At 43.3% G+C, this 545,521-nt stretch overlaps 6 protein-coding genes and 1 long non-coding RNA gene across 24 annotated transcripts in view; 4 read left to right on the forward strand and 3 right to left on the reverse strand.

The window, feature by feature from the left end:
- Positions 1-107,003: 107,003 nt before the first annotated feature.
- On the reverse strand, positions 107,004-118,301 carry ALG10 (ALG10 alpha-1,2-glucosyltransferase). The gene is made up of 3 exons (XM_053256929.1): positions 118,137-118,301; positions 112,839-113,033; positions 107,004-111,528 (listed from the first exon to the last, which is right to left on the reverse strand). Exons 1-3 carry the CDS (start codon positions 118,299-118,301, stop codon positions 110,473-110,475), a joined length of 1,416 nt encoding a protein of 471 aa, XP_053112904.1. The 3' UTR covers positions 107,004-110,472.
- A 3-nt stretch (positions 118,302-118,304) lies between these two features.
- TPRKB (TP53RK binding protein) lies at positions 118,305-128,211 on the forward strand. Of its 4 annotated transcripts, none has more exons than XM_053256931.1 (6): positions 118,305-118,444; positions 122,142-122,258; positions 123,609-123,792; positions 125,064-125,186; positions 127,037-127,213; positions 127,934-128,211. In XM_053256931.1, the coding sequence occupies exons 3-6, from the start codon at positions 123,649-123,651 to the stop codon at positions 128,018-128,020; spliced, it is 531 nt and encodes a 176-aa protein (XP_053112906.1). In that variant the 5' UTR covers positions 118,305-118,444; positions 122,142-122,258; positions 123,609-123,648; the 3' UTR covers positions 128,021-128,211. The 4 variants fall into 4 exon arrangements, with proteins under 4 accessions (XP_053112906.1, XP_053112905.1, XP_053112908.1 ...); XM_053256932.1 differs by lacking the exon at positions 118,305-118,444 and adding an exon at positions 118,491-118,507; XM_053256930.1 differs by lacking the exon at positions 122,142-122,258 and having other exon boundaries at positions 118,307-118,444.
- Positions 128,212-146,758: 18,547 nt separating this feature from the next.
- On the reverse strand, positions 146,759-150,500 carry LOC128328216 (uncharacterized). Its single transcript, XR_008309084.1, has 2 exons — positions 149,866-150,500; positions 146,759-147,225 (listed from the first exon to the last, which is right to left on the reverse strand). It is a non-coding gene; the product is annotated as an uncharacterized LOC128328216 (long non-coding RNA).
- Positions 150,501-165,803: 15,303 nt separating this feature from the next.
- On the forward strand, positions 165,804-185,272 carry GTSE1 (G2 and S-phase expressed 1). Of its 6 annotated transcripts, XM_053257972.1 has the most exons (13): positions 166,046-166,397; positions 170,902-170,981; positions 171,121-171,256; positions 172,483-172,540; positions 172,836-173,448; positions 174,888-175,058; positions 176,934-177,072; positions 178,318-178,668; positions 178,861-178,933; positions 180,410-180,661; positions 181,562-181,739; positions 184,230-184,358; positions 184,853-185,272. In XM_053257972.1, exons 5-13 carry the CDS (start codon positions 172,867-172,869, stop codon positions 184,934-184,936), a joined length of 1,959 nt encoding a protein of 652 aa, XP_053113947.1. In that variant the 5' UTR covers positions 166,046-166,397; positions 170,902-170,981; positions 171,121-171,256; positions 172,483-172,540; positions 172,836-172,866; the 3' UTR covers positions 184,937-185,272. The 6 variants fall into 6 exon arrangements, with proteins under 6 accessions (XP_053113946.1, XP_053113944.1, XP_053113945.1 ...); XM_053257971.1 differs by lacking the exons at positions 166,046-166,397; positions 171,121-171,256 and adding an exon at positions 165,804-165,937; XM_053257969.1 differs by lacking the exon at positions 171,121-171,256 and having other exon boundaries at positions 166,044-166,397.
- Positions 185,273-190,147: 4,875 nt separating this feature from the next.
- Positions 190,148-210,471, forward strand: TRMU (tRNA mitochondrial 2-thiouridylase). Of its 3 annotated transcripts, none has more exons than XM_053257444.1 (11): positions 190,148-190,357; positions 192,791-192,956; positions 194,620-194,726; positions 195,024-195,146; positions 199,981-200,153; positions 202,623-202,676; positions 202,829-202,895; positions 206,034-206,134; positions 207,740-207,884; positions 208,116-208,198; positions 210,118-210,471. In XM_053257444.1, exons 1-11 carry the CDS (start codon positions 190,270-190,272, stop codon positions 210,268-210,270), a joined length of 1,260 nt encoding a protein of 419 aa, XP_053113419.1. In that variant the 5' UTR covers positions 190,148-190,269; the 3' UTR covers positions 210,271-210,471. The 3 variants fall into 3 exon arrangements, with proteins under 3 accessions (XP_053113419.1, XP_053113420.1, XP_053113421.1); XM_053257445.1 differs by lacking the exon at positions 192,791-192,956 and adding an exon at positions 192,608-192,734 and having other exon boundaries at positions 190,205-190,357; XM_053257446.1 differs by lacking the exons at positions 190,148-190,357; positions 192,791-192,956 and adding exons at positions 190,932-191,059; positions 192,608-192,734.
- An 8,998-nt stretch (positions 210,472-219,469) lies between these two features.
- Positions 219,470-473,674, reverse strand: CELSR1 (cadherin EGF LAG seven-pass G-type receptor 1). 4 transcript variants are annotated; one of them, XM_053254723.1, is made up of 35 exons: positions 468,947-473,674; positions 365,509-366,147; positions 342,210-342,432; positions 340,180-340,295; positions 331,290-331,378; positions 304,037-304,194; positions 301,048-301,211; positions 299,562-299,687; positions 292,403-292,569; positions 289,787-289,972; positions 289,132-289,245; positions 288,684-288,858; positions 286,371-286,512; positions 285,406-285,526; positions 284,444-284,627; positions 282,592-282,693; positions 280,843-280,937; positions 278,966-279,175; positions 274,091-274,274; positions 271,599-271,742; positions 269,554-269,752; positions 267,557-267,724; positions 264,039-264,165; positions 258,399-258,599; positions 254,084-254,258; positions 243,769-243,881; positions 241,149-241,228; positions 239,629-239,755; positions 236,738-236,863; positions 233,037-233,173; positions 232,577-232,680; positions 230,851-231,018; positions 229,633-229,875; positions 227,469-227,733; positions 219,470-225,250 (listed from the first exon to the last, which is right to left on the reverse strand). In XM_053254723.1, the coding sequence occupies exons 1-35, from the start codon at positions 472,629-472,631 to the stop codon at positions 225,226-225,228; spliced, it is 9,282 nt and encodes a 3,093-aa protein (XP_053110698.1). In that variant the 5' UTR covers positions 472,632-473,674; the 3' UTR covers positions 219,470-225,225. The 4 variants fall into 4 exon arrangements, with proteins under 4 accessions (XP_053110698.1, XP_053110700.1, XP_053110699.1 ...); XM_053254725.1 differs by having other exon boundaries at positions 233,079-233,173; positions 269,554-269,755; XM_053254724.1 differs by having other exon boundaries at positions 219,470-225,217; positions 269,554-269,755.
- Positions 473,675-517,414: 43,740 nt separating this feature from the next.
- Positions 517,415-545,521, forward strand: part of GRAMD4 (GRAM domain containing 4) — a 129,920-nt gene continuing 101,813 nt past the window's right edge. The window contains exons 1-2 of one of the 5 annotated variants that reach the window (XM_053256510.1): positions 522,218-522,241; positions 542,262-542,442. Coding sequence is in view for 3 of the 5 variants with exons in the window: in XM_053256506.1 (XP_053112481.1) it covers positions 522,213-522,241 (29 nt within the window). In the remaining 2 variants the exon portion in view is untranslated. Of the gene's footprint in view, positions 517,464-521,861; positions 522,242-523,264; positions 523,478-524,520; positions 524,622-542,261; positions 542,443-545,521 lie in introns of those variants that run through there. The other 4 variants (XM_053256509.1, XM_053256508.1, XM_053256506.1 and 1 more) reach the window with 4 other exon arrangements.

Raw genomic sequence — 545,521 nt, forward strand, 5'->3', positions numbered from 1 at the left:
AAGAAAGAAGGGTCCACACTGCACAGTTCTGGACCATGAGCTCTACTGTAACTAGATAATCATAATGCTTTAATTCCTCTCAGAAATTTCTGCTAAACCTTTCACATTGTCAGTATGTCTCTGAAAATGTGATACGGTCATATGGCTAGTTAGATTTTGAGACCAGTTTCACAGACTATTTGCTTACTCAATGATGGAATTCAATCCAGCCAAAATGAAGCGCTTTCAAATCCCACTGACTTCAGTGGGACAGAATCAAGCACATATCTAACTCTTACACTGAAATCAACTGGACATAACATTAATTAGCTTTGACCCATGACTGATGTGAGCACTGCACATCATTGTCCTACTGCTGAACTGACTCAATTCATGCTTAGAAGAATAAGTGGTTCAAGCCTTATTTTTTAGTTTGGGGGGGAAATCCTAACAGGCACACATGGAAATGTGAAAACAATCCTTTTCCTTTGAAACATATATCTGCATAGAGATCTGAGCGTGTACATGATGAAAATGGGCCCAGACCACAGGGCAGCTGAGCTGGAAATTTGTCTCTTTCTAATTAGACGATTTTGAGCACAGTCACATGAAGACATTCTCCAGTAATGATGCCTTGTTTAGCTGTCTCAGAAGGGATGCTAGGAGAAGGATCTGCTTATCCCATGCTCAGGACAGGGTTGTTGTATCAGTCAATATTGTTGTAGCTTCCAAAAACAGGGAAGGTATCACACCATGTGCAGAAACAAATGTTGTGTCTACCAGTATAGTAAGTGTGCGGAAGGAAAAAAAGCTGGGCTCTTCAATGCAAAGGCGGGGGAGGCATATTCTATTCTTCCCATTTTGAAAGCATTGCCTTAATTATTAAGGTCGAAAGCAGAATCCCAGCGACAACTGCACAAGTGCTCTTTCACTCTGTCAGTGCAGAAATAGATTGCTTCAAATTAATTACCCTGAAAGCCAGCCATTTGTTTTAAAAAGTCAACATGTTTCATGTAGGCTGCAGGCCCTGGAGCTCTATAAAAAAAAGCTGTTGTGGTTTTCCTCTATCACAATATTATTTTTAAATGAGTGCATAACAGCCTTGAACCCACAGAAGCAGGCAGCCGTGAGGAAGTCATATACTAACATATTTTCACGATGGATGTACCCAAAGTGCAGACGCTAAAACTGTAATGTGTGAGGAAGACAAACACGTATTTTGAAATATATGTACATGTATACATGCAAGGGACTGAGCAATTGACTGAGACTGTGCTGCATGGATGTATTTCTGAAATATGTGATTATCTTCCATAACGTGTGAAGAGGCCCATAGTCCTAGGGAAACATTGGGCAGCATCCAGATCAAGTTATTCATGATTAAGTCTCATTAAAATTAATTGATCTTGTCTCATTGATTTCCATGGTATGTGGCTATGACAAACTAGTCTGGATACTGTCCATGTGTTCCAACTTACACAGAAAACAACAACAAATTTCTTCTCCCCCAGGTCAGCCATTTTCAAATTTTGTTGTGGAGAACCCAAGATTCCTTGGAAGCTTATGGGGTTCCATAGTAAGATCAGGAATGGCCAAAGTTGCCTAAAGAATAGCTTGCTCACTATTATGGACTGCTGGGTTATGGGAAGTAAAATTCTTCATCAGTTGATCACGATCAGATGACATGCAGCTACAGTGCCTGCTTTGCATAAATTGAGAGGGCACTCTAGAAGTTTGTAGATTAATTTTGACAAGCAGCATATAAATGCTGTAAAACAAAATTAAATGAAAAATACAAAATTAAATGAAAAATACAGTGCTCCCTAGAATAGAAGTCCATTAAGTGGCATAGCAGGGAAATGCTTGACTAACAAGCAGAAGGTTGCCGGTTTGAATCCCCACTGGTATGTTTCCCAGACGATGGGGAAACACCTATATCAGGCAGCAGCGATATAGGAAGATGCTGAAAGGCATCATCTCATACTGCACAGAAGGAGGCAATGATAAACCCCTCCCTAAAAGAAAACCACAGGGCTCTGTGGGAGCCAGGAGTCAAAATCGACTTGACGGCACACTTTACCTTTACCCTAGAATTCTCTGTAATGTTCAAGAATACTGGGGCAGATGGCTCTTCAGTAAACAAATGGCTCTTCAGTAAACAAATAATTTTTAACAAGGGAACCTAAGGGAGACTGGAGTGAGACAGTGGAATTAAAGTTTATAAATTTGATTCTGTCAGTTCAGCTTTTAATTTAGTCAATGGTTTCCTATCAAATTGTAACTAAAAGGATCTTGTTACCATGAGTTACTGCTGATGTGAATTGTCATTGTGCTTATCCTATACTATATGTATTTAAGCTTTAAAATAATTGCCACAGGCTATACCTTCTGCATTTCAAGGCCATTTGGACCCACTATGCACAATTTTTCCTTTCTCTTTCTCCATACCTATAATCTGCCAACCTAGGATAACATTTTATGCATCTGTAGTCCACAAACACACTTATGCTCCAATAAATTAGTGACACTTTAAGGTTTGTTGCTATTTTTTCTTCAGCAGTCATGACTACCTCTCACACTGTGGACAAGGAAGACAGCCACAGCTCTAAGCTGTGCATTCCTACTTGTGGTTTAAGCATATCAGCTTCATGATATTTTATATAGTGCTGTCATGAACCACTGGCTGTTTCTTTCTCTGTTTAATATTGTTGTCACAATAAATCAAAATTGATAAGTTTTCTTCAGCTTGGAGGGGATCTAAATATTTATTTCTCATATGTATTTTTGGAGCCCACCCATTAAAGTCTGACAGAAACGGACAACTTTCCCTTACTACAGACTGCTGGCCAAGAAGCATAGAGTTCATAAGCCCAAAGAATACTGAACATGTTGACTTTTTTTTTCAAGCACTGAGTGCAAAGCATGGCTTTGTGCTGACATACTGATGTCAAGAGGTTTTCTACTTCAATAACTCTGCTCATATTCCTCCATCTGATGAAGGAGGAAACACAATAACACACTCACAGAAACACAATAAATCACCCACATCAGAAAAAGAAAGAAAGAAAGAAAGAAAGAAAGAAAGAAAGAAAGAAAGAAAGAAAGAAAGAAGCCCAGCAGCAGCAAATGCGCAGGAACATACTGAATTCACTCCTTTCTATTCAGGGAAAAACATGGAAAATAAGATCTACTTTCCCATTTATCTTGGGACAAAATTATATGTGATGTTAAATGCGTCACTGGCTTTGATGTGCTTTAATTTTCCTTTGTAGTAGCAGCCAGATCAAAGCCTCTGTGGACTGAGACCCTAACCCTACCCCACTTTCCAGAGTCCCAGTCCAGATTGCCCTCCACACAAGCTGTTTGCTAAAGGGGGGAAAGTTTCCACTGATGTCAATGGTTTGTAAATATGCTAATAATGTACATTTAAAGAACTCAACTATTATAATTATCCTCTGATTAGTTTATTAATTTAATTATTAAGCATTCTTACAGCACTTCTGTTTTATTCGTACTTTATCACCATTATCCTACCAACAGTTCTGAAATGTATGTCACTATTATTCCAATTTATTACACAGCAACTGAGCCTGAAAGTGGGGACTTGCCAAAGGCCTGCAAGAGGTGCCTGATTCCATTGTGTATGGGCTGTATGTACAGATAAGTGTGTGTTCTAATATGTTTCATCAGCAAACATGTCAGTGTAAGCAAGGGCCATTTATTTCCTGCTTTTATGAATCGGAAGACTGCATTTAATTCTGTTAATAGGAAAAGCAATGAGTAAAGGTCGCCAGTACAAATCCGGAGTTTTGTATTCAGACACCTTCATGAGAGCAAGAACAGTCTCCATTTGACAACTTTGTTAGATGATGATAATTTCATAGCACCTAAGAAACAAAGGTGTGTATGTACATAAATTTAACAATGATGAGTCCCTGTCCTTACAATCTAAATAGGCGGATAGGTAAGGAAAAGAAAGGATAAGGAGAGACAATGGAGGCAGAGCAACAGCGCTGATCTAAAATCACAGCCAATTAGGGAGGGCTTGAGAGGGAAAGGGGGGCTGCAGAAAGTAGGAGGAACTACTCTAAATCACATGAATGGCTGGAGGGTATGCATTCTAAAGATAAGATGCTGCCAAGGAAAATGGATGAAAGCAGGAGATAGCAAATGAAATACTCGGTCTAGCTTAGAGATTGGTTTCTGAAGAGCCTGGGAGGAATATAAAGAGAAATTAAAGAAAGGCAAACAGGAGAACCGGAGTATAAGCATTTAAAAGTAAGTAGCCCAATTTTAAATTGGACATGATAAGGGAAAGGGAGCCAATGTAGAGAAGCATATTTACAATCAAGAAAGTCGGGGTAGCTCCTATGGAGACGGGGGGCAGACTTTCAAGGGCTGCGAGTGTCTGGGGGCTGCCTGCCACTACCACCCCTCCACTGGGCTCCCAGCCCCAACTCATGCCAGTTGCTTTCCAATCACGGCTTCTGGCAGCCGCACTGTCTCAGTGTGAGGCAGAACTGCCCCGATGCCAGTGAGAATAGCCTGTCTTAAAGTGCTGCCTATTCTCCCTGGGATCAGGGCAGCTCTGCTTCAGCAAGCCAGCAGAGCCAGTGATGTCATCAGGCTGTGTCGGCTTCACTGGGGAGCAGTTTGATGTAGTGCTGGGGCCGAGTGTCCCAACAGGTAGGCACTACGCCTACTACCACTGCTTGCCAAAGGCAGGGGGGTGGGGAGGGTATCTTCAGATCTGGTCTTAGGGCTTTATTCAACCTTGCTATGTTCTTGCCAAAAAAACAAAAAATGTAACGAGCTACAAAATGAAGACCAGATATATATATATATAGTTTTAGATGGGTTAAGGGAAGACTAACAAAAAGAGCATTACAATAATCACACTTATGTAGAATAAAATAGAGAGAGAGAGAGAGAGGCTGAGGAGGAGGAGGGCAGAAGGCTCCTTCCCCTAAAGACAGAAAGAGAAAGAGCTAACACCCAGGAAGAGCAAGTTGTGAAAAAAGGGCACAAAATTGTAAATTTTAATGGTCAATAATAAATAAATAAAAGGGGGCTGAAAGATCAGAATATTGATCAAGTTGACCTCAGGTTAAAAAATCCAGGACCGCACAAAGAGATAATTGGAAGAAGAGTGTGCTCAGATACAGAAGTGAAGGAGCACGGAGTATACGCTTGGGAACCCTCACTCCCATACCGTTCAGAAAAATCATTGCTCTACTGGTTTTGCTCTGTCTATAACTTTTCCTTCTCATGCAGGGATTTTCCCTTCCATGATTCATAAGGAAGTTGCAATAAATGTAGTAATGAAAAGACTACATAGTAATGAAAAGTCATAGTCATAGTAGTCATAATGAAAAGGCACTGGTGTTTCATGGATTGCCATGCAGATTGCGCAAAGAAGTTACAGGATCTTCAAAATGTCACTTGGACTGCCTGCAACATTGTCCGTAAGAATCAGTGGTCATGTTGCAATAAATCACCATCTGAATGGATCCTAGGCTGATTTCGAGCTATCTGAAAGCGTCTTTCCAGTGTTACCTGTGCAGGAGGATCACAAAGTGGAGTAGTAGAGGGATGAGAACAGAAGAATACTATGCATCATTGTAATAAGCCATAGACCTATTGCAGCCCCACTGGAAATGGCATGGAAATCCCACCGTCCTCCAAATATGACAGGAGGGTGGGGACACTTCCATCTGTGCCAATGCTGACCACTGCCATGCCCAAAGAAGAAACTGTGGAGAAGGGGACAGGCTGGCAATGGAAGGTATGCCTGGAGCCTGCAGTGAATGGCCAGCCACCGTCGCAATGGGCCCAGACCTTGCAGATGGAGGGGCAGAGCTCCCCAAACCAGAAGCAGGAAATCAGGAAGTACCTGCAAGGGCAGGACTTCCAGAGAAGGGGTTTGCATGCTGGCCTGTTGGGTCTATTTAGGGGAAGGCCTGGCCAGTGATGAAGAACTCTTTCTCTGCTGCCGGGCAGGTTGGAGTCCTACAGAGAGAAGCCCAACAGTGGGGAACGCTTACTTGGAGGAGGACTCAGGGTGTTGTAACCCCCTTTCCAAGAGAGTCTGAAGCCAAACGGAAGGGATCAAGTCAGGTTCCTCATTGGACCTTCTCACAGAAGGGACACAGACAAAACTGTTCATTTCCTTGGTTGTGGTACTCATTAGAATTATGAATTATTAGCTGCTCTTTTGTAGCATAGATTTTATTGTTGATTGCAGCTGGAAAGGAAGCCTCAGTGTGATCTATAAACAAAACCATCTGTCCTGCATGAAAATGTGCATAAAATTAAAATGGGATTGGAATATTGATGTGATTCCGTTTTGATTACAGTTGCCACAACAAACCATCTACCTTTCTTAGTAGATAAGAGATATTTAAATGTGAGTGTCTATTTCTTCCTCAAACACTCCCCATGAAAACTTGTCACAAATTTGCCAAGAATACCATAACTTATATGAGGCATCTCTCTTGGATCCAAACCTTCCCAGTCTGATCCAAACCTGCCCAATCGTTGAAAGTGTCGGCTCAATGTGTGGCAGCTGTGAAAAGGGCCAATTCCATGCTAGGGATCATTAGGAAGGGGATTGAAAATAAAACTGCTAATATTATAATGCCCTTATACAAAACAATGGCGCGGCCACACCTGGAGGACTGCATACAATTCTGGTCACCACGTCTAAAAAAGGGCATTGTAGAACTAGAAAAGGTGCAGAAGAGGGCAACCAAGATGATCAGGGGCCTAGAGCACCTTTCTTATGAGGCAAGACTACAACACCTGGGGCATTTTCGTTTAGAAAAGAGACGACTGCAGGGAGACATGATAGAGGTCTATAAAATCATGCATGGTGTAGAGAAAGTGGATAGAGAAAAAATCTTCTCCTTCTCCCATAACATTAGAACCAGGGGTCATCCCATGAAACTGATTGCCAGTAAATTCAGGACCCGCAAAAGGAAGGGTCCCCCCCCCCATAACGCATAATCAACTTGTGGAATTCTCTGCCACGAGATGTGCTGACAGCCAACAACCTGGATGGCTTTAAGAAGAGATTGCATAACTTCATGGAGGAGAGTTCTATCAACAGCTACAAGTCGGATGGCTATAGGCCACCTCCAGCCTCAAAGGCAGGATGCCTCTGAGTACCAGTTGCTTGGAAGTAACAGCAGGAGAGAGGGCATGCCCTCAACTCCTGCCTGTAGGCTTCCAGCGGCATCTGGTGGGTCACTGTGTGAAACAGGATGCTGGACTAGATGGGCCTTAGGCGTGGTACAGCAGGGCTGTTCTTATGTTCTTAGGTCCTTCCCAGTCTCCTTGCTTGAGGAACTTCTCCAGGAAGTTTGATAACCCAGAAACTTTAACAGTAGTCTTCAAGCCTGTCATTCCTAGCCTCTTCCTAACAGCGTCTGTTCCTCAGCATTCCTCAGTTTTCTCAGTTTTCTCCTGTTTCCCCTAATTTGAATTTACACATATGTGAACTTACATCCTCTGATTTTCACAAACTTCGCAAGTAGCCCAGCATTGTTCTCACTCTGCCAGGTTTCCACTCACTTTGTGCCAAAAAAGAATCCATAGTTGGTGCCAAATAAACCAAATCAGGGGGAAAAAACTGTGCTAAATAAATCAATTAGAACCATGTCCTTGTGCTGAAAAATTCTGTCCTGTTGATCGGTTTTTAAGCAAAGACTGGAATGAAAGAAAAGGCAAATATGCTGCCGAGAGGTTGGTGTTGAGTGACCCCTGGCCCAGGGGCAGGGGGCTGAGTGAAGGGCAAAAGCAGGCAGTGCCAGTTAACCCCTTGAGGAGCTGGGGTCCAAATAAATCCCCTTAGTACAATCAGTAAAACAGTGTGTGTCTTGTGAGACTGACAATGGAATGTAATATTGTTGTTGTTGTTGTTTGTTGTTCACACAGTCAGACAGGTGTTATTGCTTTAAAACCTTTTCTTGAGGGTCCCTCAGGACTATAAAGCAGAATACGATACATACAAATTTAGTACGATCCCCACCACACATTAAGGTCATCTGAGGTGGTCTGTCTTCAATTGCCACCAAAATATCTGGCGGTGCCGCAGAGGCGGGCCTTCTCTGTGGCTACTCCTGGGCTGTGGAATGCACTCCCGGCTAGTGATGTGCACGGACCAGTCCAGAAACCATTCTACAGGCCTCCGGACCGGTCCGGACATGGGCGGTTCAGGGTTCGGGCAGACTGGGGTAGGGGTTCCTTTAAGGGCGGGGGGAGGGTGTACTTACCCCTCCCGCCGCTTTCCCCCCTCCGGTGCGCCTTTTTTCGCTAGCAATTGCGCCTTTTTTCGTTAGCAACCCTTCCCCCTCTTGGCTGCAAAAGGCTTCAGGAAGTCATGTCTCTGCGATGTGCACGCATGTGTCTGTGTGGCCGCTCGTGCGCACATCATGCACACACGCAAAAGGCTTCCTGAAGCCTTTTGCAGCCGAGAGGGAGAAGGGGCAGCAGGGAGGTATCCTGCCGCCCCAATTGCTAATGAAAAAAGGCGCGACGGAGGAGGAAAAGCGGCGGGAGGGGTAAGTACACCCTCCCCCCACCCTTAAAGGAACCCCTACCCGAGTGCCAGACCGCAGCTCTGCAGTTCCGTGCACATCTCTACTCCCGGCAGAAATCCATAATCTGAGTTCATTATTGGCCTTCCGGAAAGCCCTTATGACCTATCTGTTTGGCCTGGTCTTCCAAGGTTTTTTAACTGTTTTAAACCATAAAGGTGTGGCCTAGTTTTACAGGGTTTTAAAAACTGTTTTGTTTTAACAATGGTTTTATGTTGTTTTTACAGCTTTCAATTTTAACAGTTAATTGATTTTAGTGTTGTTTTTAATGTAAACCGCCCTGAGCCATTTTTTGGAAGGGTGGTATAGAAATCAAATAAATAAATAAAATAGTATGAAGTATTGTAATAAAATATAATAATTAATAAATAAAAGATAAAGTGTTGTAGGGGCTTCAAGATGGGGCCCTAGATACATTGAACCCATGGCCTTATAAAATTGGCTCTACTTAAGATGTTTTTAGCACATAACTCAGCCCCAGGGGCATAACTATAATAGGGCAAGGGGAGACAGTTGTCTGGGGGCCCACTGCCTTGGGGGCCCCCCAGAGGCAAGTCATAAGACTGACTCCCCCAGCCACGTACCCGCCCGGGCTTCCTTCAGTTGTATTCATCCTCCAAAATTGATGTGAGTGTTAAGACCTGGCACTACCAGAACAGCATGTCTTTCTCTAGTACCATTAAATGACTTGCATCATCCACAATTTACAAAACCTTCAAAAAAATAATTTAGGATGATGTTCTGTAGTGGCATGTGTGTGTGTGTGTGTGTGTGTGTGTGTGTGTGCGTGCGCTTGTGCGCTTTTTTGTTACCACTATTCAGCCTCATTTAAGATTTCTTTACTTCATGAGCTGAGCTTCAGTGAGGGGGGCCCATTTTAAAATCTTGTCTTTGGGCCCACGCCAACCTTGCTACGCCCCTGCTCAGCCCCTATGGTAATAAGTATTTGTAGTGAAACCTTCAGAACACCATGATTTACAGAAGCAACACATTGGCAATCTAAACAACTTCAGCCCATTTCCTCAAACACCAAAAGGGTCAGGGCACACAGCCCTACGATAGTCAGATAAACATTGTCTACTTCGGCCTCTTCTCTATCTCTCTTTTTCAGGAACCAACCTGGCAGCATCTCTGCATTTAAAGCCAGGAGTTACGGTAGGAGGTTGTTACAGAAAAGGAACAGGACAGAGATTGTTCCCCTGGGGTGCTTTCAGCCAGATACCTATGTTATGACATACATAGCAGAATGGATAACACTGTCCTGGGTTTAGTGCAGCAAGGAAAATCTTACAAGTGCAGTGCTTTGGGTCTGTACGAACAGTGTTAATTACCCAGCTCTCCTTTGCTAGACTTCAGCTGGAGATTTAAAGTAACAAGGAAAAACATAGGCCAAGACTCCTGAAAAGTCTTATATCTGATTCTTTTTTAATGTTGCCTGTCACAAAGAATCGACACGTCTAATTGGATGGCAATGTGAACTGGCTTGGTGGGTTTTGCATCAATGGATTTTGCATATGATGTTTTATTCAGCCACTACATGCTCCCCGGGTGGACTGTAGAACAAGCACAGATAATGAGAACTCTGCTTTATAGGGCAGCTTTAAAATGTTTTCCCAATAAACCCATGACAGGAACATGAAGGGTGAATTGTGGGAATCATGGGGCTTATAGCAAGCAGACCAGAACTGATTTATTGTGCATTTCTAAGCATATATGGGTTATGTAAAAATAGGTAAGGCCAACCTTTCCATACATGAAAGAATAAATCCACAAAGAGTCTTGTGGCACCTTGAAGACTAACACAGTTATTGTAGCATAAGCTGTCTGGATCACAGACCACTTCATCAGAGGCATGAAGTGTTATCCTCATTGGCAAATATATTTACATAAGTACAGAGAGCAAGAAAAAAGAGTGTTAAGAGTGGGAGCGAATGGCTATGAAAAACAAGACATTCAGTCTGTAACAATTCAACATAAAGTCTAAATGTATATAAGATAAGCATGATGACAATTCACAACAGCAGTAATTGGTGATAACACAATTCCTAGCTTTGCTTAATTAATTAACACCGGTCTATGAAAAAGGAAACCATTATCTCAGTTCAAGACTAAAATGACTGAATCAAACTTTCTGATAAATTCTAACTCCATATTTCACATTGGGGACATAAGAACAGCCCTGCTGGATCAGGCCCAAGGCCTATCTAGTCCAGCATCCTGTTTCACACAGTGGCCCACCAGATGCTGCTGGAAGCCTACAGGCAGGAGTTGAGGGCATGCCCTCTCTCCTGCTGTTACTCCCCAACTTGTCCTTGCTAGCAAATAGCCCCTAATCTGAAATACCTATTCACCAGCTGGTGCTTTCACCAGCAATAATTAGCCACATAACAGAGAAACCAACACAAAAACCAGACCCTGAAACAAACCTGGCTGCCAAATCTGTCCCCATTCCATGTTCACTCAAGTGAACATTATTATAGGTCTAATAACATCAGCTATACCATCAGGGGCCCTTTCAGGGACCCATTTACATGCTTATCCCCCAATGCGATTGATACTACCACCTGCCAACAATAACCTTCTGGGGTCTACAGAAATCGGACAGGTCAGTCTCCATGCAAAAGAATAAATGGACACAAATCTATTATTAAAGCATAGCAACATTCAGAAACCAGTGAGAGAATATTTCTGCTGCTGTTCTGAAAGTCACATTCTCCAACAAAGGAACTTCCAAGAGAGACTGCAGCATGAACAATGGATTTGAGTTTATCAAGAGGCTTAGTTGTCTTGATTTAGGCTCGAATAAAGAGAACAGTTTCCTCTCCCTCTACATGGCGCTTTCCAGACTAGCTGCTCATCAACAGCAAAATGCCTCTGTTTGGGCAAGTCGCATTTGGGATGTAAACAGCAGGGGGAGCAGTCTCGCAGCAACTAACAACTCAAAAAGAGCAACTTTTTCACACCAGATATACGATGTCCTTGCTCTATATCACAGCAATTAAATTCACAACAAGGCATTGGGAATGTGAATGGCACCCTTCTGTCCGAGTAGGGACTGCGGTGTCACGACACAGGAAGTGTCGAAGCACACTTCTGAGATTTGTCCGGACCCCCTTGTAGGGTCTAGTCTGGAAAGCGCCCTAGTGTTAATTAACTTAGCAAAGCTTGGAAGATTGTGTGATCTCTCATCTGCTGCTGTTGTAAAGATCTTTGTGTGTAAGCAGATATGCGCCAGGGTCCTGGGGTGTATCCCACAGAGCAGGGGAGGCAGAGATCAGGTCAGGCTGGATGGTTCTGGGAATGGATGGTTGCTGCCACAAGATGTGGTGATGGCCACTAGCTTAGGTGACTTTTAAAAGGTATTAGATAAATTCATGGAAGACAAGTCTGTCCATGATAACTAATTATGATGACTTCATGCTACCTCTGAGCCCAGAAGGAGCATGCCTTTGAATACCAGTTGCAGGGGAGCAATGGCAGGAGAAAGAGAAACCTTGACCTCCTGCTTGTGGACTTCCCAGAGACATGGGCAACAGAATGATGGACTAGATGGGCCTTGACCTGTGCCAGAATGCAATGTTTGCAGTTCATAAGAGGGAGAAGAAGGGAGGAGCAGCTTCCAGAGGGGTGGGTTTGGTCTGCATCTGCCTTGTTTGGTCTGCAACTGCCTTGGATCAGCTTTGGGGCTTGAAGGGGAGGTGCTGTTGAGGGTTCCCCCTACTGCTGAGTCTTCGCCTCTCCTGTTTGATCAGGTGCTGCCTCCTTGGCCTGGGAGAGGAAGAAGATTTTGAGGCTGTTCTCATGAGCAACCAAGTCCAGGCTTAGGCACCCAAGCCCAGGCTTGGCTGCCCATGGGAACTGCTAGGATCTGCCTGGATCCCAGCAGCGCTGCAGTGCTAAACCCAGCACCGAAGCCCAGCTCTTAGCCGAGGTTAAGGGTGCAAATGTGCCATTGTAAACCGCCCTGAGCCATTTTTGGAAGGGCGGTATAGAAATCGAATTATTAATAATAATAATAATAATAATAATAATAATAATAATAATAATAATAATTATTATTATTATTATTATTATTATTATTATTATTATTATTATTATTATTATTATTATTATTAACCTGGATCCCAGGATCGTGTGTCAGACACAGAGACGGGAGCCTAGTGTGCCAGCCCCCTGGAGGAATCCATTCAGTGTGCAGTGTACTGTGGGATGCTCAGAGGCTGGGATAATGAGCAATCCACCCTGCTGCTCCATGCTGCATGGAGCAGGGCTGATTGTGTGGGAGCGTGCTCCGTGCTCCCACCATGAACAGGTTGATCCTCTGGGGGGAAGGCAAGGTTTGCAAAGCCTCCCCCGCCCACCCACCAAGTAGGTTATGTGAATAGCCCCTTCCTCTGTCTTGGTTTAGGCTTGAATAAATGGATGGTGGACCTATTAGGATGGTCCGTCCAAAAAGGCTGTTGGACCCAGTAGGATTTCAAAAGGCCTTGGAGGATTTTGATGTTGGTGCGGCCAGTGATTCTGTTGATGCCCTAGTGGGAACCTGGAACAGGGAACTCACCAGGGCAGTAGACATGATCGCTCCTAAGTGTCCCTTCCGACCTTCTTCAAAAATGGCCCCTTGGTATACTGAGGAGTTGCGGGGGCTGAAGCGGTTGGGTACGTGGCTAGAGTGCAAGTGGAGGAGAACTAGGTTCGAATCTGACAGGATACAGCATGTGACCCATTTGAAGACTTATGCGGTGGTGGTGCGTGCAGCAAAAAAGAGATTTTGGTCTGCGCACATTGCGGCTGCAGGTTCGCACTCGGCGGAGCTATTCCGGGTTGTGAGGAGTTTGGTTTCTGCTTCTTCTACTTCCAATCAGTCCCCGGGGTCGTTTTGCTGTGATGCTTTTAATGGGTTCTTTGCGAACAAAATCTCCTGCATTCAGGCTGACTTGGACTCCACTATTTCTGCAAGGTCTATGGAGGAGGTGTCCAGCGATCCCTCTTGCAGTATTAGATTGGATCAGTTTCAATCTGTGACTCCTGAGGATGTGGACAAGCTGCATGGGGCGGTGAGGCCTACCACCTGTTCTCTGGATCCTTGCCTGACTCAGCTGCTTTTATCTAGCAGGGAGATTGTTGGAGATGGCCTAATTAATATCATACATGCATCGCTGAGGGAGGGTAGGGTGCCCCCTTGTCTGAAGAAGGCAATGGTTAGACCACTCTTAAAGAAGCCTTCCCTGGACCCCTTAGCGATGGATAGTTACAGGCCAATCTCCAATCTCCCTTGTTGGGCAAGGTGATTGAGAGGGTGGTGGCTGACCAGCTCCAGGCAGTCTTGGAGGAAACTGATTATCTAGACCCATTTCAAACTGGCTTTAGAGCTGGCAATGGGGTTGAGACGGCCTTGGTCAGCCTGAACCCAGGGTGTAGGTATAATAGAGCGAAAGGGTACAAAGAGCATTGGCCCCCAGCTCCTGAGGGCCCTCCAGATCCCTCCCTCCCTATTATCTTCATTATCTCCCTCACTCTGGGGGGCTGCCAGAGAGAGGGATGAACATGGGCCCCCTTTCCCCTAGCTATGCCCCTGGGATGACCTTTACCAGGGAATCGACAGAGGGAGTGTGACTCTGCTGGTTCTTCTGGATCTCTTGGCAGCGTTCGATACCAGCAACCATGGTATCCTTCTGGATTGCCTGGGGAAGTTGGGGATAGGGGGCACTGCTTTGCAGTGGTTCCGCTCCTATCTCTCGGGTAGATTCCAGATGGTGGAGCTTGGTGACAGATGCTCCTCAAAATGGGAACTGCTATATGGAGTCCCCCAGGGCTCCATTCTGTCACCAATGCTTTTTAATATCTACATGAAACCGCTGGGTGAGGTCATCAGGAGATTTGGTGCTGGGTGTTATCAGTCTGCTGATGACACCCAAATCTACTTCTCCTTTTTATCTTCAGGAAATGGCACTCATTCTCTAAATGCCTGCCAACAGGCAGTATTGGGCTGGATGAGGGAGAACAAATTGAGGCTGAATCCAAACAAGACGGAGGAAATCATTGTGGATTTGAGGAATTTGAGGGATAAGTTAGATCTTCCTGTACTGCCCCGGAAGGAGCAGGTATGCAGCTTGGGAGTACTCCTGGACCCAGGCCTCACCCTGGTATCTCAGGTGGAGGCCATGGCCAGGAGTGCTTTCTATCAGCTTCGGCTGATTCGACAGCTGCGCCCATTCCTTGGAGAGGATGACCTCAAAACAGTGGTGCATCAGCTGGTAACCTCCCAGCTTGTCAGTATCTGGCCACCTGGCAGGGAAGTTCACAGTATCAAACGGGGCTGCAGAAACAAGATACGGCTCGGACACAGTACTTCTTTATCGGGCTTGGCTGCAAGCTGTCGACACGAAAGTTGACAAACGTTGCTTTCCAGCAGTGAATAGAAAGCTGGTGACGTAATTTATAGTACAAGCCGAGAGCTCCCAGCTGGCAGGAATTCAATGCTTATCAGCCCTCTGCAAGAGGCGTTTACTCCTCCTGATAGTTTAAAGCTGAGTTCTTCGCCTTGTAATACGCCTGTTGTGGAGTCAGTGGAGGTTGGTTGCATAGCTCCTCTTCTGATTGGTCCATCACGGTTTCTGCTGTCTCAGGTTGTTGTGTCTGCTCTGAATCATCTGCCTCAGCCGTTTCTTGGAAACTGACAGCCGGTCTCTGCCCCTCAGACAACCCGGCATCGGCTGAAAAGTTGACAGCTTCCCCTTCTTCCTCGCTGTCTGAGATCGAGGGCGTGACACAGCTTGACTATTGCAATGCGCTCTACGTGGGGCTGCCATTGTACGTAGTCCGGAAACTTCAGTTAGTTCAGAATGCGGCAGCCAGATTGGTCTCTGGGGTAACCCGCAGATACCATATTATGCCTGTCTTGAAACAGTTACACTGGCTGCCAATATGTTTCCGGGCAAAATACAAAGTGCTGGTTATTACCTTTAAAGCCCTGAACGGCTTAGGTCCGAGTTATCTTAGAGAGCGTCTTCTTTAGTACGATCCTCACAGCGCATTAAGGTCATATGAGGAAGTCCATCTCCAGTTACCACCAGTTTGTCTGGTGGCAACTCAGAGGCAGGCCTTCTCTATAGCTGCTCCTGGGCTGTGGAATGCACTCCCGGCAGAAATCCGTAATTTAAGATCATTACTGTCCTTCAGGAGAAAACCTACCTATTTGGCCTGGCCTTCCAGGGTTTTAAATGATTGGGAAATTGTTTTTAAATTGTTTTTAAATGGTTGTCCTGGTTCTCCAGGGTTTTTTAGCTGTTGAATTGTTTAATAGGTTTTATTCTGTTTTTATAGATTTGATTTTAACTGTTAACAGGTTTTAATTGTTTTTACCTTTTTGTAAACCGCCCTAAGCCACTCTGGAAGGGCAGTATATAAATCGAATAAACAAACAGACAAACAAACAAACAAACCATTTTTTCCTCTGTTAAATGGGGGAAGTTCCACTTCCTCAGAGGTGGCAACAGGAAAAAAAATTGAGAGGGCACAAAAGGGCGAAAGTGCATTTATGGGTTAGGAACACTGGAACATAGGAAGCTGCCATATATTGAGTCAGACCATAGGTTCATCTAGCTCAGTATTGTCTACCCAGACTGGCAGCAGCTTCTCCAAGGTTGCAGGCAGGAATCTCTCTCAGCCCTATCTTGGAGATGCCAGGGAGGGAACTTAGAACCTTCTGCTCTTCCAGAGCAGCTCCATCCCCTGAGGGAAATATTACAGCGCTCACACTTCTAGTCTCCCATTCAAATGCAACCAGGGTGGGCCCTGCTTAGCTAAGGGGACAAGTCATTCTTGCTACCACAAGATCAGTTAGTGAGCTTAGTCCTACATATTAGATTTCTGAATCAGAAATGGGGGCAGGTGGGGGGGGGGAAATGACTGGTCAGGGGGTGCTTTCCCGTTGTTCCCCCCACCCTGAACTGCCTCTGCTCTTCTTCTTTGTCTTTTCACACTCAGACATCAGCCCTTCCCACTCAGTTCTTATGTTCTTAAGAACATAAGAACAGCCCTGCTGGATCAGGCCTACGGCCAACTAGTCCAGCATCCTGTTTCATACAGTGACCCACCAGATGCCTCCGGGAAACCCACAGGCAAGAGCTGAGGGCCTGCCCTCTCTCCTGCTGTTGCTCCCCTGCAACTGGTATTGAGAGGCATCCTGCCTCTGAGACTGGAGGCAGCCCACAGGCACCAGACTAGTAGCCATTGATAGACCTGTCCTCCACAAACATATCTAAACCCCTCATAAAACCATCCATGGCTTCCCCCATTAGGATATTTCAGGAACATCTTATGTTCTTAACCATTAGCAAAACAACTAAGCAGTAGACCAGCCAGCATTCAGAATAATAACGGCAAACTAGATACAACACGTTCATACGCTCCTGATTCCGCCCCCTGTGGCCCTGCTCCTTCAGTAAACACACTTGTTTTCTGAGTAGGTTTAAAGTTCATTAGGGATATTGATTGGCATGATGCGCACCTGTAACCTGAATGGGTGGAATGTGTGCTGGAGCTGCTGCTGTAGACATAGAAGCAGTGGGACCTTTGTAAAAAATGGGCTGCAGTGCTAGAAGCGGTACTGTATTTCTTCCCATTGTAGTGAATAGCAAAAAGTGCAGTAACACTCCTAGTGCTACCACCCATACTTCCTACAGCACCGCCATTGCTTCCATGTCCAAAGCAGCAGCTCCTCAAGTCACTCCCATTCACGTTAGACATGCACATCATGCCAACCATTGTTTCTACACATTTCTGCATACCCATCTCAGAATTTTTCTCTGTCAAATGGCATATCTCCTTAATATATATCGGAATCTCAAACTAGCGCACGTGCACACGCACACACACAGAGAACAAAAAAGACAGAAGGCTACATCTAAACCAGACATCAGCCCAAGGTAATTTCCTGTTTACCTTGGGGTAACTATAGGAATGTCCGGCCATCTGGCTGACATTCTGCTTACCCAACAGGAACTGGGCAATCGCCCCATAGAAGCTAAATGTTCAGAATGTCAGAACTCATTGTCAACATGATGACATTTTCAAGATTTGAAAATGTCACTGAAATTTTTACTAAAAATGCAGAAACCTCAAAAAGCCATTTTGTGCATTCATATCACACCAAGATTTAAGCATGACTACTCTTAGTCCGCCAGGGACCAATTCTGTTTACTTGGAAGTAAGTCCCGCTGAGCTGAATAGGAGCTTCTTTCAGGTAAGAGTGCCTTCAGATTGTGATGTTAGTTTTGTGGCTCCTTTGGGCCATTCTTTTTGTTCAACCAAGAAGATAGCCCAAAGGAGATACAAAACTAACGTCTCAGTCTCATCTGAGATGTTTCGTCCCATTTATTCATTGACTTCATGTGCAGTGCAGTGTGCTTTCTTGGATATTATGCCTTCAAACACATCAAAGCCAGTGGCTCAGACTTATGATTGGCTCCTGCACTTTGAATCTTTCTGCCATCAATATGATTAATATTGAAGAAAGAAGTATTTGGCAGGTGGCTGTTTCTGAACATTATTTTCATTTTGCCATGGAGACACTTCCTCATCCCCCCACCTTCAAAACACAGAACTTTATGTTGCTTCTGTGATTCATTCAGTAAAGCAATATTTTCATTATCCAAATGATATTTTAAATCTCATTCCACTGTGATGGTGTTTTCTTTGGAATGGCTTTTCTGTACCTCTAATTATGTTCTGGAATAGATGTTAGATGTATGGTATTTTTTTCTTTTCTGTCACCTAAATAATTAAGCCTGTCTCACTTGTCTGGAGATAAAAGGCGTGATAAATGGGATCATATTATACTTAGCAATATTTCACTTTCCTTATCTAACACACCTGCCTTACCAAGGAATATTTCATGGCTACATGATAGAGACCAAACCTGATCCCAGTTACGCAGACTTCAGTGTTTGGAATATCTTTATAATATAGGGGGGAAGAAGCAACTGACAGTTAAGGAAACTGGCTTTTTCAGCATTCTGTCATTCCAAAGCCTAGAAATTCTATACATTACAATGAAGATGATTCTCCAGTCGTAATGAAATTTGGCATGGTGAATCTTAACTAGCAAGGGTTAGTCCAGCATCCTGCCTCACACAGCGGCCAGCCAGGCACACTTGGGAAGCCCGCAAGCAGAGAGAAGAGGGAACCTGCCCGTCCCTTTGTGCTCCCTAGTGCCTGGGTGCTTTCCAGACAGCAGCTTGAAATTGCTTTGCAATGTATAGGCTTGGTGTGTGTTCGTACAATCTGGGTTTTGATACCATCTTCCATAGGGAAATGTTCACACAGCCACAGCCATAATCAGATCTTACCTCGACATTTCAGGTTTAAGGCATTGTATATGCATGAGAAAATAGTAGCTGGTTTTTTTGTAGGCTTGCTGCATTCCCACCCACCCCCCATCCGATCTCTGCCTCTCAACTTTTGAAAACAGACTTGTTTGGGGTTGGTTTTTTTACATTTTCCCCCACTGTTCTTACACAAAGCAACCAGCCTCTGCAATAGGTTTAAAAAAAAAAAAAATCCCAGTACTCTGGCGCACTGGTACCATCAGCACCTCCTTCAGTTGCAATCAGACAGTTTTTTTTATTTTTTGTTTTGCAAGAGCCTCTCTTGTGCAAATTCACCGGGGTGGGTGGGGGGAGAAGAGGAGGGAAATCCATCATGTCACTGCTCCCTCCTCTCCTCCTCTCCTCTCTAACTATTGTTTTCTCCCCCCACCCCCGCTCTTCTTCTTATCCGTTCAGTCGTGTCCGACAACCCATTTTGCAATCAAACCATTGAACTGGCCAGGTTTGTGTTGGACCGGTTTGCTATCAACCGATTTGTGCACACCACTAAATCTAGTGGTATGTACCATGGGCTGACTAGGGATGTGTGAGTCAGCTTGCATAGAGCCAAACTCGCCATTGAGCTGGCCCAGTTCAGGTGGTCTAAGTTTGAACTGGACTGGCCCCCAAGTAGGAGTAGGTGCCGGTCGGAGTTCAAACCAGACCATCCCCCAGTTCACAGAACCAGCTTGCGGGCCAGCTTGGGGAGTATACTTGTAAAGGGGAATCTGACTAGGATTCCCCTTTACAAGTACAGGGTATCTCCTATATGAAATATAGTTCAATTTCATGTTTTAAATGAAGCTGCGGCGGTGGATACTCAAGAGGAGGAGGCAGTGAGGGTTCCTCCAACTGATTCACCACCCTCCTGACTGATAGTCTAGGCCGGCTGTGGCCCTGTTCGGGTCCTTGCACACATGCTTGTGTGTGCAGAGGCCTGAACAAGGCCACAGCCAGCCCAGACTATCAGTTAGGGGGGTGGCGGGGGGGTTGGAGGAGCTCTCTCTGCCACCTCATCCTGAGTACCCACCTCCACAGCCTCATTTTGAACATGAAATTTAACCATGTGTCATCTAGGTCCCCTTTACAAGTACCACTACAACCACCCCTGCCACCAACAGGGCTTCATTTTAAACATGAAAATTAACCATTTTGCCCAGTGGCGGGGCAGTTGGAGGAGCCCCCGCCGCCTCCCGAGTATCCACCGCTGCAACAGTCGCAGCGGCTACTCCTGCCACCTCTGCCATCAGGTAAAAAAATAAGCATTTAGCCCCACCACCACCACCACTTTAAAATTTAAAAAAGAAAAGCCTTTTTAGGTTAGGAGATCTCCTGTACTTGTAAAGGGGTATCCTAGCCGGATTGCCCTTTACAAGTTTTACCACGCCCCACCCTGAGCAAGTCTGCGAGCTGGCTCAGCCAGCTTGTGGGCTGGACTGGAACCAGAATCCAGTCTGGCTCACACATCCTTAAGGCTGACAGCCAACTCCATGACCATAGCTGCAGGGGAAGGTTGAGGCACAATTGTGAAGATGCAGGGACATAGCAAGGTTGGAAGGGACCCTGGGACAAGAAGAGAAGATGAGCCCCTGCTCCTCACACCTCCCCACCTTCTTCTTCAGAGTGGCGGGAGGAAGAGAGCTAAGAGCAGACAATTGCTCAGCTGGTGGACCCCCTCTTCCTCAGGGACCCAGGGACATCCCCCCACAACCCATTTGATTATAGCTATGCCCTTGTGGAGATGGTTGCTAGCTTACCATGTGTACCACCTGGAACATGCTGACCTCTTCCTATGCAGATGTGCACCTGATCACAAGTCAGTCTCAGATCACTGGGTGGGCCTAATGACTGATCCTCATTTTGACACAATCTCCTCACTTTTAGTACCAAGCCAATGCTCTTCACCGGCTAGAAATGCTAAAAATCTATCCACCAGGGACATCCCTGTACCTCTGTGCTACCAAGTTCCTTCTTCATATCCACAGGATGAGAACACTCAGTATACGCCTTTCCCAATAGTCCAGGCCAGCCTTTCTGCTGGAGATGTAAAGCGACTTCTTCCCCACCAAATAAGGGATGGAGAGAAAACTGCTAATACACTTCCAGTGCTTAGGGATGTGTGGTTCGGTTCGGATCTGAACCGGTTCAGTTCGGCGGCTCGAATCCGAACCGAACCGGGCTGTTTCGGATCCAAAACGTTTCAGATCCGCACCGAATCCGAATCGGTTCGGATGCGAACCAGTTCGGATGTGCCATAGGCTTCTATTGAGTTTATAAGAAGTTTAAAGTGTGTTCTCCATTTTGTGGCTCCTTCCTGCAACTTTTGCTCCTGGCATCCATTTTGTGAGGCTGTTTTTCAGGCATTGCATTCGCTGCGTTATTAATCCTTTGATTGGCCAGAATGAGTCTTGCGCTCTGGTAGGCTGTTGGCTGTGCCACTGTTGAGAGCTGGAACCCTGTTGGCCAGGGGTGGGGGGAGTGCAAAGGTGGAGGCTCCCAAAGGAGGGAATTTCAAGCCTATATAAACCCAAGCCTCTTGCCTAGAAACTTCTCTTTGGCTGCAGTTGTGGGATCATCATCTGAGACCCTTGCTTTTGCTGCTGGTGTCTGTGTGAGTCCCTGACTGTGTCCTATAGTGTTTGTCTCTGTCTCTGTCTCTCTCTGTGTGTGTGTTGTTGTGCCACCTTCTAATTTGTCCATCTGCCCTGTGTCTGTCTGTCTTTTCTCTTTACTTACTTTACTTTTTTCTTAACTTTTCCCAACTTTTCCTGTTGTACTTGTTTTTCTTCTGTTCTCTCCTCCTTTCCCCACCCTCCCTTTACCCTTTCTCTCTCTCTCTCATTCCTCCTCCTTTTGGCTTCCCCTCCCCCACTCCACCCATCTGCATTGCTTTCAAAGTTTCATTTATTGCTGTTTGTGCCTTGTTTTTGTTCAACCTTTTGATTTTCATTCCATTGGTTTCATTTATATATTTCCTGTTGCCTTTGGTCGTTTTCTTTAATTGTTAACTGATTTGCATTTTGTGCTCTGTTGCTGCCGCCTGCCTGAGTTGGTCTCCCCCCGCCGAGGATTCTTTTCATATAGCCATTTTTTGTTTTGATTGTCCCATATTGTCTATTTTGATTCTTCTTTGGTGGTTTGTGTGTGCTCCAGCTCCTCCCCCCCACCGAGACTTGCCCAAGTTGCTGCTTGATTCTTTAAATTGGTTTTCTGTGTTCAACTTTTTGTATTGGGTTGTGTTTGATTTGAATTGAGATTGTTCCCTCTGTGTGGCCCCCCTGTTCCTAACTTGCCCCTCCCATCCAGAAACCCAGTCCCCCCTCACTCCCACTCCTGCCCTGCCTGCCCCCACCCAGATTCTGCCCCAGATTCCCCCATCCCCGCCGCCGCTGCCTGCCTGAGTTCAGCCTTCCTTTGGATTTTGTTGTGAAATTAGCTTCTTCTGGTTCTGGTTTTGCTGTGTGTGTGTGTGTGTGTGTGTGTGTGTGTGTGTGTCCTCTGTGTGTGCTGCTCCCCCCCCCCACACACACCCCCTAGACTTCTTTCTTCCCACTTTTTTGATTCTTTTAAATTGGTTTTCTGTGTTCAATTTTTTGCATTGGGTTGTGTTGATTTGAATTGAGATTGTTCCCTCTGTGTGGCCCCCCTGTTCCTAACTTGCCCCTCCCATACAGAAGCCCAGTCCCCCCTCACTCCCACTCCTGCCCTGCCCGCCCCCACCCAGATTCTGCCCCCTTGCCACACCAACCCCCCCAAAACACACCCTCTGGACTTCCCCTCTTCTTGCCCCTGACTCCCTTTTACATACCCCAGACCCCTTGCAACACCAACCCCCCTCAAAACACACCCTCTGGTCCCTCCTCTTGGGACCGCTGCAGCTGCTGTCCCCCCATATCTGGATCCCCCTTCCCCGCTGCTAAGCTCCCCCCCTCCGTGCTGCTCCTCCTCTCTCTTCTGCTTTCTCTCTCTCTCTCTCTCTCTCTCTCTCTCTCTCTCTCTCTCTCCTCTCTCCTCCATCCCTCACTTCTTCCTCCCACAGCTGCAGCCAGGCACAGTAGCCTACCACCTCCGACCTCACCTGGAAGTCCCTGCCATTGGTTTTTTGGTTTTTTTTCAAAGTTGTTCATTTCATTTGTCTCTACTTGGGGGTGAGTTGAGCGACACAAATAGTGTTGTCTCCTCACTTCTGCCCCTCCATCGTTGACCTACCCCGGCTACCTGTGCCTCGTGCGGCCGCCCTGTCTGTGTCCCAGCCCAGTGCCTGGATGGCGGCGGCGCATCCGTGACCAGCAGTGTGCGGCAGGAGAAGGACCAGAAGAACAGGGGTTAGTGCATGCGCAATTGTGCACCTTTGGTTGCCCCCTTTCCCTCCCTAGTTGGTGGTTTTAAATAGGGACACCCCTATTTTGAAATGCATTTGGGTGTGGGGAGGGACCCTTGGAGATGTACTGTTGTGTCTTGCTTGATGAAGAAATTGCTGCTGTGTGTTGCATTGCATGCTTCTTGCGCAGGTGGTTTTTTAACAGGTTCCCCAACACCCCATCCCATCCCACCCCACCCCAGGTCATTATGTTTGAAAGATATATGATGATGTTCCATGCTGCCATCCAGTGTTTGCTTGCCTTGGGCAGAGTGGGTGGGTTGGTTCTATCTGTGAAAGTGCAATTGGTTTCTGAAAGTGCAATTTTTGGGTTTTGTGAAATTAGAAGTTCCTAAATAGGCGCATTGCAAGGTTGATGCTTGCAGCATTACCTGAAAACTGCCCCCCAACCACACACTGTGCTCAGTTCACTAAAGAAGGGTTTCCTTTGATTTGCAGGTTCCCAAGCTTTGACTGCGTCCCTCCCCACCAGTAGGGGCTGTGCCCTCCCCCCATCCATTCTCCCCATAATAATAAAAATACTTGCCCACCACCCCACAACTACTCCACTCAACTGCCCGTGCCACCCACCCCAGGGGTCCACCCTTTCCCCATTTAAAAAAAAGGAAAAACCCAGTCCCATCTCCCCAATTGGCTTAAAACCCCAATTTCAAAAGGTTACCCTCCCCCCACTTCAATTGGCTTGCCCCCCATATAAAAAAGTCTTCCCTCCCCCCCAATTGGCTTTTTCAGATCAACCCCCCCCCCCGCCAGCTCCAAATCAATTGTCTTTTTTTTTGCCCCTTTCAACCCCCTCCAAATTATTTTTCTGCCCCTTTCTGGCCTTTCTCTTAAAGTCTCCCTCCTTTAGATAAAAACTAACATGTCTGACCAACGCGAGCGCCGTGTTCCGGCCAGGCCTCGCAGAAGGTTGGCACTGGCAGACAGAGGGAGAGGCCAGGTGCGGGGTGTGCCTGTGGCGGCTGTGGCGCGGAGAAGACACAGGGAGCCTGAGGATACCCCGGTCCTCCCTATTGGACAATTCTTTGCCCCAGCTCCGAGTTTGGTCCGCAGGGTTGATTTCCCCCCGCCTGCTGCCGGCAATCGTGGCAGGGGCGTAGGCACTAGTACGGCTGTGGCGGGTCCCTTCTCAGCGGCACCAGGTGCTGCTGGGGTACCACCAGTGGTTGTGGTGGAGGAGACTGTGGATGTGGAAGAGCAGGTGGAGGGCGGTGAGGACCGTGCAGCTGGCAGTGATGCAGCCAGGTTCTCCCTCCCTCTGGGGCCCCTTCCCCCTATCCTTTCACCACACAGTGGGTCCCCCCCCTCGTGAAGCCCGCCACTCTGGGGAACGGTCTGCCGAGGTGGTGGAGGAGAGGCCTGCCTCTCCTCTGCCAGTGGAGCCGGGCCCTTGCTCTCATGTGGAGGGCGGAAGGGGTGGGTTGGGTGGCAGCAGTGGGCAGGCAGTGGCGGCCACCGCCCCCCCCCCCGGACTGCGGCCACCCCGCGAGAAAAGGCCTAAGACAGCGCCCAGGGTGCAGAAGGCCAAGGGCAGCGGTGTATGGGCGCATTTTGAGCTCTCTCAAGATGACCCATACCATGCCCGCTGTGTCCACTGCATGATGCAGGTCAGCTGTGGAAAGGTTCTGGGGCACCTGGGTACGATACCCATGTGGAGGCACATGGAGCGTCACCACCCAGGTCTCCGTGGACAGGCTGGCAGCGCTAGTGCGCCTTGTGCATCTGCCACTAGGGCGGACAGGGGCAGTGTGCCTGCGCCAGCCAAAAGGCAGGCTGCACTGCCAGTCCAGCGGTGGACACAGGTGTCGGGCAGCCAGCGTACTGTTCATGTGGACCATCATCACCTCACCCGCCTCATAGGGGAGATTATTTCCACCGATGACCAGCCGTTTCAGGTGGTCGAGAACTCCGGCTTCCGCCGGATACGCCAGTACCTGGCTCCCGAATATGTAATCCCCTCAAGGACCACGTTCAGCTGGACCGTGGTCCCCTCCCTGTACCGCAAGTGCAGGGAGCTTGTGTCGGCCGGGCTGCATGCGTCTCCGGCGGGCACCAGCGTGCATTTCACAACTCATCTCTGGACCAGTGTCAGTGGGATGCCCGCTGCTTTCCTGGCCCTCACTGCCCACTGGTGGGGACCGGAGAGTGAGGGGACCTCCTTGGGCGATGCTTCCGGGTCTGTTGCGGCTCCCGCTGCACTACAGCACAGGTGGGCCATTCTGCACGTGGAGACGATGGACACGAGGCACACCATGGAAGAGGTGGTGGCCGTACTCGACCGCCGGATAGAGGAGTGGATTGGCGGGTGTCCACACCTCTCCAGGGGATTCAATGTCATCGACAATGGATCCAACATTACCGCCGCTGTCGAGACAGTCATGGGCTGTGTGAACATATGGTGTATGGCACACACGCTCCATCTGACCGTCAGGGATGCCCTCGGCCTTAAGGAGCTGAAGGCGTCCCAGGAGAAGGGCTGCCCCCTCCTAGGTGCTGCTGCTGCCACGGCCACACTTGTCAAGAAGGCTCACAAGCTGGCCGCCCACTTCCACCGCAGCGAGAAGTCCAGGAGACTGCTTCGCCAGAAGCAGGATGAACTTGGGATTCCTCGCCACCTCATCCCAACGGATGTAGAGACGCAGTGGAACTCCACCTTCCTCCTGTTCCAGCGCCTGTTGGAGCAGGAGAGAGACATTGTCGCCCTGGCGAGGGATGAGTCCTTGGATGTCTGCGACCTCTTGAACGCAGAGTGGAAGCAGATGTCCGAGGTGGTGTCAGCACTCGAGCCCTTCCAGTTTGCCACGAAGGGCTTGTGTGCCGACACCACTCCCTTGAGCCAGGTGCTGCCCACAGCTATGGGTATGGAGAAGCTGATGGGCGAACTCCAGATTTCTCTGACCACACCAGAGGGTCGTGCTCTCCTGGGAGGCTGAAGTCTGGGTTTGACAAGCGGCTCGTTGGTGCGCTGGGAGACAGGGAGGAGTATGTCCTCGCTTGTCTCTGTAACCCAGCCATCAAGGGCAATGCTGTGAGTGCCGACTAATTGCCCAGGTGGAGGGACATCCTGGTAGAGAAGGTGAGGGAGGAGGAGGCCGCTAGGGCCTGCAGAGACCAGGATGTTGGTAGTGGTGCGGGGGCAGCCACCGCCACCCAACCCGCACCCAGCAGCAGCATGGGCGGCCAGCCGGCATCAGCTACCCCTTCCCCTCCCTCTTCCCAGTCCGGCAGCGTGGCATCCCAGGCAGCGCCAACGCAGCAACCTTTTGCTCCCACTGCAAAATCTGCCCATTGGTTTCAGCGGGTGTGCTTTGGCGCCTTGCCTGGTGTGTGGGAGGCTCGACCTGCCAGGCCCCTCTCCAGTGCTGAGCAATGCATTGTGCAATATTTGGAGGAGCCTGTGGAGGAAGACGGCGTGGACTGTGCACAGTTCTGGGTGACCCACCGCCAAGTCTGGCCAGACCTGGAGGTGGTTGCTGTGCGCCTCCTCTCCTGCCCCCCAACCAGTGTCCAGAGCGAGCGGGTTTTCTCACGTGCTGGGGACGTGGTGACACCCTCTCGCTCCCGCTTGGACGCTGGGCTGGTGGAGCAGTTGGTCTTCCTCAAGGTCAACCTCCCCCTGCTGGGCTACCCCAAGCTGGAGTTTGAGACAGGTGAGTGATTACCGTGGTTGGCCCATGATTGGTCACTTGCCTGGCTCAACCTCTGTGCTCATCCCTCCCCTCCCCCCTTCCACCTCTAGCTGAGCTGATGTGACGGATGCTGAGCTGTGCCAGCCAGTCGCAGCATGTGCAGTGCCCACACAGATGCAGTGATAGTAGTAGTAGTAGTAGTAGTGCTGCAACTGGCCAAACGTTTACAACGCCCACGCCCACCTAAAAAGAAACCCAATGCTGACCAGCACAGGCCCTTATCTCCACCTGTCAGCATTTGGGGACCTGGTGTGGGCACAGCACACTCACCCAAAGTAGCACACAGCCCTAATAGTAGTAGACTCAGCGGCAGCGGTGGGTATATGTTCTTCTGCAGTGTAAATATGTAAATATCAGTATCTAAATAGACATGTAAATAATTTTTTCTTTAAAATCCCACGTTAAAATCAACCAACAAAATTATGCAAAAGGAAAAAAAAATGGTAACGAAGGAATAACGAAACGCATGCTGAATGAATTGATTTTATTGAAAATGTTACCAAAAGATCATGTGTTGGGGGAGTTGGTTTACATGGAAAAAAAGAATTTAATTTTTTTTTTTAATGAAAAGAATGAATTATCATCTTATGTTCATCTTGATTGTGGTCACTGTTGATGTTGGCTGATGGCAAAAAAACAAAAACCATCAGAATAGCAATGAATGAACTGGCTGCCAACACAACATATTGATTGATAACTATGCAGTGGGGAATTGGGTCTCTCTGTGTGTGTGTGTGTGTGTGTGTGTGTGTGTGTGTGGTGCAGGCTGTTTCTGTTGTTTGTCAGTCTGTCTGTGTGAATGGATGCCTAGAACTGTCTGTACTGTGTGTGGATGCTTTCTGTAGTGTGTGCTGTCTGTCTGTCTGTGCTGTGTGTGTCTACATTTTTTTTCCTTCCCCCCCTCCAAGACTCCCTCCCCCCCATGCCTCCCTCCATCCCTCCCCTCATCCTCCCTCCTTACTCTTCATCACCCTCCATCCTCCCTTCCACGACCACCACCTCACCTGCCCCCAAACCCCAGCCCAGTCTGTCAAGATGATGAGAATCTGGTCTCTCCCACCGAAGCACACACGTGATCACGTGTGTGCATAATATATGGCTGACCAACTCTGAGCCGGACCCTCCTCCCCCTTCATTCTCCTCTGCGACATCCCTCTCCCCCTCCCACTCCCCCTCCCCTTTCCTCCCCCCTTCCCTCCCTCCCCCCCTCCCCCCCAGCTAGCAGCACACGCACACACACACACACACACACACACACACACACAACACCTGTGGTGGCAAACACCAGCACACATGCACTCACACTGGTGCCACCACCTGCCTTGGGCCTCTCTGTGTCCTTGAGCAAATATGTGGTGGACCAGAGAACCATTTCTTTCAAGTAAGGCAAAAGGCATGCACTCACTGCGCACACGCGAAGAAGAGGTGAAGACAAGAGACAACTACTAGAACCAGCAGCAGCAGGTGAGTGTTGTGTTGTGTTGCTTGCCAATGCCGTTGCCATGCTCGATGCTCAGTCTGCTGTAACTAAACTAACTATCATCCTCACACGCAGCTCAGCTGAGCTGCACTCACTGCACTCACTAGACACTACAGCTGGTGGTAGAAGTCCTGAATTTTAACTTTCAAATCTGTGCTAGGATTGCCTCACCTCCTGCCTGTAATTGTGCCCTCTCCCCTTGCAGTTGTGTCGTGACAGGTTGGCGTGCGTGCACCGTCTACTTAGCTCTCGTCCTCATGTTGGCTTGGCTTACTAGGCACTGGCTGGCAGCAGCTGTTGGCTGTGTCACACAGGCTGTGGCGCGAGTGACTGGCAATGTTGGTGTAGCAGCAAACTGGTTGTGGTGTAGTAGTAGTAGTTGTTGCTGGGCTGGCTGCTGGCCTGTGCTGACTCTGCGCGCTTGGTCTGGTTTGGATCGGTGGACGCAGGTGTAGGGTGTGTGTGCATCATCCATGGGGAGGAGGAGCAGCAGAGCAGAGCAGGTTGGCTGGCTTCTGTCTTGTCGGGCCTCAGTGGCAGGCACTGAGTGAGGCGGTGGTTTCTTTGGGCATCACATCATCCATCATGCAGAGCAGCAGCTCTGCTGCTCTGCTCCGTCTCCTGCTTCTTCTGTGTGTGTGTGCTGTGCTGTGCTGCTCCACTGCTGCTGCTGGCAGGCAGCGGCAGCAGTGGCCTTTTTGTTAGATAGGAGAGTTGGTGTTGTCTCTCTGTGTGTCATCTTAGTTGCTTGGGTAGCTGGTGGTAGGTAGGTAGGTATTAAGGTGGACTGACTGGGTGTTACATGTTAGGGCGCCCAGAGAGGGGGGCAAAAAAGCTGGGGTGGCAATTGATGGGTGCCCCTAGCATTGTTGGTGGATTTCTTGAAAAGAAAAGAAAAAATCCCATTGGCTAGAATGGGGATTTTGGGCAGCCCCGTACCCGGCCTCTGTGGGGCGGCAGCACCCCCAAAGTGGGTCTGGGGCCATGGCAGAAATGGCCTCATTCCCTCCCGGCAATCCCCGGATAGATAGGAGTGATGGGATTTTTATTAAGATTTCCTAAAGCATTAAATAACTGTCTCTCTCAGAGCTATGCTGGCTTTACCTTTCACCCACTGACACACATTCTATTCTTTTCAATTAGATATTATTTAATGCTTTAGGAAATCTTAATTTTAAAAAAAACCATCACTCCTATCTATCCGGGGATTGCCGGGAGGGACTGAGGCCATTTCTGCCATGGCCCCAGACCCACTTTGGGGGTGCTGCCACCCCACAGAGGCGGGTACGGGGCTGCCCAAAATCCCCATTCTAGCCAATGGGAAATATTTTTTTCCCAAAAATTCACCAATAATACTAGGAGCAACCAATTGCCTTGGGATTGTTGGGGTGGAGGACACCCATGGGTGCCTACCACCCACCCCAGCTTTTTGACCCTAAGTGCTCCACATAGGGAGTTATGGGCAAAAATTGCAAATATTTTTAAAAATTGTAAAAAATCAGAGAAAGGTCCAATCGATTTGAGGTTTGGGTGGTAGGTGGAACACCAGGTCAGCTTTAATTATAGCTACTTTTTGAGGTCTGAACCAGTCCAAACCGGTTCGGTTCGGTTCGGATCTGAACCGGTTCGGATCCAAACCGAACCGGTTCAGATCCAAACCGAACCAGGGGGTGGTTCGGACAAAACCAGAACCGAACCAACCCCTCCTGGTTCGGATCCGGTTCGGATCCGAACCGAGCCGGGCAAACCAGTTTTGTGCACATCCCTACCAGTGCTGAAGATCTATGGTGATGGAAAAGGACCGAAGATAACATCTTCCACTGAGGATGCTCCCCTAATGGATATTACTTCAGGTCTGCAGGCTAATTATTCAGATTCTGATCCCCGTGCAGAGATTTGATAGATAAATAAATAAATAATAGAAGGCCCTCGATGGGCAGCTCCAGTCCCAAGTGGATTGACAGTCAGCCCCTGCAAATAAACTCCTCGTGTGGAATCTAGCTGAGCCCAAGATCCTGGCTTTTTGACCTTTATTGCTGGGTTCGACAACCTGCTATTTCAAGAAACCTGGACTGACAATGAGTTAACTCTATCTGCGTATACATCATTGACCTCGGGCGCAGTCCCTGGGGAGGGCTGTGGTAGGTTCAAGGGGGTTGGTGGCCATGATGACTTCTATATTGCACTTCAGGTTAAGTTATCCCTTCTTGGCACCTTGGATCATTATGCTATGGCAGCCTTTTTAAAGCCTGGTGAAATCTCCTTAGTTGGCAAATGTTTATGTACCAGCTATTAGAATCCATGTTCAGGCAATTATATTTGGTTTGTCTTGGAGGCCTTTATAGGTGACATATAGTCCACATATCATGGAGTTTACCTAATAGTAGCTGGAGACTTTAACGCTCGAATTGGAACAGATGATAAAACTCTTTTTGCCAAATTCCAGCGGCGTCCTCCCAATCAGGATGTGCCTCCCCCCGCTCCTAGTTAGACAATCCAAAGATATAGTGGGGAATTTCTGTGGTTTAAATCTACTCCAGACCTTTAGCAAGGCAGATTTGCACCTGCTGAATGAGGGAGCTTCGAGTGATTTTCTAGAGGCTGGCTCCAAACCCTCACTTATCAACTTTACAGCTATATCTTGTAATTTAGCACCTCATATAAAGATATTTCACATTATCAGTTGATCACTTGATCATAGGCTGGAGGGGGAAACTGCATTTGGACTGTAATCAGGCTCCAGTTAGTGAGGAGGAGCAATGCCCACAGAGCGTGAAATGGTCTTCCAGCCAACAAAAGTTAGTAGCTACAGTTCTAAACTCACAGCAAGTTTTGCAGTCTACGAACTGCTTTAATTATTGGGCCGCATGACTCTTGCGAGATCTCTGTGTTAGAACATTATAATAAATTGTCTCTGTTATTACAGCCAGCACTTGCCACTATGAAACCCTTATCTAATAAGGTGGGGAAATTGTTCTTTCATCCATGGTTTGATGCTGGTTGCCTAGGTGAAAAGAAACCCTATTAATGCATTTAAATTATACCCTTAAGGTTCTACTATATATATGGCCCAGGATTTGTTAGAAATGAAAAGACAGTACAAAAAACTATTAAGGGAAAATAAAGCATTGGCCACTAGGGAGACTTGGGATCAATTGATTGCTGCTACCAAAATGAAGAACACAGCAGTGTTTTGGCATCTTGTATCACAACCTATGGGGAGGGTACCCATCAGTTCATCTTCAGTTATACCCGCTGGGATATCGGAGCATCACTTCTACACACTGTATACACAAGAAGGACCTAGCGTGTTTAGACTAGAACTAGATGTTGATCTTCTGCCATAATGGGCTCCTGTCATCTGCTCTGAAATTGAGGCGCTGGTGAAGCAGTTTAAGCCTGGGAAGGCCCCAGGGAATGAGTTTATAACAACTGAGGTAATACGTAATAATTTGGGGTGGTGGGCCCCAGTATTAGCCTCTCTTTTTACTTATATAGATTGCACTGCTAAAGTACCCAAAGATTGGGGAGTTGCCATCATAGACCCTATATATAAAAAATGGATGAGCCTGGCAATTATCGCCCAATCATTCTTCTGAATGTCATCAGTAAATTATATGCCAAACACCTAAATGAGAAACTCCTGGACTGGCTTGAATCTAATAATATCCTGGCAGCCGGGCAGGCGTTTCCAAGTGAGGCGTTCTCCCATTGACCAGGCTCACATTTTGCAACATCTAGTAGAGAAGTACACTAGCAACCCAAAGGCTGCATTGCATGCGGCTTTTATAGATCTTAGAGGAGCTTTTGACCCAATTTCAAGAGAAAATTTGTGGTCAAAACTCAGGGACCCTACCATAGATAAGCAATTATTATTACTTATTTATAAATTACATGAAGATTCCCACCTGAGGGTGCGCTGTAGCACTAGAGGACATTTATCAGCAGAAATTTCAACTCAAAGGGGTGTTAGGCAGGGATGTATCCTAACCCAATTCTGTTTAATTTCTATATAAACCCCTTGGTGTCCCACCTGAATAAAACAGACATTCAACCACCCAAATTGGCAAATAAACATCTGCCGATCCTGCTTGATGCAGATGATATGGTCCTGTTAGAACAGACCCCAATAGGGTTGAAGTGGGCACTTGCTTCACTGAGTTTATATTGTGCTGGAAGTTAACTTTTAGAACCTTCAGATATCTGGGAGTCGTCTTCCACTCCGCAAGAGGGCAAAGAGCGCACCTTAACTACGTGACGCAAAATGCCCAGCAATCGGCCAATGCTATTAAGTCTTTGTTTTTCACCAGGGGAGCTCTCTTCATTCCGGCTGCCATAAAACTTTTCGCAGCTAAAATTTGCCTGCAGCTCTTGTATGGTGCCCAAGTTGGCCCATACAAGAATTTAACCCCCCTAGAAGTAGTCCAAACCAAAATTTTAAGCGCAATATTTCAAATGCCATGCTGTGTTTCCAATACAGCTCTCAGACATGAGGCAGGGTTTTTTAGATTAGAAATAAGACTCTAGCTGAATGTGTTTGTATTTTGGTTGAAGTTGTTATTTTCCCAAACGGGCTTGGCTCCCCTAACCCTTATAGATAGTTACACTTTGAGATGGAAGGTGACGTTAAGACAGAAGCTACAATCTTATGGCCTTTCCCAGGAGGAGCTTATTAGGATGGGGTATGATCAAGCAGTACAGGTCATCAAACAGCATGTATTTGATATGGAAATGCAAGAAGAGTCAGTCAGCCAAGCTGCCTAGAGGGATTTATATAGGTAATCAGTTTTCAAATGTAAAACCTGAATACCTAATCAACCTAACAACAGCAAAATTTAGAAGAGCTATGACCCTTGCTCAGCTAAATGCACTTCCCACTGCAGTTTTAGAGAGGAAGTTTAAGAAATTACCATACTCAGCCCGCTTATGTCCTTGTGGTTCAGGAGATATAGAAATAACTACACACATATTACTCTATTGTACATTTTACAAGGATATTTGAATTAATTTTATTTCTTCTTTTTAAATGGAATTTCCTGGCCACACCGATGAGTTTTATTCAGATTATTTGTTGTCAAATTTTAAAGACTCAGCATCTTGGAATGTGGCCAAGTTCTGTTATGTAGTTTGTAAAATTCGCAAAGAACTCACCATCTGATTACTGTTGGTAGCTGTTGTCTGTTTATTATTGCTGGTCAGTGACTGAAATAAATATATCTGTCTGTCTATCTATCTATCTATCTATCCTGATCACAAGTCAGCAAAGGTTTTTCATGACATTGCCAGCTGTAACTGGGGAAGCACAGCCCTGGCCAGTCTTATGTCTGAGGCCAAGAAGTAGGATCTAAAAATAGAAACATTCTGTTTCTTGATATGCTTCTGAAACTGCTCAGGAACAACAACAAAAACCCTTGTAACTTCTGCTTGGATGCTGCATATAAATTCATCCTTATTCTGTTAGTAACTGTGGCTGTGTTCACGAAATGTCCTTTGCTAAAGAAATTTATTTCAACAAGTTAGCGTTGTTACACATCACAGATGGTCCCTGGATGTGTGTGTGTGTGTGTGTGTGTGTGTGTTTTAAACCCAGTTGAAAGCATCAGGGGATTGTTTCTTTTCATTCCTTTTTGGACACAGCTTTGAAACAAAAAGCTTTGATTTTTGAGACTTCCAACTGTGATCCAAACAGAAATGATTAATCATGTGATTTGAAGAGCACTCAGCAGATGTACCCAGAGGAGAGGGACTAGCTTTTGGACAAACCTTCAGACTGTGATTGAAAATTAGGTTTGTTTTGCAATTAACAGAAAAGATTGCCCCACGATATGATAGTTTATTGCTAAATTAACTTGGATGATACACAAGATGCCAAAGAATGATGTGTACTTGGACAAGTACAACGTGTTCTGGTGCTTGCCTGCGCTGATTTACACGATAAAGCAATCCCAATGTAACAGAGATCCATATGGAACCAATTGGGCGCAGATATCCAGAACATGCTTGGCGAGCCAGACTTTTAGGACTGGTGTGGCAAGGGAGCAGAGCATGTGGCAAATTGATTTCTGAGAATGGATTCTGTGTGGAACTCTGGCACACACTGCCTGAAAGTCACCTCGTGGCTTAAAACAGATTTTTGCAATGGCCCATAGGACATATCCAGTACTGTAGTGGATGCATACTTTAGCACTAAGCTGGAATCATGTGAAGTTGTACATACAAGTAAGACCTACTACAGAATTGCATGAAGCTTCATGGAACAATCTCTCACTCATACCATGTCACCATGCTTACCCTAGTTTGTCATTTGGATAGCAGCTATTTATTTATTTTATTTATTTATTTTTACATTTCTATACCGCCTTTCATTAAAAAGAAAACCCCAAGGCGGTTTACAAAAATTAAAACATACAATAAAAGCAGTAAAAACATCAAGCAATAAAAACATCAAGCTAAAAACATATAAACAAGCATAAAAACACGACAACAGATAACAGATAAAAACACAGAGAAGCCGCAGTAAAAACGATCATGTAAAAGCCTGGGTAAAAAGCCAAGTCTTTAAAAGCTTTCTAAAAGCTGTGATGGAGTCTGAGGAACGAATGGCCACCGGGAGAGCATTCCAGAGTCTAGGGGCAGCAACAGAGAAGGCCCTGTCCCGAGTGCACGAAAGCCGAGCCTCCCTCATTGTCGGCACCCGGAGCAGGGCCCCCTCAGATGTCCTTGTCAAGCAGGCAGCAACCCTTGGGAGCAGGCGGTCCCTCAAATACCCCGGGCCCAAACCGTTAAGGGCTTTAAAGGTCAAAACTAGCACCTTGAATTGGACGCGGAAATGAACCGGCAGCCAGTGCAGCTCTTTCAAAATGGGGGTGATATGTTCCCAACGGGCAGCTCCAGATAACACCCTCGCTGCCGCATTTTGCACTAGCTGCAGTTTCCGGATATTCTTCAAGGGCAGCCCCACGTAGAGCGCGTTACAGTAATCCAGCCGCGACATGACTAAGGCGTGGGTAACCGTGGCCAGATCTGCCTTCTCGAGAAAGGGACGCAGCTGGCGCACCAGCCAAAGCCGTGCAAAGGCACCCCTGGCCACCGCCTCCACCTGAGCTTCCAAAAGCAGAGCCAGGTCCAGTAGTACCCCCAAGCTGCGTACTTGCTCCTTCAAGGGGAGTGCAACCCCATCCAGAACCGGTAAAATCTCCTCATCCTGATTGGCTCTCCTACTGACCAACAGTACCTCCGTCTTATCCGGATTCAATTTCAGTTTGTTAGCCCACATCCACCCCATCACGGCCTCCAGCCCCCGATTCAGGACATCCACCGCCTCCCTAGGATCAGATGACAAGGAGAGATAGAGCTGAGTGTCATCCGCATATTGCTGACAACTCAGTCCAAGTCCCCGGATGACCTCTCCCAGCGGCTTCATGTAGATGTTAAACAGCATGGGGGACAAGACCGATCCCTGCGGGACCCCACAGGCCAACAGCCACGGGGCCGAGCAGTAGTCCCCAGCACCACCTTCTGGACCCTCCCCTCAAGAAAGGACCGGAACCACTGCAACGCAGTGCCTCTGATTCCCATACTCGAGAGGCGGCCCAGAAGGATACCATCGTCGATGGTATCGAACGCCGCCGAGAGGTCCAGCAGAACCAACAGGGACGCACTCCCCCTGTCTAGTTCCCGGCGTAGGTCATCCACTAGAGCAACCAAGGCAGTCTCAGTCCCATACCCGGGGCAGAAGCCAGATTGAAAAGGGTCCAGATAATCCGTATCATCCAAGACCCTCTGCAGCTGGAACGCCACCACACGCTCCATCACCTTGCCCCAAAAGGGAAGGTTAGACACAGGTCTATAGTTGTCCAGGTTGGAGGGATCAAGGGAGGGCTTTTTTAATAGTGGTCTTACCACCGCCTCCTTGAGGCACGATGGCATCCTGCCCTCCCTTAATGAAGCATTAACGATCACCTCCAACCATCTGCCTGTCCCCTCCCTGGCAGCTTTTATTAGCCATGAAGGGCAAGGGTCAAGAGCGCACGAAGTCGCCTGCACACTGCCCAGGATCTTGTCCACATCCTCAGGCTGCACCAACCGAAAAGAATCCAACACAATGGGACCAGATGGTACCAAAGGCACGTCTGCCGGAACTGCCAAAACTCTGGAGTCCAGGTCAGCACGGATGCAAGCGACTTTATCTGCAAAGCGACAGGCAAACCGATCACAAAGAGCCGTAGATGATTCCTCCCCCATTGTCTGGGGGGATGTGTGGAGCAAGGTTTTCACCACATGAAACAGCTCTGTTTGTCTGCACTGAGCAGATGCAATGGAGGCGGAGAAAAAGCATTTCTTCGCCGCCCCCACCGCCACGGCATAGTCCCTAAAATGGGCTCTAGCCCGTGTTCGGTCGGATTCGTGACGACTCTTCCTCCAGCATCGTTCTAGCCGTCGCCGGAGTTGCTTCATCGCCCTAAGCTCCGAGGAAAACCAAGGAGCCGAACGGGCTCCACCAAGCTGGAGAGGGCGTTTAGGAGCAACCGTGTCAACAGCCCAGGCCATCTCTCCATTCCAGAGATCAACCAAGGCCTCGACAGGGTCACCAGCTCTGGACATTGGAAACTCCCCGAGGGCCGTCTGAAATCCAAGCGGATCCATAAGCCTCCGGGGGCGGACCATCTTAATCAGCCCACCACCCCTGCAGAGGGCAGACGGAGCAGTCAAACTAAACCCCACCAGGTGATGATCTGTCCATGACAAAGGAGTGGTCTCAAATTCCCCCACCTCCAGATCATTTATTTCCCGGTCGGCAAAAACCAGATCCAGAGTGTGTCCCGCCACATGGGTAGGGCCCAATACCAATTGAGACAGGCCCATGGTTGCCATGGAGGCCATGAAATCCTGAGCCGCACCCACTAGGGGGGCCTCAGCGTGGACATTGAAATCCCCCAAAACAATAAGCCTGGGGGAACCCAAGGCCACCTCCGAGACCACCCCTGCCAGCTCAGATAGGGAGACTGAAGTGCAGCGGTGTGGTCGGTACACCAGCAGAATCCCCAGCCTATCTCGGAGGCCCACCCTCAAGGACAAACACTCGAAATTCTGAGATTGCCTGACCGGGCACCTGGAAACGGGGAGAGTCTCACGAAAGATGACTGCAACGCCTCCTCCCCGACCCTCGAGGCGGGGCTGCTGCACAATCTGGAAACCTGGGGGACAAAGCTGAGAGAGACCGACCCCGCCCAGCGCATCCAACCAGGTCTTCGTCACGCATACCAGGTCAGCACGCTCATCCACAATCAGATCGTGGATGAGAGATGTTTTTGCATTAACTGACCTGGCATTCAGCAGCAGCACCCTAATCCTCGAAGGAGTGTTCTCAGAGCTCCCTAGGGTCAGAGGGTTGGGAGAAGGGCCGGAAAAAGGAACAGGCCTCAATTGCCTGGACCGATTTCCCCTGTAACAGCCTGCCCAACTCCCACCGCCATACCTCCCTCTGCCCGCTACCCGTGATATTGCCACCCCCACTCCAGACCCACTTTTTCGCTCTCCCAGACACATCTCCCCAGACTAACCCACCACGGCCACTTGGCTTAATAAAAAACAGAACGAGGCTGATGTAAACTCCTGCTAGCTTCTCGATTAAGGGAAGACGGATCTTCAGGCAGAGGAGAGAGATCTTCTGGGACCCCAGGCAGCTCGCCCCATGGCTGAGAGCCACAAGGATGAGAGCCCTTGGGCCAGCCTGCCCTATATAATGGCAGAAGTCCCAGCTCAGCAGCAGCCCAGGAGATGTAACACACCTGGAGAAGAGGTGGGGCAGAAGCAAAAGACAGTCAGTGCCCCACCCAAGCTGTTCCCCTCTTCCTTCCCAGGTTCTTGCAAGTGGCTGATCTTGGACCTTAGTCCCATTGGTCCTTACACTGACTGACAAGGCCTTTCGACCAGAAAGGGGTCTTTTCCAGCCCTACCTGGAGATACATGCACCAGTGACTTTTTTCATGAAAAGTGTGTGTTCTGCCTCTGGACAACAGCCTCATCCTCAACAAGATGTCTCAAAACTGCCCTCCCAAGCCCATCTAGTTAATTCTTTGTAATAGGAACATAAGAACAGCTCTGCTGGATCAGGCCCAAGGCCCATCTAGTCCAGCATCCTGTTTCACAAAGTGGCCCACCAGATGCCACTGGAAGCCTACAGGCAGGAGTTGAGGGCATGCCCTCTCTCCTGCTGTTACTCCCAAGCAACTGGTACTCAGAGGAATCCTGCCTTTGAGGATGGCGTTGGCCTATAGCCCTCTGAAGAGTAGCCATTGATAGACCTCTCCTCCATGAAGTTATGCAAACCCCTCTTAAAACCAACCAGGTTGTTGGCTGTCACCAGATCTTGTGGCAGAGAATTCCACAAGTTGATTATGCGTTGTGTGAAAAAATACTTCCATTTGTTTGTCCTATATTCCCCAGCAATCAATTTCATGGGATGACCCCTCGTTCAAGTGTTATATGAGAGGGAAAAGAACTTTCCTCTATCCACTTTCTCCACACCATGCATGATTTTATAGATCTTTATTATGTCTTGTGCAGTCATCTTTTTTCTAAACTAAATAGCCCCAGGTGTTGTAGCCTTGCCTCATAAGAATGGTGCTCTGGATCCTGATCATCTTGGTTGCCCTCTTCTATACCTTTTTCAGTTCTACAATGTCCTTTTTTAGATGTGGTGACCAGAATTGTACGCAGCACTCCAGGTGCTGCCACACCATAGTTTTGTATAAGGATATTATAATATTAGCAGTTTTATTTTCATTCCCCTTCCTAATGATCCCTAGCATGGAATTGGCCTTTTTGACAGCTGCCACACATTGAGGCAACAGTTTCAGTGAGCTGTCTGCCATGACCCCAAGATCCTTCTCCTGGTCAGTCACTGACAGCTCAGGTCCCATCAACGTATACTTGAAGTATGCCTCCAGGCAGAGACAAACTAAATGACAGGAGTTTGCTAGCCTTGGCAAATGCTAGCCCTGGTTAATAACACACAGACAGACTATGCTAGCCCTGGCAAATAACACACACACAGACTAGGACTTATCCCTTAAAGAGAAACTAGCCCCTCAAAATCTTCCCTCCTCCTGTTAGTTAGTTTAAAGCGGGGGGAGGCTAGATGTTGTTGATTAGAAAAGCTCGCTTACTTCCTGAAGCTGCTCCTGCTCTAATTTAATTAGGGCTTGACTAGAATTCTTTACTGAGGTATATGCATCTTTCTAATTATGAATCTGCCTGTGGTTGTCACTAAAAAGGAGATGCTAGTGGTACTTCCTTGCTAGTGGTTACCCCTGCATGGAAAGTAACACCTGCATGCAGTAATACAGGGCTTCTCAAATTTTTTGGTAATGTGAACCCTGAAATAAAATATGTTGCACAATCTTCCCCCATGATTAAAGCTCCTGGTGTCATTGACTGACATCCAGAACAAGAAAGCACCACTGCAGTGAGAAGAACAGACCCACAGCACTTCCAGACTAACTGCACCAGTGAACCAGGGAAGGAGCCATTTTTGGTGACTTGCCCTTCACCTCTGTGCCACCCAAAAATATGTCCCTGGGGGTTGTGCAGCCAAAGGATATTGGCCATTAGGATTATATAGCGATAAATAAAGCACGTTTACCTTTTCAATGAGAAGGATAAGCTTTGGTTTTTTTAACCTAGGCATTATGTTTGAGGCTGCCAGTCTAATTTTGGGCTCCACATTTATTTTTGATTGGTATTTGCTCTTTATAGCAGCAACTGCTGAAATCACTGATTCACACAAGTAGGATGTTGTGAAAGGAATCAGTACTTTCATAGCTTTCTTAATTATATGTACTGAGATGGCACACTGATCCAAAATTTACGAAGAGACGTCATTGGGAATTTGATTTTCAGATAGAAAATATATCAGTGTTCCTCTACAGCAGGATGCCTCTTTCACTTCAGCACCAAAAGATTCCCTAATACAGTCATAATTTTCCATTTCCAGATCGGGAAAGTATCTCTCCAGGTGGGGATTCAATGAAGAAAGGTGACTCAAGATTTTAAAAAAATTCATTAATGCTAATTTCCAGTTCCACTTCTGGGATTTCTCCTTCAGACTTTTCCATTACTTGTTGGCTCCCACTGATCAGTCATGCCAACAATAAACAAGATGTTTGTCATATGACAAAAGGCTATTCGACATTTTTTAAAGACATCCTTACAGTTTGATAGCCCTGTATTTTGAGTGTGTGTTATTTTCTGTCATTATATTTATGAATTATATTTGTTTCACAAAATGTCAAACCATATTTTTTAAAAGATAGTTTTTCACATCTCCACTAATTTGTGTGCCACAAAACTATAAAATAGGTTTATGCTTTCACTTACTATTTTCCTCTGCCATGGTCCAGTTTTTTAATAAATGGTTTCAATTTGTCACTCAGCTGAAGAACATTACTCTGCCTTGGAGCAAGATATTCAGCCTATCAAATATATCACTTAAATATATCAACTTCTGAATGAAATCACAGTCAAACATGTGAGCACTGATGTGATTTTCCTGGGTAAAGTACTGGTAAAGTTCATCCCTCAACATGGAATGTTGAGCACCCATGTTGACCCATGTTACAGGAGAATAGAGAGATTACCTATTCTCTCGCAAGACAGCCATCTTGATTCACAATATAAAGTTGTTCTGCAGCCATCTCTTCACATAGCTGAGCAAATATCCTTGCCTTTAATTATCGTGTTTTGATGTAGTTCACAATGTTTATGGCTGTTTGTGAACTTTTTCTAATACTTGGCTCAAACCTTTGGAAGTGAGAGTTTGTCTGTGAATAATGTGAGTGTGCCCATGTGGCACCAGGAAATTGTCTCCAAATTAAAGCTTGAAGTTCTCCATGATGGCTTGGCATAGCACATGCTCTGTCCCATATAGTTTGACTACTCCAGGAAATGTGTGCTCATATAACTAGCACTAAGTTCAAGTATTAAGCTTGAAGTATGGGAAGTTCTACATGCAAGTAAGACCTACAGAGTTACATAAACTTTCATAAAGTAATTCCTCACACAGGTTAAACAGCAACAAACCATGCTCAAGAAAGAACCACATAGTCTATGACAAGTGTACCTGTATGGCATGTGTTCATGTGTATGTGTTTGTTGCATTGATGATTTATGCCTATTTCAGGTGTATACTTAAAAATCTTATAGGTGAACACCCGAAGCATAGTGGAGTTTGGACCAGCAAAATATCCCTAAACACTATTAGCAGAGAAGAGGTCAATGGTTCCCTACTACATGCTGGAGACATCATTATGTTGTGAGAGGTGCTGAGGCTTACTCTGAAAAATCAACCAATCTTTATTTTGGTCTTAGACCAACATAAAGTAAAAAAGAACATGCAACTGTTGTAAATATGTTGGCACGGCTGACCCGACAGGATTTATGATCCCTCCAGATCCACTTCTGTGAGTCAAGATAGAAATTCTGTAGATAAGAAAGTAGCAGCTTAGCTGCATGGACGAAAGCAAAGGATGACTCTCAAAAATAAAGTAGAAGAAACAAAATAAAGTCCCCTTGAAACTAAACTAGGTACCCCGTTCTACGATATCTGAGCAATAACTGAAATAAAGGCGCAAGGAAGGAACAGAAAAAGGACAGGCTGAAACAAGAAAGGTTGAACAATTATAAGCACGAGGAACACTGTGGTAGGCAATGTTGCTGACAGTACCATCTCAGGAACAGAGTTTGCTTGATATAGGGCTCAAGATAACCGGCAGCCAGTCAGGCTGTCCTGACTCAGCATTTCTATTCCCTCTCCCGTGAGATCTTATGCCTGAATTCTCCCACTGAGCCTTTCTCTTGAGACATCTTCTCTTGAGACATCTTCTTAACACAGGTGAAATTCCAGCTTCTTCCTGATCAGTCTCCTCAGCCCTCATCTCTGCCACCTGTTCAGATTCCCCTGTCTGCTGCCGTTCCACCTCAGCTTCAGAGACTGTTCTCACAGCCAAATCTTCCTGCTGTGCTTCTGAGCCTGATCTCCCAACCAAATCCTCCCACTCTTCCTCTGACTCAGAGGTCTCGGCCACGACACCAACAATAGCAAGTAGAAGCAATTAAAAATGATAAAGTCTGTGCCTAAACTTGCTAACTTGGCAAAGAGGCACCTTTTAATGTGGTGATTCTCTTTATTTAGCAGGGGAAGAGTAACTGGCCCTATTCACCCCCGCACAGTACCTCCAGTGACTGTTGCTGGTGTCTATCTTGTGTTTCTTTTTAGATTGTGAGCCCTTTGGGGACAGGGATCCATCTTATTTATTTGTTATTTCTTTGTGTAAACTGCCCTGAGCCAAAATCCCCCAATGAGGCACTAACTTGGCGTGGTTGTGTGGCTTGCGTGTGTGAGTGCTCTGAGGAAGGTGAGAGCTATGCCAGAGGTCCAACCATACTGGACAGGTCCAGGGAAAACGCATCTTATAATGAAAGACCCAGCAAAAGGTTCAGTTCCAACTAATTATAGACCGATAACCTGCATGCCAAGCATGTTTGAATTATTAACTGGAATAATAGCAGATGAAGTAATGCAAAACTTATTAACTAATAAGCAGCTTCCAGCTGAACAGAAAGGAAATTGCCCGAACACCAGAGGAACAAAAGACCAGCTGCTGATTGACAAAATGATTTTAGAAAATTGCTAGAGAAGAAAAACAAATCTAAGTGTTGCATGGATTTACTACAATAAAGCCTTGGACTCATTGCCTCATACATGGATACTAAAATGTTTAGAAACAACTGGTGTCAGCAAAAACATTCAGATATTTATTTAAAAAGTAATGAGCATGTGGAGTACACAGTTAACAATCAATGGCGAGACACTTGGACAGGTTAACATTGAATCGGTATTTTCCAAGGGGACTCACTATCCCCTCTGTTGTTTGTAATCGCCATGACCCCACTTTCACAAATACTAAACAAAACAGGCCTTGGATACCAAACATCTAAAACATCAAGTAAAATAAGCCATCTGCTGTACATGGACGATTGAAGTTGTATGGAAGGTCCCAATCAGAAATCGAATCACTGCTAAACATTGTCCGTATATTCAGTAGCGATATAGCAATGGAGTTTGGACTAGACAAGTGTGCTGCATTAAAAATGAGCAGAGGAAAAATAACAAAAACAGAAGGAATAGAACTGCCCAATGGAAGCAACATCAAGAACCTGGAAGAGAAAGAACATTACAGATACTTGGGCATTCTCCAGGCTGATAACATTGGAAACACTGAAGTTAAAAGAAAAACTGGAAGTGAATACATCAGGAGAGTTAGAAAAATCCTCAAGTCCAAACTCAGTGGCGGGAACAGCATACAAGCCATAAACACCTGGGCTATACCTGTTATCAGATACACTGCAGGAATAATAGACTGGACCCAAGCAGAGCTAGAGATGCTAGATCATAAGACCAGGAAAATAATGACCATCAATCATGCTGTGCACCCCCACAGTGATGTAGATAGGCTATACCTCCCTCGCAGCTCAGGTGGAAGAGGAATGCTACAAGTCCATCAAACAGCAGAGGAGGAGAAAAGAGGCCTTGAAGAATATATCAAGGACAGTGAAGAAGATGCACTTAAAATGGTCAATAAGGAGAAACTATTAAACACCAAAGCAGGCCTACAAGAAAGAACAAGTCAAGAACGGAGCAGAAAAATGGAAAAATAAGCCACTGCGTGGTCAATATTTGCACACTATAACTGGAAAATCAAACATCACCAAGATCTGGCAATGGCTTAAGAATGGCAACTTGAAGAAAGAAACAGAGGGTTTAATATTGGCTGCACAAGAACAGGCACTAAGAACAAATGCAATAAGAGCAAAAGTAGAAAAATCAACAACAAACAGCAAGTTCCTTCACAGTCTTTATTATTATTACTTTTGTTTACACAGTCAGACAGGTGTTACTGACTGGTTTGTTTTATCCAAACACCGAGTCCTTCCTAAGGTCCTGGGATGGCTGTTAAAAGTTGCATACTATAAAATTGCTGTAGTACTAAAATCTGTCAGACAATGTCTGTAAAATATTCTGGAAAGTTAAAAGATAAACTGAGACAGTAAGAGCAATAGGGCTGAATAGTTGAGAATTTTGTTCTTGCTGGTGGTCAGAACCCAGTGAATTCTGCACGCTGCCACACAGAACTTGAAAACATCATATGTTTTAGAGGGATTACAAAGTCTGGGAGTAATAGGGAGATGTAGGATTGGCCTGAGCGTCTGGGCGACCTGTCAAGTAGTGGGATGTTTCGTACATCTCTATAGTAAAGATGTTTCGTACATCTCTATAGAATAGGCAGTGATGGAGGACATGCTTGATAGTTTTAACTTGCCCTGAGTTGGAGGGGCACAGACATTCTGAAGGGATCTTCCTATACCTTCCTTCTAGGACAGCCAAGGGAAGGATACCACAGGAAGCCATGGTAAAGGCCCTTCTGTGGTTAGGTACTTCTAGCTATGTAAGGTATCCAGAAGGTGTTCTATACCCTAGAGTTCCAGAGAGAAGAAAGTCTGGGGACCTGTCTAAGTTGGTTTGGGGTTATGCGTCAATTATGCGCTGTTTGTTCTGGCTCACTCGTAACCCAAGGAAAGTAGGTGGGGAGGGGAGAGTCCAAGTAAGTATAGTTTTGCTCATAGAGATCTCTTCTATGTGGATTGGAAGCTATCCACCAGTGTTGAGGTGGCTAGGCCCATTGGGAGGAGGGATCGTCTCAGCCAGTAGTTGACTATGGACAACCAGACTTTGGCTTCCACTTTCATCAGGCCTGCCTCCAATTGTAGACTGCTGTTGGAGACACAACAGGGGACTTGAAGTACTGTTCCTAGGAATTTGGATTGGATGAGCTCTAGGGGGACAAAGTTGGAAAGAGGGCCCAGCTGGGCACGTTATTAAAGTTGTGCCCTTGTGTCAGCTTCAAATATCTTAAGGGTATATATATTGTCCCCCTTTTGATCGGAAGAATTTTAGAATTGCAGCAGCACTTCTCTGGGCATTTTGGGCAACATAGCCACCATGAGCCTTCCTAGTCCCAGAAGTGTGGAAGACCATCCTTAAGTATTTGAAGCATGAAATCTGGGTGATGTTGTTCCCATTTATATGCCAAGAGTGTGTCATTGGTCTCTTAGCAAGGACCATAATTTTGGTTTTATGGTAATTGATTTCTAGTAGGTCCTCCTTGCAGTATTGGGCAAGAGCCTTCAGCGCTCTTTTGAGTCCTATGGGGCTCCTTGAGAGGATTGCTGCATCATCTACATAGAACAAAGTTGAAATATGTTTCTCTGCCAACTTCAGAGAGTGGAAGTTTGGTTTGTTTAACTGGCCCACCGTATCATTTATATAGAAGTTGAACAGGAGAGGAGCAAGAATGCAATCTTGTTTGATTGCATGAGTTGGGATGGTGTTAGATAGTGTTCTTGGAGGTTGCATCTAACTTTCAGGGATGTGTCATCATGCAGAGTATGAATGAGAAATCAGTCGTCAGTCAATTTAGGAGGTTTCCAGTTTTTCCCAACATTTGGTTTGTGAGATGGAGTTAAAGTGGACTTGAGATCCATGAAGGCTTGGCTGCATACAGGGAGAGTGAGTTGTGAATGGAGTATTTTTCAGTTAGGTACTGAAGTACAAGGCACTGGTCAATTGTTGACCATCCCTCCCTAAATCCAGCCTGCTCCTCCACCAGGAAGTTATTCGCACTTGGCTTCAGGCTTGGGGCAAATGTTGAGCAAAGCCACTTCAAAGTACACTCACAGCATTGAGTGAAGCAGCCCCTCCCCCCTGCTCTCGGCTTTTGTTTTTGCAAGTATACATGGCAGGCATCAGTGTTTTTCTTCCTAGCCAATGGGATGGGGGCAGGAGAGAGAGTTCCCTACAGAGATAGATCTGCATTTCTGATGAGATCATGCCTCTTATCATGCTAATGATTCTACGCCAGCACCTCTCCCCATTTGCTCCGGCCTTTTCAGAAAAAGTAGCTTAAAACCAGCATTTTAAAAATACGGAAATACCTTGAGATAAGCTAGAATTCGCATCACAAAGCCCGACTTGTGTGTGGAGTGGGTCCAAGGATCTCGAATGGACTTGGGGGTAAGTTTGGCTGGTGTGTGAGCGCACACACTGTCTCCTGAAGGAGATTCAGGGCAGAAGCCCTGTGTGTAAAGCCTCCAAGGTGTTTTCTTGTTCCAGCCTGTTCCTCTACTTGAGGAAGTCCTGCACCATCACTGGACATGTGTTGACCTTATAGGTGATGTAGTCAGTGATGAGAAAAAAAGATTTTTTATTTATTTTTTGCTTCAACACACTCACAGTCAAACCATGTTTTGGAGCAATGCAGGTGTCATTTGGGGTGGCCGTTGTTTCTGGTTGTTTCTGCGGGTTAGGAGCTTTTGTAGTTCCTGCACTAAGTTGCTATCGCTTTCGAGGACTGAATTAGAGGATTCTGCAGAGAGCAGGGAGAGGCGAATGGTTTGAAAATTTTCTGAGTAGAGTTCTTCTATTATTGCTTTGTCCAGTTGGATGGACCATTTGATGCAACAGATTCTTCCCACTGGTAGAATGTGAGGTTGGTATAGAGCCTTTGTGGGGAGCTGACAGGCAAAAGGTTTTAGGCACAGGGTGACAGGAAAGTGGTTATTGTCAAATTTGAGGCATGACCTCAAAGCAGTCTGCAAAGTGAAGTAGATTGCCAGAGGCAATTACATAGTCAATAACACTCATTTTAGTCCCAGCCCAGAAGGTAAATAAATTCTGCAGGGTGGTCATTTTCAATGGAGCTATTAAGGATGTAAATAAGTCTGCCAGTCATTTGGGCTAGGCAAAGACCAGCACAGTTAGACTTCTTGTTTTTCAAACTAGGGGGAGTATGTCTGCTTCAGGCTTGGGCAGGCAGCATTGTTGTCATGCATATAAGGTGTCATCGTCGGGACCTTGCCTTACATTAAAGCTACCTCTGGCCACAGTGTACTTATTGGTGAATGAGGAGAGATCGGTCAGGTAGTTAGTGTTCTAGTTCATGCCATAGTTTCCTGACCTGAAATTTCCGTCTCTGCAGGGGTAGATAAATGTTGATTGCTAGTAAGATGCAGTGTCTGAAGCAAATTGAGACAGCCAAAGCATGTTACTTAAATGGGGGAAGTCTTGTTGATGATGCACACAGAGGCTCTGAAACATTAAGCTACCATGTTGGATTATCCACAGCTTTATTCCATCCATTTCCATGGTAGAATAGGCAGGCCACATTATAAAATTACCTCCTTTCTTTAAGAGCTCATATTCAATATTACTATTCATGATTTTACAATTATTTATTACATTTATATTCCATCTTTCCTCAAGGTGGCATACTCATCTTCATTTTAGCCTCACAATAACTCTGTGAGATCCAGTATGTGGCTGTTTTTTGCATATAAGAGGCACTTCCTGTCGGAAGCATCTCTCTATGACATTATGCTCTGGGAAATACTGGGATACAAGCTGTTTTTATTTTTCTTTGACTATAAGCTCTGGTAGTCTACAGAGGACTATTTAGCATCTTCTGAATAAGCAGCTTCTTCAAACTGTTGATCTTTTCATAAAGGAATAATGCAGACATTTGTTTGCTAGAGAAATATTCGACTTCATTAAGCTCATTGCACTGAAAATTATTTAGTATTTTCTTTTTATCCTCCCTAACATTTGTTCTCCTCCCCATTGTTTTTATTCATCTTCCTGCTCTTTGTTTTGACAGGTAGTGTCGTTAATAATTAGCATTTATATAGAGCTTCATCTCTGAAGCATATCATAAACATTAGCCAATTTAATCCAAGGAGCTATTTGTGTGTGTTGTACAGAGCAGGGAATGAGGCTAGCCAGATATCTGACAGTTCTATAATTGGAATCAGTAGCATAGAAGCCCCCTCATCAGTGAGAAGGGAGTTGTGTTGCATTTAGATTTCAAGTCCAGGCTCTCTTTAAAAGCATAGCCAGACAGGGGCTTCCTCTGCTACCAGTTCTTCAATTTAGAGCAAAACGACAGGTATAGAAAAGAGAGAGCTACAGTACTGCAGAGGGGCACAGCAGTCTCAAGCAATTCCTGCCTAGGAATGTGCTCTGCATGCTGATCTCACTAATCCCTTGGTCTAATGTTTGCACATCAGCAATGAAAATGAGGATTGACACATTTCATCTGGGAGTTGCTGGCACTGCTGGCACGGAATCAATGCACCTCCTTTGCCCCTCCCAAAGGAAACCTCTTCTTCTGTAACAGTAGCCTAAAGCTCAGAGTGTATCATAGCATTTATTTCCCCATGTTGCTCTTTCCAAAAAATATTTTTTTTAATAGAGCGGTTATTAGGATGGAGGCACTTGCAATTTTGTTGTTGCGTATATTTCTATCTCCTCTTCCTTCCTTCAAGTCGCTCAGGGGGCTGTACATGGTGTGATCCCATTTTATTCTCAGGCCTGTAATAGGGGAGAGATGGAAGGTGAGGTTGAAAGAAATAGTGACTTGCCCAAGACCCTCCAGGGAACTCCACTAACATCCTGTCCAAACAACCTGCTGCATTCAGTGCAGATGAACGGTGATCTTATTTATATTCACATTGATAACCTGCCTTATCAATCCAACTGGATCTGCAAAGTGGCTTACTAGAACTGTGGGTTAACACATCAATATGGCTGTTGAATATCTTTCACACATTCATCAAATATCAGTTAGCATAAACTAAACACAGCAATTTTAATAAGCACAGCAGCATCAAGTGCACACACAATATCCCACCAACACAAAGCCCCCACAATATAAGAAGGGTTTAACTCACCTTCTGGACATCTGCAGGGAACTAGCCAGGGGAGCTTCCCTCAGGATGGAAGGAGTTCCAGAGTGAAGGGGGAAGAGATCTTATTGCTCTTTATACCAATTCCTGTGGTATAAATCCATCACTCAATATACTGGAACAGCTTGGTTCTCATGTTTAACATCCTTCATCTCCTCCAGGTTGATTACATGGATCCCTGATTTTCAGAGACCCCTTCTTTCAGAGACACCTTAATCATTATTTTGATTGTATGTACCTTTGGGAGACTGTCCAATAAATATATATCTAAACAAACAAATGCTTTCCAGGTTTATTTATTTTTGGCTGAATACAAACTTTATGTGTCTGCCGCAGGACCTTGTGTTTTATAAAAGGTATGGGGACATGTTCTAGGATTTATAGTTCATGCAAAGACCACCTAATCGTGCAGCAGGGAAGTAACTTGACTAGGGAGCAAGAGGTTGCCAGTTCGAATCCCTGCTGGTATGTTTCCCAGACTATGGGAAACACCTATATCGGGCAGCAGTGATATAGGAAGGTGCTGAAAGGCATCATCTCATACTGCACGGGAGGAGGCAATGGTAAACTCCTCCTGTATTCTACCAAAGACAACCACAGGGCTCTGTGGGCGCCAGGAGTCAACACCGACTCAACGGTACAACTTTACCTTTAAAGGCCTCTTGGGTATCATGGTTGCCCTAAATGAACTAGGGTTGCCAACCAACCAGCGGGGAAAACTGGGTGGTATTCAGGTATCTGCCCCTCTACCTGCTACTTGTTACCAGACATCAAAAGGAAAAGCTGGTTTTCCAATCTAGATTTCCTGTTAATTTTTTATTTACTGTTTACAAAATTTGGTTTATCTTACATGTGTGATTTACAATTTCTTGATGAAGCCCTGCTTAGGGTACCATTTTCTATGGATTAGCATCCTCTCCAAGTAGCCTTGGTAAGCAGGGGCGTAGCTATAATTGAGCAAAAGGGTTCAAAGAACACAGGCCCCCAGCTCCTGAGGGCCCTCCAGCTCCACCCCTCCCTATTATCTTCATTATGTCCCTCACTTGGGGGGGCAGAGAGAGGGATGAACATGGGCCCCCTTTCCCCTAACTACGCCCCTGTTGGTAAGCTTTCAAGGAATTCCAGGAATTCAGTTTAAAAACCAGTACTCCAGGTCACCACGCCTCTATTACTGACCAGGACCATACTTTAGCAGCAGAATTAAAACTTATTCATTGCTTCACTTCTTTATTTTGTTGCACTTTTGTTTCCTTTCTTTTCTCTCTCTCCAGATGTTGTTAAAATGCCTTTAGGGAATGTGCTGGTGTGTCCCCTTTAATGCCTAAGAGAATTAACAAAGGTGGGTTTATATGGGCCTGAACACCTGTCAGTTGTTGAATTCAAGCAAGTACAGCTGGTGGTGCTCATGTGTAGAGATTGCTGGAGCAGAAAAGGAGGTTCACTGGAGGATTTTGTTTCAGTTGAAAGTTGTTGTTTTGCAGATTATATTAAAGTCTTCTTCTTCTTCTTTTTTGCATACTGTACAAGAGTCATATTTTTATCAGACTAAGACTTTCCTTTCCATTCACTAACAAATAGCCTTTAAAAAGCAAATGAAAACAATAAAAGAAGCACAGATATTGGCAAGTCAAATGTTAGGATGTAACATTTAGGATCACCAGGATGTAACAAATGTTAGAATCAAGAGGTTTTTCACATATGGCTCTATGCCTCAGGGTATTTGAACAGGTTTTTTCAAAAGCTGCTGGAAATAGAGGAATTTTTTACCCCAGACATAACTCGGTCTAAGCCAGAATTTGCAGCCTCCTTTCAGGGAGAATCAAAGTCCTGTCTGTCCTGGTCCCTGATAGCCCACAGGGAGGTCAGATTAAATCCAGTGAATATGTGGACTGGCACACTCCAGTCAGGATTGGATTTGGGGGAAAGCCCTGTCTGTAAAACTTCCCAAATATCCTTTAAAAAGCAAATGAACACAATAAAAGAAGTACAAATATTCGCAAGTCAGATGTTAGGATGTAACATTTAGGATCACCAGAATGTAATCAATGTTAGGATCACCCAGAGTTTTGAAGAGCAGTCAGATAAAGATACAGAAAAACCAGCGAACCAAAAATAGAAAACTAGACAACTAGGTGAAAGTAGAATGACCATGGTGATAAACAGCAGCTACCTGGCCACAGTCACATGTAACCGCGTCCTCCCTCCGTTCATTTGTACATAAAGGAGAGGGGCCTCTCTGCAGTCAGTGAGACTGCAGAGAGGCGAAGGAGCTGGCTGTGTGGGCTTCTTTCTTTCCTGAAGGACAGCCCATACAGCCAATAGGAGCTGGAGAGAGGGAGGGGCTTCCTCCTTTAACTCCAGTTCTAAATTGATGTAACTACATGGCAGCATTCATATGTAGCTGGCACAAGCAAACTGGAGGCCTAGCAGAGGAAACTGAGAGAGAACAGAAGGTGACAAAGCGTGGTTTGGGGAGGGAAACTGTGAGTCCTCCCCTCGCTTTTTTGGTAGCTGCAGTTCCCAGTTCAAATGTTCAGGTTTGGGAACTGGAGGCGAAGGGACCTCTGGTTTCTCGTTATTTGTGAAGAGAACAAGGAGAATAGTTGCTACCAGAGCAAGGAAGATACAGCTGCTTTGAATCACCTATGTGCTGCTACTCAGAGAGATGCTTGGGCCAGTTCCACTTTCATGCACTTAATTTTTGTGGAGAGGTCAGGCAACTTCATTACTAGCCCATTATATTCCAGTGTTTTGTGAGTTGTTCTATTACTCTTTTTCAGACATGAATTGTTGCAATTATCTGTCTTGTATGGAATAAGAGTGCATGTATACATACTGGCAAAGCACTGCTGATTCATTTGCACTAGGGATGTGCACGAATCTTTTATTTTAAATTTGATTTGTGCCCAAATTGAATGACCCCTGATTTGCTTTGTGTCCAAATCTGTCCCCCGCAAATCATCCAGATTCAATTTGGATTTTATTTTTTGATTAGGATTAGGATTGATTTGGACCACTTAGAAAGGTTCTAAGGGCACCAAATTTGGGTGGTGGGTAGGCTCCCATGGGTGCCACCTCCTATTCAATTTCAAGATGGTGGGGCACTTGGTTGATTTTTAATTTAAAGTTTTTACAGATTTTGTATATTTCTACCATAGGAAATAATGGGGAGTTGAAGTCACCCTATCCTAACCCTAACATGAATTCTCTGCTTTCATTTTTTTTTTTTTTTAAGCTAAGCTCTAGCCCTTGTAGAAGTGGAGCTATGGAGCAAAATGTGCGGTCACTATTTTTCAAGTGTTTGGATTCTTTGGTGTATAATAACTTTTCCTCATAATGAATCCCTATGAGGATTCATTGCAGTCCTTTATTTCTTCTGTTCATTTTGACTGTCATTGGGCAGTGCCAACTGTCAACTGCCATGTGCCAACTACACACACACACCCCTGCAAGACACTGGGGTACGCAGTTTACTTTTTAGGAATATTGAAGTGTTTAGACTCTTTGGTGTGTAATAACTTTTCCTCATAATGAATTTCTATGAGGTCATGACCCAGCCAAGCACATGGCCAAGGAGCATGCGCAGCAGCCTCCAAAATGGCCACCACCACTGGGAAATGGGCAGAACGGCCCAAAAATGGGACAAATGGCCCTTTCAGGACTGGGGGGAGGCCAGCAGTGGGGGAGGAAGACTAAGGAGACCCCCTGTGGCTGTCCCAGCACCCCCTGAGGCAACCGGATCCACAGTATCATGGCGGTGAGTTAACTTTTTTTTAAGACCCTGAGCCAGCTGAGGGTTTGTGTGTTCAGCTCAAGGTCAAGCCAAACTGGGCCTGGTCTGGCTCGAGGGTGAGCCCTTGTGCTGAACCAGTTAGATGGCGAACTGGCTTGACTTCGAACTGGTTCACATATCCCTAGCCTGCATGAGAATAAACCCTACCCTCAAGAGACAGATCCATCTGGTGTTGCACTGCCACACACTTTGTGGAAGGCAGCTATTTCCCCTGGACTCTCCACAGGCCCCTGAGGACAGCAGCAACAGCAGCAAGAACACCAGATATCTGGGGAGGGTTAGCATCAGGCTCCTCCCTATGTCTCTCAATCCACCAATGTGCCTTTACAAGAAATAAGAGCCTCAAGCAAAATCAATTAAAATACACGTATTAAAAATGATCAATACAGAATATGAATAGCCAAACAAAAAATTAGCAGAAGCATAATATCAAAACAACAAATCAGGAGGAAAGCTATTCCAATCCAAAGGCCTGACAATACAAATGTGTTAATTAAGTGTTGTAACACGTGTGAGCTGGGGGCCAGATGGCCATCCCAGGAGAGGGAGTTCTAAAGCCTAGACCAGGGGTGCACAAACACGGCCCTCCGGCTGTTGTTGAACTATAACTCCCATCATTCCCAGTCGCAATAAATTGTGGATGGGAATGATGGCCGTTGTAGTTCAACAACAGCTAGAGGGCTTGCTTTGCCCACCCCTGGCATAGGTGCTGCTACATGGAAGACTCTTTGATTCGAAACCTCCGAAGACACTTTGATTCAGTTAGTAGCCTCTGGAGGAAATCATTTGGGCTCAGTTTCGAAGCACAGACAATGAGCCCTGTCCAGAAGTTATGGCCCCCACATTCATTGCAGGAAGGGAGAAATGGGACCATGTTGTTTCAGCCCACCCCTATGCTGACGCATTCCTTGGCCATGCCCCTGGCCCTCCATCATCATCATCATCATCATCATCATCATCATCATCATCATCATCATTATTATTATTATTACATTTATATCCCGCTCTTCCTCCAAGGAGCCCAGAGCGGTGTACTACATCCTTGAGTTTCTCTTTCACAACAACCCAGTGAAGTAGGTTAGGCTGAGAGAGAAGTGACTGGCCCACAGCATTCAACACTTGTCTGTAGAGCTAAGGCTGACCATGGGGAGGAAGTGGGGAGAAACTCTCCCCAAGATGTTCAGTGCTTGCCTCTGCAGACATAGACTGGAGAAATGAACAAGAAACATGTCTGTATGAGGGTTGGGGCAGGCCTAGCTGGTGTGTTCCCATTTCCCTCTCCCTGTCTTCAGTGAACAGGGATCATGGACATCTGAACAGGGCTACATGCGTCCTTTGATAAAATTTAATTGACTCTTCCTTTCAGGGACAACTGCTATCCTGCCCAGTCTCAGTGGAGGTCAGTTTATCATCCCATTGAAGTATCTCAAATATCACCTTATACTAAATTGTGCCAGTCTTGAGAAGCTCCCCCAGTCTTTCCACATCCACGCCTCTTTGTCAGTGAACCTGTTCTCAGCTTTTCCTTTCACAGAAGAAAGTCATTAGCACACAGCTGAGGTTTTTAGAACTTCGGTGTAATTTTTCTTAAGTGTAAATTGGATGCTGAGTGAGACATCTCAAGGTCTTTGTGGCTTTCTTTTAAGCTGAAATGGCAGGTCATCTCTACTACAAGTGGGAAACCATTTTTCTAATATATAATCTCCATTTGCCCTACAGCTAATTTCATATTGCTGAACTTTTGATTTTTAAGACACTTCACAAGTTACTTAGAACAAGGCCAAGTCCTAAGACATTTTGGTGCCTGAGACAGAAAATCCAAATGCCACACCTTCCATGTAGAGCACAATTCACTAGGAAGTAATTGCACACAACTCTCATTCATTTTTATTTGGGCTTTCTAATGGATTCTGTCTCATGGCTGTGTCTCAATCAGCTGCCCTTAACTGCAACCAAACCGGTCATCTGAGGCTTCACCTCTGCCTGAGGCTCCACTTCATCTTTTACTTAGTATTAATATATTTAAAGTTGTAACCACAGTTGGTATTTGGTATTGATACTGGTAAAGTGTGCCGTCAAGTCGGTGTCGATTCCTGGTGACCACAGAGCCCTGTGGTTGTCTTTGGCAGAATACAGGAGAGGTTTACCATTGCCTCCTCTGGCACAGTATGAGATGATGCCTTTCAGCATCTTCCTATATTGCTGCTGCCTGATATAGGTGTTTCCCATAGTCTGGCAAACATACCAGCGAGGATTCGAACCGGAAACCTCTGGCTTGCTGGTCAAGTCATTTCCTGATGTGCCATTAGGTGGCTGTATGGTATTAATATTACTAGTATTTAATTAAAAAACAAAACAAAACCCAGAGAGGTAGATGCAAAGGGCACAAACGGCACAAATTCTGCCTGTGTCACAAAGTCGGTTTGGAAGAGTATGTCCCAGTGGCAGCTTCCAGCAACATGAGAAGTGGAACATAGGAAGCTGCCATATACTGAGTCAGACCATAGGTCCATCTCGCTCAGTATTGTCTACACAGACTGGCAGCAGCTTCTCCAAGGTTACAGGCAGGAATCTCTCTCAGCCCTATCTTGGAGATGCCAGGGAAGGAACTTGGAGCCTAGATGCTCTTCCCAGAGCGGCTCCATCCCCTAAGGGGAATATCTTACAGCATTCACACTTCTAGTCTCCCTTTCGTATGCAACCAGGGTGGATCCTGCTTAGCTTAAGGGGACAAGTCATGCTTGCTACCACAAGACCAGCTCTCTTCCCTTAGCAAAAGGCAGATACCTTTCCCCCATGACTTCTCCAGTTTTTATACCCACGAAGAGGAAGCTGTTATACAATAGTACAGTACATACTGGTGTCAAATCAGTGCTTTGAGTCCATATGTTTTATTCCTAATGTAAAACTGGTGTTGGTCTTTGCTAAGTGGCCTAGACTCCACAATTGGTCCTTAAATGGCCATAAGATAGCCCAAGTCAATTCTTTCAAGTACCTTGGAGTTGTTTTTCACTCCTCAGGGTCTCGTAGTGACCATTATAATTCCTCTCTGATGTTGGCTCAACTCACTGCAAAACTCATAATTTCCTTTTACCATTCAAGAGGTGCTTCTTTTATCCCCACAGTGGTTAAACTATTTACCACCAAAGTGTATTCTCAGTTGTTTTATGGTGCCCAATTAGGTCCACCTCAAAACTTCACGAATTTAGAAGTTTTGCAAGCTAAATTCCTGAGATCCTTATTAGCTGTCCCTCGTTGTGTTCCATCCGTGGTGCTGAGAAGAGAGGTTGGCCTGCTACGAATGGAATCTGGAGTCTGGAGAACTATTTTCCTATTCTGGTTAAAATTTATGTCCTCCAGCTCAGGCTTGGCTTCCCTCATTAAGACGGATTCATTTAAATTTAAATGGTTTTCATTGATTAGTGATAAATTAATGTACTATGGGTTTTCTCCAGAGGTTCTGCTGCAGATGGGCAATGGCCGGGCTAAGGGGGAGATCAAACAATGCATCATTGATGTAGGATTGCAAAAGGAAGCTGCTTCTATTTCTCAGACCATCTATCTCGGGGCACAATTGTTTAATCTCAAGCCAGCAGGCTATCTGTATTCTATCATTATCCCCAAATTCAAACGTGCATTGACATTAGCCTGAATGGATGCCCTTCCATCTGCCGTTTTAGAGGGCAGGTTCAAGGACATCCCTTTCCCTGCCCGCCTCTGCCCTTGCAGTTCTGGCCACGTGGAGACCAGTACACATTCAATTTTACATTGTGGTTTTTTTAAAGGAAGCCCGCTTGAGATTAATCTCCACCATATTGTCTAAATTTTTAGGACACTCTGGTGATTTTTATTTGAAGTTTTTATTACTTAAGCCAGATGGAAAAATTATTAATATAGTGGCCAGGTTTTGTTTTATAATCTGCAAAACTCAATTTGATCTTTAGCAATGCATTTCATAAGTAGTTTATATATTTTTCTCTTCTTTTTAATTTTTTTTAAATTTTTTAATTTTTAATTTTTTAATTAAAAAAAATTATTTACATGATGTATTGTTTGTATTTCTTGTATATTAGTCTATGATTATAATAAAGTTCTGTTCTGTTCTAAAACTTGTGTTTTCTTGCATTTTTAATTCTTGGATGTCTAAGCCACTCTGTGTTCCTATTTGGAAGTTGAGCAAAGTATGAAAAATTAAGAATAAATGTGAAACTGTCTAGAAACAGACATTGAAACAGCTGTTTACTTTAATTTAAGCTTGTTGAACAAACTTGAATTGGCACTATAGATGATCACCAAATATTGATTTGTTTCACTGTACTGTAGTTATTTTGTGTCCTGCCCCTTCTCCTTACCTCCCATGATCTAGGCTTACCTTCCTCTATGTGAGAGCCCTGTGAGGAGAGATCTACTGAAACAAACCAAGATTAAGCCATGATTGCAGGTTTAGACATTACACAGGAGCATTATTTGGACAAATAAACTTCCAATCTTGGGTTCAGACTCTGGCTGCATTCAGATGTACAAGATAATCACAGTTAACAGTAGCCAGGGTTACAATTCCTAACTCCAATTCGCACCGCAGATGTTCAGCAAGCCGCGGTCAGACGAACTGGAGTTTCAGGAGGGGGGAGCCCCTCCCAGATGCTCAGCCTCCCAGCCCAATCACAGCCAGCTCCAGGGCCAGACTTGGGGCAAAATGTCACTACATCAGTGGCTCAGCTGCGATTGGCAACGATCTCCATGGAGGCATGCTGGTCACAGTCATGCATTTTCGGAGTGCTCTGCCTGCCCCTGACAGGGTAAGGGCATCCAAAGCCCTTTAAATGCCCCCCTGCAATGCCAGCACTGCTTCTGCCAGCCATGGCACCACCACCAGCCCCAAGTTACCCCACATCCCAAAAGCACCATGCACGCAAACTTGAATTCCTGGGGGGGGGGCATGGAGGGGTGGAATCCCGCTCTGGGATACCCCTGTCCACCGCTTCCTGACACAAAGCAACACAGCTCTACTCGGAGCACCCATGACCTGACACTCTCGTGAGCGGACGTAGTCCGTGTGGCCATTTTGTTGCCACACTCCTCATCATGCCTTGCTCATACGTAACAATGGCCTTGCTCGTGAGTAACCAGGGGTTATACCCCCCCCCAGAAAGTGGCTGGGCCCCACTTCCCCAACTTCTTTGTAAAAAATAGAACAGATCCCTCTGAAACCTCCCCACCCTCTTCCCCTGTGCAGACTTCAGCAAACCTAAAGGCCAACTAGATGCTCCCTTTGTCCTTGCCCGGGCATGTGCAAAGCGCGGAGGGAGGGATAGACACCAGCATGGACCTTTCCACCAATTCATAACTCCTGGGTCCTGGTCCATCCTCACGCCATATGCAGATCTGGCATAGGTATTGATGAGAGAGGGGAGTCCCCGTTCTCCAGCCATGCCCAGACAGCAGGATGTCCACTCCAGGGTGATGGCAGGGGGCATGGTTTCACAACAGCTTGTCTGCAGTCGCCATGACAAGGAAATTGGTCTTGGGTAGCATTCCCTGTGGCTGCCATCCAAAAAACATCCTTGCTTTATGCAGAGCACATGGCCTGACGCTCTCATGAGGGAGGTGTTAACATGGGAAGGAGATATTTTGTCATCTGGCATCATTGCTGATTTGTCCAGGCAATTCTCTCCTCTCCCTTCTGACTGTTCTTCTCATGAGCTGTCTGGGGGGTGTCCCCATGGCCTATCACTCTCATGCCTGGCCATTGAGCTCTGGGTCAGGTGGCTGGAAGCTTGAAAAACAATCTCAGTTGACCCAAGACTGATCCTGGTGACCGGCCTTGATCATGAGCAAACCTTTGGGGGTATGGACCCAGAATAGGGGCCGGGGCTCCCTTCCCGGCCTTTCTGTGAAAAGAATAGAACTTGGCTCCCTTTTGTGCTCCCCTCACCCAGCCATTCCCCCCCTCCCAGTGCTGTGATGAAGTGCCCTACTTGTGCTGCCACTTGGAGTGTTTGTGCTTGTGAACATACATGACTGTTGCTTCCTTCTTAGGAAGCAAAGCACTGAGTGCCCATCCTGTCATCCCATGCTCTCACCCTACCTCTTGTAAGGTGGGACAGAGTGGGAATCAGGGACCACTTGCAAGGGATGGAGTGGGAATCAGAGGCGCCCCCAAGTGGCTGTGCAGCTGGACAGGCTGACCATTCCAGGATGGGACGTGGTAGCATCACTGTAGTCTAGCAACTCCATAGTTGTATGGCTGACAGGAGGGACGTGGCCAGTTTTCCAAGAGGGTGCCAGCAAGAAGTGCTAAAAGCATGGAGCAGCCATGTCCTTGGGTGGATCTGTGCCGCTATGATTGGGGTTTGGAAACTGGCACGAAACCATGGTTATAGCTGAGTCTGTAGTCGGGCATAACTATTTGGTGACTAAACCACAGTTAACTTTTGGACCATAATCATAGTTTCACGCATCCGGGCGTACTGCAGTTACAACCTTGGCCAGCTATAACTGCAGTTAGAGTGTATGTCTGAACTCAGCCACAGAGTTGGTTGCTCAACCTAAAGCACAGTTTGTGGCTTGGCATGAATTCAGACATACAAACTAACCACGGTTAGATGAAATAAACCATGGCTCAGTGCAGTGTCTGAACCCACCAAGTGAGAGAACAGTGTGGACTTGAAAACCTAGCACATTTGTATTGTGAGGGGCTAGTGGGAAGAATGAGCCGCCACCACCACCACCCCGTGATGAAAAATCAGAGCTGTCTGGACATGGCTTAATGAGTGTGCCCTTGCTTTTAGAACAACTGACGTCGGTGCGGCTGGTGATTCTGTCAACGCCCTGGTGGAAACCTGGAACAGGGAACTCATCAGGGCAGTAGACATGATTGCTCCTAAGCGTCCCTACCGACCTGCTTAAAAAATGGCCCTTTGGTATACTGAGGAGTTGCGGGGGCTGAAGCGGTTGGGTAGGTGAGTAGAGCGCAAGTGGAAGAGAACTTGGTTAGAATCTGACAGGTTACAGCATGTGACCCATTTGAAGACTTATGCGGTGGCGGTGCGTGCAGCAAAAAAGAGATTTTGGTCTGCGCACATTGCGGCTGCAGGTTCGCGCTCAGTGGAGCTATCCCAGGTTGTGAGGAGTTTTATTTCTGCTCCTTCTGCTTCAAATCAGTCCCCGGGGTCGTTCTGCTGTGATGCCTTTAATGGGTTTTTTGCAAACAAGATCTCCTGTATTCGGGCCGACTTGGACTCCACTGTTTTTGCAGGATCTATGGAGGAGGTGTCCAGCAATCCCTCTTGCAGTATTAGAGTGGATCAGTTTCAATCTGTGACTCCTGAGGATGTGGACAAGCTGCTTGGCGCGGTAAGGCCTACCACCTGTTCTCTGGATCCTTGCCTGACTTGGCTGCTTCTATCTAGCAGGGAGATTGTTGGAGATGGCATAGTTAATATCATAAACGCATCACTGTGGGAGGGTAGGGTACCCCTTTGTTGGAAGGAGACATTGATTAGACCACTACTAAAGAACCCTTCTTTGGATCCCTTAGTGATGGACAGTTACAGGCCAATCTCCAGTCTCCCTCGGTTGGGCAAGGTGATTGAGAGGGTGGTGGCTGACCAGCTCCAGGCAGTCTTGGAGGAAACTGATTATCGAGATCCATTTCAAACTGGCTTTAGGGCTGGCTATGGGGTTGAGACAGCCTTGGTCGGCCTGATGGATGACCTTTACCGGGAAATCGACAGAGGGAGTGTGACTCTGCTGGTTCTTCTGGATCTCTTGGTGGCATTCAATACCATCAACCATGGTATCCTTCTGGATCGCCTGGGGGAGTTGGGGATAGGGGGCACTGCTTTGTAGTGGTTCCGCTCCTATCTCTCAGGTAGATTCCAGATGGTGGAGCTTGGTGACAGCTGCTCCTCAAAATGGGAACTGCTATATGGAGTCCCCCAGGGCTCCATTCTGTCACCAATGCTTTTTAATATCTACATGAAACCGCTGGGTGAGGTCATCAGGAGATTTGGTGCTGGGTGTTATCAGTATGCTGATGACACCCAAATCTACTTCTCCTTTTCATCTTCAGGATATGGCACTCATTCTCTAAATGCCTGCCTACAGGCAGTAATGGGCTGGATGAGGGAGAACAAATTGAAGCTGAATCCAAGCAAGACGGAGGTGCTCATTGTGGGGGCTCAGAATGTGAGGGATGAGTTAGATCTCCCTGTCCTGTATGGGGTTACACTCCCCCCAAAGGAGCAGGTGCGCAGCTTGGGAATATTCCTGGACTCAGGCCTCACCCTGGTATCTCAGGTGGAGGCCATGGCCAGGAGTGCTTTCTATCAGCTTTGGCTGATTCGATAGCTGTGCCCATTCCTTGGAGAGGATGACTTCAAAACAGTCGTGCATCAGCTGGTAACATCCCAGCTCGACTACTGCAATGCGCTTTACGTGGGGCTGCCTTTGTACGTAGTTCGGAAACTTTAGTTAGTTCAGAATGCGGCAGTCAGGTTGGTCTCTGGGGCAACCCAGAGAGACCATATTATGCCTGTCTTGAAACAGCTATACTGGCTGCCAATATGTTTCCGGGCAAAATACAAAGTGCTGGTTATTACCTTTAAAGCCCTGAATGGCTTAGGTCCGAGTTATCTAAGAGAGTGCCTTCTTTTACATGATCCCCACCACACGTTAAGATCATCTGAGGAGGTCCGTCTCCAGTTGCCACCGGTTCATCTGGTGGCGACTCAGAGGCGGGCCTTCTCTGTAGCTGCTCCTGGGCTGTGGAATGCACTCCCGGCAGAAATTCATAATTTGAGATCATTGCTTTCCTTCAGGAGAGCCCTTAAAACCTACCTATTTGGCCTGGCCTTCCAGGGTTTTAAATGTTTAACTGTTTTAATTTGTTTTAAATTGTTGTCCTGATTTTCAGGGCTTTTAGCTGTTTTATTGGTTTTATTGTGTTTTAATAGTTTGATTTTAATTGTTAATTTGTTTTAATTGTTTTTATTATGCTGTGAACCGCCCTGAGTCATTTTGGAAGGGTGGTATATCAATCAAATAAATAAATAAATAAATAAATAACTGCTGATTCTTCCACCTGTTTTTAAACTGGTTACTTTGAAATATAATGTATTTTCAGATGATCAGCAGTAGCTCTGAAACATTGTTGCCCCCTTTCGGTACCTTCTCCTTAGTTCAGTTCTTCTCTTTACAATTCTTCTCTTTCCTTTCCACATCAGCAGTATCCGTTGGTTCACCATACACAAAGTTGGCTGTGTGGTCAGTACCTCCAGTCCATAACTCACCATGCTCCCAATTCTGTTAGCTGATCCTTTCATCCCTGCCCAGCTAATACATGTTTAATTTATTCCAGCAAAGACAGTCAGAATTCACGTATTGACTTTTAGCAGACACCCGCGCTCCAGCAAGGAGGGCAGCACTGGCTTAGTTTTCAAACAAAATAACAGAAGAAGTCTTCCTCTTTAGGCAACTCAGTCTTGTTAACTGCTAAGCACTAATTCTGACATAACAGAACACTACAGATCTAAATTTGCCTCCCAAACAGAGCTTTGAAGAGACATGGCTTCAGGTTTTGCCCTGTTCAGGTATTATACAAGTAGGCAGGGGCGTAACTATAATAGGGCAAGGGGAGACAGTTGTCTGGGGGCCCACTGCCTTGTGGGGCCCCCCAGAGGCAAGTCAGATGACTGACTCCCCCAGCCGCACACCCGCCCGGGCTTCCTTCAGTTGTATTCGTCCTCCAAAACTGATGTGAGTGAAGACCTGGAGCTACCAGAACAGCATGTCTTTCTCTAGTACCATTAAATGACTTCCATCATCCACAACTTACTAAACATTTTTAAAAATAAATTAGGATGGCCTATTGTGGTACATAGGGGTGTGTGTGTGTGTGTGTGTGTGTGTGTGTGTGTGTGTGTGTGTATATATATATATATATATATATATATATATATATATATATATATATACACACACTAAGATTTTTGTTACCACTATTCAGCCTCATTTAAGATTTCTTTACTTCGTCAGCTGAGCTTCATTGGGGGGGGGCAGGCATTTTAAAATCTTGTCTCTGGGCCCACTCCAACCTTGCTACACCCCTGCAAGTGGGGGTGCTGCAAATGGCTACAACATTCCTGAGAGTGCTCCAGCAGACCCACCCCCACCTTGAAAAGTGTTAAAACTCCACCCCCATCCACTCTGCATGTTTATACTGTTTGTCTGAAGAAACAAAATCTGTATTTGTGGAGAGATTCTCCTCATGATTACAATTCCAGTTTGTTTCTTTAGATAAAACAAGTATGCCTGTAAGCCCCACCGCCACCGTGATGCACTGTTACATGCACCTACACCTGCAATTGCAGTCTTTATCTAAAGACATATACTTTCAGTAATGCCAGTATATTTATGAGGAGTTGTTTCAACATTTTGCCATTATAAGCCCTAAACATTCTATTGCTTATGAAATCAAAGGTACCCATCCAAGCCCTCTGAGATTTTACAAACATCAACTAGGTGACAGGAGACAGCAAATTCGCCAAATTCCAAATTCGGTGCACATCCATTGAATATTAGCTGAGATACAGCAGCTTAAAATTATACTACTGTGCCAGTATAACATGTTGTTCAGATTTGTACATGTGTACACTAAACACATAGATTGTATATGTGTTGGGCATAATTTGTGAATCGGGTTACCGCTTGTTGATTAATATGGCAATATCTGTTCCCATTCATATCTGTTGTTTTTAATAACTGCCTTTGACTCTTTTATGTTTCTGGAGTACAATTAGTATCTGAATCCCTGTAAGTCTGGCAATGGAAGCTGAGGGAGAATTAAGAACCCCAGACAGATGACACCCACCAGAAAGAGACAGCTGATAAGGACTCCTGGAATAGTATTATCCTTTCACATATCAATGCACAGCCCCACTTTATGGGCATTTGCAGCACCTGATAGCATTTAGAGATAATCCAGTAATGTTTCACTGCACTAGAAAGATGGCAAGGTGTATATATATATATATATATATATATATATATATATATATATATATATATAAATATATAATTCTTATGATTCTTACGTGTGTGTTTCCCCACCCCACCCAATTCCTGGGCTCGGGGATCTTGTGATATAAAGAAGAGGATCCCTCTGAGTACATGCAGAGTGCCTTTACATTACCACTGAGTAATCATTGCTAGTTCTCACACAGCTGTCATTGCAAGGCAGGGTTTCCAGGTTAGGGGGCATGACTTCTAGGCCAGTATTTGTCATTTTACAAACTGAGCATTATACTTCAGTCTAAAATATTACAATATATTATTGCATGGTTGTCGAGAAGAAGTAACCTGTGTCATGCTTAATTTATCCGTTCGACTGGCTTAGCAGCTACCAGTGGTACCCCATTAGCATAGCAAGCAAGAGCTGTGCTGATGAACTCAACGTCCCATCATAGCAACAGAGCAAAAAATGTCACAGGATTTCTAAAACATCTGGTTTTGCTTAGTATCTCTGAGATAGTAAGTTCAGAGTCCCATCCTCAGCCTCTGAAGTGCCTGCTTTATGCTGCCTCAGAAATGCATAGCAACCAGAAAACTGACTCAGTAAATATGTTTATTTTTACTCCAAACACCATTGTGTACTGAACATGACTTGTGCATTTCCCCACTATTCCCCTATTATGAAGGCCAACCTGCAGAATATATCACCCATTTTTGGTAAGCAGGTTTCTCTTGTATTTGGGCATAATTTATGATTGCCATAAGGGCAGCTCTCCCTTCAAAAGAACAGGCAGATTCCCACCACATGGGATAGGAGATCGTCTACCACTCCCCCTACACAATGGAACTGGCGTCTCTGAGGTTTTTTCCTGGCAAGATGTCTTTGTTTTAGGGTGAAAACAAACATAAGCACTTTAAGTTGGCAGAAGCTGTTACATTTTTTGCTCCTGGGGTGAATTCTAGTTCTGTAGACTTCTGAGTGGTTCAACTTAAATGGGGAAAAGCTGGCTATGGAAGGTGCCTATTATTGTCTAGTACCTGTAAAGTCACTAATCACCCTCACTTACCTATCAATCCCTGTAATTGTTTTGCAACTGAGTTTTCAATGTTTGAGGCAGGGGGTAAGATGAAGGGGGTGCAAATAAACATGCATGTGCTAGTCTTTGTTGTTTTTTCTTGTCTTTTCTTTAAGGTGGTCAGTCTATGTTGGAAGATGTGGGGAGGGGTAAGAGACACCAAATCCAGATTTTAACTTACTGATATGCATATCTGTAATGCAAGTTGTGAAACAAGATTCACACCATGAGTGAAGAATATACTGTGACTGCTCATAACATATTGTGTCTGTGTTCACCCTTTATCAGCACTTTCAAAAGTGACTCATTCTTCAGTGTCCTTCTATGTTCAGAGGAAGGAAGGGATAGCCAAAACATCTTCACTATGTTTGCATTTTCAGTCTGGAAGTGATTGCTATAATACAAAGCCATCATACCAGGTTTTCCAAATAATGTCTCAGAGAGCCATAAATGTGACCACTAGTAACAAATTCACTCTCTTTCAACTTTATGGAGCATGGAATTTATGCATTGCATTCTCCTAGAATTTTAATTGGTTCATTTTCATGCAGCCTCTGTTAGTGTCACATATAGCACAGCTCCAATTAGCCATGAAAAAGTGCCTTAAATGTTGTGCTTAAGACTTCAGGTATTAGACTAGAGCAGCTTGGAAATTAGATAATATTTGTCCAGGTTTGGAACCTTATGCACATATGGAGTTCTTTCTCTGTGAAATAACCTGAAGATTGATATTGCAGGTAGAACGGTGTTATGTAGATAGGCAAGGGTATTTGCTATATCAGCTTATTGGGGAAGGTAATCATTTTAAGAGCTTTCCGGAGGCTGGTTTGTCTCCAGAAGCAGTACAGCAATATTGATTGTTGCTGCTAGCTGGGATTGATTGCTGCTGCTAGCTAGAATTGATTGTTGTGCCTTTTGGTAATGTAGTGTGTTTTCGTATGATGCCTTAATATGTTGTATTATCACAATTTGGCTTGGAGCTTTGGAAACACTTTCTCCTTAATAGATCATATGATACAAAATTTCATCTGGGATAAAGTGTGTGTGTGTGTGTGTGTGTGTGTGTGTGTGTGTGTGTGTGTGTACACCACCCCAGACTTCCATCTCTGCATGGTTTACAACAGCATACAACAAATTCAAACAGAAATGAAAACTTTAAAACAATTTAAAACCACAAGTCTAGTTTAAAAGCTTGGGTGGGGAAAATGTGCCTTTAGAGACTTTCAAAAAATGGTCAGAGATGGGTAGGCTCTTATTTCAGTAGAGAGTGCATTCCAGAGTCTCAGGGCAGCAACACAGAAGGCCCATCCCTGTGCAGCCACCCGATGAGCTGTTGGCAACTGCAGACAAACCCCTCTGGATGATCTTAATGGGAGATGGAGCTCATAGTGAAGATGTTCTCTTAAATACTCAGGGCCTAAAGCTGTTTAGGGCTTATAGGTTATAAGCAGTACCTTTTTTTTGGCCTGGAAACTTCTAAGTAGCCAATATAGTTCTTTTAACAGAAGAGTTATGTGCAGTGGCGGAGCCGGGGAACAGAGGCCCGTGTTCTGCCCCATCCCCAGTGGTTGCACTTCGCACGCCAGTGATGCCCCGTGAGTAAGACATCATCAGCACGTGGGCAATCGCTGGAGGGCTTGCCCTCTGGAACATAGTACATTCCCAACCAGCATTTCTGGGAGCATTTATTTCCCTTTCTCTCCCTTGCTGGAGGGAGAGGAAGGGAAATAAATGCACCCAGCCAGCAAACGCTGGCTGGGAATGAGCTCCGGAGGGCTCGCGCAGGCTCTCCTGAGGCCGGGCCATGCCCACTCATGAGTAACATCACACACAAAAGGGACATGGTCTGGTCTTCGGAGGGTCCACACAAGCCTTCCAGAGCTCATTCCCAGCCATCATGTGCTGGATAGGTGCATTTTTTCCCTTCCTCTCTCTCCAGTGAGGCAGAAAAAGGGAAATAAATGCACCCAGCCAGCAAATACTGGCTGGGAATGCACTGCATACCTCTGGCGATCGGGTCATACCCACCTGTGCATGATGTTACATGCAAGGAGGGCTTGCACTGTCCTATACTGGCAGCCCAGGTTCTTTGAACCCATCCGTTCAATGATGGCTCCACCCCGGGTAATATGGTATCTGCGAGATGACCCGGAGAGTAACCTGGCTGCCGCATTCTGTACCAACTGCAGTTTCTGGACTATGTACAAAGGCAGCCCCACATAAAGTCCATTGCAGTAGTCAAGTCTGGAGGTTAGCAGCATATGTACGACTGTTCTAAGGTCATTTATCTCAAGAAACAGACGCAGCTGGCATATCAGCCAAAGCTGATAGAATACACCTCTGGCCACTGCCTCAACCTGAGACACCAGTTAGAAGCACTCCCAGATTGTGTATGTGATTGTGTAAATCTTCCTGGAAAGGGGCCATCCCAAGCCACAGAAGGGCTTATACCCTTGCCCGTTGTCATTCCCTTCCCTCCACTGTACTGGAAGGCAAATCAAGAAAGATCCCAATTGCAGACAGACTTTGTCCCTGTGACACTGGGGAGGTAGAAACCACAGAACATATACTCCTTTTTTGCCCCTCTTACAGAGACTTTCGAGCCAAGTTTATATTTCCATTATTTTGCAAGTACCCTGGACACCCAAACCATGTCTATACCCAGCTGCTGCTCTTGGAAGAAGACCCGGCCTTCATGTAGAACATCAGCTCTGCATAGTTTTAAACTGCTGATTATACTATTATTTTTAGTGTTCATATTTAGATGTTTTGTTTTATATACTCTCTTTTAGCCACTGCTTTTTGCATTTTATATATTCCTCTTTTTTAAGGGTAGCAGCCTTTTAGTATTATATTATAGCTTTATAGCTATAATATAAGGAATTGAAAATAACATAATTCTTTGGTTTCATAATTTGTTTTAATCATGCTCTACTGCTTTATCTTATGCTTTTGCAATCAGCTTTTGAGAAGTAGACCTTCAGTGACACTGAATCCAAACGTAAGCTTGCCTCAGCATATATAATCATGTATATGATGGCTCATGAACAGATGCTGGAAATGTGTATAATTTATTTGTTGTTGTTTTTTTAAAAAAACCCTGAGGGCAAAAAAATTTCCATAATTAGATTTGTACTATAGCCCTTTCATTTCTCGATGAAGTGCTTTTCTGCAGTTGGTGTTTGTTTGTTTCTTTTCTTTTGGGTTTTTTTTGGTCCAGTATGGGGCTAAGGCAAATCTTTGGAATCAATTTTTTAAAGAACAATAGAATGACTCTTTCATCTTATTTGTGTTTGACAGCTGCTTTGACAGAGAAACCTTAAAATGAACTTATTGATTTGTACATATAATTATATTATTTCACCTCTAATTTAAACACAATTTTAAACACCAGTACAATGTATTTTTTATTTTTTTACCACAGTGTTTTTCTCTGAGTGCTTGAGAATTTTCTTATCCTGACACGGATGTTAATGGTGCCATTTTAAATGCCTCACTAATTTTGTTTGCAAAAGCACATACTGTGACGTCAGCGCTCTGGTTTCATACCGCCCAGGATCATCATTGTATTGATTTGCTCAATTACCCTGCTTAAGTATGTCCTTTTTGTCTGCAAATGCAGCTCAACCCACACGTTTCCCTGCACATGCCAAGCAGGCACAAGCAAATGCTTCCTTTTCCCTTTTAGAATAATGAAGTCTGGGGGGAATATGCTGAAAGCTGTCATCTGAGATGCAGTGCGGCTAAGTCAATGGTGGGAAATAGAAATGTAAACAAAGGACACCCACATGCAAGGAGAGGGGGAGGTGGGTTGGGGAGCCTTAAATAATTAATTCCCAGTGGTAAGCAAACTACAAACCAGGAACCTTCTTACTGGAAGTTTAAAGGTAAAAGCTTTCAGTGATTTCATCCCTCTAGTTAATCCTCCTGTAAGAGTCTTGCTAGAAAACAGTTTATTTGAGTCTGTCTACTTTGTAAGCACCATCACCTTAAGTGACGCAGCAGAGAAATGCTTGACTAACAAGCAGAAGGTTGCCGGTTCGAATCCCCGCTGGTACTATATCGGGCAGCAGCGATAGAGGAAGATGCTGAAAGGCATCATCTCATACTGTGCGGGAGGAGGCAATTGTGAACCCCTCCTATATTCTACCAAAGATAACCACAGGGCTCTGTGGGTGTCAGGAGTCGAAATCGACTTGATGGCACACTTTACTTTACTTTGTAAGCAGCAGTTCTGTATCTGCCCAGGGTACTGATCTGTAAGCTGATGCTATGTTAAAGGGCCAAACTAGATGTTAGGGGCAAGTGCATTATGCTTACCCCGTTAATCTGTAAAGTGAGGGTAGGAAAGTCTACTTTTTATATCAAAAGAACCATGTGGGAATGGGGAGTAAATACAACATATTCCCCTCCTCCCTTTAAACATAGACCTTTACTCAAATTTTAATAGAACTTTTGTGGGCATTCTGACAGATCCTAGCTGTCAAACTCTGGCTTCATCACAAATCCTGAATAAAAAACAAAACCCAAATATAGCTTTTCCACCCAGATTGCTTGGGTAAACTGCATCTATGAAAACTCATGTCACAAAATCAATGTTGCTCTCAAAATCAATGTAGCTACAGACTTCCTCCTTTTGATTTACCTATAAAAAGATGTCCCTTTCTAGATGTATATGAATAAAGAAACACAAATACAACAACAGTCGCTGACATGCCCAGCCAGCAGTATAAGGCAGGTGGTGCAGACACTGCTGCACAAGAGGGCAGTACTGGCACTGTTGACTCTTGCATGATGTGTGTGATCTGGGACGTGTCAGCCAGTATTAATGTATGAAAAGGCCAAATATTAAAAATAAAATCATTTTTATTTAGTTAATAAGATGGTAGCATTGTTGAACTTACAGTTTTCTCTGTGTTATAAACTCTTCATTATCCCTATCCCCCAAATGATATTGGTAAAAATATTGCCAATAAATGACAAAAATTGCAGTCATTTTTTCTCAGAGGAAAGTGTTAGGGTAGGATTAAGGTCAGGGGCAGGGTAACAATGAACAAATGGTTGTCCTCTATACCTGGTGTAATCTTTGAAGGATATTTCTGCCAATTTTCATTTCCATTCCTCTGACAACAGAGATGAAATTGTATAGCCGACTTTGTGTTAAATCCTTTAAAAGCTTTTAAAGCACCGTTACACATTTGGCCACTGCAGGCCTGATGATCAGAATAATAAAAGCATGATAACACACTGAACGTTTTGCAATACTAGGAGTGTAGAGCTTGTCAAAAATCACAATGGGAATTTGTTCCCCATCACAGCTCATGTACTAATATAGTCTTGGTTAGAGTTCTAGACTTATCAGATTGGAAGTACTCCCGTCTGGATAGGCAGATCTGATTTAGCCTTCCACAATGAATTTCCCTCACCAGTGAAGATACAATTTTCTCATGTATATTGCAGGAGGAGATAATGTATATTGCAGGAGGAGCTTCTGCATGATGTGGTCATAACAGGAAAACAATAAAAGCAAAGGAGGCTACGTTTTAGACCTATTTTAAAATGTTATAAATCAATTGAGAGCTGCTAGAATATGTGTAAAATGAAACTTTAATTTCAGTTTCCTTTCCAGAATGAACATTCCCACCACAAGTAGGGTGTTGGTGTTAAATAACTTGAGAGGGCGTTGTTGGTTTTTAAAATCTATATATTTGTCTGCCTTCTACTAAACCCTCTTTACTATCCTAAGATGGAGAGGTACTATTGGGAAGCTGAGAGGAAGGGGGAAATAATAGACAATAGCTGTGTGTAAAGAATCTATGACCTTTCACTTGGGAGCCCCTCCCTCCTAGAAATGGCAGAGGGGGGGAACCAAAGCAAGGTGTACAAGCATGTAGGCTGCAGCAAGAAACAGAACTTCCTTCCTCTTCCCACATCTATTTACATATTTATATAGACCCTTGCCTTTATGTGGGAAGCACACTGTGCATTGCTAATTCAAAAAGTTGCCTAGCAACAGACTGACTTGTATCTCCGTCTAACTGAGGGGTAGACAATGTGTACTCTCCAGATGTTTCTGAACTACAACTCCCATCACCCCTTGCCACAATTTATTACAGTTGGGATGATGGGAGATGCAGCTCAGAAACATCTGGCGAGCCACACGTTGCTTACCCCTCGTCTAACCTTTGAGCACTGTAAGATATTCTTTTTAGGGTATGAGGCCACTCTGGGGAGAACATCTGCATGCTTGCATGCAGAAGGTTCCAAATTATCTCCCTGGCATCTCCAGGGAGAGACTCCTGCCTGTAAACTTGGTGAAGCCACTGCCAGTCTATGTAGACAAGAGCTAGATGGAATGGTCTGACTTGGTATAAGGCAGCTTTCTATGTTCCTGAGCGGCGCGCTGAGTTGGACTTACCTCAGAATGTGAATTGACAGTTTATTCTGTTGAAGCTTTTGTTGTCCAAACTATTTGGTCCTAATGCACCCCTGGCCACCCTTACTATTGGAACTGGGATGTTTATCAGATTTACCCAAAACCAGTAATTTTTCTTCATCAAAAATTTAAAGAAAGAGATGCATACATTGCACATTTTCTCTGTCTACCACATTTGTAAACCACCCCAAACTTCCAAATCTGGGTGGTTTGCAACAACATAAAACAAATTAAAAATGAGAACCTGAAAACAATTTAAAACCACAGTCAAATTAGAAAGCTTGGGTGAAAAAAAGAGTCTTTAGAGACTTCTTAAAAGTTGTCAGAGATGGGGAGGCTCTTATTTTAGTAGGGAGCACATTCCAGAGTCTCGGGGCAGCAACAGAGAAAGCCTGTCTTGCTACATTCTGAACTCTGGCCCTTCAGCTCTTCAGTGCAGATGACTTTTTAAAGAGCCTCCTATAATCACTAATGATAAAATGCTGTTGAACTGTATACCTCATCTTAAGCAAGTAATAGAATCTGTCAAGGAAAATGGCTTCTGCATCAGCTCCAGAGGCAGGACTGTTCAAGGCTAGATGCTGGATTTTATGGATAGAATAATTCAACACGCCTCCATGTTCATTACTCTAAGAATTGATTAATGGGATGTTTCATAACATTTCCCTGGTTTGGGGGTGCTTCCGAAATGCAGGATACTTGTTTTGTGGTTTTATGATATATTAAAATTGCTTGCCTGCTACTGTGCCACAGTAAGAGCAAAACTATTTTTTGCTCCAGGAAAAGAAATGAATGCATGAGGAGGCAGGAGCACACTTGATAACATTTCCAATAAAAAATTCATTTTGAATGACAGCCTGTTGTGATGCATCATTTTATAATATGGCCTACAGGCCGGGGATTTACTGTCACTTTCTTTACACATTACTGTTTTGACTGACATTTCTTATGTCTTGTCCTAATCAAAAAGCAAATTGTTTTGGATAGTTTGATAAAGACCTTTATATAGATGGCATTCAGTTACCTAAGTGTTAGGAATGAAATTTATCCTGTGAAAATATGAAGTATTTCATATTTCCCCTACTAATAAGGTAGAACACCTGACTAAATTGATTTTTAATATAACTCTTCTCAAGAATGTGTGATGTGGTCAGAAGCCTGAACAACATATCTGGCCCTGAGGCTTGGAGCTAGCCTGGGGCACATCATGGGATTTCATAATTTACAACAGATTTTTAGTGGAAAAAATCACAGTACACTAATTTACAAAGAGCTGTGTCTGATATCTGGTGACAACTTGAGAAACTCTAAAAAAAAGAGTAATTCTTGAAAGAATAAGCTGTAGGTTCAGTCAGGCCTGGGCATAGGGGCGGAGCCACCATTGAACAAACGAGTTCCAAGAACCCAGGCCACCGCCCCTCAGGGGCCATGCCTCACACCCTAGCCATGCCCCCTGTGTCTGATGTCAGACGCAGGTGGCACAGTCTTGCTTGCAAACCAGGCTGTGCAGCCCCGTTTGCAGGCAAAATTCCTGGCCAGCACCGTGTTCCCAGTGCAGCTGGAGCGGCTCTCCTTGTCTAAAAGGCAGATGCAGGGGGCAGGGCTTAGCATCTGATGCCAGATGCAGGGGATGGGGCTAGGGGGTCGTGGCGGTGGGCTGGACCCAGGCCGCCACTGGCCTCCCTCTGCCCCTGCCTGGGCTAGCAAATTCTACCTTTGTGAAGAAGACTGCCCAGGAGTGAGATTTAACTTAAACTGAACAAGTTTATGGTGCAGTGGGGAAATGACTTGACTAGCAAGCTAGAGGTTGCCAGTTTGAATCCTCACTGTGTTTCCCAGGGAAACACCTATATCAGACAGCAGCAATACAGGAAGATGCTGAAAGGCATCATTTCATACTGCGCGGGAGGAGGCAATGGTAAACCCCTCCTGTATTCTACCAAAGAAAACCACAGGGCTCTGTGGTCGTCAGGAGTCGAAATCGACTTGACAGCACACTTTGCCAGTCAATAAAGAAAATGGAACTGAAAGCCATTCCCAGTATGGAGGCCAAGTATTCCATGTTGAATGTTTTGTACAGAGCTGCATTTTCAGGACAAAGGAAAATATCTAGGTAAAAAGAGGTGGGAACCCACAACAAAATGTTGCAGTGTATCCCAAGCCCCTAACAGGAATGGTCCAGTTAGTGGAACAGGAGCCCTGTAGTTCACAGAGTTCAGTGGGAAGGAACCAATATATGTTAATAAAGCACACAGGTTTGAAGCTGGCAGTCAGTCCCAAACCTGAGGCTTTTTGCATTATATAGCACAGCAGGGTAGAGGTTTCTGGAGAATGGGAATGAGTAAAAGTGTCCTTGTTCTTTCCTGTCTGTCTGTCTGTATAAATCACTACCTTGTTTGAGGGAAGCTCCATTTTGCCTCCAAACAGTAGGCATGCAACACCTGAATTGCCAGCATGCGTGTCCTGAATTTGGCGGCAGAACTCTCGCGAGAGCTCTTGACATTGGGCAAGAGTTCGGAAAAAAATGGTGGCGGATGATGGTGACGGGCTGCAAAATGGCCTGAGGAAGCAGCCTTGGCTGGGCGGCGGCAGCAGGACGGCAGGTTTGGCCGTCCCGGGTAATGAGGAGGCGGTGGCGGCAAAGCCTGGACTGTCCGCCGGAGACAGGAGGCGGCGGGGGGACAGCAGGCCTGGCCGTCCTGAGTAAGGGGGAGGTGGCAGAAAAGCCCGGCCTGGCAACCGGGGCAGGAGGCAGCGGGACGGCAGGCCTGGCCGTTACAAGTAAGGGGGAGGCGGCGGCAAAGCCCAGGGAAGCAGTGGAGAGACTGGAAAGGGGGTGAATGGGAAATAGAGAGGGGGGCAGGAGGGATGGGAGAACAGCCGGCCCCAAATAGCGCACAGATGCTCTGTGTGGGTCAGCTAGTAATGATATAATTTGAGCTATCATCTAGGGTTGCCAGGTCCAGATGGTGGAAATAGTCAAATCCATCCCCAAAGAAGTTGAAATAGTTGGTGTTATTCACTAATAATTCTCCAAAATTAGTCTCCACTTTGCATAAAAATTGCATATGCTAATTGGTATAATATATGCATACTTTGCTAAAAATAGGATAATTAAATACAACTCACCACTGCGGAGGATCACAGAATCCCACAGGGACAAATTGTGCATTTTTATTTCATTTTTAAGAGGGGAGAAAACCACCACAGAACCTTTTCTCAAATGCCAGCCTCCTCTGGATCAGAGAATCCCATGGGACAAGTGGTGCATTTTCTGGGGGGGGGGGGCATCTCTTCTCCATACAGTTCAGTCGCCAGGCTCCCTGTTTTAAAGCTGCTTCTCTCATAAACTCAAATCAATCTTATGTTGGTTTAACTAAGCTTTATTCAGAAACAACTCAGTTCCTCCACTTTCTCCTCTTTTCTTCCCTTTTCTCTCTGACTCCTTCACCAAAGGATCTCCAGTTCCCCAATCCCCGCTGGGAGAAATGTCCAAACAAACAAAAAATACAAAAGATTGCTGGATAGAGCCCTCCCTCTGGGGGGATCATACATTTCCTGACCTGCACACAGCAGTAGAGAAGTTCCTCCTAGTCCTTGGGCCACTGCACTGGGCCAGTGAGTCAGACTCAGAGAGGAGAGGACTAGGCTGCCGCCACCACGGGCTGCTCAAAACACCCTTGGCTGAGAATCTGAGACAGGTGAAGTCACTCATGGATGGGTCAGCTCTCTGGCTCCTGCCGCCGCTTGCTCTAAAGCTTGCCACCCTTGCTCCGTCACAGCTTCCCACCCTCCCTCATTCATTGTCTTTGCACCAGCTGCCAGGGTGGGAGTGCTTCTGATTGGTGGCAGGGGTGGCATGCACACAGCAGTGGCAGGAAGGCTTCTGGCTGGCAGCGCTGTGCAAACACACAGAGCCAAGCACAGAAGCTGCTGGTTCACCCAGGTCGGTGGGAGAATGGGAGGAGAGAGCCTCTCATTGGTTGGCTCTCACGGCAATGTCAAAATTGAATTTTAAATGTGAGCAGCTCAACTGGCTGGTGGCAGGATGGTTTGGAACTCTGGACACCCCTTCCAACATGGAAATAGTTGGCGGGGGGGGGGTTGGAAATAGTTGGGAATCTGAGTAAAAGTCACCATCTGGCAACACTACTGTCATCTGATTAAAGAAATATTAGTAAATTAACATATGTGTTATGTCCGTTTATAAAATTGAGCTCAAAAGGCAGGCTTGAGGAAGCAAAATGTATTGAAAGCCCCTCTGCCCCAGCCCATGGTCTTTTCTGTTGGCAGTTTTTGGTCCTAGTAGTCATGAGTACCATTTTCTTCTCACTTTCTTTTTTTAACCAACAAGAAGACACAGTAAAGGCAGGAAAAACTGTCTTCATTCTGATTTGGAATTAAATGTTATCACATAGCTAAATCTCATTGGCTTAAGTCAAATGACCTGAAAGCACATCCGATGAAGGCAATACTTCCTGATCTCACAGGGATGCAAACAACAAGTATCATGGCTACTGAACAAAGAGGCATCTTTTAAAATGGTTATTCTCTTATTTTTAATAGGGAGTGAGAGCAACTGGCCCTATCCATCCCAGGCAAAGCCCCTCCAGTGGCTGTTGCTAGTGTCTAGCTTGTGTTTCTTTTTAGATTGTGAGCCCTTTTGGGACAAGGAACCCTCTTATTATTATTTTCCCCCTATATAAACTGCTTTGGGAACCTTTCATTGAAAAGCAGCATATAACTTTACACACACACACACCACACACACACCTTTTCTGCCAGTTGAATGCATTCAAGGTGGTTTACAATTCTTTTAAAAAGATTCAAATGACAAAATGATAAAACTGCAGAATTCTCTCCTACTCTTGGTAGACTTTTTAGTTGCTGATGCCATGAGCATCCTGGCCTGGCCTTCTCTTGTTTTGCTTTTCCCTCAGGGCACACAGGCCTTTAAGAAGGTGGGGAAGGAGCTTTCCCAGCTGAATTCTCTCAAGCCATTGGTGATTTCTTCAGGAGCTGCTGGCATGAGTCTGTGGCCTAGGCTTCTCCTCCTCTTCTGACCAGGAGCCTCAGCAAGTCCATGGTCAAAGGCACACTTCCTTAATGTGGCACTAGACTGGTGTAGGACACAAAATGGGAGTGAGGAGATCTGGGTTCAAAAAATCCTTTGGCTTTGGGCAAGTCACTCTTTCAGTCTGCGACCAAATGGGGTTGTTGTGGAGATAAAATTGAGTAGGCCACCTTAAACTCCTTTGAGGAAAGGCAGTTGACAAATATAATTAATAATGGCTGCATTAACAAAATTACAAGCATCCTGGTTAAAAAGTAAATCAGAATTAGTGAGCCCCACAGAGCTGATTGTGTGAACCCAGAATTTCAGGGCAATCCTGGTCAAACTGCTCCAGTTAACCAGCATTTAACCAGGATAGATAACCAGGATTCATCCAAATATTAATAACGCCCTAGGAATGGATATTAATATTTAACCAAATAGAACGAAAAGCCATACAATTCACAACTTGATAAGCATAAATGCTAAGAACGATAAGAAAAGCTTGCACCTTCCTACACCTTCCTGTGGATAATCATTTAAAGAACTCTGCATGTATTTAAAAATAGTTCAAATAGCTTTTTCCTTAGGGGTTGTGACAATTCAATACAATGCTCCTCTTCCCACATCTCTCCCCCCGCCAGCCCCACTCTATTTTGTGTTAAGAATAGAATGATTAAAGTACTACTTGGTATAATTTTATCCTCTTACACAATGGATTGTTTGTCTTTTTTTACCCCACGTAAATGGTAGGCCTTGTTACTAAAATTGTGAATCAATTTGTTGAAGCACATATGCTAGAATCATTGACAACGTCTAATCTGTTCTGGCTGATGCAGTCTTTGGGCTGAGCTTCATCCTGGCCATTCAGCCACATCCCCACTTCTTTTCCATCATGTGATGCCACATAGTTTGGGGTACTGTCAATGACAGAACCACATGGGAGGGGACCAGTGGTGTGGATCTTTTCTGCATCACGGAAAAGTGTCTCAGCAATGGCACATGAAGGGTGTCTGAGGGATTCTGTTGGAAGGGGAAAGGCACTGTGTGATTCACATCTCAAAAACTATTTTGGGAGGGGGGAAATTGGGTTGAAAGACCTTCTTATACAAAGATATATAAGTCTTTGATTGCTATATATTGGATAAACATTGCCTTCTTGCCAATAATTTTCAAGGCTAACAGAAAAGTTAAGCTTTCTAAAGAGTGGGATGAAATCAGAAAGTCACCAGCAGCACTGTAGGCATACTGCACGGCTGCAAGATTGCTCCCCAAAGGCAGGATCTGGTACTGTGGGCGATTTTTTTATTTCCTGAGAACATCAACGGAAACAGAAAAATATGTTTCAGAGAAATCTTAGAGCATTGGGAAGCATTATTCTGTTGTAAACCGCCCAGAGACGTAAGTTCTGGGTGGTATAAAAATGTTTTAATAAATAATAAATAAATAAATTCCAGCTTTCCAGTGGTCCAGGAGAGGGCTTCTGTGCTCTATGGCCTCCTGTTCTTTCCTATGGTTATTATGGTCTGTCTCCAAATGGAAAAAGAAAAAAGGGGGGGAGATACCCTGCCTGCACAGAAAAACGAAGCATGTCAGGGAGAAGGCTAGACTGAATTTACATGCCTAGTTTTCTATTTGCAGGGGGCTATTTTTCCCTATTGGTGAGCATTCAAACATTCAGCCTCTCACCTGCAGCCTAAAATGACGCAATCCAACTAAACAATTACTAACTGATTCTACTCATGATATAAATATATCTTCAAAGATGGCACCACAGCCAGCCTGCTCATGACATGAGGTCAGATGAGGTGCTGCCCCAATTAATGGATTGGCAAGGCAACAGATTGCCTGTTGGCCACTTCTGCCAGCCTGCTGCCCTCTTAACCCTTAAGGTGCTGGCCACTGCCACTCTCCTCCTCCTCCACCTCTGTATTTTCAAAAGCCAAAGGGCAAGATTGCTGAAAGAAGTGTGAAGAGAGATGGGGAGAGTGCTGAGCTAGAGCGGAGGCATGACCCTCCTCCTCCTTCAAACTACACTTCCTTCCATTCCCTTCTCCTCTGGCTTGGCAGAGGTGGGAGCAGAGGAGCAGAGCAGAACTGTTGGGTAAGGCAATGGGGAAGGGAAGGAATGGCCAGGATCACTGGGGATGGGAAGATAGGAAAGAGAAGGCTGGCCGGGCATGGGGAAGGGAGGGAAGGCCCAAGAGAACTGAGTGTGGGGTGGGAGGGAAGAACAGTCCCTTGGGGATGGTGGGGAATGGAAGGCCCAGTGGGATGGGGCATGGGTCAGAGAAGAGCAGCCCCAGAAGGAAGTGGGGAAAGAGGTGTAGGGGAAGAGCTCTGTGCCCTGCCAGGAGGGGGTGGAAGGCCAGGGGCAGCTCACCATGCCGGGGGCACTTGACCCACCTCTGACCACACTCCATGTCCAAACTGTTTGAGACCAGTTCACTCTGTTCTCTGCTTCCAGTCTCCATCTTCAAGGCATCATTGCATTATAAGCTGTTTGAAGAAATGGCAATGGAGGGCAGATAGGACCCCCCACCCAATGAAGTATTGCAATCAGCAGCAGTTGCTCAGACACATGAACTGGGCAGGCTGCTGTAAATAGGCAGGTTTGGTAGTGTTGTTTTTGCTGATGTCCTCTAGTCACACTTCTCACATGCACTCAGGTGCCTTGGCTTCATAATGCAGCTGTGCCCCAGTGACTCTACCTGGACATTTCTTTGAGGGGTTTAACAACATATCTTACTCCAAAACATGACACTGAATGGTCTATCCTATTTCTAATGAACAAGTATCAGGTCCTGTCCCTGCCTGCCACTCCCAATACTTAACACAACTATCTATCTATCTATATTTCTCCTGGGTGTGCCCAGGAAAAATGCATCCCGGCAGCCCAGCTGATTGGCTGGGCTGTGGAGGCGCCTGATTGGCTGGTGCACCCAGAAGGAGAATTAGCCACTGCGAGCCATGGCCGCTGGCAGGCCCGGCCTGGCAGCGAGGGGGGGGGCAAGGCGAAGAGGAGGACAGGCAGAGGGGCAAGGAGGCGGCAGCGTGGTGGGCCCTGATGCTGGGGTGGGGATTGGCAGGCCCGACAGGCTGTGGAGGCGGCTCTCGGCGGCCCCACTGGCGGCAGCACTCGGCCCCGCTGGCGGCGGCGGCAGCACTCGGCCCCACCGGAGACTGTGGGGGAGAGGTAGCTGGCCCCAAAGAGCACACAGATGCTCTGTGTGGGGTCGGCTTGTATATTCTAAATTATAAGCCCTAAGAATCAGAGAAAGGCCAGCTGCCAGTCCTCACTCTGAGTAATGCAGAGCATTACTCAGAGAAATCCCATTTCTGGGCCAAGAGCCCAGACTGTATTTCTTTTTAATTAGATCAGAAAGTCATGAGCCAATCTTGCTAAGTGTTGGAGGAGAAGACTAGTTTGATCCAGGTATGATTAGGCAATATAACGATCCATTTTTTAAAAAAGAACATTAGGAATGAAACTTGTAAGCCCATTTACTCAGAAGTAACCCCCACTAAATTCAATGGGACTTAGTATTCTTAGAATAATAACTTAACCTAGCTCAATGCATATTTATTCACTGCATTCAGTTGGTCTTACTGGCAGATAAATTGCAGTATGGTAATATAGAGGTGGGAGAGACTAATCTTTACATACTCCTTAGTGCTATCCTCTGCCACTGCTTGAAAATGTATTGTGCAGTTGCTTAATGCACAACATTCTGATACCAGTAGCCAAAATAGATGAGTGTTCAGCCAGCAGCTTCATAGACTGAACATACTTCACATACTAGTTTAACTGAGAATGGCCAAGTAACCAAAGAACTAAACTATCGAAGAAAGAGTTGTGGTGGTAAGCAAGCTTATCCAGTGTGGCTATACAGATCACCCAGCTCTAGGTGGAGAGTTACTCTATTGAACCACGGAAACTAAAAGCTTCTGGGTGAAGTTCACATAAGCTTTTTGCTCTTCCGTAGGCTTCAAAAGGTGTGTGTGTATGCAGTTAAGCTTTAGCCACTCCAGTTGGAATGGATGGACTTTTAATTAGTTGCTAAAAAATGGAAGAACCTTCAGGCAGAATAAGAAATGTGTGAGTCAATGACATTGTGTCACTGGCAAGTAGTACATGTCCCAATTGCAAAAACAGCTTGGACCTAGTTACCTGTGAGGTGGCAAACTTGGACTGTACCAATTCAGATTACAGTTGGGAGCTTACAAAATGAAATACTCCTCCATACAAAACAAAACAAACAAAAACCCCACACTGAAAACTAAATATCAGGGAGAAGGGTCCCTAGCCTAGCCTGATATGCTAGATTACTATATGGAGGTGTATGTGTCCCCTCCACCCTCCATTAAGCAGCATACCATCGTGAACTCCAGTGACAGACTATAACTGAAACACAGCTTTAACAATTTAGTGAGAATAAGGCTATAGGAAAACATTATGGTCTTTCACACAACCATATAGGGGTGGATTTGGGCGTAAGAGAGCATCAGACAACCAGAACCTCTGTTTGGGTCACCAAACCCAGCAAACACACGAGTAAGCCTGGTGAGGCTTCCATTGCTAAAATTGGGAGATGGAAGCATAAGAAGTCTTCCAAAGACCTAGAAAGCCTTTCCAGCATGCATTGCACTGGCAGCTGACTAGAAAGCCTCATTACCTCAGCGGCTGCTCTCTGATTTGTCCAAAGGCAGGCCCAGCCCGGCTGCAAGCATAGGTTCATAGAGTGTGCTTTGCAGAGTGGCATATTCAGCAATGGCAGCCCCTGTAGCCACAGCTCTCTATTGTTTCTAAGCCTGCTAGATCCTGGTAGCTGCTAGAAAAGGTAAATGGATCCACATGACCAGAAAAACAAGGTAAGAGGGCTCTCCTCTCCACTTTCCTTGGTTAAGAGCAGGGTACAAAAGTTGGACTACCCTGATTGAGCAACATGGGTTAGAGGGATTCTTTTGAGTTCACATAACCGTGCAAACCAGGGTACAAGGCCTCCTATCCTGTTGTTGATGATTGTGTAAACAGGCCCAATATATTGCTAGGAAGATATCCCACAGGTTATCTAATCCAACACCTCACACTAGGGCAGGCTTGTAATGCTGAAAGCAGAGGAACCACTGCTTCAAAGGCTATCCTGCTCTGTTTGTGTTGCATAAACTAGATTGTACCATCCTTTCTATACGCTCCACCTTGATTAGCTTCCTGCCTTTTATTCTTTGAAAAGGTCAGGCTGGAAGGCTGCTTGGGAAAGAGGCGTATGAGAAGAAAGAATAAAATATACTTTTTTTTAAAAGTGCCAATGCAAATAATTATTTACATTGTTGTACATTAAGCTTGCAAGGGAGACATAGACAATTAATCCAAATCCAGGATATACATTATAAAGAGGTTTCTTTTTCCTTTCTGGCAGCTCTGGTATTCCTGTCTCAGTGTAATAGAGATTGGACTACATGCCCTTTTGCTCTCATCCATTCTGTGATTCCACAAAATGGTGACAAGGAAACAAAAACCTGTACAATTGGGTGGCAGTTAACTGCATAGTATCCCTGCACTCTGGCTGACAAGACACTTTTGCTACGGTATAATTTAAAATAATTATTGGCAGCTAAAAGCTGTGAGGGCAGGAGAGGGGCGGTCCAAAGTCACTGCCACAGCACTGCTGATTGCAAAGCTAGATTGCATCCCCCCCCCCATTTCCTCATGTCAGAACAACTGTAATAATAAGGGATCAACCAAGACCTTTACAATGGAATCTGTCAGCAAAGCTGTTCACTCCTTGTAAATAGTAATATGTGTCCCTTAAGTATAAAGGCATCTTCGAGACCTAGTCTGTGACAAAATAAAAACACTCTACTATTCCTAAAATAAATAAATAAATCCTCACTCCAAAACCTTAATGAAAGAGAGAGAAATGGGGGAGGGGGATGCTTGATCCCAAGGAAATAATGATGCTGAGACATATATCCCATTTTGCCTTCAGCCGAGTAGCCTGCTTTTTATTTCCATGATCAACCTGATGTTCATTTTTCTTCTTGCCCCAAAGAAATAACGAGACAAGATTTTCATTGAATGTGGCATGTGCTGTGATGTCAGACTGTTCTACAAGTATCTGTGCTATGACTAGGCAGTACCCAAGGCACATTATCAGCCAGCCAGAGAGTTGGTTAAAAAGAGCTTGTCTCTATGAATGGGCAATAGCAGCTCAGTAGAATTCCTATTTTGTTGGTCATGATCATGCTACCACTGGAACAATGTTCAACAAAGTTAAGATTCTAAGCTAGCATTAGATGTTATGATCTGGTAAGAAAGGGTGTGTGTGCGTGTGTTTTAACGTGCGACCAGACACAAAACATGCAGTTTCAAAAGAAGATTTGTGTCGTTCAAAAATCTAGATCATGCAAAAGTTGTATTATGTTAGAAGATGTAAACACTGGCTGATAATACAGAACCCAGCCCCTGGTCAAATGTTGCCATTTCTCTTCTCCCTGCCAAAGACACCTGTAGACTCTCCACAGAATCTTCACCAACTAAGATAAGGCTCTTCTGTTGTCAAATTCCCAGTTCTGAGGATTTTCTCCCACTTTGTGTAGCTTCTAAATGTCATGGAATGTTACTCTGGGCAACAAATTATGTGTGCCCAGACAAGGAAATTGCACAGGTGTGTGTTGTAGCAGCTCATGTTGAATAGATTAAAGACACCTATTATACAATACATTTTGTTATTTCAAAACCTGATACAGGATCTAATTGTCCACAGATATGTTTGTTTTCTGTCTTCCTTCCTTTACATGCGCATAATTAAACAACTTCTCCATTGTGGCATATTCACACTTTTTTTTTGCTCTCATTCTTTTATAGCTGATATTTCCGCCAATTTCTAACATTTGCATAAAGAATCCTCATGCTTTCATTTATTCACTTAGTTACAAAAACAAATTGCTAGCCTTTATAGTTGTTGAGATATGCATGAAAAGTATAGGCAATGAGCCTTTTCTCACAGTGAGAAAGGGCGTGAGGGCATGCGGGGAAGAAAACTTGAAAAGCTTACCTCCCCGCAGACGATTGTTGGTCTGGGTCTGCGTGCGGAGATGGTGCACCCAGACATACAGCTGCCTCCTCTGGCAGAGCAGGGGAGCGGGGGCTGGGATGCATCACCCTAGCCCCCCAGAACTTCTATAATGCACTATGCAGGTGCACAGTGCATTATGGGGATTCCCCAAGCGACGGGTGGCTGCCCATGCATGTTGCAGCGCTGGCTAAAAGTAGCCGGTGCTGCACACAAGCAGAGAAATTGGGTTAATGGAGTGAGCACTCAACCTGATTTAGGAGGGTGGCTGCATAAGTGGGTTTGCCGATGAAACGCTGCTGGGATCAGCACAATCCTGGTGGTTCTAGTGAGCAGCCACCTTAGACCTGTTTTGGCTGATCGTAAGAACAGCCTCAGTGTGTAATGAAATCTCAGAAGCCAGTGTAACAGCTGAATAAGGTCTTCACTGGTCAGATTCTCATGCCTAATGTCTTTCTCTTTCCTATCACTAGCTGAAGCAAAGTAAATGATGCAAAACAAAACTACAGGAAAAAATCTGCAACATAAAAAAAGTTTGCATAATTTCTACTGGATGCAGAATCTAGCTTGTTGATATAGGAATCTGACCTCTTTAGCACAGGGTAGACAAGACCCTGCTTGTAAGCTATACTTAAATATGTATCTTCAATATTTCCAAATGTTCCATGGAGAAAACGAAAATTGGAAGTCTGCATAGTATGTAGGTTGGCCAAGAGTGGCACCGGGGGCAAGTGCTCTCCGGACTAGTAGTTTGTCCCCACCTCCAATTCTGTTTGAGATACACAGCTCACCCACCCATAAATACACTTTGCCCCTGTGGTACCTCCCCTCCCGATTTTTTTTTCCTGGTGCTGCCATTGGTCCTGGGTGGCCTTTAAAACTGTATAAATTAAATTCACAGCATACTGAGAGTTTCTGTTGTGAAAGGAGTTTGGCAGCTAATATGACCTTAGATAGAAAATACTGGAATTGTTCAGTTTTTAATTACATTAACTTGTTCAAGCCCTTAACTTTCACCATCATCACTGCAACAAAATTGACCATTTAAGATTCCTTCAGGGGTGTGTGGCCAGGATGGCGACAAGCTAGCAGCACAATCCTTGAGCTCCTGCCTTAAAATTGGACTTCTCCTCATTGGAATAGAAATTCTCAAGCAGAAATCATACAAATCTTAACCATGGCAAATAAAGGCATGAAAAGGAAAAATAGGAACAGCCCAAAGGACCAACCAGCCAGGGCAGGGAAGCAGATGAGGACTGAACTCCTTCCTTCCCTCCCTCTAGTGGAGCTGTGAATACAGCCTTCAAACTCCCCACTAAGAAAAGATTTACAGTCCTGGGCACAGAGAACCCTCCCTCACCCACCCATGGAGTTTGTCACAAGGGTGCATTACATCAGGCATTTCCTTCACTATCTAAGAACTAGGGCCCCAAGAAACATGCCTGCCTCCTAACCACAAAAACTGTCATTCAAATTTTGGAGCATCTAAACCCCCAAAACAGCCAAGGTAGGTAAGCTCAGGCATGCCTTTGATGCATTTATAACACAAGACAACCATGGAGAGTGAAACCCAATTAAACCCAGAAAGCAGCATCTGGCAACATCCAAGCAGTTCCCTCCTCAGGTCCAGACAGGACTTCTGCCAAAACTCTGCACAAAGGGACACCATAGGGACACCAAAATCAACCTACTCAGATGTTGTTTCAAATTCCAATGAATTACACCCATGTAAGGAGATGGTCATTTCACAAGGCCATAAACCGCCCAGAGACTTGCATTTTGGGTGGTATACAAATACGTTAAATACAAAAAATATTATAATAATAAATTCCCTGAGACTGCTTTTAAACTGCCAGCCAAGATAGATACACCTGGACTCATTTAGGGTTGTGCACAGAACCGGCAGTGGCAGTTCAGCTCAAATTTGTACCAAATTCGAACTGCACCGCCTGGTCTGTAAACTGGCTCATTAGAACCGGCGGTGGTTCTAGCAATAGCAATAGCAATAGCAATAGCAATAGCACTTACATTTATATACCGCTCTATAGCCAGAGCTCTCTAAGCGGTTTACAATGATGTAGCATATTGCCCCCAACATTCTGGGTACTCATTTTACCGACCTCGGAAGGATGGAAGGCTGAGTCAACCTTGAGCCCCTGGTCAGGATCGAACTTGTAACCTTCTGGTTACAGGGCGGCAGTTTTACCACTGCGCCACCAGGGGCTCTGCGCCACTGCGCCACTGCGCCACCAGGGGCTTACCACTGCGCCACCAGGGGCTCACCAGGGGCTTCTATTTGTGCTTTCAAACCAGGTCAAACCGGATCGATCTGGATCAAGTGCTTTACTTGTAAAGGGGATCTGGAAAGGATTCCTCTTTACAAGTAAAGAGGGGAATTCCCTAACTAAAAAAAGGGTTGAGTCCTGAGGTGGGGGGGAGAGGGCATCTCACCTGCTGTGTTAGCAGTAGCAGCTTCAGCGGTGGCTCTGCTGTCGTGGCAGCTCCTCTTGGCTCCACTGGTGCTCTCCCCGCATGTGCAGAGGCCGGGATTGGGCCGCCTGCCAGCCCGCAATTCAGGGGGAGCACTGGTGTTGTTAAGAGGGACCGCTGTGGAACCACTATTGCTGGGGAGCCACCACCGCTGCCAACACAGGGGGCAAGGTGCCCTCTCACCTGCCCCCCTCAAGCTTCAACCCATTTTTAGTCAGGGAATCCCCCCACCTTTGCTTGTAAAGGAGAATCCTTACCGGATTCACCTTTACAAGTGAAGCATTCAAACTGGTCAAATCAGGCTGAACCGGGCCTGGTTTGATTCAAACTTGGACTAGCCCACTCTTTTTCGGGGGTGGTCCAGTTTGAGCTCAAACCGGTCAAACCAGGCTAGTTCAAATCGAACCAGGTTCGATTCGAACTGGTTCCACACATCGGTGGGGACACATGCCCAACATCAACTTCACTGCCTCAAGACACAGATACAGCTATTCCAAATGTAGGGAATCCTATATCACCCATCCAATCTTAAGTGCTCCAGTCACCACTTGTGACTGGGGGCCCTATGGAGTAATCTACATGCCCACCAACATCCTTGCTGCCACAACAGCAGCAGCCTGCCCAATGGACCCCCTGGAGTTTCATCAGAATCACAAGAGCACCAGCTGGCCATTGCACTCTTTGAAGAATCATCGGAACAGACTGCATCATATCTCCTGAGAGACTTTTCATTTTGACTCAGTGGCTCTGTGCATTCAATCTACCACTCCTCAAGACCCCACTGGGAACCTCTACACAGATCCCTGCTAATGTAACCACAGACTGATGCTCAAAAGACCAGCATAAGGTCTCCTTCCTGACCTGGAATGTAGCAGGTTGGCACTCCAGTTGCAGGGATGTCTCCTTTATAGACTTCAACTCTGGATATGATGCCACAATGCTGCCGGAAACCTGGACATCTGAGGATCTCACACTCAACAGCTTCAGCTCTTACTCATTTGGAGCAGAAGTCAGTGAGGGAAGGGACAGAACTAAAGGTGGACTGGGAATATTAGTCTCTACTACCCTGCATGCAATGTCAGTAAGACTCATTTAAGCAACATCTATGGCTGTAACAATCAATTCCACACACTGTACCTTGCTAATAACCAACATCTGCCTACCTCTGCCGAGGCGGAAACCCTAGGTCAAGAAACTGTGATCTGATCTGGAAAGCTGCCTAACTGCCATGGGCATACATTAATAAGGCAAAGGGAAATGAATGTCTCCTGATCCACAGCCTCTGAGGGGCCCCCAAGGCCATTCCTTGCCCTCTCTCCAGTCCTGTAGCCAGGATTGTGAGCTGCAGTCCCCTCAAGCAGGTTCTCTGTGACTCCTGATTTCCCTTTTGTCAGTCAGAGTGGAGGAAAGCAGCTGCTGCAGTAGCAGAGAGGCTTCTTGAGCTCTTCCCCCACTCAGCAACTGAGTACAGTTAGGACAGAGCTGGGACTGGGAGCTAGCAAGCTGTTCAAGTGGAAAGGAAAATCGAACAACTCTTATCTGTGTTTTTTGTGTGTGGTTTGTTTTTCTTTCTTGCTTCCCACATTTATTGAGTGTGTGTGAGAGAGAGAGGAAGGGAGAAAGAGAGGAGAGAGATTTTGTGTGAGTTACTTTTAACTTTAAAAAAATGTTTTTAAATGATTGGGTTCTTCCCTCTAAGTTCTGATCACCCATGTGAAGTGATCTTCTTCCAACTTCAATGAGTCGTTTTCCTCCCTGTGGAAAGGAAAGAGGGGGTGGTGGCAGGGGATTTATTGATTGGTTCTTTGATGGTGCGGTGGTTGTTAAAAATATATTCCATTTTTTTCAACCAAACAAGTTCTCCAAAAAAATGTTCCTTGCTCCAAGAATGGCTCACAATACTTGAGGGTTGGGGAAGAGTGGAGCTAGCCTAGCATCCTTCTTGATTGTTTACTAATTTTAAACTGGTTTGCCTGCATATCCCTTCACCTGCCTTTTCCAAATGAAAAATATTATTATTGTTGTTTTTTTAAAAAAAATCCTGCCATGCAACAGCCCTGACAAAAATTGTTAAGCTTGGAAAAGGAGCTTCTTTTGGAACTCACAGAAGGGGAGGAGAGCTGGTCTTGTGGTAGCAAGCATGATACAGCTCTTGTATTTCACGAAGCTGGTAATATTTGGTTCTGCTGTTGTTTACACCTTATAACTGTAGTCTCCTGTCCTCTGTTAATCTGCTACACTATATTACACATGTCCTTAATGTTCTTCTGCAGCAGAGACATGGGGCCAGAAGAAGGAGAGGAAGGCAGTGAGGGGCCCATTTTAAAATCTCGTCTCCGGACCCTCTCCAACTTTGGTATGCTCCTGCCAACTTACCTTCTTCTACCTTCCCCAACGCATATACAGTAGTAGACAGTGATCTTAACACTAGACTAGGCCCTGATGATGATACTCTATCTGCATGCTATCAGTGCTACCAGCCTAACCCAGAAGTAGATATACTCCCCTTCACACATCACTCCAAGGACAGGAAGCCAAACTATGTAGGACTCTGCCGGGCCCAAATGGCCAATAGACTTAACCTCTACATCCTAAATGGCTCCCTCAAAAATAACCACCCCACCCAATTTACCTTCTGGGCTGGGAACAAAATGAGTATCATTGATTATGTAACCGTCTCTGGAAACCTGCTCCAATTTGCAGACCTCTTTGAGATCATCCCCCCAATTTGACAATGACCACTTCCCAGTCTTCCTATGCCTAAAACCCTTTGTTCAGCTGCCCTACGCTGAGGTTCTATACCAAACACAAATTCTATGAGTGGGAAGAGCCTGCCGCATCAAATGGTCCCCCCAACTGGACAAAACAATAATAGAAGAACTTACCTCAGAACACTTCCGATACATCTGCCTTTCACTGCTTTCAGCAGAACCCTCCAACTCAACCCTAGAAAACTACAGCTACCTAGTGCAGGAATTACAAAAGCACCTAATTCACGAAAACACTCCTCACCTCAAACAGCACTGCACCACTCCACACCGTGGTTTGACTCTGAATGTGTTGAATTTTTTTTTTTAAGGCTTATTGCCAACTAGTATTTTTAAGCCCGTTATAATAACAGGCGCTAGGTTTTTTTCTTCCCCTTTTTTCCTTCTTCCTTTCTCTTGCCCCCCCCTTTTTTGTTTCTGTTTTCTTTCTGTTTCTGTTCCTTTCTTTTCTTTCCTTCCTTTTCTCGCTCTCCTCCCCCCCCCTTTTTTTTTTAATTCTTCTCTATGTCTTTTCCTCTTTTCTTTCTATAATGGGCTTGGCTGGTTGTTGTTTTTTAATTCCTTCTTCCTCTCTCTTGTCCTCACCCTGAAATAATAGCAATGCTTAGAGGAAGAAAATCCTGCCTAATTTGAAGGTGAAGTTGAGGTTTAGAGTATGCATCAGTATTGCAGGGGTGAGAGTCCTTGGCAAGAGTATTTTGATTAGCAAATAAGTAAATACAATTCAAACAGCTCAAAAATCAGAACCAAGGTTAAACTTAAGACTTTCAAACTTTACATAGAGTGGAACTTTATAGGTGAAACACATATCCTTAACTCTTCCCCAAGGACCCCGTTTCTCCTTCTTTATTGCATTTATAATTGAACAGCTTTGTAAAATATGTGATTTCTGGATGAAGGATTTTCTCCCAGGATGCTTTAAACACTTAATGATTTACATTTTCTGCATCAACTGTGCTTGTATTGCTTTCATGTAAAGCATCAAAAAAATGTGCTATGGCTCTATTCCAGAAAGCTATGCTCATGACTGAGAGGGCAAGCAGCGGGAATTGCAGGGATGGACCTACCTTACCCCCAGACAATCATCGCTGTTCCTGTTGGTGTGCCACCATGCGCCCATGATTCCTTCTCTCCCCCCCCCCCATGATTAAGGGCCAAATCGGCCCATGTAAATGCCGCCACCCGCCCTCCCAGCTGCCCGAGTCCCCCTCACCCGGTTAGGAAGTCCACATTTTGAGAAGCAGAGAGGAGCTCGCAAGCAGAGCTCCTCTCTCTGCAAAGCCTCTTCCCAAACTGGCGCTTTGGGTGCAAAGGACACCTATTGCATCCTTTGCGTCCATAGCGCCAGTTCGGGCAGAGCCTTTGCACAGAGAGGAGCTCTGCTTGCGAGCTCCTCTCTGCTTCTCAAAATGTGGACTTCCTAACCGGATGAGGGGGACTCGGGCAGCTGGGAGGGCGGGCGGCAGCAATTGTTTGGGCTCGCCATCGCCGCTTCTGGACTCTGGCCTCCTGGGCGGGTGGAGAGTGCCGCCCCCGCCGCCCAGAGTGCCACCCGCCCCCGTTGTCTTTCCCTTCCTGCGGCATGGCCGGTCCTCTTGCCGCCGCCTCTACCCTCCTCCCGGCTTTCCCGTTCGCGTTGTGGCTGGGCTGGTCCCGCTGCCGCCGCCCAGACTGCTGGCCGCCGATCCGCCTCTACCCTCCCCGCGGCATGGCCGGTCCTCTTGCCGCCGCCTCTACCCTCCATCCCCGCTTTCCCGTTCGCGTTGCGGCTGGGCTGGTCCCGCCGTCGCCGCCCAGAGTGCTGGCCGCCAATCCGCCTCTACCCTCCCCGCGGCATGGCCGGTCCTCTTGCCACTGCCTCTACCCTCCCCCTGGCTTTCCCGTTCGCGTTGCGGCCGCCAACATGGCCGCCTGGTGTCGGCAGTCCTGTCTCCCTTGGGCTGTTCTGGGCCTGCGCTTTGCGCAGGCCCAGAACAGCCCAGGGAGGCAGGGACGCAGATCCCCAACGTTCCAAGGCCACGGCCACTCACTTAGCCTTTTATTATATAGGATTACAATGCCGATAAAACTAGTGCAGGACCGACTGCGCAGGACCTCCTTAAGCAGAAGAGGCAATACAAACAATTTCTCAAACACAAGAAAAGAGACACCATGAAAGACACCTGGTCACATCTTATCCAAGTAGACAGAACCAATGACTTGGCCTTATTCTATTGCAACACCATAGATCACCCCCAGCAATGGCCTGACACACCTGGACATCTGCATTCCACCAGAGGTCTGAGAAAGACATTTTAGCGAACTGTACAGAGATGAAGTAGGGGACCATGGATCCCTCGGCACAACATAGACATGGCAGCCAGAGACGCCTGCAGAGGTCAAGATCTGATTTCCCAACTACGACCTGGGAAGATGACCTAATCCCCCTTGAGCTAATCAAGCTCAGCATGGTGGGCTCCCATTCTGGCCTTGCTGTTGACATTTATTGACGACTGTATGCCTAGGAACTGAGGGCAAGCAATTATTGTTCTCATTTTCAAAAAACATAGGAGGGATGACCCAGCAAACTATAAACCCATCAGTCTGCTCAGCACAATAAGCAAGTGCTATGCAAGACACCTGTATTGGAAACTAAGAGACTGGCTGGAACAAGAAAACCTCCTAGCAGAGAAGCAGGCCAGATTCAGAGAGGGACAATCTACCATCAACCAGTGCCTAATACTCCAGCACCTAACTGAGAAATACTCTACCCACAACACAGTCTCGCTGTATGCTGCCTTCATAGACCTCAAGTCTGCTTTTGACTCCATTTTGCAAGCCAAATTGTGGGGGAAACTGGAAGCCTCTTCGATCTACTGGTGCCTGCTAACTCTCATCCATACCCTTCACAACAGCACATCTCTGAAAATCAGATGCAACCCCCAAGGTCATTTAGGAAGCACCATCCCTACCTGTAAGGGTGTCAAACAAGGTTGCATACTTGCTCCACTTCTATTCTGTAGGGGAAGAAGGGAAGTTCAGTCCCCAAATAGTAAAGCAAAACCAGTTTGGTGAGAAAGCAGCAAAGCAAGAGGTCTTGAGACAGTTCTTTAGTACTGAAGAACTACAAGTATTTATTTAAAGAAAAGGTTACAAACAAATGTGAAAATGTGTAAAGCCGAAATTTTAATTTCAGCTGTAGTTCATGGCCGAAGAGAGACCAAAACAAACAGCCATCTCTGGAGAGACAAAATGGAGACTAACACTGGAAGAACAAAGAGGGGAGGAGTCCAGCACTTTTATCCATGACCCTAACCCACCCACCCCGTGGTCACTATGAGACATTGCAGATGAGAGCTGATGCTGCCAGGGTCATAGCTCCAACTTCTACATAAACATTATGGTGGGCCACTTAAACAACTTGGTATTTCATCTCCCCCCTCCCACCCCACAAGCTGGCAGAGAAACACATCTCCATTCTACTTTATGCAGATGATGTGGCAATTCTCTCTAGGACCCCTATATGACTTAGAAGAGCACTGAGGATCCTCGTTCAATACTGTAAAGAGGACAATCTGGAAATAAACTTCCATAAAAACAAAATCATGGCCTTTGCCAGGATACCAAAGACATACTCCTGGCACATAAACAGGAATACAACCGAGCAGATCTCATGCTTCAAATACCTGGGAGTGGTCTTTCATGCATCCAGCATCAGGAAGGCCCATGGCAACTGTCCAAAATGCCCAGAGGAACTCTGCTGCCATCCTAAAATTCTTCCAGTCAAAAGGTGGCCATGACATACCTGCAGCTCTCAAACTACCTGAAGCAAAGTCACTGGCGCAACTTCTCTGTAGAACCCAGCGGGGTCCTTTCCCCATCATCGCCCCTTCGGAGCTCATCCAGTGCAAATTCCTAAGAGCAGTATTCCAGGTTCCCCTCTGTGTCTCCAAAACAGAAAGCCTAAAGTACAAAGTGGCATCTGCAGCATATCTAACATAGCTAGAGGCCCCTAACCACAGAAGAGCTATCACCCTAGATCACTGCAGCACCCTCTCTTCAGCTGTGTTAGATGGAAGATACCCTTCCTGGAACGCCTGTGTCCTTGCGACGCTGGGCAAGTTGAAACTACTGAGCACGTCCTCCTACACTGCCTATTCTATAAAGACATCCGCAGCACCCTCCTTCTCCCGCTACTTACAAGGTTTCCAAGCTGCACAATCTCCCTGCTAATTACTTTACTTTATTATGGTCATTGACCCAACAAAAAGGGGTCAATGATACAAGTTGTACAAAACATAATATCAGGGTCTTCATAATAATAACGATAACTTAAACCAACTCAAACCTAATCCTACATGCAGCCACACAAAATTTGGCTACACACCGTGTTCTAGGTGTACAGCGATCAGCTAATAAAAAAGCTGTATATCCATCATCCATTCTAGAAGGAGTATTTGACAAGAGAGGGGAAACAGGAGAAGTACAAATATATCTATAAAATGAACAGTGTAGAAGAACATGAATCACAGTCTCAACTCCCTGCCCACAGGGACAGATCCGGCTGGTAATAGGGATTTTATGATACCTACCCTCCAGTACAGCAGATGGAAGTGCATTAAATAGTGCAAGGGGGAAAGCCCTTCTCTGGGATAGAGTAGTTTCATTTAATAGTGGTCTGGTTTAGGATAAATGAGGATTTGTAATACTACCAAGAATACTACCTTGCAGAGATTCGTGACAAATCGCTTCTGCTTTTCAGTGTCTGCTATACATTGTTTTATATGCCCTTTAAAAGCATCAAACCCAAAGGCATTAAAGACTGATGGGAGAATCCATGCTTACTCAACATATCATAGAGTCGTTTACACCAGCTAGATTGAAAACTGTCATCCAAAATGAGGGAGAGGGCTAGTTCTTTGGGGCAAAAATTAATTTTAGTCCAAAAGTTAAATACATGCATCCACGCCATGGCCTCCACTCTTGTTAGGCACACATCTAGGGCACACATTTACTCTCTGACTGCAACCCCTTCATAACACATATTGTTGCCAAATTCTGTGCAGCAGGGTGCAAAATTCGCCGGGATCTGGCCGCCAGCAAGAATTAGCCAGGCCTGACACAATTCATGCCTGCACTGCTGCCCCTGGTACTCAGTTATTCATTTCATCATATTTTCATTTTATTTTATAAAAATATGATTTTTATGAAAATATAAGATAAAATATGATTTTATGAAAATATATGATAATAAAAATTTCACATTTTCATTTTCTAATACTTTAATTAAATTTTAACTCCAATCCTAAAAATTTTACAACTTCTCATAGATTTTAGTTTTATGTTCCAAAATCTATAACTTCTTGATCTCTATACATTTATTTTATCATATTTTAATTAATATTATAATGCCCCATTGATTTTACTTCGACAACAATAAGATTTTAGCTTTAACTTTAGTGTTACTGACATGGGTGGACTAGGCATGTTCTATCTTATGCAGGTCAAAGACTGAAATACATTATTATTTATTTAATTTCTATACCGCCCTTCCCAAAATGGATAAATAAATAAATAAGTAAGTAAATAAGTTGGATCCCTGTCCCCAAAGGGCTCACAATCTAAAAAGAAACACAAGATAGACACCAGCAACAGTCACTGGAGGTACTGTGCTGGGGGTGGATAGGGCCAGTTACTCTCCCCCTGATAAATAAAGAGAATCACCACGTTAAACGGTGCCTCTTTGCCAAGTTAGCCGGGGTAGCAGTTCAATACATTGATTGAACTGGTTACTTCAGAAAGTAAAATAAACCTTGGTACAGAATGCACATTAATTTTTTTTGAAATACAAAACCTTAAGTTAAACATTAGCTTTTAAAAGCATAAATTTAACTATTAGATCAATATGAACATTTTTTCCTAATTATTTCCTAATTACCTGAGTGTTAATGCCAAGCCATTGCTTGTCACATGCCTCTGCAAGCAATCAGTATGGTGAAAGGCATAAAAACTTCAATAGTTGCTGAATTAGTCTGAAGGTGTTTTCTTCCCCCTTACGTTTATAAAACAATTCCAGTAGATGGTATAAGTCTGCATATTTTAATGGCTTCTGTCATCTTTATAGACTTTTTAATCCACAGCACTTTCTGAATGGAGGATGCTTTCCAACCCCTATGACATCTAACCTGACAAAATTAGTACACCCCATCCATTTTATAGGAGGGAAAATGAACCAAAGAGAGAGAGAATGGTTTTTCTCAGACATTGCTAAGTTCTAAATCTGCTACATGACTCAGGGCAGGTCTAGACATTACACAGTAGATGTGTTCACTGAGTTTACCTACAGCAAATTGTAAACCATAGAAATATCCTGAAATATCCAAGCTACACGTATCTGGGGAGTATGCATGTATTTGTCATCCACAGTTGCCAGAAGTACCAGCATACACATTGCAAACATGTTGGACCTATGGTCTGACTCAGTATATGGCAGTTTCCTATGTTTGTTACATTATGAGGCTGTTCACACAATCAAAAACTGCGTAGGACAAGTGCCTTACAGATTTGGGAGCTGTGTGTGCTCCCAATTTTTGGTTGTGTGGGAGTAAACCACTAGGTAGGAGGGAAAAGTGATTGTGTGGGAGATAGGAGCTGGATCGGACAGTGTCATCCTACCCAGCTTTCTTATCCAGCATTTGACCAAGGTAGGAGAAAAGGCTGTCCTATCCAGCTCTTTTCTCCCACACAATTACTTCTCCCTCCTTCTACCTAGTGATTTGTTCCCATACAACCAAAGATTGGGAGCGTACACAGCTCCCAAACCTGGGTAGGACACTTGTCCTACCCAGTTTTCAATTGTATGCAAACCTCAATGTATGGAGCTGCTTGATCCAATGAACACTGAGACAGTTTTCTGTGTAACTCAGGCTCATGTAAATAATTTTTAAAGCTGCCTTAAGACATGCACAAGACTGTGTATTCTCTGATCCTACAAAGGTGCAGAATCTGGTATTGGCTTCAGTATTTATCATGCTGAGGATCACAGCTTTCCTTTTGAAAAATCAAGTTTATAATTCATAAAGCTGCAAAGGTAAGGATTTAGGGATTTCCAGAGGTCAAACCTTCAGGGGAGGGGCTTCAGCGCACCACAGAGCTAATTGTACTTTCTTGTGTCTTGTAGAAACAGAATAAATGAGTCCAACTAAGAAAACATATGCAAATTTGCATAATAATAAGCACCTTCTGTGCTTTTTGCCCCAATCCAAGCTTCTAGCAACTGACCTCATGGAATCGAGTCTGGAAAATTTGCTGTAGCAGATTCCTGCACTTGGAGGTCTAAAAGACCTCCAAGATCACTTTCAACTCTCAAGTGATCTGTCATTCTAACTGAAATAGAACTAGCCGACCCCGCACAGAGCATCTGTGCGCTCTTGGGGGCCAGCGGTTTGCTCTCCCCCACCCACCTTCTGCTCCAGTCTCTGCTTCCGGGCCCAGCCGCATCTCCTTCCCACTGCCACTTCTCCCCCCACACACACACACACTTTCTTTCCCCCCTCCTGGGCCTTGCCTCTGCCGCTGGGCCCACCGCCGCCTCTGGCCTCCACGGTCGGGCCCACTGCCACCACGGTGACAAATCCTCCTGGGTGCGCCTCAGCCTATCAGGTGCATCCGCTGTCCAGCCAATCAGGGGCACATTCCAAGGCACACCCAGGAGAATTATATATATACAAGCCGACCCTGCACAGAACATCTGTGTGCTCTTGGGGGCCGGCTACCTCTCTCCCTCACACCCGCCGTTGCCGTTGCCGCTCCTTGCTGGTCTCTGTGACCGGCCTCCTTTCCCCCACCCTCTTGCCCAGGCCCACCGCCGGCAGAGGCCCGCGGCTCCGCCCAGGCCCACCGCCGCCACCTGCGGCTCCGCCCGGGCCTGCCGCCTCGCCTCGCCTGGCCTCACCCGGCCGGGCCTGCCACCTCGGCTCCGCAGCCCCCATGGCTGCCCACTGCCTGGCCCGCTGCCGCTGTTCTCCTGGGTGCGCCTTACCCAATCAGGCGCCCCCGCAGCCCAGCCAATCAGCTGGGCTGCCAGGACACACGTTCGAAAGGCACACCCAGGAGAATTAAATATATAGATAGATGTAAGCTAGATTACATTCTAAAGTGATCTACCATTCTAACTTACAAACATTGCAGAATTCAACTTGAATGTTTTAAACAGAGGTGGATCTACCAATGAGCAGCCACGTGATATCAACATGGGCCACCAGGGGAAGAAGATGCCCAGGGGGGCACTGCATGCCCTGCCATTCACTGCCTCTACTGTGACGCCCCTGCCCGCCCATTCACCACCTGTTGCCTCTGCCATGGGCCTACCTGCCACCTTCACTGGCCTCTGGCACTAACCATTACCACCATGGCCAGCAAGGTAAGCAAGCCAGTTGTGGCACAGTATAATGACATGAATGCCTGGGGCCAGGTGCTGAGTGGTGATGTCATTATACCATGTTGCTGCCAGTTTGTTTACCGTTATCAGCCACAATAGCAATGGTTAGCACCAGAGTCATGGAGATCAGTAGCAGTGGCAAGTGAGTGGCGAGCAGTGGCAAGTGAGTGGGGATGGGTGGCAGTGATGGCAATCCACCAAGAAATTTGCACACAAACCACCTCCAACCTCACTATACCTGCAGAATATATATATAATTTTAAGTTTTTCCGCAGAGTTGCTTAACTCTGCCAGCCATTTCTTTGGTCTCCTATTACTATGCTCCAGACTGCCTTCCTCCTGGGAAACATGATATTCTGTTGCTTTTAAACCTCACCATTTTATCTTTTGCTCTATCTTGGGTGTGTTTAATCCAGCCATTTTGTAGGTTTCTTCTCATGAAAAGCACACATTTGACATTGCAATTTTCTTTCTTCTTTCTTTTTTATTAACGATTTTGGCCCAAGTCCAGCTCTAGTTGCAGGCAGAAAGTTGGGTACAACAGCTGGCAGCCTCATATGGGGATGTGCCTCCAGTGCATGCATCTCTTGCTAGATTTGAACATTTGTTTTCCGTTACTGGCAAATACTGGCCACATATTATGAACAACCAAAATACAGGTTCACTTGTAAGTGATAGAAAACAACCCTCAATTTTAAGACTTGCCTCTGCTCATTTGATCTCTACTGTTATCGCATACCTGCTCATTCTTTCAGTCATCTCCCCCACTCTCACTCAAAAAAGCCACAGTGACCCATTGTAGTCCCCGCTGGAATGAAAAGATTGCAAGAGTGGAATATGATTTCTCAGGTAGTTCATTTACTTTTCATTCTGCCCCTGTTCTGCCCTTTCCCCCCCTCCCCCTGCTACTACCGAAAGCTTCTTCACAACTTTTAGTACGTGAACCGGTATTATTGTGGCATTTCATTTTCTGGCCATTTTTCAACTCCAATCAGCCAAGACAACCATAGTTCCAAAAACTCATCTGCTTTTTAGTGACCTTGTACTACTTGAATTTGATGTACAAGTTTTTCTATTAAAGTGATATCCTGTATTTTTGCCAGCTATCACACTTTTGAGGGGAAAGTCTCTTGTTTCCATCAATGTATTGCTACATTGCAAGTTCTAAATTTTTTATTCCTTAGTATAGTTGGGTGTGTGTTTTTTTAACAAGGAATTTCACAAATAGCCAACTACTATTATACCCCGCATGTAATAGCTCACATGCTGGCTATACAAATATAGTTGTGGTTATATTCCAAATAAAACAGAGACTTGAGCATTTATTATCTTTGGACCCATTTGATTTTTTAAAATTTTGTACAGCACCTAGCAGTTTTGTGTAATATAGCAACATCTGAATGCACATATCATGGCTAAGCTGTGTTTTTATTATTGTAGAGATCGGCTCGCCATGCATGTCAGATTGGTTCGGAAATAATCCAAGCTATTTCTGAAAGGCCCAGAAACAGCTCAGCATACTTTTCCAAGCCAATCCAACTTTCATAAAATGATAGTAATTCCAATTTTACTTCTATTTCCTCCACTGAAAATGCATTTGTCAAGCTCGGAAGGGGAAGCTGCCACAGAAAGCTTCAGACTGACAACATTTAGAGAAGAGTTCAACCATAGGAAAACCCCCACAAAGGCTCTATAAAAATTTCTAGAGATTGTGGTGCATGGTACACTGAGATGAAATTTTAAAAAACCTTTTACAATAGTAGTGGACAAAATGGTAGTGTAAGAAGAGGTGATGTATATAGTGAGAACATCCATTTATAGAGGGAGCACTGACCAAGTTTTAAAATTATGCTCAAATAACCACATTGTTGTACCATCTGAACCTTCACCCCATCATGAACATAAAGATTAGCCTGTTGGAAGTCACAATATATATTGAGCTACAGCTAATTAGAGCTATAACCACACAAGGACAATGTAGTGTGTTAAGTGTATCACAGATTCTACTAACTATATAGACAGCAAAACCTTAAATAGGAGAGCTAATGAAACACAAAATCAGGGGAATCACATTTTAAAAAGAGATATTAAAGCACCTAATAAGTGAAAACACTTGTGATGTCAACCATAAATATGAACCACAGTATCATTAAATAATGTTTTTTGATCAATGCATGCGATTCAGACATATGCTGCAGACAATGCCAGAGAATAACATTCTTCCAGGAATAAGGCAATATGTAAACAAAAGATGCTCACAGCAAGACATCTAAGGGAAATTCTTTATTAATAAATAATACCCATAGAATTCTAGATGTTTTTAAGGGTGGAAAGCCCATGTAATGTAACAAATACATAACAACTTAGAATTAGAAAAACACACATTTCTTGAAAGCAAAGAGGCAGATGTTTTATATTACACACATAAATAACAGCAGGAATAATTTGGCAGATTAACACTGAAGTGATTACTTTATGCTTCATATGTTATATGCCTCTATTATAGGGATGAAGAGTATGCCTATCATAGGATAGAATCCCTACATTTTGAAATTCCCTCCTTTTGGTTCTCTCCACGCTCCTTCCAGCCAATGGGGGCACAGTTGCCCAGTTGCCCATGATGACACTTGATTAGTATGGTAACAAACCAATCAGTAAGGAGATTGCAAACCAATTAGAAACCAGTTCCAGAAAACCAATCAGCAAGGGGAAAACAGGCCTCCAAAATGGCGCTTGAAACGTTACGAATTGAAATGGGGTTGTTTTGTTTTGAGCCTGAAACAGGCCCTTTATTTAAAGGGTATTTTGTTTTGTGCTTGAAATGGCCTGTTTCAAGTTGAAACGTTTTGACATCAAATTGTTTTGCACATCTGTTATACACAGGAGGCATGCAAGGTTAAAATACAATAAACCTTTCCCCCCCGAAACTTTTTTCTCTTTCTAGAACATGACAGCTCCATAACACATGACTATCCTTTCATTCATTCAGATCATTTCCACAAAACAGAACTCAACAAGCCAATTTATACATTCATTACATCACTGACTCTTCTGTGTGGTGAAGGATCAGGCATACACTCTCTCCTCCTCCACCATGTACATAAAGTCACATGCTGTGAAGGCTTTGCACATAGTGTGAATGTGCATGCATGCATTTACATCACTACTTACAACACACTCACAATTCACACAATTCTTCCCATCCCCTTCCCTTTTTTAAAAGGTGAAGATATGGCTGCATGTGCAAAGCCTTCGCATGACATCTACCTAACATGTAAGATGGAGAGGGGAGGATATTGCGGTTCCTGTGTTACACAGACAGATGACGACAGACAGCTAGATGACTATCAGCTGGCCAGTAATCTCCATGATGTTTTTAGTATACTATTTGCAATTTTTGACAAAACTGAACATCTCAAACTCATGCTGAAGTTTGGGACACTCGTCACCATAAACTTTGTAATTAAATTGTTCTCTGGGCAGTTCTCCCAAACTGAATATTAAATCCAGTGAAATTGAAGAAACCTATTGGCGTAGTGGGAAATGACTTGCCTAACAAACATGAGGTTGCCAGTTCAAATCCCCACTAGTAACTATATCGGGCAGCAGCAATATAGGAAGATGCTGAAAGGCATCATCTCATACTGCATGGGAGGAGGGAATGGTAAACCCCTCCTGTATTCTACCAAAGACAACTACAGGGCTCTGTGGTCACCAGAGTTGACACCAACTCGGCGGCACACTTTACCTTTTCTGTTATTTGAACTAAACCTGAATGGCAGAATGCCTGAACTATACTTTATTGGGAGAAAACACATAAATAACCCCGACTGAATCGGGACTTCCCATGTGTGTGAGGTTCTGTAAACAACAAACAAAATACAATTTCTCTGCTTCATCTGAATAGTGGGTATACTGGCAAGACAGAACTATCTAGAGAAAAAAGGTTGTGGTTTTTGCGTAAGCACAAGAATTAAAGAGATGACAGGGACATACATAATCTGGGGACCAGACCTCCTTGTCTCAGCATGTCTCTCCAGAATGTAGGTGACATTTAACAAATAAAGTCAAACCAGCAGATGGCTCAAAGCCCTTTGAGGTTACATTTATATACACACACACACCACTTACTCCAGCTTAAAAAAATTATTAATATTTTAGAGAGATGCCTTCTGTTCTAGTTGAACACCACAATGCTGTTCCTTTCTTAACAGAACTAGATGTTGTCTGACAAAGTGGTAGAATGGTAATCCTAAATATAAGGTATAGAAACTCTTCAGAAATTCATCTGCCTTTTTAGTGAAATGTTGCTACCCATAGCCTACAAACACTATTCTAATAACATTCAAAATGCATTTTAAAAAAGATAATGCATAGAAACAACTAAAATAAACATTAATTATTGGGAAAACATTACATAATGTGAAACTCAAAATGTTTTAATTGCAAGAAGCCTTTTACATGGCATGACATTTGTAAAAGATTACATCCAACCAGGGTGTTGGGAAAGGCAGCTCAACAGTGCCACCTTGTGAAATTTAGGGATTTTCCCCCCTCAGAAGCGGAGCTACAGTTGTTTTTCTCCTTGCTATAAAGACATTAGTTACATTTTTAAAATCAAATGTGTGTCTGTAATTTGTTCACTATCAGTGGTCTTAAAAAGAACCATCTGGAGGAGGATGTCATACCTTAGCAAGCATTTAATCTGTTAGCACCTGTTAAAATTTTTTAAAAGATATAAAAGATGTGAAGGAGCAGAAAAAAGAAAATCCAGTAATCCCATACAGCCATCAGTCCAGCACTTAAAAATAGTTCTCACTGCGATCATGGTGAGCAGTGAATGAAGTTATAAGATACGAATAAAGACTGCTCCTCCATTTTGCAATGGGAAAAGCACACAACCCCCCCAGAGCTGGTCCCGAAATAGTCATAAAAGTTTTGCATAGAAGTCTACTTATATTGTGCTACAATATTATTCATTATTGGACCTTTATACCAAAAGAGGGCAGAATAACTCTGTGGCACCTTATGTAATCATGTCTATATTCTACAGTGAAATGTTATCACTATCTCATAAGCAGAATTGGCCACAAATCATGAGAGGCCTATGGCTAGTGTGGCATCACCTGCAGTTCACTCCTCAAACTGCATGCCTGAGCAGGCAAAGGCTATGCTGGCTAAACCATGGTTACGCCATTTGCAGTTTAGGGGGGGGAAATGTTGTGCTTTGAAATAGATGTTTTAGACAGTTCCCAATTACATTAACCCCTGCTAACTGAGCAAAAGAGACTCTTTTTTAAGTGGTCACTCTCATATTTAGTGGAGGGTGGGGAGCAACTGTCCCTATCCAACCCCAGCACAGCATCCCTTCAGTGGTTGTTGTTGGCGTCTACCTAGTGTTTCTTTTTAGACTGTGAGCCCTTTGGAGACAGAGGATCATCTTATTTGTGCATTTATTTTTCCTATGTAAACCACTTCGAGCAAGTGTATGTAAAGTTATAGTGAAGGTCACTGCAAAATGAAACTATAGTTAAAGTTAGCTCAAAAAGTCCTTCACACACACACACACACACACACACACACACACACACACACACACACGGCTCCCATGCCTTTAACAGCTATAATCAGACAGAAAGTAAATACATGCAGCTTCTCCTAGCACAGGCATGGGATGGGGAATGCTTTACCTGCTGAATTTCTGCTATGATGCAGCTGTTTAGGGACAGAAGGAGCTGCCTTCAACCAGTATAACATTAATTACTACTCCTACTAAGATTTTTATCCTGATCTCTTATCCCAAACAGGACTCTCAAAGCAGCTAACACAATATCATCTACTGACTGGTAGGGATGGGTCCGGACCGGTCCAAAGGCCATTGTAAAGGCCTCTGGACCATCCGGACCAGTTCGGACCTGGCCGGTTCAGTCCGGGTGGAGGGGCTTCCTTTAAAGGCGGGGAGGGTTTACTTACCCCTCCCGCCGCTTTGCCCCCTCCAGCGCTCGTATTAACTGTAGAAATTGGGGCAGCAGGATACCTCCCTGCCGCCCCTTGCCCCTCCGCAATGCAAAAGGCTCCGGCAAGCCTTTTGCGCACGCACACATCGCGCGCGAGCTTCGCGTCTTGCTTGCCGGAGCCTTTTGCATTGTGGAGGGGCAAGGGGCGGCAGGGAGGTATCCTGCCACCCCAATTTCTACAGTTAATACGAGCGCTGGAGGGGGCAAAGCGGCGGGAGGGGTAAGTAAACCCTCCCCGCCCTTAAAGGAACCCCCTCCACAGTGCCGGACTGCAGCTGTGCGGTTCCGTGCACACCCCTACTGACTGGCAACAGCTCTCAAAGGTCTCTGGGAGACCTTCCCGATCCTGCTGTATGAGAGTCAGTAATTGGGATGCCAAGGAATAAACCTAGAACTTTCTGCGTGCAAAACATGTGTTCTACTTCTGAGCTAGGATTCCTTCCCAAAGTAAAAGATCCCTGCCAGTAAGGGGGAAAAAGAGATGGTAATCCTAGGTACATAACCAAAATCCAGTCTCACCACAGATTTGCTAAATTATCTTAAGCTGGCACTTTAAACTATTCTCACATTCAGCCTAACCAAGGTTAGGGAAACCCAGTCTGGGATAGGCTGCACATGAGAACTGCCAAGATCAATCCCCATCCCGGCTGTGCTGCACTACCAAACTTGGTTTTCTGCTCCGGCTTTTAACTGGGGTTAAGGGCATGAATGCGCCCTTAACCCTGGCTAACTGCTCATGTAACTGCCAGGCTGCTTGCAGCCCAAGATGAAACAGAGAGGGGCACATTGAGTGCCTGTCTCCTGGGTGATTCCATCAATGCACCGCACTCACTGCATGGTGCATATACCCAACGCTGCGCAGCTCCCAGAAAAGCCGTGCTTGTAAATGCCCGAGCCGCGTGGCTCGAGTAAGCCAGCAATCATCTGGGAGAAAGTTACGTTCAGCACAGCCTTCCCGCCCCGCCCCGCCCCTGCCGCCCTCGCACCCTCCCCACCTCCAGTTGTGTGAATACCCTTACTAAGTTCACTGTGTAAATTCTATAATAGTTGTGTCCAGCAGGTACTAGCTAAACTTGTTGAACAAAATGGTGCCAAGGTAGGACCATACTGTATCACTACATCATTGTATCACTACATACTCAAAAAGGAGAGATCTACATGTTATCACGTGGAAAACTTTGAGATGTCCCAAACTGCCACCCTAACATGCAGTGTCACCTCAGTGTTGTATTTCTGCATCACGTGCTGCTCCAGACCAGTGCCGCAGACTGCTGGTGGTGACTGGAACTGATATAAAGCATCTTCACATGCTACAGAAATACAAGTCAAACCTTCAGATAAGTACAACTGGGAATTACAATGGTCAATTATGGTGGACAAAAGGTGACTTCAAAAGATTCAAGATAATGGGAGAGATGCCAGCTTTGCCATACTGTATAAGTTCTAAGTATAATGTCAGAACTCCTGGGGATTTTATTTACAATTGATAAAATGGCAAAAAATAGTCCCAGCTATCACTACAACATTGCTTTTTTTATTTCTGAACTGTGTTTGCTAAAGGCATCTCATCAAATCAAATATGATTTCACAGACTCATCAAAAGCAGATTAGTGCTACTAACCATTAAGGCTACTGAAAAGCAATAACAAAGATCATTCTCTGTCTAGGTTGTTTTGAATTAATATATCTTGCATTTAAAAAGTTACTCATGTTAAAAAAAATAAATGAGACTTCAGCTTATATTTCAAGACCTTGCACAACAGCCACTGAAGTTAAGTTAATCCTATTATTAGGTGTCTGCCTTGAAGTCATGGACACAAAGGAGACAGAGGAAGGGAGGAAAATGAAGGCAAGTGTAAATAGGGGGAGAATATGTGATTTGTTCAGTTACACACATTTAGCTTAGCGGCTGTAGGGAATGAAAACTAAGGCTCCACAGAAGAGGTAGATTTAAAGAAAGAGTTTGAATGAAATGAGGAGGCATCACAAAAATGTGTTCTAAGAGGCAGTTCCAAGCATAAGGGGCAGCAACAGAGAAAGGGCTGAGTTGTTTGAGGGAGCAGATCTTCAAACATTTGGAGGGTGGGGAGAGCAAGGGCCAAGAACAGGCATGTAATGGAATATGAAAGTTAAGAGATAGTGAGTGAAAAGGCTATGAAGAGTTCTGAAGATACGTGCAAGGACGGAGTGACAGTATGGCCACAGACTAAATATGGGGAAGAAAAGAAAGAAAGAGGGGAGGGTCAAAAATATAACCAAGGCTATGAACCTGTTTGAAAGGGTAGAAGGTGATATTGTCAGTATATGAGAGGAGATTAAAGGAAAGATGAATCTTGGGAAGAAAGATGAATAGTTTGGTCTTGGACATCTTGAGCTTGATTCTATAATGAAGCATCCAAGACAAGATAATGTCAGACAAGATAGAGAGGCAGAGCAGGACATGTATATGGTATATGGTATTCAAAGCCATATGAGTTGAGGATGACATCTAGAATATTGAAAGAGAGAATGGCAAGGAGCCAAGAACAGAGCTCTGAGAACCAGAGAGCTGGAAAGAAACAGAATTTCCCTTCGTGGAAACATAGAGATAAGACAGGTAGGAAGAGAACCATTTGAAGACACAATCATAAAGACTTAATGCATAAGAAAGCAATCCACTGTATCAAAAGCAACAGAGAGGTCAAGGAGGGTGGAGGGCAGAAAAGAAGCCTTTTGATTTTGCAGCAAGATAATTGGTGATTTTTGTGAAGAAACTTTCAGTGAGAGCAGGAGACAGAAACCAAATTGGAGGAAGTCAAGAGTGGACGAAGAGACAGAACTGAGACAGCAAGAGTTAAGCAATATTCCAGTGAAAGCAAAGAGTAGCAGAGAGATTGGTGATAGTTGGAGAGGGAGACTAGGTGAAGGGATGAGGTGTTGTTGTTTTTATAACAAGGGAGACAAAATGGCATATCTGAATGCAGTAGAAAGAGCCAGGAGAAGACAGACATGTTGATGATGCAGTGGAGAGGAAGAATAATGAAAGAATTTATGGCAACCAGAAGTCAGGAGGGAATAGGATCGTAGTGGCTTTGAGGATCAAAGGCTCAACCTCTAAACATACAGTTATTTCACAGAAGTCCAAAACACTTGCTTGGAGGCCTTTTAACTATAACATGACAAATAAGGATTCCACCAAAAGGAAAGCCTGCCTAAAGCTGGCTTTCCTTTGCAGCAGTAACCTTCTGCTTTTCAGCTGAAATATCAATGAATCACAGTACTGAGAAGGAAGAATCTCTTATAGAAACTGAAGCATTTGCAGCCCTGAGTCTGTCTGCTCATTGGATAAGTTGGGTGTTTGTTCAGGACCTTAGCCCTGCAGAAGATTCTCCTGTGTACAAGCAAAGGTAGGATGTCCTGGACTCATCAACATGCTCCCTCCTCCACATGCTTGAGGATGCAGACCCTGGATGGTTTTTGTTTTTGTTTTTTTATAACAGATACAAAAATTGGATTGGTAGGACACTGTTTGCTTTCTAGCTAGATTTATTTAATTTTATTTAACATATTTGTATACCGCCCAAAACACAAGTCTCTGGATGGTTGGAAGAAGTGCTTCCAAGTGACTCAGGCAGCCATTCCATCAACTTAGCAGAGGCAGTGTTGTGCAGTGCATATAGATGGCATGGGTAACAGACTGGAGTCAAGGGGGAGGGTGCTGAGTCAAATCCTAGTCCAAAGCACATCACCATCTAATGATAATCTGTTTCACAACTTCGGAAAATCCAGATTTGATGTAGTTACATACTGGAGTGCAACAAATAAATAATATAATCTATCCATTCAGATAAAACTATGATCTTCATCAGTGGGGGTGGGGTGGGGTCAGAGAGATCAAACTTCCAAGCAGATAAATAAAAGTTTATATCAAGAGGCAACACTACAATCACCCCAAAAGAGTGATGTTAAAAAGTTTACTTCACTAGTAATTTTAAGACAGACATTGTGTTCAGTAGATATAACTTTAATTTTCACAGTTAATTCATCCACCCAAACTAAGTACTCTTTGATTTTTTTTTAAAAAAAGATAGACCATTGATGCTCTGTCCTTTAAACCTGGACATTTCAAAATCATAGAACGAAAAGTTTAGACCAGATTACAAAAGCCATGGAAATATTAGAAATGCATTCCAGTTCAAGTCTCCATAATCTCATCCTGTTTCTTGAATCTAAGATAATCAGCCTTGAGTGAATTTGTGTATTGCTTCAAAAGGAACTCGCTTTTGAAGCAATATATGAATATTTCCTGAAGTCACAGATTTCCCAAAAGCAATGAATGCAGGGGTTTAAAAAACAGATTTAGGTTTATTGTGTTCCTTCCTTCTGTACCAAAGAAAACTTATGCTAGATTTTTATTGTATGAACAGTGTGTGAAATAACCTCATAGAGTCATTGAAAACTTTGAAAAGATTACACATTAGAATTGAGGAATGCACTCATTCTACTTAGGAGAGGTCTTATCACATGTCAATGTTAAACACCTATGATATCAAAAAAACTGATTTGACATAAAATGTGTACTAATATTATTTAGTTTGGTGCAGCAAACCTGATCCTTTAACAGGTTGTGTTATTCAATGTAGCTTTCTTATACTTCTAAGATTTTTCCTCCAGAATGAAGGTGTATGAATGTCATGTGACTACATTGATTGTACAGACATTTGTTATGTGACTGCTCTGAATCTTTACAAAACAGCCACAGTCCAACACAGAGTTAAGCGCATTTACTACCACTTACTTCAGAAGGCTTAAACACACTTAGCGCTGTGGATTGTGGCCAGTGGATGCAAGTGGCTAATACCATTTTTAGTGACCAGTACAGCCGGGAAGCTTCTCTTGTTAGAATTATGTCCAGGTTTTGTTTAAAATCAAAGCCACAAGTTTCTATCTGCCATGGTTAAGATGAAACTGATAACAAAACCAACCACAGAACCAGAAGATTCTGGTTCTTTCATAACCGCAAAGTCTATATGTCAAGAATGGCTGCCTGAAATTGTTCACTCTTACCCAACACCAGTGTCCAACATGTTGTAGAATGAATGCAAAGACACCCTATAAAAGTTAGGCAGCCATAAAAACTCTGATCTAAACACATAATCCTGACTGAACTCAGTGGAACCTAATTCCTAGTAAGTATGTTTAGTTTTAGAAATACTTAACTAAGCCTTTAAGCTTAGTGGTCCAATTTTCAGTGGGACTACATACACACAACATTTCACTCAGTGGCCGACATTCAGACTAATGAAGCACCAGTGCTTCTGAACAGTTCCAGACTAACACTGCACAGGTGTTTGTGCAGAGGAGAGGCAAATATCTATGACCTCTTATTCTCCCAGAAGCACTCTGTGCTACCTGAAAATATGTCCCTGTGAGCTGCAAAGCCCTCAGGTACATATTTTTGGGTGGCACAGGACACTTCTGGTGGAAGGGCAGGTTGTCAATATCCCCCCCTCCATGACTGCATGAGCAGTGAAGCCAAGTGAGTTGAACGGGGGTTTCATTAGTCTGGATGTCGGCCTAATATGTTCATTAGCCTCATATCCATTAGTCTGGCTGTCAGATGTGAACCTAATATTTTACAAGCTATAGTGTACCACCCATTATGTTCTTTAAGTGACATGCATATGCTTAATTAGGTTAATTGCATATGCCTTTATATGAATCAACTATGATTCTTCAGCTCAGTTTGCCCATTCCTGCTATTTTATTCCTGTGGTCCAATTTTCAAGTACATTTTGGTTTCTGTAAAGTCATAATCATGTGACTTTCTTCTGTCATTTTCCCTCTAAGGAACATCTCTTGTGAATGCATCCTTATATTGCAATATCTGAGACTTTAGCTTTCATAGAAGTGGTAAAATCTCAGATGGGTCACATACTGGCTAATTTAGTCATGACGAAATTCCAATGGGACTTGTTATTCCTGATTACTGTAACTTGTCCCATTAGCTTCAATGGTTTTTAGTCTAATAAGTCTGTGGGTTATTTCTAACAATCAGAACAATGCTGGTTAAACATTACCACATAACTGCCAGTTACTAGAAGAAAAATTGAGAGGCGGCACAGAAGGGGCAAAGTGCATTTATGAATGGGTGAGCTGTGTCCCACACATTAGATTTCTGAAACAGAAATGGGAGTGCAGGTGGGAGAACCTGCCCACTTGCCACCCCTCTGGAGTCACCCTTGATTACCACAGTGCATGCACTCTCCATTTCTGGTCGTGAAAACCCGGACATTTTCAGTGATGTCAGGTTGACAACACGGCATTCAACTGACATCAACAACTGGAGTTCAAATTCTCAATTCATGATGTCAGTGATATGCCAAATTGGCACATTGTCAACCTGACATAGCCAAAAATTTCCAGGTTATCATGACCAGAAATCAGGAATGTGTGTGCCACAATAATATTCAGATTACTGTCTAACCAACATTGTTCTTATAGTGAGAACCAGCCCTGTATGTGACCTGGATTTTTGTAGCATAAGACACTTCACAAGAAGTTTTCATTAAGCAAAAACAACATAAAAGCTTCTTTATCGTGACTAAACCATATAAAACATCAAATCATTGGGCCATAGCTGTACCTCTTTCAATTTCCTGACACATACAGTTCAGCAAATGCACATAGATACCCCAGATTTATGACTTTGGTAACATAATCAGTATGATGTAAACAAGAGTAGTTCATTCACTTTAGTTTGGATATGTGGTGATTATTTCCCTGATAACATATTATGTATCTATATAGCACCACCAGGATGCTAAGCTTATATAATTGGTCCATTATCTGCAAAAACAGTGCATTAGAATTCACATTCACTCCCAGTTATAAAAAACATCCAGCATATTTTGTTTTCCTTGGTAGTTTCTAAACTTCCAGCTTCTGATTTGCTACTGGAAAATCTTAGAATTTGGTCTTCTTCCAAGTGCAAAAACTACCACATAAACCTCTGGATTTCCTCATTGTTTGGCCAGTGAAATGGTTTGTTTAAGAAGAAATAAAATGTTACTGCATTCACCAGAAGATAAAAAGCCAATTCAAGAAAAAGTTTTGAGAGCGATGGCATAGGAATATTCAGCCTATACATAATATATGGCAAAATGAAGTAACGAAATTCTAGTAGCTTTTGGGGAACTGTGATCACAAACAAACATACAAAATATACTAAGTTACAGAAAACAGACTTTGATTTCAGTGCATCCGTAAAACTCCAGCCAGCAAATATATAGACTGGAACCAATATGTACTTCACAAGCTCATGTCTTTGAAAGATTTTTCTCCACACATAAAATGTGTAATGTCTGTTATCTGCAAGCAAATACTTATGAACAAATGTAAACTTCCAGACAAGGAATAAAGAGATGATGGTGAGGATGCTATATTGGAACAAGTGCTTCCTCACTGAATGAAGAAAATTGATAATTTTGCTAGGGGTCACTAGATGAGGAAAGGAAAAAAACAGAGTAAAGGAGAAGAAATAGAAGAGCTGAGGGAAATGAAGACAAGCTTCATGGCTGCTCCTGTCACCAACAACTATGCCACCATTCAGGACCATAAAAACAAAGAACACCATCACCATGCCGATGTACGGCAAAGTCAAAAGAATAAGAGTAGTTACGTTTTTAAGTGACATGAGGTATTCAATGAGAAATCTGAAGACTTGGATTAGTTCTGAGAAGGATCCTTTTGCGGGCAAGCTCTTCTGTTCTTTGTTCTTCAACAATTCTGCTTTCCAGGCTTCACTTAGTTTTTGGGCAACAACACTTCCACCACAAAACACTGTCCATACAATGTTTGTCTGACGAAACATGAAGCCACAAAATCCAAGCAGAGCTGAAGTTTTATGATTGCCATAAAGGCACATTAAATATGCAAAGAGAGTAAAAAATGTGGAGCCTGTATCAGTATAATAAAGGAATGTGAAAAAATAAAGAACTGGAAATACTGCTAGCGTCAAGGTTGAGAGGATTCTCTGGAACCCAGAGGCAGCCTAGAGAAGGGGAGGAAAAAATAGAAAATAAGAATCAGGACTACAGTTTGCATTAAAGATAACAATTATAATACACCGCCAGATCCAAAATTAGGGAAAGGATCTATGATATGGAGCGTCAAATTGATCAGGGCTCCATACCAGCCAACATTTTTCTGGGCAATCAAATTATGAGCTTCACTCCTGCTAATTACTTGATTCAAATAACAGCTCCAAAGTACCACAGAGCCTTGAAATTGGACCGCTGCAATGCTCTGTGCACGGAGTGCTGGTGGGAAGGTACCATGGAATTCCATATGAAGAACGTGTTTGTCCCTGTGGTTCTGGTGAGATTGAAACAACAGCGCACATACTCTTGTACTGCCAATATTATCGAGACATCCAATGTAAACTTATTTCCCCTGATATTAACTTACATGCAGGCTCTACTGACACTTTTTATGTGACCTTCCTTTTAGCAGATCAGAATGATGTTAGGTCCTGCAATGTCGCTAAATTTTGTCTCACTGCTAATAAAATTCGGCTAGAGCTTGTCAATTAGTTGGTTACTTGAGAGTTCTGCCTTGTTGCAAATAACTTAGCTGTTTGTTATTATAGTTTATCTCATTCTGCTTCTATTTCTTTTAGTTTTTGTTATATTTAGTCTTATCTAATCAGTTTTAAATTTTAGTAGTTTTACCTACCTTATTATGCAAATCTAGTTGTATCTGTTTGAATCTGTTCTTTGTTATATTGGTCAAAGACCAAAATAATGATTGATTGACAGACACTTATAATAGGTACAATACACCAAGAACTTCTCTTGTGTTGGCTCCACAAAATAAAAAGGAACTGAAAGGCAGCCATTTCCAGTTACCAACAATTTTATTTTAAGATCATTTTTAGGTTATCAAACACTAAAAGACAGCATTTCTGACCAAAAAAATCTGTGATGATGAAAGATTTTCAAGGTTCCATAGGACTGCAAGGTCATAAACTAGTATAACTGCTTCAAGAATGTTAAATAAACATCTCTTGACTGTTTAAACAATAATACAAGGCTTTGAGCTCAGCAAGAATAGTAGTCATAGGTATAATGTGATGCACGTGCATATGTCTTTGCTTACCATATGAGCAAAAGGTTTCCTACTAGTTTTAGAAAAACAGGAAGAGGACAGAGTAACATAATCCAGGGTACTGGGGAGATTCCAGTGTTACTGTAGAATACAAGCTCACTCTAAAGAGCAGGGTTTGTCAAAATGCTGACATGTTAATGGTGCTATTGTGTACAGGAATGACATTATTTTAAGTATAACACATTTGTACTGTACCTTTTTATGGTGCATTCTGCAAAAAAGCAAATATAGTAAATAGAAGTTCCCGACACTGAAGAGAAGATTAATGAATCTGAGCATTCCTGTAGAGCAGACTATGTTTCCCGACCACCCAAAGAGCCATGCTGCAGGTTTCACGATTCCAACTGATACCAAGTATAAACCAGGCAGTGTAGTGATCATAGGGTCCCACTATCAAAGAAAAAAAGAGGAGGAGGATAAGGGGCGAGGGGAATAGAGGGGGGAAATTCAAAATTAATGAGGCTTAATTAAATTCATGCTTCTTTTTAACTTTCCTTATTACGAAAATGGGAATTTGTGTGTCTTCTCTGTACATAAATATAAGTGTTCCAGCTCCCTTTATAGCTTAGACATCTCACCAGAGAATATATGCAAGTCCCTACTTCATAGATCAAAGAATCACATGCACTTCCACACTTGCTGCTTGTTTATAAAGTGTGAAGCTGCTCAATGACTTTTTAAAAAAAATTTCATTTATATACACTTTATACATGTTGGTTCTCTAGCACAGGAGGAACTCTTAACACCAGAAATGTAAGCTGTCTTGAAAGTTTTTAATAAACTGAAAGGCAGAGGCAAAGTGAAAAAATGTTCAATACATAAATAAAATTGGCCTCTTTCTAACTACGCCAGCTGTTTTGGTCCACAAAATGCTAATCTGTGCAAGGGCTTTTCTTTCTTCAGATTTACAGTCGCTACCCATTACAGTGCAATTTTGTGTGTACTTATTCATAATTCCACGAGAGTTCAGTGAGGGCTGTCTGCAGCAGCTGCAAGAAAGAGCTAAGGTATCCCATTTTGATCATACTTGCTGAATCCAAAAAACTACCTGAACAGGAATCTATTCATGTGTTGTGGTCATTGCTTGGTGTCCCACCACTACCATTAGGAAGTCTAGTACAGGCAGGCAGTGACTGGTGTTATTAATTATTGCTATCCATCCTTTAGGTCCCATTCCTGGAAAAGAAAACACTTTTATCCTTTTTTATACTTATTTTTATATTTCTATGTATACTTATTTTTATATTTCTATGTATACTTATTTTTATATTTCTATGTATACTTATTTTTATATTTCTATGTATATGTATAATGTATATTTATAAATATGGAGCTGTGTGCTGCAAAGTGAACTTAGGGCTAAGGTGTGCTGCAAAGTGTGTGCTGCAAAGCTGTGTGCTGCAAAGTGAACTTAGGGCTTCACTCTCAGAGTGAATGATTTCTAGGCCACAGGGGACAGGCAGGATCTGAACATCCTTTAACGGATCCTATTTTCACAGCTTTGCAAACAGTTTTTCTCCTCATGCTTTTCACCCTCTCCAAGGGCCCAAAAATTTAACTCACAAGCCAGTCATTATTTCTGCTTGCTACCAACCTGATTGATTGATTGATTGATTAAGTGCCATCAAGTTGGTGTCGACTCTTAGCGACCACATAGATAGATTCTCTCCAGGATGATCTGTCTTCAACTTGGCCTTTAAGGTCTCTCAGTGGTGCATTCATTGCTGTTGTAATAAAGTCCATCCACCTTGCTGCTGGTTGTCCTCTTCTTCTCTTTCCTTCAACTTTTCCCAGCATTATGGACTTCTCAAGGGAGCTGGATCTTTGCATAATGTACCCGAAGTATAATAGTTTGAGCTTGGTCATTTGTGCCTTGAGTGAAAATTCTGGATTGATTTGTTCTATGATCCATTTGTTTGTTTTCCTGGCTATACTCAAAAGTCTTCTCCAGCACCAAAATGGTATACTCAAAATGGTATACTCAAAAGTCTTCTCCAACACCAAAGTTCAAAAGCATCAATGCTTTTTCTATCTTGCTTCTTCAAAGTCCAGCTTTCACATCCATAGAGTGTCACTGGGAAAATTATTGTCCAAATGATTCTAATCTTTGTAGGTGTAGACATGTCAAGGCATCTAAATATCCTTTCCAAGGCCTTCACTGCAACCCTACCAAGTGCTAGTCTGCGGCGTATTTCTTGACTGCTGGATCCTTTACTGTTGATGATCGATCCAAAAAGGCAGAAGCTATCCACCACTTCAGTGTCTTCATTGCCAATTCTGAGGCTGGTTGCTGTACCCATTATCATTAATTTAGTCTTCTTTAAATTTAATTGTAGTCCCATATTTTCACTGTGCTCCTTGACTTTCATTACTAGAGCTTGCAGATCATCCACATTCTCAGCTATCAGAGTGGTATCATCAGCGTAGCACAGGTTATCGATGTTTCTTTCTCCAACTTTAAAAAATGCTCATCTTCTTCCAGTCCAGCTTCTCTCAGCATATGTTCAGCATGTAAATTGAATAAAGAAGGAGAAAGTATACAGCCTTGTCTTACTCCTGGAACCAGTCTTTTTCACCATGTTCCCGTCTGGACTGTGGCTTCCTGTCCTGCGTTCTCATGAGAACAATGAGGTGTTCTGGGATGCCCATTTTCCAAAGGATATTCCACAATTTGACATGGTCAACACAATCGAAGGCTTTTCTGTAGTCAATAAAGCACATATTGACTTCTTTCTGGTATTCTTTGGCTTTCTCAGTTATCCAGTATGCATCAGCAATAATGTCTCTTGTTCCTCAGCCTTTTCTGAAACCAGCTTGAACATCTGGCATTTCCCTTTCCACATAGGGCTCTAATCTGTGTTGGATGATCCTGAGCATTATTTTGCTAGCATGTGAAATTAAGGATATTGTGCGATGGTTTGCGCAATCTGTTAAGTCTCCTTTCTTTGGTATGGGTATATAGACTGGCCTCTTCCCATCTGTTGGCCACTGTGTTGTTCTCCAATTTTGCTGGCATAGTTTGGTTAGAGCCTTGACTGATTATTCTCCTGTTTTTTATTTTTAAAAATGGTCACCCAAACCAAAAATTTTTTTAAATGGCCGCCAAAAACAAAATGGTGACCTCGCATGCTCAAATGGCCTCTGTGAGGCCCTAGGCCATGCCAGGCCTCACAGAGGCCATTTGAGCATGTGCAGCAGCCATTTTGTTTTTGGTGGCAATTTAAAATTTTTTTTAAAAAAAAATGGCCACTGCACATGCTCAAATGGTCCCTAGAGGCCAGTGGCGGGGGGGGGGGGGAACCTTTGCAGACACCCCACACACACGGCCTTTAGGAAGACCACCGAAGGGGCTACAGGTTAAAAAAAATCTTTTTAAAATTTAATATAAGTCACTGTACACATATGCAGTTTGGCGCTATGTACAGAGAATACTGTGCTAAAGCTTATGAACTAGAATTGTATTCATTTGCTCTTACTTTGCTTCTTGTGATAAGTGAGTTAAATGTGATGTCTTAATAATATGGCTATTAATGGTGAGTTTGTCTTTGAATCAGTGTGAAATCCTTAGTATGAAGGCCCACTGGGAGTTTCTTGCTCTCTCTCATTTAAACTGTCTTTCTGAAATATTAGAATATATTCCAAGTAGTGACTCGGTTTACTCTGCATATCCTTTAATTATTTTCAGAGTATCTGGGAAAAGTCAAATTCTCCATTTATTTTTAAAACTTATGTAATAGTGATGCTACAATGCATAGTAGAGAATTAGACAGGCATTTCTGTTTAGTTTTCCAAGTACACCTCCATATAGTATTTGGGTATTTCATGAGTCCAGACGCAGGCCGTGAACACGCCTCCGGGGGCGTGGCAGGCGGCTTCTTTAAGTGTAAACGGAGCTGGTGCTCCGTGCAGTCCAGCAGCCCTCATAGCGGGGAATCGCCTCAGCCACTCACCTGGCTCCCACGGAGGCGAGCCCCAGCCAGCAGCCAGGTGAGTGGCGGAGGCAATCCCTGCTGCGGGGGCTGCAAGGTGGCACGGAGCACCGGCTCCGTTTACACTTAAAGAAGCCGCCTGCCGCCCCTCCGGAGGCGCATTCACGGCCTGTGCCTGCATGAGCCCCAGCATACTGACATTTGTAGCTTTCCTGCATTTTTTGGTCTGGCTACGTCCACTGCGAAATAGTTTTTGAAATATTAAAAGATTAACGAGCTTGACTTGTATTTCTCAGCTGATATTATGGTAAAGTTATCAGAAAGATGGGTGTCAGATGTTTGGACAGGGGGCGCAATTTCAGTGCTTGCCCTAGGCGCTATTTTCCCTAGATACGCCTCTGCTTGCAGCCTTAATTAAAAAGCTGTGCATTTTTTCTTGTTCTATTGCTGCTGTTCATATGTCAAGGAAAATGGTCAGGCAAAGATATCTTCCCCAACTACTGTTGGTAGATACCCAGAGCAAACAGAAGTCAACTGGAAAGTGCAGCTGCTAATTTGCATATGCAAAATTATTTTCAGGCCAATTTACATAATATACTAATTAGGCAGCCAGATTTGGAAAGCCAGAATATGGCAACCCTATGGGCAATAAACTGTGTTCCCTGCTTTTTTCTTTTTTGCACCCCCGCTAAACTTTTAGGCTGGCTACGGACGTGTGTGTGTGTGTGTGAGAGAGAGAGAGAAGCTTCAGAGATTCCTACATATTGTGTGCAGATAGTTGGGGCATGGGAGGGGGAAAATGGACTCGGGGGGGGGCATTGGGGGTGGGATACAGAAGGACATAATCCCTTGACATAATTCTTTATATTATAACGAGTCCATATTAACAAAGAGGTGGGGAGGGGGTGGATGCAGAACTGTAATCTGAACATGGATTCAGCTTCAGCAACTGTGTTTTGACCCAGTATATGTGAGATGTTAATAAAAGTGGGAGCGCCTCTGAACTTAGATTGCTTGAGTGAGTTTCCCCACCTAAGAGTATGGCTGCCTGGCAGGTCTGAGCCCCAGCTCTTCTCTTTTTAGAAATTAATCACTTGGGAGTACAGCACAGCTTCCCATATTACTGGGAAGAATCATGACCTACCTCAGTGCTGTTGTGACATCCAAGATAAAACTTTGCAGGTTGAAAGTGCTACTTTGGAGATATGCCATAGTTGCACGAGAGATCACACAGAAAGATCAGCCTTAGAGTCTAAAGGACATACTGTATCCTTTCTTGTCCATTTTAAACATGGACGAAGAAGGGGGAAACTCAATTCGGAGAGGCAAAGGGTCTAGTTTGTCGAAGATAAACTGTTTAACTTTTGCAATACAGAATTCGGAGCAGGGAGGGGGTTGGAGGAGGGTGAACCACTAAGGGGGGGTCTAGATAGCCCCTTAGGCTGAGATCGCTGCTGCCTGTATAGGGGCATCATACAAACGCAACCCAGAGGAGTAAGACGGCTGTGTGTGGGTCTCCTCAGAGGGGCGTGGGGAGGTGGGTTCCCTGGCGCTTTCCGCCTACCTGCTCGAAGCGGCCCTCGCAATAGGCCTGCGCCTGAGGGATGTGGAAGGCCTCGTCCATGTACGGCGCGCGTTGCTGCCGGTTGAGCGCCGAGAAAAGCAGGCAGGAGACGAGGAAGGCGCAGCTGAGGGCGGCCGAGAAGTAGTAGGCCTCGGATCGCTCCATGCTGCTGCAGCTTCACCGGCAGCTGCCAGCGAGCACGGCCCGTCTCCGCTGTTTCCGCTCCGTTCCGCTCTACTCAAGCTACCGGCCCTCAGCCGCGGCCCCCGGAAGGCGCTGCAGGAGCTGCCGCGGGTCTGGGCGAGCGGGTAAGCGAGAGCCACTTTGTCGTCTCCCGGAGGCGAGGCGAGCTTGGCTAAACTAGGCGGATGGTAAACTAAACAGCTGGGTGGGGGGGAAGGGAGGGGCCGTGGTCACTCAGCCCCGGCTTGATGGGATTTTCAGAAAAGGAAGCATCCCCGGACGGGGAGTGGAGGGAGGCCTCGTTAGGCCATAACTTCCGTGTGTCCCCCACCCCCGCCCCCCGCTTTTTGTTCTAAAATGTGCAGAGCTGTCTCTAATAATCAATACGCTTGCCCGTAATCTCGCTGCTTCGGTGTGTTGATATTGCATCTTGCTCTATATACGGTCTGACATACTGCAGGGCCTTTATTCCAAGCCCTTGTTTTCGTTTGCATGAATTTAGTCAGCCCCGCGCTCGTCTTCCCCCCGCGCCCCACCCCACAGTCTAGAAAAAGATGGGCTGAGCACCAACACCATTCCTCATAAACTGAGAAGGGGGAAACAGAAGGCTGGCCGGGATCTAGCAAGGAAGGGGGAAAGAGGCGTTGTTCCCTTTAAAATATTTGCTATCCCGATCGATAGCCATATTAAAAATCAGGTTTAAAATATGACAAGATATAGTACTGTGCATGTGCACAGCGTATAACAAAATTCCTGTTTCCCAAAGTACTGTGGTGGTGTTTGCCACATTTCTTCTCTTTGCCAAGAATGTGTGACGGTGCATAGTCAAGATCATTTGGTTCAGACTAGCTACTCGTAATCAGTGTGGCTAAAGATTTTCAAATCATAAATATGGACAGTGGGAGTTTTATATAAGAATCCAGGGGAGGGGGGAGTAGTTTTGTTGTCGGAATAACAAATATGGTGTGCAACATGTAACCTTTTGAATGAGTTGTAATTGCTTTTACATTGTCTGATGTCACTGTTGTCAAATTTTATTGTCCCCGTTCCTATATCTTTCACAGCAAGCTGACAAGTAGCTGATGGTTTTTTTTCTATCTCCATGCCAGGCGATGGAGGTAATCATGTTATAAAGGCACAGGGTTCTGCATTTTTTAAAGCTGGCAACTCTATGTGGTAGTAGAGGACCTTTGCAGATGTGCCAACCCAAGTCCCAAACATGTTGTCTTGAACTGAAGCTCCACTGTATTCAGCAGACTTACTATGCTTAGGATAGTGCAATCTCTCTATCTTATGGTAGCTTTACATAATGCCCCCCATCCAACCCCATGAACAGTTTCTATAGCTCCCCTGTTATGAAATCTGTGCAGGACCAGAAGCCACTTCTAGCACTATGTTTGACATTCATGAGATGATTTTTAAGTAATCGCATGAGCACATACGTATAAGAATTAATGAAATAATGTTATTAGCAAACTTTTCCAGAGAGAGATGTGTGAGCAGTAGCAATTGTGAACCACCAAGCTTTCTCACAGGATCATCCCTCAAAAAATTATGTTGATGTTTGGATCTAGCAGCTGTGTTCAGGTGCAAAAGGCAATGTAGTAAACAGTGATGCACAAACATACCCTCTTAAGTTCCAGGCGGAGTTCCTCACATAGCAAAAGAGTTTTGAACCTTAAAGACTACTCCTTAGAAACGTACCCTGGAATACACTCTAGATTTCCTTCCCTGTATCAGTTGTGTAGATTCATCACAAGACAGCCCTTTTGTTTTTTGATCCATATCATATGAATAGTACCTGTCATACCCACATCCCCTCCAAGCCCAGTACTTGGAACCCTCTCTTTTGTTCCCTTTGAATTGTACGTTTTGCTGCCTTTGGAACTTTTAGAGAGAGACAGACTCATCAAAAGGTCTATGCTCTTGAACCTGAGTGCTTGGCTTTTGTGGGACTTGCTTGCTCTCTGTGAGGCTCCTGAAAGACATATTTACTGAAGGCTTTTGTTGTGGAAGTTTGATGACAGGAGCTGCCTGCTACTGTCCAAGAGCTTGCCCAGCTGAGCTCCCACCTGGGTGGTCAAACTCTTTCCCTAAGATGAATTACTGGACTGCTGAGTTCTTAGTTGGAACTAGACCACAGGGCCCTCAAATGTTCTACTGAACTGAAATTGCTGAGCATTCCTTGCGTGTGCTTCTTGTTGGGAGACCTCCACTAGACTGCTCTGGACACTCTTGGAACCCAGAATGGATCTGTCACAGAATCCCTGCGCCTATTCTTATGCTCGCTGGAAACCGGGCGAAGGGAGCCCAGCCTGGTTTCCAGTGCATGGGTGAACTGCCCGCTTAATTCCCCTCCCCCATTAAATGATATTTAACCCCATTTGCTTGACCGTGTGCCGCCACAGTGGCACAGTCCACTCCTTGGTGACCCATGAGGAGACTCCCAACAGGGAGGCTACAACAAGCGTCGGGGGGGGGGGGCGCTCCCCAGAATGGGACTTCCAGAGACCAGGAGGCCCCAATCCCTGTTGCCCCTACCGGCTCCGTCACGGAGTCGGTAATCGTGTGGACAGCCAATGTGGCTGCCCAGGTTGAGCTGCGTGCTCATTTGCAGGGAGAGCATGTCAAGCCCGCTCTCTCCACAAACCCCCTGCAGGCTCTCCACACTGCTCATGGAGAGTCAAGCCGGTCTTGTGGTAGCAAGCATGATTTGTCCCCTTAGCTAAGCAGGGTCTGCCCTGGTGGCATTTGAATGGAAGACCACATATGAGCACTGTAAGATATTCCCCTCAGGGGATGAAGCTGCTCTGGGAAGAGTAGAAGGTTTCAAGTAGGGATGTGCATGAACAGGTTCGGAGGCCCTTTTACAGGCCTCCAAACCGGTTCGACGCTTGCCTGGTTCGAGGGGTGGCTTTAAGGGCGGTGGAGGATGCACTCCCCATCCCCACTGCGTTCCCCCACCAGTGCATGTTTCCCTAAAAGCCTGTTGTGGCGGCAGCATACTTCCCTGCCACCCCACTCTGATGTTATCCGGAAGTATCTGGAAGTAGTAGTTGCAACGGCACACACATCGCGCACATGCACCCTACTTCCAGTTACTTCCAGATGTCGGAGCAGGGCAGCAGGGAGGTACACTGCCGCCCTGATGGGCTTTTAGGGAAATGTGCGCCATCAGGGGAAACACAACGGGGGGGAGTGCATCCTCCCCCACCCTTAAAGCCGCCATCACCCTAGCCCCCGCTGGTTCCGTGCACATCTCTAGTTTCAAGTTCCCTCCCTGGCTTCTCCAAGATAGGGCTGAGGGAGATTCCTGCCTGCAACCTTGGAGAAGCCACTGCCAGTCTGTGAAGACACTACTGAGCTAGATAGACCAATGGTCTGACTCAGTGTATGGCAGCTTCCTATGTTCCTCGTGTGGAAAACCTCCCTGTCTGTCTTTTTATGGGCCTATCACAGGTTCACACCTATTCTTGGCTTTCTGAGAACCCCTGGACTCCCAAGCCGATTCCCTGAACTTAGGGCGGGCTGTTCCCTATGTGGGCTTGCTACAAGCTAACCCCTATGCCTCACTGTGAAACCCAGTGCTCCATTTTCCTAGTTGTGGGCATACGGAATGCCTTGGAATTTGGTACCAACTGGCACCTGCCTGCCACTTTGGAAAAACCTTTACAACTGGGACTCTAAATCTTTCCCAGTAGAAGTCACCCTTTTGGCATTGCATGCAGAAGGGGTAGAGTGAGGACAGGTATCGAAGCTGCTCCCAATGACTTCTTTTCTCTCTTGTGTCCCTTTCTCCTCCTCTTTCCACCCACATTCTAGTGCCTGTGGAGACCACACTCTGTCTGTTCATGCATGCAGATTCTCCCAAGTTAGTCCAAAGCAGAGAGACACATGACAAGATTTGTTTCCTGCATGTGGAAGGGACTTGAGGGAAAGGTAGGAGTTGGTGGCAGTCACAAATACTTATTTTTTTTTAATACAGTATTAATATATTGTTTTTCAACAACAACAAAAAGTTCCCAAAGCAATTTACATTGCAAAAGGAATAAGAAAATTATTCCCTGTCCCATCAGGGCTCTCAATCTAAAAAGAAACACAAGTAATAGCTGCTGGAGTAATCCAATGTTTGAACAGGGACAGCGGCTCTCCCCTAGCTCAGTTGCTAGGACAGTTGCTCTCCCCTATTTACCATTTTAAAAGGTGTCTCTCTGCCCAGTTATCAGGGCTAACTACTAAGCCAAGCAAACATTTCCTAAGTCCTGAATGTAACATCACAAGGAAAGGAAAGAACATAGGAAGCTGCCATATACTGAGTCAGGCCATTGGTCTATCTAGCTCAGTTTTGTCTTCACAGATTGGCAGCGGCTTCTCCAAGGTTGCAGGCAGAAATCTCTCTGAGCCCTATCTTGGAGAAGCCAGGGAGGGAACTTGAAACCTGCTCTTCCCAGAGCGGCTCCATCCCCTGAGGGGTATATCTTACAGTGCTCACATTTCTAGTCTCCCATTCATATGCAACCAGAGCAGACCCTGCTTAGCTAAGGGGACAAGTCATGCTTGCTACCACAAGACCAGCTCTCCTTTCCTGTGCCATCCAGTCAGTGTTGACTCTTGGCGACCACAGATGTGGTTTTCTTGGTAGAATACAGGGGTGGTTTACCATTGCTTTTCCTACGCATTCCTATATCGCTGCTGCCCAATATAGGAGTTTCCCATAGTCTGGGAAACACACCAGCGGAGATTTGAACCTACAGCCTCCTGCTCTCTAGGCAAGTTGCTTCCCCGCTGTGCACCCACAAAATGACTCTGAAAGATTGGTTTAGCAGTCCTGTTTATTAACCATATTTGTAAGCTTTTACCTCATAACTATAAAAGGACAAAAGACATATGGTCTTTTTGTTCTTTGAGGGGAAACATTCAATGTAACAAGAACTGCCATTTGTAGGTTTGATAAGAGACATTCTGAAAGTTACTGTATGCCTTATATTTTCACATTGTTTCTTGTCTCAGACGCAAATCACATAAACCCTATGTCTGGTTATACTTCAGTTAATATTTATGAGATTACTCTGTTTAAACGAGAATAAATGTGGAACATAAAAAGTAGTTCAGTTTTCCAGTTGATGACGTGGAGAAGAATAGCCAGACCACACTTTAGCACTCATATTCATCCAGTACGAATCTAACTCCTTTTAAAACTCCTGAATGGAATGTACTCTTAAGCTTCATGAAGTCTCAAAGATAAAGTATCAACAACTATCTATCACTAACTGTTTATACTTGTTCCAGGTTTAACTAATTCAAAAGGAGCTTATTGTTTCATTACAAAATGCAGTGCTTAACACATCGATTGGAACTATTTCCTGATTGCCTTGTTACTCTTATCCTATTTAATGATGTAAAAAATGCTGCTACTTTAAGGAAAAAAGCAATGGAAGGTGCTATTGATGGAGCATTAATTAATCCTACCATGGTGAGCAGATGGTTTCGTTATTTTATTTATTTCTCAACATTATCAAATGTTTACATAGCAAAAACACCCAACCCTTCTGTTGCATCCAAAGTTTCTGTTGCTTTGGAGAAAACTCTGGAAGGAATCCTTTGCTCCGGAGCAGTCCTGCACAACTTTGGCCCTCCAGCTTTTGGACTACAACTTCTATCATCCCCAGCCACAGTGGCCAGTAGTCAGAGATGATGGGAGTCGTAGTCCAACATCTGTAGGAGGGCTGAAATTGCACAGCTCCGGAGGAAGGGAACCTTTGTATGCAACCCACAAAGTTAGTTTCTAAACCATATTCTAACTCTGTTCTCAGTCTCTGGTTTAGAAGTTAAGCGTGCCTACACAATCAAGATGTAACCATTGTGGACACTAATGAAAGAAAAGATGAGGGAGTAGGAGCAGTATGTGTGACATTCCTGATTGCCAAACCATGGTTTAATAATCCAGTTGTATATCATCTGGATTGGACCATAGTTTCTGTTTAAAGAAATCATATTGGATACATTTTCATTTCTTATCCAGTAATGTGCTTTAGATTTATACCTGTGCTCATATAGACCCATTCTGAGTTCATTGCAGGCATATTTGCACTGCTTAAAAAAATAAGTGCTAAATAGAAATTTGTTTGAGATAAGGAGAATTTGCACTGTTCCCTGACTTTCTCCAGAACTGGATATCCATATTTCCCCTAACATAATATATTTTCTTAGGGATTGTTGTACTTCGTAGTCTTTTTTACCTTGCCTGCACTATAATTTGCAAAAGCATTTTACTGATTCTTTACAGTATATAAAAGCAATTTCTTGATGCATGAGAGGTTGTAAACATCAGGCTGAGTGTGGATAATCTAGTTTCTTTTAGCATTACAAAACTAATGAGATATTTGCTTAGTTGAAAGAAGAGGAGGAAAATTGAAATCCTATGAATATGTGCCACAAAGCAATAATTCCCCAGGTGGAAACGCGACACGTGAAAAAGCCTTAGAAGTACATTTTAGTATAAATATCTCTCGGTGCTATTAAATTGTAGGCTGAGGCCCTGAGAGAGTAGTTCATTAATACAATTAAAATATCTTCAATACTGTATGTAGGATTTTTTAAAAAGTTATTGCTTGCTCCGACATCTGTTCTCTGGAAGCATTGGCTCTTCTGCCATTTCTAAAGCATCTTTCCCCCTCTTGGGGTTAGGAAAGTATTGGTCTATTTTGAAACTTACCATAAACTTCCTTCTGTTCTCTTTGGCAGATTGTTGATCCATTTCAGATACTTGTGGCAACAAATAAAGCTGTTCATCTCCACAAGATTGGGAAAATGAAGACACGAACTCTTAATGCAGAAATAATATTCAACCTTTCACCTCACAACAATGTAAGATGTCTGCATAAAACTTACTCTAAATTAATTGTTACAGTAAGATAGTAGAATAAACCTTATCCAAGATTCCCTTGCTGCTGAAGAAGACAAGTAGTCAACATGCATTAGACATACCCACCATGACAAATTTCTGCTTTCTGAGCATCAGTCTGACGCTTTGCCTCTGCGTTTGTTTTTCTGATTACTAAGCTGGCATCTTTACTACAAGAGTGAAAACAAGTATTAACTGCACACGAGATGTTATGCTTAAGAAATCCTACCGTGCATTGTGCTGAGTACATATTGAGGTCATTCACACAATCAAAAATTGTGTTCTACCAAGGTTTTGGAGCTGTGTGTACTCCCAATTTTTGGCTGTGTGGAAGCAAGGTAGAAGGAAAACCTGGGTAGAAGTGATTGTGTGGAAGCAATGTAGGAGGAAAAGCTACCCAGGTATTCCTCCTATCTTGCTTCCACACAACTGAAAATTGGGAGCATACACAGCCCCCAAACTTGGGTAGATCACAGTTCTTGATTGTCTGAATGACATCAGTGACATTCCATGAATGATCATACATTGCTAGATACTAAAGTTTAATTTTAGAGCTGGTACTTTTGTCTATATTTGTCAGTAATTGCCTTTGATTGTCCAGTTTGCTCTGGACAATCATATCCCAGTAGGGTTGGGGTTAAGACTGTGTAAGACTGCCCTACACCAGTCTTACACAAGCAAATTGGAGAGGATTGTGCTGGATCCTCTAGCTAAGATTGTCACAGGAAGCTTGCCTATGGAGAGACAAGGAGTCGGGTCTCACGATCAGTGAGACCTGGTTTGTGCAGCAGAGCGGGGAGAGCGGGATAAGCCCGCTCTCTCCGCAGATGATCAGGGAGGGAGCCCTGGGCGGCTGCCCACACAGATCCAGCCTCCCACATGATTGCTGGCTCCGTGATGGAGCCAGCAGGAGCTGGGGGGAGCAGGGGCCAATTGGCCCCCGGAAGCTCCAGCATGCCCTGCGCAAGTGCGCAGGGCATGCTGGTCAAACCCCCAGAACCAGGAGGCGGCTTTTCGCCTCCCCTCCGGTGGTCTCCTCGTGAGTAGCCACGCTGCGGCTACTCACAATAAAAAAACCCGGGTTTGCGGGTTCGCTCTGCGAACCCGGTTTTAGGGGAGGGGTACTTAGGCGGGTTAACCGCCTGGGAGCCACCGGGCTCGCCTGCAAGCCCAGTGGCTCCCACGATCAGGCAAAATCAGGCTAGGCTACGCTAGCCCGATTTTGCCTGATCCTGGGAATAGCTCCAAGATGTGCTTCCACAGTAGGCCTTTGTCATCCTTTGACTACTTTTTATGGAGTGTACACATAACATAAGTTCCAGATTGTTGACTTCCAGTGTTTCTGCATTCACCTTTCATGTTTCTTCAGACCTGTTTTGATGCAATGTTTTCTAAGAAAATGCAGTTAATGCTTTATCCTGTCCAGTGAGGACAAAGTGTTGTTAAGGCTTTTCAAGCCACCTGTGCCTTTTAAATTGAGCATTTCCTTTTGATTCTTCTTGATTCTGGCTGGGAGATTATATAAGTAATCTCCTTTTTATTAGCCTCTCTGTGACAGTTTCTGCTGAGTGGAGATTTCTATACTGGTTTCCTCTCATTTCTTTTTATAATGGTAACATAGAGCTTTTCCACAATTAAGAAAAGAAAAATTAAAACCATGGAAGAAATCAGTAAATATACCTGTCCTACCACATGCTTTAGCATAGATGTTATATGAAGAATATCCTGTAAATCTGTGATGAAATCCTCTCCCTGCCACTTAACTATTTACTTAAGATCACGGGAATGTTACAATTCTGTATTTTTATGATAGATTTCAGATGCCTTCCGAAAGTTTGGCATTTCAGACAGTGATTCTTCTGTATTAATTGCTCTGGTTGAAGACCAAGAAAGAATTTATAAGCTGGAAGATATAATACGTCAAGTGGAAGGCCAACAAGTCTCTTTAGCAGATCTCCCCAAAATTACAGATCTGCCAAAAGTGAAAAAGGTTTGTACAAGGTTGTTATTTGGTAAGAGGCAAGAGAGCGAATGTTTTGTTTACTTTTAACTACTGCTACAGACATTTGCTTACTTTGTGAGTCTTGTACTGTTTTCCGATCCCTGCTGACTGTTTTCAGCTTGACCAAAAGGAAACATTTGATTTTTTAAATGTAATTATACATTATATTAATGTATTCATTGCATTTATACCCCGCCTTTCTTCCATCATGGAACTCAAGGCAATGTACATGTGGTTTCCAGACAGTCACCCATCCTGGTGCTGACCGAAGCTAGAGAGTCAGACCTGGGACATTAATATCACAATCCAGCCTCAAAAGCAGGCCTATTCAACTTGGGGGCCCCAGCTGTTTTTGAACTACAACTCCCATAATCCCCAGCCAAAGTGGCCAATAGCCAGGGATCTATTTTATCTTATTTTATTTTATTTTATTTCTATGCCACTTAAAAATGTGGGCAGTTTACAATTAAAATCATTTAAAACATTAAATCAATTAACAACTTAAAATTATTTAAAAGATTAAAACATTTAAAACCCAGTATTAAAATTATTTACAACTGGGAACTATGTGAATTGTAGGCCAACATGTACAGCAGGGCCGAAGTTGAGCACCCCTGCTTGAAAGCAACGTGGATACTTTTTTATTTATTTTAAGATTCCAGAGTATCTTGCTTTTCAGGAAGGTCACCATTCAATTTTCTTTTGCAGATGTACAAGCTTACTCCACAGGAAGAAAAAATAGGTACACTCTTGGATGGTGTCATTTGTAGAATGGCAACAAAAGATGTTTCATGAACAAATAAAATTGTACTAGAATTATTGCACCCTACTTCTGAAACATAAACATCTATATGAGCCCTGTAAAATCTATGTAAAATGCTCTGAACACTTGTATTTGGAAGCAGAAACTGATACAGCTTTATTATAGAAAATGTAAATAATATTTGGGTATTTTATAATACTTAATAATAAAGCATTGATTTTTATTTCTTGTTGATTCACTACGTTTGTATACCACCTTTCTGCCAGTTTTTAACTTGTTTTACAGTTTAGAATACTTTTTTTTTAAAGATATAAAAGACCAAACACAAAAGTAAAATTCTCTCAGTCCTCTTGGGTGGTTTCTTCAGGACCATATATTTGATTATATGAGCTGCTGGCCTGGGGTCTCCCTCTTCTGCAGTTGAATTAGGGTACATAGGTCTCTGATTTGGGGAGGTGGGTGATGAGCTGTTCCAGCTGGGCTTTCTCAGATAAGTTCCTCCCTTTGCTATACTGATGAGTATAGGGCCAGAATGAATTTTCAGAATTCAGGTGTTCTGAATGAGTGAAATATAGTACCTACCTACACCAGCCTCCACCTTGGGCAGAGGAGCTTTTTACCCCTGGACTTTGGGGCCATAGTCCAGGGCCTCCACACCTCCTGGGGGCCACCAAATCCTCTTTAGTCTGTCCTGGGTGGTGTGGTTTGTGTCCTCAAGAGCCTACGTGTTAAAAAAAGTATGCTTAACTTGCAGTCGGGGGCGAGGGCTCCAAAAGTCTTTAGGTCCAGGCTCAAAAATTATCTAGGTGTACCTCTGACCTTGGGTCCTACTATATACTAACTCATGTGTCTCCCCTTCCATTGTAAAATATCCTCAAAACAGTTTCATACTTCCTGCAATATTCTCTCTTTGAGAATCAATCAGGTGGGTGTTGGTTGGTTGGTTTTTTAAAACTATTTTATAATGGCTATAATATTCTTTTAACCTGACTGAATACATAACTTTAACGTATAGTATTTAAACTGCTTCTGGTCATCAGAACGATATTGGACTTAATCACTACTGCTGCTGCTACTACTTCCATCACTTCCTTTGTTGCTACATAGATAGATGTTGCAAATGTTTTCACTCTGAATGTAGCAAGAGAGGTGCATAAGCAGAACTTGGTAAACATTGCTTTATCTTTTGTTGCTTATAGATTCTGGACATGGCAATGACATATAAATGAGTTTCTGAAACATGGACAGTGCATCACGTAATCATGCTCTCCAGATGGCTGTTTTAGGAGCTGAGAACAAGTAGATCTCCATAAGCTATAGAATTTTAACAAGGGGTATGTTCTGATGTCGCAATCTTGGCCCTTTGTCAAGTTTTCTCCTAAAACAAATTATTGTATTTAAATTAGATAGATATGATTGACCTGCTGACTGAGCAAAGAGACACCTTCTTAAAGTGGTGATTCTCTTATATTTAGCAGGGGAAGGGCCCTATCCAGCCCCAGCACTAGGGATGTGCATGAACCTGTTCAGAGGCCTCCTTTTACAGGCCTCCAAACAGGTTCGAAAGACCTGTCCCGTTGGACCAGAAGTGACTAGAAGAACAAGGTGTGTGTGTGTACGTTGGGCACGCGCACACACCAGTTGTGTGCGTGCGCGCCGGATACCTCCGGTCACTTTTGGTCCAACGGGGTGTCAAGGAGGTACGCTGCCATCCTGCCGGATCCTTTGAAAGTGCAGCGCCAGCGGGGGGAAAGCGGTGGGAAGGGTAGGAACACCCTCCCCCTCCCTTAAAGGTATCCCCACCACCACCTTTGAGCCACCGCCCACCAGTTCTGTGCACATCCCTACCCAGCAGAGGCCCAGTGGCTGTTGCCTTAAGTTTCTTTTTAGATTGTGCGCCCTTTGGGGACCGTGGAGCATTTTATTTATGTATTATTTATTTTTCTGTGTAAACCACTTTGTGAACTATGGTTGAAGAGCGATATATAAATATTTGTTGTAGTAGTAGCTCCTTTAACCAGCATCAGCAAGGTGATCCAAAGCTAAACTAAGAATTAAAACATAGCACAGTTTTGGTAGTTTGGCAAACACAGGGAAGTATGTAAAACTTGTACTTGGAAAGTTAGTTTTCTAGTTAGTATTTTTTGCAGTCTGATAGGCACCTATATACAGCAAAACCCAACTGCTCATATAAACAGAGAGAACTCCAGATGTGTTTTGCCTTGGAAGGGACCCCAATGCCACCTGGTCCTAACCCCTCTGCTGCAATTCAGGGACCATCCTTCTACCAGCACCGCCAACTCCTGAGCAGACCATGCTGTGCCACAACCAAAGAGCAAGTGCACTATACCATATTGCCCACTGAACAAATAACCTGAGATGACTTGTGCAATGGGGGAATCCATATGTTGGGGGCAGGGGAGGCAAAAAGCCCCAAAGATGCTGTTGGCCTGACCCAGAGGGAAATTCCTTCACAACTTCAAAAATAGTAATGTCAGGTCTTGAATGCAAGTAAGACTCTTTCCAAATCAACCTAAATAACATGTATTACGGTAGCACATCTTCATGCTACCTTGTCCCTGCTCTTGTTGCAGTTTCTTGTGTCCCCAAAAATGGGTGGGTTTTTTTGTTTGTCTTTTTACATTTATATCCCGCTCTTCCTCCAAGGAGCCCAGAGTACTACATACTTAAATTTCTCCTCACAACAACCTTATGAAGTAGGTTAGGCTGAGATAGAATTGACTGGCCCAGAGTTACCCAGCAAGTATTTGGCTGAATGGGGATTTGAACTCGGGTCTCCCTGGTCCTAGAAAACTTGTGTTATTACCAGTTATACTCCTCATATAATAACACCCTCAGTAATAACATCACTGAGGTGTCCTTATTGATAAACTTTGGAATGGAGGCCTAACTGCAGTCTTGGCATGAGTTCAGCTGCTATTGGTGCTGTTTTGTTGGTGCATGCCTCAAATGCAATTCAGCTGTTCAATTCAGGGGCACTAGTCAGGAGGTGTATGGGGTTCGCCAGCTTCTTTTTTTGGCGCTGTCTGGGTCTTGAGCTCATGGGACATAAACCAGTACAGTAGCAGCATTAGAAAAGGGGTGAGGTGGCTAACAAGCAGTGGCAGAAGTCACTATTTGTACTGCTTCCATGAAAATTGATCCTGTAGGATCTGATGCTCTCATACATTTAAAGATGACTAGTACTACCCCTTGGAGGAAGTATTGTACTTTGGAACATCCAAAGTCAAATAATGCATACCACTCCTTTAGAACCACATAGAGTAGGGCTTCACAACTTTGGCCATCCAGCTGGTTTTGGATCACTACTCCCCATAATTCCCAGTCACAGTAACCAATAGCAGGGATTATGGGCATTGTCGGCCAAAATTTGCAGGAGGGCTGAAGCTGTGCAGCCCTGGCATATCTGCTGCCAATGCACCCATCTCTGCACAGTACTGTATGATTCCCATGTAAGCAGGCCTCTTTTGGGGGAAACAGTTACCCGAGCCAAGACCAGGAAGATGTGGGGCACAATGGGAGGTGTGCATTCGAGCACTTTCCCCATAGAACTATACCTCCAGCTATGCCCCACACTCCTTCCCAGCAATCACTGGGATAGTATGGGGCTCTGCTTCCCATAAAGGAGGTTCCCCACACCAGCAATGCGCAGTACTGTGCAAAGATGAGCAACTGGGAGCATCTGCCATACCCGCAGTACCACAGGGGTGGGTGGTGCACATGATTTGATTCTTGACTTTCCAAAACACTGTCCTATGTGACAGTACTGGGTTTGGCTCACAAGTCATGCAAACCATGGTTTGATGAGGCTACATGACTGAGCCTCAGATTCATATGCTTCTTATTCCCCTCATATGCTGTGCTTAGTTACTTCCTACTTTTTTGCCAGCAAACTATGGTTTGCATTTGCTCTGCACCCTAGGTTCAAACTATAGTGTACTAGTTTTGATGTAATGGCAAACTATGGTTGTCGTCGTCTGGTATCTTGAATTTGTTTTGATTAAAAAATATATATTATGGCTCTTTTCTTTGACCCTGATACAAATCTGAGTGTGCATTTCAGATAAGATATATTAAGAAAGTATGTACATTACCATCTTCACCGAAAATGAAGAGTACTGGATGTTTTGTGAGTGTTCAGTCACAGTGCTGAGTCACACTTGTTCCAAGTTATGACCAAGATTTTAAAGAGAAGCCTACATCTAGTGTCTAAATAAATATATTGGTATTTAACTGAGGACCTGAAATAGAAAGGGCCCACTTTTTCACCTCTGCCCTAATTAGGAATTGCTTAGTGACCAGTCCTTAAAATAGTCATTTTGCTTATTTGAGCAGCCTGTTTATTAGCCTTCCTTTTAGGCTCCTATGTTTGCAAAACTAAGCATTGGTAAGTAAGAGGGAAAATGTGTAATGTTAAAGATAATTATTGCACATTAGGGTCCTAAGCTAAAGGTTATGCTATCTGTAAGATTTTTCTTTTAAAAAGACGTAACAGAAGCACCAATATCTGGATTGTTTTTCAGAACAAACTGTCTTAAAAATTGGGTCTGGGGGAGATGTATTGGTTACTATCTAGAGCTAGAAAAGGGTCTGAAGCTTCTGAAACAAAACACAGAGCAGTCTTAGGAATATTATCATGGAAACTTAAAGGCTTGTTTTCATTGCCTGACAAAGCAAATGGCACATGGAATATATCCTCTAACTTGTTGGCTGAAGTGCAGTCTCTATTTTTGGTAGTTTGAACTAATGGCAAGCAGGTACATTTAAACCATATCCTTTTTTGAACATGTGTGAAAAATCGCTTGAGTCCGTTTAACATCAACAGAAGGGCTCGTAAAACAATCCCTACTGAAGAGCTATATGCATGCACTCCTTGAACTTGCGTCAATTGTGCCCCTAGAGGTGAAAAGAATAAACAGCATCTTAGGGGTTGTGTGAATGTTTTTATTACCAACCTTCTGAGTAATGCTCCAGCTATGCTTTTCTTGTGAGTCCTACATTAAAAGTACTCTGGCAAGAGCGGTGTGTGATCCATTCTTATTCTTTAAAAAAAGAAGAAAGAAAACATATTGCTTTAAAAATGAACACTAGCACTTCAGCCAGTGATGCTTTATCACCTAATCTGCTGAGGTACTCCTACACACTGGTAGTAAATGCTGAGGCATGTTCTAGCCTGGGCATACACTAGCTTAATGCTGGGTACGCAGGCCTGCTAGGCCATTAGGCCCGTTTACACATTATGTTTAGCACTCGTACTATGAGTGTACAGTGTGCACAGATACAGAGCTGTACACAGGTACAATCACAAAAATTCACAAAAGTTGCAGAGAAATTACTTATCCTCTATAACTGCAGATACACGGGAAATGACTGTTTGTTTTACACGTATGCTGAGGTCAGGTGTTGATTATTCAGAAGAATTGCAGATATCAGATCTGTGGCTAATGAGGTTTGCCTGTACATTCAAATTAAAGAAGCATTCCACAAACAAATAACTGAGATAATGTCTATGGGAAAATCTCCACATTCCCCTTCTCGTTGTCTCGTTCTTGAATTCTGAGTCCCACATTTTGTTTTATGATGCGATGCAATTTATCTGTCTCTGAACTTGGCATGCCTTCAGTTTTGTGCCAGTCTGAAGGTTCTGGCATTTTCTCCGCTCTCTGGCTGCCAGTGACAATGTTCTAGGTGGAATCCCTTTTATACTGTCACAGTTGCGCCAGTATAGTTAAGATGAGGAGTGTTTTCAACCTGCCATTATAAGCCCTGAACATTTTATTGCTTATAAAGTCAAAAATATCCACCCAATCCCTCTGAACTTGTGCACACATCAACTAGGGACAAGAGTCACCACTCCTCCAAATGTGAAGCTTTTGCTGATTTTAAAAACAGCAATCTAGTGATTTTTGAGTAATTACTGTTTGAAATCCCCATAATAACAGGGAAAATAACTAAAGGAAAGTTAGCTAAGAGAATAGCTGAGTCTGCCTACTGAGAATTGTGAAACCAAAGTTGGGAGGGGCAAGTCCCGGCAATTTCTAGCAAGTGACTTCCTGGTTTTGAACATAGGTGCCCAATAAGGACCGTCTATGAGCATTCTGGCACTTGTATAATTCAACAACCATTCCTCTCCCTCCCTTTCCTTTCATGGGCATTTTTCTCCCTCTACTCCCTCACCCCCACCAAAGGGGGGATCTGAGGCCCTAAGGCCCTGCTTCATTATGGTGTGGACTCGGGCGGAGCCACCATTGGGCAAACGGGTTCAAAGAACTTGGGCTGCTGCCCCCAGGGGCCACGCCTCGTGGCCCCAGACACGCCCCCCACATCTGATGGATGTGGGGGGCTTTATTTCGCTCCCAAATAGGGCCCTGTTTGGGACCGGACTCGGCCCATGCTGCGTTGGCAGCACGGCTGGAGTGACTCTCAGACCACGAACCTCACTCACGGCTGGAGTGAGGCTGCGCGGCCCTGTTTGGGAGAGTGATTGGCCCACGCCACGTAGTGAGAGTTGCTCCAGCTTGAGCTGCCCAACGCAGCGTGGGCCGATCTCCCTTCCAAATGGGGTTGCACGGCCCCGTTTGGGAGGGAGATCATGCCCCCGTGCCTGATGTCAGATGCGGGGGCGTGGCTAGCCAGCCCCCTGCATCTGTTGTCAGACATGGGGGGCAGGTCCAGGGGGCTGCAGTGGCGGCCCCCAAACATGGGCTGCCGCCAGCCTCCCTCTGCTCCTGTGTAGACTGTTCTTGAACATGGAAGTTCTACATCATAGCCAGACTTCCAGTGAATAGGGAATTCACTTGGCCATACTTAAGAAATGAAGTCTCCATATTCACAGATGGTTTGGCTCTCATGTAGAATCTCCATGTTCAAGGGTAGTCTAGACCACAATAATAGTCTGTTGGCACTGGGTGGGAATGGTTTCTGTGATTTGCTTGTTGCACTTCTTTGGAGTTTTCTGGAAGCATGTTGCTGTGCACAGTGAGAAGGAGGATGCTGGGCTGGAGTACATATGCCTTCCCAGCAGCATTTTGCTAACCGAACGTGTAACTCTATGTGCACCTAGAAGGAAGTAAACTCAATAAAAGTCAGTGGGACTTGCTTCCATATAATGAGGGAACAGTTAAACAATCCCTGAAAAGTGTTCTTAGGGGAGGGGAGAATAATGGGAAAGTCCTTTTTAAAATATGAGTGCAAAGAAGTGTAAAAATCCTGCGAGATAAACCCACTAGCACCCCACGCAGAACACAGATTGTTCTCAAAGAATCTGACATTAGCCAAAGCATCACGCAGGGCATAAGATCTGTTACTATATTTAAAACAAAAATGCCAATAATCTATCCTCTCCTGCTTTGTAGCAAATACAGCAAGAAAGAGATAGCGACTGACATAATGAGGAACATTACACAAATTACACTTACTGAAATTAAAAGAGCATGTTTGTTTGTTTGTTTGTTTAATACATTTCTATACTGCCCAAAACGCAAGTTCTCTGGGCAGTTTACAAAACAATAAAAACAGCCAATAAAAGATTAAAACGTTTCAAAAATTAAAAAGTTAAAACTATTAAAACACAATTAAGATAGTATCTAATTAAAAGCCTGGGTGAACAAATACGTCTTGACTGCCCTTGTAAAAGTTGTAAGAGATGGAGAAGCTCTTATTTAAGCAGGAAGTGTGTTCCAAAGCCTCGGGGCAGCAATGGAAAAAGCCCATCCCTGAGTAGCCTCCAGACAAGCTGGTGGCAACTGCAGACAAACCTCTCCAGATGATCTCAATGGGTGGTGTGGTTCATAGCAAAGAAGACGTTCTCTTACCCAGGGCCCAAGCTGTTTAGGGCTTTATAGGTTATAACCCAAACCTTGTACTTTGCCCGGAAACTTACCAGCAGCCAGTGTAGATCTTTTAAGAGAGGGGTGATATGGTCTCTCCGAGATGACCCAGAGACCAATCTGGCCACTGCATTCTGGACTAACTGCAGTTTCTGGACTACGTACAAAAGCTGTTAGAGGTTGTTGATTTTTACCCACAATAGGTAAAGAGAGATGTTTCCATCTGCTCTCTAGGAAGAAAGGAAGGATTGTGACTCAGCACAGGAAGTGCTGCAGAGTCAGTTCAGGGGTCATAGAGTAGGGACAGATAGGGAGACCCTTACTCACTGTCTCTACTCCCAATGCCCCTAGTGGTCATTAGGACAGTTGGTGCAAAAGGTCAATGCACTGGAAGTTCATCTCCAATACCCCTTCTCATCGCCTGTCGCACCTGGTCACGACTCCCATCTTCTTAGAAAGAATCTGGAATCTGTCTCTAGATAATGGCTTGGTTAATCCATCTGCCATTATCTCTTCTGTGGGGCAGTACCTCAGCTGGACCACCCCTTTTTCTTGCAAGTCCCAAACATAGTGCTACTTTATAGGAATATGCTTAGTTCGATATTTCATCTTCTCCATTTGGGAGATCTGGATACAACTTTGGTTGTCCTCAAACATCACTGTGGGCTTTGGTTCCTCGATGCCAAAGTCCGATAGTAGTTGGTGTATCCATACTGCTTCTCTGCACACGTCACTTGCTGAAACGTACTCTGCTTCTGTGGATGATTGCACAACAAGTGACTGATTGCGGCTACTCCAAGTTATGGTTTCATCTCCATACGGGAACAGGTGTCCACTTGTGGACTTGCAGTCTGTTCTGTCCTTGCCCCAGACTGCATCCACATATCCCACGGGTTTGGGATTGCTGTTTGCTGGAATCCCCAATACAGAATGTGCAGTACCTTTCAGGTACCTTCCCAGTCTTTTGACCGCTATCCAGTCCTTGCAGAGACTTGGCCACATTGCTTTTTCAGTCTATCCCACACTTCTGAGGCTAAATCTGTATCCCGCACATAGATCAATAAATCATCGCTTATACTCAAAATTAAAAGGCCATACGCGTGTTGGTTTTTGTTGTCCCATGTGGCTTGAGCAGCTTCATCTTGGGCTGGCTGTCCCTCCGTGAGCACTTCAAAGATTTCTTTTGTCATGAAGATCACTTTCATCTTAAGGGCCCAGGTTTCATAGTTATTGCCATCCAGTTTGGGAAAAGAAGGAGCCATTCCTGAGTAGGCTGTAGTCTCAAGATCCATGCTGCAGTTTCTAACTAACTCAGCTGCCCTTTCCAAATGGGGGAAAAAAACAAACTCTGCTTGTGCCTAGAAGCCTGTTGCTCCTGCTGGGCCCATAACCCTGTTAGGGGTTGTTGATTTTTACCCACGATAGGTAAAACAGCAGAGCACTAAGGAATGAGCACACACTCCAGTTACAGTGTAGGTAGCAGAGGAGGGTTTGGATATTGCAGCTATTTAGAGAAAACACATGGAGATCCTTGTATGACTAAACACTAAATATTTATTGGTTAAATACACTTAGATAGGAAAGACCTATATCTAATCTAAAGGACTACATAATGAATAGGTAAGGAGAGAGAGAGAGAGAGATGTTTCCATCTGCTCTCTAGGAAGAAAGGAAGGATTGTGACTCAGCACAGGAAGTGCTGCAGAGTCAGTTCAGGGGTCATAGAGTAGGGACAGATAGGGAGACTCTTACTCACTGTCTCTCCTCCCAATGGCCCTAGTGGTCATTAGGACAATTGGTGCAAAAGGTCAATGCACTGGAAGTTCATCTCCAACAAAGGCAGCCCCACATAGAGCGCATTACAGTAGTCAAGTCTGGAAGTGACCAGCAGATGTACTACTGTTCTGAGGTCATTTATCTCAAGAAATGGACGCAGCTGGCGTATCAGCCGAAGATAATAAAAGGCACCTCTGGCCACTGCCTCAACCTGGGACACCAGGGAGAATTTTGTGTCCAGAAGCACCCCCAGACTGTGTACCTGTTCCTTCTGGGGAAGTGTGACCCCATCCAGAAAAGGGAGATCAAAATCATCTCCTTCCAACCCCACACAATAAGTACCTCTGTCTTATCTGGAATCAGTCTTCGCTTATTACCTCTCATCCAGCCCATCACTGCCTCCAGGCAGGCATTTAGGGAAGTTATGCCTTCTCCTGATGACGCTGACATGGAGAAATAGATTGGGGTGTCATCAGCATACTGATAACACCCTGCACCAAATCTCCTGATGATCTCTCCCAGCGGTTTCATGTAGATGTTAAACAACATTGGAGACTATATGGAGCCCTGAGGGACACCATACCGAAGTTCAGTTTTTGAAGATCAACAGTCCCTGAGAGACACCATCTGGAATCTGCCCAAGAGGTAAGAGTGGAACCACTTCAAAGCAGCGCCTCCCACCCCCAACCCCCTCAGACGCTCTGGAAGAATACTCTGGTCGATAGTATCAAAAGCCGCCAAGAGGGCCAAAAGGACCAACAGAGTCACACTCCCTCTGTCTAGGGATGTGCACGGAACCACGGAAGCATGGTCCGGCACTGGGGGAGAGTGTGTCCTTAAGGGGGGGGATAGCACTCCCCCCCGCCGCTCTTCCCCCTCCGGCGCTGGACTTTCTTAAAACATTCTTGGGGCGGCAGAGCTCCTCCCTGCTGCCCCTACCCCTGTCGTTGTCTTTAAAGTTAGCAAGCCGAAAAAGCTGGAGCCACGCATGCGCCCTTCGCGGTGCGCGGACACTCATCGCTGCTGCGCGCGGCAGAACAATTTAAGAAAGTCCAGCACCGGAGGGGGAAGAGTGGGGGGGGGTAAGTGCTATCCCCCCTTAAAGACACACTCCCCCCCCCGCGAACAGCCAGACCGGCCGAATTTTGGACCGGTCCGGAGGCCTTTTGTATGGCCCCGGACCGGTCCATGCACACTTCTACCTCTGTCAGTTCCCAATTGGAGATCATCCATCAGGCCGACCAAGGAAGTCTCCACCCCATAACCCACCTGAAAGCCGGTCTGAAACACATCTAGATAATCAGTTTCATCCAAGACTGCCTGGAGTTGGGAAGCCACCACCCTCTCAATTACCTTGCCCAGCCACGGAAGGTTGGAAACAGGCCTATAGTTGCTCAGCTCTGAGGAATCCAGGGCAAGCTTCTTCAGAAGTGGTCTAATAATTGCCTCCTTAAGACAAGGAGGCATCCTGCCCTCCCTCAGAGAAGCATTTATGATCTCTACCAGGCCTTCTACGACAACCTACCTGCCAGATGGTATTAACCATGTCAGGCAAGGGTCAAGAGAACAGGTGGCAGGCTGCATCGCTCCAAGCAGCTTGTCCACACCCTCACAAGTCACAAACTGAAACTGATCCAGCCTAACCACATAAGAGGAGTTGCTGGACATCTCCAATTCAGACACTGCAGTAATTGTAATCCAAGTCGGCCCGAATACGAGATATTTTATCCACAAAGAAATTGTTACAGAATGTTTAATGTCCTTTTAATTTCAATGAGACTACTTTGACTAAGCCATTATCCTATCAGCCCTTAACCATTAAGTGGAGGCTGGAGGCTCTTTGAGTAGGTAATTGTATGTATAGCAAGAAAAATCATCTATGAAAGTCTGGAAATAGAGATTCTTTCCGGATGTCTTTACTGGGTAAAAGTAAGTTGTGCCATCAAATTGTTGTCGGCTCCTGGTGACTACAGAGCCATGTGGTTTTCTTTGGTAGAATACAGGAGGGGTTTACCATTGCCATCTCCTGCGCAATATGAGATGATGCCGTTCAGCATCTTCCTATATCGCTGCTGTCCAATATAGGTGTTTCCCATAGTCTGGGAAACATACCAGCAGGGATTCGAACCAGCAACCTCTTGCTCCCTAGGCAAGTTACTTCCCCACTGCGCCATTAGGTGGTTGTCTTTACTGGGAAGTGCCCACAAAAATCACTGTGAATCAAATCCAAAACCTCACTGGTTTGCGTTTCTGTGGTTGATGAATATATGCCTCTTGTTGCTTTTGCTTTAAAACATTCTATGCATTTGACTTCAGATTTGCATGGTTTAACTTGTAGGTTTCTTGCCAATTGTTCTTCTACTAATTTGAAATGTTCTTTTTACTATTTTGAAAAGGCATCCAATCATCCCTTGATTGGCTGCCCAAATGGGTGATACTATAAACACATGCAATCTTTGTGTGCACACTTACTTGCAACATTAGCTTGCTTTCTTTTGCAATCTGTTTCATACACTTTCAACATGGCTTTCATCAGAACTTTTCCTCCTTTGAAAATAAAGCAATGGATCTTTCTGAAAAGAACTCTGCATCCATGCCTTGTGACTGTTTTTACACTCATTAAACTGTTTTGCAAACGTTGAACACGGTATGCCCCTGGAATACCTATTAGCACCAAGATTACACTTCAGATAAATTGTCCATTTTCTTTCTGCAAAAATGTGCTGCCCATTAACAAGGTATATATAGGACTTTTATGTTCCATGCTTATCTCAAATCTTGCAAACTATTGAAGAAATGTGAGGTAGCTCCACTATCCAAACATAATTTTTTTCTACTTTGACTTGCATCAACATTGCAGAAGATTTATTTTGCAGCACACAATTTTTCATATTTCTCAGCATTATTTTCATTGCTTTCACTTTTGCATAGGCAAGTTTGTTTGTTAGAAAATCAATTTTTCTGGAATTCTTGATTTTTAACTGATTCCTCCCTTTCTCTTTGCTCATTCAAATTAAACTCTTGCAAACGTTCCTGCACAAAACTGTTAAATTTTCTTTAATTTGCAGGGAATTGACAATATATTCTTTAGGTAAGGTATTATGCAAAAGTCCAATCTTTGCTGCTTCAGGCATATTTATCTCCTGCAGCTTCAACTTTTTCAATATTCCAATAAATGATCACATGTGTTCCTGAAAACTCTCTTCCTCTTTGAATCTTACATTACACAACTTCAGTATAAGAGAAACTTGACTATTCATGGTTCTTTGTTGAAAGACCTCTTTCAGTCTTTCTCACATATCTCTTGCTGTATTTTATATGATAGGTTAACTGGTCACTTACAGTCAGAAATATGTAACCCATGGCTTGATTGTTTGTAGAATCCCATTCTCACTGCTTCTCTTCATTATCTGTTGGTCTTCCAGAACATAAGATAGTCCAAGAGTATTCAGCAACATCTTCACTCTGAAGGGCCATTTTATGTATTTTTTTCCTCGTTGAGCAGTTCAACAGTGCGATTCCTCCCCACAGATGCAAAAGTAGTGATCTTGTCTAGCTTTCTTGCCTTTGAACTCTTTATCTCTCACAACTTATTGCTTCACAACTGGACCCATAACCCAATGTTGCAGAGGAATTACTTATTCTCTATAAGTAATTGAACAGAAAGCATCTTTAGCTGAGTAACAAGAATTTGATATTTATCACATACTCAACAGAGGCAAAGAAAACAATAAACAGTCAGCAAGTATAGAGCAGAAAAACAAACACTGTGACTCCACCCCCAAGCCAATACATAGATATATTCAAATACAGAAGCATGCCCCATACAAATAACAGACGATGTCTATGGAAAAATCCCAACAATTCACATGTTCAGTTGAACGCAGGTAAAAGTAAAGTGTGCTGTCGAGTCGATGTCAACTCCTGGCAACCACAGAGCCCTGTGGTTTTTCTTTGGTAGAATACAGGAGGGCTTTACCATTGCCATATCCCACACAGTATACAGAAGTACATTTCCTAGCTGTACCATGCATTTGAAGGACTTGGATCCAGGTTCACTTTTAAAATAAACACAGGTACAGTCCTTCACACAAACATGTACGAGTGCATAAGCATTTGTACACTTGTACAGCATAATATCTGAATTGGGTTATTGATAGTGAGAACTAAAGCACATCTAACCTTCTTTTGTGACTGCATGTTGCAAGGGAAGACCTATAGTCAACACGCACTCAGGCAAGGAAGTTTGTCCACCATTACTGATCTTCTCATTAAGGAAATGTAATAAGATTCCAAGGAAATTGAAGATTCCCTGAATCACAGTTTGTAAACCACTAACTTACATTCTTAAGTATGTTTTTAACTCCTGAGATTTGATCACTGAGGTAAGAGTTATAACAGGGAGGCAGGAGAACCATATATTCTTTTTTATATGGGAATATGAAATACATTATATTTTTGCCATATTACTAGGTATCACCAATAGCATGGGGGAGACTGAAAAACACTTTCAGTGATGTGTGAACATGTTCTAAGGTAAACCTGCTAAACAACTCCTGGAGAAGTACTTTCATGAAAAAACATCTGTCAAAAGTTCAGGGTTTCATAGTTTTGTTTTTAGAAGTACATTGTGTAAGCATAATTGGGAATCCTGCTCTCGGAAGTAGCTCACTTTGCTACATAGGAAGCCTTGTTTTGCATCTGCAGAAGCCTCTAAAGGAAATGGAAAATGCAATCACTTCTGGTTTTGACATAAAAGCCGTTATGATGCTCTCAGTTTCTTGTAATGTGAATTATAACCAGGTGTCTGCAAAGCCTGTGGGCTACTCTTACTGGAAGGTAAGCGTAAATTACTCTTGCTGGAAGGTTTTGGTGGCCATATACAAAGAACTGGACATGGCAATGCAAAACCACGAGGATCTTATTGACAAGATCTTTGAGTAACATAGCAGAGCATTCCTAGCTTGGGGCTCCCGTTTCATCTTTCATGCAAAGCAAACAGATTTTACTTTCTTGAAAAATGTTTCCCTGTGGTGTTGGACGCTCACATGGGGACATGATGAGCATCCAAAAACACGGAAATTGACGGATGGGAACCCATGTTACCATTATAAGTCATTCTTGTGCCTGAAAACAGCTGGTCTGAGTGCATCTTTTTTCAGGTTGGGAGTGGGGGCAAGTATCGCAGCAGGGTTCAAAGCCCTACGTTTGCATATATTAAACATTAATTTGTAAAAAGAAGCAGCCTGTTTTTAAAAGCACTTGCTTTGTACTTCATCATAACAAGAAATGTAGGCACTTCTGATGAATAAGTACTGGTCTGAAACGTATTAATTGTGAGATGATTGTGCCCCTCCCTCTTGCCCATCCAAAATGGTGCCCCTGAACTTGTCAGAAATGTTTAATTTAAAATTATTATTATTATTATTATTATTATTATTATTATTATTATTATTTAGTTCCTTAACTTGTCAGAAATATGTAATTCAGAAAAAGAGTTGCTTCCACAACTTTGTTTCCACTTGCTGAATTCTATCTATCTATCTATCTATCTATCTATCTATCTATCTATCTGTTTTTAATATAAGTAGCAAGTCAGTAAATACATAAATTCAGGCAATGAAACCAAGGAATTATTTATTTCTGACAAGTGAAGGAAATCCTTTTATTAAAAACATTAAACATTTCTGACAAGCTCAGGGGCACAGTTCTGGAAGGGCAAGAGGTGCAATATTTAATATTATTCTGAAAATATATTTTCAGACATGGAGGTACTTTTTCACACAATGCATAATCAACTTGTGGAATTCTCTGCAACAGGATGTGGTGACTGCCAGTAGCCTGGATGGCTTTAAGAGGGGTTAAGATAAATCCATGGAGGACAGGTCTACCAATGGCTACTGTATGAGGGCTATAGGCCATCTCCAACCTCAGAGGCAAGATGTCTCTAAATACCAGTTGCAGGGTAGCAACAGCAGGAGAGAGAGCATGCACATACCTCTTGCCTGTGGGCTCCCAAGAGGCATCTGGTAAGCCACTGTGTGAAGCAGGATGCTGGACTAGATAGGCCTTGAGCCTGATCCAACAAGGCTCTTATGTTCTTATGACTAAATCTGGGAGGAAATTAAAGGGTTGGTCATGTGAGTTTAATTAAAACCTCCCCTACCTTTTCTCCCATTATTCAAACACTGCCTAGGGCTGAGATAGAGAGTGAACTGGCCATGGACTTTGTCTCATTCTTCTGCAGTATAATATCTTGACAACTACACTTCACTGTAATATTAACACTAGGGTTAAAAGTTTGCTAGGAGAAGAAGAGGGCGAAGGAGAAGTGGTGGTGGTGTATAGGATGCTGCAAGTCCACTCAAAATAAAACTTCAGTGAAAATAATAAAAATAAACTTTAATAAAAGACAATGAATTAAATGGATCTTCTGTGAAAGAAACACTACATTCATAGCATATTTAAACATAACCTTTACTACAGGAGCTCAGAGTGGTTTAGTAATGTTAATTAATTCACCTTTCCAAACCCCCAGTGATATAGGCCAGTATTGCACTCACATTATGGACTAAAAAACAGAGAGGACAAGTGCATCTCTAAATGTCAGCGAATGTGTCAGCGGCAGAACTGGTATATGGTTGCAATAACATTGTGGAAGCTGTTTCTTCTCTCCCACAGGACCAATCTAGAGAATGAAAACTTCAGTTACAGAATTTAGGGCATTGTCCAAAGGCACATAGTGCAGCAACCTTGCTGAAGTGAAGGAGGTGTGAATCTGATTACTGTCTGGAAGCAAGTCCACATGGGAACTGCATCATGATTTCAGCTCCCTGGAAAAAGGTAGTTTAAAAACAAAGAAGTCTCATATCTGCTTATGCATCATTCCCCTAAAATGTTATATTGCAGTCAGATTCAGACCTCACTCCCCACTATTCAGGGGTTATGTTAGGCATGGACCTGAGGGACCAGGTCCATGTGCCCACTCTCCTAGAGGGTCCCATGATGTTCCCCAAGGGAAAAAGGGTACCTTTTATACTTCCAGAATGGCTTGGACTAGAGTTCTGAAATTTGGCACAGATGTAGGATAGGGTTGAAGGACTCTGTGAGTTGATTTGGAAGCAGATTGATCAATGCATTGATTTTTAAATGATTTTTTGAATGTAAAAAATCTTTTTAAAAGTCCTATAAGTGTCTTGTTTCATGGAAGAAAACTACAAAAACTTCTGGAACTGAAGATCCCTCTTGGACCATCATTCCACCCCCATGTGAAGAAATTTGCACATTGCCTTCATAAAAGGAGTAAACATCACCACCTTTTAGCCCTGCCTTTAATATTTTCAGAATGGATGGGCCTAAAGTTCTGAAGCTGGGCACAGATGCAGGCTAGTGGGACTCTGTATGTTGATTTTGAAGTATATTGGTCAATCAATTGATTTGTAATGATTTTTAAAATTTAAAACAAACTTTAGAAAAATCATATAAGTGACTTGTTTCATGGTAGAAATTTACAAAAACCTCTGGAACTGAAGCCCCTCCTTGGACCATCATTCCACCCTCATGTGAAAGATTCTGCTCTTTGCCTTCATAAAAAAAAGTACATGACTCCTCCCCCCCACACACCTTTTTGCCCAATCATTACTTTTCCAGAATGGCTGGGCTTAGAATTCTCAAATTGGGCACACATATAGCCCAAGATGGCAGGTCTCTGTGTATTTTTATTTCAATGAAATCAGTCAATCCTGTAATTTTTAATTATTTTCCTTACTGAAGTAAAGCTGCCAAATAGAGTTATCTCTAGTCATAGAGTAATTCATACCTAGTGAAAGTGGAACTAACTTTTTTTTTTTTAACAAATGCACTATGCTCAAGTTGGTTTGTGACCCAAAACGTCTGCATGAGTACTGTGAAACAAGGTGGCATTTGTTTTGGTTTTAATTTGTTTTCCTTACAAATGCACTATATGATCAAGCTGGTTATGTGTTTGAACTGTAGAGCAAGGGACATGTGTTGTGTCCCAGTTCGTTTGTGAATGGCCAAGAAGCTGTGTGAATCCATTGGGGCTTGCATAGCCTTTTCGGAGTGGGTGGGGGTGGGGATGCACTCTGGCCAAGATCTGTGGGTTTGTGGTGAAATGTATATATATGGAGAGGTTCTGTGCAGTGATATGACAGTTTGATTTAGGCAAGGAATCTTATCTGTACTATGCCCAGAAAACCTGTTCATCTCCACAATTTGCACTAAAAGTAACATACACTGGTTAGGGATGTGCCCGAACTGGTTCGGAGGCCATGCTGGAGGCCTCCAAACCGGTCCGGATCCGAGCCAGTCCGGCGGCTCAGCACGGAGGGGAGTTGTAGCTTTAGGGTGGTGGGGTAGTACTTACCCCCCTGCCGTTCTTCCCCCTCAGCGCTGTGGTTTTTTGTAAAGTTTCTGGGGCAGCAGCGTTCCCCGCTGCCGCCCCTGCCCCCGTCATTAGCCTGCCATTGCCGAAGTACGTAACACACATGCACCCGCTCCGGCGTGCGTGCGCACCCGCCGCCACAGCGCCCGATCCGCATACATCATACGTCGACGTGTGACATATGCGGAGCGCGCGCGGCGGCGGTGGGTGTGCACGCACGCCGGAGCGGGCACATGCGTGTTACGTACTTCGGCAATGGCAGGCTAACGACGGGGGCAGGGGCGACAGCGGGGAACGCTGCCGCCCCAGAAACTTTGCAAAAAACCACAGCGTCGGAGGGGGAAGAGCGGTGGGGGGGGGAAGTACTAACCCCCCGCCCTTAAAGCTACAACCCCCTCTGTGCCAAACCGGACCGGTTCGGAGGCCATCCACATCCCTAACACTGGTGTCAGTAAAATCAATACGTGTCAGTAATATCAATTCCAGCTCTGTCTTTCCATTGTGTAGCAGGAAGAAGAATTATCACATCATTGTTTGTAATTTCCTGTCTTGAAGATAGATAGGGTGACTGGGTGTTGAACCTGATTAACTGAGGTCCAGTTATACAATCAATCCTGCCATCACACCTTTCTCAATTATTCTGCCTACATTTTGGTGCTGTGAAACTTGGTATCTGAATTACAAAGCTATTGTGAACTTTAAGGCAGAAATAATTAACAAGCAAAAACAACCATACAGCCTTTTAAAATATGTATATTATTTTTATATTTAAAATATGTTTCAATTTACATGTCAAGTTTATACAATTACTGAAAAGCAGTATCAAAATTATTTATATTTTACATTCTTTGTCACATTCCGTTGTGCATTACATGACCAATGGCTTGGCATCCACTGGCAATAATAGTTCCATCCTTGAGTTCAAAAAGAGTTCCAGTGGGTTCCAGTCCCAAGGCTTTGTCATTTTTGTTCTCAGCAGGCTCTTTCTGAACTCTGGATACAAAAGGCATTTCTTAAACATTATTAGGTATCTTTTATTGCCCAGACTCCCCAAATTGCAATTAGGATGACCATGATGATAAGTGTATAAAGTGTATGAACTGTTGTTTGCTCATTTCCACACCACTGTTTGCAGCCACAAGAATTCTGCACATTCTCTCCAGCACTTGTGGATGGTTTGGGCCTGTGAGCGCGAAGACCATGTATTCTGCCAAGACAAAAAGAAAGACTGGGATTTAGCAAGGTCCTTTATTTGACTCACTCCCAAGTAAAGGGCACCATTTTACCAACTATGTTTGGCAAACAGCTTCTCAAAGTGAACAAGAGAAATATCCATAATTAGAAAGACGGAATGTTTTCCAGGCATTTGGCCCACGTCTAATAAGGTGACATGCAGAGTTTTTAATGTAACAAACTCTATTCATTTCTTTGCAGATACAAATCAACTATCCCCACCACCACCCCACTCACAAAAGATAATATCTAGCACACTTCTGCTATATAGCATTTGTGGAAAGTGGCAGACTGGCCAAGTTGGAAACTAAATCCTTTGTTTAATCTAGAGGAATAGTAAGGAAAAGGTGCAGCTTTTCAAAATCTGTGTAATCCACAATAACTACTTAGCCAGCTCACGATGTGTTCTTAATTGAATTTCATGTCAGCATAGCCCCTATGTAAATGTATCCAAATGTCTAATTAAACAAACATTTTGAACTCTCTATCTCTTCCTCCCAAGTTCTCTGTTCAAATAAATACAGCTATATTGTATTTTGAGTTCTTTACCATCCAGTCAGAAAAATCAATAAAGCAGCTACCTATCTCTGAAAATATTAATCTTTTTCAAAAGCTGCCTATGACCATTTATTTGAGAGCAGATCTGTTTATCCGAATGAAAGCATGTCCCATTTATGATACTATAAATTGGAGCCTTAACAGTAGATTAACAGCCATTTACAAAAGAACTACACTGGCTTAAATGGATACTGAATAATCACAGCTTTCAGTCAGACCTCAAAATGTGCTAATGGTGAACCAGTCATATCAGCACAGGTTTGCATGCTACTGCAAGATGCTTTTAGGAAGATTGTTGGCAGCATGCAGCAAGTCTTTCTCTGCTTTCAACACATTTCTGAGAAACGGAGTACAGAATGAAAACAAATGGACTGACCATGAACACAAAGGTCAAGTAGGCTTACCACTTGCTAGGGGCTTTTTTAGGGACATAATGACAGAAAACCAACAAATAATGTTTCTCCCCATAACTGGAGCTCCATATTGGGGAGATACAATTGGACCTGAACCACATTGGAACATTAAATGTTTCCCTTCTTCCGCAGAAAATTATTCTGAAGGTTATGATTACACCAATTAATATCTTTAAAAAACAACGGATATTTACATGCCGCTCTTCAACCAAAGTTCTCAAAGCGATTTACATAAAAAATAGATAATAAATTAATAAGATGTCCCCATGTCCCCAAAGGACTCACAATCTAAAAAGAAACATAAGGTAGATGCCAGCAACAGCCACTGGAGGGATGCTGTGCTGGGGTTGGGTAGGGCCAGTTGCTCTCCCTCTGCTAAATATAAGAGAATCACTGCTTTAAATGGTGTCTCTTTGCTCAGCTAGCAGGGGTCTAACAATTAAGAGGTCTACAGCAGGGATCTACAATTAGTATCTTGTATATACAAATCAGAGTCAGTCCTCCTATGTATCAATCACAAAATATTACTTTTTAAAAAATAGTGGCTGATTTATAGAGATGAAATATGGAGAAAATGCAAACAGCAACTTTTCTCTGGATTTTAAATTTTTTGCATTGTAGAAGGAAAGGGCAGCAAGGAACTTTCAATGAAAACTGAGAGGGAACCTTAAAGGTTCAAGAGAACTCTGTTCCTCCAACAGTCACTGCAATTTGAACACTATTTCAGGCAAGTCATAGTTTTCAGAAGCTAGATAAGACGTTTACACATTGTATGTAGACACTGTTAAAATACTTTTCTTGTTAGGGATTGTATTGCTTTTTTAGTCTTAGTGTTTCCCCAACTGGTTTCTTACTTTAGGTGATTTATCAATTGAAACTCTATTTTGTTTCAATCTGCCTTAATTGATCCACTCACTGACTTGGGCTGTTTTCCTACACACACTTACTGGAGAAAGAAGTGTGATTCAAGAGAATGGGGCTCACTTCCATTAAAACACACATAGCATTGTGCTGTCTAAGGTTAACTACCATGTCCAAAGGGAGCTTCTTATGTCTTCACCAGGGAGTTGCATTGCACAAATGGGAGTGCAGGTAGTTTCACAGAGACAGCTTAGTGGTTTCTCTGACATTCCCATATTTATCATAGGAAGGCAAATGTGAGGACTCACAGTCGGTGCCATGTGGAAAGCCGATGAACCAGCATTGACTAACTACCCTATGTATTTGGACTGCTGGGATAAGAAATAACTGGAAAAGTACTTCCAGTCTCTGAACCCAAGACATCTGAACAGGAACCCATAGGACATTTTCAGATGCAGTATTTAAAATTTGTTTGGACTTTTTTTTTTGCATTAATATCAAAATTGGTTAGAATGTACATTCCGTTTTAAAACGCACACTTCCACTTTGCATCCTGCATTAGTAGCATACGCATAGTGCCACACAAACGCAGAGGTGCTTTTGGTGTTGTGTGTAAAGATAGCTAAATTTCTTTGTGCAGCATTGTCCCAGCCTAATTATTGTCATTGTCATCAGCCTCATTCACCATAGAGTCACTGTATAGCACCACACCACCCAACCATAACAATGGAAGGTACTTAGATGTGGTCTCCTTCTACCTCTTTTATGAGCATGTCACTTACCTTCTAGAGACGTTCATTTTTTTCTTGATGAATTGCTTTTGCACCTTTTCTCCCAAAGTCAGCAGCTCACCAGTGTGACCTCAAAGTTCTTGATATATGGCAAATGCTTCCTTTGCACAGCAAAGAGAGAAACAGACAACTTAGAATTCCAGGATGCTCCAGAACTGTTCAAGAGGCAAGTAACGAACAAATGCAATTGTGTGTTCTCCCCTTGCAGGCTGCTGGGACCTTTATAAACAGGAATAGCTAAGCTGCTGCCAAATCTGAAGCAATACAAGCAGCCCTCCCCATCTGCAACATGTGTGTGTAACGAGAGGAGGGGAAGCTAGAGGTGGAAAGGTTTGGCTAAAATGTAGTTTCAACAAAATACGCTGCTCTGTTTCCATTCACCCTTAAGCAAAACAATCACATCTTTGCATGGTTGCTTTTTGCAATATAAGCATTTGAATTCCTTAATCTGGTATGGGTCATGGGGAGAGAGTGGGAAATTGACAATTCAAGCTTATTCCAAGGCTTACCTTAAAGGTTTTAAGAGGGAAATTGTAAATCAGTTCAAGTTAACTGTTGGAGCACTCTTTAGGAACAACAACATATGGGGCCCCTTCACATGTCACACATCAGCACAATTCCACAGGTGTTACTAATATGAAGAGGAGATGTGTGTTCCTAAATACATTTATATTAGAAACAAAAGAACACAAATCTCCATATACACATATATTAGGAACAAAAAACCACAAATCTCCAGAATTTCCAAAAATTATCTTCTCACAGAGTATGCCCAGAATGTGTCTAGAATGAAATTAATATTACCCTACCTCTTAATTTTTACCCAATTTTATTATTAGAAATCTATTCAAAGCAGCTACAAACACTCTAAAATAAATTATGGACATAAGCAACAATTTCTGCCAGCACAATTACAACACAATAAAACAGAACACTCACACATTAGAAGATACAAGCAGAAGTAAGATAAAGTCATTTTAGCACTTCAAGAGACATCAGATCAATAAACATCAAACACTTGTTTAAGTAAATGTTTTAAGTGTCCACCTGCACACAGGAAGAGAATGAACCAATGGATAGATGAAGGACAACTGTAGTTCACAAAGTCTTCATGACAGAAATTACAGTCATTATATAATGCTTAGGGCCTTATGTTCATTCCATCCCATTTGCCTCACTCCCATACTTCGGTGGTGCCAAAGCTGAACAATTTCCACAATTGTGTCAGTTCTGCACAGAAGTGGCTGCTTGCAGTGTGGCTATTTCCACGCAGTATTGCACGCTTGAAGTCTGGAGTGGCCTCCTTTACAGGAAGCGGAGGTCAGTACTGTCCTGCCCCAGCAACAGCTGCAATGGTGTGCAGGAGTGATAGAAGGGGTAGTCCTTCCAAGTGCTTTCCTCATATAGCTCTATGGGGAAAGGACTACACTTCCCAATACTCCCCATGCATACTCTCTGTCACTGGGGCTGGATGGGTCTCTGGATGTGGTACATGGTCACAATGGTTGAGATTATTCTGCTTCTCAGCACCATCAAAGCACAGGCCTAGCACTCAATTCCTCAGCAGAGACCATGGGAAACAGCTGTATAGCTACACCTTTAGTCAACTTTATAGATCTGTCAAAGATCTCTTCTAGCACATGCTAAGTTGACCCTTCCCAAGACCACACTGCTTTTGCCAGCTAGCCATGTCCCAGGCCTTCTTTTCTCATCTTTCTGCTTTGTCCATTCTCTACCTGGGCCAACTGCTGCTACTTTCTACATTTTCAGCTCTCCTGACTGACCACAGGTGGGGGTGGGGAAAAGGAGAAAATAAGAACAGCCCTGCTGGATCAGGCCCAAGGCCCATCTAGTCCAGCATCCTGTTTCACACACTGGTCCACCAGATGCCACAGGAAGCCTACCGGCAGGAGTTGAGCACATGCCCTCTCTCCTGCTGTTACTCCTCCGCAACTGGTAACCTAGGAAAGCAGCAACAGAGATAGTGTTTCCGCTCAAATATTTTGAAAAATGGATGTCACATTTGCCTTTCCATTGCCAAAAGCAAAAAATAGAAGCTTACGTTTCTTGCTTTCCAGTAGAAGTTCAAAGGCCATTGATAGTTATTATTAGCTTGTACAAATGTTGAACCAATAGCTCTGAAACCTTTCCAAAAGCCCTGGTGTTTCCATAATATACATTTTGTGTTAAAAGTAATATTATTCATCCTCAACTAATAATTTGAAGGTATGGTATGATCACAATCAGGGGATTTGTTTTTAATGCAAATACTTTGGGGAAACTGGCTATTTGGGGTTTAACATTTATAGAGAAAATGCTGAATTGTTAACACAACACTGACATTTTAAACTCAAAGTGCGATCTAGCCATGGAAAACTTTCATTAAAACAGTCCATCTTAAGCTCTTCTTTTCTGACAGTCATGAGTGCAAAAGGAGTCATTTTGATTGTAATAAGAAACTGAAATCTTCAGAATAAGAAATCTTATTCTGAAGATTTCTTCAGAAGAGGAAACCTCTAAAATGAGGAGTTTGATGAAAAGCAAACCAAAAGGGAAAATAAAGAGAGTTAGTTCAGTCCAGAATGCATGGAATGTATTTAAAACCACAATAATAGAAGCACAGTTAGAACATATATCAAAAAGGAGGAAAGGATCCACCAAGTCCAGGATGTCAGCATGGCTAACAAGTAAAGTAAAGGAATTAAGTTATAAAAGGGTAGAAGACTTTGTTCAGAAATTGGAAGGCCTGCCCAAATGAAGAGAACAGAAAGGAAAATGAACTCTGTTAAAAGAAATGCAAGGAGACAATAAGGGATGCAGAAAGAGAGTTTGAGGAACATTTAGCTACAAGTATCAAGGGGAATAACAAAAACTTATTTAAATACATCAGAAGCAGGAAACCTGCCAGGGAGGCTGTTGGTCCATTAGAGGGAAAGGGATTATTAAGGAGGATATGGAGACTGCAGAGAAGCTAAATGAGTTATTTGCATCTGTCTTCATAGCAGAGGATACTGAACTGTGCTTCTTAGGGACAGAGGATAAAGAATGGAGGCAGATATTGGTGATGAGAGATGATGTTCTAAACTGTCTGGAAAAATTAACAAATCACCAGGGACAGATGGCAACCACCCAAGAGTCCTCAAAGAACTCAAATGTGAAAATGCTGACCTCCTTGCAAAAATACATAATTTATCCCTACAATCAGGCTCCATATGAGAAGACTGGAAAGTAGCCAATGTAACACTGATTTTCAAAAAGGGATCCGGGAGGGGGGGGGATCCAGGAAATTCCAGACCGGTTAGCTTAATGTTTGTGCCAGGCAAACTGATGGAAAGTATTCTCAAAGATAACATCGTTAAGTATATAGTAAAACAGGCCTTTCTGCAAAGGTAAATCTTGCCTCACCAAACTTTTGGAGTTCTTTGAGTGTCAACAGGCATGTGGATAGAAGTGATCCAGTTGAATTGTATACCTGGACTTTTAAAAAGCTTTTGACAAAGTTCCTCATCAAAGACTCTTGAGAAAACTTAGCAGTCACAGGATAAAGGGACAGGTTAATGTGTGGACTGGTAACTGGTTGAAGGACAGGAAACAGCGGTTGACAGTTCTCTAAAGGAGGGAAGTGGGGTCCCCCAGGCATCTGTACTGGGGCCATGGCTTCTTAATTTATTCATAAATAATCTAGAAGTTGGGGTAGGCAGTGAGAGGGCCAAATTTGCAGATGACACCAAACTATTTAAGATAGTGAAATCCAAAATAGATTGCAAGGAGCTCCAAATGGATCTCTCTCCAAACTGTGGGAGAGGGCAACAAAATGGCAGATGTGGTTCAATGTGAGCAAATGTAAAGTGATGCATACTAGAGCAAAAAAAAAATCCAACTTCACATATATGCTGGTGGGTTCTGAGCTGTCAGTGACTGATGAGGAGAGAGATCTTGAGGTCATGGTGGACATCTCGTTGAAAGTGCTGACTCAATGGGAAGCAGGTGTGAAAAAGGCAAATTCCATGCTTGGAATCATTAGGAAGGGGGCTGAAAATAAAACTGCTACTATTATAATGCCCTTATACAAATCTATGGTGCGACAACATTTAGAGTACTGTGTACAGTTCTGGTCAGCATACTTCAAAAAGGACATTATAGAACTGGAGAAGATGCAGAAGAGAGCAACCAATATGATTGGGGGGAGGGTTTAGAGCATCTTCCTTATGAGGTAAGGCTACAATACCTGGTGCTTTTTAGTTTAGAAAAAAGGCAACTGAGGGGCAACATGATAGAGATCTATAAAATTATGCATGGTATGGAGAGAAGAGAGAGGAATTTCTCTCTTCTTGCATAACGCTAGAACCAGGGGTCATCCAATGAAACTGATTGCCAAGAAATTTATGAGCAACAGAAGGAAGTACTTTTTCACACAATGTATAATTAACCTATGGAATTATCTGCCACAGGATGTGGTGACAGACAATAGCCTGGATGGCTTTAAGAAGGGCTTAAATAAATTCATGGAGTGGAGGACGTCTATCAATGACTGCTAGTCTGAGGGCTATAGGCTATCTCCAGCCTAAGAGGCAGGATGCCTCTAAATATCAGTTTCATGGGAGCAACATCAGGAGAGAGGTCATGCCCTCAGCTCTTGCCTGTGGGCTTCCCAAAGGCATCTGGTGGGCCACTGTGTGAAACAGGATGCTGGACTAGATAGGGCTTGGGCCTGATCCAGCAGTGCTGTTCTTATTATGTTCTTATATGTTTATCTGAATTTGCAACATGAACCCAAGATGAAATTGAGATATTAATGAAAGCATATCTGTATGTATTATTCCTAATGGGAATGCACAAAATAGAACATAGTGTGCCACAATTTCCGTAACTTGTTAGAAAAGACATATCATCATGAACAATACTGAGAGCCAGTTTGGCACGGGAGTGAAGATTATGGCCTCAGTTCAAATCTCAGTTCAGCTGTAAATGTATTGGCTTGCCTTATGCAAGCTTTAATAAAAACTGTTATTATAAACCTGTTGTAATGTTTTGCTGAGATAATGTGTATGAAACAGGTTTACTTAGGGAAATTCCTATATAATGACTATTAATGATTAATTAAAATAAGCAGACCAATGAGGAGAGGAGAGCTGGTCTTGTGGTAGCAAGCATGACTTGTCCCCTTAGCTAAGCAGGGTCAGCCCTGGGTGCATATGAATGGGAGACTAGAAGTGTGAGCACTGTAAGATATTCCCCTCAGGGGGTGGAGCCGCTCTGGGAAGAGCAGAAGGTTCCAAATTCCCTCCCTCTTAGGGAAGGTTCCAAGTTCCCTCCAAGATTCTGAGAGAGATTCCTGCCTGCAACCTTGTAGAAGCTGCTGCCAGTCTGTGAAAACGATACTGAACTAGATAGATCAATGATCTGACTCAGTATATGGCAGCTTCCTATGTTCAGTGGCTTTCCACTATGCTTCCCTGCAGAGGTATGTTACAAATGCAGAAGATGTTTACCATGTAAGTCTCATGTATTATGTGCCTGTTCCTAGCTGGCAGAGTAATTATGTATGAATAATCTTATGCCATGATCTTTAACATGGGGGTATGGCTCAGTGACAGAGTATCTGTTTTGCATGCAGAAGGTCTCAGCTTCAATCCATGGCTTCTCCAGGTAGGGTTGGGAAAGACTCCTGTCTGAAACCTTGGAGAGCTGCTTCCATTCAATGTAAATACTGAGCTAGATGAACCAATGGTCTGACTGTGTTTAAGGCAATTTCCTATGTAGGTTCTGATCCGTGGGTGCATGTGATAATGAAATGTTTAATCCAGGCCTACAAATAAGTATATAAAAGTATGTATTAAAGTGTAACTCAAAAGTTTGGTTCACATCCCTAATGGAATATGAAACTAACAGGAGGCCAGAGTTAAGAGCAAGAAGCCCCACTCCCAAGAATGTGGGTTGAGGGGCCCACCGAGGCAACAGGTACTGTGAGGGCTAGAAAAAGCTGTGTTTTGCCTTTAGCATAACTGTAGCCATTTTGCTTCTGTAATACTGCTAAAAGCTGATTAGGAAATAAATGATAGTAAGAAATTGCAAGCAAATCTCTTTTTGGGTGTTGTAAGCATTTCTGAGTTCCAGACAGGACAGGAAGATAACACTTGAGAAATGCTTAAGCTTAGAAACCGCAAGCGGAAAGACAGGAAGCCACCTCTTGATATATGTGACACCATGTCTGGAACAACAACTTATTTGAATATAGCCAATAGCATTGATTCTACAGAAAAGGGGAACTGAGGGAGGGGGCTTGTTGCTTGTCACTGCTTGTTAAGGTATAAAATTGATTGTAACTGTTCCTGCTGTGTGCCATTTCTCTCTTGCATTGAAATGGACACCCTTTACTCAGCTGAATAAAGATACTTAATTCTCCTTTCTGGCTTCTTATTGAATTTGGCTAATTAATCATAGGAGTCCAGAGCCAAAATCCCACCAGACTAGCTGGAGGGCTTTTAGCCTTCCCGGAAAACTGACCCCAACATTTCTTGGTGCATTGGGCCGGGAAATTGAAGGCAAAAATTGTGAGGCTGCCATTTGCAGCAAAGGGCGCCTTCAGACTGGTACCTGGGTGAAACCGGAGTTGCCCATTGGTCGTCTCAAAGCGCGCTCCAGCATCCTTTCGCTGGGAGACCACGTTTGAGCAGTTTCTGGCAGATCCCAGCGTTACCACGAACGAATGCAAGGAGATTGGCAGGGAACAAGGAGGTTGATGCTGTGATTGGACCAGAACTTGAGGGGGTAAGTATAAAATTATTATTTGGGGAAAAGGGGGGAGGTGTGTGAATTTTGTGACCCTGTGTGCAAGAGATTTCCATACGGAAGCGTGAAAGAGGAGGGCCAGTACCGCAGTTCTGTCCCTTCGCGAGAAGGCCAGTCGGGAAAAGCCCGAGCGCAAGTGTGTGTGAATGTGAAAAGGGTCCATACTTAGGAGGTTGGCCTGGGAATAGCTGTTCGACCGGGGGGTGAGAGGCCTGACCCCGTTTCTGACCCCACCTGTCCACCACAGCCGGTACGCTTAGGGGGGAACGAAGTGCCCAGAAACCAAGCCCGGGGAGGGGACGGAGTACGTCCCAGAACCCCAGCCCAGTGTTAGTGGAGATAAGGGAGGCAGAGGCGTAAAAACCCGTTAGGCTATTCTTGCAGGGTGGGCTGATCAAGGTTTTAGGTTGGTTAGGTTGGATCAGCGTTACGATGGGAACAGTAAATGGGAAATTGGGAACGAATAGTAAAACTACCCCTCTTCAATGTCTTCTGGACCATTTTAAGCAATTCAAACCTAAGAGCTCTGAAAAACTTACAAAGCGCCAGCTGATAAATTTATGCCAAATTGTGTGGCCCACGTATTTTCTGGGCCAAGATTTACCTCGCTGGCCACCCGAGGGCGCTCTAGATGTGCGAATTAACTATCTTTCCATCTACTTAAGTTTAAACTTTAAAGATAAAGAGTGGCCATATATGGAAATGTTTTTGTCTTTGAGCACCCGACCAGATCTTTGTGAGGGTTGCAAGGCAGGATCCTTGCCCCCTCCAAACCCAGCCCTTGTAACAAAATCCATGGGGAGCCAGATCCACCCTGTGGTGAAGAAACCAGTGCCTCAGGAGGCGGCTGCCTCCGTGTTTCCAGTAACTCCCCCGGCCCCTTCCATACGGAAGGTTGAGGAGGAGGATGATTACCCCTACGATCGTCTTTCTCCTCCCCCGCCCTACCCAACTGCCCCGCCTGCGGTTCGGCCTGGAGAGCCATCACAGGGACCGTCAGGGATGCTTTCTCCCGGTTCCCTCGCCAGGCAGACCATACAGTTTGTCCAACAGGTTATGGGAATGTCCCCTACTTGGGACTCCGGGGGTCAGCCATCCACCCCATCTGGGGCATCCACCCTGTTGGGGACAGGGACCTCTCCCGGTTCCCTGGAGACATCGGGGTCGTCCCCTCAGGGCGCCATCACCCCTCCAGAGGAGGAGGAGAGTGATGACTCAGATGCAGGGGACACTGCAGGGTCCACTCCTCAGAGACCAGTCAGGACCACGAGGGGAAGACAGCCTCAGAGATTGGGGGCTGTGCAGTGTCCGCTAAGGGCAGTGCCTATGGGACAAAGACTGGTTTTAGTCCATACCCCCTTTTCCACTTCTGACCTTCATAACTGGAGACAGGGGCTTCCGCCGTACCGGGAAAGCCCCCAGAAGTATGTGGATCTGGTGGGTCAGATAATTTCCACCCACCGGCCCCACATCCCTGACCTCTTCACTCTCCTTACTGGCCTTCTGAGTGAAGATGAACTCCGCCAGGTGCTGAAGGAGGCCCATGCGTCCTATGCTGCCTGGAGAGGGGAGCAGGTTGCCCAGGGGCGCTATGATGCGGGCAACTTGCCAGAACCTCTGGCATTGATCAGCCCTAACCCACCAGAGCCTGCAACCGACCCTAACAATGAGTTGGGGAATGTCTTGATCATGGCAGCACGAACTGCCGTCTTGGACGGACTCCGGAAAGGAGTCCCAAAAGCTATTAACTTCCATAGAGTGTATGAAGCGATACAGGGACCCCAGGAGTCCCCCACGGAATTCCTGGTGCGTCTGAAGGATGCCTTCCGTCGCTTCAAAGACCTGGACCCAGAGGCTCCGGGAAATGAGGCGGCTATAAAAACAGCCTTTATTGGCCAGTCAGCCCCAGACATTCGGAAGAAGTTGCAGAAACTGACAGCCCCATCCGCCCAACCCATGGAAACCCTCATACAGACTGCCTTTCAAGTGTTCCACCAGAGAGGGGAGGTGGAGGAGGTAAGGGAGGACCAGAAGATGCAGAAACAGGCCGCCCTATTGGCAGCAGCCCTGCAGCCCCAGACTGCCCTATTGGCAGCGGCCTTGCAGCCAGTCTTTGGCCAGCCAAGAAGGAATGGTGGGGGCCCCAGACCCCGGCCCCAAAGCCGGTGCTTCTATTGTGGCCTGAGAGGCCATTGGAAGAATGAGTGCCCCAATCGGAAAAGGGAGGCCGATGCTGCCTTCTTCCCAAGAGAGGGAAGAGGGAGGGAACAATCAAGCCTCCCCACGGTGGGGGGTAACCGTTGCCCCTGCCCAGTCCGTAGAGGAGAAGCCCAACCTGGTAGTGCCAGGCCACAGGGGCCACCCGTGAGGGGACCTCATCCCCTCATGGCAGCAGAAGCTTATGAAGACTGAGGGTGTCCCAGAGGCTCTCCCCTGTTTGCGACCCCTGAGCCTCTAGTGGAACTTTGTGTTTTGGGTCGCCCTCAGAAATTTTTGGTAGATACAGGGGCTACCTATAGTGTGTTGGCTGGACACAGGGACACAGTCCCTGCCCTCACCACTTTCACCACTCCAGTGGTGGGCATTGGTGGGGAACCATCCCGAGCGCCAGTCACTCAACCCGTCCCAATAACCCCATCAGTCAAACATTCCTTTTTGGTACTCCCAAAATGCCCCCTTAATCTTTTGGGAAGAGATCTTTTGTGCAAACTAAGGGCAGACATCCATTGCCGACCAGAGGGACTCTCTTTGTCCTTCCCACCTGAAACTGCTTACATCTGTTATCTGGAACCCACACTTGGTCCCGAGCCCGCGGAGTGGAGGGAGGTAGACCCTGAGGTCTGGTATACAGGGACACCAGGATTGGCCAAATATGCAACCCCTCATCAAGTCCCACTGAAACCAGGGGCATGCCCAATTTCCGTGCGGCAGTACCCTCTCAAAAGGGAGGCCCGCATTGGACTCCAGCCTATAATTCAGGCTTTCTTAGAGGCCGATCTGCTGATGCCAGTGTCCAGCCCATGGTGTACACCCATCCTTCCCGTACCAAAGTCGGATGGATCATGGCGGTTTGTGCAGGACCTTAGGGAAGTAAATGCCCGAACACTCCGACTGCACCCAATGGTAGCCAATCCCCACACCATTTTGACCACCCTAACCAGAGATCAAACTTGGTACGTGGTAGTGGACCTGAAGGATGCTTTTTTCTGTGTTCCCTTGGCCCAGGAGTCACAGCCCATCTTTGCATTTGAATGGTTAGATCCTGATGGTCCCATATCCCATAAAAACCAGTTCTCCTGGAAGAGGATCCCGCAGGGTTACTCTAACTCGCCTTCCGCCTTTCAGCGGGCTCTGTCCGCTGATTTGAGCCATTTCCAGCCACCCGCAGTGACCATCTTGCAATATGTGGATGATCTTTTGGTCGCAGCAAAAACGGCGGACGAAGCGTCTGCACAATCGGTGGCATTATTAAATCACTTGGGTTCCTGTGGGTACAAAGTTTCCAAGTCAAAAATCCAGTGGGTATCCCAAAAGGTCCGGTATTTGGGTTATGTTTTGGAAAAAGGTACTCGGTACCTGCATCCATCCCGTATCCAAGCGTTGAATGATTTAAATCCTCCCCAAAATGTGCAGGAGCTCCGTAGTTTTCTGGGAATTGCAGGATATGGGCGACTGTGGGTCCCCGGGTTCTCTGTCTTGTCAAAGCCTCTGTATGAATTGACAGCCTTAAATATGGCTTGGGAATGGACGGGCACCCACCAAAGGGCGTGGGAAGCTATCCGGTCTGCTCTAGCCTCTGCAGCAGCCCTGGCATTACCCGACCGGACCTTGCCCTTTGAGCTATTTGTACACGAGAAACAAGGAGTGGCCCTGGCTGTTCTTACCCAGACCGTGGGTCCGGCCAGGATGCCAGTAGCCTATTTCTCCAAAAATTTAGACAGCCCAGTCAAGGGGTGGCCAGCCTGCTTGCGGGCCATTGCGGCAGCGGCAACGATGGTTGAAGAGGCTTTAAAAATCTCTGCAGGGAGCCCGATACATGTACAGTCCCCTCATTCTGTGGCTGCTCTCCTAGATCAAAAACTACCGGCCTGGGCGACCTCAGCCAGACTTACTCGCTATGTGTCTATTCTCTTGGAAAATGACTCAGTGTCCTTACATAAATCTAACTGCCTCAATCCGGCTACCCTGCTCCCTTTGCCAGCTGTCACCCCTGTCCATGACTGCCTTAGAGTCTTGGCAGAGACGGTGGGTATACGTCCTGATCTCAGGATGGAGCCCATTGTTGATCCAGACCTCTCCCTGTGGACAGATGGGTCTTCTTTTGTCCTCAACGGACAAAGGTATACAGGGTATGCTGTGGTCACTGAGGAACACCCAGTAATCTTAAAAAGACTGCCCCCACAGTGTTCTGCTCAAGTGGCCGAACTTGAAGCCCTGATCGCTGCTGCCACCTACTGCCAGGGAATTCGAGCGAATATCTACACTGACAGCCGATACTCATTCCTGGCCGCACACACCCATGCTTCCTTATGGAAGGCTAGGGGCTTTAGGGGTGCAGATGGAAAAACCTTAAAAATGAAGCCGCTTCTGGAAAGACTTTTCTCGGCCCTTCTGCTGCCCTCAGAAATAGCTGTGATTCACTGCAGGGGGCATCAGACAGATGATGGCCCCGTGACACGGGGAAATCGCCTGGCTGACACCTGTGCCCGACACGCGGCGCAAATGGAAAGGGAGGAATGTGAGGGCTAGAAAAAGCTGTGTTTTGCCTTTAGCATAACTGTAGCCATTTTGCTTCTGTAATACTGCTAAAAGCTGATTAGGAAATAAATGATAGTAAGAAATTGCAAGCAAATCTCTTTTTGGGTGTTGTAAGCATTTCTGAGTTCCAGACAGGACAGGAAGATAACACTTGAGAAATGCTTAAGCTTAGAAACCGCAAGCGGAAAGACAGGAAGCCACCTCTTGATATATGTGACACCATGTCTGGAACAACAACTTATTTGAATATAGCCAATAGCATTGATTCTACAGAAAAGGGGAACTGAGGGAGGGGGCTTGTTGCTTGTCACTGCTTGTTAAGGTATAAAATTGATTGTAACTGTTCCTGCTGTGTGCCATTTCTCTCTTGCATTGAAATGGACACCCTTTACTCAGCTGAATAAAGATACTTAATTCTCCTTTCTGGCTTCTTATTGAATTTGGCTAATTAATCATAGGAGTCCAGAGCCAAAATCCCACCAGACTAGCTGGAGGGCTTTTAGCCTTCCCGGAAAACTGACCCCAACAGTACCAGGAGTGGTCAAGCACAGGCCATTAGTTGAATTCCTTCGCCAGCTGAAAGAGGGTCTGGCTGGTATGAAAAGATACCATAGGGATAAAAGTTGTCAGAAGCCAGGTAGTTAATCATCTTCTCAGGCTCTAGATGACACCTCTGGAATATGTAAGTTTGATAACTAATGACGTGTATTAATCGCTTTATTGATATGCATGTATGATTGAAACCTATAAAAACTTACCTGCTGTATAACTCGGCGCGCAGTATCATCCAGATGCGCTTTGATGATACTCATGCCTTTCATGACATGAAATAAAGCGCTTTCTTTGAGCACGTACCCTTGTTGTTTGACTTCATTCAGTTAAGACAACAAGTATATTGGCGAGAATTGAGTCTAATCCTCTTTGGTTCTGGCAAGACGCCCCATTCTCTATCCAAGTGATAGACGGATGAAAGCAAAGTGGCTGAATCAAACAGGAAGGCTGGATTCTAGAGGGATCTTTTCCCCGCAACACATGTATGCCAAAGTCACACAAAGACTAGGTTTTCCCCCTTTGCCAGCCCAGCAGTTTTTCATATGAGGCCCTTAAGCTGTATTTAATCCCTGCAAGTTTAAATGAGGGTTTAGCGAGCTGATAAGGAGGTGGAAATACTGCTTAGAGCTTGCTCAAGAGATAATAACATTAATGAGATATGCTTGCATGTTATATATTTACATTGGGATGCCAGAGGTAGCACCAATAGTATTTTAGGTATTAGAGAAATGGAATTATCAGGCCACCACAGTCATACAAAGTGCCGCGACCCTGGGCCAAAGCCATGGACTGGGCCTTCTGGCATGTCCTGCATCCACTCAGTGCAATGATTCACACAATCCCTCTGCATCCACCCAAGCTTACCAGTGAATAGTGAGGGGAGGGCAACATATTGGTGGCAAACAGGTAACTATTCTCCACCCTCCCTATCAGCAAATGTGGCGGCGGCAGCAGAAGCTCCTCCTCCTTCTCACCCCTAGAGATTGGGAGAAGGAGGAGCTGCCACCACTATTTCCCTCCCATGCACCAAGTGGGGGGGGAGAGGAGAGGAGGGAGGAGCTTCAGGTGAGTCTTCATTGGAGCTCTGGAAGTCTATTTGGTGAGGTGGAGAGTTGATGGAGGAACAGTTGCCTCCTCCTGGAACCTCACACATGGGACCTGGGGCTTTGAGGATTGCTTGTGGATCCTCAGGCTTGTGCATAACTTGATAACTTGGCCTCTGGTTCAGCTAATTAATTCCTTGTGTAAGATGGTTGAATAATTGCAATGCCTCTGATCTCCTACATATGAAGGGGGAGTGAAGCACAGGAGTGGAAAATAACTCCCTGCAATGAAGGAAAAGGCACTGTACCCCTGCTAAATGAGCAAAGAGACATCTTTTAAAGTGGTGATTTTCTTATATTTAGCAGGGGGAGAGCAACTGGCCCTGTCCAACCCCAGCACAGCATCCCAGTGGCTGTTGCTGGTATCTGCCTTATGTTTATTTTTAGAATGTGAGCCCTTTAGGGACAGGGGGCCATCATATATATGTATTATTTATTTTTCTATGTAAACCGCTTTGTGAACTTTGGTTGAACAGCGGTATATAAATATCCGTAGTAGTATTTGTAGTAGTACCCAATTATCCCTCCTCCTACAGATGGTTCTGCAGCATGCATGTTCCATTTTATGGATATCTCTCTTTAAGGATGCAATCCTAGGCATATTTACTATTTATTACAACTACTGGAACCCAGAGGGAATTACTTCTGCATAAGTGTCGCAAAGGCATTTTCATAGATTTGCATGAAATTACCCTAACAGCCCATGGCTAATCTACCTGAGCTGAAATTTAATCATATCAAGATACTATGGAAGTAGCTGGTGTTTCCTTTAAGAGGGATTCCCAGATGTTGTTCACTACAACTCCCAGCATTACCAGCTGCAGTGGCCTTTGGCTGGGGATTATGGGAGATGTAGTCAATAACATCTGGAAATCTCTGTTAGAGAGAACACTGCTGGGGTCTTGTGCATTCCCACAAGTCTGAGTTGTGTCCTGTATGCAAAGACAAGAGTAGAGCAGCAGAGCGTTGGATCTGAATGTGAGAAACCCATGCTTAAATCCTCTGTCAACATGGGATTCACAGAGTGGTCTTGGGCTTGGGCTGGTCAGCACCTCTAATCTTAAACCTACCTCATAGGATTGTTGTGGGGATAAAATGAGATAAAACTGTAAAGCTCTTTGGACATGGCAAAGGACAACAGAATTGTTTTAAAACTGTCATAAACCCTATTTCTCCAGAAATCCATAAAAATGCGGCAGCTAGGCTGGTCTCTGGGTCATCTAGGAGAGACCATATTATTCCTGTATTGAAGGAGTTACACTGGCTGCTGATATGTTTCCGGGCAAAATACAAGGTGTTAGTTATAACCTATAAAGCCCTAAACAGCTTGGGCCCTGGGTATTTAAGAGAACGTCTTCTTCGTTATGAACCCCACCGCCCATTGAGATAACCAGGAGAGGTCCGTCTACAGTTGCCACCGGCTCGTCTGGTGGCTACTCAGGGACGGGCCTTCTCCGTTGCTGCCCCGAGGCTTTGGAATGCACTCCCTAGTAAAATGAGAGCCTCCCCATCTCTGACAATTTTTGAAAAGTCTTTAAAGACGCATCTGTTCACCCAGGCTTTTAACTGATACTGTTCTGATTGTTTTTAATGTTTTAAAATATTGTTTTAAAAATTTTAATTGTTGTGTTTTAAATTTCTTGTTTTTGTTTTTAACTGATGTTTCAATGTTGTTTTTATCGTGTTGTAAACCGCCCAGAGACGTAAATTTAGGGTGGTATAAAAATATGTTAAATAAATAAATAAATAAATAAATTCTGAACCTGAATACCTTTCAGAAGTGCTATAAACTTTTCCTATCTGAACTACTATTTAACAGCCAGGGCTATAATTCTTGGGGCTTACTCCCAAGAGAGGATAGAATTGCAGCAACCTTCTGGCCATAATAGTGAAGGGAGATAGCTCCTCTTCCCATTGATTCATCTCTCCACCCCAGTAGGCGCACAGGTGCCTGAAGAAATTAAAGAACCAAAAATGGACCTTCCCCTTTCAGACTGCAAACGTATGTGTGCTCTTGCTTCCGGAAGAGGGCTGGGGTTGCACAGTAAAGGAGAGTGAGGAAAAGAAAAAAAACAGATACCAGTGTGAGGGGAGTCAGCCTGCAGAAGACACCCTGCTCTTTACTGCCACGGTCACAAAGACTCCCATTCCCACTTTGGTTTTTCCCTCCCTTTGGCCCAGCATTGCCGGATCTGGCCTTGGACAGACTCCTCCTCTATTGCTCCTATGCATTTTCACACACCTGAGCAGAGGAGTAAGGGGAGGGTGTGTGCATGCCATAGTCAGTCTAATTGAGTTTAATAGGACTTGCACCCAAGTAAATGTGCATGGGAATGCACTCTTTCTCTTATATAATGGGTTCGAATTAGCCCTTTAGCTTCTTGGGGTACTATTAACCCTTGGCATTTATGTGATAGTTGCTTCAAATGGACAGGGCACTGCCTTTTTGATGAACTGCAGGAGTAATTTTACAGAGCGACAACTGTCTTTGTTGCTGCCCTCCCTGTAATTTGAAATCCTAAATGTCTCCACTGTTATCTATGGACACCTCTCACTTTTACCCTGGTAATCCAAACACACGTATATTCAGAGCTGATATGTGACTCCATAATTTAACAGATTTGTGTCTATGGGAAGAGGAGGTGTTTGAAGCCGGAAGCACATGGATGGATACCACAGAGAGATAGTCTGGACCGGCCTGCATCCGGGAAATAAAGAAATGCTGTGGGGCGGACGCACCCTGCGCGGTCCTCGCCTGAGCTCCCTCGGAGAGCCAGTTTTACGTACATCGTACTGTTCAGCTGCATCTGTATTCCAAATGGGTACGAAAAACAACAACTACTACTGCTACAAATCAAGTAATCACGCATTGCGTCCAAACCGGCTTTCCGTCGTTTTTCCATCGGAAAGGGGGGAAAACTACAAGTCCCATAATGCATTGAGCTCCAGATTGTGACATGAGGGTGTGGTTTATTTCGAGCTCTAGTCTCGGCCCTTTCTCCACGGTTGCTATAGGCCACGAGCTTCGTTTGAACTCGCCAATAGGAACGCCGTGAGTGGCGCTGCTGCTGGGCGGAGCCGCCAGTTCAAATGTGCCATTTCAACAATTTGCGTTGTTGCAAAGTTCTTTCTTCGCTCCTGTAGCCTCGGGAGAGTGAGTGTCGGGGACGGCTTGGAAGCCAGTTCTGCTGGCTGGGGTGGCGTTCATTGGTCGCCCCCGGAGCCGGTGGCGGTGCATTTGGTCTTAGCGGCGCTTGGGAGGCAGAGTGGCGGCGAGTTTAACGCAGGTGTGAATTGTCCGCAAGGATCCCCCTTCAGGTACCCGATCTGACGAGGAGGTTTGGGGTGGCGTTGAGGTATTGAACTTCCTAAGGGGTGTGCGGGGAGGCATGTGTGGCAGGGCCAGCTGAGCAGCTGGGGGCGGCTGAGGAGCATCCCGGGTCTGGGAATCGGCGGCGGGCCGTTTAAAGTGTTATTTCGCCCACCCGTGGTGGAACCACGCCCACCCCAGCCATAAAATGCATAACTCAGCCGGAGTTTTAACCGGCTCTCCTAAAAGAGGGAGAATTGTCTAGAAGTCGCGCAGTCCTTTGACCTAGAATAGAAACTGTGCTTCTTAATCCCAGATACGCGAGAGCCTTGTGCTTCCCTCAGTACGGAGGGAAAGAGACTCTGTGCATGCTCAGACGAGACTGACGGTTGTTGAGCTGAGCAGCAGTGAGGCTTGGTTCGCCTTTAAGTACATGTGATTTGTATTTATTTATTTTTGGTATACTACAGTCCTGGTGCATAAATGGGACCATAATCAAGCAGGTCTCATGCTTCAAATACCTTGGGGGTGGTTTTCCATGCCTCTGGTATCAGGAAGACTCATGGTAGCCATGTTGCCCAAAAGGCCCAGAGGAGCACTGCTGCTGATCTAAAATTCATTTGAACAAGAGGTGGCCATTACCTATGTTTAGCCCTTAAACTATTTATTTTATAAGTTTGACATATTTATATCCTGCCCAAAACTTGCATCCCTGGGTGGCTCACAATAAAATACAAATTACAGCACAATAAAAAGGCTAAAACCACAATAATTAAAAAAATGTTTAAAATGATCAAAACAGTATCTAATTAAAAGCTTGGGTGGGGGAAAAACATGTCTTGACTGCCTTTTAAAAAGTCATCAAAGATGGGTAGTGCATTTCAGAGCACTCCTTCGCTTATTTGAAGCCAAGTCACTGGTGCAACTCCTCTATGGTGCTCAGTTGGGCCCCTTTTTGAACTTTGCCCCTCTGGAGCTTGTCCAGTCCAAATTCCTAAAAGCAGTCATTCTAATACTAGTCTATGATGAGGCAGGGCTGTCCTTGTGGCATGGCTGTCCCCCCAGACCTTGCTCTTTTTGCCCCCATTAGAATTAACTGGAAGGGGGCCCCACACTGGCTGATTTGCTGTGGGCCCTGTGCCCCGCCAGGGCTCTCTAAGGGCAGCCCTGAGTGGAGGCCGGAGCTGACCACACTCCATTACTGGTTAAGACTATCATACTTCTCAATGGGCCTAGTCCCCCTAATACTTCAGAATGGCTACCAATCCACATGGAAATGAACTCTGTTGGTGAAAACTTCATCACTTGAACTCTCCCCTTCCCACTTACTTTCCATGGATTGTGAACAGGCCAGAACACTCTCTAAATCAGGGATTCTCAGCGTTGGGTCCCCGGATGTTATTGGACTTCAACTCCCATAATCCCTAGCCCCATGGCCTTTGGTTGGGGATTATGGGAGTTGAAGTCCAAAAACATTGAGAATCCCTGCTCTAAATTGTGCATAATGGATTCAGAGTGCCAAAATGACTTGGGCAGGATCCCGAACTTCCTTATCACTGAAAGTCTAAGATATGTAGCAACACCTGCTGTGTCTCGTATGCAGCTAGAAGCTCCTAATCACAGAAGGATCTTAACCTTGGCTCGCTGTGATGCCCTTTCTTCGCCTGTGTTAGACGGAAGATACAGGAAGATCTCCTTTTCAGAACTTCTGTGCCCCTGCATATCTGGACAAGTTGATGCCACCAAACATGTCCGTCTTCATTGCCTGATTTATAGACACTCACAATACCCTTATTCTCCCACTAACTAGGTTGCCAGGCCAATACAGGAGAACCTCCATATTTCTGGGGGTTCCATTCTTTGCTACTACTGTGGACATGGAAACCACGAATATGGAGGCATTGGGCCAAAGCAAATGCGTAGGTTAGGTTCCTGGAAGTCGGGAGAATGGCCAAAAAAGAGGGGGAATTGCCCTTTAAACGCAGGGGGAAGTAGCCTACCATGTTTCATGGGTCTCCAGCAGTGCCCCCAAATAGGTTGGTTTTTTTTTTTTAAGGCCAAAAATGGCTGATGTTTTCCCCCCCTGGTGTTTTTTTTAATTTATTTTTTAAATGAACCATTTTGAGGCTCTCTGTCTAAAAATGCTGGCTGGAAATGAACTCCGAGGTCATTTCTGGACACCCCAACCTGCGGATTTTGATTAAGTGCCATTAAGTCAGTGTCGACGTTTAATGACCACATAGATTGATTCTCTCCAGGATGATCTGTGGATATGTGAGGTTAACCCTTTTTTAGTCCCACCCCCCATGTAGCCTGAGGTTGGGTGTCAATTACCCGACTGCTGCTTACTGAGTCTGAGGCTTACAATTAACAAGGTTCTCCTGTAGTGTCTCCCTACTACTCTCTGACTGTAACACTTTCATAATACATAATGTTGTTAAGTTCTGCACAGCAATATGCAAATTTCATCAGGATCTGACCTCCAGCAAGAGTTAATCAGGCCTTACACAGCTCATACCTGTACTGTTGCCTTATACTTGGTCTTATAGCTTTACTGTTTCAGCTTATCTTTTTAATTTTTTAGAAGCATAGTGTATCATTCTTATATTTTTATATCTTATATATGTGAACTATTATAGTTTACAGTTACTGTCCCAATTTTATAGCTTTTCACAGTTTAATAGATTTTCATCTATTTTAGTCTTACAGCAGTTTTATAGTTTTTATATAATCTAACTCTATAGTTACTGTTTCCACAGTTGCTTAGCATAAAAGAAATGTCTTGTTTCTAATGCTATATAGCTGTTAATTTCATTGTTTCTATATTCTTTCTGCCTTATTCTGGTCAAAGACTGAAATAGAGATGTTGATTGATTTATTGGTATACTAAGCCACCCAATGCTGCCAGTAGTGGGGAATTGACTTGAATTAGGGAGCCAGAGGTTGCCAGTTTGAACCTCCGCTGGTATGCCGGGCAGGAGCAATATAGGAAGATGCTGAAAGGCATAATCTCATACTGTGTGGGAGAAGACAATGGTACACCCCTCTTGTTTTGACCACATGGCTCTGTGGTCACCAGGGGTCAACACTGATTCAAGGGCACACTTTACCTTTATTGGTATACTAAGTACTTCACCATTTTGTCGTTGGGCTCCTGCAGGGCTTGGAGACTTAGAACAGCAAAGCAAATCGGGGGATTTACTTGACCTTTAATGGTTAGAACTCTCGTAGCAAACTTCTCAGTTAGTCTTTTCTGCACACCTATTTAGAGTCAGAGGGAAGCAGCCTTTGATTCCTAGATGTACTAGCATCTATCAGGCAGCAAGTCTCTTCATTGCATTATATGGAACTCAGATCTCTGACAAGGTGTGTACTGATTTGCTGGAGTGTGAGAATGCAAAAACAGAGCCCCCTCCCCCAATTTTCTGCAGCACTTTAAAATAAATAAGTTATCTTGCATCTTTTGAAAATGAAATTCATGTTTCTTAAAATGCAGACTTGTTGGCATCCACTTGAAATTGCAAGGAGCCTTTCAAAAGAACTACAGTGGTCCCTCGACTTACGAAGATAATCCGTTCCGAACGCACGTTCGTAGGTCGAAATTTTCGTAAGTCGAAAAGCGCATCCACGGAGATCCGGAAACATTCGTAAGTCGAGGAAACCGCATCTAAAAATTCATAGGTCGAGGAAGCCGCATCTAAACCGGCAACGACTTCCGGTATTTTTTGTCGTTCGTAAGTCGAAATCTTCGGATGTCGAGTACTTCGTAAGTCGAGGGACCACTGTATAGTAAATGGTAGGCCCTTGGATTCAATTCCCTTTTCAAAGGCATGGCCATCTGCCCTCTATTCATCTAACCCCTGCTATCTGAACAAAAAGACACTTTTAAAAGCAGTTATTCTCTAACAGGGGGAAAACCCTCTCCCTATCCAACCCCAACACACACACACACTTGCTGCTGCTGCTTACCTTATGTTTCTTTTTAGATTGTGAGGCCTTTGGGGAAAGGGAACAATCTTCTTAATTTTTTTCTTTATGTAAACTGCTTTGAGAACACTTGCTGAAAAACAGTATATAAATATTTGTCATCTTCATCACTATAAATTCATAATTTGATCCAGATTGCCACAAGTAGAGAGCAACAAAAACAAAGGCTATCATGGTACAGAAAGTAGCTATTCAACACCTGCCATGTTGTCCAGCCTGTGGTGTAGTGGTTAGAGTGCTGGACTAGGACCCGAGTTCAAATCCCAATTCAGCCAGGATACTAGCTGGGTGACTCTGGGCCAGTCACTTCTCTCTCAGCCTAACCTACTTCACAGGGTTGTTGTGAAAGAGAAACTCAAGTATGTAGTACACCACTCTGGGCTCCTTGGAGGAACAGCGGGATATAAATGTAGTAATAATAATAATGTGTGCTTCAAGCTGAGCACACTGTTTTTACAAGCTGGGCTGACAGATGGCTGCTTGCATTTCTAACTGGGATGTTCTGTATATGAAATTGTCTTGCAGTTATACCATGGAAGAAGGACAAATCTTGCCTTCAGAATGTAAATTGGTGGAAATCAAACCTAATGACAATGTGAATAATGGTAGGTAGTAAAACATTAACTAAAGATCTGAGGTGTTCTTGTCATAACTCTGTAAAGTAATTGTCATGGGATGTGTCTGGAATCAAACTGAGTCCACTCAGTTCAGTAGATGAGAAACTGATGTCTATTCTCTTTTTAGGAGAGACTAAAGCCAGATAGAACTGGGGCTGTGTGAGATTTCTCATCCTACTTGTCTATACATCTAGTGCACAGTCTATTACAAGCTGCAGAGAACAGTTGCCTGGGAAAAAGCTTGAAATCACTCCTGCAAATAGGTCTGATCACATGGGGCAATTGTCAGTCTTCCCTGTAGTCCTTAGTCTTGACCTTTACTGTCTTTCACTGTCAAATACTCTACCTTTTTTAGCTTTTTGTCGGTGTTGCTATGCAGTGCTAATTGAATATAGTTACAAAAAGTAAGACAGTAATTAAATGCTGCTTTAAACTTGAGTAATTTTGAAACTTGCCTGTAAACTGAAAGGTTCTGGAAGGGGACACACCTTTAGTTACTATACTGATGGAAATGGTCCAATCTGTAACTTTATGAAAATTGCTTTTTGAAAGTGATCCTTGGCTGAAATTCGTTATCAAAACTCTGATCTATATGTTCAATTTCTATTGTCTGCTCTCTTATTCTGGACTAATTGAGACTGGCTTCTGGGAATTGTAGAAATACCTGCTGTAGTTTTAACTGAAGTCCTGATCTATTAAAGATAGTGGGTGGCATTCTGACTAATGAAGCATATGCATTAGTAGAGTCTGCAGGGATGCAGCAGGAGTCCTTGTGCAACTCCTGCAGTGTCCTTGTGCTCTGGAAGTGCTCTATAAGAATGGAAACACATTGCTGCTGCCCATTACAAGAAGACTGGGGGAATTGTGTGAGGCTCCCACTGCAGCTCCGCAAATCCTTCTAACGTCCGTGCTTAGGATGTCAGCCAGTGAGTGTATTGCAGTTGACTTGAATGGTAGATTGCCACACTCATTACCTTATGATTAATCTATTTACTTAATTCAACAAAATAAAGTAACACTAAGGCCCTGATCCAAAGATCTTCTGGAGTAGCAGATGTGGTGCTGGTTATAATGACACGTCCCTGTGAGTTTACTGCATGGCTGGTCTGTGCTGTCAGCTTTGATGTCAGTTACTTACCTGTCTTGTGGGGAAGGAAAGGCAGGTACCAAAGCCCCGTCTTTCTCAACCCTGGGTGTTTGATGTGAGGATCCAGTACCTGGATGTACACCCATAGTACCTGATCATAAGGGGATATACACATGCAAACTTTGTCCATGCAAAGATCATCCTTTCTGGATTGGGGCATATGTTCTAGGTTATATTAGAACTCTCTGCACTGTATTGATAGAATGAACTCATACTTGTTGCAGAGGCAACCAGCTGCACCTTCAGTATGGAAAAGGGGAATAGGCTAACATCTGAACAACAGAAAAAATGTTGGTTAATATAATCGTAATGGTGATAGACTATGTACTTTTGTAATTTCAGACTGCCCCTTCCTGACTGATGAAAAATTTGACTTTGACCTTTCACTGTCTCCTTCAAGGTAAAGTGTAAAGTAAAGTGCGCTGTCAAGTCGATTTTGCCTCCTGGCGCCCATAGAGCCCTGTGGTTTTCTTTTGGTAGAATACAGGAGGTTTACCACTGCCTCCTCTCATGCAGTATGCATCTTCCTATACCGCTGCTGCCTGATATAGTACCAGTGGGGATTCGAACTGGCAACCTTCTGTTTGTTAGTCAAGCATTTCCCCTCAGTGCCACTGGTGTAGTATGCCTCAAAAGCAAAACACATTCTTATCGAGTACAGGATAAAGGTGTCTAACTTGTTCTCTTTCTTCTAGTGACCATGAGGATGAAGTCTTTGTTGGACCAATGGGCCATAAAGAAAAATGCATTGCTGTGTCACTAGAAGCCCATGAAGGGAGTGAAGATAAAATTCTACCAGCACCTGGGGATAAATTAACATGGAGCCCACTTGCTGGGGAGAAATATGTGGAAATTTTTAAAGAGGCTCACTTGGTGGCTATTCAGTTGCAAAGCGGGAGCAAACCCAAAAGAAATGCTGGCAAGCAGGAAGAACAAAAGGCAGAGGTCTCTGACACATTTGTGCAAGACTCAAAGTTGAAGCAGAAAATCTTTGAGAACGGAATAGAAATTGAAAAAACGCCCAGGATGGTTAAGAGAGAGACTTATTGTGTGTGGGAAAGCCCATTATGTCAAATGGCGCCTTCATTTCAGAAGTATTCAAGGCAGCCTGTCACAGAAATAGACAATTCACATTCTCCACAAATGCCTGTAAATACACCTAGTCCTGGAATGAATACATTAACCAAAATAGCTTTCACGCCTTTAACACAAGGACATAGTCACAAAAACAATAAAAAGACAAGCACACTGCAGACTATAAAGACTTCCGCTGCTTCTGGACATAGCAACTACTTCGCATTGGAACAGGTAAAGATTTTTCCTTTTGTATACTTTAGAGAAATGTATAAAGGCCAGCTGTCTGGTAATATAAGTAGCAATGTTTCCTGCTAATGTTCAAATATTTTAATGAGACTAGAGGTTGTTCTTTACTTGAGCTCCTCCTAAGCAAAACCAATAACTACATTCTTCTGGCTTTATTTAGTCACAAAGTCACATTGAACTGCTCAACCTCAGCACAAACACTCCTATTCTGACAGCATTTCTGACTCTTACCGCTGAAGAACTTAAGAATCTTTCATATTCTTGTGGTGGTCTTGATTTCAGAGGCTTATAGTTCATGTATGTTTGATCGTGCACACTTAAATGCATGTGTTTGTAAAGAGCCTGCCTTAGTGCTGCTGTAGGAATTCACCTAGCCAGTGGTATTTGGATGGAGGAAATGGAATAACAAGGAAGCATAGACAAGATTCAACACTAGACCCAGAGTGTACCCAAGAAGAAGACTAGAGGGAGTCATGAAAGTTCTTAAAGTACCTGGTTAAAATACTTCATGATGAAAAGCCATTTGATTTCCGGAAATGTAGGTGGCTTTGCTATAAAAAGCAGATCTTAAAATGCAGGGTGTTTGGTTTTGTTTTTTGTTTTTGCTCCTTCAATATGATCCCCAAACACTTGCTGGTGGTTTAAAAAAGATAATACTAGTTGTCTTAATCCTCTGTAACTGAAGAGGATGATAATGCTCTGCCTTTAGCAGGAAGCAAAAACTGGGCAGGAAATAGACTGAAGTCAGTCTGTAGAGGGCAGTCAGAATTGCTTCCCTGGGATCCAGTTCTCAGAATGCTTATTGGCCTCTTTATGCAAATGCCAGGAACTGCGCACACTTCATGTTGCATGTTGCCAGCACCAAGGGCTGTTGGTTCACAAAGCATGTTCATAAAGTGAAGACTTTCCTGAAGAACTGTATTGCCCCAAATGGTGCTTTTCAGTAGAGTTGGTGAATTAAACAGAAGTGCCAACCAAGTGGTATTCCAGTGAGAGGGAGAAAACGTAAATGAACTGGCCCTGGTAAAGCAGATATTCAGTACTTAATGTCTGGAATAGAGTGACTGGTAATCGTTTAACTAGAGGGTTAGTTGCAGCTGGAAAGTGGTGCTTTAGCAGTGTCTCAATTATTTTCATTTGTGTGTGGAATGAGTTTTGTTCTGGGTGGCAGTATCATGGCAGTGTGTACACATGTGCATTCAGAGTGGGGCCTTCCTGATTCAAACTGAGCGGGATCTAAAATTAAATGAGCTGACATAAACGTGTGTGTGTGTGTGTGTACACGCCTTAGAGGTAACATTGCTTGTGAGTAGATAAGGATATTCAGTTATCCTTATCTACTATCTTAGAATAATGAGTGAGATGATCTTTCAGACGATGATATCTATTTTTCCTCCGAAACATTTAAAATCTGAATCTTGCAGTCAAAACAAGGAAAACCACGTAGCTTTTCCAGCAAGAATCACTTGAACAGTCTGGGGTCATCTGAAGACTTGCTTTCTGACAAATCAAGTATTGCTCCAGATGTAGGAGACTTGTCATTCTGTAACAGTTCAGTGGTGCAAGACAAGAGAACTCTTCCTACTCCTAGCAAGGTGAGTGCTCTCAATGAGTGTAATTCTTAGCTCATAATCAATATGAGCTAGGCACTAGCCCCTTAAATGCCTGCCTATTGGCAGTAATGGGTTGGATGAGGGATAATAAATTAAAGCTGAATCCAAGCAAGCCAGAGGTGCTCATTGTTGAGGGGGTTGTAATCTGCAAGATGGGATAGAATTTCCTCTCCTGGATGAGGTTATACACCCCCAGAAAGAGCAGGTTTTTAGCTTGGGGGTGCTCTTGGACTTAGTTCTCATCCTTGTGCCTCAGGTTGAGGCTGTGGCCAGGAGTGCTTCTTACCACCTACGACTGATTTGGCAACTCCACTCATTCCTTGATGAGAGTGACCTGAAAACAGTAGAACACCAGCTGGTAACTTTCAGGTTGAACTACTGCAATGCGCTCTATGTAGGGCTGCCTTTGTATATAGGTCAGAAACTTTAATTCAAAATACAGCAGCCAGATTGGTCTCTGGGGTATCCCAGAAAGCACACATTATGCCTGTTCTTAAACAGTTGCACTGGCTGCTGAAATATTTCTGGGAAAGGTACAAAATGCTGGTTATTGGTTTTTAAAGCCCTGAGTGGCTTAGGACTGGGTTGCCTGAGAGAGCGCCTCTCTCAAACAAGATCCCCACTGCTCATTGAGATCTTCAGTAGGGATCCATCTTCGGGTGCCCCCAGTTTATCAGGTGGGGACCTGGGATTGGGCCTTCTCAGTTGTCTACCTTGGGTTGTGGAACGTGCTCCCTGTGGATATAAGATTATCTTCCTTGGAGGCCTTTGGAAGAGCCTTAAAGACCCATCTTTTTAGCCTGGTTTTTAATGATATCTAGTTCTAATTTTAATCTGGTTGAAATGTTTTGTGTTAACTTATGTGTGTTTGATTTTAATGTAAACTGCCCTGAGCCACTTTAGGAAGGATGGTATATACACAGAATGAATGAATAAAATAACCATGGGTGGCATCTGGAACCCTTAATTCAAATTATATTATACTGGTGGTATCAGATTAGCAGTCTTTAGATCATTGCACCTCTTGAAAGTTGTTCTGCTTCCTCCAGTATGAGGGAAATAGGCTTAGCAAAGAATCAGTTGTACTATGAGTAAGATGCTGCAGTAGAGCAAGGCTGCACAGCTCTGGTTTTCCAGCTGTCTTTGGTCTACAACTCCCATCATTCCCAGCCACATTGGCCAATAGTTGGGATTATGGGAGTTGTTGTCCAGCATCTGGGGGAGGGCCAAAGTTTTGCAGCCCTGCTGTAAAGTAATGGACTCCTGTGTGACTTGGCTGCTAAGCAGGAAGGGCTTTATGCTGCTCGAGTGAAATGAAATGGAGCCGGTACAAAGACTATGCATTGAGAGAATTGTCCAGGAAATGGGGGGTGGGGGGAGGATCCCAACTGTTAATCTATGGAGAGATACAGTAACTTTAATGTAAGAAAAAAAGATCTCCAGCAGTGTTCCCTCTAAGAGGGATTTCCAGGTTTTGACTATAATTCCCATAATCCCCAAGCAAAAGCCACTGCAGCTGGGGATTCTGGGAGTTGTAGCCAACATCATCTGGGAATCCCTCTTAGGGGGAACAGAGATCTCCTGAATGCTTATTAGAGGAGGACTATACCTGGCTATGTTTATATATGTTTAACTGAATAATTTAAATCTCGAAAAAGCAGCTCTGGGCATGACATAGTTCTATAGTATATTCTGTAAGAAGTAGAGCAAGAAATTGCAAGAGAGTTTTAACTCCACATTGTTTCATATTCTCCGTGTCTAGTACACAGAACATCAGTTGATTAGTAGGACAACTATATTAGAAGCCTGGTAGACATTCTCAATAGACATTGTTTAGAGGTCCTAATGTTTTCACAGCTCGGGATAAAGACAACGCAATTGAAACCACCTAGTAGCGTTCCTATACGGAGGAACACTTCATCTTCATCATCCTCCCTTTCCAGTTTGAACTCAAGTTTTAATTCAAGTCTGTCCACTTCTCCTAACAGAGGGAATGGTAATTAAAATTTTACTTATTGTCTTAGTGGGATAGGCTCTGCTGATGATGGCAAACGAAATAAAATGAGGGAGAAAATATGATGGGGGAGACAGTGTAACAAGAGCTCTGTTTCTAGAAATTGCTAGCCTGTAATATTTTAGTTTCTTTTAAATGCCTCCCGAATAAGGTGGTGCACAACAAAAAGGATCAGAAAAAAAATCTGTGAAGATGGGAGTTCGTGAGTTGTCTGAAGGACAGAGAAGTGTGGCGCACACACAAAAAAGAGGCAGAGACCTCTTGGGTGGAGTCTGGAAAACTCAAAGATCTGATTCCACAGCAAGCAACAGTTCCAGAATGGTCAGGCATTAACTCTAATGCTTCCAAAAACATGGTTTCTTTTCAGTGTTAGAAACATTAAGAGTTCATGTCTTACCATTTTTGCTCTTTTGTTTGCAATGGAACTGGATCTTTGAATGTGTACAGCTTTTTCAGTGTCTTAGTGTCCTTTGCTGCTTTAACCAGCCAAAGGCACACCACTCTTTTAATACCAACGATCTTTTTAGTTGGCTCTGGCTGAACATTTTTGAGAAGACCATTAAATCAATTCTCTGAGTACTAACTGACACACGGTAGTAGTCAAATTGTATCAGCTGTGTGAATTCTTAAGAAGCATAACTGACTAACAAATTACTTAATAGAAGAGCTATCTAGTATATTCTCAAATATTTCATTAATTGGAGTTCTTCAAAGGCAGTTATTGTATGGCATCAGAACTATTCTGCTGCAGTTATGTGCATCTCCTTAGGATTCTGCAAGCTGGTGACTGAAATAGCAATTATTTTGAGTGTGCTATCTATAGACCACTTTTTAAAAAATGGCCACCTAATTGAGACACCTTGCGTAAATTGAGCCATATTACCTTCCTTGCTGTTTTTTCTGTCTGAAACTCCTTCCCAGAATGCCTGTATGGCACCACCATTGTCAAATTTTACTTTTTTGGCTTAAATATAAGCTACCTTTCAGCTGAGGAGAGCACACTAACTGCATTTCCCCCATTATCTTTGGGTTTCTTCTGTCTTCTCCTAGTTGTGTGTTGTTCAGACTATATAAGTTCCTTGCAACAGGAATTTCACTCTTTGCTTGTGTGATGCTGCAAAGCACTGGGTACACACTGTGCATGTGCGTGCATGCACACACACATGCATATATAAAATAAAGTGTGTGTGTGTTTTGTAACTGACCCAGATTTTACTTGTCTTCCAGTTAAAATGATTGTTGGTGCAAAGGCTTCTTTGAAAAACTCCAGGTTGTCCCTCAGTACAAGCAAGATTTCTGTGGTTAGACCTATGAGTGTGTCATCTATGCAGTCTTCTCATTTTGATGCCTCTGGAAAGCAACAACAGTCTACCAGTGCTATTAAAAGAAATCCTTCTATGAATGTCCCCAAATATAAAGCTAGTCTCACATATGAGAGTTCAAGCAGTGGGATTCGGAGAGAAAATTCAGAATCTAATCTTCAGAAATTATCCCAAAGATTTGTATTTGGAAATATAAGAACAAATTCATGTTCCAAACCCAACACTAAAACAGTATTGACACGCCCAACAAAGGAAGGTAAGAATCTTGATCTTACCAAGGTGATTGAGTCATACTAGTTCATCTAATTTCTAGAGTACCTCTAGTGTCATACTTATTGTTATATGTAATACTATTGCATGTGGTGTGGAATAAGGACTGAACTGAGAACTTGAATATGCTTATGCTTGCAATGCTGAGGTAATTACTGGAATTTTGCTTTTTCCTTAGAGAGAGATTCAGAAAAGGCAGCAGCCAAAATATTGCAGCCAATTAAGTTATTATCCTATGGCAATATTGAAAGGTAATATTCTACAGTGTTCCCTACTTGTTTCTATTTGCAAGTCTCTGTCCATCTTCTCTTAAACTGCTTTGTAGCCACATAGAAGTATTGAGATAGCTTGAACCTATATTTGGGGGATCTGTAGTCTTTCACGTTGACTCCCCTCCACCCCATGCTTCATACATCTAGGAACTATAGTAAAGAAGATGATCGGCAAGTCTGTTGTGCAGTGTTGAGGGTCTTTGTTCCTCATGAGAAGAATTCTCTGCCACACCCATACCGTTTTCGTGTTCAAAAAAGCTCTAACTGGCAAGAGGGATCCAGACCACATTGCTGGTCTAAATGTTCACCTAGCAATCAACAGTCTGCAATATAGTTACCATGTTCTAGACTGGAACTAAAAATTCTTCCACTGCTTTCCTCATAAAAAACCATGAGCACTCTGCCCTTCCTGGGCGGCTGGATTGGCCACCCACACGATTACTGGCTTCATCTCGGAGCCGGTAGGGGTGGTGGGGATTGGGGGCTTCCCGGCCCCCAAAAGTCCCAGGCTGCCCCATGTGAGTGCGGGGCATTCTGGGGAGACACCTGATGCCTGGAGGCTTGTTGCTGCCTCCTGGTCGGGGGTCTCCTCATGAGTTGCCATGGTGTGGAGCCGCGCCACAGTGACTCACAATCAGAACAGTGTTAGTGGAGTGCTCCTTCCACTAACCTTGTTCTAGAGGAGGGGGAATTAAGCAGGCTAGGCACTGGGCTTGCCTGTGAGCCCGTAGTTCTCATGACTGCTGGAAAGTGGGCTGGGCTCCTTTAGCCCGCTTTCCAGCGGTTGTGAGAATAGCCTCGTTGTCTCAATTTGACCATCATGCTAAACCATGGTTTGTGGTAACTTTACTTTAGAATCTAAACTCTAGTTTGTGCTTCCACATGTATAAGCAAACCATGGTCTAGAGCTGTCTGTCTGCTTCATTCTAGAGGCTGAACTGTCATAATTGTGGTTTGTCAGTTCAGATATGCCAAACCATAGTAAAGCTTCCTTAACTATCTCTTGGAATGGTGTCTACATTGGCCTAATTTAAAGTGCAATTCTTGCAGTTGGGATTAAATGTGGTATGCAAACGTCAGATGATAGGATCAAAAGTTACCCTCAAATATGTCTTTTTTGCTACTGTAGTGTGTCCCTCTTAAACTGAAAGATTGTGCTCATGTTTATCCCTATGGTTAAGGTCAACAATTCTGAGCTTGGAGTTTGAATTTTGGAAAAAAACCAAAAACTTAAAATGACTATAGTTTGTCTACAGTGCTTTAGCAGAGCAGAACACTGTTCAATAAAACAGAATTGGTTTCAAGCCTTTCCACAGCAAGTTTTGAATGGGGTTTCAGCTTGACTATATTACAGAGAAGTGTTTTATGGGGATATCTTGAATACTGATCTGTGATCTTAAAACTAAAACAATGTCTGTGACTTCAAGCTTTAACACATTGTATCTATCATTCTAGCAATGTTGCAGGCAGCCCACCTGTCAAACCATCAGAAGACAGGACTTTGTCAAATTCCTGTTCTGTTGCAAAGTCTGCTCTACGGACTCCAGCCAGTGCAAAGCATTCTTCATTGCCTACACCCATTGGTCGTCGTATGTCAGGAATTCCAACAATGACACCGAAAACTGTGCCCAGATTAACATCTTCTCCCAATCTTATTCCTGTTCGTCATGTCTCCAGTGTGTCCTCCAAAAAGACTCTAGCACCTAGGTGAATTTAACCTTAAAAACTCAACAATACTAGTGTAATGCTCTCATGAATACTCACCCTTTTAGTAATTCAGTTTCAGTATCACTGGCTGATCTTGACTTCAAAACAGAAAGCCAATGTAGGCTGGAGTGTCAGTGCTACTGTTTAACTGCTCTGGAATCCAGTGAGGACTAGGCTAAGTGTTTAAGACAGATTTGGAATACTTTGGAGCTAGGGGTGCATGCAGACCGTTTGCAGCAGTTTGGTCTGAATTTGGGCCGAACTGCTGCTCCGCGGACCAGTTTGGTTGAACAAACCAGCCTGGCTGGGCAAACTGATGAACCAACCCGAAGTGGTTCGCAATTGAACCACTCACACCAGCCTGGTTCGCAATAGACCAGTTTGATCACAAACTGGTTCTGCACATCCCTACTTGGAGCTGGAATTCAGTGTCACATAAGCAACTTCTGTTCAGTCAGATGCATAAACTGTACCTGCAAGGCACAGGCTTTTGAAATATTCCCTACAGTGGTAGGGAATATGGTAGAGTACTCAAGAAGTACTTAACCGATGATGTGCATTGAGTACTTCTGGTGCCCTTTTAAGGGGCCATGTCAGAATGTTTTGGAAGTGCCCATATGTCTAATATGTGTGACCATGATTGGTTATGGCTGATGCATGTATTAATGGTAGGAAACATACATTTACCACTTTGTGTGAAGATAGGTGGGAATTAGAATAGCATTTTATCTGCTTGTCTACACCCATTTGAATGTATATCTGTGCTCTTGACTTCTTTGGAGCAACTTAATTACTTGAACTTGATTTTGCTAATATTTTCAGTAACAAATGAAGTAGTCTAGGTTGCTTTTGGCGTACTTCTGCATGAAAACAGGTAAAGACATGTCCATTCTTTTCTAGTTCTAAATGGGCAAAGAACAAGGCACAACTGACCTCCAGCTCATCATCTGAAGGGGACTTGTCTCCGCCACAAGTTGTATCTATTGCACTTGATTTTTCACCAGAGAAGGCTTCTGTAGAAATGGTACAAGACTTGGCTGAAATTAAAAAACCAGCTGAAGAAATGCAAGCTAAGGAGGTAAACTTAAACTGCCATGGCTAAACTTAAAGCGTGAAGCATATTTGGAAGTTACTGTTGCAAACACTACTAGTTTCCAATTGAAACTCAATGATGCTAGCACCCTCTAGTGTCTTTATTCTCATGGCAATGCTTTAGTAAGAGGTTGCTTATTATGGCATTTCAATGAAGGCGGGCTTTTTCTTTATTTAGGCTTGCACATTGTTCTACAGATTGGTACCCTGTTAAACAACTTAAAATAATCCAGATGCTGGCTGTGGATATTTAATGCTTTGAGGAGAGCTACAGTGCTGTTATAAATGACTGTCTCCAAATAGTATTGCTGTGATTTCTTAATCCTAGGATGGGATGACTTTAAGAAAGGTAGATGGTAGCCCTATGTATACATATAGTACCTCATTAAGGGATTATTTTGGCTGTCAGAGTGGTACATAGGAAGCTGCCATATACAGAGTCAGACCACTGGTCCATCTAGCTCAGTATTGTCTACACAGATGGGCAGCGACTTCTTCAAGGTTGCAGGCAGGAATCTCTCTCAGCCCTATCTTGGAGATGCTGCCAGGGAGGGAACTTGGAACCTTCTGCTCTTCCCAGAACATCTCTATCTCCTGAGGGGAATATCTTGCAGTGGTAAAAATCTAAATACTAGGGCAATGAATCTTGTTGACTTTATAATCTGGTCTGAGGTATGGCAAACCATACTGGAGCATTTTTCTCTAGAAACTATTCATTAGTATAATGTATGCTCTATAATAAAGAGCTAAAGTGTCCGCCCGTGTCTCTGCACCCGTGTCTTTCTTGGGCGTTCTGGGCATGCGCGGAGCGCATGCTCAGAGCGCCCGAGAAAGATACGGGCGCAGGGACATGGGCGGCCATGTTGGCTCCTGGAGGGAGCAGGGAAAGATGGTGGCGGTGGCAGGACTGGCCTGACCGCGGGGGGGGGGGGTGGCGGCGGCAGGACCGTCCCTGCTGCAGAAACAGCCGCGGGGAGAGGAGAGGCTGTGGCGGGTCTTGCCCGGCCACCGAAAAAAGAAGGGAGAGGAAGAAGCCGGTCGAGGTGGCGGCAGAGCCGCCGCCGGACATGGTGAGGCGGCGGTGGGGGAAGCAGAAAAGGGGAGACCCTCCGCAGCATGGAGGCTGACGGCAGCGGGAGGGGGAATGGCGGCCCGGAGCGCACAACTCCCCAAGCGCCCGTTATTTTAACGGGCCTGAAAAAACTAGTTGTATAATAGGACGGTGCACGTTGTGGGAAAAGGGGGATTTGATGTCAGAATTCCCAGCCCCCTCCGCCAGGAGGCATCAGAGCATGGGGCAAGTTCTCCATTTAGCATGCTGGTGGTGGTGGCGGCCCTTTAACTGCCTGCCCAGCACTGTTGCGGGATGACTGGGCAGTGCAGCGATATTTGGGAGCCTGAAGGCGATGGGCAGGGAGTGCCACTGGGAAACCTGTTTGGCTGCTGGGAGGACACACGGGCTTCTGGGGATTGTAGTCCCTCTTCGAGCTCTGAGCAGGACTGCAGTTGCCGGAAGCCCGTACATCCTCCCAGCAGCAGTGCAGGCTTCCCAGTGGCATTCCCTGCCCGCCCACCCCAAGCTCCGGAACACGGCTGTGCCGCCTAGCCGCCCCTGCTCCAGTGCTGGGCAGGCAGTTAAAGGGCCACCACTGCCACCAGCATGCTACCTGGGGCACTTGCCTCGTGCTCTGATGCCTCCTAGTGGTGCAGGCTAGGAATTCTCCTTTTTCCGACATGCACAGTCCTATTGAATAATATACATGTAATGTACATTACATATGCATTCTACAATACAGTATAGGTAATGTACTGGATACCATTAGATACATATTGCTACAATACCGATTGGGATTGGGGGCTGCTTCTAGCAAAGGGCGAATGTCTTTAAAGAAACTGGCAGCCACAGCAGTGGGGTGTTGAAATGCTGCCTTGCCTCTCCTGGTGCTGTCCTAGAATGTGCCAGAAAAGGAAGCAACATTGTGGTGATGTCCTGTCTTGTCTTTTTTTTCTCTTCCTGGTGCATTACTGGAGGGGGAAATGGCTGTGCCCAGTAGTTATAGTGTGCGGCCATCCTGCCCCCAGTAATGCACCAGGAAAAGGAGATAACATCATGATGTTGCTTCTGTAAATGGTGCATTCTAGCCTTGCACCAGGCAAGGAAAACCCTGTTGGAAAGTGGACAGTTTCTTCAAAGAAGCCAGCGCTTTGATGTGCCCTCCTCCCCATTCAATCCTATCTTCAACTCTCTGCGTTCCTGATTACCCTCTGCATTGTCAGCGTGATGCAGGAATGCCCAGGATTGGTCTAATAATTCAACACAGTCAACTAAATTCTATGGATATTCAAAGTAACAGCCTTTAGTGGCTAACGTCCTGCAACGTCCTGTCCCATAGCAGTTCTATTGTAATCTGACTGACTATATTTTGGGAAGCACAGTGAGTTGATCTGACATCTTAAATGTTGTTGTTTTTTCTAGGGATTGCTGATAGATACTAAAATAAATAAAACACCAATTCCTATCCAGGAATGTGAAAACAAACCACTCATTGATCTCTTTAACACTCCTGAAATTATTAAAGCTCCTCTAATGAAGCCTACAGAACAGGTAAAGTGTACACCCATTTTATCTTCTTCACTAATGCTGTTTTTATGTCAGTATACTGGCTTCAGGATGCATCTCGGCCTAGCTGCACGCTTTCTATTACTGTTGCTTTTTTAAAAAGCCATTTAAGCACTAAGTATGCTAGCTTTGTGTTCACAGTGCATGCAAAGACTAGTTTCTGACCTAGATTATTTTATATACCGCCTCATCCAAATGCTCTGGGTGGATTAGAGTCTGGCATTAATTGGATATTTCAGTATAAACAGTTCAACTTTGTTGTACAGTAGTATTTAAAAACAATCAAGAATGCCATCTGAACAATCTAAGGTTATTAACAAATGTAGGCCTTTAATACTTCAAGGGCACAAAGATTAAAATGGCAGTCCTAACCTTTTGTGTTCCAGTGAGTTCAATAGGCTATGCCCAAGTAAATGTGGGTAGGACTCACTGTAGGCTAAAGGAATGTCTTAACATTTTCTCTCTTGTTCAATTTCTAGCTAATTGATTTGAGTTCACCTCTTATTGGACTTAGTCCTGAAGGAAATAAAGAGAATCTGCATTCTCCTCTACTGAAATTCTGATCTCTTGGACCAAAATTAATCTCCACTAGCATGGAAGTGTGTGTGTGGCGGATGGCACGACTTTCTTCACTGAAATAGTGGATGTAACATAAATACATTAAAAAATATATGAGATAATTGTTTGAAATTTAAATGGGGCACTTGAATAAAATGTTAATGTGTTGCTGCTAGGTAGAATGGGGAAGGTGGTATTTAATTTTTGATCCTGATTACTGTAGATTATAGCCTGTATTATGTGCTTGCTATTGCTTAATGTGAATTGTAAAAAATTCAAAATAAATTCTAGAAACTTCTTAAATGTTACAAGCTAAAATAAAGTTATATTTTTAATATCTACTTTTAGAACCAATTTTAAGATGGAAGCACTATTAATACTAAAGCTTTGTGTTTTCAATTCAGACACCTATTCTGCTAGCCTTTAGTATGTGAAAAGTGTGCTGTTTAAACACCTTAGACTCTAGTTTGTGGTTAGATACCTGTAATTCAAACAACTTCTGTAAATTTCTAGATACTTGGACTCCTTGACCAAAACTGATAACTGGCCATACTATATAGTCTGCTGTCTTATGCTGCCCACCTTTTTGTACTGAAAACTTGCTTTGTAATGCTCTACCTGTATCACCATATTGCTTGCCTATAACAGACTGACCATTGGGCCATCTAGGTCAGCATTGTTCTGTGATTTGGCAGCAACTTTCCACAGGGTTTCAGATCTTCCCAGCCGTACTTGGAAATGCCAGGGATTGAACATGAGACCTTCTGCTGATGGTGAGGTATTGTAGCATTGAACATCTGTGCTTCCTTTAAATACAGATGGTGCAATACAAAAATGTTAGGTTGCGATCCTTTTATAGACAATGAGGATTCACTGTTCCTGTATACTATAGCCCATGTTAGATGATGATACACTCATGTCCCTACATGCTGGCATGCCCCTCTCCCAGGTACAGCATTTGTCTGAAAAGACAAATGCACTACTTGAGCAAGGACCCCTTGTGATTAGGGATGCTGGTGATTCAGTGTACCTAGTCACTGGGAATCACTCTGCATATTAACATTTGCCTCTTCAGACAATTCTTGTATTTGTGGTGGTGGTGGGGGGGGGGGGGAGAGAAGAGAAGCAAGGTTCACTCTCACGATGGCAAGCCTGAACAGGATTTCCTTATCCATATTTCATTAAAATGAGCAAGGCTTTTGCTATACGTGCAGAAAAAAGCAAAGAGAGCTACTAATGAAACAGAGTAACCCCATCCACAGGAATAAACAGTAAAGAACTGAATCAGGGATGGGAAGATATCTCCTCTGCCCAGGATTTCACAAAGGGTGATTATTTCTCTTTGGGTACAGTGAGATGTGGGTACTAAGGTCAGCCTTGCCTTCCTGTAACAAAAAACCCTAATTCATAGAACAAATACAAGAGACAATAATATAGGAAGCAGGTTACATGGATCGCTTCTCCTACAGTACGTGGATGGAATCGTTCTACAGTGGTCCCTCGACTTACGAACTATTCGACATCCGAATTTTTTGACTTACGAAAGGAAAAAGTAGCCGCACGCTTACGAATTTTTCGACATCTGAACGGAAAACCGTTGGCGGTTTTAGATGCGGTTTCCTTGACTTACGAATTTTAGATGCGGTTTCCTCGACTTATGAATTTTGATAATGTGGTCGTTGCCCCATGGCGAGCAATGCTCCGCAGGAGTTTGCATTTTGCATGCCTTTAAAGTGCACTTGATAAAGAGTTTTGCACATAAAACTGGGTGTCTGGGTCTTTTTCCTAGGCTCCGGAACGAATTAATCCATTTCCAATGCATTCCTATGGGAAACTGCTTTTCGACTTACGAACTTTTCGACCTACGAATGTGCATTCGGAATGGATTAACTTCGTAAGTCGAGGGACCACTATACTTCTGTCTCCTCTCTCCAGCCCGCACCTAGATAAAACATTTTAAAGCACAATTTAATGCAGAGTAGGGGTGGGAGAATCCAAGCTTTGAGAAGCGCCCCTCCCCTTTTTTGGCACAGCCTGGCAACTACCTGCATGAAATGGTGGCTTGGGAAGGCACAACCATTCAACAACAACAAAAAATGATTTGTAAAAACATCTACACTTCCAGAATAATGAATTTTAACAATGCAATTCCTGAAAGAGCCAGCAGAGCAACAAAGATCTATTCAAAGGCAACTAATTTTTGATTTACAGAACACTGTGACTGATACAGTGTCTAACCTTGGATTTATCTTTTAGCTTCAGTGTTCCATTCCTTGACTGTAAATTGAACATTAATTGATTGCTCTACTGAACTCAGTTGAATTTTCTTCTGAATAAATATGCATAAGATTGTGCTGGATATTCACTAATGTGCTCAATCCATGTATTGGAAGGAATTGATGGCAATGGTTTATGGTCTTATTTAGAACAGAAAGGTAGATATTGTTTAAAAGTCTGTTGACATATATACTGGCTACATTGAAATCCCTTATGAATTAAGAACAGCCCTGCTGGATCAAGCCTAAGGCCTATCTAGTCCAGCAACTTGTTTCACACAGTGGCCCACCAGATTCCTCTGGGGAGCCCACAGGCAAGAGCTGAGGGCATGCTCTCTCCTGATTTTGCTCCCCTGCAACTGGTATTAAGAGGCATTGTGCCTCTGAGGCTGGAGGTGACCCACTGCCACCAGACTAGTCACTGATAGACCTGTCTACTATGAATTTGTCTAAGCCCCTTTTAAAGCCATACAAGCTAGTGGCCATTACCACATCCCGTGGCAAAGAATTCCATAGATTATGCACTGTGTGAAAAAGTACTACTTGTCAGTCCTAAATTTCCTGACCTTCAGTTTCATGGGATGATTCCTGGTTCTAGTATTTTGGGTGTGTGTGATAAATTTCTGTCTACCCTCTCCACTCCATGCATAATTTTATACACTTCAATCATGTCTCCCCTTAGTTGCCTCTTTTCCAAGGTAAAGAGCCCTGGATGCTGTAGCCTAGCCTCATAAGGAAGGTTCTCCAGGCCCCTGATTATCTTGGTTGTCCTCTTCTGCACCTTTTCCAGTTCTACAATGTCCTCCTTAAGATACAGTGACCAAAACTGTATGCAGTACTCCAGATGTGGCTGCACCATAGATTTGTATAAAGGCATTATAATATTACAATTTTTATTTTCAATCCCCTTCCTAATGACCCCTTTTTCACAGCTACCGTGCACTGTTGACACTTTCAATGAGCTGTCCACCACGACCCCAAGATCTTGTTAGTTACCGACAGCTCAGATCCCATCAGAGTATATGTGAAGTTGGGGGGTTTTGCCTCAATATGCATCCAATATGATTTGATATGAAAGTTGTGTGTGTGGTGGTCAGAGTTCTTTTACACACACAATTGCTTATTGTTCTTTAATTTTATTTTATTTAACATATTTGCATACTGCCCCAAATGCAAGTCTCTGGGTAGTTTACAACAAAACAATAAAAACAACAAATAAAAAGGTTAAAACATTACAACAATTAAAAATTAAAAATGTTAAAACTTAAAAACACAAAACAGTATCTACTTAAAAGCCTGGGTGAACAAATATGTCTTGACTGCCTTTTTAAAAGTTGTAAGAGATGGGGAGGCTCTTATTTTAGTAGGGAGTGTGTTCCAAAGCCTCAGGGCAGCAATGGAGAATGCCCGACCCTTAGTAGCCACCAGATGAGCCGGTGGCAACTGCAAACAAATCTCCTGATGATCTCAGTGGGCGGTGTGGTTCATAGTGAAGAAGATGTTCCCTTAAACGGTTGAAATGATGAATGCATATGTACTGTAAGAAACCAGCCCCTCCCCTTGCCAGACTGATTAACTGTTATGAAAAATATAGTAAGCTTCCTTTAAATAAGCAAAGCAATATTTTTCACTTTTAGAAAACTTGCAGCTTAGAGGAAAAGAAAGTTCAAGTCCCTGCTTCAAAGGGGATCATGGCTCTGCATGCTGTTTTGAAGCTTGCAGGAGACCTGATGTTAATTAGCCACATTTGCATGTAATATGGAAGTGGAGTTTAAGGGGCCAGAGGTTGGACTATTACATCTGAATGTGTGCAACTTTGGTTCTGCAAGGTGAGCGACCTGAGGTTTCTCTCTGGAACTCAAATTTGAACCCTTGGGTTGTGTATTTTGTCACCCCAACATGAGGTTCACTGCAGTTTGTGCTATGTCCAAATGTGGAACCACACGTTGCGTTCCTTTCAACTGGAGTTGAGGGAGGAAGCTCCTCCCTCTCTCTGACCATAATTGGCTGTGTGGGCTGTTCTTCGTGCAAGAAAGAAGTCTGCACAGCCGGATCTCCCTTCTCTCTACAGTCTCGCTGACTGCAGAGAGAGTGCTCTTTGTTACATCTGAATTTGGACAGGAGAGCAGGGGTGGGGTGCAGAACCATGGGTCCATTGGACCTGTGGTTCTGCGTTACTTGTGAATGCGGTCAGCCTCAGTGTGTGAAGTGTGCATTTGCCTCAAGAAATAATTGGATGTAGACAGCAGGAAAGCTTGAGGAGCATCTCACTTGAATCTTTTTGGGGAAGAGAAGATACTTTGGAAGGAGGAGAGAAAATGTGTTTTGTGGGAACAGAACAGCACTTAACATGCGGGAGAGAAAAACACTTGGGAGATAACATTTGTGTGGGGAGTTTAGTAAAATGAGGGGGGAACTCAAATGCTTGTGTGGGCATCTGCATCTCTTGAAACAATACAGCTTCAACATCCATGCAAGATTTTCTCCACTGAAGTGAACACCTACAGCTTCTGCCTAGAAAATTAAGCACTGCACAGAGTGCTCCTAAACATTGCTACTCAGACATAAACCCCACTGAGTTCTATGGGGGCTCACTCTCAAGGTCAGTGATCTTTGGACTGTAATCCATAAAGACAGGGATTACTAACCTTGGTGTGTAGACGTTATTGGACTACAGTTCCCAAAATCCCCAGGCACCTGTTGGATGTGATGGGAGTCGTCGTCCAACAACATCTATAGACCCAGTGTTGGGAACTCCTGCTTTAGAGCTGCGCAACTTCATACCTCCAGCTGTTGGACTACAATTCCCATCATCCCTGATATGACCACTGTAGCTGCGGATTATGGGAGTTGTAATCCAACAGCTGGAGAGTTGAAGTTGTGCAGTCTCCTGTTTTAGAGACCGACTGCTGCTCTCTTGTCCGGGCAAGGGCGGAGGAAGGGGCGGGCAAGGCAGTACTTCTCTTCCCCTTTGTGATCTCAACTCCTCCCAGGGGCGGTCCTGTCCCATCCCTGGCTGGCTAGCTGGCTGGGACTAGCCGAGGGAGGAGGAAGAGAGCAAGATGCTGGGGGCTGCGGGCCGGCACGTGGTGTGCGCTTTGTCAGGCGGGGTGGACAGCGCGGTGGCGGCTCTGCTGCTGCGGCGGAAAGGTGAGGTGCAGGAGGGAGGGGGCCCTTGAGCGCCGGCAGCGCCCCTCATGTCTGCTCCTTTGGGGAGTGTCCCCTCACACGAGCCAGCTTCAGTGCCGTCAGGAGGAGGGACCTTTCCTCTGCCCGCCCTTCCCTTCACGAGCTCCATGTGAAGCTCTCCTTCTCTATGAAAAAGCGTCCTCCTTGCCGGGCGGCCTTTATTGCTGCGCACGCGCAGTTCCTTTCCCCCCTCTTCGTCGTGCGCGTTTGGGGACGCGGTGGCTTCGTTGTCGCTTCGCGGCTGTAGTTCCCCCAAGTAGCGTCCTTGCCTATTATGCACAGCTCGAGCGTGTGCACGTTTACTCGGAAGTAAATCCCGCAAGTTTCTTACTCCCAAGTGAGCCTGTCTAGCATTTCAACCTGGATTCCGCACTTGGATGATTGATTGGCGCCTGGCACGGCCTTTCCAGAGGAACCATGGGAATTGTAGTTCTGCGAGATTAATACGCGATTGGTCCATTTGAGACTCCGCCCCCCCTTGCCTTAGTAGCCCTTGAGTTCTCACGTGAAAAATCACTGCTCCTCTTTCGTGCCCCAACCATTACTTGGTGTGATCATGCTCGTTTCAGTAGGGATTTTAAGAAGTTTATATTTCATTCGTGCTAAGCACGATACTGACTGCCAAAACAAGCCCCCGCTCCCATCATTTATTGGGTCTTTAAGGTAGGATCTTTCCAATGGGCAAAAAATTCTCATTAGGAGTCTGGCGGTGGGGTGATGCCCTTGAACTTTAATGGCAGGCAGTGGTAGTATTGTCTTCTAGGGAGGCAGATTTGTACAGAATAATAAGGAACAAATTGGCAGCCAGTGATATTACTTCAGCCACAGTCACATGCTCCAAATACCCTGATCAATAATCTGGCCGCTGCATTCTGGATCAACTGAAGTTTCCCAGCACTTTTCAAAGACAACCCCACATTAAGCACATTTTAGTAATCCAAACACAACGTAACTGAGACATGTGTCACCATGGTCAGATCTACTTTTTCCAGGAACAAACAGAGGTGGCACAACAAACTTTGTTGGGCAAAGATGATCTTGGCCACTGCTGGGCACCCATGTTCAGAACTAGATCCTGCAGCACTCCCAGACTTCAAACCTGCATTTCCAAGGGGAATGCTACCTTGCCCCAGACAGATTGAATTCCAGTTCCCAGACTGGCAGCCCTTCTGAGAGGTGCTCTTGAAGTCTTATCTGGATTAAGCTTCATTTTATTTGCCCTCATCTATAGTTAATAACTATATTATATACATAATATATAGTGCAAACTGAATAGCATTGTATACAGTATCTAAGCATGACATACTGGGCTGATTGGCACAGGGCTCCAGCACTGAAAGTTCAGGAGCAAGCAGAGGTTTAGGCTTGTGCTCTTTATGCACCCCACAAAATCCGTGATGTGAGGTCCCACCATGCAATCGCCATGTGCACACTGTACAGTCCACGCATGAGAGTCATGATTTTTGCTATACCAAAATATTTTTGATAGAGAAAAAGGCAGGCAGCTTCCCTGAACTTTCCAGTTTGTTTTTCTCGGGAGATACCACTACCATTGCCTGCCATTAAAGTTCAAGGGCACAGCCCCACCCTCAGAGCCCTAAAAAGCTATTTTTCGCTAATGGAAAGATCCTAACGTTTGGCAGACAGTGCACCAGTTCCATCTGCTCACCTCTTGTTAGTATCCATTCACTGTGCTGGTTTTGACTTTAAAGCCCTTTACAGCTTGGGACTTGATACTTAACAGACTACCACCTTCTGTATGAGCTTGCTTGCCCATTAAGGGGTTCTGCAAATGCTTTTCTCTGTGTCCTACCAATATCTGAGGTGTGTTTGGTTGAGACATGAGGGAGGGTCTGATCAGTGTCCATTCCTCAGAGGTGGTACTCCCCTCTTAGGGAGACCCGCCATGCTCCTCTTAAACAGGCGTTTGCCTATAGGGCTCTTTGTTTCTGTAGTTACTGACTGTTCTGTACTGAATTTTAGATCATTCTTTATCAGCTATCTTGCCTTGGTTTTTGATATTTTATTGTTTTTGTTTTAATTTGTTTTTTTCTAAGTTACCTTGAACACTTTTAATGGAAATGTGGGGTTTAAATGTATATATTATCAGTAATGTTTAACACTAGGTACATTTGCATGAAGAAGAAAAATGTCTACAGTTTTCTACCTATTATGTTCTTAATTTCAGTATGCCTTATTTTATTTTTTTAGATGCAGTGCTGTTTGTATTTTGAGGTAGGGAGGTTTCTTCAAAATTTCAGAGAAGGAACTATTGTGGAGATTTATTGCTGAGGAAAACGCTGCCAATTGGATAGTGAATGACAGAACAATGTTTTAGGTAATTCTTCATATAAAATAATTTTGCTTGTTTCTCTCCTTTCTGGTCCACCATAGGATACCAAGTGACTGGGGTTTTTATGAAGAACTGGGACACTGTGGATGAAACAGGCATTTGTTCTGCTGACAGAGACTGTGAAGATGCTTATAGAGTTTGTCAGATACTAGACATTCCATTTCATCATGTTTCCTATGTAAAAGAATATTGGAATGATGTGTTTAGGTAGGACAGTTTTTAAAAATAGTTTGTTAAAATAAAGCTTTGCATAATGGTGAACAGTAATGAGGCAAGAGGTTGGGATCCCAAATGCCACTTAGGGATATGCATTGTGGCCACCCCACCTCAATTTCTTCTCAAGTGCAGTTTCCAATTTTGTGTCAGAAGCTGCAGCTTTCCCAAATTTTGGGAGCAGGTTTTTAGGTCGTGCAGAGGGTGAGAGTCCACATTCAAAACCCTGTTCAACTCAAGGAAGTGGGTGAGCTATGGTGAATAGAAAACTGAGACCATCAGCACTGTGGTAACCCAAAAAGGTTGTATTAACTGGGCTTAGAAATAGTATGTGCAGATCAACATTATCATGCAGAAACAAACATCTTGTATCTTTAGAGAGATGCAGAAAACAGTATTCTTCGATATGGTCTCTGTGCTTTGCACAAATGGGTGCAAAGCCCATTTGTGTAAGAGCACAGATGACCACTAGAAGAACCCAAGTTACAGGTAAGCAACCTGATGTTCTGCAGTATAATAGAGCAATGTGCTAAATAGCAGAACAAGAAGGAGCAGAGAAATTATAATGTTCTCAGGTTTTTGAAATGGGCTTCCTAAGCATAAGCAGAATCTACTTAGATATATCATTCTTCTGGTTCTGTGTGGAGGTAGGCAAACCCATCACAGCCAGCTCTGCCTAGTATCTGCCATTTCCAGTGCTGGGGCAAAGTGTGGGGGGTGGGGGCTTTTTACTGAAACTAGAGGCATGCTGGGATGGTGCAAAGGGGACACCAGAAAGGGCATGAGGACATCTTGGAACTTGAGTTGCTCCCAGTGCTTTACACATGGGAAAAGGATGTGTGTGCTCCTGGTGTCTGTGCAGGCTTTCAGTTCTGCTAACTGAGCAAAGAGAAATATTTTAAAGTGGTGATTCGCTTATATTTAGCAGTGGGGGAGAAATTGTCCCTATCCAATCCCAGCACAGCATCCCACCAGTGGCTGTTGCTGGTATCTGCCTTATGTTTCTTTTTAGATTGTGAACCCTTTGGGGACAGGGAACCATCTTCTTTAGGTATTATTTATTTTTCTGTTTGTCAACTTTTGTTGAAGAGCGGTATATAAATATTTGTTGTAGTAGTAAAAAGCCCCCCTCCTTGCCCACCCCAGAAATGGCAGGTACTGCATGGAGCTGACCAACTCTGTGGGGTGTCAGGGATGGTACATTTTTGTTGCAATTAGAGATTCTGGCGCACAGCCCTAGAAAACTGATTGCTCCGCTACAGAAATCTTGTTTTGAAGAAAGTACCATTGATCAAATAGTTGCTTTTGCAGAAAATATGTAGGATTATTGGTAAACCAATAATCAGTGATCAGGTAAGACAGCCAGCGTGGTGTAGTGGTTAGAGTACCGGACTAAGACCGGGGAGACCCGAGTTCAAATCCCCATTCAGCCAAATACTAGCTGGGTGACTCTGGGCCAGTCACTTCTCTCTCAGCCTACCCTACTTCACAGGGTTGTTGTGAGGAGAAACTTAAGTATGTAGTACACCGCTCTGGGCTCCTTGGAGGAAGAGCGGGATATAAAATGTAGAATTTTTTTTTTAAATGGTAAGATTTAGGTTGAATCTCACTGTCTGAATGACCAAATACTCATAATTTTTCTAATTGTTTTATACAGTTACCTTTTAAATGAATATGAATTGGGAAGGACTCCTAATCCTGATATTATATGTAATAAGTACATCAAATTCAACTATTTCCTGAACTATGCTTTGGATCATCTTGGTAAGTTATTTTTAAGTATAAACTATCTACAGTATAACAAAATAAAGAAATTAAAACCTCTTTTTTAAAAAAGTTAATTTTGGTAGCAAACTGGTATGAAAGTAATGTGTTTTGATTCCTGCTTAGAGGATCTTGGGAAGAACTTGCTCCAGATGTTAAGATTAATCTCTTGTCTTTCAGGAATTATGCAGTCATAGTAACGAAATGGTTTTGGAACTTGATGAATGTTTATTAAAATAACAGCACTTTCTAGAATCTGCCATCATGTGTATTTTTTTCTTTCTTTAAATGTGTCAGGAGCAGATGCAATTGCAACTGGACATTATGCGAGGACTTCCCTGGAAGATGACGAAGTATTTCAGCAAAAATACATACAAAGGCCTCAAGGACTTTTCAGAAATAGATTTGAAGTAAGAAATGGTAAGTGGGGCACTGCCTACATTCAGATCTTATATTTAATATTTAACACAAGGCTTGCTAATCTGTGGGAAGAGTCAGGCTCACACTTTGCAAAAGAAGATATCCTGGAAAAACTCCTGGATTGTAGACTGTCATCAAAGTGTTGGACACTGAGTGCTACTTAAGCTGGTTGGATTATGGTTCTGTTGTACTTTGTTGAGTTGCTTTGTATACATTTGGGGCTGTTTATTGGTTGGCTGATTTTACCTTCCAATGTCTGCTATTTTATTATGGCCCATAACTGAAGGAAATGAACTAGTTAGTCAGTCAGTTTTTATTACAGCCATTGGCCAGCCAAAAGATAAAAAACCAGAATAACAAATATAACTAATATACACAAATAGTGGCTGATAATTACACACAATAAAACAGTACTAGCTGACCCCGCACAGAGCATCTGTGCACTCTTTGGGGCCGGCGGTTACCTCTTCCCCCCTCCTTCTGCCCCAGTCTCTGCTTCCGGGCATAGCCGCCTCTCCTCCCCACTGCCACTTCTGCCCCCCCCTTTCTTTCCCCCCTCCTGGGCCTTGCCTCCGTGGCCAGGCCGGGCCTGCCGCTACCACGGCGACCAATCCTCCTGGGTGCGCCCTCAGCCAATCAGCTGGGCTCTGGGATGCACATTACAAGGCACACCCAGGAGAATTAATATAATAGAAACAAGCATCCAGGATAGATTACTTTAAAAACAGTAAAACAACTCCAAAAATTGAGACCTTAATCTCATAGCAATATAAAAAAATTTGGCCACCACTTTTGTGATGTCACAGCTTGCGTCCGCAAGGCAATATTGTGTATAAAAAAGCTCACACCTCCCAGGAAATCTAACTAACAGGAGGGAAATAAGTTCTTCTCTAACACCTTGATACAAAGAACAATATAACAAAACATGGGTAACCGTTTCCAGGAGGCCAGGGCCACAGGGAAGGAAATGAACTACCGTATATACTTGAGTATAAGCCTATCCGAATATAAGCCGAGGTACCTAATTTTACCTAAGAAACGAAAAAACTGATTGACTCGAGTATAGGCCTAGGGTGGGAAATGCAGCAGCTACTGGTGAGTTTCAATAATCAAAATAAATGCCAATAAAATAACATTAATTGAGACATCAGGAGTATATTGTGGGGTATATTGTGACCAGTATGTACTTTATTACAGGGGGACATTTTAGCACTGGCAGATAGATGACTCGAGTATAAGCTGAGGCTGATTTTTTCAGCACATTTTGGGTGCTGAAAAATTCGGCTTATACTTGAGTATATATGGTAAACATGACTGGTTTGTATACTGCAGTGGTAGGCAGCATTGGCTCTCCAGCTGTTGTTGAACTACAAGTCCCATCATCCCCAGGCACAATAAATTGTAGCTGGGAGATTATGGGAGTTGTAGTTCAACAACAGCAGGAGAGCCACAATTGCCTATCCCTACTATACTGTGTAAGATTATGTTGTTATAAAGGAATATTACATCCACTGTTCCCTCTAACAGGGATTCCCAGATGTTGTTCACTACAACTCCCAGCATCCCCAGCTGCAATGGCCTTTGGCTGGGGGTTATGGGAATTGTAGTCAACAACATCTGGGAATCCCTGTTAGAGGGAACACTGAGTTGGACTAAGAGATTGTTGTTTTGTTAGGAATGTTCTCTTGATAATGATCAGAAGACAGGGAAGTACCATTTTACTGTAATAATCAATCAGTCAATCTTTATTACAGCCTTAGACCAGCACAAAGTAAAAGGAACATGTAACAGGTGACTTGTCAAGAAGTGGGGGAATAAGGGTGTTTCGTGTATCTCTGTAGAGCAGTCAGTGAAGGAGGACATACTCAATAGTTTCAACTTGTCCTGAGTTGCAGGGGCAGAGACGGACCAGGAAAGAGATCTTCCTGTATCTTCCTTCAAGAAATGCTGAGGGAAGGGCATCACGGCAAGCTAGGATAAAGGCCCTTCGGTGGTTAGCTACTTCTAGTTGTGTAAAGTATCCAGCTGGTGGCGTTATATACCTTTAGACTCTCAGAGAGAAGAAAGTTTGGGGACCTATCTAGATCGGTTTGGTGTTCTGCATCTATTATGCACTGTTTGATACCGTATTTTATGGACTATAAGACTCACTTTTTTCCTCGAAAAATATCCGCCAAAATTCAGGAGTGTCTTATATGTTTTAACAGTTTAATATGTTAAAACTCTGAAAAACTGGATTAAAATTAAGGTGCGTCTTATTGTCCGTAGCGTCTTATAGTCCGTAAAATACGGTAAGTGTTCTGGCCCACTTGTAACCCAAGGAAAGTAGGTGGGGAGGGGAGAGTCCAAGTAAGGATAGTTTGGAGATAGAGATCGCTTCCATGTGGATTGGAAGCCGTCCAGCAATGTTGAGGGGGATAGGCCCCTTGGGAGGGGGGATAGTCTCAGCCAGTAGTTGAGTATGGGCAGCTAGACTTTGGCCTCCACTTTCACCAGGCCAGCTGGCTTCAAGTCATAGAGAGGCATTAGAGACACAATGGGGGACTTGCAGTACTGCTCTTAGGAAGTTGGATTGGACGAGCTCTAGAGGGCAAAGTTGAAAAGGGGGCCAAGCTGGGCACTGTATAGAAGTTGTGCCATCGACTTAGCTTCAGGTAGCGTAAGGGCTGTATTGGCCCCCTTTTGATTGGAAGAATTTTAGGATGGTGATGGTGTTTGGGGCAACATAGCCACCATGGGCCTTCCTAGTCCCAGAAGTGTGCTGAGCTGGCTGCTGGGTCTGTAATTGGCTGGGTCTTCCTTCCTGCCTTTTTTTTAAGATGGGGACAATGACTGTGGGCCCCAAGTCCTCAGGGATACCGTATTTTACGGACTATAAGACGCTACGGACTATAAGACGCACCTTAATTTTAATCCAGTTTTTCAGAGTTTTAACATATTAAACTGTTAAAACATATAAGACGCACCTGAATTTTGGCGGATATTTTTCGAGGAAAAAAGTGAGTCTTATAGTCCATAAAATAATGGATGTGAACAGCAGTGTTCTCTCTATTTTTCTTATCTTTGTGTGGAATGAGTTTTGTTTTGGGTAGCAGTAGCAAGGCAGTGTGTGCACATGCGCATTCAGGATGGGGGCTTCCTGATTCAACCTGAGTGGGATCTAAAATTAACTGAGTGGACATTAAAAAAAATTGTGAGCGCACACATGTGTACAGGCCTTAGAGGGAACACTGGTGAACAGCACAGCCAGAATGGCAGCCCAGCATGCTGGGTTGTTTTCGCTAGGGGGAATTAGGTTGTTGCCAGGGCTCTTCCTGGGCCTGAGCTGGGAGATCAGATCCATGATCTCAGATGGCACCACTGGAGGCCATGAGGGCATGTCCTCTGCATCTTGCTGAGGGCATCCGTGGGCTGCTTCGCCTTTGTATAGTTTGTCGAAGCGCCATTCCTCTGGTGAGATGAAGCTGTCCATGTGTGTCAGTCCATTGCTTCTGGCGAAGATGAGGTGATAAGCCAGAATAGGGCTGAGTTTTTGTTTCCAACTGTTCGAAGAAGACGTGACCAAGCAGCTTTCATGGCATCTCTTTTCTTGTGTTTGAGAAGTTGCTTGTATTGCCTCTTCTGCTTGAGGAGGTCCTTTGCTGTCTCTGGCCTTGTGTTGACCTTGTTGGTGTTGTAGTTCGCGATGAACATTTTTTTGGCTTCTACACATTCAGAATCAAGCCATGGTTTGGAGCAATGCAGGTGTGGCTTGGGGCGGCCGTTGTTTCTGTTTGTTAGGTGCAAACTAGTTCCTGCACTAGTTTGCTGTAGCTTTTGAGGATTGAGGTAGAGGATTCTGTAGAGAGCAGGGAGAGGTGAATGGGTTGAAAGTGTTCTGAGAGTTGTTCTGTTATTGTATTGTTCAATTGGGTGGACCATTTGATGCAACAGTCTCTTCCCGCTGACATTTTACTGTAATAAGAGAACTGTTAGAAATTTTTCCCTCTTAAATCAGAAACTTTAATCTTGAATATTTAAGCCTTTAGGTTTTAGACAGAAATACTGTGAAATCAAAATGCAGGTAAGCATCTACCAGAATTCCACACGCCAGGAGCAAGTGACCCTGTTCTTCTGGCAAGGATGACTGCCAGGAACCTCCAGCAGACTTTCTCTTTGGACTGGAATTTGGAAAAAGAGAGAAGCAGAACTAGTTTTTGCACTTGCCAGAAGTGTACCTGCCATCTCAAGAGGGAGAAGTCGAGTCTTCTCTCATTTCTGCAAGAGTTGGTAGAATGTTAGAAAGGGTGGGAGATGTAGCTGCTGTTTTCTTTTTCTTATCCAAGCTTCTGTGCAACTGAAAGAAACCCGCAGCTCTTTCTCGTAGGTCTTCTGTGCTTGCCAGTAAGCTCAAGGGAAAGGTGGCATGGACATTTGGATAAGAACAGAAACCCTCGCTCTGGTCTGACACTTTCCATGTGGGAGAATCTGTGTAATATCTGTGCAAGAGAAAAGACTCTGCCACTCCCTCAATCCTTCTGGCAAGCATAGAGGGCTTGAGGAAAAACTTGAATTTAGTCTCAATGTGTGATGCAGTCTGGAGAAGTGAAGCAGCAGCAGGCTAGACTTCTAAGGTTTCTTGCCTTCTCCATATCACAGCAGCAATGAGAGAAATCAGTGCCTCTCCCTTGGCGCATGCCTGAAGACTAGGGGTGTGTGTGTGTGTGTTATGGATAGCGAGGAGAAATAAAAGGCTGGGTAGTGTACCAAGCTGATATTTGTGGACCTCTGCAGATGGGTCAAGTTGTGTGGTGTTGTACTGTTATTTTGTATCTTTTCTCCCCGCATTTTGCAGCTGTAAAACTCCTCCGAGGAGCTGATCATGTCAAAGACCAGACGTTCTTTCTCAGTCAGATTTCACAAGAAGCCTTGCGGAGAACCATCTTTCCTCTAGGAGAGTTGACCAAAGACTTTGTAAAGAAGATAGCAGCGAAACACCACCTTCATCATGTGCTGCAGAGAAAAGAGGCATGGTAACATTTACTGGCCAATCATCAGAGTGTACATTGGGGTGATTCTCACTGGCTAGGCCTTGCACAAATAAAATGCCACTGAGTGCAGCAATGAAATTCTTAACTTTCAATTCTGTTTATTACTACTGTTCACCTGGTTTGTGCACTGTGATTGTAATAGTGATTATCATTATTACCTCTGGAGAATCCTTCCTTTTGAAAAACATTTCATGGTCAGAACCAGTGGCATTACCTGCATAAGCCATTTGTAGCTGTTGTCATTCAGTGGTAAAGACCACCAACTATTATAACTTGTGTATGTGTCTGATTTTGTTAAGCTTGTGACTGATATGTATACTTACCTAATAGCATACACATTAATAAGCCTCCCAAAACTGTGATATATAATTCTGTGCCCCATTTTAACGCCACCAATCTCTGGCAGTAGTATGGGTGCATCTAGTTACAAGACAGATCCAAAGGGGTTTAATAAAAAGTGCTTTTTCTGTTACTGCACTTCCCATTCCTGGTCCAATAGGTTTGTTAAATGTGCATCTTAGACACCAGAAGACTCAAATAAGAGGTGGTCATTGATATTTTTCTGAACGTTTTGCTGTGGTGTAAAATTGTGGCCAGCAGTGATAGCAGTTTTCCTTGAAGAGTTGATAATTCATTTATTCATCCATTTATTCATTCATTTATTCATTCATTCGATTTCTATACAACCCTTCCAAAAATGGATCAGGGTGGTTTACACAAAGAAATAATAAATAAGATGGATCCCTGTCCCCAAAGGGCTCACTATCTAAAAAGAAACTTAAGATAGACACCAGCAACAGTCGCTGGGGGTGGATAGGGCCAGATACTCTCCCCCTGCTAAATAGAGAATCACCACGTTAAAAGGTGCCTCTTAGGCCAAGTTAGCAAGGGTCAGAAGGAATGTGATTCTTACCTCATGGCTAAACTATTAATAGTTTTGCTGTGCACTGCAGGATTGGTGCTGGTTCGGGTATTGATACATTAAATTTGGTGGGCTATTTCTAAGGTACATTTTTGTAAGATTATGTCTGGATATACTTAAAAATCAGGAGCCATTTAGTCTTCTCTCTCAGCCTAACCTACTTCACAGGGTTGTTGTGAGGAGAAACCTAAGTATGTAGTACACTGCTCTGGGCTCCTTGAGGAAGAGTGAGATATAAAATGTAAAAATAATTATTATTATTATATACTGAAATGTCCATCTGTCTGTTCCCTATCCATTCCCGCGTCCTTGAGCTATAGGCAACAAACCTGGCAAAGTGACTGCCTAAGACTAGGGATGTGCACGAAACTGTTCGGCGTTCTGTTCTTAGAATGCCAAATAGGTTCGGAACCCTGCCTTCGAACCCATTCGAATGTGGGGGTGGGGGTGGCTTTAAGGACAGGGGAGGTGCACTTACACCCCCCCTCCCCACTGCCACGCTTCCCCCCTCTGGTGCTCTGCAGATAAATAGTTCTGCAGGGAGGGCCCACTCACGATGTGCACATGTGTGCAAGGCACTTCCGGTCAGGGAAGCAACGGGGTGGCAAGGAGGTACATTCCCCCCCCCCCCGCAGGACTGTTTATCTGCAGAGCGCAGGAGGGAGAAGCGTGGCAGCGGGGGGGGGGAGATGCACCCTCCCTCGTCCTTAAAGCCACCCCCACCATCGGCTCGAAGCGAACTGGTTCCATGCACATCCCTACCTGGGATCCTGTGAGTAATGTAAGGTACCTGGGAACCTCTACAACCATCAACAGGCGGATGTACAATGGGTACAGGCACAAAATTGATAGGGATGCAATAACAAAGAGAAACCAAGTGACCCTCTGAGTGACATAGGGTACTCGGGAACCCCTACAACCATCCTCCACAGACAGACAGGTGGATATACAGCAGGTATAGTCACAAAACAAAGAGCAATGCCGGGTTGTTCGGGCAACACTTAGGAACATAGGAAGCTGCCATATACCGAGTCAGGCCATTGGTCTAGCAAGCTCAGTATTGTCTTCACAGGCTGGCAGCAGCTTCTCCAAGGCAGGAATCTCTTTCAGCCCTATCTTGGAGAAGCCAGGGAGGGAACTTGAAACCTTCTGCACTTCCCAGAGCGGCTCTATCACTTATAGATAGTGTGTTAATGTTTTACAGATTACCAAATAGATGTTAATGTTTTTTCAATAGCAGTCATAAAAGAGATTCCAATTCTGGTAGTGAAGAAACTGCTTTGCATCTCTTTTTCATATGAACAGCATTTAGCTTACTGTTTCTGGTCTGTCTTCCTGAAGCTCTCTATGTCTTAGGAACATTGTATTTTCATACATTTGGCTCTGACTTACGGTTTTTGCCCTAAGGATGTTTCTGGGTGTATGGAGAAAATAAGAATATCTGCTTTGCAACTGCATTAAGATTTCCAACATATTCATACTTCTTGTGATGATCAGAGTATTCATTCATATGTTTTATTTTAGAGTATGGGAATCTGTTTCATTGGGGTAAGAAATTTTGAAAAGTTCATTCTTGAGGTGAGTAACTAAGGATTCACAACTTGTATAAAACTGTGTTAGGTTTCTCCTTTCAATTTTTTAATGTTATGTTGTGGAGTTTTGCTTTGTTCTTCTTTTCAGACTGTGTCCTGGGAATGGGTTTCACATATACTTTTTTCCTTTTTGGGTAGTATTTAGAACCACGTCCAGGCAATTTTGTTTCCATTGAAGATAACACAGTCATTGGAACACACAAGGGTAAGCAGGTATTTTCATCACTCAGCTAACATTAAGCATCCCTTGTGTTTGGAAAAATGAGCAGCTTAAAAAAAAAACTTTTTAAAAAAAAGCATGCTGTGAGATGTGAAGATTTATGGATCTGTGTGTTTTGGCTCTGTGTGACCCTGTATCTCGTGAGCAGGAGGCAAATATCATGAAGTGCAGCCACGTTCTCTCCTTTTCCTGAGTTGTCCCATCTAACAATGGATTAAGCCTTGAGCCCCGAGGCCTATAGAATATCAGCCTAGTCGAAAAAGCATCTGGCTATAAAAGCTTCAGATTAGTTAGTGAGCTATTATGCTGTTGCAGTCTATTACTACATTATTAGCTGATACATTGCAGGGGAATGGCGCTTTCTGACAGAGTGTTGATCCTTTAATGCCCTTAAAGTAAATGGTAAAGCAGTATAAACAGAAACATGTTTAAGGGAGGAATCTGCTAATGCTGCAAATTAGACCAGACATGTAAAGAGAGAATGATAGTTTTCAGAAGGGAAAAAGGGCGTGTTAGTAACTGCTAGGCATGGATTTGGTCGTCCCCAGCGAGAGGCGGAGGGGAAGGAAATCAAAGCAGGTTAGCTTTGCCTTGCATTTTTGCATTAACTGTGAGGGAACTCTGGGCCTGAGACCACAGAGCTGAGGATGGATAAGCTGTCGTTTTGTGTGGAGGCATCTGGCCTTGAAATCTGTGTTCTAGAGGCTTATTTAGCTGTAGAGCCTTCACTCCCTCAGTACACAGATACATGTGGTTCCAATACGTGAAACCCTTTGTGTTCTTGGTGGACAGCAAGATGGAAAATAGAAGTTTAAAGACCAAAGGGAGCAGCGAACTGCCGGTCTAATAGCAAAATCATTACATACTAATTTTCACGTTTTTGTGTCTACCGAAGACTTAAAATTTCAGACTGTTGACTTTAAATTCACCAGTTATGAAAACCGGAACTTTTATTGGAATTGCCACATTTGATCCATCGCTGTGACTGCCAGACTAAGCATGTAATCCTGATTCAGTCCCAAGTATGCATACATGCAAGAGCTGGTGTAATGCTCACACCTAAGAGTATGTGCTCTAAGCCAGAAGTCTCACATCTGCCTTGAACTCACGAGGTAGCCTTAGGCCAGCTGGTTCAAACAGAGGCTGGATGGCCATTGGTGAGGGCTGATGTGAGAAGTGAGGAATGAGAAGAGCTTCAATATCCCTTCCGGTTCTAAAAATCCGTGATGCTAAAGTCACTGTAGTCTCACCGTCAGCTGCCTGTTCTCCAATCTGTGACATGATAATTCATTCTTTCTTTCTTTCTTTCTTTCTTTCTTTCTTTCTTTCTTTCTTTCTTTCTTTCTTTCTTTCATTTTTCCATATCTCTATACCGCCTGACATGTGCATCCCTAGGCGTTGTACAGAACTTGAAATACAATCAATAATTAAAACAGGATAAAATGGTTGAAGCAGTGTTATGTTATAAAACAAATTCAGATTAATTAAAAAAAAAAAAAAACCTGAGAAAACAGGTGCATCTTAAGACTCTTTTCAAAATCAGCCAGAGATGAAGAAACTCTTATTTTGACAGGGAGTGCATTCCAGAAGCCCTCGGGCAGCTACAGAAAAGGTCCAGAGAAGGCATTATTACTGAGATATGCAACAATAAATAAATAAATAAACAAACAAACAAATAATAGTCCAAAGATTCAGGGGCCGGACAATGGACACGTGACAAAACTATTGGACTGTTTGATGGACATTATGCAGGGAGGATAAATGGATTTCCCTTTATTCCCTTTACAAATAATATACTTGGAACAGAAAAAGGGCTGCCTGGGGCAAATAAACATTTTATTCAATTACCATATCTCTGAATGTTCTTGTCTGGGAGACACAGTTAAATCTCTAGGTGCCGTGGCTCTCTGGCACCCAGGATTTATCAAGCCCTGGCTTGGTGGTAGTATTATGACTTGAAGTAAGTCCTGCTAGAAATCGATTGGACTGATTAAGGATTGGGAGAGGATTGTTTCAGATTGGGACGTTTGCTAATTTTACTGTAAAGAACAAAATGGGGGTTCTAACTGATGCCTTAGAATACATTTAAATTTGATCCTTCAGTGCAGTTTCTAGCAATATGACATACATGAGAGCCAGTGTGGTGTAGTGGTTAGAGTGCTGGACTGGGACCGGGGAGACCCGAGTTCAAATCCCCATTCAGCCGTAATACTAGCTGGGTGACTCTGGGCCAGTCACTTCTCTCTCAGCCTAACCTATTTCACAGGGTTGTTGTGAGGAGAAACTTAAGTATGTAGTACACCGCTCTGGGCTCCTTGGAGGTGGAGCGGGCTATAAATGTTAAAACAAACAAACACATATCTGCTATAAAATACTGACAACTGCTACTCAAGTCTATTATCCCTGTATGCTGGTAGTATTGTCAGCTCATTACTTAGTTTTGTTTTGTTTTTTAATTCCAAGTCAAAATGGTAGGATTCTCATTGGTGATATCTGTCAAATAATTGAAATTGACTTTAAAATAACAATGTGTTTTTCCGTTCCCTTGCTGAAGCATAGCAAACTCCTTGGACAGCTTTATCACTGTTGCAAATACCCTTGGAACATTCCTCGTGTTTCTTCTAATGCCTGCCTATCTGATGTTTCATTTTGAGTTGTGGTTGTTGATTAATACTGTCCCAAAGGCCAACGGCCAAAAGGGAAAGGCCAAAGGGAAAGAGCTTGCACCTGATCCTAGCTAATGCTATGTATGGAAATGCAGCATATTTTGGCATTTTCAGCCAGCATGGCAGAGGATTATCAGTGTGCTCAGTTTTGCCAAATACACATTTTTAGAAAGAGGATTTGTGCTCTCATACAGATACATTGTAATAGATTGTAGGAAGGAAGGCTTGCTTGTGAATTTTTGTAAGAAAATGTTGTAGTGGATGGGAGCTCCTTTAATTTAGTAAGTTCTACACTAAGAAATTTAGAAACATTTTTTCCCCAGTTGGAGGTGTTCTCTGCAAAGCATATGGAAAATGATTATTTCTGGTGAAAGAAACTGCTTAAATGCCATTAACAATATGATGTTTAAAAAACTGTTGTTAATATTATTTATTTATTTATTTATTTATTTTTAAGGTTGGTTCTTGTATACGTTTGGCCAGAGAGCCAGGATAGCAGGTCTCAGAGATTCCTGGTTTGTTGTCGATAAAAATGTAACCTCTGGGGATGTCTTTGTGGTAAGTTTGTTCATGCTTGTACCATTTGCGATAACTGCCAAAAAGAATGTGGTTATTATTGGCATAAACGTCTTGGCTTTTGCATACAGAAGAGAAACAAAAGCCGTTAAGTAAGCTGGTGTCAAGAAGTTTTATTATATCCTGTTCAAACTGGCTTTTGATTAACAGAAATGGAAAAGGATGTTGGCATCAGCTATCTAACAAATGGCAAACACTGAAAGAAATGATCAGGGAGGATTCGTTTTCCAGTTCAGTTGAGTGTTATCTTGGAAATAGTATAGATCAGTGGTTCCCAACCTGTGGGCCTCCAGATATTGCTGAACTACAACCCCCATCTTCCTCAGCCATAATAAATGTGGTTTTTCAGCCACAATAGATTCCCCAGGGTGGAAACCACTGGTATAGGTTGTTTTTAGCTTAACATTTGTACAACGTAGGAACATAGGAACCTGCTATATACTGAGTCAGACCATTGGTACAGTATGTTGCCTTAACCCTTGTTAGATTCCCGGCTGTGTAATAAAACCATGGTTTAGCCAAACACTCCCCTTGCTCCTCTGAAAGTCTACGTATAGAGAGACCAATGAGATTTGCTTGTTGTCTTGCAAAAGTGCGGTTGGAGATGTGAGAAACCCTTCAACTGTGGCTTACTTTGTACAGATTAATGCATAATGCAAACCCTTTTCAAACTATTCTTTCACATGCTGGTTTGTGACTTGTCCTTAACCATAGTATAGGTATTCCAAGGCAATGTTTATGGTTCAGAGGAACATACCATGCTTCAACATGATGTTTTCATAGAGCCAATGCCTCCTTGCTGTTTGTAAGAAAACAAAACATTAAAAATCGCAAGTAAGACAAATAATTGTCTTCCTGCTCCCAGAAGCACTTCACAGTATTCTGCATCATTGGGATTTTGTTGTATTCACCTCAGCAAATAAAGCTTTGAATCCTATTGTAGAAAGTTTCAAGGTATCAGGGGTATATTGTCCTTCGCAAAGGTACTGTAAATCAGAAACATTTTAAACAGCAACGTCATTCAATATGGGATTCTTTTAAAACTGAGGATTGAAAGTCAGAGTTTAAACCAGCCTTGTAAATAAGTTGGTGGCAATTGCTAGCCTGTAAAAATGTTTATTACTTTGCCCACAAATATATATATTAATTGCTAGTAGCACACTGAGAACCTGAAGAAAGGTGTGTGTGCACGCGCGCACACACACTCACACTTACACACACCCCATCTCTCTTCCAACCTACAAAAGCTCTTGTGAATGGTTGCCTGGAAGTGATTCTTTCACAAGAATTGCAAGTGGCTCTTTACCAATTTGGTCTGAAAAGTATGATTCAGTAGATATTGGTACTGGACTTGGATCATGGCAAGTCAAATTATTTCAAGCTTATGATCCCCCATTTTGTAGACAAATATCATGAAGTGCTTTTTAGAAACACTGTAGTAGTAATTTTTAATTTTAAGCAAGAGTTCTCTGCTTGTTACCCTCTCTCCATATTTGGTTTTTCACAACCATCCTTATGCACTGCTAGCTTTATTCTCTATGATTATCTAGTGTGCTGAGTTGGAAATTGAAATGGTTGCACTTTCAGGCACCCTCTACAGATCACCCTGCACTCTACAGAGATGTCTTGAGGACAAACAGAGTGCACTGGATTGCTGAGGAACCACCCGCAGACCTGGTTCGGGACAGAATGATGGAGTGCAGTTTCCGTTTCCAACACCTGATGGCGCTAGGTGACCAGACTTTTTTCATTTAACACATCTTGAAGTAGAAATGAGTTGAAGCACTTTTCGTGTACTTTCTTCGTGGCAAGAGTATGTCTTGAGATCATACTGAACAGCATTTATTTTTATAAGAACAGAGTAAATCTTATTAATATGTATTCAGATTAGAGTTAGCAACATCATATTTTGATGAGGATGCAGACACTTTTAAGGATTTTTTTAACTTTATTTTCTTTTTAGAACCCTGCACATTAACTCTAAATCAGGATGGGACCGTATGGGTGACGCTGGTGAAGCCAATAAGGGCTCTGACACCAGGCCAGGTATGTACTGCGGTTGCTTTAGGTTGTATCTATGTTTATCTTAGCCTTTTACCATCTTAATTTGGAAGGAGCTTCCATGGAATCCAGTAGAACCTTTTTGCTGGTCATTATGCTTAGGATGTGTCCGTTTGAATGTAAGAGCCTTGAGCTGACAGAACCTTGTCAAAATGTGTTTGAATTTCCTGGGCTGACTCTGTCCTCATTTCTTTATCACCATCATTTGATTGATTGTGTAGGAGTGAGAGCCTCAATAGAAATACGGGTTTGTGTATTACATTGCTGTTTGAACATTAAACTTTGGTCTGACACAGTGAAAAGTCTCTCTTGGAATTTTGATTGAAATGTAGCAACTGATTTTATTTATTTATTGTTAAATTTATATACCGCCTTTCATTCAAACAATCCCAAGGCCGTTTACAGCAAAGTATAAAAACAAGATTGTGAAAAAGACACAAAATATTAAGCTAAAAATATAAAACAAATCTGATTAAAAACTTAAAACAAAAGCATAAAAGCAATACAGAGTACAAAGAGCAGCAGCAGAGAGAATCAAATAAAAGCCTGGGCAAAAAGCCAAGATTTTACTCTCTTTCTAAAAGCTGTGATAGAGACTGAGGAGTGAATAGCCACCAGGAGAGCATTCCAGAGTCTGGGGGCAGCAACAGAGAAGACCCTGCCTAGATGCTTATCAGTGAGACTGTGCAAGTGTTATAGATCATGTTAGGCTGCTAATGACTGTGATAATGAATAAGGCAGTACTTGGCTGTTGTAGAAGATTTTCAGCCTGATCTTATGTCTGCTTGGAAGGGAGTACCACCGAGTTCACTGGTGTTTACTCCCAAGTAGATATACAGGATGACATCATCATCATTTATAAGTTGCTTTGAGAGTTTTGGCTAGAAGACAGGGATATATATTTTAAAACAAACACACTAGGAATGCAGCCTGTCTGCTTTTAATATAATCCCATCTTGCATCATGATAGCAAAATTATAAAGGATTATGTATAGGGATTGTACTGTAGAAAATAATAAAACAACTTTCAAAAATAACAAAAAAAAATGCTCAGTGTCCTCCTTAAAGTACATATTTTAGAAATGTGGTGTGTTGTTTACTACAGTTACCTGCATGAGTCCAGCTGAAATAATGCAATTTTTCTGCAGTTAACTGAATATAGGATAAAAATAAATGGGACTGAACTGCTCCCAACTTTCCAAAAGATAATCTGTGTCAGATGGTTCAGAAAAGCTGAGCTGCTTATTTTTCTTTAGACTTATTGTATTTACCTGAATCCAAGACTAGGTTTTTTCCAAGCTTTTTGATGTTAAAGATCAGGGTGTCATCTTAAATTCAAAGGGTAAGGATAACCTATATTTAACCTCTGTTTTTAAGGGGCTTGTCTCAAATTCAGAGTCATCATATATTTGGGTAAATACGTAGCAATCCTAGTCCCCACTTAGTCCTCAGAAGTTCAAGATGCATTTGGAATCCAGCAAACTTTGAAAGAGCAGTTTGCAACGCAGCATGAAAGGGCAGGCATAGCTGCAGTGCTCTTGAACAATAATTTCAAAATTGTTGTATGTACAAGTGGCTTTGCTAGATTGCAACTATACAGTCTCCTATTAAAAGGTTCTTTAATAGGTACTTTTTAATGTTATCTGAAAGGAAAAATATATGTAATATACGTGCTAGGTATTTTTTCTGGAAAAAGATTCTAGTGGAATAATACACTTATCTTTTTAAAATCTTGTAAGTGTCATGTACACTCTCACTTGTTTACCTTTGTATAACATCACCATGTAATACAAAGTAATAGCAGGAGGACTGGCTAGGTGTGACTTCATAATAACTTGTCTGTTCTTTTCAGGGCATAGGCACTCTCTGTGTCTTGTAAAGGTTGTCCCCATTTGTCTTTTCAGTTTGCTGTTTTCTACAAGGGTGACGAATGCCTTGGCAGTGGGAAGATTCTGAGATTGGGTCCGTCAATGTATACTTTGCAGCAAGGCAAAGCCGGAGAAAAGGTGGCGAAGATTGTGCCAGCTGATGAGGTCAAGGTTGAGCCAGCCACATGACTGCCTGCTTTCTGATTAATACAAAGACTGGGTTGGATAAAATATATGTGTTTGTTTGTTTTAAAAAGACCTTTCTGTCTTGAGCAGATATGTGGTGGATGCACGTGAAAGTATTTGATCTGCGTTTGGCAGATATTTTCACAGGTAAATTAAGATTGTGCTTCCAAGTTTTGTGTAATTAAAATATTTTTGACATGGTAAGTGACTTATGTTGGTGAGATACTTATAAAAGGGTTTATTATTTCTCTCTCTCAATTTCATGCACATGGGGTATAATCCCTGGTGTAATCCTTGCCTGTTTTAAAAATGGGATTTATGAATAAAAAGTATATTTTTTAAAAAGTTCTCCTCTAAAGATGCTGTCTGAGATGTAAAGACTGCTTAGACTTATGCAAAGGACTTTTGCTGGAATTTTTACCTCCCCACCCCCCTTGGCCAATGCCATATCACAAACTGCTTTTGGAATGCCCCTTTGTCATGCACTTTGGGAAGCATTGCTGTTTGAGAAACATCCTTGGACTCACAGAACCACAGAGCCAGCGTGGTGGTCACAGAACCTCAGAGCCAGAACTCACAGAGCCAGCGTGGTGTAGTGGTTAGAGTGCTGGACTAGGACCGGGGAGACCCGAGTTCAAATCCCCATTAAGCCATGAAACTAGCTGGGTGACTCTCGGCCAGTCACTTCTCTCACAGCCTAACCTACTTCACAGGGTTGTTGTGAGGAGAAACTTAAGTATGTAGTACACCGCTCTGGGCTCCTTGGAGGAAGAGCGGGATATAAATGTAAATAAATAAAATAAAATAAGAACTAGTTTTATAGCTCTTTGGATCCTGGCTACAATACAAAGTAGTGCACCCTATTATATTTGCACAGGGCTTGGGTACACAGCCTCATACTCCTTTCTCCACTGAATATCAATCTCCCTTTCCCTACTCTATATTGCCAGCTTTTTTTCTACCTGGGGGAAACCTCAGATCACAGTTCTCTGTGATCATGGCTGCTTTGTTCTGGCATATTGTCAAAAAACACCCTGAAAGTTCTCTCATCACTCACCATGTCATCTCCGAGAGCAGGATCCGGACTAGCAGTGGACTAGCACAATGCTCTTGTGCGAGTGGAAAGATGTATCATAAGGACCTTATTCAAAGAAAGGAACATCTGTTTCAGACTGGTTCTTGCACTAGCAGAAGATGTTGTGCAGCGTTTAGCAGAACAGTGTGCTAAGTGCATGTGGAACAACACAACCAATTGTGCTATCTCCTGCACAATTCCTTAAATATCCTGAAGGTTTCTGTAACCGGGTACCAATACTTTTTGTGCTAATAATTATAGGGAATAATAGGTGTCCTTGAACTGGTACTGATTACTAATGTCCGGTCTTCATTTGGAAAGGTGTTTGCACTGTATCTAGCACAGAGACTTTGATAAGAGGAGCGAGTTGCACAACATCGGTTAAGCCTGTAATTGTCATAGAGCACTGCTTGTGCTCTTCTCTCAGTGCTTGCAGAACAGTGCAGAGAAGTGCAAACCCCTTAGAGGTGTGCATTTTTCACCTTGCTCTAGTTCAAGTCTGGATCCTGCTAGCCGTTGGGAAGCCATGGCTGGGGAAAGTCCCTAACACCTGGGAAATGTCTTCTCCCGTGAATCTCCTAATAATCTTGTAACCTTGAAAGACGACTTCTTCTCTCCATGTGTAGCACTCCTCTCAGTGAGAGGAGAAACTTTATTTTTGAGTTGGTGCATTGTATGAACATGACATTTCCTGCAGTTGTTCAGTAATGGAGATGTAAAGCATTTTTAATAAAGAGACAGTGAGCAAAAACTACTGGGAACTTCTGGAAAAGACTCAGTGTCTTGTATGGCTCCTGCTTATTTTAATGAGACTTGCATACAGTAGGAAATCCCCATGGATCCTCCCCCAAACCTGAAATTCTAAACTTTATTCAGCTTTTTCAAAAACAGGGTTTTGCTAAAACTGACTCTCCTTGAGGGGAAGACCCATTACCTCTTCAGGTTCTAATTTTATGTTCTCGGATAATATTCTCCCCACCCCCAACATTTATAAACTGTGTGCAGGTTAATATACTAATATTTTTCCAATCTGGCTTTTGGAAAGTTTTTGATACATATTAAAAATAAATGACTCACTTCCAACCTTTTTATAAAGTTGATATTTGAGAATGTTTGCTACAGTTTTACATGTACCTCAGGGCAGGTGTTTCTGGATCACTGAAGATCTTCAAATAACCACATTTGAATTAATACCTTTTCACCAGCTTCTAAATGTATATCTATAGTAGACAGACATTTGGAGAGAGGAGGCTGTGAGCAATGTGGGAGCATCAAGTCAGAACAAGCTGTTCTAATATGAAGACCACCTAAGACGACTTTATAGCTGCTGGGTTTCTATAGAAACAAAGTTATTCAATCAGCATTACTATATAAAGCACCTGCATACAGCCATGCCAGCACAAGACTTCTTGGTTTCTTCCTAGGTTGGGGAGACTACAAAGCCTATGATACCCATGGCTGTCATAGTCAAAAGGCCTAAATTAATCTGTAACCATCGTCCTGTTTAGATTAATTTTTTTGGCCTGTGGGCTGGGTTTGGAATAGTCCTTGGGCTTGCATTCTTTCTCTTTCTTCCTTTATAGGCAAGTGAGCAACTCAGCCAGAAACTCACAGGTATTTCAGTGCAGGAGCTTGCTGACCTCATGAGATTAAAGACTGTAGAAGGTCTACAGTGTTAACTGCTGTCTGACTTCCCATTGTTAATGTGAGCTGTAACAAGTGTGGGTGCATCAGTGGCTGACATACTGTGCAACATTCCGTCTGCCTTGTAAGGGAACATGTGTGCAGTTGTGCAAAAGTGCTCTTGCACATAATGGAAGAATTGCATGACTGCAGTTGCACTATGGACAGTGATTATTTCCAATGGCTGTCCATTGCGTAACTGTTTGTACAGGTATGTTGGGCACAAGAATGCTGGGACATATGTTGGGCACATGAAACTGCTGGGACAGATCATCAGGAGATTTGCAGCAGGGTGTTAATCAGTATGCTTATGACACCCAAATCTACTTCTCCATGTCAACATCATCGGGAGAAGGCATAACCTCCCTAAATGCCTGCCTGGAGGCAGTAATGGGCTGGATGGGGGATAACTAACAGGCTGAATCCAGATAAGACGGAGGTACTTATTGTGCAGGGTCAGGAGATGATTCTAGGAGATACTCCTGTGTTGAAGGAGCTACACTGGCTGACAGTATGTTTCTGGGCAAAATATAAGGTGCTGGTTATTACCTATAAAGCCCTAAACAGCTTAGGCCCTGGGTATTTAAGAGAATGTCTTCTTCACCATGAGCCCCACCACCTGTTAAGATCATCTGGAGAGGTTTGCCTGTGGTTGCCGCCAACCCGTTTGACAGCTACTCAGGAACGGGCCTTCTCTGTTGCTGCCTCTGGACCTTGGAATGCGCTCCCTGTTGAAGTAAGATCCTCCTCTTCTCTGGCAACTTTTAAAAAGGCACTGAAGACACATTTATTCACCCAGGCTTTTAATTAGATTTATAGTTTAAAAATTTCTTAATACTGGGTTTTAATTTTTTTTTAATGTTTTAAATGATTTTAATTGTAAACTGCCCAGAGACGCAGGTTTGGGGTGGTATAGAAATATTTTAAACAAACAAACAAACAAATAAAATTTAACCAACTTATACGAGTTAAAATGCCACTCATTAACCAGAGATCCAAAGTGTGTATCCTTGCCCACATGCTTAAATGGCGATTGTCCTGTCTCCTGGCCAAATCAATTTTCAGTGTGTGGTGATGGAAATAGGGGAAGTTTTGTTTTAAAATTAAGCAAGATTGTTGATTGCATTCAGTAAGACAAGCAGGTGCCAACACCACACTTGCTTTTGTGCCTAGAAATGAATTTAATCCCCCTGTAGAATGCAACCGTGTCCTTGTTGCTGCTCCCAGGAAGAAGATCATCTTTTGTGACTGGAGCAGCTGTGGCACTAGCCCTGGCTGAACGCGAAGGGCGACTCGTTTGGGGAGCAGGATTTCTACAAAGTTCATTATCCACCATGCTAGCCTCTTGGGAATACTGGGGTTACCAACGGTTTTCACGGCCTGCTTTTTTCTGCTCAGCCTTTATGTGGCTGCAGCTGGAGTCAGTGGGGCTCTTGGCCTCTTCTCTTTCCTCCCAAAATGACCTGCTTGGATGCATTTCAATATCAGAAACCCAAGCTGCTCTTTCTTGAATAAATCAGCCATATTTTCCCTGCCCCATTTGAAAACAATAATATATTTTCCCTCTGTGTTCAATAGGGCTGATTGCATTTTTGTGGATTTATTTTTCAACTAAAATTCTCAGACTTGTTGAATGTAGCGGGTTTTTAGAAACTGTTGAAATTTAAATCTTGATGGATGTCTCTCCCCATGCAATTCCCCTCCCCTCCCCCCCCCACCATAGGTGTCCATCTATTTTAGTACGTAAGCTTGTGGCCAGGCTGTCATTGTCAATATTACATTTATGGAGTACTTAATTTTTTAAAAAAATTAAATTTAAAAAAATGTATTTAAGAATAATGTGTTCCCAAGGCAGGAGGCAAATTATCTGAAAAAGAAAATGTTTATATATTTAGAAAATTCATGCTTGGGTTCAGGCACATTCGTTCAAAGTCTTGTCTCCATACTATTCAAGAGTTTTCGTCGCTTGGTGTATCTTTCTTTTGAACTGAAGTACTTACTGTAAAGGCAAAAAGTGATCTAAACCTTTCACCTCCAGCAATATTTGGAAGGAAAAATTGTTGTTCTTTACATGCTCTGGAGAATACAAACTTACAGTAAACAGCATCCAGTGATTGTTGCTGGTGTCTATCATGTTTCTTCTTCCTTTGGGGAGAGGGATCCATCTTATTTTTTATTGATTATTTCTCTATGTTTGGAACATAGCTTTGGAACCTTTTGTTAAAAATCGGTATATAAATATTTGTTGTTGTCGATATCCATGGCATTGACTTGGTCAAGACCACTTGGTGAGTCCATAACTGCACACAGTCTGAATCTGTAGGTTTGTACAATGGGACCCGTACATGGGGGGCTGTAGTGTGTCTCTAACCATTTCTGAGAATGAATCCTTGGATGCTTTCAAAACAACTGGTCTTCCTGCCCAGGCTGGCTCCTGCTTATCGCCTCCTCACTTGGTGATGGCACCCCACTTCTGTGTTGACACCAGCTGCTAATGTAGGTGCAGGATTTGATGTGCAACCAGTTGGGAGCATCTTGTGGCTACAGTAAGATAATGGGGTGTGTGCATCTTTGTGCCAAGAGTGAGTGCCATGCAATGGCATCGGCATATCTGAGAGTCATGTTGTGTGTGAAACACGTTGTTTCTGGTTTGTTTAGTGTAGAATGGCAACCTTCAGTCTGGCAAATTATGGACAGTCCTGCCATTAGCCCGTGTCTTTGATCAAAACAAGCTTTAATGGGCATTATAGCCCTTTATAATCCTACTCAACAATTCAGTTTTCAGAGTGATGAAAAACAAAACAACAATACTGTGTATTGTATTTTTACAAAACAACATAATTATGATTTTAGAGGTGATGTGTTTCACTTTTTTAAAAAAAAATGCTCTAAGCCATCATGAATTCATATGTGAAGACTGGTGGCATATAAATCTTCTAAATACATTTTGATGTTTTTAAAATTTTTATTGCATCCTGAAAAAACTAACTTTTCAGGAACACATTTCTGAAACTGAAGACATCACCAATGGAAATTATTTTGTACACAATTTTTCAGTCACAGAAATTATGGATGAAGTTGGTCTAATTTTTTTAAATTTTGGACCGAGTTCCCAAACTATAGTTTAAAATTATGGTGAGGTGGCAACCTTTGTTTACTAGCATGGTCTGTTAATTTGTACTCTTTTACGTCACTGGCAAATTTGTGAAATTCCTCTTTGAACTGCCACATTTGCTCAGCTGAGTCCTATTGACTTTTGGATAGTTCTTTTAAGCCATTCTCATAGTGATCATGGTTATTTTTGTTGTCAATTCATTGCTTTGCTTTTCAGCTGATCCCATAATGAACCAATTACAGCAAAAGCTTTAGCATTTTAATACACATAGCTGTTTGAGATTCAGTAATCCACCTAATAGTGCAGTGGGGAAGTAACTTGCCTGGGGAGCAAGAGGTTGGCGGTTCGAATCCCTGCTGGTATGGGAAACACCTATATTGGGCAGCAGCAATATAGGAAGGTGCTGAAAGGCATCATCTCATACTGTGCGGGAGATGGCAATGGTAAACCCCTCCTGTATTCTACCAAAGAAAACCAAATGGCTCTGTAGTCGCCAGGAGTTGACACTGACTCGACAGTGCCTTCACCTTTTCTTAATTACTAGCCTTTAGTTACAGAGCACAACTGCTACTCTTACCATTTACCTCTAGTGCATATCAAGGCTGGAAACATTCAGGGTGCCAGGTCCCTTGGACACATACAAATTTGATTTGAACCTCCAAAACTTTCACAGCCCTGTTTTCTGCTGATAGGCTAGGTGCTGTACGCAATGCATACAAGTAGTAACTGATCTTTTATGAGAAGGCTTGTAATTAGTTTTCTACCAATTCTATCTGTTTTGCTACAATATCTTCCTAACGCTGCAATCCTAAACATGGAATAAATAAATTCTGCAGAAATCAGTTTGACTTCCTTCAGTGGAAACAGGTTTAGGATAAGGATGTTAAACATGTTCTATGAAGTTACAGTGGCATAATTATTGATACCCGATTTTAAGCATTGAAATCCTTATGCAGGTTACCCTGGCTTCTTATCATAATGTAATTATTATTTGTTTGTTATTTATCTGTGTAAACCACCCTGAGCCATTTTTGGAAGGGTGGTATGGAAATTGAAATTTTAAAAAAATTATAATTATTATAATTAATTAATTAATTAATTAATTATTAGGCTCATTCTGTTGTTCCACTGTGTTTAACAATCAGTGGATTTACCCTTTAGATCATCATTATGGTAGCTTCTGTAGTAAAAGCAACTGACCAAAGGATGATGGTGTCCACTTTTAGAAGAGCCTTGACTATTTTTCACAGAGCAGCTGTGACACTCTTCGATTAGCTTAGCTCTTAAAAAATGGAGTTGGGAGTGGTAAAAAAAAGTTGATCACACTGTACATCTCTCTCTCTTCTGTTTGGATACAGGAGAAAGTTTTTACTTGAGCATGAGAAAATTAGTATTCATGATCTGGACAAAAGACTGTCTTATATATGCAGCCTTTTGAATTGACTCTTTGTCTGAAAACTGTGTCTTACGGGAGCTGGTGCCAACACCTAGATGACCTAGGCAATGTCTGGTGTATTCAAGATGATGTCTTCGGTCTCCCTTCCATTCCAAATTTTGGCTGGAGCTGCTCCTTTACTCGCATGCAATTGCATTTAGAATTCTACTCAAGAATCAGGGAATGTGATTATGGACAACCCTTTACACATGAGGGCACAATGGTTGTTAACACAAAACACTCTTAGGGAATTGAAGTGCTGGAAGGGGAGAGACTGTATGTAATATTTCCTACTGTCAATTATGATGGGCTCAAAGTATAATCTTTGGCTTTTAACCACACAGACTATGTTGATCAGAGATTAGAAGAGTGCACTGTGAAAAGCTCAGTGCTGCTGGAACAGATGGATTCTGAGTGTCTTCGGATGTGTTTGCAACCAGAAAGCTTTCACTGCAGGAGAAGACACAGAGAGCCAAGTGCCTGGCTGCTTAGCAACTCTTCGTTGGTTATTCAGAGACGCTGAAATCCACTCGGCCCAGAGGAGGAGGAGGATTTAAGCTGCGTACATATTAGCAGTAGTGGGGGTACACTTCTAAAAACATGGTTAAATAAAGTGTATGGAACTGAAACAAATAGTGGGGGGGAGTAAACATTCTGCCATCTTCACTTGAGTTTTCCTGATGTATTGATGCTCTATATAAATTGGGCTACAGATTCGTGTGTGAGTGAAAGAGAGAGAGACTAAAAAGCTGTTTTATTTTTATGATAAAGTTTTATTTTGAGAGAAAGAGAGAACGTGAGTGTGTGTGTGTTCTGGTCATTAGCTGACATACTCTGCAGTGCAATGCAGGTGGCTCTGAGCCATCCATGCTGCTGCACTCTCCTAAGCAGCCATTGACTTGAGGAAAGCACTACATACATTATTTCCAATGTAAGCAATAGGCCTGTGCAGATATGGATTTAAAATTTGGATTTTATCTGAAATTGTCCCAAATTGGTAAAACTCATTTTTTTTTCTTAAAAAAAAATCAGATTGGTAAAGTTGGAATTCTGAAATATCAAAATTTGATTTTGGGAATACTTTGGAAATAGCAAAATGGAATAGGATCTTCCCCATAGAGGTGAATGGGGAAATGGAGTGGGGGATAAATAACCCAAACTCATCAGTTGGTCCAAGAGACTTGAAACTTGCTGCACATGTGGTCAGGCCCTCTGTAGCAAATTTGAAGAGAATTGCTTAATCCTCTGGCTTATGTTGAATTTTTTTTGGGGGAAAGGCTAAAAATTGTGAGATCTGGCTTGTTTCAAGTCAGAACTTGACAAATTCTTTTGAAACGGAAGACCCTCCTTAGACCATCATTCCACCCCATGTGGAGGGGAAAGAACATTCCTTTGATTTCTCTTCCCCATTGCAAGAGCAGGCAGACCTTTTAAAAGGGATTAAAAGGACTTCACACCTTTTAATCCCTTAATGGCTAAAAGGGAAAGTGAGAAATTCTTTCTAACCACAAAAACTGAAACATTCAAGGTACTTCCCCTTTTACTGACTGTGTGCTTCTGCACTAACACTTAAAATTGCATTGAGTTTCCCTTTCAGAGAATAAGGATATAAATGCATAAAGGTAAAGTGTGCTGTGGAGTCGTTGTCTTTGGTAGAATACAGGAGGGATTTACCATTGCCTCCTCCCATGCAGTATGAGATGATGCCTTTCAGCATCCTTATATTGCTGCTGCCTGATATAGGTGTTTTGCACAGTCTGGGAAACATACCAGCAGGGATTCGAACCACCAACCTCTGGCTTGGTAGTCAAGTCATTTACCCGCTGTGCCATTAGGTGGCAGTTAATAATGGTCTTCCTGGTGTCCGCCTTTTATGGAAATGATTGACTGAAGCTTGTATACAAATTCAAAACCTTAATTTATTGTTGAGTTCTCCTCTCATCTGTGCTTCAATTCCAGTGTTCTGCACATTAATAAATATACATTTGTTTAAAAAACAAAACACCCTCCAGTGTCTAATCTGCCATAAACTGTAAAAAATAGCTTCTCATTTCTTCTGTGGTTAGCACAGCTGACACGCTGACTGCAGCAGTTCTGATTATAACAAAACAAAATATCTACCTACCTACATCTCATTGGGGCAAAATATACACACAGATGTGAAACAGCTGAAACATCATTTAGCACATACTCAAGTGTGATAGGCAGATACTTACACATTCAAAACTTTTTTTAAACATCAAAGTTTCACACAGCATGAAAGCAATATTTTTAAAGAGCCAAGCTCTTTCCCTCTCCTCTGAAAAGGCCTCTTGAGAACAGGGTTGATTAAAAACTGGTGGTTTTATTAAAATGAAGGAATTATATTATTTTAAAAATCGGTTCTATTGCCACCCTAAAAACAACCTGGTTTAAAATGACAGTGGAATGTAAAACTTAGAAGTCTGCATCCAACCAAATCCATAGTCCTCTATAGTAGTGGTCTTCTCTATTTTTCAAGTGGGGGCCACTTAGCAGGAAACTTTCAGTGTAAGAGCCATTTCCTTGGCACAGTGCTGCACGTTTCTCTGTGCCTTGGGAAGGGCTCTTTAAGAGAAATGTAGCCCATTCAAGCCCCAGTGTCATCTTGGAAGGCACCCATGGAGCCCTAAGAAGTATGGTTCTTCCCAGGGCTTTCCCTGTAGAGCTCTATGGAGAAAGAACTACACTTCCCAGAGTTCTGAGTGCACCTTCTAAGATAGTGCTGGGGCCTGAGAGATGATGCTCTGTTCCCCCTTAATAAAGCACCACCTGTACTGGGCAGGGTGGGAATGGTCACCTTTGCATGGTGCAGCAGCAGGGGGGCTTCAGCCACAGCTTCATCCAGGCCTAATAAACAAAGAGCCACATGTAGGGTCAATGGGCTTTGCCTCTGGTTGGGCCTTGCAATGAAGAACACTGTTCTATATCCCATACTGAGCATGATTCAACTAACATTAAGCACTTTTAAGTCCCAATGAGTTCTCGCTTAATTCTCCCACGGAAATCAATAGCACTTAAAACTTAGCTGGATCATGCCGCTTGAGTTAAGTGTGCTTGTCTATATTAAAGAATGAAGCAGAAGGGGAATGTGAGTTCTGAGGTCAAGCATATGGTACAACAGATCATGTATATATATAATATTGTTCAAGTTATCACTCTTTTAGACTGTCAGCATGACTTTCCTTGTCACAGAGAAGCAAAGCCCTTGTTTCTGGAAAGTTTTGGGCACTCAAGTTTTCAAGTTAATGAACTTGCTTAATGTCTCTATGTGTATAAAATAAGAAAGCCAAACAGAAATCCTTACTTTCACGGCATATTCCCTAAGCAAATATAAACTCTGTAGTGCAAAAGGCACTCTGTAGTGTTTTAACTGCAATAGCACCCAATTAGTATGAATGCTTGTCCAGCAATTATATTAAAGTAGAAAATTAATTTAAATCAGCAATATTTTCTGTCTACAGTTTCTCTTGCCGAGTTAAATCTTGAATTAAATGACTTTGATTTATATCTCTCCACTGTCTTTGAAAACTTTGAAAAACTTGTGCACTCAGATTTACTGTGGCTGACATCCTGACTAATGAAGCACCTGTACAAGGGGAGAAGCACTAGTGTAGCTTTGGTGCTCCTGGAGAGCTCCAGACTAATGCTACACCAGTGCTTGTGTGTGTATGTGAATTTCCATGATCTCCCCTTCCCCAGGAAGCCCTCTGTGTCACCCAAAAATATGTCCCTGAGGGCTGTGTGACCCTCGGGGACATATTCTCGGGCGGCACAGAGCAGTCGGGGCAGATCATGCAAATTTCCTCCCGCTGCTGAGCCAGAAGTGTAGCAGAGTTATTTGAATTTTTCAGGAGCACTGGTGCTTCATTCATTGGAATATCAGCCTGTGCATTTTATTTCACTAGTTGTGCTTACCAGAGAATTCCCAAATTTTATTTGGTCTGAATCTGCTTATTCTGTTACATACATTCACATAAAGGAAGAGCAGATATTTCTGGGACAGGAAGGATAACGTTATACCTACATACCTTGTAACTGACACTGGAGATAATTGATAGCAAATGCATTGTTTCCACAAGAGGAAATGTAATCCACTGGGAATTTCTCTTGCACATTGCCTCACCACAGGGGAATGAAATCAACAGGCTAATGCCGGCTGTCGTCATGTTGCAACTTTAAATGTCAGCATGTCAAGAGACCCAAAACTGTCCTTGTGCACTTACTTTGAGTCCTCTGCCTAGCCATGGCTGAAAACTCTCAAAGGGTCTCTAGAGTACGCCGGTCACCGCCCACTGAGGGATATTCCTCAGGATATAACTTGGAAGCTGCCATAGCCCTGAGTTTGCAGCAAGTCTTTAGGGATGCCACGGTTCCTGCCTGAAATGAGGTGGAGGCCATAAACCCTTCCTCCTCCCACCCACCTGATACCCTAAAGCCAATCACTGTCATGCTGTGCAGCCAAAGGTCTCTGCCCTGCTCTGCCTCAGGGCTGCTGTGCACTCGGAAGCGGCCCCAACATGGGTTCGGAATGAGTGGTTGTGCAAGAAGCGTGACTGCAGTTCTCACCACTGCGGTAAATGGGGGGAAGGGTGCTAGCACGGCTTGAGAAACTGCTCAAGGACAAGGTCAGGGCTGCTTCCAAGTCCACAGCAGCCCTGGGCAGAGCATTAAGGAGATGTTAGGCTGCGCATCATGTCAGCCACGGTTTTTCTGTCCTGAATAGTCAAACCACCTCTCTTATCGCTATTCCCCTGCTAACTGAGCAAAGAGGCACCTTTTAAAAGTGGTGGCTCTCTTTATTTAGCAGGAGGAGAGCAACTGGCCCTGTCCATCCCCAGTGGCTGGTGTCTCTCTTATGTTTCTTTTTTAGAGAGTGAGCCCTTTGTGGACAGGGAGCCATTTTATTTATTTGTATCTATTTAAACCGCTTTGGGAACTTTGGTTGAAAGCAGTATATAAATACGTGTTGTATTCAGTTGGGAGAAGAGGAAGCTTGTCAAACGTATATATTTAGCATTTATACAATGCCTTTGATGAGTATTCAAATCATTCACATTATCGCAGTAATCCTTACAACACTGGGGTGGGGAGGGGCGATTGACTTTTGTTATCATGAACAATTTGTCTTGCCTAAGACACTCCACAGTATGTTGATGGCTGAGGCAAAATTTGGACAAGAGACTTATTTGTTTACAACTCTCATTATGCCCTGGCACGACTTTGGTTAATTTCAATAGGCCCTGTATAAGTGAAATTTGCAATGGCTTGTGCCCAGACTCATTTTGAGGCATAGTCAAAACAAAAGGCATCCCACAGCAAAAGAATTCTCTTAAAGGTTTACATTGTCCAAGCGGCCTCTTTCAATGCCACAGAAAACACAGGTTAATAAGAATTTTGTTCACGCCTGCACTGTGCAGCGGTGGGGGCGGACCCTTTAAACGCCTACAAATATTTGCAAACCACTGAGAAATTAAACCGAATCATCTTAGACTGTTCCTGCTCTGCTTTGCCAAAACCAAAGCAAAAAGGTGGGAGGGGGAAGAAAGTAGTTCATAGAAAATTCAGGGTTTACAGGATTCTTGGGTTGGCAGGAAAACATTAAAACTGGCTGACGCCCAAAGCAATGACCCGATTCCAGAGGGATGTTGCGCTAGCACAAAATGGTTGCTCTAGCTAATTGCACGACCACAAATTTGCTTGTGTTTGTGCCACAGTTGCACAACTGTGGCATCGCTCATTTGTTTCAATGGGGACATTTGCATGAGAGTGCAATTCTGAAAATCTCCATTTTTCAGTGAAACAAAGCTAACTTCTTGTGTTAGTGCAAATTTGCTTGTGCGACCAGTGGGTCATTAATCTGTAAATCAACCAGGGAGGTTAAAGGGTGACCAGGATCCAAAGTTGCACAAATGTTAATATAAAAACTAGATGAGATTGTACATTTAAAAATATATACATGTTTGGCCAGTTTTAAAACCTAGGCTGGAGATGGGTATGAACTCTGTAGCAAGAAGAAAATATCTATACATAGATGAAGAGTAGGAAAAGAGCCAGTCTGCCTTAATCATAGATGTTTGTCGTCATTATTGGTTCCTTTGTGCCAAGGCTATAAAAGCACATGCTGGGCAGCAACCAGGCTAGGGATATGACGTTGAAACATTTTGACTTGAAATAGGCCATTTTGAGTATTTTGAGCTCAAAACAAAATGCCCTTTAAATAAACAGCCTGTTCCAAGTTTGGAACAAAACAACCCTGTTTCGTTTTGAAACATTTCAATGTTTTGATCGATTTTCTGGCACTGGCTTCCGATCCTAGGGGACTTTGGGGGAAAGGTTAAAAATTTGTTAAAAATCACCTGCTTGCCCATTTCTTTTATGGGTTGGTTGGTAGGTAGCATCCTGCATGCTCTACCACCCAACCCACTTTGGTGTCCCTAGAACCTACCCATGGGGAACAATGGGGTGTTTCAAGTTTCCCCATTGTTTCCTATGGCTGGAACACCCGAAACATTTCGAGTTTTGTTTCATTGAAACAATTGGGTTGACCACTTTTCAATGAGATGTTTCGGCCATCTGCATTTTGCTTCAAGCTTGAAACAAAATTCAGAATCTGTTTCATACATTTCCCTAATCCAGACTAGGTAGTAATGACTAAGCCCTATTGAAATCAATGAGACTGTGCCAAAATAGTCATGATTAACTTAGTCCAGATGCTGCCTACTCTGTCCTTATAGCTGAAACTATTCTGACAAACTCTGCTTATAAACATAGATGTTCAGAGTTATGACAGCCTTTTTTTAAAGTCACTATCGCAGATTAAGTTGGGCTTGATGCAGACATTAGTTATGGTTTTTTCCTCAGATGTCAAATTCAAGTACATTTGTGCAATTCTTTTTTAATATAAAAAAAATAACAAAGCTCTTTCACAATTGCTCTCTTGCTATCAAATTTAAGAAAATCAGTATATATATATGAAATGTACAAAAGAACTTCTCAAAGAATCACCATACAAAATATATAAAATTATCTACAGCTATATATATATATATATTTATATATTTATATCAAAATGTGATTTTAAGACAAAGTGTCCACCACAAGCTGGCATAGAAGCTGGTGAAGGAATTAAAAGGGCACTTGGTGTGATACATCTTTCTCCTGAGTTCCGCAGTCCCATGGGAACAGAACAAAACCCCAATGTATCTGAAGAGCAGGGGTTGTTGGGTTGATGGCATGTCTGTTATGTTATTGGCCAATTGTTCCTCAAGCTCAACTCATTAAGCAGTATGGACTGCCCACCCGACAGCCCTCGCAGCATTGCTATGGCTCTATCCACTTTTCCAAATAGGCGTTCTTCTCCAGTGGTGAGTTTCCACTATTTGTTCCACATGTTTTGGCACTGTGTTATGTAGTTAGGCAGGTACTTAGTGTACCCTGAGTAGCCTTAGTGAGCACCACAGGAAAGTTGGAGAAGTCACAAGCATGCCATTCTGTCAAGCTTGCCCAGATATGACCTCCTTGGCATCCTCATTACGCAGCAAGAGTATGCAGAATCAAAAGGTCCCGAGGAAGTGACATCACAATGGAGTAGTCCACAGGGGGCAACAGTCATCACAATTTCCTGATGATTCAAATTGAAGTTTCGTTACTGCCTCTGTTCATGAGAAGAAGTAACCATGCAACTTAGGGTTAAACAGAGACAGGCTGACAATTCCAAGTGAAAATTACCTACGTAGCTTGTTTTAGTACGTTATCATGCAGGGGAATGGCCATGCTTCAACATCCAAAGCTTTTTACAAAGAGGCTCATCTTTGATGTGCCACAAAAGAGAAAAAATGGCATTATACATGTGTAGCAAGAAGAAAATATCTATACGTAGATGAAGAGTGGGAAAAGAGGCAGTCTGCCTTAATCACAGATTTTGTTGTGACTGTTGGTTCCTTCATGCCAAGGCTATAAAAGCACATAATGAGCAGCACCCAGCTGAAGTCACTTGTGACTAAGTTCCAATTAAAGCAATTACTTGTTCCACTGGGGTCAACAGAGCTTGACTAACTTGGCTTTGGGACCATGTCTGTAAGCCAATTCATAGTGGCCGACATGCTGCGCAGTGCAACATGGATGGTTTTGTACCTCTGCGACACTGCAGACTTCTAAAAAATAAATAAAAATGCCAGCAGTTGCATGCAAGAGTGCAAATACTTAAACTTGCATGATTGCACTTCCACAACTCTACTTATATTGGAAATAAGGTAAGCAGTGTTGCGGAAGTGCGATTGTGCATGTTTATTTATGTACTCTTGCACAAGACTGCCCATGGTGATGGGCAGCAACACAGGTTATTCAGACCTGCCTGTGTTACATTGTGTAACATGTTGGCTACTGTATTTACAACAGGCAGCAACCAGGGACTTACATGAATAGAAATGTTCCATCCCCCTCCCCTCGTGCACGGGAGGGGGGGCGGGGACACACACTTTTTGCTGATCTTCCCCTTCTGCAACCCCTGGGATCCCTGAAAATGACTGACATAATATGCAACATTATGGAGCCATAATGCTTCACCCCGGAGTTGCTACAGACCCCTAAGCCAGCCCTGATACTATTAGGAACCAATGGCAGCACTGCCTTCATTTTCTACATGGTGGCGAATAGGGGAAACTGTTAAAATGCTGCTTCTGCTACCACCCTTTGTGAGTCTGCAGGAGCCCTAGGGCTCAGCATTACAGCTCCATAACGCAGAGCATCATGCCAGCCAATATGTTTCTGATGTCCCTTAACCCTCTGGGACCTGTTTTTTTTGCGAGTCCTGGGGACCACAGACTGAAGAATTGATTGACTGTCATCACTCTTCCTTCCCTTGCATGAGTGGAACATCTGTTTACACATGTCTTAGTCTGGATGCTCCCCCAAACAGTTTTAGCATTATTCTAAATGCGGGGTGGGGGTGGGGTGGGAATCCAACAATATATCTAAAGTTAAATTAAATTACTCTCTGGTTCCTTAGGCTTCGTAATTGTAGTCACTATTTTCTATGAGCAATGTTACCTGTAAGGTGGGATCAATGGGGAGATAATTAGGGCCAAATGTTATGGTACAGTGAATCTGGAATTGACAGCCTTGTTTTTACTCAGTAAATAGCACTATGGAAGGGCCCCAACCTAGACTGGGACTGCGGTCATGGAGTGGCTTTAAATCTTTGCCTTCATCACAGTATGGATCGAGTTCCCTATAGCATCTGTTTGCCCCCCAAAGAAAGCTTCTGTTGGCACTAACAGGAGATTTCCTCTTGTGACAAGTAGGCGTGTGGGGTTGATCTGGACTGGAAGCATGGTGGGGGCAAAAGGTTAGAGCACCCATACAATGGTACCAATCCAGTTCCACTCCCCCTAAAACGCCTGCCACTTAAATTGGCCCTAATATTAGGCTTGACATGATGTGTAGTTTGATCCTTAGCAATCACTATTTAACAATATTTGGGGCTACTTGACTCAACAAGATATACTTCCATAGACATTAAAAATGGATCCGGTGTGGAAGCCAAATTCATCTCCTCCTGCTGTTTCGCAACATGCTACCTTACATGTTTCACACCCTCTCATTAGAACTTTCCAGTATTGCTTCCAGTGGGCAGACCTGGAAAGCACAAAACGCCAATTCCAATAACGTGAAGACAGGACTGCAGGAGTTATTTGCCACCATGACATTTGGGCTGTGGGAAAGAGGAATGTGTTGCTCCATGACCTATTGGTTATCTGCTGAGAGAATGAAGGGTTAAATCTAGATCAACTAGGGAGAAACAAGCAACTATCAGAAACTGAAGAGGGGGAGCACAGTGAGCAGGGAAAGGCAGTTCACAAAGCAGCACTCACTCAGAATCGGAGGTCTCAGCAGTTACTGTTCCCACGTGGACATTCATGGCCAACCCATTCATTTGTTCTGGAAGCTGGTCTCTTCTTGGGTTTTTTATTGTTACCCCAGAGTCTGAAGTGGAGCGAACTCCATTGTTAATACCAATAGAAGTCGTTTTTGAGGAGATAGTGGTCTGATTATAATCTGACAGTTTTTCCCTTAGCCGATTCTTCATGTTCTTGTCCACTAATGGAGGAGGGTATGTGACCTTATTTTTCAGTATGCCTGCCATGGAAAGAAAAGTTAAGTCATGAGAACTTCTAAAAAAAAATTATGGCAGTTTATAATGGGGATGGAAACAAATTCAAAATCTGCATTTAGCGGCTGACATGCAGTGCAGCACCCCATGTGCGCTGCTTGCAAACACAGGGTTGTTCCTTGTCTCCCAAGGAGTGAGTCCTCACTGCTGCATCACTAGGAGAGATGCAGCTGCAAGGAAGCACTCTTTAGGGGGCGAGGAACAGCCCTGTGTTTGCAAGAAGCAAGCACAGGCTGTTCAGTGGCTTCGCAGTGTGTGTGCCCAGCTCTTGGGTCCACAGGGCACTGTGCTGAATGTCAGCCAGTAACTGACTTTTCTTTATGCATTCCTATTTTTAAATAACAAAAAAAGTTTATCCTGTAACGGCAGCCATATTGATACCCAACCCTGTTTTGCTACCAACCATTATGAAAGGCAACTAGGTTCAAGGCATGAAATGAACACATGGTAAGTCTGTTCCACATAAAGCCCTTTAGGCGGGATCTTGGAGGGCAATTTCACACATTCAGCAGAAGCAACCCTGAGCCAAACCACTGAGTTTTCACTCATCAGGGAGCTCTCTGCCAAGTGTGACATGTGCATTCTCAAACGCCAGTCTGTCACTTCTAAACTCTATATCGTTAGCCTTACAGCAAAATTGTCTTAGTTATGCACCTATAATGTGTGGTGTGGCCCTGATCTTCAGAAAGTTTTGTTTTTGAAGTACAGAATAAGGACAAACACAAACATTTAAAACACATTTTTCAGCAGGGGTCTTTTGGGGGGGCAGGGGTTGCAATAAAATATAATATTGTATTGAGGTTCATCAATGCAATATAAATTAAAATAAAAAAAGAATGTACAAGCAATAAATCAGTCACCCCGCCCTCCAAAAAAGAAAAGAAAAAGAGAAAAAAGGGTGGAAATGCTTGACTAACAACCAGAAGGTTGCTGATTCGAATCCCCACAGGTATGTTTCCCAGACTATGGGAAACACCTATACCGGGCAGCAGTGATATAGGAAAATGCTGAAAGGCATCATCTCATACTGCGCGGGAGGAGGCAATGGTAAAACCCTCCTGTATTCTACCAAAGAAAACCAGAGGGCTCTGTGGGCGCCAGGAGTCGAAATTGACTTGATGGCACACTTTACCTTTACCTGCTCTTACACTGAAAATAGGTTCAGAAACTCAGACCAGATCCTGTCATACTTAGAAAGACATATTCCTTTACGAAAAAGGGGGCGTTCATACACTGCTAGGGTGACTGAGATCCAATTTTCAGTATCTGGAAAGTGCATTTCCGATTTTGCAGAATAATACATTTAGCAGCAAGAAAGCCCTGGGGGTTATTCCATCTACATCAGGAGGTAAGCCCAGTAACATTGAAATAGGGTCAAGGGGAAACTTTCTTAAGGAAAATCTAAGTCAACATTGTCAACTATCTCTTTCCAAAACTGAAATATAACTTTACAATTGAGAAAAAAAATGTAAAAATCCTCCCCACATCTCCAGCAGTTAACAGATTCACTAATACCCAATTCCTGGAATCGACTGGGGCCAGTATTCACTCTAAGGTGCTCACACACACAAAAGGTTTTGGATGTCCACTCAGTTCATTTTAGATCCTGCTCAGTTGAATCAGGATGGCCCCACTCTGAATGCACATGGGCGCACACACTGCCTTGCTAGTGCAACCCAGAACAAAACTCATCCCGCACAAAATTAGAGGGAACATTGCTAGGGTCCAGTAAGAATGAAAAACTCCTTTTTGTTGAACAGACTTGAGCCTCAGATAGTAGGACTCCTTAGCAGTTTCACAAAGAATCATATCTCAGAGACTTTAACATTGTCCCCATATTTTTTGCTTGAGCACAACTTCCTCACCTTTCCTCTGTTCGGGCTGCTGGTTGTTCTGCTGGGCCAGTGGCTTGTTCTCCTTCTGCTGCCCTTCGCTCTCTTTGTCTTGGGGGATTTCGCTAGTGTGGTTCCCTTGATTTTCCTGGTGAAGTTCCACATTCACTTTAGTCTCCACCTTCAGCTTCTGCGTTGCACCTGGCTCCTCGCCATCACTTGCCGTTATGCCCTCAGGAGGCCAGCAGGGTTTCACGTGGTTGGGGACTGAATCAGCTGCAGGGCACAACAAACAAAATCAAAGAAAGGAAGAGCACATACGTACTGAAACTGCAGTTTAGACAAGCCTCTCTCCACCTTATGTTAGTCTCACAAGCACCTTCTTGCATCTTCAAAAGAGAGAAAAAGCAGTGTATCTTAGATCTTTCTTTCCCCACAGCAAGTGCCAGATACAAATAAATCCTACATCAGCCTGTATAAAGCAAATTATTAATACTCCCATAGGAAGCTGCTTTATACCAAGTCAGACCATTGCTCCTAGCTCCATATTGTCTACACTGACTGGAACATGGGAAGCTGCCATATACAGAGTCAGACCATTGGTCTATCTAGCTCAGTATTGTGAACACAGACTGGCAGCGGCTTCTCCAAGGTTGCAGGTAGGAATCTCTCTCAGCCCTATCTTGGAGAAGCCAGGGAGAGAACTTGGAACCTTCTGCTCTTCCCAGAGTGGCTCCATCCCCTGAGGGGAATATCTTACAGTGCTCACACTTCTAGTCTCCCATTCATATGCAACCAGGGCAGATCCTGCTTAGCTAAGGGGACAAGTCATGCTGGCTACCACAAGACCAGCTCTCCTCCGTATGGCAGTAGCTCTCTGAGGTTCCAGGCAGGAGGCTTTCTCCGCTCTATCTGGAGATGCCAAGGAGTGAACCTGCTTCTGCATGCAAGCAGATGCTGCACACTGGGATACCTTACAGCAGACAGTACTGATATCTAAATGCAAACCAGGACAGATCGAGCTTAGCAAATTCATGCTTGCTACTGGAAGACCAGCTCTCCTCTTCTTCTCTATTCAGGGGATGGGGAACCTGAAGCAAAAGGATAGTACCCAAGGCCAACCGCTGACCAAGGATCCAAACCGACATCTTCCAAAAGGAAAAGGCCATGACAGAAGCACTCCAGCCCCCTCAAGGGTTTTGGAGACCAGGCACACAGCAGGAGCCGAGGCTCTGCGTGTCATGCCTTTACCTTTGGGGGTGCTGTGGAGCGGGCCCCGCTCCTTGTTTTTCAACGTGGCTGCGTGCCACTTCTTTTCTGCTTCTAACACATCTTCTTCGCTATCCGAAGAGTGGGAAGAGGCATATGAGCTGCTGTGTTCATCCAGGGACAACTCGCTGTCGGAATCCGAATCGTGCTCTGCAGAAGCAAATCAGCAGAAGAAGTATTATAATCATAACGGCAAGGCATCGCTACCTCTCCAAATACTACATTTCCAAATTCTGCATTTTAAAAGTGTCTGGATTTTGTGTGTCTGAAAGAAACATTCAGCAACAGAGGCACCAGAGAACACTGTGGGGAAGTCACAAGATCGCCACTCTGGCCCACCCGTTGCCCTGCATGAGGAGGGCGGAGCTGCTGCCGGCTCGCAGCAAAGCCAGCAATTCTGGATATTTGTGCAGGAGTGCAAATATTTCAAAGAGCCCACCCACACTCTGGAAGCACGAGCTAGATGGTGCTGTTTGCGATCTAACTGGCACTTCTGGAGTGCAGAGAGGCTATTCATAGTCTTGGCACTCTTATGCAACTACCCCAAACCACTGGGCCTTTCCGGCAAGCCTGCAGCAGTGTCGGCAGATCGGCTCTGCCTTCCTAATGCTGCACAGCATGTGGGCTGCTGGCCCTTAATATCTCTCATACATTATAACTGCCATTTGTTCAGAAGAGCTGGCTCCTATGCCCAGCCAGTCAATCTCTTTTGCAATGCATGGTGGCAGAGTGGGGATTCTTCCTCTGCAAAAAAGAGACAGGGGAGGCAGAAAAACATGTGCATCAAACCATACACATACAGCAGGACACACAAAGTCCTGGGATATGTTACATTATGTGCATGGTGGAAGACCCTCTCCCCTCCTTATTTTGCTGCTCTCTTACATGTGCTCCCCTTGAAGCACGATAGTAGACTGACAACTCCCTTATTTTAATGGCCTCCATCCTTGCTGTCACATTCAAAATGAACCAGATGCAAAATGGATCCCAGCTGACTTAGATTTCGACCTCTCCAATCAATGGTAAAGTAAAGTGTGCTGTCAAGTTGATTTCGACTCCTGGTGCCCACAGAGCCCTGTGGTTTTCTTTGGTAGAATACAAGAGGGGTTTACCATTGCCTCCTCCCACGCAGTATGAGATGATGCCTTTCAGCACCTTCCTATATTGCTGCTGCCCAATATAGGTGTTCCCCATAGTCTGGGAAACATACCAGCGGGTATTCGAACCGCCAGCTTTCTGCTTGTTAGTCAAGCATTTCCCCGCTGTGCCACTTAAGGTGGTACCAGTCAATAGTATGTTATAATTATTCAAACATATGCCTTTTTATGTATGCAGAAAGCTGCCACTGATGATTGACATCCAGGCTTATGTTGTATGTGCCAAAAACATTTCAAAGAGGAGGGGCAATTTTCAGCAATCTCTCTCCAGCCCACCCTGAAAATATGTCTCTGAAGGTTGCAAGACACTCAGGGACATATTTTCTGAGAGGCACAGTGGACTGCAGAAGAAAGGGGAGACTGCCAAAAGGGAGTCTACCTTGTTATGCACATGAAGTTTCTTTGGTGCATTCAAGTGTTAATCTGGATATCAGACACTGAACTGAACAACTAAAGAACCATTTATATATACAAAAAGGTGATGGCCAGAGGGGAGCAATAGAGGAAATGCTTGATTTTCTTATCTAATACCTTAAACAAATCCCTCTTACCATTGGACTTTGAAGGCTTCCTGTGGAAGATGGAGGAATCGCCTTCTGTATGACCAGCCCTTGCTTGGCTTGATGACACACTGAGCTTCTGGGCAGCTTCATCTCTAGAAGCAAGAGCTTTCCTAGTCAGTACATGCATATCATTCTAAGCAGCACCAGGGGCACACCTAAATTTCTGGGATGCCCTGCCAAAGGCAGTGTTTTGCCCGGTGGACTGTGTGATATCAGTAAAGCGGTTGCCATAAACATTTGTCTACATTTTCTTTAAATGCTTCAATTAAATTGCACAAAAGCTACAAGTATACAAAGAAGATGCAAAAGATATTCCTGCATAGAATCTGCAGAGTCATGAGGCAGGGACAATCAATGCAAAAGCGACACTGCAATGTTTGGTTTGTTTGCAAAAGGAACACGAAGAGAAAAGGAAAGGCCTGAAAGCCATGCGCTGCCACCAGATTACCTGAGAAGATAAGCAAGGTAGCTATTGTGACTCTTGGCTGACCTGACGGTGCTTTCGAGAGAGACCGTGGATTCCCCAATAGTGGTACGATACATATTTGGTTCTTCGATATAGGTGTCATTACAGTTCAAAGATCGCTGAGAAGGAAAAAGAAAATCGTGAGAAATGTTAAGCAGTAAAGGAACCATCAGCAGACTGTCTAAAAGCAGGGTCTTCCCGGAGCTGAACTACACAGAACCATGAGGTGAGGCTCTTGCTGGGCAGCTCAATTTCTGACTGCAAGCCAAGGGCTGTATTTTTGACTGTCTCCATATAAAAAGCCACTGAACTCAGAAAAATGGTATGTTGGGAAGAATGCTTATTGCCACTGCTTCCCTTGACATGCTAAGTTTTCTGTGCTCAGGGAGTTTTTTTTTTAATATGGCAGAGTACTCAAAGACATGATTCCCAAGAGCCACACCATGTGATCCTCTTGGTCATGTGCCTTGACACACCAAACTGTACATTCTGAGGAACTTTTCCGGCATTCATCCAAAGAGGTATTAGCCTTGCTAATCCTTTGCTTGAGCTATTCAAATAGTTGAACTTTCAAAGAGCAGCCAGTTTCTAGAAGTAAAGAGTTGGTAACAGTTAAAAAAGAACTCTCTGTTTCTGAAAGTCAAAGTTTGTGTGGCCTAAGGAAAGATTAGAGCTAACCCTCACTTGATTCTTCTTTCAAACAATCGCAGATAAAATAATTGAATCCCAGTATTTTCCACACCTGTAAGTGTAACAAAATCTTATGGCTACTACACAGATTACATTTAAGTATGCACTAAGATGCATCAGTGTATGCATAACATTGAGAAGTGTGTTATAAACATATGCTTTCATCTACATTCATCAAGAAGCCATGATTGGCTGCAGCTCCCTGTTGAGTGCCCTCCTTGTGGCAAACCTGGGTTTGCCTTTGCAGAATATGTGGCCTGGCCCATAGAGGGAGGTTATCAATATTATGGCAACTCGTAATATAGCAGCTTTGAATATCGGCAGTGTTCATTATTTTATCTGCCTAGAGCCACTGGTTCATGGCATTAGGCAGAATTCAAATATATTGAGGCTCTCTGTCACAGAGCCGGTAGGGGTTGCAGGGATCGGGGGCCGCTTGGCCTCTGGAGGTCCCAGGATGCCCCGTGAGAGTGCGCGAGGCATCCTGGGGAGACCCCCGAGAGAGGGAGGCTTGTTTCAGACTCCCAGAGGGGGTCTCCTCATGAGTTGCCGCGCCATGGCAACTCACGCTCGCCAAAATGGGGTTAGCGGAATGTTCACTCCGCTAACCTTATTTAAGGGGAGGGCTACTTTGGCAGGCTGCCCACCAGAGAATCATATATACAACAAACAATAGAATCTACATGAACAATAGAGTCCACGGACTGTATATCAAAACAGAGCAATAGAATCTATGATGAAATTGATGGTACGGTGAGCCCCGTTTCGAAATGGCTCTTTATCAAGTGCTGCTGGACATGGATCTTGTGAGTTGACATAAATCAGTATACTCAACATATATACTTGTTGTATATATCATTATTCTATTTACACTGAATATACTTTCCAATATAGTAAATTTCCATCAGATTATGGTTACATTTTTTCCTTTCTATTGGCTAGTTTCATGGGGATCTTTTTGGTACTTATTGTAGTATATAGATCTCAGTACGCTATATTTTTTGCTTGATCTGATCCAGACACTATGTGCACTATGTGGTATGTGCCATACCAAGGGTTACGATCATCTTTTATTTTTTAAAAAACTACTCAGACTGATAACATTCTGGATCTGGATCATTGGATCCATGGATGAATGAAGATAACTGAAGATCAATGGAAATATGTTTTAAGAACAAAGCACCATAGACCGCAGACTCCACTTAATACAGAACAAGATCTTCCTAAGGAGTCACTGGCTGTTCCCAGCGTTCTTTGATTTAGGTACTTCACACACTTAAGGGACTGGATAGGTAGAACTGCTCTGACGGCAAAACATATTCTGTTTCACTGCAAAACAAGATTCGGAACTCATATGGATTCATCTGCAGAGGATATGTTGAGCCTACCTAACAATGAAAATATTTGGGGCCTCTGGGCCCAAAGGCAGGGTGGAAGTGTTGTTTTTAAACAAATAATAAATATATTCAATCAACACTTAAACATGGGAGAAGTTTCAAGTTATATAGTCTTGTTTATTGCAGCCTTTGAAATGTAACCTGAAGCTCACTGAAATGCTGGAGAAAAGAAAAGGCATGTTTAATTGACTTTAGAACAACTGAGCTTTTTCTGTATGACATTTACTTTTTTCTTTTCCTTCCCCGCTCCCTCTCTTTTCTCCCTATGCTTGCTTGCTTACTCACTCCCTCTCTCTTTCTCTCTCGTATGGTTGGGTTGATGGGTGGGAGTACAAGTTATACACTGTTACCATTTAGACAATAATATTACAACCAAAATGTAATAAAACCTAATGAGAAAAATAAGCAAGTTCTAGGATAAGCCTTTTAGGATGATCTGTGCAGAAATCAATTCAGGATCCAAATACAACACAAAGAGGATTATAGAACTATAAATGTTTCCATTGCAACAAGTGGGTTTCTACACTTTTTTAATGCTACCAGCAACAACCAGCTATGTTGTTTCTTAACTTGTGGAGAAACAAGGAAATTAATAGTGGCTGACATACTGCACAACAGTGAGCTGGGTCTCACGATCAGTGAGACCCGGTTTTTGTTAGTGCGCAGGGAGAGAGCCCTGGGCGGCCGGATCAGCCGCCCACACAATTGCCGGCTCTGTGATGGAGCCGGCGGAGGCTGGGGGGAGCGGGGGTGCACGGGCCCAGGAGCTCCAGTATGCCCTGTGCGAGCGCGCAGGGCATACTGAGGAGACTCCCGGAGCGGGGAGACAGCTTTGCACCTCCCCTCCGGGGGTCTACTCGTGAGTAGCCATGTTGCGGCTATTCACGATCAAGCAGCCCGGGTTTGCAGAGCGCTCGCTCCGCAAACCTGGGCTAAGGGCAGGGGTAGTTTAGAGGGTTACCCGCTCTAGAACCACCGGGCTTGCAGCCGAGCCCTGTGGTTCTCATGATTAGCAAAAATCGGGCTAGGCTCTCCTAGCCCAATTTTTGCTAATCATGAGAATAGCCCCAGTATGTCAGCCTCGTAACACTGAGTTTGTGCAGTGTGTGTTAATCAGTGGACTTACTCTTGTGTGACACAAATACATTGTTACTAGGTTGATACACTATTGTGCAGTATGTCAGCCCTTGTTAAATATGACAAGGAAACTATTGAGATACAGATTATCATTAACTCTGCAACTAAATTTGGGGATAAGGCCATAGCTCAGTGATAGAGTACTTAGCATGCAAATGGTCCAAGATTCCGTCCCTGACATCTCCAGGTAGGGCTAAGAAAAATCCCTGCCTGAAGCTTTGTAGAGCTGCTGTCAGTCAGATTACAGAATACTGAGCTACATGGACCAATCGTCTCAGTAGGCCTCTGTGCCCAAAGGCTAAATGGCTATCAACACATAAACGTCCTACGTTTTAATGTGAGAGAGTGTATATTTTTCAAAATGCAGAATTCTGAGCCAATTGCTGAAAATCATCATTAGAGAGAGCTATTATGTGCGCACGCACAAGGAAATGCTTTTGCAGAATGTTTGCTCCTTACAGTTAATAGTGTTGCTCTTGTCGCTGTGGAGTCATCTGGAAGGGGCTTCTTTCCAGTGAAAGTATTTTTCAAATGTTTCCTGACTTCCTTGTTGAATATACAGTGGAAGAAAAAGATGAACAACCCCTAGATTTTTTGAAAGGGACAGAGAGGAAGGAAAAAGAACAGAATATGCATTAACATTTTATTCTCACCTAATCTCAGACATACAATCTGAAGTTTCCTAAAACAGTCTTTGTGATTATCTCACAAGATAGATTGTGGCATATGTTAAAACTAACTTGGATGTAACTTCCCCCCTGTGGCTGCACCTCTAGCACCAAGTCCTCCATTTCCCCACCCACTGTAGAGACTGCATGAGCATGGGCAGCGCATGGGTGCACTCAATGGCTTACATGATGTGCAGCGTGACGGCTCCATAACACTCTGCCCCAGGGCTGTGGCAGACTCCTAAGAAGCTCCGATGCTGCTCTGAATGCACTACCAAGTTTTCCGCCTAGTGGTGAATGGGGAGAACTTGTAGGGGGAGAATGGCAATTCAGTCCCCAAATACCAAAGCCAAGCCAGTTTGGTGAGAAAGCAGCAAGCAAGAGGTCTTGAGACAGTTCTTTAGTATTGAAGAACTACAAGGATTAATTTTTTTAAAAGATTACCAACAAACATGAAAAAGCCTGCAGCTTAATTTCAGCTGTAGCTCATGGATGAAGATTGAGATCAAAACAAACAGCCATCTCTGGAGAGACAAAATGGAGACTAACACTGGAAGAACAAAGAGGGGAGGAGTCCAGCACTTTTATTCATGACCCTAACCCCACCCCGCAGTGGTCACTATGAGATATTGCAGCTGAGAGCTGATGCTGCCAGGGTTCTAGCTCCAACAGAACTGCGTTAGTGCTGCTTATGCAACCACTCATTCAGAGCAACGTTGGGGCTGCTTAGGGGTCTGCAGTAGCCCCATGGCTGAGTTATATGGAGCCATAATGATGCACATTATGTAAGCCACTGGGTTGATCAGGGCTGCCACACCCCCTAATGGGACATGTCATCAGAGAGTGTATATCTGCTGCTCTGATAGGAAAGGACAACATATATCTGACATAGTGGAGGTAACTGTGGAGTAGGGGAAGATATTCTTTGCTGAGGCTATTCTGACAATCACCAGAAAGTGGGCTAAGGAAGCCTAGCTCTCTTTCTGGTGCTCATCGGAACTACCGGGCTTGCAGGCGAGCATGGTGGTTCCAAGATGGCTAGACCGCCTAAATCCTTCCCTTAAACGAGGTTAACATTGCGAGTGCTCCATTAACCTCATTTATTTACTCGTGTGCCACCACGGTGCATGGCAACACATGAGTAGACCTCTGGCCAGGAGGCTACAAACAGCCTCCTGGTTCCGGTGTCCCCCCAGAATGCCCCGCGCACTTGCGCAGGCTTCCTGGGACTTCCGGGGGTCCAATCCCTGCAGCCCCCACTGGCTCCGTGATGGAACTGGTAGTCGCATGGGTGGCCGATCCAGCCTCCAAGGGCTACATGTTTGATTGTCTGCGGGGAGAGAGGGCTAAGCCCACTCTCTCCGGAAACCATTGTGAGGCGCTTCACACCACTCGTGTGAAGCACCTCACTAACCTTTTGATGACCAGGAAATGGCATTATACATCACGCATGGGAATAATCTGCAGATGGAATGCCACTGGAGCCTTGTGAAGCAATTGTTAGTCTGGTTTTTTGGTTTTAATTTAGAAGATGCAACATAAAGGTCCTGAACAAAAACCAAGCATCATGGATGATCTACCCTAAAGAAAGGTTGCGGACTAGTAAAACTGATATGTTTTATTGTGTTTATGCTGTTTGATCTATCTGTAGGCCTATCAGCCCCGATTCAAAATATTAGCCTTTCTACAAGGAATATCTGTTGAGGGAGCTCCTCTTGCTAGAGGGTAGTATGCATGATACATGCAAATTTAAAATGAGCAAACAAGCTCAAGTCTTACAGTTTATTATTATAGGTTTCCAGTGTGACCTCTGATGCTGAACAAGTTGCCAACTGTTTTGTTAATTGATCCTCATAAGGTTTAAAGCTTAAGGCACGAGTTAAAAACCACAATTAAAAACAAACAAACATTAATGGGTAGAAATACAAGGAAAACATTAACTGGGATTTGGATGAAAAGGTAGCTCAAGGAATATGCCACAGATCCTCCTTTTATTGTTCAGCAACTGTTCAAATGAGTCTTAATAGCTATACAGTTAGGAGAAGATCCATTTACTGGAGACTGTCACAAGATTTCCCAAAACCCTTCAGTGAGTAAAGGAGGATGAAAGCCACTTTTTAAACCATTTTTAGCTATGTCCCATTTGAGCTGTGAGTCCTTCCCATTAATAAGGGGGAAATCATGACCAGAGGCAGCCTGTGAGGGTGGCGCTGGGGAGGGGGAAGCAAAAGGTACCTCTAAAAGACATGACTGTCGATACAGGCGGCACTTGGAAGCTGACGGGAGCAGAGGTGCCCTGCCTGGCATCCCATGTGGCGGCTGCTCCTACTGCACTCATCTGGCCTCTGCGTTTGCGCAGCAGTCATTTGCGTAGTCAGCATAGTGCTGATGATCACACCAATGACTGCCTCACGTGCGCAGAGGCCAGATGAGTGCAGTCGGTGGGGCAGCTGCCATGCATACTGCAGAGTGGGGTGTCGGTGCTCCCGGCAGCTTCCAGGTGTCGCTGATATTGACGGAAATGTCTTTTGGAGGTACCTTTTGCTGACCCCTCCCCAGCGCTGCCCTCCTAGGCCGCCTCTGGTCTTGACTCAGTATTGCACTGGCAGAGAAATGATACATCAGCACAGAGCATGAAATGGATCCAAAGACATGCCATTCAGAAACTCTTTTACAACTTACCTGTAAGCAGCTAAAGATGGCAAACAGGTAGTGAAATGTCATGACATCGCTGTTCACTGCCATCAGGCCCAGTAACCAGGTAACACTGATCAGTAGTAGTAGGACGAAAGCAGTCCGCAGTACAGAGCTAAATGAAAGCCATAATATCATTTCTAACAGGACCGCATTCACTCCCATTCCCAAACCCATCCCAGGAAAGAATGAATTATGGGATGTGGCTGGTTGAAATGCAGATTTACAGTACAACACACAAACAACACTAAATCATTTGTTTTGTGACCTTGTTAAGAAATACTTTATATTTCTGAGCCTCAATGATTGCCTCAATGATTATAAGCAGATATTTCAATTATGGATTTGTGTCTTGCCAACTGACTGTGTTCCAAGTATCCACTCCATACATGGAGCAGTAGCCACTGGCAAGGCAGGTTATAAGTGTTTTCATCACACATTAACTACTGTGTTATATATTGCACATATCAGCACTGTCTTCCTCACTAGTTAATTCAGGGAGCCATAGTCATCTCAAGGTACGATACAATACTTTATCTTTCATATTTTACTCCGCTGCCTCTTCTATAGGGATTTTTGATCTCGTTATATTTCCTCATTACTGGCTGACTTCCCAGGACATAGAGATGTATTCTATGTCAACAATCTGCTCTCAGATCAGAAGGAGGAAGTAACAATTAAAGTTGCTAAGTTTTGTGAGGCAGCTAAGAATGCTAGACAACAGATGGTAAACCAGATTATGTAAACTGGAAACTGCTAATTAGGATGAGATAATATTGGATCTCTGTATATATTACTATTATATCATATGTGTATTATTATGTATGCTTTAAATTTTGGTCTATGACCGTAAATAAACATGATGATGATGAAGATGACAATACAATACTTTTTCTTTCTTCATCTGTTCCCCTTCCTACATCCCCAGATATCACCAGCCTGTTTTGATCCATCATGAATGGGTGGGAGAATCAGTTGTACAATATCACTTAAATGTTTCTCCACCAATTAGAATGTATGTGAAGACGAGCTGTTAATTGCTCCCAAGATAACAGGCAAAACTTCTGGACTGCATAAAGAAACAGGCTCACTGGTGCAATTTCAGCTGCCAGGGGTTGGAGGGTCTACAGGTTCCTTGGGCTGTAGTCAGCCCCAACTCTATCTGCAGATACTTCTGCCCCATCCCCGAGGGAAGAGTATGCAACTTGAACTATGTAGCCAAAAGTTAGGGGCCAAAACAGACTGTCGTACACATAGTCACATTGCACACAACCAGATAAAGTGCATCCAAGAAAAACTTTGCAAGTCCTGCTATAATCTATCTTAACAGCTGCATCTGAAGTGATGGTAGGGCAAAATAGTTTAAGAAATGGAAAAAGAAATGATGACAAAGGCTTGACTTCACTTTTCAAACTAATATTTGACTCATCTTGAGTTTTGAAAAGTCACAATGTCCCATATTATCACTGCTCAGGAATGTTTTCTTTTGGCCATTTCAACAGACTTACATGACTCCAGTTTTCTCCAGTGAACGCTGTCTTCGTTTGCATGATGCTTTCACTGCTAGTATGAAGATTACGAAGTTGGTCTTGAGGGAAAAGCGGATCAGTGTAGAAGTTTAGATTTGTTTTCTTGCATAAGTTCACCAAAACCTGTAAAACTGTCCTAAGTCCTACAAGGTTCAAAAGATCCTCTCTTCACATTACACTTTACTTTCCTAATTCAAGGAGCTTTGGCTCAATGACCGCTGTAAATTGAGATTCAACTCTTTTATGTCTGCTCTAAAACAAACTTCCAAACGAAGTCCTAAGACCAATCACTGAAATAGCGGATGGATGAAGAACAAACTTTGTTCCATGCAACAGGTATTTATGCCAGTCAGTTATAACTGTGAATAAACAAGTGCCACCATCATAGACGAAACTACTTAAACATTTTGGAGAATTGTGTGCTGAATAATGCCTAGCCTTTATTTAAGTATGGGACAGCTCGGGGGCCTGTGAGAAATTGAGGAGGGGATAAAAAACAGTTGAGAAATTGTTCTGCAGTAGCATAAGACTGCTGAGCTCCAGGATATTTCTTACACGCCTACTAGGAATGTGCACAGACTGTCTGACTGATGGTTTGGTGAGGGTTACCTTTAAGGGACCAGGAGGGTGCTCTTACCTACCTGCTACCGCATTTTCCCTGCCAGCATAGTGCCCAAAACCACTGGCGTAGGGCAGCAGATGGTTGCAGCCGAACCATCTGAACCGGTGGACCTTTGAGCTGGTTTGGTGGTCTGGAAAAGGACCGCTGAACCAATTCAGGCACATCCTTAATGCCTACATAGGAACATAGGAAGCTGCCTTCTACTAAGTCAGACCATTGGTCTATCTTGCTCAGGATTGTCTTCACAAACTGGCAGTGGCTTCTCCAAGCTTGCAGGCAGGAGTCTCTCTCAGCCTTATCTTGGAGATGCCAGGGAGGGAACTTGGAACCTTCTGCATCCAAGCCTGCAGGTGCTCTTCCCAGAGTGGTCCCATCCCCTGAGGGGAATATCTTATAGTGCTCATATGTAGTCTCTCATTCAAATGCAACTAGGACAGACCCTGCTTAGCAAAGGGGACAATTCATGCTTGATGCCACAAGGCCAGCTCTCCTCTCCTAGCGCTGAACCTCATCAGTCCAGCACAACAGCGCAACTGATGGGGAGTTTTGATTGCTGAAGTCAGCTCATCTAGCCTGAGCCTGACCAGTGCAGTGCAAGGAGGAGATATTTTTATCTTACCCCCTGCCACTCCATATGCTTAAGTCTATTTTCACTCCTAATTTCAGGATGATTTAAAAAGCTGTTAGGGGTTCTGCATCCTTTGCAACTGAAAAAATCGGGAGTTGGAGTGAGAATTAATTAGGATCAGGGGCAGCACTTTTTTCCAATCCTACTTATAGTAGGATTGGTCTTATATATAGTAATACTTATATATAGTATTATATCACTTAATTTTTAAAAAGTTCTCAAAGCAGTTTATATAACAAAATGAATGATAAGATGGTTCTTTGTCCCAAAGGGGCTCAGGCTCTAAAATTTGCCCTCTGTCCATACTTTTCTTAGTTTCAAAAACAGATCCCTTAAAAAGCTTATAACATCCTCAACTGGGGACAGCACAGAATTTGAGTCAGGGTTCACTTCTCTCAAACCTAATTGCCACCTCCTTCATAATACTGATCAAGTTCTCAAAATTACAACTTTTGAGTTGGTTGAAGCCACGGACCTCACAAATACTTACAGCCACAGATCCCAAAATTTGAATACCAACCCCTCTCCCCAAAACACACACACACACACACACACACACACACACACACACACACACACACACCCTATCATTTTAGAAAACTGATTAAAAATGTCACAAAAGGATGCTTTATTTGCATCAAGTTATGACAGCAATTTGTAACTATTAAATTGCTATTGAGATTTTGTTTTAGGATGAGTTATCAGTGATGTGCTGTTAATATTAGGGATGTGCACGAATATCTTTGGCACCGGCGGGGGTAGTACTTTAAGGGTGGGGGAGGGTGTACTCACCCCTCCCGCTGCATTTCCCCCGCCGGCGCCCTGTTATTTTTAAGCCCCTCAGGGCGGCAGCGTTCCTCCTTGCCGCCCCGTTTCCCCAATCGGCCGGAAGTGGCCGGAAGTAGCGAGCACGCGTGTGACTGATGCGTGCACGCGCACACACGATGGGCGCACGCGCACTTGCTACTTCCAGCCACTTGTGGCTGATGGGGGAAACGGCGGCAGGGAGGAACGCTGCCGCCCTGAGGGGCTTAAAAATAACAGAGCGCCGTCAGGGGAAATGCAGCGGGAGGGGTGAGTACACCCTCCCCCGCCCTTGAAGTACTACCTACGCCAGCACTGAAATGCTGAAATCTCCCCCCAGCACTGAAACGTTTCAGAGGCCTTTATAATGGCCTGTGAAACGTTTCGGGCACATGCCTAGTTAATATGTCTTTTGTGCATTTGATTTGTATTAAATATATATATGCTGTATATAAACTCTGAGATTGTCTCATTCTCTGGTTGTATAACAATAATCAATTCAGTTCTGCAAATGTTATGCTGTTTCCAGTTTCTGCAATACTTACAACCACAACAATCACAACGGGTCCTGCGAAGCTCCAAATTAGGGTGTCGTGAACAGAGAGCCAGCAGAAATCTGGATTCCCATAGCCCTGTGGATCCAGACCTACTGCAAGACCTATATCACACAACACAAAAGAGGAATGCAAGTCTGATGTATAGAGTTCATTAAAATGTTCAATTCACATTCAGAATCCATGCAGAGAGTATGAAATAACTATTAGGTAAAAGGCATGAAAGTCACCATGCAGAAATAATTAACCATCAGGTACTGTGGGACAGTCCATTAAAATATATCTTATACAAATGTAATTTGGCAGAAATAGTCTGCTTCTCAAGCCTGAATACCCACTTTGTGAAGTTTACAACAAAATGTGGCCAAACATCTGCCTCTAATATTAGTTGGCAGAAAATGGACTTCTTTCACTTTCTACATCTTGCCTTGTTAATATTTTACAAAATTAAAATGGGACCAATTTCTGCTCTCAGGTATGTCTTAGTCCATCTGCTCGTAAGCGCAATAAGCATGAGATACCTGCCACCAAGGATTTTCAGTCCCTCCCAGTTCCCCCTGTCTTTTTAGCCATAGCATAGCACAGCATAGTCTTTATTTCAGTCTTTGACCAGCACAACAGCAAAATAGACAAAAATGGTTCAATCTACTCCTACAAAATAATAAAAAGTCTTGATAAAATTACTTAGCATAATAAGTAGACGAAGCTAGACGTTAAAACTATGAACATAAAACTATATATAAAGGTTAGTCAACACTAATAACAGAATGACACTGAGTCGTTTGGGCCTTCCCCCTCCGGTGCAGCGGCCATGTAGGAGGCCCTCGCACCTGCAATTGGCCTCTGTGTGACCCAGGCCACGCAGAGGCCAATTGCACAGGCACAACGGCCTCCAAAGTGGCCACTGCGCCGGAGGAAGAAGGCCTGAATGGGCCGAAGAGCTGGCCGAATGAGCCAGTTTGGGCTGCAAGAGAGGCTGGCGGGGGGAGGGGGAACCTCCGTGGAACCCCCGTCGCCTCCAACAACTATCCCGAAGGGGGTAAGTAACTTTTTTAAAAAATAAAAAAAATCTGCAAAATACAACCCCCCCATCCTTAAAGCGACACCCCCCCCCCGGCATCGAAGCGCCGGACCGGGCCATGTGCGAACCGGTTCTCAGGCCTCTAAGATGGCCTGCGGACCAGTTCGTGCACATTACGACTCCTCTCTGTGATCAGACAGATGGTTCATGAACAGTCCATGGCATCACAGCCATTCAGCAAGTGGCTAGAAGGGCTAGTGATATGTCAGGCAGTGGTAGAGTAAGTACAGCCAAGCACATTAGATACATGAACACCCTTAGGAAATTGTTGTGAAACATTCAAAATCTGATCATAATATTGCTGTGTTGCAGTCAGCAAAAAAAGAGAAAGAAACCAACCCAAGGCAGTATCTAAAAATCTCCTTAGGCATGTGCACACATGATTCAAGAAATATATGGAAAGTGCACACACACATGGCTTTCTGACCACTGAGCCTAACATTTCATCACAGGCTTTCTTGGAGTTCATTGAGTTTTTGGAGCATGCCTGTAAGGCAGTGTAAGTGGGTAGGGATGTGCACGGAACCATGGCAGGGAGGCTTGAAGGCGGCGGGGGCTCCCTTTAAGAGTGGGGGAGGGTACACTTAACCCTCCTGCAGCTATTCCCCCCCCCCCCCGTCGTCCATGTTTATTAATGCCCATCGGGGAGGCAGCGTTCCTCCCTGCTGCCCTGTTGTCCTTGTCTTCCGGACAAAACCGGAACCCCAATGGGCATTAATAAACACAGACGCTGGTGGGGGGAAAGTGGCAGGAGGGGTAAGTGCACCCTCCCCTGCTCTTAAAGGGAGACCCCCGCCGCCTTCGAACCGGCAGAACCTCGGTTCTTTGAAATGGTTTGGCCTCCAAACCGGTTCCATGAGCATCCCTATATGTGGGGTGGGGCTGCTATTAGAAGACTGGAGATTTGTTGTGTGTTCAGAATGTCCTGCTTTGTGTAAACCTAATTTTTGGATAGGATTTCTATATTCTTTAGGCTTGTTTTAAGGCTGCTCCAAAAGTTACAAGAAAGGTGCGTGCATTCTGGTGAGCTGCATTCATAGGATAAGCATGTTTTTTAAAAAAATGTTGGAATGCACTGAAGAGAATTTGGAGGACACACTTATCGGTTAGTTGCTTAGAACTTGGTAGTGGATCATGGTAGAAATTGTTAGATAAATAAATATAATAGTATGTCTGAAAATATATGGCAAACGTGCCTATTATCAACACTAACATTTGTCAGGGATGCTTTAGCTGTTTCCTGCTCTGAGCAGGGAAGTGCTCTGAGATCCCTCTCAACTCTAACATTCTGTGGTTCTGTGACTGACAAGTCTGAGTTCTTCAGAAATTCTAATGTTATAGGACTCTAAGGCCAGATTATAAGAGGTCTCAATTACATTTCTTGCATGCAATAATATCTCACAGGTGCCACCTGGTGAATTTGGATGACTTAGGATAATTCCTATCTATAAGGGGTCGAAAACTGAAGCCCAGCTTCCAACCATTAAGAATAAATATAGAAAAGGTAATGAAAGAAATGTGCAACGACCTGGAAGATCTCCTGGAGAGTATCTGTGTCAAGTACCTCCCTGGCTATGCAAAATAGCTCCAGATTTGTAATCTGTAACTCATAACTCCAGGGTTATCTATTATTTCAGGTTCCAATGAATTTACCTTACACTCATGGGCCAATTAAGCTTTCAACTTCAAATGCTGAAAAACCCAAAGGGGCCTTAAATCTAGATTAAAGGACTGTTTTAATAATAAAAAAAGAAACTGTAGACACACAACTTTTCTTTGTACAATCTTTTTTGAGAATGGCACAGTTTAGGTAATGGGATACCTGAGAACTAACTTGGGTTTTAGTTACTTTTCACAAGGAATACAACTGCAGATAAACAAACTTGGTAGGAAAAGTAGCTTTTCTTCTCAGATACTGTCTGTCTGCAGTAACTTATTTATGCCAGGCAGCATTTTTTTGTAAATGTTAATTTAAATGGCTTACACGTCAGTGGCATGTGAGTCAACAGAGGTACATACAAAAAGCACAGGTGGCAGGTATCATCTTAAAGAGGCTCTCTACTCTCACACATAGAAGGAGATGCATCTTCTAAAATCATCCCTGCTGGGTCTGTACAACTGGGCAAAGAGGCACCCTTTAAAGTGGTGATTCTCTTATATTTAGTAGGGGGAGAGCAACTGGCCCTATCCAACCCTACACATCATCCCTCCAGTGGCTGTTGCTGGTGTCTAGTTTATTTTAGACTGTGAGTGCTTTGGGGGACAGGGGACCATCTTATTTTATTTACTTTTTCTACACAGACAGCTTTGAGAATTTATAATGAAAAGTGGTATAGAAATAGTCATCGATGTAATTGACTAGTTAATTGATTGAAACATACAATTAATTGTACAGTTAACTGACTATTTTCATTAATTAAGTGGCAGCCCTGTTGATTAATTTTATTTGAGCCCGTGGTAGTCCACCAATGTGTTTGATTCATGACTGCATTCCATTAGCACAAATATAAAACTAGTAGACACCCACAAAATGTCACTGAAAGGATATTTATCTTCACTCGCTGTCTATGCAGTCACACAGATGGTTCTCTTCTCTTCTCCCTGAAAACAAAAATCCTACTGGAAACACCAGGAGCCTTCTCTATCATGGGATGTGACAACAGATTGCTGGAATTTCCAGCAGCGGTACAGTCAGGGGTGCATGCAGGTCCAAAAGCAGCCCAGACCCGAAGAGCTTTGGAGCCTGTCCCGCCCCCTGCAAGCCCCACCTTATATATATTTTTTAAAAATTCCTCCTGCTGCCCCACCGCTGCTCCTGTCTCTGGGGAGGGGGGCTCCAAATGATTGGGGGGATCCCCAGAGCCCCGCCGCTGCCCCACGCCAATCCCACTGCTGCCCCGTGCCGATATTTGCCATCTTCACAGCCGGGGTGGGTGGGGGGTGATCGGCGAGTGGAGCAGGCCTTGTGGCGGTGGCAGCATCCTGTCCGGCAGGTGTGCCTGCACAGTGTGAATAGCGATCGTCACATGCTGTGATGTCACTGGCATGTGACGTTCCCTATTCACACGGTGTAGGTGCGCTCACCAAACAGGCCACTGCTGCTCTGTTCACCCCCCCAACCCCCAGTGGTGAAGGTGGCAAATATTGGTGAGGGGTAGCGGCACAGCAGCAGGGCTCTGGGAGGCCCCTGATCATTCAGAGACCCCCCCAGGAGGCCACACACCCGGTCCTCGAGGTCTGTGGCTAAATCCACCTCTGGGTAGAGTGATAAGAGCCCCTGGTGGCGCAGTGGTAAAACTGCCGCCCTGTAACCAGAAGGTTACAAGTTCGATCCTGACCAGGGGCTCAAGGTTGACTCAGCCTTCCATCCTTCCGAGGTCGGTAAAATGAGTACCCAGAATGTTGGGGGCAATATGCTAAATCATTGTAAACCGCTTAGAGAGCTCCGGCTATAGAGCGGTATATAAATGTAAGTGCTATTGCTATTGCTATAAGGTAAGCTCTATTTCTACCCCAAGCACTTACAAGAATTGCAGAGGGGGTAGATGAGGCTTTCTGCTCACTATTCTTCCTCCCTCTACCACAAACACTAGTGATCTTCAAAAAATCTTCAGAAACACTAGTGATCTTCTCTTCTCTGCCTCTTTCCCCCAATATCCTGGAAAACACATCCTTCAGTCTCCCAGTGAAAAATGCTGGGAAGACGATGTGGGTGGATAGAGGAAGTGCAGAGAAATGAGGCAGGCAGGACTGGGGTGGGGTGTGGGAGGGCTGTGAGTGGAGAGTGAGCAAGAGAGCGCATGTGCATATCAGGGAGTTAACTGAATCTGCACATTCTCCTGCCACTTTTCACCGATTCCCCTTCCACTCTGCCACAAGTCACCCCATTTGTTCACAGTGCAGAAGGCAACAGAATCCCATCCTTCTGGCCAGGCCAACCCAATGCATCTCAAGTCAATCTCTCCACAGTTGCGGAATCCTTCAGAGATACTGTCCTTCCATGACTAAAAGCAGACTCAGGTGTTCCCATGACCTCTATTTCCAGCAGCTTTGCTGACCTTCATTTCTGTCATGTAGGTTCAGAAGGCCAAGCACAGCTCATCTGTCTCCCTCCCCACCTTTTCCGATTCCCATTGATATTGCAGTCACTCCAATGTTCATTGCTCCTAAGCATGCACACCAATGTCTCCAACTAAAGTATAGCATTAGCAAGTCTGAGCTTTTAGATGTTTTTTGTTTGAGTGGAGATTTTCTGCTCCAAGACCACTTTATTTATTTTATTTATTTATTAGAAAGTGCTAGGTTTGGAACTTTGAATCAAGCCCTGAATCAACAGCCTCCACCGAAAGTAAGCACTTCAGTTGATCATCATATCACTCACTGGCAGGTGGAAAATATGGTAGGTACATGATCCTGGAGGATGAAAAAAATTTGCTTGTCTGGTGATGAAAACATTGCCATTTATTTTAGACATCTGGATGACACAGTGTATCTCTTCTTCTTCATTTTAAAACATTTGAAGTGTTTCTTGTTTCTCCCTTGAACACCAGTTTGTGTTTTACCCTGACTGTTGACTGTATGGCTAATGTTCATTTTGTTGTGGTCAGAAATTTCATGTTGGTTTTTTGAGGGTGAGGAGGAGTACTGCATTTTGAAAGTACTTACAAAAGGTCAATGTAGGTTTTAAATTTCAAAATAAACCTATTGCAATAACTCACTAACTCTATCTCTAGACATTGAGGCTGTTCTGATGCACAGTCTAACCCAAGCTAAGGAACTCAGGTGTGCATGAGAACCACTGGGATCGGGCCCAATTCCGGTGGAGCAGCGTCGCCTAGCCTGGCTTTTTAAACTGCCTCCTAGATGGGGTTAAGGGAGTGAGTGCTCCCTTACCTGGGTTTTCTGCTTGTATGTCTCCTCAGGCTGTGTTCAGCTCGAGGAGACAGAGATGAGCATTTAGAGCATCTGTCCCCTGGGGGAATCACCCAATGCACTACACTTGGTGCTTTGTGGGATACCCGAAGGCTGGGGCGCATTGTCCCGGTTCTCTGGAGATGGATCGTGTGGGAGCATGGACTGTGCTTCCAGCAACATTTTGTCATCGTCTGGATGGAAGGTTAGTGAAGCAAAGCCTCCCCTGCACCCCATGTGAATAATCTCATTGATTGATTGATGATTGATTAAGTGCCGTCAAGTTGGTATTGACTCGTAGCGACCACATACATAGATTCTCTCCAAGATGATCTGTCTTCAACTTGGCCTTTAAGGTCTTTCAGTGGTGTATTCATTGCTGTTGTAATCGAGTCCATCCACCTTGCTTGCTGGTCGTCCTCTTCCTCTCTTTCTTTCAACTTTCCCCAGCATTATGGACTTTTCAAGGGAGCTGGATCTTTGCATAATGTGCTGCAAGTATGATAGTTTGAGCCTGGTCATTTGTGCCTCGAGTGAAAATTCTGGATTGATCTGTTCTATGATCAATTTGTTTGTTTTTGTGGCTGTCCATGATATCCTCAAAAGTCTTCTCCAGCACCAAAGTTCGAAAGCATCAATGCTTTTTCTATCTTGCTTCTTCGAAGTCCAGCTTTCACATCCATAGAATGTCATCGGAAAAATCACTGTCTGAACAATTCTAATCTTTGTAGGTGTAGACATGTCACAGCATCTAAATATCCTTTCCAAGGCATCTCTACCAAGTGCTAGTCTACGGAGTATTTCTTGACTGCTGGATCCTTTACTGTTGATGGTCAATCCTAAAAGGCAGAAGCTATCCACCACTTCAATGTCTTGATTGTCCCAAGACCCCAAGGAGACGCGGAGACATGTGATGGTGAAACGGTCAGTATTTATTTTGATCTGATTACAACCATACAGGCTGGGATTGGCAAGCCACCCCGCATGCAGTGCGTTAGCTAACGGGTCGGCCACCTGTTAGGCAGAAGCTATCCACCACTTCAATGTCTTGATTATCATTTCTGAGGCTGGTTGCTGTATTCGTTGTCATTAGTTTAGTCTTCTTTACATTCAGTTGTAGTCCCATTTTTTCACTGTGCTCCTTGACTTTCATTACAGAGCTTGCAGATCATCCACATTCTCAGCTATCAGAGTGGTGTCATCAGTGTAGTGAAGGTTATCGATGTTTCTTCCTCCAACTTTAAAGTCATGCTCATATTCTTCCAGTCCAGCTTCTCTCAGTATATGTTCAGCATATAAATTGAATAAAGAAGGAGAAAGTATACAGCCTTGTCTTACTCCTTTGCCAATCTGGAACCAGTCTGTTTCACCATGTTCCATCTGGACTGTGGCTTCCTGTCTTGTGTATAGGTTTCTCATTAGAACAATGAGGTGTTCTGGGACGCCCATTTTCCTAAGGATATTCCACAACTTGACATGGTCAACACAATCAAAGGCTTTTCTGTAGTCAATATGTAGCACATATTGACTTCTTTCTGGTATTCCTTGGCTTCCTCAATTATCCAACATGCATCAGCAATGATGTCTCTTGTTCCTCAATCTTTTCTGAAACCAGCTTGAACATCCGGCATTTCCCTTTCCACATAGGGCTCTAATCTGCGTTGGATGATCCTGAGCATTATTTTGCTAGCATGTGAAATTAAGGATATTGTGCGTTGGTTTGCACAATCTGTTGAGTCTCCTTTCTTTGGTATGGGTATATAGACTGACCTCTTCCAATCTGTTGGCCACTATGTTGTTCTCCAAATTTGCTGGCATAGTTTGATTAGAGCCTTGACTGATTCTTCTCCTGTTGCCTGCCATATTTCTGTAGCTATTCCATCAATTTCTATAGCTTTCTGACTTAGTAATGACCGGAGTGCTGATCTAACTTCATCTTCCTGTACTAGAGGTTCTTGCAAGTAGGGAATATCTTCTAGAGCAGGGTTTCTCAACGTGTGGATCCCCAGATGTTATTGGACTTCAACTCCCATAATCCCCAGCCCCAGTGGCCTTTGGTTGGGAATTATGGGAGTTGAAGTCCAATAACATCTGGGGACCCACACGTTGAGAATCCCTGTTCTAGAGTATCCTGGGATGTTACCGTCCCTGCTGTACAGGTTTTCAGTATACTACTTCCATCTGTGTTTGATCTTCTCTGAATCAGTTACTGAGGCAATTCTCATGATCTGGCAAAATCGGGCTAAGGGAGCCTAGCCTGATTTTGCCCATGCGTGAGAAACACCGGCCTTGCAGCCGAGCCCGGTCTCACCAAAGCGGGTAACCCGCTTAACTCACCCTCCCCTAAGCCCAGGTTAGCCGAGCGAGTGCTCCGCTAACCTGGGCTATAGAATTGCGTGTTGCTGTGGTGTGACTCTGTGCCGCAGCAACTCACAAGTAGATCCCCAACTGGAAGGCTAAAAAGCAGCCTCCCAGATTGGGGGGTCTCTCCAGCATGCCCTGTGTGCTCATACAGGGCATGCTGGAACTTCTGGGGGTCGTGAGGCCCCCAATCCCTGCAGCCTCCGTCGGCTCCGTGATGGAGCCGGCAGTCTTGTGGGCGGCCAATCTGGCCACCCAGGGCTCTGCGGGCACTCGTCTGCGGGGAGAGCGGGCTAAGCCCACTCTCCCCGCTTAACCTCATCTGGCGGTTCCCATTGATCATGGGAACCGCTTCACTATCTGTCCTTTGGCATCCCTTAAGATACCAATTCGAGGTTGGAACCTCCCTCTGAGTTCAGAGCTCTTTTGGAAAACTTGCCTTGTTTTTCCATGTCTATTTCCATCTTCAAGGTCTTTACAGGTGTCGTTGTAGTACTGCTCCTTGTATCTTCTAACAGCTTTCTGAAATTCCCTATTAAGTTCCTTCCTGAGGTCTTTATCTTTCTTGACTTTGGTTTCTCTCTTCTTCTTGGCAATTTCCACCATCTGTTCTGACATCCATTTGGCTTTCTTCTGTTTCTTGGTCTTTGGCAGTCTCTTTTCACATTCGTACTTAACAACTTCTCTGCTTTCATTCCACAGTTCCTCTGGTTCCCTGAAGTTCAGAATTTCAAAGCGGTTCCTGATGTTCTCCTTGAAAATGGTGGGTACATTCTCAAGATCATATTGTGAAAGCTGGATAGCTTTGCTTTTCTGCTTTAGCTTGACTTGGAAGTTGCACATGAGCAGTTTGTTATCTGTTCCACAATCGGTCCCCGGCCATGTCTTTGCTGTTATAACTGAGCTCTTCCACCTTGTTGCACCAATAATGTAATCAATTTGATTACTGTGTACTCCATCTGGTGATGTCCATGTGTATAGGCGCCGCTTTGGTTGTTTGAAGAATGTGTTATCAATCAAGAGATCATTGGCTTGGCAGAAACTAATAAGTCGTTCTCCTGCTTCATTTCTGTTTCCTAGACCATACAGTCCGACTGTGTTTTCCTCCTTACCTTTTCCAACTTTGGCATTCCAGTCTCCAACCACCAGCATCACATCTTGCTTGTACGTTCTGTCAATTTCAGACTGAATTTGAGCACAAAACTCATCAACTTTCTTTTCTTCTGCCTCAGTTGTTGGGGCTTAAACTTGAAGAACTGTCATGTTAAAGGGTTGTCCATGAAATCTAATTGATATTAGTCAGTCACTGACCGCATTGTACCCAAGTACTGTCATTGCTATATCCTTCCTGACTATATCCTTCCTGACCTCATTAATTCTAATTAATTCTACATGTGCAAGTGAAAACTAGAGTATGTTTGGCTCTCTCTCCCTTTGGAGACACAAAACAAAGTAATTATAATAAAGCAAATGAAGTTATACCTGAGGTATGTGTACAATTCTTGTTGCAACTTGAATTCAGTTGTGTTTATGCCCTTTTATCCACACAGGAATTGCTTTAATTAGGGCAAGAGGCACCCAATACAAATCCTATCTGTTGTTATTTTGGTTGCCATTGTATTTTGAACTGTGCTATCATCTAAACATGTACTTGATTAGGACAACCTTATGAGAAAATTTTTTCTGCAACTAAGCTGGGTAAGAAAAAGGAAGGAAAGGGAAGGAATTGGAGGGCATAGATCTACATTACAGACTTAAACAGATTTAATAGTCATTCTCTTTCCTCAGGGAGCTGAAGGTCCACGAAAGGTGCTAGAGATCTCTAACATTCAGCATCCCAACCTGCAATTCTCAGGATTTTGAGTGGAAACCATGAAAGTCACTCAAGCATAAAACAACTGTATGTTTTCAGTATAGATAAAAGCTTCTCTCTGGCTGGCTGTTTATTCTTACCTGTTATAATGGCAGGAATCCCCCAGCCCATGACATAGTAGAACCTCATGTGTCCAAAATTGATATTCCTCACTTCAGTCAACATGCGGTAGATGTGAAGTTGTTCAACGAACATCCAGGCGAAGGTGCTCATGTAAAAGTAGTGCAAGAGAATGGCTATCACAGTGCACACAAACTGGAAAAAGAACGAGCCCGATTCAATTAGAATTGAGTCTGCTGAACAGCGAAACATTCTAGCACAATCTTGATGTGTTAGGTGTAAGCAAATATTAATAAGGACCACTGTCCAAAGACCTATTTAGGAAACCTTTCCCTTCCACTCTGAATAGCAGAACACCATGCTATATTATAAACTGCTATGGAAACTCATCTGAGGAGAAACTGTGGAAAGTTTATCCTAGTGTGGAGAAACTCCTTAGAGCAGGCCTATACAACTTGTGCCTCACCAAGTCAAGTGCAGCCTTCAAGCAGTGCATGATAGCCAACCAGGACCTCAATAAACCTTCTGCTTTTGCTGTCTGTCCAGGGTGGACAGTAGGAGGGTGGCAGCAGGGGTGAGGAATAAAGGTTGCCAGCGGAATGACATAAAAAGAGACCTGCTATAACACACCAAAGGATCCATCTAATCCAGCATCCTGCTCTCAACACTGGTCAGCCAGATGCTTCCAGGGAGTTTAGACTCAGGGCACAATGATCCTTGTCGTCCTACCAGCAACTAGGGTTCAGAGGCATATTGCACTTGGCAGGCCATAATACATGGCTTGTGGGCTGTGTTCAGCTTGGTGAGTTACAAGTTGTGCAGGCGGGCCTGACTGAAAGGAACAAGGAAGCTGCAGAAAGTAGAAGGTCCTGCCAGCGATCCCTAACATTGATAAGCAATGCAAGAGATACACTCTCCCCTGCACTGGACTGCTATGGAAGAGTGAGTAGATTGGCACTCGGCCACATCAACTAATAAAGACATGTACAAAGAACTCAGGGAGGGCCTGGACTTCACCTGGCAACCGTACAGATCTCCTTTGCACTCCGAGATATATCCTCAGAGTCCAGACTTTGGTTTCCCTGCCTAGTTCTCTAAGTGAGTGGTTCTCAATGTGGGGGCCTCCAGATGTTGCTGAACTATAACTCCCATCATCCCCAGTCGCAACAAACTGTAGCTGGGGCTACAACTAAGGTTGCCAACTGTCCTGCACTACGTGGGATGTCCCGATTTCCTGCGGGGAAATTCTTGTCCCGTTCGGGACTCAATTTCTTCTGCTTTTTGACCTTTAAATTTTTGTATAAAAAACCTTTAAAGCGGCAGCGGAGCAGGGACTTGGTGGTGAGAGCTCTCCCAGACACTTCCCAAACGATGTATGGCTCTGGATGGGGCAGGGGCAGGGCTTGCCGGGGTGGTGCGCGGGTGATAGGCACACCACAGCGGCCGCTTAAATTCACTGAAAAGCACTCACCGCAGGAGGAAGGGGAGGAGTCGGGAGGAAGGGTGGGTGAAAGGCTCCCTTCCTTGACCCTGCCTGCCACCAAATGAGGCAGATGGTGCGCCTGTCATCAGCGCGCCGCCCCAGCAAGCCCTGCCCCTGCCCCATCCAGAACCATACATAGTTTGGGAAGCGGTCAGGAGAGCTCTTGCTGCTGTGTCCCTGCTCCGCCACCACTTTAAAGGGTTAAAAAAAAAAATTAAAGGTCAAAAAGCGGGAGAAATTGAGTCCCGAATGGGTTGCTCAGCAGCCGCTTTAAAAGTAAAAAACAAACAAACAAACAAACAAAAACCAAGCCCTGCCCCTAGGTGGCCATGCCCCAGGCCCCCTCTACTCCCTGTCCCAAATACAGCCAACACAACGTTGTCTACCCTAGCTACAACACTGAAAATATACCACAGCAAGTAAAAAGCTTTTACTCTCAATTGTAACGCTGGGTTTTTTAGGCTTCTAAAAACATTTTTTGTACAGATCACAACGATGAAAACTGTTTATTTTACACCCCCAAAAATCCTTTTTACTCATCAATCATCCATGGATGACTGAAACCTCTCCCTTCCATGTGAATACTGTTTTACAGAAACGTATAAAAGCTAAACTGAACATCAGGTAACTTCATTACATCTGTGCTCCCACATTCTTTGACTGTTCATGCTCATTAGTGTGTGACTTTTTGGACAATTCTCATTCCACAAGGATTAATAACAGCTTGAAACACACACAGCTGATATTTCTCCTGGAAGACATCCCCATGGTTTCAGGGAGTGGCCTTCGACTGTACTGTTGCCAAAGCAGTCCCTATGTTGGATCAACAGGCCCATGTTTTAGAGATGAAATGCTTCTGTTGGCAAATGTGAATGCTGGAGATAACTGCCTTGTGAGGGCAGGAAGAGCTCTCGTTCTTCCCAGCACTTTGCATTTTAGTGAGAGGCTGCCTGGCAAAACAATCAAGTACCCAGGACAAGAAGAGTCTGAATGGAATAGCTCTGACCTCACTCAAATGGAATCAAATCCACTGGTCCTGATTGATTGACTCATTTAGGTCTTATCTACTTCCCTTTCCTATCACCTAAGATTATCATACCTATTCAGCCCCTGGACTTTTCATCTAGAAATTACTAGATGAAATTCCCACTCTGGAAGATCCCTTTTAGAAGCCTCTTCTATATCTTGCTGTCTTTGTTTTGACTCCTATAATTGCCCTTCTATAGTCCTCAGTGTTCTTTTGAGAGCAGGCAGCTGGCACACACAGTGCCTCAATATATCTCAGAGTTTCCAAAAGTGTCAACCTTGTACTCCACCCACTTCACTATGGGATACAGCTTGTTGGCACATGTGCACAAGTCTCACTTGAACTCCTTGACTGGATCTCCTCTGTATGCCTTTGGGCTCTTTGGACTAGACGATAGCCTAGGATATTGAGCTAACCCATTGAAAGCCTCATTGCAGCACAGAAAACCCCTTGTTCTCCTTCTTGGGACCCACCTCTTCCCTTTGAGGACCTGTGTCTGCAGATTGGGGTAGGCAGAACCTCTCCTCCTCCTCCATTCTCCACATTTGCTTTCCTAGCAATCCACGTAACTTGCACTACTCCCCCTACTTCTCCCCATCTCTTCCACTGGAACAGCCTTCAGTTTCTTTCACTTCAAGTCCATCACTCATTGTCCAATTGTGAATTTTATCTTTTAACTAAAAAAACTCCTTTGGAAAAGACCTGGTTTTTGGAAAAGGACAGTCTTCTGACAGTCTTTAGAGTACTTTGATACTCCATCCAAAGTCCTAAGTTACATGTGTTGCTCTCGTAAAGAGTTGTGGGTGCTAGTATTCTGGGACATCTCTACTGGGTGGGCAGCAGCCAGACTCTCAGTCTGGTTAGAGTTTCATGCCTGCAGAAGGGAAGCAAGTCCCCCTAGTTCTAGAATAATTGCTCCAGAATTGATTTGGTGTTCCTGCCCAGGACATACAAATGAGGTACACACATGTGTACGACACAGGTTGAGCAATAAATTATAATGCATGGTTTATTAAAGGGGGGAAATAAATAAATCAATGGTTTAAAATAAAAGACTGGGCAGTATCAATCCACTGGGGAAGAAAAATTAAAAGGCTATTTTTGTCCAGCTAGTATCAAGGCAAATCAATTTCTGAAAATCCCAGCACACACAAGCCATGAATATTTTAAAACATAAACAGGTCTCCTGAAGCTACTTGTTAAAAGAAAAGCAGAGACATAACTTGAGGGGGAAACTTTAAGAAAGAGGAGAACAGGCCCTTACCTGATCTCCGCTGCCCCATGCAGCTTCCTGCTGGGGCGACGCTCAGCCCAAGTACCCCTACGTGGCACCAGCATGTTCAAGCACCGGACACTCCGAATTTTAAGTTTACTGACAGATTAACATCTTGAATTATTAAATGAAAGCTAGAACTTCAAAAAGTTCCTTTGAATGCAACCTTGAATCAGAATCTGCTAGATCAGGCAAAAGGCTGTGAGAGAAGCCTTCTCACTGACTTGCAAAGTTATCGATCCATCCTCCCATGCATTTGGAGGTGAACCAACCAATGGAGATTGTACATATGCATATTTAAATGTCTGAATCAGTTCTGTTATTGTGGAGCTTGCATGGTAAGCATTGTCTGCATGGTCATGTAAACAGTGTGAGTGCTGGGCTTCTGCTTAAAGGTCTTATGCTTCGGTTTGGCCCCAGTTGTTCTTAGCAGGAACAAGGCCAACGGAGGATTGACAGACATGCCTCAAATAATGTCTCAAATGAAGTCTGCTATAGTTCTAAAGCAAAGAAGCAGTGTGTTATGCAAAGGCTACTGAAGTTAACTCTTACCGGATTTTCTGTCTGGTTGATTCCTATCAGGAAGATTAACTCAGAGAAGAAGAGGGCTGCTACCAGGTTTTTGTGGATGCTGTGCAGGTTGGAACGCAACGTTCGGATCAGGACAAGGAGTATAAAAGTGAGCAGCAAAGCTACCAGTGAGATGGAGACAGTTGCATAAGTGATAATCTTCAGAGGAAGTGCCTCACCATTCTGTGATGTAAAAGATTAATTATTTTTGCTACATGCCTTTCCCAAGTTTTTTTTTAAAAGCACAATTAATTTCTTAGTCACTGACTTGATTTGACAGAAACAGTTTACACAGTATAAAGGGAGTGAGGACTATGGTGACTCAACCCTCAGAGCATGATAAAAATGCTTCAAAAACAAACCTTCAAAAATGTACTTGATTCACTTGGGAGGATTAAAAATGAAGTAATAAAGAGAAAACCATAATTAACTGGATTTCAAACCACCTAACTAGTTTTATTTTTTAATAAGATTTATAGCTTCCTGAAGAATATCCATACCAATAGATCACCTTGTGCCAAGAGGAAAATCTTCAAGATGAGTAAACTCAAGTAATCCTTTTGTGAGCAAGTCTTTTTGAAGAGCTTGTAATACAACCTTTCAAAAGACAAGAGTAATCCCATGCACTGAAGATTATGCTACTCATAAGCACAGTCCAGAGACTCTAATAAAAGTCACTCATCCGTAGCAATCTTAACCTGTTCCACAGCATTTTGTGAGGAATTTTTGTGCCTGACCCAGAAAATGCACCTTAAGCAGAATTAAGAGAATTTCAGATTAATTTATTTAAAATGTTTCTGGGTGGCAGTTCTCATCATTTTGGAGAGAAGTGCACAATCTTACCCTGCCCGGTACATGCATGGAGGCTCTGTTAGGAAGGAGCAGCCACACACACAAAGTCACCATGCCATGGCTGTCTAAAACTGTGCACTATCTGGCATGGTAAGGAACGCCCCCTACCCACCCACCCCCGGTCAGCTTTCCAGAAGCCTGGGCTTTTGCATGCAGTGGCTACTACTCAGAGGAAGGGGGAGGGGTCTTCATAAATGCAGGTAGTAGGTACATTAGAAAGAGCAGTACTGTATATATGGGCATTAACTTGTTCACAGTGGCCCCAGCATGGCCACAAAGACAAAAGTGAGGAGAGTTCAATGCATCTAGTAGGGCTGTGTGCTTTAGTAAAGTCGGATTTCTGGTGTCAGAAATCCCTGCCCACACCACCAGGAGGCAGCAGAATGCAGAGCAAGTGCTCTGCGTAGTGCAGTGGTTTTGGTGGCCCTTTAACCTCCCATCCAGCCCTGGCACAGGAACAGTTGGGCAGTGCAATTCTTGGGAGATTCAGGGAGTGGGCAGGAGGTGATGCAGGACAGCCTGAGCTTCTCCACGAAGCTCTGAGCAGAAAGTGAATCAGTCCCTTAAAAAATAAATAAATTCTAACAGGGTCCAAAGAGAAAATATGAACATGGAGAGTGTGGGCCGCAACTGCAGCAAGATGAACTTTAAATGACAGAAAATCAAGATTTAACTTTTAAAACTTGCTTGCCTGTAACAGTAGTTCTTGTAGTGCCCCACTGTCCTTCACACTTTGGATGTCTGGGTCTGCGTAGACAGGATCTCGGAACCTTCTAGAGCTGTAAGCTATATGCTTTTTGGCAGTAGCCCCGCCCCCTTGGTGACACACATACAGCCCCTCACAGATTACCTCCCTCAGTCCCTGACTGCCGTGATCATACATAACAGGTAGGTGACTGTTACATCGGGGAGGAGGGAGGGTCATGGGAAGGACAAAGGACCGCTACAAAAACTACCATTACAGGTAAGCAACCTGACCTTCTGTATAGTGGCCCTATTGTCCTCCACACTTTGGAGATTAGTGAGCTATTCACCAGGACGGCGGGAGAAGCTAGCATCTACTGAAGAACTGTGTCGTGGATTGCTGCTCCATAGTATGAATGGGCTCTTAACTTGGTTTCCAAAGCACAGTGGCACATGAAGGACAAGGGTCCTTTCCATGTTGCTGCCCAACAGATGGCATCTCATGGAATTCCATGGAGGTAAGCCGTAGAAGTTGAACTGCACTTGCAGAATGTGTTCTAATGGAGGGCGGTAGTGGCTTCTTCTTCAAGTGTGTAGGCCTGTTTGATGGCAGATGTGATCCAGGCTGACAATCTCTGGCAGGAGACTTGTTTTCCTTTGTTTCTCCCAACATTGCAGATGAACAAGGAGGTGGACTAATGGAATGGTCAAGTACGTTGGAGATAAAAGGACAATGCATGTTTCACATCTAGGATATGGCAAGTACCTTCTTCATCTGAAGACAGCGAGGCAAAGACCAGAAGGCAGAGGACCTGAGAAACAATTTTTATTTATTTTTCTCCCCCTCACATGGTATTGAGACACCACTTTAGGTAAGTATTGAATGTCCAGCCTAAATAGGACCTTATTCTGTTGGAAGAATTTGAAAGTAGGGGGTGGGGGTTAGACCTAAGGGCCCTGATACTCTAAGGGCAGAGTAATTGCTAAGAGGAATGATGTTTTAATGGCCAAGTATTTCAGCGGGCATGTAGCTATCAGCTCAAATGGTTTGTGTATGAGCATAGAGAGAACCAGCCAGGGGCATAGCTACGGGAGAGGGGGCCCGTGTTCATCCCTCTCTCCGGCGGCCCGTTGGAGTGAGGGAGATAATGAAGATCATAGGAAGGGGTGGAGCTGGGGGGCGCTCAGGAGTTTGGGGGCCCGGGTTCTTTGAACACATCCACTCAATTATAACCAGCTTAAGATCCCATGGAGGGGCTAATCTTGGAGCTGTGTATTGGATACAAGCGAATCAGTCCCTTAAAAGAAAAAAATTCTAACAGGGTCCAAAGAGAAAATATGAACTTGGAGAGTGTGGGCCGCAAGTGCAGCAAGATGAACTTTAAATGACAGAACATCAAGATTTAACTTTTAAAACGTAACAGGTATGAAAGAAGTCCAATGAGGCCTCTTTGGGGCTGATCCCTTTGAAGGTCACAAAAATGGTAAATGGTGTCCATTTTGCCCTGTAGAAGCACTGCATCAAAGGTTTCCTGGCAGCAGAGATGACACCCAGGACCTCTTGGTCTCAGATCACCGGCTGGTGATCTTCCAGGCTTTGAGATGAAGACTCTTCAGGTCTGGATGAAGTACTGATCCTTGCTTTCTGGCAAGATAGGTTGGGATGGCTGGGTAGAGGCAGATGCCTGACCTTTGGACATGGCTAGCAGAGTGGAGAACCAGGCGTATTAAGGCCACCAGGGAGTGATGAAGATGCAATCTGCTGCTTCCTCTCTGATCTTGTGTAGAAGTGTTGGTATGAGTGGTAATGGAGGAAACATGTATAGCAGTTCCTTGCTCCAAGACAGTAACACATCTCCCGAGGAGTCACATCCTTGGCCCGTTTTGCTGCAAAACTGTGTGCATTGTTTGTTTTCCTCAGTGGCAAAAATGTCTGTGTGTGGATGATCCTATCTGTTGAAGAGGCCCTGCACCACTGAACGGTCCAATGACAATTTGTGTGATGTGTCTGTTGCGTCTGACCCAAGAAGTCTGCCCATATATTTCCCTTCCTTGCAATGTGTATTGCAGAAGGCCAGATCTGATGATGGAGGAACCACATCCAGATACTGATGGCTAGGCATGACAATGCTGGAAAGTGTGTGCCCCGCTCATGGTTCAAATATTACATCGTGGTCACACTGTCTGCCATAGCCTGCACAGAATGGCCTGTGAGAAGCAGCTGCCTCATCTGAAGGCATGCTAGAGACAGGATGCTGGTAGTGGATGCCATGAACCCCAGCATCTCCTGTATGGACTGTACTGGATGAGTGTGTGATGTTAAGATCTTGTGGGCCATGGCCCTGATATCTGCTATCCTTCAGGAAGGCAAGGATGCAAGAATCTCCTGGGAATCTAGAATGGTGCCTCAAAACTCTATGGTCCTTGAGGAACTGTTGACTTCTCACAGTTCACGCACAAACCTAGTTCAACTAGAAAGGTCAGCGTGGGGTGGATATGTTGATGCAACAATGACTGAAAAAATGAGAGGCTAGACAGATAGAATAAATGAAAAATTAAATTAAAGAGAAAGGGTAAAGAAGTTTGTTTGGTTGCTGTTTGTTTGGTAAGGAAGTTTGTTTGGTTGCATGAAGTGAGGCAGAAGTCACTATCCTGAAGTTGCTATTGCAGTGGTCGGAAGAAGACTGAGGGAAGTAATCTGTGAGGAGCTATATGTGTGTCACCAAGGGGGTGGGCCTACTGCCAAAAAGCTTATAGTTTACAGCTCTAGAAGGTTCCGAGGTCCTGTCTACACAGACATCCAACGTGTGGAGTACAATAGGACCACTAACATGAACTACCATCTCCAGACGTCCCTGTGTCCTCCCAGCAGCCGCACAGGCTTCCCATGCTGCCCTGCATCACCCCTGCCCACCCCCAAAGCTCCCGAGAATCACTGTGCCACCTAGCTGCCCCCATGCCAGTGCTGAATGGGCGGTTAAAGGGCCCCCATCACTACTGCACTACCTGAGACACTTGCCCCACATTCTACTGCCTCCTAATGGTGGGGACAGAGAATTCCAATATCGGAAATGTGACTTTACCAAAGCACACAGCCCTAGCATCTAGCCTATATAACCCACCAGAAGAATCCAGGAAAAGGCAGGCCTGAAGCTGGTATTAAGAGCAGTGGCTTAATCTATGAATAATTCTTTTTTTAGCACCAGCTTCAGGCCTGCCTCTTCCTTCATCCTTCCTTTCTTTGGGGAGCTGCCGTTTGTTCTCTCTACTTTCAGCTTCCTCTTCATCACTGGGCAGTGACAGGGAATTGCCATTGTTCTCCACAATGGGAACATATGAAGGGGCTCTGAATTCTGAAAATGTTAGCTAGTTTCACACAGGAATGAATTCTCTCCCAGGTGAAAGCTTGCCACACAGAGCAACAGAAGCTCAATTCCTAATCTAACGTGATTGCTAATGAACCAGTATGGCTGAAGAACAGAACAACAATTGTGGAATGGTCTCTGTATAAAAACCATCTTCATATTTTTGTGGGTTAGGCTTCATGCCTGACTCTTCTAACTCCATTCATTCACATGACCATTTTTTGTTAAGCAGTCAGGCACCCTGTGTTGGAGAGAGACCTCCTAAGTCATCAGTAATTCACCTCACAGGCTGATGGTGAAGGAAAGTGCAATTAAAACCATACAGCAATTTGCAGATTACGAGTGCTGTATAAATGAGAAAGAGGAGCAGTTCTGGGTACTAATTATGAGCTGGTGAACGATTCTCTATGTGCCTAGTTTTCTCACCACTTTGTATCAGATCAGTGGTGACATTTTGTATCACCACTCAGAAATGGTGGTTTAGGGCATGTGGTAATAAAGAGTATGATTGAACAGGACTCACATAATAAAGTTACAGCTAAAAAGGCACCCAGTGATTGATACAGGTGATCAGGGCATACTATCTTGACAAACTGGTGGCTTGACTTTAAAGATAAAGATAAAACACTAAAGTTCTTAAAAAATCAGTTCACTTATTTCTTCTAAACCATCTTTTTAACCACTACGGTTGCAGGCAAAACATCAGGCAATAACTACTTACTTCGCGTTTTGAAATATCCATCAGGACAGCAAAACTGGTCATGTGGCTGCACTGGCAAATGATATGGCTTTGGCTTCTCGAAAACAGCTCACATCCCTTTGATGACCAACCTCCTATTTCTCCAATTCTAGTAAAGAGAAGAAGCAGCAAAGTAAGAAGATTTATTGCCATTTGGTGTTTATCTGACTGAGAGATTGAATGGATTTTGTCAATTGACTCGTATGGTCCATAAATGGCCATTTCCTTCACTCGCCTTCCTCTTAATGAGATTAATACAGTTCTCTAATTCTATGTACAACATTTTGTAAGGAAATATAGACCAGAATGATGACTAATTTGGAACTTGGTGCTTCCATATATTCCCACACACTTGTCAAGAAAGACAACTACCTACTAGCTCAGGCAGTCACAGGCAGCCGCTGTATTTCAAGAAGCAATTGCTCAAAATAGCAAGAGGTTGCTGCTTCTTTAAGCTTTGCCTCAACATGACAAATGACCAGATTATATGGAGGTAGCTTAACTAACCTATTATTATTACTTTATTAGACTTAGCTGCCTCTTTGATCTTCAAGCAGTACTGATTCTTCTCCTGGTTAGAAACCTTTAATAAAACTCCATTATTATAAGTCTTTCTCATTATTTTCTATGTATATATTTTTATATCCTTGTATTGATTATAGCAGTATATAAACACTTAGTGTAAGGTACTGTTTCCCACACCTTCATATATGTCATTTTGCGGTATTGCATATTTTTCATAGCTCTGTAATCTCCGTAATTCTGTGTTTAGAAATACAGGGCATAATCCAGCCAAAATGAAGGCTGTTAAGCCCCACTGGTTTCAATTAGAAAATTAAAGATGTTCTTAAATCTCTCCCACTGAGAAGTGCTTAACTAGCCCTCTTTTAGACAGTCTTTTACTGATGTAGTTGCTGCTGCTGTTCTCATGCCAGTAAGAGATCATCTGAAGTAAAAATCAGAAACATGAAGGCTCCTGGGCCTAATCTGGCCCCAAGAGGGGTACTGTTAGGCCTAAATTGCCAATCAAGTGGCAAGATTGGGCTGTGGAGGGAGTGCTATCTCTGGCAACAGACTTGGCAGCAGGCCACAGAGTCAGACAAATGGTCCCCAGTTAACCTCTCCATGGATCTACCTCCATGTCACTGTTCCCAGGGACAGGGGCCACCCTGATTCTTATCTTGACTATTCAGCCCAGACAGAGTGCGGTCTGTGGAGGAGTCCTAGAGATCCCCAAGCTTGAGAATCTCTGAGCTGAAATCACTAATTTGGCCCCTCAATCGCTCACAAGCTATCAACCTAACTGCCTTGATTTCCCCTCGCCATATGGATCTCCAACCTCATCATTCCAGCCCAGGCAAAGCTGCAAGACAGGTAGATATAGTCCCTTCCCTGCAACTGTCTTTTGTAGAACAAGAATTCTCTTCCTCTCTTTTCTATCTTCTACTAGTAAAAGTGGAGCCCCTGGGGACCCCTTAAATAGCGTGTCTCTGACTAACGCATTGGTGCTTAGAAGAGGAATCACTGAGCAGTATCAGTTGTCTCTGCAGGAGCAAAAACCAATCCATGTTCTTTCCCTGTTTGACAAATGAAGCATAGTGAAGAGCCATATGTGCAAATAGATTTCTTCAACTATTATTATTATTTAATACATTTAACTCTGCCCTATGTTTGCCTAAATTCTAAATAAATAAATAAATCTAATAATAATCTAAATAATAGTGACTAACTCAGGAAAACTCTTGTATCCTCCTCTCAAAACCTAGCTTCTTCTTTTTCTTTTCAAACAGCATGCAGAAGTCACCTGGGCGCTTTCCAGATTACCAGCTACAACAGCAGTAAAATGTTTTGGCTTGGCAGATCGCATTCAAAACATAATAAAGGGATGAAACGGTTTGTTGTGCAAAGCCACCAGCAGGGGGAGCAGTCTTTTCTAACTTGTGCAAAACTCCTATAACGGGAAAATACAGGGTTGGGGTTTTTTTTGGCAATGCACATGTGATGTTATAGGACTGTAACACAGCAATAAAACCCGAAAGAAGGCATCGGAAATGTGAACAGCACCTTGTCAACAGCACAGGGGCTGCAAAGTTGAAACACAGGTAGAATGGAAGCACACTTGGAGGACACATAGTGACACTGTTGTAGCGGGTAATCTGGAAAGCGCCCTGGTCTATCTCCAAAGCAGCTGAATTGCATTAACATGTTTTGCTTCTCCCCTCCTTTTCTAACCAGCCTATTCCTCTGGTTTGTGGTTCCCTGTGTCAGTTAAACCCCTGCCTCTCTCAGGAACCATGTCCATGTAACACTGCTGTGCTAGCAGCTAGAGTAACAATAAGGAGACTTGCTAGGAGTCATGCCTCTCATTTCTCTATGGTTACCCCCATTCATTTCAATGGTTATTATTGAATGTATTGCTTTTCTGTGTTGATATTCAAGCAATCAAGTTTAATCGCTCAAATTCCCCATGTTAACGATTTTGTTTATCATTATTACAATTTGTTATCTATGTGATTTATTCCTCAAGTGCGATTGTGTATTTTGATTGCTATTCAATAAATGTTGTATATTTTGCATTAGAAGCTGATTGTCCCCATTTGTATCATTCCCATGTCAGGTTAGCCCTCGCTGTAAAGTTCCCACAGCATGCATGTGTCTTGCCCTATATATTGTAAAAAATGAAGATGATGAAGATCAAATGGGAGCAACAGAAAGCTGCTGATAATGAACAAAAATGCCTTTGAGTCAACATTCTTCTTCTTCAAAATGATAGCCTGACCATGTGTGTGTCTCAAATGATCTCAGTTTAATGTTATTAATACTTCTCCCCAAGAAAAGAATTGTGCTCATAGCAATCAAGGAGTGGACAAATAGATGCCATGTATTTTCATGGGTCCCAGAGCATGATCTAAGGCAGGCCTGCTCAACCTAGGCTCCACCCCCACTGTTTTTGGACTACAACTCCCATAATTCCCAGCCACAGTAGCCAATAGCCAGGGATTATGCAGGTCTCGGTATGGTCAGTGCCATTAACAAATTTGGTTTGTTTCTAACTGCAATTGAAAGTTAAATCCTTCAGACTCGCTTACAGCCAGGGGAGGTGGGAGGAGAGTGTGCTCCTGAGGCTTTGGGACATAGCACACAACCAAGTTTTAACAATAGTTCCATCTGACATCTGAACCTGCTCATAGTGTGCAGGGACACGTTAAGCACAAGGGCCTTCTGCTGATTGGAGTTAAACTGAAATAAGTATTCCAAGTGAGCCCTTTACCATTTTTTTCTTCCTTCCTTGAGTTTTTATTTTAGCTTGCCACACGAGTTGTGCCACAACGAAGCAAATATGTTAATTAGAAAACCAATTTTATGAAGGAACAGCCTTTTTAATTTAGGTGTTACGTTAGCTATTTAGATATCTATCCTCCCTGATGGGCAATGACCTATTTCCATCAAAATGGCCACATGCAATTCCCTTCCAAAATAGTGCAGTTTATGAAACGTACGCAATTGAATGGTTCCAGAACACGCAAACTGGCTTGGTTCTCTCCTCAGTTTCCAGCATGACATGCTCAAGTGTAATGGGGTTCTCCAGAAGATTTGGCAAAGACTCCCCATCTCTGTAAACGGTTGCGCTGATTATTGGGGTGTTAATGATGGGCCGATTAGGTAACCTGGCAGAAGAAAAGTGAATGACGATTACAGATATGCAGAAAGGGATGATTTTCCCCAGTTTTAGGTGAACGTCTCACATTATATTTGATCTGGAGTCATCACTGGTGCACATAGTGCTAAAAATAAGGGCAGTTAAAACACACATGTTCCTCATTTGATGACTGAGTCAATCAAGTTATGGCTTGCATGTGCTACTGAGCTGTTTCAAGTCAAACACCACAGACAGAACATCCATATCAGCTCAGGCACAATACTTTCCCACTGAGTCAGTTCATATATCTAGGTGCCAGCCATCTAGTAATCAAGAATGAAATTATATACAGGTATGTGTGAACTGGCCTTAAAACTTCAATAGCTAACACTTCCTATTGAACTGATATCTCTTACGACAGATTAGATTCTAGTATTATCTAGAACAACCTTTGCGGGGTTATCTGACCACAGCAAGGTTGGAGTCAGTGACATGGCTCAGACTGGCAGTGTGGTGTAGTGGTTAGAGAGTCCTTTATCACAGTCGGGAGAAGGGGCTCAAAAGGGGCAAGAGGAGGAAGCCTTGAAATGCTTACCTCTCCCACAGATGATATCCCTGCTGTTGCTGGGTAGCAGATTGCCCGCCCAGACGACTGCTGGCTAGGCTTGAGCCCGAAATGTTTTGGAAGCTATTATGGAGGCCTCCAAAACATTTTGGCCACCAGGCTGTTCCGGCGGGGGAGGGTGCACTTACTCCTCCTGCCGCATTTCCCCCACCGGCGCTCCGTTGTAGCAAAGCCCCTCGGAGCGGAAGCGTACCTCCCTGCTGCCCCGTTGCTCTTATCGGCCAAAAGTACTGGGTGTGCGTGCGTGGCAGATGGGCACGTGTGCGCACACAACAGGCGCATGCGCGCCCGGTAATTCCAGCCAATGAGGGCCACGGGGCAGCAGGGAGATATGCTGCCGCCCTGAGGGTCTTTGCCTCAACAAAGCACCAGCAGGAGAAATGTGGAGGGAGGGGTAAGTGCACCCTCCCCCACCCTTAAGGGAACACCCCCGCCGCCACTGGAATGGTTCTGGGCACATCCCTACTGCTGGCTGCTTCTTGCAGCATGGAGGTTGCGTGGTGAGAGGCCCCCAGAACTCCCATAATACACACCTGTGTGTAGGTGCCCTGAGGAACCACGTGGCATGACAATGATCAGTTAGCCAGGGATAAGTGTGTGCTCACGCCCTTAACCCTGGCAAACAGCTGGGCTCCCTACAGGATTTGCTGCTGCGCCACCACCAGGAGCTGCATGGCTCCTGGCAGTTTACATGCACAGCAAAGATCGGGCTTGGGTAGCCAAACTTGGTCTTTACTGCATGTGTGAACAGCCTCAGAGTGTTGGATTAGGACTGGGGAGGCCCAAGTTCAAATTCCCACTCAGCCATGAAACTCAGGGGGTGGCTCTAGGTCAGTCACTTATCCCTCAGCCTAACCTATCTCCCACAGTGTTGTTGTGGTGATAAACATAACCATGTACACTGCTATAGGCTCCTTGGAGGAAGAGAGGGATATAAATGTAAAATAATCCTTTTAATCCCTCTGGCTTGTTGACAGGCCAGGATGTGGCTGATGCAGAAGGTAAGATACTGGTTCCTGAGAGACCTAATCTGAGACACTCTCCAGCAGTGCCTTACAACAATGCAGAAAGATATGTGAGCAAATACTATTTGAGTAAACCAGGAATTAAAATTACAGCATGTTTGTTTTGTTCTCAGGTAGCACAACCTTCTCTTCACTTCCCAAAGCAAATTAAAGAAGATAAAGCAAATTAAGATTTCCCAAGACAAATTAAGGAAGATAAAGTTTTACCTTAAGCTCCTTCGGTCAGGATCATAGTTCTCAGGCAAAAGCTGCCCTAGGGTTCGATATGTAATCACCATGACAACAGCATGCGGGTTAGACTCTTCTGGATGCCGTCGTTTTCTTTTTGAAAGTACATTTTTGCTGTTTAAAATATCATCTTCCATTTTAGAAGAGAACTTATGGTTTGAAGGCTTCATGGTAGGAACTACTAAGGACAAAAATCAATGCCAGATTTAACTGTCATTGGATTACCATTCAAAGAGATAAATTATGGAATTCTCAAAACGGAGGTAATTTTACAATGGTAGATTTCACTTTTTGCTTTAGAACTCTGTGATGTATGGAGTAAAACAATAGCAAATATTTACTCTCTTTTATTCCACATATTGAAATGGTTCTGGTAAACCGGATACTAAGCCACACCTGGGCCTAATTTGGAGTAATACCCATTTAAATATGCATAGACAATATGGTTCTCAAACGTCAGGGAGATGATGAGGTTTTGCTTCTCATATTTGTAGATTGAGCATTAGCCATATTCTGCCAAACTGTAATCTTGCACACAGCACATTACAGGATCCTACGTTAGGCCAATGTGGTGGGCTCACTTTTTCAAGATCTGAAAATATCCCTTAAATGTGTATTTTCATGAATGGTTATGCTGGCAATGTAAGCCTATGCAATTAGCACCCACATTAACCTGAACTTCTGATTACCAAGATTTAGACCTCGTATCTCTCAAGCTATTTAGAAAAAAATTAAGATTGCAGTGTACATTTCTGCTGTTCAAAATCTCTCTAACTCCGTCTACAGAACAATTTAGCTAAAAATGCAGGCTTGAAAGATTTATTCATTGATGTTCGAACTCAGACGCTATCAGCACTGATGAAAAAGCTGAGCGGGATGGTAAAGAAAGTAGGTAGTGCAAGTCAATAAGGAAAACTTAAAGAGAAAGATGTATGGAAGGAAAAGGAGGGGAAAATGAGTGTGTGAAGCATGGCAAGAGCAGTGTTGTACAAAAGGAGGATTAGAAAGATAATTCTGAGATGGGTTGGCATAGAAGAGACCATTATTCTGCCAAAAAAAAAAAAATGTTCTTTTTGCAAAAGAACATGGTAGAAGCAGCTGATGGCCTGGAATAAAACATTGGAATTCATTTTGGGAAAGAATGGGGGCGGGGGGGACAAAACAAAAATAGGGCACATTTGGTTCAGGTTCCATTTCTTTTAAAACTAATGTTACCATGCATGCATGGGTATGAATATCCATTCTTTTTCGTTTTAAAAAAATAGAAACAAATCTTACATAACTTAGTTTTTCCTGCTGTTTATTTCAGCAGTGGAAGAAGCTACAATGGGCAGTTGCCTCTTGGCAAGCACCACTTGGAATAGCTGCATCTGCTCACAGATACAATGTTGTCCCTAGATTGCTGATGAAAAAATGGTAGCAGCACCATGTTTTCCATGATGGTAGCGAATTTGTTTTGCCCCAATTGCCCCAAGACAATAATGTGCCCCAGGGCAGTTATGGGTACACAAAATGGTGACTGCCAGGAGGCAGCTGTGGGTTGCAGTACCTGCCACCACTGATGCAGGTGGTACAAGCTAAGTAAGACTTTACACATACCCCCCAAATATGTCAAGGTTCAATATATTTTCCCATGTAGCTTTATGGGAGGCATTAGATTGTATTAGGAAAACTCTTTTCATTATGACAGGTGGAATATGTATAGCGGATGGGTCAGTATAATGCAGGGATCCCCTTGTATGTGAGTATGCATGCACATAGACACACACTGCCCTTGGTGACCCCAGCCACAAAGAATCAAGTATGTTCCATCTCCACAGGCCCATCTTGAGTTCTGTTTCTTTGTCACACTGGATCAGAGAGTTCTATGATAAGTTGTGAATTGGTTTGTAATAGAGACTAAGTATGCACAAGAGTTTAACACCCTCTAAAGTTCACACAGCCGCTGATAGTTATCTCCCCCATAGAATTCAGAGTCCCTGGAATCTGAGCATTGTTCAAAAGCTTCTAGAGTAGCATTCTACCTTTTCTAGGAGAAGGTCTGAGCAAAGTAGCAGGAAACAAAACAGACGACTCCAAATCACTAGGATAATCTTCTTTAATCACATCAAACTGTGGTACTTTAGCTCCCGTAAAATTAGACTTTTCAAAGATGTCAACAGCAATAACTAAACAGAAAGAGAAATTTACCATAATATACATTAGCAGTTCATTTCTGCAAGAAACAGTTCAAACTTAGTAAAGTTACACTGCAGTAAATTTAATTATTTGTTAGCTCCACAAACTAAATTCTGGGCAAACATATATTCCATTTTTTTAAAAAAAGTCGTGCCTTTTTTTTTTTGAGCCATGCTTGTGCCTACCTGGATGAATACTCCCAGGAGCTGGTTTGACAATTCAGTAGCTGTGTTTTAGGATGGAAGTCTGGAATTTGGGGGTGGGGGAACTATATGAGGCTGCAATCATATGCACCCTTGCTTAGGAGAAAGCCCCACTAAATTCAATACATGCATAAAATGGCACTGTGAGAAATGAGTCTTTATCCAATCTGGGGGAAAAAATGCTGGAAAATACCTGAGTCAGATATGCATCTGAATATTCTGGCTCAGTGAAGATTTGTGCCTCAAGTATTCTTAGCTAATTTAGTTCTTGTATCTTAACACTCAAGTACAAGCTTGACTCAAGATAGTTTGGTCCTTGAGGTTTCAAATCTAAGTAGTACGCAACCCAAGGTTCAAGTCTGGCCCCTCCAGCACTGTGATGCCCAAAAATCCATTTATCATAGTGATGAAGTGTAGGGTTAATGACATTTATTTATGCTATGCTACCTCCCTACCATCTTAAACCACCAAAAATCACTTTGGCAGCTCAATTCTACACATTGTATCTATTTGGGGAAACAACTTTTTAATTCCAAACCGGCAGCATATTTAGATAATATTCTTATCCCTAAATTTAGGCGTCCATTTACTCTTGCCTGCCTAAACGCCCTTCCGACGGCTGTTAGGGATGGTAGATATAAAGGGATTCCATTTAATTTAAGGATTTACCCCCGTGGAATGGGTACCGTAGAAACTACCCCTCATGTTATTTTATACTGTAAATTTTATAGCAATGCTCGTTTAAAACTAATTTCTCCTCTTTTGGGGAAATTTCCAGGTCACTCTGATGAATTTTATTTAGAGTTTTTGTTATCTTAACTTTTGTAAAAAGATTACTTTCAATGTGGCTAGGTTTTGCTACATTGTTTGTATTATACGCTCTAGTCTTGTGTAATTTTTGTTGTTGTACAGTCTGATCTATGATCGTAATAAAGTTTATCTTTTACATAATAGCATATTCTTATTAGCAGAATAAGGACAAATATATAAGAGCAGTTTTTAAATATTGCTATAAAATAAAAGACTGATAATTTCCTGACATTTAACAGTGTAAAAAATCTGCTGTCTGAGATAGCCCCCCCACCCCACCCATTCTGTGTCATTTTAGCACTGATATGGCACAAATATTGACATTTCAGGTACAATTGACATTTACGTCAAATGTACCCTAAATATTTTCCTCTGTTGCACCTTTGGTGATTGTCTTTCATCCTTCCACAAATTCCTGTCAAGGCCTTCAGCAACTACAGAATTCTTTGCCAACGAGGATTTACAAGGCAATTCTTTGCTTACTGAAGTCAGAAAAAGGTATGTCTACTCTTACAGCATTGTTATCTTGTTTCTTTGCCTCTGCTTGCCTTTTCTGTGCCACTGTACACTGTTGCTGAGCTGGGGGAGGGGAGGAAATTGATAGCTTTGGGATCCTAGCCAGGTGCTTGGTTTGACTGAGAGCTGACTCCTGAGCTTCCATGAAGCAGTCATGAATAGCAAGTACCTTTTAATCTTTGAGCACCCAGCATTTCTCTTTTACCATTTAAAAAGTCGTTCATTCTGTACATTTGGATTACACAGCAGGAGTGCCCAATGCTTTAAGCAAGCATGTCACAGGAAGAGACAGTATTACCCCCCTATGCCATATAGTATAGGTATACTCCTTTCACCCCACAAAATGCCTGTGGTGTGGTTTTGCCTGCAGGTTATTAAACAAGGAAGCAGACAGCAGTACAGTGAAGCAGGAGAAGCAGGCAGGCGTGTGGCCTAATGCTATGCCATAGCCAGGACTGTGAGCCTTCCAGTTCCTATCCAGGTGTGTCACAAACCTGTGCTGCTCACGTCACTCAGGCCACAAGTTGGCCAGCCGTGATGTAAAACACCATTTGTTCGCCTCTTGGCTCAGAAGACCTTCTTATCTTTATCTGCACCATCAAGGAAACAGTGCACTGCCCATGTGAAGGAAGATAAACTCACTGAGAGAAAAGTCACCCAGAGACGAGAAATAGTTCAAACTTTCACGATCGGGTATCTTCACTCAGATCATAATCAGATCATCAAAGTCTGATGAAAGAACCAAATTGATATTCTGAGATCCGAGATGTTGGGAAATCTCATCTGATACAAAAATGACAGCTACTTACTCATATTTGCTGTCACAATAATAAAAGGTTTCATGTAGGTTTTCTTCATGTTCTTTGCCACATTGCTGAAATATTCTTCATAGTGCTTCAGTAGGTGTGCTGTGCCCCCTTCAGTCCTCTGGATGTGCTCCCAATGCTCTTTGGTGCTGGGGTCCAGAAGAGCACTGCCTGCTTTTATGATATTCTAGGAAGGGAAGGAAAATATGCGACTCACAAAGTAACAGAACAATACTGTCAAGAGGAAGTAACTAGTTTTGCTGCTGCAAATACACTTGCAGCAAAACACATCCTACAGCAATCTTGCTTTAAAAAATGAAAAAATAAATTACTTAAGTTGGGTACAGATCAGTGTTCTCTCAAATTTTATTCATCTGTGTGCAGAATTAGTTTTGTTCTGGGCAGGAGTATCAAGGCAGTGTCTGTGCATATGCATTCAGAGTGGGGCCTTCCTGATTCAACCTGAGAGGTTTGAGTGCGTCCACATGCTCATGCCTTAGAGGGAATAGTGGTGCAGATGATTATATTTTAAGCACTGCACCTGGACCAAGATGAGAATGGCAAACCCGAGTGCTTGAAGGAGTATGCATCAGCCTAAAGGTGGAATATCTGTGGTCACTGATGAGGCCAGATGGAACATAGTGCTTGGCTGCTAGTGCTGAACAACAATCTAGAGGGAGGAGGCCAGTGCCTCTCATGTGGCAGCAACAGAAGCAGAAGTCACTGGGTCAGCTCTAGCTTTGCAAGCATCTAGCTGTTGGCTGGTCAGCAGTGCCTAGCGTGGGCATACATCAATACCATCATCAGCCCATGCTTGGCATGGCTGGCCAGTCAGGAAATGCACTTCTGCATGGTGATGATTCAGTCTCCTACTATCTCATCCCACTGGTTAGCAACCCCTTCCCCTCGGCTGCTGCTGCGCTGCAGCAGCGAACTATGTTCTGCTCCTCTTCATTTGTCATCACTGTTGAGCAACTCAGGTAAGCAGGATCTGCATGCTGCTCTGAGGAATGGCCACACTGCAGTTTCCTGTGCCGTAGTGACTGGTGAGGCCTGCTCCAGGGGGTGGGATATAACTTTTTAAAACGCTGAACTTACCCCCTGCCAATACCTGGAATCCTTAGGAAACCAATTATGGCTGAACCAGTACTCCATCCCTGCCACTCAGCTGGCCTCAGGACATACATGACACCCATTTCAGTGTTTAGCATGGCAAAAACCTGCCATACTGATCACTAAAAAGGCTGTTGCATATGCATGGCAGGTGTTGGTGGTGGGTAAGTTCAGCTTTTTAAGGGTTATATTCCACCACCCTCATTGGCCACTACAGTTCCTGTGCTCTTGGTTCCACGCCCGGGTGCCAATTTAAATATCACAGTACCCACATGAAAGCTGCCCAGAAGTCCTGGAATATAAACAACAAACTTCAGTTCCCCACCCTCACTTTATGTGCAGTCTTATTCAGTGTTCTTTTAATTAAGGAAAAAAAGTTAAGATTTACCCTTGCTGTTTTCTACAACATTCATGTGCACAAATTACAGGGTTTATTTTTAAAACTCACGCACATACTAAAATCCCAGTCTCAGTAAGATGTGGAGCGCCTTCTATGTTTGTGTATTGTCAAGTACTGTAACAACTTTTCTGTTATGTTCAAGTGAACTAATTCACAGAATACTTTTCTGTTCTGAGGCTTTTCTGCATAGTAGCTATTTTGGGGAACTGACAATGCAGTCATTCAGCACATCCTATGCCTACAGCCCCTGCACATCAAGGCACTGAGCACTGAGGCTCTCTTCCCCTGCCTGGCCACAGAACTGAACGGGACAGTTGAAGGGTCAACATGTGCTGTTCATTCTTCATGACCAGCTTTATGGTACATAGGCAATCTTCAACTTATGACATAACTGGCTCCTGAAAACTGTGTCTTAAGTCAAAACATCTTGACCCAGATCCAATTTTCCCATAGGGAACCATGCTATAAATGGGGGCTTGGTTCCTGAACTAAGGCTGGATACCCTATTCTTAACAAAATGATCCAGAATTTGTACTAAAACAATTGTAGAAAGCTCACTGCATGCAGGGGACCTGTGCTGCTGTCATAATAACGTAAGTTCTCATCTGTTTTGTTTTTATGGCTGTTTTTGGTGGGATTTTTTAAATGGTTTTAATTGTTTTTATTGTTTTAATGTGGTTTTCTGGGATTTTATTGTATTAATTTTTATAAACTGCCTTGGGATAATTGTATGAAAGGAGGAATACCAATTTTTAAAAAAAAAGAAAGAGAAGAAAGAAGAAAAAAGAACAGCCCTGCTGGATCGGGCCCAAAGCCTATCTAGTCCAGCATCCTGTTTTACACAGTGGCCCACTAGATGCCTCTGAGAAGCCCACAGGCAAGAGGTGAGGGTATGCCATCTCTCCTGCTGTTGCTTACCTACAACTGGTATTCAGAGGTATCTTGCCTCTGAGGCTGGAGGTGGCTTATATCCACCAGACTACTAGCCACTGATAGACCTGTCCTCCATGAATCTGTCCAAGCCCCTTTTAAAGCCACCCAAGCTGGTGGCCATTGCCACTTCTCATGGCAGATAATTCCAAATATTAATTATCTGCTGTGTTAAAAACTACTCCCTTTTGTTGGTCCTAAATTTCCCGGCCTTCAGTTTCATGGGATGGCCCCTGGTTCTAGTGTTGTGAGAGAGGGAGAAATATTTCTCCCTGTACACTCTTTCTACTTCATGCATAATTGTATATACCTCTATCATGTCACCCCATAGTTGCCTCTTTTTCAAACGAAAACCCCCCAGATGCTGTAGCCTTGCCTCATAAGGAAGGTGCTGCAGGCCACTTGATCATCTTTGTTGCCCTCTTCAGCACCTTCTTGAGTTCTATAATGCCCTTCTTAAGATAGTGAACAGAACTGTATGCAGTACTCCAAATGTGGCTGCACCATAGATTTATATAAGGACATGATAATATTGGCATTCTTATTTTCAATCTCCTTGCTAATGATCCCTAGCAAGGAATTTGCCTTTTTTCACAGCTGCCATGAACTGAGTTGACACTTTCAACAAGCTGTCCACCATGACCCCAAGAACTCTCTCCTGGTCAGTCACTGACAACTCAGACCCTATCAGTATATATGTGAAGTTGGGGCTTTTTGCTCCAATATGCATCACTTTACACTTGCCAACATTGAACAGCATTTGCCATTTTGTTGCCCACTCACCTCGTTTGGAGATATCCTTTTGGAGCTCTTCACAATCTGTTGTGGATTTCACTACCCTAAATAGTTTAATGTCATCTGCAAATTTGGCCACTTTGCTGCTTACCCCAACTTCTAGATCATTTATGAACAAGTTAAAGAGCACTGGCCCCAGTACTGATCCCTGGGGGACCCCCCTTCCTCCATCCCTCCATTATGAAAACTGTCCATTTATTCCTACCCTCTGTTTCCTGTCCTTCAACCAGTTACCAACCCACAACTGAATGTGTCCCCTTATTCCATGACTGCTAAGTTTATTCAAGAGCATTTGAGGAGAACTTTATCAAAAGCCATTTGGAAATCCAAGTATACTATGTCAAAGAAATCACCTTTATCCACAAGCCTGTTGACTCTCTTAAAGAACTCTAAAAGGTTAGTGAGGTAAAATTTGCCCTTGCAGAAGCCATGATGGTTCTTCTTCAGCAAGGCCTATTTTTCTATATGTTTAACAATATTGTCCTTAAGTATGTTTTCCAGCAATTTACCTGGCACCGAAGTTAAGCTAACTGGCCTGTAGTTTCCTGGATCCCCACTGGATCCTTTTTGAAAATCAGAATTACATTAGCTACTTTCCAGTCCTCTGGTACAAAGCCTGACTGTAGGTATAAGATACATATTTTTGCTAGGAGATCAGCAATTTCCTTCCAAACTCTTGGGTGATTGCCATCTGGCCCTGGCATTCTGTTAATTTTTAGTTTTTCAAGACAGTTTAGAACAAAGATGGTGGTATGTCAGTCACAGGCATGCAGAAGAGAAGTTGATGGTGGAGAATCAAAAGTTGCTCACCCTTGTCAATCTCTTCCTGCTCACTGCAAGCCCTTCCCTTCTGGCAGTGAGATTCTGCATGCATCTAGATGGCTGTCGGGGACACTGCCCACCATCTCTCCCATCTAACGCTGTTTTAATGAGACTATGAGATAAAGAGAAAAAGATCCTGGCCCATTCCCAGTCCACACACCACTTCTCATCCACCCTCCTTCCCTGATACGGATATCAGGAAGGAGAGAAGACAAGAGGCAAGCTATCCAGTTTCCGCTTTTCCTTCTCCTGAAAAGTGAGAAAGAGCCAGGAATGGAAGCAACTGTCCTCCTTCTCCTGAATGATGGTAAGATGGAAAAAAATAAGAAAGGATGGTGGGAATCAGCATGTGGGCTGGAAATGTGCTGGGTGTGCTTGCTCTCTCTCTCTCTCTCTCATTGTCATAGTGCAGAAGCTGAGCCTGGAGAAGGAGGAGCGGAAGCAGCAGGGGCAGTATCTTCGAGGAGCAAATCGGCCAGTCCCTCTACAATTGCAGATGCAGCATAGTCATGATGATGATGCAAGCCTGAGCTGCCATTGTCATCTCCTCCTCCTCCAGCCTGCACACCAGTAGCCATCTAGCCAGCCTCTCTTTCAGTGGTGAGTGTCAAAGCTGAAACATAGTTGCAAAGTTGAAGCAAGTTGGCAATTAACACACAGTAAGTGCTGTTTGTCTCAACTCACAGATCATAAAGCTGAGAACTGTCTGTATTCCAGGGGCAATTATGGAAGAAGATATGTTTGAATTCATTCTGGAATTGACGCTGCACAAATGACACAGCTCATGTTTTCTCTATAGCAGTTTTGACATCTCCTACCTCATTGAACTCCACATCCCTTGTTGCAGCCAAATCAAAGCCCTGTTGCTGGCTCTCGTATTGCAATACTCTGATCATCATTTGGTAGGCTGTTCGCACGTCATTCCCATAAAAGGCGTTTGTTTGGTTAGTGGCATTCTGGAGCACTTTGGCTATCTGCACTGACTTGTCACCATCCATGCTGGTCTCATTGCGGAGAAGTTTTTCATTCTGGTATGGACAAAAAACACACACCCTTTAACTTGGCAAATAAACTCCATCCCTGCTTTCATAAAAGGCTTAATGGAATATTGATTCATCTCTTTATAGCCAGGTTTGTCTTTGAACTGATTCACATGGTTCCCTGGCTTGTAGGTCTACATACAATTGCATGAGGGACTGAGGCCTGTGCAAATATACTCCACGCACAGTGTGTGCAGATTGTCATGTAATCCTCTATAATAAAGAGCTTGGCGTGCGTCTGTGTCTCCCTCGGCTGTTCTGGGCATGCGCGGAGCACATGCCCAGAACACGCCAAGGGAGACATGACCGCCGGGACCAGGCGGCCATGATGGACGGGAGAAGGAGAAGTGGCAGCCGAGGAGAAGCGGCCGCCACGAAGCCGGGCGGGGGGAAGAGGTGGCGGGGGAAGCTGGCCGAGGCGCGGCCGAGGCGGCGGCGGAGCCATGGCCGAGGCCTGGCCGCGCCGCCGAAGCCGGGTGGGGGGAAGACCTTGGGGTTCTTGCCCGGCCGGGGAGACCGGCCGCAGCATGGAGGCTGGCGGCGGCAGGAGGGGGAATGGTGGCGGGGGCCCCGGAGCGCACAACTCTCCTAGCGCCCATTATTTAACAGGCCTAAAATAACTAGTCAGACATATTTGTGTACATCTGTGCAGCCTACACATGGAGTGGAGGCTATACAGGAGCCCAACACTTGTTCCCCACCTATACGTACTGCCTGGGACACAATGGGAGTCCATTGGGACACAATGTGAACCAGCCTTCAATGGCCTCTTTACAATCCCACATATGGGATTTATGCAAAATATCAGAAAGAAGCTTAACTGATCCCTTCCAAATGTAAAGATAATAAAGGCTGGTTTTAATCTTTGCCAACATTATTTGAGGCAGAGCCAGCGTTTCCCACTCAATTCCATTCTGACACCTGTCCTGCCCCACAAGGGTGTGAAAGGGCCTGTAGTAGTGGGCAGGATATGTGACTGCCTGGAGGAGCAGTAAGAAAACAACAGTTATAGGTAAACAATCCTATTTCTTCTTTGTGCAATTTCACATGTGGGAAATGGTTGAGCAGTTCTTACTGGTGGGCGTAAATGACATTAGGCAGTTATATTCTGGAACATTATCCAGTCAGAAGTGCACCTAGGCAATTTTGGAGCCTGGACCTAAAGGCCTTTGGAGGCCTCCCTGCTTGCTGGAGGCCTCCTCCCTCCCCACTGCAAGTTAAGCATTATCCTCCTATTCTTATCCCACATATTTCTTTCCCTACTCCCCTGCTTTGTCTTTAAAGTACCTGGCACAGGTCATAATCTGTGTTCCCTCTATCAGAGATTCCCAGTTGTTGTTGACTACAACTCCCAGAATTCCCATCTGCAATGGCTTTTGCTTGGGGATTATGGGAGTTGTAGTCCACAACATCTGGGAAACCCTGTTAGACGGAACGCTGGTCATAATCACACTCAGTGTGGGCCAGTGGCGATCACACCACCCAGGACAGACTCAAAGAGGATCTAGGGGGGCCCAGGTGGTGTGGAGGCCCTGGACTTCGGCCCTGAAGTCCAGGGGTAAGAGCACCACTGTATCCAGTGATATGAAAAAGTGGCAATGGTACATTGCACCCATCAGTAAATGTTTCCCTTCTGCAAAGTACAAAATTCTTACCATGACTTTAAGGTCCACAAAACCAAAGGTAGTGCAGTTAAAAAGCTCAGGAGGGAGCCAGCCTTTCTCACTGTTACAGTGCCGGACAGCATTTCCTTAAATTAAAAAAAAAAAGGTAAGAGAAAGATAAATAAGAACATAAGACCAGCCCTGCTGGATCAGGCCCAAGGCCCCTCTAGTCCAGCATCCTGTTTCACACAGTGGCCCACCAGATGCCGCTGGAAGCCACAGGCAGAAGCTGAGGGCATGCCCTCTCTCCTGCCATTACTCCCCTGCAACTGGTACTCAGAGGCACCCTGCCTTTGAGGTTGGAGGTGGCCTATAGCCCTTCGACTAGTAGCCATTGATAGACCTCTCCTCCATGAAGTAATCCAAACCCCTCTTAAAGCCATCCAGGTTGTTGGCTGTCACCACATCTTGTGGCAGAGAATTCCACAAGTTGATTATGCATTGTGTGAAAAAATGCTTCTTTGTTTGTCCTATATTTCCCGGCAATCAATTTCATGGGATGACCCCTTGTTCTAGTGTTATGTGAGAGGGAGAAGAATTTCTCTCTATCTACTTTCTCTCTACACCATGCATGATTTTATAGACCTCTATCATGTCTCCCCACAGTTTGTCTTTTTTCTAAACTAAAAAGCCCCAGGTGTTGTAGTCTTGCCTCATAAGAAAGGTGCTCTAGGCTCCTGATCATCTTGGTTGCCCTCTTCTGCACCTTTTCCAGTTCTACAATGTCCTTTTTTAGATGTGGTGACCAGAATTGTACACAGTACTCCAGGTGTGGCCACACTATCTTTTTGTATAAGGGCATTATAATATTAGCTGTTTTATTTTTAATCCCCTTCCTAATGATCCCTAGCATGGAATTTGCTTTTTCACAGCTGCTGCACATTGAGTTGACACTTTCAACGAGCTGTCCACCATGACCCCAAGATCCCTCTCCTGGTCTGTCACCGACAGCTCAGATCCCATCAAAGTACACTTGAAGTTGGGGTTTTCCATCCCAATGTGCATCACTTTACACTTGCCAACACTGAAGCACATTTGCCATATTGTCACCCATTCCCCTAGTTTGGCGAGATCCTTTTGGAGTTCCTCACAATCTGTTTTGGATTTCACTACCCAAAAAAGTTTGGTATCATCTGCAAATTTTGCCACCTCACTGTTTACCCCTACTTCTAGATCATTTATGAATAAATTAAAAAGCAACAGTCCCAGTACAGATCCCTGTTTGTTTGCCATTTATAACTTACTAAAGAATTCATTATTTTAAGAAAAATGTACATTTTAGCTTATGAATTAACACTCTTATGCATGTAAAAGAGGTAAGTGATTTTAAGACCGAATTTTCTATCAGCGGCCAAGGTTTGTCTATCAATTCCTTGTGATTTAAGTTGCATCACACATTACCATACATAACACAATAAAAATATGTAGTAATGCTTCAGAAAAAAGCGGATATTCTGACTGATTTCTCAAACAGGAGATTTGGTTTTCTCTCTCATGTTACAACTATTTCATTATCTCTTGTATTTGAATGTACTGCCTTTCATTGTGTTATCCTAAATCTGCTTTGTAGACATTTGTAAAAAATCCATCTAATTGAGCCTTCATTTTCTGCTCTCTAGGCTTCTATTTCCAGGCTTTGATAATATATTATCTTCTGTGTGTAAACCAACATTTCTGAATCTCCCTTTTTCCCACACTGAAGTTACAATAAAACGTTTAACATTCTATCATGCAACTCACCTGTTGATCCCTTGGGACAGGGCACAGCAGCGGGTTGCCCAAATTTGGTTTGTGGCCACCAAATGCCAGCCTCAAATGCTTTGGGGCATCCATTATATACCACTAGATAAGGTAGAAGGGAAAGAAAGGACATTTTTTCCCCCTTGGCAAAGTAAATTGGTTGAAATGATAGCAAATTGGCAAAAGTAATTTCGCTTGGTTTAGGGCAAGTGCTAATATGTTGTTACAGTAGAGTGTAATTTAATAGGCTTATTTTGTACTTGGAAAGAAGCAAGGTGAGGTATTTATAAAACATCTATCCACTATTGATTTTTAGTTTCAAAAGAAACCAAGGATAAAGCAAAACCTCTTAATATGATAACGTTCCATGTTGTAAGCTTTTCATATGCTCTAAACACAACAGTAGGCATCTTATTCTGCACATAGGGTGGCCTTAGAAAGGTATCATTAGCTGCAAATAGTTTGAATATTCTGTTACCTTTACATTTGCCCAGGGCCAGTTGCTATGGCACTAGAAAAAAAAGTTAGCCCATATATTTCTCACGCAGCACTCCAAGGGGTAAGATGAATAGTCAAGATAAATGACAAGCTAGCTATTGTGACCACTATCTTTGGCTACATTGTGGGAAAGCTGCTGTTCACGCGTCATTAAGGGCTAAACTACATATCATGTTGTCCATTATTAGGGCTGATGTGCCTGTTCTTTCCTCAGTAAACAGCACGCGTGTGTGTGTGTGTGCGCGCGTGTGCGGGGGGGGGCAATCTGGATCAGAACTGCAGCATCCTTGAAAGTGTGGAGATGGCCTTATGCAGACTCAATCCCTGTCCTACCTGGCATTTAGAACAAATAAGAGCAAAGGGTTAAAGCCCTCTTTCCCCCTTTGCTCTTATTTGTTCTAAATGCCAGGTAGGACAGGGATTGAGTCTGCATATGGCCATCTCCACACTTTCAAGGATCCTGACCACATCCTCAGACTTAAACTGGAAAAAATCCAAAACTACAGAGCAGAAAAGTGCTATCAGTACAGTACAGCATTTGGAACTGATAATGTGGTATCCAGGTGGTGGCAGATGCGAGCTATTTTATCCTCAAAGTGCTTTGCAAATTGGTCCCAGCAGGTGAGAGAGGTGTCTTCCAGCTGACTGGAAGGGCCAAGATGTATCTGGCTCCACACCATCTAAAAAAATTCCACTGGGCAGCTCTCTCGCTTTGCACTATTCTACAAAGCACTCTGCAGAGAAAACAGCTCGCATTTGCCACCATTTCCAAATGCCATACTGGTGGCACCTGTCTGCCCTGTAGTTTAGGTTCTCTTCAACTTAGCACAAAAAGAGGTTTCTAGTCCTCAGGTACATGACAATAATAAGAAAGGTGTGTTGTTTAGTAGAATGCATACTTTCCATGTGGAAGCTTCCAGGTCCAATCCCTGATGTTCCTAGCTAAAAAGACTCTAAGTAGCACAGCTGGAAAGAGCGTTAGAGAACCACTGCGAATCAGAATAGACAGTACTGGGCTAGATGGACCAATAGTCTGAGTTGATATAAGACAGTTTCATATGTTCAATATCATCTTCCGACTAAGCAAACAAGTTCTGTAATCGCATCAGGTGGTTTGCACTTTCCCTCTGTATACTCCAACACAGGTATTCCTGCCCTGTGGCCCCCAGCCTCCTTCCTACTGTCCTAACATAAGTGATCCCTCTGAGTTTTGTAACAAAGCTTGCAGCCCACCAACCATCCCATTTCTACAGAATAAATGGATGAAAACATTAAGAAAAAATGAAAATGCACTACATTTCTTCTGTCTACTGAGTTGATTATAGTACATAGACTTGGGGCCATCTTTAGGTACCTTCACAGCCATGAACGGTAACTTCAGCAAAGGGATTGTCACAGCGATTGCACTGCCGCCCAATCACTCCTGGTTTACAGGGACACTGCCCTGTTTCCATATCACAGGTACGAGTATGGGATCCAGAAGGGAAGCAGTCACATGGATAGCAAGTGTCACTGCTTTGTGGCCTGTAATAGTTTGACTGGAAAAATAAAGAAAATATTCACAGATGTTTCCAAATGTTAGCAATGGGTATAATTTCTGTTTCAAAGATCCTTAGGTACATTTGTTTTCAAGGAAAGGATACTTAAAGTAGAAACATTGGACAGTACACCACTAGAAGTAACTACATGCCTGTCCCAACCTTCCATGGCTGGGCAAGGTGATTGAGAAGGTGGTGGCCAACTCCAGACAGTCTTGGAGGAGCTGATTATCTAGACCCATTTCAAACTGGCTTTCGGGCAGACTATGGGGTGGAGACTGCTTTGGTCAGTCTGATGGATGATCTCCAACTGGAAACTGACAGAGGGAGTGTGACTCTGTTGGTCCTTTTGGATCTCTCAGCGACTTTCAATACTATTGACCTTCTGGAAAATCCTTCTGGAACATCTGAGGGGAATGGGGGTGGGAAGCACTGCTCTGCAGTGGTTCTGCTCCTACCTCACAGGCAGATTCCAAATGGGTGTCTCTTGGAGACTGTTCTTCGAAATCTGAACTTTCCTATGGTGTCCCCTCAGGGCTCCATATTGTCTTCGATGTTGTTTAACATCTACATGAAACCGCTGGGAGACATCATCAGGAGATTTGGTGCTGGGTGTTATCAATATGCCGATGACACCCACATCTATTTCTCCATGTCAACGTCAGAGGTTCAGGGATGATTCAGCATTTCTTTCCCTTAATCTGAGACAAAGGCTTTAATCTGCTACAGTCTCAGTCTATAAATTGGCTCCAAACAAGATGATTGCTCCCTTCCTTACCTTACACCGACACTCTCCATTAGTCTTATTGCAGTCAGGATCAAATCCCTTACTGTTCTCACAGTTACATGGGCCGCAAATAGGATTTCCCCACCAGCCTCTTGGACAGGGCAAATCAATTCTACAAAGAAAGCAGAATGCAAAACAAAACAAAATGGGAATCTCTTTTAAGTTCCATGTTGGGATTATGAAATAATGGCATTCTTTCCCTGCACTGAACCCACTGAAGAATAACGTTCCCTTCTGTAGTTACCCAAGCCCCACTAAAATGATGGAGGTTTCATTTTGCAATACTACCTGGTGAATTGATCCCAGTAGTATAGCTTGCATCTTTTAGACTATTGTACTAGATTAATGAAGATTTTAATTTACAGCCATCTTTTATACAATTCTGTGAACAAATAAATAGAAGTGAAATCATATAGTATAAATATTTTATTACACTGCACTTTTAACCATCATTTGACTGCAGGTCCTGTGTGTCCTGAGTATCTTTCTAACTGTGCTTTTCCCCTCCCACCCTTTTCCCCCTTGGAACTTAAAAAAAACTGAAAACAGTTCAAAAAAAAAAATAGAAGTAGGAGAAAGGAACCCTTTCTTCCTGCTATAAACATTGTTTTGTTTTTAGAGAGGCACTGACAAAGTGTGCTAAAGGCTATTTATCTACATGTAGCAAGTTTCAATAAAGATGATGGTAGCATTTTCATGTTATTATAATTGTTATGCACAAAGTGGAATTTGTATTACAAATACATACGATATCTTAAACTACATTAGAATATATTTACATTGAATGTTTCTGGTACATGATAAGAAATGAAATAAAAAAGGAGAACAGATTGTAGTAGGCTAGCTGGGCCATCAGTTTGATTGAATTTTAGGCAGCTTCTCCATATCCCTATACCAATGAAATGGAGGGTGGGTGGGTGGGAAAGGCAATGTATTTACTGGTATATTTGGCTTACTTGCTTTCACAGTACTGTCCATAATAGCTATGCCCACATTCACAGGTGTATCCATGAGAAGAGCTTGGTTTACGGATGCAGGTGGAGACATGCTCACATGGGTTCAGGCTGCAAACATCAACGCAGTCTGTCCCAAAGTACCCTGAGGAGACAAGGTTATAGATGTTCAGCAACCACGGTATAATTGTGATTTGTGAGTCTCAGGAAGCTAATCTATTTTAAGCTTATACACTAATAATACCTCTTGAGTTTCCCTTTTCTCAAAACACACTGACTAGAAAGGTTATAGTTAACAGTGCTAAGTGGCTTTACTTTTCAAGCCTTTGCAATCACATTTGGGTGCCACTGAAATTTTTATTTTTATTTTTTGGCTTAAGACATTTGCAGGTAAAGACTTGCTCTCCTTTAAAAAAAGATCCTGCTCCCCTCCTTGTGGCGCCAAACATCCCTACCCCAAAGATAAAGAGAAAGCCATAACATCAGTCTGGATGTGGAACTGGCACACACCTCCCAGTTGTGCAGCTAAAAAGCTCATGATCAGGTTGGAAGCCCTGTCCCTGGAGATCAGCTGTGTCACATCCAGGGAACTATCAACAAGTAGAGTGGCTAAGCAAGAGATCTTCCACAATCTATATTTATAGTTTAGAGATGCTGAGGTCTAATTTCAGTTGCTCTTCTGCCCAGAGCCTGGCTTGCAATCCTGCTGGAGCAGCAGCTCTTAGCAAAGTTCTCATTTCCTCTAGGGTCAGCCTCATGTCTGCTTGAAGCCTGACAAATCCAGCCATCCACTCTACCATTGTGTCTGTGCATAGATTTGGCAAGGTTTTTGCCAATTCTTTGGCTTCCACAAGACTCATATTGCTAATAGTGACAGATTGTCCCTGGACCAGACCATTTATGTCTCTTCGTGTAGTAATGCTAGAGGTGAGGGCGGCCACTGTCTCCCTAGCTTGCTGGGGTTCATTCTCCCTAAGAATTTCACTATCTGGTTCTTCTATGGCTGATATCGCTTCCCATTAGGATCAATCTCGGTTATGCTGGCAATGTGAAGGGTCTTTTGTTGCAATTCTTTTTGTAATTGTTTGATTTGGGACTGGCACGTGCAGGGCCTTTTTGTGTCTGGCCTAGGTTTCGAAAGTTCCTTAATGAGATCCCTGTAGCCAGGGATGGCTGAATTCTTTTTCTCCAATTCAGCCAATTCTGTGGCTAAATGCTGGTTGGCCATATCTAGACTATCAATGTGATTTTTATAATTATGTGTGGAATCTTCCAGCTGTTTTAGAGCCAGAGATTCCCTGGTTTTTGCATGGCGTATCTCTTCCTGAGCGATTTCCAGCTGTGAAGTCATGTTTTTAACTTGCTCCAAGAGCTCTTCATTTTTATCTATTAGTGTTCTAATTTTTCTATCTTTATGGTCATGGTTCTCTAACTGCTTATGCAGAAAAACTCTGAGGATAGTGACTGCTGCTGCATTTTTCTCCTTTTTATTTGGGCCCTGTCTACTACAGTACTCCTTGAAGAGAGCCTTACAATCTTCAAGTTCTGAAAGTTTCTGCCTTACAAACTAAATTTGGAAAGGGTGAAGCTCCAAATTCCTCTAAAGCTACCTCCCATTTCCCCTTCTTGGGTCCTGAAAAAGCGCCACTAAATTCACTTCCCTCCCAGGACTGAATCTTGGGTTTGCTCTCCTTCTCCCTGCGCTTCCAGAAAGCCATGGTGTCACCAAAATCCCACCGCTGCCACAATTTATGTTACAGACCAGGCCTGATTTATATACTAAATATGCTCATTGGCTAGTATACAAAATAGGTCTGGCTCATAAATAATGTCACCAACATGACAAGGTTCTTTTATATTAGTGACCACGTTTGATCTTTCTTCCTTGCATCCAGATCAAACGTGGTCACTAATATAAAAGAACCTTGTCACGTTGGTGACATTATTTATGAGCCAGACCTATTTTGTATACTAGCCAATGAGCATATTTAGTATATAAATCAGGCCTGGTCTGTAATACCATGAAGAGATGGAATTAGACACAGATGCATTCCATGGAATCTGTTTTTTTCAAGAGATTCAAAGCTGTAGTACTTGGAGCAACAAAAATGACAGAGATCTACTGAGCACCATTCTAGATAGCGTTGAGTGACTCTCACATTTTTTATTTATGGGATTATGGGTAAGAAGTTCTGCAGTTGTTGCCAAATAATAATTAAAAAAAAGGTTTGTAGCCACAGAGTTCTAGAATTCCACAGAGTTCTAGAATTCATAGGACCTCATTATTATAACTCGCTTACTTCAAACTATTCTTACCTGGATCACAGATACACGAATAACTGTCCCAGTCATCACTACAATAGCTGTGCTGGGGACAAGGGTTAGAATCACAAGGATTATCCACTTCACAGCCTTCCTTGACATTAATCTTGATTGCTTGTTTCATGTTCAGCGTAGCCACATTTGTAGATGTCTCCCCCATTCTCACTCCCTGGAAAGATGGGAGCAACAGAAAGCATGCTCAGTATCACAACTTAAGGCGCACTGATGCAACTGCAAAACAGTATATCTCACCAAAAATAAAATAATTCAATGAAAGCTAATGAAATGGAATCCAGATTTCTTCAAAGCTAGTTGCAGAAAACAACCTGATACTGCTGTCTTTCTGGCCCTCCTTAAACTGGCCTGCTCTCAAAGTAGACAAGCATGCTTCTCATTGGCAATATCTCATAAACGTAAGTAACTACTTATATTCGGTTTTCACCTGCAAGCAGCCATAGAAACCCTGCTGCACTGAGACTTGATCTCCAGAGACACCTCCCACAATAATGCTTTTCATTTTTAATCCAGGCAACTGATTTCCAATCTGTACAGTGCTCTGAAAAAGAAGAACAGATAAAAAGATTGCTGCTTTCCTACAAATGCTCAGTTACACTATTCCACTGATTAAACAAGAAAGCATAGTCAAGAATAAACTTGAAGTGGTAATGGAAAGAGAAGCTGTTCATGTTGCATTTCTGATAAGCAAGCATTTTCAAAAGGTAGCATGCCCCTTCCTTCACTCCAGCTCAGCCCAATTACACCAGGGCAAACCTAAAATGATCATTTTTTTCCTTTCATGAACGATTACTTCTGTAGACACAGAGTGATGGAAACCAAATAGAATTAAGTTTTCTTATGGGATCTAATGTGCCCTCTGTGAACCTTGGAAAAGCTGAAAACAGCTTGACAGAATCATAGCAAAAATGCAGCCCATCATGCACAGCTGGAGAAAACTGGATTTCTGAATCCCTCCAAGATGTAAGTCAGAAAGAAACTTGGCCATGGTGCAACCCATAGTTGTGTCGCCATGTGGTACAACTTGCAGCTGCCTTTTTTGGTCTCATTGTTATGCTGAAAGGTTATAGATGCCACCTCACCTGATACATCCCATAATCTAAGGACACAACAGCCAGGTACTTGATGTCTTTGCCATCCTTTGCACTCTTCAGCTCTATTAACAAGTGATGCCATTCTCCATCACTGATTCGGGATTGGGTCATCTTCAAACTGGCCACCAGATTCAGTCCATCATACACTTCAAACACCACATACTTGTTCAATATCTGATAAAAGTAAACATAAGCTTTGTTCATTGTGGAGGGAAATACATGTTTAAATACATTTAAATCCCTAGTCACATACAAATAACAAAATGCACCTTTATTTCTTTATCTGTCTATTCTTCCTTCTTCCTACAAGGAGCCCAGGGCAGTGTACATGGTTATGTTTCTCCTCACAACAGACCCATGAGACAGGTTAGGCTGACAACTTCCAGATGTTCCTACCCATGCACTGTGGAGGCTCTCCATCAGTTGCCCCTCCCTATGGAGGCAAGGTGAGTGCCACCAGGGAGAAGGCCTTCTTACTTGTGGTGCCCCACTTCTAGAATTCTCTCCCTGGTGAGGCTCACCTGGCACCTATGTTATTTTCCTTCAGGCCAATGAAGAACTTTTTATTCTCCCAGGCCCTTTTAGAAACATATATTTTCCACTACTGTTTTAATCTGTGGTGCCTAATTTTGCTGTATTGCAATTTTAATTATTGTTATTGTTTTTATTGTACACCAATGTGCCCATTTTTAAATAGATATGTGGCTTTTAAAAACCCACTTGAATGAATAAGTAAATTCTCTATAACTTTTATGTTCATCTCGGCTGTCAAATCTTCATTTTTTTAACCTTCCAGACCTTGCTATCCTTTGTTCTTGAATGTAATTGGAAAAGATTTGTACCATGGGTCATTGTGAAATTCATGCCTTGGATGGATTGAGAAGATCCATGGATTTTGTGCAGGGCTGCCTTTGAAAAGTGTCTGGAAATTTCCACTAGTCTAGAATGCAGTGGCCAAATTACAGACCAGAACAGGTTATCATGAGCATGCAACTTCCTTGTTGAAAAACCTCACTGGTTACCAATTTGTTTCCATGCCCAATTCAAAGTAATCATTTTGATTTTTAAAGTCCTTTATGGTTTAGGACTGGGGTATCTGAAATACTGCCTTCTCCTTTATGAACGTGATTGCCTGTTAAAATCCTTTGTGGAGGCCTTTCTCTGTATCCCACCAACATCTGAGGTGCATGTGGTTGGGACACAGGACAGGACCTTCTCAGTGGCAGATGTGGTCTGCCATGTCACATCTCTGTTGACCTTCTTCCATCAGATGAAAACTTCCTTTCTAAACAGGGTTTTGCCCTATAAGCCTCTTGATTTCTCTCCTGATTGCTGGCTATTTTATAATAAATATGCCTTCTTTATCTGCTACCCTATTCCTTGTTTTAATATTATAGCTGTATTTTTATGATTATTACATTTTAATATTATATTTAATATATTTTAGATAGACAGACAGACAGATGTATGCTGTTTTATCGTTTTAATTGTTTGCATTTCTGTAAGCCACACTGAGCATTTTTTAGAGTAAAATAAATAAAAGTACTACTACTTGGCTTTCATTTTGAATCCAGTCTATTATTTCATGCCAGAAACATTTGGGTTCAAGGCAAATTGACTGATTCCATTACCAACACTGTAACATGCTATTTTTCCTGTCTGGAAGAAAAAAGTATGAGATCTGTGAGAAGCTAGGTAATGTTGATTCTGTCAGGTGGGATACCTGATTCCAAATGGTATCAAAGAGAATCAGAGTAGTAGGTAGAGTGATATTTTATGGGTGTGTGTGTGTGTAAGCTGGATTAGACACTGCCTGTTTTTGGATACTTGGAAACTCCAGCTCAGACTGGGTATAAAGAAAGGATCAGAGTCTCAGGGCTAAAGTAGATGTGTGCTGACTTAAGTTAGTAACAGGAGTGCTTATTACTGTAAGTGCATCTTTTTTCTTTAAGTAAAACAAACAAACAAATATTATGGCAAGTGGTGTTTGTGTGTCTCATTAGGATCACAGTGTGCAGGAGGTTAGCTGTTTCCCAACAAATGTTGCCCCCTAAAGTTGCTCTATTCCCCCAAAGCAGCTATTTGCTTCAGAGAGCTGTTTTGGTGGAGGTGAGGAGGAGTTCTGACAAGAAAACTGCAAGGCTGATCAAATATATGAATATTAGGAAGCTGACCAAGACCAAGAGTATGAGCAGACAACCCCGTGGGGTCACCCACAGCAGTTTTAACATAATTTAGCAACTGTTTACAGATTTATTTATTTATATCCCTTCTTTCTCCATGGAACCCAGAGCAGTTTACATGGTTATGCTCATCTTTATCCTCACAGCAATCCTGTGAGGTAGTTTAGGCTGAGAGATAAGTGACTGATCCAAAGCCACCCAGTTTATCCAGATTATACCTCACACAGTATATGCTTTTCTGAAATTAAACATTCTTAGGTTTGAGATATTTATTGAAATTTATTACACAAAGCTTTTAAGCTACCACTGAACAAAGACAGAAGGGATGGAACCTACTATTATTTACTACCCACATTCAAGCTTAGTGTTGTCATTTATTAATTAAGGATTTTTTTTGGTTTTATGAATGAATGCATTATACCTGGATGTTTATTTTGGATGATGCTCCTGCATTTGCTTGCATTAGCATGCCATTAACCTTCCGGGTTCGAAACATGAGACCAATGTACCACGGTACAGAAATAGTGATATCGAGCTCACTCCAGATGATGATGCTCTCTCCACTGAAACGCTGAGGGAAAGGCATTACTGCAAGGATAAAGAAAGAGCCCCATCCTGTTAGCCAAAAGCTTTAAAATAGCAAATGCATGGAACTGGTAATGATTAATTCTCTGTTGCACTGGCTTTAAGAAAAAGACTACAAATCCTCAAAGGTAATATTAAGATAGTAGCTGATCCAGTGCAGAGCATCTGCGCCCTTAGTTCTCCTTGTCTCTCCCACGACCATCTTCATGTTGTCTTCAGCCCCAGTCCGTTCTCCACCCACCCCCCACCCACCCCGCCTTCAGCCCCAGTCTGTTCTCCCCATCCCAATCTACTTTCTCACACCAACAGATAGCCTCTCTGGGTGGAAACAGTCACTTAAGAGAGGGCCATTTTCAGCAGGAAAATGGTGCAAGGAGAAAGCCCCCTTTCCATCCATTGCAGTCCTGAGCCAGACTGGGCCTGTCATGGCTGCTTTTTGGAAGAAAAAGGAAACACAGCCCACTACCTGTTTATGATGGGATTAATGTCATGTGTAGTGTTGGCCTTAAGACCTGGTCAATGCACGTAGCAGAATGAGGTGGTAGAATGGACTGCATCGCTTCAGACTACAGCTACGGCTCACATGTTTCAATGCTCCCCTGCATCCTTGGAAATAGAAAATCAGCACAGTATGCATCTGGATTACTGTAACACGCTGTAGGTGGGGCTGCCCTTGAAGAATATTTGAAAACTCCAGCTAGTGCAAAATGCCCATTGGGATCATATTACACCAATTCTGAAAGAGCTGCACTGGCTACCAATTTGTTTCCAGGCCCAATTCAAGGTGCTGGTTTTGACCTTTAAAGCCCTTAATGGTTTGGGCCCTAGATATCTGAAGGACTGCCTGCTCCCATGGGTTTCTGACTGCTTGACAAGATAATCAAAGAGGGCTCTGTTCCATGTGCTGACAGTGAGAGAGGCTCGGTTGTCAAGCATGTGGGACAGGGCCTTCTCAGTCATTGCACCCAGGATTTGGAATGCTTTCCCAGCTGGTATCCATTCCTCAGTCTCCTTGACAGTTTTTAGGACAAAAGTAAAGACATGGCTCTTCACCCAGGCTTCCAAATGAGAGTATTTTTTACTAGGGATCTGTGAATCAATTTGGGTACAAATTGGTCTATACCAGATTCTAGATGATTTGAGTGATTTGGAGTTAGAACAAATCGTCCCTGTGGTCCACTGGCTAGATCCAGGTCCAAATCGAATCGTGCCAGATTTGATTACAATCAATTTGAGATTTAGATTCCTCCTATTTATTTCCCCAGATTCCCAGCTTTTATTTAAAACAAAAAGCTAAGCTCTAGCCCTTGTAGAAGTGGAGCTATGGAGCAAAATGTGTGTTCACTATTTTTCAAGTGTCTGGATTCTTTGGTGTATAATAACTTTTCCTCAATGAATCCTTATGAGGATTCATTACACATTTTCATTTCTTCTATTCATTATGACTGTCTTTGGACAGTGCCAGTTGTCAACTGCCATGTGCCAACTACACCCCACTCCCACCCGCAAGGCAGTGGGGTACTACTCAGTTTATGTTCTAGGAATTATTGAGGTATTTAAACTCTTTGGTGTCTAATAACCTTTCCTCAGAATGAGTCCCTATAAGGATTAATTACACACCAAAGAGTTTAAACACCTCAAAAATTCCTAAAATATAAACTGAATACCCAGTGGCTTGTGGGTTGAGGGATCGTTGGCACATGGGATGCCACTAATTCCCCACCCTCACCTGCAAAGCAGTGGGGTCAAAATGAACAGAAGAAGTGAAGGTGTGTAATATAGACAGCAAAGGGCTAGAGCTTAGCCTTTTTTAAAAAAATTAAAGCTGGGGAGCCATGTTAGGGTTAGGATAGGGCGACTTCAAATCCCCATTATTCCCTATGGTGGAAATATACAAAATCAGTACAAACTAAAGTCATTAAAAATCAACCAAGTGTTCCACTGCCTTGAAATTTCGGTGGTAGGTGGCACCATAGGGACCTACCCACCACGCACATTTGGTGCCCCTAGCACCTTTATAAGTGGTCTGAATTGATCAGAAGCAAATTGAATCTAAATAGAATCTGAGGTGATTTGTGGGGGACAGATTTGGACACAAAACAAATCAGGCGTGATTCGATTTGGGCACAAATTGAATTGAAAAAATTGATTTGTGCACATCCTTATTTTTTTACTGCTCCTGCTTTGAGTCTTATGTATTATGATTATTTCTGTTTTTATGGGTTATTAAATTTTTAATAGATATTATTTTATATTTATATTATCTCTACTTTTGTATTTTAATTATGTATTGTTTTAATTTTTGAAATAATCTGTACCTTTGTATTTTAATTATGCATTGTTTTAATTATATTGTAAACTGCTTTGAGATTATTTGAATGAAAAGCAGTATATAAATTGAACACTAAATAAATACACAAATAACTGGAATAGAAACTTTACCTCTGAGGTGCTAGTTTCCTATTTGCAAGCAGTAAGTGAGTGTTTATTCTAACATGGAGTAGCATTAAAACATGGAAGCATTAAAAATTTAACACGGAGGAACATCAAAAAATCCAAAACAATGCTGCACAGCAGTGCTAGTGCAAGCCATTTCTCCTATGTCTTCCTCTTCTCTATAGTCCCAAGATCCCCAAACAGCCACTCCTGAATCTTGGGAACAGTGTGGGAAGTGTTGGCTCCAGGGATGAGGGGAGAAAGCTCAGAAACCAGCTGCAACAGCTTTTGCAAAAGGAGTTCTGCTTATGGAAAGTGTATCTGCCCAGTTTCTGGGGATTCCCACTCCCCAACAACCCACACTTCATCCCATGCCATTGCTGTGGGTCCCTCAACTATCAGATCTGGCTTTTCAGGGGGTTCTGGGGACTGCAGCAAAGAGACTGGGGTGGGGAAAATGTCTTGTGCTAGGGATTTTGCACTAGCGCCACTCTGGATTAGGCTTGTGCCCGAAATGTTTCAGAGGCCATTATGAAGGCCTCCGAAACGTTTCGGCTCCAGGGGCCGTTTTGGTGCTTTGGAACTGGCGGGGGTAGTCCTTTAAGGGCGGGGGAGGGTGCACTCACCCCTCCCGCCGCATATCCCCCGCCGGCGCTCCGTTACTTTTAAGCCCCTCGGGGTGGCAGCATTCCTCCCTGCCGCCCCGTTTTTGTCATCGGCCGGAAGTGGCCGGAAGAAGCAAGCGCACGTGCGCCTGTTGCGGGCGTGCACGTGCCCGTCTGCCATGCATGCGTGTGTGCACTACGGGTGCATGCGCGCTTGCTTCTTCTGGCCACTTCTGGCCGATGACAAAAATGGGGCGGCAGGGAGGAATGCTGCCGCCCCGAGGGGCTTAAAAGTAAAGGAGCGCCGGCGGGGGATATGCGGCGGGAGGGGTGAGTGCACCCTCCCCTGCCTTTAAAGGACTACCCCCGCCAGTGCCGAAGAAACTTTGTGCACATCCCTACTCTGGATACTACAAATTATCTTCCATCGACAGTCTTGTACAAATCATTCTACCTCCTCATTCTATTTTATTCTGCTGCACAGGTAGCCAAGGCAAGTTGACACAGATCTGGGAAGAACCCACAGACTTTATTGATTGGCAGCTATTGCTCTTTCCTAGGACTGTGTAATAACTACAGACATCAATGAAAAAGCCACATGAAAGCATTTTGCTGAAATCAATATGATAACTTTATTATATAAAGAAGCAGTGTCTTGGAGAGAGACACTGAGCTACTAAAAGATAAAGATATATATATATATATATATATGTATGTTGGAGATGAATGCGGTGAATACTGTAGAAAATACTTTTTACGAGTTTATCTCGATACTCGACTCTGATTAGCAGATTAAACCACAACAGAGATTGCTCTGAGGTGACAGGAAATGCTGAATGAAGTTAAAATTGTCCTGGGCCACTTTCTCACACAGCTCAACACAAACTGCTGCAATCAGGGGTGCAAATCCACCTGCAAGGAATTTGAGGAGTTCCCCCCTCATTGTTCTGATCCACCTCTGCCAAATCTAATAACCCTGTATTATGTATCTCTCCTGCAAAAGTCTCCTTTCTTTCCCTCCCTCGCAATTTCTAAGTGTGGAATTGCTCTTCAAGCTTTCCCTCTGTCTACACTCCTCTTTCCCTCTCCAACGTTTTTTCTTTCTGGCCGGCCACCTGGCCAGTTGCTTTTTCTGGCCGGCTGCTGCTTTCTCCCCCCAGCTGCTGCTGCTTTCTCCCCTCGCCACTTGCTCCTCCCTTCCAACCACCACCGCTTTCTCTTCCCCTCGCTGCTGTTGACGCTTTCTCTTCCCACCCGCCTACCCATTCTCTGGCCTGTCCGTTGGCCTTATGTAACCATCCACCATTGCTTTCCTCTCCCTCTCCCCTCATTTGCGAACTCTCGCGAGAGCTGCCTCACATGGGATTAGCCACGGGTACATCTTAGATAGATAGATAGATAGATAGATAGATAGATAGATAGATAGATAGATAGATAGAAAGATATGTGTCATACAGAACAGATACACAGGGAAGCACACAGAATCAAAGTACAAAACACTTGATGGAATTTCTTGATTGATAATCAAGCCCCTATTAACTGAGCAGCTTTTAAAAGTGGTGATTCTCTTTATTTATAGAGCAACTGGCCATATCCATCCCCAGTACAGAATTCCTCCAGTGGCTGTTGCTGGTGTCTATCTTATGTTTCTTTTTTAGATTGTGAGCAATTTGGGGGCAGGAGGCCATTTTGTTTGTTTGTTTGTTTGTTTTATATCCATGTATAAAATAAAATAAAATGTTCGGGGACTTTTGTTGAAAAGCTGTATATAAATATCCATCACATTCATAATAAACAGAAGCTGCCTAAACAGAATCATGCAAAGGAGCCCAGACTTGGAGTTTGGCATGTAGACTGCCGGCCTCTCTAGAAAGGACCATGCCACTCCATTATGTGTAACCCATACTGCTACACATGCTATATAAATGTTAAGTTTATAAATAGAAGTTTCCCATTGTAGGTCACCTTCACAATCAATATTAAGTACAGCTGATGAGTTCCAAAAGTTTTTGCCTGTCTGAAATGACAAGCCCTAATAGATTAGATTTGTATACTGTTGGTTAACCGGCAGTTGTAGGTGAACAACTTACCCAGTTGTCGGTGGAAAAGATACATAATTTCTAAATTAGCAGCAGAAATCCCTGTAAGGATTTTATATTTAAGATTTTCCATAATGGTATGGGCCTATCAAGTTCTAATCCCTAGGCTGTACTGGGCATGCCATGGTGTTTGATCAACTCTGATTTCATGGCCCCAGGTGGACTGCACAAAGGGGGGAGGCATTATTGCAGCCTACCAGGTGCATGATAAACTCAATTTTCATGGCCCCAGGCGGGCCACAAGAGAAAGGCTTTATACCCAGTAGGCCAAAATATATAGCTGATGTGCCTTATACAGAGCAGGGCTGTATATTTAATAGGTCTGCTATAAATCATGAATATGTAGTTTTCTAAAGTACTTGGCATTCAGCAATTTTCACCACTTCAGCGTTTGGTTTCCCTTTGTCATAATTGCAAATAATTTTCTTCTAATGATATTAGTTATGTCCCTTTATGCATATTCTGGTACACAGTTATGTTACGGGAAAAAGTAATTGATTTTGGGCCTCCTGACAATAAAATGAATTAACTGCTTTTTTAATAGGATTTTTGGCAAGAAAAGCAGTTGAACTACACAGGAGCATAGAGTTATGCGTCTGGTGCAACTGAATTTATATGCAAGGCCTGCAGAAGGAACTAATAACCTGCTACTTAATGTGAACTGACTCAAATCATGATTAGATATTGACATGCTGTTAAAAGATATTTTCAAGTTCATTAGTCCTACAAGAAGAAAACAGGCTTTGCTTTCTTGGTTTAATGATTTTTTAGAACAATGATGACAGAATCTTAGATCATTTTACCGAAACTCAAAAGAAAAAAGTGAAAAAGAGCCAGTCCTCGAATGACTGTATACATTTTTTTTTAATACTAGCATGGGCACTGCACCATGTGCTAAGGTTGTTCACTCAACCTAAATTGCTGGTGGCTAGGGAGGGCTGGGGGGAAAGCAGGAGTACACCTACCTTCCCCCTCACAATAGTATTGCTCCCACTGCAATGCCGCGGTGCACATGATCACTGCTGTGGTGAGTGGTGCAGCATTCTGAAGGCCGGGGAAATGTAACCTGGCCTCCAGAAATCCCACAATGTACCACACGAGGAGTGTGGTGCATTGGAGGATTCCTCTGAGAGTTTGGCACTCTAGGTGCCCAGCTCTGTGTCCACACTTTAGGATCTCAGCTGTGCATGAGGGGATTCCTCCATGAGTCAGGCACCTGGCTCTGTGTGCAGCCCGAGCATTCACACAACCCTTTACCTGGGTAGAAGGACACGCTTGCACCCTTCTATCCTGATAAATGGTCAGGTAAAAAACCCGGTCTAACCAGGAGGGCACACGAGCAGCCCTATCCAAGTAGGGCTGCCCAAGCCTGCTTGAGTGAAAAGCCTTACTGTCATTGGAGCAAGCTATTCCAATGGTATTCCATTCCACCATTTCAACACAAACTTCCCTCTAATTAGAGATTAGTCAACAACAGTGGTTTGCAATCTGTATTCTGGTGAACCCTGGGATTCTTTGGAAGTTTATTTTCAGTTTATCAGTAAAATGATCACTAATGGTAGAAAAGCCATTTTTGGAAAGGCGGTATATAAATTGAAAAAATAAATAATAAAAGCTTCCCTGAGAGGCAGCTTGTCACTACTGTTTTTCTTTTTTTAAGAATATAAGGCTGCTGGCAGGTCCTTCATATTTTTAAACATGCATGGTATAGGAACTAGTGAGTTTGTTGCTAAAGAACCAAGTGGACTGAAATGCAAGGCTGATGAGTCACACATGGCCCAGATGTTGCCCTATCACTTGTCCATTTATTATGAGATATTTCACCCAATAAGTAGAAAATGGATGAGTTGCTTACCTTGCTCACAATTTTTCCCACCATACCGCAAGGGACACTCACAAGTATAGGTATTCCACTTGTTCACACAGGTGCCTCCATTCTGACACCAGTTGGTGGTGCAATAGTTCTTCTGAGCTAAACAACCTAGAATTTCAAAAACCAAAACCAATAAATAGTTTAACCCTGTTCAGTGCTTTTTACCTGCCTACAATCCCCTATTAAAACAAGCTGTATTATCACATGGTTAACTTTCTGAATAATTGCAACTTTACTCTGGGGAGTAGTAAGGAGATGCAGTTCAACAAACTCAAAGATGAACTCTGGAAGTGTACTGGGATTTTTCCCTTTTCTTCCCTCACAGTAGCTGGACAGTCCCAAGTTTTGAAACTTGGAGCAAGTTTTTAAAAGCAGTTACCTATTCAGCACAAGTAACTGCCGTGAGGCCCTCCAGTGCATGTATGCAAAGTCCTTGCAGGCAACCAAAGAGCTTCTCTGGCCTGTGATTCTTAGAGTTAGGGGAATCATAGCAGCAATTTTACTGCTCAACAGCAAAATGGTAGGACACCCAGCATTTTTCTCTTCAGTGCTATATTCAAAGTATAGGCACTTCTTAAGTGTCCTTTGACCCTTAGATGACTGAAGCTGTGTCACAAGTGGTCAATGAACTGCTGCCTTTGAAAGCTGCTTGTTGGTGCTCACCCCTTAGACTCATAGAAAAAGGTACTTACCAACATATGAGCACATGAGTTGCTCAATAAACTAACCATGAGCCCAGGCCACCACATACTGCTTCCCCAGAAGCTCAATTTGTTTTTATGGAGCTTGTGCAAGGTTCCCATAAAGGCCGCACTAAAGATAAATGGAGCCCGGAGGATGTCACCCTAAATATATACACAGGATTGAGTCCTATATATTATTCACGAAAACCCTTATGAGCTTAGCACGTGTGTATCTCTGGGATCTCCTCTCTCAGTCAGTTGTATCCTGACCTGTGAGGTCTTCTCAGCTGGCCCTCCTTAGTGTCTCTGCTGGTGTAGTGTGTAGTGAGTGGTGCCTGGGCCCGTAGGAGGGCCTTCTCTGTGGCCGCCCCTCTTCTTTGGAACACTCTTCCCCCCCAGATTCGTTCAGCCCCCTCCATGGCTGCTTTTAAGGCTCTTCTTAAGACCCACCTGTTTTGCCAGGCCTTTGCCCTTTAATTATTTATTATTATTATTATTATTATTATTATTATTATTATTATTATTTTAATTAATTGTTATTGGTACTGTTGTTCACTGCTTAGAGTCTTTGGAGAAGGCAGTATATAAGAAAAAAACAAACAAATAAGAATATATTACTATGAACAATACACATGATCAATTTGCTCATGAACAAATATATTACACATAATCTTGTAACCATTTCAATCTGCTTCATTTCCCCAAGAAATTCTTAGTTTGCACAATTCTCAGTAAAACAAAAGTGCTGTTTATTGCTCTCCACCTCAAAATGTGGGGGTTCATACCTGCAAGAGTGCCATTGTTGGCTATATAACTAGCCATATCAATTGGCTTGCTGTCAATGGAGAGGTTCCTCATGCAGCCAACAAACTGTCTGTTGAGAACAGGAAAATCTTCAGGCAAGTTTGGAACTCCTCCAAGAAGCAGAGGGCCAGTTAAATCCAAGGACCTAAAGAAATCAGAAACCAAGTGTCACCCATTTCCAGCATTTAGTGTTGTGGACAAATGGGAACTAAAGGGTTAACATACTTTCTATATGCCTGCAGAGACATATATGTACAGTAGCTGTGAGGTGCCTGAATCTGGTTATATTGTTTAGAAGGCACTGAGGAACAAAAGTATTAAAAGGAAGGGACTATTACATTTTGTACACTCTAAGGAAAACCCTGGCCATATTTAAGGGATCAATATATAGTTATACTAGTGGGTGGGGGCGACTCCAGTAGAGCAAAGCCATTAGCCTTTTGAGTAACATTTCAAGAAAATACCACAATGAGAACAAATTGACATGTAAATAATTTTTTATTTTCTTTATCTGAAACCTGAAGAAACATTTCTCTATATATTTAATTCTCTTACGGCCGACAGAGGAGAGAACTATGTGGGGATGCGTGGGGATGTTTGGCAAGCCCCACTCCCGCTGCAGCCATGACCAATGAAAAGGCGGGGGTGAAGCTGCTGCTCAGGCCAGGACAGACAACGGACTTAGGAGGCGACATGGCAGTGGCACGGCCGCCCAAAAATGGCTGCCTGGCTGGCAGGCGGGGAGGGAGGGAGCCAGGTGGCAGGTAATGCCCTGCCGCCCCGGAGGAGGCCTCCGGCGGGCTTAGGAGGAGGTGCGGTGGCAGCAGGGGGAGAAGCGGCCTGGCAGGGAGGGGGGAGAAGTCCCACCTACCTCAGGAGGGAGGTGGTGGGCCCGGGCTGAGGAGGCAGCTGTTGTCAGGCCAGCCGGTGGCCTGAAGAGAAGCAGCAGCTGCTGGGCCACCAGCGGGCTGAAGGGGAGTAGCTGCCAGCAGACCGAAGGAAAGCGGCCACCAGCAGGCCAAGGATGAGAACTGAGTTGGCGGGGGGGAGAGCAAGTGAAGCAAGTTGTGGGGGCTCCAATGGCAGTAAGGCTCTTCACTCAAGCAGGCTTGGGCAGCCCTACTTGGGTAGGGCTGCTTGAGTGCCCTCCTGGGTAGACCGGCTTTTTTACCTGACCATTTATCTGGATAGAAGGGCGCAAGTGTGTCCTTCTACCCAGGTAAAGGGTTGTGTGAATGCTGGGGCTGCACATTGAAATTAGGAGCTGATAGTCCTCCAATGCCTCCTTGGTTTCCCAGCATGCTTTGTGTTCAGGATTTGCAGAATGTTCCGCGCTCATAATGTCCCACCTCAAATTTCAAGTATTCCGAGCTCAGAACAGAATGCCCTCAAAGGAAGGGCCTATTCCAACCTCAGAATTGAATGCCCCGTTTTGAGTTGGAATGTTCCGAGCACTATTTTGGAATCCAAAATGGCATTCTTCTGGCCTCTGTGCATGTGTGGCGGCCATCTGTGTAGTCAGCACCATCATGCAAATGGCCACTGTGTGTGCACAGAGGCCAGAAGAGTGCCATTTTGGATTCCAAAATAGTGCTCGGAACATTCCAAAGGAAGGGGCTCACCGGGTTGTTCCGATCGAATGTTTAGCACATTTTATGTTCTGTTTCAAACTTGCAATGCAACTCAAAATGTATTTCATGTTAACAGTAGATTTGTGTTGACAGTAGACTGGAAAGCCTCATTACATCAGCAGCTGCCCACTGACTGGCCACCAGGGACTGGCCACACTGCTGAAGTTGCTCCAGCTACGGGATCATAAAGTGTGCTTTGCAGAGTGGCACATTCATGAATGGCAGCCCCTGAAGCCACAGTTCTCTATTGTTTCCAGGCCTGCTGGGTTTCAGTAGCTGGAGAGAAGAAGTAAGTGAATCCACATTACCAGAAAAGCAAGGTAAGAGAGCTTTCCTCGCCTTCAAGCTTGATTAAGAGCAGGGTAAACCCTAACCACCTTAAGTGGCCCAGCAGGGAAATGCTTGACTAACAAGCAGAAGGTTGCTGGTTCAAATCTGCTGGTACTATATTGGGCAGCAGTTATATAGGAAGGTGCTGAAAGGCATCATCTCATACTGCGTGGGAGGAGGCAATGGTAACCCCCTCCTGTATTCTACCAAAGAAAACCACAGGGCTCTGTGGGCACCAGGAGTCAAAATCAACTTGACAGCACACTTTACTTTACAAACGTTGAGCTACATTGCTTTGAACAACCTAGGTTGGAGGGATTTTCGTGAGTTCACATAATAATGCAAACCAGGGTAGAATGCCTTCTACCCTGATTTTGATTATTGTGTGAACAGTCCTATAGATGCTAGAATCCTTCATATGATGTGTTTATAATTGCTTTTAATTACTTTCTCAAATTTTCTTATGGTTCTTAAATATCAATTTAGTCTGTGTTTAAATAGGACCTAATGTGAAAATATTCAAACCAGGAAGGACAGAGGATTCAAGCAATTTAATTTATGCTGAAGTTCGTTAAGCACCTCAAGACATTTCTATTTTCATGTATTTTCCAATTAACCGAGATATTTTATAGTGGTGTTTCTGTCTCTATTGTCTTCCATTACCCTTTCCATTTTTATGCTTCTGATTATATAGATTGTAAGACTTTGGAGCTTATATTTGTTTTTTTTTTACTATGTTCTTTTTAATTCTGTGTTTTCCTAATCTACAGTGCCTTCATTTTTGTGGGTACTTCAGAAATGAATTAAAGGTTGTTGCTATTAAGACTTCAGTGCATAAACAGAAACTCTTATTTAATACTATCACACTTGAAAGTGAGTTTACACCCGACAGTGAGCCATATTTTGTTAAGAGAGTAGGTGAAAATCTGTCAGACGTATATTTCATATCATTGCTGAATCCTGTGCAAGAATGTAAAAAACTAAAACTAAAAACCTCTTTCTCTCTTACTTTTTTGAGCCAGTCTGAGTTCCCTGAGCGGCACACGAGTAGTTTCCAATGAGGCTTCCAAAGCGCACGGCCACTGCAGTGTCACAGTCATCCACTGTCACTACTGCCACCTTTTCCCCTGAAGGTCCATGAGGAATACCTAATCTTCCTATGTTAGGCTTCAAAAACAAGAAGAAAGAGGGGGAAATGCTCAGCAAAACCACAGCTATTTCTCAGAGAAACAATGTATCATTCACATATATATGAAAATAAAATAGCATTTTTCAAAACACTTTTAGCAGGACCAAAGTGAGCTGCATATCAGATTTATTTTTCAAAAAAGGCATCATCTCATACTGCGCGGGGATGGCAATGATAAACCCCTCCTGTATTCTACCAAAGAAAACCACAGGGCTCTGTGGTTGCCAGAAGTCGACACAGACTCAACGACACACTCTACTTTACCTTTATGTGAAGTCAAAAAGAATGTTTCCCATTTGAGAGGGAAAGAGAAAGGAGCTAATTATTGTTTACTTGATCATTGGCAACATCCCAAATAAAAAAGCACAACTATTATTCAATTATCAATCAAAATCACAAATCACTAATGGGTTGATCCAAAACTGTTATAGTCAGCTGTACTGAGAAGTCAGTAGGACTTCTGGCCGCAAGGAGACGGTAGTTCAGCAGATGGCATGATCTAAGTAATTGGATCTCCATCCCAAATTTGTTTACTTGGGAAAAAAGTTCCACTGCTGAACATATGTCATGGATGTTAGAGGAGCAAAAGGAGTTTGATGTATGATCACAAACTTCTAATCCCAGCACTTTCTAAAATTTACTCAAAAGAAAAAGGCCAAGTCCAAGATCAGTAGAACACCTGGTAGTGAAACTGGGCAGGAAATGTGGATAAGTACAAACTGTTTCCAAACTGTTAGAAAAACAGTTTGAAGCTGCAGCAAAACATCTCACCCACATTCATAACCGAGTTTAGAACCTCAGAGAAACCCTATTGAGTGTTCTAGTGAAACCTGAAATCTAGATTCATAACCTACAACGCAGGAGAGAGCTCCTAAAAGTATAACTCTATGCATGCTTATTCAGTAGTTTGACCCACTGTGTTCAATAGGGCTACTCCTTAGTAAGTGTGTTTTCGATCGCAGACTAAGCATTGTTCGCAATATTGTATGCGCATTTTTTTAAATTTTATTTTGTTACTCCTAAACACACTGGAGTTACTCAAATGGACATACATTAGTTAATATAAACTGGAAATAGTGTTATGATTCAGTTCTGATTAACACATAAAATGTAATCATGAGATCATTGCACAATTTCTTTGGTGTCTAATTTATTTTAATCCTTACATTCAGAAGCATATTCTATATATAATCTTGATGAAAGACTGAACCACTGTATTTGGTTCTCCAATGGGAAAAAACATAGTTTTAATTTGCATAGGTACTTTGCATAGAGGATTTTATGAAAAGTGATTTCCTGGTATCCAACCACCCCACAAGAAGCATGTTTTCCATTTCCTCTTATGTAGTTTGGCATCTATCAAGCAACACTAAGGCTTAATTCTCAGAAAAAGCAGATAAGGAGGTAAACTTGTGTCTGGGCTGCACACAAAGAACTAGACGCCAGAGGGAAAGTAACCACTCTCCCCGGCATCTCATTTTATTTTAATGTGTGGGACATTCTTTCTGCATAGAGGAGCACTTATGTGAGCCTCACCTGCAGTCTAAGAAGGCACAGCCTAGAAGCTGATCGGCTCATCTGCTCTTTATGAGAACTAGACCTCAGACAGGTCTTCTCTTCCCTTATCCCCATGAAGAGTGATCTTTGAATATACTTGTAACTACAGCATTAAAAATTGGAGGAAACTGCTATTCCTTCTGAATGTGACACTATGATCTACTTGATTTTTAAAATATGGAAAAAAAGCTAAATCTACAATGCTAGTGATTCAAATGCAGTCTGCTGATTATGAACCCTTTAGAAATTGCCAAGATGAGCATGTCCTTTTCTTCAGCGAAGGAGCATAACCACTATTTTCTTAATCAAGTTGGCAATTAAGTTTTGGGAACCTCTCAAAAACTTAAACCGGATTTTAGAAAGGCCAACTGCAAGCATTTTTGGCATCTTTAGATGAACTGCCAAAATGCTTCTTCTATCTTGCAAATTAAGTAGATCACGGAGCTTTGGACCTGACAGCTTGTGCTCTCCAGCACCTCTCAGCACATCCTCACACCCAGTTCCAAAAGGTTCCTGCTATACTGACTGGCTCACACTTCAGATCTAGCCCTAGATCTCTATGTCTCCTGGACATCCCAGCTCATTCCCCGTTGCAGTTTCCTATTTCTCCCTTGCCTCCTTTGGACCTCCATCTTTTCCTCTTTCACTGCCCTTGATATGCTATATGCCTTGATATTATATTCTGGATATGCTAGATATGCCAATGAAGCTCCAAGAAGAAAGCATTCTTTCCATGTGCAGTTGTAGCAAAACTCTATTAAAGTGTTGCCCTATGTAGCCATCTAGTGGTAAAGCCAGTTTTGATTCAAATTCCTGCTTCTTGGCTGACCTAGGAACAATTTGGGATACACCACTGAATAAAAGAAAGATATGCCCATAGCACATTATAGGAATGGCTTTTCCAGTACTGTTCTCCTTATTTATGTTTTAGAGAATAGACCGTTCAGTAACCTGTGCTTTTTGGCACCTAAAGATATGTCTTTTACTTACAAATAGATGACAATAGCTTCTAACACTACCTTTTGCACTTGTTTACAGACCCCTGAATGCAAAATGAATGGATACCTTGATCAATTGTAAAGGGAACATGCATGCTTAAATTGTAACTTCCCTTTAAAAAATAAATGGAAGCGGGAACTAGGGAAGGACTGGCTCCCTGTTTCTGTTTATTTTAAAGGGGGAACGATAGCCATTGACAAAAATGTGTGCTGCTTTCACAACAGACACAGTCTACATATATTTTGCACTTGGGTACCTGCACTCATACAAAATGTAGGATGAGAAGGTCCCCTTTAGACCTAAGGGATGATTTAAATTCAAAGAAATTTATATGGTTGCATGACACGGCCAGTGGTAGAGGCAAAGTGTTCCAAGAGTATAATTTTATGCTCACCTCCATCTAGATAGCCTGGATTTGATGGCTTTCAGGGTTTTTGTGTGTTTTTTTGGCAATAATTTGTTCACTCTCCCAGGCTTAGCCTTACATGCCCATGTTAGCTGGAAGCCATCATTCACTAGTGGATAATATGCATTCCCTTTGCATTCAGGAGTAAATGTTCAGTGTTGCGTAGTTGAATTTACCAGCATGATTGCCATTATTGTTAATGGAAGCAATTTAACAAAGTTTTTGTTTGTGGTGCTTAAAATGTACTTCTTGCTTGTAGTGCTGCAAATGTTCTTCTTGCTGCTTTCCCACATACTGTTCATATGAAGACAGGTTGTGAGTCAGTCTTAAAAGACCACACACTGTTGAGCAGAGAGATTTGAAAGAAGAACGAAGTAGGTAGGACTAGCAAAGGATGTAATTACTAATAATTGACCTGAGATGGCTCAATTTCATTTTTATTTATTTCATCTCAAAAATTATAGCAGTAGTACCCAGGTGGCAGCCTGTGAGCAGCATATGGAAGAAGCCAAGGCCAGCGGCTTTCAATCAGTTCCAGCCAGGGCAGAGCTACCTTCGGTGCTTCTGCTATCCTTCTGTCATTCTCCAATGTTCTGTGTATCCAGTGGCTCCTTGGTGTGCTCAGGAATACTGTCCCCTATAATCACTGGAGCAAGACAGTATTCCCTGAACTAACATAGAAGCCACCTCGAGGCTCAAAACAGAGTGAGGGGTTACACAAGGGCTCTCAGCCCATGCTTGAGGACCACTTCTACCTGACCTCTTCAAGCTTCCTATTTTGCCCATCTTTCTCTCTACTCACAACTTGGTGAGCTGTACATGCACTCATGGAAAACCTTCTCTGTTTTGAGACCGGCAAAGAAGACATCCTAACTAGCGATGGGCTCCTTGCTAAACAGTTTAGCTGTAGGGTTGTGTGTCCCCCCCCTCCGCCCCACTTCTCTGCTGCCACCTTTGGCTGTCTTTGAATTACGGGGCAAAGACTGGTTCCTTGCTGGCCCCTAAGAAGGACCACAGCTTTCCTTGCTCAAATAAGCATGCTAGGATGTATGCTATATTGACTTGCACATATTAATGGCATTTCACATATTAATGACATCAAATGTGAATATGACACTGCACATGAAGACAATAGGAAGATACAGCCAAGCCACATATTTGTAAGCACATCTTTCTTGCATACATATTTGTACAGTGGTCCCTCGACTTACGAACTACTCGACATCCGTAGTTTTCAACTTACGAATGACAAAAATGACCAGAAGTTGTTGCCGGTTTAGATGCGGCTTCCTCGACTTACGAATTTTTAGATGCGGTTTCCTCGACTTACGAATGTTTCCAGACCTCCGTGGGTGCGCTTTTCGACTTACGAAAATTTCGACCTACGAACGTGCGTTCGGAACGGATTAACTTCGTAAGTCGAGGGACCACTGTATATGTTGTAAACACATATTTGTTGCATGGTTTTTTAAATTATTGTGTGTAAAACATTTTACATGATGTACTATTATCTCTATTATGTGTGAAGCTGCCTTCAAAGTTGATAATTCTTATCCAGCTGGAAAACTGGAATGTAAGAATGCAATCCAGTATTTGCTCCCGAATACAGATCCTACATTCTGATGCAAGGAGAGCAATGCAAGTATCCTAAATACACTTGTTTTTAAACTAGTTCTCCATGACAAAACAAACATTTGCAGGATAAAGACAAATGGGAGATGTTTTACTCTCTCCCATAATGACATGGCCTGAAATATGATCTGGACAAGCTGTCATTCCAAGGCAGTGGAGGTTTTTAAATCTGAGCAGTTGCATATTATTATCCCATAATTTCTAGTGTTTCTAATGCTAGAGGCCAGAGAAGCAAGGATGCAATTCATGAAGTTCAGGGAAGGCTCCTGAGAGAGACATTATTATTGTGAGTGAACAGAAACAGGCTGGCTGACCTGGTCAAGCAGCACAGCATTAGATCCCTGTGGATCAGACAGAGATTCTTCACCTCCTGCGCTACCAAGGCTGGTGATCAGGGAACTGAGGAACTGGAAGGAAGTTCAAAACTGAATACTGACATCTTCCTGTTCCTAGGGCTAAAATCTTTCTGGTCCTAAGAATCAGGTGATCCCGAAGAACCAATATGTGCCACTGTCTGGTATATAGTACTGCTGTATTCCTTCAGCCTATGCATTGTACTGCTGAGCAAAACCACTCGGTGCTTCCAATTTGCCTGACTGGCAAATTGTGCTTCCAATTTGCCTGATTGGTCCTGCCCCCTCTACTCAATCTTGCTGCCTCTTCCACTGTGGAGGCTAAACCGTGCCATTTGTGCAATGTTTTCAGTGCATTGCAAACTGAGTAGGGGCGTAGCTAGGAGAGAGGGGGCCTGTGTTCATCTCTCTCTCTGGCTGCCCCCCAGAGTGTGGGAGATAATGAGGAAAATAGGGAGGATTGGAGCTGGAGGGCCCTCAGGAGCTAGGGGCCGTGTTCTTTGAACCCTTTGGCTCAATTATAACTACGCCCCTGAAACTGAGGTTACTTTTTGCATGTGTGGATTGGCTTTTTGCATACCATGATGTGTACAAGAAAAGCTATTCTTTTGCCAAACTTCACTGAGTTTGTCACTTAGTCTCATTATGTACTTGGCCCTCTTAGAACATTGTAGAACACCTTGGAATGTTGTAGTGCCTCTATAAATCAGCATAGAAAGACTCAAAAGCTGGGGCTGCCATAGAAGAGAATGGCACCCATCATCTGCACTCCAAAGCATAGTATATGAACAAACCCTAAGAAAGGAAACATGAACCATCATGTGCAGGCCTCTGGTTTTATTTAAAAGGAAAATATGCAAGTATGTTTTGATAAACACAGACACTAATCTTATGTTGTGACTGTTTTACAAATGGAATCTTTAAAATCTGAGGGATGAAGTGTACACTGTATTATCCTTAATCTCCAGATCTCATCTGCATGGTGTTTACCATAATGCCATCTGCATCTTTCACAGAGTTGTGGTTGTGGATATTTGATTGGATCAAGTATCTGCTTTAAATGAAAGGAGTATGTTAGCCATTCTGAAGCCCATCAAACTAGCGTAGCTTCTGTTTTCTACTTTCAGTTGGAAACAGAAAAGGCAGGAAGTTTTCTTTCCTCTTTTCAAGAAGTTTTAAATCACATCTGTTAATAGTCCTGTCATTTAAACATTTTCTTCACAAAATCTAGCCCTACAACAGCTCATAAGGAGGCATATGTAATCAATTTCATAATGCATATAATTTAGCAAAGATGGTAATTGAGAATATATACAGATGCCTAGCAGCCTCATATCTGTTCAGTGCCATAATGGCTATGCTACCACAGCATTTAATAAACCCCTGATGACTGGGCTGTTTATCGTATCAACCATTATTATCATCATCATCATTTATATAGCGCCTATAGATACGTGTCCAATTAGCAAGAAAGATCTACACACATAATCTGCATTCCGCACATACAGCCAATGAAGATACAGACACATGTTCTTATTAGGGATGAGCCCAGACCGGTCCGGAGGCCATTCTAAAGGCCTCCGGACCTGGGTGGTTCAGTTCGGGGTGGGGGGGTTGCTTTAAGAGCGGGGGAGGATTTACTTACCCTTCCCGCCGCTTTCCCGCTCTGGCGCCCGTAATTTTAGTAGTAATTGGGGCGGCAGGATACCTCCCTGCTGCCCCTTCCACGCTTTTGCTATGAAAAGCTCCCAGGGGTCCTCTGCGCGTGCATGTCACAGAGACGTGAAGCGCGCGCACAATGTGCGCGTGCACAGAGGACTCCTGGGAGCTTTTCATTGTGAAAGCGGGGAAGGGACGGCAGGGAGGTATCCTGCCACCCCTATTAGTACTAAAATTACGGGCACCAGAGCGGGAAAGCGGCGGGAGGGGTAAGTAAACCCTCCCCCGCTCTTAAAGCAACCCCCCACTCCAGTGCCAGACCGCAGTTTGGCGGTTCCGTGCACACCCCTAGTTCTTATCTATACAGCAACGCTATCTGAACTTTGCGGAGGTTGATAAATGCATTTTATATTAATATACTATAAAGATGAGCCTCCTTATCTGTGGGGTCCATAGCTAAAGGTGGACCCATATTAAGTGTACTAAAGATAAATAATCTATGTGCCTAATCTGTATGGGGGAAATATTAGTTAGAGCTCTGTTTTGATTTTTTTAGCTTAATATTTTAATTATGTAATTTTTATAACCTTGTTTTAATTTTTCTATGTGAACAGCCTTGGAATTGTTTTAATGAAAGGTGGCATACAAATTTAACAATAAATAAAATAAAATAAATATTATAACAAGCAATATGCAAAAACAATGAGTTGAAAACACGTTAATACCCTTGAAAATGAGACAAAACAAGTTTCATTATGTTTTAACACAAGCCTGCTGAGGAGATGGCATTTTATGAACACTTTAGTGATTTGCTGTACACGCATGCGAATAGGCTCAGACACTCAGACATAAGCACATCCTGTGAAAAATAAAGTGCCCAAATTTGGCAGCTTTGAGTTTAATGGGAATTAAGCAGCCTGAGCTCAAGATCACCCCCTTTGTTTTGTTTTTTTTAACCTCAAAGTCCCTCAGCCAGGAAGATTTATCAGATAATTTTTTTAAAGCCATTCAAAACAATAACAAAATACTGCTAAATGGCTTTTATTTTTTTAAAAAAATACTGCTAAATAAACTTATTAAAAATAACAAAATATTGCTAAATAACTTTTTTTTAAAAAATTACATTCTTGTGTATAAGTCATGCCAGGATTTTTTTTGGTTGTTACTCAGTAGATCAGTTATTCACTGTTTTGACTGGTTAAAGGTGAAAGAGAACCTGTTTCCTCCGGACTTTAAAATGGCTAAATGACTATTTTTTTCATTTGTGTGGCAGAGGGGGAAAATATCACCAGCACAGAAGTTGTGATTTAAAAGGATCATGTTAATAGTAGTCCAGATCTCCCCCCTCACTTGTTGCAATTAGTAGAAAGTGGAGCAACTGGTAGCAGAATCTACAGGAAGCCAAAGATGCATTTTCAGTTTAGACTTTCAGTTCAGCCTCATTAGGCAGAATGCCACACTCAGAAAACCCTTTCATTGACCTCTCGGTTTGAGCTCAACAATCTAATGTATGAAAGAGAAGAAAGGCTTCAGATTCTCAGGCGATGTTTCAGTGGTAAAAAAAATCTCATTAGCCGTTTTTTGCTATGGACACTTTCTCACTTGAGCCCAGCTATCAGAGTCAAACCTGGGTGAAAATTAAACAAACTGGAAACAACAAATAAAGCCGCAGGAAGTACGAAAGGTGCGACATTTTCAACCTAAGAAAAAGCAGTGAAGTGAATGCTCAACCAGCTTTAATGCTTTTAAGAGTGGGTTTGTAGACCTCACAGATTTGAGCAGTCAAGCAAATGAAAATTAGGAGGCCTTGGGAGAAAGCCAATACAATGTTAAAGTGCCCTGTCCCAGGGAAAGCAAATAATATTTAAGAGAAGAGAGCAAAAGGGGCAGTGAATCCTTCACATATTTCAATATAAAGATACATTTCTACTAACTGCCAAAGGTAAAGAGGAATATTGTACACACACACTTTCTGCCTTTGATGTGTCTGATTCAGCCCCTCGCCCCTCCACACTCATTAAAGGAACTGGGTTTTGTATCTGCTTGTTTTTGGCTGGAAAGAATGCACACCCATAATGACACTTTCCATGGAATGAGAAAAGATCTTCACAAACCTACAGAAGTAGCTCACCTTTTCCTAAGAGAAAAACTATTTAGTATCAGTATCGAGTTTTAGAATTGAGCTATTTAGTATCAGTATCGAGATTTGAACAAGTTCCAAATATTCCTTAACAGGTCTGAGCGCACACATACACACGATACATATTAGTCCTTTAGTAATTTGGTTTCACTTGCATCTTACCCCAAAGCTCAAGATGGATTGCTAAAATACAGGCACTCCCCGACTTACAAACACTCAACTCACAAACGACCTATACTTTCAAACAAAGCTCCATAACATATTAAATTCATGAAGTCCCCAACTTACAAACACCAGCCGGCACATACAAACAAGTCATCCCTCATAGGAACTATATGCATTCCGAGTTATGAACATCCAACTTACAAACAAACTTTTGAAACACAACCTGTTTGTAAGTTGGGGACGCCTTGAATCTTATTTTACCTTTACTACTACTCTGTAATATCTTAGACTGTAGCCAAATTATTCCCAGAGGTTCATACAACCTGACCAGCAGTCCTCTTGCGTTAGATGTTTTTGTGCCTCCAAAAAAGAGTTAAAATGATACTCCACCCTATCAAGCTTGGGCTGAAGCCACAGGCACATCATAGGATGATCAGGGGCCTAGAGCACCTTTCTTATGAGGCAAGGCTACAACACCTGAGGCTTTTTAGTTTAGAAAAAAGACGACTGCAGGGAGACCTGATAGAGGTCTATAAAATCATGCATGGTGTGGAGAAAGTGGAGAGAGAGAAATTCTTCTCCCTCTCCCATAACACTAGAACCAGGGGTCATCCCATGAAATTGATTGCCGAGAAGTCGAGGACCAACAAACGGAAGTTTCACACAACGCATAATCCACTTGTGGAATTCTCTGCCACAAGATGCGGTGATGGCCAACAACCTGGATGGCTTTAAGAAGGGTTTGGATAACTTCATGGAGGAGAGGTCTATCAACGGCTACTAGTCAGAGGGCTGTGGGCCACCTCCAGCCTCAAAGGCAAGATACCTTGGAGTACCAGTTGTAGGGGAGTAACAGCAGGAGAGAGGGCATGCCCTCAACTCCTACCTGTGGCTTCCAGCGGCATCTGGTGGGCCACTGTATGAAACAGGATGCTGGACTAGATGGGCCTTGGGCCTGATCCAGCAGGGCTGATCTTATGTTCTTACAGGACGATGAAAGTTGATGGCAGAAACCAGCACCCTCTCAGGATACTAATGCCTGGCTGAAGCAATGCCTCTTGTTGCTTCATGGGAAATGTAGCCTTAGCCTCCTTTTCTATCAATTAAATATTTTTTTGTTTCCAGACTAAACTCATGCTCTACATATCTTAGAAAGGTACCTAGAAATATACAAGGCTCAGCAGGTACCAGCTCCTTGAAAGTAATACCGATGAAGGGACTACGCACAGAACTTATATTGGTCTTGATTATGCAACACATTCAACACACATTACGGGGAGAAAAACCTTGTATCCGAACAGCAGCATAGCAGATTCAATCCTGGCCTTAGTTAGGTGGTAAGGTGAAGTGTACATTATAGTGAGTGACAAAGAGGGACACCTGCTTGCTCTATCCATGGTCAGATTTCAGGTCTGGATAAGGTATATGAAAAAGGTTACCTCATCATGGCTGAAAAACAACTTGGTAATGTGACATAGCAATGAGATGACTGCTTGGGCACACAGCCCACTGTAATTTTCACTGAGCTAACTACCTGCTAGGGCTGATTCTCAGTCATGTGAATATGCCATGCCTTCAGAGAATAATATCTTTTTTTTTTTTTTTTGCTATCCATTAAATGCTCACAAGAGTTTTATTTCTAATATCTGGAGATTCCTCCATTACCTTCTAGCACATTGTTGATATAAATAAAAATTAATGAGAAGACATTTTTCCAGTGTACTTTTCCTTTCTCCTTCAGACGAATTCTTTTAAAAGCTTCTGAGTTCCTGAAGCTTACAGTGTAATTACATGCAGATAAGGGTACACTTCAAAGTACTTTCAGTGAATTCCTAAGGTGCCAGCTAAATGACTGTTAGGAGAAGTGTGCCATGCTAAATCCTCTCTCTCATTAAAGAGATTAAAGAAAATGCCCCACATTATTAAAAAAGGTGTTGAAGTAAAAGAGTTAGAAAACAAAAAGAACATACCTAATCATTTCTAGAAGTCTGTGGCAAAAGAATTGGTTGTCTTGTTCAAATCAATATGGGAAATCCAGCCATCTCCTCATTGCCTTAGGCACATTGTTGCCAGGGCACAATGCTAAAGTGACAGAAGCCACAATGGGCAGAATGCTCCTTCTATTCAGCTCCTAAAAGTAGGGCTGGCAAGGGATGCCCCAGACTTTTACACCTACAGCAACCTTATTATCCTTTGGCTCCCCGACTTGCTCTCTCACCAGCCTTCAAAACCTTCCTTTCTTGTCCATTTATTTCCTGCCCTTTCTGTGCCTAGTCTTCTGAGGTTTTGCCTCATCCTACTTTCTCTTTCCCACTTCCTTTTTTCTATTCCGTCTTCACTACCTAAAGTCTCTCCCTCTTTTGTCTCATTCCATTTATCTGCCCTGTCTTTTGGCCAGCCTCCCAATCCACACAGATACAGAGCATAGAGACCTTCTTGATCTTAAGCCCTATGAAGTTTCTTTGTGCATGCAGAATTTGAATATATTATAAGAACATTGAAATACTAGCCTTGATCATGTGAAAACGGCACAAGTTATAGTAACTTATGGCAATGTTTCCTGTGGGCTGTTGTGGATAAATTAAATGTATCCAGACATCTTTCCCTTTTTATATCCCTATGTTTTGTCCACTTCAGGAGGAGAAGCAATATCATGAAGCTTTATGGGAAGGGAAGGAATATTACAACGAACGGGTTCAGACAACTCAAAGCCTGCCAAGCCTGCATGCTCACTCCTCTACTGATGAAAGAGTGCTTTAGGGAAGATATAGAGCAGAGATTTATAGAGATGTATAGACCCCTTTCTAACAATAAAATCATGTTAATAGAGTAATAGAGTATTTTGTCCATATCAAAGCAGATGCATGCAATGATTAAAATAAGAAAATGTATCATAAGATGGCATCCTAGGATAGTATCCAGTATTTCATCAAAGTGTTTTCCCAACATTATAAAGCTAGAGTGGCTATTGTTCTCACACACACACCCCTCTGTCTGTCTTCATTTGATCCACTTTGCGAATTTATGTTTTAGCAAGATCAACCTTGCTGCTGCTGTCAGTTTTTATGGACTTACAGCCAGACTAAATAACTTCTGAGTAGTCCTACTGAACAAATAGAACCGTAGAGTAACTCCTGAGTAGGGATGTGCACAAATTGTGATTTGATCACTGGTTCGAAGCACAGCCTGGGCACCTTTAAAAGGGAGGAGAGCAGGTACGTACTTGCTCCTTTGTCACTTGCAGCAGTTTACAGCTGCAATGGCACTCCTCCTTCAGTTGTCCTCGCATGGTGGCTGCACGGCTGTGCGAGTGCAGTTGCGGGGAGTGCCACTGCCATGTGAAGGCAGCTGGGGGGTGCACTGCCACAGCAGGAAGCTGCAGCAAGCGGTGGGGGAGCAGGTACGGACCAGCTCTCCTCCCTTTTAACAGTGCCCTAGCTGTGCTTCAAATCAGTGATCGAATCACAATCCAAGAACATCTCTACTCCTGAGTAGCAGCATCTGCTAAGCTAGTCTGGATACTAGCTATTGTGTTTTATTATTTTATGCTATTTTTAATATGTAAAAATATACATATAAAATATTCTATATAATTATATATAATCATCTTGCATATCACCTTGAGATCATGGGCAAAAGTCACTACAATAATAAATAAAGATACATAACAAAGTAGAAATAAATAAATAATAAAACATTAAATTCCAGAAGGGTGTTAGAACTTATCTAAAAATTCAGAGGAATCACACTGTACAACCTTCCTAGAACTAGACCACCTCAGAAAGCAGGCAGAGGATGGCATGATTCATGAACCCCAGATATCCAGCATCTCAATCAAGTTTCTTAAAGATCTTCAGGCCCGAGTATGCAGCAGTGACATCATTGTTGTGCACCAGGTGTGGAGAGTGAGATTTTGCTGTGGCCTTTAGACCGTGAGGTCCCTCTCTACCACCTTCTTGGAGTTATTTACAGCATCAGGAGTTAATTACAGCATCCACTTCTTGTACTCATTGGAGGTGAAGGGATCCAATTTGTGGCCTAGAGGCTATAGGTTCCACTGAGGTAGGTATGAACTTGAGCCCCCATGAACCATAGCTGCTCTATATGTACCATGCATGTGTGAGAGTATGCAGAGCTTGAGATCTTGATTAGGTTATCAGAAAAAATTAAGTATTTCCCTGCCCCCCCCCCCAAGAACTAATGCAACAGAGAGAGAGGTGGATGTGGGAGGCAAAGCCAAAGTCTATAGGATATAGGAGGATCTCAGCTGCCTGGCCCTGGTGCACAATGATGATTTCATTGACGAGTGCCAGGAAAAGGAAGGGATATGACCACCCCTAGTCTTTGTGTTGCTCTTTTGGCAATATGCTTGCATATGCTATGTTTATAAGATATGGCCAGTGGCTTAAACACCAATAAATATTCATTCAATCAACTGGGGCAGGTTTCCCCCCACCCCCCAAAGCACAATGTTCTGCTGATGCAGCAAACTTCATTCAAAATCGCCCGAGACAATTACAAGGTTGACTGGCTAGCATATCATTAACACAGACAGCAACACTTGGGGCACTTGAGTGTGAGAGTACATTAAACATGCAAGCCCCCAGCAGGACTAAATGCATTGTGTACAATGAGCTAATACATTCACTTTTGAGCTGCATCACTTGAGATGCATTTGGGCTTTGTGTTAACTGAAGAGCTCCTTGAAGTTTTTCTGTAAAGCAAATGCACTAGCTTTTCACAAATAGTTTCAAAGATGGGCCCCTCTCCTAATGCTCTATGGTTTCAAACTTTGTCAAATTCTTGGAATTTTTGTGTCTCGTAAATATCCATGTTCAAAAGCCATGGAAACATTAGTGATTTGAGGGATGGGGTGGGGGTCTCCAAGTCTTTCACAGAAAGCTGATTTTTCTCTACTGCCAGCCTTCTGATAGGATACGCTTCATTTGATCAGTGTGATATATGTCCTACAAAGCATTAACTACCACTAACAAGCAAGAGTTCCAAACTAAGATCTCATTCCTGTGGGAGAGTGTGATGTTACCATTTTTTATGCAGATGAATGCTTTGGTAAAGCTCCTGATCAAGTTCTGTTCAAAGGGCTTGATGATATTCCTGAGCTCTTTTCATCCCATACAGCTTCTCCAGTGAGCTTGTTTATGTGGGTAATCTTCTCCACTGATACAGTTTATGCAGATAATCCTTTCAATCCTTTAGTAAATTGGTTCTGAAGTCATTGGGTTATAAAATCTCAGTGTCTCTCTCTCTCTGACCATGTGGTGACAATTATACCACAAATTTGGAAAATAATTCCAAGTGAAATTTCCTCCATCAGTCTTTTATTTTATTATGCTTTAGGCTTTTATTATGTTCAGAATCTCTGACTAAAAAAGATAAGCTGCTCAACTGTGAATTCATTCCACATTTATTCAATTGATTTATTATATTTGTACACCGCCTCCAACTTCTGTCTCTGGGCAGTTAATAACAGAAATTAAAACAGAAATAAAAACCTTAAAACAATTTAAAAACACAAGTAACGTCAAAAAGCTTGGGTGAATAAATGTGTCTTTAAAAAGTTGTCAGAGACGGGAAGGCTCTTATTTCAGCAGGGAGAGCATTCCAGAGTTTGAGGGTAGCAACAGAGAAGGCCCGTCCCTGTATAGCCACCAGACAAGCTGGTGGCAACTGCAGATGAACCTCTCCAGATGATCTCAATGAGCTATGGGACTCATAATGAAGAAGATGTTCTCTTAAATAACTAGGGCCTAAGCTGTTTAGGCCCTTTATGGGTTATAACCAGGACCTTATATTTTGCCCAGAAATTTATTAGTAGCCAATGTGGTTCTTTTAATATAGGAGTACACTGGTCTCTTCAAAATGACCCTGGAGACCAACCTGCTTGCCTCATTCTGTACCAACTGCAGTTTCTGGACTATGTACAAAGGCAGCCCCATACAGAGCACATTGCAATAGTCAAATCTGGAGGTTACCAGCATATGTACAACTGTTCTGAGGTCGTTTATCTCAAGAAATGGAGGGAGCTGGTGTATCAGCCAAAACTGATAAAAACACCTCTGGCCATCAACCGGAGACACCAGGGAGCGATCTGGATTCAGAAGCACTTCCAGATGTTTCCCCCCCCTCCATTGTGAAAACTGTCCATTTATTCCTACCTTCTGTTTCCTGCCCTTCAACCAGTTACCAAAGAACACATTAACCCGTCCCCTTATCCCATGACTGCTAAATTTACTCAAGAGCCTTTGGTGGGGAACTTTGTCAAATGTTTTTTGGAAGCCCAAGTATATTATGTCAACTGGATCACCTTTATCCACATGCCCAAGATACTCTCAAAGAACTCCAAAAGCATAGTGAGGCAAGACCTGCCCTTGCAGAAGCCATGCTAATTCTCTTTCAGCAAGGCCTGTTCTGCTATATGTTTAACAATTTTATCCTTTAGTATGCTTTTCATCAGTTTACCCAGCACATAAGGTAAGCTAACTGGCCTGTAACTTCCCGAATCCCCTCACCCTGCCATGATCCCTTTTTGAGAATGGGAGTTACATTAGCTGCTTTCCAGTCCTCTGATACTGATTGTAGGGATAAGTTACATATTTTTGCTAGGAGAGCAGCAATTTCACATCTGAGTTCCTTCAGAATATTTGGGTGTTTGCCATCTGGCGATTTGTTAATTTTTAGTTTTTCAAAACAATTAGAACATCCTCTCTTGTCACCTCAAATTGGCCCAGTTCTTCAGCCTCCAAGGCTGAGAAGCTCAGTTCTGGAATGGGTATATGGTCAGTATCCTCTGCCATGAAAACTGATGAATTATAATTATAATTCATTCAGCTTCTCTGCAATCTTCTTATCCTTCTTAATAATCCCTTTCATGCACTCATCATCTTAGGGTCCAACTGTCTCCCTGGCAGGTTTTCAGCTTCTGATATATGTAGATGTTTTTGTTATTTACCCTTGGCACTCCTAGCTATATGCTCCTCAAACTCTCTTTTTGTATCCTTTATTGTCTCCTTACATTTCTTTTGCCAGAGTTTATGTTCCTTTCTGTTCTCTTCATTTGGGCAGGATGTCCATTTTCTGAAGGAAGTCTTCTTCCCTTTTATAGCTTCCCTGACTCTTCTTGTTAGATACACACTGGAATAATCCTGAACTTAGTGGCACCTTTCCTCCTTTTTGGTATACATTCCAACTGAGCTTCTATTATTGTGATTTTGAAGAAGTACCATGCTTTTTGGAGCGATCTGACCCTCCTGACTTTTTCTTTCAGCTTCCTTTTTAACAGTTCTCTCATTTTTGAAAAGTTTCCCCTTCTGAAGTCCAATGCATCTGTGTTGGACTTCCTTGGCAGTGCTCCACTCGCATATATGCTAAATTGGATTACACTATGGTTGTTATTCCCCAATGGTTCAACAATTCTGACAGCAGGTCCTGGGCACCACTCAGAGTTAAGTCCAAGGTCACCTTCTTTCTGGTTCGTTCCATGACCAACTGCTCTAAGGCACAGTAATTTAGCATGTCTAGAAATTTGGCCTCTCTGTCAATACCCACACGTGAATTTTCCTAGTCTATGTAACAGTAATTGAAGTCACCCGTTATTACAGCACTCTCTCTCTCAATTCAAATCTGTACACCGCCTCAAACTTTCGTCTCTGGTTAACAATAACATAAAAAATTAAAACATACACAAATATCTTAAAACAATCTAAAAGTCAAAAATGCCTTTCTGATTTTTTTCAAAGGCTCTTTGACACCTTTCTGATTTTTTTCTCCAACTTCAGGTCACTCTCAGCGTATTGATCCCAGTGGGCAATAGCATGTCCCTAGTAACACATTTCCTTTCAGCCCTTGTATTGTCACCCATAATGATTATGTGGAGGACTCCCATCCTCCTGTGTTTTCTAGCCTGTTGGATTCTATCCCTTCTTTAATACACAGTGCTACTCCACTCCCAATCCTCTCCTCCCTGTCCTTTCTGTAGAGTTTGCACTGAGGAATAAGAGTGTCCTACTGGTCCTCACCGTTCCACCAGGTTTCTGTTATGCCCACTATATAACTATTTCTTCAGTAGCAACCAAGCACTCCAGCTCGCCCATCTTGGCTCAGAGGTTTCTGGCACTGGTATATAAATATCTATACACTGAATCTCTTACCTGGTGTGGGCATATGCTATCTCTCTTACTGTCATTTGACCTTTTTGAAAAGCTGGCTGTCTTCTCTACTCCTGGTTCTATTCTGTACCTTTTTGCTTTATCTGAAATGTTTGCACCCTCACACTTTAGGGGATTTTGCTTGCCAAACTAGATACCACCCAGTATCTACCAGGCCTTTTACAACAACCCCCACCAGATAGTATAAGCTATGTCAGTCAAGGGTCAAGAGAACATGTGATAGTTGTTCTTGGAATGTTCACACCATTCCAAGCAACTTGTCTACATCATCAGGAGTCACAAACTGAAACTGATCCACAATAACCACATAAGAGGAGTTGCTGGACTCTTCCACATTAGACTCTGCAATAATTGTGGGGTCCGAATCTGTCAGACTGAATAAAAGAGATTTTATACAAGAAGACATTGCTGTTAACCTTAAGGGCAACTATCAGGTAGGAAGTCTGTAAAATTGGTTCACCCACAAGGTGACCAGGCTTTTAAACAAGATCAGCAGCAGAGAATGAAATCACACACTCCTGCTGTAACACAAGAGAGCACCCCAGTGTACTAAAATTAGTTCAGGGGGATGTGAGAGAAAAACAAAAAGTCATTGCAATTGCAATTGTCAAGTTATAGAAATACATTGTGGAAGTGTGCTTAATTGTCTGGCCCTATCCATCCCCAGCACAGTACCTCCAGTGACTGTTGCTGGTGTCTGTCTTGTTTCCTATTAGATTATGAGCCCTTTGGGAACAGGGATTTATCTTGTTTGTTTGTTATTTCTCTACGTAAACCACTTTGGAAATGTTTGTTGAAAAGCGGTATATACATATTTGTTGTTGTTGTTGATCCAGATTAAAGCAATTTTTAGCTAGATGGATACACCACATACACGGAACAAGGAAACTTGTAAATGTTTCACCTTGTAAGGATGTTGCTAAGCTAGCAAATTGATAGTCAATCCGGTTAAAGGTTAGTTATCTAAGTTGTTTGTGGAACCATAGGACTGAATACAACCTATGAGACAATGTGATGTACCAATGACTATAAAAACAGCTGCTGCGCAGGCCAAAAGTGAAGAGAACAGAAACCGATGCTTTGCTTTCCATACCTCTACGAGCACGTACAATAAAGCATGAGATACCCATCAGCTGGGAGTCTGCATATGCTTTAAAGGATCTACAAGACCCCCTTAGGAGGAAACCTCTCAACAACATCCTTCTATCCACTTCTGGGAAAGGGGCTAGTGTGTATGCCCTATGATTGCCAGGCAACATGGCTAGTGAGGGGCTATGTAATGCTGCGCGCATGCCCAGAACGGCCGAGGGAGATACGGACACACGCCTGGGCAACACAGACGGACAGGCAAGGCTTTTATTATAGAGGATGACAGAAAGAGGCACCCAGAAGTTACTACTCCCCAAACATGCTTTCAAAACACTATTCTGTTTTCTATTACAATGGGGAGTACATTTCTAAAGTATTTCTTTAGCTTCGCTGTAACTAGGCATATTACCATGTCTTCCCTGTCATGTAATGAGAGGACAACTTCTATATTCTACTGTGCTGAAAGTATGGCTGGTCATAGACTGATCCCCATTTGAATCCCCTTCAGACTATATACTTCCACATGGATTGCATGGCACATGACTAACATTTTAAGAAACCACTGCACTGTATGGAAATTTATAATGTAGCTCACTCCTATGTGTGTTTGTTCATGAGTAAATTCCACTGGCTGATATTCTGACTAACACTACCCACTTCTAACAACAGTGATCATGCAGCGCTAGCCCTCATTCTTCTCTAAAGCATGGGTGTTCTTGTGCAAGAGTGCAACTATTCTCAGAGCTCTCTCTGTGCTCCAGACGTACTCTTTTACAGTGGAAGCATATTCCTGACCTTATCTAACAGGGATTCCCAGATGTCGTTGACTATAACTCCCAGAATCCAAGCTGCAGTGGCTTTTGCTTGGGGATTATGGGAGCTGTAGTGCACAATACCTGGGAATCCCTGTTAGAGGGAACACTGCTTCTGGAGCTCAGAGAGTACTCTTGCTCAAGACAGAGTATCCATGCTTCAGAAGTGTAGGGGTGCCTGGTTCTTAGAAGCATGTAGCATTAGTCAGGATGTAAGTTATTAAGGCTCTACACACAATCCATGTGTAGAGCCAAAATGGGGTCTGCGAGGGGAACGGGTTTGACCCGCTCTCCCCGCAGATGATCAGGTAGCACTCCCTGGGTGGCCAGATCAGCCGCTCAGATGATTTCCCAGCTCTGTCCCAGAGCCGTTTGGGGTGGTGGGGATCGGGGGCATCCTGGCTCCCAGAGGTTCCATAAGGCACCGTGCAAATGCGCGGTGCCTTGCGGGAAGCCCCCAGAGGCCGGGAGGCTTGTTGTAGCCTCCCAGTTGGGAGGCTACTTGTGAGTCATGGCAACATATGATCTTTTAACCTGCTTTTCTGGTGCTCATGCGCCTGAAGCCTGGGTTAAGCAGTGGGCTTCATAAGTGGGCTTGCTGCCAAGCCACCACCGGGAGCTGCGTGGCTCCCATTGCTGCACACAAGCAGCAGGAACTGGGCTGGGCTCCCTTAGCCTGGTCCCTGCTGCTGCTCGTGAGAATCGCCTCATGGTGTTTATCAGGGTTGACTCCCAAGTAAGTGTGCGTAGGATTGCAGCTATTTCAAATAAAAGGTATTTAGCCTCCAGACTCATTAATTACTTTTCAAAGCATTAAAGCCACTTTCTTCTTCTTCTTAAAAAAAAAATAAATCAAAAAAATCACTACTATTAATAACTCTAGGATCAAAAATATTTTGCACACCCAGAGATTGCAATTGAAGCTATTCAACTGGAGTTTACCTATGATATTGGATAGTTTTGTTTTCCAGAGGATAACAGGATAACCGTGAAATAGGTGTAGGACAGGCATGAGGTGGAGTCAACTGTCATCTCAGAACACAACATAACTGTGGTCACATAACTGCTATTATCATTCAGAACCTGTTTTCCAGAAGGAAATGAGATAATCTATCTTTTAGCTGCAGAGGCAGCCAGGAGTGCAGGATTTGTTATGGTGCCATGAATGGAGCCTGCCCTTGTTTACTGGAGATTTCAGAGATAAAGCAGTATTTCTTTATACACTGCTCAAAACAAAGTGCCCAATTAGTCTGTCAAAGACTGTATATACATCAGTTAGTTATGTATATACTAACTGAAAAACAAGCAACAAAATTCTATTTTCCTTCACGCAGCATATGAGGATCAAATAGACCACACTTTAGTTTTCCTGAAATATATTCATTTGTTGGTATTTATTCAAATTCTGTACTTTGGGCATTTCCCATAAAAAGACACATGCTCAATTTAATTTTGGATAAAGCTTCACTTTGTTTAAAGAAAGATATTTTAACTGTTAGATAAAAGATAACACATTTCACAGCAAGGGAATTTGGAAGCACATCAAAGATTTTAATTTCAGAAATTCCTGCTTGACAAAATCAGTCAAAGTCCTTCTCTTTTAAGGCTCATTGCAGGTGCTGTAATAGGTTAAAGATACCTGTGTGCTCTTGAAACTTTGCACATATAATTCATCCAAAGTGGAAATAATGTTGGAAGCCTGAAAATGCTTTGTATACTTCAACAGGAAATTAAATTGTTCCAGGTTTTTAAAAGGTGATTAAAAACAGACACCCTTATGAAGCTGCATTTGAATTCCCTCAAAGGTTTCAGAAAGCAACTAGTCACTATGTTTTCCTGTTTGTATCATTGCAAAGGCAACACACCTTGTAGCATAAAGGATTCACTGAAAGAATGTAGCGGAGGGGACTCATGTTTGGAACTGTATAAGCATATTAAAAAATAGAGTATATGAACACCATACAGCAGGATCACCTGGTTGATTGGGTGAATGGTTCTACTGAAAATTGTGTTCTTACATCATAATTGGGGCTTGTTCAGGATAGTGGTGTGCATGAACCAGTTTGAAGGCCATTCAAAAGGCCTCCGAACCTCGATGCCGGGGGGGTGTCTTCCTTTAAGAGCGGGGGAGGGTGCACCTACCCTTCCCGCCGCTTTCCCTCCACTGGCGCTCCGTTTTTAGGAAACTTCTTGGGGCAGCAGCATACCTCCCTGCTGTCCCTTCCCCCGTTCCTGGCCGGAAGTGACCGGAAGCAGTGATTGCGCGTGCGCCCACGTCGCATGGGCGCACGCACACCGCATATGTCACACACGTGACATGCATGCGTGTGTCCGTGTGATGTGTGTGACGGGTGTGCGCATACACACGGCGGGTGCATGAGCAGTCACTGTTTGCAGCCACTTCTGGCCAGGAATGGGTGAAGGGGCAACAAGGAAGGAGCTACGCTGCTGCCCCAAGAAGTTTCCTAAAAATGGAGCGCTGGCGGGGAAAAAGCGGCTATAGGGGTAAGTGCACCCTCCCCCGCCCTTAAAGGAAGACCCCCCACACCGGCGTCAAACTGCACTGCGGCGGTTGCAAGCACACCACTAGTTCAGGATTGCTTCCCAGGAAATAGTACACAATGTTTTAAAGAACTTAGAACCCATTCCCATCTTACTATGCAACACACCACCACCACCTTGCATAGATACTCATACTTTAGTCAAGAAAAAACATGTCTAATGTAACATCAGTTCAGGCACTAGTGTCCCAATGGATAAATCAAGATCAAGATATTCCATTATGGATAGTTGCCGATTCATTCACACATATACTTTTTGTAGAAAATTAGTTTGAAAAGCAGTCTTTCCATTTGCAAATATGTTGCCAAAGGTCTAAGAAGAAAGAAAGCTACAAAAGAAGTATGAAGGTACTGATAACACAGCCAAAATTGTTGTCTGAACAATATTTATTATTCATTCATTCATTCATTCATTCGATTTCTCTAGCGTTCTTTAAAAAAAATGGCTCAGGGCGGTTTACATTTTTAAAAACCCAATTAAAATCAATTAACAATTAAAACAGAAACTATAAAACACTATGGTTTTATATAAAACAGTATGGTATGTTTTATAGAAACTATAAAACAATATGGAAGTTGAGAGATATTTGATACATTAGTTTGCTGTTCACTGACCATATAGTAAAACCATTTCAGGGTTAAGACGGCCAGCTTTGTACTGGCTAAGTGGTTTGGGCAAGTCAGAAGAGATGGCCATGCAAACCTACAGGATTCTCTACAGGTACCAGCATGGGCAGCAGCAATATAGGAAGATGCTGAAAGGCATCATCTCATACAGCGCAGGAGCAGGCAATGGTAAACCCCTCCTGTATTCTACCAAAGAAAACCACAGGGCTTTGTGGGCACCAGGAGTTGAAATCAACATAACAGCACAATTTACCTTTACCAGCACTGAAGTCAATTGTAAAGAGCACTTCAGCACAGAGAGGACACAAGCCTTGCAATTAAGTTCAGAAAGGTCAAGTGATGCAAGAGGAGCACATAATAAATGTAGTGAGATGGGTGTTTGAAGAGTCATCAATCTGACAAGTATTTGCAGAGCCGAGGCTTTATGCCGGGAGAATCTCACAACTAAAGAGGAAAAGAGTCAGAATTCCAGCAAGGTATTTTGTGTGTAGTTTCTTAAATAGTTATACCAAGTGTTGTAAGATAAATACAATCTATACTGAAATTTTTGAACCTATTTAAAGTGTGCTATTTTAGATACATATGGCCAGACAGTATGCTGGAGCAACTCTAGTTTAAGAGCTGGCACACAAAGTTCAACCTAGGTGAATGAAAATGGCCCACATGGTGAGCAGCTTGAGCTCTGCCCTTGCACAGAGTCTGGATATTAGCTGCCTGGCAGGTTTGCCTCCCGCATGTGGAGAAGGAGACGGGGAAGTCATTTTTGCTTCTCTCCCCTCCCTGCTAAAGCCCTGATCACTGCTGCCAGGATTATATCCCTAAGACTTCTCCGCCCTTAAAGTCATGCACCAACCTCTTTAAGAGGAAAAGGATCAAGTTAGCTCCCAGTGGCCAAATAACAGGATAATGAAAGTTTGGGGTAGAAAAGAGGAGGTGTATGTGGAAGGACAAAATTAAAATGGAAATTCAGAATGACAAGACACTGCAGCTGCTAAGCGTTGAAGTCAGCATGGTGTAGTGGTTAGAGTGCTGGACTAGGACCAGGGAGACCTGAGTTCAAATCCCCATTCAGCCATGATACTAGCTGGGTGACTCTGGGCCAGTCACTTCTCTCTCAGCCTAACCTATTTCACAGGGTTGTTGTGAAGAGAAACTTCAGTATGTAGTACACCGCTCTGGGCTCCTTGGAGGAAGAGCGGGATATAAATGTAAAAATAAATAAATAAATAATGACAGCTGGAGTTAGAAAGTCGAGAAAGGGACCTGGAATTAAAGCACAGCTGAAATGAACAGAAATGTTGCTTTTTTCCCAAACATTCACTTTGTATGTAATTTAAGTGAAGCAATATATCAGTTTTCCAAATATATCAAATTTAGACATAATGTCCTATTTATTTTGGCATTATCCCTAAATTATCTGAGTCAACAAATCCTTCATAGCGATTAAAAAAAAAAATCTTTATAGACATTATTAAACAAGAGTCTGTCAAAAAGTATCAAAAACTACAACTACTATGAATCTCTGCCTCAATAACATGGCGAGAAACCTTATGGGGAGCGGGAAGCAGACCTGTGGTTTAGCCTTGCTTTCCAACAAGCCAGTTCAGGCAAATAGAAAAAAGCCTATTGCACAGCACTATCCTAAAAACAGGATTCCCATTATATTTTGAAAAACACTTGGTGCTTCTGTTATCTCACAGAGAACTAGAAGTCTCCTCTCTTCTCTTGTTGATAAACTGATTCAGCACCAGTCATTTCAATATAACTTCCCCACAGAAAACTGTCAAAACTTCAGGGAGACCCACAACAAGCTGTTTGGTCTACAACTGAGAATAGATCACAGAGCCAGAGTCTGCTGCACCCACTTCTGTTCTCAAAACAGCATATTAAGTCCCCTTGAGCTCAGAGAGAAGGAATCTGGGGTTTTAGAAGAGATATCAGTGATAGCTTGTTCTATATTAAAAAACAAATAAATAAAAGCAAGGTTTTTTCTTGCTCATTTTCAAATGTGAACAATTATCCTGGTAGAACATATCTACTATCACCTGAGCAAACATCAAGGAGTCATGAAAATGAGACAAAGGTTTATTTTTAACCAGTGTGTGGGATCACTTTTCCTTTTAAAGAATACCCTGGAGCTGTCTCAAGGCCTTATCTTTTTGGCAGCTGTTTAGAATTCTAAACTAGCAACCATACTACGAAATCCAGACTTTAGCTGATACATGTTCCTTTTCCCAGGCTTCTTGGCCAATGAGGAGAAATGGCTCCAGTAAAATAAATGTGGATTACTCTATCATCTGTCATTTTATCTGCCTTTTATATTTAAGTTACTTTCTGTAATAACACCCAAAAGCAGGCTGCATTGCAGATTGTAAGAAAAATGTATCACTATGCTCAAGCACACACATGAGACAAAGCTACAAATATCTGCTTTTCTGTTGTACAACCTCAAATTAAACAAGGTAGAAGTGAAATACATACAGGAATGGGTAGATTTCCTTCATAATAAGAACATAAGGCAGGCTACAAGGATCAAACAGTGGTTTGATTTTTTTTCTCGTTTTTAACTTTAATGAGTTAAACTACAGTTGCTTGAGTTAATATGTAATGGGGAGCTGCAGTTTGTCCTTAAAGTGAAAGCAAAAGCTCTTTCACTCTCCATGTCTTGGGGTGTGTGGGGATACATGGAAGACAGAAGCCTGTGGCTCGCTTAAGCTTGACTTATCGCAAATTAGTATTATATGCTTGAAAGTTTGGGTCACTGTCCAGAGGCCTTGAGAAAATCTTGCATTTCCTTCCTCAAGTGTAAGATGACTTGTAACAAAAAGATTCAGCACCCAAAAATGGTTGTTTTAATATATATCATCCTACATGCTCCTGGTTAGTAACTAGTTTCCCTGGAGGGCTGCTTTGAGTATGAATCAGGTAACAAGACCCTGACTCATACCTCCCAAAGTGGACATGAAATTGATTGCCAGGAAATTTAGAACCAACAAACGGAAGCACTTTTTCACACAACACATAATCAACTTGTGGAATTCTCTGCCACAAGATCTGGTGACAGCCAACAACCTGGATGGCTTTAAGAGGGGTTTGGATAACTTAATGGAGGACAGGACTATCAGTGGCTGATGTCTGAGGGATATAGGCCATCTCCAGCCTCAGAGGCAGGATGCCTCTGAATACAAGTTGCAGGGGAGTAATAGCAGGAGAGAGGGCAGGCCCTCAACTCCTGCCTGTAGGCTTCCAGCGGCATCAGGTGGGCCACTTTGTGAAACAGGGTGCTGGACTAGATGGGCCTTGGTCCTGATCCAGAAGGGCTGTTCTTATATTCTTATGGCAGTCCTGTTGTACGGATGCCACTCAATCCATACAACTATTTTGTCCCTGAGTTGGCAACTGGCAGTGGGGGGTGGGATAGGACGTACCCCTGAGAGAGTACATTTGGCCCATGGAGCCCTTCAGTTGCTGACCTCCATGATAAGCTTTAAAAAGAGGCAAGCTGGAGCAATACATAAATCCAGGCTCTATCACTGCTTTTGGCAATTCACTCTTCAGTGTGAATTGCGAATTGAGAGTTGGTTGTATTTCAGAATACAATATACTGTGTGCAATTAATGTGCTATCAGCAACTCTATTACTATATCCCCAATCTGGTTAAGAAGCAATTGTTATCATTATGGAGTTACCTACAGAATATGTAGAAGCACTGTATCATGCTAATTATGGCTACTTCAAGCTTCTAAAAAATCCTCTCTCAATTATGGCTAATCTCCAAGTCTTACATTGTTTTATAAAGTAGATAAAAATAATTCAATAGCCATCATTTCTGAGAAGATACTAAAATTACATTGCAATTGTATGCACAACTACCTGAGAGAAAACTCCTTGAATTCAATGGTTGACAATCTGACCAAATTACCTGATGAAACTCAACTTAAGTAGTCCATTAGAGTGAGCAGCACTAATGAGGACTATTCAATAGTCAGGATGTCAGCCAGTGAAATTTACTTCTGAGGAAACATGCATAGGTTTCAGCTGCATGTATGACTAAATACCAAGGGCACAGTCCAATCAACCTGAAGTTCATTTACATTTTCAGTTAATATACTGAAAACTATATCTTTGTGCTTCTTATAATGCTCTTAGTGATGGACTGTTGTTTCTGAATACTCACTGTAGGTGTCTACATTAACTAAATAGAACTAAAACTTTTTTTAAAACCCTGAAAAAATAGCAATTCTGATTTGTTCTTCCCGAGAGGAAAAGACCATTTGACAGATGTTCAAAGGAAGTTTAGTTCCAGTAACAAGGAGCTAAGTATTGGTGTCAACAGAAGTTAAATGCAAGGATTACAGCTGTCTACATATCTAAAAATAAAGACCGTCCCCACGCCTAACAATTTCCTGCATAGCTGTAGGAGTTACACAAATAGAGCTTCTCCACTGCAAGGGCTGCCCATTTCAATGGAGGATGGAAGGCAGTGTAGGCATTGCCTTTGAAATGGAGATGGACCCCCTGCTGCATTTTGACTGTGAGCTAAGATGATTGGTTATGATCTTCAGAGGCTTTATCCAGTCCATTGTGCAACACTCTATTGTGAAGAACAGCTATGACATTCCCATCAGAGACACAGGACCTCATAGTCACAGTGTCATCAAAGAGATTGAGCTTTAGTACAGCTCTTACCATTTTATTGCTATAGCATTAGTACATCATCCTCCCCCAAAAGCACTCCATATCAGCTACATGCTTTGGCTAAAGAGAGGTTTTATAGCATTCGTGTATAGACCTACTCTGGCTCATTTCAGCAGACAAATCGGTCTCAATCAATCAATCAGTACCTTTCCAACAGTTAAAGAATATGACTAAAACATCTTCTCTTACCTTGTTATAGTACTGCACCTGCACTGAGTGCCACTGTCCATCACTAACCCCTCCTGGAACAAATGGCGCAACTGTTGTAGTGGTTTCCCCTGAAAGATTACAAACAGGAGAGAGAGAAAAGAGTCACCGTAAAGATTGCATTTTATCATGCTTGTGACTAACAAAAGTGTTGGTTAACATTTGGGGGGGAAACTTACAGAAAAGATTAATATCACCCCCACCCCACAAATCCCATTTTGAATGCCTTGAGTGCAGAGTAGAGAAGAGATCTGCTTTTTTTCTGACTGAAGGAAGACGGAACAGTAAGACTGACAAGACATTAGCAATTATAAGTTCCAAGAACTACAAAAGCCACCCTACTGCCATCCAGTTTTAAGGGTGTGCACGGACCAAGGTTTGAGCACTGGTTCAGCGCCCAACTGGTTCAGAGAGGTCCAAACCAGTTCGGTGCCATGGGGAAGGGAGCGGGAGCTTTACGAAAGAGAAGAGCAGGTCCTTACCTGCTCTCTGCTGCTCCATGCAGTTTCCTGCTGGGGCAGCGCTCGTCCCAAGTACCCCCGTGTGGCGGTGCTGCTCTCCTCTTTCTTAGAGCTCCCCCTCCCCATTCCCTTCCCCGTGGCTCCAAACCAGTGCTCGAACATTGGTTCATACATACATTCAGTTCCCCCTCACAAATAAATGGCAAGACCACTAACTGTGATTTGGCATAAACTATATTAATACAACATGCAAATTATACCAATTGCAGGCATAAGAATATAGACATTTAACATCCTATACTCCTAAAGTATCTTCATGCTGAAGCAATTGGTTGCCCTAAAACCTTAGCAAAAGGAAGAGTAAAATCTTTGTTCCTGACAAATGAAAAGTGTATTTTGGGGAATATCACAAAAACGACTGTTACCCAAGGGAAGAATGTGCATTCTTGTGGTTTTCTCTTTCAAACTGGAATCTCATAGTACTACTAGATAAAGTGTTATGGAACAAAGAAACTTTTTTCTTCCCAGAAAATTGCAGAAGTTCTAACCCTGGAACTAACAACATTGCTTCCTGTCTTTCCCATTTAAACGTCTTTTAAAGATTTGATAAAGCACAATGTCAGATTAGTTTCACAGACCAGTACAACCAGCCTGGTGACTATTCATTGCTTTTCTGAAGTAATAACAAAACAAATATCTACAGCAAAAGTACACAAGGGCCCGCCACATTGAACAGGTTGGGCTTGTCATGATTGATTAGTTGGACAAAAGTTCCCATTACAGAAGAATAAGAGAAGTAAAATGTTAAGCACAACTAAGTCAATAATAAACCAATATATATCTCCAGCCCTGCTCTCATAAACAGTTACTTCAGTTTAACACACACACACCTGCACTATTCATACAGAGAGGAGTTAAAATGAGAGAGGAGAACAAATGTGGACCCTTTTTTTTAAGGATGCGGAAGACCCTAACTACTGTGTGAGTTTGTTTGTTTTTGGTATTGTTACAGGAAGAGGGCTCACTATTCCCCTTCCTAGAGTACCTCTGTCCACAATACAGAGAATATATTTTTGCACGGCTATAACAAAATATACATTCTTCCTTAAATCTGTGATAATTTCCTACTTACTTTAAAGGTAAAGTGTGCTGTCAAGTCAGTGTAGACTCCTAGCAACCACAGAGCCCTGAGGTTTTACTTTGGTAGAATAAAGGAGGAGTTTACCATTGCCATCTCCCATGCAGTATGAGATGATGCCTTTCAACATCTTTCCTGCATCACTGCTGCCCGACATAGGTGTTTCCCATAGTCTTGGAAATGTATCAGTGAGGATTCGAACTGGCAACCTCTGGCTTGCTAATCAAGTCATTTCCCCGCTGCGCCATTAGGTGGCTCCTATTTACTTTGCAACCTTGGTTATTCAAAGAAAATAAACCATTTTATAATTTTGATTCTTGAGTTGCCAAAATTCCAGTGAACCCCAAATAATTCTGCTATATCTGTGTGTCAATCAGACCTAAGGCTCAATGTCATATATTTTGTCAAAGGACAAGAAGAACACAGTGAGTCCTTTCTCAAGAGCAGTGAGAAAGGCCTACCCGGTTTGCGGGGAGGAAGCCCGGAAGATCTGAGGGTCGAGTTGCCAGGATGCACTGCCCTGTGCTGCCCTGCTCCCGGAGCTCCAATAATGCACCACTCAAGTGCACAGTGTATTATGGGGATCCCCCTTCCCCTCCTTGAGAACGTCATTCTCAAGCAGCCAGGGCTTGACACACGAGCAGAAAAACAGGAGAGCCATGTTCTGAGGGGAGACTTTGTAGGCAGGGTTGCCGCCATGGTGCCGCCGGGGTTGGGCCCACACCAGGCAGTTCACATGTGCATGCAAAACCAGTCTGGGCTCCCGCAGTGGCCTCTGATTTAGCAGTAGCCATGCCTAACTAGTTGCTGATAACAACTAGAGGCTCTACACACGATCCATGTGTAGAGCCTGGGAGGGTTCTGTGGGGAGAGTTGGCTTAGTCCGTTCTCCCTGCAGATGGGCAGTCACTTGTTGTTGGGTGGTTGGATCAGCCGCCTATACGACTACTGGCTCTGTCACGGAGTGAGACGGAGTCCGTCATGGAGCAAGTAGGGGTTGCAGGGATCAGGGGCTGCCTGGGCCCCAAAAGTCCCAGAATGCCTCACGCGAGTGTGTGGGGCATCCTGGGGAGACCCCTGACACCAGGAGGCTCATATTAGCCTCCCAGTGGGGGTCTCCTCATGAGTTGCCACAGTGTGGCGCTGCGCCAACTCCTGATTGGGAAAACGGGGTTAGCGGAATGTTCGTTCCACTAACACTGTTTAAGGGGAGGGCTTCTTTGGCAGGTTAGCTGCCAGAGAACCCCCGGGCTCGCCCACGAGTTCTCACAATGGGAGAAAACTGGGCTGGGCTCCTTTAGCCCGGTTTTCTCCCATCTTGAGAATAGCCTCCTAGTTTTTCCAGATTGGGATGCATATCATATCGCCATTCATACACAGAAATGGTCTTGCTAGTTCAGTGGGACTCAGAGGAGCACTCTAATAGGCATGTGCCCAAAACGTTTCAGAGGCCATTCTAAAGGCCTCCAAAACGTTTTGGCACTGGAGCGGTTTTCGGTGTTTCGGCACCGGCAGGGGTAGTACTTTAAGGGTGGGGGAGGGTGTACTCACCCCCCCCCCCGCTGCATTTCCCCTGCCGGCGCTCTGTAGATTTCAAGCCAGGGCAGCAGCATTCCTCCCTGCCGCCCCGTTCCCCCCATTGGCCGGAAGTGGCTGGAAGTTGCGAGCGCGCATGCGCCCGTCGTGCGTGTGCCGCCTGCCGTGCACACGTGTGCACGACGGGCACACGCGCGCTCGCAACTTCCAGCAACTTCCGGCTGACGGGGGGAATGGGGCGGCAGGGAGGAACGCTGCTGCCCCGAGGGGCTTGAAATCTACAGAGCGCCGGCGGGGGAAACGCAGCAGGGGTGGGTGGGTACACCCTCCCCCGCCCTTAAAGTACTACCCCCGCCGGTGCCGAAGACAATTCGTGCACATCCCTACACTCTAATGCTGATGTGGGTATGCACCTCCATCCAGACTAGCTAAATGCATAGGGGTACTGCTTTCACATGTGGTTCCCTCTTGCTGGATCAGAGCTTGGTTCTCATCATCTTCTACTATTACTGCTACTACTTCTTCTTCTTATATACCACTTTGGAGGAACAAGGCCTAGACCTCTTAAAGGTAAAGCTGCACTTTCAAGTTGGTGTCAACTCCTGGCGACCACAGAGTTATGTGGTTTTCTATGGTAGAATACAGGAGGGGTTTACCATTGACTCCTCCCGCGCAGTATGAGATGATGCCTTTCAGCACTTTCCTATATTGCTGCTGCTCCATATAGGTGTTCCCATAGTCTGGGAAACATACCAGCAGGGGTTCGAACTGGCAATCTCTTGCTCACTAGGCAAGTTACTTTACCTCTTGGGTTTCTGTAAAAAAGCCCCTGTACTGTAAAGTGTATTAATATTCCCAAACCTCTTCTTTTTTGTAAATAGCCCTTGTATTATGAATGAATTATATATTGCATCAATATTCCTAAAACCTCTGCATTATTGTAAATAGGATTTCTGTGCTTGCAAATCCTTATGTATGGAGAAGATGCAGGGTCAAAAGTTCACTTCTTTTTTGGTAGTTAGGCAGTTGATTTTTGGAGGAGGAAATATTCTTTTTAAAATGGAGGGAATTTTTGTTCTGAGTTAAAGGAAGTGTTGGGGAGAGAAACTGTATATAGAGAGTTTTTAGAGAGGGAGGACTGAGAAGTCAAGTAAAGAGTGCTGGAGCAAGTCAAAGATGGAGTTTGCAGAAGCAGCAGTTTGCTGGAAAGAGTCTGCTAAAGGAAGTCAGAGCTGGAGGTTGCAGAAGAAGGAAGAGAGCCTGGAAGTCTGCTAGAGGAAGTCCAGGAGCTCAGAGAGTGAGCAGCCAGCAAGAAGAGAAGCCTAGCTGAAATCACTAGAAGCAAAAGAAGAGCCAGGCTGGATTGAGCCCCAGACCTGTGCTGTAATCAGAACAAGAGACTACCCAGCAAGCCAGAAGCTGAAAAGAAAGCACAGAGGACTCTGCGTAGGGACCAGTACAGAGTCAGGCAGTGATTGCGTTTTTCCCATTTTTATTTTTCCCTGACCTGCTCTGTTAATAACTGTTTTGAATTTTTTGTTGTTGTTTTGCTGTAAAAGTGATGTATGAACTGAACAATTTTTTTCTAAAAGTAAACGTTCTTGTTATAAAAAAATTAGAAGATTGTTTATTTGTCTCTACCCCATGCCTATAAGCCTTTCCACACTACTGAAGGTTTTTTTGATTTGTTTTTTGTAACTCTTGATAAAAGGTGAAGGGCTATTGTAGTGGACCCAGCCATACCAAAAGTCTACTTGGTGGCAACAGTAAAAAGGTTAGGAGGAATAGAGGGCTGTTCTTCCACAGCGCTGGGATCTGTCACCCATGGTAATGCAGCAAGGTGGTTCCTCCACCATCACTTTTCAATAAAAGTTCTCTCTCTCTGTCTCTGTCTCTCTCTCTATATATATGTATGTATATGTGTGTATGTATGTATATATATGAATGAACATATAGTAGATACCAGCAACAGCCACTGGAAGGAAGCTGTGCAGGGAGAAAGACAGTTCCTCTCCCCCTGCTTAATACAAGAGATCCATCACTTGCCTCTTTGTTCAGTTCGTATACCAGAGGTAAGCCTAGGGACTGCCTCATTTAAAATGGGAAATGTGTTTTCACAGAGGATTTTTCGTAGAAAAAACATACAATAGAACATGCAGATATGCAGACACAAACAGATGTCTCAAAAATCTAATGTAATATATAGGATGATGAATATTCAAATGTAGGGTTGCTCTTTTCTCTATGTTCTTCTTCCAACATACTTTACCTCAAATCATTTGCAAGATGTATCTGGCTAAGCAGAAGCAAAACCAAGGTGAACAACCTTCCTTTTTATTGCTCTCTTTGTCTTGATAAAAAAAATGCTTGAAGGTAACAGACACCAACGAATGCTTGATACCATCTCGATAACAATCAGTTCTGGCTACTATAAGGCTGATTTCCAATTAGCAAATATAGAAAGCATTGCTTTGGGCAAAATGCTTTACATCTAATTATATATTTTGCATGAAATGCAAGAGAGTGCATTTAAGGACGTGAATCCTGATTTTATAAAGTTCCCATGACTCACAGAATTACACATAGCTCATTTAAGTCAAAATATTTGGCCTGAAGTCTTTTTAGTTCCATTGAAATCAATGGCCACCATCCAGTAATTCTCTAGCGATGTGGACATTTGTAGTCCCCCACTTGCATTATTGCCCCTGCAGTCCTTTCTCTACACCTGCCAAACCAACAAATCACTGCCTTCAACACAAGAAAACATGCTTCCTGTACTCATTTTCTTAGGGATGAATTCCATAATCTATCAGAATTCATTTTATTTACTTATTTATCATATTTTTATACTGCCTGATATGCACATCTCTAGGCGGTATAAAAAATTTAAAATAATATTTAAAAATCAGCACAGATTAAAATACACAAAACAATTAAAACAGCAGCATAAAACAGAAATAAAAACAGCATAAAACAATTATTTAAACAAATTATTAAAATTAATTCTAATTAAAAGCCTGTGAGAACAGGTGATTCTTGAGGGTCTCCCTGAAGGAGATGCTCTTATTTCAGCAGAGAGCATATTCCAAAGCCATGGGGCCACCACAGAGAAAGCCTAGTCCTGGGTCGCCAACAAACAAGCCAGTGGCAACCGTAACCAGACCTCTCCAGAAGATCGTAACTGGCAGCAGGGTTCATGACAAAGTATGCACTCTCTTAAATAGCCTAGACCCAAACCATTAAGGGCTTTATGGGTAATAACCAGCATTTTGTATTTCACCGGGAAACATATTGGCAGCCAGTGCAGTTCTCTTAAAATCGATGTTATGTGGTCCCTTCAAGTTGCCCCAGAGACCAATCTGGCTGCTGCATTCTGTACCAATTGTAGTTTCCAGACTACATACAGAGACACTCCCACGTAGAGTGCATTACACTAGTAAAGCCTGGAGGTTATCAGTATCTGTACTACCGTTTTAAGGTAATTTACCTCCAGAGATGGATGTAGCTGTCGTATCAGCCAAAGCTGATAAAAAGCACTCCTGGCCACTGCCTCAACCTGAGAAAACAGGGAGGGTTTTGTGCTCCGGAGCACTCGCAAGCTATGTGCCTGATCTTTCATGGGGAGTGTAACACCATCCAGAACAGGCAGAGTTAAACCATCTTTTGGGTCCCGATCTCTGATAGTCAGTACCTCCATCTTGTTTGGATTCAGCTTCAGTTTGTTATCCCTCATCCAGCCCATTACCACCTCCAGGCAGGCCTTTCGAGAAGATATGCCATTTCCTGATGAACTTGACATGGAGAAATAGATCTGGGTTTCATCAGCATATTGATAACACCCAGCACCAAACCTCCTGATAATCTCTCCCAGAGGTTTAATGTAGATGTTACAGAGCACTGGAGACAGTATGGAGCCTTGTGGAACTCCAGACTTCAGCTCTTGCTTGGCAGAACAACAGTTCCCAAGTGACACCATCTGGAATCTGCCAGAGAAGTAGGAGCAGAACCACTGTAAAACAGTGCCACCCAATCCCACCTCCATCAAGCGACCCAGAAGGATACCATGGTCAATGGTATCGAAAGCTGCCGAGAGATCCAAAAGGATCAGCAGAATCACACTCTCTCTGTTGATCGCCAATTGGGAGATCATCCATCAGGCTGACCAAGGCAATCTCAACCCCACCGGAAAGCCAGTCTGGAAAGGAGCTAAATAATCTGTGTCATCCAAAACTGCCTGGAGCTGAGAAGCAACCACTCGCTCAATCACCTTACCCAACCAAGGAGGATTAGAGACAGGTCTGCAATTTGCTAACTCAGAGGGATCCAATGCAGATTTCTTCAAAAGTGGTCTAATAATAGCCTCCCTAAGACAAGGAGGCATCCTATCCTCCCTCAAAGAAGCATTTATAATATTTACCAGACCCTCTCTTATAATATAATTACCAGATGAGATAAGCCGTTGGACAAGGGTCAAGAGAACAGGTTGTAGGACATACAGTCCGAGCAGTTTGTTCACTTACTCAGGAGTCACAAACTGAAAATGATCCAATCTAAACCCATTAGAAGAGTTGCTGGGCACCTCCACTTTAATTTAATTTAATTTAATCTGGATATATCAGATTTAAATTGGTAAGAATTTAAATCGATAAGAATCAAGGCTCATTTATTTTTGTATTTATAAACCGCTTTTTATGAACAGAAAATTACTGCTTTCAATCTAGAGTTATTCACTTTCTAAAGAATTTTATGACCAATTATGATGAGAAGCCCTTTTGTCTATAATGGATGTCACTAGTGTTAGAAAGATAGTACGAATCCAAGCTGTCTTACTTGTTGCTTCATACTTTCTCAATAAAACTATTTTCTTGGAAGATCTGGGAACCAGAAGCTTATATAATCATAAGGCATGAAGTTATACTGTATTAGCTTTGACAAAAAAGCTATTAAGAATACAACAGAAGTATGTGGCCAGTCTTCACAATTTCTGTATTTTCTTCTTTAGATAATTTATTTAGCCATGTTAATTTCTTTGAAGTCAAAATAGAACTACTTTTTGATTTTCTATTTCTATTTCCAAGGATTGAGCGAATGAATGATCCCATAATTCCTTAAGAAAATTGAGAGCACTCAGTACTTTGTAAAACTGGACATTTACAGCTCAATACTATGACAAATGCTCTTCAGTACTGCAAATATTTGACCATGAGTATTTGTGCATGTATATAAATTGGACCATAATGCAACAATATGAGAGATATGTATCTAAATGAAACCAACAACACCAATGAACCACAGGTGGGGGTGCCGACTGATGGACTAAAGTGAAAAAAAGATTTGGTATCATATGTAGGAAATCATAAGAATAAAGCAATGGGAAGAAAGCTGGTAAATACAGAAGCTACAAAAAAGGATAGGTTGAAACTTGTGATTGCCAAACAGATGGAAATCTGTTTTAGTGCAAAGGACATTCTTTCCCTGTAGATAAAACACTCCTCGTAGGCATTCTCCAAGTTCCATAGTTGGTGGCTGGAAAAAACACCAGATTTATAGCCACAAAAAAGCAATAAGAATAATTAACACAAGCTGCAAAGGGAATGGGATCTTGTCAAATGGATTTTAGACTGTACACAGTCTGTTCAAAAGGCAAATAAATCAGTGTGACAAGTGAATAAAGTCACTGATGAGTTTTCAAGATTACTGCTAGTTTTAGCAGGCTAAACAGACAGAAACAGCTTACCTGCAGAGAATGTCAGCTGGATCTGCTCTTCAATGATCTCAAGTGCAATAAAATCATGCTTCTCATTAAAACGGCCATTGTAGAGAATCAGAGCGTTTCTTTCTCTCGTTGCAAACCTACAGCAGACAGGGAAGCACAATTTTCACAGAAAGAGTAAGCTGTAGCCTAGCTGCTCTGTAAACAGGTCATGTAAGAATTGCCAGCCATTCTTTCAACACAAGAAGCACGCTTAGATGTGTCCCTAACTACAGCAATGAACCATTTTTCTTTCTCTTGGGGAACCCTCCAGTCTGGCAACTATCAGTCTGAATCTCTCCCTCCCACCACCACTTTAAAAGAAAATTGACCCTTCTGCTGCCCCCTGCCATGTCCAGAACACGGCACCTAGGTCTGGGCCTATGTGGTCTATTGGAAATCTTTCTCTGTGTATTTGTGATCAAGTGAAGGGGTGCACTTAGGGATACCACTGGGTGGGGGGCTAAACTGTTCTCTGTGCCTGGTGACCCCAGCTGTTACGAATCAAACTAGTTCCTTTCTGCACAAGAAAAAAAAGTCCTGTGCTCTGTTTCCCACACCTGCTGACATCCTAAGGCTGCATTGCACAGCGGGAAGAAGCAACCATGCTCTGAAAGGCTTCCTGACTACCAGCAGCATCAGTGCTTGTGGGGGAGGCAATTTTTGCCAATCTCCCCTTCTCCTACTAGAAATGCCCTGCACCACTTGAAAATATGTCTGTGTGACCCTCAGAAACATATTTTTGCATAGTGAAGGGCACTTCTGGGGGATGAGGAGATTGGCAAAAATGGCCTCCCTTGCAAGCGCTGGTGCTGCAATCATCAGGAAGCCTTCCACAGCATGGACACTTCTTCCCACTGGGCATGCACAGCCTTAGTCAAGATGTTAGCTTCTACCCTTCAACAATGTGGTAGTCTGAGTAGACATTCAAGTGCTTTGACAGCCTGCAGACAGTTGGACAAAATATAAAGCTGTCCGCAGCACCAATACAGCAGACACAGAAAATCAAAACACCATGAATTGTATTGGACCACTGTGGCATCACCTCCATACTATTAGAAAAACATCTAGGCAAAAGTAAGTCCTACTGGTGTCAGTGGAACCCATTTCCCAGTAGACTTAGGACTGTAGCCTAAACATTCCAAAGACTGAAGTCCACTTATTTAATAACATTCTGAATCTCCAGATCAGCTGCTACCTACCCAGTCTGGCCATCCCTCTCCTGGACTTGTTATTTGGATGGTGCTCTGAGAAACTACAAATCCAAAGCTATTTATTTAAGAAAGTAACTGACAGTAGCTTGGTTGGCTACACTGGTATGAGTAGCAGCCTGCGAGTGGGTGGAATACAGCTCACAAGTAATCCAAAAATACAGCAAGATGCTCGAGAGAGAGAGAGAGAGAGAAAGAGAAACAGCTTGTAATGAACAAGCAGATGCAGATGATTCTGTGCTCCCACTAATTCTTCCTGTTTTATAGCATCTGATTTTTCGGCTATGGCATTATAGCACACATAACTATGAACTAGAAATGTTCACTCCACACAATTTATGAACTAGAAATGTTGCTAGATAGCAAGATGGTATGTGGCCATGTGGGCTATTTTAAAAATACAAAATATACTAATGTGGATGAACTTTACTAAGAGAAGTCTTCAGTACTCTGCTCTCAAGGGAATTGGAAGCTGATAGATACAAGACATCTTGGTACTGAATATGTGTCCCTAAGACATAAAATATGCTGTGACAAATATTTTGTAATTCAAACTATATCCATAGTCATCCTGAAATAAATAATTACCCACCTGAGAGAATGTGTATAAGAACCAAAAATGCGTATAAGAACATGTATAAGATTGTTGCTCAATTCAAAAAGCAACAATCACCCTTCTAAGATGTACAGCAAAATCCTCAGAATGAAAAGTCAAACACTACTACATTTGCACCCTGTTTTATAGCTGATAGAAAGAGTGACCGTATAAGGCTTCATATGACTTTGGAAAGGCAGCAAACTTACATAAGAGAGACAGTGAAATGGAAGCGTTGCCTTAACCCCTTGAAGGTGACAAACGACTCTGGAGGGAAGCTTCTTGTTGTCATCTCACAATAAGGTCTCTCGTATTCACCAGGGGGACACTCACATTTGAAACCTCCTATGAGCAGATTCACACATGTTCCTCCATTTTTGCAAACTCCTGGAGCGCAGCGTCCAGAGCGAGCATTCACTTCACAGTAGTCTCCTAAAAGACAGAGAGATTAACAGTGAGGGCCGAGAAATGAAGAACATGCCTCCAAAACCTGGAATAATTCAAAAGTGAACGGCCAATAAGACTGTAGAGACTTGAGAATTCCACGAAAAAGATCATGTGCATTGGCTGTATATTTTGTAATTTCACAAAACAAAGCTATCAGTCCTAGCCACATGCCGCAACTTGTAGGTGCTTGGGCAGCAGGTCTCAGTCAGCCCTTGTTCTACTAGAAGACCTCCTCATGCCCTCTGCTAGGTAAACCAGGCTTTGTGTTTTGCAAAGTGTTTCATTCATTTCATTCAGTTCAACGTAATTGTCACAGTTCCTGAGAAAACTAGGGCATGACAGATATGCTATAAGATGACACACAGTCAAAAGGATTATTGAGATATCTATTAAAATATTTTCAAATCAAAATGGATTTCAACCCACAATACAAGGATAGAATCATATCTGCTGCCTAATCAGAGCCAATCCTCCTATTCCCAGAAATCACAATAGGCTCTTGAGAGCCAATATGTTTTTGCATGTTGAAACTGAGAATGGCACAGGTCTACATAAAGGGCCAAGTATGAACTTGCTCGGTTTAAGTTGGAGGAGACCTAATGATAAAAAATTCTGATTTCCAATGGAGTGATGGCTGAAAGGACAATGGATCTGACAAACAAACAAGATAAGACAGACAAACAAACAAAAGAAGGGACAGCTGTCAGCATAGTCTGTAATCTTCAAATCAATATCGTTCTTATGAATAGGAACACCAGCCAGCTTTGAATTAAAATTACTTAATCAACACATGAGTGAGCACTGCAAATTTCACCAAGGTCAAGAATGCCTCTTGGCAAGTCAACAAACCAGTGTGCTCACTCCACTCGTTCCTCCAGTTCCCTCCTGCCCTTTTTGGAAGAGTGGCCACCTCTGCCTTGAAGAGTGTTCTTACTCTTTATTCCTAGATATGAAATTAAGGGCTGCCCACTTAAAACCTTGAGTGCTTTCATGAGGTTAGCAGCAGAAAAATCATGCATAATAGTTCAAGATGGGCATGGGGGTACTTGTCTTTAGCAAAAGGATGTGGAGCATATGGCTGCAATCATGGAATAATAAAAACCACAACAGGGCACTAGACTTTAGTTGAGCCGGGCCTGTTTACTCCATCAGTTATCCTAACTCATTGACTAGATTGAACCTTGGATAGATTTACACCTTCAAGCTGCGAATGTGAGTCTGAAGAAATCTGAAAGAGGGAACAATGCCTTTCTCTTTTTCATCCAAAGTCAAGTGATTTTGTAAACAATATCAGGATTGTTTTCTCAGGGGTACAGAAAAGGGGAAAGTACGAGATGCAGAGGTAGACAGAGTATTAAATTTGCTAAGGATGCCCAGTTACCTGTGAAAGGCCCAAGACAGTCAGCAACAATGTGGGGCTAAAAACCTGTGCAAATAAGATTCATCAGTTGACATCTAGACTAACATTGCTCCAGGGCAAACAAATTGCCATAGTGCAAGGATGCTACATGGGCTAGTTCCACTAAGCCAGGAGCCTGCATACCAGATTAGTGTTGCACTGGTGTAACAGGCTGCGCTTGCACAATCTGTTGTGCAAGCCTCTTTCTCAGTCCATATATGTTGCAGGGAATGTACAGTGTTGGTTTGGATGTCACCCACTCTCTTTCTCTGGACTGGTTTCGACACAGACTCAGCACGTAAGCTGCACATGAAGTAGGACAAAGGAAGGCGTCAATGGCTCAGGCTTTCTTTCCCACTTTAAAGAAAACCTTTAGTTCACATGAGCAAACTCTTCATGTGAACATGAGAAGTGAGACAGAAAGTGAGGGACCTTTTAATATATCAATTTACACATATATATTCCAGTTCACACAAAGTTTTTGAGCTCCTCAGCCCAAACTACATGTCCATCCTGTATGCTACAGCCTTGTGTGAACCAGTTCCATCTCACACACATTCACACAATGTTTGCTTTCTGCATGCCAGCATCTTCTCTGTGCCTATCCAGATGTGACAGCCAATGATTTCAAGCTGCAGTCTCAAGCATACTTTATTTATTTATTTATTTATTTATTTATTTTTACATTTTATATCCCGCTCTTCCTCCAAGGAGCCCAGAGCGGTGTGCTACATACTCGAGTTTCTCCTCACAACAACCCTGTGAAGTAGGTTAGGCTGAGAGAGAAGTGACTGGCCCAGAGTCACCCAGCTAGTACCATGGCTGAATGGGGATTTGAACTAGAGTCTCCCCAGTCCTAGTCCAGCACTCTAACCACTACACCACGCTGGCTCACATACATACTAGGATATAACTCCCACTGAATTCAGAGGGAATTACACCTGACGAATCGTGATTAAGATTGGGCTGCAAGGCTTGCCAATAAATACTTTGCAATACACATTACTTTGATAGTAGGCTATAGGTGCAGGGACAGTATTTTGCAGCTACACAGATATTCCAGGGATAATGTTTAGGAGATGTTAAGCATTACACTGTGCAGACACTTGAATGTGTGACCCAAGGGTGAACTGGAGAATTGAAGATAGATGATCATAGAACATAAGAACAGCCCTGCTGGATCAGGCCCAACTAGTCTAGCATCCTGTCTCACACAGTGGCCCACAAGATGCCTCTGGGAAGCCCACAAGCAAGAGGTGAGGGCATGCCCTCTCTCCTGCTTTTGCTCCCCTGTAACTAGCATTCAGAGGATCTTGCCTCTGAGGCTGGAGGTGGCCTATAGCCACCAGACTAGTAGCCATTGATAGACCTGTCCTTCATGAATTTGTCTAAGCCCATTTTAAAGCTATCCAAGCTAGTGGCCATCGCCACATCCCGTGGCAGAGAATTCCATAGATGAATTATGCACTGTGTGAAAAAGTACTTCCTTTTGTTGGTCCTAAATTTCCCGGCCTTCAGTTTCATGGGATCAGGGGCGTATCTAGGGTGGGGCAGGCAGGGCACATGCCCCGGGCGCCACTTGAAGGGGGGCGCCATTTTTTAAAATTTAAATTTTTTTTTTAAATGGCCACCAAAAACAAAATGACCACCGTGCATGCTCAAATGGCCTCTGTGAGTCCCTAGGCCATGCCAGGCCTCGCAAAGGCCATTTGAGCATGTGTGGAGGCCATTTTGTTTTCAGCCATTTAATTTTTTTTAATGGCCACTGCACATGCTCAAATGGTCCCTGCGAGGCCCTAGAGGCCAGAGGGGGGAGGGGAACTTTTGCAGACCCCCTCATGGCCTTTAGGAAGCCCCTCGAAGGGGCTGCAGGTGAATTGTTTTTTTAAAAAATTAATATAATATAAGTCACTGTACACATATTCAGATTGTACACATATTCATATTCACTATGTACAGAGAATCAGGGCTTGTGAATACTGAGCTGAAGCTTATGAGCTAGGATTGTATTCATTTGCTCTTACTTTGCTTCTTGTGATAAGTGAGTTAAATATGATGTCTTAATAATATGGCTATTAATGGTGAGATTGTCTTTGAATCAGTGTGAAATCCTTAGTTTTAAGGCCCACTGGGAGTTTCTTGCTCTCTTTCTCTCATTTTAACTGTCTGAAATACTAGAATATATTCCAAGCAGTGACGCAGTTTACTCTGCACATCCTTTAATTATTTTCAGAGTATCTGGGAAAAGTCAAATTCTCCATTTATTTTTAAAACTTATGTAATAGTGATGCTACAGTGCATAGTAGAGAATTAGATAGACACTTCTGTTTAGTTTTCCAAGTACACCTCCACGTAGTATTTGGGTATTTCATGAGCTCCAGCATACTGAAATTTGTAGTTTTCCAGCATTTTTTGGTCTGGCTATGTCCACTGCCATATAGTTTTTGAAATATTAAAAGATTAACAAGCTTGACTTGTATTTTTCAGCTGATATTATGGTAAAGTTATCTGAAAGATAGGTGTCAGATGTTTGGACAGGGGGCGCAATTTCAGTGCTTGCCCTAGGTGCTATTGTCCCTAGATATGCCTCTGCATGGGATGGTCTATGGTTCTGATATTATGAGAGAGGGAGAACATTTTTTCTCTGTACACTCTCTCCACTCCATGCATAATTTTATATACCTCGATCATGTCTCCCCACAGTCACCTTAAGTGGCGCAGCGGGAAATGCTTAACTAACAAGCAGAAAGTTGCCAGTTCGAATCTGTGCTGGTATGTTTCCCAGACTATGGCATACACCTATATCGGGCAGCAGTGATATAGGAAGATGCTGAAAGGCGTCATCTCATACTGCACGAGACGAGGCAATGGTAAATCCCTCCTGTATTCTACCAAAAGAAAACCACAGGGCTATGTGGGCGCCAGGAGTCGAAATTGACTTGAAGGCACACTTTACCTTTATGTCTCCCAGCAGTCTGCCTTTTTCCTAACTAAAGGGTATTTAAGAGAACATCTTCTCTGTCGTGAACCCAGTCAGTTATTAAGATTATCTGGAGAGGTCCAGTTACGGTTTCCGCCAACCCGTTTGGTGGCAACTCAGGACCGGGCCTTCTCTGTGGCTGCCCCAGGGCTTTGGAACACGCTTCCTGATGAAGTAAGAGCATCTCCTTCTCTATTTGCTTTTAGGAGACATAAAGAAGACCTGAAGACATACCTGTTTTCCCAGGCTTTTAACTGAAATTTAAATTTTAAAGTGTTTTTATTTATTGTGATTTTTATCTGTTTTTAGATATTTTAAATGTTTTATATTTGTATTTTGTTTTAATCTGTACACTGCCTAGAGATTTCTATATTAGGTGGTATAGAAATTCAATCAATCAATCAATCAATCAATCAATCAATAAGGAGCCCCAGATCCTGTAGCCTAGCCTCAGAAGGAAGGTGCTCCAGGCCCCTGATCATCTTGGTTGTTCTCTGTCTTCTGCACCTTTTCCAGTTCTACAATATCTCTCTTATGATATGGCGACCAGAACTGTACGCAATACTCCAAATGTGGACACACCATAGATCTATATAAGGGCATTATAATATTAGCATTCTTATCTTCAATCTCCTTCCTAATAATCCCTAGTATGGAATTTGCCCTTTTCACAGCTGCCATGCACTGAATTGACACTTGCAACGAGCTGTCGACCACGACTTCAAGTTCTCTCTCCTAGTCAGTAACTGACAGCTCAGATCCCATCAGAGTATATATGAAGTTGGGTTTTTTTGCCCCAATATGCATCACACATTACACTTGCTTACATTTACACTTGCTTACATTGAACCACATTTGCCATTTTGTCGCCCACTCACCCATTTAGGAGAGATCCTTTTGGAACTCCTCACAATCTGTTTTTTATTTCAAAACATTGTCATCTGCAAATTTGGCCACATCGCTGGTTACCCCAACTTCTAGATCACTTATGAACAAGTTAAAGAGCATTGGTCCCAGTACAGATCCCTGGGGGACCCTACTTCTTACTTCCCTACACTGTGAAAACTGTCCATTTATTCCTACCCTGTGTTGACCCTGTCCCCTTATTCCATCACTGCTAAGTTTACTCAAGAGGCTTTGGTGGGGAACTCTGCCAAAAGCTTTTTGGAAGTCCAAGTATACTATGTCAACCGGATCACCTTTATCCACATGCGTGTTGACACTCTCAAAGAAATCCAAAAGGTTAGTGAGGCAAGACTTGCCCTTGCGGAAGCCATGCTGCTCTCCCTTAGCAAGGCCCATTTTTCTGTGTGTTTAACAGTTTTGTCCTTAAGTATGCTTCATGTCACTTTCATTGAAGAGACTGTCAGAACTGGATACTGTGCATTCCAAATATATAAGAAATAAGTTGTGGGGTAGAGCAACAAAAAATGGGGCAAGATGAGTGACCTATAGCACCAATAGGGATTGCTGATTCAGGAAGAGATGAATGTAGTCTTCCATACACATTTGCTGCAATGGAAATAGAGGTCTAGCTACTGCCTCAGAATTTCTCCAGAACCTGGGGCATTTCAGATCTCTAAACTACTGCTAGTAAGTGATCTTAATTCATCCTTTTTACACAAACTGAGGGTTAAGAGCAAAAGGAAAGATGGAGTCAGTAGTTTCCTTGCCACCACCTCCTCCATCCCATAGTCTCAGAAAACAAAATAATAAACACAGCAGCAGGGAAAATAGATAATTTAGGATTCGTTTCTTTCTTTTTTTCTAATGTAGACAAAATAATAATAATTAAAAAGAAACAAAACAATGCCATTGGGATTAGGATATATTTGGGGCACATCTGCTAAGGGAAAAAAAATCATCCTCGATCTGCAGAAATTGCAAACACATTCTCAAGATTATATACTTAATTTTCATTATGTGCAAAAGACTGCCCTATGTCCTTAATCCACAATGTCAACAGAAGCTGCACAAACAGCTTGAGAGCTTTATTTATGATTCTCACAGTACAATCATTTTTATCTTACTGGGAGTTCATATGTTCCTCTAACCAAAAGTCTATATAAAGGAAAATGCAATTTATGCACATTTAAAAGCAACAGACAGGGAGCAGGCAGTAGATCTAAATGGTTAGGAAGAGTCCCCTGAAGTAATAACAAACATTTTAAGTCTCACTAAACACACTTTAATCCAGTGTTCAATTATTTGCACCTCCACCCCCTTCACAACAACAGACTTGCTTGCCTCAAGCAGGAATGCAGTGATAGTGCTCTCTGCTAATTTAGTCTCTGACAGCAAAGAGCAGCCCATGTGTGCCCTACCAATAGCTGCGGCAAATAAGGCACTGTCTTCTCTAACCACTCAGCAATCTCCAAATCAAGTATCATTTTTTCCAATGGGTCAGTAGAATACAAATAAATTCTTTCCCACCATAAATACCACAACTTTGAAGCAATAAAAGAAAACAAGCCGACCCCGCACAGAGCATCTGTGCGCTCTTTGGGGCTGGCTACCTCTCCCCACCCCCCGCCCAGTCTCCAGCGGGGCCGAGCACCGAGTGTGGCTGCCGCCAACAGGCCGAGTGCCGCGGCTGCAGCTGCCGCCACCGCCGGGCCTGCCTCCGCCGCCTCCGCCACCTGTCGGGCCCACTGACAGTCGCTTGCCAGTCTTTGGGGCCAGCCACTTCTCCCCCACCCCCTGACCCAGTGTCGGGGCCCGCCACCGCTGCCCTCGGCCAGTTCTCCTCCTGCCCTCGGCCAGTCACCCCTCGGCCAGTCCTCCTCCTCGCCTTGCCCTTCGCCTCCTTGCCCCACCCGTCGCCGCCAGGCCGGGCCCGCCAGCAGCCAATGGTCCTCTCTCCTGGGTGCGCCAGCCAATCAGGCGCCTCCGCAGCCCAGCCAATCAGCTGGGCTGCCGGGACGCATTTTGGAAGGCACACCTAGGAGAAATATATAGATAGATACAATTAATCAGACACTGAGCAAGTTAACACATCATGGAAAACTATGGTTTCATATTACGTATGAACTCGAAAAACTGTTGCTCATTACACACTCAAGAAACTGAGGTTTATTCAGACCACAGTTGAGTGACAAACAAAATCTGAAACCACAGCTTGATCTTGGGTTACTTCCCAATAATGGTTTGAATGAACTTTAGTTTGTAGCCAGACTGTGGAAGGTTGCCAAATTTTGTTACATTGTGGGTAGGATACGTCTGGAGGTTATGAATACTCCTTAGTTGGATATTTTACCATAGTTAATTATAATCTGAACAGTTCCTGGAGTACATATGAAACACAGAAGCCCTATTCAGACATTATATTGGACATGTATGCAGATGTCTGTACACTCGTATATGTTTTTGTAAGAACAAGTTTGTTTTAAAACTCAATCTGGGTACATGCCCCACAAAAGATAGGAAGTCTACTGCTGTACTTGTGTTCAACATAATGTGTGAATAACTACACCAGTGTACAGATCTGTACCTGTGTGCACTGTGCACTCATTGAATATAATGTGTGAATAGGGCTAGAACCGCAGTTTACTTTAAACTGAAAGTAGAAGCTTTTACTTTCCTCAAATCATGTGTAAGAGGAAGAAGGGGAGGGAAGAATGTACAATCTGTGGCAATGATCATTTCAAACTGTAGTTTGAAACTGTGGTTTAAGCAATTCCAACAAACCAGGATATCAAATAACGATTTGATCCTGGTTTTTTAAATCCTGGTTTGTTAGGATCACTTAAACCACTGTTTCCTAATGTGGATGTCACAGAAAGTGTGGTTTAACAGAGCAGGGCATTTTGCATTTAGCTGGGCCCGCAAGGGGAGGAGGAAAGGCGAGGGAGCATGCAGGCTCGCATGTGGCTTTCTTGCTCATTCCTGATGAATATACCATGGTTTGCTAGGCTGTCTGAAGCAGGTCATTGAGATAAATAGCAGCTATTATGTAGCAGCGGTATATTCTAGGGGATTTAGGTCAAACAATGGGGAAAATCCCTGAACATTAATCACTAAAGATTTGCCTATCTCTAGGTCACATTTACATATATATTCCACATTCCCACTGCTTGGTGGGCATCTCAGTAGTTTTAGAAATATTTCACCATTTACAAGCTATTTGCCACAAAAGGAACATCTTTTACATGTTATCATGATGATCAGAATAAAGTTTGCAATAACATTTCTGGCAGGAACATCTGTCATTCCACTAACTTCTTCCAACTGCTTTTAACTAACCAAAAGGCAGTATGCCAGAGGCAATACAAAGTGTGGCTATAGTGAAATGTGGATTTTCAAGTTTAAAAAATCATGGCAAATTATTGAGTGAAAAGTTTGATCTAAATTAAACCAAAACCAGTAACAACGTACAGTATCCTTCTGAAGAATGAAATGTGCCATGAGTAGCACACGGATTAGAGGCAGTCACTGAACCGTGCTAGCCTAAACAAAAGAACATTTGCAACAACAATGAAAGTATAGTTCCCACAATCCTTCGCACAACTGTACTCCAGAATTCTAATTATCTTGATGTTCGTGTCCAAGTGCCTTACATTTCTGCTCAACTGTTGAAAATTTCAAGCACTGTAAAGACTGCGTACATGGATACACATCTACATAAGCAAAACTATTTGAAGCAGCAACCTTCTTAACAGATTTCCATATAATCAAGGACTTAATACCTTCACCTTCTTTCACAACAAAACAAAACAAAACAAAACAAAACAAAACAAAACAAAAACATGCTTCGGGCGGCACAGTGTGTTTGTGAGGGGGCATGTCTGCAAATGATTGTTCCATTGTGTTTGGAAATTCTCTTTGCTCTCTCTTTTATTTGTTAACTTTTAAGTACTATCTAATGATGCAGCAAACAGGAATTGTATTAGGTCAGGAAAACAATTTATGGAACTGCACTGATCATTAAAAAGAGTTTCTGCCTTCCTCCACATGCTTTTCAGAATCCTGATCAGCAATTAAAAAATTTGACTTGTTGAATTATGTATAGCTTGCCATTCACACAATGAATGAAATGAGATTTGCTAAAAGAAGTATCATGTTAAAACTCATCATTGTTCGAAAGGAAGGTTATTTCTTTGCTGTTACTTTGGACTAATTTTGTCCTTTAATTTTTTTGTAAACCACTTTGGGAGGTTCACCTGAAAAGCGGCATATATATAAATAGCTAGCTAGCTAGCATGCACAGGATAACTGGTTCTTACACCTTGCGGTGATTCAGTCCATAGTCTGGTGCAGACATCTTATTGGGTCTATACATTTCTACTAAAGGGATAGAGTTCTTCATAGCCCAGAAGACTATAGGTTGGTTTCCACCCTGCCTTCCATATTTATGCTGTCCCCATCAACATTAATTTTGGCCTGCAGAAAATCCAGGTAGTGGATTTTAATGTGGGGGATTCTATCACAATATTCATTTACTGATAATCATCATATTTCCAATAGGAGTTATTTCTCTTGCCCATTACATAGTTATTACATGATCAAGATTCAAAAGCCAAGTAGGGTAGTACCTTTATTAGGACTCAATAAAGATACTAAAATACCTTGGCTTTTGGATATTTGGCTAATAGACCAACGTAACTGTGATTTTTATAGGATCAAGGTGACACACTGAGCTTCTGGGCTGAGGGATGGGTAGAGAAAGGTGGATGTAGTGTCTACACTAATGCTAGGCATATCACTTTCATTTACAAAGCTTCCTTAATGCTAGCACTCTAAAATGCTTTTGTAAACATCAGAAATCCCGTCAAACCATTATAACACTAATTAAAATGAAAAAACAACAACCAAGAATGCTGAACCTCTGGACTATTTTTCAAAAAGAGACAGCCTAGCACTTTGATCTGTGGAAACATTTCCACAGGCAAAAAGCACCAGATGCAAAAGGGTGTGTCTGTGCACGAGGTTTCAGATTATGAGCCTGCATTGCACCCGCGGCTCTTTGGAGAGGTCAACTGGTCCTGAATTCTGAAGTCCACAGAGGCATACACACAACAGAGACATCTCTGTAATCAGTAGTTGAGAAAAAAAGGAAGGTCTTCTTCACAAGCCAATTAGACTTATAACCAGTCTACCATCAGGTCAATAGGTAGTGGAGATACAACAGAACTGATGTCAGATACTAGGTATACCCTTTGGTAAAGCTCACAACAGAATAAAGTTAACCCTGGTGACAATCTACACTACTTTGACTTGGAGAAATCAGTCAACAAGTGCACCATTGCAAGCTGCTTGGGAGAAACCAAAATACAAAGCAGCATGACTATGGTTTATAAAGCTAAGTACTCCGTTCTATGATTAACATGGGCTTTGCCTGCAGCTAACAAATAGGGCTGTGTGTGGCACCCTCTGAACACAATGAATTTGCAGACCCCCATAACACACGAAGGCAGACACTCCCAATGCAGCTGTCTCTGCACAGATTTCCAGTACTGGGCAGGACCTCATGGAGAAAATCCTGAAAGAAGTGACACTTCCAAATGTTCCCAGATATCCCTGCATGCCATCTCAATATCCCTGTGCACCTTCCCAGCTGGCTCCATGGGCTCCATTTCCAGTAGAAGAGGCCACCCCTGGCACTGGAAATGTGAGGAATTGTACCAAGATAGGAAGTGGCCACCTCCATGCAGCACTGGGGGGAGAACTGCAAATTACCAGGACCCAGGCACCTCATGCATAGCCCTACTAAAGTTTTGTCTCACCAAACTATTGAATTAAACAGGTTTGTGTGCTGAAACCAGTGGTTTTCACATACAGAGCCCTAAACAACTTGGTTTCTAAATATCTGAGGGCCAAATGGCACTTTACATAAGCCCTATTCAGTTATTACATGTACATATTTTTGTGTGTGAATGACTATATGTATTCGTTTTAAAAGAATGGCCCCCACAAACTCAGGGTGTAGATAAGAAGTATACTAATGTACCTGTGTTTAACACAATATGTGAATAACTGATCTGAACGTACAGATCTGAACATACATTGAAACAACATGTAAATAGGACTATATCAATGCATGCAGTAAAATCCCAATGGCTGCTTTTCCTAGGGAAAAGCAGTTTTAGAAGGGTCACCACTTCTCTGCTCCAAATTTCCTATGACAAAGCTGCTTCTCAGAAGCAGCAGCTGCTGCCACCCCCACATTATATTTGTGTATAATTATTTGTGTATAATGTGTATAGATTTAATCTGCATGAACACCACAGAAAAAAGGCACACAGAAAGATATTCTTATTGGCTGACCCGTTACTGTGGAACTTTCCTCTCTTTGACAAAATGTTCAAAAATCAACAGCTGAATATTTTCCAGAGATGAAATAAGAACATAAGAACAGCCCTGCTGGATCAGGCACAAGGCCCATCTAGTCCAGCATCCTGTTTCACACAGTGGCCCACCAGATGCCGCTAGGAAGCCCACAGGCAAGAGGTATGTGCATGCCCTCTCTCCTGTTGTTGCTCTCCTGCAATTGGTATCGAGAGGCATTGTACCTCTGAGGCTGGAGTTGTCCCACAGCCATCAGACTAGTAGCCATTGATAGACCTGTCCTCCATGAATCTGTCTAAACCCCTTTTAAAGCCACACAAGCAGGCGGCCATCACCACATCCCATGGCAAGGGGATGCTAAAGGCCCTTCCTTATTTGGGCTGTTTATTCAACCAACAGTCAAGGATAAAGAGGTACAGAGTCATGCACACAGCTGTTTGAGCTGGAGCTGGGGAGAGTGGGGGGAAGGCAGAATTGTACCTACCTTCCTCTTCATGACTGCCTGTTCCTGCCCAGCTGCCCCACTAGAGCATCCACACATTGCAGTGGGCAATGTGGCACTCCAGAGGCTGGTGGAGGGAAGCCCAGTCTCCAGGAATCCCACAATGCACCACATGAGCAGTGCAGTACATTGTGGAAATTCCTGAGGCCAGGTCACTCCTTCCCCAGGCCCCTATGGTGTTAATGGCTGTCGGTAGCCCATGCGCCCACAGAACTGGGCAGTGAGATAGGAGGGCACATGTGCACCTTCCTACCTCACTTTTACCCTGGGTACAAAACCCAGGCTATCTGGCGGAGAATGCCAGAATCGGGACTGCTCCCAGAGATTCTTATGAACAGCCAGACCCAGGCTAGTGTCAATCTGCGAACATTATACCTGCAAACAATATAGCAAGTATTTGAACTTGCATGTACATACATACAAGGATGAAAAGCATGTTACTTGATTAGACAAGTGACTGAAAATAATCTGCTGAAGTGCTCTGCACAGGAATCACTGCATCGATGTGGAGGAAATTCTGCAATACACTAATGTAGTATTACTGCTGAATGTACTAGCACGCTCTGTAAACAAAATTTAATATTTCAGCCTTGAAGACTACAGACCATTGCTTTCTCCAGGATTACAAAAAAGAACAGGAGAAACTTTTCAAATAATTCCCATGCTTGAAAGATAGTCACACCCCCACAGGCAAATTCACATGACCACTCCATGAGTTGCCAAGTGAGTTTTCTTTCCTTGATTCCATCATATGAGCACAAACAGTTTGCATGTTAGCACCCAACCAACTGTGGAAAGATTATAGCCTCATGCAAAATTACAATTTGTGCTTCCAACAAACAATTAAAACACACAGTTCTTATTGGACCCTTTCTATACTCTCTGCCTCCACCTGGGGCAAGCAGTGGTTAAATTTTGCCCCACAAATGGGAAAGAGAGTGAATTAAAGAACTTGTAGAGAAATAGTTGTAGTGACTGCAAATTCTTTACTGCTTTGGGGCTTTGAAAGGAACAGGCATGATCTCCAGGCTGCCAGCTGGCAATCCTAAATTGACATCAGTCAAGCTGCTTTCACCACTGAACTCTGACAGCAGCTAGAGAATGGGCTATATTTCCACAGAACTTACACAACACAAAAATCCTTTGCAAACTATTAGCTCATCAGTGGAAAAGGTTGATTGCTATAAGGTGGCTAGGTGGTAGAAAACAGCACATCGATTCATAACATTTTGCAGGGAACCATATACATCACAAAATCTTGATAGACAAGGAAGCTGTTCTCATGTGCAGACAAAACCGGGCTGAGGGAGCCAAGCGGCAAACCCACCTGTTAGCCAGGGTTAAGGGTGCAAGCGTGCCCTTAGCCCAGGCTAAACGATTGTGTGTCGGTGTCATGCAGCTTCGCGCGGTGCCAACACAGCAGCAGTGTCCCAACCAGTGCCAGGGGATCTCTGCACCTCAGCACAGACAGAGGGAAAGTCTGCGGGGGAGGCAAGCTTTTCAAGGCTTCCTCCACACACACCCCAAACCCTTTCTCACTGATAGTGAGAAAGGCCTCAGGAAATGATTGGGTTTGGTTGTGTGTTTTTTAAAAACCAAATCCAAAGCTACCAAAGTTGACACGGTTGGATAAAGATTATTTAGAAGCTGTAATAACAGAATAGGCAGCAAGACAGGCAGAAGTTATTATAAAAGGAAATAAAAACACCAGGCCTAGATGGATTGATCCCAGACTTTAATAACCCCTTTCGTGAGCAACTAATAAAATCCTCAGTTGAAGAGCTTGATGATTTCTTTAACAAAGGTAGACTTGCCTGTAACTTGGCTGGAAGGCAGGACAGTCCTGATACGAAAACTAGGAATGAATAAGAAGGAAGTACAGTCCTATAGACTAACAACAACTTTACAAAACTACTAGCCAAAGTGCCCATTAGAAACGATGGGAAAGAAGCAATTTTCAATCTCTGGAGGAAGGGACCTTGAGGAAAAATGCCCCTGACCCAGTTCTTTTCGCTGGGGCATTCTCATTGCACAGCTCTCTCTGTATTCATGACTCTAACAATTAAAGTGAAGGGGATATGAGAGTTAACGTAAGGTAGATGTGCTGAGGGGCTGATTAAATAACCATAAAAAGAACAGAAATTGGGTAAGATAGCTGTTGTAAAAATGAATGTTATGCCCAGATGTATTTATACTTTAAGGGGACTTCCGTTGCTTATTCCTCAAAGATACTTTCGAGAAATTGACAGAGCTGTGAGGAGGTTCCTCTGGGGTAATGGCAGGCCTCGTGTTGCTTTTAATAAACTCCAGTTGGCCGCAGACAAAGGGGGCTTCAACCTAGTGAATCTTAGATTGTACCATAACACGTTTTTAATTGCACAAGCAATCCACTGGCATGCCAACACAGATGGGGAAAGGCCAGAATGGGCTCAAGTGGAGCTAGCAGAATTGAAACCATTGGAGGGATGGAAAGCACTTGGCTCCAGATATCTTAAACATCCCCACTACCAATCCCCTACTATTCTAGCAGCCTGACACGCCTGGAAGGAACCGGCAAGGCAACTAAACTTTGATCCCTATGCCCACATGGATATGACACGGTGGGGTAACCCACATATATTGATAGGCATACAACCAATTTCATGGAAACATTGGATTGATAAAGGGATTTACCAGTTATCACAGCTGAAAAATGTAAATGATAGCTACAAACCTTTTGCAAGAGGAGTTCCATCTACCACCGGCATGTGCCTGGCAATATATGCAACTGAGACATACCATATCAGCTCAATTCGGTCCAGACGCCTTGGCGACCCCAGCAACTCCAGCTATCTTTCGGCTTGCTATTAAGATGGCCTCTCTCTCAAAACTAAATAAGTACCTATATGCCAGTGTGCATAGAGACATAGACCCTGGGTTAGATTTACTTAGGGACAAATGGAACTTGGAACTTTCTGATAAACTGTCACCTGAGCAATGGCAAAATATTTTAAGTAGTGTTCAATGCAGTACATTGGATCTTAAATTGCGCCTCATCTAGCAGAAGATTATTTTCAGGGCCTACTGGACTCTTCTATACTTTATGCGATTAAAAATGTCCTCAAATAGTAACTGTTGGAGATGCAATAATCCACAGGCCAATTTAACACATACGTTCTGGGAATGTTCCATAGTGCAAGGCTTCTGGAGAGAGGTCACTATGCAAATTAACTTAGTGCTGGATTCTTCTCTTGCACTGAAGGATCAAAATGCAGTGTTGGAGTTTATTCCAACCAGCTGGGGACTAAAATACAGCTCTAAACAATGGCTTTGGCGGAGCCTGCTGGTTGCCAAGAGGTTGATATCAAGGCTGTGGAAATCTCCCAATCCCCCTCGGTGCGAGGCCTGGGTACAGGACCTGCTTAAGCTTGTGGCACATGAAAAATGGGCCCTCTTAAAAGTAAATAAATTGCATAAATGGTCTGAAATTTGGGATAACTTTCTTAATCTTTTCTTAGAATAAGAATCCTTCTGACCTATCCACATCTTCTAGTGCAATGGTGATTCTCCCTTCTTCTCTTCCTTTTTTCTTCCTTCCTTTCTTTCCCCTCCCTCTTCTTTCTGGGGGGGTATGGGGGTGGGGTGGGGGGCAATTTGGGGATGTTGTTGCAAAATATAAATTGTTATAAAATGTTTAAAAACATTAAATTTTAAAAAAGAACAGAAATGTGAGAGACGTTTGAAATGTGCAGGGTTTGGGGGTTTATATTTAATAATTTGTAATTATTTCTTCACAACAGGGGCTGTGTAGTATACTAGCAACAGCGAGATCCTGTGTTGGTGACAGTTGTTGGTTTTAAATATCAAGATTTTGTTTCCCCATTGTGGGCAGCTATATTTTAAACTGTGGTTTGGAACATTAAGCAATGCAGTTTCTTATATGGCCAGCAGATATCACTGGTCAACATGAACATTATGAAAAAGAAAGGAGGTGGGAACCTGAAATGCAATAAAGTAAATTATAGGAAAGGCAAAGAGCAGAGGCCCAATCCTTCACAGAAAACAACGGCACTCATTTTAAGGGGAACTAAAGATGGGAGTGTACAGCAGGTAAGAACATTCTAAACCTTAAACACCCCAGAAGGTAGGGGGACACATAGATTTTGTAGCATGAGAAACCAACCCATGACACACACTTGGAAATCATATATGTTAAATAAATATATGATCCTAGCTACAATTTCAGCACCTAGATTAAGAGGGTGCAATGGACAATATATACGTCAATACAAAGTTAGTTTTATATCTTATTATAGTTTTTTCCCCTCATGGTAACAGGGTTGCAGTCTGGGCTAGGCCCCCTGGAGCTCCAGGCCTTCATAAAGTGTACCCTCCTCCTGCCTCCCATGCTTGGGCCCTGAATAGACTAGCACTTCCATACTAACATTTTTGTATTTATATTCTTGCACAGTACGATATGATGGAATAAAACATTTAAAAAAAAATACATTATTTGCTTTCTACTCAAAAGACAGAGAAGAAGAACTGTTTGAGAATCTAAGAAAGAACAAATTCTTAAAGACTTATTTTTCCATTCTTAGCAAAAGGATCTTCATAAATGGCAAAACAAGATTGCAGTAGATAGATATTCAAACAAGTTCAACATGTTGGGGTTAAAAAAATGAAATGATATCGTTCCAGATCTGATTTAAACTCACAAATACTATGTCTCCTGATCACTCACCTCCTTAGGGTCAGGAAGTGCAGTCTGTTACAAGCAATTATGATTAGTGGGTATTCCCATTTCAAAAATAGCTCATAAAAGCTCAGTGCACCTTACTGCTTGAAACAGAAGACTCCTGAAGACAGAGAAACTTTCATCATGTATAAATTACATCCAAACAAATGAAGAGCTTCAAAGTATTATGGGGGTGGGAACAAGGGGAAAAAAAGAAGCTTCTTTATTAGGAAGTAATTGCCTTCTGAAGGAAATCAAGGTGTTTTTGGATACAGGCATATCTGTATCCAAGCATTAAGTTCAGTGTACCTTAATAAAGAGATGAAAGATTTTGTGCAATTTTCTTGTAATTATTTTTTCTAAGCATGTTTCTTAACAGGATGAAATGGAATTTTAGAGCTCCTAGACCAGAATTCATTCCTCTAAGCCAGGGATTCTCAAACTTGGGTCCTCAGGTGTTATTGGACTTCAACTCCCATAATCCCCAGCCTCAGTGGCCTTTGGTTGGGGATTATGGGAGTTGAAGTCCAATAACACCTGAGGACCCAAGTTTGAGAATCACTGCTCTAAGCATTTCCAATCCAACACCGCAACTGGTTGTTCAAAATTTTAAGTGTGTGGTAAGATTTAAAAAGGTACTCATGAAGGTTCCAATATGCTTCATTGCAAACACTATAAATTTATAACGCTCCTTAACTTTCAGCCTATACCAAATGAAGGTAAACACCCATAGAGTTGTATGCTCCAGGGTACGGTTTCTCAAATGCAGCCACCATTTTTGAGACTATGAAGCCACCAAGATCCCAGTTCACTCTACCGACTTGTATGGGCTATGATTGTGCTGTGGCCAGCATCAGTCTTACGGTCAGGCAATCCCAGTGGCCATCAGGAACCCATCTTTATTTGTTTGTTGTTTCTCTATGTAAACCACTTTGGAAACATCTGTTGAAAAGCGATATATAAATAGTTGTTGTTGTTGTAGCTGCAGCTGGAGCAGAGGCAAACACCTACTAATTTGTGCTTAAAGGTGCCTCTCACCCCGCAACCTCCTGGTGATGCCCGCATCGGCCACTCCTGGCAATGGCGGAAACAGAACTTGCTTGCTAGTCTACAAAACTAAGCAACAGCTGAGAGCAAGCAAGTGAAAATGGACTGCGGATGGTGTCCTGAAAGATGAGGCTTTCTTGGAATGGGGGAAGGTGTGGAACCAGCAAGGGAGGTGATGCTGGTGTCAGCATCAGGGCAGCATTAGTGATGGGGGCACTCCAGGGTGTGTCTTGCCTGAAGTGCCATTTGGGCTAGGACTGGCCCTGGTTGTGGCCATTCCTCAGATCACCCCAACCTTTCTGTGGCTTCCCTAGCAGCCACAGTCCAAAACCCATTTGAGAACCAGGGAAACAAAGACTGAAAAAATAAGAGGTAGTCAACCTCAGCAGGAAATATCAACATCAACTTTTTTTTAAAAAGAGGTTGTGAAGAATTGACTCAGCAAAAAAGTATTTAGGTTAAAATTGTGTGCATTTTTGTATATTGCTTGGTTTGGATGAAGAAAGCAACTGTTGCCAGTTGTCTGGATCCTAGTTACACTCTCTAGCAGGCGTGGCTAGATTTGATTGATGGAAAGAGTTCCATGGGTTTCAGAACCTGAGCGGCAGGAACGGTTGAGAACTGACAATGGTGAATTAACCTACAGGCTAAAAACTAGATGCTGAAGGACTGACAAGGAAAACAGTTGGTTAAAATAAAAAGAACAAGGAAGAAGACGAAATGGTGGGCTGGAGTTAAGGAAATGAGCTGATGGAAGCAAGGTTAGGAAGAAAAAGTGTGAAGTCTTTTGTTTCCACTTTCCGAACAGCTTCCAGAGCAAAACCCAGCCACTTCTATCTGTCAGAGCCATCGCTGCTGAAGCCCAACATTATCAGAGGCTGAAGAAATCCTGTAAATAGTTATCTTTTAATTTCTATATTAAATTTAAAAGGATCACCTTTTGGAGAAATAATAGGTTCTCTTTACTTTCTCACTTGGTGTGACACGCGTACCTACAGCATTTACCTCCTGCCAGGGGTAGTGAAAATTGACTACTGAAAAGAGAAATATTATTATAGGGAAAGTTCTCAGTGAAAGCAGATCCAGGAAGAAGACAGAGAAGTTTGGTTGCCAGGTTACAGCATGGCAGAAGCGCCACATAGGTAACAACCACTGTATTCATCAAGTGCTCACATCTTCTTACTTTCGTTATGACATGTATACATTATTTCATTATACAGTACTGGCTGAGGCAATGTTTTCTGTAATCTGCAACTGACTAAGGGCCAACTACTGATTGATATGGTAATAGTGATGCTCTGTATACTCTGATTTTTGCAATAGCAAAGTCTGTAAAATATAGAGATGCATGTCTACACAGTCGACACACACTGAGACAGAGACACAATGGACACATACTTTTCACTGTGGTGAACTGGGCTCACCAGCATTGGACACCTTAAACAAGTGTTTCTACAACATTGGGCACTAACAAACAAGTGTCTTCACACTTTACAGCATGTATTGCTACAAGCACCAGTGGCTTATTGAACAAACACTAATGTTGCTTTCAATATGAATTGGCCCTAACATCTCATGATTTAATGAACACACGGCTTAATATAATTGCTCTGATCCCGCAAGCATTCAGGGGCTTCCTCTTCCTCTTCAACGTTGAGCAGGTTCTATTTGGTGTCAGAAGTTCTGTTCAGTTGATCAAATGTGGGTACACTCGATTTGCAGAGGACGGGCATGCTGACATTCATTGGCCCAACTTCCAGTTGTTCAGACTATATGGAGCCTATTGTACCTTTCAAGTTGGACTTCTCATCAGCATGTTTTACAAAATAATGAAACAGCCACCTCAGCTCTACAGGGGGAAAGCAAACGCATGCTCTGAGCTACAGTAATTCCCTATGCATATTTTTAAATGGCAATGTTTACATTTAAATTTGGCCTTATACTTAACATTATTTTTGGCCTATCCAGTACTGAGCAGTAGGGACATGCAGAACATTTCAACTTGAAACATGCCATTTCAAGTGTTTTGAGCTTGAAACAGAATGCCCTCTAAAAAAGGGCCCATTTCAAACTCGGAGCAGAACAACCCCATTTTCATCTAATGTCTCAATGTTTCAAGCACTATTTTGGAGGCCTGTTTTTCCCTTGCTGGTTGGTTTTCTGGCACTGGCTTCTGATTGGCTTGCAATCTCTTTGCTTCTTGGTTGGCTTGTTATCATACAAATCAAGTGTCATCATGGGCAACTGTGCCCCCATTGGCTAGGGGGAGGGAGGAGGGAGCGGGCAACACAAAAGAAGGGAATTTTAAATTCAGAATTTATTCAACAGGACTGGAGGCAGAGAGATCCCTTATACTGTGCCTCTCTTGAAGAAGAGGATACATCAGGACAAGAGGAGGAAGGAAGGTTTGATTTTGTGTTTTTTTGTTTTCTCACCACTGAGTACAATACGCTGTGCTATTGCTGCTATAACTATCTGGTTTTGCTGGATCGCTGATTGACAAAGGCAGAACTGCTTTCCTTGAGTTGAGTTGAGTTGAGTTGAGTTGAGCTGAGCTGAGCTAGGAACAGAAGCAGCCAGTGAGGGCAGCGCTGGGGTGACGGCAGAGTATAAGCAGCACCTGCAAGCTGCTGCGCTCCACCTGCTATCCTGTGCAGGGGGTGGTGCTCCTCCCAGCATCTGGCACAGCTGTGGTGTGGTCCTAGCCTCTGCGCATGCATGGAGCCTCCTCACACGTGCAGAGACCAGGTGCTGCTTACACACTGGGAAGCACCTGCTTATTATTCCTCAAAGGTGCCTCTTGCCACCCTCCCCACAAGCGCGGTCCTCACCGGCTGCTCCTGGCTAGGAAGTAATGTAAGGAGTTGAGTTATAATTGTGTGAGAGAGAGCAACTTGTGCCAATTATGTTACTGCTGAGGAGGTCTTAAAGACAGGAAGGATTATTCATCTCTCTTGTGTTCCAGAGTCTTTCTCAATGGTTCCCACATTTTGTATGTACTGTTCATTTAAGAGAAGTTTCTGTTCTTCTCTTGACATAACTTGGAGAGGAGAGCTGGTCTTGTGGTAATCAGCATGAATTTTCCCCTTAGGTAAGCAGGGTCCACCCTGGTTGCATTTGAATGGGAGACTACATGTGAGCACTGTAAGATATTCCCCTTAGGGGATGGAGCCGCTCTAGAAAGAGCAGAAGGTTCCAAGTTCCCTCCCTGGCATCTCCGGAAACCTTGGAGAAGCCGCTGCCAGTCTGGGTAGACAATACTGAGCTAGATGGACCAATGGTCCGACTCAGTATATGGCCACTTCCTATGTTCCTATGGTTTATTTCAGTGCAGATGTTGCAACTATTTCCAAACCTTCAGGCTGTAAAAGGTGAGCAAGTTTTCAACATTGAAGTTTGAAAGATGTGCTTCAACCATATAAAACTGTAAGCACTTTTATTTTTGTGTTTTGTTTATTGTGTTTTGAGATTCAAATTAAAAACAGTCATTTAGAAATTACTAGACCTATTCTTCCATCAGACCTGTTTCAGTTTCCACGAAATATCTATACTTGTGGATGAAGGTGATTGTTTTTCTTAAGCTAACAATTGTCCACCTCCCCCCGCCGCCCTCTATTTATATTATGGGTACATTTTCATATTATTGGATTTTGTACACTATTATTACATCCCTTTCAAGTAATTGGTGACTTATTGTTCTCTACTTTGCAATTTACTTGAGATTTGTTCACTCTGTTTTCTCACTTGATGTATATTGCCACTTACTCTGATGAAGAAATCAAAAATGAGGTTTAGTGCTATGAATTTATGATCTCTATTCAATATTGTATAACCTACTGCATGACTATTTAAATATGGTCCTTATTTTGGTTTTCATTTAACATTGTATTATGATGGTTTCTATCTGTGGCTCTTACTTTATGGCCCCTTGTAAGATTGTATCACTCGTATGACTATCAATAATATGTTTCCTGTTTGAGTATCTATTTAATATTGCATTATTCAGTATATGGGTACAGATTATGATATTGTTATAAATATATTTTTGATCTTCTTCATACATTAGTTTGCTGTTTTCTTCTTTCTTCTTTACTTAATTATGTTACTGCAGCACAGGCCCTGTGGCTGGCAGTGGATTCTGGGTCAGTGATTCTTTTTTGGCCATTCTTGGATTGCTTTTGAAATGTGTGTTCTGTGTTGGGAGGGACAGATTCCCTTTTACTGTGTGCTTCCGCAGTGTTTTTCAAGGCAAGGTTGCAAAATGTATTGCAAATTGCAATGTAAAATTTATGTTCATATACTCTGTGAGTGTGACTCGTTCTGGCCGTAGGGAACAGTGGGGAAATTTGAAACACCCCATTGTTTCCCATGGGTGTTTCATTTGGTACATAGGAACATAGGAAACTGCCATATACTGAGTCAGACCATTGGTCTTTCAGTATTGTCTTCACAGACTGGCAGCGGCTTCTCCAAGGTTGCAGGCAGGAATCTCTCTCAGCCCTATCTTGGAGAAGCCAGGGAGGGAACTTGAAACCTTCTGCTCTTCCCAAGTGGCTTCATCCCCTGAGGGGAATATCTTGCAGTGCTCACACATCAAGTCTCCCATTCAGATGCAACCAGGGCAGACCCTGCTTAGCTATGGGGACAAGTCATACTTGCTACCACAAGACCAGCTCTCATCTATGGTTCTGTTCTACGGACACCAAAGTGGGTTGTGTGGAAGGCCATGATGGGTGCTACCTACGACCCAATCTACAAAAGAAATGGGCAGGCGAGTGATTTTAAACAAATTTTTAACCTTTCCTCCCAATATCCCATAGAATCCTATTGGGGAGGAAGTTAGAAATTTGTTTTAAATTGCCCGATTGCCCATGGGAAACAATGGGGTGTTTCAAGTTCCCCCATTGTTCCCTATGGCCGAAACACTCAAAACGTTTAAAGTTGTTTTGTCTAAACAGCCAGCTTGGTCGCTGTTTTGACAAAATATTTTGGCTGTTTTGCATTTCATTTTGAGCTAGGAACAGAATGCAAAATCTGCTTCTTGCATATCCCTACTGAGCAGGCAAAAAACTTGTTTTCCTTGATTTACAGATACATACTACAATGCTTATAACACAAAGATAAGAACATACCAGTGTAGTCTTCATAACATTCACAAGTATAGCCTCCCTCTCGACTTCGACAAAGTCCATTGTTTCCACAAGGATTGGAGTAGCAGAGGTCAATCTCTGTTTCACAGTAGTCACCTGTAAACCCAGGGGGGCACCGACATCTCAGCCCATTGATAGGATGTATGGGTCGGAACAAAACAGTGTTTGAACTGATAAACGGAGCAGAGCTGTCAAACTTGAGTACAGACACACACTTCATGTAGTTTTCACAAGGTTCCCGCAGACAAATGTTGTCATCAAACGGCAGAACTCGTTGGGTAGATATCAATGTAAGGAGTGTCCTGTTGAGGTATATCTGCTCCTGGAGGTCCTCAGAGGGAAAGAACTTGTTTCGAATACCACCAGGAAGCAAGGCAGAGAAGGTCACATTCAGAATATTGGAGCTCACATCTGTGTCATTTTGAATGTTGAAGACGAAAATGCCCTCTTTGGTTGTTGACAGCACAGTAGCCACACCTTCCACAAAGAGAGCAAGCAGTGGAGAGAGAAACTTCTCTTGCGACATATTTTCCAATCGTACTGTGATGCTGTTGGTCAACATGTCGTCAGTGATGATCGTCACCCGCAAGGTGCAAAGAGCTGTAACACTGTGAATGCCATCTAGGAGGAAAGAGAAAAGAATCAGAGGCTGTTCAAGAAACATGCTTACAACACCCTTCCATAGAGTCAATGCATCAAATAGAATGCCAAACAACTTTTCAAACAGAAACAAGTTGCTCAGTGCTGGATAGAGCCCACAAATTGCAGCAGCAGTATCTAGTCTATTACAGAGTAACACAACTGCTATCCTATGACATTCCTCTCAGACCACTCAGAAATGGTCAAACTAAGGTATTGACAACTCTGAGATGGGTAGCTCAAAGAAGTTCTTTAGAGAGGAACTGAATGTATTTCATAAGAATAACTGCCTGTACAACATATGCCAGAGAGCTATCACTTTCTACAGCACATCAAATGATCTGCTCTAGCAAAAGAAACAGACTCAAGTAACTAAAATATGTTTTGTCAGGAAGTACTGCAGGAGTTTTAAATATGTTATCAAAAGTGTGTGTGTGTGTGCGTGTGTGTGTGTGTGTGTGTGTGTGTGTGTGTGTGTGTGTGTGTGTGATAAACAGAATTCCATTCCACAGATTAAAAGAGGTTAAAAAAAACTTTACCAATTCCAGTCCTGCAATGTTCAGGAATACAAATCTAAAGACCATGGGTGCAGTCTAAACTCTAGCAATGTTACATTTTAAAACATTTGAGTTCAATCAAAGATGTATAACTATAATAACTGAAAAGTGGAGTAAATGGTAGGTATGACCATCCAACTAAATAAATAATAATAATATAGCATCTAACATGCTGCTAGTACTTAATAAAAGTTAAGCAGCAGACAACAAAGGCAAATGCTATTTATTCTAAATATACATTTTATTGTAGGCAACCCTTGATTTTTCAGTTTATCTGATTTAATTTTGACTTTCAATCTTTCTCTTTTTCCAGCCCTTGACTTTTTTTCAATATCTACATAAAAAAACCAGACACTATGCACAATCTTTAAACTCAGTAGTACTAAAACTCTTGCTAATAACGACTACAATCAGGATAATTAGGAATCAATTGAATTTGTCCCTTGACTGCAATGGAATTTGAGTTGTACTGAAAAGCTACAGTCTGCATATCACTGAAGCAAATGCAAAACTCCTTTTACTTTTAATAACATGTTAATTCTGCCTCATGAGCCTCCTCATGAGCATAAGCTGTGTATATCAACACAATGGAAATACAGGTTGCATCTTATTACAGTTAATGATCTCAAAGGCAGAGTGAAAAGACACTGTGGAGAAGAAGAGTATGAACTAACTATTCATGTTTCCTCAGCAACAACTGACATTTAGATGTGCGGCTGAAGTTGGTTCCGGGTTCCCAGTTCCTATTCAACAGGGGGCTTGTGTGATTTTGCTATTTGCAGGACAATGTATTATTATAGTTTCTCTCACATAACTACTGTGAAGAAAAAACTACTAAGAAGAAAAGGTACTGAACAAAGAGCCTTTTTCTTAGGGAAAGCACAATGATGTATGTCACATGGTATATGAAGAAGACCAAAATACTATCTACTGTGTGAGAAGCCACTGGAGTCCAGAAACTGTCATAATCAATATCAACTGTCACAATATACAAGGCAGCTTTCCCAGCATTCCCAGCATCTATTCTGACACAGTTAATAAATCACCACAAAAAGCACAGCATCTGACACCACACAGCTTTGTCATACAGAGGAGAGCACAAAAGGAAATCAGATGTGAATGCAAACAGCTATTGCTGTATTGAAATACAAGATATAAATCAATTTTTTAAAGCTCTGCTTAACCTCACAACAAAAATGGTGGGCTTTCCTTTAAACTGGAAAAAAAAAACCTACAATGTGAAAAAAGGATTTTATTTTAAAGAGTGTTGTGCAAGTAGCACAGCTATATATTTTGTTGGACAGTTGGCTTTTGACTAATTACTATAGGCCACAGCATGCAAGAAATCTATGCATTAGACAGAGAAAGTTCATTAAGATTAGGAAGGACTTGTCCCTAGTACTGAAGAGACGACAAGATGCCCTATTCTGAAGACCTTAAATGGAATGAAAGCGTAATGAGTTAATACATAATGAGCTAATACTTGTTGTGGCAACAATCTTGCTTAGAAGGGGGCCATCAACCTCTGCCCCAGAATGAGGCATGATGTTATGAAGGCACTAAAATAATGTTATGACAGTGCTTCAAAAACTTAATACTGGCACACATGACTGTTAGCAAAGACTTCTCTGATCACAGGCCTTTTCAAGGGTTGCATCCCATTTATGGAATAGCCTCTCCAGTGAGGTTCACCTGGTTTCAATACTTTGATCCTTTAGATGCCAGGTGAAGATCTTTTTGTTCACTCAGGCCTTTAAAATTTTGATCTGTATTTTTTAATGTCTTTTAAATTGTTTTGTATTGTACAGTATTTTGTATTTTCTTTCCCCCCTTTCTTTGGTCTGTTATGATTTAATCTATTGTGTGTTTTTATCTCATGTTTTAATGTTGTTTTATAAGCTGCCAAGACAACAATTTGTTATGGGGTAACTTACAAATAAAGTGTATTTTATCATCATCATCATCATCATCAAGTTTTAACAAATTCTCTTAAACCAGGAAGATTAATTAAAACTGATAATAATCATATCAGTTATATAATTAGATAACATATAATTATATTAGCTGTATATATAGGTATATAATATCTAGGTAAAATTTATCAATATTAATAATATTAATTAATATTTAAGATAATAAAGAGCTGGTTCAGAGAATACCACCTGGGTAACAGCCTATGATGTGAAGAGAAGCAGGGGTGCGCTACTCTGGTTCCACTCACCAGTGCAGCAGTCTTGCACCCACAAAAGCAAATGGGGCCAGAAAATCCAAACTGCCTTTTAATTGAGAAGGCTAAATACTATATTAAAGTAGCATTCAAATCATGTGATTTCACTCTGGTGTGCAACTGGGGCACCAGCTTGGCAGGACCAGTTGTGCTCTTGCTTTTCCTCACATGATGGGCTGATATTCAAGTGGTATTGTCTGAACCAACAGTATGTCCGTACTACTGAGATACGAGAAGCTGTAATTTCAGGGCAGTCAGATGCACAAATTACTTCAATAGGAGTTCTTGTATTGAAGCCCATGTAATCCTGATCAGATTCACATATAAAGAAAACCATGGCTGAAATTTTAAGTGCACATGTAAGGAGACTCTGCAGAGATGAGCCAGGAGCTGGCACATAACTCCCCCAGTCCTCTGACAGATGTGCTGTTGCACAAGATGGCTAAAACTTCTGAGCACTGCTTGCACCCCAGAAGTGCCCTGCAAGATTGCAAACATGTCGCTGAGGGTCAGTGATGTGTTTCGGATCTTGCAGAGCACTTCTAGAGTGAATGTAGTGCTCAGACGTTTTAGCCATCTGTTGCAACAGCACATAGTATTAAATAGAAAATAGTATTAAAGAAAAGCTAATAGCAGGTGCTCTGTATCACCTTATTCCAGCTTTCTACTCCTTTTATGTTAGTCACAGGGAAGCGGTTTCATTTTATCACTCTTACAAGCACTCACCATGCATCCTTTATTTTTAAAAGATGAATCATCTTTATCTTTGGTGGTTATGACTAGAGATCTGTAAAGCCATCATAAAAGAGAGGGAAATGTTTTGTATTTTTTGGAGCTCCCACTTAGACCATATCACTTTTGTAGGAGCCTGAAAAGGAGGAGTGACTAAATTTAGCAGATGACCTCAGACAGGAAAGAAAAACTGGAAAAGGAACTGTACTTCCTACACTGTAAAGAAAGGGCAGCAGCCAATTCCTTTGCCATAGGCAGAAAATACCAGCCTTACTCAAGCCTGCTCAACTTAGACCCCCAGCTGTTTTTGGACTACAACTCCCATAATCACCTGCCATAGTGCCCAATAGCCAGGGATTATGGGAATTGTAGACCAACATCCGCAGAAGGGCCGAAGTTGAACAGTCCTGAGCTAAATGAAAAATCATTGCCTTTTCCATCTCCAGAATGGCACACAACTATTTGATTGTTTCATAACCATATTTTATTAAAATACCTATTCAACAATGGTAGGCCCTGACAAATTTTCTTTGGATCTAGGAGAGTCCAAATATTTATCAGCCAGACAATCAGAGGTGACTGGTGAGGGCGGTGCTGGGGTGGGGTTGCAAAGGATACCTTTAAAAGATATTACCATCGATACCAGCGGGACCTGGAAGCTACCCGGAGAAGTGCTGCCCCACCTGGCATCCTGCATGGTGGCTGCCCCACTTACTGTACTTATCTGGACACCACCCGTGCACTGATGAATGCAGTAGGCGGGGCAGCTGAAACGCGAGATGCTGGGTCGGGTGCTACTGCTCCCGGGGGCTTCCAGGTGCCGCCAGTATCGATGGTGATGTCTTTTTAAAAATTACCTTTTGATGCCACCCTCACCGGCCACCTCTGCCAACAACTGACACTTGAGAAAAATTACCTGACTTCATGACTGCCAGTGTGGAGAAGGAGAATGAATGAATAAATAAATAAATGTAAATAAATAAATGTACTTGATCTCCTTTACAAGTAACAAACTTAGGACAGAAATAGGGCTACCTGGGACAAATAAAGATTTTATTAAATAACTTTACCTCTGAATATCCTAGTCAAGGTGCCATGGCTCCCTGGAGTCTGGGATTTGTCAGGTCACAGGAACATAGGAAGCTGCCATATACTGAGTCAGACCACTGGTTTATCTAGCTCAGCATTGTCTTCACAGACTGGCAGTGGCTTCTCCAAGGTTGCAGGCAGGAATCTCTCTCAGCCCTATCTTGGAGAATCCAGGGAGGGAACTTGGAACCTTCAGCTCTTCCCAGAGCAGCTTCATGCCCTGAGGGGAATATCTTACAGTGGTCACACTTCTAGTCTCCCATTCAGATGCAACCAGGGCAGAACTTGCTAAGGGGACAAGTCATGCTTGCTACCACAAGACCTGCTCTCCTCTCTAAGTCATGCCAATGGGATATAGAAAGAGAGTGCTCTCTGGGAAATGAAATCAACCTGAAGGAATAATTTGATTCAGGACAGGAATTTTATCAGAAGCTTACAAAATTTGAAGCTGGTTGTTAAGAAGGTTGACTTCCTCAGATGATACCTAAAAATCTAATGCTGAAAACTGAAAATTCAATGCTGTGTCTTAAAATCTGACTTTACTGCCTGAAGATCGGAAATATTTTTTCACACCTGCTTAGTATGAAATTCCCAATTTGCTTAAAAAAGGTCTCATCCTATGGCATTTCTTGTGCAGTTCAACCTAGTCCTTCATTCTCCCCTGGTTAATCTGTTTGGTTATGCAGAGGAATGGGTTACCATAGTACTTTTTAAATAGCCTTGTGCTCCTGTGCTCCTTCCTCCCTTTATATAGTCCAATTCCCACATCCCTTGCTTTCTGACTTTACACAAATTATAGTTTAGGGTCACATCTCAATCAGAACAATGATGGTTTGTGCAAACCATAGGTGAGAGGGAGGAGGAGAGCAGCTCTAAAGCCAGCTCGATGGCTTAGAAATGGGAATGTGTTGCAGCAGTACTACTGACTTATAGTGGCCCTTACAGATCATTTCTAGAGACATTCCCTGTACTTGGAACTTAGTCCCACTGATTTCAAAAGAACTTTCTCCTCAGGGTGATTGGCTCCATACTTCTTGCAGCAAACATGACTGCTGCATGTACACTGGTAGGCACTGGAATTGCAGCAGTGTTTTTGCAGGAAACGTATCAAGTGTGGGCAACATATATGCATCTTTAAGCATTTGTGCACATACATGTGGAAACCGTGACTGGGCCACGTAGGTCAGCCTTGAAATTTTTATCTTATGCTAAGGCGATGTTATTTTAAAAACTTCATTTCTTCAGAGAACTCATACTTATATGTCTGCCAAGAAATCCTTACACATCTACCACAGCACTCCTATGTAGTTCTGTGGGTTATGGAGTACATAAGATCAGTTCTTAAGGAATGCAGATCACGCAGCTATAGATCCTCACTATGGCCTTGCATATGCAGCACAGAACACACCCAACACTCCCCTGTGGTTACATATTATAGAAGAAGACTGGTAGGGATGGCAAGCTATCATTCCAGGAAGCTTATCTCTCATTGCTTATCTTCTCATTGAGGATAAGCTTCTGAGGAGACTCATAACTTGCCAGAACACTCCTTGAAAATGATTGCTTCAAGTAGTTTTTCACATAAAGAGAAAAAAATGTTCCATGTGAGGTTGTTCCATGTGAGCTAATGAAAGTGTATGCATAAAAACAACTTTTGAAAATGCTGTTCAACTTACAAGCAATAACATCCTTTCCTTCCTCCATACAAGAAGTATATGTTATTACACTAAAAGCATAAAGTATTTAGAAGCATTAAGTGCCAACATGAACATATCCAGCCCACAAGAACCCAGAGGTAGTTTCTCCAGGATGGCATGTGCCCTCACTATACGAGCTCCATGTGCAAGTCATAAGGGAGAAGGTCTTGTCTACAATGGCTTCCCCTCATGTGCAATGCCCTTTCCTGGCATATCTGGCTGGCCTCCTCGCTCATGAATTTCCATCTCCTTTTAGACATTTGTTTCAACAGGTCTTTCCTCAGTTGTTTTTAATCTTGAATTTGGTTTTTAGTTTCTTCAACTCTCTTGGTGACTTGGTACATCCTTATCCTGAAACAATTTGTTGTTTTTATTGTTGTTTTTAACTGATTTTTTTATTTTTTTATTTTTTTACATTTATAATCTGCTTTTCCTCCAAGGAGCTCAGAGCAGTGTACATGGTTATGTTTATCCTCCCAACAAAATAATAATAACCGATAACCTGCCTGCCAACCATGTTCAAATTATTAACTGGAATAATAGCAGATGAAGTGATGCAACACTTATCAACTAACAAACAGCTTCCAGTTGAACAGAAAGGAAATTGTCCGAACACCAGAGTAACAAAAGACCAACTGTTGATTGACAAAATGATTTTAGAAAATTGCAAGAGAAGAAAAACAAATCTAAGCGTTGCATGGATTGACTACAAGAAAGCCTTCAATTCATTGCCTCATACATGGATACTAAAATGTTTAGAAACAACGGGTGTCAGGAAAAACATTCAGATATTTATAAAAAAAGCAATGAGCATGTGGAGTACACAGTTAACAATCAATGGTGAGACACTTGGACAGGTTAGCATTAGAAGAGGCATTTTCCAAGGGGACTCACTATCCCCTCTCTTGTTTGTAATCACCATGACTCCACTTTCACAAATACTAAACAAAACAGGCCTCGGATACCAAACATCTAAAATATCAAGTAAAATCAACCATCTGCTGTACATGGACGATCTGAAGTTGTATGGAAAGTCCCAGTCAGAAATCGAATCACTGCTAAACATTATCCGTATATTCAGTAGCGATATAGCAATGGAGTTTGGATTAGACAAGTGTGCTGCATTAATAATGAACAGAGGAAAAATAAGAAAAACAGAAGGAATAGAACTGCCAAATGGAAGCAAGATCAAGAAACTGGAAGAGAAAGAACATTACAAATACTTGGGCATTCTCCAGGCTGATAACATTGCACACACTGAAGTTAAAAGAAAAATTGGAAGTGAATACATCAGGAGAGTTAGAAAAGTCCAAACTCAATGGCGCGAACACCATACAAGCCATAAACACCTGGGCTATACCTGTTATCAGATACACTGAAGGAATAATAGACTGGACCCAGGCAGAGCTAGAGACGCTAGATCATAAGACCAGGAAAATAATGACCATCAATCATGCTCTGCACCCCCGCAGTGATGTCGATAGGCTATACCTCCCTCGCAGTTCAGGTGGAAGAGGAATGCTGCAAGTCCATCAAACAGTAGAGGAGGAGAAAAGAGGCCTTGAAGAATATATCAAGGACAGTGAAGAAGATGCACTTAAAATGGTCAAGAACGAGAAACTATTCAACACCAATGAAACAAAGCAGGCCTACAAGAAAGAACAAGTCAAGACCCGAGCAGAAAAATGGAAAAATAAGCCCCTGCATGGTCAGTATTTGCACAATATAAGTGGAAAATCAGACATCACCAAGACCCAGCAATGGCTTAAGAATGGCAACTTGAAGAAAGAAACAGAGGGTTTAATACTGGCTGCACAAGAACAGGCACTAAGAACAAATGCAATAAGAGCAAAAGTAGAAAAATCAATCACAAACAGCAAGTGCCGCCTTTGTAAAGAAGCAGATGAAACCGTGGACCACCTAATCAGCTGTTCTAAAAAGATCGCACTGACTGACAACAAACAAAGGCAAGACAAGGTAGCAGGGATGATACACTGGAACATCTGCAAAAAATACAAGCTACCTGTAGCCAAAGATTGGTGGGACCATAAAATCGAAACGGTTTTAGAAAATGAAGATGCAAAAATATTATGGGACTTCCGACTACAAACAGACAAACATCTGCCGCACAATACACCAGATATAACTGTAGTTGAGAAGAAAGAAAAATAAGTCAAAATAATTGACATAGCAATACCAGGGGATAGCAGAATAGAAGAAAAAGAAATAGAAAAAATCACCAAATACAAAGATCTACAAATTGAAATGGAAAGGCTGTGGCAGAAGAAGACCCAAATAATCCCAGTGGTAATGGCGCCCTGGGTGCAGTTCCAAAGACCTTGAAGAGCACCTCAACACCATAGGGGCCACAGAAATCACCATCAGCCAATTACAAAAAGCAACTTTACTGGGAACAGCCTATATTCTGCGATGATATCTATAACAGCAACAACACTGACAATAAAATTCAGCCATCCCAGGTCCTTGGGAAGGACTCGATGTCTGTATAAAAAAACCAGTCAATAACACCTGTCTGACTGTGTAAATAAATAATAATAATAATAATGTCCAAGAGAAGAAAGCAAACACTAATCTTTAATACACACACAAACACACACCACCACCACCACCACGACAACAACAACAACCCTGTTTGGAAAAGCAGCTGATATAAATCAACATGACTGAGCAACTGCTGGATAATTGTAGCCCTAAGATGATGATACGGATGGGTCTAGATAAGGCAAAGAGTTGTCTCTGACACATTGTTAACTTCCTACATACTAACAGAAACTCTGAAATCACATACACACACCCTGTAACAATACCAAAAGAATGTATGATGGCTACCCTTCTAGTAAAAATGACCCTGGGTCACAACAACCCTGTTCATCACAATAATGCTGCATTCTTTGCAACCCCAGCTACCCCTAAAGTATGTGCTGATAAGGATGGAAGAATCTCATGCATGGGAACATATCTGGACGGGTTTCTCCCCGCTCCCTCGCCATTCCCTTTCTTATGGTCACATACAAGTGGCTTGTCAGGAGCTGCATTCCAGGGCTCTCTGGTGGTGGTGGTGGTGGTGGTGTGCTACTGCAGCTGCTGCCTGGCAAAACAACAGTTACTTCACGTTATCCACTTTCACCACTGTCAGCCTTGGTTTACAGCCTTCCCCTCCTACTGACCTGTCACAAAGCAGCCGCCTCACTCCGTAAAATGGGCTTTCTCATTGGAGTGTTAAACAAGGTGCAGGCTTTGAAACCTCTTCTCATTGTCAGAGCCCTCCCCTCTGTTCCAGCAACTGACCTTTGATCTGCAATTACTTCGGAGCTGCCTGGGGGTCTTCTCTCCCAGACCCACCCACTGAGCACATGTTTTGGACAATGGAGAGTATGAGATCATCACTCAACATGGCAGTGTTTCCCCAGGATATAACTCTTCACATCTTTTTTCCCTTTCCCAGTAGCACTTTTTAAATATATAATTAACAGAACTTAGTGCCACAATTACTACTAGTTAAACAAAAAACTGCAGTAGCATCTTCCCAACATTTATCTCCTTATCCCTTTAAAGCTATTGCCATGATGGTTTTCTACTGCATTCATCAATAATTTGGAATTTCTTTCTCCTGAGATATCTTTGAGGACTGCAGCTGGAGACTAACTAGAAAGGCTGGAATGCCACTGAAGAGCTCAGAAAATGTTTTCAAAAAGACAGATGAAAAAGCAGTACCACCTTGCTAAGCATTTTAAGAACATAGAAAGCTGCCTTATACTGAGTCCATCTAGCTCAGTATTGTCTACACAGACTGGCAACGGCGGATTGCAGGCAGGAGCTTCTCTCAGCCCTATCTTGGAGATGCCAGGAAGGCGCCTGCGCCATGCAAGGGGAATATCATACAGTTCTCACACATGTAGCCTCCCATTCAAACGCAAACCAGGGCAGGCCCTGTTTAGCAACGGGGACAATTCATGCTCGCTACCACAAGACCAGCTCTCCTTTGGCCTTTGGAAGGCAATTTCCTGAGTGTAATTTTGAAACTGGTTTGCAAATTTATGTAGGCCTCTCAACATTTGATCATCTGTATTGAACGAACTGCAGCGCCTGCAGCAGATGCAAGAGACAGCCATCCACAGCCTGGTAAGGCGAAGTGGCTTGGATGTGTGCAGCCTGTCCAACGCAGACTGGCAGCTCCTGTCCGAGCTCATCTTGTTGCTTGAGCCATGTGAATTATATCTATTGAATGAACTCCACTGAGTTGACACTGAGCAATATGAAAGCTCTATCTGTGTGTCCCATTCACCCAAGCAAGTCTCCATTTGACAATACGAGCGGTAACTGATGAACATGCAAGGTTGCACCAGTTTCCTGTTTTTCTATCTTCTCCAAGAACGTGTGAGCATCTTTGGGACAATGTATGTATGCATTTTCTTGATTTATTACATGTGTTTCCTGCTTTTCCTCCTAGGAGCTCAAAGCAGTAGACACAGTAGAGCCAGACTTCTGCGGCTGTCTCCTCAAGCACTGACCAGAAGCAGACCTGCCAGGCTTCAGCAAGTTGCTGCATCATGTGCCTTCAGACCATGCCTGGATAAAGGAGTTAAGTCTGGTTTTCATTTGGCATCTTATGTGGGCATTTATTTTTACATTCCACGATTCGTCTAAGGAGCCCAGAGCAGTGTACATGGTTATGTTTATCTTCCCAACCACCCTGTGAGTTAGTTTAGGCTGAGCAATAAATGACTGGCCCATCATAGGGTGGCCTTTGTATCCCATGACACTATGAAGTGATGGGATCCTACTCACATATCCAACTAAAAAAAAGTGGTGTTGTTATTAACTGATCCCTCCCCCCAATTTATTAAAAACTTACATAACAGGTTGAAAGAGTATTTGTTATGTGAACTGATGGTGCAATTTATCCTTGAAACAGAAAGGTCACCAGAAGTTACAATTGAGATAAACTGCTAATACAGGATGGGGTTTTCGCTGTCCATTAGTTACTAAGTCTTGTGCAGTCTTACCATACTGAGAAATGGCTTGTCTTTTGAAATAAGTGGTTAACGTGCTGCAAATTATTTCCTTCAATTTAACTGAGTTGTACTTGGGTATTTATTGCCTGTGCACATCCCAAGTAGATTTGCTCAGGTTTCCTTGCCTTCTAAAAATATATATATTTTAGAATGTCTTTTTAAAAAATATCAGTGCAATTCCCTTTTTACTTGGAACACAATTGTTTTTAAAAGACACATTGAATAGCCATGCTGTGATTCTGATTGACTAGTGCATTTGATAAACTAGACATAAAGTTTACTGTCCAGTCTGCCTGTTGCCTGCCTCTGTTGTATGGAACAAGGGAGGTATAACTTATACAAGGCACCATATTTGTGTGCCTACTTGGTTCATTTATGGCAGAGCTCACTTTTGAAAGGGTTGTAATGCTATGAAGGTGGCTGGTGTCCTCCATCTAACACACACTATCACAGGCCATATGCTCTTACAACCTTACTACGTGTCACAGCGACAGATAGGAAATGGAATATGTGTGCAATAGAATTGGGTTTTTTGTTTTGTTTTTACCTTTAGACCCAGGAACTTGAGGGGATGGGCAAGGGGTAGCCTTTTAGCAAACCTTTGCAGTGTGGCAGAGACAGAAAATTGGTAGGTTATTGTTATAAACGCGCTCTCTCTCTCTCTCTCTCACACACACACACAAACACACACCATTTATCTGATTCGAATATCACACTGTTTTGCTGTTCTGTGGCTAGTTGCAACTTCTAGGTCATGTGTGGACAGGGGCGCAATTTCAGTGCTTGCCCTAGACGCTATTTTCCCTAGATACGCCCGTGAGCACAACCAACCCCAAAAGAACAGTCCTGTGCAGATATACTCTGAGTCCTGACAGCATGCCAGACGTTTCAAGGCCACAGTCTTTGTGACCACAGTTTGGTTACAACCAAAGGCCTGTAACCACAAACAGTTTCTCTGCACTGCTGGCTGCTGCGCTCATCTATTCAAAACCAAAAATGGCTAGGATTGCTATTTAGTGTCAAGAAGCAGCGGAGGACATTACAGTGCAGATTAGTTCACCATGACTGAATGCCAAATAATGAGACAGGAATGATCATGAATGGATCTATTTGTGCAAGTAGGAATCATTCCCATCTCTGAGGTTTGCAAGGACAGAACCAAACTCTTAATCCTAATGCCAATTCTGATATGCTTAAAAGAGTCCTCAGATTCAGCAGCAAGTTTTAATGCTTCAAAACTCTAAGCCAGGAAAGGTGGCTAAAGCATTTAGTAGTACAAACCCACGTGTTCAGATAAGTGACCTGTAGGATTCAGCTATGCCTTCACTCCCTTTAATTCAAAGGCATGAAACAGGCCTAGGATGATCGTGTCTGTTTCATGCCTTTGAATTAAAGCCTTTTGAACTGGCTTTGAAATCCAAATCCCTGTAAGGTCTGGGACTCTCACAAAACGTGCAAGAACTCCTGAAAGGCTATCCATTCCTTGCACTGTTATAGAAATGACTCCTTTGCTTTCCAGTTCCTGCAAACATCTGCTGGAAGCTTGTTTCCCTGTGGACAAAAATTTAAGCTGTAAAAACTTAGTTGACAGGTGGTTCAATGCCTGAAAGTGCAAACACCAGCAAATCAGAGTACAAAACGTGCTCCCATCTTTTTTTTTTAATGTATTTTGTGTGCTCTAAAAAGCAGAGCTGGCCTCTGGATATTATCCAAAACTCACCATTATTAATCAGCTAGTCTGTTATCATAATCAACAGTTACCTGCCTGCAACTTGTACAGAAAGTTGATCCAAATTAAAAGCAAAAAAAGAAAGAAAAAAGAAGAAGCTTTTAACAGTATGCTGAAGCTGGCCAAAAGGCGCAAGCCTTTCTGAACATGTTGCAGAGAAAAGGCCCATTAAAAGGATCACTATAACTTCAATTTACATACAGAAGCATATTCCCTTCCCTCTATAGTTTCTTGTTTGCATACATGTTTAGCATATCCACTACAATTACTACTATTAGTCTGCTCTGGTGAAGGTTCCAGGGGCGTAACTATAATAGGGCAAGGGGAGACAGTTGTCTGGTGGCCCACTGCCTTGGGGGGCCCCCAGAGGCAAGTCACATGACTGAGTCCCCCAGCACCCACCTGGGCTTCCTTCAATCGTATCCATCCTCCAAAATTGATGTGAGTGTTAAGACCTGGAGCTACCAGAACAGCATGTCTCTCTCTAGTACCATTAAATGACTTGCATTGTCCACAATTTACAAAACCTTTTCACTATTCTGCCTCATTTAAGATTTCTTTACTTCATGAGCTGAGTTTCAGTAAGTGGGGGGGGCATTTTGAAATCTTGTCTCTGGGCCCACTCCAGCCTTGCTACACCCCTGGAAGGTTCATGTCACTGATGAACAACCTTGAAGGGTTTCCCATCTTTAAACTAAGCATATGCACTATTTATTTAATATTCTCCTGCAGATTATTAGTAGAGAGTTTATAACTTGAGCAAACACGGTTACAAATGCAAACTACAATGTTACCATATAGAAAACTAATTTTTGCTGTAATGAATCCCTCTCCAAGTTGTCACCTTGTGCAAATACTCTGCCATGTATTTGGTATTCTAACACTTAGAATCTTGATAGCAAAGAAAGATGGTGGGAATTGTGGATAGCAATTGAAAGATGGTGAAGCACACAAGAGACCCCTTTCTTCTGTTTCACACCACCAATTTTCACCTAACCCCTATTTGCAGATTTACTCTCATCCCAAGAAGCTTAGCCGATTCCTCATAAGTCCATGGGCTCTCCTTTCTATCTGGGCCCTTTCCAAGAAAATAATTTATGTTGCAAATATTTTTAATTGCAGGATTGAGCAGTGCTTAGAACGTTCTGTATTTCTTGAACCAAGAAATATGAAAGTTAGTGCAGACATTCAGGCCAACAGGCTGAATTTCAAATATGAAAGCCAATGCAATTCAAACAATGATTTTCAAGGGAGATAACAATGTAATTAAATATTGCCCCTGAAGACTGAGATATTGCAATGAAAGCTGATGTGCATGTTCAGGACACAATTATACATCTCATGTTCAAAACCAAGTCATCCTGTTTTCAAGAAGCTAGGAGTGAGTTAGGCACAGGGGTGTATCTGGGGTGGGGCAGGCAGGGCATGTGCCCCGGGTGCCACTTGAAGGGGGCGCCATTTTTTTAATTTAAAAAATTGTTTTTAATGGCCACCGAAAACAAAATGGCCACTGTGCATGCTCAAATGGCCTCTGTGAGGCCCTAGGCCATGCCAGGCCTCGCAGAGGCCATTTGTGCTGTGGCCATTTTATTTTCAGCAGTTTAAAAAATTTTTTTTTAAAAAAAAAATGGCCACTGCACATGCTCAAATGGTTCCTGTGAGGCCCTAGAGGCCACTGGGGGTAGGAGGAACCTTTGCAGACTCCCTACTTGGCCTTTAGGAAGCCCCCCTGAAGGGGCTACAGGTTAAAAAAATTAAATATAATATAATATGTCACTGTACACATATTCAGTTTGGCACTATGTACAGAGAATCAGGTCTTGTGAATACTGAGCTGAAGCTTATGAGCTAGGATTGTATTCATTTGCTGTTACTTTGCTTCTTGTGATAAGTGAGTTAAATGTGATGTCTTAATAATATAACTATTAATGGTGAGTTTGTCTTTGAATCAGTGTGAAATCCTTAGTATTAAGGCCCACTGGGAGTTTCTTGCTCTCTTTCTCTCATTTTAACTGACTTTCTGAAATACTAGAATATATTCCAAGCAGTGACACAGTTTACTCTGCATATCCTTTAATTATCTTCAGAGTATCTGGGAAAAGTCAAATTCTCCATTTATTTTTAAAACTTATGTAACAGTGATGTTACAATGCATAGTAGGGAATTAGACAGGCACTTCTGTTTAGTTTTCCAAGTATACCTCCACATAGTATTTGGGTATTTCATGAGCCCCAGCATACAGAAATGTGTAGTTTCCCCGCATTTTTTGGTCTGGCTATGTCCACTGCTAAATAGTTTTTGAAATATTAAAAGATTAACGAGCTTGACTTGTATTTTTCAGCTGATATTATGTTAAAGTTATCTGAAAGATGGGTGTCAGATGTTTGGACAGGGGGCACAATTTCAGTGCTTGCCCTAGGCGCTATTTTCCCTAGATACGCCTCTGGTTAGGCATCTCAAACACCATGCTGTATTAGTTTATCTGCTTTTTATTTTCCTTAAGGAAAGTAAGCTTTTGAGCATTGTGTCTGTGTGTCCGTCCCCCACTATCAACTTCACAATGCCTGGACCAATATGAACCAAACTGAGTACAGTTGTAGCGACATATAGGGACACCTCAATGACGTAGTTTGTGATGATGTCATCTACTCCAGTTCAAGATGGTGGACATGTAAATATTCAAGGGCTAACATGGACTCTCTAACCAATTTGAACCAAATTTGCTGCAGATGTAGGGACACAAAGGGACACCTCAAAGGTGTAGTTTGTAATGATGTCATCAGCGCAATTCAAGATGACAGAAGCATGAATGTTTGAAGCACAAGTGGGTTAACATTTGGACCATCTAACTGATTTGAACCAAATTTGGTACAGTATAGTGAGTGACACACAGGGACACCGCAACAGCGTAGTCTGTGATGATGTCATCCAACCCAATTCAAGATGGTGGATGTATAATAGCAATAGCAATAGCACTTACATTTATATACCGCTCTATAGCCGGAGCTCTCTAAGCGGTTTACAATGATTTAGCATATTGCCCCCAACATTCTGGGTACTCATTTTACCGACCTCGGAAGGATGGAAGGCTGAGTCAACCTTGAGCCCCTGGTCAGGATCGAACTTGTAACCTTCTGGTTACAGGGTGGCAGTTTTACCACTGCACCACCATTATAAACGTTTGAGGAGCAAGTGGGCTAACTTGTGAAGAAGATAATTATCAATTAAGATTATCATGGAAGTAAAGTAAGCAGATTAGTTTTTACGAAACTACTTGTAATTCATTTTAATTTTACATTTTAAACTAAAGAGTAACTTATTGGAACTGGAACAATACTGCATCTTCACATGGGGCAGGGAGGAGCAATTTTCCCTCAATCTGCCCTTCCCTCTGAAGTGCACTATGCCATCCAAAAGGCACAGTGCACTTCATAGGGCATTCCTGAGTTGTGCATATATGTGGACGTTATAGCAAAGGGAAGATAAGAGTCAGTCAGTCATTTTTATTTCAGTCATTGACCAGAAGCATTATCACACACAGCAGAATGTAATTTACATAAAATATAACAGAATTTAGCCACTGAGTTGGTGTACTTATAATTAAAATTTGACAATAAATTTTTAAGAGAAATTCATCTGAGTAACCAGGAAATGTCACAAGATAAGGCAAAATAAAGAGTTGAATGATCATTCTTGTAGAGGTCACAATATAACATGTTCAGTAGTCTCAATATCACCAGACCCACAAGGACAAAGTCGGGATGCATAAGGAACCCCCTTGAACCTCCCATAAAGCACCACTGTAGGAAGCACGTTTAATCGAGTTAAGATAGCGCCCGCCTGAACTTTAAAAAGGTGATATTATTTAAATATGCAGCAGGTTTCATGCTGAAAAGCTGATCTTCAAGGTATAAACCTTTTGGGATTTTAGCAACTTCAAGCTGTAAATCGGTGTCAGAAATTCGTTGTTTGATCAGCTTCATAGTGCAGTCGTGGCCCAAACTAATAAGCATATCAGGCAAAACCCCATAATACTGGGATTTTGTTTTGGAAGATAAGAGAAAACCACCCCTCCCATCATGTGACAGTGAAGCATTAATGTGGATGTCAGTATTGTTGCAGCAGTGCAGTGCCAATCCAGATGTCGGCCAATGGCTAACAGCCAGAGCAAGACATGCCAGGAAGACACATCCATGTTGCAGGAAGCTTTCCTAGCTGCACAGGGTCGGGCACACAGTGGGGCAGAGCAAGTTTTGGTGATTTGCACGGCCTCTGCATTGCATGCCTCTGCCCTGTATCAACCTCTGGGGCACATGTGTGACCCTCTGGGGCATATTTTTAGGAAATAGCGGGCACAGAGGCAGTAGGAACCACTTGGTCTGGCTTACCTTCAGAGCAAGGCACTGTGGGTTCACCAGGAAGATGCATCTGCACTGTGGGAAGCTTTCCCACTACTACCGCACTTGCATGCACAGTGGGGGGAGAGAATTTCAGTTCAGAAAGTTAATCTTATATTTCCCCATTATTTTCGAAACTACACATTCTCTTATTCCAGATGGTAGGAAATGGGCCAGATGGATCTCAGGGGCACCTGTGTAAATCTAGAGTAAGCTCTTGCCTTCAATGGGCTTATGTGTTTACTTACATGACTGAGATCAGAATGCATCCCATTCATGTTTACAAGCCTGAACTGCATAAGATATTAAACAGTGGAAAGATCACCTCTTAATACTCCATTACTCTAATTTCTCTTCTTAAACTCTTTGCACGAGTAATCAGAGGTGCTCGAGCAGGCCCCACACAGCACCTTTAATTAAAACGTCTGCTTTGCCAAAGCCCTGTCTCGATGCTAATCCCCCTGTGTTTAGCTGCTAGCTTTTCAAAACAGGGCAGAATGACAGATGCATGTTTGGGGAGGAAGATCAGGAGGCCTTACTGGCATCCTAGGCTGTGACAAAATGCCCACTCATACTGAATATTAAAACAAAAATAGGCAACATTCAGTGAAGAACTGGGGCAAAGAGGCACTTTAAAAAACAAAACAAAACAGCCACTATTATTGTGCATTCTGCTAGTTCACAGCTGGGCTCTCACACACCCAGACACTCTGACAGAGAAGCATCAGTGGATCAGAGAAAAGAGATCTAATGCCTTGCCCTTGTTTTGTATAATCTGCATGATGGCTATGTTAGAAGGCCTGATTATTGGGAAAACATTATAAACTTCCACCTCTCTCTTTCTATACAGCAATAGGAAAGTGGATAGAAAGTAAAGCAAAGTTGAAAGATGCTTGAGAAAAATCTTTGGGCCATTTAATAGGGATGTGCAAACTGATTCAGGTACAAATCGATTTGTACCCGAATCTAGCTGATTCAGGTGATTTGGAGACCAAGCAAATCACCCCTGTGGTCCATTGACTAGATTCGGGTACAAATCAAATCATGCCTGATTTGATTCAAATTGATTTGAGATTTGGATCCCTCCTATTAATTCCCCCCGATTCCCAGCTTTCATTTAAACAAAAAACCCTAAGCTCTAGCCCTTGTAGAAGTGGAGTTATGGAGCAAAATGTGTGGTCACTATTTTTCAAGTGTTTGAATTCTTTGGTGTATAATAACTTTCCCTCAATGAACCCCTATGTAGATTCATTACACACTTCATTTCTTCTATTCATTTTGACTCTCTTTTCGACAGTGCCAACTGTCAACTGCCATGTGCCAACTACACCCCACTCCCACTCACAAGGCAGTGGGGTACTAATCAGTTTCTGTTCTAGGATTTTTTCCAAGTGTTTAGGCTCTTTGGTGTCTAATAACATTTTCTCATAATGAATCCCTATGACGATTCTTTACACACCGAAGAGTCTAAACACCTCAAAAATTCCTAAAATATGAACATGGGATGCCACTAATTCCCCACCCCCACCTGCAAAGCAGTGAGGTCAAAATGAACAGAAAAAATGAAGGTGTGTAATGAAGACACCAAATAATCTAAATGCTTCAAAAATACCTTAAAAAATAAACTGTGTACCCCAGTGTGTGTGGGGTGGGTGGGTCAGCTGGTGTAGTTGACACATGGCAGTTCACAGTTGGCACTGTCCAATGATAGTCAAAATGAACAGAATAAATGAAGGCGTATAATGAATCCACACAGGGATTCATTATGAGGAAAAGCTATTAGACATCAAAGAAACTAAACATTTCAATATTCCTAAAAATTAAAATGAGTACCCTACTGCCTTGTAGGTGGTGGTGGTGGTAGTTAGCACATGGCAGTTGACAGTTGGCACTGCCAAGTGACAGTCAAAATGAACAGAAGAAATAAAGGACTGCAATGAATCCTCATAAGGATTCATTATGAGGAAAAGTTATGATAAACCAAAGAATTCAAACATTTGAAAAATAATGAGTGCACATTTTGCTCCATAACGCCACTTCTACAAGGGCTAGAGCTTAGCTTTTTTAAAAAAAATGAAAGCTAGGGATCCGTTTTAGGGTTAGGATATGGCAACTTCGAATCCCCATTGTTTCCTATGGTGGAAATCTTCAAAATCAGTAAAAGAAAATTAAACAAAATCATTAAAAATCAACCAAGTGTCCCACTGCCTTGAAATATGGGTGGTAGGTGTTACCCATGGGAACCTACCCACCAACCAAATTTGGTGTCCCTAGGACCTTGTTAAGTGGTCCAAATCAGTCTGAATCTGAATCAAATCAAAGCAAATACAAATCAAATCTAGGGTGATTTGGAGGGCGTAGATTTGGATACAAAACAAATCAAGGGTGATTTGTGTTGGGCAGAAATCAAATCAAAAAAATCAATTTGTAAACAACCCTACCATACAAGTCTTTTTCAGGGGAAAGTATGTCTTTGTTACTCCTTCAAGGGAGTAGTTAGCAGGGAGTACAGCCCTGCTAACTTGGCAAAGAGGCACCTTTTAACGTGGTGATTCTCTTTATTTAGCAGGGAGAGAGTAACTGGCCCTATCCAGCCCCAGCACAGTACCTCCAGTGACTGCTGCTGGTGTCTATCTTATGTTTCTTTTTAGATCGTGAGCCCTTTGGGGACAGAGAGTCATCTTATTTATTATTTCTCTGTGTAAACCTCCCTGAGCCATTTTTGGAAGGGCGGTATAGAAATTGAATAAATAATAATAATAATAATAATAATAATAATAATAATAATAATAATAATAATAATTATTATTATTATTATTATTATTAATGTGACCCCCCCAATTTTCAACAAGATCCTTAAAAACTTTAAAAACACAGACATTTTCTGGACACCATAACTTGTGATCTTACAAAACAGAAGTTCTTTCCTAAGATCATTCTTTATGCACTTTAAAAATCTTCTCTGCCACCAAATGATTGTATGAACTTGTCCTGTGAGGGGAAGCCAGCTCGGTTCTATCTATCTGCACAATGGCTACGTTCTGCCTTCTTTTCTCAGCCAAATATTTTTCCTTCTATCGAATCCAGATCAAAGATGCCAGTCTTAGGCAGCCCTTTGTGAATTTTGTTAACAAGCCACTTCACATAGCAGTATTCAAATTAAGGTTTTGCATAAACAGTATATGCATGTTGGTAAAATATTTTTAAAGCAAGGGCCATTAAAGTAATGATCAGTCAAGTGATCTGATTAAGACACTTTTTATAAGATATCCATAATGAACAAAACAGATAACAGTAGACCACTTTACTTCTGTCATGGCTCAGACTTCTGACTCAGAAAAGTCAGAGCAGGAATGGGAGCATTTGCCTGCTAGTGAGGGCCCAGAGGCACAGCAACAGGATTTGGCAGGGAAACCAGACTCTGGAGCTGAGGATTCGGAACAGCTGCCAGACATGATTTCTGATGAGGAGGCGGCGGCTGGGATTTCATCTGACTTGAGAAGACATCTCAAGAGGGAAGCTCAGTGGGAATCATGCTGGCGCAGGAGATCACAAGAGAGGAAGCAGAAGTGCTGACTCAGGGAAGCCTGATTGGCAGCTGGTTCTCTTGAGCCATATATATTTAGCAGTCTGTCAATTGCTCAAATGCTGTTAGCAACTTTCACTGACCGCAGACCGTGTGCTATTTTGAATTCCCAACTTTTTCGAGTTCCAATTTGCTCTTGCTTATGCTTTCCTGCTTTGTTCCATTAATTCCTTGTTCTGGTGTTCTTCATTCTTTTCATTCTTTTGCTCTGTGTTTTCTTTTCAGTTATTACTCAGTTATTGTTAGAGGGGGGTACCTAGTTCAGTTCAGGGGACTTAATTCATTTACTATTTTTCTTTGTGAGCCTTTTTATTTTCCTTCGTGTAGCTTCGCTGCTACTTTCTGTTAACTCACAGGGGAAGTGCTGAAGGGGGTTGTAAATCCTGTTGGGTTAACCGAGCTAACAGATTTACGACAACTTCTAGGTGACAGGGCAAAACATGAAGGATGTATCACCCTTTAAGGGGGTATATCTCTTACAGAAAGAAACTGAAATGAGATCGGTGAATGTGACCTTCTCCAAGGTCCTTTCAATGGCAAATGAGAAGAACTAGGGCTAAGATTGTATGCCAGAAAGTACCATAATGGAAATTATGGTTGACATCCAGACAACGTAAGCACCAGTACTTCTCACAAAGCTACAGACTATTCACGTGAGAGAGTGATTTCTGCTGATCTCTCCTGCCCATGGAAACACTCCTCTGCCCTAGAAGTAGATCCCCGAGGTCTGAGCAACCCTCAGGGACAAACTTCGGGGTCGCAGGGACCACAAAGGGACCTTACTTACTGGGAGCAGGTAGACTGGTTAAAACTGCCTCCCTACAAACATGCAAAAGCCACAAAATGGTGCAGCAGGGAAATGACTTGCCTAGTGAACAAGAAGCTGCTGTTTTTAATCCCCGCTGGTATGTTTCCCAGAATATGGAAAACACCTATATCGGGCAGCAGCGATATAGGGAGATGCTGAAAGGCATCATCTAACACTGAGCAGGAGGAGGCAATGGTAAACCCCTCCTGTATTCTACCAAAGAAAACCACATGGCTCTGTGCTCTGTGGTAGCCAGAAGTCGACACGGACTCAAGGGCACAACTTTACAAACATGCATACTGTGTTAGTCTGGAACTCAGCAGTACTATTGCACAGCACCAGCACGTTGTTGAAAGCACTGGTGCTTCCTCAGTCTGGATATCAGCCAATGGTTTTACATTCAAGAAGACCAGTGATGCTTGCTCTGAACAATTAAAAAATAAATAAATCCAAAAATATGTACTAGGAGAACTGACCAGCCTCCATTCAGGATCCACCTAATCTAGCCTGTTAAAAATAAATACATCAAAATTTAGCAATTATTATCGTAGGAATATGAGTTTGAATGAACAAGAAAAACACCATCTTTAAGCCATAGATGCCCCTTTTCCAAGGGGTTTGATTCCTAAGGCAGTTTGATCAGCACTTTTTGTTTCAACTGAATGTGGTCATTAGGTCCTGCCAGTGGGGAAATGCTTGACTAACAAGCAGACGGCTGTTGGTTCGAATCCCTGCTGGTACTATATCGGGCAGCAGCAATATAGGAAGATGCTGAAAGGCATCATCTCATACTGCGCGGAAGGAGAAAATGGTTAAACCCCTCCTGTATTCTTCCAAAGAAAACCACAGGGCTCTGTGGGCGACAGGAGTTGAAATTGACTTGATGGCACACTTTACTTTACCCAAATAGTAGCTTCCAAGTGAGAAGTGAGGGCTGTGCGTTACCCTTGTATTGTTTTCCTCCTCTTATCTCGGGTTGCTGTTTTCTCATCAAACCAATCACATCATTGGTTCATTGGGCTCACTGCTGTCTACTCTGTCTATCTGTGGCTTTGAGAGGACTTATTTTAGAGATGCCAGAAATTAAGCCTGGTACCCTTTGCATCAGCATGAACTCTGCTCCTGCCTTTCATCCCATTCAAGATAACCAGCACATATTGCATATGCAAGTGAAAACCTAGCCCAAAACCCCACTCAAAGACTCTCTTGGGTTCTCTTGGGCTTGTATGCTTGGAATTGCTTCAGACATACCTCACTTAAAACTACATTTTTCTGGAGGGTTTGTGTTCTCATAGAGATACTGAAAAATATTTTATGCACAGGAGTACTCTGTCTGACTGACAGCAGTGAAATCACATGTTTAACAGCTCTGCAGAACTGGGAAAACAAGTGCACTTAATTTGAGCTATTTTTTTTAAAAAATCATCATATTGCAATTCATAGGTATTAATAGTATCAGCTTTTCTACCCAAATGAAGTAAGATTTAAAGAAAACATAGTCAAGAGCCAAAAGTTTATACAGGTGGTCCCCATTATCTGCGGTCTCGCACATCGTAGTTTCGTGTATCAACAGTTGGAGATCCAGTTTCTTTATTCACGGTTTTAAAAAACAGGCAAAATTCACCTATCTGCGGTTCATGGGTGGCAAGAAATGACTTGAAATGTCATTTTGGGGGGCCTTGCTGGAGGCCTGCCTTGGAGAGGGTTTTTTTAGCTTAAAGAACCTAAAGCTTGGATTCCCATAGGGGTAAGGTTTTGTTAGCCACCTAATGGTGCAGCGGGGAATTAACTTGCCTAGGGAGCAAGAGGTTACTGGTTCGAATCCCCACTGGTATGTTTCCCAGACTATGGGAACCACCTATATCGGGCAGCAGCGATATAGGAAGAAAGGCATCATCTCATACTGTGCGGGAGATGGCAATGGTAAACCCCTCCTGTATTCTACCAAAGAAACCACACTGCTCTGTGGTCGCCAAGAGTCAACACTGACTCGATAGAGCAACTTTACCTTTAAGGTTTCGTTATTCACAGTTTCGTATTCATGCCTTTAGATGTCTAGATGTCTAGGTATGAGATTTTAAAAACATATACAGTATTTCTAGTTTCTGGGCCCTGCTTAGCAGGCAGTTTGAACTTGAAAGCGGTTTGAACTTGAAAGTGGTGTTGTTGAAAACATAATTGAGACCACACCTATTTAATTTTAACTGTTACCGTGTCTACCTTAATTTATAACTCACTGCACTGCATTGCAGGGGCTTGGCTTACAGTACTTGGCTATGATGACATACTGACATTTTCAATTCACAAATATGCAACAGAAGGCAGTCTCTCAGCCAGTCAAGACATGGGAAAAGGCTCATAATACTCTTCCTCTGGTAGTTTCCATGAAATGACATCTCCTACAAAAAACAGGATTATTCAATCAAGGAATTGTCTCCAATGAACATACCATTTGAAGAAAAACTAAAATTCTGAGCATGTAGAGAATGTATGTAGGGCTGCACAACTTCAACCCTCCAACTGTTTTGGACTACAACCCCCATAATCCCCAGCCACAATGGTCAATAGTCAGGGATGATGGGAGTTGTAGTCCAACATCTGCAGGCAGGTCGAAGTTGTGCAGCCCTACTATATTATAACTGATTTCAGAGATGTGCCTTGCGATTCATAAGAACTGCCATAGATTTTCAGAATATATCTGGCATACATTTTCAGGCATCCTTTTGACAGAAAATTACTAAATTCAATCAGGCTTAAATAAAATATTAGATATAGATATAGATATAGATATATAAAAGCCAGCTCCTGGATTCAGGTGAGATGCAACGTGGCTGTGTGCAAAGACATATGTAGATGCGTTTACTTTCCCTCTTCTAATGAAATGGGCTGCGAGACACTCTTCCACTGGCCAATTTCACTGCAACCTGTCGTTCAGGCTGATATACTGCTGTGTTTGGTTCCATTCACTGCCTACCATTTAGGCTGCTGCAATGGCCAATCATCTGTCGCAGACACAATTGTCTTACGCAGGCGTAGCACCAATTTCGGCTGGGGCACATATTCCATGGAACACAAAGTTTCTGTTTTTACACTGATAATCAGAGATCATACAATCTCAGCATCTGTTCTGCCTGACTTGAAAAAGTTGTTTCTAATCCCTCCTTGAAAGTGCTTGCTGCAGTTTTCTCGGCATGCTAACAGAAACAGCAAAATGTTGTCCCTTTAATAAATGCTCTTTGACTTTTAGACATTATTTACAGTAGCCACTGTATTTATTAACATAAGCACTTGGCTATCAATAGTCAAAGACCAAGTCACTGCTTTGTTACAACACCTGTCAAGGTCAGCATGTTATCTATCATACTGGAAACAACCAACCAGGAATTACTGTAAAGCCTTGACCACAGGTAAGGTATTCAATAGCAAACACTACAATCTGTTTTTTAATTGTAAACCGCCCTGAGCCAGCTCGGAAGGGCGGTATAAAAATTGAATTAATTAATTTATTATTATTATTAATAATAATAATAATCTAGTTGCTAGTCTTAATGCAGTACAATTTGAACTTCTAGGCTAGGAGGTTACTCAGTCTTCAGTAGAAAGGCAAGCTAATCTCCAAATGTTAAGAAGTCGAATACAATCGAGACTTGACATGATCTGATTATTGTTGTTACAAACTCTTAGGAAAAAAATTACACTTTACATTAGTTTTGCACTTCCAGTACCAAGTTAATTTATTTTCACATTGTGCCATTGTCCTGGGGGGGGGGGGGATAATCAATGTAGGAATTTTATAGCTACTTAAGGAAAAATCTAAATGTGTACATGTGTGCACACACTCACCCTATTGACTAAGTGTGTGTGTGTGTGTGTGTGTAAGGAAGACAGAGAGCTGATCTTGTGGTAGCCAGCATGAATTTCCCCCTTTGCTAAGTAGGGTTTGCCCTGGCCGGCATATGAATGGGAGACTACATGTATATACTGTAAGATATTCCCCTTAGGGAATGGTTTCACTCTGGCAAGAGCATCTGCACACAGAAGGTTTCAAGTTCCCTCCCGGGCATCTCCAGACAGGGCTGGGGGAGACTCCTGCCTATAACTTTCGAGAAGCCACTGCCAGTCTGTATGGACAAAACTGAGCTAGATGGACCAATGGTCTGACTCGGTATATGGCAGCTTCCTATGTTCCTAAATGTATTTCTAGAAAACTGGATCCTCTTTATTGTTTTAGAGCAACAAAAGTCATGGTGCAATATTCTACATTTGGCATTTTCAGGATGTTATAATGCATCAGATGCAAGATGTTGTATTAATATAGCTACCCAAAACAAAATCCAGCTCTGAACACTGAAAATGGAGAATCATGTTTCAGCTGGCCCGCTATTTTTTTAAAAAAGTCATATTTCCTTTCCATAATAGTACCGGGTGTTTCCTCCTCTCTTTATTTATGCACAGTGTGGTTGAAGAGAGAAAGAAATATTTCGCATTGCACTTTATTTTTGACATACTATGCTAAATTTTAGGAGGAAAGAGGAGGTACAAGTAGCCCATAGCACTGGGGCTGGAATTCTATAAATAGAGCAAAATGGAATAGATTCTGCAAATCTGCAAAAACATAATTTACACATTTGCTTAACATATATTTTGTGCAGCTTGTTTCTGAAGAAACTGCACACAATGTCCCCCTCAGAGTTGTCAACTGAGTATGTGCTGACTGAAATATTCATGCCTCCAATCAGTGGCATCCCCACAGAGGAATCTACCTTTGTTTTTCACGCCTTAGGCAAAAATACATTTTCAAGATTTTCCTGTGGAACCCTGAGGGCTAGAAACTTGCATTATTAAGAATGAAAGCATTTTGCGCATGCCAATGGATGCTATAGAAGGACGTCTCTTGTTTCAGAATTCTAGATGCCCTACCCAGAAGCAAGAAAACCCCTGTAACTAATTTACAAGTGCACATGATGGATTACACTTTGGCCATCTATTTCACAAAGCAAGCACAGTAGTCATAGTTACACAATTACTTCTGTCACCGTTCTGAAACAATCTTTCTCTCTCTCATTTTAACTGGTTTGGGTGGTTATACAGTAGTTTAAAAAAACCCAAAAAACTAATGACTGACTAATCCAGTAAAATATTTGAAAAATAAACTGAGCATATCTCAAAAAAGCAGGAGACAAGCAAATACAGTCCCATAAAATCAAAGAGAGCTGGAAGTTAAAGTAAAACTCCTCATTTTATTTAAATATTTAAAAGCTCACATGTACATACATGCAAACACTAAAACTGACATTTCAAAAGATATTTTCATGGCAGGGAAAGCTGGGACGGTATTGAATTCTGCCCATAAAAGAAGCCTAGGGCAGGCTGTGTCTCAACATCACTTCCAATTACCTTTCATAAGCAGTTGCTTTGAAACACACACACACACACAGAGCTCTGACTCAAGTATGTGTCAAGAATTTTGCCACCAGTGAAAGATTTAGGAGCTTGGCTTGACTTTTGATAGGCAAATACCAGGTACTTTTGGGGAGGGGTTTTTTGTTTGTTTGTTTTTAACTGGGATACAGACTCAGTGATCGCAAGATCTCTACTCTTCCTACAACAGCTTGCTCATCTAGTAACTTGTATAAACATATCTTCATCTTAACATTTTTAAGATGTTAAGATCCACAAATTAAGACATAAAGGAGTCATTGCTTTTAGGGGTCTGTTTGAGAGGTGCACTATCAACCATATCTTTGGGATCTTAAAAGAAGCAATGGATTTTGGCACAAGTTTGTTTAAATGAACAGAACTGTTCAGTTGTTGCTGAAGGCTAGTGCCTGTTTGAGTATGTTGCTCAATATCTCTCTCTTAGTATGTGATGTTTTAATTTCTTAAAACATCTTTATTTGTTTTTTTTAAAACAAACTACTGTCTCCAGATAATCTCTTGGGCTAAACTTCTTTACCACCAGAGCATACCCTACTGTTTGGGGATTTTAAAGTTTCTCCTCACACCAGTCAACAGGGTCATGGGCCCAGAGCTCTGAGAATGGTGAAGAAAATAATTAGCCTGATTAAGAAAATGAGCTTTTTTCAAAGATGGAGACAGGACAAGTGCTACAGAGGATTGAGTCCAGATTTTGAGCTGTGGTCTTTCAAAATGGACATGCTCCTAAAAAGCCATGGAATCACGAGGGTCTTACATATAGAGCGCCCTATTGGAGAAGGAGAAGAAAGACAAACCTAGGACAGTGCAGGTGATAAAGCTACCAGGATAATTTGTTTATCAGTGAGTGACTCTATATTGGTGCATTTAAGAAATAAACAACATGCAAAGGACATGTGGGAGACTTCAAAGAAGTTGTTTGAAAGAAAGCCAGCTGTCTCCAAGATGTATCAAGTTATGAAGATGTGTAATAAGAAACTAAAGGATGGAGAGCTTCTATCTGAGCATGTAAAGGAGATGTTGGAGACTTCATGACAGATGCAAGCATAGGGAGTAACTTTGCCTGATACAGTTTTGATTGGATTGTTATTGAATAGTCTTCCTGAGCATTTTGAGTAAATGCATTAGAAGCCAAGGCGGCGCTTCACACGACTTGTGTGAAGCGCCGGATCAGATGCCCACACAACTACCAGCTCAGTCACAAAGCTGGTGGGGGCTGCAGGGATCGGGGCCGCACGACCTCTGGAAGTCCCAGGATGCCCTGTGCAATTGCGTGGAGCATCCTGGGGAGACCCCCAAGAGCAGGAGGCTTGTTTTAACCTCCCAGCGGGGGTCTCCTCATGTGCTGCTGCAGTGTAGAGCTGTGACGCAGCAGCACACGATTAACTAAACAGGGTTAGTGGAAGCTCGCTCCGCTAACCTCATTTAAGGGAAGGGGTAGTTTGGGTGGTTTTCAGCCAGGAGCCGTGTGGCACCTGTGGCAGCAGGTGACCAGAAGAAATTGGACTAGGCTCCCTTAGCCTGATTTCTCCTGGTCATATGAATGGCCCCAAAGATTATTTGAGTCTGGAGTTTGGAATAAACCACTTGGAAGACTTTAATTTGTATAGAAGCAATGGGCAGCAACTAAAGTCAAATGAATAAAATGCTTTAAAAACTTATCAAAAGAACACAAAGTGTTTCGTCTGTGGGAGTACCAGACATATGAAGGTTCATTGTCCTCAGAACAAAGAATTTGCAACTACAAAGGAGGTGAAACCACATTTCAAGAAGCGTGAGTCACATAGGCATACAAAGAAAAATGCATGGAAGGAGAGAATTTCTGACAAACATAAAGCAGTTGTTGCTAATACAGAGAATAATTTAAGAGCTAGTTCTACAAAATGTAATGCTGAAATTTGTACCGATACAGGTGCAACCAGCAATTTGGTTAAAGAAAGAGGACTAAGTTGGACTCAAATGACAAAGTTCCTATTTTTCAGCAGATGTTTGCTGAAGGCAGAGGTTCTTCAAGGCTACACACTATAAAGCAAGGCTAATAGCTAAAGGATATTCTCAGAAATATGGTGAGGATTATGATGAAACGTTTGCCCCATTAGTCAAACACTCTTCTATAAGAATGTACGTAGACCATTTGGATGTCAAAACTGCATTTTTACATGGTGACATTAAAGAGAACATTTACACTGAACAACCTCCAGGGTTTGAGAAACCTGGTAAGGAAGGACTTCTGTGTAAACTCCAAAAGAGCATTAATGGTCTAAAGCAAGCAGCAAGAGCCTGGAATACAAAGTTAAATCAGTTGCTAGTTAAACAAGGGTTAATTTGAGGAAAAGCTGACTCTTGTCTTTATTCAAGATTTAGAAACAATAGGTGGACATATACTAATATATGTTGATGATTTGATAGTTTGTTGTCAAAACATAGCGGTGTAATTGTAAAGCATATGAACAAAAAAACAGAATTAAAGCAACTGGACAACATTTATATTGGAATACAGAGCATACAAATAGAAAGAGAACAAGATGGAGGTTATCTTCTTAATCAGAAACAAAAGATAAAAGATATTTTAGAATGTCTAGATCTCAGAGATGCCAAGGAAGTCAACACTCCATTGGAAGTTAACTTCTTGAAACAAGATGCAAACAACAAGCTTCTTGCAGACAATGGGCAATATAGGAAAGCCATTGGGAAAGTTATATACATTGCACAATAACAAGACCAGACACCATTGGACCTGTGGGAATTTTAAGCAGGTAAGTGAGTACACCCACCAAAAATGACAAGATTGCAGTTAAAAGACTGGGTAGGTCCCTTAAATGTACAGTTAATCTAAAACTGGGATTGCCAGTAAGTACTAATCCTAGACTAGTGGATTATGTGGATGCAGACTGGACAGAAAACAGAACAGATCATAAATCCATAAGTGGATACCTGTTCTTTTATGGAGGTGGAGCAATTAGTTGGCGCAGTTAAAAGCAAAACACTGTTGCTCTTTCCTCTATGGAAGCAGAATATGTGTCAGCCACTTAGGCTTGCCAGGCGCTGGCAAAGATACACAAATTGTTGCAAGACTTTGGAGCTGATGAACTGAAACCAACTAAATTGTTTGAGGACAAAGTTATATTTTGCTTTCTCATATGAAGAAGTCAAAATCCAGAACAAAGCATATTGACACAAAATAGCATTATGTGAGTGCTATACAAGAAAAGGGTCCTGTAGAGTTGAAATACGGTCCAATGGAGAAAATGACAGTAAATGGACTCATATAGCCATGGCATTGCGAGAGATGGGAGTTGTAAATCAGTGCTCAACCGATGAGAAGGAGTGTTAGAAGTGATATTTTTAAATCATTGCCCTTAGTGCCACAGTAACCTGCTTCTGGCCACTAGAGGCATGATGAGAAGTTAATTAGGGATGCACATGAAACACATTTTGGGTTTCGTTCTGAGCTCAGATCGCAACACAAAATGTGTGAATCATTTTGTCAGAACAACCGGTCGAGCCAGTTGTACTGACAGAACGACTCCATTCCCTCGACTCCGTTCTGAGTGCCATTTTGGAATCCAAAATGGTGCTCAGAACCGGGTCAAAACATTCCACCTCAGAATGGGTCATTCTGTTGCAAGCTCAGGACAGTCCCATCTTTTTAGGGATGTTCTGTTCTGAGCTTGGAACCTTGAAACAGTACATTTCAAGGGGAACGTTTCAACCTCGGAATGTTCTGCACATCCCTAATGTTAATAGGTCTGTCTTGTCCAGTTAAAAAGTCAGTTAGAACTGTTCAGTTGTTGTTGAAGGCTAGAGCCTGTTGGCATATGTTGTTCAATGTGTATGTTGTTCTCTTCTTATGTGATGCTTTATTTTAATAAATCTTTGTTTTTTGAACTCAATCTACTGTCTACAGATAATCTCTGGGGCCAAACCTCTTTACCACTACAATATACTCTGCTGTGTGAGGATTTTAATGTTTCCCCTCACACCCCTCAATATGTAGCACATACACCACTGCTCCAGGAGAAGCAGAGCTGGTTATTATCCACATTTTGATGGCATCTCAGTTTTGAGATTACTATCTTGCCACATCCAATAACTGTAACATATCCAAAGTAGCATCCAAATTGGAGTGGATCAGAGTGACTTCATTCGCTAAGGACTAAGCCTATAAATTGCAGAGTCCAGTGTTCTTTCTGAACACCCCAAGGAAGGACATATAAAACAGGCTTCACACTGTTCAAAGAGCCAGTGTGGTGTAGTGGTTAGAGTGCTGGACTAGGACCGGGGAGACCCGAGTTCAAATCCCCATTCAGCCATAAAACTAGCTGGGTGACTCTGGGCCAGTCACTTCTCTCTCAGCCTAACCTACTTCACAGGGTTGTTGTGAAACAGAAACTCAAGTATGTAGTGCACCGCTATGGGCTCCTTGGAAGAAGAGCGGGATATAAATGTAATAATAATAATAATAATAATAATAATAATAATAATAGTGATAGGACTTACTTCTGAGTAAACAAGCACCTGTTGAGGATGTAAAAACTAAAACAGAAACCATTGCAATTGAATTCAGCTCAGATATTGGCCAATCTGTTTGGTTAGCAATTTTCACTACTCCTTTGTTACACAAGCTCTTAATCAAAATAAGTTACTTGTTAACTATTCATTTTGATAGCAACAACCTTATCTTTTATCTCTGTTGACTTAACACCAAATAAAAATCTGGATAGTGGAAACATTCTAGTTGCATCTAGTGGCTGAAATGACACAATTTTTTCTTTTTAAAAATGTTTTTTTTTTACCTGTCACTGACCTCCCTCCCACAGACAACATAACCAAGTGTCTCTTGTACGGGTGAAGACACTTTGAGTTTCAGAAATGTGAACACAGTAGAAATTGTATGTTTACCTGGACAAGCTCTGAGAAATATATGTGACTAAAAATACTCTTGATTTGAAAAGAGTAGTTGTGAGAGGATGCAGTTGGGATCTCCATGTCTGCTGGGCAGAATACAATGGCTTCTATCATGCCTGATGTGCAGCAATGTACCAGGCCATAACATGGGAGGAGCGCAAGTTCTTCATATGATAAATTGGAAATGGGTCCTCATCTGGGCACCCAGGAGCAGCACTAGATAGATGAACATTCCCAAGTTGCAAACCTGAGAGAGTGCAACTCCACCCAGAACAGGCTGTATGCCTCACCCTATAACAGCTGCTTCTCCATCTTGTCTGCATTTTAAGCTTCAGTTTTTGTATGTCTAGTCCATTATTGGTTTCTCTTGCTCACCTAGCAATAACAGCTCCTCAACAATTCATTTTTGGATTTGTTTAGAGCCCTCTTCAGACAATTAAAAAAATAAGGTGGTGCACTGTATTAGAGAACAGCATCCCGAGAGAGCATGCCCACAAGATGCACTGATGCACTTAGAATCATCACTCTCTATGCTGTCTTCATGTTAAACGTGAAGAGGTTATTTCTGCAGTTGTATGAATGGGGCATGTTTGGTGTGGAGAAGAAGCTCTGAGAGCATCATCAGTGGGTGAAACTTGTGGGTGTGCTCTCCAGATGCTGCACACATCTAAAATAAATCCACAGAAATTACTGTCCTAGTAAAAAAAACTTCAACCAGCAAAATTCCCCCATGTATCTATTCATGGAGGGAGGAAGGGAGGGACAGATAGAGGGAAAGGGAGAGAGAGCGGGAGAGAGGGAAAGAAAGAAAGAAAGAAAGAAAGAAAGTTTTGTTAACTTTCTCATTCTAAGTGAAGTCTTACTGAAAGGTGACTAGGTAAGCAGCTTTTTAAAAGTCTGGATATATCAGAAATTGAGTTAATTATGGTTAAAAAGATCTAGATACTCAAAGGCTTTTCTTTTCCTTTAGTTGTTTCTTATGGCGTGTGTGTGTGTGTGTGTGTGTGTGTGTGTGTGTGTGTGTGTGTAAGCATGCATGTGCACATACACACACATCTAGTTTAAGGAGTGATCTGGAATGCACACTTTGTGAATGAACTATGGAAAACAGAATAGCACATTTAACAGTGAATAAGTATTCCATGTCAGCATTAAAATCTAATTCTAATTTTGGGACATAACTATTTTGGCATCTTTCAGGCTTGGGGTGTGTATGTGTGTGTGTGTGTGTGTGTGTGTGTGTGTGTGTGTGTGTGTGTTTGGCAGCAACTGCCAACTTTTCCATTTTTAAAAGCCAGTTTATTTAGAAAGTAGTGTGGTGATATTTACTGCCAAAACCACATATACGGATTATCCAACTGCATTGAGGAACAAAGAAATGTGAACTTAATAAGTTTGGTAATTAAGATTTCTGGACTTCACTGAAAGAATTCACAAAATAATTAACAGCACTTTGAATAAGTCAATTTGGATAATGACAGTTTAGATAATTAACACTTTGCTATAGTACAAAAGGGCTAAATATTGCCTTCCATTCAAAAATGCATGCCTTGCATTACCAAACAGCAAAGCTCCCAAGCTTTGGGATATATGGGTTGATGAATAGAGATGTGCACGAATCAGATTTTGCTATTCTATTTGAGCTTGAATTGATTTGCAAAATCCTCGGATTGATTTGTCTAAACAGCTAGCTTGGCCAGCTGTTTCAACGGATCTACCTCAAATCACTCAAATTGATTCGAGTGATTTGAGCACCATTTTTTTCAGGGGCGAGCTGATCTACCAACTCAGGTCGGCAGGTAGACCAGTCCTCCGAGGCGGGCCAATGTGCCAAGTCCAGTGGGGAGGGCTGGTCTGCCCGCCGACCCCAATCAGTAGACCAGCTTTCCCCAGAAAAACAGGCCTCAAAATGGTGCTATTTTTCTGGGCAGAGCTAGTCAACCAATTGGGGTCAGTGAGTAGACCAGCCCTCCACTCTGGACTTTGCACATCAACAGAGGGCAGATCTACAGTAGGTTGGTAGACCTATGGTAGGTCTAAGTTACAATGCACTAACTCCAGGGGTGGACTACCTGCCGACCCCAATCAGTAGACAAGCTCTCCCGAGAAAAACAGGCCTCAAAATGGTACTTGAATCACTTAAATCTATTCGAGTCAAATCAGGGGTGATTTAATTCTAACTCAAATACAGCCTTGCAATTAAATCCACAAAAATAGCTAATCTCAATAGAAATTCTGCTAGTACATCCTTGCTCACTGCCCATGCACACCTGTCCGTCATTTGTGGCCTAAAAGGAGGAAGAAATACATTTTTGTACAGATTCCTTGCCTAGTTGACTGGACACAATTTTTACTCACTACCAATTTTTACTCACCAGACGGATGACTGTTTACAAGCCTATAATAATAACAATCCTGCTAATTTCTTACCTAATTAAAGGGTTTAATCAGCTTTCAATCAATTTCCCCACAAAATCAGTTACTCCTGCTTCATCTTCATTAGGACTAATTTCACTACAATTATTACTTCCTTCCAGTAACAATACAATAACTTCAATACTGTTGGCAAGCAAATCTGGGTAAATCTGGATGGCTTTCTCATCAGCCCATTCAAATACAGCATTTCCTTTTCCTAGATATAGCATAGTCCAGGAGAAGAAAAACTCAGTGCAATGCAGCAGGGCCCCTTCTGCATAATACCAAAGTGTCTGCTGTTTGCCGCCAACAGACTTCCCTCCCACTAAGTCAACTGAGAAGGAATCTTCCCCTCCAGTTAAACAGGTGCACATGTCACAAAAGTACTTCAGCAACAGTCTGTAAGATTTGTTGCCAATCAACTTTAAGGAATGTCACTTCACTTAAGCCACAATTGAAAGGTTTTTGCATTTTCAGAAAGAGACAGACTATTTTTAGAATCTTATGTATTGAAGAATTATATAGCACGCCAAGTACTAAATAAAAGTTTTGAGGTCCCTATGAAGAAGAAAAGATCTGGTGGCATTTGTTTACAGTGCTTGTTCACCCATCTTTTCACCCAAGCTTTCCCAGCTTTTTAAATTTTGTGTTCTTAATTTGATGGCTGTTTTTAAATTGTTGCATCGTTTTAACTTTTATATGTGTTTTAATTGTTTTTATGTTAACCGCCCAGAGACAAGAGTTTGGGCGGTATAGAAGTTAAATAAATAAAAAAATAAAATAAAATAACCAGAACTTTCAAAGTAACCTTTGGCATGTATGCACTTCTAATAGCTTCATTTGGCTTATGTTAATGGAATGAGAATGGATTGCATTGTTTGGGGATTACACCTTGCCATAAGGAGAGAGGCTATGCATTAAACCACATTCTGCACAATTTCTCTCTCTCTTCACAACCAAGAGCCAGTAGACAGAGAACTGGACAGAACACAAGTGCCACTCTTGTACAAAGCAAAATGGGTCAAGGAAATATCCTTTAGGAAGGCACTGCCCTCCTAAACAGATCTAAACAGAGCTTTCATAATTTTAGGTACCAGAACCAAAATTTACCTGCCTAAAAATCTAAGATGTTTCCAGCCATAGAGTCTGAAATTCAAATGGGATAGGGGTTTTACCCCCTCTTACAGATACAGGGCAATGAGAATCAGCCTGGAAAGAACCTCAGGCTTACATGTTCCACACACTAAGAATAATTAGTTGCTGTTTTCTTTTTTTTTGCAAACCATCCTTTGTTGTTACATCTGAACTAGCAAACCATGTTTTCTATGTGCTTGCAAACCATGCTGGGCAAACACAAAACATAGCTTAGTGGATGGGATGTAATGGCAAACTATCTCATGCCAAAACCTAGGAAATACTCAGAGTGTGCATAAGGGGAAAGGGGAAGCGTACAAGGTTCCTTCCAGGCTCACTCACATAATGCCAAACCATGTAATGTTTGGCATTACATCTGAACCGAGCAGTAAAGACTTGAAATGATTTCAGCCAATACTCAGCTCTCAGGGCTGCTTCACATTTCTTTTTTGTTAAGTGTATGCTGAAGATCATGTACAGCTACAGTATTTAGACACTCAAAGTCTGAAAGTAACAAAAACATGCAAGCAAACAAGTATGTATTCAAAGAACCCTACTTGCTGCAGCTCTCTGCATGCTCTGCAGCTAGCCTGAGTAAACTGCTGCATAATATATATATTATGGTCTTCCATATTCTGTCCACTCAAAACATTTTTGATTCAAGAGGACTGCAATATATTAATGTACAAAGGCTCAGCTGACTCATAGCTGAGGTTCCTCCCTGAATTAGTTACATAAGCCCTGCTGGATCAGGCCTAAGGCCCATCTAGTCCAGCATCCTGTTTCACACAGTGGCCCACCAGATGCTACTGGGAAGTCCACAAGCAAAAGGTGAGGGCATGCCCTCTCTCCAGCTATTACTCCCCTGCAACTGGTATTCAGAGGAATCCTGCCTTTGAGGCAGGAGGCAGCCTATAGCCCTCAGACTATTAGCCGTTGATAGACCTTTCCTCCATGAAGTTATAGAAACCCCTCTTAAAGCCATCCAGGTTGTTGGCTGTCACTACACCTTGTGGCAGATAATTCCAAAAGTTGATTATGCGTTGTTTGAGAAAGTACTTCCCTTTGTTAGTCCTGAATTTCTTGGCAATAGATTTCATGGGATGATCCCTGGTTCTAGTGTTATGCCAGAGAGAAAAATTTCTCTTTATCTACTTTCTCCACACCATGCATGTTTTTATAGACCTCTACCATGTCCCCCTACAATCGTCTTTTTTCTAAACTAAAAAGCCCCTGTTGTAGCCTTGCCTCATAAGGAAGGTGCTCTAGGCACCTGATCATCTTGGTCGATGGGAGCTGGGCAGTATCCCGTTTGGCAAAAGCCATCCTTTAAAGTGTGAGGCTGCAAAGAATTCAAATAAAACAGAAGGGGACAGAGCAGAACCGCATAAAGAGTAGACGGGAGCCTGTGCCAGCAGGTCAAAGAGTCAAAAGAATAGCATACATCAGGGGAGAGATTCAGTGTATAGGTGCTTGTATGCCAATGCCAGAAGCCTCCGAGCCAAGATGGGTGAGCTGGAGTGCTTGGTTGCTAATGCAGAAATAGACATAGTGGGCATAACAGAAACATGGTGGAACAGTGAGAACCGGTGGGACACAGTTATCCCTGGGTATAAACTCTATAGAAAGGACAGGGAGGGGCGCCTTGGAGGAGGGGTAGCACTGTATGTTAAAGAAGGGATAGAATCTAACAAGCTAGAAAACCTAAGTGGACTGGAGTCCTCCACAGAAACCCTGTGGGTGACTATACAAGGCCGGAAAGGAAACGTGCTACTGGGGACGTGCTATCGCCCTCCGGATCAAAATGCCAATAGTGACTGGGAGTTGCAGGAGGAAATCAGGGAGGCGTCAAGGAGAGGCAGGGCTGTAATTATGGGTGATTTCAACTACCCACACATAGACTGGGTAAATTCACATTCAAGTCAGGACAAAGAGGTCAAATTTCTAGATATGCTAAATGACTGTGCCTTAGAACAGTTGGTCATGGAACCGACCAGAGAGAAGGCGACCTTGGATCTACTTCTGAGTGACACCCAGGACCTGGTGCGTGATGTCAGTGTCATCGACCCTTTCGGGAACAGTGACCACAGTGCCATCAAATTCAGCATACATTTGGTGAGAGAAACACCAAGGAAGTCTAACACAGACACTTTGAATTTCAGAAGAGGAAACTTCTCTAAAATGAGGAGTTTGATGAAAAGAAAACTGAAGGGGGAAATCAGGAGAGTCACTTCACTCCAGAATGCTCGGAGTTTACTTAAAACCACAATACTAGAAACCCAGTTAGAATGTAAACCAAAAAGGAGGAAAGGTACCACCAAGACCAGGAGGATGCCAGCATGGCTAACAAGTAAAGTCAAGGAATCTATAAAGGGGAAGAAGACTTCCTTCAGAAATTGGAAGTCCTGCCCAAATGAAGAGAACAGAAAGGAAAACAAACTCTGGCAAAATAAATGCAAGGAGACAATAAGTGAGGTGAAAAGAGAGTTTGAGGGAAATTAGCTAAAAGTATCAAGGGGAATAACAACAACTTATTTAAATACATCAGAAGCAGAAAACCAGAAAGGGAGGCAGTTGGCCCATTAGACAATGAGGGGGTGAAAGGGATTATTAAGGAAAATATGGAGGTTGCAGAGAAGCTAAATGCGTTCTTTGCATCTGCCTTCACAGCAGAGGATACTGAGCATATACCTGTTCCTGAACCAGGGTCCTCAGTGTTGGAGGCTAAAGAACTGAGTCAGTAAGAAGTGACAAAAGGTGATGTTCTAAACTGTCTGAAAATTTTTTAAATTAACAAATTGCCGGGGCCAGACAGCATCCATCCAAAAGTCCTTAAAGAACTCAAGTGTGAAATGGCTGAACTCCTTGAAAAAATATATAACTTATCCCTACAATCAGACTGTGTACTGGAGGACTGGAAAGTAACCAGTGTAACACTGATTTTCAAAAAGGGATCCAGGGGAAATCCAGGAAATTACAGGCCGGTTAGCTTAACGTCTGTACCAGGCAAATTGATGGAAAACATTCTCAAGGATAAAATTTTAAAGCACATAGAAGAACAGGCCCTGCTGGGGGAGAACCAGCATGGCTTCTGCAAAAGTAAATCTTGCCACACTAACCTTTTGGAGTTCTTTGAGAGTGTCAACAGGTGTTGTGGATCAGGGTGATCCAGTTGATATTGTATACCTGGACTTCCAAAAAGCTTTCGACAAAGTTCTTCATCAAAGACTCTCGAAAAAACTTAGCATTCATGGGATTAAGGAACAAGAACAGGGGTGGATTGGTAACTGGTTGAAAGACAGGAAACAGAGGGTAGGTATAAAGAGAATTTTCACAATGGAGGGAAGTGGGGTCCCCCAGGGATCTGTACATCACACACCAGGTCTTAGGTGCCACTCAGGATTAAGTCCAAGGTCACTTTCGCTCTGGTTGGTTCCATGACCAACTGTTCTAGGGCACAGTCATTCAGTGTATATTTGTCATTACCCAACTTTGAACTTATCCAGTCTATGTGTGGGTAATTGAAGTCACCCATTATTACTGCCCTGCCTCTTCTTGAAGCCTCCGTGATTTCATCCTGCAACTCCCAGTTACTGTCAGTATTTTGATCCGGAGGGTGGTAGAACGTCCCCAGTAGCACATTTCCTTTCAGGCCCTGTATTTCCACCCACAGGGTGTCTGTGGAGGACTCCGGTCTTCCTAGGTTTCTATCTTCTTTAGATTCTATCCCTTCTTTAACATCCAGTACTACTCCACCTCCAAGGTGCCCCTCCCTGCCTTCTGTATAGAGTTTATATCCAGGGATAACAGTGTCCCACTGGTTCTCACTGTTCCACCATGTTTCTATTATGCCCACTATATCTATTTCTTCATTAGTAACCAAGCACTCCAGTTCGCCCATCTTGGTCCAGAGGCTTCTGGCACTGGCATATAAACACCTATACACTGAATCTTTTACCCAATGTATGGTGTCTTTCTTTTGGCTCTTTGATCTCTTTGACCAGCTAGCACAGCCTCCTGTCTGCTCTTTATGTGGTTCTACTCTGTCCCCTTCTATTTATCTGAATCTTTTACACCCTCGCACCTTAAGGGATGGCATTTGTGCCAACCTGGATACTGCCCAGCTCCTGTCAGCTATTCCTCAGGTGTCATTTTAAAAGCTGCTCCGTGACCTTTTTGATTTTAAGTGCCAGCAGTCTAGTTCCACCTTGGTTCAAGTGCAGCTCGTCCATTTGTACATGCTTTGCTTGCCCCAAAATGTATCCCAGTTTCTAACACATCTAAACCCTTCCTCCCGGCACCAACATCTCATCCACACATTAAGACCCCTCAACTCTGCCTGTTTCGCTGATCCTGCACATGGAACAGGCAGCATTTCTGAGAATGCTACCTTGGGGGTCCAGGACTTCAATATGCTACCTTTCAGCCTACATTTGGCATCCAGGACCTCCCGACTACATTCCCCAACATCGTTGGTGCCAACCTGCACCACGACAGCTGGCTCCTCCCCATCACTGCCTAACAGCTTATCTAAACACCACATGATGTCCGCAACCTTCACACACCTTCGCACCAGACAGGAAAGTCACATGAGGGTCACAGACCTATCTATCGATACCTCTAATGATTGAAGCGCCCACTACAAGGAGGGTCCCACCCCCCAGAGTATCCCCTGTGCTGGAAGATATGGGCTTATTATCCATGGAATGGGTTCTTTCTAATTTCCCTATTCCTCAGACTGATGGCCTCCTTCCCTGAGACCCTCATGCTCCCTCACAGCAGAGGAGCTATCAGCCTTGGAGTGGGATGGCTCTACAACATCCCTGAAGGTCTTGTCTGTATGCCTCTATGAGCTTCTCCAGATCCACCACTTTGGTCTTGAGGGAACGAACTTGTTCCCTGAGAGCCAGGAGCAACTTGCACCAAGCACATACCAATTACTTCTGCCCATGGAGCAAATAGTCATACATGTGACACTCTGCAATATACTGGGAAGTGCCTCTTCCCTTGCTGGCTTTCTGTCTTCATAACTGGCAATTTGTGAAGCTGACAATTGAAGACATTTTGTTCATCACATTTTCATTTTAAACATTTTCACTCCTGGCATGGATATTCTCCATTGATTGTAATTCAGTAATGACTTTATTTACTGAAACTCCTTCAAAACGTTTGTTGGAAAGTTACCATCAATGTCAAAACTGTGCTTAATTGCCTGTAACACTAGTGATTTCTGCACTAAGCATAAAAAACAATAGAACAATCTCCCTGTGTCAACCTGGAGGCAAGGAAACCTGACTTCACATGGGCAAATATCCAAGAAAAAGAGAAAATGTTTTGATTTTCCACCATGCACATTTCAGATACAGTCCTTCAGTTCCTTTCAGTATTAACACACAACGAGTTAACGTGATACTCAGATGTAGGCAATGTTCACATTTTTACTTTAAAAAATAAAAACAAAATCAGATTAGAACAAAGCTGAAATGCTTATTAAAGGAATTAAACTCCAGGAATACCAAGGCATTATTTGAGGTTTTAATGTTATTTGAACTGGGACTGTCTCCAAGTTTTCCATATAGAGCAAGATGAAAACTCAACACTAATGTTCCCTAAGCATTTTAAGTTCAATCTGTTGTGCCTTGCTATTAAGGTGTAGCCTTAATGGATAGGTCCAACAATGGTCCAGCAAACAGCTCAATAATAACAAACGGCTCAATAATAACAAACGGCTCAATGGTCCAACAAACGGTCAAATAATAGTCCAACAAACGGCTCAGCAGACCAAGGAAACTGGGCTACTTCCAGCGACTTCTAAGGTGAGCATACTCTTCTGAAACTGGTTTGACACAGTAGCTGCTCCAGTGTGCACTTGGAGACTCCAAACACACCCAATGGCCTAGGAAGGAACTGCACTATTCATTTCAATGCTCAGGAAAGCTCTGCCATGCCCATGACAAGGAGACAGGTGTTCATTGCTTCTCCTGGAAACCCAATCGAGACAGTACATTTGCCATGAATAAATGAGCATGTGTGATCATTGGCATGAGTTGTTGTCACTTGAGTTCTTCCTTTTTCATTATACAGTGCTGATGCATGATAAGTTTGATTAAGCAAGACATTCTAAAGGAGCCTTTCCCCACACCCGCCTTTTTCTTTGGAAGATACCCTCATGATGCATTACTTGTTGTTTAGATGGAAGTTCTTAGGCATTTTTGTAATCAAAACCCTTTACAGAATGGTGTCTCACACAAATGCTACTAGTTTGAGACTACCATTGAGAAATAGACAGCTAGCTGCAATATTAGCATTCCTAGCATTTGAACAACTGCTCTGGTGAATATATCCCTTTAATCAGAGGAACATCTCACGTGAACATCTGCCATGAATTTCACGTGTGAAACATCACATGAACATCTCACGTGAATTCACAATGCTACACAAGTGTGGTATCATGCCATTTATCACAAAACTCCTGAGGTAGATTCTTGAGGTGAAGTGCAGGAATCTCACTACACCACCCACATATGCAAATGAGCAAAGTCACCACATAATAAATGAAAGCATCATGAAGTGAGTGTAACACTTAGATTGGATCTGAACTAATTAGGGCAGACCCTGCTTGGGGATGGCTCCATGATTGCACTGGAGCTGATGGCACACCTTACCTTTACAGCTAATCTGTCTAAGCTCCACACCTGATTGTCAACCACACTCCAGAAGAAAGAGGCCAACTGGACATAGGCCAGTTTGGATGATATCTTACTGGATCACAGAATTAGAAAGGGACGATGACGACGATGACGACGACTACTACTACTATTTTTATACATCAACAGAAGTTCTCAAAGCAGTTTACCCAGAAAAATAAAGTAAATAAATAAGATAGTTCCTGTCCTCAAAGGGCTCACAATCTAAAAAGAACATAAGGTAGACACGAACAATAGCCACCAATGTGGTGTGGTTAGATAGGGCCATTTGCTCTTCCCCTATTAAATATAAGAGAATCACCAATCTGGCAATGCACTAGAAGGAAGGAAGGAAGGAAGGAAGGAAGGAAGGAAGGAAGGAAGGAAGGAAGGAAGGATTTTAATTTTTAGATTTTTTAAAATGTGGTGCATGCTTGCCCCATTTCTCCTCAGAGAACCCTTTCCAAGTGATCAAGCAGGACAGTTTTACAAAAAGCTGTTCCTCCCCCCCCCCACTTTCAGGCCACAAATGACTGAAGAAAAACTGTGTTATAATATTGGTTGACAACAGTGCACCACTAACCCTCATGCTAGTCTCTGCACTTCTGAAGTTTAGGCACTCTTGCCCAAGAGTGCAAATACTTCAGTTCTCCAGCTGTTCTGCAAGTGTTCTGTTAGACCAGAAACAAATCCCTGACTCTTTTTGGACAGGTGGCCTAGTCATATTTGCAGACTTCCTGGCAAGACTAGTGCATCAGTCCTGTCTTATAGGTGGCCACTTAAATCTAGTATCTCAAATGCTCAGTGGTATCTAACTGCCCATGAAAAACACCCAGAGAAAAATATTCTCATCATATTTTGCTGGACAACATATTTTCCTTCCATAAGAATAAAATACCAAGTGCTCAAGAACATAATTTTGCTCTTAAAACACAAAGCAAGTAGCGTAAATTAAAAAATCCCACTGAAATTAATGGAATTTACATATGACTAACAGGGAACAGACTTTTGCTAACTACATTAAAAGTCTCAAAGCCGTGTCAATGGAACACAATTCTATGCCTCAGCCTAATCACAGCTATCCCTTGTAGCATTTCTGTAATTTAATGCAGTCTCTCAATATGAGTTTCAGGGGCGTAACTACAATAGGGCAAGGGGAGACAGTTGTCTGGGGGCCCACTGCCTTGGAGGCCCCCCTAGAGGCAAGTCACATGACTGACTCCCCCAGCCGCGCACCCGCCGGGCTTCCTTCAGTTGTTTTCATCCTCCAAAATTGATGTGAGTGTTAAGACCTGGAGCTACCAGCACAGCATGTCTTTCTCCAGTACCATTAAATAACTTGCATCATCCACAATTTACAAAACCTTTTCTTTATTTCATGAGCTGAACTTCGGTGAGAGGAGGGGGGCATTTTAAAATCTTGTGTCTGGGCCCAATACAACCTTGCTACGCCCCTGATGAGTTTATTATATCTCTCTCAAAATCTCAGGCTGAAATATATCTTGCAAGTCTCATCTTGAATCATCTGAAAGACAAACATACATACAGATTGTGCAACTCTTTTGCTGGCTAACACCAAGATGAGTGTGTGATGCTATTCGATCTGTGAGATTACTCACTGAAGTAAACAAATATGCTCCCTGCCAAAGTTATTTATGTATATAAAACCATCATTGTATTGTACAACATACTTTCAGTAATCATTATAAAAAGTCTTGGTTCTTCTGTTGCCCTTCTTCAATATATCCTTCAATGAGCAAAAATGGGCTACTTAAATCCTTTTCACAGATCATCAACAACAATATATATACTTATAACAAAAAGAGCCATCTTACCATTCCCAGACTCAGATTTTTATTATGTTGTTGTTTACACAGTCAGACAGGTGTTATTGACTGGTTTGTTTTATCCAGACATCATCATCATCATTTTATTATTATTATCAACAACAACATTTATTGCATAAATTATGTGATTTACAACTTAGTCATCCCGCCCCCCAGTAACTCTTCTTCCCCATTCAATACCCGACCATCCCACAGCGAGCCAGCCCTCTTCACCCCAAACATGCCTTCTCCCCCTCCTATGCTAGCTGGGGGGAAGTGAGAAAAAGAGGAAGAAACAGAGGGGAAGAAAGAGTAAAGAAAGGAAAGGAAAGAGAAACATACACCTTTGTATCTATGTAAACAAGGCTCTTATTGTGTGCACAGCTCAAGGAAGTTATCCCAAACTTCTGATCATTTATATGATTTGTTTTCCTTGACATGGGACCATTTTTCATGCACTGCTAATTCAAGCAGATCATCAACCCAATCCAATCTGGGAAGTTGTGGGTGGGGGTGTTGGTTGGATGTTTTCCAGTGCCACAATATTAATAGTTTCAAGATTCTTTAGATTTACATTTAGATTTAGATTTACATTTAGATTCTTTAGATTTAATTTACATTTAGATTTTCAGGATAATCCTGAAAAGCAATGAACTTCTGCAAGTTCTACCCCGTGACACCACAGTGGCTCACACAGAATAAGGGTGCATTTTATTTGTTTGCCCATACATTCAGGGGTGAGTTGCCAGGAGCCTTTGATCTTCTGAAAGTAGTAATTGTAGATTGACTAGGTCTCCTATTACCCTCCCTCTCTAGCCACAGTATGCAGGACTCAACTTCTATTAAGGGAAAAGAAGGGTGGAGAAACTTGACCAACTAGGGTAGAAGGCATCAATAGGCATACTGCAGGAAAGGGTTTAAAAAAAAAATCCTATTCTGCCATATTCCATTCTCTCACCCCCTTCAACTCTAGCTGTCAGTTCTTCTAGGTGTACAACACCCAGTGTTTGGCCTTTAGTGTCTCCCCTTGATTATAGTTGTCTGACAGTTTGTGTACACATAATTATTCTCATCTTAGATTACAAGTCCAATGTGATGTTGTTTACGTAAATTACAGGCCTATGTTTTCTCAGAGCACAAGACACGAATGCTATCTCCTGAATGGAGAGGCAAGGAATCCATTTTCTTTCTTTCTTTCTTTCTTTCTTTCTTTCTTTCTTTCTTTCTTTCTTTCTTTCTTTCGGAATCAATGGAAGCACCTAAAAAGTAAGAGCTGTAATTCTAGAAAAGGTTTTTTACATCACTGCACCAGACATTAATTTAGATATTTAACAAGGACCTTGCAGTTACCCCTTGGGAAAATATAGACTGCAATCCTATACCTAAGTTCTTGGGAGTAAGTTCCCCTGAATTTATTAAAAATTACTTCTTACCAAACATCCATAGGATATATACTAGCTTAACCCATGTAGAACATCTGGGCACTAGTACCTGATTGCTCCCCTCAACCCCTGCCACAGCCCCCCTCACCTCAGAGATCTCTCCACCCTCACCTGAGCCAAACTCCTGCTCCTCCTCCTCCATCCTATAGCTTCCATCCCCCTCACCCCCACCTTGGTTGTGGCTGCAGTGTTACTTGTGACTATTGGCCAAGCTGCAGCCCCTATCCCCAGAGACTTCCCCACCCTCACCCGAGCCCCGCTCCTGCTCCTCCCCACAGGGGCAGCAGCAGCGGTTGACCAGGCCCTTCCTTGCTGATGCCACCACCATGGCCGCTCATTCCCCTCAGGCTGCTGACAGGCCCAGACTCGTCCCTTGCTTGCCTGCCTCCCTCCGTCAATGGCCTGGGTAGCCCCAAACAGCAGCAGTGGTTGACTGGGCCCTTCCTTGCTGCTGCCATGGCTGCTCATTCCCCTCAGGCCGCTGACAGGCTCAGGTCCGTCCCTCATTCTTCCTTCTTTCTCTCTTCCCTTCCCCTTTTCTCTCTTTCTCTCTCATCCACTCACTTTTCCCCTCTGTCTTTCTTCCCCTCCCTTCTTTTTTCCCCTTTCTCTTTCTCTCTCTCCCTTCCTGAGTTAAGAGATCTTGTTCATCTTGTTTCCTCATCTAATTCACACAATGGCAGCTTCCTTCCCCTGAAGGGGCTCTTTCCTCCCTCATGACACCTCACCTCGCAGACCCCTGCCAACTATCCTTTTATTTAGATAGATAGATAGATAGATAGATAGATAGATAGATAGATAGATAGATTCCTCTTTTCTACAATCAAGAACATCTTCCAACCAGTAACAGTTGCATTCCAAATGATCTTAACCATCACAGGCTCCTCTTCCCTAGCTGCATATGGAATCCCTACCACCCAATCAGGTGCTTCTGCTCATGAACTTTTGTGAGAGCTGCCACACACGGGATTAGCCATGGGTTCACCTTAAGTGGTGCAGTGGGGAAATGCTTGACTAACAAGCAGAAAGTTGCTGGTTCAAATCCCCACTGGTACTATATCGGGCAGCAACGATATAGGAAGATGCTGAAAGGCATTCATTTTCATTCAGTTTTTATTATGGTTACAGACCAGCATAAAGTATAAGGGTGATTACAAGTTTAAAATGAGAGCATTTAAAAGTGATCACATGTAAAATGGTACATAATAATACTAAAAGGACTTATAATACTAAAAATAGAAAAAATAGAATCACACCTGAGAAATAGTAAAACAGTCTATATTTTATGCATAAAAATATAAAAATGCATAAAAAGCATAAAAAGCTTTCAAGGGGGGAACAGAAAGTTCTATGAAGGTTAAAAGGCATTAAAAAAAACAGAAATATATAAAATATACAAAATCCTGAGTAATAAAACTAGAAAACAGCCAAATTGAGGGTTATTATGTGGAGCATTTAAAGGGAGGCACGTAAGCAACTGCAAGGCCTGCCCAGAGTCACTGGGAGTCAGATTAAGGTTGAAAGGACTCACTGCCCGTCAACCGCCGACAAATGCTGATCGCAGCCGCACATCAGGATTTAACCTACCTTCCCCTGAACGATCACTCTGTGTCATTGCTCACACAGATGTGTCAGTATGCCCTATTTACTGTGCAAGCCACACAGCCACATGACCTGTGCTGCTGGGAGCAGCATGGAGCAATGCAGACCGAGACTCGGTTTCCTGGCCTCAGTATATCCCTGCCCGACTAGTGCAGTGCCTTGGGGGATTCTCCTGTCAGATGGGCACTCCAAGAGCCTGTGTCTGTGTCTCCTGGGCTCCGTGCCTCAGCACTTTCTCTCTTAACCTCGACTAAGAGCTGAGCTTAGGAGAGGGGTTAGGCTGAGTCTGAGTGGGAGTGCCGGGATCCAGGCACTCCACATGAGCAACCTAGCCCAGGCCAGGGAACCCTGCGGATCTCTCCTCCATTCTTTGTTCACAGACAAAGTCAGTTTTGACACTGGCATGAGAACAGCCGCTTAGTCTTATATTACTGAGATAATACTATCTGTTTTATTGTACTGTATTTTACTGTTATAATATTTCATTATATTTGGGTTGGTTTGTTTGGGTGAGCTATTTGAACTTTTAAATGTACTCTACCTTGTGAAATTATAGTTTAAAGATGAGAGATGCATAAAATAAACAATAAACCAATTCGGGAACATTTTGGTAATATTTCATTTTGGAGTACTGCAAAAACTTGGCATGTACAATACAGACCAGACCTACTGACTTACATACGGTCCAATGAGCCACCTGTCTAAGCAATAAGCAAGATTGCCGCTTCCGTGCCCCCTTTAAACCCACCAGCTTGATTTGCAAACGTGAGGAGGCTCCATTGCTACTAAGGAGTGCATCCTCATACTCCCGCTCCTTCTTTCATTATTCCCAAGGGGAGAAGCATCAGGAGGGCAAGGTCAGACTCCTCTGTAGCAACTGAGCCTCCTCACCTTGCAAGCTATGCCAGCAAGGTATAAAGAGGCACAGAAGCAGCAACCTTGCTTGCCCCCTAGACAGGCAGCTCACTGAGCAGTATGTAAGCCAAGGAGTGCAAACTGAAGAGAAATACTTACTTTCCTTTACTGGATACCCTATAGTAACGTTGGCCATTTCATAAATAATAATAAAGTGAAGCAGAAAGAAACAATCTAATTTTGGTTCCTACTGGGCAGTTTTTGTCTCAGAGTCTCCACAGCAGCAAAGAACAGGGGAGAAAATTTAAAGCTTTAAAATTGCAAACCACCCAGAGACATGAGTTTTGGTAAGTACACTAATATGCTAAATAAATAAACAGAGCTGTGATTGCACTTGTACAGTGCTGATAAGTTCCACCAATCAGCTCCCATTGTCCTGTGCACACCACCATTCTAACACATGGAGAGGAAATCCAGCTCACTCACACACAATCACATCCTTTCTGACACTCCACCTCTTATGCCTAAATGAGGGGTATCGGGTGTGGCAGGGGTCTACTAACTTACAGCTCAATGAGTGCATGCCCCAACAACATAGCACAGAGATTGTGCTAGACACCTCAGGCTCTAGACAAACATGACATCCATGTATTTCTGTAGGCAGAATAATAATAGTAACAAGTAAATAATAATAAAGTTTGATTGATTTAAGTGCTGTCAAGTCGGTGTCAACTCTTAGCAACCACATAGATAGATTGTCTCCAGGATGATCTGTCTTCAGCTTGGCCTTTAAGGGCTTTCAGTGGTGCATTCATTGCTGTCGTGATAATAGGAGAGGAGAGCTGGTCTTGTGGTAGCAAGCATGACTTGTCCCCTTAGCTAAGCAGGGTCCACCCTGGTTGCATATGAAAGGGAGACTAGAAGTGTGAGCACTGTAAGATATTCCCCTCAGGGGATGGAGCCACTCTGGGAAGAGCAAAAGGTTCCAAGTTCCCTCCCTGGCTTCTCCAAGATAAGGCTGAGAGAAATTCCTGCCGGCAACCTTGGAGAAGTCGCTGCCAGTCTGTGAAGACAATACTGAGCTAGACAGACCAATGGTCTGACTCAGTATATGGCAGCTTCCTATGTTCCTATGTCCATCCACCTAGCTGCTGGTCGTCGTCTTCTCCTCTTTCCTTCAACTTTTCCCAGCATTATGGACTTCTCAAGGGAGCTGGATCTTCGCATAATGTGTCTGAAGTATGATAGTTTGAACCTGGTCATTTGTGCCTCGAGTGAAAATTCTGGATTGATCTGTTCGATGATCCATTTGTTTGTTTTCCGGCTGCATATTTGCAGTCAGGCAATGGAGACCAGACCTCGGTATATGTGGATTTAAAAATGGTTAAAATCTGCATATTCACAGTTCCTAGGTGTCTGGAAATCATCTCCGGGATCATTTCCAGCCACCATTTTGAGACTTCCTCACATTTTTCACGGTAAATCACCAAAATTGGAGGTTTGGGGGGCATTGCTGGATAGCTGGAGACCCAGAGAACACAGTAAAGCATTTTGTTTTATTTATGCCTTTTAAACCCATGTTTTACTATCCAGGAACCTACCCCCCATTCATTCAATGTCTCATTATCCATAGTTCTGTTATCCACAGTTCCAGCCCAAGAACAGAACCCCTGTGGATAATGAGGTCCACCTGTATACCCAGTCTAGGCTCTCCCTCTCCCCACCCACCTATGTGGGAGGAAGAGGGAGGGAGACAGGTAGGGAAACATTTTTAAACTCATGGCATTTGATATGTTAATTACACCGAGGCCTGGATAGTTCATATCGGTGCAGGGGATCACTTGGCTGACACCAATGGGAACATATGTATTATGTTTCATCTAACTAACTATAGGAAGGTGGAACATTTAACATCCCTTCGCTTCCCATGTTTAAGCTGTGATGCAAAGCTTATTCTCGGGTGAAGCAAAGATCCCAGAAAGCAACTTAAAATGATAATTGCAATTACAATTACAAAATCTCACTCAAATCTCAAAAAGATAACAAATTGAAAGAAGAGAGACTTCATGATATCTCTCTCTCTCTCTCTCTCTCTCTCTCTCTCTCTCTCTCTCTCTCTCATTGCAGAAGAGATGTACACTATTCCACAGAACAAGCCTCTGTTTCAACTGGCTTGTATCAGATAACCTTCTACATCTCCACTATTAGAATTTTCCTTCTTAGAACTGCGAAAATCCCTGCATACCCCTCCAGAATGGTCAAAGATCACATTTACAAATGTAGCACAGTTCTCTGGTTACCACAGCAACAGGGTGGGGGGGTTCTCTGAAAGACTTGGGTCTTTTTGAGCTTAGCAGTTCTGCCAGTCAGCCTGTTGATGAGTAACTAAGGGGAACAATGATATTCACTGAACACTTGTTCAAATTACCATATGCCAGACAGGCTAACAGAGGGGAGACGGGATAAAAAACCAAGGAATGAAATTACTGCAAGATGACTGGCGAAGGTGGATGGGAAGCCAGCCAATTTAAATGGCAAATGGAGGGACACCTGTAGTTTGTAGTAATTATAACATAAACATTATATTAAGATTGGTTTCCATGCCCCACTCTATGACCCCTTCAATAGGATATACACTATTTCTAAACATTCCTCATGTGGGTGATAAAACCTGAGTGAAATAGTGAGCTCTGTTTCCAAGCTGCACAGTTCAGATTCTGTTAATTTTGGATTAGAGGAAAAAGCAAACAAACAAAAGAGTCAAAATGCTGCACCAGCATATCTGGCTTATACTCTACTTCCCTACTATCAGGTTCACAATGCTGCTAACATCTCCAAAATACAATTAAAACATTCATCTACAATGTTTACAACAGCAATTAGCCAATAAAACACAGCTGTATAGGAAGTTGCCTTATATGAAGTCAGATCACTGGTCCATTTAGCTCAGTATTGTCTACACTGACTGGCAGTAGCTTCTCCAAGGTTACAGGCAGGAGTCTTTCCCAGCCCTACCTGAAGATTACAGGGATTAAACCTGGGACCTTCTGCATACAAAAAGAAGATGCTCTACAACAGAACTGTGGTCCCTACAACAGGAAATGACACTGTGAATAGCATAAATGGTTTTATGATGACCAATATGACTTATGGATGCTCCATTTGGTAACATGTCCACATTCCTTGCCTTTCATCTGCCATGCCCCATTCCACACACTTCCCTTGAAAATATTTCTGGTCAGGCTGGAGTGGTACCAGCCAGTGGCGGCCTGTGAACGCACCGCTGGGTGGGGCAGTGGGAGGCACCTTTAAGAGTGAATGAATTTGGTGCTTACCTCAGCTGCTGCTGCACCTGAACGCTGTTTGGCGAAGCAGTGTGCCACCCAGCAGCCCCTGTGTGGGTAATTGCCTCCACCACTCACCTGGCTTCCACTGAGCTGAGCCCCCACCAGCGGCCAGGTGAGTGGCAGAGATTCCCTGCTGCAGGTGCTGCTGGGCGGCACACTGCTTCGCCAAACAGCGTTCAGGTGTGGCGGGAGCGGAGGTAAGCACCAAATTCATTTACTCTTAAAGGTGCTTCCCACCCACCCCACCCCCCCAGCGGCACATTCACTGGCCACCACTGGTACCAGCTCACTATGCTACACTGCTGCAAATTCCCACAGTAGTTCACATCAATAATGCAACATCAAAGTTTTTATTTACTTAGAATATGTACACACTGCTTTTCACAAAAATGTTCTCAAAAGCAGTTCACATATTAAAAGAAATAAGAAGGTGGTTCCGTCCGTGTTGCAAAAGGCAGCCCCAAAAGAAGAATACAGCAACAACCACTGGCAGGGACACTATGCTGGACTGAACAGTAACAGTAGCTATCCTACTGCTATGTATTTAAAAAATCACCACTGTAAAAGGTGCCGTTAGAAGATGTTAGCAGGAAGGATGAGATGAAAACGTAGTAAGTATATCCATGCACCTTTTAGTATAGGGATGTAAACTGGGAATCACAGCTTCACAGACACTTGTTCATATGTAACTTCCAGCATACTGTATGTTCCACTGAATTTAGGCAGCTATTAAACACACAGACAGTTTACACCTTAACATCACTTGTTCCTGAGTAAATTCAACTAAATTTGGAAATATGTTGTGCTCAGTGGATTTTAATGTTATGCTGGTATTGTAGATATTGTACCTTCAACCTAAACACTTATGTACTGAAACAATGACTTTCCGGATCTAGCAGCCTTTGAGATCCTTATTCCTATAACACATTTGGAAAGATTGTTTGATGAGCAAACATTCCCCAACATTGTCTGCAGAATGTCACCACTTCCCACATCCAAAGAAGCAAGAATCAATTATCTGGGTAGTGGGCAAGAAGCACCTTTTAAAGTGATCATTCTTATATTTAGCAGGGGAAAAGCAACTGGACATATCTAACCCCAGCACACTGTTTTTCCAGAGGTTGCTCTTGGTTTTTTTGTTTTTCTTTTTAAGATTGTAAGCCCTTTTGGTACAGGGAATCATATTATTTCATTTTCTATGTAAACCACTTTGTAAACTGTAGTGATCAGCCTCCCCTCCCGCTAAAGAGTTAACAGAGAGGGAACCCTGTCTTGACTGACAGGCTGGTGAACTCCAGGGCTCAGCCAATCAGCACACCAGGTGGGTGGGACCTAGAGAGCTATGGCCAGGAAGAAGGATGTTCTTTGTTAGAAGAAGCTAGGCTAGAGGTGCTGAGAAGGACATGTGACCATGGAGGTTGGCTGCAGAAAAATAACTCTGAAGATCCTTGAAAGACAGGGCAGGAAGTTTGAAATCTCATCAGGCGTTTGGTGAGTTCAAGGCAAGGAGCCAGGGCCTATGGCTTCGGGAAGTTTAGTCTAGGGGAAGGTTTGTTTAGTCAGACTTTGTGTTAGAAGTTATATTTCTTTGGTGTGTGTGCTTTTGCATATTCCTGATACTGTTCTATTATTGTTTACCTGTTATGTAATTAAAATAAGAAACACTAGCCTACGCCCACCCTATCTAGAGCGTTGCACAAGACTCTATAAACATTTAAGCATACATTAAGACAACCTATTTTTGTAATCCTACTAAATATTCTTAACTGTATTTAAAGCTGAGAAAGGCTCAGATGGAAACAGTCTGTAGTAATTGAATAAAACTGGGGGGGGGTTGTTCTTTTCCTTTTACAAGCCTCTCCAAGTTGGTTTTTAACTCAGGAAAAAGGGGGCAGGCTCAAGAGGGTTTCTCTAGTGCAAACACATCCTCAAATGGTCAGAAGTTATCAGCTTTCTTACCACGTGTAGGCTTTCACATTGAAGATTGTTGTACTTGCCCAAGAGCAAAATTAAGAGAGTTTTCTCTGGGATTATCCCACCCCAAGCCCAGAGAGTTTCTGTAGACAAAAGGGGTGGTGGTGGAAGCATTTTGAAACTACAAGTATTACAGAATAGTTTTCGGAGAAGTCTAGCCAGGCAGCTCAAAAGGGATGATTCAGCATTTCTTTCCCTCATGTGAGCTAGCTCTGAAATAAAGGCTTTAATCCATTACATGAACTTTTTGTTGAAAAGCAGTGCACAGGTATTTGTAAAACTAACAACAACAAAATGTAATTCAAATACTATACAAATTCAGGCTTCCTCTTAACAGAATAAATCCCTTGATATATTAATCCAGACAAATATGGGGCTACATTGATTTTAACAACAGTTACCAAATAAAATACTATGTGCCAATATATTCTTAAATTTCCATTGAAGCAAGATAATGAATCTATTCTCACGATCAGGAGAAATTGGGCTAAGGGAGTCTAGCCCAATTTCTCCTGGTCGCCAGTTGCCACAGTAGCTGTGCAGCTCCCAGCAGCAAACTACCAAAAGTACTCCTCTCCTTAAATGAGGTTAGCAGAACAAGTGCTCTGGTAACCCTGTTTGGTTGATTGTGTGCTGCCACAATAACAGATGAGGAGACACACACGCCCCACCAGGAGACTAAAACAAGCCCCCCGGCCTCGGGGGTCTCTCCAGAATGCCCCGTGCACTTGCACAAGGCATCCTGGAACTTCTGGCTGGCCCCTGATCCCCGCTGCTCCTGCCAGCTCCGTAACGGAGCCGGCAATCGTGTGGGCGGCTGATTCGGCTGCCCAGGGACGGCTGCCTGCCCGTGTGAGGGGAGAGCGGGCTAAGCTTGCTCTCCCTGAACTAACCTTAATGGCGCTTCACACCAATTGTGTGAAGCGCCTCAATGTGTGCATTCTCACAAACATATGGTATCTGGCACTCCAGGAAAATCGTTGCGACAAACAGTGCCATCTGAGTCTGACCCACTGATATGCAGGGAGGTGTGTTGGAGATATGACCAACATATCTGAGGGTCAGAATAACATGGCATTCTTTGTCACAATGATTTTCTCAGGCCAACCATAGTTGGCATTAATTAACATATTTTTATACCGCCCCAAACTTAAGTCTCTGGGTGGTTTACAACAAAATTAATGTTTTGTCTGGGTTTTGTCTGGGCAGTTTGCAACAAAATTAATGTGCAAAACAATATGCTATACGGTGTCCTGGACCTGAAACAAGAGAACAATCAAATGCTTCCTTGGAGTGGATGTGCCAAGCCAATCAACTGTCTAATGCACTCAGTATAACATATTTCCAAATTCAATAACACTGACTTAAGAACAAGTGTCACTATAGTCTACATATACTGTCTCTATGTTTAATGGCTGCCTAAAATTAATGGAACTTACTCTGAAATTTACATATGAATAAGTGTCTGTGAGACAAAGGTTCCCCATTTAAATGGATATGCTTACTTACTCACTACATATTTATGCCACCTTTCCTCCAAAAAGCTCAGGGTGATACACGTAGTTCTCCTCCTTCACTATCCCATCATCCTTGGTTGTGACGCTACTGTAGGCACTGATGCAATATCTCTGTAAACTGATATAATTACTGAAGTGCCCCATTCTCAGCAAGTCTTCATACCAGGTTGCTGAACAAAACCTAGACCAGCAAACACAAGCTGAAAACAAGTCTGTGCCTTATATCGGCTACATTTGCTTCTAGGTATTTCCTGGGATTAACTGTAATCTTGCAATTTTTCAAGGCCATACCTGCACAACAACTTCAAGATGCCCACTAGGTATTTGTTTTAGCCTATCAGGTGCTTGGCAGTCACCAACACCCCACACTCCCAATTTTTCAGTCTCATGTAGCAAAACCAAGTAGGCCCATGTAGTTCCCCATACAGCTAATGGGCTGCATTAATCTTGGTGGTTCATGAGTTGTGCAGGCCTTCACTAAAAGCTGATTCCCACACTAGATAGGAGCAGGTACACACAAAAAATGTAGCACACATCCACATCTCCTCCATACTTTGTGAGGCAGCTATGTCTCTTTTGTCCAGTATGTATGCATGTAAGAAAAAGACAGTGGTGAGCTGGGAAGTGTGTATGAAGTAAAAAAAAGAAAAGAAAGGTAGCTGCCTCAGTCATTATGAGTTAAAAGCAGGCACACGCTAAATCTTTGGCTTGCACCAGTGGCACGATGAGTCATGTAGAGTCCCTAAGCAACTACCAAGAAAGATTTCCCAAGCTGTGCTTTTCAAGTCTGACTACAGCTATTCATGGCTCTATGCAAGAGTCTAAGTGCTCTCTCTGTGTGTGTAACTGTAGGGAACCAAGCTGTGTGATCCATGCTCAGACCCACATATCAGAGCCTTGCAAGCTCACAGAAAAAGAACCTTCATTCTTATTAAGACATTTCTTGTTGAAAAGTGATTAAAATAAGCATTGATACACAAACCATACTTAGAGATCCATTCTCTTGCAAGTGACAGAAATCTGCATTTAGACAATACAACGGGCTCTTCAATTTAAAGGGTCCCTTACTTTCAAAAGGCCGCTACAAAGGTGCATCTTGCAGTCTACTTTTCTTTGAGGGATGACTAAGTGTAGGTTTCAGTCACCATGACAACCCTTTTCTCCTGCCAATGCTTTTTCTAGCCCAGACAATTCTTTCTTGAAAAAGGGCACGTCGCAAGACTGCGCCAAAATTGTGCTCAAGCATCTACTGACAAGAAGAAAATCTATGAGGTTACCATCTTGGCAAAGCCCAAATCCTGAGCAAAGTGGGAATTTTATGTTAATGTTGGCACAGTAACAGCTACTTTATGAAAGATAAATACAGATTAAAAAAAAAAAAGAATGTGAGCTCAACAAACATTTTACAAATGAAAACTGTTTCCATAAATGATATCAGTATCATGAATATTATAAAATAAATCAAAGTTACAGCGGTGTGAAGATATTGTTAAAGAATGAGGAGGCAACAAAACCAATGCCAAATGGTACTTTATATCTTGATAAAAAGTTCCCAAATGTATCAGTCATTATTGTTGCCTGCCAAACTAAACATTTATTCCTTAGTCCTACACACATGTACTTGGAAATAAGCTCTACTGATTGCAATGGAACATTTTCAAGGAAGTTTAAAACTCAGTCTCAGATACAGATCTCTACCAGACTAAAATATTCCATTGCCAACATCCTGACTAACAAAACACACCTCATTTTAGCAACTATATACAGGTCATACTACCGTGTATTAGATTAATCTCATTTCAGTTCATGACATGTTACATAACCTTATGAAGGCAGACCATGAAATTCGTCCTCGCAAAGAGTAAGAACTTCATCCTCGCAAACTAGCTGCCCTGCAGACGTATCTCTGCACAGCCCTCAGGGACATATTTCTACAAATAAACAGGGCTTTTGCAAGACAAACCTGCAGGGCAGCTAGTTTACTCACTCCTTGTGGGGACGCAACTCTTGGTCTGCCCTCATAAGGGTGTGTAACATGTCAGCCTGTATCTCCAGAGGAATGATGAATATTTGAGCCCGAATGATGTGCGTGCAATCTGGCACATTCATTCATTAATCTTTCATGGTATACTAAGCAAATCTTTGGCTAGATGCAAACAATAGCTTGGTGTTTATTTTTAAGGCAATTGAAAGTAGCATGATGTATGCATGGTTTCATTTGGTGTGCATACGCATTTATTTTGTTCCACTACTGTCTCTAGTCAAATACATTCTGCAGGTTTTTAAAGCACTACAAAAACCACAAATTTGTGAAAGAGAAACACCATAGGCAATAATGTCTGTCTCCAACAGAGATTTACGAATGGAGAGGGGGACAATCTTTCCCCCTATAATTAACCCTTTGTAAAGCTTATATATGCAGAAACAGATGTGTTTCTAACTGAAATGTCAATTTATTTCTTATCTGCTGTTCTGCAATCAGAAGCCTAGAAAACACCACCAGCCCATTATAAGACAGAGGTTTCCTCCCAGGTGTGACAGGCTGCCCATAGAAGGGTCAGCAACAAAAATTGGAAAGGTCATGGTAGGGAGGGTGATTCAGAAAGTGTCCCATAAGGTGCTATCATGTATGAGGCATTTAGTTACTTCATGGTAAAGGAACTGTACTCGGTCCCTCCTCAGGGCCACTGTCATTTATGCTGACCTGATGCATTTCAGGGCTGAGACAGCATGGAAAACCTCTGCCTTGGCTAAGTCCTAGTGAACCTTGCCACAAATTAAGCTCTGGAGTTGGGACTTTATGTACACCAGTCCACCCACTAACAAGCTGAAATTTAAAAAACAACATCCACCAATCACCAGTTTTTATGACTTAAATAGAAGTGTATGTATTAGGGCAATATTAATATGCATCCAGGTTTCTGTTTTCCCTCTTCATGCACTAACACAAGCAGGTTTCAGTGTCCTTTGGTACAAATATCTGGTGCTCACTAAACTGGCCTTAAAGAACAAGGTTTACTGATATTCATTTAGTCTCTGAAAACATAACCATTAAATTACTCTTTCAACCATCAAGTACAGGGGCAGTTAGCAATGAGTAAGACTCTGTAGGTGTAATAGTTCAGGAATGTTATTTTGTAAGTTCAATGTGCTGTTCTAAAATCAGAAGTCTGGAAAAGAGATTCTTTAAGACACAAGGAAGAGATCACACATTTATTTATTTATCATATTTTAATGCTTTATATGTACATCTCTAGGCAGTGTACAAAATTTAAAACATTTAAAAGTCAACACAGATTAAAATACACAACGCAATAAAAACAATAGCATAAAACAGTTAATAAAACAATTAAAATTATTAAAATTTTATATGAGAGACAACCATGAGAATCTTTACAATCTTTAATAAGGTGACTGAGTTGATGACTCTCAATTTCAGCTATCCTTAAAGTAAAAAGGTAAAGTGTGCTGTCAAGTCCATTTCAACTCCTGGCACCCACAGAGCCCTGTGGTTTTCTTTGGTAGAATACAAGAGGGGTTTACCATTGCTTCTTCCTGCGCAGTATGAGATGATGCCTTTCAGCATCTTCCCATATCGCTCCTGCCTGATATAGTACCAGTGGGGATGTGAACCAGTAACCTTCTGCTTGTTAGTCAAGCATTTCCCTGCTGCACCACTTAAGGTAACTATACAGCTATCCTTACAGAACCACAGAACCACATGTCAAATGGAAAGGGAATTCAATTGAGATAATTAAAGATGGGGAAAACATTTAAAATTTAGACGGCTTTAAACACAGTATGCTATCATGAAACAGACGATTCTATTTGTAAATGTTTCAAGAGGAGGAAAAAGCATATGACATATGGGGAAGTGAACAAGCATGTGATTTGTATTCCTCTGGATATACCTGAAATGATACCATCTCAGGAGGGCCGAGTCACATACATTTTTTCTGAATATGGAGCTTGGTTCACTGTAATCAGTTTTCAAATCTTTTTCTTCTGCAGTACAATAATGCCACTTTACTTATCCAGGAAGCTTACTCTAGAACAAGCTCTTAAATGGATTTCAAAACACTCTTTTCTGGATTTCAAAACACTCTTTTGACCCAAATCCATTTCAACTAATAGCCAATGCGAAGGAAGGGAGAGGGGGAAGGTCTGTGCAAGCAGTATTTCTTTGAGGATTGTGTGTGGGGCAAGTCTGCTTAGAAAAAAAAAATTCTTTAGAATGCCTGGAAGGACATTTAAGCTCAGCCCACACAACCTAACAACCAATCCTTAAAAAAGCAGAGAACTGCAAAGTGAAAAAGAGGCAGAACAGAGGAGTAAAGAGCTCAAGAGGTATCAGAGCTGCAACATTTCTTAATCTAAGTTTCCATATCACACTTGTTAATGCCAGTTATCTTTATTGGCTCTTAACCTCTTTCCTTGTCACAATTTTAATCCCAAGAAGCCCAATGAAACTTCAAACAGATAGAATGGTTAACAAGAAGACAGGGAAGAGATTCTCACAATCGGGCAAAAGTGGGCTAAAGGACCTAGCCCGCTTTTGCCCCATCGTGTGCTGCCATGGGAGCTGTGCGGCTCCCGGCAGCAAACCGTCCTAATTGCACCTCCCCTTAGACGAGGTTAGCAGAGCGAGCACTCCGGTAACCCCATCTATTTGATTGTGTATTGCCACGGCGCGGCTCTGCAACAACACACGAGGAGAACCCTGCGGGAGGCTGAAACCAGCCTCCCAGCCCTGGGGGTCTCTCCAGGATGCCCCATGCGCTCACGTGGGGCATCCTGGAATTTCCGGGGGCTGCATGGCCCCTGATCCCCGCAGCCCCCACCAGCTCTGTGATGGAGCTGGCAATTATGTGGGTGGCTGATCTGGCCGCCCAGGGCTCCGCAGGCGATCATCTGCAGGGAGAGCAGGCTAAGCCCGCTCTCCTTGCAAACCCCCTGATCGTGAGCCTCACCTCAGGATGTTATTTGTACTTTGTCATCATTTGTAATGCATGTCTAACTAACCCAGTAGCTTGCATTTACAGGCAGTGGCGACAGCTGACTCTGACCTCCAAAACTCTCTGGACCTCTAGTAGTTGCCTAATAAAAGATTTTGATTGTTTTACATGTATATTGTAAACTACTCTGGACATTTAACATTGCATGGGAGTAGCAGTAGGAGAGAGGGCATGCCTTCATCTTTTACCTGTGGTCTTCCCAGAGGCATCTGGTGGGACACTGTGTGAAGCAGGATGATGAACTAGATGGGCCTTGGACCTGATCCAGCAGGGCTTTTCTTATGTTTGTAAGATCAAGTCATTAAAAGTTTTAAATACATAGCTGTATTATTGGGATCTCCTTGTGATCCAGCATCTGCTATTAATGTGCAAAGGTAATAAGAAGCATTTTGTGTGTATGTTTATAAATAAATTATTATAGGGAAACATCACCATGAGTTGACATTTCCTCATAATTCTTCCATGATTATTTTCTTCTTACACAGGCACCTCCAAATGAAATCAAGGTATAACACATTTTAAGAAAATGTCATGGATAGTGGAATGTACTGGCTGAAGGCATGTGCTATGAACTGGAAGCTCCCAGTTTAAATATTGGCTTACTGAGGGGGCCCCCCGGGAGCATTTATGTACTACTTGTCAACAAAAAGGTTCTCAAAGCAGTTTGCATAGTAAAAGGAATTAGAAAAAGGCTTCCTACCTCAAAGGGGCTCACAGTCTAAAAAGAATGGGGAACACGATTAACAGGCACAGAAAGGGACACTATAGTGGGCTAAACAGGGATGATTTTTTCTCTCCCTGCTAAATATGAGAGCTTTATATTTAAAGTTCTCCTTCAGCACCCATCTCTAATACAAACGTAATAATATTAGCAATATCATTGAGCTCTTAAGGAATGCTGAGATAATCTATGTGAGGCACTTTGAAAACACAAGTGCCACACAAATACATTTTTTAATTGTTTACTGTTGTGACATGGTGATACTTTCCTGCAAAAACATGTCATACAACACATCCTTGCAACAGAAAATGCCCCAATGGAAGCTCTAGTGAATTCCCAATAGTCCACCTTTTCTTGAAAGCCTGCATGAGAAGAGATTTTGCAGTTCCACCGGACACTTGTTCCAGTGCTCAGCTGTTCTGGTGACAAAAAGGTTCTTAGTTTGATACTGACCTGCTACTATTGCAGACACACGAGATATTTCTCTGAGCCTCAATAAAAAGGCAGTTGTTGCTTGTTTCAGCAGGAGTAGCAGCAAATCCTCTATGAAGTTTTTATTGATGGGAAGTGGGATATATATTTTGCTTAAGATTCTGAGAGGAATCCTCTGTTTGGGTAGATTATATGGTGTAGAATTTCAGTTATTCCCGATACAAGATCTAGTAAGAGCCTTGTTGGGATACAAGCCTCCTAACAAAGAATTAGTTTAGTTTAGTTTAGTTTAATTAAAATAGACTTTCTTTGGGAACTCTGTGTAAAAGTAGTCCTTGTTTGTCAAGAAAGAAAGCTGACAGCCCTTTGGCAAAGCCTCAGGCAATCTGAGCTGTCCACTTTTGCAGTAGCACATTTCACTCAGTGTTGACAACAGTCATGAATTCCCCTTGTAATCTTCCATGTCAGTTTTAAGATGCTGGGTGAATAATTCACTTCATCACCACTAAAGGAAACTGCACTGGCAAGACTTTCTCCTTGTCCTGAACATTGAACCAAGCATGCAAGCTAATGCTGTCTTCAATATCTGACCGGCAAAATGCCTATCAAACTTTACATGCTGAAGGGGGCTACAGCAAACCAGCCCAGCCCAGCAAACAATCCCAGCCCAGCCCTTTCATTCTTGAAGTGCCAGCACTTGCAGAAACTTGGGTGAACAGCTAGAGAGAGAAAGTTGGAAAGCTGGCAGGGTGGGGAAGATAATTTCCTCATCCTTAGACTGGCAAGATGCCAGAGTCATCTTTGCATAGTTCCTCTTAAGCTGCACCAGAGGTGAATTGGGCATCTGAGGTTGGGCTGGGAGGTGAGACCCTTTCTCCATGCCTGATTGATCTTCCTTCATGCCACATGCCTGAACTTTGGGAGGACTTCAACTCCAAGAAGGTTATGTTCGCAGTGAAAGCTCCTCGGAGCTGGATCTCCTCATATGCAGTGGCCACCCCAGGGAATCTTGTAGGTTCCAAGCAACCCCTCCATAAGGAAGCAGGGAGGTGTTCTCCAATTGTGTTTCCAGATTTGATCAAAGGAAACCGACTCTCTCCACAGTGAGTTTTTGGCCTTTAAATCTGCAATATCTATTTTGGATCTTTGTTTCTGGTTGCCCTGTGATCTCTGCAAACCTTTTCTGCTTGCCCTAAACTTCCATTCTCCATTTTATCTTCCTTCTGCCCACAATAAAGGTTCACATTTGCCCTAGTCCTGATTTCAGCTAATTGGATGCCATTGCCCTGGTTCTGATCCTATAAATGCCCACTCACCTCTCAACTAATGAAAAACGCAACTAATGCACACTTGTCCTAAGGCTATGATAGTGTTAAGATTGTTTACACCAATGCCATGTGAGTATTAAACTAAACCAATGGATGAGCAAGCCTCATCAGTTTCAGCTAGTCCTAGAGACTAGGGATGTGCAAACTGATTCGGGTACAAATCAATTTGTACCTAAATCTAGCTGATTCGAGTGATTTGGAGACAAAACAAATCACCCCTGTGGTCCACTGACTAGATTTGGGTACATACCAGGCAGACCTGGTATGTATTACAGAAACTTGGTTGGGGGAGGCTGGTGGCCCAGTCTGGTTCCAGATTCTCCCTCCAGGGTATTCTGTTGAGGAGTGGGTATAGGAACGTGGGCAGGAAGGTGGAGTGGCTGTGGTCTATAAGAATAACATGTCCCTGAGCAGGATTCCTGTGAAAGTGTCTGAGAATATTGAATGTGTGTACCTAAGTTTGGGGACCAGGTATAGAATGGGACTTCTCTTGGTGTACCAATCGCCCCACTGCCCAGTGGAGTCCCTAACTGAGCTGACAGACTCGGTCTTGGGTTTGGCATTGGAGTCTCTCAGGCTTGTGGTGCTGGGGGACTTCAATGTCCATTGTGGGACCAATTTGTCTGGGGCGGCTCAGGAGTTCATAGAGGCTATGACAACTATGGGCCTATCCCAAAAGGTCCCGGAACCGATGCACATTGCAGGTCACACGCTTGATCTGGTCTTTCACTCTGATCAGGGTGGTGCTTCGTGGGTGGGGAATCCTGTGATTTCCCCATTGTCATAGACGGAACAGCATCTGGTTAAGGTTGGACTCACAGTCACACCACACCTTTGCAGGGGCAAGGGGCCCATTAGAATGGTCCGCCCGAGAAGGTTATTGGATCTAATAGGGTTCCAAGAAGCCTTGGAGGGATTTAGTGTTGGCTCTGCCGGTGATCCTGTTGATGCCCTGGTGGAGAACTGGAACAGCAAGCTCACCAGGGCAGTAGTCATGATCGCACCTAAGCGTCCTCTCCTACTCGCTTCAAAATTGGCCCCTTGGTATACAGAAGAACTATGGGGGCTGAAGCAGCGAGGTAGATGAATGGAGTGCAAGTAGAGGAAGACTCGACTCGAATCTGACAGATTAAAACAGAGAGCACCTTTGAAGATCTATGCTCTGGCAATATGGGTGGCAAAGAAGCGATTCTTTTCAGCCCATATTGTATCCGCAAGTTCACGTCCAGTGGAGTTGTCCAGGGTTGTGAGAGGTCTAGTGAGTGCCCATCCTCCCTTGAATCAGAATTTGGAACCATCTATTACCCGCTGTGATGTGTTTAATGATTTTTGTGTGGATAAAATCTCTCATTTTTGAGCCGACTTGGATTCAAACTCTACAATCACTGCAGTGTCTGAATTGGAGGTGTCCAGCAACTCCTCTTATGTGGTTAAGCTGGATCCATTTCAGTTTGTGACTCGTGAGGATGTGGACATGCTGCTTGGAGCGATGAGGCCTACAACCTGTTCTCTTGACCCTTGCCCGACGTGGCTAATACTATCTGGCAGGGAGGTTGTTATAGAAGGCCTAGTAGAGATCATAAATGCTTCTCTGAGGGAGGGCAGGATGCCTCCTTGTCTTAAGGAGGCAATTATTAGACCACTTCTGAAGAAGCCTGCCCTGGATTCCTGAGTTGAACAACTACAGGCCTGTCTCTAACCTTCCGTGGCTGGGAAAGGTAACTGAGAGGGTGGTGGCCTCCCAACTCCAGGCAGTCTTGGATGAAACTGATTATCTAGACCCATTTCAGACTGGCTTTTGGGTGGGCTATGGGGTGGAGACTGCCTTGGTCTCCTGATGGATGATCTCTAACTGGGAATGGACAGAGGAAGTGTGACTATGTTAGCAATAGCAATAGCACTTACATTTATATACCGCTCTATAGCTGGAAGCTCTCTAAGCGGTTTACAATGATTTAGCATATTGCCCCCAACATTCTGGGTACTCATTTTACTGACCTCGGAAGGATGGAAGGCTGAGTCAACCTTGAGCCCCTGGTCAGGATTGAACTTGCAACCTTCTGGTTACAGGGCGGCAGTTTTACCACTGCGCCACCAGGGGCTCATTGTTGATGTTGGTCCTGTTGGACCTCTCAGCGGCTTTTGATACTATCAACCATAGTATCCTTCTGGAGCGTCTGAGGGGGTTGGGGGTGGGAGGCACAGCTTTGCGGTGGTTCCACACCTATCTCTTGGGCAAATACCAGATGGTGTCTCTCAAGGACTGTTCTTCAAAAACTGAACTTTGGTATGGTGTCCCTTAGGGCTCCATATTGTCTCCGATGTTGTTTAACATCTACATGAAACCGCGAGGAGAGATCATCAGGAGATTTGGTGCAGGGTGTTATCAGTATGCTGATGGCACCCAAATCTATTTCTCCATGTCAGTGTCATCAGGAGAAGGCATAACCTCCCTAAATGCCTGTCTGGAAGCAGTGATGGGCTGGATGAGAGATAACAAGCTGAGACTGAATCCAGACAAGACGGAGGTACTTACTGTGGGGAGTCGGAACTCGGGAGTTGATTTTGATCTGCCTGTTCTGGATGGGGTCACACTTCCCCAGAAGGAACAGGTACACAGTCTGGGGGTGCTTTTGGACACAAAACTCTGCCTTGTGTCCCAGGTTGAGGCAGTGGCCCGAGGTGCCTTTTATCAGCTTCGGCTGATACGCCAGCTGCGTCCATTTCTTGAGATAAATTACCTCAGAACAGTAGTACATCTGCTAGTCACTTCCAGACTTGACTACTGCAATGCACTCTTTGTGGGGCTGCCTTTGTACGTAGTCCGGAAACTGTAGTTAGTCCAGAATGCGGCAGCCAGATTGGTCTCTGGGTCATCTCAGACATATCACTCCTATCTTAAAACATCTATACTGGCTGCTGGTAAGATTCCGGGCAGAGTACAAGGTTTTGGTTATAACCTATAAAACCTATAAATATTTATATAGAAATTATAAATGTATTATTTTAAATATTAAGCTGGTCTAAGGACCATAAAATAATTACTTACTTACTTACTATAAAGCCCTAAACAGCTTAGGCCCTGGGTATTTAAGAGAACATCTTCCTTGCTATGAACCACATGGCCCATTGAGATCGTCTGAAGAAGTTCATCTGCAGTTGCCACTGGCTCGTCTGGTGGCTACTCGGGGACGGGCCTTCTCTATTGCTGCCCCAAGGGTTTGGAACACACTTCCTGCTAAAATAAGAGCCTCCCCATCTCTTGCAACTTTCAAAAGGGCAGTCAAGACGCATTTGTTCACCCAGACTTTTAATTAGATACTGTTTTAATTGTGTTTTAATTGTGTTTTAATAGTTTTAACATTTTAATTTTAATTTTTGAAATGTTTTAATCTTTTATTGGGTGTTTTTATTGTTTGTAAACAGCCCAGAGAACTTGCGTTTGGGGCAGTATAGAAATACATTAAATAAATAAACAAACAAACAAACAAAATCACGCCTGATTCAATTCGAACAGATTCGAGATTTGGATCCCTCCTATTAATTCCCCCCGATTCCCAGCTTTCATTTTTTTAAAAAAGCTAAGCTCTAGCCCTTGTAGAAGTGGAGCTATGGAGCAAAATGTGTGGTCACTATTTTTCAAGTGTTTGAATTCTTTGGTGTATAATAACTTCCCCTCAATGAATCCATATGAGGATTCATTACACACCTTCATTTCTTCTGTTCATTTTGACTCTCTTTTCGACAGTGCCAACTGTCAATTGCCATGTGCCAACTACATCCCAGTCTCACCCACAAGGCAGTGGGGTACTAATCAGTTTATGTTCTAGGATTTTTTTCAAGTGTTTAGGCTCTTCGGTGTCTAATAACCTTTCCTCATAATGAATCCCTATGGCGATTCTTTACACACCAAAGAGTCTTAACACCTAAAAAATTCCTAAAATATAAACTGAGTACCCAATGGTTTGTGGGTTGCAGGGTCATTGGAACACGGGATGCCACTAATTCCCCACCCCAAAGCAGTGGGGTCAAAATGAACAGAAGAAATGAAGGTGTGTAATTTATTTTTTAAAAAATGTTTGATCTTGATATATTTGTTCTTATGTTATCTGTTTTTCTGTGTCTGTTCTATGACCGTAATAAAGATTGGATTGGATTGGATTTATTTATTTATTTAATCACATTTCTATACTGCCCAAACTTTCATCTCACATAATCAAGATACCAAAGATTCTAAACACTTCAAAAATACCTAAAAAAATAAACTGAGTGCCCTAGTGTGTGTGTGTCGGGGGGGAGGGCAGTTGACACTGTCCGGTGACATTCAAAATGAACAGAAGAAAAGAAGGTGTGCCATGAATCCTCATAGGGATTCATTATGAGGAAAAGCTATTATACACCAAACAATCCAAACACTTGAAAAACAATGACTGCACATTTTGCTCCATAACTCCACTTCTACAAAGGCTAGAGCTAAGCTTTTTTTTTTTTTTTAATGAAAGCTGAGGATCCGTTTTAGGGTTAGGATATGGCAACTTCACATCCTGGTTTCCTATGGTTGATTAAATATCAACCAAGTGCCCCACTGTCTTGAAATTTGGGTGCTAGGTGGCACCCATGGGGACCTACCCACCACCCAAATTTGGCATCCCTAGGACCTTGTTAAGTGGTCCAAATCAGTCCAAATTGAAATTGAATCAAAGCAAATACAAATCGAATCTGGGGTGATTTGAAGGGGGTAGATTTGGATACAAAACAAATCAGGGATGATTTGTTTTCGGCACAAATCAAATTAAAAAAAATGATTTGTGCACATCCCTACTAGAGACCAAAGGTTCAGTGTGTTGATTCAGGAACAGGTCTATGCATGTGCTTCAGGGTTAGTTACCTAAGGCTGACATATTAAACAACTAGTCTTTACACTTACACACACACACACACACACACACACACACCAGGAAGTATTATGTTATATATTTCAAATTTGTTTTCCTTCTTTTCCTTATAAGTATTTTTAACATTCTGGTCACAATGTATGGCATCATCACCTCAGCCACTCTTGAATTAAAAGTTACTCTTTGGGAGTGGATTTGCAAAACCTTCCAGTCAGACACACACAGTGTTTAATTATAAAAACAGCATAAATCCTCTGCAGACTGTTGCAGGAGAAACAAATGATTCCCAGTAAGGAAATGTGCCAAGAAAGGCTCTTTCGTTATTTACCTGTCAGCATCTCACACCCATTTCTTTTGAAAATAAAAGAAGGAAGTTTACTCTTCGGCTAATATCAATACCACCAAATGGAATGAACTGTTAACTCACAAACCAGGAATTCCTAGTGCACCTGAAAACAGAAAATGACTTCTTGAAGAAGTCTGAAATACATAAGAATGTAAGAACATAAGAATAGCCCTGCTGGATCAGGCCCAAGACCTATCTAGTCTAGCTGCCTATTTCACACAGTGACCCACCAGATGCCTCTGAGAACCCACAAGCAACAGGTGACCTCTCTCTTGCTGTTGTTCCCCCGGAACTGGTATTTAGAGGCGTCTTGCTTCTGAGGCTGGAGGTAGACTATAGCCACCACACTAGTAGCCACTGAGTGACCTGTCCTCCATGAAACTATCTAAGCCCCTTTTAAAGACATCCAAGTTATTGGCCATTACCACATCCCGTGGCAGAGAATTCCATAAATTATGCACTGTGTGAAAGTATTTTCTTTCGTTGGTTCTAAATTTCCTGGCCGTCAGTTTCACAGGATGACCCCTGGTTCTAGTGTTGTGAAAGAGGGATAACAAATTATCTCCGTCCACTCTCTCTGCTCCATGCATAATGTTATACTTCTTGATCATGTCTCTCCATACTCACCTCTTTTCCAAATTAAAAAGCCCCACATGCTGTAGCCTTGCCTCATAAGGAAGGTGCTCCAGGCTCCTGAACATCTTGGTTGCCCTCTTCTGCACCTTTTCCAGTTCTACAATGTCCTTCTTAAGATACAGTGACCAGAACTATATGCAGTATTCCAGATGTGGCTGCACCATAGATTTGTATAAGGGCATGACAATATTAGCATTTTTATTTTCAATCACCTTCCTAATGATCCCTAGCATGGAATTTGCCTTTTTCACAGCTGCTGCACACTGAGTAGACACTTTTAATGAGCTGTCCACCACAACCCCAGGATCTTTCTCCTCATCAGTCACTGACAGTTCTAATGTGAATGCGTATATCACATATACCAGCAGTGTATATGTGAAGTTGGGCAGGGGGTTGCCCTAATATGCATCACTTTAATCTGCATCACTTACATTGAACAGCATTTGCCATTTTGTCATCCGCTCACCCAGTTTCGGGAGATCCTTTTGGAGCTCCTCACAATCTGTTGTGGATTTCACTACCCTAAATAGTTCAGTGTCATCTGCAAAATTGGCCACTTTGCTGCTTACCACAACTTCTAAATCATTTATGAATAAGAGCACTGGGCCCAGTACTGATCTCTGGAGGACTCCAGTTCTTACTTTCCTCCATTGTGAAAACTGTCAATTTATTGCTACCTTCTGTTTCCTTTCCTTCAACCAGTTACCAATCTATAACTGAACCTGTCGCCTTATCCCATGACTGCTAGGTTTACTTAAGAGCCTTTGTCAAAAGCTTTCTGGAAGTCCAAGGAAGTATATTGTGTCTACCGGATACTACTATTTCACACAGTGACCCACCAGATGACTACCGTACCGGATACTTTTATCCACATGCTTTACCAACATGCTTAAAGAACTCCAAAAGGTTAGTGAGGCAAGACCTACCCTTGCAGAAGCCATGCTGGTTCTCCTTCAGCGAGGCTTGTTCTTTTATATGTTTAACAATTTTTCCTTAAGTATGCTTTCCAGTTAAGCTAAGCAGCCTGTAATTTCCAGGATCCCCCCAGATCCCTTTTTGAAAATCGGAGTTACATTAGAAACTTTCCAGTCCTCCAGTATAGAGCCTGATTTTAGGAACAAGTTACATATGTGTGCTAGGAGATCAGCAATTTCACATTTGAGTTCCGTCAGAATTCTTGGGTGGATGCCATCTGGCCTTGGCAATTTGCTAATTTTTAGTTTTTCAAGACAGTTTAGAATATCCTCTAAATCTTAATCTCTGCTGTATTTGACCCCCGCCCCAGTGTAACTACAGGAGCCTAACTGCTTCCAAATGAGGACGCCAAGAGTTTTGTCTCTTCACTGGATAAGGAAATGCAAGTCCTGTTCTAAATTCTGTAGAACCTTTATTACCCTTGGCATATCATCCCTTGTAACCGCAGCATATCTGTCCTTCTTCTCTCTCTGTTCTTTGTAGCTCCTGCTTTACCTCAACTACCTCTTCCATTTTAGATGGGAAGCTCCTTGAGGCAGAGACTTTTTTTTTGGCCTTCTGTGCACCTTGCAATAGTGCTATATAAAGAGGGGTGCCAATTTTTTATTTTCTGGCTTGCTTCCCTTTCACATCTGGCTGTCACTGAGAAATTAGTCAAATGACGTTTTATCACCTATTTTATGTCAATGCTAGAAAAAACTTTACCTGCTATATTACTGCATGTCAGGCACAAGAATGATCAATAAATAAAATAAAATCATAAATAAAGGTGGCAATCCAATCACCAGAATGTCTGTATATCATGGAGGACAAGTCTATCAATGGCTACTAATCTTGATGGCTATAGGCCATCTAATTACCAGTTTCAGGGGAGCAACAGCAGGAGAGAGGGCATATCTTCATCTCTTGCCCTCTCTTGTGGGCTTTCTGGAGGCATCTGGTGAGCCACTGTGTGAAACAGGGTGCTGGACTAGATAGGTCTTGGACCTGATCCAGCAGGACTGTTCTTAGGTTCTAAAGGTCGACACACTGCCCTTTATCAATGACCTTCATCATACCTTAGCTTTGCCTGTGAAGCTAAATGGAATAAAGCTTTCATGGCACCCTGGCAGCAAGTCTCCAGCATCTTCGTGGGTGTAATGTGGAGGTTAGGAGGCACTCCCCTTCCCTAATTATAAAAAGAAAGCGATGTACTGCTAACCGAGCACTTTTTAAAGTGGTGATTCTCTTTATTTAGCAAGGGGAGAGCAACTGGCCCTATCCAACTCCAGCACAGCATCCCTCCAGTGCTTGTTGCTGGTGTCTTTCTTGTGTTTCCTTTTTAGACTGTGAGCCCTTTGGGGACAGGCAGCCATTTAATTAATTAATTTTATTTCTATATGTAAACCACTTTGAGAACTTTGCTTGAAAGCGGTATATAAATATTTATCGTATGTACGTATTATTAGCAAGAAGGGCCTGCAATACACAAACCACAAATGTCTGAAAAATCTAAGTAAATTCCAGAGTAACTCCAGAGTTCAGAGTTTGTGGGCTTAAACCTGTGTCAGATTTACTGACTACTGGTCAGCATATTCCTACTACAGCATTTACCAAAGTGATTTGCCTTTCCTGTCCAGTTAGTTTGCCACGGAGATCACTTCAAATCCTAGTAACGTTAAGAGATCCCACGTATTTGGCTCCTCCTACACCTCACTCCACCCACTCCCTGGAGCTTGCCACCCAGCTTCAATAATTAGATTTGCAGAGCATTGTGATCTGAGGTTTACTCAAATGGTTGAATGATAAAGGATGATGTGGATCTTCACTCTGATGTGACTCCAAGAAGGAAGCCACAGAGTGAAAAAAAGTGGTGGTTCAATTTGCTCTTAAGACAATTTATTCTAATAGGGAATTCATGACATCTAGCTATTTTGAGATCTGGCAAGGCTTTAATCAATCAACCTTTTTTTAAAAAAATCACTACAAAAATGTACAGAGGCAATGAAACATTTTACATGTACATAAAAATTAGTAAGCAATGTGTCAGTTTGTGCATTCTGCTTTCCTTTGTTGTGGTCAACCTCCTTCAAACCTACAGGTTAAAAGAGGTTGTCTAAGTGGCGTAACTACAATAGGGCAAGGGGAGACAGTTGTCTGGGGGCCCACTGCCTTGGGCCCCCCCCAGAGGCAAGTCACATGACAGACTCCCCAGCTGCACACCTGCCCGGGCTTCCTTCAGTTGTATTCATCCTCCGAAATTGATGTGAGTGTTAAGACCTGGAGCTACCAGAACAGCATGTCTTTCTCTAGTACCATTAAATGACTTGCATCATCCACAATTTACAAAACCCTTTTGTTACCACTATTCATCCTCATTTAAGATTTCTTTACTTCAATAGCTGAGTTTCACTGGGGGAGGGGGCATTTTAAAATCTTGTGTCTGGGCCCACTACAACCTTGCTACGCCCCTGGGTTGTCTATGTTTTTAAAATGTATTGACTTTTTTCAGGTGGGATAATCATCTTGATATCAAATACTAGTGATGAAAACAATTGGAAAGGATTTAACCTTACTAGAGGTAGTCAAGGTCAATGACTAGGTTGACCTCTATAGGCTCTAGCATAGGTAAAAGTATCTGTGTCCAATGTTGATTAGAATTTCAGTTCTAGATAGGAATCTTGATGAAAGAGCATGCTTCTTCCACAATGATAGACAAGTCTTTAACAGATGTAGGTTAGCTTTTCCCAGCATTTCTGTGTGGGGATGAAAAGTGGACAAAAAAATTGAGATACGGTGAGTGATTCCATGTGCATTTGTAGAGGGTGTTTGGACACTCACACTAACATCTTTCTCTCTAAAATTAAAATGACGTCTTAAAGAATGGGAAAATCTGTATAATGTTTAATTAATTTGAATGTTTTGTTTAATATTTGTGCAGAAACAGAGCTTTGTTTTATGGAATGAAGCAGTGGGGGAAAAAAGGGTCTTTGGGGTTTTGGAAATGGACAGGAAGTCATATGGCCTGGATAAATAACAACAGTCCAGTGACTGTTGCTGGTATGTATCTCATGTTTCTTTTTAGATTGTGAGCCCTTTGGGGACAGGGATCCATCTTATTTGTTATTTCTCTGTGTAAACCGCCCTGAGCCATTTTTGGAAGGGCGGTATAGAAATCGAATTAATTAATTAATAAATTAATAATACAATATTATTATTATTGCCACACAATACACCAGATATAACTGTAGTCAAGAAGAAAGAAAAACATGTCAAAATAATCGACATAGAAATACCAGGGGATAGCAGAATAGAAGAAAAAGAAATAGAAAAAATCACAAAATACAAAGATCTACAAATTGAAATTGAAAGGCTGTGGCAGAAAAAGACCAAAATAATCCCAGTGGTAATTGGCGCCCTGGGTGCAGTTCCGAAAGACCTTGAAGAGCACCTCAACACCATAGGGGCCACAGAAATCACCATCAGCCATTTACAAAAAGCAACTTTACTGGGAACAGCCTATATTCTGCGACAATATCTATAATAATAACAGCAACACGACATTGATAACAAAATTCAGCCATCCCAGGTCCTTGGGAAGGACTCGATGTCTGGATAAAACAAACCAGTCAATAACACCTGTCTGACTGTAAATTAATAATAATAATAAATCTCTGAATGTTGCAGTTTTTTTATATTAAGTTTGTGTCCATGCATTGTGTTGGGTGGGATTTTTAAAAAGCAATTCCATCATAATTAATGTGACATTCAGATCAGAGATAAAGAAGACTTTCATGTTACAGCTCAAAAACAGTATTTAATTTAACAAACTGTAATGAAATAATCTAACAAGCAAAATTATTCAACTATTCCTTGAACCCGATTTCTTGAACCAGTCCAAACTAGAAAGGGAACTTTAAGAAAATGGAGAGCAGTTGCTTCCCTGCTCTCCCCTGCCCCTCCCAGCTTCCTGCTGGGGCGGCATGTGTCCCCAAAAGCACCGCACACCATCAGCACACCCATGGCAAACGTGCATGCGCAGACACCATATGCATGCTGGCGGCATGCGGGGCTTTGGGGACACATGCTGCCCCAGCAGGAAGCTGGAAGGGGCAGTGGAGAGCAGGGAAGCAACTGCTCTCTGTTTTCTTAAAGTTCCCTTTCTAGTTTCCCTCCAAGTGCTTGAAACGCGCTTCGGGCACATCCCTAGTAGACAGCAAAAGGGCACTGAAGGCAGATTATAACAGGTCAATTTCTGTGCAAGAGGCTAAACAGACACCAATTAGATATAAAAACTGACAACCGAGCAGTCAGTGGAAGGATATTTCAATGTGACTTGAAGTCACCATATTTCAAAAAAGGCACTGGACTCCAACAAGCAATTGCTGGTGTCGAATTCATCAGCAAATTTGATTCTATTTGTTTAGGACTCAGTAATGAGACCAAGTTTCTCCCTCCCAATACAAATGTTAAACTGCCACAGCAAAGCTGCAAAGACAGCGGCTGACATCATGCTGGTCCTATGGAGGTAGAGTTGCCATGCCCCACAAAATTCTGGGTTTCACCCAGATTTTAAGCATCTCACCCAGATTGCTTAGCCCACCCAGATTCACCCAGATTTCATTTTTTAAAAAGCTAAGATCTAGCCCTTGTAGAAGCAGAGTTATGGAGCAAAACATGCAGTCACTATTCTGCTCAAAAATGATTTTCAAGCCAATTTACATAATATGCAAATTAGGCACTCAGATTTGGAAAGACAGAATATGGCAACCCTATATGGAGGGAAAAAATTGTTAATCTCCCCTTCCCTCCGAAATCCACTGTGCCTCCCCAAAATACATCCCTGAAGAACATGTGAAAAATCACCCCTCCCCCATAGCACCAGCACAGCATTACTCTGAATGTCAGCCAGGGTTATTGCAAATTCTGTTGTGAATGATCACTCTCTTTTTATCTCATCTCATATATATTTTCCCTGATTTTCAGCTCCCCTTGACTATGCTCTTTGAACAGAAATGTCATGGACCTACAGGACCTCATATTGTTATGCACCATACCTATCACCACACCAGACAGGGTCAAGAAGTGAAAGCTCTGAGGACGAGGCTCCTGATCCCCAAGAGATACCCGCACAACCAAGCCCCAAAGTTCCCCTCTGGGAACCTTCCATATTCCCAGCCACATCTGGACATAGCAAGAGCTCTAAGGATGAGGAAACCAAAGAGGCACTAGGTCCAGAAGAACCACCACCCGCACCTCACCCTGAGGACACAATGTTGCCCTCATCCTCCAATTTGGAAGAGGACTCTCACCCTCCTCCAAAGACTGAAGAATCACCCCTGCTCTGTAGGAGTCTGCGATTAAGAAATAGGGTTCAGCCCTTTAACTAGTCATTGCCTCTGGGAGTATGGGTGGAGCCTAAGACCATACCCAGAAGCAGGATATAAGAGTTCAGTCTGAAGTAAGCAGCAGCTGAATCAACATGGTTGCAGAGGCACTATCTGTTTTACCTAGCTGTCTTGATTCCTGGTTCCTGATCCTCAGCTCCCTTGACTGTGCTTGTCACTTGCTCCCATGTACTTCTTTATATAGATTTCTGGCTTTTGATCCTCAGCTTCCCTGGACTATGCTTTTCGCTTGCTCCTGCGAACTGATGTGAATTGACTTCCAGCTTTCGACCTCCTGTTCCATTGACTACACGTTATGCCATCTCCCACGTGGTTCCTCCATAGCCTTGCCCCATGCAGAACACAATACATATTTCACAGCCCACTTTTTATTATTCTCTCTCTCTCTCTCTCTCTCTCTCTCTCTCTCTCTCTCTCTCTCTCTGTATATACACACACACTCCATTCTTCTGACAAAGGAGGCTCATGTTAACAGTTTATGCTCTAACAAATAGCTTATGCGTCAAGGTGTCACAAGACTATTTGCTGAAACAGACTAACATCATGACTTGTAGTTTGTCACCATGTACGTACTTCCCATCACATTAGAAAGTGAAAGAGGGGCAATCCATTTCCTTTACTTGCAAGTTACATAAGGAATTAATCATAAAAAAGTATCCATAGTTCAAGAGATTTTAAAGACAGCTATCCACCTCATGTTTCATAAAGCCAGCATACTGTTATTCCATTAAATATTCACACTTCCACACACTAACATTCAACTAACATATTTCTGGAAACACATATAATATACTGGAGTATTCAAAACTTTTGTGTGTGTCTAGAAACGAATACCTATAGATTAAGGAGAACCGTTTTAAGTCTTTTAAACTGCCAGGTTTTCCAAACAGATAATGCTACACACAGGAAATAAAGAAAAATTATAAACACACATCAGTTTATTCACTGCATCCATGTATCCAATCCTATCCAATCCAATCCAATCTTTATTATGGTCATAGACCAGAGTACCTGCATCCATATATGCAACCTCAGTTGCCCAAAAAATTGTCAGAGCTTTGAAATTCATTTATCAGTTAGGCTGGTAACTACATAACCTTTCATCCTCACTTACATAATCTCAATCCAAAGTAATGTTCATAGAAGTAGACATAGTTAATGACATACAAGCTTACACGAATGAAGAGCTCTCAGTTTACAAAATGATTTTTTCACATTTTCAGAATCAGAATCACAGTTTTACTCTCATCTATTAACCAGCAAAAATTTCATTTTTAAAAAGAACTGCAAAAAACCCAGTGCTTTACAATGTAATGGAACTTCAGCGATATTGGGGCTTGGATGTGCTCAGCTCTACATGCGAAGTACCCGAGAGGTGGAAGGGAGCCAAGCGGATTTGCAGAGCCAGCCATATCACCAGCCCAATTAGTTGCAAAGGCATTCAGCCCTGGGCAGTCTTCTGAGGCTGGAGCGTGCATGGGACTAGGGCTACATAGGAAGTTTGCCTTATACAGAAACAGATCACTGGTCCATCAAGCTCAGTGTCGTCTACGCCGACTGGCAGTGGCTCTCCAAGTTTCAGGCAGGTCTCTCTCCTAACCCCACCTCCACCATCATGTAGCTCCTCCATGTAGCTCCACCTCCTGCAGGATTTGCAGCATCTGCCAGGAAGCATTTAATGCCAAGGATGATGAAGAGGACTGTTGCTGAGGGAAGGATGCCTAGGGAAGCTGCCTCTCTCTCTCTCCCCCTTCCTTTCCCTCCTTTGAGGAAGGAATCAAGGACAAGGAAGGGCAGGCTCCTGGAGGATACATGTGCAACAGCCTCTCCACTCCTCTTATCATTTGCTGAGGCCACATAGAAAGGGAAGGAAGGGATCCTGGGGAGACTCCATAAGGGGAAACAATCGGCACTCTGAATCCGATACGTACCAAGCCCTAATATATAGTCCAAATGACTGCACAAGATTTTTTTTTTAAAGATGGTGAGGAGTTTTTCATAAAAACATAAAAACTGCCCCACTGGATCAGGCCCAAGTCCAGCATCCTGTTTCACACAGTGGCCCAACACATACCCCTGAGAAGCCCACAGGCAAGAGGTGAGGACATGCCTTCTCTCCTGCTGTTACTCCCCTGCAACTGGTATTTAGAAGCATCTTGCCTTTGAGACTGGCCTACAGCCACCAGACTAGTAGTCTGTGAATTTGTCTAGTGGCCATCACCACAGCTTGTGACAGACAATTCCGCAGATTAGTGTGTGTAAAACAGGGATTCTCAAACTTGGGTCCTCAGGTGTTATTGGACTTCAACTCCCATAATCCCCAGCCTCAGTGGCCTTTGGTTGGGGATTATGGGAGTTGAAGTCCAATAACACCTGAGGACCCAAGTTTGAGAATCACTGGTGTAAAAGTACTTTTCTTTTGTTGGTTCTAAATTTCCTCGCCTTCAGTTTCATGGGATGATCCCTGGTTCTAGTGTTGTGAGAGAGGGAGAAAAATTTCTCTGTCCACTCTCTCTACTCCATGCATAATTTTATACATCTCTATCATGTCTCCCCATAGCTGCCTCTTTTTCCAAACTAAAAAGCCCCAGAGGTTGTAGCCTGATCTCAGCATGGAATTTGCCTTTTTTGTCACTGCTGTGCACTGAGTTGTGACTTTCAACAAGCTGCCCACCACAACCCCAAGATCTCTCTCCTATGTGAATATGCATCACTTTACCTTTGCTTACATTGAACCCCATTTGCCATTTTGTTGCCCACTCACCCAGTTTGGAGGCCAAGTTTCCTCAAGTCCTTCTCTTGCCACCAGTCCAACTGTTGTCGTCCTTCCATCTACAATTTCGCCCCCACCCCCCTGAAGAGGAGGACATGTTTTCAACATGTGATAAAGCACTTAAGCTTTGGGCAATCATTTCCTCTTTTTCCTTACCAGTAGATGTTGAAATCAGCAATGCAGGTTTTCCAGAAAGTTAAGAATTGGAACGTATTGTGATGCCCTAAAAAGGTTGTGATCTGATTGGTCATGTTTATTTGACATATATTTAGTAAAACAAATTTACAAAGTACCCCCATCTGAATCTTATGAGCTATATAAGGTATCTCAAAGCTTTTTGTAATAGCCACAAAGTAGTGATTTGTGGAAATAGCGAATAGGTGTCTGAACTGAAATATTTAGTAAGGAAAAAAATTAATAAGCACATCTAATGTGGTTTAACAGCGATGTTTGAACAAATTCAAAGCTTTATTTGGAAATTATATTATTGACTGAATAATTTTATTGCATTGACTATAGAAGTTTAAAGACAATACACAATTGTATTCAACATACAATAATGTTTTATACAAACACTTCCAACCTCCCTAGCTCAAAAGAATAAACGAGCAATTGCTCTGTATGTTTGCTGGAGATGAAGACAAAACTAACCACAATTCTAAAAGGTTGCTTTCACTTACACTCAAAGATAGAATATGGATTTTAGCACTGGCTGCCCAAAGTAAATCAAAACTAACCAGGTTAATTAATAATGTGACTTTTTTGTTTATTTTTATGTGTATTTTTATTTTGATTTACCTTCCCTATTTACAAATCAATACAACTCTGTGTGTGCGCGTGTCTCCCTCTCTCTCACACACACTTTGTAGAAAAAAGTGAATTGCTACTTTGAAACTGTTTAATTTTCCTGATACTGTATTAGAATCCATTTATTATGGGTTTTTTAATTTTATTTTTTACAAATGGAAAACTTCCTGCAGAAAAATATAGCAGTAGAAAATCGCCCTTCTACTTCTCTGCTTGAAAAGTTTGTTTTTATATTTAATGCACATACACATCACATTATTGTAATCTCAAAATCTTTTTAAAATGGTGTATTGGGAGATAGCCAATTTTGGATACATTATAATATCTGCACTTAACAACCTAGCTCTGGGAGGGAAGGTGAAATCATATGTTCATATTAAGCAGCTGATGGAAACTAATAATCTTCCTTGTTTCCAGTATTTACAAATTAGGTATATAATAGAGAAGCTCATTAGATGCCATGGTGTTTCACGTGAACTTATAGACTTTGAATCTAAGGTTTTAGGCTCTCAAAAACGCGGGGGTGTGGGGGTGACTGAGTCGCATATACAAACTGCTGATTAACCTTGAGACAGCACGACACCAACATCAAACCATGTGAGAAGAGGATATAGGTCATATTATACCAGAGGCAACATGGGCTTGGCTGTGGAAAGTCCCTAAATTTCTATTAAGTGTGAGTTTAAAAAAGAGTTCTTATAAGTTATTAATGCACTGGTACCTGACTCTCAGATTAAGTCATATTTAACCAGCATGTGCTGTTCAGTGCTGGAGATCTGGAAGCATTTGTTCTGACTTATTTCATATGTTTTGGCAATGTCCGGTGCTGGCTGGCTTTTGGCAACAGGTTGTTACCATCATTAGTGATATTAAAAGTTTGACCCACTGGTCATGTTATGCTGCAATATAAAAACATTAGTATATCTTAACTCCTAGCTCACCTACTTAGCAAGATTGGATTATTAAAGTTTGGACATTGACGGAAATACGCAAGCATAGGAAACTGGGTTACTTTGAGCCAAAAAATTCGAGAGGCATAGATTTGCCAGACCAAAGACAGAACTTAAGCATTGCATAGCTGGGGAAATTCTGCCAGATGCAACTTTCCCCATCAAATAAAATCTTTAGTTTTTATTGCTCTCAGTTTTTAGATTTTTATTAATAATTTAATCTGAAACTTTTTTTAAAATGTAATTTAATATGTGGTTTTAGCCTAGTCTTTTAACTTGGTTATCTTCATTAATCTTTTATTTTACACTGTATCTATTTTATTGATGTTGTGAGCCACCCTGAGCAGTAGCGTACTGGAGGGGCAGGGTACACATATTTTAAATAAATAATAATAAATAATTGAGGTCCATATAGAGTTGACTAATTAAGTGGAGAGAAGGGATCTGGGTGGAAGACGGATTTGCTCACAATTGGAGACTGTTTGTACTAAAGCATACTACAGTACCGTAAAGTTGTGCCATTGAGTCGGTGTCTACTCCTGGTGACCACAGAGCCATGTGGTTGTCTTTGATAGAATACAGGAGGGGTTTACCATTGCCATCGCCTTTCAGAATCTTCCTATATCGCTGTTGCTTGATATAGGTGTTTCCCATAGTCCTGGAAACATACCAGCAGGGGTTCAAACCAGGAACCTCTTGCTCCCTAGGCAAGTTACTTCCCTGCTGTGCCATTAGGTGGTTACAAGCACAGCAATAAAGTTATCAGACAGGACACACTTTTTGGGTGTTTGATATATTATATTTATGTACTGTATTTTGCCAGACATCTGAAGTGTAGACCTCAAGGTTAATTTGGGAAGCTTCTTTGGATATTGGATCATACTGCTCCATGGCTTTTAAAAAATAATTATTATGATTTTTAATGTTCCTAATATATTTTCTGATTATTTAATATGTTCTCCACTAATGTTGTAAAATTCTAATAAATTAAAAAAACATAAAACAAAAAAGCACATCATACTACATGTACTTCATTTACTTGTACTGTACAGTTTCCTGTAAAGCATCTCTAAAGTAGTCATCAACAGTGAAATAATATAACTGAGTAGGGGTGTGCACCGGACCGCGGACCTGCGGCTCGGCACTGGGGTGGGGGGGTCCATTAAGGGCGGGGGGGGGCTTTACTCACCCCTCCCGTGCTTTGCTGCTTCGGCGCCATAATTAGTTTAAAAAATGCGCCGCAGAATCCCTCGCCGCTCCGGGGCTCCTTAACTTCAAAATCGGGCGGCAGGATACTTCCCTGCCGCCCCCAAAGCCCCCTCAAGCCATTTGAGCTCTTTAAATCTCACCCCGGACCGAGTGCTAAAGCGCTCGGGCGGGCGGCGGGGAGATGTCCGTCCGTCCGCCCGCCCCCTTCCCTGCCTTCTGCGAATTCCGGATTCTGCGGCGCATTTTTTAAACTAATTATGGCGCCGAAGCAGCAAAGCGCGGGAGGGGTGAGTAAAGCCCCCCCGCCCTTAATGGACCCCCCCACCCTAACCCTCCCGAACTAAAACCACCCCTTGTCCGGACCGGTTCGGAGGCCAGTAGAATGGCCTCCGAACCGATCCGTGCACACTACTATAACTGAGGAACATATACTACCAATGCAGGGATAAGCCAACTTTTTCTTAAGGTGGCTGCACATGCCCCCCACCCCATCCTGCCTCCTTCCACTCTGTGCTGGTACAGGACTGCCCAGCCAGTAGCCCATGCTGACAAACCTACACAGGTGATAACACAGTGAGCTCCAAGTATACTCAGATGAGCAATGGCTGGGGGGATTCCTGACAATCAGTGGAGGAACATATGCACTGGATAGTAGGGCTGGCTTTGCATGTGGGGCTGCCTTTGCATGTAGTCCAGAAACTACAGTTGGTCCAGAATGCTGCAGCCAGGTTGGTCTCTGAGTCATAACAACAACAACAAAAACAACAACAACAACAATAATAATAATAATCTTGCCTGAAAAATAATAATAATCTTGCTGGGGAAAAAAAAAATCTCGGAAAGTCCATATTACGTCCGCACTGAAAGAGCTATACTGACTGACGATCAGTTTCCAGACAAAATACAAGGTGATGGTTATAATCTATTAAAGCCCTCAACAGCTTGGTCCCTGGATATTTAAGAGAACGTCTTCTTTGTCATGAATCCCACCGCCCATTGAGATCATCAAGAGAGGTCTGTCTGCAGTTGCCACCAGCTCGTCTGGGGGCTATGAAGGGACGGGCCTTCTCTGCTACTGCCCCGAAGCTTTGGAATGTGCTCCCTGCTGAAATAAAAGCCTCCCCATCTCTGAAAACTTTAAAAAAGTCTTTAAAGACACATCTGTTTGCCCAGACTTTTAATTAAATGCTGTTTTAATAGTTTTAACATTGTTTTAAAATTTTAAATTGTTATAATGTGTTAACTTTTTCTGTTGTCATTTGTTTTGTTTTATTTTGTTGTAAAATGCCCAGAGTTGCAAGTTCTGAGTGGTATAAAAATATGTTAAATAAATAAACAGGACAACAACATAAATTCTCATTCAAGGAGGCAAAATTGATCTGTCCTGTTGGAAAGGTTTTTTCCTAACCAAATTACCTGAGATCCTTTAACTGGAGATACCCAGGGATTTTGGGACTCTTATGTGCAAAGTAAGTGCTCTAAAGAGTCCTAATAACTCCCTAGTTATTGCTTCTCCTTTTCACTGTCCATTTCTTAAGAGGTCTAACAGAAGAATGACAATCAACAAAATACACATTATCTTTCCCATGACATAGTGAGTTTTGAAAATTGTGCTCATATAATCAGAAGTATTTTCAAAAGCTATAATTTATTACCTGTCAAAAGACCAAATTAAATATTATAAGGTATCAATTAAAAAGAGTTTTGTAAATGTAAGATATGCCGGGGGAACACAGAGAATATTGCTTTGTCAGTGTTCTTCAATTATTAAATAGATTGCTTTCCCAAACTGATCAAGTTACCCTGCAGCTTTAATAAAGCGGCTTTTCAAGAGCAGCTATCAGGTTTTATTCCCAAGTAGTGCAATAATCTTGAATGGTCAGACTGTGGCACAGGTTGGCTGTCAAAGCAACGGATCAGGCAAGGAAAACACACTCCATATTCTATCCTGATGTGGATGTGAACTCCTGGAATGCAGTAGTTTGTTCAGTGGCCCAATTGGGTATAATGAAATGTAATCTTAGTTCAGTCTAAGATTGTCACCACTTCCACCAAGTATATTGACTGCAAAGGCAGTCTATATATTAACGCTGAATATATGTCAATTTACAAAATTGGCTATTGCTTTTGCACTGAGATAAAATGAATCAATTGGGAGAAAAAAGGTGTGAGTGTAACACTGGCCAGCTGGTCCACTCAGTCTTGATGGAAACTCCATCAGAGATGCCATATACCCAGTTCTGTATTTGTGATGTAATTACAGACTATGGCCACAATCCAACATAGACTTTTAATACACTTAAACTCACTGGAGTCATGTACGATTAATGCTTAATTGGATCAAGGCATTCATATATTGCGTTTGGGATGGGGTCATAGTTCAGTGGTGTATCATCTGCTTTGCATGCAGAAGGTCCCAGGTTCAACCTCTGGCAGCTCCAGGTAGGGCTAGGAAAGACTCTTTCCTGAACCTTTGGAGAAGCTGCTGCCAGTCAGTATATACAACACTGAGCTAGATGGACCAATGATGTCACTCTGTATAAGGCAGCTTCCTATGTTCCTAAGTCACCCAAGAATTCTGTGGTATCAGTGTTTTTGCTCCACAAAAAACCTTGGCTGCTGCTTCCTCAAATTGCTACAATACAAAGGAACTGTTTTCATATATAAATTGTATAATAAACTTCTGTTAATAAAGGGAGATGAGTTTTAACTAAACTATTTTAATCTACCTTTTGCTCCATGCAAATATTTCAGGGAACATTACTCTGTATTTTCCTAGTTTGTTGTCATGGCACCAATATGGACAGAGTTGCTAAAATGCCAAAGGAAATAACTTATCACACATCATGTTTTTTTGTCCTGTAGTATAGGAAAACATATTCCTACATTATCTACATAAGTCACATAAACTTGTAAGTAAACTTGTGTACTGACATATACAGAAATGTCTACTGAGGCAATACATGTAATAATTAGGCCTGGGGAAAGATTTTTAAAATGAGGCATAGAAAACTGTCACTTAACTTATTTCTCTAAAGGCCTTGAATTGGATCTTTTCTCAACCATGATCTGACAATGCAAAACAGAACAACAAGAACAAGGGAATCATTCACACCACATCAGAGTCTCTGTTGAAAGAATTACCACAGCAAAGAAAGCCATTGTGATGATAAAGAATCAGATAATTTTATTTTATCTGATGACAAGGGCTCCACAGCCATGCATACACTCTTGGAAAGAACCTTCTAAACTGTTAATCAACATTTGCTCCAGAAAACCCCTACTGCCAGCTATGCGACATATGCTTAAAACAATTATATTTAATCTCATATGACTGTATTACTCTAAAGAAAATTCCAACAAAAGAAACACCCTGAGCAGAAATAACAAAAACTCTTGCTCTCTCCACTCCAAGTTTTAAATCGTATATGGTTGGGTAACAAAAACCACTGCCAAATGTAGAAAGGAACATTGGTCTTACCTGTGAAGGGTTCATTTTCCCTGTAACTGGAGCTCATCAGTCACTGTACATGCTCAAGACAGGCCGGAAATCATTGAACACTAGTTCCTCTCACCAGAAGGCATCATCCCCAGGACTGAAGTGTAGAGTGATGAGATCGTGCTAGAGGAACTCAAAAAAGCTACAAATGACAGTGTAAATAAACCCTAACAAAGGGGAAAAACAGGATAGGTTAGAGATAGAGGATGGAGGGTAGCAATCTAACACTAGAACGCTGGAAAACGGCTTCCACTCAAAAACAAACCTAGCCTTTCCAACTATATACAAAAGGATGAGACAAAAAAAATTCCCAGATGAAACATCTGGGAGGACTTGATGAGCTCCAGTTACAGGGGAAAACAACTGGTCACAGGTAAGACCAATGTTCCTTTCCCCCCGTACTGGAGCTCATCAGTATGGGACGTGCCCAAGCACTATTCCCGAAGACATGGGTGGCGTAGGATGTTTTGGACTACCTGTTGTAGAACCCTACAGCCAAAAGTGGCCTGTGAGGAGGTAAAGAAGCGAATCTTGTAATAACAGATAAATGGCGTGGCCGAATTCCAAGTAGCCGCCCTACAGATATCAGCCAGTGGGGCTTGAGTAGAGAAGGCCACGGACGCCGCTGCACTATGCGTGGAGTGGGTTGTAATCCCCATTGGGGGCACCAAATTCTGAACCTCATAGGCGAGGTTAATGCATGCCTTAATCTAGGCCACCAATAAGGTCTTAGATGCCTTCTGGCCTAGATTAGGAGATTGAAAGGAAACAAACAGGGTATCCAACTCTGACATCTTTAGTGCGTTGAATGTAGAAACAGAAGGCGCGGCAAATGTCCAGATTTTGCCAGAGCTTTTCCTTGTGGTGGGAGGGATTGGGGCAGAATCCCTTGTGGTGGGAGGGACTGGGACAGTAAGACAACTTCCTGGGAGCGATGGAACACCATGTTGACCTTTGGCAAAAAGGTGGGATCCAATCTCAGAATTGCCGCGTCGGGTTGAAAGAGGCACAGTTCCTTGCGAACTGAGAGCACCAAGCTCTGAAATCCTGCGGGCTGAAGTGATGGCCACCCGGAAAAGGGTCTTGTAAGAGAGAATTCTCAAGGGAATAGAGCTCAGGAGCTCAAAGGGTGGAGACATGAGAGCGTTCAAAACCTTATTAAGGTTATACAAAGGAAATCAAGGAACAGGGGGAGGAGCCAAATTCAATACCTATCTGAGAAAGTGAGAAATGTGGGGATGCAAGGACTGGGTACCAGAATCTGCAATGTCTAGCACCGAAGCCAGTGTGGAGACTTGTCACTTCAGTGTGGACAACTTCAGTCGTAACTCCAGGCCAGACTGGAGGAAAGCCAGAAACTCAGGAACTCCAGCCCTAATGGGATTGAAGTGATTTCTACGCACCCACCAGGAGAAAGCCGCCCACGTGGTCTGGTAGATGCGTTGGGTAGCTGGGCGACGAGAAGCCACAATGTTATATAGGACCTGCTGTGAATAAACTTTACTGCCTAGTTTTTGGCACTCAACCTCCAGGTGCAAAGTTGGAGCCACCTGGGGTCTGCATGATATATGGGCCCTTGCTACAGGAGGTAGGGTGTATTGGGAGGTGCCATGGAGGATGAATCAATAGGTTGACCAAATCCGTGAACCACGCTTGTCGTGGCCAGTGGGGGGGGGGCAAGAATAATATCCACCCTTTCCAGTCACAACTTTCTGATGACCTTAGGAAGAATGGGTGTTGGCGGGAAGGCATACAGCAGCCCTGGGAGCCATGAGGACAAGAGAGCATCTGTGGCTTCCACTTGCTGGGACAGAAACATGGAGACGAACCGTGGTACTTGGGCATTGAGAGGAGACACAAAGAGGTCCACTAGAAGAGTGCCCAGCCGCCTGGAGATTTGGTGGAAGACCTGCAGATGCAGTTTCCATTCCGATGGATCCATCGACTTACGGCTCAACCAATCTGCCTGTAGGTTGTCCACTCCGCTGAGATATTCTGCGGTTAGGGACAGAAGAGGCTTCTCAGCCCAGCTGAAGAGGAGGTTGGATTCTTTCATCAGACCTTTGGAGTGGGTGTCCCTGGGCCAGGTGGCATTCCCGGCCTCTTCAATGGATCCTCTTGCCATTCCAGGATGTGGCTCACCAACTAGCACACTTCTCGAGTAAGGTCAAGGATCCCTTCCTCTGATGGCTCTCTCCGGAGAAGAGGTTACCCTTCACAGAACCACAGAGGATTGCCAGCCTCATAGGGTGAGTGGCAATATGCGAGAACTGTCTGGCTCAGGGACCCTGGTCCGAGGCAGGAAAGAGATGGAACATCAACTGACCAGAGCTGAGGGCAGCCAGACTAGGTCTGCTCAGAACTGGAGACCCTAGAACCCGTACTCATTAAGCCTGAGCCTCTCAAAATTAGTCCCTTCCATGCCATATACTTTGCCCTCTTCTCATCCCATCTCTAGGCTCTGTCAGAACAAGTTGCTCACGAGGAGCTCTCCAGGGTTCTACAAACCCAAAGTGCCTTGCCTTGCTTAAAGGTAAAGTGTGCCGTCAAGTCGATTTCAACTCCTGGAGCCCACAGAGCCCTGTGCTTTTCTTTGGTAGAATACAGGAGAGGCTTACCATTGCCTCCTCCCGCAGAGTATGAGATGATGCCTTTCAGCATTGTCCTATATTGCTGCTGCCTGATATAGTACCAGCGGGGATTCAAACGGACAACCTTCTGCTTGTTAGTCAAGCATTTCCCCACCGCACCACTTAAGGTGGTGCCTTGCCTTAGGGGTTCACTATTTGAATGATTTTGGTGATCTTAAACATTTAACATTGTGATGCCATATTGGATTTCTTGCTACCATATTGAATTTTTGGGGTGCCTCAATTTATTTTCTAAAACCACAGATATCTGACAACATTTATGCCAAATCTTATGCTTGCAGGCCAAAGTGCACAATACCATCCACTAGCTGCCCCACTATCTTGACTGTGGGATGGGATAGGACAGGTCTTTATGCAAAGAAAGTTAGTTATGACTAGAAACCACATACATCAGAGACACATTAGTCATAACCAGGCATCTACAAGTCCACTTGCCAGCGGCAAGCTGGCACAGCCCTCTGATGAACAGGACACCGAGCACCACACAGACCTCCTCCCCAGAGGTCTCATTTCCACTGCCATTTTCAAGATGGTAAGAAACAGTAGGAATCCTTCCTGAGCAGTAGGAGAGGGCTCCCACTGTTTCTTACCACCTCCATATCCCAGTGTAAATCACAGAAAATCTGCTTCTCTCCTAAGACCTCTGCCCGTGTGCCAGAAAACGATCAGATGGAAGAGAGGGGTATTGGTGGTGACCACAAATAATGGTTGGCTTGAGCCAAGCCTAAATCTGTGGATTCCTAGTCATGACTAACTTAAATCTTGTCAATGGGACTTGGTTACGACTAACTATACTTTGATATAACCCACAACTATCTTAAAAACTTCTATAAAATGATGAGCTGACTGAAATACAGTATTACTTATCTTTTTACTACATTAAGGCAAATTTCCATATTTTAAAACATACACAACACATACGTAGATTAGAATTTTAGACATCAGAACTATAATTAGGAATCAGAACCGCACCCTTTAGAGGCAAAATTTCTTACATCAAATGAAATAATTGAACAAATAGTAGAATATTGTATTCACACATCATAAGAAAGGATTTAAGTTAGCAAACAAATTACCAGCCAGATGGCAAGGTCAGCACATGCTATTAAATTATACTGTCAATAGCTTAAGAGAGACAGAGCAATTTCTGTGATACCCTCCACTTATAGCAGACAGATTCCTAAAAGCTTAGCATAAGCTAGTGTTAAATGTTAACCTTTTTGAATGAGACTGTGCCATGTACTTAAGCCCCTATTTGAAAATGTTTGTGTGCCTAAATATTAGTCATTTCCACTCCCAGGATGGTTCCACTTAGTCACTATTGACAAAAGATCTGCAGCATCCTTGCTAGATGCATCAGTCAGATATCAGCAGGAGAATTGCTGGAAACGTATATTCCAAGAAACAAGCAGTGACAAGCAAGTAAATTACTAGTAGGCCAATCATTCTGACAGCTCTACAGTGATGAGGAGGATTAGCAGTAGGTGAAAAGTCATCCATTTCTTGTTGTTGTTTTTTTACTAGATTGATCTCATGAGTCTGTAACAGAGCCACCAAAGACTTCATGAATCCATGAGACCTGCATGTTTTAAAAAGGATATCTATTTTATTGCTGCAAAACCTAACCTGTTAAATTATATAGAAAAGTAATACTGGTAAGGCAGAGACATATCTAGACAAGCATCCTGGAGCAAGATCCTGGATGTAACCATTGTAAAGTATACAAAAATTGTGCTGTGCCCGGACCGGACTGGAGCCATGCAAAAGCCCTCCGGACTGGTCCAGAATTCGGCTGGTCCAGCAGGTGGGGGGGAGGAGTGTCGCTTTAAGGGTGTGGGGTAGTACTTACCCCTCCCGCCGCTCTTCCCCCTCCAGCGCTCGACTTTAAGATAACGTTTTTGGGGCGGCAGGGTTCCTCCCTGCTGCCCCTGCCCCCATCGTTGGCTGCAAAGCTCCAGAGCAAGTAGAAGCTGGCGCCACACATGCGCCCGTCACGCTGCTATTGATACAAGGCTTGTTCCAAGGCTGGAAGTTCTTATACTCTTCTACTTGGAAAGAAAACCAGTGACTGGTCTCACTGGGCGTGTCCAGGCTAGGACTCAAAGGTCCCAGCAGTGCAACAACTTACCACAAGGGGCAGCAGCGTACAGAGCTCCAGTCTAGGCAGAAGCTGACATTCCCTCACTCGGTTTGGTTTCCATCTATTTTCTTTTTTTAATTTCTTCCTTTAAAATATTTGTGTACCCCTCCCCCACTCCAGTGCAAAACTGCTTAGGGGGGGTCGCAAAAACAATAAAACTAACAAAACAATATAAAACTGGCAAAATTCAGTTAAAAATAAGACATAATTAAAACCAAATTTACAAATTAAAAATCCACTAGAAACAAGGAATAAAACAGAAGTCTCTTTAAAATATGGACAGTTCTCTAAAAACCTGAGGGAGGGAGCATGATGGATCTTGTCTAGGAGCGTATTCCAAGCTGAGGGACCACAACCAAAAAAGCCCTGACACTGGTCCCTGCCAACCAGGTCTCAGCCAATCTGGGCCTGAGATGCAGAGTGGAGGGCTATGACAGGTTCATATGGGTAGATGTCGTCCAACAGATACCCCAATCCCAAGCTGTGCAGGGTTTTAAAAGCCTCGACAAGCACTCTGAATTGAGTAGAGAAGCAAACTGGTAGCCAGTGAAGCTGCCACAGAATGGGTGTAATACTCATGAAGTGATTAGCGCCCTTAAATTTCCTTGTGGAAGCATTCTGGAGGACCAGCTGAAGCTTCTGAACTGTCTTAAGGGGCAGCCCCACATACTGCACACAGTAGTAATCCAATATGGATGCCATCATTACACAAGTGACTGAGGTCACTTCTGACTTTTTCAAGTAGGGGATCACTGGTGTACTAGCCATAGTTGGTAAAAGGCGCTCCTGCACCCTGCTGTCACCTGGGCCTCCAAGGACAGCATTGAGTACTGGAACACTCCCAAAGGCCTGAATGGGGTTTGCAGGGAGAGTGGGCTTGAGCCACTCTCCCCGCACACAAGCAGGAAGCCCAGTCTGGGCAGCCTGTTTGGCCGCCCCAATGATTACCGGCTCTGTCATGGAGCCAGTTGGGGCAGCAGGGTTCAGGGGCCTCCTGGCCCCCGGAAGACCCAGAATGACCTGCGCAAGTGTGCAGGGCATTCTGGGGAGCCCCCTGACCCCGGGAGGCTTGTTGTAGTCACTGCGGCGCAGAGCCAAGCTGTGGTGATACATGAGCGGTGAGCCCACTTTTCAGATGCATCTGTGCCCAAAACCTGGGTTAAGCAGTGGGCTACCCAAGAGGGTTTGCTGCTGTGCGGCTCCCGGCTGTTGTCATGCTCAGTAGGAACTGGGCTAAGGGACCCCAGCCCGGTTTCCACTACGTGTGAGAATAGCCTCCCAGAGTACCAACGTTGTGCCTGGGGGAGCATGAAGCCCCTGCTAACTGGGCAAAGAGGCACTTTTTAAAGTGGTGGTTCTCTTATACATAGCAGAGGGAGAACAACTGTCCCAGTTCAATCCAACCCAGTGTCCCTCCCACTGATTGTTCCCAGTGTTTCCTTTGTGGATTTTTTTTTAAGACAAGGAACTGGGTTTGTTAAATATACCTTTTGCTATGGAAACTGCTTTGAGAACTTGTTGAAAAGTGGTATATAAACATTTTCATCATGATCATCACTGTAACATGCACATGGTATACTTTGCCGATGGAGTTTCCCTGTTCCTACTGCTGACATATTCTGGACAGACACAGCTAAATTGCTACTCAAATGGCTGTGAGCCCCATACTAAGGACTCATATCTACAAGGCTTTCCTCAGGAGTGCTGAAAAGAATTTGGCTTAACATCACTTACTTTGTACATGATAAGGATTATAAGTTTGTGATTACATGTCGGCAGTGAGAGATCTCTTAAATCTTTCCTTTTCATGTCACTGCTACTGTGCTTCCTTCTATAAGTAACATTGTAAGTACACCACTGTAACTTTACAATGTTAGCTGTTGAAAGAGGCAACACCTGTTCATTTTCCTAGGCTGCAAACAGGTTGACAGTTCTCATAGCAAGCTGCAACATTAAAACTTCAGAACATTCCAGTGCCAAGTAATTCAGTGGGCCAGTTCAAATATCATGTGGAACTAGAGTTCAATCTTGGTTCAATGCAACATCCCCAAACCTCAGGAGTATGTGCTCTCCCCTCCCCTTCCCACACAAGCCTTGGAAAGATTGTACTGTAGATTGTGGTTAAAAACAAAACCAAGATCAGTCATGATATCCTACCCAACTAATCTTGGTTTATTCTAACCAAATTCCTTGAAATAAACTGAGATCCCATACTGTGACGGACGTGGGGTTATCCCATGCTTTCCTAGGGATCTACCCTCAGTAGAAAGATTGCTCTGATCCCAACTTTAGGAGCACGCTGCTTCTTCAAGGTAGGCTGCCACCAGCTGGACTGATCTAAAGCCACTGACCAGGCTTATACATGGCTTCAACAACCTAGAATTGTCTGGCTTGGGACTTACAGGCACTATACATAACCCAGGTCTAGACAAACAGTATATTAATCTAAAAACAACAAAGCAGTAGTGCATGTCCTTATGAGGCACATGGGGAAGAGTTTTGCAAGTAAATTCCAGAACCTTTAGAACTAGATTGAAGTCACTGCTAAGTATACAGAAATTTATTAAGAAATAAGGTTTGCACAAAGAATAAGAAATTGGGGACAATAGGGAAAATTGGGAGTAAAGAAAGGCACACAGAATTCAAAAGAAAATCCAAAACCATTAACTAACTAGCACTGGGTTAGAAAATCCAAAATTATTAACTAACTAGCACTGGGTTTGACCTTAGTCTAGTAGTAGGCAGGTCCTTGGCTGAGAGAGCCTTGGTATCTACTGCTTCTCCCTTGGGACACTAGTAGCAGCTGGTGACGTGGTGCCTGGTTACTGGCTACTCATTACTATCCTCATATCCAAATGGTGGATGACAAGGCCCCCTATTTCATAGTGATTAAAGTGGGGGGAGGGTTTCCCACTCTTCCAGAGATAGATAGTTTTTCCTCCAAACTGGAGTTTCTTCCTCTTTAATGGGTCTGAAATTACATGTCTAAAGGCAGGTCTGGTTTGAGCTGGTCACCTATTGTGAAAAAGGGTTTAAGACTAGAGCTGGATGGCTGTCTCTTCAATGACAAAAGGCAAGGATTGTCCTCATTCAGTATCAAAAGGGAAGAATGTCTTCCATTCAGAGCACTCAGGGTGGAGTGGAAGTCTCAGGCATTCTTGAGCTAAGATGGGAGATCTGTGTTTCATCACAGATACCCACTTCACACTTGGACTCAGATCTCAATTTATTTCAAGGAAGTTGGTTATAATAAAACAGGATCAGTCACCACAACCAAACTTGGCTTATTTGTAGCCACAAAGTGGAAGCAAAATCCTTCCAAGGCTCATGTGGTCAGGAGAGGAGAGAATGTTTGCTCCCAAGGTGTGGAGATGATGTATGGAAGCAATATATAATCATGGTTCCATGCGACGTCTACAGCAGTCCAGGGTCTACTTGACTGCATCCTAGGTCAAACAAATGGTACAGATATTTTTTAAAGAGATCCTTCTTTTTCAAGAGCCCCATTCAGGGCTCATATACAATGAGGGTTTCAAGGACAGCTACAAGCCAATAGAACCCTTGCCCCTGTGACCATGAACACAGCATCTATCTGAAAATTAGGTTAAAATCCTGGTTTCAAAGACTGCTTTAAATCTGGCCATGGTAAGCATTAATTGTGCATGATTAGAAAGGGAGGAATTAGTGCACAAGAGGGAAGAGAAGGAGAACAAATGTGTGAAGAATGCTTCTGACCTCCTAACCATAGTTAGGAAAATTGTAGTGTGTATTCCAAGAATCGCAGGCTTTCCCACCTTCTCCTTTGTAGTGTCTTGCCCTGTGAAATGCCACTCCCTGAGAAATTCTCCAAGACATCATTCAGTGTGGAATGTGGTATGTGAGCAATGAAGTATGTGGTATATTCAATGCAGTATGATCTCCCCCCCCCACTCCACCTGACAACTGGAGAGGAGAGCTGGTCTTGTGGTAGCAAGCACAACTTATCACCTTAGCTAAGCAGGGTCTGCCCTGGTTGCATTTGAATGGGAGACTACATGTGATCACTGTAAAATATTCCTCTTAGGAGATGGAGCTGTTCTGGGAAGAGCATCTAGGTTCCAAGTGCCTTCCCTGGCATCTCCAAGATAGGGCTGCAACCTGCCTGCAGAGATTCCTGCTGCAACCTTGGAAAAGCCGCTGCCAGTCTGTGTACTGAGCTAGATGAACCTATGGTCCGGCTCAGTATATGGCAGCTGCCTATGTTCCTATGTAACTGCAATGGGGTGATCAGCAGAAATCAGAGGCACCTTCTTTGCACCAGCAGAAATGCTTTCCACTCTCACTAGGGCTTCTATTCTTTAGATTCAAACCAATATGTGTGCACTCCCTCAATTTTAACTCTCAAATTAGCCTTAAACTAATATTTCTTCAGAAGTTCATCACACCTTGGAATTCTTTTGGCAGAGGATTGTACTGCACAGCAGCTGATGGATCAGTGTAATTTTAAAATAGAGTACATCATTATCCAACTATCATATCAAAACAAGTTATGCATGATCACAGGAAAATGTATCATGCATTGAAGGATAATGCAATAATTGTATGACCTGCAGGGATATCATGGTAACAACGTTCCACACTTATGGAATTTATTTCCCTAGCGGCAGAGAGGAGGCTACAAAAACAGTTCACATCTTAATCCCTCCTTTGTTGACACCTGAAGCCAGTCCTCCCTCTCCCAAGCAACAAGGCAACAGTGAAATATAGAAACAAGTCCTTGCAAAATGAGGCAGCAATGTCAATCATAGGAGAACTGGTTTCTCTCTATAACTCAAATAAAACAGGACTTCAGCACCTCTATGAGACCAGAGCCCACAATGTAAATGGCATAAATGGGAGCAAGGCCACTTACATAAAGCTACAGTTTGTTCCAGTTATACAGAATGTGCTGACTTCTGACACCTAACCTTAGCTTATTATTCAATTCTATAGACAGCAGTGACTAAAACTACTGCTTAGGAACAGTCTAAAAGTGAAAGAACAATGGCTGGCCCATCAAGCCAAGACAGCTCCTGTACTAGTACTGGCTCTCTAGGGACTTCCACAAAGGAGTCTTTCCATTTTGGTTACTTAAGATATTCTAATTGTGCAGACCATGGATTGAACCTGGGTTCAACCCTCTGATATCACCACCGCGGCCGGGTAAAATGACTCTTTTCGGCCCGTTCAGGCCTCCTTAACTGCGCGTGGTGGCCATTTTGGCCGCCGCACATGCGTAAATGGCCTCTGCGAGGCCTGGCATGGCGCACGGCCTTGCAGAGGTCATTTGTGCATGCGTGGTGGTGGTCAAAGCGGCTGCCATGCGCAGTTAAGGAGGCCTAAATGGGCCAAAAAGAGTCATTTTACCTGGCCACAGTGGTGATTTCAGAGGCTTGTGGGGGGGAGGGGGAACCTTTGCGGACCCCCTGCAGTCTAAAGGAAGCCCCCCGAAGGGGTTACAGGGGTGTTTTTTTTTTTAATTTTAATTTTTTTTAAAAAAAAATCGTTAAAAACCCCGGTCCGGTCCGGAGTTCGATGGGGGCCGGACCAAACTTGGCTGGTCTGGTTCGAGTCCAGTCCGAACTCGAACCGAACCAGACCAGCCGGTTCCATGCACACCCCTAATATTTTGCTAAGTTCTATCCAGATAATGAAAGCAGAAGTATTTGGAGAGATATTCAATTCCGGAAAGACAGCTAATGTTCAATCGTTTACAAAATACTGAGCTTAGCCAAAAGTGACAGCGAGATAGAAGCCAGCATCTCAAATAATGCCGCACAGATGCAGCCAAAGAGGCACACATGCAGCAGGTGTGTTCCCACTTCAACAGTGCAGGTGCTTGTGCATACATGGGGAAGTAATTTTTACCAATCTCCCCTTCCCCCAGAAGAATTCTGTGCAGCCCGCCAAATATGTCTCTGAGGGTTGAGCAACCCTTATGGAAATATTTGCAGGCAGCACAGAGCACTTTCAGGGAAAGGGGAGAGCAGCTTAAACTGCCGCCCAGCGCAAGCAAGCATTCACACTGTTGTAGTGGAAATGGATCCACTGCACATGTACCTCTGTTGGCTGTATACATACACCACTAGTTAAGATGCCTGCAGATAATTTATTGACAAATATTAAAATCTGATTGAATTAGGAAACTGTTTCATGTGGACATCCAATACAAAAATACAATAATATCATGTAAAGAAACCCAACCAATATGATCTTGTACAGCAAGTTCATTGATTTTGTGCTGAGCTATTGGACTCCAGAACACTCTTAGTAACAGTGGGAAAGCGATGCCTTTAGTCTGGAACAGAGTCCTTAGTCTGGAACAAGAGTGCTTGCTCTGAAGTAAAGACTCCTGTTTCAGACTAAGGAGAACTACAGATCCTACCCACTGTTTTTATAGAATACTTTTGATAAACTATCAGATTAACTTTAATAGATTTGGTCCCAGATCTTCCATAACCATAAGGCACAGTTTGTGTTTTCAGCAGTGTAGTATGAATCATTCTTATATAGCAACCAATAGGCTTAAAATAATGTAAAGCAATCTTTACATACATAATTATGTAATTCAAAGACCTAACAAAGTATTTTATTTATCACTGTCTTCTGCACTATTTTTCAAAATTTCCTAGTTCTCAAAGGATTATACTAAAATTCTAGTTCAAAGCTGCTTGGTTTCTCTCCTCTAATGAAACAGCTATTCAAGGGACAAATAAACAGGCAAAACACTGCAAGAAAAAACAGTCCAATTACATGTTATTTTAAAAATAGGTTTTGGCTTCAGTCAAGTATTTTCCTTCAGTGACTTCTTATTTGTTTGTTCATTTGTTTAAAATATTTATACTCCATCCCTCCAGTACATTACTGCTTGGGGAGGCTCACAGTATTAATAACTAGGGGTGTGCACATGGCTTGGGCACACCCCTAGTTAGAATACTGGTCCTTGGGCACAACCGCAGTTAAGAGTACTGGTCCAAATTCAGACCGGTCAATGGTCCAGTGAACCAGTTTGGTCCAATTCGATCGAACCGCAAACCGGTCTGGCAGTTCAAGGCAGCATTGGGGGGCGGGGAGCAGAACCTTTAAAACTAAGGATGCAGGTCCTTACCAGCATGACCACTGCTCCAGGAACCTTCCTGTTGCTGTGGTGTTCCCCGTTGCAGCCTGTGCCCAGCAGTGTGGCTCTGTCATTTACCTGGCCTCCACACATGTGCAGAGGCCAGGTGAGTGACAGAGGCACATGGCCACCATCTGTGGCCTGCCGGGAGGAGTGCCACTGCAGCAGGAAGCTGCCTAGAGCGGCGGTCACACTGGCAAGGACCTGTGTAGCCTTGAATCACCTGACCGGTTTGTGGTTCAGCCAAACCAGACCAAACCGGTTTGCCAGACCACGCAATGGTCCAAATTTGGACCAGTACTCAAACTGCGGTCCATGCACACCCCTGTTAATACCATAGACACAATATAAAGTAAAACAATTAATACAATTAAACAAGTTAAATGACCAAGTTAAAGCCACATTTAAAATTACAAATTTTAAAAGTTTCAAATTAATAGTTCTTGATAAAAGCTAAATACTAAGAACAAAGCCCCTCCCCCAAAAAACTACCAGATATAAGCAGCAGATAAAACATTTAAAAGCCTCTCTAGAAATATATGTCTTTAATTGTTTTTTTAAAAACACTGAGGAAGGAATCATGATAAAGCTCTTCAGCGAGGGCATTCCAAAGCCTAGGAGCCACAACTGAAAAGGCTCCATCTCTAGTCCCTGCCAACCGAATCTCTGTTAATGGAAGGGCCATGACCAGTTCTGAGGGCCCTGGCAGGTTCATATGGGTGAATTCTGTCCGACAGGTACCCCGGCCCCAAGCCATGTGGAGCTTTAAAGGTCAAGACCAGCATCTTGAATCTAGCCCGGAAGTGGACTGGTAACCAATGAAGCCTCCGCAGGATGGGTGTGACTCTCATGAAGCGATTTGCACCTGTGAGCATCCTTGAAGCAGCATTCTTCTGAGAGTACCCAGAATGTTGGGGGCAATATGCTAAATCATTGTAAACCGCTTAGAGAGCTCCGGCTATAGAACGGTATATAAATGTAAGTGCTATTGCTATTGCTATTCTGGACCAGCTGAAGCTTCTGAACAGTTTTCAAGGGCAGCCCCACGTAGAGTGCGCTGCTGTAATCCAATCTGATCATCATTAAAGCATGAGTTTTCCTTTAATGAGAGACTTGCATTTTGGGTGGTATACAAATATGTTAAATAAAACAAATGAGTGACTGAGGTCAGGTCCAACTTCTCCAAGTAGGGTCGTCAAAAAAAGCACCTCTGCAAATCACTGCCACTTGTGTCTCCAAGGACAGTGGAGATAGTGGTCCAGAAGCACCCCCAAGCTGCAGACTTTGTCTTTCAGGTAGAGTATGACTGCATCCAAGACCAGATATACCTCACTATTCGGATGATCAGTTTTACCAGCCCAGAGCACTTCTGTCTTATCTGTTTTAAGTTTCAAATTGTTTGCCCCCAACCAGCCCAGAACAGCCTCCAAACCCCGGTTCAGAGCATCCACTGCCTCCTTAGTGTCTGCTGACTTAAATGATAGGTAGAGCTGAGTGTCATCCACATACTGATGGAACCGCAACCCAAAACCAGAGATGAACTCTCCCAAAGGTTTCATGTAGATGTTGAACAACATAGGGAACAGAGTAGCTCCCTGTGGCACCTCGAGATGGAGCAGGCATCCCCCAGCACCACCTTCTGAGAATATCCCTCAATGTAGGAGTGGAGCCACCATAGAACTGTGCCCCCAAGTTCCAACCCAGAGAAACGACCCAGAAGGATATCATGATTGATGGTATCAAAAGCCGCTGAGAAGTCCAGGAAAATCAACAGAGTCACACTCCCTCTATCTCCCTGCGTATATCATCCACCAGGGTGTCCAAGGCAGTTTTTATCCCGTATCCAGGCTGGAAGCCAGACTGGAAATGATCTAAGAAATCAGATCCATCCAGGGCTGTTTGAACCTGAGATGCCATCATGCTCTCCTACACCTTGCCCAAGAAGGGGAGGTTAGAAATTGGTGGGAAGTTATTTAAATCATCTGGGTGTGGGTCCAATGAGGGCTTTTTAAGGAGGGGCCTAATGACTGCTTCCTTCAGCTGAGGGGGCACCACCCCGTTTCAAGGAAGCATTCACCAACCATGAAGGATGGAGTAAGCATGTCCACCTCCTCAGGCAACAATCTGAAACCATCCAATATAACAAGACCAGATCAGTGTTCTAATTTTTTTCATCTGTGTGCGGAATGAGTTTTGTTCTGGTCAGCAGTATCAAGGCAGTGTGTGCGCATGTGCATATAGAATGGGGCTTTCCTGATTGAACCTGAGTGGGATCTAAAATTAACTGAGCGGACATCCAAAAAACTTGTGAGCATGTGCACGCCTTAGAGGGAACATTGGACCAGATGGTGTATTGTAACACCCAGTTCCGATACTACAAAAACCATAGCATTCAAGCCAGAACAGATATGAGCGATAATATATGATCAACACTTTTAATACAGTATAGCACTTCTGTGATGAAATATTTTAAATATTTTTATGCCTTTTAGCACTGGTCAAGTTTCAGCTTGACAAAACTTCAGATCAGTAGCCAATGGAAGTCACTTTCAGTTTATTCAGTTTCAGGAAATCTCATATTCCTGACACTTTTTCCAAAAATCAAAATCAATCAATTTTTCTACCTTTGCAGCTCACTAATTGGACTAAAATGTTGCCCATTTGTTGGAGTTTAATTTTTCTTGGCAATACTCATTCAGCTCATGAAGATTATATTTGTGGTATAACCATTATTCAACAGCCCAATCCTTGCTGTGCCATTATCTAAATACTTCTGATGGGGAATACTTTTTACTGGGTCAGCACATCATTGTACCATGACATTACAATGACTCACAATGACATTACAAAGGTTTTTGTAGGAAGATATGTATTTAGAGGATCAGACTACCAGGGTGATTTTCTAACCATTTAGAAGGCATGACACATTTGGCAACAGCACTTTTGTGTATTTTTGTTGACTTCACATGTGCACTGTGAAGTCACAGCTGGACACAGAATATGTAAACATAGCAAAAGATGCATGCAACTGTCACACGTGAACAAGGGTTGCACATTACTTCCTATATGGGGTGGCTTTCCATGTAGAAATATTTTCATATCTGATAACATTTCAGGGCTTATTTGGGTCTGAATGAGGGCTGTTTAGCCATTCAGATCAACGGGGCAAGCCTATGAGCACAATCCAAAGAAAGTTAAGCATGCTGAAATCAATAAGACTTGAGCATATAAATAATAAAGCCTTCCTAACTTGGGGTGGGGGGAGAGTTTTAGCATGCTTAGCTGTATTCGTGTCCACCAGCTGGAATCCAGAGAATTAATACAGTGAGAACACAACACACTTATTATAGACAGCTCCTTCCTTTTATGCTGCTCCTTACTAAGTACTGTTAGAGATTTGTTTCATGTCCTGTTCTTCATATCTAGGTAAGGAACTGCTGTTCCCTATCAGTTGATTTGGGTTGTGATGGCCATTTATATCCTCTAGCGCAAGCCACTGCATGCCCAGAGATTAAACAACTACTGTATTATCTCCAGAAGTCTTGAGGCAAAGTGGAAGTAACAATTACATGGTAACCACAATTATTCACTTTTAAAGTTCTGCATGAAATCTAAGTCAGTTGTCAACTGGAGTACAGTAATAATTTCAGCCATGGGTGTTAAGCACCACTCTCGCTGATCCTGCCGCAAATATGACAGAGCACATGGCTTTCTAATGTGACTCCGGCCTACTGATCCCAGTGTGGTCATTCACTGCACAGCCATACGTTCTAATTAGATGGTGACAGAGTCCAACTAATCTAAGTAGCTTTTCAGTATAAAGGAGCCAAAGAGAAGCACCTTCCAAAATGTTATTACACATGCGGAAGTCCCTTCTCACAAGTGAAAAGGCTATTGGGAGTGAAAAGCATCACTAACAAGATACCGCTCACAATGGGCCTCAAAAGGTCAACAAGAGTTGCAGCTGCTCAGGAGGCCTGCAATAAAGACAGCAGAAGGAGACTGCAAAAGGCTAGTCACTGCATTATTGATGCACAGTATGAGCTACCGTTATAAAGAATATCTCTACAAGGTAAAGAAAGCCCAGAATAAGGAGCAAGTCTTTTCCCCCAAAGGAGATGTTTCACAGGTTATTCAAAATCCTGAATTGTGAAATGAGCCATCAATAAAAATTTACGACTTGAAAACATACAATCCAAATCACTGAATAATTCAGACACACAGCGTGTTAACACAATAAATGTTCACTAGCCCTAAAATATGTGCACATGGAGATTTAAAGAGACTCAACTGTTTGAGAGCACAAGAAGAACTGTTTTGCTGAATCAGACCAAAGATCTTAAGTCTCCCTCAGTAGCCAGCCAGCTCCTTCAGAAACCCACATAGGCGAACATAATGCAGACAGCTGCTCCCTTGTCCTCCGCACCCTGCTAAATAGAGACAATGGCCAACATGCTCACTAGCCGCAGGGAGGCACTGTGTGCTAAGTGTTTCCGCGGCATTTTGTAGTCTAAAGTCCCACTGTGCAATTGTTGCTAATCTCTCCTTCCCCTAAAAACACTCTAACACATAAAAATATGTCCCTGAGGGCTGTGTGACCATTTTGATGTGTTAAAGAGAGCTTCCAGGGGAAGGAGAGATTGGCAAAAATGGCTCCCCTGTCAGTGAAGCAGGATTCTGGATCATTAGATGCTGCAGTGGTGCTTTGCAAGAAATGTCTCTATACGGTTAGTGAGGCTGTTGGCCCATATTATTGAGAATGTTACCCGTTCTTAACTTTGGAACATTCTTTAGGGAGCAGGTTATTTAATAAATGTAAAAATGTAAATAATAATAATAATAATAATAAAATTACAAAACAGTACTCAGTCAATCTGGTCAGAACCACTACAAGTAATTTTAACTCACATCCTCAAACTGGTCTGCCGGCACTAGCCTCAGAATCCACTTTTAGATGCTGGAGCTCTTCTCATGATTGGTGAGAAGGGCTCCGGGGTGGTCTGCAGGGAAGGCGGGCTTAACTTACCTTCCCCACAGACTATCTCCGTTTGTACGCTGGGCGAGCAGATCGCCCGCCCAAATGACCAGAGGCTCGCCTGGCAGCTCCAGGGATCGGGGTGCCAGGATGCACCATCACACATCGCCCTGCCCCCTGAGCTCTAACAATACACTGCATGTTATTATTGGGATCCCACGAATTATTATTGGGATCATCGTGCATTATTATTGGGACCCCGCCCCTCCGAGTGTTCCAGCCACGGCTGCAAGCAGCCACGGCTGACACACAATCAAAAAAATGAAGTTAAAGGAGCGCTCGCTCCCATAACCTCATTTTAGAGGGAGGTTACATAGGCAGGTTTGCCATCGTGTAGCCGCCAGGATCGGGCCCTATCCTGGCGGTTCACACACGCATGCAAAACTGGGCTGGGCTCCTCTAGCTCAGTTTTGCATGTGTGTGTTAACAGCCTCACTGTCTATGAATGCTCATTCCACAATAAATAAGTTAGAGCAAGGGTTCCCAACCAGTGATACTCCAGTTGTTGCTGAACTAAAACTCTCATCATCCCCAGCCTACAATAAATTGTATCCTACAATAAACTGTAGCTGGGGATATGAGAGTTGTAGTTTAGCAATATCTGGAGTACCACTGGTTGGGAACCCCTGAGTTAGGGCTTAATACAGGCAAACTGAAGCGGTATATACATTTAACAATAAACAAACAAACAAACAAACAAACAAACAAATAAATAAATTTGCATTCAATAGGAGAGTTCTCACTACATGAAATCACTGTAACTAAAATGCACTTAACTTTGGCACAAATGTGACTTTTTGTGCCCTTAGACCTGAATGTGCCATTGAGCTGTATGTTGATTATGCTTTGCTACAACAAACAAGGTTCCTCTTCCAGAATTTGACCCTCAGAATCAGGTTGCCACTACATAACTCTAGAGATGCATTTCAACAGGGAATATGAACATTCTTCATGCCCAGTGGTGCACTATTCTTAAAACTGCACCATCAGTCTAATCCTCATTAGTATAGTAAACACATTTAGACTCACTTCTGTTATGTAGAATCTGCTATGTTAATCATCAAACAGGATGCTGTGGAATTTGGCCTTGAGTATTATCCTCTTACTAAAATGTGTCTGGAAAGGACAGTAACAGATGGACAAAAAGTACTGATTTTGCCAAGTCTTATACTTATGTTTTGCTTTACTTCTCTGGCTAATAGAAATAATAACAACAATGTGCATAAACTGCAAAAGAATATATTAGGAGTTGAATAAATAGTATACAGTTTGCAGATCTGCATATCACACACATCACTGCGGTTCTAATACACAAGAGTCAGATCTGATCCAGCATTAACCAAATAGATACAAGTGTTTATAAGAAAATGTTCCAACACATGGATTTACCTATTGGTGGGAAAGTCAGGAAAAGTTTCTCTTATTGCTACTTTAACTATGCTTTCAACCAGGCTTTAAATATATACTAAGGAATGCTCAGTTTCTGAAATATTCAACATTTTTTTAATTAACTACCAGTATATTCTCAAAATTCAAATAATTTAAATCTACACAGCTACCAAGCAGTGAAAAAAAACACACACACATACACACTTCTCTTTCTATACAAACAGATTTCTGTGGCTCGGACACAATACAATTAGTTAAATTCCACAACAAAGCTAATGTCAGAACAAAGCACAGAGTTTCACAAGTTTCCACATCTACTCTGCAAATATTGCAATCTTGGGAAATTAAAAATAAAAGTGCACACAGGCCACAATTTCCGATGTCAACATAATAAGGTCAATAAAGAAACCTCTCATCCGACAGAATCTATTGTCAGCAGCATCAAACTAATTGCTTACCTGAAACGGACACTTTCATGATGGCCTCTAGGGGTCTGTTGTTGTCCAGATCCCGGCTGAGCTTGAGTTCTCCAGTAGCAGAGTCTAAAAGTAGTAGGTTTAACTCATTGCCCTGGACAAAGGTGTAGTCAAGTTGGTCAGACACATCAGGATCATGAGCAGGGATCTTGCCAATCACTCCAGAAGGGAAGCTATTAGACTTGTTAGTGACATAGTTATTGAAAAGGATCTGGAAGTCTTGTAGCACAGGAGGATTGTCATTCTGATCTAGCAGGCGTATGTGCACAGTGGCTCGGCTCACAAGAGGAGCTGAGGTAGCTTGTACCACAATTACATACTCTGTCTGGCTCTCATAATCCAGATCCATCAGGGCTGTGAGATCTCCATTAAGAAGGTCAAGCTGGAAGACTTCAGGGATGTTCCCCTCCACAATCTGATACATGATCTGTGCATTAGTTCCCTCGTCAGGATCTACAGCGCTGATTCGGGCCACAATAGAACCAACAGGGCTATTTTCCTCCACAAAGATGTCAAATTCATCTTGTTCAAAAACAGGTGGGTTATCATTTATATCAAGCACAGTAACTTGGATATCTACTGAGGCTTTGAGAGGTGGACTGCCCCTGTCCACAGCAAAAGCCCGCAGACTATAGACAGCCACATTCTCACGATCCAGCTTGCGCAGCGTCCGTATCACCCCTGATGTTGTCTCAATGTAAAAATCCCCATCACCATCATCACCACCCTGGAAGGTATAAAAAAGGCGGCCATTAGGGCCTGAGTCACGGTCAGTGGCAGACACCTGAAGGACACTGGTGGAGAGGGGCACATCTTCAAAGACAGCACCTTGGTAACGGTCACGAAGGAAACGGGGTGCATTGTCATTGGCATCCAGGATAAGGATCTCTACATAGGTGGTGTCGGATTTCTGAGGAATTCCATTGTCCTGGGCAGTGATGGCCAACGTGTAAGAGGCTTGGTCCTCATAATCTAGTTCCATCAAAGTGGTGATCGTGCCGGTGTCAGGGTCAATGCGGAACTGAGGGATGTTGTCTTCTAGGATATAAGTAATCCTAGCATTTTCCCCAATATCCTCATCAGTTGCAATGATTGTTACAATGGATGTGCCAATGGGTTTGTCTTCACTGACCGTCACTGTGTAGTGGGAGCTCTGGAAAACTGGACGGTGTGTGTTGGCATCCGTAACATTGATGAAAACTTGGACAGTGTCAAACAGAGTTCCATCTGATGCAGTAACAGTCAGCACATATTGCCTCTCCTGCTTGTAATCCAAGGGCAAGGCCAAGGTGATTAGCCCACCTGCAATCTGACTAGTGATAGCAAAGCGGTTCCTCGTGTTGCCACTTGTGATCTGATACGTCACCACGCTGTTGACATCCCTGTCCACTGCTGTCAGAGTCAAGACACTGCTGCCTACTGCTGCATCCTCATTAAGCCTGAGCTGATAAACCTTTTCAGTGAACGTAGGGCTGTTATCATTGACATCGAGGACAGTGATGGACACACTGGCTGAGGAAGTCATGACAGGCACTCCCTGGTCTCTAGCCTCCACCCCAAAGTGGTAGCTCTCCACAGTCTCCCGGTCTAGCTCAGTGGACACTGTAATCCACCCAGTACTATTGTTGATTTGAAATGGAAAACCAGGGTCCCTGCTTGAAGACCCCAAAGCAGAGGGATGAGACAGCTCAATGAGTTTGTATTCCAAACGGGCATTATCCCCCGAGTCAGCATCCACCGCCTGAATGTGGAGCACTGAATAGCCCAAGGGGACATTCTCTAGAACTGTGGCTTGAAAAGGGGTGCTTACAAAAATGGGGGCATTATCATTTACATCCAACACTTGAATGGACACCATTCCACTAGAATTTATCTGTGGAGGCCTTCCTGCATCCTGGGCTTTGATTCTCAGGGTGTATTCTCGAATAGTCTCATAGTCTAGGGGGTTGATCAAGTCAATAGAGCCAGAGAAAGAATGGATATAAAACTGGCCTTTGAGGTTGCCACTCACAATGCTATAATGCACCTGAGCATTGCTGCCCCGATCTCGGTCAGTGGCCTGCACCTGTAGCACCTGGCTATTTACTGGGGTGTCCTCTGGGATCTGTACCAAGTAGCGTTTCTCACTAAACTGTGGGGAATTGTCATTCTCATCTTCCACTGTGATATGCACTGTGACTGTGGCACTTCGAGGGCCTGGGTCTTTACCCTGGTCATTGGCTTCTACCACAAGATAGTACTCTGAGACCTCTTCTCGGTCCACAAGGGCACAAGTCCTCACAACCCCAGAGTGTGGATCAATCTCAAAGACTCCCTCCCCAGCCCCTGGCTCCAGGATACGATAGAGCAAGTTCGCATTGTCTGGGGTATCCTCGTCTGTGGCACGAATAGTCAGCACCTCATAACCCACCTCAAGGTTCTCTCGAATGTTCTCTCGGTATTCAGGCTGCTCAAACACTGGACCATGGTCATTGGTGTCACTCACAGTCACGGTCAGGAAGGTGATAGCTGACCGATGCCGTGGGGAGCCATGGTCTGTTGCAGTCACTTGAAGCACATGGGTATCCTTTGTCTCCCGGTCCAGACTACGGGTGGTGACCACTAGCCCTGTCCCAGAGTCAATGGAGAAGTAATCATTGGAGCGCTTGTCAAAAAACGCCTCCATGGAATATGTCAAGCGGCCTGCCTCCCCCTCATCTGGGTCATGGGCTTCTAGTGTGATGACTGCAGTGTCGGCAGGCTGGTTCTCCGCAATTGACACCTGGTAATTGGGCAGCTTGAACTGTGGGGGGTTGTTCACACTCCTCATCCTGCGGGGTCCCCTGAGCCAAGAATCCCAGCTGCCCTTTCTCTCTCTCAAAACCTGCTGCATGGAGGTTGCCTCCCAGTTTCCATCCAGCCCTTCCCTATCCTGCCCTCCCCCAACCTCTTGCTTCACTCCTCCCACACTGGGTCGACCCAGCTCTATGAGGATGTCCCCCTGGCTCCTCCGCAGGTGACAGAGAAGCTGCTGGGGGCTCACCCCTAGAGACTGTGGGCAGTACACCCCTTCTCCTCCTTCCTGGCCCCTGCAGCCCAAGGGCCGGCCATCGGGGCATCTGCACTGTGGGAAACTTGTCAAGGCCATGAGGGCAGAGAGCACTCGCCCCCCCTCGCCTTCTCCCCACTCCCAAGGCATCTGCTGCTGCTGCTGCTGCTCGGGGGAAGCGGGAAAACAAAGCACGGGTGGCAGCTGCCGCAGAGAGCTGGCGGGGAAGATGGAAAGGCTAGGCTGAAGCCAGTCCCTGCCGCCCGCTCGCTCCCGGGACCAGCTGGGGCAGCCGGGGCCGTGCAGGTAAGCTACCAGGCGGAGTGAGAGGCGGACGCCGCTGAGGGACGACACCAGGCGCAAGTGGAGCGGCTGCGGGTTGCGCGCCAAGCCGGCGCACTCCACGCGGATCTTCGTCCTCCTCAGCAGCCCGTCGCCCGTCACCTCCACGGCCTCCCTCAGCTGGCGGGGTGTCAGAGTCTCGTCCAGCGCGTAGAGCCACTCCGGCCCCAGCGAGAGGTCCAGCAACAAGTCTCCCGGGCCGTTGCTGCGGGCGAGGTGCAGCTCCCAGCCCGCCGCCGCCGCCACCAGCAGCGCCAGCCACGACAGCCAGGCGGCCACCGGCAAGCGGAGCAGCATCTCCAAGGCTTATGAGGCAGGGATCGCGCCCCAGAGGCTCCACAATCCATCCACCTCCCTGAGCTGCTCATCCGGCCTCGTCCATGAGCAGCTGGGGAGCAAGGAAAGCGGGGACTGGACTCCCGGGCTCTTTCGCTCAGACCTCTCCAACGGGCATGGATCGGACCCAGAGGCGGAGAATAAACTTTTGCCCGCCACCCCCACCGCCTTAAAGTGTTTGTTGGCAGTAGGGTATTTTTTTAAGAGTTCAAAATGGCTCCCCTCCGTCGCCAACTGCTGCTCCAAAGGGAACCTGCCACTCGCCCTTTAAAAAAACTCAGCCCAGACGGCGACTTCCCCGCGTGCAGTTCTCAGAGACCGAGCGCCCCACCATCGCGTCTCTTTCCTCGCAACTCCGTCTTGGCGCGATCTCTTGGGAAATCGCCGCACCAGCGCCACTCCAAACTCCCGAACAGCGGGTACGAGATGTCTGGCGCGACTGTAAATCCACACCCAATAGCTGAGTCCCTCCTATTAATCGTATCTTTCCACACCAGGAATAACCGTGTGCGCGATTCTAGTCCTCCGCAGCCAACTTTTCTTCCTTCCCCGCGATCTTGTCCTTTGCGCTCTGCCAAATCCCTGCGTTTGCGAGTCTTCCCACCTATCGATCATGAATTACTACTTTTAAAAAAAAAAAAACCCACCAAAAAACCCGTTAATCGGTGTTCAACATTGCTCCGTCCTCGTCCAGCTTCCAAGCGCGGCGGTAGAAAAGTTTGCCTCGTCTCTTCTTCTCCTGCTGCCCAGTAGAGCTAGATGTGCGCGCTTCGCTTGGGAAAGCAGCGAAAGTTTGTCCGGCCGCCGGCTACTCACAGCGATTTCCTCCTGCGGCTGCAGCTTCTCTCCGGCTCTCCCGCGTTCTGCCTCCTCCCGTTTCATGTATTGTTATTCCGCAGTGACTGAAAGGTGCTGGTTGTTGAAATCTCTATGGAGACCACAGACGGGTCGCTAAAGCTGTCCCCGCGAGAGGCCAGGAGGCTGCACTCAGTGCCTGAGGCGGAGTTTCCTGCCTTACGCACGCTGCACAGAGGCAACCTGCGAACAAGGGGGGGGGGGAGAGGCGTGTCTGGAGAGGTGGAGTGGGATGGGGAGGGAGGTAGCTGCAAGGAAGCTGCTGGTGAGAGAAAGAGGCGGGCTCGGGGTGACTCTGACCTTCCTTGCCGTCACTGGTCTGCAGCGCTCTCTATCGGTCCCAGGGCAGAAGTACAGGCAGAAGTGGAGCTTATTTAAAAGCTAAAGTGTGCCGTCGAGTGTGCCTGGCGACCAGAGAGCCCTGTGGTTGTCTTTGGTAGAATACAGGAGGGGTTTACCATTGCCTCCTCCCTCACAGTGTGAGATGATGCCTTTCAGCATCTCCCTATATCGCTGCTGCCCGACATAGGTGTTTCCTATATTGTTTCCACAGTCTGGGAAACATACCAGCAGGGATTCAAACCAGCAACCTCCGGCTTGCCAATAAAGTCATTTCCCACTTATTTGGTGTGGGTGCAGATTTAAACGGATACGGATGCTAGTTGCGCTTTCAGTACTGCTTCTACAGTCCCAGAGACACGTCCAAACCACGCTAGGGGAACTGAACAATATTTATACTCTTGGCCTATTTTTTTATTTCAGCTCAATACTTACCCTCCTCCACCTAACTAGGGATGAGATACTACTTAGAAGATATGTATGTATTTGTTTATTTCAGCCCAAGGCCATACTCAGAAGATAGTCTCATTGAGTTCAGTGGTAGTTACTTTCGAGTAGAGGTGCTGTAAAGCTGCAGGCCTAAACATAATTGGAACGAAATCCCAATGAGAATAGTTGGACTTTAATTCTGAATAAGCCTGGGTAGGATCAGGCTGCATTCGTCATGGCTCTTTATCTTTGATTTGTGCAAACCTATCCAATGTCTATTTACTCTGAATATGGCAGTACTACGAATATTTATATACTGTTTTTAACAGTTCTCAAAGCAGTTTACATACAAAAAAAGAAATAAGATGATGATTCCCTCTCCCCAGAGGGCACACAACCGAAAAAGAGCTGCAAAGCAGACACCCAGAACAGCCACTGGATTGGAGGGATGCTGTGCTAGAGTATTGTCTAGGGACAGTTGCTCTCCCTCTGCTAAATATAAGAGAATCAGCATTTTAAAAAGTGCCTCTTTGGCTCAGTTAGTCGGGATGTCTACTCAGAAATATCCCACAATGCAGTTTAGCCCCTTCCCCCCAACCTCAGTGTACAGTTTTATTTCTGATTTATCTTTTATGAGAATTGCTTTTTAACCTGTTTGAATCTTTTATTCAACTTTTTAAAAGTATAAAGACCTATAATACTAAGTTGGAAGTGATTAATTCCAGCAGAACATATCTGCCAGTGGCAGCAAATACGGATACACAGATCCAAACTGCTGAGCCAAAATAATTTATTTGCAGCAAGTCTTCAGCAGGAACAGCTTATTGTATTGGTTCGCCTCAGACACTGCCTCAGAGCTTGGGATCACTCGATACTTAAACAGAAATTATTTCAAAAGTCAACTGGAACAAATGCCTGCAGAACTGGAATTTAGTGTCTTGTACACAATTAAGAATGCAAATTGTTAAACATTAAATAGTAGCATCAGTTAACAAATCGGATTGAGTGCCTTAGGGTTTGAATGAGGATTAGGTATCTCACACAAGAGGTATATGACTGTGTATTGCAGCCCTTTGCATTCCGCCTTCAAATGTGCTTACAAACTGTGTACTGTACACCCCTAGTCAGCAACTGTTTTGCATAGGATTGGTGTGGGCCGTCAGCACCTTAATCTATGCACTCTGAAGTGCTCTGCCTGAAACTTCTGTTGCTATAGATGTTATTTTCTCCACACCTCTTATGCCTCTATACTGGCAACTGAAGATGCAGGCAGCACCTTCTGGGACCAGTTTTGGCCCATAGGACTCTAGGTGCTGTTCACAAATGTGTCTGTTGTACTGTGTGTACATGTAGAAAGCCATAACAACTGCCCCCAAGTACACACAATATAATAGACATGTGTGTTTGCTTCACACGTAAAGTTCAATATGTGCAGTATACATTCTTAACCTCTCCACTATGAGCCCCACCGCCCATTGAGGTCACTTGAGGAGGTCCGTCTCCAGTTGCCGCCAACCCGTTTGGTGGCTACACAGAGACGGGCCTTCTTGGCTGCTGCCCCGAGATTGTGGAATGCGCTCCCTGCTGAGATACGATCCTCCCCATCTCTGGCATTTTTCAAAAAACACCTGAAAACACATCTCTTCAACCAGGCTTTCTCAGCTTTTTAAAACTTGTTATTAAATTCTTCTGATTATTTAATTGTTGTTTTACGATTTTTTAAAATTGTTAATTATTTTTTATGCTTTATAATTTTTGTTTTAATTATTAATTGATTTTAATGGTGTTTTAATGTAAACTGCCCTGAGCCTTTTGGAAGGGCGGTATAAAAGTTTTAATAACAAATAAATAATAAATAATAAAATAAACCTATAATGCATAAAGTATCTCAAGCCACAAGTGTACCTATCATTTCCTTATTTTATAGCTCTGATGAAGAAGACTGTTGCCTTTAAAAATGAATGCCCAGCTAAACTAAGTAAGGTGGTGCCACTGGCTTTTTATTTCTCATGTTCATCTTCTCTTTTCCACATCTTCTATTTGACAATATAAGCTAATTCTGACCATGAGATTACCACATTCACATTTGCTAGAGTATCTGATTTTGATGAGCAAGTATTTGACAGACAATACCACCTGTTCATCAAAATTTGCCACCTTAGGAAATGTGAAGATATACAAGTATTGGCAAGGAAAATGGGAAAGAAATCCCAAATAAGTGAGAATATGAGAAAAGCATCCCCAGTCATATGACTGGCATTGCCTTTCCGGTTTCTGGTTTATCACTGTCATGGTCACGTGGCCAATGCTTAAATGCCTTATAATGATCTGCAAGTTCACCATCCAAGAATTTGATACTAAACCAAATGTCCAGAATCTTATCAGTGTGATAATGTGATACAATAGTACAATGCAGTTTAGTAATGGAGTCATTGATGGAGAACTGATATATAAATGTAATAAATTGTGTGTGTGTGTGTGTGTATAATGTATTATTTTTATATATATATCTCCCTTGCTAACCTGGCAAAGAGGCACCTTTTAATGTAGTGATTCTCTTTATTTAGCCTGGGGAGAGTAACTGGCCCTATCCAACCCCAGCACAGTACCTCCAGTGACTGTTGCTGGTGTCTGTCTTTTGTTTCTTTTAGATTGTGAACCCTTTGGGGACAGGGATCCATCTTATTTATTAATTATTTCTCTGTATAAACCGCCCTGAGCCATTTTTTGGAAGGGCGGTATAGAAATCAAATGAATAATCATCTTCATCAGCAGCAGCCAACTACAAAAAACAACTTTACTGGGAACAGCCTACACTCTGTAGCGATACCTATAACAACAACAATATTCATAACAAAATTCTGGTATCTCAGATCCTTGGGAAGGACTCGATGTCTGGATAAAACAAACCAGTCAATAACACCTGTTTGACTGTGCAAACAAGAAATAATAACAATAACAATAATAATAATAATCCGTGTTCTTGTTTGGAGGGTGGCACTTCTATCATGCATGACATGGAATATTCTATATACATCATAATTCAATGTGCTGATGAATTCTTTTTTGAAATGTACCTGTTCTCTGTTACTACAGTGGCCTCTTGTGGCAAGTGAGAGAGTTGCTACTACAAAGATTTCAAACTGAACTTCTAATCACTGCATCAGAGGCATGCTCTACATCCTATCATGATGCATTTTACAGATAACGTTTCATTACAGGAGATCTCATAGCTATGAAGATCAAATAAGCGATATGAACAATTATTTGACTACTTCAAATATGAGATAATAGGTTGAATTAAATGTTGTTTAGATGAATAGAATTAAGCATACTTAAACCCTATTGAAATTAGTTGAATTTAAATCAGTTAAAGTGCACAGTGGAGTGCAAAGATGTAGCCTTTTGTACACTTATTTAGATTTAAGTCCCATTGGACATGCTCCCATGTAAACCTGCCTAAGATTGGTTATAAGTCCACTGATTTCAACAAAGTGTACATGTACTCAAAGTTCTCTGGATTGCACCATATTGTTTAGAATCATGGCCAAGCCAACCTCATTTTTAGACAAACTGAAAAAATAATCTCAGGAAGTGGATTACCAGGAGATTGTAATAGTGTCACTATTACTGTTAAACCAGTGCTTTTAAACAGTTAAATCAGTGCTTTTAAATCCTCTAATGTTTTCAACGCAATTAACATTATGATTCTATATATTCCCTACCTGAATTTATTTAGATTGGCTAAATCATGCTTTCCCAGTAGGAAAGGAGTGAGCTTTTTTTTTCAGAATTATTGCCTGTGTTTAATGAATACTTGTGGTTCAGTGCATGTTTTAGCTTGTGTATATAGTGAGGAAATGACCTGCATGTTTTAGAGTGTGGAAAATTCACAGGTATTGCTAATTCAGGGTGGAGAGGAGGTCCTGAGGGTAAATGCTAGAAGTATGTCATCAGGTTTAAAAAGGTACACAAATTAATAATAGCCAATGAGAGTGCTCACCTGTTCCATTTTTAAAAGCAGCAGCAATGCTATTGGGTAGATCAGATATACAGCAGAAGAGTCACAACTTGTTTCTTTTTAGGCTAAACACACACGTTGGTGTACTGACTGCCAAGAAAGATGTCTCATACAAGAAACCTTGATGTAAAGGCGTCAACTGTTGAGAAAACTCTTCTTCGATTTCAAACAGTGCAAGCCAGGAGGACAATTGTTCTGAGTCATTTTGAAGTCAAAGATAAAGATTAGAGCATGATTCTCGATATAGATGAGGTTCAGGTTATTTTCCCCTAAAACCAAATGAATATAGTTTTTATATTGGACCATCGTCCTTCACTCACAATCCTGAATACATGAGGTTATTCTTGTTGTGTTAGGGGTAGTTTCTTCTCGTGCACATGCTTTTCTAAAGAAATCCTACAAATTCTAGCAATCTGACTAATAGATTTTGTGCCTCAGTGGAATTAGTACTGGAGTTACAGTTAGTTAGTGCTATAAGATTATGCAGATGATCCAGCCAACACACTTTTAAATACAATTGATTTCCGTGGTTTAAACACACCAATTCAACTGTAAGCTCTTTTGGAGTTCAGTGTATTTATGTTCAGACTACAGCCTCATATTTCATGTTTGTTTAATTGTCTGCATCTCTTGAAAGGCTGATTAAAGTTAAAAGAACTACTTCCCACCCCGCAATCCCTCCTCTCATCCAGATACACTTACTGGCAACACAAAATACTGTGCCAACCAGGACAGCAGGTTTCTGAGGCAGGACTCGGCAAGAATAAACCCTCAAATCCATAGTTGGTGCCAGGGCCAGAGCTCTTAATGCATGAACAAATAATGGAGAGAAAGTCATGTGAGCACAGTCAGCTTCCCATACACAATTACATATCTTGCCGTTTCTTTTCAGATGTCTCATTTGTAGCTCATTGGCAACAGGAAGTGTTTTGTTGTTGTCCTGTTGTGTTCCTTGCAGAGGATCTTCTCCCTGCTGTTTTGCTCTGGGGCATCAAGGACTACCACAATTATTAATCAGATGCTGCATTCCACTCTTCCTCCCATGAGATCAGGTCTTCATGGAGTTTACCCATTCTTCTATCCTCACAAAAACCCTATCATCTAGACTGCGTGATTGGTCAGCCCAAGAGACTCATGGTTAAGAAGAGAGCTGAATCTGCATCTCCCCATTCAAAGCTGTTTCCACACTACCATGCTGGTTTTGTCAAACAGAAAAAGACCCTCACATGATGTAAAGCTGTGCCCAATAAAACTTTCTTTGGATGACTTCTTGGATGGCTTTTATCCTACCAGAGGGCGGGGGGGGGGGCTGGCAGAGGGAAATTCACCAATCTTCATATGTATAGGGGGGCAGGGAATCTCCCTTCTGCTCTGACAAAGTGGTACTGGACTTTCATTGCCCTCTCTTTCAACATGTAGCTTGGCTCAATCACAAAAATCATTGAGATTGAGTACTTCCTGTAATGGCCTTGTTTTCTGCTTGCCCAGAGACTTCATATTGTCGCTTGGTCCTACTCTCATGCATTCAACATAGCTAGAAATACAGAAATTAAGCATGTGACACATTTTCCTGGCATGGACATAAAAAGATGGGAAGAACCTCCCTGACTTATCTGCTGGTGCCAGACTATTGTTGACAACCATGGGAGCAGAGCCAGTAAAAATTCAGAAACACAGACAGGAGCTGGAGCTAGATGGGTGGGGGAGGGGTTAGGCTATATACATAGCTTGTTGGTCCCTTCCAAACCCATGGCATAGTCAAATGACACAGGATTATTTGAATGTACTGCACGTGTTTGTGGATAATATATATTGGGCACTGTAATATTTTAGCTTTGCTGATTATTTCCCAGGTTTTAGGTTGTCTTATGTATGTCTCTGGGCATCCTTAAGGACAGAGGATTCACTAAGAATATCATAAATAAATAATTAAATATGTTAAGCTTGACTCATTTGTTTCAATAATTCATATTCTGCCTGTTCATCTCCTGAAAGGCACTCTAAAGAGGACTTAACGGCGTCAAAAGCATTATAATATTGTTCAAATATACATGTAAGCCATGGACACACTAGTATTTCAGCACTTATAAGAAACCTTATTCCCTTCATTGGAACATTTTCAGCACAAATCCTGTTGAAATAGATGGGGGATTTAAAAAATACCATCTAGACTACTTTTAATGTTGCTGGACAGTGGGATCAGTATCCAGGGCACTTCATATACACAGCAGTGCCAACTGAAAATTAATTATATCATTTATACACCTCAAAATTCCTTCTGGAATTTTAAAGTCTCTCTCTCTCTCTCTCCCTCCCCTGCTTTTGGCAAAAGATGCAAAGGAGTTGGAAACCCATGGTGACTAAGGCAATCTGTGTCATTGCTGCAATTGTCCATTGTCATTGTCTTCAAGTATACATTTTATCTTGAAGGGTTGTAATACTCCCACATATTTGGAGTCATATTTGACCCAAAATAGAAACAAAAAATTGTTCCCCCCCTAATCTGTGCCACTTCACATTCATTTATTTATTTCCACCTAGCTCAAAGGATTCAAGGCAGTAGGGCTGTGCATGGAACCACTCTGGGTGGTTCGGTTCGAATTCAAACTGAACTCGAACTGAACTACCCAGGCCATGATCCAGTTCATTAGAACCAGCCAGTGGCTCAGTTCAGGTACTAGAACCATATCGAATGAGTTTGGCCCAGTTCAACCTGGTTCTGTATGCTTGCAAAGGGGAATCCAACAAGGATTCCCCTTTACAAGCAAGTGGGAACAGTAAGGATTCCCCTTTACAAGCAAAGGGGGAACCCTATGGGGTTGAAAAAGATGGTGGGGGAAGGCAGGAAGTCACCATAGCAGCGGCGGCGTGGTTCCTCAGCAGCACCTAGGCCCTGCTGAATTCGAACTGTGTGAATAGCCTCATTATGTTGTTACATGTAAGTTCACACAACATTTTTTCCTGCATTTCTTTGGCATAATTTAGACACTAAGAGCTTAGATGTGCAGTGCTCCACCCACATTGTTCTTCATACACTTTATTGGAATTGACTGACTCAAGTACTCTTTTCATGAAACTCTCAGACTAACACACACATGTGCATGCACACACACAGGAAATGGAGTCAAAACAATTGGCCCCCTGATAAGCCCACAGGCAAGAGATGAAGGCATGCCCTTTCTCCGGCTGTTGTTCCACTCTTTCCCAGTCTTAGTCCACCACAGAAGTGTAGGTATAATTGAGCAGATGGGTTCAAAGAACCCGGGCCCACCAGCTTCTGAGGGGCCCCCAGCTCGACCCTTCCCTGTTTTCTTTATTATCTCCCTCAGTCTGAGGGGCCAGCAGAGAGACGGGCAAACACGAGCCTCCTCTCCCTAGCTACGCCCCAGTCCACCATCTAAAATGGAAATAATACCACACAATGAATTGTCTTTATAGGCTTATTGTAAAGATTACAACAAGCTAATGTATGTGAAGGGCTTTGAACATCGAAAAGCACTATATAAATCCAAGTATTGCTATACATTACCTGAGAAGCCAAACAGAAAATTTTCAAACTCACATTGAATAGCAGACTTGGCAAACAATTCCTTTGACCATTGACCAGTAGTAATTTGTCATGGTGTACACATAGCTACATAGTATATAAGTCATCTGTAATGTCCTACCAAGAGGTGAAGAGAATTCCACCACTCCCCCATGTGTCTCTGTAGGACCTTTTCCAGGCGGGTGATCTAGATCTAGATCTAGATAGATGAAAGCATTTGTTGCTCCACATTAATTTGACCATGAATTGGGAGGGGCCTGTGTCTTCCTTGGCCCCTCTGCAGATTCCTCTCCTTTTGTGGATTTCTGATTAGAGGTCAATGCATGGTGAAATTTACCTCATCACTTGGTAATACATTATACAGATGAGCACTTACCGAGTGGAGTAAGCTACCACTTCGTAAGTAGCCACCTAAATTTCAACTGTCTTCGCTTCTTCACACCAATATTAAAATAGCGTAGCCCTATTTGGAAATTATGTTTAAAAGACTGTACATGAGTACAGCCATCTCAGAAAGCGCCAGAAGTCCCACCTCAGTGCCTCACTCACCCTTTCTTCTGCACTGCTCCCATTTATGGCAGGATTTTTTTGAAGAGGCAAACACCATATCACTGATGGTGGGCACATCCATGACTGGCAGGTCAAAGCATCACGATTTGGGCACTTGCCTCTTCAGACAGATGCTGTGGTAACCACGAGGACTGCAGGCAAGGGGGTGAATGCTATGCCAGGGTGGACTTTCTGGGGTGCTTTGAAATGGCTGTACTTATGCACATGCCTTTTAAAAATAACATTCAAATAACACTGAAAATGTTAAAAAGCAAAAAACAGTCCCCAGCTTAAGAGATAATTAGAACCCAGACCGTGCCATCTTAAATGGCAGTTATGGCACTCCCTTCCCCAGAATGCTCAGCTGGTTCTGTCAACCTCCACCTTCAGGAATATTGTGAAGACCAGCCTTTCCCCCCGCTAGGCTTGGTCTGGGGTAGGGATTGTGTGATTCATGATTCAATCTCCATCTCTTCAGATGTGACTGGGAAAGTCTCCTGCCTCAAACCCTGCAGAGCTACTGTCTGTCAGCATAGACTTGAGGCTGGCAGACCTCAGGCTTGTGGGATCTACTTTTGTTATTTAAACTGGAACATCAAGGTCCACCTACTGGAGCCAGGTGTAGAGTGGTGGCGCAGTAGATGAAGAGGAAACAAGATGTAAAAAGGTGGTTTGGCATGGAAGCAGTTACCTACTGCACCCCATGAGACATGCCCTAGGATGATCTGCACATATACAAATCTGTATCGAATTTTCCATTATTATCTATTAATTACTGGGAAAATGAAGCAGGAAAGTGCAGAGCATTGTAGGGAGGACAGTGCTTCTTGCTGCCTCTACTCAACCTAGCTGAAGTTGGCTCAGGCCAGAGGCCCTACACTAAAGGAATAGATTTGCAACAGGTTCACCCAACCGATTGGGTGCATTCTCTCTCAGTTGATATATGTGTGAAGCCAAGCCTGTACTTGCTACTCAGGATACCAGGTGCCAGATCACTCAGGCACCTGCATATCATTTCATTAAAAGGGATCACTCAGTATTGCTTCATAAAAAGAGTCAAATAATCCTCCCACTATTAATAACTTTAACTGGTATTCTGCATTGCTTCAGATATGTGCTCTGAGGTTACAGGCTTGTTAGTGTAGCTGTAATTATGTCAATATAAGTAATTATAACCTGGGAATTTTTCCAGTTTTCTGTTTTAAAGAAAAACTGGCCAGCCCTAGCCAGAGAAGGGGTGTCCTGAATCAGTTGTGCCAGCAAGGCTCAGTGTGTGTGTGTGTGTACATGGGGCAAGCTCTCCTTTTCCAATATAGCATGTGTGTTTTCCAAAAGGGTGGACAACCTCCTTCCCACCCTCCCTTGCCTAGCTGTGGAATCTGTTCCTTACACATCACATCCTTATTTGCAACCTGGGAATACATGATGAAAGATGTGCAGTTCGCAAATCATGTAAGCTAGAGAAATGTTTTCCCTTATGGTAGCACTAAAGATAACAGAAGCCATTTCCTGGAACATCCCATCATCATGTGTAGTTCCGCCATTATCTTTTAGGTATAGTTTTTATTTTTACAAAATGCTGAGGCTGCAATGGAGGGAGACTGGTGGTGGAGGCAGAATCCTTATCCTTTCCCTGCCAGCTGTTTTTCTGTTGAAAATATGCCCCACCAAGCTGCTTTCTCTCTCTCCAAGCAAAGATATACAGGGATCCATCTCTTTTCCTTAGCAGAGGTAAAAACAACCTGTGTAAAAATCAAGTGGTGAGTGCAGTTTTCTGCTGAGCAGCCTAAAGTAAAGGTTAAGGTAAATGTGCCTTTGAGTCGATTTTGACTCCTGGCGCCCGCAGAGCCCTGTGGTTTTCTTTGGTGGAATACAGGAGGGGTTTACCATTGCCTCCTCCCATGCAGTATGAGATGATGCCTTTCAGCATCTTCCTATATCTGCCCAATATAGGTGTTTCCCATAGTCTGGGAAACATACCAGTGGAACTGGCAACCTTCTGCTTGTTAGTCAAGCATTTCCCTGCTGCACCACTTAAGGTATAGGAAGCAGCCATTTCCTGCTATACATTGGTCAATCCTTTACAATTCACAATTGCAAATTTCAGCAGATGCATTTTAAAAAACAAATTTAGAAATCCTAAAAAATAATTACAGAAGTGCAGTTTATAATCCCCCCTGAATGCTGAATGAAAAAATGTAAAAAATCTTCGGAGTTGTGTGCTGATTAGTTTTGCCACTAAATGGCATTGCAATGGGCAAAAGTGCTAATGCTGGAGGCTGGTGATAAGAATGGAAGGACGTGGCAAAATAAAGAGGGGGTGTGAGACTTTTTAGTTTGGAAAAGCATCTGAGTCTTTTTAGTTTGGAAAAGAGACAAATACAGGGATACGTGATAGAGATTTATAAATTGTGCACCGGAAATTGGGAGTGTCCAATTCAGTGTCCTGATCTGAATTATATCAAGCCAATATATCGGTATTGGCTTCATGCATAAGGGTAAGGGGATTGCTTTAATAAAGCTCCATCTGTCTCCAAAGTGTGATCAAATTCAGCATATATGTGAGGAGAGAATCACCAAGGAAGTCTAACACAGACATGTTGAACTTCAGAAGAGGAAACGTCTCTAAAATGAGGAATTCGATGAAAACAAAACTGAAAGGGAAAATCAGGAGACATTTCACTCCAGAATGCATAGAGTCATTTAAAATAATAGAAGCCCAATTAGAATGTATACCAAAAAAGGGGTAAAGTTACCACCACCACCATGTTCAGGAGGATGCCAGCATGGCTAACAGATAAAGTCAAGGAAGTTAAAAAGGGAAGAAAACTTGGTTCAGAAATGGGAAGGCCTGCCCAAATGAATAGAACAGAAAGGAACACAAACTCTGGCAAAAGAAATGTAAGGAGGCAATAAGGGATGGGGAAAAAGAGTTTGAGGAACATTTAGCTTTATGCTTTTAGCATAAAGGGGAACAACAAAAACTTATTTAAATAAGTAAGAAGCAGGAAACCTGCAAGGGAGGTGTTTGGTCTATTAGATGGTGAACGGGATTATTAAGGAGGATTGGAGACTGCAGAGAAGCTAAATGAGTTCCTTGCATCTGTCTTCACGGCAGAGGATACTGAACATATACCTGTGTCTGAACCAAGCTTCTCAGGGACATAGACTAAAGAACTAAATCAGATAGAGGTGTCAAGATAGAGGTGTCAAGATAGAGGTCAGATAGAGGTGTCAATGTTCTAAACTGTCTGGAAAAAAATTAAAACTAACAAATTGCCAGAGCCAGATAGCATCTAACCAAGAGTCCTTAAAGAACTCAAACATGAAATTGCCGACCTCCTTGCAAAAATATGAAAATTATCACTACAAGGCTCTGTACCAGAAGATGGGAAAGTCGCCAATGTAACACCTATTTTTAAAAAAGGATCCAGGGGAGGATCTGGGAAATTACAGGCAAGTTAGCTTAATGTCTGTTCTGGACAAATTGATGGAAAGTATTCTCAAGGACCAGGCTCAAACTATCATTCTTTGGACACATTGTACGAAAACCCAGCTCACTTGAGAAGTCCATAATGCTGGGAAAAGTTGAAGGAAAGAGAAGAAGAAGACGACCAGCAGCAAGGTGGATAGACTCGTTTACAAAAATGAATGCACCACTGAGAGAACTTGAAGGCCAAGTTGAAGACAGATCATCCTGGAGAGAATTTATCGATGTGGTCTCTAAGAGTCAACACTGATTTATTGGCAATCAATCAATCAATCAAAATTGTTAAGCGGAACAGGACCTGCTGAAGGAGAACTAGCATGGCTTCTGCAAAAGTCATTCTTGCCTCACCAACCTTTTGGAGTTCTTTAAGAGTATCAAAGGTGTGTGGATAAAGGTAATCCGGCTGACATAGTATACTTGGACTTGCAAAAAACTTTTGAGGAAGTTCTTCATCAAAGACTCTTGATAAAACTTAGAGGTCATGAGATAAGGGTCTTCGGAGTGGGCGGTATATCAAATAGATAGATAGATAGATAGATAGATAGATAGATAGATAGATAGATAGATAGATAGATAGATAGTACAGGTTCATGTGTGGCTTGGTAACTGGTCGAAGGAAAAGAAACAGAGGATAGGTATTGCAGAGTTACTAAATAGAGGGAGAGAAGGTCTCCCAGGGATCTGTACTGGGACCAGTGTTTTTTACTTTATTAATAAATGATCTAGAACAGGCTTCCTCAAACTGCGGCCCTCCAGATGTTGCTGAACTACAACTCCCAGAATCCCAAGCCACAATTTATTGTGGCTGGGTATGCTGGGGGTTGTAGTTCAGCAACATCTGGAGGGCTGCAGTTTGGGGACGCCTGATCTAGAAGTTGGGGTAAGCATTGACATGGTGGCCAAATTTGCAGATGACACCAAACTATTTAGGGCAGTGAAATCCAAAGCAGTCTGTGAGGAACTTCAAAAGGATATCTCGAGTCTGGCAAGTGGGCAACAAAATAGCAAATGAAGTTCAATGTGAGCAAGTGTGGTCATGCATATTGGGGCAAAAAACCCCAACTTCACATATACTCTTATGGAGTCTGAGCTATTGGTGACTGATCAGGAGAGAGATTTTGGGGTTGTAGTGGACAGCTTGTTGAAAGTGTCGACTCAATGTGTGGCAGCTGTGAAAAAGGTCGATTCCATGCTTGGGATCATGAGGAAGGTGATTAAAAATAAAACTGCTAATATAATCATAATATATAGATGCTGGACTAGATAGGCCTTGGGCCTGATCCAGCAGGGCTGTTCTTATGTTCAAAGGAACTGGTTGCCTGGAAGTCAGTCACAATGATTGAACTTGCCACCTTTCCTTATCTACTGAAGTCACTGTAATAATTTCAGTAGGAACTCAAAGCCAGCAATAATCAGCACAGGAAGAATAACCCAAACCAGGGTTTTTTAACCTTGGGCTCCCAGATGTTGTTGGACTACAACTCCCATCACCCTTGGCCACAAAGGCCATGCCTGGGGATGATGGGAGTTGTAGTTCAACAACATCTGGGGGCCCAAGGTTAAGAAACCCTGACACAAACAAAAGAATATTGCAGTATTGTTGTTGGGAAAGGATACAGTTGGAGCTCATTGAAGGAAAGATGGGATACAAATGTAAATACAATGTAATAAAAAGGCGGATAGGTGTGCCACCATGCTCTGAGATAAACAAAGTTGAGAAGACAGTAGCATGGGGTTCAGCAAGGGTCAGGGGCAATTGAAAACATAAGGAATAAGCAAGGAAACTGGTATAAAAGCTGAATAGATGGTACAGTGAATTAAAGTAAAAAATATAATGCAGCCATTGGATTGCCCATTAGCCAGCTAGTGGGTGTTATATAGAAGATAGCATAGAAGTTAGTCAACTAATATAAGTTATATTATATTTATGGGCATAGTGGCTGAACATAAATCTGAATTAATGTTTCTCCAGTTGAAGTACAACACTGTCTGCTAAACTGCACTGGCTGTTGAAGCCAATAAAGAAACAGGCAGCCCAGCCAATTTGGACAGGAGCTTGGACTCACCTCCCAGAGAGATTCTGTGTTTCAGTTCAGTCTTGCAAATAAGTGTTCACCAACCCCCCCCCCCCAAGTTAGTGAGAAAAGGGGAACCAACTCACTACTCCCCTCTCTGGATTCCTGGAGGCAATTCTTTCTTGCTATAGGTGAGCAAGTGAGAGGCTATTTACTTGCAGTAGCCAGAGTATCTATTCATACTTTCTATGATCTGAAATTGGCAGAATCCACACTGCACTTTTGATGCCACCCTTCTTCACAAGCACATGCCATCACACAATTCACATTTCTGCCACTAGGTAGAAGCAAAACCAATTAGAAAATCACTCCATGGCCTCAAACATTTCGTACTGATAAAATCACTACAGATATTTGTGTATGTACATTGATGCAGATATGTCTCCTGTGAGAAAAGATGGACATATTGGAATGGATTCTTAATCTCTTTATTTAATCAATTTGTTAACAAGAGGATATTAGCAACATCGATAAATCATGTTCTAATTATTGAGTGCTGCATCCATTCCATGGCATTAAAAGAAAAACCCTATATTGATCTGGTGTACATACAGATGTATAGCTCTGTTCTGTCTCTAAAGAAAATAGGTAAAAGAGATTCATTGAAAGTCAAGGTTCTCCAAGAATGTTCTGTACTGTATAGTGAAGCCTCAAGGCATACTCTGGCCACAAATGGTGAGAATGACAGACAATACATTGTTATGCCCTCCGTGCCTCTCTGGGTGGTGGGAAGTCCAGGGGCACCGCTGAAAGGATTAGTTTCCTTTGAAGGAGACAACAGTAGAGACCCATGGTGCCTTTGTCATATTTGTTGTATTGATCAATATCTTAGCAAAGGCTGCAAAACCCCTGCTAACTTGGCAAAGAGGCACCTTTTAACATGGTGATTCTCTTTATTTAGCAGGGGGAGAGTAACTGGCCCTCTCCACCGCCAGCACAGTACCCCCAGTGACTGCTGCTGGTGTCTATCTTGTATTTCTTTTTAAATTGTGAGCCCTTTGGGGACAGAGATCCATCTTATTTGTTTGTTATTTCTCTGTGTAAACCACCCTGAGCCATTTCTGGAAGGACGGTATAGAAATCGAATTAACAGCAACAACAACACTGGGCTCCTAACAGCCCAAACTCAGAGCTGTTGTAAGGACAAAAATCTATGTATGTGATTCTGAGTATCTTGAAGGAAGGGTGGGGAATAAATATTATGTAATTGTTATACAGAGGACATACTTCTAGTCCAATGGCTATTAGCTAACTAATATGCAGTCCATATTAGCTCATATGCAAGCTGCTCTAGGTCTTTGGTTTTAATACATTTGCCTTTCATAGCACTCCCCATTACACAAACATCCTAAGAAGGGTAATATGTAAACCTTTTAAAAATGTTTATAGTTTACAGTAACATGCAGCCAAAAACAAAAACAGGTTTTACTGGTATTTTATTGAAGTTTTTGTTTTACTGTGTTTTTAATTGTGTGTTTTATTCTACTGTTGTTTTATTGTTTGTGAGCAGCCCAGAGAACAGTTGTTATGAGGCAGCCAGTGCATACAATTATTGTTGTTATTATCTCCACTTTGAAGTTTGCCCTGCAGACCCCAACTTGCTTGGAATCTTCACTTCTTTCCTGGATAGCGATATAGCCAAGAGCTTCCGAATGGAAAAGATTTGCCATCTTTGACTGAAGCTCTTCCTTCAAGTTTCACCCCCTGCCCCAATATTTTTTCCAGTATTTCATCACAATATCAAACTACTAAAATCTCCTGTTTACTTTCAACAGTCATCTGAAGATGAATGCCAGTCCCCGGAGATGCCAGGAATGTTTGGCAGTGGTGGCAACCCTAGACTGGAAGCCCAGTTGCAGCATTAGGCTTCTCCTCCTAACCTGACCAGAGGCATCTGTCCAGCAGCTGGAACTGGAACCCTAGCTAACCGAATACAGGAATTCCCCCCACACACTCAGCCCCATTCGTTTGATGACTAGGTCACCTGACTGGGTCATCCGTAGGCTAGCTGACCAACTGCTGAGTAATGCAAGGTTAGCTACCCATATGACAACATCATAATATATGGCACTTGAGACTGTGACTGCATGAACCTCTGCTGACAGCAGAAGCAGAAGTGGTCACAAATTAGTGTATACCTTGAAAAGAAATACTGTCCCTATAAAGACAGCAACAAAGCATTGGCTCTGGAACCATGATGTGCTGGTGACGTCCCTGGGTGGTTTATTATACAGATGCACAATTGCCACAGGAGGGGAGGGGCACATAGAAGCACCTTAATTAGCTGCTAAGTGGGTCAAATACCCTAGGGAGCTGTTGGAATTATAATGCTGGTTTCATCCCCTTTAGAACAGTTGTTGCTCGCCTCTCTCCCCCTCTCTCTCTCGTTCTCTCTCTCCACAAATATATTAAGCTATCTGGTTACAGCCTTCTTCGTGGCTGGCATTCTGCCCAGCAACATTTTCAGAACTTAAAGGCCACCCTAGTCTTTAAGGCCTTCCCCATCCACAACATGTTTGTTATGAAAAGAAGAGGTTCATTTCTTGGTGAACCTTCTCTGTTTCCCAGGAGTACAGACTGAAAGGGACTCTAATTCCATTAAGGAAGCTGGAGGGGGAAAGCACCACAGCTCAGCAGGGCTGGTGCCAAAATTAATATTGACTCAGTTCCTGTCGGGAAGGCCCCCCAGGGAAGCAAACGATGGACAATGGATGCTGCAGCTCCAACTCTTTCCAGCTTCTTTTGCGTAGGCACATCCAGTTTCCACCTGGATTTTGGCTAGACTGAAGACTGAAAATTATCCATGATTTCTGCCCGCCTTTCCTCTGCCTCCACAGCAATCTCTTCCTTATCGTGATTTTAATTTTGAAACATCATATATCATTTATGTTGCACATATTCAGTCTTCAAAGTCCTGGTTGCATACATAACTTATGGAACTCACTGCCACAAGATGGCTACTAGTTCTTCTGAAAATCAGACATTGCAGACAAACAAAGAAAGGCTATCACCTTCATGCCCTGGTTGGCCATTGTGGGAAACAGAACACAGAACTAAATGGGCCTTGTGAACAAGCAAAGCATTGCTTATGTTTTAGAAGCTGTACCTCATTACCCCATATGACAAGTGAAGCAGACCATTAATTTCCCCATTGCACAGGTAGAAGTGTGAGTTAATTATTTGCCTGAGGATTTTTATTGTTAAGATGGATTTGCATCTAGGACTACTAGATCTGACTAGTGGGCTACACCTCCTGATGTTGTTTAATTAGGTGCCTCAGTCTTGGCTTGCTGGACTGAGGAATTATTCTGTCCCAAATATTTTTGAGGTTTAATTATCCTTTCCTCTGACAGTGTGTTAATTAGCCACAAGCCACAGGATACTGGAAGGAACTGGTTTTGTGCTTACCAGCTTTGAAAATTTCTCTGGTAGATATATTTTGTTTCCACCATCTGCATTTAACTGTGGGCATAGTACCCAAGTGTATATTGGCTTTATACCAATGCAATTGTCACTGCTTCCCCTCTCTACAAAGAATCCTGAGAACTGTGGTTTGGTGACTTTGCTGAGAACTCTGTCAGAGATCACCAACACTCACAGAACTACAGTACCTAGGATCCCTTCGGGAGAGGAAATGACCACCTAGCATGCATGATCAGAGTAAAAATAGACATTAGTCACATTGTTTGGCTCTGTGTGGGTTTTTTAAAAGTGTAAACAACACCCATGCCCTCCTGAAAAAAACAGATCAGGATCACAGTTTGAGGATGGGAGTTGAGGGGCTTTGTCTCCGCTGTGGTCCCAGTGCAGAGCAGGGTTCCTCTGAGCCCTGAGGGTTCCCCAAGAATTTTTGGGCCAAACGATTGATGTAATACCTTGTTTGGCTAATGTGAGGTATGGCTTATACAACTGAGAATAGAGTCTAACACACATCCAACATTCTGCTGCATATTACAGGGAAATATTTGCCGCATTTGTACGTAACGCAGAACTGCAGTTGAATAGGCCTGCGGACATTATGTCTGAATGCAGGGAACTGCAATCAGGCACGGCAATGAAACCAAGGGTTCAGGACTGGAACTCCAATCTGAACCCTCGGGTTGTTCAGATTGTTCAGTTTCGTCGCCCCAACCCGAGGTTCCAGGCAGCCTGCAGTACATCTCAGTTTGGAGCCACAGGCTGCTGCCCTGGAACTGGAGTTGATGGAGCAAGCTTCTCTCTCAACTCTGGCATGATTGGCTGGAAAGCCCGCACAGCCATTTCCCCCATCTCTTTGCAGTCTCACAGAGTTTCTGCAGAGAGACAGGTCTCCTGAACATCTGAATTCTGACAGGAGAGTGGGGGGAGTGGGAAGTGGGCATGGAACCATGGGTCCATTGGACCAGCGGCTCTGCATTACATGCAAATGCAGCTATTAGTAATAATGGGCATTGGTCAAATTGTTGTTCAGGGAAGTTTGTCCGCCACTAACTTCAGACTACGTCTGCATCTATGTTTTTACTCAAGTTGGCTCTGAAAACCAATCTTGCAAGTGTGTGCAATGAAGGTACCCCGAGAAGAGGTTTTTGGAACAAAGAAACAATGTTTATTTATATAACAGCAGCGGGGAAATGCTTGACTAACAAGCAGAAGGTTGCCGGTTCGATATACTATATTGGGCAGCAGCGATACTATATTGGTACTATATTGGGCAGCAGCGATATAGGAAGATGGCATTATCTTATACTGCGTGGGAGGAGGCAATGGTCAACCCCTCCTGTATTCTACCAAAAGAAAACCACAGGGCTCTGTGGGTGCCAGGAGTTGAAATCGATTTGACGGCACACTTTACCTTCAGCCCAATGCAAACTGAAGTATTTATCATCCTTGGTAAGGCAAGAAAAACTGAGACTATGCAAGGAGGGAGGGAGAACAGGGGAATGACCACTATACAGGCAAGAGAAAGAAGATGGGGGAATAAGGAAAGGGAAGTAACGAGTACAGACTGGAAGAGGAGAAAAAGCTAAATTACCTTTCTTAGTCTGCTGTCTCATCTGCAATGCCAAAGTGTTCCTTGTTAGTTCCTGCCAGTGGAGGGTAAGGGTGGACAGTGAAGTGCTGATGCAGCACCCAAACCTGTGGCTGTGTGTGTGAGCTCACAACAAGCAAGAGGAGCACAGAGGTCCCCAGGCCGTCAGGCACAAGGAAGTCTCAATCTCCCAGGCTTTTTCTGCTCAGGGAGCCTTGGATCTTTTGGGCAGTCAGACGCAAGAATGATCTCAGGAAAGCCTAACACAGAGAGTGGTCCAAAGACTCAGGTTGCCAAGAATGTCCAGGGCAGTACAGAGCAGGATTGTATACAAACTGTCCCACATCAGGAGTGCTAAAAGTGTAGCGATTCTGGATCCCATGATCCAGTGTTCCAAGTTGGGGTCAGCAGCCCAGTGATTTCAGCTCAAAGAAGGGGGAAAAGGGTGAACACAGTGCCTCTGATTTAGGCAACTTGCTGAACAAATCCTCTGAAGCAGTGATGTGGCAACATGGGCCGCCAAATCCCTGCAGCGGCAGAAGGACTTGCTACCTCTCAAAGTGATCAAACAGGAACCATGTCTTAGGGGAGATCACATCAAGAACAGAGAGAACAATAATCCACTGTTTGGGGGGAAGGCAGCATCTTTTATAGGGGTTTTGCCGAATTCAAAACCCCTCCAGAATGTGAAACCTTATAAACAAAGAGGGTCAAAGTATTGAGGTTTTTGAATAGAGGGGCAGGGTGTGGCCGTAACTATTCAGAGAAAGACACAGAACAAAAATCTCTGTTGTCACTAATTTGCATACTGACTTTTAGGTTTCTGGCATTTATTGCATTCCAGGGTGTCTCCATGGGTTGAGACTACATCAGCCTACATCAGATTTAGGCACATCGTTTTTCTGTGTAAACTGCTTTGAGGACTTCTGTTGAAAAGCAGTATATAAATAGTAGTAATAGCAGCATCTCCTGCCTTTTCACATATTGGCATTTCTTTTGTCTGTTGGAATTCATACTTCCTGAAGGATGTATGTGACCCATAGGCCAGAAGTTTGTTTCCGGTTTGCAGGTGGTTTCTCCACCAGTCTAACTTTTCACATGTTCATCTGATTTTGTACAAGGCTAATTCCTTTGTGGCATCAAATACCTGCTTGTGTGGAAGTGCCTTTACTGGAAAGCCAGAGAGTTTCCAATATGGACAAATGGAGATGCAGCCGGCGGGGAAGCAGACTGAGTGCTAACAATTACTTATCTTCTCACTGAAGAATCCACAATAAGCTCCCGACGAAACATCATGTTCCCCAAAACACAGTTTGAAAACCATCCCTGTAATTAATGGTCTTCATTGCTGATCCATGATGTACTCTTATCACCCAAAATATTTTTTTACGTCTATTAACTTCCAAGAAGACTTTGCCACACCTGATTGCGATAAACCTAATAGAGTTGTTAAATTATAGAACTGCTTTTGATCTTTCAAAAATGAGCAATTCTTTTGTTTCCCCTTTGTTTTACAATAGCTGTTCAAGCATGCTCAATTTCCTTTAAATATTTGCTCATATGTATCTAAATCTGGATTAAGTTTCATATTGTCAGGTCTTCATCAGCAGAAAGTTTTTACTTTCTGTTGTGTCAACAAAAGTAGTTTTTATGCTTTCCTTTTCTGTGCTGCTCAGATTTGCAATAAATCTTTCAATGTCCTTTGAAGCTTAGCTATTTCCCCTCATCTTACTGTTTTTGAAACAGCCTTGGAAGACTGAATAATCTGCTCGTGTTCTTGCATAGATTTTGTATGCAGTAGAATCCAAACTATCTGTTTTATATGGACATGTAATTTCTAGCCTGGTTGTATGTTATGTCTTCCCAAAACTGTAAGAAAAGATTTGAACCATGTCGTCTGAAATACCCAATATATATTGAGGAGATTCTCACAATCGGCACAAAGCAGGCTAAGGGAGCCTAGCCCGCTTTTGCCGATCGTCTGCTGCCATGGCATCTGCATGGCTCTTGGCAGCAAACCTCACAAAGTACCCCTTCCCTTAGCTGAGGTTAACGGAGCAAGCACTCCATTAACCTCATCTTTCTGACCGTGTATTGCTGTGGCACAACTCCACGCCACAGCAGCACATTAAGAGACCCCCGCCGCGAAGCTGAAACAAGCCTCCTGGCCCTGGGGGTCTCTGCAGGATGGCCCGCACAGTCTGAGCTGTAGCCTTGATCATCTGCGTGGAGAGCGCGCTAAGCCCACTCTCCCCATTGAACCCCCTCCGGTGGGTCTCGCTGATCGTGAGACTCGCCTCGTTGCTTTTCCAAAGAGCTAAAAACACTCCACACACGTTATCTCAGTACACCTTAACAACTCTGCAGACTAGGCCAGTAGTAGTATCTTCATATAACAAGGGCTGATACAAAGAAAGAGGGTAGATGAAGGCCCAACTAGAAGAAGTTGGAGTTCTGTGAATGGAACTTCCCATTCCTAGCTTAGTCGTTGTGGAAGAATTTGGATCAGTTCCATTGTGTGGAGAGAGAAGGGATGTCTAGCCCTTTGTCCCCTTGCCAATTCCCCAACTTAAATAACTCCTCCTGAAGCTGCTATTAGCTGCAGAGGAGAAAACAAGTGTACAAAAGGGCTGTAGCCCAAGGCAAAGGGCTGAATCAGGGCTTTGGTCCAGGAACAAAGGCTTAACTCCCTCCCCATGTCACAGCCCTCATTCAAATTGAGGGCCTATGCAGGTGCATTTGAAATAGAAAGCATGTGGGAAGTTATGCTCATAGAACTCTCACATAGGCCCCATTCACACGTAATGCCAAACCAGAGCTGAATGGGGCAGAGGTTGGGATTCGTGTATGTCTGAATGTGTGAAACCATGGTTTCGCGGCAAAAGTGACTGGCAGTTTCCCTCACCAAACTCCAATTTGAACTTTCGGTTTGTAGTGAGTTCCGCTGGTCCAACCTGAGGTGTGAAGGCAGCAGTGTTACATCCAAATGCAGATGCCACCATAACCATGGTTTCATGCTGTTTCTGGAACTGGAATCATAGACATGGTGGCCCAGACCTACCCAGTAATGCCCCCACTCCATGCCTGCCATGCTTCTCACAATAAGTAAGTTATGAGGGGTGGGGACGGAGAGGGAGAGGGAGAGGGAGAGAGAGAGAGAGCTCACAATTTTATGATATGATATAAGCTCTGTAAGAAACAGTAAAAACTCCCACAGATAATTAGGATTCCCATCTCCTTCATGGTTAACCAACTCCATCAATGGAGTCACATAAGAATCCACATGAAAAGAGTTGGGTGGAATGAGCAGATCAGTGCTGAAGAGGGGTGTACAAATCCAGTAGCAGCTTTGCACACAAATGTCTTTTATTTATTCATTATTTATTTAGTTATTACATTTATATACCACCCATCCAAATAGCTCTGGGCAGTGCACAACAACAAAAATAAACCCCACAAATCAATCCTTACAGAACAATTTAAAACAGCATAAAATGATTAAGAATTAAAACATTTAAAACAGTTTTAAAACCCTGGAAGGCCAGGCCAAACAGATAGGTTTTAAGGGCTCTCCTGAAGGCCAACAATTAACTCAAACTACAGATTTCTGCCAGGAGTGCATTCCCCAGCCCGGCAGCAGCTACAGAAAAGGCCCTGCTGACATTGCAAAATCTTAATTCTATAAATAAAAGACATTCTATAGTCATAACTACTTTTTCTCAGTTAATCTGTGACATTTCAAACAATGATGAACAATCTTTCCATTATGTTCTAGAACATGCCAAGCTCACTTCACACTGAAATCTTACACATGGAATACTAAATATATACATCGCCTACACCAGTTGAATTTCTGCATGAATACAACCCTCTCCAGCCCAAAGCCAGCTGAAAGAGCAAGGCAGAGTGTGGGTGCCTGAAGCCTAATGTGTGAATTGAGAATAACATACAAGACTGTACAAAGTCTATTATTTACATGACACAGAAAATAAGGTGACCAGCTTAACTTGCAGTTTCTATCCTTTTAAGAATATGATTGAGAATTGTAAGCCCCTTAACTTGCATCTTAAAATGGAAGGTTTTTAAACATTTTAATCAATAATGTAATGATCTGAAAAGTGTTCTGTCAACATTTGCTATTAGTAGCTCTCTACAAACCTGTCCTTTCAAAACAGCAGGGGATATATATGTGTACATGTATGTGTGTGTGTGTGTGTGTATATCTGTATGTGTGTATATATGTGTATATATATATGTGTGTGTGTGTATGTATGTATGTGTATGTATGTATGTGTGTATATATATATATATAGTGTGTGCTATATGCCATTCTGGATGAGATGACAGAGATGTGTGAATTCATTTCCATTTCTAACATTTTTGCAAATAGTGCTGTAGGCTTAACAATTAAAATTGAAAGGAAGGAGTAGGTAGCCCTTGTCTCAATGAAAACCATACCCACTGAAGCTATTTTCCCCTTTAGTAAAAGCACATTAACATGGCAAACAGCATATGGGGTGTCTCTGTGATTTTCACTGGGTAAATGCCATGGAAGAGTTAAACCCCTTCCTCCCGCACTGGAGTTCCATCCAGATTGGGGCCACATGGTTGCTATTTGCATTCATGCATCTTCATCACCTCCTCTAGGTTGGTCCCAAGTCCTAAAGGACAAAGGGACAGAAATGACTGGGCTTGTTGAACTATATCGTGACTTTTATAATCATTTTGATAACTGGCCATGTCTGAGCAAGTCTGTGTAGCGTAACCACTGCAAAGTCAGCTGTTCCAGGCACCTTCACAATATTTTTTGAGAATAGCAATTTAATATAATTGCACACTTAGTTGTTGCAGGAGAACCATACAAGGGGAACGATGCTTCTTCTTCCCTTTTATTCAGCTTCTTTTGCAGGGGGCCGGGAAGGGAGGGAAGCATCCAGAAAATGTGAAAGACAGCTTGTGATGAGTCAGCAGTTGTTGTCACAAGCTAAGGCCAGGTCAATGAGGAATCAGAGCAGATTGAGTTGCAGCTGTGAATGACGGGAGTCATCACCTTGGAATTTAAAACCTTGTCTACACAGCAAATGCTTTCTGACCACAGAAGCTTCATGTTAACCTTTACTCAGCATCCATTTACAGACTGCAGTTAACTTGCTTTGAACCTCAAGAAGTAACCATTGTACAGCGCAATCTTATGCATGTTTATTCAGAAGTAAGTCCCGCTATGTTCAGTGGGACTTATCCCCTAGTGAGTACGTTTACAATTGCAACCTGAAACATTTAAAGTTTCAAAAGTAGGATTGGCATTGGAAGGCCAAAAGCATACACTTGGTGAACTGACCGGTGAATTGTTGTCAAACAATAATTAAGCATTAATTTAGTGGAAGAGTAACAAATTGCAGAAATCATTCTGCAGATTTCAGAAGCTGCTGGGACTCAAGTTCAGCCCTTTCCCAAAACTTTCCAAAGCACATTTGCCACAGTAAATGAAATTGACTTGGCGGTAGTCCTTGTTCTTGGACTCTGGAGTCACCATTGCCAGGGGTAGATGTGGAGAGTTCAGGGGGATAAGGCAGTGGAGTGGGCCTCAGACCCCTTGGAGCCACTGCCTTAGTTATATCCCAAAGAGAAACCCTTGTACTTATCCTCCAAATCTGAGAAGTCCCTCGAGCCTCAACCCTCTGCAGTGGAAATACACAGACACCCACCACATACACAGGAGCCTAGGCCTGCAAAATGCATCCCGGCCCCTTTAAGCTTCTGCCTGAAGATGTAGGGGGAGCCTGAGACAGGAGCCCTGGGTCTGTACTATTTAAGGCCTCAATCTGAGTGAGCTGTTGCTGAAGCAACAGATAATTGTTCTAAATGGATGTTTGACTTTGGATCTTGCCAACTGATTTTGAGAAGACCTGACCTCAGCATTGACCTGACCAAGACTTTCTTGATCAATGGAACCAGACAGGACCTGATTCTGCCTTACTGTATGCAAACCATTAAATTCCATGCGCCAGTCCATACCCTGAGCAGGCCAGACAGCTACATGTGTATGCTTGCTTCATTCTCCTCCTATCTGAAGAATGATCCTGTTCATAATTGCCTGTAACTACAACACTTGGCCAATAGGAGAACCTATGCCATGTGACTTAATTGGGGCGGGAGAGGGGAAGCTCTCTAGAGAGAGTAGCTGGGTTGGAGATGCCTACTTCTAAATATGAAAAGTTCTTGACTTTGATTCCTAAGGGAATGGAGAGTCAGGGCTCCTCATTCCTACCATTGCTCTTAGAAAACCTCAGTGGTACAGTTTTTTGGTTTTGCTTTTTAAAAAAATCCTATATTAAAATTCCCATTTACCCTGGGGAATTGACTTCTTGGAATATTAGAAGAGTGTCCCAACCCCACTCAGAAATATGAATACATATTGATCTAATTGTTGTTGTTGTACACCTCCCAGAACCTCTGGATGGGGCAGTTTATAAATGTAATAATAAATAAATAAATAAAAATTCTTAAGAAAAGAGGAGCCACTATGGTGTAGTGGTTAGAGTGTTGGACTAGTTCTGGGGAGACCTGAGCTCAAATCCCCACTCAGCCATGAAACTCACTGGGTGACTCTGGGCCAGTCACATGTCTTCCAGCCTAACCTACCTCACAGGGTTGTTGTGAGGATAAACATAACCATGTACACCTCTCTTGGTTCCTAGGAGGAAGAACAGGATATAAATGTAAAACAACAACAATTGAATGATTGATTGATTGATAATACAGCACGTTACAAAAGAAAATAACTTTAAAAGAATATTTGAGACCCTCCCTCACTTTCCTTCCCATCTCCCTGTATCAACTCCTTCTAACTGGCTAAGAGGCACTTTTTAGAGAGGTGGTTCCCTTGTAATTAGAAGTGGGAGAGTGACTGTCCCTATTTAGTCCAATATAGTATCTCTCCAATTGCTGTTGCTAGTATCTCTTTTGTGGGTTGTCCTTTTTTTCCTTTTTTCTTTTTTAAGATTGTGAGTCCTTTTGAGACAGGAAACTCTTTTCTCATACATTTTGTTATGTAAACTGAACTTTTTTGTAGTTGAAAAGCAGTATATAATCCTAAATAATAATAAGGATCTAGGAAGATTGCCTACAGCCCTTAATCTTCATTCCACGGACATTTAACACACTATTTATAGTGATGTGAGTACTACAGAAACCTGCAGAGGTCACAAGTATGAATGATTAATAGGCAGCATCTACTGATCTGTTGGAATACAGAAGCACATGACCAGTCTCCAGCAAACACCCACACCTTCTTTAAGAAATTGTTTGCTCACCTGTGTTTGGCAGGTAACAGCCTGGCTAGTCCATCCATCATGGTTTTGAAATAAGTATATAACAAGTGTTCAGGAGACAATGGGCTCAAATTCCTGGGTAATGTTGCTTCCGTGGCATAGATTTCCAGGTGAATAATAAAAAAGACAAGGCACCACACAAACACTGGCAGCTGCCTTACACCGAATCGGACCATTGGTCTACCATCTAGTTCAGTATTGTCTGCACTGACTGGCAACAGCTTCTCCAAGGTTTCAGGCAGGGTCTTTCCCAACCCTACCTGGAGATGCCAGGGAGTGAACCTGGGGCTTCCTGCATGTGCAGCAGATGCTCTACCGCTGAGCTATAGCCTCATCCCTGAACCACAGAGTCATGGCTTCTTGTCCTAGGGGATTCTATGGAGAGTGGAGACACACTACTGATGTCCTTGAAAATACATAGCATCCCTGCAATGTCAAGCATTGTTAGGTCAACCACACACACTGTCAACTATCTGTAGAATAGCATTGGCACCTTCAGGACAGGGGTTGTTGTTGTGGGGGTATTGATTTAATATTGTTATTGTTTATTGTTACATCAGCTCAGTTGAGGGCCACTTCATTTATTACATGACATCTCAGAATGAAAACGGTTAAGGTTCATGATGCACTGAGATGCCAACGCTTTCTTAAGAACAGTTCTGAGATATTCTGAGGCATTATTTATTTTATTATTTATTTATTTATCAAAGTTCTATACCGCCCAAACTTTCATCTCTGGGCGGTTAACAGAAAACAATTAAAACACATATAAAAAGTTAAAACAATTCAACCATTTAAAATCAGCCATAAAATTAAAACAGACTGTTTTTAAAAGCTGGGAAAGCTTGGGTGAAAAGATGGGTTTTCAGATGTTTTTAAAGAATTGCCAGAGATGGGGAGGATCATATCTCAACAGGGAGCGCATTCTACAATCTCGGGGTGGTAACTGAGAAGGCCCATCTCTGTGGAGCCACCAGACGAGTTGGTGGTAACTGGAGACGGACCTCCTCAGATGACCTCAATGGGCGGTGCGGCTCATAGTGAAGAAGCAAATAATGATTTGCTTTGCCTTTTCTAGGATTATTTTAAACACTTTCTTTTTGATGAACAATTAAGAGGTTCTTAATGTCAAAAAAAGAGCAATACAGCTGCAGAATTTGTGAACAGACAGGCTTAAGAAGGGAACAAGTGATGAGATCTTCACAAAGGGTAGTACATTCGCTACTTGTAAAGAGCACGGAGTAGGTGCCAGCATCACTCAGTAGGTGCCAGCTCCTGGCAACTTGAATCATTATTCTTGCTCTTCAGTTGTGTTTACCATGTAAAATACACAGAATCTTATTATTGAAAGGGCAAGCTAATGCAAGCTATGCATCATTGTTGGCATGAGGCATCACAAAGGATGAAAACACCCCCCCCCCTTTTTTTTGGGCAAAAATTCAGTATAAAGATCCGAATCAATGAAGGCACATTCAGTCCAAATATGGGTGCAAGTGACACCCACATGGTCCAAATATGGGTGCACAGACTGGAGAGGTATCCAAGGTAAGGGTTAGGATTTGCAGGGCCCAATGAATGAGAGAAAGCAGCTTCCAGAGAGAAAAACTTCCCTGTTGAAATTAAACCTACACCATCTCTGAGAGCCTTCAGGAGAGGATTGAAGACACACTTGTTCAGTCAGGCTTGTAGTTGATCTTTAAAATCTGATTTTAATTATTTGTTTGAATTGTTGATTTTAACATTTCTAGATATTTTAATCAATTGTAAACTGCCTTGGTTTACCACCTACCGCCTGCTTATAGGTGGTATATAAATGCACCAAATAAAATATAAGAGACAGTCTGCCAGAGGCCTAGAACTCTTGGGCTATTGGCAGGCAGAGGGTGGAACACACTACGGGGCCCTACTGTGCTGCTTGGGACATCGCAGGGCTGAACTCTGATGCTGGGGTGGGAGAGATGTGACTGATACCTTCACCCCTCCCCACGTCAGCTGCCTGACTAGTGACCAAGACATGAGTGCGGAATTTTGAGGCAGCAAGATCAAGACCAACCATCTCTCTTTCACTCTCACTCTCAGATTAACAGAACAATCAGTTGTAATAGACAACACAATACTTGTTCTTAAAATAATTATTAAGAAAAAAAGTGCTATCTGCTGCAACTGGGACATGACAAGCTGTACATGCAAATAGATTTCCTCCAACAACTGTTAAAGATGAAAGGAGTCCTACCACAGTTCTGCTTACCTTGTCGGCAAACAGCTTTTTAAAAAATATGGAAAGAGGACTCGTACCTTTAGGTATATTGTAATATATTAAGTGTAACTGCTCTTTCACCTTGTCCTCTAACATCTGCTATAACATTGGCGTATCTCTGTGAATCTGATTTCACAATGCAGTGAATGGAACATAGCACTGTACCTCAAAAGTCCTGGAAAATTTATATTGCATAATTCATGTTCAGATGAGTGAAGGTTTGCTTTCCATCTCAGAGCTGAAGGAGGAAGATAAATGCTTTCTAAGAGTATCTCAGCACACTGAATGACTGTCATTGTCCTTCTGAACAAGACCACAGACAAATCTCTAAAGGGTAAAAAGCCAGCTAAGAAGCATTAAGTAATTCTCTTATGTCTTGCACTAATGCATATCATATGTACAACTAACCTTATTGCCAATTCAATCCCTTTATTATGATCGCAGACCAGCACAGAACCTTATTGTCAAAAATATGACCACAAAGTTTCAAGGACTCATGGAGGACATAACCTGCCTAGGAACAAACAAGATGGGTACTTAATTTCCATGAGCTGATTTCTTAAGTCAAACATGGGTTGCTTCCATCTTATTCTTTACCTACAACATGGAGATTTCTCTTTAGCTTAAAACCCACTAAGGTAGTCATTCTCACAACCAGCCCTACCTGGGTATGAGAGCTGTAGCCTGGTTAGGGCTAGTCATGAGAACTGCTGGAATCATTTCTGATCCTGGCACTCCTCCCCAAGAGTTTCAAACCCAGGCTAAATGTGAGGTAGGAGGGCTCACACGTGCCTCCTACTTCACAACTGGGTTGTCTGGAAGCTCGGGCTGCCAGCAGTGCCTCCCAGGCTGTCAGCAGCCATGGCTTCCATAGAGCTGTGGGGAAGGAGTGGCCAGGCAGCATGGAGTTCCCCCAATGCACCGGCTCTATGCACAGTGCATTGTGGGATACTGGAGGATGCAGCCTGGCTGGTTCCCCACTACCCTTCACTGCTCGCTCTAGGATCACTCACATGCCGGCCATGTGGGCACACAAGCTGCAGTGCCGATGGCAGCCTTAGGTCATCTAGGGGAAGGGAGGTAGATGCTTGCCTTTCTCCTAGCCAACCTAATTTTGATCCTGAGAACAGCCTTAGTATCTTGTTTCTTGCCATTTCTTAACTGCAATATTGTATATACCAGGGATTCTCAACGTTGGGTCCCAAGATGTTATTGGACTTCAACTCCGATAATCCCCAACCAAAGGCCACTGAGGCTGGGGATTATGGGAGCTGAAGTCCAATAACATCTGGGGACCCAACGTTGAGAAACCCTGGTCTATACTGACTGGTTACAGCTCTCAAATACTACAGATAGGGGTCTTCTCCAGACCTACCCAATGATGCCAGAGAACCTGCGACCTTCTGTATGTAAACCATTTGCTTTCCCACTGAACTATAACCCTATTCTTTCTAAAGCAGATGTTGGAACAGGGAAGGGGCAAAAACTGAGAAGAAGAAGCTGTGTCTGTCCCTTTAGCAGATTTAAAGGTAAAGACTGTGATCTCTTTCCCACAAATGCATGATTTAGGATCATGGTCAACTGTACTAAAAGTGACACAAAGCAGTTACTTTGAGCAATAGAAATGTGCCATTTCTCAGCCAAAATGTGTCAGCAGAAAAACAAAACTTTTTTGTGCCGGTAGAAAAACAAAACATGCCGTTTCTCTGACTTCTATGTGTCAGTAGGAAAGCAAAACAAACTTCCTTTCCAGTCAAGAGAGGAGCTCATTTTGACGTGTGTGTGTGTGAGAGAGAGAGAGAGAGAGAGAGAGAGAGAGAGAGAGAGAGTCTTGAGGTTTTCATTCTTTCTGGTGTTGTCTTTGATTGGGAGGTCTCAGATTGAGACCTCTTAGCTGAATGACCTGAGTGATTTACTCTCTATCCCCCCTGCAGCAGTAATTTGCCAGGAGGGGGAGCTGCTGAACTGCTCTCCTGCAGGTGAGGTGCAGTGACTCAGCAGAAGATAGTCAGAATAATGTAGCTATGACATCAGCAAAAATCAGGTGACACAAAGGGCCAATACAGTTCCAGCTGGTCATAGAAGTTTGCTTATTCTAGTCTAGCTTCTCAGTCTCAGCTGTTCTTGGACTGATCAATGCTTGCGCCTAGGTCACCAGTCCTGACAGTCATAAGTGTCCTTGGACACTAGCCCAGAAGTAAAACAGTGCTTCACATGGTGCTTGAATTACAGGGGCCTAGGGGCCTGGCTCTCTTAACTTCTGTGCCAACTCCTTTAGCTTTTTCTTCTTCTTCTTTTTAAAGAAACCGGCAGAGTCCATAAATTGGCTAAAATTGGGGCTCGTAGATTTCATGAAGAGCTCCCTATCTCCCCCCCGCATTCAAGCACTTGTATCATGTGCTTGTGCCATTCCAATGGGTAAGCAGAAATTGAGAGCAAGCACATGAAGCACTACCTGTCTACCTGTCTTTGGGGGGGGGGGGTTTCTGGACTCGGTAAAGTGTGCTGTCAAGTCGATTTTAACTCCTGACACCCACAGAGCCATGTCGTTGTCTTTGGTAGAATACAGGAGGGGTTTACCACTGCCTCCTCCCGTGCAGTATGAGATGATGCCTTTCAGCATCTTCCTATATTGCTGTTGTCTGATATAGTACCAGTGAAGATTTGAACCGGCAGTCTTCTGCTTGCTAGTCAAGCATTTCCCCGCTGCGCCATTAGGTGGCTAGCCTAGGAGTAGGAAAATATGATAGCAATCATATTCTCTCTAAGCCCTATATGTCAGCATTCTATATCTATATCTATATCTCACCCTGTGCTCTATATTGGTGGTGGTGGGAATCCTGATTTATTGTGTTTTTGTGCTATTCTTATGAATCAGCAGAAATGAGGGTGGCTTCAGATCACACACCTGGAGCATAACTTGCCTTTCTGGGCCAGGTGTAGGAGAATAAGATAGTTGAATTTCTGGAAGCCCTACATGCTAGCTCTTCTACCCATATGTATAGAAAGAAAGTTTATTTATGCCAGTTATGGTAGGCAGAAATTAGCCTGACTGGTGATGTAGAGACTATCTGCCTTTCCTGACATCGATGGGCTTGGCATAGGAAAGGCTGAGAGCAGGCTTTCCCAGAGCTTGACATGCCAACATCCCCTAACTGTAAATAATCTTGGGTCACTTTGGACAATACATTTGACAGGCCACACCCTTCATGTCATTAGGAACATGTATATGCACATCTTATTCCCCCTCCTGGTGAGTCATTGCCCCTCTCCTAATAATTGTGGAGGAGTTCAGATGAACCCACCCCTCACAATTATAGGCACTACACTAGAACAGCACACAAGGAGGGGAAACAGGATGGGTGTAACAGACAGTACTGTGTATGTGCTTACATATGCCCGTACTTACAAACAAAGCTCCATAGCATACTAGGTTAAAGAAGTCCCCGACTTACAGACCCAACCCACACATACAAACAAGTCATCACTCTTGGGAACTGTATGTGTTCCGAGTTATGAGCATCTGACTTACAAATGAACTTTTGGAACACAACCCAATCATAAGTCAAGGACTTCTTGTACTTCCTGTGGGTTTAATGAAATGGTGCAAAAATATCCATTTGGTATTCAACTGTGTCCTTGCAGGATTTGAGCTCTAATGCCTTAATACACTTCTAAATGATGACAGTTTGAGAATCTGGTTTCATTTTAAACAATATTTCTGTATTTAAAACAAAGCGGCCTCTGAAATCAATGGAAGATTAGCAGAAATATTGCAATTAACGGAAAGGTCAGGAAAAGCCCAATGCATTGTTATACATTTCAAGTATTTGTTATCTCTTCGTAGTGAAAAAAATGAATGTCTGTTTGTCTGTCTGCTCCCTATACATTCCCACACCCTTTGAGCTATCAGGACCAAACTTCACAATGCAAAGTGACTTCCTAGGACCCTGGGGTCAGTTGCTCTCTGTCTGCTAAACAAAGATAATCACCACTTTTAAAAGGTGTCTCTTTGCTCAGTTAGCGGTGGGGGGGGGGGGGGAAATAGGGGCAGTGGTTTACCAGGGACAAGTGCCAGAAAATAGCAGTTTCTTGCAAAATAAGGACAGTTGGAGCTTTTGTACCGGTTTCTTCCAAGCTGCATTATCCCTAAACACACTTTTATCTGTTTAAAATATCTTTTAGTGCTTGATCTCTAAATATCTATGTCAACTTTGCTAATCAACTTATGAAATTATCTACTATTACATAAGTGTAGCACTTCATTTAGCTGGTGAGGCAAGATGTTCTAGGGGAAATATCATGCCTTCAATCTTTGAAGTGCTCCAGAAGCTCTGGCCTTATTCACACAAAACAGGAAAGGGGCTATTAGAGACTACTGAAGATTGCATGCTTTGCTTTCAATATACTATGCTACTTTAAGATTAAGTAAATCATTGGTGTTCCAATAATCAGCAGCATTATATAACACTTCTGGGCGCACACTGGCATGTCTCTCATAGACAATGGTGATGGTGCCGAGATTTCAGAAGATTAATATGAATCCTTGACAGATGCCATCTTTGAAATGGCATTACAAGGGTGATGATTATGAAGCTAAATGTCATTAGACATCATTACAAAGCTAAATGTTAAGCAGTTGGAGGAGGCTTAGAAATTGGTGACTCAGGTACATTGCTAGAGAGTGGAGGTGGAAATGGTGGCGTTGAATTGTTTTGACTACAATGAAATCACAGTATTTTTCACTCGAATGGAAACAAATTTGTTGCCTCTCCTTTTTCAATACATTGATTTAATGTAAACCTAAAGGAGCAAAAAAATAAAGGAACATAAACTGAAATGAAGTTTAATGGAATAGAAACATTCTTAGCCAATTCTTCTTTAATACCCAATAATCACTTGCATTTCTAACTTGGGGCTGTAATAATTATTTTTGTTATTATTGTTTAGAGGAAATGTGGTTGAGAGCAGTTGCGAACTTCTTCCCCCAGTGGCTGGAACTTTGCCAACTGCCTCCGCCTGCTTGCTACCCTTTGTGGCTAGGGAACATCTGCCATCCCTGCTGCTGAGAGAATGAATGCAAAATTATGGTACTGAAAATTTGCTGAGTCACCAGAACTATGCTGGGGCAGCTTTCTCTCAGGTCTGGTATCAGGGCTCACCATAGCTGAGCAGCTGCTGAGGGCCTAGGGTCCTCAAAGGGCCTACTGCCAGTCCTCAGGACCACCTCTGTATCCAGAGCCGTGGTGGTGGTGGTCAAGTCACTCTCTTGACCAAAAGAGTCACTCTGTTGCTGAATCCTCTCTCCCATCCCATAAGCCAAGGTGAGTGCCAGCACTTGGGTTACCCTGGTGCCCAAGGCTAGAGCCACCCAGGTAGAAAGGAGCCCATGGAGGGCACTCTGGAGCCAGCCCTGCCCTGATGGCCATGAGCGCTCATATGTGGTAAATTCCATAATGCATTGGTGATGGCAATGGGAAATAGAGCCGCCCTTCTGGGTGACCCACAGGCAATCCACTTCAACTACTACTGCTGCTGGCCAAATCTTGCAGGATCAAGGTCTGGGGACATTAGACAGAGCAAGCAGTTAAGTTCAGGCAGGGTTCCACTGGGAAGTGTAGACATTGTTGTGGTAGATAATGTGGTTATTACAACAGGTGAACCTCCAAATGTGGGCATGAGGGACAACACCGATGGAGAAGGGGGGTTAAGCCCATATGATTGGTGCGTGGTGTTGATGTGTACTTGAACTGCCATCTCCTGTTTCCCATATCAGTGATTGTTCATTGTTAGACCCTTGTTTGTTACCCATTACTTTTTCATTCTCCCCATTTAAAAGCCCTTCTTGCTTTGACTTCTTCTTTTTGTAGCATCTTGTGGTAGAAGCTGCAACCCATAATTATTATCTCATGGAAGGTGGCATCTTCAATACCCATAACTGGCCCCGGATGTAGTGTGGGTTTTGTTTTGTTTTTTTTAAAAGCCACTGCCATGGAAAAAATGGCAGCCATCAGTGTAGCAGCATTATGATTGCAATATTTTTACCCACATGGACCCAGAATAAAGCTGCATCATGAGGACAATTATAAGTATACAAAATAGCCCCCACCAGATAGCAGCTGAGCATTGCAGCTATTGCTCGCACAGGCAGGGCAGAGACCAAGTTTTAATAAGACCCCAGCCAAAAGACCTCTGCAGAGCCCCCAAGAGCATCCAGCACACCCTCCCCAGGCACGTGGCCCAACATACTGGTTAGTAGCAGCAGTGACAGTGGCTGTGGTGGCAGATTGTCTTTTACCACTGCCATGGGTAGAAGTACTGAAGCATGAGCTACTGCAACTACAACTTCTGTTGCTCAGTAAGTCCCCCGTCCCTGGCAATTGATCCTTGATAGAGCACTATTTTATCATTCCCAGTTGCCCCAGCCTCTGATGTATGTTGTGTGGCAGGGGCATTTAGGATTTCTAAAGTGATGCTGCCGCTGTTTGAATCATAGTGAATTTGAATCTGAAAAAGCTCTTCCGCTTTTCTTGGGCATGATGTCATTTTGGAATAATTGATCTGATTATGGAGTGTTAAAAATCTGAGAACAATAACAGCTAAAATGAAGATATATTCAGAACTTCTGCTAAAAATAAAAATATGTCCCCAAGCATATTCCGTAAATGGAAAACATAGTGCATTCAGCTAATTTAAATGGCAGAGTGTTCAAGCAGAATTTGGTAACTGTAGGTAATTGGGAAGGGTACAGTAACTTCCAAGGAAGAAATGGTTGCTCTTCAAAATGTGAACTTTTATATGGCGTCCCCCAGGGCTCCATACTGTCTCCAATGCTTTTTAACATCTACATGAAATGGTTGGGAGAGATAATCAGGAAATTTCAGGGTTCAGGGTGTTATCAGTATGTTGATGACACCCAAATCTATTTCTCCATGTCAACATCATCAGGAGAAGGCATAATCTCCCGAAATGCCTACCTGGAGGCAGTGATGGGCTGGATGAGAGATAACAAACAGACTGAATCCAGATAAGCTGGAGGTACTTATTGTGTGGGGTTGGAACTTGGGAGACAATTTTGATTTGCCAGTTCTGGATGGGTTCATACTTATCCAGAAGCACAGGAATGTAATCTTCTGTATCCAAACCTCACCTCTCCCTGGTGTTTCAGGTTGAGGCGGTGGCCAAAGGTGCTTTCTATCAGTTTTGGCTGATATGCCAGCTGCCTCAGTTTCTTGAGATAAACAATGTCACAACAGTGGTACATATCCTGGCAACATCCAGACTTGATATTGCAATGCACTTATGTGGGGCTGCCTTTGTACATAGTCCGGAAACTGCAGTGGTACAAATTGCGGCAGCCAGGTTGGTCTCCAGGTCATCTTGAAGAAACCATATTACTTCTATATTAACAGAATTACATTGTCTACAAATTGGTTTCCGGGCAAAATAAAAAGTGCTGGTTATAACCTATAAAGCCCTAAATGCTGTAGCTTAGGCCCTGGGTATTTAAGAGAACGACTTCTTCACTATGAGCCCCATCGCCCACTGAAATCATCTGGAGAGGTTCATCTGCAGTCCCCACCAGTTTATCTGTGGCTACACAGGGATTGGCCTTCTCTGTTGCCACACTGAGATTCTGAAATATGAGCCTCCCCATCTCTGACAACCTTTAAGTCTTCAAAGACACATTTTTCCACCCAAGCTTTTTGACTATTTTATTTTTATTTATTTATTTTTACATTTATGTTCCGCACTTCCTCCAAGGAGCCCAGAGTGATGTACATTGTTAAGTTTCTCCTAACAATAACCCTGTGAAGTAGGTATAGTGATCCCCTCCCCTCCCCTCAGCACACGGTATGCAGCTCCTAGAGGGCCTAGTGGCAGGAAGTGATGGAGGTTCTTTGTTCTCAGTTGCAGCCAGGCAGGGCAAACAACAGGTTGTCTGGCCTGGCAATGGCAGTAACCAGGAGCTCTACAGGGACCTGAAGTCTCTAACATGGATTTGGTGAGTTCAAGATGAAAGCCAGGGCTTTGGCTTTGGGGGAAAGTTTAGCCAGGGTGTTAGGTAGCCTGTGTTCGATTACTTTTGATTTTGTGCTTTTGCAAATCCCTACAATTGATTTATTGTGTTTTTATCTGTAATGTAACAAAGAGGAGCTGAACCTGAGCCCTTTTATCCAGTCAGGGCTTTGTAGAAGTCTCTGTACCTGTAAAGGTGTTTTTAAAGGTTTATTGCACCTGGGGGTGCTTTTTGAATTATCCTTGCAACTGGGTAACCATGATTTTAAAATGTGCCACTCCAAACACCAGCTGGAGTGATCTTTGGAAGTAATCTTATAAAGTACTGAGTATTTCTTTTTACCTGTAACTCAGAGCTGAGAGTGCTTCAGAATGAAGTAGTCTGTAGTATTTTGAATAAAGCTTTTCTCTTTTTGTTCTTGGCATTTTACCTGTCTCTGAGTGGATTTTTAACTCAGGAAAAGGGGTTTTACTCTGGTGCAGATATGCCTCAATGTTAATTGTTCAGCAACCTATCAAGTTTTCTCTCCATGTGTAGGCTGCACGTGGAAGGTTTTCTGTACTTTCCCATTTGGTAAAGAGAATGAGAGTCTCCCTGGACAATCACCCAAATCCAGGGTGGGGTAAAGTTCTGTAATTAGGGTGTGGTGGCAGAGTATTTTTCTACCAGTTTAAGTTTAAAGGAACAGCCTTTGTTGAGCAAACATGGAGGGAATAAATCAGTGAAGCTATTCTCATGATTGCCCAAAAGTGGGCTAAGGGAGTCTAGCCCATTTTGGGGCGACCGTGTGCTGCAACGGGAGCTGCGCGGCTCCTGGCAGCAAACCTCGCTAAGTACCCCTCCCCTTAGACGAGGTTAATGGAGTGAGTGCTCCGTTAGCCTCATCTTTTTGCTTGTGTGTTGCTGTGGCACGCAGCGAAACACGAGTAGATCCCCAACCGGGAGATTGCAAGCAGCCTCCCGGGCTCAGGGGTCTCTCCAGGATGCCCCACACACTTGCGCGGGGCATCCTGGAACTTCCGGGGGCTGCATGGCCCTGATCCCTGCAGCCCCCACCGGCTCCATGGTGGAGCCGGCAGTTGTGTGGGTGGCCAGTCTAGCCACTCAGGGCTGCCTTTTGAGCTAAGCCCACTCTCCCCACAGACCTCCTTTCGGTGCCTCACACTGCTCCTGTGACTCGCCTCAGCATTTTTCTTTCCCTCATGTTGGCTTGCTCTGAGACAAAGCCTGGGCTTAAATCCACTCTTCACTACAGTAGGTTAGGATGAGAGAGAAGTAACTGCCCTAGGTTCACCCAGCAAGTATCATGGCTGATTGGGGATTTGAACTCAGGTCTCCCCAGTCCTAGTCCAGCACTCTAACCAATACACCATGCTGGCTCTCGACTTGTGGCTTTAAATTATTTAAAGGTTTTATGTCTCCTTTAATTTGTTTTATGTTATTGTAAACCACCCAGAGATGGAAGTTTGAGATGGTGTACAAATAAATATGATATTCAGAAGGAATGCCCACTGCTGCTGCTGCTGCCCACCATCACCTGGTAAGCTTGCCAGGGCCCAATGGAGTGACTTGTTTGGTTGTGCTGGACAGTAGCAGCAGATACTCCATTCAGTGGTACTGCCATTTTGTGACATTAGACTCTTTCAGTAGAGCAAATAACTATCCTCATCCATATCCCACCCTTTGCATCTGTGAATGATCTTTCTTCAGAGGCCCCAGGCTCTATGCCAAGCCTCTTCAACTTCAGTCCTCCTGCAGATGTAGGCCTACAATTCCCACAGTCCCTGGCTATTGGCCACTGTTGGGAGTTGTAGTCCAAAAACAGCAAAGTTTTTGGGGGAAGCAAAGTTGAGGAGGCCTGCTCTATGCTGTAGTGACAGCATAGCTTGTATGGCTCTTCTCCAATGATTTTCTACCTGTTGGGTCCTTCATCACAATATGTTTTGTCTACACCGATCTGCCCTGAACATATATTTCACTATTTGCGTATGTCTTGCTACTAAACTCTCTTGGTGTGAGCCGAAGGGCGAGAGCACAAGGGCTTTCGTCCTTGTGGCTCTCAGCCGTGGGGTGAGCTGCCTGGGGCCCTGAAGATCTTTTCCTTCTGCCCTGAAGAACTGTCTTCCCACAATCAAGAAGCTAGCAGGAGATCACGCAAGTCTGGTCTTGGTTTTTTATTAAGCCAAGAAGCCGTGGTGGTTTATTCTGGGGAGATGTGCCTGGGGGAGCGAAAAAGTGGGTCTGGAGTGGGGGCGGCAATATCACGGGTAGCGGGCAGAGGGAGGTATGGCGGTGGGAGTTCGGCAGGCCGTTACAGGGGAAATCGGTCCAGGCAATTGAGGCCTGTTCCTTTTTCCGGCCCTTCTCCCAACCCTCTGACCCTAGGGAGCTCTGGGAACACTCCTTCGAGGATTAGGGTGCTGCTGCTGAATGCCAGGTCAGTTAACACAAAAACATCTCTTATCCACGATCTGATTGTGGATGAGCGTGCTGACCTGGTATGCGTGACGGAGACCTGGTTGGATCCGCTGGGCGGGGTTGGTCTCTCTCAGCTTTGTCCTCCAGGTTTCCAGATCGTGCAGCAGCCCCGCCTCGAGGGTCGGGGAGGAGGCGTTGCAGTCATCTTTCGTGAGACTCTTCCCATTTCCAGGTGCCCGGTCAGGCAATCTCAGAATTTTGAGTGTTTGTCCTTGAGGGTGGGCCTCCGAGATAGGCTGGGGATTCTGCTGGTGTACCGACCACCCCGCTGCACTTCAGTCTCCCTACCTGAGCTGGCGGGGGTGGTCTCGGAGGTGGCTTTGGGTTCCCCCAGGCTTATTGTTTTGGGGGATTTCAATGTCCACGCTGAGGCCCCCCTAGTGGGTGCGGCTCAGGATTTCATGGCCTCCATGGCAACCATGGGCCTGTCTCAATTGGTATCGGGCCCTACCCATGTGGCGGGACACACTCTGGATCTGGTTTTTGCCGACCGGGAAATAAATGATCTGGAGGTGGGGGAATTTGAGACCACTCCCTTGTCATGGACAGATCATCACCTGGTGGGGTTTAGTTTGACTGCTCCGTCTACCCTCTGCAGGGGTGGTGGGCCGATTAAGATGGTCCGCCCCCGGAGGCTTATGGATCCGCTTGGATTTCAGACGGCCCTCGGGGAGTTTCCAGTGTCCAGAGCTGGTGACCCTGTCGAGGCCTTGGTTGATCTCTGGAATGGAGAGATGGCCCGGGCTGTTGACACGGTTGCCCCCAAGCGCCCTCTCCGGCTTGGTGGAGCCCGTTCGGCTCCTTGGTTCTCCTCGGAGCTTAGGGCGATGAAGCAACTCGGGCGACGGCTGGAGCGACGCTGGAGGAAGAGTCGTCACGAATCCGACCGAACACGGGCTAGAGCCCATTTTAGGGACTATGCCGTGGCGGTGGGGGCGGCGAAGAAATGCTTTTTCTCCGCCTCCATTGCGTCTGCTCAGTGCAGACAAACAGAGCTGTTTCGTGTGGTGAAAACCTTGCTCCAAACATCCCCCCAGACAATGGGGGAGGAGCCATCTACAGCTCTTTGTGATCGGTTTGCCTGTCGCTTTGCAGATAAAGTCGCTTGCATCCGTGCTGACCTGGACTCCAGAGTTTTGGCAGTTCCGGCAGACGTGCCTTTGGTACCATCTGGTCCCGTTGTGTTGGATTCTTTTCAGTTGCTGCGGCCTGAGGATGTGGACAAGATCCTGGGCAGTGTGCGGGCGACTTCGTGCGCTCTTGACCCTTGCCCTTCATGGCTAATAAAAGCTGCCAGGGAGGGGACAGGTAGATGGCTGGAGGTGATCGTTAATGCTTCATTAAGGGAGGGCAGGATGCCATCGTGCCTTAAGGAGGCGGTGGTAAGACCTCTATTAAAAAAGCCCTCCCTTGATCCCTCCAGCCTGGACAACTATAGACCTGTGTCTAACCTGCCCTTTTTGGGCAAGGTGATGGAGCGTGTGGTGGCGTCCCAGCTGCAGAGGGTCTTGGATGATACGGATTATCTGGACCCTTTTCAATCTGGCTTCCGCCCCGGGTATGGGACTGAGACTGCCTTGGTCGCCCTAGTGGATGACCTACGCCGGGAACTAGACAGGGGGAGTGCGTCCCTGTTGGTTCTGCTGGACCTCTCGGCGGCGTTCGATACCATCGACCATGGTATCCTTCTGGGCCACCTCTCGAGTATGGGAATCGGAGGCACTGTGTTGCAGTGGTTTCAGTCCTTTCTTGAGGGGAGGGTTCAGAAGGTGGTGCTGGGGGACTACTGCTCGGCCCCGTGGCCGTTGGCCTGTGGGGTCCCGCAGGGATCGGTCTTGTCCCCCATGCTGTTTAACATCTACATGAAGCCGCTGGGAGAGGTCATCCGGAGATTTGGACTGAGTTGTCAGCAATATGCGGATGACACTCAGCTCTATCTCTCCTTGTCATCTGATCCTAGGGAGGCGGTGGATGTCCTGAATCGGGGGCTGGAGGCCGTGATGGGTTGGATGTGGGCTAACAAACTGAAATTGAATCCGGATAAGATGGAGGTACTGTTGGTCAGTAGGAGAGCCAATCGGGTTGAGGAGATTTTACCGGTTCTGGATGGGGTTGCACTCCCCTTGAAGGAGCAAGTACGCAGCTTGGGGGTACTACTGGACTCGGCTCTGCTTTTGGAAGCTCAGGTGGAGGCGGTGGCCAGGGGTGCCTTTGCACGGCTTCGGCTGGTGCGCCAGCTGCGTCCCTTTCTCGAGAAGGCAGATCTGGCCACGGTTACCCACGCCTTAGTCACGTCGCGGCTGGATTACTGTAACGCGCTCTACGTGGGGCTGCCCTTGAAGAATATCCGGAAACTGCAGCTAGTGCAAAACGCGGCAGCGAGGGTTTTATCCGGAGCTGCCCGTTGGGAACATATCACCCCCATTTTGAAAGAGCTGCACTGGCTGCCGGTTCGTTTCCGGGTCCAATTCAAGGTGCTGGTTTTGACCTTTAAAGCCCTAAACGGTTTGGGCCCGGGGTATCTGAGGGACCGCCTGCTCCCACGGGTTGCTGCCCGCTTGACAAGGACATCTGAGGGGGCCCTGCTCCGGGTGCCGACAATGAGGGAGGCCCGGCTGTCGTGCACTCGGGACAGGGCCTTCTCTGTTGCTGCCCCCAGACTCTGGAATGCTCTCCCAGTGGCCATTCGTTCCTCGGACTCCATCACGGCTTTTAGAAAGCTTTTAAAGACTTGGCTTTTTACCCAGGCTTTTACATGATCGTTTTCTACTGCAGCTTCTTTGTGTTTTTATTTGTTGTATTTGTTGTATTGTTTTTATGCCTGTTTTTATGTTTTTATATTTTTAACATGATGTTTTTATTGTCTTTTTATTGTATGTTTTTGACTTTTGTAAACCACCTTGGGGTTATCTTTTTAACGAAAGGCGGTATATAAATGCAAAAATAAATAAATAAAAATAAATAAATAAAGGGTGGGGGGAAAGACTTTTTTATGGCTTAATCTTGATTGACAATAGTTATTAGTTCACACAACCCCCCACCTCCCCATCAGCCCTGGGTATGTAGCCAGTCAGGGTTGGATTAAGCTAGTGCGGGGCCTGTAGCATATGTTATAAAGGGGCCCTAAATTTCTTTTAAAATGCACATAAATATTAAAACATAAATTATTTACTTGCATAGTAAAGTAATGCAATTTTTTCATTTGCTATATTTTGGAGTATGGGAGACCAAGCCACAAACTCACACTACAACAGTGAACATTTATATACCGTTTTTTTTAAAAAAAGATTTATATACCTTTAAAAAAAAAAAGATGGGTTTACAAATAGGCACAGAGAGAATTTCAATCAAAATTCTCAAAGTGGTTTACATAGAAAAAATAAAGAGTGGATAGATGATTCTCTGTCTCCAAAGGGCTCACATTCTAAAAAGAAAAATGTGGTAGGCACCAGCAACAGTCACTGGACAAATGCTTTGCTGGGCCTTCTCTTAAAAGGCACATTTTGCAGAAAAGGGATATTTTATCTAACATGGACCAAATAAAACAGGTAAAGTTTTAACTTTAATTCCCAGTTGGAAGCCGGGCATGCGGGGCCCTCGGAAATGTGGGGCCCGTAGCAAATGGTACATTTACTACTATGTTAATCCGCCATAGTAGCCAGTCCAGTTTGCATTACACCTAGCTCTCATTACTAAATAAAAGAAATCAATTATTTAAAAAAAAGTATTGCTGTGCATTGTTAGGCGTACGCTGTCATTTCTCTGCATGTCAAACCGTGGGAACAAAAGAGAAGGGTGTGGGAAGTGCATTCATGTTAATTAGTCCTTACTGTAATCAGGACAGCTTCTGTGAAATAGGAGAAACAAAACAGGAGGCAATCAAACAACAGCTAAGAAATTGGAGTAAAAACCCAGACAGCTCAAACAAGCTTCTCAGGGTAGAACCAGTTTAAAGAAATGGGGGCTTTATTAGCTGCAGTAAAAGCAGCATATGGCGAACTAATGAAAACATATCTGTAAACAAGAGACAACGCCATTGCTCATATTCACTCCATGTGTCGATTTCTTCACAGCAGATTCAGACCCTCCGAGAATCAATGCCCCGCTTTCTGTCATTCCCTGATGCATAATTTCTTCATAAAGTTCCCACACAAATATTTTGTGTGAGCAAAGGGCACGGTACAATATGAGACCCAACAGTATTACCAGGGCTAGGAACATCATGAGTCATCATCATGTGAAGGAAAAACCCCCACTGTCACTGGACTAGAGTGCTAAAATATAAAATGAATGACAAGCCCACATAATGCATAGGAACAGAAGGAGACATCACTTCAGATAACAAGACAGGCCAGAGGCTAAATCCTGGAGCTGCTCTCAAACCAAATAATGAGGTATGACTTCAATTGGATTTGGAACATATGTAATATAAACAATGTACCTAAACTTAGTGGAAGGTTTTGGATGTAAAATGAACATGTCCTACTAGGCAGTAAACAGTGCATGACGAAAAAATATCACTATGAACCAGCAATTCCTGATTTGAATCTCATCTCTGCTATAAACGCACAAGGTGAACACCATCTGCAATATGGAATAGCAACATTTACTAACTTACAGGGTAAGGCGAGGATTACACCAAGGTAATACTTATTAAGTGCTTTGAACTCATTGGAAGTGTTATACAAATTTTAAGTATTATATTGTTATAAAGTATGAAGGTGTGATATTGTCTATAATTCTATGAATGAAGTATGATTAGATATACAATGCAGAGGCTTCATCCCTGTGACAATGGGAAGACTGAAACCACAGAGCATGTACTCCCCTCCTGACCCTTTTATCAAGGCATTTGGGACAAGCTCTTACTCCTGTTACTGTGCAAGTATCCTGGAAGATCAACCCGAGCCTACACCCAGATGGTCCTAGCGGACAAGGACTGGGCCTGGCCCTCATATACAACACTGCCAAGTTCTGTGCGGCAGCATGTAAGATTCGTTGGACTTTGACTGCCAGTTTATAACTATTCTACTGATTTCCTTAACTGTTAACTGAAAAGCCTTTAGCCATTTGCTCAGTTAGACTCAGACTTCAGACTTCAGCTTGTCTTAGTTCTTTTATATTTATTCTGTTTTAACCCACATACTGGTTTTTACACTTATTTTTTATACATACTGTTTCACATCTATCCTATTTGCCTTGTTCATAACTGATCATGTTATAATCTTTAGCCTTTTAACCTTTTAAGCTTTGATTGAGATGCTTCTTACAGCGCTTCTCTCATTGCATAAGACATAATGGCTTTATAAGCTATGCAGTTTGCAGTTTATTGTACCATATTTATTATTGTTATACACACACATATTTATACACACACATATATACATATACATACACACACACAATTTTATTGTAGGGCAGTAATAGGCTAATAATGATATTTTAGATTGTGATGTATTTTTTAGCATTTGATTTCCCCCCCCATGTCCTTGTATGCTTTTATTCTTGTGCTGGTCTGGGACCGTAATAAAGACTGATTGATTATTAGATATACAATACAGATTATAGAACATACAGGCTGGATCCAACTAGAGTTAGTTCTGTGACAAAGACAGCAGTCTTTCTTGGGTGTAAACCCCATTGACTTCAGTGGGACTTTCTTCTGAGTAAACATAGATTGTGCAGTAAATTAGTCATGATTATCTTTGTTGTATAATTTGTATTGGTTTCTATAGGATGGGCAGCACACGACTGTGTATGTTTACTTAGAAGTAAATCCTATTGAGTTCAATGAGGCTTATTTCCAATGAAGTGGCTTAAGATTGCAGCCTCAGACATAGCCAACACTTGAGATGGATCTGAGCCATTCAATGTATATTCTTGGTTGGCATCTAATTTTATTGGAGCAATAGTTTGCACTGTAAGGGGTAAAGGGCCAGGAACATTAACTCCAACCATCAAATAATTCTCACAGAATCTTAAACCCATCTCCTTGAGTGTAATCAGCAACAGAGACTATGCCAAGGTATCCCTCTTTGTGTATCTCAGTTGCTCACTTCTACTTGCTTGTGTGACAGAATGAGAGTAAACAGCTGAGGTGCATAATAAGGGGAGAAGTCTGGACTCATAGCACAACCATATGTATATGTATTTGTTCACTGCTCATGTTTACTGCTGACAGAGAGGAAAATAAGATTTGACTGAATGGAGGGAACTGTGGCAAAATTTCTGTTTGGGAAGGAAAAATGGAATTACCTGTATAATGGAAGTGTGAATCCCTCTGCAAAAGACCAAGTAATTTGAACCCACAAAATGCACAAGGAAATTCTACTGGGGAGCATTTTAAAAACATCCCAAGATATAGTATAGCTAGTATTCTTGAAGCTCCATATCACACACTTGGATCACTACTTGCCTCTCTAGGCTAGACATGTGTGAAAAAGATAGCTGACTTTTTAAAAAGCCCAGCATATGTTTTCTTTATATCTGAGAAAAGGAAACAATGTATTGAATGCTTGGGCCACTGTAATGAGTAAGCAAAAATGTGGATGAGCTTAGATTCCACAGCTGAAGTTTTACCTGCTTCTTTAGGCCAGGCATAGGAAAACAAGATTGCTGGTTTTGTTGAATCTGCAAGTGGGACCTAGCCATATATCATTTTGTTCTTCACATCAGGGAAAAGAAAACCGTATCATGTGCTTGTGCCATGATTTCTGCTTATGACTAAGCAGAAATTTCCACAAGAAATCGCACACCTGGAGCATTTCAATTCAGGAAATGGACAATATAATAGCTCACTTTCTCAAAGCCTTTCACCTTACCTGTATATCATTTTGACCTCCACGCTGGGAAAGATAAACCAGTACTGTATATTTTGTGCTTGTTGTACTCTTTTTAGTAAGCAGAAATAGTTGCAATGTCAAATCTGGAGTACAACCTGCCTCTCTGTGAAGCTTTGAAACCAATAGGGAATTAGCCAGATAAGGAACAGTCCCAAAAACCATTGGATCATACTTTATTATTATGGCTGTAGTAGGGCTGCAGCCACCTTTAGTGACACAGCAGAGAAATGCTTGACTAACAAGCAGAAGGTTGCCAGTTTGAATCCCTGCTGGTACTATATCGGGCAGCAGTGATATAGGAAGATGCTGAAAGGCATCACCCCATACTGTGTGGGAGGAGGCAATAGTAAAACCCTCCTGTATTCTACTAAAGAAAACCACAGGGCTCTGTGGGTGCCAGGAGTCGAAATTAACTCAATGGCACACTTTACCTTTAGTAGGGCTGCAAAGTTTTATTTTTTGAATTTATATCCCACCTTTTCAAATAGTTCAAAATGGAAGAGGCAATAAAAACAAAATAATACTAAATTATTATTATTATTATTATTACATTTATATCCCGCTCTTCCTCCAAGGAGCCCAGAGAAGTGTACTACATCCTTGAGTTTCTCTTTCACAACAACCCTGTGAAGTAGGTTAGGCTGAGAGCAAAGTGACTGGCCCAGAGTCACCCAGCTAGTTTCACGGCTGAATGGGGATTTGAACTTGGGTCTCCCCGGTCCTAGTCCAGCACTCTAACCACTACACCACACTGGCTCTCTTAGTAACAATAATAAGTAACAAAACAAATAAGTAACAAAAACAAAGCAGCAATGCAAAAACACCAACCAATCCCCCTCCAACTGGTCAAAATAATAGATGGCTAAAACTTTGTAGAAGGGAGTTTTCACTGTCCAGCTGGGAAGAAAAGGCCACTGAATCTCCCTGAGAGGGGTATTTCACAGTTGTAGTATCACCACTGAAAAGGTCCTTTGTAGCCATATGAATATAAAGGTGACACTGACAGCAGAGCCTCTGAGGCCAATCTGAATACACCAGTAGATTCACATGGAAGAAGGTGGTTCTTGAGACAGGCAGGTCTCAGACCTGCCCCAAAAGCCAAAGCCAAATTGGGCCCAGAAACAAACTGGCAACCAATGCAGCCAAACAGGGTAGGTATAGTGGGCACCATCTGATCAGCAGCAATGAATGCTCTGGCAGCATCATTCCTGTACCAATGGAAGTTCCCAGACAGAGACTGCCTCTTGGCATACACAGAAATGCAATAGTTGTGTGTGGATACGACTAAGGCTTGGCTTATTGAAGGAAGGTCTTCTGCCTCTAGAAAGGATCACATTTGGCACACCAGTCAGAGTTTGGCAAAATAACTTCTGGCACAACAACAGCCACCTAGGCTTCCAGGTGCAGTACAATTAACCAGTCACAAAGGCTTAAAAATGATTAAAACGGGGCATCTTGATTAATCAGATAGCAAGTTTAAAATTATTAATTATTAAAACCATTTTAAGGACAACAACTTAAAGAAACAGGTGGCATTCATTCATCAGCTTAGAAGCCTCTTCTAAGACGGGGCATACGACAACTTGTCTGCATAACACTTCAGAACAAAGAAAAGAGGCTTTTCTCCAGAATTAGTCCCCGCCCCCCCACAACTCTATACAAATATGTGCAGCTTAGGAGCTCAATCGTCGATGTCAACTCCGACTGCGGACGCCGGACGAGGTCGTTAAGCGGGTGCTGCCAGGCCTGGCCTTGTAGCCATCAAGCCTGTGATGAGTCCCACAGCAGCCGCGCGGCGAACCCAGCTGGGGCTTGGCGCTCGCTCGCTCGCTCGCACGCCTTGCAGAGCTCCTCCTGGCTTGGGAATCCCAGGCAGCCCCAGCCCGAAGCCTTCCCCAATCAGCCTCCAGCGGGCGGAGCGGCGCTCTTGGAGGCCGGCCCCTTTGCGCGCCGAAGATGCTGCCGCCGCCGCTGGTGATTGAAGGAAGGCAAGGCAGCGAGCGAGCGGTGACGGCAGCGGCGGCGGCTGCGCAGGGCGCTCGTCACGGCCTTGGCTGAGGGGGCCTGGCGGCCGGAGAAGGGGAGGCAGGCGGGCACCTGCTGCCATCCCTGCGGCCTCGGGGTCGTGGCGCAGCGCCAGTCACAGCGCCTTGGAGGCCACCGCGGGCGCTTCGGGTTGGCATTGGCGGCTGGGCTCCCGCGCCGTCCGGCTTGGTGGGCTCCGGAGTCGGCAGCCGGCAGCAGTCGCCTTCGGGCGCGACAGCGGAGGCGAGCAGGGACAGCGCCGGACTGGCAGCGTGAATGAAAGTTTGGTCCGAATTCCGCGCCGGGTAAGGAGGAACAAAGCGCCCCGCCGCCTCCCGCTCCCTTCCCCTCGCCCAGAGCGCACGGAGAATCCGTCCAGTCTTTCTCGGCTCCCCCCCACCGCCGGCGGGCACCTGCCATGGGCCTCGCTCTGCCACTCTGTTATGGGGAGGACCAAGCAGCAGCCGCCTCCTTGCTCACCCCCCTCACCAGCCCTGGCTTCGTTCGCGCAAAGGCACCCTCAGCAGCTGCCACGTTCCCTTTGTTCCCCAGGCTCGGATGCGTCCCTCGTTTCGGAAACCCCCGCAAAAACCCTCGCCCTGCCCCCGCATAACCCACTAGCACCCCCCCTTCTTTTCCTCGAGTACTGGTGGTTCCCTCGTCGGGCTTGGGATTCCTCCTCCTCCCCCCCCCCTGCCGCGAGTTGCTTCAGGCAGCAAGCCGCATTCTCAAGAACCAAGCCCCGCTTTCATACAGCTGCGGGCGGGGGGAATGTAATCCTTTCTAATCCTCTGCTACGTTCCCTTTTCCTTCCTCAAGAACGGGGGTGGAGAGCGGGGGGGGGGAAGCGAGCGAGAAGCCGCCGCCTTCTGTGCAAGCCAACAGGAGTCTTTGCTTTCCCAGAGGAAATACGCCTCGCTGTTCAAAGCAACGAGGACTATCGGCTCCTTGGGGGAAGTCCTCTTTCTCCTAGCCTTCTGTGACCTCTGCTCAGTCATAGTCCTCCTCTCTTGGTCCTGCTATCATTCATGCCTCGCGTATGGTTGAGGATCGGCCTCTTTCCATCAAGCATAACGAGATTCCTGTTCTCTCGCCCCTTCAGCAAATGAAGAACCCAATCTTGCCCGGGGTGGTTGGTGGTACAGTTTCCAGAGTGGATGCCATTATGATTCTCATGCCTTTTGTCTGTTTGAGCTGTCCTGACTTTTCCCTCCTTCCTGCAATTAGAGGCAGCTGTTCCTTTCTTGCTTCATCACATATTAATTGGGTGGTGCTGTTTCTGGGATATAAAGGGTGAAGAGAGTTCAAGTGGGCATGGCTGTGGTGTTATTTTGAGTTTCCACACTTGGGAGTGAGATTAGGGAGGAAGCTTCTGTGAGCTGCATTTGTTTTCTTGTTTGATAGATAGATACATAATAATCCTCATGTTGTGGGACAGGGGGTTGTGGAGGTGGTCTTGGGTGTGTGTGCCTGATAGTGGAGTGGAGTGGAGTACGCCATGCCTCACTCCTGTGAAAGACCATCATGCCTTTGCTGGAAAGGTATTTTATTTTGCTTCATTTCACCATGAGCTGTACCATTGGTGTACATGACATGGTAGCAAAGGTTGCTTTCTCTTTCTGCATGTAGGCAGGTCCTTGCTTGTGAGCTTGTGGTTGCTCACTGTTGCTTCAGAAAGCAGCACCCATATAAGCATACTATTAGTGTTCCTTGTGCATGAGAGCTGTGTCGTATGTGCAAGACACTAGTTGTGGATGTTTGATGTGGGTGCATGTTAAAGCTTGCATCTCCTTCCCTACTATTCTACTGGGTGATATCTGGGTTTCTTATTTGGCAAACCTCAGCTCATACCGAAATCTACTGGCTCCACTGTCTGCCTTCCTTACAGGATTGTTGTGATGCTTCAGGTTCCTTGGAAGATGGGTGGGATGCACATTAATAAATAGTACATGTTACAAAGTTAGATCTGGCTGTTCCTTTTGCCAGTGCAGTCGCACGATGATATGCAAAATAATTCTTTTCCATTGTCTTGCTGGAGAGCGTTTTGCTTTAATTTGGAACAGCGATGGATGGCATCATTGTAATGCCTTCTTGCTGGAGTGCTTTAATGGTGTTTTTAAGTGCCTTACAATACAATAGGGTGCTGTAACAGATCTCCATTAAGATCAGACACTGTAGATAATTTCCATCATAAACACTGTCTTTAGAAACTTCATCTAAAACACAGTATTATCCAGTCTAGCCCTCTGAAAAAGCAATGTAGAGTGATGATAGTTTTCTTGGTAGACCTGTGAGGCTGGTTCCTTTGGTTTTCTAGTCCTTTCAGCATCATAGCAGGCATGCCTTGTGCTCAGGGTTGTACTGTTTTATAAAGATAAGCTGAACTTCTGTCTATTAAAGAAAGAGACACTTATGAACTTGCATTGTCAGTTGGCCAGTGGCTCTGTTTTTTTCTTTTTTTGTTTTGGTCCGCAGTGATATTGCATGTCTACTCTGGCAGGTGCACTATATTTTGTGCATACATGTCTCTTTAGCACAGGATGATGGAGTAGAGAAAAAGAGAAGCCTCTGCTTTTTCTGGCAGGCAAAAGAAGCATGAAGAGGGATGGTGAGATGGTATATCTTGCAGCTGGACCCACCAAGAAGCTCTGGGAGTGACTTGCCATGCTTATATTAAAATTTGAGGTATGCTTAACTCTACACCTGTATTTTTTAATCAGCTGCCAGAATAATGGGCAGTCATGTTCTTTGCAACTATGGATGCCCCATTAACATTGACCTCCAAGTCCCACCTTACCTGTTGCCCAGTCTTCAATTTCAAGGTGAGGTACAGGATGTTCATTGGTGGTGTGTCTGGAGCCCACCACACCTGCCATCTGTAGCATAGACTGTGCTTGTGCATTGTTAATCTTTTCCTTGGGACAGTGTCACTACCCATGTTTTGACAAAAAGAGAGGGAGGAATCAATGCTGCATTGGACTCCTTACTCTGAAGGGCATGGAGCTATAGGTGTGCTTGACATGGCTTAATTTTTCAATGCTAGCCTTGATTCTTGTGGCATGCTGCTGTTCTCAGCACATATCAATGGGCTTTCTTGACCAATGGTCTGATTTATTATTATTATTTTATTATTTTTTTCATTTATATCCCGCTCTTCTTCCAAGGAGCCCAGCGCAGTGTACCACATACTTGAGTTTCTCTTTCACAACAACCCTGTGAAGTAGGTTAGGCTGAGAGCAAAGTGACTGGCCCAGAGTCACCCAGCTAGTTTCATGGCTGAATAGGGATCTGAACTCGGGTCTCCCCGGTCCTAGTTGAGCACTCTAACCACTAGATCTTCATATGTTCTTTGGGCTTACTAATTTACATTTATCTAGACATGTCGTTATTTGTATTTATAGTGTTTTACTCAAGCTCATTTATTATTATTAATAAAATATTTTATGAAGTGATGTAAGTTTTTGTAAATGTGTCTAGTTGTCAGTTTCTTTGGCTGTGGTGGTGGGAGGTGCAAAAGAAAGAGGAAGAGTTCAGCATAATGGAAAAATCAGACATATTTTCGTATTGGAAATAGTTGACATTAAAGGGAAAAAAGACTGGAGGAATGTGAAAGGAATACTTATCCTTAGTGTTATAGTGAGAGTGTTATGGCAATGAAACATATGCCTAGAATGACATAATCGGTGAACTTGCTCACAATATGTATTTATGTCCACTCTTGTAGACTAACCTTTTTGCAGTTGTGGAACAGGCTTATGAAATTCATAAATAAAATAAATGGGTGTAAATAAAATAAATGGATGCAGTGCTCTGTAGGCTCTCTTGTCTCAGTTTGTAGATGTTTTGTGCACGTGAAGGAAGTGCTATGAACTTGTTTTATGCCAATACCCTGAAATAATTGAACATTTTGGCCTGATCCCCCACTCCATTCAGCCTTTACAGGTGATTTTGCTAACTATGAACTGCTCTTGTTTGTCATGTATTGATGCCAATGGTGGTGCTCTAGTATGAGTTTAAAATTGTGGTTCTGTATAAGGCTGTCCGTGGTAGGGGTTGCTGGTTTGGAAGCTGTGCTTTGCCTCTTGCTGGTCTGTTTCTCCTGATGTTGCATTTCACACTTGGTTATCATGTGAGTCCCCTGCTGCTGCTGGAATTCCTTTGATCTCTTTCTTTTGGAGCTTGTGTTCTTTTTAGAGTCAAGGGGAAATGGACACTTACATAATAGTTGGGGTAGATAAATGTTGGCTCAAGTGAACAAGAGATATCTAATGCAACTTAGTTCCAATAAAGGAGAAATCAATTTGCATAATGTCTTTAACAGGTCAAGTTAGAGGGAGACAACTCTGTGCTTGTAAACTTCTCCACTATTATCGCTTCTTTGTTACATGCAAGCATGTCTGAGTGTTGCCTGTTCACCGTATTTGTGTGTTAAGAGCAGCTATAGGACGGCACAGTTGAGAGTGGACAAACGGCAGAAAGAAAAAGGATGCTTAACCGTTCCCCAGACAGCTTATTTTCTGCTCCAGATACTACTCTCTCCAGCAGCTTTTCCCTCCTATTTTTCATTGCCCCCTCTTGAGTGGCTTTTAAAACAAAACTAGGGACATCAGACTACATTAGGAGGCTGCATTACACAGAGAGACTTGTCCATCTAGCTCAGTTTTGTCTACACTGACTAGCAGCTGCTCTCTGCGATTTCAGGCAGGAGTCTCTCCCAGCTCTTCCTGGAGATGCCAGGGAGTGAACCTGGGAGCATGCAGGTGATCTTCTGCTGAGTTATGGCCCCGTGCACGAAGGGAAATAGCTTACAGTGCTCACATGTAGTCCCCCATCCAAATGCAAACCAAAGTGGACCCTACTTAGCAAAGGGTTCAAGCTTGTTGCACAAGACCAGCTTTCTTCCCTGAGAAAGTGCATTCATTTGCACTTAATGTGTAATTTGAGGCTTAGGCTGGTGGGCATGGATTCCATCTGCAGAATGTCATTGCTGTTGCCTTAACCACCTATCCATCCTGGCCTAAGGAGAAGGAATCAAATACTTCATGGCCTTGACTTCACTACAAGGCAGGCCTGACTCATTTTATCTTAATGTATGTCTTGCTGATGTTAATGTGGGTATTACTAAACTGGTTGCTAAATTTTTATATGGGGCTATGAAACTGACCTCTCGTCATGGGGTTCTATGAGGCCGATTGTGTATCTTTTAGTTATTTCATGTTGTATATTTATGCCTGGTAACAGTTTAAAGTTTTAATTTTGTCTGGCTTATGGCCGTAAATAAAATGATTCTGATTTTGACTTTACTACAGATGTCTCAGTCATAATGGCAATACCAGTGAGGTACAGAACGAAGAGAAATGTGGATTCCAGCACTGAGTTGGAGTCATGAAGCTAAGCCTGTGGTGGCGGCTGAAGTGAGCATATGAGACTGAGGGAGGGTTACATGTGCATTGCCTGCCTGGGCACATTACTGGTTTCTGTGTTGGTGAATAAGGAGTTGGGAGGCCACCTGGGACTTGTTCCCTGCCTGTGAGCTCGAGCTGACTCCCTGGGAGGCAGTGGGGAGGAGTAGGATCCATAGGAGGCTGAGCCATTCCTTGTGGGGACGTTTGTGGGGGGTGGGGTGAGGTCATAGCATCACAGCACATACAAATGTGCCAATTGTAAAACTGGCCTGAGGGGATTGGGGGCTTTAGCTGAAGGAAGGCTCTCTGTAGGCTGTGGCTTGTGGAGGAGGCAGGGTGAAGCGGCAGCTCTTGCACTCTCTCTCACTTAGGCCATTCCATTGGACCATAGGAAGCTGCCTCCTACCACGTCAGACCACTGGTCCATTGAGCTGACTATTGTCTGCACCAGGCCTGCACAACATAAGGCCCGGGGGCCAGATCTGGCCTGCAAGGACTCTCTTACTGCCCCCCAGGTAGGAATTTCCCACATCATCATAGGAACTAGAAACGGCCTTACAGCCATTTTATGCATGTTTTAAGAAATGCATCCTAGGGTGTACCCAGTGAGGCTTATTATCCATTAAACGTGCCTAGGATTGCAACCTGAAAGCAGCAGCAATTTAGGGAGGACTTGGCATTTATTTAGGGATGGCGTGCACTCCTGGTGCCCAAATGACTTGGCAGGGATAAGGCCTATTTTCTGGCCAATATCCTTGGTTTAAAATTGTGGGTCCCTTAATGGGATGGTGGGGGAGATGGGCAGCTGACTAACTAATTGCTTTCATTAATATTTTTTAAAATTAATTTTAATGTAGTAATCATTGTGCTGAACACTGACCGTGGCCCCCACATATCAAGTCGTGGTTGGTTCCGGCCCACCAGGGCATTTGAGCTGTGCACCCCTGGTCTGCACAGACTGGCAGTGGCTCTCCAAGGTTTCAGGCGGGAGTCTTGCCCAGTGCTACCTGGAGATATCAGGGATTCAACCCGGGGCTGCTTGCACGCAAAGCAGGTGCTCTACAACTGAGCTACCGCCCTATCCCCAGTAGAGTACGTTCCAGCTTCAGTGCTTGATTGTGAGCCGGTCCAAGAGGGGCAGACCTACTGATCCCTGTAGCAGGTTCAAGTGTGTTAAGCCAAAATCATCCAAGTTCATGTAATGACTGAGAGCGGTTGTTTTTTCAGATAAGCTTAGTACATCTCATTTGTGGGATCAGAATATTAATTGTTAGTAATGCCTCCCAGAACAAAGGCGCAACAAAGAGGATAAGGACATAAATTTGTTTACTTTGTATTTGGAAAAAGGTCTGGCTATTTAATTTTTTTTAATGAAGTCTAGTTTGGGATGGGGTATTCTTAAAACTGAACTGAAACACATGAATTTCGGTTTCCTGACAATGATGAACTTAAGTTCTTATGTTTTTTATTCTTTTAACTTTAGGGAATGTATCTCTGATAAAGGATATCTTAAATGATTGATATATACTATGCAGTGTTACATTTAGAAAACTCAATAAACCATCTGTTTTTTTTTTAAAAACTCTGTCACACAAAGCCTCCCTGAGCCAAAAAGCAAATGGCTTTGGCTTCCCTATGTGCTGCCAAAACGAAACTAATGAATTGGCAATGAGAGCTCACTGTTGGTTCAGGCGCAGCGCCAGGCAGATCAGTGTAAAAGGAAGCGGGTGGGCCTGTACAGTCCCTTGTCATGCCTCAAGGCCTCCAAGTGAAAAAGCCACAAAAATTGCTAGTGGACATCTACATGACCACACTATTTCCATCCTGGAATAATTTGCGTAGGGCGACCTCAAGAAACGTCTAGGCTGGTGTTTGATCTCTCTTGCTGTAAATATCCTCATTCCTGGCCTGCAGGGTTTGTGACCCTCCAGTCCAGTCTCAGTACACCAGCCATGTGCTTTGTGCCTCCCACATGCTTGACAGTCCTTCCAGGCACGTAAGAGAAGGTAGGCAGTTTGTGGATTATACATTTTGCAGGCCTGGGTCGTGGTACAGCACAGGCTATTACACTGCACTATTACTAGTACTTATGAAAGAATATTTGCTTTGCTCTGAACTGTTTGGCTCAACATCTGTAGCGTGCACCCCAGGTTGTCGTTGTCATTGTCGTCTTTTTTTCACCTTCCAATGGACATCTTAACCAGTTGTGGTTTGGTGATAGTTTGTGCCCTTTCTGTTCTTCTGCAACTGTGAATAGATATGAATAGATTCATACAGAGCTTTTGGTATTTGCCTGTAATCTACTTGATTTATCATCATTTAACTACTCAGCACTTGATGACTGACAGCTAAATGTGTAAACTAATTCCATGGAAAAGTACTGTATTGTGTTTGAGGTGACACTGGGTGAAGTGAAAGCTCTGTCTGTGATAGCTCATTCATGCATACAAGTCATTGCCTAATGTCATTGTCATTAAATGATGAATGCATGTGTGAGAACCAATCTTAGTTTTTTTTTTTAAAAAAAACACCAAGTTATTGTGAAAGCATCCCAATGTCAACAGAGTGTTGGGGATGATATCATTGTGGTTCAGTCCACCGGTTCCCTGCCAGGATCAATTTCAGTCTGGAGCCTGCAACAACAGAAGTCTGGTGTGTGAAATAGTGTTCACTCCTTCATGCCAGAAATGTCTCTTGAAGCCATGCGGTAATGTAGCAGATCCAGAAGAGAGGGCCAAAAGGCCCAGGTCCCAGACAGCTTGCTCTGCTTATACTTGCTCTGCTCAGTCCAACAGCTTCAGGTTGGTGTGTGTTAGCTCTCAGACACTTGCTTCCATGATCTGAGAACAATGAGGAGAGAAGATCTTCACCCCCAAGGTATCTGGCATTGCCTGGTCCTGGATACTAGGGTGGTTTTGGTATGGTGGGAGGAGACAGTCTGTTTAGGTTTGAATATTGGTCAAATATCTAGATAAATGTTGTTATGGAAATGGATGCCTCTTTTAAAATGACATCATTTTAATTTTAATACCCAGAATGTTGGGGGGCAATATGCTAAATCATTGTAAACCGCTTAGAGAGCTTCCAGCTATAGAGCGGTATATAAATGTAAGTGCTATCATGAGTTAAGTGAAGGCCCCTTGCTTCCAGTCCTGAAGGTGTTCAGGATCTCTGTCTCCTCCAGTCTATTCACACTTATTTGTGTCTTGTAGGAGAGCGTGTCCCTTGGCTTACATCTCTTTCTAGAGAGCTTCTGCCCTTGTCCTGGTTAAGCTACATGGTTTCTCCTAACTGACTTTTGCTTAATTGAACCAACTACAGTCCCCAGTGTGGTGCTTGTCTAAGGCGGTCAGCTAGCTGCAATTATATATGGAAATGGTGGCTGAATTGTAATGCAGCTCCTGCATGCACTTTTTGCACACTCAGACCCAATAACAAGACACATGTAATTGCATGAACCAAGGCCACTTTTATTGATATTACAATAACCTGCAACGAGGAAACAATTAGATATCCCCTCTATGGGGCAGCCTCATAAGGAGGACTGCGCAAAACAGGGCGAAAGACTGGGTGTTAATTCAGCCCGGGCGAAGTCCGGACATCATAACAACCATGAGGTGTTAACCCCGCTGAGGGGAGGCCAACCAGCCTCACCCACCCAGGCAGCAAAACCCTGAATGTTGGGTGCCTCCGAGTAGGGGCAGATCCCAGCCAAAAGGGCTGCAAAACCTGCAAGGGCTGTTCCTCGGCTTGCCTATTCATCTTAAATGGTCCTCCAGTCAGACACTGATCAAGGCAACCTACACCAACTTACTGGCAAAGTGACCAAACAATCAAGAATGACAACCCTACAAATAACTTTAGTGAGAAGTAGGTGAAAAAAGGCCTCACCAGAGCCAATAAAATGTGACCCAAAAAATTCCTACTCAGCCTCAAAAGGTGACTGGACAACCCTCACTGAGTTAGGATGGAAGGAAAGGGTGCTTTGGCCAGAGCAACTGAGGAAGGACTGAATGGGAGCTGGCTGCTTATGCAGCCACTCCTCCACTTCCATTGGACAGCCCGAGACACATGCTGCAGGAGCCAAGATGGCCGCCCCCATGTCTACCTCAAGGGCCAGGAGCCCCCGCCCTCTGTTCAAGCTCCCTGTTTGACCCCGCCCCCTGTTCAAGCCGTATACGACGACGGGGAGTAGCAGAATGTATGATATTCCATACACCTATCTCTTTTCTGTTTTGTTAAAATTCTTCAATAAACAATCAAAACAACACAACTTGTGTCATTTCCCCCAATTAAAAATAGCAGTATTCCTTAATAAGAGAACTATAGGGGTGCCTGCATCACTTTATAGGATGCATTTGGCAAGATTGTGTGCATGATTCTCTGTATGCATCTTCCTGAGACTATGCAGACCAGCCAGGATAGAACAGAACTTGGCTTTCTTCCCTCTTGTCAAATGACAGCCATCTCATCCTAGCCCACTCGCTCTTCAGGCAATACAGTGTCGGTGGGACCATTACTAGCCTAGCTGAACAACAGGCTTGGGGGAAGTGCAGCGTGCTAGATTTCTTCGCCCCCAGATAAGTGAATAAGTATTCTTTTCACAAAGAAAATGCTTTATGCATGTGCTTAGGGCACTGTGTCCAAGGTGCCAAAACCTTTGCAAACAAAGGTGGCCTCCTTACACGTGTCCCAAGAGCTCAGGAGCCAGTGCTGCCACTTAGTCTATTGCATATTGCGGGGGATGGAGTTGCATGTGATTTGACCTGGTGCTCTGTAAAGCTTTTGGGAGGGGCTGGACTTGGGAATTATCCTGTTCTAAGAAATACTTTAAATACTTGACTACTGCTTGGGAATATTTGAGCAGTGGTAAGGCAGACAATTTAAAAAAATCCAAGTTAGAGTTTAACAAACTATTATACCGATTATAAAAATATGTCTAATGCTTTAAAATTAGTGTCTTCTTTATGGGAGGAGAGCTGGTCTTGTGGTAGCAAGCATGAATTTGCTAAGCAGAGTCTGTCCTAGTTTGCATTTGACTGGAAGACTACATGTGAGCACTGTAAAATATTCCCCTTAGAAGATGGTGCCTAGATCCTCTGGGGAAAGCATCTGCGTGTTTGCACGGTGATGGTTTCAAGATCCCTCCCTGGCATATTCAGATAGGGCTGACAAACTCCTGCCTGTCTCTCTGAGAGACATTCCTACCTCAGAGAAGCCACTGCCGTTCTGTGTAGACAATAGAGGGATCAATGGTCTGACTCGGTTTAGTGTAGCTTCGTATGTTCCTATTCTAATAAACGGTAAACAGATTTATTTTTTTCTCCGATAATTGTAACAGAAGAGGGTAGTCAGTTTCTTCTTTGGAAATGTCAATTTTCTTACCAAGTTCAAGAGGTGGTTTCCAGAGCCTTTGTCAGCTATTCTTCCATGCCAGACCTTCAGTGTCTAGTGAACCCAACTTTTCCAGCCCCTAAAAGATTCAAGACAATTAACTCTTTAAGAAAGTCAGAGAGGCTCTCCAAATGAGCAGTGTGGAGAGTCTGCAGGGGGTTTGTGGGGAGAGCAGGCTTGACCCACTCGGCTGCCGACATGGTTACTGGCTCCATTGGGGGCGGAGGGGATTGGGATTCCTGGCCCCTAAGAGTCCCAGAATGCCCTCCACGTGTGCATGGGGCATTCTGGGGAGGTCCCCGATGCTGGGAGGCTTGTTAGCCTCCCCATCGGGTCTACTCATGAGTTGTTGCGGCACAGAGCTGTGCTGAGGACACACACACACACACACACACACACACACACACACACACAATATGGGGTTAGTGGAGTGTGCGCTCCGCTAATCTCGTTTAACGGGGGGCATTTAAGAGGGCTGGCTGCCAGGAGCTGCGCAGCTCCCGTTGCAGCACACGAGCAGCAGAAATCGTGCTGGGTTTCCTTCGCCCGGTTTCTGCTGCTCGTGAGAATAGCCTCAGAGACTTTCAGCCATACCATCTAACTGAACTATAGAGGAACTGAGTTTGATATGGTTTCCTATTTGACAAATTTTGTCAAGAATTTGTAACTAAAGCGATTGAACCCTGTTACAAGGCATCCAAGAATGGGGGAAAATTTGATTCAACCCAGCTGATGCTATGTATTGTCTATACATCACCTTGTGGGCTTCTTCTAAACCAAAGCACATTGATGATTTTCTAATGCTGTTATGAATATTGACCCAGCTTATACCAGGAGTATAAATCCTAAGTCCTTCTCCCATACAGTATTATAGGAAAATACTAGTCAGACCATTGGTCCATCTAGTTTAGTGTTGTCTACATGACTGGCAGTAGCTCTCCAGAGTTTCAGATGGGGTCTGTCTCAGTCCAACCTGGAGATGCTAAGGATCAAGTCTGAGACTTCTGCATGCAAAGCATGTGCTTTACTGCTGAGCTCAGGTGTGGAGGGAGCCAAGTGGTGGCCCGGGTTCTGCCACCACGCCCCCCGCCACGCCCCCTGCATCACATGTCAGATGCAGGTGGCGGGGCTTCACTCCCTAATAGGGCCTTGTGACCCCATTTGGGAGCGAAATGCAGCATGGCCAGGAGTGGCTCTCCTTGCCTTTAAAAGGCAGGGAGAGTCACTCCAACCATGCTGTGAATGCAGCGCTGGCCGATTTCACTCCCGAACAGGGCTGCGCGGCCCCATTTGGGAGAGAAATCACACCCCCACGTCTGACATCAGATGCGGGGGGCATTTTGGGGCTGCAAGGCACTGCCCCTGATTGGTGGTGGCCCGGGTTCTTTGAACTCGTTTGCCCAATGGTAGCGCCACCTCGGCTGAGCTATAGTGACAAAATCATCTTGATATATAGAAATCTTTCTTCATGTCCTATTTACATACCAATTTGTAGATTAAAGATAAAGCCCCTTTATTAGGGGTGTGCACAAACTGTGGTTCGACCACTGGCTCAGTGCCATGGGGAGGAGAGCGGAAAGCTTTAAGAAAGGGGAGAACAGATCCTTACCTCCTGTCCACCCCCATGCAGCTAGAGAAGAACTAAGATTTAATCAGATTTCCTTTGATGTTATAAAGTTTCCATTAGATAATAGGTCTATATACTTATACAAACTATGTCCTGCGGAGTAAAGTTCCCCAGCTGCTTATCTCTTGAAATGAGTTGATTATGATTGGTTCTAATGGAGAAACTGAGTAGCTTACTATGACTTTTTCCGTTGGTCAGATGCCAGTGGAAAAGGTCCATCAAATATCTCTCTGATGATAGAAGATGAAAGATCTGTATTGTGGGACTTGCTAGTCATTACTTCTCATCAAATGTATTGCAGCAGTTGCCTTTTTTGTTTCCCTGAGTGTCATCAGTGTACATGGTGCTTTAATCATAATGGAAGCAACAAGAACACCCCTTTGCACACATCCCAACCCCAGCCCCAAGGAGCTTATTGTTAAATCTACAGTTTAACAATAAGGGAGAGGAGGGAAGGTAAGGGTAACAAGATATAAATGTGCACAAATGCTTTAACTTCTTCTGATGAGGATGAATTCATGGAAAAGGTGGAATTTTCAGAAGGAATTTGGAGAGAGAGATTAATATCCATTATTATGTGTCTCCTGTTTCTAAAATTATGTACTGTTGATGAGGATAATTTCCTGTGACAGCTAAAACCTTTAGAAAACCAGTATGAAACAGTAGATGTTTGTCTTGCTCTAGTAAGACCTGTGTTGAATTCTCACTCAGTTGTGTAACTCAATGGATATCACTGGATTAATCCAATCTGTTTTAGATTAGCCTACTCCACATAGTTGTGCAAGTACAGATGAGTGGGAGGAGAGACTGTGAGCTTCTTTCTGATGTCCTTAGAAGAAGGGTGAGATGATAGTTTTATTTTATTACATTTGAGTGTTTACACACACATACTAAATTGCTTTGCTGCTTTTTGTTCTGTCCTAGGAGCTATCAAGGACTGTAATTTGTTTTGTTATAGCTGTTCACAATATTTTTCTTTCCAGGTGGCATTGGCTGTAGCGTCCAGCTACATGTCTTTCTCTTCCTCTTTCACTTTTCCAGTCTAAATTCCTTATGTGAACTACTAACTCTGTGATGTTGTTAATGCATCTTGGAATTTCTCAGGGGTTGTGCTCCGCCTGCTTTAGTTCATCCCTGTGCAAAATTGCTCTTGTGTGTTTTGCTTGAGCAAAAGTCTTGCACTGTCTTTCTTCCTAGTCTGTTAGTCCTGTCATTATGAAAGCCCCTTGCTTTTCATTCTTTCAGCATTCTTTTAAGTTGTGGATTTGCACCAATTTAAGATCAAATCATTTCCATCCATGAATTTCGTATACTATAAGATAAACCCACTTCTTCACAGTTCCAGAGTATGGCTGCATTATTCCACCCACCCACGTGTGTGCGTGCGTGTGTGTGTGTGTACGTGCATGCAAAATGTAACAGATTTATTGGTGGTGTGCATGGGTATAGGTGCTGTTGATCTAATCTACTGTTAAAGACCCGTCTGTGCATTTCCATATACACAGAAAATGCTCAAAAATTTGACAGGCAAATGAAATGAGGCTGGTTTATAAACAGTTACCAAGGACTTCTGGCCAGTTGAGTTCACTTTCTTCTGTCAGAACCTAGCTGTGGACTGTCTATGGCCGCTTGTGCTGTGTTTGTGTCTTATTCAAGTTGAAAGTTCAACTAACAGGGGCCAAAGAAATAAAAGCATTGATAGGTTCCTGAAACTGCAGATCAACCACCAGCTGGAAAAACCTTTCCAGAAAGAGAAGTTTGGGAATAGATTGGTAACTGGCTGGGGAATTGGCATCAGGTTTTGAGCAGGTTCCAAATGACTGCAGATTAGCATCCGTCTGGCGTCCTGCCTTCCCTGAGGAGACACTTTGATTATCTGAGCTGGCAAAGGACCCAGTTATCCAAGTTAGTTTTGACCAGCCAGGATGGGCATGGGACTAACTTGAATATGGTTGCTTGCATGTCCCATGCACACCTTGGGTGAAGTATGTTCCCCGTGAAAGTGGAACCCTATATTGAGCTCCAATGTTCATACTGTCAAGTGTGTAATTTGTCTGCAAATTAGGTGGCAAACTTACTATAGTGGATAGTAGCCAACAGCCTAGGTTAATTAAGCCAGTCTTGCAAAAGTGAGCATGAATTGTTTCCTTTGTAAAGCAGGGTCCTCCCTAGTTTGCATTTGGATGAGTGACTACATGTGAGTGCTGTCTGCTATAAGATATTCCCCTTAGGGGATAAAACTGTAGCTCAGTGGTGGAGCATCTGCTTTGCATGCAGAAAGTTCCAGGTCCATTCCCTGGCATCCAGGTAGAGCTGGGAAAGATTCCTGCCTGAAGCCTTGGAGAAGCTTCTGCTAGTCAGTGTAGACCAGGGATTCTCAACGTTGGGTCCTCAGATGTTATTGGACTTCAACTCCCATAATCCCCAGTCCCAGTGGCCTTTGATTGGGCATTATGGGAGCTGAAGTCCAGTAACATCTGGGGACCCAACATTGAGAATCACTGGTGTAGACAATACGGAGCTAGAAGGACCAATGGTCTGACTCTCTATAAGGCAGCTTCCTATGTTCCTGATTTCCTATCTGGGAGACATCTGCTTCATGGCACTTTGTTGATGTGATGGCAATAGTGAAGAATAATGTATTAATGTGTTTCTTTTGAAGAACAGTTTTTATGTATGAACTGAATTATAATTCTGATAACGTATCTTTCTCCTTTATCTGTCTTGGGTTCTCCATAAAACTAGGGCAAAGAATCCCAAGTAACTTTATCCCTCCAACTTTAGGAAAACATAGGTTCCTTCGGCAGACTGTAATAGGTTACTGCTTCAGTATTTGATACTGGACAAGCTACCTTCCTTGAGCAGACTGGCAGGATTTTAAAGATTTCTAAGTGCCAGAACAAAATTTTGGGGCACCTTTGGATGTTTGGTGCAGTGGGAAATGACTTGATTAGCAAGCCAGAAGTTGCTGGTTCGAATCCCCGCTGGTATGTTTCCCAGACTATGAGAAACGCCTATATTGAGCAGCAGTGATATAGCAAGATGCTGAAAGGCATAATTTCATACTGCACGAAAGATGGTAATGGTAACCCCCTCCTGTATTCTACCAAAGACAACCTCAGGGCTCTGTGGTCTCCAGGAGTCAACACCGACTCGATGGTACACTCTACTTTGGATGTTTTCAGCTTAGATTCTTCACCCAGCCAGCTCTCTGTAATACAGAGATGATGTATGCTCTTGTCTTGATAAATCATGATTTTTTTAAAAAATGACTCTTAATTGGGAAGGTGGTGACTGGAAAGGAAGGATCTGTGTGACTCATTTCTCTATGTGGTTATGGTATTCAAATGCTACTCTGTTGATGGGGAAATAGATTCTAGCTTCATTCCATGTACAATCCAATTCAAATTAGCCTTTCTCCATGCTTTTGTCTGCTGCATATAAAGTTGCACAGATGACTGGTCCATCTTGCTCCTTATTTAAAGTGAATGGCTTCAACTCCCTAGGGTTTCTGTCTGGGGTCTTTTTCACACCCTAGCTGGAGATACCAGGGATTGAGCCTGGGATCTTCTGCATGCAAAGCACGTGCTATAATGCTGAGCTATGGCCTCAGCCCCATGCTATTGCATTCACAAATATATGATGAATCTTACTTCGCTGCAACGAAAGCTGAAGGATGCCACTGATTTGGAATGGGAGAGAAACTAGGCTGTTTTCTCCTCTCTGCCACTTATTTTTCCACCGGTAACATCCTCCTCTGTTCCCTCATTCCCCATCTATCCATATTAATAATTTTTTTTCTGGGGAAAAGGGTGAACCATTGTGTTCCACTCTCAGGAACAGAGTGCGATGGGAAATGACTACAAAGAGTTGTTCAGTATCCTGTTTGACTCCATATAAGCTTGGAGGGCCATATGAAGAGGATTTGGCTTGATCCTACCATCTTTCATTTACCAAGTGAGGCAATAGGCCTGTTCACATGACCATTTGGGGAGTAGGTTGGAGAGCTCCTACCCCATGATAGTTCAAGTATGGAAAGTCCTCTGTGGTTTAGCATGTCTTCCCAGCATGCTCTGCACTGCTAACAGACTGGAATGCCTCATGACAGCGGCATCAGCTGCCCTATGGCCGGGAAGGGGCAGGAGGCAGACCCAGCCCTACTGAAACTGCTTCAACTTCAGCATCATAGAATGTGCTTTGCAGAGTGGCATGTCCATAGATGGCAGCCCCTGTAGCCATAGTTCTCTGTTGTTTCCATGTGAGTCAGGACCGACAGCCTACCCTGATTTTGATGTTTGAGTGAACCAGCCTAATGTTTTGACGGAATGGAGAAGGAGCCTTGTAATTGTGAGAGGCACCAGTTTTGGAACAAGCTCCATGCCTTTACACAACCTTTTACGGAAGCTCATTGTTGCTTTTCATCATCTCCTCCTTTATTCCTGCTTTGCTCTGTTACCAACTTTCCTTCTTCTAGTCCTTACCTTAAGTGGAGGGGTGGAAGTCGAACCTTTTAATATGGATAGATTGGGGAATGGTGCTATGGGCAGATATATTCCTGCCCATAGCACCATACCCACAGCATCATTAATTATCCTTGGCCTTTGCTGCTCTAACGTTTTCCCATGGTTTCCTAATATTGTATAAGTGTGTGTAAAAGAGGGTGAAGGGAGATTACCAATGAAGATTTCCTGCAAACTTGGTTCCTTTTAAAGAGGAAGTAGCTAAGTGTGAAGAGGTATGCATGGTTGCCAGATTTGGCTTTTTAAAAGCCAAATTCTGGGTTACGGCCCCTATTTCACACAAGTATACCGCTCAGGTTCTGGCAACAGTCGTGTGCTCAAATGACTGAGTAGTGTGGTTAAGTCTTGAGGTATTCTAGATTGTGAACAGGCAAGCTATTTGCCTGTGACCTATTTGCCCGTGACTTATTATATAATGTTGTTCACCCATATCCCTAAACTTTATTATATAATGTTGTTCACCCATATCTCTAAACTAGAGATATGGCTGAACAACATTATATATAGGTCACAGGCAAATAGAAACCCAGTCTTCTCTAGATCAGATAAAATGCTCACATTAGCATGTATATATGTTGGCAACATCTACATATGTCGTGAGACATCCCTATCGAAAGGATTTGCACTTAGGCAAATCATTTGCATACACTTGGAAAGAAATTGCACTTGGGCACTAACTAGTAATTTTCTGCTGAAATTTATTTTGTCAGAACAATTAAGAAAGCCTTTGTCAGTTGTATCCATTATAATATAATTAGTAGCTAATGGCGCAGTGGCGAAGTGACTTGACTAGCAAGCCAGAGGTTGCCAGTTCGAATCCCCACTGGTATGTTTCCCATACTATGGGAAATACCTATATCAGGCAGCAGCTATATAGGAAGATGCTGAAAGGCATCATCTCATACTGCGCAGGATGAAGCAATGGTAAACCCCTCCTGTATTCTACCAAAGGCATCCACAGGGCTCTGTGGTCACCAGGAGTCAACACTGACTCGACGGCACACTTTACCTTTACTTGCAAGCAGAGTCTCCAAAACATTAATATTGTCCATACATCCTCAAACTCAGTGTTACTTTCAGTATATCAATTGCTGTTGAATTCATTAGCAGAGGGAGGCCTCCTTTTCTTTAAATATAGTTACAGGCACTCACATTGGTTTTTAAGAGCTGCGTGAGCCTTCTCCTTTCACATGACTTCTTGTGACCAAACTAGACATGATGTGGCAGATCTATGATCAGATCTCCCAACACCTCTCTCCATAACCCTTGAATAGTACAGATCTATTGTTTCAAGGTACATTACATTAAATATAACACAATCAAAGGCAGCAGATATAGTTAAAAAATAAAATTCACCATTATTGGAACTTCAAAACACCAAAATTGGTTTGGTTTACATTCTTCAGCAGATACTGTCCTAAAACAGTAGAAACCTTATGTCATGAAAACTATCTGATTCATCACTGCCTGGGCTTTCTTGTAATTGTCAAGCGAGCCTGAGCTTTTCCTTTTCGCTGCCAGCACTGTTTTGGATACAAGTAAAAGTCTGAATAGTGCAAACCTATTAAATTATCAGCTTCAGCTGTTTGGAGCAATACTAATTTTGCATCTGTTCTGACCATGAAGTGCATTAATTTACCCAGCTTTTCCACAACGATGTCCCAGAAGTCTTGTATCTTCAGGCAACTCCTCTAAGCGTAATAATATAAGCTGGTGAATCCACTAGGTGAGAACGCTGGATGCATTTTGTGCAGCCTCACTGGTGTGCTATATCACCTCACTACCAAGAACTCATGTTTGTCATTACTGAATTTGCTATTACTGTGACTCTCTTATATTTCGTGTGTGGTGTAGTCTTTAACATTGTTGTCCGCCCATGGAACTTTTGCTTTAAGGCTGGGGCTGAATTCAGTGAATCAATACAATTTATTTTTTTTACATTTATATCCGCTTTTCCACCGAGGACCTCAGAGCGGTGCACATGGTTATGTTTATCCTCACAACAGCCCTGTGAGGTAGGTTAGGCTGAGAGATACATGACTGGCCCAGAGTCACCCAGTGAGTTTCATGGTTGAATGGGGATTCAAGCTCGGGTCTTCTCGGTCATAGTCCAGCACTCTAACCATTACTCTATGCTGGCTCTCATTTTTTAAATATAATTTTTATTTTTATATAATTTTTACCTATAAAAAATTGTATATAATGTTTATATAATTAATTAATTATATTATTTAATTATTTTTGTATAATTGTGGAGTGCACTGCTTGTCATACTTACTGAATTCTCCCCCCACCCCTTCCAGAGTCCTATGGCAAGGGGGAGAATATGTCTGAAAACAAACTAGTTCCTATGAAGCTGGTATGTGTTGTAAAAATGGATAGCTGAAGGGCTGATTTAAATAGTGCCTCTGTCTTCCAGCTGCCTTGGAAATCTCTTCTGCATCGTTGAGGCTTCACCTTGCTTAGATAGATTTGGCATTGATCCTTACCGCATGAGCTGACTGACTCATGTGTGGGGAATCTATTCTGATGTTGCCCTCACCCTCTGGAGCTTAGACAAGACTGAAGTGATTTTTGAAAGTAGCCCTGACAATAAAGTAGCATTTGTTTTGAGAATCCTTTCTAAAAGATTAACTGCTTAATATCTTCATCAGGTGAAGTCTTCATTGTACTGTTTGTTGGCTCCTGGATCTTCAGATTTCTTTCTCCTGTCTCATTAACTCTTCTTAACCTTCTGAATGTCAGTTGTTTCTCTTAGGCCAAACTAGATGTGATGTGGGGGGGGGGGGGTTCAGTGATTAGAATTCTCTAGAGAAATGTATATGTATTTCCAAAAAGCAGATGTGGAGGAAGGGCAATTTAAATCTGAGCATGGCATGGGCGGAGGAAGGGGAGAGAGGGCCCAGCCCCCTGCTCTTGTGTTCAGTTCTCCAGGAGCATTCCCAGATGGGGCTTTTAGCTCATATCTACTACATGCTCATATGGCTCATATTAGCTCATTTAGCTCATATTCACATATCAGCCAGATTTACTCCGAAGTCTGTGCAACTTATCAGAGGGCACTTCATACACGATTCAGGTTTTTCCCTGTGTATTGGAACTGATTTATGTCCGGTGTAAAAAACAAAAAAAATCCACTTTTTGTATCGGAGTATCCAATATGCCCTGAACTTGCAGTAAACCCATAGTAAAGCCTCATGTCTAGGAATGCTCCGGTTCTCATTTTCCTCCCAAAGTTGCTATTAACCACCACGACACATGTGACTTCTCCCAAGTACAATTAGGCCATTCAGAAAAGGAATGAAATATTTTTATGTGGAAGAACACGACTAGCCAGTTTTACTAAGAAAACTGTTCTCACCTTCCCCCATTAAAACAGGAAGATCATCTCTGTGCGGTCTGCTGAAGAAAGGATGACTCAGAAGTTGATATCTACATATCTTATCCCGGCCTTGACAAATTTTATTTGGATCTAGGAGCCAAGCCAAAAATGTAGGAGCCAGACAATGGATATTTGGCAAAATTACCAGACCTAGTGGTGGACATAATGGAGCAGGAGGGTAAATTGACTTCTCTTGATCCCCTTTCCAAGTAACATGCAGAACAGCAACAGGGCTGCCTGGGACCAACAAAGATGTTATTATATAACTCTGCATCTGAATATCCTGGTCCAGGGGCACCATGGCTCCCTGGTGCCTGAGTCTGTCAAGCCCAGCCTTCGTGTGTGAATGCCTGTCCAGTTTTAAGTAGGTGTGTACGTACACACACACACACACACACACACACACACACACACACACACACACGACATCAGTTTGTCCTCTTTGCTGCGTTGTGATGCAGCGATGTAATATCTTTTCTGTTTTTATGTGTACAAAGAAGAATTCATTTCTGAATTGTTGTATCGACCGTGCATCTGTAGTCCAGGTCTTCAGTCTCGAGTCTTGTTATGTTAAATCATTAACCAGACTTTGGAATGCTCTCCCAGTGGTCATTCGCTCCTCTGACTCCATCACAGTTTTTTAGAAAGCTTGTCAGATCTTGGTTTTTTTAATCTAGGCCTTTACACGATTGTTTTATTGCTGCTTCTGTGTGTTTTTATCTGTGTACAGTTGTTATGTCTGTATTTTATATATTTTAAATTAGATTTGTTGTCATATTTTTAGCTTAATACTTTTAACTGTCTTTTAATTTTTGTAAACTGCCTTGTAATAGTTTTTAATGAAAGGCGGTATAAAAATTTAACAATAAATAAATAAATAAAAAAGTCAGTCTTTGGTGACATAAGAACATAAGAACAGCCCTGCTGCATCAGGCCCAAGGCCCATCTAGTCAGCGTCCTGTTTCGCACAGTGGCCCACCAGATGCCGCTGGAAGCCACAGACAGGAGTTGAGGGCGTGCCCTCTCTCCTGCCATTACTCACCTGCAACTGGTACTCAGAGGCACCCTGCCTTTGAGGCTGGAGGTGGCCCACAGCCCTCTGACTAGTAGCCATTGATAGACCTCTCCTCCATGAAGTCATCCAAACCCCTCTTAAAGCCATCCAGGTTGTTGGCTGTCACCACATCCTGTGGCAGAGAGTTCCACAAGTGGATCACGCGTTGTGTGAAAAAGTACTTCCGTTTGTTGGTCCTAGACCTCCTGGCAATCAATTTCCTGGAGTGACCCCTGGTTCTAGTGTTGTGTGAGAGGGAAAAGAATCTCTCTCTCTCTCCACTTTCTCCACGCCATGCATGATTTTATAGACCTCTATCATGTCTCCCCGCAGTCGTCTTTTTTCTAAACTAAAAAGCCCCAGGTGTTGTAGTCTTGCCTCATAAGAAAGGTGCTCTAGGCCCCTGATCATCTTGGTTGCCTTCTTCTGTACCTTCTCCATGCCTTGAGTCAAGTGAAGTATTGCGTAAGCATAACAGGAATGGTATATCTAAGTATTTTACCATGTACATGCACAAGTGTTACCTCTATGCAATTTCTTGGTACGGCCTTGGATATCCCTTGGTTGGCATGCCTCAGTGCTATACTGCAATAGCACCGAGGGCTATGGGCAAGCGATTCAATGACACTGTCGCAAGCCTGTGTTTCCCCACTGTTAACATAGCAGAGTGTGATGCTGACTCTAGACTGCAAATGATTTACTTTGACATGACTCAGCCAGCAGAATAACTCTGGCGGCTCATACTGAAGCAGGAGCTGACTAGCACTAGTGCCATTTAATTATGCAGTGTCAGCTAAGCTTCTACAGATGGTCTGGCTGGGCCCTTGCCTTGGTGAAGGAATAAACACAAGTGGAATTCCTTCAGCACTCACCCTCACTTAGGAAGGCTCTTAGGACACAAGCACATCTTCTTGGGCTCTAATCCATTTTCTTTAACCCTTGAAATGTGTTTTAGTGACCATGGGCATTCCTGAGGCTTGCATGCTAGTTTTCAAACTGAACTCTATTTATTAGGAACATGTCTTGTGTTTTGGAAAAAAACCCTATATGATGGTGGCTGTCTATAAAGCATAGTCCATGTACAAGGCATGGAGATGCTGCTCTTCTGCTGGTAGATACTCATGTGAGTGGGAAGGGCCTTCATTTTACAGACGTGCATGAAACTTTATGGGAACCTTTAAATTTCCCCTTTTTGAGGCTGATAATGACTGAGTCAGTTTAAGCTTTGGTAGTTAGCTGGGCATGAACTTGACTGATTCTTAAGCCAAGAAATGTCAGAAGTGGTTTTAGAACTAAGAGGTTAATGCCATAAACTTTTTAAAGCTTCTGCAGAGGGAATGGATATGCAAAACATTGAGTAATAACAACAAAGGGATGGATCAGGTGCTCTCGTCCAGTAAGACAGCAAATCAGTTGCACGGGTAGTTCTGTGTTACAGATGAGATGAATGATAAGCCAAAGAACTTGGATTGCTTTATGAATCTCTTGTATTGCCTGGGGTGACTGCTGATAATCTACAGTATATATGAAAAAGGTCAGTATTTTTTGGATTCAAAAGTGTGGGATGTTGGTGGGAAGGCATGAGAGAATTTTTAAAAGGACTGATAATGTCTTTGTTTCTTTTACTCTCCAGCTGTGTCATCCTGCAGCTTTCCTGAAAGGCTTTCTCTTAATTGTTGGGATCCCTTTGCACCCTAAAAATAGAACTGTCAAGCCTACTTGTTCTTTTGGTATCCCAGTCATGCTAGCATTCCCCTCCTGACTATGCCTCTCTTGCTTGCTTAGGGTCATTTCCTATATGGGAGGGAAACCCATGTGCTCCATTTGTACTCTGCCTTATGATCCAGAAGATGTGCTTGCATAGAATTTAAAAAAACATAACTAAACTGGGGCTGCTTTCATGTTGATGTGCTCCTCCCAACTACCATGAGGATGTGTGTCTGTTTGCATCCTTTCTCACTCCCATGCATGCTGGCAGTTGAGAAGTCAGTTGCCTTGCTGCATATGCTTCACATTTCTCCCCCATCTTTGGTCTGCAGGTCAATACTATCCCAGGGCAGTATCCTGGAGCCAGGTGGTAACAGCTGTGCCTCCAGTGAGATGCACGACGGTAGTTGGGTGGCCAGTAGCTTCATGCTACTTACTCCTCTGTCCTCCCTCTCCTGAGGCTCCAAGCCTATAATAAGAGATACATGCCTGTGTG

The sequence above is a fragment of the Hemicordylus capensis genome, chromosome 5 (genome assembly GCF_027244095.1).
Source record: "Hemicordylus capensis ecotype Gifberg chromosome 5, rHemCap1.1.pri, whole genome shotgun sequence".
In the NCBI taxonomy this organism is placed as follows: domain Eukaryota; kingdom Metazoa; phylum Chordata; class Lepidosauria; order Squamata; family Cordylidae; genus Hemicordylus; species Hemicordylus capensis.

Excerpts from the sequence above, each read along its gene's own strand:
- CELSR1 (XM_053254722.1), bottom strand. The coding sequence starts at position 472,631 with ATGCTGCTCCGCTTGCCGGTGGCCGCCTGGCTGTCGTGGCTGGCGCTG. Across the intron at positions 331,379-340,179 it reads CCAGCTGACATTCTCTGCAG|GGGAAACCACTACAACAGTT; the intron begins GTAAGCTGTTTC and ends GTAATCTTTCAG. Across the intron at positions 229,876-230,850 it reads GCTCCACAGCACCCCCAAAG|CTGATTCAGTCCCCAACCAC; the intron begins GTAAAGGCATGA and ends TGTGCCCTGCAG.
- TRMU (XM_053257444.1), top strand. The coding sequence starts at position 190,270 with ATGCTGGGGGCTGCGGGCCGGCACGTGGTGTGCGCTTTGTCAGGCGGG. Across the intron at positions 192,957-194,619 it reads TATTGGAATGATGTGTTTAG|TTACCTTTTAAATGAATATG; the intron begins GTAGGACAGTTT and ends TGTTTTATACAG. Across the intron at positions 195,147-199,980 it reads TAGATTTGAAGTAAGAAATG|CTGTAAAACTCCTCCGAGGA; the intron begins GTAAGTGGGGCA and ends CGCATTTTGCAG.
- ALG10 (XM_053256929.1), bottom strand. The coding sequence starts at position 118,301 with ATGGAGCGATCCGAGGCCTACTACTTCTCGGCCGCCCTCAGCTGCGCC. Across the intron at positions 113,034-118,136 it reads GCGAGGGCCGCTTCGAGCAG|TGGGACCCTATGATCACTAC; the intron begins GTAGGCGGAAAG and ends TTTCTTTGATAG. Across the intron at positions 111,529-112,838 it reads GCAGAATGCACCATAAAAAG|GCTGCCTCTGGGTTCCAGAG; the intron begins GTACAGTACAAA and ends CCCCTTCTCTAG.
- GTSE1 (XM_053257968.1), top strand. The coding sequence starts at position 169,733 with ATGGAACTCAGATCTCTGACAAG. Across the intron at positions 173,449-174,887 it reads ACTACTTCGCATTGGAACAG|TCAAAACAAGGAAAACCACG; the intron begins GTAAAGATTTTT and ends TGAATCTTGCAG. Across the intron at positions 178,934-180,409 it reads TCCTATGGCAATATTGAAAG|CAATGTTGCAGGCAGCCCAC; the intron begins GTAATATTCTAC and ends CTATCATTCTAG.
- TPRKB (XM_053256931.1), top strand. The coding sequence starts at position 123,649 with ATGCAGTGCTTAACACATCGATTGGAACTATTTCCTGATTGCCTTGTT. Across the intron at positions 125,187-127,036 it reads ACCTTTCACCTCACAACAAT|ATTTCAGATGCCTTCCGAAA; the intron begins GTAAGATGTCTG and ends TTTTTATGATAG. Across the intron at positions 127,214-127,933 it reads ATCTGCCAAAAGTGAAAAAG|ATGTACAAGCTTACTCCACA; the intron begins GTTTGTACAAGG and ends TTTCTTTTGCAG.